At 39.2% G+C, this 537,492-nt stretch overlaps 5 protein-coding genes and 1 long non-coding RNA gene across 15 annotated transcripts; 2 read left to right on the forward strand and 4 right to left on the reverse strand.

The window, feature by feature from the left end:
* Positions 1 to 815: 815 nt before the first annotated feature.
* On the reverse strand, positions 816 to 79,960 carry LOC127059418 (uncharacterized). The gene is made up of 4 exons (XR_007777181.1): positions 79,854 to 79,960; positions 77,704 to 77,769; positions 22,958 to 23,063; positions 816 to 884 (listed from the first exon to the last, which is right to left on the reverse strand). It is a non-coding gene; the product is annotated as an uncharacterized LOC127059418 (long non-coding RNA).
* A 7,006-nt stretch (positions 79,961 to 86,966) lies between these two features.
* NOX3 (NADPH oxidase 3) lies at positions 86,967 to 125,463 on the forward strand. The gene is made up of 13 exons (XM_009095286.1): positions 86,967 to 87,011; positions 87,680 to 87,775; positions 87,979 to 88,089; positions 89,894 to 89,978; positions 98,969 to 99,114; positions 102,188 to 102,369; positions 105,143 to 105,272; positions 108,428 to 108,520; positions 109,600 to 109,853; positions 113,294 to 113,456; positions 120,162 to 120,308; positions 122,981 to 123,105; positions 125,337 to 125,463. The coding sequence occupies exons 1-13, from the start codon at positions 86,967 to 86,969 to the stop codon at positions 125,461 to 125,463; spliced, it is 1,704 nt and encodes a 567-aa protein (XP_009093534.1).
* Positions 125,464 to 144,274: 18,811 nt separating this feature from the next.
* On the forward strand, positions 144,275 to 171,969 carry TFB1M (transcription factor B1, mitochondrial). Of its 7 annotated transcripts, none has more exons than XM_018919966.3 (8): positions 144,275 to 145,293; positions 145,956 to 146,124; positions 147,551 to 147,702; positions 151,243 to 151,351; positions 153,105 to 153,256; positions 157,419 to 157,538; positions 168,327 to 168,454; positions 171,123 to 171,969. In XM_018919966.3, exons 2-8 carry the CDS (start codon positions 145,992 to 145,994, stop codon positions 171,382 to 171,384), a joined length of 1,056 nt encoding a protein of 351 aa, XP_018775511.1. In that variant the 5' UTR covers positions 144,275 to 145,293; positions 145,956 to 145,991; the 3' UTR covers positions 171,385 to 171,969. The 7 variants fall into 7 exon arrangements, with proteins under 7 accessions (XP_018775511.1, XP_018775513.1, XP_050828813.1 ...); XM_018919968.3 differs by lacking the exon at positions 144,275 to 145,293 and adding an exon at positions 145,300 to 145,443; XM_050972856.1 differs by lacking the exon at positions 144,275 to 145,293 and adding an exon at positions 145,300 to 145,443 and having other exon boundaries at positions 145,967 to 146,124.
* On the reverse strand, positions 157,572 to 166,692 carry CLDN20 (claudin 20). The gene has a single exon (XM_050972857.1). It carries the CDS (start codon positions 162,258 to 162,260, stop codon positions 161,601 to 161,603), a length of 660 nt encoding a protein of 219 aa, XP_050828814.1. The 5' UTR covers positions 162,261 to 166,692; the 3' UTR covers positions 157,572 to 161,600.
* On the reverse strand, positions 171,963 to 260,394 carry TIAM2 (TIAM Rac1 associated GEF 2). The gene is given in 27 exon segments (XM_050972855.1): positions 171,963 to 173,201; positions 174,047 to 174,201; positions 174,832 to 174,919; positions 175,709 to 175,814; positions 176,644 to 176,702; positions 177,734 to 177,842; positions 178,973 to 179,091; positions 180,494 to 180,673; positions 181,264 to 181,372; positions 182,528 to 182,653; positions 183,029 to 183,097; positions 184,532 to 184,711; positions 203,031 to 203,134; positions 222,229 to 222,489; positions 223,535 to 223,627; positions 224,567 to 224,644; positions 225,062 to 225,167; positions 227,879 to 228,046; positions 232,323 to 232,385; positions 235,829 to 235,975; positions 236,907 to 237,092; positions 246,553 to 246,777; positions 247,817 to 247,989; positions 251,861 to 252,154; positions 252,157 to 252,295; positions 258,033 to 259,232; positions 260,283 to 260,394. Coding segments are annotated over 26 exon segments (5,178 nt in total). The 5' UTR covers positions 259,227 to 259,232; positions 260,283 to 260,394; the 3' UTR covers positions 171,963 to 172,554.
* Positions 260,283 to 460,042, reverse strand: SCAF8 (SR-related CTD associated factor 8). Of its 4 annotated transcripts, none has more exons than XR_007777267.1 (22): positions 459,674 to 460,042; positions 439,589 to 439,672; positions 438,066 to 438,110; positions 434,384 to 434,545; positions 431,511 to 431,667; positions 430,277 to 430,407; positions 427,241 to 427,417; positions 423,601 to 423,680; positions 423,080 to 423,197; positions 420,208 to 420,339; positions 419,971 to 420,083; positions 419,297 to 419,490; positions 417,035 to 417,135; positions 415,409 to 415,522; positions 414,596 to 414,752; positions 413,315 to 413,445; positions 412,179 to 412,323; positions 411,591 to 411,671; positions 410,783 to 411,004; positions 408,437 to 410,153; positions 307,941 to 308,082; positions 260,283 to 260,394 (listed from the first exon to the last, which is right to left on the reverse strand). XR_007777267.1 is itself a non-coding variant. In XM_030235564.2 (21 exons), exons 1-20 carry the CDS (start codon positions 459,701 to 459,703, stop codon positions 408,451 to 408,453), a joined length of 4,077 nt encoding a protein of 1,358 aa, XP_030091424.1. In that variant the 5' UTR covers positions 459,704 to 460,042; the 3' UTR covers positions 371,670 to 372,706; positions 408,437 to 408,450. The 4 variants fall into 4 exon arrangements, 2 of the variants coding, with proteins under 2 accessions (XP_030091424.1, XP_030091423.1); XR_007777268.1 differs by lacking the exon at positions 260,283 to 260,394 and adding an exon at positions 300,426 to 300,513; XM_030235564.2 differs by lacking the exons at positions 260,283 to 260,394; positions 307,941 to 308,082 and adding an exon at positions 371,670 to 372,706.
* Positions 460,043 to 537,492: the final 77,450 nt, after the last annotated feature.

The following is a 537,492-nucleotide window of genomic DNA, read 5'->3' on the forward strand; positions in this document are numbered from 1 at the left end:
TGTACATATTTGAAAAGTAAATTTCTTGTTATGGGAAGAAAAAACAGTGGCAGAAATTGAAAATAGGAGAGCTTGATTGATGCCCTCTGTCCTCACTAGCGTGCTCAGTTTCTTCTTAAGGAAAAAGATTGTCTGAGTTGCTGAACATCTAAAGATCTGCTGGGTTCTTGACTTCAGGTTCCCACACTTGAATACTTTTTTGTTTTAAAGTTCAAGTTTTCAGGCTATAAATTTCAAGCACTTTTATTTAATGAGAAGCTGGGCATCATACATGAATATCTTCTTGGGAACAGTTTCAATAAAACATTATATATCATTACTTGGAAATACATGTTGAGGCTGTGTGTATTTTTCTCCTCCTCTGTGAATGCCAAGCTCAGCACTCACTATTGGATGCCAGGTGGTGTACTGTTCCCTTTTTAACAATTTGCTCTCATCACTTCCCTCTGGCTTGGTAGCTCTCTGAGGAAGAATAAATAAGAGGTTTGGTGGAAGCTGCAAGTATTTTCAAGGAATTATATTCTGCATGAAAAGTTTGGAATCTCAGATTATAAACTTTAGGTTGTGCTGTTTTGTCCAGTAGGGCAGAATTTGAAAGAGATTGAAAAAGAGAAAGTAATGAATACTAATAAAATGATTGGTCTTGATCTTGGTCAATTCCTGAGAAATCTTCAGACCCAACATGTGAAAGGGCTTGTTGCTGTGACACACATACTCCCACCGTGCTGTTGATTGTGTGCCTCATACTGGCATGACTGCACAGTTAAACAGAGCTCAGCAAGGTATGGAGATGGATAAAACCAGTGCAGACATACTTTCCAGAAATCCATTTAAGTGTTTTTCTTCTCTTTTGAGCTTTATTTATCTCTGAGATCCATACCATCCTGTAAAAAGAAAGAAACAACAGAGGAAAAAAATTAGTAGTGGTCCCATGAAGTTTACATTGTAAACCATGAACACATGAGTGACTTATTCCCAGTGGCAGAAAGAGACCCTGGAAATGAGTTGGGAAGGGAAGGACAATAAGGACAGTGACAAAAATTGAAATTATGCTTTAAAATCATTGTTGCCAGCTGCTTTGAAAGAAAGCAGCAACAAACCTGAGGCAAGACACAAATTCAGAGAAGGTGTCATGGCAAACCAGCACTTTTTCCTGATGATGTTCACCAGAGTTGGAGGGTAACATTAGTTTCACCCAAAAACCTCCTTCTGCTTTATCACTCAAGTGCTGTTAATGGAGAAAAGATGATGTAAAAGTCAGGAACAACTCAGCCCCCCAGGCAGTGCTGACATGATGGTTTGGCATGGTTTTATATCCCTTGTCTGCACTTCAAATAAACATCAGACTTCTTTACTGTTCATTTTACCTTTTCTGAAGTTTCCCATCTAACTGCTATGTTATGAAGTACTTCTATGTCCAGCAACACGTGAAAAGCTTTGATCAAATGCCTCTCTGATCATACAAAGACCTCTCCTTTTTATTCCATATTTTCAGGGAATTGAAAGGCTGCTAGGATAGTAGAACAGTCTGTTCCAATATGGAAGAGTAGATGCTTTATATAGCAATTTTGGGTTGTAATGCACAGTATTATGATTTCCCTCTGGGAGAATTTCCTAGTGCTGATATGGAACCAGAGTCATAGGCTTTGTGATTCACAAACTATACCCAGAGCCTTCTACAGAAATAGCTTAATTAGGAGGGCTGCCTGACAGGAATGCTAGACAATAGTATCATCAGTGGAGCTAGCCAGGAATTTTGTGACAAAATGGCTTTCTATCATAGCAGAATGATTCATCAAGCCTAAAACTTTCAGTGGAAGAAAGTTTCAGTGGAAGAAAACTTTCTCTTTCATCTGCCTTTTTCAGAATGGTTTTGCAGGCTCAGGGTAGATATGACAAGAGCTACAAAGCGGGTCAACACTGCTGTGACAAGGAAAGTTATCAGAAACACTTGGCCTGGTTCAGACTGGGGATGCAGATCCTGACCTTCCCAATGTCCCTCTCATAACTTGAGTTTTCTCTGGAGGGGGCTCTTTCAGGGAAGCTCTTCTGTTCTGTGCAATTAAAATAGTGTGAACCTGGGACCTGAGCCTTGCTCTTCCATGCTCCTGGTGAGTTCTCCACTGTGTTTCAGAGTGGTTTCACCCTGTGCTGGCACAGTGGCTCCTGAGCTGCCTGAAAAGGTGCAGCTCCAGTGAGGAGGCTGAGCAATGAGGACTCAGCTCTTCATCTGCATTGATTTGGAACAGCAGAGTGAGGAACTCCCACATCCAGGGGAGCCCATTGACTTCCTTCCCATTCTCTTTCTGTCTCCAGCTGAAGAGATTAGGGGGAAATTTGGAAATTTCCAACTCCTTGAAATTCCTCATTTCATTTCTGTTTTTCAGCATCTGGTTAACAAGCAGCTCTTTGCTCCTGAGCTCTACCATAAGATATATTCTTTGAGAAATCTGGGTATTCTGTGTTAGCATGCTTGTGAGGGAATGCTTCAGGTGACAAACTACCTGTTACTGCCCGTGACAGAAATGAAATAATTCTTTTTGAAAACTCCTTTAGTCCCTTGGATCCAGATGCCCTGAGAGGAAGAAATATACATGTGAATAGTCTTAGGACAGCTGAGTTCTTTTGTCATAATCAACATTAGGAAGCTCAGGTAAAGCAATCCTAGATTAGGGACACTTTTTTTTTTTTTTTCTTAAATTTAAACACTGCCTGCAGTGTTCCTTGCAACTCTCTATTTATAACAAACCGTCAGTTTTTCATTTTTTTTGCTAGCTTTTGAAAAACCATTTTATCTCTTAATGTACTGATATCACTTCTCTCTGGAAAATCTCTCCCCCTTTGTCCAGATTACTGCTACTTCTTTATGTTCTGTAAGGGTCTCATGAGTATGGCAAAAATAAAGATTTTAAGGAGTTTTTTCAAATACAGTTGAATTCTGTGGATTGCATTAAGCCTAATATGTATTCAAATGAACGTTGCTGCCCTTGCAGTCTCAGCTCTCCTTCAGTCTGGTTGGAGAACTGGACTGTGACACAAAATTTCTCAATCGTAACAATTCAAGGGTAAAGAGATGGAAAGCATGTCTAGTACTGAACTTTGTCTTTCTTTAAGGTCAGATAGATTTGCCTACATCCATGTCTGATGAGACATCGTATCTTTAGAAAGAACTTTTTGCCACTTCTTGTTTTACATTTTTTCCCCATTATTGGACCATGTAACACAACAGACAAAGCATATAATTAAATGATCATATTATTTATATGTAGGCAGAACCATGCACATGACTACATGACTACAAGTAGGAAAAAAACCCTGTCTTTAATAAGAAATAATGTGTTATAGAAACTAGTACAACTTCCCTTCCACGCAAGTTTTCCTATAATTTGAGTCCAGTTATCAATCAATAAGGAGTTCCCTAAGCAAGAAATTTTATAACATGCAAAGGAAGGAAAGCACAATGCCAAAAATAGGCACTCAGGATTTTTGTCACTTTGTTCCCACAAAATCATGATGTCATCTTAAAAAGAGTACATTTGACTAGTTTTTATATTTGCCTCTGGTTTTTTGTGTATTAAGATTTGTGATGAAACTATTTTGTGTAACAGTATGGACAAGGCATTTTTTAAAAAGGACAAAGAAAACATTTTCACATAATACCTTCAGTTCTGGAAAGGATATCTAGGAAAATCACATAGCACAAAGCCCTCAAAAATTGCCAGAGTTGACAATATAGCCTCCAAATTATAAATTTTTTTCACTACAGGTTTCTGTCCTGATAGAACATCCAGAGTTCAGATCCAGCATACAGAACAGTTACCTTTGAATGCATTCTTTTCTAACTAGGAAAAGAGAACTACTTATTATCACTTCCATTTGGACTGCCACAAAATATGGGACTTTAATTCATTATAAGATCGCACAAGACAGTCTCACAGTGACTGTATTTGGTCTACAACAGTAACTTTTGCATAAGAAAAACAATTGCTGTTTGGAGGAAATCCAGCTGCTCCACAGACTTTTCACAATCTAGCTGTCAGAGGGAGACTCCTGGAGAGGCCATTAAAATTTCATATTTCAAAAGTGAACTCTATTGTATGCCTAGAGGGTATTTTTAGCTTCCAAAATTATTTTTATTGTTTCTTGGAGATTGAATAATATATACTAAATGAGAGAAATTCTTCTTTTGCTTACCAGTGAGTGGATCCAGAATAATTCCATTCTCTTGAATTGTGTCTCTTTAGTTTAAGGGAAAGCAAAATTAGCTTTTGTATGTCTTTCAGCTCATTGTGTTTCCATAAGTGTACTACTGTATTTCACAGTTTTTCTAGTGTTAGTTAAACAAGTATATGGGGGTTTTTGCCAGTTCAGGCAATTTTGTTTCTCGTTCTCAAGTAGTTATTTCATCGAATACTCTCTAAGCACATATTTACCAGTATCTGTAATATTACTTGATATGGTATAGAGATATTTTATTGTCTTCCTAATGTTAGTTGATAAAGTAAGTATTTCTCAGTTATTGGAATACTGTAGCTCATATATATATAAAGGAGGTATTTCACACTTTCATGGTTGGGAGTATTCTTCCATTTGTCTGCAATATTTCATTACAGTGCATTTGAAAGTTCCAAAATTGATTTTCTGGCCTATAATGTGTTTTGTACAGAACTTTCTTAGTCTTAATATTGATTTCACTGTATCTTTGTCTCTAAATTTTTTTGTACTTCCCAATTTTCTTTAATATTAGCTTTGGGTATAAAAGGAATTGTAAGTCTTGCTCTTTGATGCTGCTTGGACTTTCTGAGTCTCCTCTTCTAGAAATGTTTAGTCTTAAATTGACTTCAAAGTCAAGAGTTCCCCTGGCTGTCAAAAACCCCACAATTATTAAAAAAATCTACGCATCAACCTCTCATTTACTGAAATATAGGACTTGGTATTTCCACCCCTCACTCCCCCCACCCACTTGCATTCCAGAGTTTATCTCTCATCTTCCTTGCTTTCAAGTATTCTGTTTCTTACTTATTCACTACATCCTTCATTATCCTTCAGTTCCTGTATCACATGTTGTCCTCCTTTTTTCCCATGACACCTTACCCAATTACACTGTTCCCTGCTTCTTCTCTTCTAGCCTGCTTTTCTGCTCTATTTCCCCAGTTTCTCCCACTGCCATATTTAAGGAATGCAGAAATAAAGAGTGGATCTTTTTTCCTAAGGGGTAACTCAATATTTGTCCGCAGAGACTTCAGAGAGGTAGTGGCCATATTTGTTGAGCATATTCTAGCTACAGCTTTATTCAGAGGAGTGGGAGAAAATGCCACATTGATAAAGGGAAAAAAACCTTTCAGATTACTCCAGGGGGCAAGTTTTAAGGAAACAAAGACAGTTGTCACAGTTCTGGTAATCCTGCAAGCATTGGGGATTTCCTTCATACTATTCTGCTCTGAATAATGTCCTTCCTCTCCTGCTCCCTGTTTCTCCAGGCAGTCTGGTGGAATGGGAAAATGAATGGTCTGTGAGAAGGGAAAAGCAAGTATGAACCACAGAGGGAGGTGCAAGCTGCAGTTTTTGCTTAAGGAGGAAATATTTCTCTAGTGCTCGATTCTAATTGTTTTTTCTTTTTCAAAGCAATTATCCTGACATTATGTTACACAAATTACAATAAATACTGAATTATTTTCCACATAAGGAAAATGATCAAAATTACTAGAAACTGGTTCTATTTTTAGAATGTTGCTTTTCATAACAGTTTTTACCTTTCTCCTCTCTCTTATGACACCCTGTAGTGAATGTAGGCACAAGGACAAGAAGAAACAAGCTGGGAAATCAGAGATATGCGGAGTTGCAAATGGGAAGTATGGGGCTATAATGCAATGGACCTAGGATTACCAAAATTATTTTGTCTAATTCTACACTGGCCTTAACATATTAAGGAATGTTCAGTTTGATTCTCTCATACTGGGGGTTGTTCACTTCTCACAGAAATCTATGGGCACTTTGTCCAGATTGCTGCTACTTCTTTATTTCTTGGGGTAGATCGTTGCTATTTACAGATTATATTTCCAGATTTCCTTTTACAGTTCACTACGAGTCAGAAACTCATGCAAGTGTTGGATGGACTGAGCAACTACATTGCATTTTTTAAACCTACTGTGATAAACATATTATGAGGTTTCATCCCTAAGTCTGATGATATGTAAACTCCACCCTTATAAGTTGTAGGACACCCAGTATGACATTGAACTTCAATTGATCAGTGTAAGATTTAAAGACATATGCAGTAGAGAATGAAACCTACATGGAGTGTTTTTGGCTGGGAGAAATAGGTATCAACAAAGAGAAGTCTTGAATGGCAATGTGCAAAAAAGATTCTAGTCTGTCAATCCAATTCTTAATAATAATATAGGATTTTAGTCCGGAGCTGCCTCGTGGTAGTTCCACACAGAGGAGAGTTATTACCATGAGAGGTTATTAGATCATCTCTGACATAACATTCTAGTTGCAGAAGTTCCCATTTTATATCAGGAAATTAGAATATGAGGTAGCATTATTAATAGCTTTATTCAGTGAAGAGAGGTTAAATTACTGCAGAAATATTTTGACAAAATTCCAACCAGACTTTTAAAAAGAACTGTTCCAAACTGCATAGAAAACCCTTTAGACGTAGACAGAGGGCAGACTTGAATGCAAGATTTCCTCTGCCTGTTTAGTTCTGAAGGCTTCATGCACCACACAGGCACAATGGACTAAACACAGAAGATGCAAAAGTTTGTTCTGATTTTGACTTCTATATAGACACACATATGTGCACATACTCATACAACAAACCCGAAAAACCAGGAAACAGAGATAAAGGGGTAGAGAAATGGGTGTGACTTTTTTTCTCTTCAATATTATTTGTAGAAAAACTAATGAATAATCTCTTACAGAAAAGGTGGATTTTAGGCAGAAGTAATGTTCATTTACTAATTCTGTCTTCATAATGGGGCACATTCATCGTAACTGTGTTGTAATTAACTGAAGTCATCCAAGGTTATTTTTGCCTTATTTTTTGACTGAAAAAAGAAACCTCTGAGGGATCTGGGGACATTTTGTTGCAACATGAAGGCTTTCCTTAGGTGAAATATTTGCATGTTCCATCATTCCTCTCTATGGTACGTTACTCTGCTTTGCACTGAGAAGATGAAGAGTAGAGAATTCCTGAAGCAGAGTTTTCATTCAATAATGTAATATTTTAAATGGCACGTTTATCTGTAAACCATACACCTATCTGGAAGTGAGCGATACCAACTTTAAAGTGAAATGCAGAGTACTGAAATGGATGGAGCCCGTAATATGGGATGGAAACTGTGGGTGCCCACTTGGAAGTGGTGTGGGATCATTAATGGCTCTAAGCAAGTGAACTTGGTTTTGTATCCCACCCAGTACACAGATATACACAGAGTATCACTGCCATTGTTGAAGGCAGCTGAAGAACTTGGATTTTTGCTCACCATGGCATTAAAAGGACTCACATGTTTGTGCCACAGGAGTGATCCTCTTTGAACACTGACCAGGTGTGATCCCATGTATCTTGCTAAGTCTGGCAAAAGCATATTTCAAACTCACTCTGTAAGCTTCAGAGAGGTGTAGGATTTGTTCATCCTCACACTGTAGTGCATGATAAGGAAGGAAAGATAGCAGGTCTAACAAACCTTGGAGTACAGGTGCTTCAAGAATGGGGAGAAAATGGATTTTCAATTGGAAAGGGAAATTCTGTCGGAAACAAAATGAATGTTAAAGCCACTATTCTCTTCCAAAAGGCGTTACATTATCTTGTAAATAAGAGACAAAAACACAGATAACCTGATAAAGACTGTCTAGAACATAACACATAGAAAAACATGTAAAATCCAAGATAGAACCTTTATGTTACAAATTCTTATTAGACTGACAAGACAAACTGTGAAATATACAGTTCTTGTAAAAGCAAGACTTGTGGGAGGATAAAACAAGATATTTTATCTCCTTATAATATGGGGAAAAAGAACCTCTCTCAAGCTTGTAAGTACTTCATCAGAACTGAAACAAAAGCTTAAAACAATAACTTGCAGAAATAAATCGGTGCCTTGTGTAAAAATGTCAGTAACCAAGATGGCACATTGTCTTAGATTTGCTGTAATAGTCACTGAAACCTAGCTAAGTCTTGGCATGGCTGCCACAAAGCAGGTACTTCAGTGTTCATAAATAAAATGGAAGCAAAAAAATATATTTTGCTAGAAACTATCAGGCTTTCTTTTCTTTATGACTTCTGTTTTGACTTCAAATTATTTATTTTGCATAATTTTCCTTATCTTAAGAAGAAGAGCTTTAGGCTTCATGGCCAAAAAGGCTTTATTTTCTTATAAAATGATAAAGTTAGGAGACATTTTTAAAATGGCTCACAATATTTTGTGATCATCCCCTTAAATATTCCAAGGTGATGCATAATCTTAATGCATCTACTTTGACTTCAGTTGTCTGTCAGAGATTTTTGTGGTAATCTTGCTCCAATGAGGTTACTGAACTTTCAGACTTTGACTCAGATCTCCAGAGAATTATAAAAATGTTACATATATTGTTTCATTGCTGTACACATAAGGTGCAACCCAGAACATCACTTACTATTTAAGGGTCCATAAAACAGAGAGTTTATTTAACTCCTTTGCTTCAGTGGGAACTGAACTTGTGGGACCCTGTGATAGTGCATTTTATAATTCTCTGTATTAAAATATGACAAACCTTAATATGTACCCTGAGACATTAGAACTTCCTTTTCTTGATGATACTGGACTTCAGGCAGCAGTGTTCAGTTGGTATCCCAGTACCCAGTTACAAGACCATACAAAACATTGAAAGCGAAAGTAGAGCAAAATCTATCTCTAGAACGGTATTTTTTAATTTTTTTTTTTTTTACCTAACAAACAATCAAACACCCTTTAGCATAGTGAAATTAAACCCCTGCATTTTTGCCAGGATCCCTGCACTACATGTTGCCAAAAATGCCGGTAAGTAAGCCTAATTTTCAAATATGGGAATTTTAATATAATATTCAAATTGTACATTTGGGTACTTACATGGACACTTGGATGTGTAAATGCCCACTCTGTGGATCTAAGTGCTGATTTGAGCATTTGTGTCTGAGATTTAGACCTTCCATTAAAACATTCATATTTGATATTGGACCCACAGTGTGTGTGTGTAATATTAATGTTTAAATAGAGGAAGAGCATGTGAGCCAACTCTGCACCTTAGGTAATATTGGGTAGCTGAATGTATTTCTACTGCATACACACACTCTGAATATGATAAAACAGTCCCACTGACATTCCAGTAAATGTAAAGACAATCCCTTGAACATACCTTGAGAGAATATGAAATATCTGTGCTGTAAAAGAAAACAAAAACCAAAACCAAGATATGCTTTTACTTATAAACAGAAGCAATATCAAAACATTAGAAACATAAATATGGAAAAAAACATTGAAACTCTCTTTTCTGTGCACCATTCAACTGGAATCTGGAGAAAGGTCACTTGTTGTAATAAAGATGTTCACAGTTTTAGATGTTTCCCTAAGCAGCAGTTGCTCAGTGCATTGTGTATTGAGCATTCTGTACATACCAGACACACTGCCTCATTTGGTCAGGAATTCATGTCTCTACCAAGATTTTTATGCCTTCTCCTCCTGCTCACTGAACATTCTTCTTTTCTATTTCTATGGGCCTTTCCAAGCATTCTTCCATGTAATCTATTTTACACATTATTTTCTGTGTTAGTAGCACTTCAGGTATTAAAATCGCATGATCAGGCAGGAAAAAACTGCAATCAACCCTACCTCCCATCAAACTCCTTAAACTCCCAAGAGCACTATGAAAATTTTTGTGTTTGACTTTGACTTCCAAAGTTCAGAATTGGTTGCTGTTCAGCTCGAAGTCATAGTGAAAGTACCAAGTTGCTGCAACAAATTTGAATGGGCTTTTTTGAAAAAGAAACAACAAACAAAGGAAACGCCCCCATTTGCAGGAGTACTGGTGTCAATGAAGCAGGCACCTGAAAGCTCTAGCACAGACACCCAGCACCTGTATTTCTGAGGAAACCCTGAAGCATGCCCATCCTTGAACCAGGTTTCTCAGGGACCCCTTGCACAGCAGCTGTGCCTGGGGATGAAGAAAAGCTGTAGCTTGTCCTTAGCTGCAGGGTAACAAGGGGAAGCTCAGAGGAGCTGCAGAAGCTTCATTTATAGAAGGTGCAGGTATCCTCCAAATGGCTTTGTTTTTATCTGGAATGGAAAAGGAAAGGTAGAGCCGTACCAAGCTTTTCCTGAGGATGTTTATTGCAGGTACAGTCTCCATGACCAGTGGTTTCCTTGGCTCTGGTATTTGCAGAGCCAGAGCAGGATCTAAAAAATGTGTAAGGTGTGAAATAGAAGACAGCAGGTATGAAAACATGGCAGAGAATGAAAGGATAAGGAAGTGTGTGGGAAAACCCATGGGTCTTGGCGTTATTGGAAAAATGGCAGTCTGAAGAAGACAGGAAGAAAGCATACATGATAAGTAAACCAACAAGTTTTCCACTATAAAAAGATCTTAATAGAGGCAAACTCTGCTCAAATTACAACAGACTGAAATAGTTTTAACAGCTTTAGCAGTTTTAACAGTTTAAGTTACAATTATCTTAAACAATCACGCAGGTATAAATTGCATTAAAACTCAGTCTTTGAGTTAAGGAACTTTAACTATTGGTGATTTTTCCAGTACTCAGTTTATTGTAGCTGGGAATAAACAATGTCTTTCAGTATTTTCAGGTATACTAGTCATTACCTTAAGTACAGTACAATTAATTTCAGGCAATTTTTTTTTTTTAAGTTTGCAGTTAGCTTTTCTGTTCTGCATGGCTTGCAGGATATTTTAATACATTAGTTGACATTGTAAAAATATATTACAAAGCTGTACTCATTTCTGATGCAAACAAATAGAAGTTTTGAGGGTTTTTTGCTTATGAAAGGTCTGACAAGTTAAGGCCATTTTTGTCCCTGTACTTGAAGATAGCAAATATTTATTTTGTCAGTGTAGAAATTAAAATCACTTGTGCATAAAGGCATAATGGAACTCAAGCATAAATGGTATTCTTGATTAATAAAACTTTTTAATTTGCTTGAGAAACGCTGAGTTAACAAGTAACAGCTGTTGGTGAAGAAACACATTATAACAGTTAAAATATATTACATTTAAATTTAATATTATTGATTTCAAGGTAATCATCTACATTTCAGCTCAGACAAGTCCAGAGAAAGTAATTTCTTTATAAGTATAAATTGTGGATCACACAGTTTATATGATTTTAAAAGAAATGCCTGAGTTTAAGAAAGGATTTGAACAACTACATGAGTATGAGAGTAGCTCTTCAGTTATAGAAGTCTGGCAGAGTATAATAGAAGGTTTAATAAACAAATTATTTTACTTATAATCATGCTATATCAAATTTATTCTTACTTCTACTCTTTTGCATTTTTCAGGCTTTTTCAGTTTACTGGTGCTACCAAAATTTTAATTTGCCAAAGGTTATCCATTGTGCTTGATCTCAGCAAGGAAATTTTAAACATTTGACTCCAAGAGCTACCATACTTCATCTATTTACAAATACTCAGGACACACTTGAGATGGATGAGACTTATATTGATATCTTCCTCACTGCAGGTACTGTCGTAAAGTTTTCTGCTTTGAATATTTTGTGAAATAGTCAGTGGATTAAAAAGACAGTAATGATTTGCTTTAAAACTTCTGGATAAAATCACACTGAGGGACATAAAGCAGCCATTTTTTCATTCCTGAATCAATTCTTTTATTTAAGGGCAAGAAGAAAAGATCCTTTTCCTCTCTTGCTTTGCACCAAAATATACATTCTTAGCCTGTGAATCCATAGGTTTTGGAAACTGGAGAAATATTGAGGTGAACCTTTCTTTCTGACACAGGATTTTTTAAAATTGTTTTTGATAGAAACTATTAACTACTCATAATCCTTATTTGTGTGTGGCTCAGACCCAGAAAAAGAACAAATTCCTTTTCCCAAAATATAAATAAATTACCCTGTTCTTACAGGTCATGAATTGCCAATGTCTTCTCTAAATGTGATAAACTGGCTAATAATAGAATTCAGTTAAGTGCAATTAATTCTTCCTGTGCCTTTCTTTCTTGATATAGACTGTTCCCTGTTTCCTGACTGCTGAAGATGGGCTGTTGTTGCTACAAACCTTGAAAGTAAGATTACTGCAATGCTGAATACAAGTGGTGTAAAAGGAAATGCAGTGTGATAAAGTTTCAGTCTCAAAACATTCAACAAGTTAGACATTTTTCCAGCTAATCCAAGTTTTTTGAGAATTTTTTTTGTTACTTTGGTCTTTCACACTTGAAGATAGGGAAGAATATTTATCCCATCTATTACATTAAATGCCTGGGTTCTGTGTTTGTCTCTGAAAGAAAGAGATTGTAAACAGAAAAAAAGTCTGTGTACCTTAATCATCCATTTTTCACTCATCTGCAACACATTTTGCAATTGCAACTGTACCCCAGTTAGCAAACAATCTACTCTGACTATGCAAGGAATTTTATAGGATATTAGAGAGAGAGAAACAGATTAATTAAACTTCTAGACAGTTTAAAAAAACTTAGAAAATCCTTTAACATGTCAGTGGTGTCCATCTTAATGCCCTGTGAACAACAAAAGTTGCAAAAGTGATAAACTTGTTCAATATTAGTCTGAGTCAAGTGCTATGCATCAAAGACTCTTTTAGTCTACCTGAAATTTTTTCAATGAAATACTGCTCTATAATTGAAAATTAGCATTTTAAAAGATTATTCTAAGGGAACAAAAAGATGTTTTTGTTTTCTAGTTTTATTGCAAACCGGTCTGTTTGTAAAGCATGTTGTTAGAAAGACATCATATTCAAACACCATCAATCAGCCACTTTTATTAGGAACATTTCACTTTACCTTTCAGATTACTTTTTTTCTTTTCCATTTTTGGGTCATAAAATTGGCAGAGCACCTTCTTTATTCCCAGTTTAGCAACTGATTTGGATTTCAGAAGGAAACTTCTCATCTCATTTTATCTTTCACAAAGTGTTGGTTTCTCTTTGCGGGGATGAGATCCAAAGCATCTTCTGATGGAAATATTTCTTGGATTGTTGTATGCCTATTTTTCTGTGGTTTTTCATTGTTACCATATGAAAAAAGCAGTTATTGACCTTGTGGCAATTGCCTTTTTTTATTTTTCCCAGGCACATTCCTCATACCCCATTTGGCAGAATTTTAAATTGTGATCACATTTTGGCAAGAGAAGGTTACTTGCTTGCACTCTATTTAATGGAAACAACTTTACTCCCTCAACTAATTTCATTCTTGCATGAATTAGTTAATAGAAGCTATGTCTTCTGATGGTTTACAATAAAAATTCTACTCTATTGACAATTTCTGGTTCTCAAACACTCTACCTTATTGCTCAATGTTCTTTGAAGATACCATATTTGTACAGAACATACCATGTAAACTCATGTGCAGATACAGGGGATTGTTACCTTCAGATCTTTTCAGTCTGAGATTGAGGTTATGACAGAACCATTTCTATGTTCAGGGAACTTTGATCATTCCTTCACCTAGCTCAAAGAGTATTTTTTTCTCATGCTTTTATCTGTGTTTGAAAGTTTTGAAGCCCTTGTATTGGTGAAGTATGTGATCTTTTCACACTTTGAGGGGGAGATGCTGTGTGTTTTACGGCCTCCAGAATGGTATCAGTGGTCTTTTGCTAGCATAAGGTGTGTTTCTAGGTTGTGAGGTTTTCTTGCAAAAGCTAAACAGGCAGACAGGTCCAAAACCTCAATCAGAAGCAGAAGGATATTAAGACCATTTTCAAAATACCAATTTGGACTGCTGTGTCGAGTCTTTACAATGCTGACAGGCTATACAAGGCAGGGGAAGATGATACTTTAGATATACCTAGTGGGTTTTTTTTCTAAGATATGGTCCACAATCTTCCATTCCCTTTTGACTTTGTGCAGATTTGACAATATTACTATATTTACCAAAAATGCTGCACTCTTGCCTACACCTCTGCTATATTTCACATTGCACTTGTTGCACGTAATATAGCTCTTCTTCCCCCTGACATAATCATAAGCATATGGAAAATGCATTTGTCTCTGTGGATTTGAAACAACACTGGCTGTTTTGGTAAACACAGGGAAAAAGCTAAAGGAAGAAAGAGAGTGTGGCACACGCTGAGTGAAAATGCACAAAATCAAAGGCGACAGTCAGGTAGCTCCGGCTGATTCAAAGGTGCCAGGGAAGGACCCATCATCTTGGGTTAGATCAGACCTGGAGGCAGAGCCAGGGCCCCGTTAGTCTGATCTCCAAGGCTGCCTCTGACATTACTGATGACATCACGCTCACTCGTGTCAGAATAGACTCATAAACAGTAATGAGCTGCTGAGCAGAAGACCAGAAAATATGAGGGAAAACTGGGAAAAATGGAAGTGGGTAAAAGATGATTCAAGGAATAAGAAGAAAACACATAGCAAAAGGCAAAGATGCAAATAAAAGTCAGAACTATTTAGCTGAGAGATGGAACATCAGTTGAATGGGACTGTGGACAGGTAGGCTGTCAGGTGACTGCACAGTCTGTGCCTGTTTTAAACACCCCATTTATCAATGGGAGTCCTAGCCAGCAAGAGGTTTGGGGAAAACAAAAAACACGACTGAAGAACTTCAGGGGATGCCTTGAGACACTCTACCAGTGGGTAAGAACTCCTAGTTTTCTATCTTGTTTGAACAACCTACAGCACTTAAGATGTGATCTGGATGACTGCACAGCATAACTAAGTTATATCAGGAAATAGGAGTAAAAATTATACCTCCTTGTGTATAAGTGAAAAAGAAGGTATAATTTGATTGTTGAAGGGAAATTTCTAAAAGTTGAATTGCAGGAGGTAGTAGCTTTAAAATCTGACAGAACTATTTGTGGAAGCCAGTGGTATATTTTAAATTGTTGATGGTAGCTGTACAGCTACCCATTTTATTACTTCTTTTTAAGATATTTTCTTTGCAGTCTATATTTCTATTTCATACTCTTTGCTAGACAGGGCTTGAAAAGAATTGTGAGTACTTCTTGGTAAAAAAAAAAAGGGCAAAAAGCTTATGGGTTTAAAGCTTGGGACTGGGGAAAAAATGCTTTTGAGAAGAGGTGTTCCTTTTTCTGATATGAATTGCACTACAGATATATGGCAAATTTATTTATGTCAGTTCAAGACCTTTAAAACAGAAGTAATGCCTTCTATAATGCAGAAAATGAAATAGTTTATTCCCAGAAAAGAGGCAGTGTAATAGTAAAAGAAATGACATTGTTCACGGAAGGCTCATCACTTGAAATAACACAGTGATGGGTGGTACTAAGAATTAATGACAGAAAGTAATAAGACAACTTAGAGAATTAACACAGAGTTTTACTTTATTGTTTTAAGTAAAGAATGGACAGAAGGACATTTAATTTTTTACAAAGATCTGTAATTTCCTCAACATCTAAGTCAAATATATCTCATTTTGTGGTATTTTCAGCTGCCCAAAAAAAGCTGGGATTTAAAACCAGGAAAGATATCAAATGTTTTCATAATCAATATCATATTCAACCTATCCACAGTCCCAATATTAAGAAAAATATTAGTTTTCTGGATGTGGCTGCTATCTTGTTATTTTTTTACACTTTTTAGCCCTATGTGCTTCAAGATGTACTGAAATAACACACTCACTAAAAAGGGTGCAGTTAGCCTCTATATTTTATTTTTTCAAGTCTGTCTTTATTCTGTATGAGCTGAGGCTCTCTCAGCACAGTTGATCATGCTCTTAAAATGCCATCTTTTTTGACCTCTTGAACCTCATGGTTCTCCTGCCTCTCTAAGGTCTGCCTCCCGAAGAAATGTGAAAAGTGATTCTTTTTCATCCCTTGATTGGTTCCTCCCTCTCTGTTACAGAAAACGAAGCTGATTCCTTTGTCTGTCCTTTTTTCATGTTCTTGCACTGATGCTGCATTAAATTCAGGTAGTGAGTCTTTTGGGTCAGAGTCCATTTTTACACCTGCTCATGGGCAGGACCACACCAGTTGGGAGATTGGTCCTTCACTGGGTTTTCTAGGCACATTGGTAATACAGTAAATTAGCATCCTAAATCTAAGGTATTTTCTAGTCCAAAGGGAAGGGAAATTAATATAAATTAGTAAATGGTCAGCCAAAAATAAGAGAACCTTCCCTAGTAACAAGGAAGTGACAAAAGACGTATTGACTGTGTAACCACGAGTACAACCAGCTGCTTTTGGAATATATTGTAGAATATAACTCTTTATATTGACTTCACTTTTGTATGTGTCTTAACAGGCTCTAATTGCTTTCTGCTTGCCACTCAAATAAATTTTTATGATTATGTGATATATAGAAATCTTTCTAAGAATCCTGTTGATTTTTAGTTGAAATAATTTCATCTCTACTGACAAGTAGAAAACACAGATATCCCAGTATTACCAATAGTGTACTTTCCCCATCTTTTTTTTTTAAACTTTTTGATTCTTTCTCTACCCTAAGTCTTAAACAAGGCTGTATTTGAGGAGGTATGTTTACAGGGTGAGGCATTCTGCTTTGCAGATTTTGCTCTACAGGACATTTTCTGGATCGATGACTAGCTCAAGGGAGTTTGTGTGCATATTTACAATGCCTTGACCTGTCTGCTGCAGCAAGCTAGATGCTGAACATGCCCTACAAATGGAAGAAATGCAAGCCTCAAGTGCAAATGAAGGTTTGCTGTAGTTGTAGTCCCCCAATGTTGGAAACCTGCTACCAAATCAGTCGTGTAACCAAATGTGCCACCTTTTCTCTAACAAAGTATCATGGCAGCAGTAGACTGGAGCAATCCTTGAGTGACAGAAAAAAATATGAGCCAAGATGATTAATTAAGTAGTCAATAGCGAGCTCATCCCAAATGTTTGCAACAAGCAATATGATTGAGTGTGTGGAAGCAGCATTGCATTTAAACCCCAGATACTTATCAATACCCATAGAAAGCACTCCAAAAAATTGGATGTTGTTTGTAGTGGATCATTTCAGCAGTGATTCATCAAATGCTATCATGTATATCTGACAGAACTCAAAACTGGCAAGTGTTCTAATGGAACATAATAACAATGATGAGTCGTACATTAGTAGCACTTACTAAAAAGAATTCTAGGATTGACAAATTGGAGAGGCAATGTTGGCAGACTTAAAATGAAGCATTTGTACAGTATATACAGTACTCAGAGATGTGGAATAGATTCCAAATGAAATGCAGAGATATTTCTTAACATCTTTCTCAAACTTCATGCCAAGATGGTGCCTAATTTTTATCCTGTCACTCACAAACCCCTTTGCATCTGTTGTTTCAACATGTGAACAGTGACCCGGTTCAAGCTGCTGCTAAAATTTGAGTACTAATTAATAAGAAGGAAGCTGGCTGATGGATAATTAAGATCAGAGAAGGAAATTCTGGACAATGTATTTTCAAAACTGCACTTGGAGGAAAGATTTAGAGCGGTTTAAGAAAAATGAAACCATTTTGAGAAAAGAATTATTTGCAAAGAGTATCACACATTTTAATTGCCATTGAAAACTCCAACTTCTCACCTTCCTAGGAAACTTCACCATAATCATACCAGCTGCTGGGCTGTCCTTGTACTTGACTCAGTTGCATTACTTCTTCCAAGCAGAGAGCACATAATGAAAAAGCGAGTTTTATAGGGCTCTAGCTTATCAGTGTTACTCAGAGTTGCAAGCCTCTAACAGGTGTAACTGCTAATCTGTTTTTTACTTTCTCTTATTTCTCTATGGCTGAATACAATAGAGCAGTAATCCAGATTAGAGCTTTCCACAAAAAAACACACAGTTTCTCTCATATGTAGCTCAGCAAAAAAATATTTGCAATTTTATTGTCTCTGGAGATTCTTTTGATCCACTGTTTGTTTTACTTTGAAATATGGTTTCACCAAGAGTATTATCAGGCTTTTGTTTTTAACTGTTGGAGGTGACGAAGCTAAGGGGGAATTTTGTAGCTATACACACACACAAATATTATTTTAGACTCAACCACATTGTGGTTGACATGTAAAATCATGTAAAGTAATGGTTTTATTCAAATATATTCACCAGAGGTAAACTACTGGCCACCAATCTCTCAGAAATAAGATCCCAAGCATTTTTTGACTAATAACCACTGGTTTACACTGCTACACAGATGCTGAAACACATGAAGACACAATTATCAGAAGGCATGAAAAGGGCTCGGGAATTATGAGCATATTATCCCTGGTTTTTGGCCAGGACAGGCAGAGTGCTTTAAAACAGGGTTTTCTGACAGACCTGTGTACTGAAACAACTGCTTATTAAACCATCACTGCTGCTTCTTGCACAGGTCTCACATCCTAAAGAAGAAGGAAAACAAGATCTGGGCACATCCATCATAAATCCTGAGTAAGTCCAATTAAATGCAGGAAATCCATTTATAGTGTAGGTCTTGATCAGTATCAGGCACAAATATCCACACACACAGTTATACACATACTATAAAAATGCATTTCAGGAGTGAAAGAAACCAAGATCCTATCAGAAACAAAGATGTTGAGTATCTGAACTAAATGACTGGCTCTGTACTTTCATTTTCTCCACTTTCTTGCTTTTAAGTCCTAGCACTCAATTTTTAAATTTCACTTTCAACAACAATGCCTTGATGGTCATTTAATATGCAACCCCTTCTGAAAGGAGGGTGGTTTATCCTTCTGCAAAGGATGGGATCTGGCAGCTAATTCTACAGTCACATCAATGGCATCACTTCCTCAGGCAGTCCTGCAATCTTCCATCACAGAAAAATATAATTTTGTGTCTGAGCACCTCGTTCCCAAAAGGCAAGTGGAAAAAAGGGGTTTTAAATTCTGTTTATCTGAGCAAGATACAATTTTTGCTTCACTTCAACTTCTTTTTAGGTACGTTTGTGTCGCCCAGAGCCTGCTGTCAGGTTGAGGCAGCTGGGTGATATTTTGGCCACACATACCCAACTCATCAGAAGCAAGGAGCAAGAATCATCTACCTTATCTGAGAGATGAAAAATCCCACCCATTGTCTGAGGCAGAGACTGTTTGCCAGAAGGAGATGGATTTCCTCTCTGGTGATGGGCAGAGGCTCCTGGGGCACTGCTCTCCCCAACACTTGCCATGGCCAAGCAGACCTGGCCTGCTGCAGCTCAGCAAGGGGCAAGAGAACCTCAAGTCAGGCTGGGAGAGGAGCAGAGCTGGAGCATGCTGCAGCTCTGGATTGTGCTGCCTCACACAGCCAGCAGAAAGGCAGCAGGAGAAGGGGTTCCTGCTGAGCTCCTCCCAGCACGCTGTGTGAAGCAGCCCTGGAGGAGAGGCAGAATCACTGCCCTGTGGGGTTTCATCACCCTGCTTCATCTCTAGAGGCTCTGAGCAATGCTGCCATGTCTGAATAAAAGCAAATTCCTCTTTCCAAGGTTTGAGGAGACATGCAGCCCATAAACAGCACTTTCCCAGGCCAGGAGGGTTTCCATTTTGTTCTCCTTTCCTTGAGCACCAAAGTGAGAGACTAAAGCACATAACTCATTTTATTTATGCTTCTGTAACTCAGGAGTAGCTCTTTACAGTCAATAGAAGATTGAAACAGTGAGCATTGATTCCTGAGGCGTTTGAGTGGCTGGGCAAAAGAGGTGGAATCTGTAAATAGCACCATCTCTGAACAAGGTGTTTTGGTTTTTTCATAATAAATACAAATTTAAAATCTATTTGTTTGCATAATCCTTGTAAAAATTCCATTTGAAACAAACATCACTCTATAATATTGACTGATGTGTTCAATGAGGTAAAATGGCTTAATTTGGTCCAAATTTCAAAACTATATTTTTATTTTGCAATTCAGTTTGGGAAAAAGAACTATTGATACTTGTTGGTGAAAAATAGCATTTTTTTTTCAAAATAACCTAAAAAAGAAGATAATATTGTTTGAGAGCTCATTTAATTTTTCTCAAATATTTTGATTTCTAGGTGGTCTAAATGCTACAGTTTCTAGTCCCACCTTCTTTACGCTTTTGATTGAAAGACACTAATGATGTAAAGTTGAAAACCTGCAAAGGCTATGAAAAAAATCTTTGCAACATTTTTTTCTAGCAACCTACAACAGGGTGGGCTGGAGGGTAAGGCTTAAACCAAAACCGAGATATTGAAAAATATACACTTGCATTCATTTCAAACACTTGCTTACATTTATAATGACATGCAATCAAAATATGATTTGGGAGAGATGTCTTTGCCACTGTAAAAGCCTTTTCTTGCTGAAAAACATAATAATAACCACATTTAATGACAATCAAGATGCAGCTGGGTAATGATTTGATGTGCTCTTTGAAAACTATTTCAAGGTGTCAGGACACCTGAATATCATATTTTCCATAAGAATTTATTCTGCTTTAATATCGATGATGCTAAGTTGAAGGTTTTCACCTGTTGTGCTGGGTTAAGAACAAAAGGAATAGTTTTGTGTCCAGCATCTGCTGGAAATGAAAGACCTGTGGACTGCTGACAGGGCCTGTTGGCAGAGTATGGTGAGAAGGACTGCAGATGTCTCTCCCCTTAATGTTAGGGTAATGGAAAGATGAAGAACTACACAGTTGGTGTAGTGTTCAGCCCCAGTCCTTACCATTCCTCAGGACAGATTTTAGGTTTTTTTCCCTAGGATTTGGTGGACTGTGGAAAACGAGTCTGTTTAAGCTGATTTGGACTTCATTCCTGAGAACAATCTGAAAGTGTTTCGTTAAACAATCCATCCAGAATATTTCGTTGTCATTTGAAATTTTGTGGAAATCAGAACATTCTTCAAGACTCAGAAGTTCAATACCAGCCTCAAGAACCAGAGGGGACTTGGATGAGAGAGGCTGTGTCATCTTTTAGTTCTCAAAAGTCCTGTTAATACCTGAAATCTGCTTGTTTTCTCACATTACGATTTATTGTGATTCTCTCTCCTGCTGTCTACAGTTTGGAGCATTCTCCTGAGCCTTATGTCCCCCATGGCAGTTTGGAAGTGGCATCTCTCTCTGAACAAGTTGGGAAGCCTCCCTGTTTCCATGCTTACAAGCTAACAGTGTTGTGCCCTTTTCATTACCTAAGGGGTAGTAGCACTCAAATTTCCAGATTTGTCCTGATGGAAGGAACAGTTTCTCATTATAAATTTCTGTATCGCCGAGAGCTTGGGATAAGAACCCCTTCACTTATTTATTTTCACATATGATTCTCTTAAACAAACAGATCTCAGCTTCATATCACATGGGCACAATAATGGATGGCATTAGCCAGACAAAGCACATAAAACTGAATCCACTTACTGCTTTCCAAAGCCTGGGCATTGAAGGTGGATTCTTTTCTCTATAACTAGTGCAACCTACCACAAACAAAAACTGTAGGTGATATTTTTTGTATAACAAGGGATTCCTTGTTTACTACCAGAAAAGGACTAGCCATTACAAATAAAGCAAAGATCTGAAAGTATCTTCAAGGCAGCATAACTCAGAGGCATAAAAAAGAAAAGAGAGAACTGGATTTCTGCTTGTGCAAAGCTCTTGAAAACTAGCAGGCAATTCACACCTTATGTCCCTCTACAGGGACAGTGCTCCTGAAGACCAGTGTTTAAAAGGGCCTATATAAATATTGAACATAGTGTCGTACTCCTGCCCAGTCCTTTGCACATGGAAGGGACGGGACACACAGCTGAGGTCTAATGCAGTGATGATGTTAAGAAGGTGACCAGCAAGAGCAGCTCTCTTCCCCAAGAGCATACATACAGCACTTCTCATTATAAAGTGGCAGAGCCATGCATTTTTCCACTTTCTCCTGCAGTGGGCTATTCCCTGGAGACCTCAACTTGCCAGAGTACCTGCTGGCAGTACCTGGCCTTTCAAGGCTCACATGCCCTCAAAAGTGTGTGTGTGCATGTTGTTGCCAAACTTTTAGGATAAAGTCTGTATTCTTTTACTGCTGTTTAGCCTTTCATACAGCTCCATACTATAACCACCAGAGAATAAAAGCGAACTACTTACTCAGCAGCAATAAAATATAGTAACTTCTGAATATTTTATGACAATGCTTTAGGTGTAGAACTTTATCAGAGTCTGTTACAAAATAATTGTGTTAAGGAAATGAAAAGAACAAGTGGAATATAGCAGGAGAATTGTACAAATTCAATCATCACTTATTATCCTCCACTTTTAAATTTTCTTTTTACCACAGAACTCTGTAACCATTTAGAGATGATTAACATCAGTGTTCCATTAAAAGTTAATTTCTATAACCCATAAATATATTTCAAAAGTAAGCCCTCTCTGTATATCATACATGAAATAAATTGCCACAGTGGCCTGTGCAAAGTAGAAAAGGTAGAACTTGATACACAAAGTAAGGTAGAGGAATAAGATTGGCTTTTCCTCTGAATCTCAAAATGAATCAGTTCCCAGAGTCTGGTGGCACATCCTCCATAACAGTAATGTGATGAAACAGCATTATTACTGTTTATCACAACTTATTCCATGTTTAGGACAATTTTTTGTCTGTTTCTTTGTGCATTTATCTTGACCTTCTGTGCATTGATCACTTGGACCATCAGAAGTTTTGCAGGATGTTGCTGCCTACCTGAATTTTCCCACATGTTCCTCAAAATTATTTAGAAAACATGCAGTCAAAATATGTACAATAATGCTTAAGTAAATTATTGCAAACCAAACCAGAAAAATGCGCAGTAAACTATAAATATGTGTGGTTGCATTGTAAAGTTCTTCCTCTCTTTTTAACAAAAATTATTTTGTCAAAGGTTTCCTTTACCTTCCTGTTCCTCGAGATGTTTTTTTGTTGTCTTCTCTTTTTGTTTTTTTGCTCTTCTGCTCTTCTCCTCAGAGATTTTTTCAATTCTTGGATCTTTTCTGTTTCTCTGATTTAATGAAGATAAGAAAAAAATAAAACCTCAAACCTTAATTAGTTTGGCAAGATATTCACACTGAATGCTCTTTATCAGCGTGATTGGATTAATAATAAAGTTCATTAGCAAAGTATTTGTGCTACAATTATTTTATTTGCTTTTACAGACGGTGCCATCATTAAGATTCAGAGCTAACAGTCAAAGAAAAGCTGCAGGACAGATATAGAAGGTGTGTCAGTTGTTATGTGTGCAGAAACAAACTTCACATTGGTATGATCCCCTGTGTGCAGGAAGACATCCAGTGGTCTGTCTTAGAGGTGAAAATATTCAAAGTGTGTGCTAGATCCAAGTGCTCTTCCAGAGCCCAGATGGTGTGGGGGGAGCAGTTCCAATGCAGCCCAATAGCTGAAGGGCTCCCCCTTTCCTTACTCCTCTCTTGTGGAGGTAAAATGCTTGCTTTCCCCAGTCACACTCATTTCTCCATGAGCAGAAAGGGCTTGGTTTGGGCTACTCTATGGAATTGTACTTTATCCAGTACATCCCCAAACATTTTCAAACCCGAACTGTTTATCAATCTTAAGAACTGTTCTTCACCTGTAAGAGCAGCTCATGTCTGGTCCAATATTTAACCCTCTAGACAATAATCATGTATTCAATTTTATACCAAGTTAGATCTGAAACAGCTGCCGGGACCTGGATAAAGTGGTGCAGGTCTTTTACCTTTGAGTATATGCTACAAGTTGCCTGAATGGAACATAACTGACCTCTGAAGATGTTTTCACATTTAGATAAAATACTTATCCCATTAATGTGAGGTAACATACCACTATTGAAAAACTAATTTAAGTTAGAGCATACTTTGTTGTCTAAATAATGAAGTTTTCCTCAATCTGTTAAAACCTACTGACTACATGTGCCTGGTCAACACTCCCATATTACACTAATTTGCAAATGCACAGTCCAAAAAACCCCACAATTAAATATCTTCTTCCTTCTGCCAGAGGCAGGAACTGTGCTTGACTTGCAGTTGTTGCTGTTTGCTGCCCCTCAGCTGCACTGCCCAGCCTATGACACACCCTTGTTGGGGGCTCACTGCACAAACACAGTCCCCAGCCCCTGTCACCACCCAAGCCACCAGGGTTTCATCTGCACATCACTGGGAGGGAGGAGTTTTTGTGGAGGATAATGTCCTAACTTTGAAGGGGGCTTTGATGGTACCTTTGATTTCAGTACCCACCCTTGGGGGTCCTAAAGGACTGGACTCTCAGAGGTATGGCTGTGCTCTTGGGTAATTCCACAGTTTCTTTGGCATGTGGTAAAAGTCAATTTAATTCCTACCTCTTCAGGCTTCAGAGCCCGCTGGCTAATCTGCTAATTGGGCTGGAGAAAAGGGGGGAGCAAGTGGAAAAACAGGAAGTGGTGATGGGAGAGGGTGAAACCCTGTTGCTGTTGGGAGTGGTAACAGGTCCATAGAGGAACAGGTCTTTCAAAAGGCTTCTGAAGGGTCAAGGTTTTCTCTGACCTGTTTTAACCACATAAGAATTTCAGCCTGCCAGCATAATTTCTGGTCATTCTCTGTATTTTAGGGGAGCCAAAGCAAAGCTCCCCAAGACCTAACAAAATGTTGCCCCTCTGTCACAAGTTATGCAGTCATCTATATCAGTTCTCTAGTTGCTCCAATTTCCAAATTAACATTTTATTATAATTAATGTGCTATTGTACTTTCAAATATCATTTATAAATATGTATAAACTGAAATAATCTGTAGCAGAAAGAAATTTGGAGTAAAAACATTATGAAACCTATGCCTCTCCAATATAAAATATTATAATATAAACATATTGCACATAATTACATATAATGACAAATGTGTCTCTGTGTGGTATGATTAGTGCTGCTGTAACAAAAGAAGAAAGAAGAAGAAGATATCACTCTAGCTGTCAGCTACGTCACAAAATTAATACAGATGAAGCATCTCTCTCTCAGCCTTATTCTATTTACTCATTAAACAGTCGCTAGAAACTAACCAACAACTTCTATTCAGCTGTAGAGCTACATATGTCCAAGAAGGGAAGATAAAAAAATGATCACCCTTACCCCTTTGTTGGGGACAATGAGCAGCATTCAGGTTAATATATCTCATCTACACAAAGAACGTGTGCAAAATGACTCATCAGCTTCACAAAGAACAGAGTTTTGCTGGAGTTATTTAGAAACCAGATGACAAATTATGCTCTAAGGATGCCTTCAAAGATTATTCTTATGGGGAGACCTGGAGAATTACTGAAGAAGAATCAAATCTAAATTGTATTAAACATAAAAAGATCTAGAGTAGCTCTATGAAGCTCTCATCAGAAATTTCATACAAGACACTTTCTGAGAACATACACATATGAAATACTTTTGTGAGAAAATCTCTGGAAGACTCCTAAAAATTCCGAACAATTAGCATGGAAAAAATTTTGTAAAGTTGGCCAGAATATTTTAATAAACATTTCAGAAATCTCTGCAAAATTTCTCAAGCCCTGCTTGGGAGAAAAACATCCACTGATCTGAGAGTAAACAACAAGCTCTCACACTTTGGTGGGGTGGGAGAAGGCAAAGTGAAGTTGAGTAAGCTACTCCAAGTATGTGAGTGAACTAAGCAGTGAGCTGTTGGCAAATGAATGATGGTCCAGTCTTGCCATCTCATTTTTGTAAAAAGTTTCTGAAGGTCTCATTTTTACCCAAATATGTACCAACAGTGACTTCTAAAGTTTTGATTCCTCATAGAATAGAAGTTTTGTTTTCTGGACAGCTTGGACACAGAGCAACTAACACCAAGGGCTGAGATGAATCTAAATGTCCTGGAAATTGGATGGTTAAAAACGATATCTTGGAATATGTGTGAAGTTACCTTCTAGCAGATGTGAAGTACATTTTAAGAAACACAAACAATCACACGTGCATCTCATCCTAGTGCTGCCTTATATTCCAAGCCTTCCAGACTGTTCAGGAGCACTTGTGAAATACATGCATTAAACTTGTAGCCAACTACTCACCCAGAGTGGAGCAGGAAGAAATATTCCATGCTCCCTTCCACATAAAACAACTACTGTAACAGTGTAAGCCACTAAATGGTGAACAGAAATATAAAGGTAGGCCAAATTTGTCTTGGCACACATAAAAGTAATTCAAGTAAATGTAGGCCCTGCTTATAAGTCTAAGTTTATTGCTGGCTAAATGTCCACAATAATTTTCTTCAGACATGAAAAATATACACTGTCTTTTTGAAACTGTAGACTGCTTGAAGCAAGGTTCTTCTGTAATTACTAACACAGTAATAGACATTTTCTTGCTCTCAGCACCACTGAATTATGGAAAAAAATACCCATGTAAGAAAAATTTTGAGGTAATTACACATCTCCTCTCTCCCTCTATCTTCTTTTATTTTTTTTCAAAGAAAATTAAGTTACTCACGAAGGATCAAATGGATATCAATTAAGAAGACACACACTTTTTTTTTTTTTGTACACAAAAGATAAATGACCAGAAAGCAGTATTTACTACAGTGCTTTCTTTCCCATAAGAGCCCTTGATTTTGCCAGAATTGAAAAATTCTTACCATCTGCCTACAAAATCCCATTTTTGTCTATGAAACCAAAATATTATGTGAGTAATAGTTCCTGCAAACAGAGAGCTCAGCCTTGTGACAGTGAGATCAAAGGGGAATGAGGAGATTTTCAGATGTGTGGAAGGACCTTCCCAATGAGAGAGCATCTCTTTACTCTCAGATGTCAGGAGCTCTCCTCTGTCTCCTGTTAGCTTTTTACCTTCTCCTCATTTCTCAAAATGACCCTTCATTTTGCTCCCCCTGAGAGAAGTGGAGCAAGAATGCCTGGGATGAATGAGGTCGAGCCTTGCGTGCTTGAGGGGCTTGATTCATTGTTCTAGAGTGACAGACCACTTGGCACAGGATGGGATGCTGGCTGAATCTGGTTTTCAGGAAGTCACGAGTCTTCTTTCAAACAAAATTACGTGAAGTAGTTTCAGTTTATTCTAGCCAAGAAAAAAAGGTACCAGAAGGGGCTGAGTCAACCCAATTGATTTTTGGCCAATTTAGCACTGCTCTGAAAGCAGGGAGGGCTGGAGCTCCACATCCCCACTTGTAGCCTGGGCTTCAGAATTACTCTGCAAGCAGTAAAGCAAGAATGCTTTTATAATCAGTCAGGAACTTTTACTGTCCAAGGGAGTGCCATGGGTGCATCCTCCAAAAGCAAAGCAGAGAAACCCTTGCAGTGAGAGCTAGCCTCTCCTTTGCTTTGTGATAAACTGCTGGCTTCTGATAACAGCCGCAGTGTCTCAGCACACAATCATCTTGCCATTACAAATACTCCAAGGACGAGCAGGGCTGTGCTCTACAAAGATCTTGTTTCTTGTAAGTCAGATTCAGCTCTAAAGCCTTCAGCAATCTCAGACCTCTGGGATCCTTTGTTTATTCTTAATTGGCTTTTAAGATCTGAGAGAACAATTTCAGAATGTCACTTTTAGTCAATACAAGGATCACATTTCTCAGTCCCTTTTGTTTGTGTCATGATCTTCTAAATTTTTTAGTAATTCCATTTTGATTATGGGCTTAAACTGGTCATTTTGAAAAATTCTATTTCAACATTTTTTTTTAGAATGTACTGTGAAAAAAAGTAGACTTTCAAATGCACTTTTTGTAGACAGCTTTTCTTGAAGCAAAGATTCTGGGAGGAGATTTCTAGCATCTAGCATTACCACTGACTTACAATGTTATTTCATGTTAGATCCGTTTTAAAGTGTTCTGAAAATTAAATTTGAGCACCAACAAAGCAAACTGTGAAGCATCCTAGAACAGGAAAATGCTGCAATTCTGGAGCACACAAATCTCCATTCAGCCTTTTTTTCCATCATAGTTGCCATTGAAATTCACTGTCTGAGTGGAAAAGCCTGGAAGCACTGCAGCAGGCAGGTGCACAAGGTAGGCTTCTCCTCTTAGCCCACTTACTAGAGGTCGCCAAATCCTACCAGCCATAGGAATTTCATCACGTTCAAAACTATTAGCTCTAACTCTTTTACTGGGTATTTTTGTCACTTGTTAATGTCATTTATCTGTGGCTTGCTATGTTTGGTGCTTGCAGAGCTTTCATAATTTATTGCTTGATTATGCCACTGAATAGCATACACAACTCTTATTGACTTCAAGGGGAGTTTCACACAGAGAACATGGCAATATAACACAACACTTCTAAAGTACTTCCTATAACTATTCATGACTTTGTCTACATTGGTGTTAAGATGTGAACTGAAGAATGGAAAATTATTCCCAGTAATACCTTTTGTCATACTCTAATTTGTGTGTTATGAAGAGAATAAGACTTTGCAGCATTATGGTTCCTACAAGAACAGGAGAAAGCAAATAATTTGCCAGTAAAGCTGGCCAGATATAAATCTATATGAAGAGGTGTTGGCACACATAAAATTCAGCAATAACTGACCGAAACTGATCTATAAATGGGAAATTGCAAGCTGAGAAATCTCCAGGAAGAATAAGTGATTGTAAAGCAATCTTCTGACAGTATGTTGCAAGCAGTCAGGTAAATTTGTAGTCAAATATCCCCAGTTCCCTGCTGAACGTGGGATGATGGCTCCAGTTAGGGCATCAGGCAGCAGTTTTAATGGTTGAGACCCTCTGTTCACAAAGGTAATTATTGTTCATTTGCTGCATTTAAACATTGAACTAGCTCCAAGGAAGGCTGTCCACCAACATATGAAGATATAAATCCTGAGGAGAATCAATATCGGGGCTCAGAAAATGTCCCAGTTGAACTCATCAACCTGGCTAGAATCTTTACTGACAAAGAGGTGATGAGGAAGAAGATCGAAATTGATTTCCAAAATGATTATGAAGCCTCCAGACCAGAGGTTTCTGAATAATCTTCCAATACTTGTTGATAGCCTATTTCTCTGAAGGACAAAAGGTGATTTACAAGGGTGTCATTGGAGGATGAAGACGTAGTGGCTTGGCCCCCAAAACAAGTCATGAGGACCTTGTGAAAATGACATTTTTTCAACAGAGGGAAAGCGATATAACTCAATATGTGTGAACTTTAAGCAGCAAAGACTCATGCTTTCCATGAGAAACTAACTGCATTATGTTGGGGAGCTAAGATGGCATTGAAATTATTCCAAAATCAATTTTTTTCTTTGCTTTTAGCTTTGGTTTAAAGGACCCCAGATATTCAATCTGAATTGAGTAGGATCAATTGAGGAAGAAAAATCTGAAGGGCGAAATCTCTTCCTTACCATATGCAATGATTATTGAGGAAAATCAAGAAAAAAAAAATACTTCAATCAAAACCAAAGCAAGTATAACTTGGAAGTATCATCAAATGTAAGTTTTTTTCAAATCCTCCCATTGGAGAGAAGTGTATTCACAACAGACAGTACACCTATCTTTGCAGGGATAGGAGTAAATCTACAAAAAGTAGATTCCTGGCTTGGGAGATCTTTGCAGACAAGGTGAATTTCAGTGGAGATTAGGAAACCAGCTCTAGAGACAATTCAGATTGCATGAGATGTCAAATTAGGAAAATCCTGTTCTTAATTTAGTATTCTCATAGAATGTCCTGGGTTGGAAGGGACCCTAATGATCATCTAGTTCCAGCTTCCTGCCATGGACAGGGACACCTTTCACTAGACCAGGTTGCTCAAAGCCTGGCCTAGACCATGTGCAGAGATGGGGCATCCACAGCTTATCTGAGCAACATATTCTAGTGTCTAATACCCTTCACAGAGAAGAATTTCTTCCTAATATCTGATCTAAACCTACCCTCTTTCAGCTTGAGGCCATTACACCTTGTCCTATCCCACGCCTTTTTTTTTCCAACAGGTCATCTCAGCAGGGTTTTTCATCAAGACTATCACTGTATCAACACTTTCCAGTGGACCATAACTTCCCTGTCAAAGAGGACTAGAAAGACTAAGCTATGATCTCACATGACCCTTTGTCTCCTAGTTTCCTTTCTTGACTCCTCATACTGTTTCCCCTTCCATGATTACCCTACCACACCCCTCTTTTTCTCACTGAGGGAGGAAATAAGGTATCCACTACCTGGCATGAATGCAGCAAAAATAAAAAAAAAAATGGGGAACTACTTCAACTGTAGAAAAAATGGATATTTTATTTTCAAGTACATGAAGCAAGAATACTGCCTTAAGACACGAGATGTTAAAAAATGGTATACACCTGTTGTTAGCTGCCTTTGAGAGGTTGTAAAGCATCTCACTGAAATGCTAGCCAAGTCAATGAGTGAAATTCTTTTCTGTAACACCTCAGAAATGCAGAAAGCCTTCAGTGCTGCTGTACGCTCCTGGGGGTAAAATGTGATTCAATGTGTAAAAGGGTATTCTGGAAGAATGGTTTAAATATAATACGAGCTGAATTTAATTTCCTAATTTTAACTCAGATGGAGAGATTTAACTTATATTTTGCACTTTTTTTACTAAATAATACAGTGGAATTTGATTAATTGAAAGATAAGATAAGATAGAAGGAATACTTATAATTAAAACTCTAAATAGTAGCTTTTGGGGGCTGAAAGAATGAATGGATTATGGTTATGTTCAGCAGGTACTATTGCAGCAAAATTTTTTAAAAATGAAGGACAACTGTTAGGGTCTTTCAGATTGTCAGTATCAAAAGGATAACTTCAAACACAAAAACTCTGTACATTCACAAAAAGTCAAAAATAGATAGATATATCGTGATAGACCTTCTTAAACATGGCAAATAATCAGGAAACTATATCTCCTTTTACGTGGCAAATTATTTTAATTATGCTGTCTGCAGTATACAAAAATCATAGAATGGTTTGGGTTGGAAGGCACTTAAAAGATCATTTAGTTCCAAACCCTCTGCCATTGGTAGGGACACTTTCACTAGACCAGAGTGTTCAAAGCCCCACCCAGCCTGGCCATGAGCACTTCCAGGGGTGGGCCACCTACAACTTACCTGGGCAACCTGTGCCTCACCACCCCCATAGTAAAGTCTTTCTATTATCTATCTTCTTTCAGCTTAAAGCCATTCTTCCTTGTCCCATCACTACATGCCGTGTAAAAAGTCCTGCTCCAGCTTTCTTGTAGGTCCCCTTCAGGTATTGGAAGGCTGTTGAAAGGTCTCCCTGGAACCCTGTCTTCTACAGCCTCAGTTCTTTCAGCCTGTCTTCATAGCAGAGGTGCTCCAGGCCCCTGACCACCTCTGACCTCGCTCCAGCAGGTCCACATCCTTCTTATGCTGGGGGCTCCAGAGCCGGGCAGATTAGTCCATATACTTCAAAGCCAAAATAAAAACACTGATGTTTTCTGTTACCTACAGAGCTTCCCTCCCCACATTGTCTTTCATTATAGTGAATTGGAAAGCAAAACTAGATGCCTAAAAATGGCAGCAGTCTCTTCACTAAACAAGAGCTTTAAAAAAAAATTAAAGTTTTCTGCTCTGTCATTTGTAATGCCTGTCATCTTTTTTATTGCATCCCAGAAAGGCTGTGCCAAAGAGATCCCCAAAATTTGTCAGAGTTAACTATTTCACTAAACTTCACTAAGCTACCACTGCTGATGATTAATCAAATTTTGCTCTAAATAGGATTAATTCGGGTGTATCTGTGAAGAAGCTTGTCAGAGTGCACGTCCCTCTTCTCATCTGTCCTCGGGTCTTTTTTTCTTGCTGAATTTAAAATGAAGCTTGAGCTATAATCTTGCATGGCAGATACTGGATCGTTCCTTTGATAAACATCTAAAATGCTAATGAATGTGGGCTGCAGTTCTGAAACAGCAAAGCAAATGATTTGACAAGAATCTGGAGGGTAAAAAAAAAAGGAACTTTCTGACTTAAAAGAAAAACTCTTTTTGTTCACATAGAGTATTGTTTCCTCAAGAAAAATTTTTTTGCACTGCAGAAAACAGAAAAAATCCTATTACATCAAAATGCGGAAGCATGAAAAACTGATGAGCTTTCAGATTGTCCTCTTTTGCATGCAAATCATATCAGAAGTTCTCATTAGCATAAATGCATGAGCAGCTCTAAATGCTTTTAATTTCCAATCTCAGCCAGCAGAGGAGTAATTTGTCACTGTCAGGGTGAAAATCTAAAAAGAAAAAAAAAGAGAGAAGGACTCCATGCTAAATTGGAATCATATAAATTTTTGATTTGCTAATTGACTGATGCTACAGTTCAATCAGCTGCCTTGAAGGTGTAAATAATTCAGTATACAGTCAGAAATAAAAGCATAATGTGCTTCTACTGAAGTCATATTAGCATTCAGTGCACCAGGACACACCTGACCACGTCTTTCTTACAGATACCCTTTAGACATGTTCTACTGCTATGCTGGCAAGTGCACTATACCAACAAATATATATTAAGTCTTTCACAGGCTAAAAAATGTTTAGTCTTTCGTATCAAGAAATGTGATTCCAGGGATGATTCAAAATATTTTCACTCCAAATAATCTAGTAAGTCAGTCCTAATGCTTGCAGAAATGGTGGAATACATTTGTATAACACTAATGCAATTATAAAACATAGAGAGTGCATAAATGGTAATCCAACATTTCTTTCTATCAACTTTTAATTATCCTTTTTCCTTAATCAACTGCTTTAAATGTCATATGCAAAGTGTATTTTTTGCAAAAATGCTTCTCATCAGTGTGCATACTCTAAGGCTGTTGTAGAATCTGTACTGGTAGTTGCAATAGTTTGTGATTTACAATAGAGAAATTATATTCAGATTCTTTGTATGGTTTGTGTTAATAAAAGAAAAAAATTATTTCAAAGCTGTTGTTTAAGTAGAACTGATTTTTAACTGACTAGTCACTTCCTTATCACCTAGATCAAATAAGATTTACAGCCATTGCAGACTTTTGTAATGCATTTGTACTTCCAAGAATATAAATGAATAATTAACAAAAATACCTTGAATATAAAAAAACCCTCCTCTGGAGAATGTACAAGTAAAAAAATCCAGTTCATAATTACCCAACGTTTCAAGTTATTATGTCTCTTAAGTTTCAATTATTGATGTCTCATGGACTGGTGTATGTGAAAATCAAATATGACTGTACTGAACCCCAAAATGACCAGTTGACTTTGTTATGAATTCTATTTTGCACAAATTCTAGCTGTGCTATTTTGTTGTCATAGCACAGAAATTTATCAGACACATCCTATGCATCAACAAATCTGTTTTCCATGTCCTCATCCCTCCAAACATATATTTAAACCAGGTTCTATTTAAACAATTTATATGAAGACTTTATCCTGGGCAACGAGCTGATTTTAATTGCCAGAAGCAGTCTTGAAATGGTTTTTGCAATGGCAGTCTGGGTTTCTGATAATGAAAGGCTTATACCAAATTCCCCTGTGTTTTGAACAAGGATTTAATCTGAATAAAGTCTGTAGGATTATGTTCCAAGGTGTTCATTTTGACTGAGCATTTGATTCTGCACTCAGTGAGATCAATGATGGCATTGATTCAGTCATTCACACCTTTTCCTTGTCATTAATTGCACATTTCCTTTCAAAATAGTGTTAAAATGTAAAAAAACAAGAGTCAAGTAATGGGAAAACATGAAATATAACTGGCTGAATGCAAACTGTGAGGTTTCAGTTTCCAAACAACCAGATCCTGCTTGATCTCATAGTTGACTAAGGAAGAAGGATAAATCCTTTCGGTCTATATCAATCTAGAAAAAAGAAATCTGAAAATCAGTTTTATGATTATGAGTTAGGTTTTCTAGACTTTTGGAAAACCTGCCTCAAAGGCAAATCTCTGTTAAAGCAAGCAGAAATCTTGGGTAAGAAAAATCTTATGATAGCAGCCTAAGTTTTCTCCCCTGGCTTAAAGACCTTTCAGTGGAAGCAGAAAAAGCAAACAGATGCAGGCAGGGCAGATACCCATGGAGGTCATTTCACATAACCAAGTGTGGAGAGCAGAAATTATTTCTGCAGGCCCTGCTCCTCTTTCTTCAGGCTCTTTCAGGTTCAAGGATACCAATAAAAAGGGAGTGGTGTGGGGAAAACCTTACTAAAATATGGATGTTTCACCAAAGCTTGGTTCACCATATGAAAGACGAACTGCTTTGTTCTGTGGGTCTGGTCCCCAGTGGGAAGAGAGAGAGGTCTCAGCAAGGAGAAAATGAGCTGGATCACAGGATTAAACAGTGAGGAAATGTTCTGGAGTCTCATTCAGACTGTAAGTAGACAATTTAAATTTTGTATATAATTTTCAATGATTTTTTTAATAGTTTTTAAAATTACTCGTATATTCTTTTATACTGGTATTTTGGTCTTTTTAATCTCTTTTTATGTAGCTCCCTCTAGTTCTCCTGTGACTTGTACATCATCCTGGCAACAATTGTGGCAGCCTTTTAGACGCAGCTGAGGGAGATTAGTTGAGTTAAATTCAGTCTTGCTCTACCCTATTGTTTTGTTTGTAGCTATACTTTAGACATTCATATGGAGCACAACTACCATCTCTGGCAGAAGAGCTGCAAGTAATCATGATGATGATTTTACAATGGTTAAGACACACCTTAATACATCCACTTATCCTTTTCCATAATTATCATGAGGAACACGAGAAGGGAGGGAAAATTTGGAAACAGATTTTGTGAGCAGGATCTCTTCACTGTTTAGAGAGTAGAGGGGCTCAGATGCCAGCTATAAAACCCCAATCAAGTTCCTGCCTGGCCATAGGAACAGGTCCAAGAGTTAAGCAGATATTGCAGTCCTGAAGCTGCTAGGCAGACGATCCTGGATGGAGGTAGATGAAGTTGTGATGTGTCATCATCTCAGAATGCCTGGACAGGGCTCTGGAGTGGGCATGCTGTAGCCCTGGGAGCTCTCCCAAATCACACCAGCGGGAAAATGTGTGCTGGACCAGACTGTGCTGGCTGGTGAGTTCATCAATGTGCTCCACAAATCTCTCTCTGGGCACTGACCAATACCAACAGAAGGACCTAATATAATTGCTTCTGTTTAAAACAAACAAAGAAGCAAACAAACCAACCAGCAAAACATTATTAACCTCCCTTTACCCCATTTCTGAAATGAACATCCGAAGAGGGTATCTTAATTTGCACTGTCACTGGTAGGTGTGAAATACTGTAACCTTCCCAGTGCGACCAAACCCATTGTTTTCACTCCTTGCCTCTCTCTCTCTCTCCAGTGTTTTTTGCTCCAACTCATTGCCTTCATCTTTAGATTTTAGATTAAATAAGTAAGTACATAAGTAAATAAATAAATAAACAAAGTTGATTGCAATCCCTTTGAGCTCAGGTTGCATCCTTCTGCCTGTTTGGAAGCAAAGACAAGGCTCTGACTGTGGTAGGAAATGCAGAGTATGTTCACCAGGCACACTGCTGTAATCCCACCAGAACAGCACCAGGAGGGATTCCTGCTGCTGCTGCCTCCCAGGGTTTGTGTGTCCACAACAGAATCTGAATAAAGGGTTGAACTTCAGAGCCAGGAAGGTGGCTGCTCCCAGCCCAGAGCTTGAGGTGACTATTTTTGGGAGAGGAATCTAAGCACTCTTTTTAATGCATTGCTTATCTGGCCTCAGTAAATTCCAGGGTCAAGTTGTGCTAGACATGGAGCTCGGGGACCACTCTGGGGACATCACCAGCTGTGGGGAGCATATGTTCAGAGCTCAGTACTGATCATAGCTCATCAATGTGGATTTAGCCCCCATTGTGGTGACCAGACACACAAAACAGGAGCCTGATTTACCATCACAGGAAAAAATAACCTTAATGCATGAATGCTTGGGCCTGAAACATGTTATGTGATTTTATTTCATCTTTTTTTTCCTGTTTTTATTTATGAAAAACTGTCTCTGTTTCCGACTATGGTAAGTCCTCTCTATTCTTAGAGCCTTTTTTCCCCATACTAACATGGTTCACTCTTGCAGAAATGTATGCAAATTAACTTTTTATGAAAAATGGGGGCAGAAATAAAACATTATGCTGCTCTTGCAAAATAAAAAAATCATTAGTGATTGCCAAAAGCAACAAAGTTGATCTTTTGGCAGCATATTGTACATAATTATAAATTTTCTATTCCATTTCAGCCCTGTGAACAGCAGAATAGCCCTATCACAGGACACAAAATAATCCTGACCTCATGGTAACCCATTTGTGTACCTCATTCTGACCAGCTTCACAGAAGCATTGTTTCAGACAAGGCACATTTTCAGGGGAGCTTTGAGAAGGAGGGAGACAGCAAACACTTTTTCATTACTTGAAAAGTGCCAAGGATGCTATAAGCATACCTCAGGCAGATTTAATTGTAATATTAATTAACTGGTTCACTTACTCACTAATTAATCTGCTGCTCCATCTTTTTCACACTAATGTATTTCAGAAGCAGATTCAGAGGAAATGTTAAAAGTTTCTTATGAAAATCTCTGAATGCAAATTTGCAGAAGTACATGTACAAAAATCGCATTATCATTAGAATGGCAATGCTTATTCTAGTCATTTGATCTAGTCATTTAGAAGTAGGAAGAGGCAGCTACTTACTGACTGGATAGTATGACTAAAAGACAACCAAGACATATCTTAAGAAAAAAATCTTAGAGTGATTATACACTAATAAATATCTGTACTGGTGATATCCATAAAACAGATAATGCTGCCATATCTTCAGCAAGAAGCATTTCTCAACCACAGAGAAATACACGAGATATTAATAATCAGCTTCCATTACAAAAATGTACAGAAAACTCCACAATTGCTGTATCCTGCACACTCTGCCTCATTATTCATTTATTCAAATTTTTTTTCAGCTGGTAGATGCAAATAACTGCACCCCTGTCTACAAAAAAACCAACCTGCAAGAAATGCATTCCCCCAGTAGCAGCACTCCTTTTTTGTGAATTTGGAAACAAGACATTTCTGTTCTCAAAAAGAGGAGTCAGCCTAACACTGTTACTTGTTTAGTAAGGGCAGATGACACTGGAATTTATTCTAAGGTGCTCATGTGCATAGATCAGGTTTAGAAGCATTTTCAATAGGGCATATTCGTGTCTCCTGCTCTAGGCTTTGGTAGGTACATTACTCCAGTGATAACTAAAAGGCTGAGGCAAGGTTCACACGTGGTGCAGCATGATTAAGGTGCCACTGGTTGTGATTCTAAACATCTTTTATTGCCTCATGGGACTCATGACCTGTTAAAAAGAAAGACCAAAGAGCCTAAATGACTTTCCTAAGATCACACAGCAAACCTGAGGCAAAATAGGAAGCAAGTCAATGTCTTCAAGCAAAGGGAGACACTTAGCAGTGAGACACGTTTTCTGTCTCTAAATTGTTTTTAGAGGTGGGAAGAATAAATAGCATACACAGAGGAAATGATGGCATGACGTAATGTTATGGATTCTTGACAAAGTCTTGGGAGTGCACAGTTTTATCATGGCTTCAGGACATGAAGGATAAACTATTTCCCAAGCCATGATGCATTTCTTCCTCAATGCATTACTTAGATTAAGAGACAAAATGTATCCTATTAATATGCATTGTTAAATTGTTTCACATGGATAGTCCAGTGTTTTGCCTCAGCTCTTACTCTAAGGGATCATTCAAGCTTATAGCTCCAACATGATGAGGAAATCAGTGTTCATTCTTCAAGAGGACTACCTCTGAGACTGCAATAAAGTTAAAGCACAGAACGTTATCTTTTTGCTGGAATTTTTTTCCTTATCAAAATACAAGAAGTATTTGCTTTACAGATAAAGCTGTTAACTTTATTAAACTTGAGGTGCTAACCATCTTTCAATGGACAATATGAAACAGCCAGTGGTTCAGTGGAAAATACAAAATAGCCCTTGATTCAATTTATACTTGTAAACAGGAGAAATTACCACAATCAAAATCAGACTGAAGGGAACAGGCTCAAAATCATCTAAAATATGTCCATGAGTACATGTAAGACTTTTTTTTGTTGAATAACAACCTCATTCCACCATATCCATACAGCAAGACACGCAGTCTCTATCACACATACCTTGACAATCACCTGTGGATAAAAAGGAAAATAGTTCTTAAATCTGACAAATCATTGAACCAAAGAGACAAAGGGAAAGCATTGCAGTAGTAATTATATTTGCCCCAATTCTTTCTTTGTGTACTGGCTCAGATTTCTTTGGTGCTATCAGCCTGCCAAAACTGATGCACTTCCTCCAAAGCTTGGCCAAGTAGGACATTTCATTTTCCATTAAAAGTCTGCCTGGAAGCACTACACTTTTACTATCTAAATTGTTAATGTACATTTCAAGTAACTGGTCCAGTTGTCAGAACAGGAAAACACTGTCCATTCTAAGGTAAGAAAATGATTTTGAAAAGCTGCAAGTTGCTATTTGAAATTGTGCTTCAAATTAAATGCATTTACACCAATTGTTTTTGAGAGTCCTTTCTCTAAATGATGACTTAGTTTATTGCAGACATTAGCAAAAAAGCAGGAGGAAACTTGTTTGTAGCAGCCTTTCAGGAAAGTCTGCAATGGTAAATGCTCAAGGTAATTTGGTGTTCTGCTCTGTCTGAGCAGTTAAATCCTTTCAATAAAGTAAACATTTCATTGACTATAAATTGACTTTTTTCTAAGGAAAGTGGTAAGTTTCTATTTGTATCACTTTTGTTCCCAGACCCTATTTATAGAAGAACAATTTTGTTTCAGTTTCTAGATCTCCCAGACTGAGATTTTCACTAATTTATGTAGACTTGGGCAATACTGAGCATCCTGCAATGTCTTTTGTTCACTAGGGAAAGCAAACAAGAAGGATATTAACCCAGAGAACTGAGCAGTAATTCAGCATGCACCAGCATATCACTCTCTCTTTAACATGTAGCACTCAGTATATAAGAAAAATTTTCAGAAAACATAAGCTTGAGAAATTACAATTATCTGTAAATTGCTGGAAATTTCCTTGCTTTCTGGACTAAGACTTCACCTGAATTTCTCCCCTTTATGACTGCCTCATTTTCAACACAGTCTACTTTTATTTTTGTAACATTTTAGGAAAGGTAGAGGCGGGTGTTCCTGTGAGGCGGTAGCCCCCCCATCTCAAATTGCCAGTGAAATCCTGCTTTGCCTCTGTGAAATAAGGGATACAGTGTGAGAGAGGCAGCTCTCATAAGAATTGAATCTGGCCTGGTACAGGCTAGTATTGCTTTCTGTGTAGGAGAGTCTTGGAATGCTGAAAAAATCGCCCTTTGATTCAGCCAGGGCATTTTCATCTCTTTTCAGCCACACTATGAACATCTTTTGCTCGCTGAAAAATGCATCCCAAGGCATTGGAAGCAGATTAGCTATTGAAGTCTGAGTGAAGTGGTATTTGCCACCATCTGGTTGTGAACCCTACAGAGAAGCTATCGATCGGTCTGCTTGCTATTTAAGTGGTAGCCATATCCACACTGATGTCCCAATTAAGGAAACAAAAAAGGCATTTAATTGGAAAGACAAGTTCACACATTTCCAAATTTTATGGCAGGCTCATATGAAATAAAAAATAATAATAATAATAGTAAAAAAAACAGCACAGCAACAAAACCCAAAAACAAAGCAAGCAAGAAATTTCATAGTAACAAAAAAAAAAAACTGAAAAAAAAGGTATGTCAAAACTGGATTTTTTCAAAATGGCACAGATGTTACCATATTTTACTCAATGAAATTATGAACTATCCTGGAAGGGATGGGGGAGGGAAGAAAAATATTTAATTATTTTTCTCATATAAAGAGGCAAAAAAAAAAGCACGTGGACTCCAAAATGGCACCTTTCCAGGAACCTGATGAAAAATCTGTTATCTTTTGAGAGAGAAATTAACTTTTGTAGGTTTTTTAAAATATACAATGATTGGCTTATATACTGCTAGAATTTTTAATATCTTTTTTCTCTGCATTTTTGAAAGCTCTTGTCGTCCTAGTTTAAAAGGCAACCTATATTTTCTAGACCTGAATGTATCAACTGCAGTGAAGCCGTAACTCCTTTCTGATCTTATTCAGAAATCATTGATCCCCTTTCACTTCGAGTGCAAATAAGTACCTTTTTCTAAAGTAACTAATGCCCTGCTACTCAGAACCCTTTGTCCCTATACAGACCAGATAAAATTACATTTCAGGAATTTTTTTTTAGCAACTCTATTTTTAGCCATTTTCCTACAAAAGTGTGTGATGCTGTAATTCTCATGAGCATGAGGTGCGTGGTTGCCTGAAGTCTTTAAACTGTAGCAAAGTATTAGTCCTGTATTATGGCTGTGGGAATCACCACATAACCTTTTCAAATAATTATATTTTTAAAATACTTGATTTGTTGTAAAATTAAGCAAAAAAAATTCCTTGAACCCCACTAATATTATAACCAGCAAAGGGATTAAAATATCATCAGAACTTCAGTTTGAGTTTCATTCCACCAGCGCAAGATAATGTCCTTTGAATTCTAAATATAATAATGAAATTTCAATTAATATCTTTTATGTATTTTTGATTGCCAGTAGCTAGAATGGCCTGTTCTGTTTGCCCTCCAAACTGCAGCTGCTTTTTTTTTCCACATACATCAGTGGTAAATCAGTAGCTTCTAGGTGTCAAAAGGTGAAGTGGCATCGCCATATTTTTAGTATAGATAGGTAAGATTCTACTGAAAACAACCAACCATATTTCTGTTCTTCTCACCTGTGTATTAACATGAAAATATTTTATATTCCACAGCAATAAACTATCAGAATACAAAAAATGAAAAAAAGAACAAACCTTATTGCCATATACACTGAGTTAATAGCTGTTTTTCCCAAGGAAACCATCAAAAATTTCTGGCACTGGACTACCAACAGAATAATATCTAAACCAAGAAATGACACTTGTTCAGCTGAAAAAAGGAAAGCATTAAAAAGAAGTGTAGGAAATGTATCCTGTATTCTGAAATACTAAGTTACTGCATAAATGTGTACATATTATCAGAGAATGATATGCTTTTCAAGGATCCTTTCCTAAAAAATGGGTATCACTTTGAGAAAAAAAAATAAAAAGCACAATTCCCAAAAAGGCTTTTTTTTGCCAAGGGCGTTGTCTAAAGACATGTAACAAATGCTTATTAAATAAGGATGTGGTGCAAGTCCCCACTAGACTCCTAGGGTTGGATATACTGCAGCGTGTGCTGGGGTCAGCATATCTCCAAATGGATGTAGGATAGCAATGGGTGATGTTTGGAAATTGACCAATACTGACATCACTCCCTAGAAATAGAACGTCATCCGCCTTCCTAGCTCAGGCAGCTCCGTAGGCTGTCCTGTTCCAGGCTCCACCTTCCCCAGCCCTGCCTGAGCAGAGGCCAGGAGGCAGAGAGCCAGAGAAGTGACTGAGGGGTGCTAGGAATGCACTCATGTTACAGCATGGGAGGGATCCCTTGCAGTGGACAAGAACTGTGGACTACCTCTACTTTCCTTTCCGTACACCAGCCAGCAGAGCTGAGACTGAAGGAGAGTAAAGAAGAAACTGTAGTGTAAGTGTGTGTAAGTGTAAGACTAAAACATTGCAGTCTAGATCACCCATTTGCAATCTAACAGCTTTGTCCATCACCTGTTTTTGGATTTGTACATGTAACAACTGTCAGCAATGTGAAATGTTATGTTGGGCAAAATCCTTTAAGGTTTTGTAGCCACAGATTGTTTTGTAGCCACAGATTTAGTGTGAGTTCCTAAACTGTCTCCTGTGTACAGAGCATGCTACATGTGCAGTATTTGTACTCTTAGTGAGGCTGTTGGAACCAATTGAACCAGTAAAATTCAACAAGACAGATTTCAAAAAAAAAAAAAAAAAAAAAAAATTAGTCTATTTATTTACATAGAGGTGATCTGTGGAGGAGTAGCTAACTGATTAATGAATTTTAAAAAATAACAATTCTTCAAACATGCAATCTGTGTTCTCAGCACCAGATCTCAGTACCAAGGCAGTAAATTTCTGGTATTGGTAATTCTTGATGCACTCAAAGATTTTATCTTAGGACTGTTCATCAACAAGAGCTGCCCATTTACTTACTAGAACATATCTAGCAGACCAACTTTAGGTGCAGCAAAGCAGAAGAGAATAAGCCCATGATGAAATGGAAACAGATTTGCTGATGTCCTTCCCAATGGTCATTTAGAACATCTAACTCTTAGGAGCATATTCAGGCCACTAGTTTTTGATAAACAGTGAATGATGAACACTCCTCCATTTTCTCATTAAAGCTGTTTTTCTGTATATAGGAGACATAAATATTTACTGCAGCAGATTTCCAACTTTGGTCTCCCAAAAAAGCAAACTGTCTAGCAACCAAGGAACTTTTTTTGCTTCCTAGTCAAAGAAAGATGACTTATTGCATTGAGCCTGACAGGCAGGGAGAAGCTCCTATTTGGCCAGAAGGCAGTATCCTCCTTCCTGAGATTTGCTATCAGCTGGTTTAGGTGGCCTCCCAGTGAAGGTCCGGCACCTTTGTCCTTTGTGTTTAGGTGTCACTCCAGGAGCAGCAGGTGCTGTAATTCCAGGTACAGTTTCATATTTGGATCTAGATGCTGATAAGGACCTGGCTCAATCCAGGCAATTTTTTGTTTTCCTGCTGTAGAGGCTGCAGCCTCAATAGGCCATTGTAGAACAAAACTGTAACCAATATCTTACAAGTAACCTAAACCTCAGCTTCCCATAAAACACACAACTCATGCCAGAAGCAAGAATCACTAGCACTCTCATATAAACTGATATTACTGGGGCAAATACTTTCTAAAAGAGAACTGTCAAGGAATATTATCCATTTTAGATGTTGTACTCTTTTTTTCATTAGTCTCAAATTCACAGCTGTGAATTATATTATGCAATTGCAGTGTGTGTCTCAAAAAAATAAAGTAAATTCATGTCTCTACATTAATCAAATGGGTGTGATCTATAGGATTTGGGCTTCAATGGGTTCTAAGAAAATACACACACAAACAAATGAGGCATAGATACATAAAGAAAGAGTTCAGATTGTTCATAAATATAAATTATCTCTGAATGCATTTTCATTGTGCTCCCAAATGGGAAAACCAAAAAAATGGAATTACTAAACAGATCAAAATGTCTCATACTTGAATTTTATATGTTTGGGTCATTGGCCATCAGTCTTTTGGGTCTTACTTAAATTCTTCAGATGTTTTTTGTTACAATATTTTTTTAAAGCTTAAAGGTTTTCCTAAATAAAAAAGTATAGTTAAGGAAATAGTAATGAAAAACCCAAACCAAGGCAAAGTTTGCATGGGAAAAAAACCCTAAAACCTATTGCTGCCAATATTTTTCTGTGTAGGCTGGGCTTTCTGATCAAGTGCAGAGATAAAAATCCCATAAGAGTGAACAGTGTTGCAATGAACAACATTAAACTGAATACAGGGGTATGAGAGCAGCGACTGAGGACCTTTGTCTTGGCTGTTAGGATCTTGATCAAATGCTCAAATGCTTTAAACACAAGGCTACCAGCAGCATATTCAATGTCTTCTCGTAAGTCTGAAAAGATTTCTGCGAGTCTGAGGTCAGACAAGCGCAGAGTAGGAGAAGTCTTGAAGAATCAAAATTTAATGGGACAAACCCATTGTTTCCTGTCCAGTTCTATTCCTTAGCTGATGGTTGCTGGTATATAGAAAATGAAATCTCATGCCCTGACATTTCCTAAAATTTATTCAACTAACAATTTACAAAACTTAAATTATTTGTGAAACTATCATTCACCATAAAGTTTCCAATAAATTCCATGTGTAAAATATCCAGACCACTCGTCTGATCTAGGACAGCATTCCATATTTAATATTGTGTCTCATTTCTTACAGTGCTTAGAGGATGAGTTGCATAAGCAGGTTTGAACCTGGAAAACAAAGAATAAAACCCTAATTCCTTAAGACATGCATATGCCTGTAGCATTCTCTAGCTAATATTATACAATATAGAACTTATTTTAAGGAGCAGCATACTTCCCCTGTTGCAATAGGAGCAGTATACGCTTTAAACATCACAGGCTCATACTTTATACATGAGTGATTTTTCCTCAAAAAAAAAAAAAAAAAAAAAGGAGAGTCTAGTCATCCAGAAGTTTTCTTTTTTGCAGAATGTCCTTTTGTTTTAGTGGAACAAAATATACCTCTTGCTATTTCATTCAATAATGACCCACACGCTCTGTGTTCCTGATGGCTCACCATGTGATTAGTCCTTCTAGGCAAACAGGATTGTTTCTCCACTTCTGTAATTGATTCTGATGTGCAGGTCTGGACATTGCTTCTGTGTCCTGCCACTTTGATTCGCCTACTTAATTGAAAATGTGTTATGTTTACAGAACATCAGAGGGAGTGTATAATCCTTGACAAAAGTCTGCTGAAGCAACTTCAAGCCACAAGATGGCAATAGTGTTTACATTTTTTATTAGCACTTAGCTTATGCTCTGCTAGATAACCTACACTTCGGTTTATGCTAAAATTAAGTGCTTGGGATTCCAGTCCAGAGTGTAATCTTTAAATCTAAAATCACATATGTAAAGTTTTAGCCATGACTTTCACACCAACAGGGCATGTGCAGCGAGCCACGCCGTGGAAGCCATCAAACCACAGCCATCAGTCACCTCTCCCAAGCCAAAGGAAGGTACAGTGACACTCTAGAGCAGAGAAACACCAGTTGGCTCTTTACAGGACAGCGTGGGTCCAAGGAGCACAATTCATGCCCTGTGGACTGCAGCTGAGCTGGCACAGATCTGCAGGCCTGCTGGCGCTGTGCTCTCCCATGCAGATGGATTCTGTGCGCTGGGTGCATCCCCCAAGCACAGCTGAACCTCACTGCTTGTGCTGGGTACACAAACACTGGATGCCTCACAGAAAACCAAAAAACCCTGGCAGAAATTCTGTGGTGGTGAACAACAAGCCTCCATGTTGTCCCTGGTCAGCTCACTGGATACACAACCTCTTCCAGTCATTCTCCCGAGCATGGGCAGCACAACACCAACAGTCTCTCACACACTGGCTCCTAGTGTGGGCTGCTTCAGATCCAATTTTTAATTTTTTTTTCACAAAGAGGCTCATTTACTATAGTTTTAATTTCTTCAATGGCATTCTAATATACCTACTTAACCACCTGAAAATTTAATCCTCCATGTCCTTTATATTTTCTGAGAAACTATCTACCTGAGGTGGTAAGGAAACTTTCTGTACTAAGCCACTTGCCTCACTCTCTTGAGATACCATCTAAAGCTTACTGAAGGGAACAGAATCACGACCTCATTTCTGCAGTATTTGAAACTCCTGGTGTTTGGTTTCCTCCCAGTGTCATAGTGTCATTACTGCCAGGCCATCCTTATTCCATAATGAAGTTTATATGTATATACATATTAAAACACATAACAGAAACATTTTTTTTTAAACAGTATCAGAGTAGATACAGGATATCAAAGCAAACTCCTAACCCTGCATGGCAACTGCATTACATCCCTCAGCAAGGAGCTTAGGAGTTAGCTTATTTAATGATGTGCTTTAATTTGGAGTATAATATATTAGGCCAGGGAATATTTGTTCTTATTTTTCACCTAAAATGTGCCTATAGTAAAGCACTATACAGAAATTAGTAGTACAATACATAAACACTAGAACATGATGAACAGCTTCCCAACAATCATCTCTGAAGAAAATCATCTTGTCTGTTTTATGATAATCTCAAATAAAGTGAGTAATGGCTTCAGACTGAGGAGGAACCCACAGAACAGCTTAGGACCCCAGAAACCCTTCACAGAGGAGAGTGAAAGGAACAAAATGAGCTCTTAAGGAAGAAGGTCTAGTTCAATTTTGCCATTAGAAGATTAAATCAAGAAGGCAAACATGTATGAGCAAGTCTCCCTACAACACTGGTATTGGGAAGCAGGATGGGAGCAGAGAGGGAAGGTGAAATACTGTTGTGCCGAACAATGGATTATTGATCCCAAAGGCAAAAATGGCAAAGAGGAACATCTCAACAGCTGCTTGGGTTGTGGGTCAGAAAGACATCTTTATTCAATCATTTAAGCATGTGAGCATATGAATAATTTTTGCCCTGAACAAAAAGTGTGTCCAGTCAGCTTTATGAATAGATACCTAAATAGATATTGAGAGATAAGAGATGAGACAGCACAAGACTGAGCTGTGAAAACAAAGGGAAGGTAATATTTCAAGGCAGTTACCTTATGTTGAAATCTAAGCAGTGAATGTTGAAATCCAAGGAGAAATGAAGGAGGATGGATGTGGCATTTGTCTACAGGGACAGCGTTACTTAAGTACAACCTATTTTAAAACAGCAGAAAAGGTCTCAAGAAGGACTTTGAAGAAGGAAGATAAGAACAAAGGGGAGCCACAGCTGAAGGAGAGGCAAATGTTCCATAGGGAATTAGGGACAATGTCAGGGAGTATACTATTGTGAACTGATGGGTTGTGATGGAAGCAAGTAGACAAAAAAGAGGGTGAGAGGAAAAGAGGGCATTAGAAATGGGGCTGTTGTTGTCTGGGGAAAGGGAGTTTAAAGCATACTGTGCAGCTCAGTTGACAGCCAGTGATTTCAATGTGGGCAATGAAATATTTCAGTTTGGTTCATCACTTTTCCCAGAGAAAGAGGAGAATGATGCCACTCTGTGCTTGCACTCCCAAAAAAGGCAATTCTTTGTCCTGTGCCAGCTGCTGTCAAAACTGGTGATGCCGAGGGACAATGATCACAGGTGGTGACTGAGTTTCCAAACATCTGTTGCCTCCTCTGGTTTCCTATGGACCGGCCTTGTTCCATGCACAGGACACCAGCTTGCTCTCCTGCTGCCCTGCTTCGTCCTCTTGAGCATGTTCTTGTGAGGCAAAGATTCAGTGGAGTTCAGAATAAATTGACGTATAGCTTAAGCATGATGGTGCATTAAGACTATTCAACCTTCTGGTTTCCTGATGGAAGTGATGGATGAGCTCTACAGGGCCTGCCTGCGTTTACTCAGTCAAAGGCAGCTGGCATTTTGGCTCAGTACAGATTGTAGAATCCATCCACATGAAAGAAAGATTTCAGTATCTCACTCTAAGCCTGAAGAATCAAGACTGGATTTTCAATCCTATTTCTCACCCCAGCTACTTCAGTGACCTATGGCAGCACATTTTATACCACAGCTTTCAAAATGACTCGTAATCTTGCTGCCACACAGCCTGATCTTCAAACATGCTCAGCTCCAATTGCCAACTTAAAAATCAAAGACTATATTTGAAAATGCTGCTATTGCCTCTGGCCCAATATTCCTGTTTGTAATAAGGAGTTAGCTTATTTCCCAAGAATGCCGAGAATTTAATTACATAATGTCTGTAGAGCAATTGGAAGAAAAGCACTATATAAGTGTTAAGCATTACAATTATATTAAATGTGTATGACCAGTATTGCAGGGAAGGGATGTGATTATCTAATAAGCAATGACCTCTCATCACCAACAATAAAAGACTTTGCAAAGACCACAATGTTCTGCTAGCAGAGGCTGAATTAAATGTCTAGGATATCAAGAAGTGCTTTTTAAGTTTTCATTGCACAAAAGGTTAAAAGAATTTCTGTTAAAAACATGTGCTGCCCAATCACAATATTCTCAGTACTGATGGTTTTCCAAATGCTGGTACAGATATTAACTGGAAGAGCTAATTTGAGACTATCTTCTGTCACCAGTGCAGCTTCAGATGAATGAATTTTAATCTGACCCTCAAGAGTCAGTCTAGCCGAATAATAACAATGAAAAATGCATGAGAATAGCAATTTCAACATGGCTATTTCACAGACAAGCTTATTTTATGCATCACTAGCAAATAAATCAAGAAATTGGATGGACTTTCTGAATGTCTCTCACTGTTTTAAGTAAATCTATCTGGCCATTGTAACCATCAGTTCCAAAGATTGGAGGGTAAACAGAGGAGGAATATTGATTGATTGCTTTATTTGGAATGGAATTCCTAACACCACTTTTGCCAGGAATTTAGTTTATGGGGGAGGAACTTGCTATCTTGTTGCTATAAACTGAACCATAGGATATCCTAATTGCTAGCATTTGGATTTACACCAGTTATCTAAACAGAAATTGCATCTTGAAAAACCCTTGTGCAAGCTTTTCATAAATACCACAGAATAAAATCTGACTGTTAGCAACAAGTTGTTATACAGCTCTGTGGAAGGGGCTAATGAAGTGATTTTAAAAAGCTTCCACGAAATGTACTATAATGTGTCCTGATTTGTAACAATAGGAATTACATATTACATATTATCACAGAAAAATAGACAATTTAGTTCAAGTTTAGGTGCCCAAAAAAAAAGTCAGCACTTTCTGGCAAAATGCTGTGGTCTGTCATTTTTGCTCTAAAAGTTTCCCACTGACAACATAAAACGTGCCATTATTAGGCAAGCAAACAAAAATATTGGGATTGGTGTGTCATTTATCTAGTCCTAATATTAGGTGCTCAGGTTTAAATTTCAGTCCGAGTCCCTGGAGTATTTCATGTGATTTGGAAGGTGGCCCAATCCTTTGTGTTAACACAAAACAGAAAAGTTTTTAGATCAGTGCTTACCAGTGGATTCAAGTGGAGTTCAGACAGCTGAGATTTCATGAAAACCATCAAATCCTAAATAGCAGCTGATAAAAATAACAGAACATTCTTTGTTTTTAAAGGGAAATTTGACATATTTTACTTGAGGAGTGTTCACTTTTCCTATATAAGAACTGGTGGAGCTTCAGGATATTATTCTTTAACATAAATTGCTGTATATATTTCCATATCTGAAAATCTATATAATCAGATGTTTTTTGAAATTATTTTCAGTGAAATCCTCAAGCATGCACATAGGCATTCAGCTCATAAAGATTCTCCTTCTATTGAATTAGGCATTGTAATTGTTCTATTAAACACAATGATTTAGATACTTGATGTGCTATTATACCTTAGCAGATGCACAGGAAATGACTTTGGGGGTGTTACTTGTGGCACTGAATGGTGGGGACTGAAGATTATGTTTGGGAAGTCTTAAACAAAAGGCTCATTTCATTTAGTCTATCCTATGTGGATCTCCATTCCTATGGGCAGTTTAAACGTGATATCAGAATTATAATAAAATTACATGCTGCCGATGTACTTCAAATTGCAATGCTAAGAACAAAACTAGGCAAATGTTAATGAAACTGCTCTTTTCCAAATCTTCAGCAGGAAGGTGATATGAAGCCCTTCTGGGTTTCATTTCCAGTATCTTTCTCTCCTGGCCTGATATTTGCAGACTGATACAGATGAGAGAGAAATCCTCATGAGCTATTTAAGATAACTGAGCCCATTGCTTTGTGTGGAACCTCCTCTGTAGAATGGAAATTGTTGTGTGATAACCAAGCACCCACCTGAAAATGGATCTACCAAGAGAGTGGTTGAAGGAAGTATCCAATGAGAATTGGCAAAAAGTGTGACTTTAAAGGCAAAAACAACATATACAAAAAGAGAAATTTCTCTTTAAGGACACATAACTAAAACTAAATGTATAGTGTTTCTATTGCAATACAGGAAAGCCTGGCTTCATCAGTTCAGAAGAAAACCAGAATAAAATTCCATGAAACTCATAGCTGTGTTTGTACTAATAATATGTGTCTCAGTGAAAAGATAAATTTCTATGCCATAGGTTCATACCACATGGTTAATGCCACTTTCATCTGAGAGAGTGGGTCAATATAAGATTTTGCACTCCCCAGAGTGGAGAAAAGAAAAAATAAATCTGAATACAAAAATCCTCTATGAAAATGGCTGTCCCAGGGAAACTTGTTGATAATCTTCTTCCAGTTCAGTAGGGCTGATTCAATTCAGAGGCATACCTGGGTTTTGTCTGAGTTAGCATCTGTTTTCAAACAAGACTATGGCATGTGAGCTGGGGTGACTGCCATCAACAGCATTCTAAAGGATGTCTTGGAAAGCCACAGGGGAGATAAAAGAAACAGATGCAGCCCTAGATTCTGGTCCAATGGAGCCAAAGCTTGAGCCTCCTCAGTGGTATCAGTCACAATATTTTCAAAGTGAGTATATTCAACATAATAAATCTGCAGTCCCCCATCAGCAGGAATAGTTGCAATGCTCTCCTTTCAATACCCTTCATTTTGGAAAAGGTGTGCTGTGACTGTATGCTAACTATGTAAAAAACATCTCAATAAAAATGAAGGCAATCAAAACAGAAAGAAAGTGATGTTTAATAGATATTTTCCAGGAAGTTTAATGGAAGGACAAGACTTTCTGAAACTTGGAGGAAGAAGATTACATGATACTATAAAATATTTTTGTATATGTGCACAAACCAAAGCATAAATGATGGAGCTGGTAAAAAATAAAAACCAGGAAGAAATAAAATACTGAATCTCTTTGAAGAAAATAAAGACTTGCTCTCAAGCAGGTTCTTTTGCCATTTCAAACATGTTCAAATGAAAAACAGGCTTACTGTGTAAAAGAGACTATTATTCATGCAAGGTTAAACAGTGATCCCAAAGAAAATGCCTCTAAATACCTGTGCACACTGCATGATAAAACTTGGACAGGATGAACACCTTACTATTAGCACGAATGCACAGTCAGGAAAACCACTCATAGACTATTTTGTGTGTGCAAAATATCAGGACAAAGCTGCAAGGAGCTACAAGGAATAAATAGTTTATAATGAATCTAGCAGAGCCTGGCAACTAGTGGCCAGAGACTGACCTGTATGAACTACTATTACTGCTAGTTAGTTATTGAAAATTCATTTTTTAAGTGATTCAATCATGTTATTCAGCACTGGGGTTAATCATACTATGGCAGTGGGCATCAGACTTGCTCTCTATGACAAGCTTGTTTCAGCTAGTGGCTCTCCATTTGCAATCAAAGAACTCCATTGGGTTGCAAAGAATTGGGATTTCATGCCTGTGACTAACATCCTGAACTAGTACAAGCCAAAGAAAATGAGAATAAGAGGCTTAGCTAAGAGTTTGTTAGTCTACAGAAGGACAGTTACAGAGCAACAGGCTTCACTTACACAGATATATAAGCAGAAGACAAAAATCAGCAAATTTCATCAGATAGTGCTGCCCAATGCTGCAAGCTTTTCAAACCATGACAAAACAAGCAAACAAAACCCCTTAGATATATAGGAAAAGCTAGTTATGCCACTAAACCATAAATGCCTAAACAATTCAGTTCTTTCTTCACAAGACACTCCAACATAATAAGAGAAATGCCAGGTGATCTTTGTTGTCTTGCCATGGTACCCAAACCAGCCATAGGCTAGAAGATCACAGCCTGATAGACCTGTATCTTAACAAACTCTCTGGCACTAGCTACCAACAAAAAGGATTACATAAAAAGAGAAAATGCCACATGGTAGGACAACCATGATCTCAGCAGCCTTTGACAGCAATTCACCACTAGCAAAGAGAAAGAGCCTGTCAAAAATCAGTACAGGGACAACCTTTGGAGCCACCAGAACTATACCTGGGAAAGTATAAAGAGTTACAATAACCCCATGTATGGGGAAAGCTTAAACCCCAAGTGTGGCTGGACAAAGAGAAATTCTAACACTAGGCTAACAAAAGCAATCCTAATTTGAAAGGAAGATCCAAGGAGGCCCAGGAAATGACAGCAAGAGCCTTATGTCTTCCCTGTATGTGTGTCCACACATGCATCTACATGAACAGATGATAGTGCTAAGAGGAGAGAGCAAATTTGAAAGAACTAATTAATACATGGTTTGTTTAGTTTGTTGATCCTGAATGCATCTTTGTTCCAATGAGTTCCTTAGATAAAGACACTGCAACTGCTAAGTCATGAAGTCCTTTGTTGTCCCCAACTCTGTTTTAAGTCAGGGGGATTTTTTATTAAGAAGGATTCAATGATTTAAGTTGGAGTCAGTACAATTCCTGGCAACATAAACAGCTAAAGGATCTTGGTGTTAAAATCCCCTATTGTCCAAAGAAAGAAGCTTCTCTCTTTTCTGTGCTTCTTACAAAGGTATCCATTTGAAAAATTATCAATTTTCTTTTTCTTCACCTCCTTGTACTTAGTTAATGACTATCTGTTAATAAGCTTCTTCTCTAGTACATGTAAGGGAACAATAAGATAATAAAAAAAGGGGAGTGAGGAGGAAGGAGGATCAAGAGAGATGGACATAGCATCAACGCTTTCCTAAACATCAGGCATGTGCCAAAGAGATAACAGAACATTTTTTCAAATTGCTCTTTGGCCTCCCTGACTGGGGGAAAAGATGCTTCTGCTAGCTGAGGAAAGCCATAAGCCAGAATTTCTTCTGGCTTTTTCTTGGTCAGGAGCCAGGCCCTCTGGCTAACTTTAATTTAAAGTTGCTGTAAACACTCTGTCAGTGCGTTTATGAAGGATGCTTGGACTCCTGGTGGAACAAGTGCACTGTGCAGTTCATAGAAACACTGGAGTGTTACTTTGAAGCAATGTACATCGGTGCCTGAACACGTGCACCAGTACAGTAATTTCTGTCCTTTAGGGCACTCACAAAAGAAGCTGCCTTGTTCAGTGCAGGTGGTTTATTGCAGAGCAACAGCCTTTGTTAAACTGCAATAGGGAAATAATAAACATGGAGCATTTATTAATTTCCCACTTTTTACTGAATCTTTAAATGGAAGGTAAATTTATCTCAGTAAGTTTACAAACTTGCAGCATCATGATCTGGTCACCATTCATCCTCTTTACATCTGATGCACAGGAAAAAGTGCTGTAAAGAGCAAATAATTTCACCTGATTTGAAATTTTGCTTTCAAAAGGTCATATTCTAGAAATGTCTTTTTTTTTCCTACTGACTATGAATGTATCCAGATGATCTGCATAAAAGCAAACCAACATTGTTACATGTGTAAGAATTCACTAAAGTTTTTGAAATTTCTGTGATTTTTTGATACCTGACCTACATCTTGTTTCTGTCAAGCCAGGACTTTGAAGAGAACCTGAGTGATGTGATAATATTTTTATTTTAATGATGAAGATTGTTTAAGTAACACGTTTCCTTTTACTGGGCATTTTCTGCTCTTTACACACTGTTTAAACACATCTAACAAATCTAGGATGGAGGGCACATATTAAGATGTCAGCTTTACAGATGTTTCCAGTATTTGGAAATATTATTTTTATCTCTAAATCAGCTAAATGATCTATTAATAGTTAAGTATATAACATAGGCGTGGCTCCATAGTAAACAGCTTTATTATTAAATAGGTAAACAGCTTCATTTTGAACTTTCAGCACAGAATCATTAAAATAAGTGCTATCTTTATTGAGAGTTGTGTGTATATATCTTACAGGTACCAAAGATAATACATCATATTTCATCACTGTCAAAAACAATATTTCTCTTGACTTTGTCCAAACACTTTCCAGTCCTACCAAATCAACACATCATATGGTTTACTACTCCAATTAACAAGAGAAGCTGGCTTTTATGTCAAGGGTAAATAATCTGTATTCTGTTTATGTCACAGTCCCTAAAGATTTTAGTTTGGTAAAAAAAAAAAAAAGTTAGTTTTTTGTCTCCTTGAAGTCCAGCCTTCTCTTAGTAACTTTTATAAAACAACTAAACCCACAACCTTTACACAGAAAGGGATCCCACCCAAGAAGAAACACATCCTTCAGAAACAATAGCATGTGTTGATGCATATAAATAAGACAGTGGAGTAAAGACTCTGTGGAGCATTCTGACTTACATTTTCACACTCTTGAATGCTTTGATCTACTACCTTTTAATGTAGGTGTTTGCTAATATAATTAGGGGAAAGCCATAAACAATTTCACCAAACACAGAAGCTCAAAGATTTCTTTTCAGGATCTTACAGTGAGCCTATCCCTGTGATAGCTAATGCAATGAAATGTGCTAGAAAGATTTGACTCAGACATGGAAATCATTTGCCTGTCTGCATCTGATTTATCTTTGCTGTCCTAGGTTATTTTTATTTAACCTTCTGCCAGCCCTCCCACTGCAAATTCTGTAGTGGGAACTAAGAAAGGTATTCTAGATAAATTAAAGGAGGGTAAAGCTGTTCAGCTTCAACCAGAAGCTGACTGTAGACTGGCTTTTCCAATACTATCCACACCTGAGCAATGAAAGAATGCATTTTTAGGTAATGTAAGAAACTTTTTGGCAAAGAAGCCTGGATATTTACAGATGCTCACAAGGTGCAGCTATTTCCATAGAGCAAAGAAGGAATAAATCAACTTTTAACTCGACCTTCACACAATATTATAAAATACATAAAAGAAGACAAAACCCTGAAGAAAAGAGGGCTTATACTGTTTAGAAATGGAGTAGAGAAGGCATTCAACATAAAAGTAGACCTAGAGACTGCTTGTATTACAATAAACTGAAGCCAAAAGCCTTCAGTTTATTGTAATACAAAAAGACCAAAGTTTGGCCAAAAGGACCAAAGTTTGCATACTCCCATGCAAATGTTCTGTGTATAAATTTTAGCAGACTGTATCATGGTTGTGTCTGAGCCAGATACCAGATTCCCAGACAGGGCCCTGCCCTGAAGCTTGGACTAGGAAGTGATCCAGTAAGCAGTATGGGTGAGAGTGTCTGGTTTGGAGCAGGATGAGGGAGTTTAGCTGGACAGATGCAAGCCAGGTGGGGGCCAGGAATCTGTTCTTTATTAGTTAGTATAGGTGTGGCCACAAGCATACACAATGGAATAATATCTTTGCTTTCCTGTAGAAAAATATGTTTTTACCCTACAAATCATGGGTACCCTAAGCTAAAGGGCTTGGTTGTTGAAGGTGGGAATGATGGAATTTTTATCATCTTTTATGGAAAAATTCATAGCCATTACAATCAGTGTTACAATCTCAGCAAGACTTCCAAGTTTATCTAGCAGAAGACAGAGAGAGAAGAAAGGGGAAATCTTCCCTCTTTTTATCAGAATTATACTGTGGTCCACACTGAGTAATTTTACTGTGTTTCCCATATGAATAAAGATTCTCTGTGGTCTAGGCACTGAAGATCTGATTAGCAAACCTCATGAAGATGTTCACAGTTTAATACAAATAACTCTTATTTGCCTACAGCCATCTTTTCAGTAAGTGAAATAATTTAATGAATAATTGAAGCATTGCTATTTGATACCTGCTCAATTATTTAACAATAAAAGACAGAATATAAATTTTTAGGTAAACATTGCTACCCTGAATTTGTTTAGCTGTGCTGCTAAGATCATGGTGGCTGCTGGTTATCCTATGTCCTAAGAGACTAAAAACTTTCTTTTAAGAGGTGTTAACAGTGGGGGCTCTCACAGTGTTTATGAATATGGGGTGTGTTCAAGTACTCAGAAAGGAGGCCAGACATTTTCATTTTCCTTTTGGTGTTGCCAATTGTATCTTACAGAAAATTCCTAATTCATCACAGAGCACTACCGCCAAGTATTCCACTCAATTATTGGCAACTGGATTAAATTTCCGGGGAAAAGGAAATGTAAGGAAGGTAAGATACAACATTTAGATTGAGGATTTGAATCAATAAACAATTTACAGCTTAAAAAAAAATTTGAAAAAGGGTTGCAATCTCCTCATTACACAACTAAATTGATGACCAAGAAGTATAATGCACACACAGATACTGTGTACGTCTATTCATATATTTAGATAAAGAGACGAAGAATTTCCAGATAAAATTGAGCAGTCAACATTTCACAAGTTTGTTTTTTATAATCAGTCTAGCAAAATCTACCTATTTAAGAAATCTAGATTGCTTCAGCCAAAAGTTCAGATATGCCTCAGACCAGATATCCAATTACTTGTATAGGGGGCTCACAAGACAGTTTGAATACCTATCTTGGAAAAGGTGGTCTGAAAGAGCTAAGAGCTTTGGAGCAGTTGGGGTTATCACCTGCAACAAGCTGATTTTCACAGAGACTGTCAGACCAAAATGTGAAAAACCATGGTGCAAAGAAGAGATGGAAAACAAAGTTAACCCACAGTAGCAGTTACGCTAGCACAGGGAATGTTACAACTTACCATGGGAATATTTTAAAAAGGAACTAAATTTTTCCAAAGACATATCTTTTAAGTTCTCTGTCCTGACTTCTTGGAGTGATGTTTTCTATCTCCACCAGGAATCAGCCAGGACTTCAGACTTGTGTAGCAGGTCAATTAAATGTTCTGAACTTCACTCTTTGGATAGGAATCAGATTCTAAGGCTGAAATCCCAATTGCTTTGTTTCTACAACTCTTTTCAAGAAGTTTCCAGTTCTGACTTGACAAAGTACTGCCCTCCAGGCAATGTTTTATGCTTATATTTGCTCTGGAATAGGTGGATGTGCAAGTTATTAAACATGCATATTAGATATTTGCTTAATAGAAATAAAACTTTGATGTCATTAACCTGTATTCCTATAGGTATAAATTTTGGTTTAGGTCCATGAGCTGTAGGTCCTAGCAAAAATGTTCTCATTGCTCAATGCAAGATAACATTTGAATTTCTAGATTTCTCGCAAAGGGTACTGACTAGTCTTTTCATTCAGTCTGAAAAGGACAAAATATTGCAAGGGGAAGCATAATGGCTTGATTTCCCAAAGTAATTTAATTGCCCCTGATGCTTTTCTAAGTTTTGATAGCAGTATCAGAAGAAGCAGGGTTGTGCTTCCCCAACTTAATGATAATGCCTTTATGTAGGACAGCAATAATTGAATTTTAATGTCCTGCACAGTTGCTTGTCATAAATCCTCTCTGTGTGAAACTCTAACCTCTAGAGTTAGGCAGGATTAATGGTTAACAGTGTATATAATATTTATTAAACCTCTTTTTATATTGCTTGGCAATCTGTGCTGCCATCAAACAACTTGAAATAATTGACATTTAGAGCATCAACCTTCTTTTGACTAAGAAGCATGACATTCATGGAGATAGTAAACATTTGGCAATTGCTGTAAATGTCTCCAAATTTAACGCCATGACCTTTTCTCAGGTAAATGTTTTGGGATAAAATGTAAATAGTGATTTGCTGTATGTCAAATATCATGCAACATCAAGTTTACTGTCTTATTATTCTTGAGAGGTTTGCAACTTGATTTTTGACCTGTTGGTTCATCTCTTAAACTTTTGTAGAAAATACAGATGTGTGTTTATTTCAGCCTATTTTTATTACTTGAAGATTTAAAAGTTCATTGAACTTTTTGAGGAGCTGGTTTTACAGCTCTATTGACAAGAAACCAGCAAAACTGCCCCTAAAATAATGAGACACATAAATTTTAACAAGGTGACTTTAGTAATGTCATACATGTCACAGTATTTTAATTTTTTTGTTTGTTTTTTGTTGCTCTTTGACCTGTCATGTACTTTGTAGACAGTGCTCCAGAAACAAACAAACCAAATTCACTCTAGGAAAAGCAGCTGAAGAAAAAATTCCTACAAAAGCTCAATAAATGTTGGACTCATTAAGGTTAAAAAGACATCACTATGTCATGATTGAACTTGGTCCAGAATGAGCACAGCAGAGTCTGACTTCATGTGAGGTCAGCAGATAATTATTTATATTTAACCACTTTGGAGTACTGTTACTTTGCAAAGAAAAGTCAAAAAATTTTTGCTGTATTTGCCTGTGATGTAGAAATGAAGGCATTGGGTTACTAACACATTTCCTACCAACGAAACCATGTGCAAGCAAGAAAACATGTTCCTGGAGTGAGAGGAGCGTGGAGAATTGTTAAAAGGCTTGCTCTGCTCAGTGGGGACTAAAGCAGGACGCCATGAGAGCTGAAACAAGAAACATGCATGTCTGAGCCCCATGGCTTCTCTTCCTATTATCCTATTCCATTGCCATTTGGCTTAACTCCACACACTCCTACAGACCCTTGATCACTTTGAGGCCCAGGGAGGTGGGAGTAGCAATTCCTGTGTCAGGACATGCCTCAGGTTTGCCTGAAGGCAAACCCAAACCCTCCTACTGTTGCTGTTAACTGCTGTTAACTTTAACCATGATGAAAAGAGTTTCTGATATGGCCTAAGGATAGTTTTAGAGCAGAGCACATACATATTTGCTCTGATCCAGCTGTCATTGCCTTATCATTACCATCATTGGTCTGTTGCCATCACCTTTCTCTTCTCCAGAATGGTCTTGCTCCTCTGACTCTTTTCAACTGCTGCCTTCAGAATATTGGTTAACACCAAAAATTCCAAATAAAGCACGTAAAGCCAAAGCAAGGACTGCCCTTGTGAAACTTTCTCAGCCTTGTTGTTATGATCCACTTCGGTTCCTTCTTCCCATACCTTCACAAAGAGTTGTAGGAAGAATGAGGATCTTGGGTTGTCATTGAACAGCAAACCTTTCCCCAGAAAATTTAAAGCAAGACCAGATGCAGATATTTTCTGCTCAGCTCAGCTATTAAATGTGGGTCTCTTATGTTTACCATCAAAAAGCAAACTGCAGTCTCTATTCCTAATCCTACACTCTATAGAATAAGATATGAGCCAGGAACAGACTGTTCACTGCACATATTTCCCTACCAGTGGTCACTAAAGCCTCTGATCTTTCTACAGGCCAGCAAAATCCTTTGCATGGGTAGCCAGATGTTCTTGTTGTGATAATTAAGCTTTCAGTCATCTATTCTATACAGTGCCAACACTGTATTTAATGGGCCCTCTTACAAACAAATATAGTCTAAAAAATAAAAATAACAACAATAATTTCAGCTGAAATGAATAGCTGAAATAAAATGGACTATCTAGACTCACTTACCTGGGAATATATTCAGATTTGTGACAAAAAGAGTAGGAAATAAATGTCTTCAGGGTTGGAGGTGCGCACAGCAGCACCCATTCAAACTAAACATCGCAGTATATTTTTCAAACATTTGGATGTGTGATAGAAGTTAGAGGAAGTCATTAGTCTGGTCATTAACCAGAGCATAACCTGAGAACAGTATCAGATATCCTGAAAAAAGCCAAAAAGACCTGCAGAGTAACAAGGAGCAAAATCCCCATCCTAGGACAACCAAAACTGAAAAGGCAGAGGGCAGGATGCTGTAGTGTTGCTTGGCTTACACAAGAAATGATGGAGCAATAAGGATGAAGCATATTCCACCAGTTTGTCAGTGTCTGCAGACTAACAAAAGATAAGTGTGGTTGTGTTTTTTAAACAGTAAGAAATTAGCTTTGTATTCACAGTGACATGTTCAGTGACTGAAGATGTCTATCCCTTAACTACCTATTTGCAGAACAGGGAGTATAGGACTCATTATCTCTTGTCTCAAACAACTATAAAATACACTGATGAGGAAGAGAGCTAAATCCATCAAGTCATTGGTAGCTGTAATCAATAACCAAAGCCATAGGTTTAGCCATCAAACCCTAAGTGGCAAAAGAAGATAAAGGAGCCATTTGTTAGGGTAATAATGAAGCTACAGTCAATAATAATGTTGCAAACATATAAAAGTTTAGTTGGATTTCACCAGCCTCCAACTTCCTTAGATACTTTGCTTCAGGATCACATTGAGAAGATTTGACCTTCCCTATTGATTAAATGGCAATTTCATATAGCCAATGATTAGATAATCCAATCATATCTGCCAAAAGTGATCAACCATATATGAAATAAAGGGCAGAAGTTGTGTAATTTACAGTACAAATGAGCTGGTTCCTGTAGCTCTGATTAAATAAAACAAAAAATCAAATTAAATAGTGATCAAATTATAGGGGTGGCACTCTAACAATTTGAATTTTTCATGACTCATTTAATTTGAGACAGCACTTAGCTAAAAACTAAATAAAGAAGAAAACCCTTTTTACTCCTTCTTTCTTTGAAGTTAATTAGTCTTACTTAAAACTATTTCTTGAAATGGCATGGAGCTATTTTCAAAGTCATTCAAGTGTTATATCTACACCACACATTAAAGTGCTGACAAAACCCTCAGTGATAAATTTAATTTGGAAATAATGCTCCCTCTTTTTAAAAATATTTTTCCCAAGCTGTTTCAGTCCGGAGAGGTTGCTTCTCTTACACTGCTGAAATGACATCTTCAAAGCATCAGTTTGGTTTACTGTGCCCTAAACTTCATCCGACAATTCAGCCTAGAGAATTTAGGAAACTTTTCCTGTGGGAGAAAGAGAGAAGGCAGGTGGCTCCCTCAGGACACGGCTCCTGGAGGGAGAAGAAAGAAAGGTGTCTGTGGTCACTGATCTGCATCTGGCAACAGATACAGGTACAGTTGTGTATGTCAAGCATCAGGAAAGTGATGCATGCACTGGCAGAGCTATTTCTGGAGATGGACAGACTACAGCTGTGCCTGTCAAAGCAGGGCAGGGAAATACTGTGAGGCTACCTCAGAGCAGCATGCATCATTAGACAGCTTTGTGTGACTTGGCTTTTTCCACTAATACGCGAACGAAGTTCTTTGAATGGAGAATTTGTATTAAGTTCCTGCCCAAAATGACATCTGGACTACATTGTCCATTTTTAATCAAAAACTCAATGCCAAAAAAGTAATTAGATTGTCACTTTATCTCCAATATCTGGATCAATAGGTTAAACATACACAAGAATGCATGGGTGGTCATTTTTTGACAACACAGATTCAGAAAAAAGACATTTGCTGTAAGTAATAAAAGCAGTAAGTAATAAAAGCTATACTGTGGACAAACTGGAAGACAGGTTCTTTCTGGAAAAAAAGCAAGGGAAAAAATCTGAAAGTGGAAGGTAGAAAAAAGTAAAAGGAGAGTGATTTTGTACATTGTCTACTGATGTAATTTTAGGGTTGAAAACAATGTCAAGCTAGAGAGTAGTTTAAAAGCAAGTAATTTCAAAAGAAAAGAGCCAAATGGAGGTGTTGGAAGTATAACACCTTGTTTAAATAACCTGTTTCTATTTATAGTAAAAATACTGATTAGATATAAGGAATGCAAGCTCTTGAGTGGTCCTTTTGTAGCTTTGTTGTTTTACTGACACTGTTCTGTGTACCTTCATGTCCAGTACTTCAAGTCTCTGGGGTCTGAATAATTCACTGTCTTAGATTCTGACTTTCTTTCTGATCCCTGGACTCAGAATTTTCTCCCCTTTTAATTATTAGATTGTCTTTCATTTGGCTGGGAAAACTGATCCTTGAAGACTTGTGACTGGAGCAAAGAGATTTGCCACTTGTTCTGCACATTTTGGCAATGAAAGAAACAATTATTTATATGAGAACAAGAAAGAATCACTTCTGCCTTTTAAGCAAATTTTCTGTTCTTCTCTTTGTTCCCATCCACACCTTTTCTTTTTTTTTTTTTAGTTTAGGTCAAGGTAGTAACTATAAAGGAAATAGTGTTAAAAGCAATTCTTACGCATGATGGTCAAGATTAAACAAGAATTAGTCAAGATTAGTAACCCCAACTTTAATCTGAAGGTCAGGGTAGGATATACCTGCCCTGGGTACCTGTGGGTGTGCCTTTTCAGCATCAAACTAGTTCCCTTACTGTTTACACACTGTCATCAATGCAATCTTTGGAGGAGAACCTCCCTGTAGTAAAATATGCTCTACCATTGCCAAAATCTGTCTGTCATTCTAATTGAGTTTTTTTCCCCTTAGGGCCGCTAAGGATTGGCACCATTGACTCAAACATTATGGGAAAATAGCTATAATATCAGTACCATTGTTTATCTTGAAGTAATTATATTTTTTAAAGGCTGACACAGAGCTATAAAAAAATGTACTGCAGGTAAAGCTAGACAGATTATCACCCATGGAAAAATTTCTAGGGCAATACCTATGAGAAACTATGTAATCAATTTACAAACCTATGAAATTCCAGACACTATGAAGAGCCTTGAAAGTAAACAGAGCCTGAGTAAATCAGGTAGTGATCTACATGATTTCAATGTAGTTGCATATAACAGAATTTGGGTTTATATTTACATAACATACAAAAAAGAAGAAAATTACAGTTGCAAATTCAAGCACATCAAAGATGATGCAGTCTTAAATCAGCTCCCATTTATTATATATTATGGTATAGTCTTTAATGACATGATAACATACCCCTACCTCATTAAGTGTGCAGAATGTACTGTGATTAAAGGAAGAGTGTTTTACAGTAAGAAAAAAGCACCTTCTGTTACGGCACAGGATGAAAGCCCAGGGAAGCTGGGTGTAATTGTGCTTCTATCACAGACTGCAAATGTGAAGGCTATCAGAAGGTAGATAAAAAAGGATTTGGAATATGACTGCATGGCAAAACTTGTACTTGCTAATTTCTGAATACTTTATATTTTCAGAAGTATCTTTCGCTTAGCATTCATGCTCTGTATGAAATAAGAATTCAGTGCAAGGGAACTACAACAAAATTATGAGATGCTCAAGCAGTTTTCTACTGGGGCTAAGTGATTTTTCTTTCCAATTGCATTAAAATACATAACAGTTCTTAGGAACAGTAAACCAGGAAAAGTCATTTTCACAACAATGCAAATTAAATTCTAATAAAGGAATGCAAATCCATGAGGAAATGAAAACATTCTTGTCTTTTTAGCTCATCTGATACAGATTTACACATTGAGTCATGAAATAATGGAAGTTTTCAATATTCAGAATATGAATGCACTTAAATTTTTGATGTCTTCTGTTAATGATTTTCTGTACAAAACATTTTGTTGGCAGACAGGGCTACTCTACACAAACAAACTCTAATTCTAGACCTAAAAATATCACGGTACAAAGTAAATGGCGCCTTCCATAGCTAACCCATTGTAGATATCCTACAACCATGTTTTCACTAAAACACTTTCTTTCATGTTAGTTTTCAAAGTATTGCAGAACTTCTTTCTGAAAGCCAAGCAGGAGAAGGCACTGTTTCAATTGCACAAGTTTCTTCTTAGACATAAGAAACAAGATAAATAAGATGTTAAAAGAGTAATTAGTGTACTGAATAATTCACAGTCATATGTTAAAATGTATAGAAACTTACAGATTTATATTCTCTGACTCACTGCTATCTCATTTCATACAGGAACATGTTGTACACTTTCCAAAATGTTAGCTGAATTGTAATTGGCACTTGAAACAAAAGCTTAGTGAGAGTAAGAACTTTCATCAACTGCTAGTGTAGCTTAAACGAGAGAATATACAGTAAATATTTCAAAACATTACAAAGGTACAAATCGAAAAATTGTAAACCAAAAAATTGGTTTGAATGGAATTAAGTTTCTACATTTTTTGCATGCTGGAACTCAATACTATTTTTTAAAGTAAGTTCTATTTTTTCTGCTAGCCAAAATGGACGTAAGTACCCACAGACACTATTTATAAATCTGAAAAGTAGATGTTTTCAAAACTGCAATGCCACGGCTTTTGAATGCTAAAGAAATCTCATTAGTAATACTGCAAAAAGTAAAAATTCATCACAGAAGAAAATGAGAAAAACACACAAGAACTAATTTCTGACTCGTCAACAATTTTGGAGTAATATGATAGAAAGCCTGTGATATGCAATTACCAATACCTAGATAAACTGATAAACCCAGTAAGTACTTTTTGCTCCACTCAAAATATCCTGGCTTTTATTGAGTTCAATTCCAGCATTTAAAACTCATATACTGCTGTATATTTAATTTCTTTCAGCTTTATATCCACAAATATTTCTGATTTCCCTATGACTGTAATTCTATATATGTTAATAATTTTAGTCAACAGGAAGTACTGACTGTGCTTTGAAATTTGAGAAACAATGTAAAGGTAGTACTCAGCAAATACATTAACCATACACAGTCAAGCTTTAATCTTACTTAATCGAGCTTAACAGTGTATCCATTGTAACTTGAATGTGGAGTTTTTGGTGTTTTTGCAAAATGTGATAAAGATTTAGCACATCTTGGAATATGGGCTGTAATATAAGCAGTGTAGTAAGATATTCAGTAACCCTTTATGAAAGATCCCAGTGTAAAAAACAAAGCGGTTTATTATTTTCAAAAGACAAATGGTAACCTGCTATAAAATATTAGGTAGAACAACCCAGTTTCTCTATTGCTGCACTAACAGTACACTGATTTAACCCTTCATGCTCCTGCTTTATAGTAAGTTCAAATTAGATTTTTGTACTTTTGATGAATCAAGTACAAAAATTTCATATTTCCCATTTAATTTCATATTTCCCATTAAATCGCTTTTCAGGACAAGTGGAAGGCTGCCTAACTGAATTTCTGAGGACAGCTGAAATTGGACGAGGTTCTGCAAACAATTTGTGGTTTATACCTGAGGGGGCCAATAAATATTAGGTGTTTATAATTAATGGATCCAGAGCTGGGCTCCATTTCTGGCACCTGTGGCAGTCCCTGCCCTGCCTGCACGGAGAGCGGCTGGCTGCAGCGGGGGCCAGGAGGCTCCTTCCGCAGCCCCCGCAGGGGATGTTTCCAGAAGAAAGCTCCACAGCTGGATGGAGCAATGCAGTGACGGCTTGTCTCAGGGTTGTGGGCACAGCAGGAGAGGGCAATTTGCATCCTCCAGCCTCCTCTGTGCATCGAATGCAGCTGAGCCAAGGCGGAGAATGTAAATCTATGCTGTGCCCGCACACATCCTGCGCACCATCGTCACTGTAACGTGAGGCGCAAAATAGCGTGCATAAATATTGCAGGCTTAAATGTAATAAAATGAGACTTTGGGAGCTCTGTTACCATTAAAAGCCTTTTCAATAAGGGGTATTAGCAGCATGTATTTTTTGCTTAGACAATGTAATTGCTTCTTAAACAATAGGTGGGCCATCATTCCTGTCCTTACCTCTGGGGGACCTTCTTTGCCTCAAAGTGCTTATAGCAAGTTTTACAGCAAAAACTACACATTATTAGGTAGGTGGGTGGCATCTTGATATTCTTTCCTCCTCAGGATTCCTCTGGTACTGAACTGAATGTCTGCCAACATTTGGATGAGCACCTGCATGACAGAATGTTTCTATCTGAGTGCTGTAACTATTCTTAGGCAACGTTTATTTTAATAGTCCCTTTTTAGTAGACTTGCTTGTCACTCTAGATTGCTAAATATGTCTATACATTGAATAACCACTCAGCTTATATCCAAAAACTCTAACTTGTAATAATTGACCTGTATGAGTTTTGGGGGTCACGATTTGTTTGCTAAATTTGTTTAATTTAAATACCAGAAAAAAAGAAATCAAAAAGCTTGTAAGATTTTCTTCGAAGTTCATGCATCTGTTCAACTTAAAAACAAGAGCTATAGGAGTCCTGATATCCAGACATTATCTCATTATATTTCCTGGATATATGTCAAAACTCACAGCAATGCCCTTCACTATGTAAGGGGCAGTCAGGAAATGTTCATGCCATTTTTCCTTTAAAAATTACATATTTTTTTGCCTATATTATCTACATTATTTGTAAATGCTGGAATATGTACAGAAATTTGTAGTCAAAGGCCATTCACTCACAAACTAATCCCCAGATCTTCAAATATCTTCAGATATCAAGCTCCTGAACTTCCATTGACTCCTGAAGGCTTTAGTGACCTAAAGAGCTTTGAAGAGACTTCTGGGGTTTTTTCCTTCACACCAGTTCTCACAAAATGATGATTATTCAAATGTATTTGTCCACCATTGGGTATTACAGCTCAATGAAAAGAAAGAAGACTCTTGAGTATAAAATTTCATCTCTTAGGGAAGGAATAGAAAGGAATCCTGCAGGATGTGTATCCCAAGCCCAAATTTGCCACTGTCTCACAGTCAACATGGAAGAGTGGCTGCAGGGGAGCCAGTGCTACATCTTTTCTGCACAAGTGGCTCTCTTGCCTCTCTTTTGTGCTGTTGTGCAAGGAACACAAGGAGGATTGCAGTGTAAGCAGATTTGATGTTACTGGAGACTCAGTGTTTTCTTATGAAAGTAAAAATTTCCAAAATAACAAAAGGCTGTGGTTCCTTGGCAGACAGCTATATGTAAGCAAATAAAACCACTTTAACCTGTGTTTCTGTTCAAACAGAAATTCTCTGTGTAACAGAAAATAAATTTGTAACCAATCTATTTTTACAATAAGGGCAGAAATAATTTTCAGATCTACCTGGCATATTCCATTGAGAAATGTCATGACAAATGTTTAAAACACAACAAACAGGAAAAGTGACCAATAGACTTATGCATGTATTTTAGATAGACATACTTAAAACCCACTACTTTCCATCAGCTCACTAGCAAAGGGGAAAGGTTACTTCTACCTTTTTTTCAGTTATATGCACAGGTCTACCTTGCTGAGGTACTAGGGACTTCTTGGGACTGATTAGCACCAGAATGCATTGTGTGTCCCTGTCTGACGACCCATACAAATGCCATGAAACTACCAGGAAAAATATTCAGTGAATAAATAAGAAAGTTATGAAGCTGCAGCTATAAATAGAGCCTAGAACATCTTACTTTTAGATCCCTTTCAGCGATCAAGCAAAGCAGTTATTAAGTGCGAAGAAATTACCAGTTTTCAAATGTGGTTATTTTGAGTACATTTACCCAGTAATAGCTGTACTGTTTAAGTTAAAATGCATGCTAGTAAAATGACTCTGAATTGCTAATAATTAACAGGAAAAACATAAAAGTAATCTTTTACCTTTGTTAGTGAGATGATGATAACTAGTTTTTATGGCATTCCAAATACATGTATTTAGAAACAATTGTGAACCAAATGGTAGATAAATAGGATTATAGAAAAATCTCAAAAGTCAAAAATAGGCAGCAGCTCAATCCTTCCCTTTTTCATTGGATGAACACAGGAATTTTCTTTAACATTAAACATTTTACAGTGTACTGCACACAAGAATATATAAAATTAAGTGCTGAAAATGATGGCTAATGATTTAGCTTCTAGGATGTGAGCTGCTTTTGATGAAATTGACAGCATAACAAGGGGCTTCAAAAGAAGGAAGATCAGACTGCTCGCTAACAGGATCAGATTTCTTCCAGCTGCCAGGAAAATGAAGGTCACAGAACCTGCATCCAAGTTGGCTGACATTTGTATAGCACGAGTCATGACCACGTAGTGTCTCTACAGACAGGTGCAGAAAACTTGGTTGCAAGCATAGAATTATCTCCCAGGTCTCAAAGATCAATTGTTTTTGTTGCCACAGAATTAGGATTAGACAAATGTGCGAGGTCTAAAAATGTAAATCAATGAGGATATTTTAGAGCAGAAGAGTTTACTACCATTTCCTACAAAACACAAAGAAGGTGGAGACAAAGGGAAAGATGAAAGGGTCCCTATTTCCCAGCAAAAGTGACCTGCAAGGCATTTAGCCACAGGTTTCAAGGAACTCTGAACACCTCTCCACTGTAAGAAATTATTTTTTATTATTTCCAAGACTTCTCAAGAATGCTGCTCTTCTTAAAGATCGCAGTAGCTTCTCTGGCAACAGCAAGTCTGTCCTATCTTTACTAATCCTGCAGGAGAATGGTGCAGTAAGCCAAACTATTTCACCCTTCTTTGTATGCTTATGTACCTCATTACTATATTGTTTAAGTACTTGAATTATTTTCCCAGATGGAGCAACAAAATGGAGTTAAATTACTACTGCTCAATTACTTCAGCGGTCTGTTTCCTGGGGCTGATCCCAACATCCCTCTTCTCTATGCAGTCCTTATCTAGAAGCACCAAGATTTTTGTCAGATCTTTTCTTTTTTTTTTTTGGTGCATTTTTCCGCACAGAATATTTACAGAATTGCAGGATTCTGACTTGCAATTCTTGCACCTGTATATCTTGCTGTGAATGTATGGTCAGTAGACAAATTTGTCCTGTGACTGAAAGCATCTGAAGTGATGGCATGACAATGTTGTAATGGAATGCCTAACATAAAAAGCCATATGACACAGTACTTTTACACATACCTTGTCTGAGAACTAAAGATGAATTCTCAGTTGCATCACCAACAGACATATGGTCTAAAATCTGTTCTGTGAATGTGAAATTTTGCCAATGTAATTTATAATTATTTTACAGATTGGCTTAGTTGGTATGGTACTATATGTGACTTGTTCGTGTTGACTTTAAATCCTAGCAAAGAAAACAGCACCATTTACACTATAAGGAAATTGTGACATTTTCACAAACCAGCCAAAGAGTGTTAGAGGTACTTTGCAAGCTCAGTTTAAACGAATGACTTGCTATTAACAGGAGAGGCTGTGGATGCAGTTGGTGGTATCAATGAATTTATGGTTTACATAATGGTCATTACTGAAGCAGGAGTTACCATGTGGAAGATGAGCTATTTGAGTAATGAAATATATGTAGGTCATCAATGAGAAATATATGTATTCAGTCCCCCTTCTTTTATTAAGTGGAGAAGAGAATGGCTGAGCAGGAGGAATCAGGTCAACTCTTTCTTTTCTGTTTTTCTGTTAGTAGAAACAACAAATCTATTCCTACATGGGAGAAGTTCATATGCATATTCTGTAATGACAATGAAGACAGAAGTAGGAAAGGCAGAGGCTTTGACTCAATTTACAAGTATTATGGATTATTTTTAATGCCCACCCATCTATTGTAATTGCTGTCCAGAAGTGCTTAAAAAGAAGTAAGAGGGAAGATATAATAAAGCTCTCCATAAATCTCCACAAATTTCTCAGTCATAACCTGGTGTCTGAGAAGTTCTGCTTTGGAAGTGGGTGAAGCAGACAAAATAATTTTTCTCTTCTGAAACCCCCTGTGTAGAGCTTCAGTTCTTGATCTTTTGTTTTCAAGTCACTTGAGAAGTAAAATGTTTATTTCTAAATGACTGCATGTATAAAGATGGAGCCCTAAAGACAAATGATTTTTTTCAGGCAGCAAGAAGTCTCAAGCTTATTCACAAAAATACTCTTTGCCACCGAAGTGAAACTGCCAGTCTCTCTCTTTTTTCTTTTTTTTTTTTCCTACCCTAGGGATCAATGATACAGAAATTCAAAATCACTTCCAAACAATATTTGGCACTGATCTTAATCTTAATTTGAAGCATGTGGTACAAGCCAGAGATGGGATTCTGTAACCAGTTGCCCTTTAAATAAATAGACTTAAAGTTTATAAAGACACATTATCAGTAAAATTAACCATTTAATTCCACTTCATAGACTTATTCAAAAGGGCAGCTTATCATAACAAATATTAACTTTTCCAGTGAGTGGAAATGTGCATCTTCACACAGCAGCGATACACCCTTGGGATTCCTTCTCCTTAGGGTATGATGTACCACAGCCTGCTGCCTCCATCAGCAACCTATAAACTCCAACCCAGAGGAAGAACAAGTCTGGAAGAGTAGTGCTGGATAGAAGTTTATTCTCCTGGTCTGAACCTTTTGAGCAACATTAGTAATTTCTGAGAAACTCTGAGCAGTTCTACCAGCCAATGCACTGTCTGTGTGTGCTCCTTTTCTTACCTCATTCTGTTACCACAGTTAATAATTTCTCAGAAGTGCTGATTTTACTTGAGAGTGAACAGCTAAAGGCAGTGAGGTTGATGAAAAGCAAAGCAGATGCCTCTCAGCATTTTGTACCTTCTTTTCTGTCAGTATGTGGTTTCTCTGTAAAATGGTTTCACTTTCATGAGGGAAAACATCTTGGAGGCACCCACATAAAACATTTATTTCTAGATCTCAAATATGTCGTGGCATCTCACAAACTAAGGCTGAGGAGGCCATTTTAATGAAGTCATACAATGGTTTAGGTTGGAAATGAACTTTAAAGGTCATTCAGAAAAATCCATTACTTTACAGCAAAGCCCCAGTTCGAAACTATTTCCTTCTCAAAGTGGTGAACTCTGCTGTACCAGCAACAGTCCTAAATTGCTCTCCTTCCTCCTCTTTTCCCTCCACGAGGTGGGAAGCACATCTGAACCTCACTGTAGCTTCCCCAAACCTTTCCAGAGAGGACAATCAGATCCTGAACCATTTCTCAAGAACCACATATCCTACCTATTTCCCAGAGAGAGCAGTGTCCCTCTGGAAATTCCCAAAGTAATTCTGCTATTGGGAAGCACTTGCATTTTATTTTTAAATATTGGGACAGGAAAAAAAGCCTTCTTAGACAAATTCTATCAAGTTACCACTGCTCAGTTCAGGTGAGTTGACATCACAATAACCAGTATGCCCATTCAGACAAATAGCCATCATAAAATTAATTTAAACATTTGAATATTATCCTAACTGATTTAGATACAGTTAGATGCTTATGCAGATTAATATGTTGAAAATATCTAACAAAAAGAATACAAACTACAAAAGTGTTCAGGAATAAGATCTGTATTGTTACAAAGTTTCCATGCTGCATTAGAGGCGGAATTATAGCTAGAAAAGTGTATTTTATTGTTTTGGGTTTCTCAAACAACATTTGTTTTATTTATCTCAGGAGGACATAATTTAATCTACTGATACACTACCCTTTGGAATACCAGAAATGCCAAACCCAAAGTATTACATGACACACAGTATGAAGCAGAAGAACACAGGCAGAGCCTTATCTACCAGATTTATTCTGTGAAAAAGAATGCAATTGAATTACTTGACTATCAGATTTCAGGAAATGGTCTCAAGTACATTTTAATCTTACTAATGTTACCTATTTTCTTGAAAGAATTTACAATTCGGAAATTAAGAGGCTTAAAAATGTTGCTTCTTACATTTTTCCTTTCCTTTATTGCCACTTTTTATAATGGGTAGTGAAATGGTTGCTGTTTTGCATGCAATTTCTTCACTAGCTTTATGTAATTTGATTTTCTCTTAAAGCCCCAATACCTTCATGGCAAGTTGAAAACCACTGTGTGATTACTTTGCTCTGCTTGAGTCAATGATAAAGGGAGCAGAATTTCAATCCCTGTGTGCGAGGGCATGCTTTTAAACTCAATGTTTATACTTAGTAGCTCTCAGAACTACTAGCTAGGTATATAAATCACGGTGATAGAAATTTAATATTACACATGTCAAGGCAGAGTGTGTCTTGAAGGCCCAATTACACATCTAAATTGCTGAAAGGTTGTGAGACAAATTTATGATCTTTTATACTGATAGAAATACCTTCCTAACTCCAGCTTCAAGCAAATACTTTCCTTTTCCTATGTGAAAGCTGATTAACTGGAATTGTTGTTTTAAACTAACAATTTGAATCATGTATTTAGACCTTGGTTAACTACAAATCTTTCTCTTACCACATCATAATGAAGCTAAATTGTGAAATAAGTGTATTCTTCTTTTATTTCAAAAGTCACTGAGTTTGAAGCTAACCTAGTGAAGTAGGTTTTGAGTAATTCAGTACCCGAACTACATGAGTTTCTGACTGGAAAATGGGGTGCTAAACTGTGCAAATGGTACCAGAAATCAGCCAAGTCAATAGTGCAATACCTGTAGCTTGACTTTGCACCTTGTAGATTGTAAGTTTTTTAGGGATTTTACTATGAGCTTTTTATCCCAATGTACAAAGACTGAGAGATCCTTCAATGATTACAAAATCAGATATCACTGGACAAAACCCTCTAAGTTAAATATACAGTGTGTGTTCTTTCTTGTCTGATTTTAGACATCAGAGACTTACATATTGGTTTCATAGAGAGAGAAATATCTTTGTATTTCTAAGCTTTTGAATCTATATTAGGCACTTACAGAGATTAAAGATCACTTTGGATGATTTAACTCAGACAAAGTCAGTCCTGTGGCTATTGTATGACTGACTTCAGAGCTGTCAGCAGCTGAAAAAAAAAGCTCTGTGGGGAGAAACCTCTTGTGGACGTCTTACTACCACTAATGGACTGTTGGGTGGAGTACCAAGAAATTCCATAGGATGTCTTGCAGAATTTTAATATTCCAGGCTTTATTTTATTTTAGATGCCATAGAGGACAAAAACTGCCTCAGTAGTACCAGATATAAGTGTCATATCAAGGACTAAATTTTCCACTTCCACTTTGTAGAATCTTGGAAAATTGGATTAAATTATTTCATTTACTAATTCACCAAACATGTCCTGTCAAGGTTCTGTTCTGATAAAAACAATATATGAGGTCATATATTACTTATAGATATTTTAAACTGGTCTTAAGCTGAAGAATGGGTTACAAAGATGCCCATTATTACTCACTTGAATATAAAAAGATTACATATTGTCCTTTTAGAAGGAAATCACCAAATTAAAGTCTTTTTATCGCTAACCTAATTGCAAAATGTAATTACACTTTGTTTTAAATATAATTAATAATCATATAAAAACCTTTAGTTATTTCGATAGTAAGTGGAACTAAGCAAATCAATGTTCTCTTTGGAATTCATTAAAAATAAGAGCTCCTGTATTGTTCTTAAGTGCTGAGAGTTCTGTAATATTTTTCCCTAACACAGAAAAGTTCATTTAATAGCCTTAATCCATCTTTTTTAAAGTTACATCAGCACACTAGGGAAGAGCTCTGGTACCTTTCCACCTTTCAGCACACAAGCAATTCCTTGCAAGGAGGTCATTTCAGCCCCAGTTGCTGTTATCAACCAGGGTGTTACACTGAGAGACATCCATGGGCTGTCATCTCCCTCAGAAACATTAGAGGGGAAAAGGAATGACACAGCAGACATTTGCAGCAGTTCAAGGAGCTGATGTAGCTCAGTTTCATCAGTTACAGTACAGCTGGAAACATCACACACCTTTGTCTGTGCTTTTGGATGAAGCTCAGATGAAATTTTCTTCTCTCCTCACTTTATTTACTTTTTCCCCTTGTATATCAAGGAGTTGGAAGTAGGGTAAAGTTGTAATCAGCTGTTCCAAAAAAGGGATGAGCTAAAAATGAGTAGCATTGTTCTAGAGCAAACACAGGGAGGGGTTCTGGTTCAGGTTCTGTTGGCAGAGATGCACTCCAGGGTGACTGTTCCTTGCTAGGACTACAAGGCTGGTTTCCCCTCTTTTCTGGAGACCACTTTCAAAGGCAGTCAGAGGATAAGCTCCCACTGTGCACTTCTGCCTTAAGCTTATTGAATCTATGGTGTCATACGTCTTCAATCTTTAAATTAAACTCCTTGATTAGTCTGGTAGTATCCAAATCGAAGATACGAATTTCATACTCTAAAAGAAATAAATTAAGAAGGATTTACTCTTCTAAAGTTAATGTAATAGATCATAAATCAGTAAATAATACAAAAGATTTTTTTTTAATTAAAAATTTTAAACAGAAAAATGCTGACATTCCCTATCTGTATCACTCTGGTAATCTTTCCAAGGTGCCACTTGATATCATGCAGCCAAATGATTTCCAATTGCTCTTACTTCAGAGTTCTGGAACCTGGAAATAAATCTGAAGAGGGCTCTCTTGTCATTTGCATTCTTGGGGTGTTTTTTTCTTGTAAAAATATCTTTCTTAGGATATGTCATTTATTTGTGGTGTGCTCTAGTCTTTAGACTTTCCCAAAGACAGATGAAATTTCTGCTATGATCAAAACTCCATCATGTCTGTGATAGTTAGGGAGTGTTCTATTGATCCAGCTTTCATTTCTAATCAATGGAAGTTCACTGGAGAAGTTGAGCCAAACCGGTGTTAATTCCCCCATCATGCCCACTGTCAGAAGGTGATGTTTACACTTTGTCCTCTAATTGTGCCTTCAGGCTGCCCCTGAAGCAGCCCTGAGGGTGAGCTGGCAGAGAAATCACACAGGAGCTTGGGTGGAGAGGAGAAGGGACAGTTCTTCAAAATTATCACTGCTGAGTGTACCAACGAGCAGAATGCTTGCCAAGTCAAAGTCAGGAAGGTTACATGAAGCTAGGAGTGTTTGGTCTAGCCCTCTTTCTAAAGTCTTAGACATCTTCACAGTGAAATGCTTTCTGAATTTGTTTCTTTCTTTTGTGTCTCACGCTAAGAATAAGGATCTTGCTTTTTAGGATAAGAATTTAAAAACCCCCAAAACCAAATTAACCCTAGTAACAGGGGACAAGGATTTGAAAATAACTAGTTAGGAGTCTCCATTTTGCTACTTATTACTAAAGAAACAGATGTAAAATAACAAGAAAGGCCTGGGTCCACTCAGACAAGAAAATTATTATATATGGACTTAATTAATTTGCTTTACAGATTGCATGAGAATACTAAAAATATACCACAGGAAAATACACACAAAACATGACTCTATTTATCCACCCAGCATGGGTAGTTTTGCAAATTACTCTTTTGACCACCTTTACATGTAAGACAAAACTTAATTGCAATAGCATTTTGGCAAGTAGAGCAAGATTTTCTGAAAAGACCACAACAATATTAACGTGGGATAGGCTATCAATTTTTCTGCTTTATCCTATGCTGGTTGCAACTAAATTAGGAGAGAGCTTTAAAAGCATGATTATTGTATTAAGAGCTTTGTGGAAGCCATTAGTAAAAACTATTTTCCAAAAGTAGCAAGTAATATTTTCAGGGTATTTTTTTCTCTGCTTGTTTTTATTTAAAGTGAAATACTCCTATGAAAAATTCTGTTGCTTAGGAGTACATTTGTTCCACAGGGATTTTTATTTCAAGTCAGAAAAAAGCAGCAGCAGATGATAAATTCCTATGTGCATATTTTTATGCAAATGTATCTCATAATCAATAGGGAAATGTGATAAAAAAACATATATGCTCTAGAAACAGAATTATTTCTATGGAAAATATTTCCAGAATTTCCCATGAGAAGACAGTAGGTTTAAAAAGTAAGTTGCAAATGCCATTTTTAATCTGAAAAAAAAACCTATGGCAAGATTTCCACAACATATTTATGAAAGGCATAGAAGTAAAGATTAAAGGATGCATTCACTGTCAACCTTGGAAACATTGCCCATTAATTAAATATATGCACCATTCTAGCTATTGCATTGAAAACATTCCTTTGTAGGAGAATCTGGCTTAGCACTCCCTGTCAACCATTTGCCATCAGGGAGAGCAGCTACTCCATCACCCAAATATTTCAAGCCTCAAAAACTTCAACAGAGGCCAAATGCTGTCCATATTTTACTGGTCCTGCTCCTTCTGGGGCTGTTGAAGCTCTGTGGAGCTCTGTGAGCTCTTGCCCTCAAGAGACACTTTGTCCCCTTGCTTTGTTCCTATCTCCGAGCTGTTTTATCACTCTCCACCATAATACAAATTTGTCATGTCCCATTATTCCTGTCAAACCTGTGAGCTGACTGATTTCCACTTCAGGTGTCTAGAAGGCATGCTATAAACACACAGAAAATAGAGAAATGGAGCTACAGGTAGATACAGATGCACCACAGATTGCCATAATAGATTAGGTTTGCTTGCATCATTACTTTTGACTCAGAAAGATAAAGCTGACAAGTCATTCAAAAACAAACCCATCAGAAAACAGCATAATTTAGGCCATTTTAGCCTTCTCCATTTATCCATTCATGTTTAAAAATACATGCAGCAAGTTCATGGCTTTTCTGTCCTGTCTTTGAAGAGAACTGCACCTTAATGCAAACAAAACAAAGGTCAAACTCCTCCTGCCTGGCCTGGTCTCCAACTTACTCCTCCATCACCTCAAGACTGTTTTTCAAAGTGTTGCATTTTGTTCAGACCAGTCCCTTTGAGGCACCATTTTTGGCCAGATATAAACAGAACTCCTTCCATTGCAGGGAGTCAATGAGATGCTTCCAGTTTTCTCTAAGGCTTGATGGAGCACTCAAGTCGTGGTGGATATTCAGATAGGTGTCTTCATTTGCACAACACATTTAGGCCTATCAGCTGCATGGTTTTTTGCTCAGATTGCTCAAGGCAATCTTGAACCTAAGGCATTCCTCTCTGGCCAAAGAATAATGGAAGTCAAAGTAATTGCATGTAAAAATGAAAGTGGAAGTGCCCCTCCTTTACACAAACATCTTTCCTGTGCCACTGCACAGCCAACTTCCCCTGTAGTCTGACTCCATCCCCATTGTCCTAGAGCAGGTAGGTGCTGTGTAAGAAGGACAGTAGTGAAAATTCATAAAACTTGAGCTCCTCCTGTCACAATGACATTTTGGCTCACAAAAGACCTGTGCAGACAAACAGCTCTTAGCCCAGGTACAAGATGGCTGCATCTTTCTGATCTTATTTCTTGAGGACAGAAAACTAGCTTTATGTTCAAGTTAATATGTTGAAAAATTCTTAGCATCAGCTTTAACTCCTAAACTGTTTTTGCAGTTTATCACAGCAGGCAGATAAACATCACACCATGATATGATCACTCCCTCTCAGTAGGACAGGAGAGAGAATTGAAGAAAAGGTAAAAACCAGTGGGTAGAGATAAAGACAGTTTATTAAGACAGAAAAAAAAGAGAAAGCAATAATAATAATATTAAAAAACAAAAGAAGTTGTGCAATTGCTCACCACCTGCTGACTGATGCCCAGCTAGTCCCTGAGCAGTAGGCTCCCACCCCCCACAGCCAGCTCCCTCCCAGTTTTATTGTTCAGCATGACACCATATGCTGTGGAATATCCATCCTGATGGTCACTTGGAGTCAGCTGTCCTGGCTGGGTCCCCTCACTGCTCCTTGTGCACCCCCAGCCTAATTGCTGGCAAGGCACTTAGGAGAAGCTGAAAAGTCCCAGACTTGGTGTAAGCACTGCTCAGCACCAACTCAAACACCACTGGGTTATTTTCATCCTAAATCCAAAACACAGCACTGCACCAGCTACCAGGAATAAAATCAACTCCACCCCAGACTAAACCAGGACATTTTATAGACAGGTTCCTTAAACCATTGTTCCAATCAGGACACTGGTCAGGTCAGGGGGAGGTCAGATTCTCATCCTTCACTGGGAACTGGGCAAGGAGTAGATAAAGTACAAACCAGCTCACCCTCAGCCCATTCTTTTAAAAGAAAGAAAATTTTAAACAGAAAGTCTAAGACTGGTTCAATATCAACAGGAAATAATCAACACCAGAGACAAATAACCCCCTATCTTGACTTCTTGCATGTATTTTTTAAATTACAAAAATCATCAAAATATTTGTAAAATTCATGGATAAAAGCCAAAACTAATAAACAAAAATAGAGCCACCATTATGAAATCTTTATCAGGCAGATGACTATAGGTACCACAAAGTTTTAGTGAGAGGCATCATATTTATCAATCATATCAAATGATCAGTTTTCTTTGTATATAAACAGCATTGCAAAAAAAAATTCAGATTGTGAAATGTTTAATATTCAAAACGGTGTGAAGAAACAATTTTCATGAACCTCATCTTCAAAGCTTCTTAAGACAGTTAAACTACTTTAATTATACAAAATATAAGCATATGGGTTTGGCTATTTTCATGTAATTCCTGACAGTTTTCTTTTTAAAGAGAAAAATAAAAAAGGAAAATTCAAAAAAAATAAAACATTAGATGTCTTTGAGTATAAAATATCAGTGTGAACAAATATTGCCGAAAAAAATGCCATAATTTTGACCAATACAGACTGGACCAAATATTATTCTGTGGTGGAAAATCAAAAAACAATAAACTTTCTAATGGCTTTGAGAAGGAGATTTTGGATGAAAGAGAATGAAGTAGGAAAAAAAAGGTACAATTTAGCATTCAGTGGACATTCAGATAGTGAAATTTACATGTATAAGAGACAGAGGGAAGTCATTAAAGGAAAAGCAAATTATGAGATGGTGTAAGTCAAAATCTGTTCCTTTAGAACTTTAATTATCTACTCTCACCATTGCTTTTCTTTTGTAGGCTCTTCTGCTCCATCTCACTCAATTTACACTGGTCTGGTTCAGCACCTACATTCAGGGAGAAATTGCATGTTTTAATAAATACGCCCATTCTCTGGCAGGCTCAGTTTCAGCCTGCCACTCTGTGATGTCACTGAACTTAGGGCAGCTGTGATGGAAGATTCTCTCACTACCACAGCCCTGACTAATCTGTCTTGGAAGTATGAGCTGAGGAAAACTACTAATGATTTTAGAAATACAGTAAGAATTTTATGTCAAACATTTTTTAAGGATTTTTTATTTGATTAAATATAACAATACATACTGTTGTGCACAGCATGATTTATATGGTGTGTCTGAAATAATATTTATTGCATATTGTCCATGCAGTTTCAGTTTTCAATGTACTACCATAGGCTGTCATTTGTAGGTTTGATAGTTCATTCATATGTGTAAGACACTTCATGTTCCTCAGCAATCATCCCATGATGTCTTTAAGGTGTGGAAACTGTCACTAGATCAGTTTAATCTTGATTTATATTCTCAAGGCTGTCATCACAACAAGGTCCAGGATGTGGTTCATTTATTTGTCAACTGAAAGCTGACATTCTTGAACCGTGTTCCAGGGAAAAGGGTGAAAAATATTTAGAAGTGAAGTTTTTCAAAGGATGGCATTATCTTCAGCCCTGATCTTTGTGGCCATCTTCTCTACTGTCACCAATTTTTCTACATTATTTTTGACTATTGGTTCTGGTGCATTTTCCTCTACTGATTTTACCAATGCTATAAAGCAAGTCATATTCCTTCTGCTACTGAGGACTCCCACAACCATTAAGCCATTGTCTTGCCCAATGTAATAGGAATTCAGGATGAGTCAGTTTTCTGCTCAAAACCACAAACTTTTCTCAAGTCGCTGCATGCCAGGAAACAAAGCTTCATGCTGTGCATACAATTTTATTCTTACATATATGAACAGACATTCAGAGTGCATTTTGTTTGAAATGGCCCAGGCTGCAGGATTAAACAGTGTGTGAATGTGTCTGGCATTTCCTCCCCAGGCTGGGAGGAGATGGACACACTCCCTACACAACAGACCCTGTCCCAGGGAAAGTTCCCATTCTCCAAAGCCAGTATCAGCCATAATGTCAGGACAGGGATGCTGGAGAAGGCATCACAAGCTATGGTAGCAGTTTCCCATTTAAAAAGTAATAATACTACATGGGCTCAAAAATCTTTAGAAGACAAATAAAAAATTAAGCAATAAATCTCTTGTCATCTTCCTTTTTGTTACTTGCTGTCATTCTCTCGAGTGATCTATCTAATAACATTAAAAACATTTGGGTCTAGTGATTACATATAATAATATTCTTTACTATAACAATTGAGAGTGGAGTTTTTGTGTCGCATATGAAAAATGTTTCAGCTTTTTCAAAACAGCATACAAATAGCAAAAAGACTTATGAACTGCTCATGAGTCACAACCTGTTCATAGCTGTTGTTACTCTTCAAAAAGTAACTCAATCTCCCCTTCTGATTTTTCTTTTAAAAATTTCACATCTTTGTCTTACAGAGTTTGATATTAAGACTAAACAGAAATATTTGACCAGCACTTTTAGTATGGCGAGAGCCACCAAAAATGAGTGTATATTTTGAATGAAAAATACATTATTATATAATAAAATTATATTATTATAGGAATTAAAAAAATATATAATAAAGTACATAGAATTCAAATACAATTACATGAATATTGAACTCAGCTAAACCGAACGTTTGAACCGAATTGCTATTAAAACAAATTTAAAATTAGCATGATTTGTAAATAGGCTTCCCTCAAGGTTATATTTCTATAAAATACATTATACAAATGTTGCTCAACTTTTAAATTAGTAGCAGTTTACTTATAGTCCTTTAAGTGTCTTTTAATTTTTTATTCTCAAACCATAGGCAGTTTTTAGAACCTTTACAAGATCTGAAATGAGCAATACCTGAATATAAACCAACTTTAATCTCTTCTGGTTTAAAGCACTATGTTGGGAAAGCCCTTAAAGAAATTGAATTCATTAGCTTAAGTTGCAACTACAGTATAAACAGACATAGATTAAATACTATAATCACCACATCCTTGCCATTACCTTTATGTTCATACTTACAATAAGGCAAATTTACAGTTCCACAGAAATTGCAGGCATCTCAAAGCCTTGAAGAACTTGCCACGTTAATCTAAATTAGGAGCAAAATGCTGTAAGGAGGGACTTCCCGGAATGCTGGTGGGGGCAGTGCCTGTGGAGAGCAGGCATGGGTGGGTAATGGGGCCAGGGCAGTGGGGTGCTGCTGCTGGAGGTGCTGCATCAGCAGGGACACTGCTGGCCACTGACCAGCTGGAGGAGATGGGAGCTGGTTTTGCTGCTTGTGCTCTTTCTTAATAAAGCATGGCAGGGGGCCAGCCTGCCTAGGCTGGGGGTAGGAGGAAGAAGTGCCCACACCACACCCAAAGAGGAAGGGAGGTGAAAGACGAGCCTGAGCTGGTCCGCTGCCTCGTTTTCCATGCTTAGCCTTATGCCCCCACTGCTTGGGAACTACTCCATCACAGGTGCAAATGAATGAAATCAGGGTCTCATTAGAAGGAACCATTGACAATTTAAATACAAGGACCAAATAATGAGATGATTTAAGCATGTGCAGCCACTAAGGCTTTTATCCTAAAACTTCATTTGTTTCTTTCTCCACAGCAAGTTAAATCAAATGTGGCACAAATTGCAAGGCCTCTTACTTACTTGGCCCATTGGCATGAGACATTGGAGAAATCTGGCATAGAACTAATTGTTCTTAGTTGCAAAAACACTGGTTTAGAATAGATTTAGGATGGGGGAGAAATATGTGGGGAGAAAATGTTGGAAGGAGAAAGGCATACACTGGAAATCTTTGCTTAAAAGAGCCCTGTTGCTTAAAATATGAAAATACTTTTTAAATATGTCATCCTCCCATTTTTTTCTTTGTTCATCATTTCTTCACCTCTTCTTCATGTATTCAATCCTCATTACTCACCCCTGCCTGTGCCTCTTCATGGCTTCTTCCCACAACAGAGAGATTCTTTATAGACAGTGCCATCAACTTATTCGAATTTCAGGTAATAGAGGCAAATAACATTTTACTGGTAGAGAAATAAGTCCAGAACCCTTACAGCTTATGCTTTTATATATTCCTATACTGCAGTGTTAAAAATGATGGGCTGTAATTACTTTAAAATACAATTTCCCCTTTGAACATCCTAGAAAAATGCTTTCAACTAGGTGAACTCTTAGCTCTTGACCTCTGTTCTGTGCACACTTGTGAACAGCCATCTGGAAAGGTTGTACGTATTGTAACTCTTCCTGTGTGTGCATATGATTACTGACACCAAGGAGTACATAGGAGTGACCTTCTAATGCTCCTATGCTGGGCAACCTGTATTTCATTTTTAATTTAACATGAAATAGGGTTTAATAATGATCTCAGAATGAATTTAGGAAAAAATATAAAGTCTAAATGAGGAGAAATCATTCACTGAAAACCATTCAGATAACATACCGTTTTATCAACTCTGGTAATTTCACTACTATGCAAATAAGGAATTTGCATGATGATGTGTTTTTTGAAAAATGATTTGTAGCACACAGTCATAAAAACACACCTATACACTTTTTTTAATTCAATTGAAGTCTTTATTTTTGTCATTACTATTCATTTTAAGGGTATATAAAGTCTCTTAAATACCTATGTGCCCTTCCTACTATTTTTGGTGTGTCCAGTGAAAAATTTAACACTGCATCAACCAAAATTGCCATAAAATATTCCACTGAAAATACTCAGTCTAGCACTCCAAAACATATTCTCCTCATAAAAACGAACTGCTAATGAGATCACAAAGTTCTGAATTAGAGCCAGAAATAAAATCAGACTAATCTAATAACGTCTTCATGAAAATTTTAACGAAAGACAAATTAATTTAGTTAAATTAAATATGCACATAGTCTAGGGTAAGAAACTTCAGAACGCTCCCTTCACTTTGTTCTGGTAAACTAAATGGAAAATTCAGACATCCAAAATGTCTGACATTGAAAGGGACCACTGGAAATCTTCCTGTTCAACCTCCCTTCTCAGAGTTCAGAGCTGGGTCCTCTACTCCAGGTTACTTGGGGCTGTGTTCAGATGTTTTTTTATTATCTCCAAGAAGGGTAAATCCATAACCTCTCTGGGTACTCTGTGCCAGTTACCATCACATTAAGAGTTTCTTGATGTCCAGACAAAACTTCCCATGTTCCAGTTTTAGCCCCCTGCCTCTGACCCTGAGTGTCTGTGAGAACAGTCTGCCTTCATTTTGCTGGGACCCTCCCATCAGGTATTTTTGCATATTAACAAGATCCCCCTGAGTCTCCTGCTCTTTCTCCAGGCTGAACAGTCTCTCAGCTTTTCCCCTCATGAAGGATGCTCCAGGCCTTTCATAGTCTTTGTGGCCCTGAGCGGACTCATTCCAGTGAGTGCACATCTTTCACACACTGGGTAGCCCAGCTCATGGTAAAGTCATGCTGACTGTTCCCATCTTGTCTCAAAATGGTTTCCAGCTAGATTCAGTCCATCGCCTTCCTCGGGACTGAGCTGAGGCTGCCACTTATGGTTCCCCAGATGCTCCTTGGGGAAGGAGCAAGGGACACTTGCTCTCTTCCCACCCTTAGGAGCTCACCCAGCAGCTTTGGCCTTTCAGAGATGATGGAGAGGGCTCTCACAGTGTCACCAGCCAGGTCAGCACTCTGAGTGTGTTCCATTAGGTTCTGAAGACTTGCAGATGACCAGTGGGATGAAATGTTCCCTAACCTGATTCTCCTTCACCAAAAGTACAACTTCTGTACTCTAGACTTTCCAGATTGCTTCAGGGGCCTGAAAGTCAGTTTTACCAGTAAAAACTAAGGTGGAAAAGGGTCTGAACTCCTCAGCTTTGCCATGTCCTTTGTCACCAGGTCTCATCCTTAATCTGACCAATGCTAGAGAGCCTGGAGATGATTAAATATGTGCAGAAGTATTAAAGAATTGGTTGTGTGCTGATGTGCAACCATAACCCTTTTATACCTATATAGAGTCTTTCTCAATAATTTCTCCATTGTGTTGATGATGCCCTGGCTCTAGGGAAGGTAAATCATGGATGCTACTCATCCCTTTTTCCTCCTGCTCCTGTTCTTTCCTTTTTCCTCCTGTTCTTCCCTTGTCTAAACTCAAACTCTTTTCCACAGTATGCTGCCTACAAAATAGCTCAGAGGAAAATTTTTCTGAGTAACCTGTAGACACGTCTATTTGTACAAGATTTCAGATGCTCTGAAGGATTGTTTCCTGTTATTAAGGTGTAAAACTGCTCTTGTGGGAAAACTAGAATTTTGCACATGTAATTAGAAAAGTATGATACTTTATTTCGGGAGATGCACAGTCAAGAGCTGTGAGATTTTGGCACTTACTGAAACAAATAGCTTTTGAACATCTGAAATTGCTCCTGAATATATTTTGATTACAGTGTGAGCATGGCAATAAAGAGTCCCTTGAGAGAGAAAATATCTGGATTCAAATATTAATCTGTTTTGCTGGGAACTGGGTATCTCCCAAGACAGAACTGGTGTTTCTCCATGATAAACCTTTCTATTGGCTTGAGAAAAGCACCAGAGTCTGCAAGCAGGGTGCTGAGCCCTGTTTTAGGCAGAAACAATAGCTGTTCTCACACTGGTCAGTGACAAACTCCCTTTTCTCCTCCAACATGATTTTGATCCCAGACCCTTTGCATTTTTCTATGCTGTTGACTCCTGCTCTTGACTCTGAAGGTATCCCTGGCATACAGTGTGATTCCAGATCCTGGCACAGCCATCAGGTGAGATATCCCTAATAGCAGATGATCCCTAATACCAGTATCAGGTCTGCTAACAGAGGGACAGGAGATGTTTTATTGCACTGGCTTGGAGTTCAAGAGGAGCCCGATCTACAACCAGAACTCTTTTCTGCTTCTTTTTAATGGGGTTATGAAACTTTGTTCTGCTTTTCTGGGTTGAAACAGAAGTTTTTCTCTCAATTTTGTGCCTTTTGTCAAATGACTGAGTTTGTGGATGTAGTCAATACTTGCAATACTCTTGATAATTCTGCCAGCTGCATCACAAGTGTTTCGGTAACTGCATTGTTTTGTTGTTGTTCAAGCCCACGCTTAGGGCCAAGATTTTTAATATTTTATTAAAAAACAAACACACTGTTACTGACAAAAAGCTGTAAATGGGAAGCCAGATGCCCTTGAAATCTCAGTACTGTCCCCCAAACTGCACACTCTGTATTTTTTACTTTCATAAATTTTAGAACATTCTGATGATTTTTGAATTTCTGGCACTGACAAGGCTGGAATTCCATTAGTCTTTTAGAGCTTTGGGGCTTTTATGAATGTTCTCAAACTGCAAAATAGTTCCCCCATCCATAATGTGAGTGCAGTTTATAAAAGAAAAAAAAAACATTAACATTAATGAGGCAGTTAAATATAAAGAAAAAAAGCCCCACTATGAGAAAATCTCCAAAAATTATATAGCTGTTTTTAAATACTACTAGTCACTCAGACACGGTTTATGGAAATTCAGAGTTCTTTTGTAAAGCTAGAATCAGCACTACAGAATCACCAAAAATGAACCTTGACCTCTGTTCCCTCAAAGTTGTCTTCATAAGGAAAAACAAACAAACAAACAAAACCCCCCCAAAAAAAACCAAAAAAACCCAGATACACAAACCCCAACAAAACAAAAAAAAAAAAAAAAAAAAAGGGAAGGGTTTGATCTCTAATTAACTTCAGCAGTTTCTCTATTTGCAAAAGTGAATGTTTTATCCAGTATATTGCTTATCTTCATTCATCAAAGACAAATCTGCCTTTTGCTTCTTGAACATTTTTGGGAAATATTAAGCCAAGATAATGTAAAAATCAGAAAATACAGCAGTGCCACCACTTTGTACAGACTGATACAAAGCATATCCTCTGATACAGTCAGCAATTAAATGGCTTCAGCTGGTCTGCAAACTTACACCACTCTGAGTCCCAGGATCGCTTGTTTACCTAAATCCATCTCTGAAAGTGGCAGAATGAAGCCGATAAAGTTCACCCAGGTTACTCACAGACATAAAGTCAAGTGCACAGGAAAGCTATGAAAGGGCTAGGGCAGAGTTCAGAGCCAACTGAAATGATTTTGCCTTTGAGAAACAAGGCAGGCATATCTAATGGTAAAAATAGGATAGCCTAGCAAAATGAAATATGTGTAGGTATGTGTGTGCAGTCTCATGCTAATAATTAGTCTTGCAAAGGGTAAGCACTGTTCAAAGTACTTTGAAAAAATTACTAACAATCTCAGATAGAGGTTGCTGTCAAATAGAATAGAACTAACAGTGATTGAGGTCTGTAGCAGTAATTGATACAAACATTGACATTAATGCTGAGATACTTACATGGAACTATTCAGCACCTCATAAACCTCTTTCCATGCAAAAACTGACCTTTTAAGCTAATGACAGAGTTGCTTGTCTCTTGCATGGGAACTCAGCATGGCCAGCACTACTTTCTACACAAATGCTGGAATGAACCCCTTTTAATCCTTTTTCTATGTCTTTTTTTGGACAGTTGTAGCTCATAATGATAAAACAATAACAAAATGGCATACCACTACATTTTTAATCAATAAAGTGTCCTTTCCTGAGTCTTGTCTGAATAGTTTGTGCTAGAAATTGGCTGAGATCACTACAAATCTGTTTAATAAAATGATGTTGACCAGTTCCTTTGTACAAAATAAAGCAATAAAGAGCTTTTCTGTTAACTTTATGTTTTTATTGAGAGATGCCATACTCGAGACCACACACATTACCATTATGTATGAGAAAAAGCATAGCTGTTTCAACAGACAAAAGTTAAAGTGCAGTTGATTCATTGGCTTCTTTAAGAGTACTGGCATCTGGAGCACATGCACTTCAAAGTCAAATGCTCTACTGAGATGTGCTGCTTTGAAGTACAGCTGCTGATCCAGACAAATTTTGGAGCCTAAACCAGCATATGAATCTGCTGTACTCTGAAAAAAAAAATCTATTTCAGATGCCAGTTTTAACTCAGTTTAGAAAATTGCTGTCTGGATCGGCTGAACTTCAAAGCCGAACATCGCAGTGCTGCATTTCCCTTTGAAGTACAGCTAATCCAGATAGTGGATTTTCTCTCCCTCCTTTTTTTTTTTTTTTTTTTAAGTAGTTAAAATTGGCATCTGACCTCACTAGCAATTCTCCTTACCATCTGCACATTCTTCTTCCCTTCTCCCTTATTTCCTCATCTTTTGACCTCTGAAAAACACAGCAAGATTCACTGGCTTGTTAGCCCCTGCGCTACCAAAGGGGGTGGTTGTGGGGACAGCCTATATCGAGTTACATAATGGACAGTGGCCAATTACTGCACATGGCTTGGCATAAAGTTTGTTAAATAATTCTTAATTTTACCATCCAAGGAAAATAAAGCTCGAAGCAAATCCCTCGTAAATGTTTGCATTCAAAGCATTTGTAACAACACTCTCGTGGTTCTGCTAACTAATATTAAAGGCCATTAGCACTGGTTTAAAAAGTAGCTGAGCTGGAAAACATTTCAGCTTTCAGAAATTTTCAGTTATTTTGTCACGGAAGGATCTCCTTCATGGGCAAGTCAGGAAAACCTTAAGGAAATGGTTTTACTAGAGAAAGAACGAGATTACTACAGGCAGAATTTGCACTGCTTCTGGCAAGGGGAACCAAGAGTAAATGCAGTGCCCTCACCAGGAAACACTCTCATATTATACACACATCAGGGATGCTGCCATGTGCTACTGAATCAGAAGGTAAATCATGAAGAAATTTTGCACCTTGTTTGAAAGACAAAAACAAAGAAAAAATAAACCCACCCAACTACATGCTAGTACAAGAGGACAATTTAATGACAGCATCTCTCATTTGCTGAGAAATAACTCTGGAGAGAAAAAGGACTGGACAATGACCAGCATTTTATTTACACAGATCATGACACATGTCACTCAGGTAATCTGTTCTTGTCAGGCAGTCTTTAATTAGAAAATTCCTAGAGAGAACTCATGCTCCCACTAGGTGCTTATTAAAAACTAAAGACAAAAGGAGTCAGTAGAAAAGCCCAAGGAAGGGACAGGGAACTCAGGTTACACTGAAAGGCAAGAGTCTGCTGCTCTTAGGGAGAGACACTCAGAATGGGATGCTGGATTTTGAATGAAAAACTCTCAGTGCTCTTATTAGTGAGTATTTTTAGCATTAAAAAGTCTAATTGGATATATATAAATATTTTAAGCTTGTTTAAAAGACATTTTATGGTTTGCTTACAGTAATACTCCCAAGCTTAATGTAAAACTTGCTATAAAATATTCAGCAGCCTTTTTATAACTAGTCTTAAAAACAATTTAAAGTCTTAGTGTTTTATTTTTAATTATTTTTAAGTCAATGTACTTTAATCCTCAGATAAAGGGAGTAGGGGTTTGCACTTATAATTGAAATTATATTCTGATTTATTTTCAGACAGTTTGGTGACTTGTATATGGGGAGCAGAGAAAGGAATTTCCTTAGCTCTTCATTCCCTCAATTTCTGTGATTTTTTAGTTTTAGCCTTTCTTTCCTTTTTAGAGACTGGGTTAAGGCCTGTGCTTAAAAGCAAGTATACCATGACACAGTAAACATAATTTATATCCTTTGCACGAGATCTGGGGGGAGGACTGTAACCCTGAATTTGCTAAAATACATCCTCATTCCAGCAGGCATTTTTGATTTCTATCATCTATGATGAAGAACTGCATTGCACACTGATTTTGAAACATCTCTCAGAGTCTCTTAAAACTATAACCATAGCCAGTTTTATATGCATTTAAAAATACCATAAATGTCACTAATCTGTAGCCTCTCTGCTTTGTAGCTCGTGTGGCTGGGACTGAACTTCTATTTGTTTATTGATACCTTCTACTGGTATGAAGATGACAATGCTTACATTTATACACGGATTATGCTGGGAGTAAGTATGAGTTTGATTGTTAAAGAGCTTCACAAGAAGCTATTCATAGTCTGATTTTATTTACATCCTTCATAAAACTTTTGATGCTTCAACAGTAATTTTCCCATATAAGAGCATCATATTAATATAGTATTTTCTTTCTTTTGCTCTTCCTATACCAAGCTTGTAATTTAATTTCTTTATGCTTATTTCTATATGTACAGTCAACCCTGGCTTGGGCAAGAGCTTCTGCAACATGCCTTAATTTTAACTGCATGCTAATCCTGTTACCAGTCTGTAGAAACCTTATTTCATTCTTAAGAGGAGCAAGCATTGTAAGTACCATTTCTCTAATAGCCATATTATTCTCTCTTTTTTTATTTCTGTAGTTCAGCAGTATTATCCATATCAAACATTTTCCAAGGAATTTTAATTTTTGATAGAGAAGCCTGTACATTATTGCCTAGTTATTACCATTTAAATTGTCAGTATTCATGACTGAAGAGAAACAAATGACTTGTTTAACACAGTGCTCTAAATGCAACACTGATTTTGGCAGATGCTGCATAGCATGGTGTCATGAAGAGAAAAGTGAGAAGCCACAAAAGAGGGACATAATAATGCCACTTGGCCAAATGGAGAAAATTCGTATCTATCATGTGTATTCTCTGTAGCTGCAAAGTGAAAAACGGACAAATAAAATGTTCAGATAGATAAAAATGTTCTAAGGATAATAGTGAACATGTTTAAATGCTCCTGTCTGAGTGGCCACTATTCAGGTCTTCATTTGAGGTAAATGCATTTTTGTAAAAGATGTTCACACTAACCTTGGAATCATGCATGGGAAGTACTTAAGGCTTTAGCTCTCTTAGCCATAACTTCAATTTACACTGAGTTCTTACAGTCAGAGCAATTCTAATGCCACATGTTTGGGTAAAAAATCACTGATCACTTCATGGCTCCAGGATCAACAGGAATTTAGAAATGGTAAAATACAGTTATTTTATAGTAATATAGTTCTTATTTCAGTTCTGCCATTTTTTTTTTTTTGTTTCCATAATTGTTAGGCTTAGATATTAAGCAGTCTTTAGGCTGGGAATCAACACTTATATAATTGTTTGACTTCACAAGCTGAACATTTACCAAAAAAAAAAAAAAAAGAGAAAAGGTGTCCTGGCCTTCTGAATCAGTTTGTGAATCATCACAGAATATATGCATTCCCACTTAGATGCTGAGTAAGAACTCAGAGAACTGGAACTCTTCTCACAGATAATATTTGGCTATTCTGGACAATATTCTGCTCTTGAGGAGCCTGGTACAGAGCAGCTTGACTGCTCCAGCATGACCAGCACCATGGGCTGGATCCAGTGCCTCTCCAAGGAGGTGCTGTGTGTTGACATCACACCCTGTGGTGCTCCAGATTTTTGGAAGATTTATTAGCTGGGAAACAACGTGGATACATGCCAGGATCTTTGGCATGGCGCCATGCCAGGTCATTTGAGCAATCCAGACACCCACACCACCACTCAGAGGCTGAATCCTGTCCATGAGTGCTGTCTGGGTTCCAGCAGAGTGTGTTAGTTTTGGCTCAGTGCAGCCGGCCCCAGGCTGGCTCCGCACTGGGGCACCCAGCTGGCCATGAGCACACCACCACTGAGCCCTTCCAATAATGGGAGCACAGCTCAGGAACACATCAGCAGGCAGCCACCTGAGGTCTAGACAGCCTCAGCCTCCTGGGGTGTGCATTTCCTGAAAGCAGAGAAAATGTTTTCATTGCAAGCTGGCTTTGCCAGCACTTCAGCTCTGTTCTGCTAAGCTGACAAAGCAGTGGTGGCCCAGCCTGGTGTCCTTCCACCCGCAAATGAGTTAATGTCAGCTCAGATAAACCACTCACAAATCACAGCTAAGTGTAGCAGAGCTTTATCAAACCCTTTTTTGAGCCCCTATATAGGATGAACAGGTTCAGATACCCTGGAGTGCCACTCAGGAAAGTTACTTGAGTCCTAAACCTAACCCAAAACTTCCACTGAATTCCTTCAGCATTCCATTTTCAAATGTATTGAACTCTTCTCCTCTCCAAAATGTGAGATGTAAACACCAATAGGAATGATATAAAACAAGTTCTGCTTTTTCACCAAGTACTGTGGAGGAGCACTGAGGAGACAGCTTGACAAAAACATCACATTTCACAAGATGGTTGCCTATGGAATAGCGTTAAATGCAAGTAAGCTTTTTTGGTTTTATTTTTTTCTTCTTTGCCTTTGAACTGTTTTGAATTTCATAGTGATTCTGCCTAATGCTGTAATCCCCATCAGCTCTGAGATGTGATATTTTAGTGCAATCATTTGTTGACTGCAGCTTTAAATGTGTGTAGGAGTCCCATCTGATTAACTGTTTGTAATCTTTTTTGCTTGATAAGAGGTTGACTGTTAAGGAAATAGACTTTCAATCTGAACAGTAAACACCAGTTGCCGCTTAGTTAATCTGAACAACTTGTGTGCCCTTAAAATTTAGTGTAAATAACTTTCATTGAATCCCTGAGGGTAGATATTTGGGGAGATGACATGGCATTACTGTCTGATTCTGTAAGGAAATGATGCTTATGAGTCATACCACAAATCTACCCACCAATACATCTTCACTAATTTTTCAACCAGGTAATAAATTTAATCTGAATTTGAGAGAGGTAGGTGTCTCAAAAACAATACATTTCGAGGTATTTATTTTTAGTAGGCTACTGATCCAGGAAACTAATGGCCCCCTTGAGGGAAAACAGCAACCTGAGATCAAAATTTTTCTATTCTGTTGGTCCTAGTGACTTACTGAGGTGCTTGTTCACCTGGCTGGGAAAAAGCCATTTTCTACTCAGAGAACAGGCACCTTCCTGTTCTTTAAGTAGTAAAAGGACCTGGAGAAGTTTTTAGGAATTCAGAGGACATGAGGGGAACAGGAGATAGCTTGAGGAAAAAGGATGTGAGAGGAATGAACAAAAAGCCAGTGGGAAGAAGGACATGAGCACACAGAGATAGAGAGGTATCTGTGATAGATAGATAGATAGATAGATAATAGATAGATAGATAGATAGATAGATAGATAGATAGATAGATAGATAGATAGATAGATAGATAGGCAGATAGATGATAGATGGATAGGTGGATGGATGGATGGATGGATGGATGGATGGGATGGATGGATGGATGGATGGATGGATGGATGGACAGATAGATAGATAGATAGATAGATAGATAGATAGATAGATAGATAGATAGATAGATAGATAGATAGATGATAGATGGATAGGTGGATGGATGGATGGATGGATGGATGGATGGATGGATGGATAGATAGATAGATAGATAGATAGATAGATAGATAGATAGATAGATAGATAGATAGATAGATAGATAGATAGATAGATAGATAGATAGATAGATCTCTTAGACAGATAGTTCTCTTAGAAAAAGGAAAGGAGACAGAGGAATTACTCAGGGCTATTTACAAGCATGAGACATTGCAGGGTAACTTTTCTACCCCCAGGCTGTCAGGGTGGATTCTGGTCCCAATATCTTTTTCAGCCTGTGTAAGGGAGCTGCTTTTGTGTGTCTAGGCTGTTAATGTCCTCATGCCATGAGACAAGAATTTGAAGTCAGGATTGCCAACAGGAACCAACGGCTAAAGTTTGTCTTCTGCATATCATGCTAAAGAATTCCAAGAGGAAGGCTATGGGATATAAACATTCATCTCACAGTGTATTATGATGAATTACTTATCTGTCATGTCCACTCAGTCTTCAGATTTCAGTTTCACCTCAGAACAGATTCCTATGGAATGCAGCATTGCTTCTTTAATTAATAAATCAACCCAGGAATATAAATTAACCAACTTTACTTAGTGTATAATAGGTCATGTTCCAAAAAGAAAGCAAAACTTCACAGTCAAACCTCTTATGTTTTTGGTATTTTCATTAATAATAAAATGTTTGCTAGTGCATTAATATGGACAGTTTGGGAAGTGCAAGTCTATCAGAAAAGTGATTGCTTTAATGGTTTCATTAATTTCAAGGAAAAAGACACAGAAGCCAATGTGAAATGACAGAAAGCATGTTCATATTATTCTCATTTAAAACACTCTCTTGGGACAAATCAAAGGTTCATTTCTGGGTTGGTATTTAGGCTGGTTGATTTATTTTTCCTAAAATATAAAATGGAAAAATAGCTGATGTATTTGAGAAAGAAAACAGAACACAAGGAAGTCTAATAAACAAAGCATAACAGCCTATGAATTCCTGTTTCCTTAAGTCAAGTGAGAAACATTTATCATATTTGGAAAAACACTACATCACTGAATAGTGTTAGGCTTGTGTAAAGAATGGCCAGAAACTCAATTTCCTGAAATTCAATTTTAAGTTGATAGAAAAATAAAGTCTGCAGAACACATTGTGACAAAAAAACCCAGCATTTCAGAGTGGTACCCACAAGTACACTGAATCCTTTTCAATAAAATCTAACAGTGTTAAAATGATGTGTAAATAGATGCCATTTCCCTCTCAACTGACACATTATTTATCCTAGTACTACCTATATTGCCTTTTATTACACAAAAACACAGTCAACTCCTATTAGTCTATTGCAATTTAGTAATTCTCATTCAAATGGATGTACAGCCTTGTATGATCAATAGACTAAATGTGGTAGCAAGAAGTTAAACCAATTTGAAGATCAGATCACTAAGCTTAGCCTCACAATATAAAATTGTAAACCCCTTTATTATTAAAGCAACATGTATTCATCTTGGCTTGCCAGGTGGTGTTACTCCAGCATGTTTATTTAATAGTGTGCTAAAAATAGTCAGTGCAACATTAGTATTGTCTGGCTTCTAACAGGCAGCCAGCTCAGCTGAGGTGTGCCTGGCCTTGGAAAGAGTACATCTGTACCTTTAATTTTTCATCATCTCTAATACAAATTCAAGAGCAGGCTTTAATTGGTCAGGACATAAAGGAATATAATTAGAGACTAGTGGAAGAGGGAAGTTGGAGGAAAGAGAGAGAGTAAACAATGCTATCTATAATCAAGGGCATCATTGAAAATTCAGTAAAGGGAATTCTGCTTAGTTTGGCTTCCTGCATTCTGCACGCCTGTCTGTGATAAGAGCTGTCTGGGAGTTATTCAGCCACTAATAAATCTTCCTTATAGACCCGTAACTCTGCTAGAATAAAATCAGAGCTTCATGCACTCTCAGTTTGATCAGTGCAAATAGTTCTGTGCTTTGTACTGGAAAGACACTCTTCAGTTGAGACACAGTGGCCTGAAACTTCAAGACACCACAAGAGATAGTAATAATATTTTCTACAGCACCTACTTCTTACTGTACTGTTTTTACACTCTCAAAAAGCATATTCATACATTTTCTGAAGTGGGGAGTGTTGGGGGCATTTTTCTTTCTTTACTTTGATATGTTTGGCTTATCTTAAAGAAGAAATTACTTGCATTTTTTTTGGTGTTTGCAGAAAGGTCATTTTGCTCCATCAATCTTTGAATTATGATATTATTAAAGTTTAAGCAATTAAGGGAAAACAGAGGAAGGACAGCAAGGTTGTTTGGAGTTAAGCTGTTTGAAATGGTGATTCTTGCTCCTTAAAAATTCCAGCAATATGTTCTCCTTTAAAAACATGCAAAGTGCAGAAAGAAGTATAGTGATGCCAGGTGTGTTTGGCTTCTGACAAGCACTGAAAAATCTATAGGTAAAAATGCTAGGAAACCTCTTTCAACCTGTTTTTGGTAAACTGTGTAAATGGCTTTGGTGACCTGAGTCACATTTTTGTGTAAATTATTAAGTTCTCAGGGAAGCAGATGCCTATCTTCAAAAGAGGTCTAGCTGATACCTCAGTGTTGTACTTCCAGAAATTACAGAAAATCAAACTTCCATTAAATGTCTTTTTTTGGTTTTAGTCAGATTGCTTAAATGCAGACTTAGTGCAAGTACTAGGAAGGAAACAATATTAAATTGAAGATTTTAGGCTTCCAGCTAAGATAAAAAATGGTCCAAGTCATGTTCTTCTTTGATGTTTATAACCATTCTTAAAAACAAATAAAATGCAAGCACATGTGTGGTCACTATTCTAATTTTTATACAACCTGTGCCTTTTTAGTTCACAAAGACATCATGAAGTTTAAGTAGGGGTTCTGAATAACTAGGAATGGGGGGCAAAAAAATCATGGCCTTGGTCAAGGGCAGAATTCTCCATGCCTGGGTTATCTGCCTGTAAAGCTGTTATCTTTGCTGTAGGCAGAAAGGCCAGGATTTGACCCTTTGACTTTATCATGATAGGCTGGTTAATCAAAATGTTTAACTGCTGGCAGCAAGCTCCAATTTGATTATTATCCTGTACAGGCATGCAGAAAAAGAGAGAGTTAAATCTTGTCCTCAGATAAACACATGAAATTTCTGTTTAGTTCAATGAGAGTTGTGCATGCTTCACTGAAGGCACAATTGGCTGAATAAGAGTGGCTAAATTGACCATACTTTAAAGATAATTTAATTATATCTCTTTGTATTTAAGGATCTGTACAGTAAACACTATGATCTAATAGCAATCCTTTTCCTCCCTCTCTCCTTCCAATAAAGCCTTTTATTTGATCTCAGAGGTGGACTAGATAGAACATCTCAGGGTCAAATACAAATTAATGTCTGTTAAGTGCTTCAGAGGTTCCAGATGTCATTAAAAACAACAAAAACCCTTCATTCTTCATAAACTGTTATAAAAAAAAGAGCTTTGTTTAACAGATTGGGTGATTTATTCCATATGTTATATCTGGACATGCAGAATGAGGGAAAAATTGAACTGAAAATTCTGAAATGTAGTCCCTTAAACTTTGCCCTCATGGTTAACTCAGATAAGTGGTGCAGAGGAAAGAACTACCAACTGTAGTAAGCTCAGATTTCAGAAATCTGCATATGTAATTTTGGAACTGCTTAGTAAATTCTATACACTGCAGATGCAAAGACCTTCAGAAAATGCACTTTCGGGATGTAAAATATTTCAGTTAATGGCGATGTGTTCAGTGCCAGAATTTTTATTCTGCTACAACTATTATACATTAAATGAACCACACAGAAAATGGAATTAGATTTTTGCATTACTCTTACCATCCAACTATAATTCATTTTTAGATTGCATCATTTTTTGCTAGCAGCACAAAAAACCCCCATCAGAAGTATTAATCTAATAATACTCCAGGCAATATCTAAGATCATGGGAGACTCAGGTTAACCAACATATTCAGTACATAATTAGTTTGAATGTGATATTCTCAATGTATCATTATTCTCTCTACATTAACATCTACCACAGAATAGTTTACAGAAAATAAAAACAACAATAACAACTCTCCTGCTCATTCTAGGAAATCTTCTACACTTGTAATATCCTCTACTTATCAGATGAAAGCAGGAGAGAATGTCACCCACAAGGGAGGGTGTGGTATCCCAAAGAATCTATGATGATGTTTCCATGAACAGAAACACAGGGAAACAGAACAATGTGCAGAAGGAAAAGACAGTGTCCTCTGATAGCCTGCAGAAAAACCTTACTAGGCTAGGTTGCCAGAACTGGATCTCTCCTTCCAGGGGAAAGTTGCAACATGAGTACTCCTCATCAACTATAGTCTCAAGACCTTCTTGAGAAACTATATCCATTCAACCCATTTTTCTTCTCTCAAAGACTAGAAATGCTCTGTTAGGAAATGTGGACCTCTGCCTGTCTGGAGAAAACTAGCACCTCATTTCACTCTCAACACTCAGCATTTACTAGATAGCATTAGATATCCTGTCACTCCTAACGTGACTAGAACTTGTGCAAATCATGTAGAATCCTGCACTTTGGGGAAAGTACGAGATTTTTTGTAGTTTTCTAAACAACAGAAATGTCATCATTTCATGTGAATATTTTATAGTCTGCAGTATCACTTTAAAAAAATCTATTGTTTTGAAGGTGAAAGTAGAAAGTGCCTTTTGCTATGAACATAGATTCAAACTTCCACAATTAGTCAATGTCACAATTCTAAATGAGCAAAGATAATCCAAAACCTGCAGCTGACACACTGCAGGCAAGCTTTGGTGTAACAGCGCGATGGATCCTACTATGTGAAACTCTCCTGGTCCCTAGGCTATGGGGACTATTACATCATAACAGAGTTATAAAGAGCATCCTGTAGATATAGAGGGCAAGAGGCCCAAGTTACAGTAATCACTCATAGATGCCAAAATAAAGAAGTCCACTTAGTGACTCATTGTCGGGGTTTTCCATCCTTTGAAAGTTTTCTTTCCTCTTTCTCTTAGCCCATACCAGACAATGTGCAGGATGTAACTCCACAACTTATCAAAGACAGAAATCTGTTATCCCACACTCCTGTCCTATAAGTGAGTCTTTCAGATGTCAAAGAAATCAGGTCCTCATCAAGCAGCAACTTGGTTCCCCTCCAGCTGGATCAGATAGCATCCTTACCAGGCCAACACATCTGTTCTGAAAGCCCTTTGTAGGAACAGTTCCCCCCTTCCCACTCAGCACTTAAATGTGCTGTTACACTTAAATATATAAACAGTGTTTATATACTGCTTGTGCATCAGTTGTACACTGGGGAACAGATTGCCACAGCCCCCACACAGCTGCCACCTAAACCATCCAGCTCAGAGCTTGGGCTCTTGGGTTTTGACAGTCTAAATCCACGCATCTCATTCGCTGCTCGTGGTCCAGTGCCACCTTCCTTCCAGTGCTCCCAGCACTGCTGAGGTGCTGGGAGCACACTCCCATGCACAGGCTCCAGGAAGCATCTTTCACCTGATGCTGGCAAGGCCATTTCACATGCAGCACCCAACCCATAGCAGCACGTGCAGGGCATGCCAGGCCAGAGTCCAGCACCCTCTGACGCTCACAGTCATGTCATGCACACCGTTTCATAAAATGACCAGCCTTCAGCTGAAAGCTGCTTAGACTGCTTGATCCCATTATCCCGTTTATCAAAAGGTTATTTTAGAGTCTCATTCCTTTGATGGCTTGAATCTGTCTTCTAATTTCCAGGCTCACTTTATCTCTCTGCAGTTCATACCCATTTGGATTCGGTCTCCATCCTGCTGAAGCTATTCTAGCTTGTACAAATAATTTATTATTCATTGGGCCAAAGATTCAGAAGAAATGGGAGGTTGATTTTGCAGTTTGGTTGCTCAGGATATTCACTTGGGATGCCTATGTCAATAAATATTGGACTATTTTAATTAAGGGCTTCATCAAGAGACAGCTCAAAAGAGAATAACCAGTCAACCCAGTGACTAGGACATGTGATTTGGTTTAAAGCCTTGCTTTAAATTTAATGTAAGAGGGATTTTTAGATAGGTCTTTCATCTCCCAGTGAATATCTAAGCATGAGGCAATGAGGTGTCAAGAAGTGGCGGGGGGAGTCCCTAAGTTAACGTTACATTTTGAATGAAGTGCATCCTGACAATCAACCAACCACAGTACATCTACTGCTCTAGGAGGATCACCTCAGAAGTACAGAGTGAAAATAGCCTCTCTCCAGGGTGAACACATGGGATAACTTACTGCTGGGGGGAATGTTTTACCTTCTTGCACTGGCTGCTTTAACCATTTCCATGGCCAGCATCTTCCTTTAACTCATATTCCCAGGGACACAGCTGTTCCCAGGTGCTGAAGAGGAGCTGGACTCCAGCATATGGAGTGAGTGAACCCACTAAGTAGATAGGCACATAAATGACCAACAATACCAAGATCCTTATGCATTTAATCCTGTGTTTACATCTATGATTAAACAGTGACTAGTACAGTAAAACATTATTTTCATCCACATAGTCACAATTAAAAAAAAGGGGAGAAAAAGGAGAGAAGAGAAGAGAAGAGAAGAGAAGAGAAGAGAGAGAGAAGAGAAGAGAAGAGAAGAGAAGAGAAGAGAAGAGAAGAGAAGAGAAGAGAAGAGAAGCAGAAGAGAAGAGAAGAGAAGAGAAGGAGAAGAGAAAGAGAGAACAGAAGAGAAGAGAAGAGAAGACGAATAGAAGAGAAGAGAGACGCGAAGATGAAGAGAAGAGAAGCGAAGAGAAGAGAAGAGAAGAGTAAGAGAAGAGAAGAGAAGAGAAGGAGAAGAGAAGAAGAGAAGATTGTAGGAGACTATTTTTCAGGGAAGAAGAACATATTTGGTTTACTACAAATACTGCCTTTTAGAAAGGTTTTTCAAATGGTCAGGGACAGAAACAGATAACCACTGAAGGAGAGATGATAACAGGAAGCTAATTATAAAAACTGGAAATAGTTGTGCTGTAAACATATAATTATCTTTCATTGTCATTTTTTCATCCTTTGGCATTTAATATCTTGCATTAATTAAAACTTGCATGTAATGAATTTGAGAATCTCTCATATTGAAAAATGAAACTCTGCACCTAGCTTGGTTACAACTTTATCTACGTAAGCCAATAATAAAACAAAGTCCTTCCTCCTTTTCAGCTCTTGAAATTATACTCTTTCCACCCAAGAAAATAGTTACGGGGGATTTTTTTACTTCAATCTAAGACATTTTTCTAAACTGACTGCTTCATATACCTTTTGGGGGCAGGCCAGAAGTAGAGCTGATGTATGATACTCCAGACAAATCAGGTCTAACACAGTGTAGTTCCTATGGCTTCCCCAGGCTCCACCTGCATAAAGTAATGCTACAGCCTCTTGTAAATAGGGGACAGATTTTGAAAGCATCTCTAGCGCAAGTTGCGAACTGGTCCATGCCTAAACCAGTCAACTTAGTGTCCTGTGTAGCAAGGGTAAACCATGGCACATCTTGGTATATTAACTAAAAATAGGAATTTTAATGAATTTAGCTAATTTTGAACAATTGAAAGTCAGAGGCATACACTTTTATATCAACTCTCACAATGTCCTCCTTTGATGACACTGGAGACTGCAGGGCACTTGACTGTAAAGCTGGGAGGCGAGGCTGCTGCTGTTCCTCTCCTCTCTACTGTGAAGCAGTCACTTCATATTAGACATGCACTTGATAAAATTCTCTTTTTTATTGTCAGCTTAATCCATGCAAAACTCTCAATTTATGCCTGAGCTTTTCAAATAGTTCACAGTGTGAGTAATGAAGTTCCTTCTGGCACTGTGGGCACATGCAAGTGTGCCTGTAATTTCACACCACTCTTTCTCTCCTGCAGCCATCCATATTGTTGCCCACTCCATCAACATCGAGCGGTATCATTCCAGCCAGTCAAAAGAAGCTGGAGAGTTACGGAATAAACTTTCTGGTCTTGGCAAGAGCCCAAATGAAAGCTACTTGAACCCAATCAGGACCTATGAAACAGTAAGATGTCACTTTTGAGGTTTCCTCATCTAAAAAGTTTTCCTCTGTGGATTCTACTGCCGGTAAAACTGTATTTCAAAGCCTTTTAACCAGAGCGAGAAGGTGCTGCCAAAGGTTAACCTCAATTTCAGCTGAAAACACTTACTCAGAGCTGCAATTTTCAGGTTACTAAGCTCAAAGAAATGTCTATAGTATTTTAATTAGTTTGTCAGGAGACAGCTGGTGGGGGGAGGATAAGGAGTGTTGTGAAGAGTAGGCAATTAAATAAACCTGCAAAGAATTTTAAAAAACCCAAAAACTAAACTATCAATACATGGAACAAGCACAACTTCTTTTTAGAAAAAAAAAAAAAAAAAAAAAAAACCAGCAATAGCACATCACAATATTGCTTTTGCATTTGCTGTTTGTCTGTCCCCACGGTGGTGCAGCACCGTGCACCCAATCTGGGGGCTGATTCTGCCTTGTTACGTGTCAAGTGTGGCTGCCCAGGGAAGAGCACCTTCAAAACTATCCAGGGGGTTGCTGCACGCCCTGGATGTGTGTGCAGCAGTGCAGGGGGAATCTAGAGCTGCTGTGTCTAGAGCTGCTCTTCCAACACTAGCAGAGCTAGTCCTCAACCCATAAGTGGTTCTGCTTGTTTTGGGGGAAAAAGTGACGGTGTCCCCTGCCCACTCTCTTGGATTAGCCACAAGAGCATTATAAGCTCTCCCTTATAATATTCATAGCATAAAGAAAAGGTGAGCATGCAGAGAAGGCATGTAGACCATGAAAAAGTTAATCAGCTTTTTTTCCCATATTCCAGTGTAGCACACATCACATTTATGCTAGATGTTTCCTTGTGTATCCTGTTTCATAGTTACATATTCCAGGGCTGAAATGGCCTTGGTGAGACTCCTGTGCATATTGTTCTGCTCTTTAGAAAATGCCCACACAGTCAGCATGAAATAGGGACTGCCTGAACACCATGGATTGGTGCTCTTTGGAGCAGTGATGTGCTCCACTGAAACAAGAGCCCAAGTGAGAAGATGGCTGGAGAGCCATTGATAGGATTCAACAGTGCTTTTAAGCTGCAAGGCTTGTCCTGCTTTTTCTCCCTTCCTTTCCAGTTTAGATAGCATGGGGTTTTCATCTTTCAAAATAAACAAGTAAACAATTTCAAATTTGAAGAAAATCAAGCAAATTGATGCAGTCAGTGGTATGAATGCTAAAGTCTCCATGTTAGTGTTGACAAAGCAGTCGGGTTTATCAGAACAGGACAGCAAGCCAAGGGCTCAGCTTCCCAGTCTTTCAGTACATCCAGTGACCACTTCCATTGCATGGCCATGAGGTGCTCCCTGGGAGCAGAACAGAGCTCCCAGCTCTGAACAGGACCTTACCACCTTTCAGTAAGCATTTTTTTCTCTCTACTAAGCATTCCCATAGTGATATAATTGTGAGGTAGTCCTCTAATTAGCATTAAGATCCTAAATTCCCTCGAGCAAGAAGGTTAGGATATTTTGAGATTCTTTCTCAGATTTCTCACTGCAATACACTCCACAATTACCTTTCAATTTGCAGCCTAGATTTTACTCTAACCTCTAATATTTATATTTCTTTTATCACTCACTTGTGTCTCAGTAGCTAAACTCAGAATTAATAAATTATGATGGGAAGCAAACAAAAGATTGTTTCTAACTTCAGAGAAGAAGGTTCTGAGATTACCAATTCAGGCTTTCTTTTCAGTGTTATCCTACTGCCATTGAAGCAACATACTGTCTTTGACATTTTGCCTTTTTTCATCTCAATATTCAAACTAGCCACTGTAGAGGAAATGTTCAAAATATCACCTAGATCAATCCTGTTAATATGAAATAGGATCTGAACACGCTCTTCACAGGTACCCATTTGAAAATGTACTGTTTGTTGTCAAGTGTGAGCTTTTGAAAGGATGATTTTACCATAAAAAGTGACTGTAAAAATGGCATTGTGGAATTTTATGACCTCTAGAATTTCCATATCAAATGAGTGCACTTTACAAATACAATAGAGGGTTGTTTTTTTCCTCCTAGTGTATTAAGCTGTAGAACCAAATCAGGATCCAAAAGTTGTGCTGAGCTCCTTCACTCCTGTGCATCAGCACTGGGAAAACAGATATACATGCTCTGTAGGCCAAATGGGGACTTCATTTGCACTCTGATGGCATATTTAGCTTGATTCTCATCTTGTGTGTGAGATTTTTACTGCTGTTCTTCACAATTTGCACTTTATAACTGCAATCAACATCTGACAGTTGTGTTCAAAATACATCTTCACTCTCACTTCAGTTTATTTTGGTGGGTTTAGACAGATATACAGACCTGTGCTGACATCTCTGAGTCATGAACAAGAAGGAACATGTTCCAGCCCAGCGTATTAATGTTTCTTCACTGACAAGTATAAAAATGTTAATATAAATATGTATTTTAAAAAATAAACCCAAGTATCTCCAAATAAATGTGAGGAACAGATAAACAAGATATATTTTTAGGTAAATGAGAGTATGCCGTCTTTGTGTACCATTTCAGGCCTTCTACAGCCCCACAAACTTTGAAGTAAAGTAAGCACAAAAGAGTTCCACATCTTACAGGTGTCTTAGCACCTCACATTACCACTTCACAAAAATAAGCTGGTTTCTAGTGCTGTTTTCTTTATTAGACCTCTAGGTTTAATCTTCTCATTTCTCTCACAAATTTTATCTATTTGTGGCACAATTTCATTAAGTGTGTAAGTAAAATTGATCAAAGTACAAACGAGACTAATTTCTTCCTTTTAATCCCTGAAACAAGTAAGAGGCAGCAAATGTTTAAATATCTGTTTGGAATAAGCCTGAGTAGAAATAAAGCAGAGAGATGTCTTTCAATGCTATTCTGTGGTAAAATGAAAGATTGCCTTGCCTCTATGTCTTGTTCTGGTTTTGTTCCCATGCTGAAGATTTTGGCTTCAAGTGTACTAGCAGAAACAGAAACAATAATAAAAGTAATAGAAGTAGTAATAAAAGTAAGGTATAACAACAGTAACTACTAATACTAATACTAGCAATGTATTCTTATTCTAGAACACAACAGGACAGGTACTGACCACAATAGCTGGAATAACTGGAGTTGTGATAACTGTGGCTTTGATTCTGATCATGACTTCATCCACTGAGCTCATCAGAAGGTCATGCTATGAGGTTTTCTGGTACACCCACCACCTCTTTGTGGTTTTCTTCACTGGTTTAATAGTCCATGGTATGGGGTAAGTGTTTGTGTAAACTACATGGGGTGTGTGTACACAGTTTGAGATGAAACACCATCCAAATCTACAATTCCATGCTTTTCTACTAACAAACTGCTGGGATCTTTGGTTAGATTACAAAATGAAAACATTTTGAATTTAAAATACATCACTTTTCTGAGGAATTAAAGCATCCTTTAATTTATTCAGCTGCTCTTCTACCATCTTACAACCTGTACCTTATCAATGAATGAACTTTCATGCTTGGGAACTGGGGACATTACAGATCAGTAATCAAAACTTTGTGGGTTCAAATTAGTAAGGGATAGACCTTATGCTCATAGCTCTTGTAAGGCATTTTTAAGAGACCTTGCAGAAGCTTGAGAAGCTTTCAGTATGTCATCTACCTATGGTAGGTGTCTCTGTGGCCATTTTCCTGTGCCTCCATAAATGTAAAGTGATTTTGACCTTTCTCTGCAAGGACCAGAACCCCAAATTTCCTCACCATACAGACATACTGTGTAGTAGTGCTAGGTACTATACTACAAACCAGGTTTAAATGACTACAGTAACAAACAATGACTAGCCCAGCCAGGTGGCTTTTATGGACAGAGAGACTGCCTGGTTGTGTTTCCCTGTTCCTCAGTGAAAAGAAAGATCTGCCCCTTTAGTAGAGGACTCTGGTTCTTACAGTGAGAGACAGCAGATGCATGGGACCTTCCCTGAGAAGCTCAGGGACTGATAAATCTTCTGTCATTGCAGAGTGAGAGCACCAAGGTGTTTAGAGCTGAAAACATTTCCATCTTCTGCTTCCAGCTCCACCGGCATCATCTTCTTCTCCCTTCTGTGCTATCCTGCACTTCCTTTTCTCATTATTTGTGATAGCATTCATGTTATTCTACATTCACATTTTAGTTCAGGGAGTGCAGTTTTGAGGTAAATCTCAGGCTCTTCCTCACCCCCTGGACTTGGCTCATACCACGGTACAGTCCCTGGGCTGCACAGCCCAGTGTTTGGGGTGGAAATACAGTGACAGAAACACTTTGCTGTGTTCCAATAGCTAACAAGTGATCCATTCACAGGACCAAGCCAGACCTGGTCCTAAGCCATAGGTAGCCCTCAGACATGTCCTGTGAAGGGCCCTCAACAAAGATTGCTTTGCTCCATAGATCTTCTCCAGCTGGCTAGCTTGTGTGCACATGGCCACAAGCTGTAGTCAAGATTTTGAGGTCCAAGGGCAGTCATTTGGTGTTCACAGAATGGATTGTGCTGGAAAGAACATTAATGACCATCTAGTTCCACCCCCCCCGCCGTGGGATGGGACACCTCCCACTAGACCAGGTTGCTAAAAACCCTAACCAGCCTGTCCTTGTGATCATAATACACTTTTTATGTCTATTTCATAAAATATTCAGATGCTATTGCCCACCACTAAAGAATGTACAGACCATGATTCTTTGACAGAGTAGAACTTCCTAGCCCATGGCAGCATGTGCATGTGCCTTTTCTCTGGAGGTACATGGATGCTTCATCATGGGGCAGGGAACAGGCCAGTACAATGGTTTGTGGTGTGTTATTTTCCCCACCTCTTCCCTTGTGGTTTGAGAGTTGCCACATCCAGTTTGGCTTTAAGTGCTCCTGAAGTTGGCCCAATTAATTAGTGCCATTTTACAGATGCAGAGCTCCAAGCAAACACTATAGACTTTATCCTGGATTGATTAAAATGCCCCCCTCCCTCTCTGAAAAAACTTTTAGAATCTGACTTCAAGCAACTCTAATGAACCCTTTGAAACCTCAGCTTTGTAAGCTCCCTCTGCCTAGCCAGCTGACCAGCACTACTGAGCCAGAGGCTGCCCCAGAACGGGGGCACTGGCTGAAGAACCCTATCAACACCATCCAATGAGTATTCTGCTCGCTCCAGGCTGGGAGGGCACTGCAACAGAGCTTCCTCCTGCCCCAGAACAACCCCTGCTAATGAAAAAGAGTCAAACCCCAAGGTTTCATTCTCCTTCCGCTTCTTCCTCCTTCCCAGGTGGCTGCACAAACCTCACTCAAAACTAACTCATTTTCTTTCTGTCTGAACAGGCAGCAGAGCCAAATTAAGTGTGGAAGTGAAAATTCAGAGAAACAATAAGAAACAAACTGGATTTCCCCATAAAAATCTTCCTTCTCTGCCCATAATCAACAGCAGGTGAAACACATTTAAAGAGAACAGTCAGGATTGATATATTTTTTAAAATTCACATCATTAACATTCTCAGAAGTAAGCAAGCTAGAATTTAGTATTTTTAGAGATTATACATCTAATTACACTCCTCCGACTTTACTCATAGCTTTTAAAAATACATTTAGAAAGTAATAAAGGAAAGAGAAGGTCTGTCACTATTAAATTTTATCACTTTACTAAACACTCCAAGATGCTCAAATATAGAGGAGGTCAAAGAGCCCGCTCCAAAGAACTTGGAAATCAAATTTTGCCACATACATGTATATTTTCTATGCAAGGGCTCTCTCCATTTCAGCTGCATTGATGGACACCAATACTACAGCACACTTCTTGCCTTTGGTCAAAAATTCACAGAAGTGAAAAACTAAAAGAAAGATAACTTGAACAAGAAGTGCAAAACTAAAGGAAAGATAACTTGAACACAAGAGCAGAACAGGTTTGAAATGAAGTGGCCAATTCTCAAACTTTCATTTATCTCAGAACAGGCATTTGATTACTACTGCAAAACCTAGAGAAACACAGAACCCTGGAAAGAAGCATAGCATTGATGAACCTTTTTGTTTTAAGTCAGCTTGTCCGAGGTCAGACACCCCAGAGTCTGCTGCTTCACAATGTCACCTACTGTAAAGATCACTACTGGGAATGGGAGAACACCACTCAGTGCCCTTTGCCAGAGTTCTCTGGCAACAAACCTGTGGTAAGAGTGATTTTTCTCTTCTGCCTTTAACTTACTGTCCTTTCTTGGGAGGCCGAATGTCTTAGGGAGCAGGGGGCTGGGGTGAGTAGGCCAGTGACTGGCACTTAGTGTCATATTTCAAGAGTAGCTTCACATTCCTGTTCCAGGATCCCTCCCTTTGCATAAGATAGTGCTCCCAAACTCCTCTGTAATCAGTGCAGGTGAAGAGTATTGTGTACAATTTTCATGTCATTAACATAAATTTTTATTTCTGGAAGATCCTTTAGTTAGAAAACACTAACACTCTCTTTGAAGGGTATGAATATCAAAATTGTACTCTCTCTGATCTGTTATATACATTTATTTATAATAATTCAGTATCCCAAATATCCTTGATGTGCTCATTGCACAGAGATACCTTCCAAGTGAAAACCTTATGAGGGTAGAGATACAGAAAATACAATAGACCTGTAAAGCTAGGGATGCAAATTAATATTATTATTTTAACTAACAGTACTTTAGTAGGAGTAGTTTAAATACCAAGGGAGAATAAAGTGCAGAGAAAATAATGTCCTTGCTTTGGGGCATACGCTTCATACTGTCCAGTCTTGATGTCTTAAGTTAGGTAAAAAAGGAGAGAATTTGAAACAATGAATTATGAAAGGGAAGGCAAAAGGCAGGAAAAATGTCCCACGGAAGGGTGATTTTGCCAGAACAAGATTGCAAATCCACAGGGGGTAATTAAGTAGCAGACTTGTACAGTATGTCAGATGTCTTGCATACAAACAAAATCATTTAACATTTTCAGCTCAAGATTTAGGTTGCTCATATGCAAGTTTCTGTTGTTTCTTCCAAAAAGAAAAAAACGTACCAAAGGAAATCCTAAAGGAGAAAAATTAGCATTCAGTGTCTGGTAGCTCTTTTAATGGCTGACATAGATTTTTCTTAAACTAAACTATTGTTAGCCACTATCCAACCTGCATATTAATGAGAAAATGAATGCCTCTCTAAAAATTTCAGCTACAATGTCACCATAAAAATCAATACATGGCTACACACCATGAATACAGACACCAGCCTGCTTCCAACAGCATGTCTTGACATTCATTATCATAAAACTAACTGGAAAGAACTTCCACTTCTCTGTGTTAAACCTATTTTGTCACACTTTCCTGCCTACCCAGGGCCATACTTGCAAAGTCACATTACTTTAAATGAATTGTGATAATACCATATGGCATATAGATCATCTATATGAACAGTGCCTTGCTGGATGTGTAATGTGCTACGGTGTGATACCTGCTAGGCACCACGGACAAACAGCACAGATTCACTCAGAAGCCATGGCAAGGTTTCTGCAGCACTGGCAGGGGCTGGTGCAGGTGGGGCAGCCTTGGAGCAGGGAGGGGACAGCCTTGTGCATGGCTGGGACACTGTGAAGTGACTAGAGGGTACACCACGCCAGCTAGGGCTCCTGGGGAAGGCTACCACAACAGAGGCCTCTCTCAGTCACACCACACGTGCTCCCCTGCTCCATATTTCAGCAGATAGGAAGCAGCCCAGACTGGCTCCTAGTGAGGATGATGGAGCACTTCCCTTGACCCGAGGCATCCGGACTTTTGTCCTCACAGCCTCGCCTGGCCCATCACCGCCCCATCCCAGTTCATTCTCGTTACAGGAGGAAACACTGCTGGGGCAAGAATACTGATGCCCTGATTAGCCAGCCAGGAGCCATGTAGCTTAGGAGCCCATGGTGGATGCCACCTTGTCCCAACCCAGCCAAGAGACATTTTGGATTGAAGGCTCCGTTGCGCAGGAGTGATGGCACATTTAAAATCCCAGCTGAGCTCTCGCCCAGGGTAGCCTGCAACCTTATCATTCCTGTCACATGCTTTTATTTACAGGTAGCACAAATGGAAGGGAGGAAAAACAGATCTCATCATTATTGTGCCTTGATATATGCAAATGTATTCAAGACATGAGATTACCCACTGCGCAGAGACACCTGTAGTATTTAGGGACAACGGATGTGTTGAGTTTCTGCTTTAGCTGAGAATCTTCTGGCTTATGCTGGTTTCTTCCCATTATTAAATCCTGCTCTTTTTTCTGTTTTTTTTTTTTTTTTTTTTTTTAATTTAATTTTCAAGAATTAACCTTGGGAAATTGCCACTCTATCGTCTTAGCACTTTCTAAGGAAGTCACACAATTTTATGGCTTGCTTCTCATAAAAGATATTTTATAACCCTGGCTACCCAGCTTGTGGAGCAAAGTCAATGTTTCAGCAAGTAAAGTTACTCTCTGGCAATTTTAAAAGCCACATGATTGTGGAGTATCCAGTTTGCTAGAATAAGAGGTGTAATTAATGAAAGCAGAAACAAAACAGTGTCTCTTCCTCATGAAAAAAAACCACACTCTTCTTAAATCATGAAGATTCAGTTATATCTAATTATCTTAGCTATCAGTGCAACACAGTGAATTGATCAGCTCGTATACTTCAATAGCCAAGTATCTCTGATTGTTACAGTGATCAGTACATAGGATTAGCAAGTGCAAGCACAGCAATCATCTGCTAAAAAATATGACCAACTCAGAATCCCAGATCAAAACAAAACAAAAAAAAATTGATAAAGAGTTGACTAATGGATTAAATGGAAATGTTTCCCATTTCTCTAATTGAATATTTGGGACTTAATGTTTTCTCATGTACCATCAGAAAACTCACAGCTGACAATAACAGCTACTCCTACCTGCCTGCTTTGAAATACTTAAGAATTTGGGCAAAAAAAATAAAGGTAAATCTATGGGTAATATTGTATAACTGTATGCATCTATACAGCTTCAGGTCCAATGACAACTGTATGTAACATCACCTAAATAGACTAATCCTTTGCCTTTTAATAGGAAAACATTTTAAGAGACTCTTCTTGGCCAGAGTACAGATAGATATTAGCACTGCTTTTGGACTGTGTTTGTGAGGGAGTCCCATATGTCTCTTCCACAAGAAAGCCAGAACAGCTACAGTAGGAACACAAATACTCTCTTGAGAAAGACAAACTAAAAATTACAGAAAATCAAGTAATTTAATTTTAGGCTACCTGCTGATTTAAACCAGAAAAGCAAAGTATTTTTGTAGACATTCAAATAAACATTGCTTTTTAATATGGAATTTTCTACAGGCTTGGAAGTGGGTTTTAAGTCCTATGGTGTTGTACATCTGTGAAAGAATTGTTAGGTTTTGGAGATTTCAACAAGAAGTCCTAATTACTAAGGTATGTAACAGAGCTCGCGTATCTGCAAAAAAACCCCAATATGTCAATGACTTTTTTATTGTTTTTAGGTAACCTCTCTATATGAGGGACCTCATTTTTTACTCCTAGCTTCAGCAACTTTTCAATCATTACCATGTTTTCAGCCAAGTATTGATTTTACATTTTGCATTTATTCCGATAGCAAATCCATAAGAATATTCCATGTGGGACCAAACTTGATTAATGAAGTACAGGGCTTCACACGACCATAACACAAACATCTGTTTGTGGTCTCCCTTTTTAATGAGCTAAAACCATGTTCCACTGCAGTTAATGCCAGAGACAACCTTGACTCCAGTAGCAGCACACAGTTTTTGCTATAAAATCTGGAGTCTTCCAAGGAGATGAAGGGTTATGCGATCAGTTAGCATACATAGTCAAAGCTCCGCTAATACCACTGCAACAATTTCCTCCAGCTGTGTGCCAAGGGACTATTTAAATCACACCAGAATAGACTGAGGATGTTGCTACTGAAGCAGCTGGGTCCATGTGTATCAAGCCAGGGATTAGGAACAGGTGTATCTTGTGTGACGGGAACAGGATATTGGATAAGTCCTGCTGCTGATTTCAGAGTGGCTGTGATATGAGAATCTCAGTCTATTATGGGTAACATACAAAACTGCTGCCTAACTGACACTACCTCTTTATAAAAGTGTATTAGCACTGAGCTCACTGTGCTTTTTACTTTGTAATCCCACAGAGTTAGTAGTGTTACATGAGAGCAAAACTAGGAATTAAGAAATTATTCTAATTATATTATAATTATATTGCGCACAGCTGATACCAAGAAATTTGACAAATTGTTGAATTGTTACAGCCTTTCCTCTGTGTCTTGCACTCAGAAGTCAAGCTGTCCCACAACACATAGTTTACATGCTCTGTACAATAATAATAATGTACAATATATACAATACTGTACATGCTCTCAAGCCATTGGGCAACAACACTGCAACGTGCAGGCTGGGATACCTGTGACCTAATGAAAACAAACATTTACTCTTCTGAATCAAAATAAAATGTGTCCGTTTATCATTCTTTAGGTAGTAACGCACTCCTCTGGAGTCCTTGAGATCCACATGAAGAAACATGGCTTTAAAATGGGTGCTGGCCAATATATATTCCTGCAGTGCCCATCAGTCTCACAGCTGGAGTGGCACCCTTTCACCCTCACCTCAGCTCCCGAGGAGGACTACTTCAGCGTCCACATCCGGCTCGTTGGGGATTGGACTGCAGCCCTTTTCAAGGCCTTTGGAGCAGAGGAAAAAGCTCTGAAGGAATTGTGGATGTTACCAAGGTTTGAATAAGAGACAATAGGTTTTAAAATGCTATTTCTACATTTTAAAGAAATGTTAACATTTTAACTTTAATTAATTTTGCATGTGTTTTTTATGATACATTACTAGATTGTAGTTCTGGATTCATAAATACAACATTAAGCTAAAAAACACCACAAAAAAAAAATAGTAATGAACTGGGGCCAGCAGCTACCAAGAGGATGCAATGACTCATTCAAGACTTAAAGTCTGTATCGACATCCTTATCTCTGTTACTTCCATCTGGATCTCTAACACCTATATCTACACCTAAAGATATCTCTTTTGGAAGACAGTTGCTTAATAAATGACATTGGAAGATATCTGCTGGATTTTTGCCTCTATGCTTATGGTACCCATCACTTAATATCCAAAATTCTAGTTTTTCCTTTTCAGTTATTTAGATATTTTGCTGTCCCTGAAACATCTGCCTAAAACTTACTTCTTTCTGATAGTGTCCTTTGACATTGTCTCTATTTTCCAAACCCTGCTCTACTTTATAAAGGTTATTTGTGTTTAAATTATGTATTTTTGGCATCTTAATACAAGCAAAAAGTTGATTCTCTGTTGATCCAAGTTAGGCAGGGATCCTCTGAAGTCAAAGGAGCCATCCTGACTTATTCCAGCCAAGGATCTGGCTCTGTACTGAATGGATTCAAGCCACGTAGCTCTGCTTCTGCACTGCTTGCAGGAATAGGGGAGATTTTCAGCAAAGAAGAGCCCAGCACAGGATCATTTAAATTCTAGTGGAGTGTGTAGGGCCTGGGACTGCAGGGACTGATTTCCCCCTGGAAAGCTCATAGATACCACTGAGCTGCAGAGTTTTATTAGAGGTTGGGTGCAGACTGGAAAATCTGGTCCAGTCCTTGCATTGTATCAGTTAATAAGAATTAGAAATGAAATCAGTGCCTTTGTTAAAGTCAAATGGAATGAGAAGTATGCCATTTCAGCAGAACTGGAGCAAAAATTGTTCAAAGTGATTGACAGCAAGTGTAAAAAACGAGGAAGAGAAAAAGTTATCAAATGTTGCTTGCCACAATGCAGGGTTGAAATTAACAGTACTGTCATATATAAACACTTCTCTTTTTAATCTCATTAGGGCACCTAATGACATTTTTCAGTTTCTTTCTTGCAATATACTAAAAAGAATATTTCAATAGTTAAACCAGCAAAAAACAGGGCTCTTTCACAGTTTCAATAGCTGGAGTTATACATCAAATTGGTGACTATATAAAAAAATAATATATAGCAGAGACTGTGCAGAAGATAGAAGACATAGCAACTGAGTAATAAGGGAGGGTTAAGAATAAAATATCTGTTTTTTTAATACTTAAAGAGGATTAAAATAAATGTTCCTACATATACATAGGTAGCAAAGGCAGTTGTGATTTCTGACAAATTTGGAAGCTAAAACCATAGAATAGGCTATTAATGTGAAAATAATTAAGTTCCATGTTATGTCTCTTCAGGATTTTGGCTGACTTAATTGCTGGTTTAATTACACTGGCCCAAAATCTAACTGCTCTCACAGTCAGGAGTGCTACACAATCATCATGGTGATCAGCAAATGTTTAAATTCTAAAAATAATCACAGAATCTGTTAATGATACTTTTTCAAAATGAAATATTTCTCCTGCCTTTCCCATAAATCTAATTTTTTTCTAATGAAACAGATAGGAAGAATATGGACAATCCAAACCACAGTAAGAAAGTCCACAGCCCTATTTTCTACATCTCTTCAGCAAATACAATTGTAATATTTTTTTGGCACTTTATTTACTATCTTCCTCCCTTCATCCACTCTGTCTAGGTCAAATGAATGAGCTGCATAGCTCAGTTTCTCCTTCTCCTCTTTCTCTGAGGTTTTGTGTTTGGCTCAGCTGTATAGCTGTGGCTGAGTAAAGCATTCAAACCAATGATGGGATCTCTGTCACCTGAGGATTTAGGAGCAGACTGACAAGACAAATCTCTTCAAGGGATGATTCAGAAATAATTGAACCTGTCTTATAGCACAGCAACAGACTAGAGAATCCTTGAAATTTCTTCCAGATCAATTTTTTCTCAATCTACTGACAACAATGAGAATTGCTTCCAGCCTCACACTGAACTACACAGAAGGCTTGTCTGAAAGCTGTTCTGAGGAACTATAGTAATACACCATAAATTACCCATATTTTACAGGAATTTTTGAGTATCCTAAAAATACTGGGCTGGGCAATAATCTGAATAATTGTACATATTTTAAAAAAATAATCTTTATGTCTAGGGTCAGATTTCTAGCAATTATACCAGAGTAGCTGTTTTGTTTGCTACTGCACTTGCAGGGCATCTTGAATATTGAAATAAAATAATAAATGTTTGTTAGGACTTTTAAAAAAGTAACAATAATGTTTGAGATACATTGTGTCCCTATATTTGTGTGTAGCGTTGCTTGGGGCTGCCCCTTTCTCTTCCTGTTTAAACACTTCATTTTAATCCTGTGTGCATATTTATCTGTACTATTTAAGGATAAATTTTAAGGATGATTCATGCAGTAAAGAGCACAAAACAACATAAAATCTAAAAGGAAGAAAAAACCTTTTTTTTCCCCTAAGGACGGGGTGTTGGTAAAACCATCTTCCAAGCATGTATGTTGTATAAAGACAGGGCTGGAAAGAGCACTCCAAAGTACTGTGTGTATTTACATTTCATGTAGCTAAAGGAATGAATCTCATTATTCAACAATCTTTTTCATCTCTAATTTTGACCAAAATTTATTTCTTGGCATCAGCAACAATGATTACAGGAGGCAGTAATATCAACAAGCATGTCTCCCTACACATTTTTGCCTTTACATCAGATACTAAGTACAGTATTATGCCAAAAATTATTTCCTGAAATACTGCTTTTTCAGAAAGAGCTGAGAAAATAGTAGTTCCCTTGCATATGATGACCTTTTTCTTGCCTTCTCCTTTATTACTTTAACTCAAATACAGAACTTCTAAAAATGATTAATATAATCTGTTCCTCTTTACTTTGATATGTACAATATAACAAATAAAGCTCTAAAACAGGATGCTTTTCAGTAATTCATAATTAAATATGCAAATTCCACAGCTAAATTTGGACATGCAATTATATGACTAATCACATTTCAGAAAGCCAGAAAATTGCAATTGCATGCTTAAATAGATGGCCAGGCCCCAAATCCACATGGGTGCTCTTTTTCTCTCATTTCAGAAAAGAGAGTTGCTTTGCTATTAAATGGCACTCACTGAAAATTAAATGCATTTGTAAGGGCAATTTGTGTGCCACCTTAGACATGCATTTTCTCTTTTATTTTAACAGAAATTCAGTTTTGACAATGTGTAGCCCAACAAATGTTAACCTTTCTGTCACTTTACGTCTTGTTGATTCCTGACTAAATGTTTCTTTGCTGTAGACTGGCTGTGGATGGACCATATGGATCTGCAACCACAGACATCTTCCACTACCGAGTCAGTGTGTGCATTGCAGCAGGAATTGGAGTCACACCATTTGCCTCTATTTTAAAATCCATTTGGTACAAATGCTGCAACCCTAACACAGTGCTGGCACTGCAGAAGGTAGGTGGAAAAGTTTATTGCTTCATTAAAAAGTTCTGCAAGTGAGCCTACTCAGCCAGGGGAGAGAGGCAATTCAAAGCTAGAGTCTCACTTGAGTGAGCCTCTTTAACTTGCTCTGAGAAGCAGTCACTCCCTTTCCAGTTGCCTTAGGAAGGGGTGAAGTCTCCTGAACTCCCAGTCACTCTCCAAGAAAGAAGGTAGCCCAATCTGCAATGTTTTTAATAAAATCTGAAGGATCAGATTTTCAATAGCAACTGGAGATAACTGTGGAATGTCTTTCACAGCTAGATGGATAATTAGGGAGCTACAAAAGAAACTTAGACTCTTCCTTATGAAAAATAAATCCTGCAATGTCATCTCAATCAGAAGTGAAGGGCAGCACTTGCTCTTTGCCCAGGTACAAGTTTCACCAGAGTCCTTCAGCAGCATGTCCTGGTCCAGAAGGCTGCATTCAGGAACCATGTGCTGCTTTTCTCACGTTGCAAAGTCGGGATATTAACCAGCAGAATATAAAAGGAATATAAAAGGCATTTAAGCTCCGGATGAGACGCATATATCAAGATGCATATTACTCCCTCGCACCACTTTAATTATTTTGTTGAAAAAATATGTTCAGATCTATAAGGTAAAGATGGCACCAAATTAATTAACATACTCTTAATTTTATAACCTGTTATATACCTTCTGCTAATGGCATGTGAGGCAGCACTGGTGAGTAAAGGTGAAGAAGAGATAAAAGGTGAAGTGGGGTGAGGGTAAGAAGGTGGCACAGAAAAAAATCAGCATTAAACATTCTCTTCCATATCCATCATGGCAAGTGGTAGCTTGTGGACCTTACAGCTTTTAGGCCATTTTCCAGTTTAAAAGCTGAATCAGGAGCTGTTCTACATTTCACATTTAAGGACAAACATTGAAATTGCATTGGAAGGGACAGATCTCTGAAAGGGTCAATACATATGGAGCTGATTGCAGGACCAAGGGGCTGATCTTTTTAAATGAAAGAGTGTTAAAACTGGCATCTTAATGACGAGCTGCCACTGAAAAAGCATCTGGGATTTTAGTAACTGAGGGGTTGAGGACAGGTTCAAATTGCCAGGGGGGATCTTTGAGGCAGAAAAAGCACTGAGAAGGGAGGGGAATAAAAATGGAAATACATGCTTTTTGAGAAAATAAGTGTATTTGCAAACACTACGATTGTACCAGGATGATCTTTTTCACCGGAAGGAGAGCTATGCATATGCATACAAACTTTATATATGTAGATTATGTATACTCTACATGTATATAATTAAAAGTTTTGTTGTTATTATTGTCATTGTTGCTATGTTAAGGGGAAAAGAACAGAATTCAACTATGCATCAATAGAATACTTAAAGGTGTTCATTCACAGGGAGAATTTTGGCTAAGCGTGCCTGCAGAGATAAATGCATCATGCATCCTGCCATGCTTTTCTGCTATACAAAATTTTTTTCTATATTTTTCTATAGCTTTTCTGAATTCCTGTGAAACACAAAATTATCAGGATTTCTGTTTGTCTTTTCTTTATATCTTGGCTTCCTTATTGGTGCAGTGGGAATAATGATGTTTATTTTTCACAGGTGTTATAAGGCTAAATTTCAGTAGTGCTTCTAAAATATTTTGAAAGAGTGGATGAAAGGTCATGACGAAGTTCACAGCATTACTTAAAAAAATTTAGCAGTAATCTCAGAGCGATTAATCTCAGGGTAGCTCCACTTTTTTTTTTCTTTCCCATTGGTTAAAAGCTTCCACTTGTAGTTTAATTACAAATAATTTAATCTTCCTCAAAGTATTCAGCACTCTCTTTTTGCCATGATGAGTACCATAGAAATGTCTATTAAGGAAATAAATAAGAGGTTTTTCTTTTTTTTAACAGCTTCATTTTGATTTGAGTACAACTATCATTACAGTTATTGAACTAATATTTCTTAGTGTTGCCCACATATGGTTGAGATATAAATACTCATAGTTTCCATAATGTCTGCAGCTGTATAATTTAAAAAAACCAACAAATCAAAAGGAGTATACATTTATCTAATTGATTCTTCACAATTAAATAGCCTTAGAGCCCTCATTTCCCCATCATTTTTTGCATGTACTACCAGGCATGGCTGGAAAGTTTCTACTGGCTTTAGTTATGCATAATACGATTTTTTTTTTCTCATTAGTGGTCTCATTTTTCAGATCAATTGCTATAGAAATTGATAAAATTGTACTGATCCATCAGATTTTAGTGTTAGCAAGCATCCACTTTCTCTTCCCTACAAAAGACATAAGAAAGGTCCTACTGAGTAACACCAAATATCCATCTAGCCCCATATACTGTCTCCAAGAGTAGCTCTTCACGAACACCTAGAGAAAAGTATACAGACCAGAAAAATCAGATGGTGATTGGTTTTTGCACGACACTTCCTCACCATTGAGAGACTCATAGCTCAGTAACCCCTTGATACAAGAGCTGTACTTCTGTTTTTAATATCCCTTTGTGGCTTTCTCATCCATGAAGTAGTCTAATTTTTTTTTTTAATCCATGTGTACCTTAAACAACTACAGCATGTTGTGGCAGTTGAGCCTCAGAGTTTTCCTCTCAGCTACATACTGAGAGGAAAACTCAATCATGCCTAGGACAGAGCAGCAAGAGTCAGGGAAGAGGGGTGTCCTCCTCTGACACCTGTTTAGTGAAAAGCTGGCTTTGCCCAGAGCTGCAGCTCCAACTCTGCCCTCAGGGAGCAGGGAGAAGCAGATGAATGCTCACCAACAGATAATTACTAATGACTTTCCTCATGATGGAAGCTGATTTATAAAGAATGCTCTTTCCCCTTACCCGAAAGAGGTAACACAGCTCTTGCTCTTGTCCGTTGCACAAAATACAGGATGTAGGAAACTGAAGGATAAATATCCATGAATTGCAAGCGTGTTACAGAAATAAGCAACTATTCAAACCCCTGCTTTGATCTGATTAATAGCAATACTGCATCTAACTCAATTTGCAAAAAGAGCACTTGGAAAATTTAAGGCAGTTTACTTGGGCAAGCCATCAAGCTGATAAATGCAATTGATGGCAGTAGGGTGGGTGGAGACTAATGAAACATAAATCTAAACCAGATTTTTAAGGGTCCTAAAGAATTGCAGTCAGTTAATAGTACAAAGCTTACAAGAAAAAAAAAACAGGATTCAAAATAATCTTTAATTATATAAATGCACTGGAGCTACTTTATTCTACTGTTTTAATAAGGATTAATTTTTTTGGTGCATTTATTGTATTTTAATTATATATGTAATATGTTGTGCTATGCTATGGGCAGCCAGTGTAAAGAAAGGAAGACTTCTTTGTAAACACCATTTATTTTAACATATTAGACTAGAAGTCCTCTTTGATCTAAGGGAAACTAATTCCTTTTACCCATAGGCCACACTTCTTCACTATCTCTTTTCTTTCTAAGATTATAATCGCAGCCAAAAATACTTCTTCTAACAAAGGCAGTCTTTCTTCATCACCAAATGCCTGCCACCTCTCCACGTGAAAATCAGAGGCAATGCAATGGGTGCCACGGGATGAGCTTAAGGAATTTTTGCAGCTTCAGAGAGCAGCATCCTTTCCTTAGAGGAGTGTGCCAGAGGTGGCTTGTTCCAACCAGTGGGACTGGCTGCTCCTGTGACAGCCAGGCCTGCAAACAGCTAAAAGCACTCCTTCAAGATGCATAGTCTGATGTTCTGGAAACCAGTTCCCCAGTCTGAAGACTGTATTGTCTCAACTCATTGGCCAGCTTGCCTTCCTCCTTCCCTGAATGTGCTTATCTCCCAGTGCTGCCCACATGCTCCCAGTTGCTACCCCATGAACGTTTCTTTACTCATTTAGAAACACATATCTCCTCTCCACACACACGTACTAAATATACATTTCCATCAAATGCACTGCTGAAAAAACTTGAGAAATAAGATGATCAAGTAGAGTCTGGGGGAAGAAATTTCTCACTACAAATCAACAGCTATGGTGTGATACAGACTGACAGCACTCAGTGGGCTGATTTTCGAGGTGCTGAATACATAGAACAACTTTAGGACTCAGACACAAAAAAGCTACATACAGGTTAAGGCTATGAACCTTACCTAGTTTCGGTAATTTAAAATAATGCTGTTGTTGGCCACAAATTTGAAACTCTATAACATCAGTGGGCTTGCTTTTCCTCATAACCTATGCCAGGGTAAATCAGCAGCAACCCTCCTCCATAAAGCAATGAGGTCATATTTAAGGCAAAATATTGAAACAGGAGGGGAAAAAGCAAACAGCCAAGATGGTTAGTACTAAAGTTCCACAGACAGGCTTATTCCTGGGCTGTAAAAATACCCTACTTAACCCTGAATGCCTTATCTCTGTTTCTGGGATCATACATCATTTATATTTCTTACATAAACCACAGATGGTCTCTTACAGTACGCTCAGATCTAGGAAACATCTCAAATTACTGTTAGTGTCTTTCACCAAATCTCCACTGAAGCATGGTATTACCACATTTTTCTCCCACCACCTTACCAGAAGTCTGACAACCTAATATATTAAATCTTTGGGAAATCTCTTTATAGCTTTCTGGTTTCTTTCTCTGGTTTTTCATTTCAGAAGTGTCCAATACGCATTTTTACCCCATTGATCCTGTGGAAAAGAGTTAATGATTGCCTTGGGAACATACCTTCCAGATCACCTTTGATATTGCAGTACAATAAAAGACAGAGGGGCTGGTGAGCAGAGAAGGCGATGAGTTGAAAAAAGCCAAAGGATTTTGCAACAAAATAAAAATCACAGTCACAATAAAATAAGTTCCAATCATCCAGTTTTTATAAACTTATAGATTGTCCTTCCTGCTGTTCCTTTCACATCTGAAACTGTGTATTTTTAGACTTCCTCCATGTTTGAGAATTTCTTCTTTGGATAAATTATGAAAATACACAGCCATTGTAAAAATACAATGGGCAGAGGCCCATTTGAGGTTTGGCACCATCTGGTCAAAATAATGGTAGAGTGTGTAGCAAGAGCTACAGAATTTGAGTAATAAGAATTGCAATCAGACTTGTCTTGTAATTGTGCTTCATACTGCCATCAGGGTAGTACCTGGACAGACAGCCTGGGAATTTCGGGCATTCATCCTCTGGGTAGAACAGGAACTCCTGTACAAATGAGTTGTCTCCACATCTGTGTTGGCTTCATAGAAGGCACTGAGCTGAAACCAGGGGGTGGACTGGTCCCAGTCCTCTACACAGCACACATTGTGAGAGGAGATTTCCAGCTGGGAAATCATGAAGGCGCTGAAGACTCCCTAAGGTAACTCCTGATGGGTCCAGGAGTGACTGAGTTTCAGTGCATAGATAAGATCCTGACAAGGGCATTTCATCAGTTCTGAGGCAGCTCCTGCTGCAAACTTTATTAATTTGTACACAGACAAGACATTTGCAAATGGTCATCAGAAACCATTCCTGCAGAAGCGGTCATATAGGACAGAATTAGAATTCTAGAATTAGCTAATTACTTAGAATATGCTTTATATACAGTTAAGACAACAGATCACAATAGATCATGCACGTGCAGGAGTGGTCACAATGATCCCTGGGCCAGCTGGCTATAAAAACTGGGCAGAAAAAGGTTCTTGTGGACTCCCACTGTTCCAGCTGAAGATACCAGAGGAAGACTCTTGAAACAGAAACTCATCATCATATGGACAATGACTAACAGTCTTGTTTGAAAGATTTATTTTTTCCTATGCAAGCATTACCTTCTGACAAGATATTAATAAATTATCTTCTTTGTTAAAAAAAAAAAAACAAAAAAAAACCTTCTGCTATGTTTTTTATTTACTGCAATAGGAAAAATAAGCCATAGGAATGATTAAAGGGTGCCCCTCAGTGGCAGTGATCTCAGGAACATTTGGTTTGCCAAAGACACAATTATAGGATGACTTGATCTCATCCTCTAATTTCTACCTGTAGAACAAAACTTTGATAACAGGTTCTCCAGCCCAGTAGATAATAAACAAAAAAGATGAAAAGTGAAACTAGTGAAATCTGGATGAGAGAAATTGTGTCAATTTTTGATAGAGAGGAGGGTTCCAAACAATAGAAAACCAATCATGGGATAGCAGTTCATTTTACCCTTTTGGCAACTGTAAATTTAGTTTCAGGTTTCCCTAGGAACTAGATGCTCCAAATTAAACATGAAATACATTTTTTAAAAAGGAATAAGGACTTTTTCTCACCTGTTTTATACAGGGCACATGACTTGAAGAACTTAATTACCTTTTGGCAACATCAAGAGTTAGCTATGGCATAACATCTTGAGAAACAAGGAATTCCTTGCTTCGATGCGGAATAAAACTAAATAAATCCAAAATTTCAAATAATCATCATATTATTTTCAAGAAACGAAAGGCTAGGTATTACAAGTCAAAGCAGAGATGCACTGGCAGGGCTTTTTGGGAAGCTTGCCCATTGCCTACTTTCACTAGCACATTAATATATTCACTCATTGTTTAGGATGACAATCCAAATTTAAAAATGTCAAAATGATGTTCAATTATGTTTATTATAAATTTAGTGTGGAGAAGAAAAACACACTATATGGTTAATGAGTTGAGCCAGTAATTATTAAGTATTATCAAAAGTTTGCTTCTTGTTAAATCTCTTTACTGTATTTGACAGGTTTATTTTTACTGGATTTGTCGAGACCCATCAGCATTTGAGTGGTTTGCTGATCTTCTGTTCCATTTGGAAGCAAAAATGTCTGAAAAATGGAAAAATGATTTTCTCAGTTATCATATATTTCTTACTGGCTGGAATGAAAGTCAGGTAATAATGAAACTGTTACAAGTCAGGGTTAATGTACCTTGCTTTTCCAGTACGGTAACATATGGAACAGGAACAGCTATATAAATGATGGATGAAGCAGAGAGAAAAATAACTGTAAATATGAAGATCCTAGGATGTCTGTTTACATCTCACATTTAGGAAAACAGGAATGGAGAAATCAAGCCAGGGATTCCTCCAATCCTGCACCTTGTCTTGGGCAAAGATGGTTACCAGGCGTCTCACAGAAAAGTGCATAGAGTGTTCATCAAGGGATATTTTGTCTATGTCTTAAGAACAGTCTTTCATCAGATTCTGTCATTTTTGTGCTGAAATGTTGAGGACTGTCTAAAAAGTGTAGGTTTCATTTACTCTCACTATTTAATACAACTTCTGTTTTAGTAATTCACATATATACACATAAATAAATATATACATATACATATATATATACATATATATATCCAGTGCATTTTTGAAATGTACTGCACTTGGAAAATTTTGGCAACCAACTCCATGGTCTAATTCATGTTGTTTGAAAAGACATTTTCTCTGATTGACTTTAAATTTGCCATCTCATAACTTCATTGGATCATACCACCTCAGGCACTTAATTCTAAGACTGGGTCAATATTATTCAACCTCTTTAGTCTTTAGCTAAACACAAATGTGTTGATTTTCTCTCTCTCTCTCTCTCTCTCTTCCATTTTTAATGGATCACTCAGATCATGCAGTGGTAAGTCAGGCACCTGCCAGAAAAATTCTAACAGGGAAGTCTTTGCTCTACTGTTTTATTTCCTGCTGTCTCTGTTGAATGAAGGGCTGCCTAGCAGAGATGAAAAAAATACAGATTTCATAGAGCTTTTCCTTTTCTTTCTCTGCTGATACAAAACCTCCATTGTTTCTTTCTGCTTTCCTTAGAGTTTCTGTCAAGTAGTGAGGTGAGGGCATAAAGCTGTATTCAGAAAAATCCACTCCCATTGTGAAGTATATGGCAGATATAGAGACTACTGCTCTGCATTAGCAATATCACAGAGTATTACCTAAAACCTGCTCTTAAAGAAGCTGTTGGGGAACCTGAAAACCACAAAGCTGCCCTCATCTTTCAGCTATCACCTCTCTTCCCTCTTGGGCAAATATCAGGCCAGAGGTCAGGTAGGGTGACAATGGTTCTTGACAATGGTGGGCATCTGTCTCTCTTCACTTGTGTGCCCTGCACTTTTCTGAAGGGATTTCTTCCTCTCTTCAACCCCATGATCTCTCTTGATTCCTGTCAGAGGAAGGTTCTTCAGTGGCTGTTTCTCCCACTCTCACCTAGGCACTGTGCTCAGTAACATCATCTTCTTCAGATACACACAAAGCTCCCTAATCTTATAGGACTTTTTTTTTTTTTAGTAAATTCCTGTTCATCCCTCCTAAAAATTTGAGCTTCTGCATCAGTAATATTTGCATTATATTTTACTTCTCCCCTAGCAAAAAACAAAACAACATTCTCAGGGTTCTCTCCCTGTCTCACCATACAGATGATCAGTAGTCAAGTGAAGTTGAACCCAAGGAAGATGGGCATTTTAAACCTTTAAACCATGGCCTTTACTGACACGTGTCTACTCCTCAGACATGTTTGTTCAATACTTTGAGCTCTTTGCAGATTCCATGCTGGCCACAGATGGTCAAGCAGATAAGGCACATGGTCTGCCTCTGACTGGACAAGTCCCTGCAATACCCCTGGGGCTCCTAGGCAACCTTAGCACTCTGAGCTATTGCAAAGGCTAATATCAAATATCCTGGGAAACTTCCATTTAATGAGAACAGCCCATCTCATCAATGGGACAATTTTGCTGCAAACAATTAAAGAATTCCGCAGTTTTCTACCTCCCACTCTTACCAAACACTTTAAGGTCTTTCTTAGACTATTCCAAATCCTTCATGACACTGGCTCAAACTAACAAGAAGAAGCTTTTAGAAACATGACCTCTTGTGACCACTTTGCTTGACAAGAATAATTGTGTTGGTAAGGAACATGGAAGACTCATTAGAAGAAGAAATAGTATTCCTACAAAATGGATCTAAATTTCAGCAACCACTTCTGCAAAAAATGATTATAATCATCTTAGGGCCTGGACAAAATGCAAAGTCCATTTTTAAACTTACTTCCCTCTGTTCATTTCTTGATAGTGACAGCAATAATGATAGTCTGTAGTGGAAACAAGCATATTACCCCTACACAAGAGCAGTACAGTTAGGAGTGACAGTGGTTTTTGGTTTTAAATGCACCTGGGAAGTACCCAGACAGCACAGTAATGGGTACAGCATAGGAGCAGAAGGACAGTAAATGCCCATGAAAAAAGGGATTTTTGTCCTGGCATTTGGGAGCTGAGAAACTCACTTGGTTCAGGGCTTCACCTGAGGTGATCCACTTTCTGCACCTGCCTCTACCTGAGGCTCTTAGGTACTTTTGGAAAGGCTTTTCGCAATTCTAGTAATATTGTGAACTCTCATCTCCTTCTCTCTCCCTCTCCCTCTCCTCCCTCTCCTTCTCTTTCTCCTTCTCTTCTCCTCCATTTGATAATTGTAGAGTGTCCTTTCCCTCATTCCATCTTTCCCAGCATTGTTGCTTTTGCCTCTTACTTGGATGTATGTGTTTGACTCTAAAATTATTGTTAATTTGCCTTTAGGCTACTCACATAGCCCTACATTGTGATGACAAGATGGATGTAATTACTGGTTTGAGACAGAAAACCTGTTATGGAAGGCCAAACTGGGACAATGAGTTCAAGAAACTAGCTGAAAACCATCCTAGGTAAGGCAGGCTGGTTTCTAACCTTGTTAGGTAACTCTTCTCTCAGCATAAACAGTGGGAGGAGGGGAGAGAAAACCTTTCTAAATGACCCTTTTAAAACAATTTCTTCTTTTTTTGCTGTGTGGAAAGAAGATTTATGCTTAATGAAGATTTTAATGAAGAAATCTCGGAAAGAGAATGCCAATAAAATCTAATTTTTGGACAAGAAAATCTAATATTTAGAAGTATTTCAATATCCTGGCCTTTGTCCAGATATAATTGAAACACACAATCCAATTACTGTTCTGCACAAAGGACAAAGTAGCATTAATTTCCCTTGAAGATGGTTATTAAAGAGATAAACTGTGATTTTTTTCTTATGATGTCAAGGATATGTTTGTTCCCCTAACATATTTGGCCGCTCTTGCAAGACTATGCTGCTCTGTTATTAGTTCATCTCTGCTAGCAAAGACAGTTCATTTGAACTTGGTGGATTTGCTAGTGGTCTGAGAAAAGCTTCTTTGTTACTGAAAGCCTTTGAAGCAAGAATTTGAAATATTTTGTGTTCAGCAGAAGAAAATTCCAGAATCTTTGTGACTTTGTGATTTCCAAACATTTACCTGCTAATGCAAAATAAAGGCTTGCACTTGGAAGACAGAGATACAAAAAGAAAAAGGAGAAAACTTCTTTTAAAAGATGAAAAAGACCCAAGAAAAAGCTGAAAGGGAGGAGATCAAAGAGAATACAGTAAGCTACAAGAATACTATAAAATTGGAAAAATAACAGTAATAGAGAATTCACTTGATGGAGGTCAAAATAAATACAATCAGGAAATATGAAAGATTAAAAGCATAAAAAGGCCAAGAATAGAAAATATGACTTTTGAAAGACCTTTCATAGGGATTCTACTATATAAACACAGCTTTTAAAGTTATAGTTGAAACATTACTTTTTAACATTAGTGACTTCTGCAACTGTAAGTACAGATGAGATAAAAATGTTTTTCTGCTGCTCAATGGGGATATGGGCATTAGCTTTCCCTACTGGATCTTGAGGTAGTTCCATAGAAAGCCAGTCCTAAACTAACAGAAAAATCTCAATTTTTTTTTTTTGTGAGCCTAGATGCCCATGTTTATGGTCAACGTTGAACCTTTTAAGGAAAACCTTGCATGAATTAAGGATTCCTTATGAGAAAGGAATACCCTGTGTTTTCTTGCTCTGAGTTATAGAAGATTCAAGAGTCAAACAGGAGAGTTTCTACTGTGTGACGAAACAATCAGCTTTTAGGATCTGATTAAATTTCGGATCCCTGTGCCTAGGTTGACAAGTTCCCCCTGGCTGTAACAGTGTCTTTTAGCACATTAGCACCACTTCAGGTTAAACCTGGTGCAATTGAGCACCAGAACAATTTGGGCACGACTTCTGGTGGCTATGGCTTGGGCACCAAAATCACATCCACAGCCCCTCCTTTACAGGAACAAACCTTCTAAACTCATTCTATCACTTGCCACTTCCTCTGCACTTCTGCAGACTGGGCTTTCCCCAGCAGCACAGCACATGTGTGAATCTGCTTCTGCATACATATTTTAAAGCACTATGTGTAGTGTACTTGGAGGGAAACCCTTTAGGCAGCTTCTAGCAGGCAGCCAGGTTACCAGCTCCTTACGCGCTCGTGCACATATGAACACAATTGTTTGTTACATTTGTCACGTTCTTATTTTATAAAAGTACCTATTTACAAATGTTGCTATTAAATCAGCCATTTTTAAATTTTCTGTGGGCAGAAAAGTGTTAGACTAGGCAGCAGGGGGGCTGGGGTGGGGAGATGGATAGAAGAAGAAAACTCAGAAGTAATTGAGCATTTTGTATAATTTTTTAGGAAAAAATTAACTCAGCTGGAGAAAAAGCACTTAAAATTTTCAGCGCAAGTAGTATGTTTGCCTCTCTGAAAAAGCTATGAAGATCAAAACCAAACAGTTACCATTTAAAACCTTTTGTGACCTCTAATATAGCAATCTAATAAATAATGTAATGAGACATAATAAACACGAAATTATTAAAATTATTACACTCTAACGTAGCAGCACTCTAATCATAGAGTACATAACACAAAGTATACACTGACACAAGAGTTTTCAAATGTATTTCTCAAAAAGCCATTTGAAAAGATGAAAAGCTGAAGGCAAGCAAAAAATACAGTGTATCCATTTCCCCTGCTACTCTCACGTTTGTTGTTGTTATTTTGATTCCAGCAACAGTATTGGTGTATTCTTCTGTGGACCCAAGGCTCTCTCTAAAATCCTGCAGAAGACATGCAACTCATATTCGTCAGTTGATCCAAGAGGAGTTCAGTTTCACTATAACAAAGAAAGTTTCTAGGCTGTACTTCTTAGTTGTATAATAGATATTACCTGGCTCTGTATTTTTTTCCCATCTTCTCCCGTCCTCTACTCATTCTGCAGCATTCAAGCCAGATATTCAGAGTTGCAAATTGAAATAGGTGTATTGACTTCAGTAGAAAAATGCCATCCTATGGCAGCTAAAGATTTGGACCCTTAGCCTTTTTATTGCTTGCTTAATGATGCTGTGAATCCCTTTACACCTGTGTGAAAACACACACAAACCATAACCTTTGAAGAAAAAGGCATCAGTAAAATGGATATTCAGAGCTGTACTTGGCTGTTGTGTAGATTGCAGGCAATACATCCCTGCTGTTTAAATCATACCCATTGAAAGCATTTCCTTCCCGGTTCTCAGATTTTACACTCCCACTGCACACACATCCATATCCACATTACATTTTGTACCACAGCAACACTATTTCTATACACTCTGTCAAATTCCAAAGGAGCAAATTTGTTTTTCCCTACCAAGTTATGCACCATTTAAACCTGACATTTCCATGGGAATGGTGTCTGTGTATCCCATGGACTAATATGTACTTAGGTTTAATAGGCTAAGGGAATTATGGAAATTTTTTGCACTCAGCAAATGGATCTTGTGAGACATGCAACTGAAACTGTGGAAAAAAGTTTCATGACAGAATGACTGAGGTGGGAAGGCACCCCTGGCTTCTACTCCAAACCTCTTGCTCAGAGCTGATTCTGTGAAGAGAGGAGCAACATCAGCATTCTTCCATTCTTCAGGAACCTTCTCCCATCACCATGACTATTCAAAAACACAGAATGGCAAGTTGCCTCAGCACTTGTGGATGCCTCCCATCAGTTTCCATGGTCTTGCTTAAAATATCCCTAACCTGATCTTCCTTCACTAAGGGTAAGAATGAATTTTTTAAGATCTTCCCATTTGTCTGAGATGCCAGGGATCTCTGAATGTCAGCCTTATCTGTAAGGACTGAAGCAAAACAAGAATTGAGTACCTCTACCCTTCTCCATGGCCTTGGGTGCCAAGTTCCCCACACCATTCAGCAGCAAAATATTTTCCTGGCCTTCCTTTTGCTGCTGATGCCTGCACAGCAGCTCTTCTTCTCGCCCTTCACTTTCCTCGCCAGATTTAACTCCCAATGTGCTTTGGCTTTGCTAACCCCATCCCTGCACACTCATGGTCTCTATATTCCCTGTATCACCTGTCCTTGCTTCCACCTCTTGTAAGCCTCCTTTTGTGCTTCAGTTCTGTAAGGAGAGAATTGTTCAACCATATGGATCTCCTACCATCTTTGGCTCAGTCCACAACAAGAGGCTTCATATTTGAACCTGCAGAAGGTGATTCTTGAAAATCCTCCAGTTGCCCTGGACCCCTCTTCTCTCAGATCCTCTCTCAGGACCACAATGCATGGGAAACTTCTAGCATTGAATTCCTCCTGTGTCCTCTCCATGCCACATGTATTAGTGTACATGCACTTTAGAAAGGCATCCAGTCCTGTGAGTTTTCCAAAATAGCTGTTAGATCTTTCCCCACCCTGCTCTTCTGTAGGCACTTTCTAGTTTGTGTGGATACCTAGGAGTAGACCCCTTTGGCCCTGTTTTTCTGGTTGTGACATCTCTCCTGTTCACATCATCCCGGACACTTTATTTGTTGCTCCAGTCCACCACCTCCTCATTTGATTGTTGGTCATCCACTCCCTCCCCATCACACAACTTTCCATGAGCTACAAAAGGGAGAAAATATATTTCCCTCTATCTCAGCACAGAGAGTAAAAACACTCCATATTTGAGTTGGACTGAGGTGCAACAGTTCACTAGGACCACAAAATACATTTATCCAGCCACATGATAAAAATGGGAGATAGGAAATATCCTGTTTATGTCAGCATTTGAATGACAAACACATGACAACATTATATATATATATATATATATATCCTTCCTTACCCACAGACAAAAAATGCCCACTAGAGGGGACATAACTGTATAGACAAAAGAAACAGAACAATAAAAATCATGACAGATAATTTGTTTTATATGTCTTCTACCAGGGGATATGGTATGTGTGAACTGAAATTTTTCCACAATATACAGTTGTATAATTGTTAGGTTTAGGGCAACGCATCTTTGTTTTAAAATAGTTGAAGATTTTTTAAATGCCTGCCTATGTGAAATGATTAATGCAGAGCATACTGTGTTAGCAGTAGAGTGAGGAGAGAATTAGAGCCTCTGCCAGTTCACCTAGAGGCATTTATCTTTTATTTTTTCCCCTGGTGCCCATGCTGAGCCTCAGGGTAAGCTGACACATTTTCTAATATAAATTAAGCTTTTTTTTTTTTTAATGTGTGCTGAAAATCTTGAAGGAAATGAGAAATGTGTGTAGGCACCAATAACAGCTGCCATTGCATGAAAGAAAGAGGTGACAATTTCCTGCAGATTCTGAATGATTGTCTTAATGGGGTTGGATCGGAGGTAACAAGCACAAAGATATTGTGCTGCCAGAAAAACAGGATCTGTTCTCCCCCCAGCCTCATGCAACAAGATGTAACATTTAGCTTCTGGCTCAACATGGCATCTCTTCACTGCTTTGATTTATTCCCACTTTTGCAAATCACTGTGGTATGCTACGGGAGATGCATTTAGAGCCCTTGTTATAGTTCATTGAGTAGCACTGCTGTTATCACCACCAGAGGAGAATTTCTCTTGCATCAAGACTGAGTGACCTAGAATAAAGGAAAAATAATAATAATAATAAAAAAAAGTGGGGAGGTTTGTTGGACGAGGATGAAACTGCATTTAGGTTGAATGAAAATCCCTTTATTACAAATACAATTTGAATCAAAATGGGAACTAGGAAAATTTGGCTTCCTGCCTTGTTTTGAATAACACTGAGCACACAGCAGCTATGATAATGTGAGTGCATATGTAACGACTCTATTATTATGTTTATATATGGAAACATCATTCACTGTCAGGGAAAATGAAAGATATCTTCATGGATTTGTCCATTCAGCTGCTTCAGCAGGAAGTGTTCAGCACTGTGTAGGAAAATATTATTAAATAAAATATAGTCATAACAGCACAGACTCACCACATCCTGTGACAGAAAACTAATCATAGACAAGGATCATAAATATACAGATTAATTACTTTGGCTCTTACAATAAAAAGAGTGCTATTATAGTGATTGAAGTTTTGTTATGATAATTTAAGTTTATTCACTAGGAATTGTAAATTGAAATACATGGGCTTATATGTTCTGGCTTTCCCCCCCTCTCCCCCTTCTCCTAAGCTGTATGTAGTAGAAACTATTTTAGTAAATTTGCTCCTTAGTTTACACGAAAATATTGAAGATAAACTGCCACTCTTAACAGAAAATCCATCATAGGATGTCTGTGCCATATCAACACTATTACAAGGACTCTCCTGCTTCTTTCCTGCTTTTAGGTATAATCAAATGGCTTAGTGGAAATACTGTTAACTGCAAAAAAGTGACAAACTTTTCAAAGGTTTGAGTGCTTCTGATTAGCAGGAGATTTTATAAGAACTGCCTTAAAGGCAGCTTAGTTGCCTTCGGAAAAGTAATAAACTAAATTATATGGTAGATTTATAATCTCAACTGGTTAACAATTTCAGTGATTTTTTTTTTCTTGATGGAAAATTACCTGAATTTCTTCAGCAACGGAGAAAAGAAAAAGAAAAAAGTGGCAATGCTTCCACCCAGCTCGCTCTGTAAATACAAAAAGCTTAAATGAAAGAGGCATAGTCAACCAAGTAAAGAGGAATGCAAACCTTTGAGGGTCAAAGCAGCATAGCAGGTGATGGGTTGGAAGGTGCAATACTTCATTGTGTCTCCTGACACTTCTCAGGCAATCAGGTACCATACGTGAAGTCACCTTGGTGACCACAAACAAGGTGCAGGACACCCTATCAAGGACTGGCTGTCCTAACCCTTCCTCATGCTGTAACCTGGCTCAGTTGAGGCTTTCCCTCTATTCTGCAGTAGCAACTCTGAATCCTCATGTGTGATCTCTTAATTGTCTGAGAAATTCTGCATTTCTGCAGAATAAAACTGGGTGTCCATTCCATTAAAGCTGCAGCCACATTTTTTAAGAATGTCTACTTACATGTTACTGAATGTGTTCAAATGACAATGGGCTGATGATTTCCATTTTAAAACTTTAACCAGTTAGGTCTATTTAACAGGAGTCTACTTGTCCTTCAACAAGTCATATCTTGCAGTGAAAAAAAAATCTCAATTACACAATGGGTCTTAATATATGGAAACAAATGTGCTAGTTGACATGGAAACACACTTTTTCTCAAAAGCAAGAAAGGACAAAAAAAGCTTAAACTCTTTAAAAGATGTATTAGCATCCTTTCAGAACACACAGAAGGAAACAAAAGTTGTATAGTATAATGAACCTCTCAAACCAGCATATTTTTTCAAAGGCTATCTGCTTCAAATATTTGCATCTATTATCTCTAAACAATAATGACTTCTAACATGGTAAGATATTTGTATTCATTGAGGATAAAAGCCCTGAGCCTGCCAATACTTACACATGTGCTTTACTAACTTCAAACAATCTTTTTACTATCCTAGAGGACTAAATATGGTTTCCTTTGATGCTCATGCACAGAGGACTGATGTCAGGCTCAAGGCTGGGTCCTGAAGGCTGATCTCTATTATTCAGCTATTGCACTACCAGACTGTCTTGATACTTGTCTAGAGACCAATTCTCTGGTACAGTAATTCTGAATATGAAAGATAACTTACAATCATGCTCGCCTTAAGGTACACAGATAAGATTGCACTTACACACTCTAATAAAAGGCCTAGTTTCTAATGGTCTTGCAGCTTTTATTAAGGAAAAAAAAAAAGGAAAAAAAAACTGGGCTTGGGGAGAGCTTTTATCTTCTGTTATTTTGGCACGATGAATATGAAGATCTGAACATTTTATTCTGTGGATATATGCAAATAAGGAGGAGAGGGGGCAAATAAGAGCCTGTCTCCTGAGACAAAATTCCTGGTCTTCAGTGTACTGCAGACCACTCCCCAGTAGCACTGCCTAAAACGCTGAACCTCCTGTGCCCTTGCTTGAGACAGGTTCTTTGCACAAAAGCAACATTTTTCCTCCTGCTGCTGTCTAAGGCTGCAAAAACCTTCACAGAAATCATTACTGTCAAAAACCTGAACTAAATGGGACTTTGTGAGCAAAGATAAGGATGTGTGCCCAAGCCGAAACTAACACACAGTAGTTGCAGCGTGGATGCACACAGGAAATTTGCAGATACCTATCTGCTTTAGATATCACAAACACAATTCCCTCTTACTGTAACAAGCACAATGTATTTGTTCTCATGTTCCTAGGAATTCACCAAGGTTAAAAAATGATAGACAAATTCAAAAGGTCTCAGGCACATAATCAACCTTCAACATATCACACACATTAATTATACATTACAATACAATTACATCATATTTAGATTAAAATGTTTAAATTTAAGAATGCCCACTATTTTCTCACTAATATTAGTAAAATATCCATGTAATTCTCTGAGTTTTTGTGCTGCTAAGAAAATTCAGAGGGCTATGCAGAATGCATACCAATGCAGAGTTAGCCATTTAAGATCACTCTTTCTTAGATTCCTTATCACACTGGCAAAGGAAGATAGTTAAGAGGCACAGTTGGACAACTTCGAATTTAATATCAAAGCTTTGAGGACTAAACAAACAAATGTATGCTGTGATACTGGTCAACACTGAAGTTACTTCAAATACAAATCATGGGGAGAACAGATAGATTTGACTGAACTGGACTTTGGGTGATTCAAACATGCCCAAGAACAGTTTCTCTGACAGGAATGTATATCAACTATCTTATTATGTGTTTGGCATTACAAAGATGTATCTCTAGTAAGAAAAATCAAGCATAATAACAAATGCTAGCCACCCAACATCTATCTAAGCAAGTCCATTATCCTTCTATAACATTGTGCTTTCATAAAGGAGTCAGAAAATGCTTTAAAAATGATCTGCTGCTGGTAGGTGCTGAACTGAAAATGCTTTTAGCAAAACTAAAAGAAAATATCTGCTCAGCATTCTACAGAATCAAATCTGGAGTCCAGACTACAAAATTAACCAGAATTTTTGCCAAAATGAGGACAGTAGAATTTGGATGTTAGTCAATAACGGTACTGAACAATATATTGCAAATATTGAACACTGAACTTCAAAGAAAAAATAATTAATTCTAAACTGTCTGACTTATTTATAAAGAAGTAGCCATTGCTTTGTTACATGCTGATTGTTGTATTGCTATACATATAGATAGCCAGGAATAAAGTCTAAGTGGAGTTCAAAATTCTTTGAATGTACATTTTCTCACAATGTCATTGCCAGGGGGAAAATTTATTACTTCCAGTTTTAGTTGAGGAACTGAGTCACAGAAATGCTAAGTGGTTTGCCTCAAGGTCTCAAAGGAATGTCAGGACAAGGATTAAACAGGCTTTCAGGACAAAGACCATAGCTTGAACTGCTACAGCAATCTCCCTCTCCTATAAGACTGTATTACATATATTTGACACAACTCTTAAAAATATCTGTGAGCTTTCTGAATTAACACAAAACAGATTTGAATTATTTTCTGTTCTATTGTTATTTGAGCAGCATGGTTTGAAAGGCAAGTGTTTTGATTCTCGGGACCAGTATGATTCATACTCGCTTACTCCTAGAATTCTATCTATGATGTAAAGCATGCATGCCCTTGAAAAGCAGATCCTCTGGCAGACAATGAATGATTTCTGTGTTAAAATATGAGATCTAAAACAAACAAACAAAAATGTTTATTAGAAAAGAAACAAGGTTTGGGGTTATTACTAAGAAATATTATTAAATATCTGAACATAGATTTTGATGCTGGACTCAAGCCTGATCCCACTCTGAGCAAAGAACACAGGAAAATGCTTGTTGCCTCCCATTACAGTATCCAGCTAAATGCCCAACAGCACAGCAGTGTACTGTCAGGAAAGACAAGATTTCATTTTCAGGTAGGGCAGATCAGAAAATTTTCAAGTATTAAACCTCCTCTTTAAAGAATTCTTGTCAAGAATATATAATAAAAAGTAATAAAGCTAGGTAAATGGGCAACATTCTGCTTCAGCTTCCTGGGATGCACTCATCGTCTTTATGACCATTTTGAGGCAACACCACATTTGTTTGCTTTCTGATTTCTGTCACCTTTCCTGTACTTAAAGAATTTCCTAAGATTGCAAAGGGACACCCTGTTATTTCTTATGAAAATCCTCTAATAACAGTTTAAAATAAATTCTAACATAACCAGATATAAAGTCTTCATTGTGACTCTTTATCACTTCACTTATTGGCTCCATAGTCACCCAGACTAATTTTGGATTTTGGTTATTGCCCAACTTAAAGGTATATTAAAGCTGTGACTGCAACAATACTATTTACAAGAGTAAATTCACTTGTTCTCATTCTATTCTCTAGTATTTTCTATTATATTGATGCTAGGGAAGGAAGGATTTAGAACACTTCACCCTCTGCAGAACTAATCAGAAAACATTTACGAACACTTGCAGTTGTGATGGGAAGAACAGAACAGAAGGCTTTTTATTATGCTGACTTCATCCTATTTCTTTTGATTGGTGTTAACTAGCATACAAAGATCCAAGGCTCATCAGAAAAACGGATCTTTGCATTTTCAAAATTTGCTTTTAATAAAATCAATTTGAGCGGGGGGAAAGTCATTCATACCTTACATAGTAAGTTGAACTCCACTAGCTGCCACAAAGCACTGGAGCATACTGTTAAGATGAAGAATGAAAACTATTCGAAAAGACAATATCAATCTAGAAATTCAGTCATTGAAAGCCTGCTTCATGAACTGAAGCTAATTAATGCTTGCATGTAGGGTTGAGCCCAAACCATCAGAATTATAGCAGCTCCACAGCTGAATTACTTTTTTAGTATGCTGCCACTTAAAATTCCACCCAGTCACTTTAAAAGGATGGAGCACATGATTAAACTGTGATATGGAAAGGGAAAAAATGAACAATTAAAGTAAAAATCTCCCTAAACCCAGAGATTACCTAAGATATTTAAATACAGAATTACTTTATATTGCAAAAGCGCTTTCTGCAAAAAACATCCTTTAATTACCTTCACAGAGTTACTCTCTGTCCATCCCTGTTTAGAAGATCTAGAAAAGGTGTTTTTGTCAGCTCACTCTCACATAGCTGCTTCAGTAAAGGACTTGAATATCCAAGTATCAAAGTCCAACGACAGCACTGACAGTGTGAACTATGCCATTTTTTTAAGCAAAATGATTTTTGTGTGCAGATGTCTGGAAGAATGTAAATATGAAAATATTAAAATAAAAACCAAGACTCGACTAGGCAGACCACTTCACCTTAGGAGTAGGAAAAAGCATAGACCATTCTTAAAATAACTGTGAACCTACAGTATTTGCAAGATGTTTTCACATTTAGTAAAATGACTTCAACTTGGGACATTGTCCATGACAGTGCTTTCACAAGACTTTATGTTTCCTTTGCATTCCTTGATGCTCTTTTTTGGATTCTTTGCTTTGTGAAATAGACAAGAGTAAGATTTCAGTGTGTGTCTAGGCTGGGAGAAGATGATCAGATGAATATGGCTATAAACCCCATATCTGCTAATGTCTCTAAATGACACTACAGCTGCTGAAAATCATAACATTTAGTTGTCTAGGTTATCAACTACATCAAAATTATATTTAGAACTGGATTTTTCATGAAATGCATGGGATCATCAAAGACAACATTTCAAAAGGAATTGAGTTAAGAGACTAAATCACATTGACTTTCAATGTGATGCAGGCATCTGTGTGACATAAATATGTGACATATATAGATTGGTATTTTCAATACTAAGCCATGTCAAAGGCATGAGGGCTTTATCAGTGTTGGGGAACCAGCACACCGTAATTGCAAAGACGTCAAAGGAAAGGGAGAGGCAGAGGAAGTGCAAGAGGGGGCACAGCACTTCTAGAGACCATTGTTCATTGAAGCATAGTTCTTCCTTCTACCAGGAGTAGCTGGATGTCTTACTCAGGTTGCCTTGTGGGATTATTGTCTTCTTCCTGGTGTTTGCGTTTGTTGTGATAGGTAAACTGAGCCAGCTTAAGAGATTCAAACCAGCATGGCTTTGGCAATCCTCTGTCATAGTCAGAAGAGATGAAGATCAGTCCCTTAGTGGAGCAAACATGGACAACAGGACAAGGCCTTGCTCAGTGGCAGAATGGGTGGTAGGGCAATATGAGCTGCAGGAATCTGTAAAGTAGGTGGAAGCCCTAGCAATAATTCTTTTTCAGGTATGTCACACAAAGAGAGGGAGTATTAATATGGCAGCAGCTCCTTTACAAATGTTTCAGAGTGATCTCTGAGGCCCATAAATGTCCCAAATGTGAATGAGTTGTTTTTGTGCACAGCACAGGGCATAGAGGTGCCATGCCTGGCTGCAGAAAAGTGATTACAGATGTCTACTGGTAATTTAAGCAGGGAACGTTCTTTTCAGACTCCTATTCAGGACAACATCATCACTGCAGCTTAGGAGTTTATACAGCTCACTCAGAAACATGTTCCCCCAATGCATCATTGATTTTGAAATAGCTTTCTACCTGGCATCACGCAAAGGAAAGTTTTGCTTCTGGCAATGTCTTTAGTTCTGGAAAAATTATATAACATGTAGAAAACTGATAGGAATTTTGAGTTGGGCTTCAAGACAGCCAAAGGAGTCAAAAGCCTAAGGTCTTGAGCTCTTCAGTTTGTCAACTGAAGAGCTCTTGAACTTCTAGGCCGCCCCTCTTTCTGAACTGGATCTAGTTTTCCCCATCTGGACACACTGGGAATCATGGTAGATAACAAAAGTGATTGAGGAGAGGTGACTACCTTGGCAGAAGGAAGAGGTCCTTTACTGATTTTGCTGTGAGCAGTCAAAAACTAATGTCTGTGGATCCTCATGTTGATCACAAGTAGCTGCATCTCAAAGGTTGATGGAGAGCTTCTAGAACTACAGTGGAAGTACACAGGTAGCAGACAAAACAGAACCCCCAAAGCTGAGTAACAGACCCAAGGCAGGTTTACTGGATGCAGCTGTGGATCCCACCATGTGGCCAAAGAGCCACTGATACCGAAGCCAGATAAGGTGATGGTGATAACGGCTGTGACCCTGCTGCATGTAGGCTGACTTGAGAAAGTCTACCTAGAGCCTGTCTGTTATGGATCAACAATCAAGTTATGTGCACTTGTGCAGCTGCCTAGAAGAAAATGTACTTTCCTCCTACCAGTTCAAAACAATGAAAATCATGTCCAGAATGGAAGACAGTGGTGTATGCTGGAAGTCTCTTTAGGTTGGCTTGGAAACCTCCTGTGTTTCTGAGGCAGGCAAAATTCCAAGAGCTTAGTTTACATTGCTTAGTTCACTCTACAGACGACCAGCAAAGCAGATACCAGCTTATTCCCTATAGGATCCCCAGTAAAAGGCAGATGTCCTGACAATAGCACAGAATGAAGCGATCAGAACTTCCAGACACCAGATCTTGATTCAATTAAAACACGACCATTCAATTGTAATAGTCTCTGGGGCAGCATTCAGAAGAGCAGGTTGAGGGAGATGATCCTTCCCCTCTACTCAGCACCAGTGAGACACGTCTGGAGTGGTGGGTCCAGGGCTGTGCTACCCAAAATGAGGCAGATACAGACTTACCAGACTGAATCCAGCACAGGGCCACTAAAATAATTATTGATCTGGAGCATGAGAGAACAGGCCAAAAGAGCCTGGAGAAGAAAAGACCCAGAGGGATTTTTTCTTCATTTCCTCTCATCAGGTACTAAAGACAATGAAACCCAGACTCTTCTCAATGGTTCCTAGTGACACGCCAAGAAGAAATGGACACAAACTGAAACACAGGTCTAGATTATCTCAACAGCTTCCTTCCAACCCAAATGTTTCTGTGATACTATAAAGACGTTGTATTTCTTGTTTGCAATTTTACAAGTCTCAGGGTCATTTATGTAAGTTTCTGCCTTTTCATTATTCTACATAAAGCAGCACTAGGGAATACTGTACATGCAGAGAAAAAAACAGGGACAAAAAGTAAAAATGTAATCTGATTTTCACTCAGTCTGATGGAAAAGTTGCACAGGGCTGGAGCCTTTGCCAATAACCTCCATCCTACACAGTATTCTCAATGGTGATGTAATTCAGTGTTGAGCTACTTACCAAAAATAAGATTTTTGCTTTCTGATGAAAAACAACACTCTAGTGTCAGTAATTGTCATGTCTCATTCGAGATACCAAGGTCACTGTAGAAGCTGGAAATGTCATTTGTTTAGTGGGGAAATGGGGCCATGATAATCTACATCAATTTTGGAAAACAAGAAAGATGTGTTAAATTCAAGGTTGTGCCGTCCAAGCCAACCTTAGCAATTCAAATACGGGTCTTGGCAGAGGACCTACATGACTCCTCAGAGAAAACCTATTATAGATCTCAAAGAGGAAGCTTGTGTACCTCCTCTCAAAGAGGAAATGACTGGCTAAGGATAAGACATTGTCAGATGTGCTTATAACCATGTAGCTGGGTGCCTTCCTAACTATATGAATTAACTCATATACTCATATACTGCCTAGGAGTAAGAAAAAACACTTTGTGAGGTACCAACCAAGAAACAGTTGCAGAATATAGTTTATTAAGATATTTGAAAAGTTCCAATTGTTTTAGCTTGCAGTATCTGCATTTTGTACTGATTACTAGGAGGATACTAAAAAAAATGAAGTAGCTAAGTTTGACCCACTCTAATCCACTTGGATGCATAAAATGCAAGAGACATGGAGAATAGTCATTAAAAAAACCAGCCTGGAGTTAATGAATGGATATTGGCAAGCTCTATTACTCCTGAAAAAGAAAAGTTACTTTAAATGCCTTTCTAGTCCCTATATCAGCTGTATCTGTCTCACATCCTGCTGCTGCAACTAGATGGAACTTGCAGATGAGGTATTTTGATATTATTGATATTCAGACATATATCTTGATACACCACCTTGCAAACTGAGTCCTTGCAGAGAGATCTCCTCAAGTCTCTAAAGACTTCTTTTCCTGTGTCACATACTTGACTGCAGGCTTCAGTAATACCTACAAAGGTATTTAGACTCTGTGCAGCCTAGTTACTATAGGTTTAATCAAAAGTAATCTCCATTTCTCTCATACCAAATATAAGCCACTTATCTTCACCCCAAAGTCTCCTGATGTCCTATTTCCACTCTTATGATGTCTTGGTTCACTACAGTGATGCTACAAGACAGTGAGCTACTTACCCAGGTAAAACCATTTCCTAGGCTCCTGATGATTTTAATTCCTGTTTAAGGTCTTATATTTGACAACAAAACCAACTAAACCTTCAGTCTTGGCTGGACCTTCGCCAATACGCAGCTTCTAAATCACAGACAGATCCAAGCTTTCATATGCTCCTCATTTTACAGCTTCAGTCCTAGTAAACGCCTCCCTTCCTTCCAACACTTTCCAAATTCTTTCTGCTATCACATATATGGAGTCTTTTGCAAGTATTTTCCAACCTTGATTCACTTTACTCTTAGCAGATGGGGGAGTAAGAGCTAAAGCTTTCAGTGTGTGGAACCTCTGTGCACAGAATGAGGCCTGGGATGGTATGGCCTGGACAAAAACCTCCTTACATTTTTTTCTCTTAGCAATACTTTTTTCTGATCACTGTGCTTCCATCTACTCCTGTAATCAGATTATAATTATCACCTCTGGACATCTAATTGGGCCTCATCTCCAACCTTTGTTTTGCAGATCTGTCTCCACAAAATCTCTAAGCTACTTTTTCCACGAATACAGCTAAAATTCTCATCCAATTCTCAACTCTTCATATTTTGCAAAATTAAACCTTCCCTCTAGCTTTTATAAATGCCTATTTGCACCACGTGTCATGTCCATCCTTCAAGACATACCTCCCTCCCTCTTGCTTTGGCCTAATCCCTCCTCTCTTTACATCTTCCACTGCTTCACCTTTTGTATTGCAACATATGCCACAAAATGACATTCACTTGCCTCTGTACAAATATTTCTGAGGCTGCCTCCTGGAAACTTAGTTATTATGAGAGGCCACAGCTCAGGAGAGCAGCCCATGTTTCAGAGAAGCACCTTGATGTTTCTTCCCCTCTGCCCTCCCTGTAAACATTAGCAGAGTTCTGTCACTGTACCCTTCTTTTGTGATTCTATAGGAAAAAAGCTGCCTTCCTGAGACCACAGCTTGTCGTGCTGACCAGTGCTAACTCCATACCTTCTTATTCTTTTAATCTGTCAGCATCCACTTCCACCTATTCTTTTGGATTCACATGGCAAGGTTTCCCCGACAGAGGTCACATCTTCTGCTGTGCTAGTACAATTTCTGATGTGCTAGAGTTCAGCTGGGGCCTTTTGGGTGAAACTACAATACAAAAAATCCATTCTAAGCTTTGAACACAACATTGAATAGTATCTATTTAATACACAGGGCTAAACAGATGCATTCATTAGCAGTCCAAGAGGACCTGTGGCTCCAAATAAATTTCAAACAAGAATTTCACAAGTGAAGAGCCAGAAAAAAATCTGTCTCAATCCACCTTCATTTTCAGATCACAATATGACAGAATATATCTGGAAGTGAGCAGTTCACTCCTGCATTTTGAAGATGTTAGAATATTTTGGTTTAAAATCAAATCAAACTAATAAGACATTAAAGAGTATTCACACCTTTTAGGAATCAGTGCTGTCACCACAACTTTAACAGAACTGTAGCAATTTATGCCAGGTAAAGCCTCAGAAAAACATATTTATTTAAAAACCTCACACTGTTGATTAGGGGAATAATGTCTTGCTGATGATTTTTTTATTTCTGTTCAGCACTTCTCTTAGTCTGGACAGAGAAATCATTGCAGTTAGCATTACCCCCCCCTACTCAAGTACTACAGCAGTGGTGGGTGTCTGTCCCCTTAGAAATGCATGATCAGAATGCTGTGGTTGTTACACAGCACCCTAATTACAGAAATAGGCTATGTTTTATTTTGCCAGCTGTGTTAGATGTAAAAAGCTGACATAAAATCTGTTAATTGTTTTATTTTAAAAACAGGTTTTTAAATCAGTTTCTTCACCCTTTTCTTAGGAATATACAAATTCTAGCATTGACTTCTTAGGAGCTGGCAACTATGATTAACAACCTGCCCTTACAAGTGGTATATTCAGCAGACCTGAACTTCCAGGTTTTACTGCTTGGATTTTGCTTACTGAATCTTCCTTTCTTGCTTACTGTAAGTGTCTATCATTGACCTTCTGCTTTTTATTTCTTCTAGGCAGAATATACGGCATTCGTATTCTGGCAGCCTGACTCAACATAAGGGCATTCAGTCGAGTCAGTAAACTTTTTGGTCCCTGTTAAAGACAGAGCAGCTCACTCGCCATGGAACAAGAGTGGCACCCAGTGGTCACAGAGCTTGGCCCAACATTCATGTCCCGAAGTTGCTGCCTTCTGCATTTTATAAATCCCCTTCCCACATACTGAAGACAGAAATCCTTTCATGCTCGAGCTCCCAGACCCAAATCCCACCTCTGGACTTGAATGACAGAAACTAGAGAACTGAGGCTGAAAGGTTTCCTCTGTCATCTTTTTTCATTTCACATTTTCTGGGACCATAAACAATCCACCACAGCTATGAGGCACTTATAAAGGGTATTGCTTATTTCTGAGGGATCAGACAGCAACTGACTTGCCTGACACAAGTAAGGAAGATGAGGAGTTTAAGGACCTCCCCTAATTCTAACACATTGTTCTGTGGTCCAGATGAGGTAAACATATGTTTTTTAACTGTCCTGCAAAACACCTGTGAGGCAGCAGGAAAGGAAAACCCAGAGACACAGCCTGTTTTGTGATCTCCCCTCGAGGGGGACATACAAGGCTCAGTGCCACTCCTGGTCCATGGTGGGGTTTAAGACCATAAATTAACTATTGCAAAGGAGGCACAGCTGGTAACGTGGTGTGGTGATAAACCTTTACCTGTGTGCTCCTCAAAGATTTAGGTAGTTTTGTACTTATTTTCTACAATGAGAGTACAAAAGTCTGGGTTCCAACTGATGTGGTATGTTTTATTTTTAATTAATATCTTTGTGGGAGCTGTTGTAAGGGACAAAGCTTTCCATATTTTTAACCTGGGGATACTTAATGCTTAAAACTGGAACAACAGAGTGCCTAAGTAGGATTCAAACAACTATTATCCTCAACAGAACATTCTTCAATACAGACACTTGGGTGAACAAGACCAAGCTCACTGAAATGTTTCACAATGCTTTAAAATTCACAATGATAAATGGAAGAAAATTGCAGCTGCTGGTAGTACTGAATCTGTGGTTTTGTTTTTAAGTCCTACTTGTAAGTGTCAAAAACCCCATTTCTACAGAAGCCAGCAGATAATGTAAATGAGAGCAGTCTTGATTCTCATCACTCCTGACATTCCTCAAATTTTAAACCAATATTTGCATTAACTGGTATTTCTTATAAATGCCCTAGCACCCAAAATGGCATGATCAAGTGAAATTCAAAATTGTCAAGTAAAAATAAACTTTCTAGTGTGGATGGCTACAGCTAGAGCTTTACAATGTGACCTGAATTGATTAAGTGGCTCACAAATAAAAAGGCACATCAGAACAATTGAGCAGTAAAAGAAATTCTAATACTTTAAAATAAATATAATGATTTTTAGCCAACTGCTATGACAGTACAGAAAGCCGCGGATCTTTGTACTTCCTGAGTTATGTTAGGAAAGAACCCAGCAGTCTGGACAGAAATTTCTGCCAGATTTTTTGTTAACACGAAGTCTTTATTCTTCGAGTGTTTAGTTTCTGCTACACAACACTACTGAAATGGTAACAAGAAAAACAATTCTTGGTCAAAATGTGGCCTGACAAACCCTCAGAGGTAGACTGACATTAAGTAGGAAGATTTTCCCCACAAAAGAATTACTTGGCTCTACCAGAAAAAATAGCTGGAGTAATACTCAGGTTTATTTCACACTGAGTATAAATACTGAAGTGAGCAAAACATTTAGTTCAAACCAGGGACTCTAAAATGTATCACCTCCACTGTCAAAGAGCAAGAAAACATATTACAGAGTTTGTACAGAGTGAATACTGAAGAGGTTTCATAAAGGTTTTGCACTTTTTTTGCAGCTCATGGCTTCTAAAATTTCTATCACTACACAAATGTACATCTCTCTGCTGTTATATTCCCTAAACTTCTTCCAATTTGCTAATTTATTTTCTTCAATATTTTATATGGTCTTCCTGAGTCTTCCAGAGTGCAGTCACTGTGCTTGTTTGTACAGTGCCTGGTGCAATAGGCTCCTATCATCTATTTAGGATCCTGATGAGGTAGTGTGACAGAAAAAATAAACATTTTATTTTAACAAACAATAGAAAAGAGTGTCTTTGAGAGCAAGCTGAAGAATAGAGGCCTTGTGGTATGAAAATATTTCCAGCAGGGTGAAAAATACAAGATTTTCTGTCTCTAACCCCTTTTGGGTGTTACATTTCCTTATCATTTTACAATTTAATCTGGGTATTTACACCTTGTTATCTTATTTACCTTAACTTGATGTAAAATAACTGTCAAATAGATTTTTCTGTCACAGAACTGAGTAGAGTGTGGCATTTCAAGAGCATGGTGTGGATCCTGTTTTTCACAACAAGATGCCATAATGTAAAACTAGTGACAATATTCCCAAGCAACAAAACATTTAGCTCAGTAAGACTGTACTTCCTTTTAGAGGGAGCTATTTTTAAACTGTAAAAACCTGAACATAGGACCAGTAAATAATGAGCATCAACAAATGAGCTCAGCAAGTATGTAAAATTAACTTCCTGGCACTGGTGAACATGCTTTTTCATCATTGCAAACAAAACTTTGGTTTCAACCCTTGCAATGCTGGCAGGTGAACCTGAACTGAAGCTGTAGCCAAGAGAAGAACTCCAACTGATCCCATGATGGTGTCTCTGCCAAACTGATCTCAGAACCCAACCCTGAGCTTCTCCAGATGCCAAGTTTAGCTTTCTCTGTGAAATATGTGCTGAATGTTTCATTGGCTTCAAAATTAGCAGGCTCTGCAGGTAAGGTTAAGACAAAATCGAATGATGAAAAAAGCAGATGGTGGATTCCTGCCATTCCCAAAATAAAGCATTTTTTCCAGCACTCCAAAATTCTGCATTATTTTGTTTATGATTTTTCCCAACTGCTTTAACCCCGGAGGAATGAAAGTAGATTAAGAACTTCTCTAGTGGATTCTTGGACCAGGTTCCAGTATAAAAATGGAGTTGTCCAGAGTCTGGGAGATCATTAAGGTTTTATTATTGCTATTTATACAAGTGCTCTCCATATTCCATCCTCTTTCTGCCTATTTAAGGACTGCCTTGATTGTGATGCTCATAACCCCTTGTTATTACATGAGTACCTCTGTGGTAAGTAATCAGAAATATCTTCTGGGGACAACTCCAGCTCATCAAAGGACAAAGAGACTGAAGAGTCCCAGGGTGGGTGGCAGGCATTCACAGGAATAGAAAAATTCCTTCCAGCTTCCTTCTCTCACATCTCTTTTGTGAACTTTGTTAGGACCATAAAAAAAAAAGTTTGCTTCCTGCAGACATTACCTAACTTGCATGGAAGGGCTGGGATAAGCAGAATAGATGAAAACATGGAAGTCTCATCTTTCCTCTTGCAGAATATGCAAGACTTAGTTGGAGACACCTTCTAGAAATGTGGTTTAAAACTAGCTGGAAATTAAGCTCCAATCAGCCATTTCCATTGCCCCCACCCTCCTCCAATAAGAAGGGGACAAAAGGCAGAGATTATGTTTTGAGATAATAATTTACTGGAAAAACAGCAATAAAATACAGAAAACAAACCATAACAGCAATAATACTAATAACAACAGTGTATAAAAAAGAATGACTGGACACAAAAAATTCCTTGCAGAAGTCTGGCTGATTCAATGTTACGATGGTCAGCAACGTGGTCTGAAAACACTTCAGCCATAAACTGCAATTGTTATTTTAGCAAGCAATTTTTCTACCAAAAAGTTTCCACAGGTGAAAGTATTAGCAAAGATTACTGGATTTCATTCAACTATTTAATTTACATCTATTATCGTTTGTTATTACCATAAGAGTTATGACCACATGAAATAACTTAGAAACTTTAATGCAAGTGCATCTAATCAAGAAAAAGTGTGTACTTTTAACTATGTCAGAACAATACCTGTATACAAAGACTGAGGAGATTTGAGGTTGAGAGATGAAAAAGTTCAGCCTTGGTGACAATCAAGTACGAAATGCATTATCAAAACAATGTTCTGCCATTACTTTTTCTACATAGAGAAAAACTTAAATTGGCATATTTTTTTGCTTGAGAGCTAAAACAGCCTGGATGCCTCAGCTGGTCATAATGCTGATTGATCCCAAGCCATTTTCATACTTGCTTCTCCTGAGATGGAGCCCATATTCCTTCAAATTTCTCCAGATTTTAAGCAGAAAAATCACTATTATATCAATTTCTTGTAAAGCCCTTTTGGAACTGAGCTACTATCATAGGGCTAGTAGCAAGTATAATTTGAAATCCTACATTTTCACCAACAGGTGGAGCTTACATTTTATATTCAATTTATAATGATTTTTAATTCAAATAATATATATTAAAAATTATACTTTATACCTCACAGACTCAAAACTTCAGTGTTTCAGATAAGACTAGTCTTAGACCATGAGAGTTTATGCCAATGTTCCACTGTATGCAAATAAACCCTAGGCCAGGTCCTCTTCTTACTGACACCAGTTGCAACGTTCCCTATATTTTTAATGACTGAGTAATTAGATCCATTTTCACTTCTCTGCAAATATGGTTCCTTCTGTTATATTCTCTCTCCTATTGACACCACCTTTTCCCAGTTCTGCATACACACATGGCTTATCTCACACACATAGGTTTCAAATGTAATAAACTTTATTGATCTCAAAACTGAACCCACAGCTGTAAAGAGTTATTGATGCAAATAGTGCGTCTCAGCCTCCTTCCATTTACTTCTTCACACAGCAACACTAATATGCACTACAGCATCTGCTGTTATTACTTCACTGAAGTAGGCTATTGGTGGTAGAGGCTATGCCTAATGTAGAAAACTATTTAGAATTACTCCCATTATTTCTCCTGAGAAATTTTGTTTTGCAAATCCTTTAACGTCCTTATTTCTTTGCATCTACCTAGTAATATCCCTTATTCCCTCTGCCTTTTTAGTAACAGTCTTGCTTCCAGGAAATATCTTTTTAACATTGCTGGAGTCACAGTAACACGGAACATTACAGGCAAAATTGAAAAAGAACCTTAAAATTAAATACTTATTTAAAAGTGCTGTGTAGAGAACTTCCTAATCCACTGTGACAGAAGATATTGTAGAAATACTCTGCCAAAATGGCTTTTGGTGGGATCAGGGCATCCCAGGACAAACAAAAGAAGAAAATGCCTGAAGAATCCCTAGATATAAATACACCTGCAAATATATGTAAGCACACGCACTTACGTAATGTAATTACGCATACGAACACTATTATTAAATTCTCTTCCTTATTGCCAATTTCCTACTCCCACACAACACCGAGGCCCTCCCTCAGCTCCCACCGCGCATGCGCGCACAGCGCACGGTCCCGCCTCGCCCGCGCACAGCCAGGTAAGGCGCTGGGACAGCCGCATGCGCAGGGCAGCGCCCCTTTCTCTTCCGGGTTGGCTTCCGCTGCGCCCTGTGAGGAGCCGGGCCGGTGCCGGGACAACGCTCCGAGCGTCCCTTTCCGCTGCGAGAGCGGCGGAGAGAGAAAGCCCGGTGAGGCGGTGGCGGGGCGCTCCCGGTCTGGCCCACCCGGTGCGTGCGGCGGCAGCACGCGCGGCCCCGGCCCTGCGCTGGGCCCTCCCCCGCCGCGCTGACGGCGTGTGCGCCTGCGCAGTCGGGCGGTGCCGCCAGGAGCACGCGCAGAAGGCGGGCGGAGCTGTTCCGGCCTTCCTTAGGGACACGTGAATTAAACACGTTGTATCTTTACATGGGGCCGTGAGCTCGTTCTGCTTACTGACGCTTCTCTAAAGTAATGAAAGATTGACATCGAGTACTTGTGAGAGGGCTTGGTTTTACCCGAGGCTTTGGCAGATCTGCGAATTGGGACTTGCCCAAATACCCCGAATTCGTTCCTAGCATAAAAACTGCATCCAGAAGTCAAAAGTAGTGATGTTTGGAGTTTAGTCCTCCTGTAGTGGTTTGTAAATCACGCCTTGGTTTGGAAGCTTAGTACTGTTGTTAATATTAATTTTAATTCGTTGTCTGTAATAGAATAATCTTTTCAGTGTCTCCCCAGGAGGAAGGAATGAGAGTTTTGTCTTATGGCTGCTCCAGGAAAGGTGGCAGCTTTCCGTCTGCCTCCCCTGCCAACTATTGGAGAGATTATTAAACTCTTTCGCCTTAAAGCACTGAAACAGCTTTCCCAGAACTTTCTACTGGATTTGCGATTGACAGGTTAAATATTTTTTTCTAATATTTTTAGCTAACATTGAATATGTATCACAGTTTTTGTCAGAATGCAGAGTATAGCTAAGGAGATGATGTTTGCATAATAGCATTTGTCAGAGTAATGGCAGCTCAATAGTAAACCTTTATAAGAAAGACCTCTTCTAAAATTATATTCCTGAATTAAATATGGGTTATTGACTGAAATACAAAAAAATCAAAACTAAAGTAGTACTTGTATCATTTGGGTACTATTAAGTTTGACTTAAAAATGATAATTTTTTTCGGATTATTCTGTATCATAGAAAGTATGAGACACATCGGGCAGTTTAGAATTTGCTATGTGCTGTAGATAGGAGAGTCATTTGACTCAGTTTATCAGATGTGTAGCTTTTTTGAACCAGTTGCATTGTTGTGAGCAATTCATTTTTTTCCAGCTTTTTGTCAGCAGTGGCTAACAAAGCTGGCACTGTTCTGTCAGTCAGGGGTGGGTGTCTTCAGTGGCACAGTGGTGGCTAGATTTTGCACTTAGAAATGCAGTGCAGTTTCATGTAGCTAATGATTTGATTTTGTTTGATGATTCAGACTGGTAAAAATTCAGAACATGAAACTCAGTTCCACTTCCTGAGCAACCAGACACCTACCCCGGAATAAAAATGTCTGCATGCTATTAGTGAAACTTTACAAGCAGACAGGTCTTTGGATATTTTTTATTGCAAACATAAGAGATCATGGAGTGAGCAGCATAATTTCTGTCAATATCTTCTTTCCATGCTTCCCAAGGATCCCTTCATTTCATTAACTAAATTTTCTAGTCCTTGATCTGTCTTCTTTAGTGTCTCTAATACTTCCTAATCTGTCATTTCACTTACATATGGGTATTCCTTCCTCACCTTTCAACTGCCCTGTTTTCTATAGCTGCCAGTTGCCTGTGTTCCAGCTCTTCATTTAGTCCAGTTTCTGCCTCATAAAATTGATCTGTACATAATGTAATCTTCAAAGAGCTGTACTGTATCTTTCTTACTTCTTGAATTGCCTTGAAACAGAAGTGCTGTAGTGGAATACCTTTATAAGGACAAGTAGTGAGACTTTAAGATGTTGGACACAAGTGCTTGCTTGCAGCACAATAGTAATGCTAGTGTACAGATGAGTGATATTCTCTTTTTTATTTGATTCTGTAAAGAGCACAATAAATACTAAAGAAATAAAACTAAAAATAGCTCTTTTTTTAATAGGTCAGTATATCTTGTAGTATGGAACAAATCTGAATTCTGTGCAGTCTGGCGGGTGCGTGATGATTTAACTGGGATGTGTCACTGTTTATGTCTGTTCTGAGATAAGCATGCTTGTGCTTGTAACAGTAAACAATGAGGTTATCTTGGTGAGCTGGATCTCCTGGAAAATAAAGGCTTTGTATGTTCTTTGTGTCTTGCAGACAAGATAGTGAAACAGGCTGGTGAGCTGAAGAATGCCCATGTTTGCGAGGTGGGCCCTGGGCCAGGAGGAATTACCAGGTCCATTCTCAGTGCTGGTGTTGAACAACTGCTTTTAATTGAAAAAGATGCTCGATTTATTCCAGGATTGCAGGTACCAACTGGAGAATAATTGGTGTACGTATAACCGCAGCATTGAATTAGAACATTCTGAGAACTTAGAGAGATTCCGGGTGTCTTGTTGGGATCTCAGCACTGAAAATAGGTTTGGTTCTATGGCATAAACAAGAGCTTTAATTTGCTTGAAGATACACAGTGTGGCAATTCATTGTTCCTGCTTTCTCATAGGCCCTTTAGGACCTTATCCTGCAACTGAGTTACTTCCAAGGCTTGTTGCTTTTGTGGTTTTTTTTTTCAGGCTGAGACATTTCAGGTGCATTTCATCATGCTGGTGATATCATAATTTGAAGGCAGAATGTAATGTCCTTATGTGTGGTCTTATATTTCATTTTAATCCTAATAATTATGCTTTATAAAAATGAGAAGCCATGTCTCCAGTTAATACAGTCAATGTGGGTTAACATCCAGGTAGAGAAGAATAAAACAAGTATCCATTTTACATTTAAAAAAACACTCTTAAGCTTTTCTTCCTTTCTTTTAAAGTTGGTATAAGTTCACGAGTCATTGTACCCTTTCAAACGCTATCTACTTATGTTGCTGGATGTTGATGGAATTTGGCTGTATAAATCCAGCAAGCAAATAGAATCCAAAAATCTTCAAATTTGGCTGTTTTCTTATGTCTCTAAAATCTCAAAGCAATTCAAAGGACTTTCCTTAAATTGCACTGTGTCTTTTTCAGTCAATCAGCAGTGAAAATAAATAAGTAGTTCACTTGAGCTACTGTCTCTTTATATGATAAAAATAATGTAAGGTATGAATGAAACTGCTTATACCCTGAAACTTGAATGTTCATGTAATTCAGTCTTTGTGGGGTTAGCCATTAATAACATATAATATGCCATATTCATCCCATGAAATGTAAAACCATGCTTTTACTTGAGTGGGGGCAATCAGTATTTTTGTTTTAGATTTTGAGAACTGGTTTGGGATTGGAGAGAATTTGAGGTTAAATGACACTTGTTTTAGTTAAGAGAGCTTTTTAAGTACTTGGATTTTTCTGATCTTCCAAAATGTGTCCTCTGCAACAGTTTTAGCTGAATAAAAGTATACTTCTCGGCATCTAAAATGAGCTTTTGGTATGTAATTATCTTTACTGTTTGAGTGATAGTCATTATTTTTAATTGCCAGTCTCCTCAGAGTAGAAGTGAATGTCTGAATAAGATTATTGAACATAGAGGTGGTATTACTCAGTAACAGTAGATATGAGTGAGCAAGAAATGTGTTGCAGCCATTAGTGTTCAATTTGGTATTGCTTTTTTTCCATACAAATAAGATACATAACAGTGAATCTTTCTTTTCTAATAACATAGGTTGTAATAATTTTTCTAGTTTCCCAAGAAAACGATCAAAACTCATGCTCATAAAATGGTTGAGATTTGAATAAGGGGAAATGTCAGAGATGAAAATAACAACTAGGGACTATTACTTTAAAATATCTCTTGGATACTTTTAAAATCGCTGATGTAAAGCATACACCATTTTTCATTAACTGTTTTTCAAGCTGTGGTCTCTCACAAAACTGAAATGGGAATTTTCTTTACTGCAGAACTGAAATACAGTGAAGAACATATGTGTACTGAGGTAAAGTTTACACCAGCTTAGCGTCAGTTCTGTCTCAGTCTTAAAGAATCCCAACCTCTCTATGCCATATGCCCTAATAGTTTTTAGGCTGGAAAGATTGATAAAGAGAGGAAGGGAGCAAGAGAGTATATCAAATATTAAAATATTCCAAGAACACCATTTCATGTTTTGAACTATGCCCCTTATGCTTCCTTTGTGCCCTTTTGTGTGTGAAGAATGAGAGTATCTGTATGATGGAACACTCTTGGCTGGTGTCCTTGATGCACAGCAGCTCCTAGATCTGTGTTAGCTGCACACATTTTCCCTTCAAATAAAAAAAGCTTCACTGGGTTTCCAAGTCTTTATTTCAAATTAGAAATATAAGACAATGATTTTCTGGTCACAAATTAAATGCAATTCTCAGTTATGTAAAGTGTGTTACTCAACAGCCTCTAAACTCAATTTTGATAAGAAAACTGTTATTAGCAAATGACACTATTTTCTAACTTTATTAATTTTACATTATCTTTCAGCATAATCCTGCTAGAGCATTTATAACAGCTTCAAAGAAAGGTTTGACAAACCATGGCAGATTAGTGAATTTGTATGTCATATAATTGCTAGTGTAATGCTGAGAAGTCCATTAAGTGGTTTGGAGTTGAGATTAGTTTTATTTTTTCTGTTTGGAAATAATTGCACTTAAAACATGTAGGAACACTTGTTGTGGATTTTTTTTTTGGTTTTTTTTTTTTTGTTAAGCTTTTATAGCTTACATAAAACTTAGCATTTTGATAATTAAAAACCCTAAACTTTTACTCAAAAAAAATTCATGACATCATTATGTGAACAGGAGAAAGCAGTATTTTCCTTTGGCTTAGAAAATTGTGAAAGCTCTTTGTGCCCCTGTGCATATAAACATCATTCAGATTGAAAATGGGACTAACAATGATGAGCAGATTATTTTGGCAGTTAGGCCACTGACTCTTAACTATTTATGAATTTGGATTTCTGTGCAAAAGCAAAGTTGTTCTTTAAGCCATTTCTCATTATTGTCTTGTAGGATCAATAGATATTTCCAAATGTCATCTTTGAAAAAGTCTCCACTGCTTTTGAATTGTGCTGTTTGTGCATAGTTTCACAGTGTAAGAGAAAAGATTAGTGCAACATTAGAAAAGCTTAACTAATTTTGATTATGGGAACTGAAAGCAGAAATGAAAGAATTGGTTGTTGAACTACAGCCAGTGCTGAGTTTGCATATCAGCCTTTATTAAATACTAGATAAGTTGTACAACTGGGCTGTAGAAGCTGACAGTGGGGATGATTTTGTAATGTTCAGGAAGATAGAAATTATTGAGATCTTCCCTCCTGCTAGGTACTCATTCCATCTTTTAAGTTGATTCCTTGTTTTTTAATGGTACAAATGATGACTACTACAGGGAGTATTAAGAGAATCTCTTCCACATTTTTCATGTAAAAGAAAAAATTAGTATTTCTGCAGCCTTGTATAACATATGGCTGAAATTGCATAATAGGCCCTAAAGCTAGGGGGAAACAGAATAAACAACATGAGCCCTTGTTTTCATAGGTAATTGAGCTAAAAACCTTTCAAAACCTCTTGCTTACATTCTTACTTAAATCAGGTGAGGTCCTGCTAGTGACCTGGGACTTGTTAATTGTTGTTGTTGAAGAGACTCTTAGCAGTCTTTTCAAGTTTGAATTCTCTATCAAGAATTCTACATCTGTGAATAGTTAAGTGTTTACAGAATCACACATTAATCCATATCTAGTGTTTGCTTTTTGAAAGTAAATGCTTACTAATAGTGTTCTCAGTTTTACCTCCTACTGTGCTTTGTTGTATATTGAAGAAAAGTATACAGCAATAGTTTGATTCCTGCAGTGGCTGAAACTGGAAATCAGTTTGGTTAACCCTCACTGCTTGCTTGTTTACAAACAGATACTGTCTGAAGCAGCTCCAGGAAGAGTGCGCATTGTTCATGGAGATATCCTGACTTATAAGATGGAGAAGGCATTTCCAAAGCACTTAAAAAAGAGCTGGGAGGATGGTTAGTATTTGGATTTGGTTTACTTCATTTTTTACGGCTTCTGAGTTAGTCTTAAAGGGTGATAAAATTGAAGTTCACTCAGTGCTGGTGTTACTCTCTCCTGGTACATGTTGAAGATAAAGAGACAACTGTTTGGTTTTTTTTTCCCTAGAGAAAACAGAGAATTTTCTTCCTTTTCTAATACAAAACAGTGGGATTTGTGTGACATTGATCTTGGTTTAAACTGAGAAGCTTTGCAGTTATTAACCTTAGAGTGTCTTGACTGTACAGGAATGACTTCTGGAAAGCATAAAAGGAGATCAAATGGTACACTTCCTGGCTTCTTCCTCTTTTTGAAGAAGTCAGAAATCACCACTGCTGCTGTTCCACTGAAGAAATTTCTGTAACTTGCTCTGAAACTCTTGTAAAACTTGCCTTCAAAAATTTTGTTTTCTCATTGCTTTGGTTTCAGCTGGTTATCTTTATCAAAAGTAGCATCTCATCAGGATTGTGGGTTTTTTGCCTTTTTTTAATTTTAAACCTGAGGTTGCAATAGGGCACTATTTCAGTTCAATTTCAAAACATGTAATACTATTAGATAAATCAGATATAACCTTCCAGTCCCCTTTTCCAAATTTATTGAGATAAGGTAAAGTCACTCTTTGCAATGCCTGAAGAACAGTATAGTGCTTTCTGACTTAGGACATAAAAGACATGGCACATCATGTTCACCTAGAAAAATTGTATGTTGTATTTGCCTCATTGCAAAAGGTAAGTGCTTCACCGAACAAACTATAATAAAATGGACACATGACAGTGTAGTGTAGTTTTAAAAATTTACCTTTCTTGAACATAGAGTTGTTATTAGGTTTTGAGCTGACTGATTAGAGGCAAGATACATTTCTTCTGTATTATTGCCATAGGAAAATCTCAAAAGCTGGTGGGTTTCAAAAACCACCATTTCTGACAAATGTGTAATACCGCAGATAGACTAGAAATATTACAGCCTAAAAAGTGCTAATAAGTGTTCCAGAAAAACAGCTTGAATTTGATATTGTCATCTCTTATTCATGTTATTAAACATTGTCATATCTAAGAAACAGCACACGGGCTTTTGGGTTTTGCCCACTTCTGTTGCACTTCTGCTTAGACATAAGCATCCCTGCTGCTGAAATCCCTGTGTTGTGTTGTACAACACACACAGATACTGATATGATGCATAACTGAAAAACAGGTTCCACTTCTTATTGCTAAGTCTTGTACTTTAATACCTTTTGATTTCAGAGGGCTCTATATAGAAGGAGAGCTCTTGTCCAGCGTGAGTTAGGTGGTAGTTTTGAGGATTGTTGGACTCAGTAAAATGCCTCTGGGAGGATGTGTTGGGCAGAATTATGAGTATGGCTATATACTCTGTTCCTAATAGTCATAGTTTGAAATCACAGGAACCCTCTTGTGGTTCTGCTGTTCTAGAGTAGCTTAGCTGAAATTTACTCATCAGCTGAAAATCATCTGAAAGCTACTGATTTATTCAAATGTAAATGAGAACCAGATCTAATCACTTTTTTCCAAGTAAATACTGAGAAGAGTAACATAGTTTTGTCATTGTAAGATGAGTATAAATGGACAGGCATCATTTTGGTGTGGCATGATAAAAAATTGTTTCCATATTTTAAGTCTAGGTTGATAGGCATATATCTTTCTTGGGTTTTATTTCTGGGCAAAATCTTACCCAAAACTTTTTCACAGCTATTTTTCTTCTGTCAAATGTCAACAGAGCCACCAGATATACATATCATTGGCAATCTGCCCTTCAGTGTTTCAACTCCTCTCATCATCAAGTGGCTTGAGAATGTTTCAAAAAGGGATGGACCTTTTATTTATGGCAGGACACAGATGACGCTGACTTTTCAAAAGGAAGTTGGGGAGGTAAATTTTGGCAGTTTTTCAATTTTACATATTTTTAATATGCAATCTTTTGTTTAAAACTACAAAACCTGTCTTAGTTGACTTTGAAAAGAGAGGAAAAGGTTTGTTCAGTTTTCAGTTTATGTGGTTATAAATTATGAATTTTGATGTGTTAATTATCTACTCTGATCCTTTCACAAGAGTGTAATTTTTTTTAATGTCTTGTGCAGGATTATATTTCATTAAGGTACTCTTTCTGTTCTTTTTTGTAGTCTGATTTCTTTAACATTAATAGATTGCACAGCACTTTTCTGTTTTCAAATGTGTTTATTCTCTCACAGTCATTTGTGCAGCGTGTCATCAATCTGTTTTTCCTTACCTTTTATTCATCTCAAGAAATACACTTATATTTTTCTTTGTCCTTTTTATTAAGATAATTTTTAAGAAACACCTTCCTTAAAATAAGCAAAAATTGAAGGTTAGCATTATTTCCACTTGTGCTTAAGCGCTTAAAACGCAGGGGGTGTTTGTCAAGACCATGGAGATTGGCACTGGCTTTCTTGAATGAGACTTGATATCAGAATTATTAATGTATTCTACCATTCTTGTGTGTGTAAAAAGGCCTTAATTGACTTCTGTCACCCCAAGTCCAAGAGGAAATTGATATTTTGCTTTGTGGTAGTTGTTAGTTTCTCAAGGAAGGCCAGACTGATCTGCAGTGTAGTAGTGTTAATGTCAGATCAGTTGATGTTAGGTTGACTTACTCCACAGTGCTTTCTGACTTAACAGTTTATTTCTATTGACATTGCATGAAACATATAATACATGGAGAATGGAAATCTTTTTTGTTTTGCAGTTATGGAAGCAGCCTGGCTTTTAACAAGCATCTCACTTGCATTTAGAGTAAAAAAAAGGAGTTGCACATCAGCCTGAAAACTGAATTTCCATCTTGTTACTGCTGTGTTTTGTCTGCGCAGCCTCTGTGGATATGTTCTTTTAATTTTAATCCTTCAGAGTAAAAATTCAAATAGGAAAATTTTGCTGTTTTTTTTTCCTCTGTGAAAATTAGTAACAATTATATATGCAAGTGGAATGTCTGCTGTCATTTTTTGGGTCAAAGAAAACCATACTGTGCCATCATTGCCCTAGCCTCGCAATCAAGATTGAAGAAGTATTTCCAGTAGGTGGCTCTAAAGAACACTAGGGACAAACATTTGGTATGAAATAAACCAGATTTCTTAATTCAGTTCTGGGCTCATTTGGTTTCAGGCATTACAGAATCCAGGTCTGTTTCCTAGGACTTCATGTCAGGTGAGATTAGGCCTTGTTACAAAATAAGGCGAATGGACTGTGATTTAAAATGCAGAGTGATGATAGGTAGGATGTATAGTTTTGTGACAGCAAAAATTAACCTAACACTGTGAGAGCACTCTATCCTTTACATTGCTGTACCCAGCTGCATATGTCAATGGTGACATGCAGATTACAGTTCTTTTGCACCCAGTATAGCTCAATTAGGTGCAAAATACCATGTACACTTAAGCTCTTGTACTTAAAACACTGAGGAGTTAGAAACACTAGGAAATGGAGTATGTTATTCAAGGTCATGCAGTGAAACAGTGTTAATTGTTGAGTTTACATTCTGAGATCTCTTGATTCTTGTTCAACGCAGGTCTTCCTCAAAGACGAAATTGTTAATGGTTTTTGGTTTGCATTTCCATTATGGGTTTGAAAAGAAATTGTTTTAAAGATATTATTTTATTTTATGATTAGGAGAAAGAACAATTGCTCTGTGTCTTTTCTCCTGACCCTCTGGAGTTGCTTTAGGTAACCACTGTAAATTGTGTACAGGCAGTCAGTTATAAGGAAAGAGAGAACAGTGTAATGTTGATAATAGAGAATTGCTGCTGATATCTTGCATATCTCTGGATTTATAGTCTTGATAGGGGAATTTGGTGTCCTTCCTGGATATTTCTAAGCTAAGAGCATAAATATCAAAGAAAGTCTGTGTATATGTCATAAGCTCAGTGAAAGGATAAGGTGCATCATGGAATGAAGTGATGTGCTTTAAAATTAGTTAGGATAACTTGATGTTAACTGTTAGAAAGTGAAGCAATGTAGTCTTTTATTTATGGGCAAACTTTGTTTTGCCAGTATAACAAAGAAGTAAATATCTTTGCCTTTCTTGCTGGTTTTATTTTCCTGCTTTTCTGTTTCCTTGTAGCACAGCAATGTGTGAGTTATGTCACTAGACACCTACTACTGCAGCCCACCGTGTTCTGATATGATATAAATAAATTGATTAAAGCTGATGAGAACCAGCAGTTATTTTATATGCTGAATCTGAGGCCTGTTAAGGAGGATTAGGCCAAATACCCACATCTGTAAAAATAACATTTTTGAGTGTCAAGAAGATAATTTTTTTACTTTGTAGTTTAAATTTGTAAAATTGCTATTCACTTTGTGGTTAAGAACTTATGCTTTATCCCAAATTCTTCAGTGCTTCATTATCCTAGGCCAGGTTCTTCCAGCCCACCTACTCTAAAATTGATCCTCTAACAGGGCCTGTTGCTATAGAACAAGGAGTAATGGTTTTAAAACAAAAGAAGGCAGGTTTATACATAAGGAAGTAATTTTTTACAGTGAAGGTAGTGAAACACTACAGCAGGCTGCCAAGAGATGGGGTGGATGCCTGATCCCTGGAAACCTTCAAAGTCAGGCAGGGCAGGTCTTTGAGCAAGCTGACCTAGTTGTGCGTGTCCCTGCCCGTGGCTGGGGGTTTGTCTGGCTGATCTGTGCATGGGTGCTGTACACAAGTATGTTCCTGCTGCTGTGGTTGAAGTGGTTTAAGATGTTACTATCCAGATGTTAAGTTATCCCTTCTGTAATTGAGAAGCAGGAGCTTACTGCCTGAGACTTGCTAGTTGGTTTCTGGGAGAAGTAAAGATAGGTTTGTTTGAATTGGCACTGGAAGTATTGCTACAAGTGTTGCCATTAGGTCAGTTTCATTTCCACTGCAGAGGTTAAGGAAGTGCGTGTCAGATTGCATTGTTAGACTTTGCAGTCTGGGTTTTTTTTAGAGAATAATAATTTCCTCTGATACAACAATGAAGGTGGCTTTAAATGCTGGCATAGGCAAAAAGAATCTCTGACCATTCTTTCCAAAAAGTCATTGAAAAGTATTTATTTGCTCCATGCTGAACTGCCTTTAGGAAGAGTTGTTTGAAAAAATATGAAACTTCAGCAACTGGTTTAACTTTTAGTTTTCAGGCATAAATTTAATCAGCATGGCAGCATTTTATGAGTAGGCTTTTCATATGGAGCTACATGCTGTACAAATATTACCAGATATGCATATTGGGGTTCAGTTTTTATTTTTTTATTGAGGTGGTAAATAAGAACATGAATCATCATGAGTCTGTTTTTGCATGTGTTAGTGAAATGACTTCTGTAATTTGAGATGTGTTTTACAAGATGCTTTATAAGTTTCAATTATGTTTGTGCAAGCAAAACACAGTAAAATGTGTTTCTTGCCAGGTCACAAAAGCATAGGAAACCTCTATCCAGGCTACTATTTTGTAAAAAAAATCATGGGAAAATCAAAGGATACTTAAATTGAGTTTTAAGTATTAAATGCTCTCACTGTTAGGCATTCTAAATTTATGTAAATTAGACCCAGCTTCCTGGCAAATATTGTAAGAGTAGACCAGTTAATTACAAAGAACTTTTGGTTTCTAGCTGATCTTGAGTTTATGGAGCTTTGTTTCATCTTGAAGAAGAAAAAAAGTAGTAATATTTTATACAGAAATAGTGGAAGGAAAGGATTGTGAGAGTGCTGTCAGCTGGTGTTAGGTTTGTTTTGAATCCTGCAGTCAAAATAGTTTTAGTTTTCTCTTGTATCCATACAAAATTCTTTTGACATTCATTTAGATCTGCAGAATTTCTAGGAGTTCCTTTTCACGTGCAGGACTGCAGATTTTAAATCAGTGTGGTATCTTGGTGAAATGCTGCTATATTGGAGAAGAAAATTTTAGATTAACTGGGCATACAATTCGATACAAGTTTTTAATGATTAACTGGTGTCTTTTTCTTTAATTTGATTATACTGAAAATCAGGGTTTAATACAACTGGTCACTTGGTCAGTTCAGTAGCACTGATGTACATGTTTTGATTTTCCCCCAGAGACTCACAGCTAACCCAGGAAGTAACCAACGCAGCAGGCTGTCCATCATGGCTCAGCATCTCTGCACTGTGGAAAACTGTTTCATAATTCCAGGTCAAGCTTTTGTTCCAAAGCCAGAGGTAGGTTTTCCTATATTTATTTGTGGTTTTTGTTAATATGTCAGTCAAGCAATGTATCTTATTTTCACTAAGGAACATTGCTGGCTGCTCTATTTGAACATTTCCATATTACGAAGTGGAGTGATGTGAAATTCATGTAAAGGAGGCATGCTTATTCTGACAAAGTGCTTTTTTGTTTTGTTTTGGTTTGGTTTTTTTTGTTCCTCAGAACTTGGCTTTGACCTTCAAACCTATCTGCAAGGTCAGCATACTTCTTTGGGTGTTCAGGAGAGGGAGATTAGGATTTAATGTCAGGATAGTCTGCTAGGATTGGAGTATTTTTTGCATGCATTTATAAACAGTTTGGGAATTTGCCTTTAGAATTTGATGGGTCTTTGAAAAACTGTGATAAGAAAAGCTTTTCATTTGTCACCTTTGTCAAACATCTCTAATTTTACCATGTCTATAATCTTGATGTTTCACCCCAGTCAGCTTTAGCATATTTTACTCCCTCCTATTTGCTACAGTACTTTGTCAGCTGTATCCCACTGATTGTTTAAAAAAGTAGCAATCTTTTCTCCCTCTTATGTGTTCCTATGTGAGTAAAGAACAATCACTTTGTTGTCCTCTTATCTACTGCCACTGTTTTTTATTAATAGCCATTATGAGTACAGGAATCAAAAATTAAGAAATAATTCAGTATTTTAGACAAGAGGCTAGTTTTGTTTTGGTTTAGATTTTTTTGTAAAAATTTGTGCCTGACTTTAAGTGATTTCATGTGGAAATCATAGGCTTATAGAAGTATTTGGGTTGGAAGGAAGGTCATTTAGTACCATTCCCATGCAATGAGCAGGAACATCTTCAACTACATGACATTGCTTGGAGCTCTGTCCAATGTGATCTTGAATGTTTCCAGGGATGGGGCATCCACCATCTCTCTGGACAACATGTCTGTGTTTTACCAGCCTCATTGTAAAAAGTTTCTTCCTTACGTCTAATTTAAATCAACCCTCTGGGAGTTTAAAACCATTAATTCTTGTCCTATCAAACTGCTGTTCTGTTTCAGAAATGAACTTGCAGCTTCTGAAAGTTCCTCTTAAATAGGTTGGTTCAGCTCTTCAATACATCTCCCTTCCCCTTTATCAGTGTCCCTCTCTTGATCCTTTTTACTTTTCTGGCATATCTCTTGAGAACCTTTGGAAGGTAATTTTCTCGTTTATCACAATGAATTTTAAGACCTCTATCTGGGTATAGTTCTGTTAAAATTCCTAAAATTCTGTTAGTATTTTTTGAGCAAGTAACTATTCAAACATGTTAAATTACGGAAATCTGGTGTGAAAGAAAATGACCGTGTTTAAGAAATCTTATTTTTTGCTTTGCAGTTTTGGCTTAGGTTTTTTTTTCCCCTGTTCCCTGTCTGAATGGAAAATAATTTCAGGATGCCCTCCCACTGTCAAATACATGAAATAGTTTTAAGTAAGGCTAAAATTCCAGTTTTATGGTGGGTATTTTTCAGTGGTGGGTACAACTTGAGTAGTAATAATGCTAATGTAGTTAAAAGTCTTGTGCAGACTGTGTCCCAGAATTGGGAAGCTCTAACTGATGTTTCCATTTTCCTGTACTGAAAAGGCTGTAGTTGACCAAGAGAGGTAACACACAGAGTTATGACAAATACCTTCATATAAACACATCTTAGAGGGAGCTGGTGCTCTGTTGAATAAAAAAAGCAGTACAACTAAAGGCAGGCATATTTTTATTTAATATATTTTTTGAGTTAAAACAAGTATTGCTTATATTGCAAAAGCAGAAAGTAGAATTCTTTCAGACAGAACTAGCACCTGTTTTCACTATTATTTTGTTTCCTTTACACACATATTGTAGACTGATCCTGTGTTTTGTCCTTGTTCTTTAAGCTGTTGAGTGACATGGTTTTATCTTTTCTCATAGAATCTGTTTTATTGGAAATCCCTTGCAGTGTAGTGTGAATGAAATGGCTCCATCCTTGATTTTGGTTCATAGCTATATGAAGTACAGCTACTTTATCTAAAGTTTCAGAAAGAAAAATTTGCATTATGTGTACCAATGAATTTTTTGTTGTGCTCGTGGTATGCCATTATTACCTTTTTCTTACACCCTCCTGTAAAAATGCCTCTTGATTATAATTTTTTGTAATAGATTTAACAGATTTAACTCACTTACATGGTAGTGATCAAGGCTTAGTGTCATGTCAAACCCCTTTCAGAAGGTGGAGATGCTTGTTTGTGAGAAGTTGTTTACTTCATTTGCTCAGTGCATGAATATTATTTCAACATTTCTGTGAGTGTTGAGACATAAAAGATTCTTGGTTAATGGAATGGTGCTGCACAACATTGTGTCTAGGAAAAAAAGAAATTGGCTTTTTGGTTATAATGAAATCTCTGCAATACCTGATAACTGCTGATAGTTGCATTAGAAATAGGACAAATCAAGCTCCTTGATTAAAACATAGGAAACTCAAAATAGGTATGTAACAGTAGAATAAAAACAAGATGTAATGCCATACTGTGTGTGAAAAATGAAGACTCTCTATGAATAAAGACTGTTTACATGAGTCCATAAAACAGTCCAGTTTACCAAATGCTGTAATGTAACATCTTTTTCCAACATACCAAACATTTTATGTTCAGGCTCCTTCCCAGTCTTTTAGCAAATTTCAGACTAGTACTGCGGGAAATGAAAGTTGTGTATCAATATGCAGAATAAATAGCAGTTGATTTTATTGAGAGACTCATCCAGCCTCACATTTCTAAATTTAAAGGCATGTATCATACCTGTTTTCATTCTTGATTTGGTTCTCACTTAGGGAAATATTTAGGTAGAACATACTTTGCCAATGACCAATACAAAACAAAATCAGTGTGGTGAAAGAAAAGGTTAAAGGATTTAAGGTAATTATTCAAAATAAGGCAGTTAAAAAAAATAAAGAAGGTGTCTCTTTATCACTATTTTATAGTATATTTTACAGTAATAGAATACCGGGGAGTGGGCCTGGAACAGGTCCTACAGGAATAATTAAAATTACTTAAAAGGTTCTTTCAGAAGGTCATAAATGTAGAAGGCAGTAAGTGGTTACTGTGTTATTTGAGCTGTTAATAACTGCCTTTAGCAAGTGTAAGCCAGAATGTTTACAAATGTTTCTTGAACATAGATAATTTGGTTCTACCCTGTTTGTTACAGTTTGCAGGTGTTTTCACAGTTATGATTACATTTCTCTTGTTGTGTTGCTCCTCATCTCTAGCATTCACTGTGTAGCGATAGATTAGTAGCAGTTGGTGACTGTCCAGCAGACTTTCCTGTAACAATAATAAATGAAACCCACAGCAGGTGGCAGTTTGGGGCCGGAGGAGCTGGGTTTGGCAGAAGCTGAATGGTGCTGCTGATCCTTCAGGCTGATATGCAGAGTATACAGTGCAGCTAAAGTTTGGAGCCTTGAGCTTTTGTTGTGGATTTGTTTTGGTTGGTTGATTTTTTTGTATTTTTTATTTTTTTAACAAAATCTAGTTACCAAGGCAATTTAGGATTGAAAGTGAAAGGCAGATGAGTCTGTTTTTAAAAACCTTTGAATTGGGCTTCTTGGACAAATAGTTTATGGGTTTTTTCCTTGCATCATAAATAAAATTAAGATTAAAATGTAAAATACACTATAAAATATCATATGTTATTGAAAGTCTGATTGACTAAACAGAAAGCAGTTAGTTTTTAATCATCTTTGCTGTAACAAGACATCGATGCATAAATTGTACAGTCAATTATGTTTTTAAAATAGTTCTTTGTTCTTCAATAAGTGTAACTTGGGAAGTCAGAAAGAAGGGTTTGAAAAATCAACAAAATTAAGTACTCTTGTAGCAGACAAGTACTTCTCTTACTCTTTCCTTTTTGTGGATGCCCCTATAAATGAAATACCTTGCATAAGCATAAATGCAACCCAGATACAGGAAAGATTAAGTGCTACGTTACACATTCATTGAAATAACCAAATTACACTCAACACACAAAAAACCCCTTGAAATGAATAGAAGTACTTCAATGGATAGCAATAACTATTTATACATAGTCCTTCAGGCTGTAACCTGCATTGCTCTCCTGCTCTGTGGATGGAAAATGGTGCTGCTTTGGAGGGTAAATCCATGCTCCTTGCTGCCTTTTAAAACAGGAAGAGCAGAAGATTACACCTGCGATAAGCAGAAACCCTGCTGAGATGAATCCAGTATAAACTGCTCCTCCCGGCTCATGTTTACTACTCTCTGGAATGGTCTGGTCCAGGAAATTCAAAATAATTTCTCTCGTGTACCAGCACGTTGGTACTAATCCAAAGATTCCTGCGAGAATGAAGCAGATTCCTCCAGCAAAACAAGCGTTATTTTTGCTGTCCGTGTCCCCTCCCAGCCTTGTGCATTTCATTCCGACTGTAGTGATGCAGATCCCAAAGGCTGATAGGATACACGACAGTACCATGGTGGTCCGTGCAGCCTGGATGTAGACGGGGAGAGAGAGAATGGAGTATTTCAGGGTACAGCTGAACATCCCAGTGCTGTACCATGTGCAGTCCATCCAAAGTCCTTGCATCTGTGTTATAGCTGTTATGATATTGGAGCCAACGTCTGCATTTACCTTCCAGTTTGGGAGCAAGGTGGCTGCGATATCTCCAAAACTGCCAAACAAAGCCAGAATAAAAGCAAAGAACTGCAGGCTTGCTGATGCCATGATGCTTATCTTCTGTCACCTTTTGTCTGCCTTTTCTCTCCTGGAAATGAGTAACTGGGAGCTTCGTAGCCAAGCTGTGGCCGTCTGTGCAACAGGGAGGAAAGGGGGGGGAGGAGAAGTTCGAGGGGGAAAGGAAAAGAAATCAGCAAACAAAAAAAGCTTGCATTTAAAATTAGAGCTATCTGAATGAATATCTCAATATGACCCTGCAGCAGCTGAGCTGCTGTACACAAGGTACTTGAACAGAGATGATGGCAAATGGACAGTGCTTTAGAATTGCTTGTAAAAAGGAGCTGCTGCCCTTTCAGACATGATTGCAAGCCATCAAGCAAAACTTACTTTGCTGCAGTTGGTTTTGGTAATAGCATACAAATTGCAGGCTTACTAGGCAAATACACATTGTAAATGGAACACTAGAAACTTGCAGATTAGAAGTCATCATTGTGGTAGGAAAACACCCTGGTAGAAAATACATTGTACTCTTCATGTACCTTGTTTAAGTGTGTTGATAGCTGTAGTCTGTTGACTTTTTTATAACAATGGGCGCTGTTGTACTGTCTGTTATTTAAATTATGATTAAGGGTAACCCCTTATTTCTGTTTTTTAAATATTACCTGTTCATATTTTTAATAAGTGTTACAAAATACTTGGCTTTGGAAGAAGATAAAATGGAATTTAGTTTTTGCATTTTCACAATTAGTCACCTGACTTTTCTTAATCAATATTTTATTTCATTTTTATTTAAACCTACCAGGTTTTTATTTTCACTTATTTACATTCCTTGACTTAGAGCAGCAGTATTTAGGAAGTCATAAGAATGAATGTGATCTTATTCTGCTACTAAATTTTTTTTTTTTGTGGAAGTGCCATTTTCTGAATCAGTCACCTGTCTGAAATAATTTGTAAATTTGCCATTTGGCAAAACTGCCAGAAGTGGCAGTTTAAGAAAATTATTTAAAAAGCTCCTTGCTATTCTTTATAAAGAGTCTAGTTTTATTTGACAGATGAGAATGTTTTGGGCAGTATGATAACTGTGCAGCTGGGAAGACAGAATGTTGCTGTCGCCTCAGCTGGAGTGTTGGGATTGCAGATGCAGAGCAGTGGATTGAAACCTCTGAGAGGAGGATTAGAAAGTGGTACCCTGCTTTGCCTTTTGCACGGGGCTGTATAATTGGCAGGTTTTGTCTTTTATCAGTGGTAGACAAAGGGCAGGCTTTTGTCTTAGAAAGCATGATCCAGACTTTCAATCTAAATATGTACAATGATATTAAAATTGGTCTTCAGCATTAGAACTTTTTTGAAAAGCCATAATAATAAGGCATAATATTAAAATAAGGGGAATACAAAATATCTGTAGCATTGTACTCTTGTTTCAGTTCATTATGTATAAGACAAAAAGGTTTTGATCAATATGTATTCTGTCAGTTTTTAGTGGCATTTCTGAACTAATTTATGTATTTATCCTTTTTAAGTATAATACTGTTATTCTCTATTATAATATATATTATTATTTGCTCTATATAATTATATATTTATACTCTAATCTTTTTATATTGTATTTATTTCAGGTAATAGTTCAAGGAAGTGCTAACTCTGCCAGCATATATATATTAAAAATGCTTAAAGTTAAGGTGAAAATATTAGCAGCTACTCATTGTTAAAATCTAATTTCAAAGACCTGCCTATTTTGAAATCCCTTCAGTTTGTTCAGGCTGGGAAGAGATGTTCTGGCAAATACATATAATTTGCTGTACAGGCTCATGGGAAAGATGGCTTAACTTCCTTTTACAGAAGGAACTGACAGATCTGGGTAGCTGAAAACTCATTCAAAAACTCATTCATATTCTGAAAAAGATTATTAGTACTCTGAATCAGCCTTTTTCATTGCTTCCTTTTTAAAAATCAGTATATAACAACACGCAAGCATAAACAAAAAACACTGCAAATGGTAGCCACACATTACATTTAATGGGGTGAACCAAGTTAAACATGATAAATTCAAGTATAAGCACTACAGTTGTAATTAAAAATACAGTTATGTTTCATTTCTATTTGTGTAAGACTTACTGCTGGTTGTGAGGTCTAAGTTTCTTCACTGTAGATGTCCTGGTAAATGCAGTTTCTCTTGAATGCAACTATCCCTTCTCATATGAAACTGCATTGGCATGTATTAACAAAATTTCTTGGAATGTTGTTTTTTTTTCTGTTCTCCACAGCAAGTGCATTACTGCTGTTTGTTCTCTCTCTTAGTTCCATCCACCCGAGAATAAAGGAGTACTTTGTTTAATGAGTTTTGTTTGAAAAACACTCAGTAAGGGAAAGCAAAGAGATTATGGAATAAAACAGACGGCAGCCCTTAGTCCTAAATACAGAATGATATGCAGGTTCCATGGTGGAAAATGTGAGCAGTGATTAAATGGAGTAAAATCTTGAGAATCAAAAAACTGTAGCCTTACAGACTAGGGGAAGAATCATTTAAGTTGCACTGAAAGCCAGAGAGTTTTCTTGTTTGTCAGTTGTTGTTTTTTTTTTCATCACAGATAATCTTATTAAGAGTTTAAATTTCCTAGAAAAGAACTGTGCAATTTATTTTAATTTGTAATTGGAACAGCAGGACACTTCTATTTAACTGTGGGCTTTGCTTATCTGTTCCTAATAGCTTTAGCCTTCCATAGGTTATCCTCTAACTTGTTACCTTTGTATAAGGCTGTATAAAAGAATAAGGGAATAAAGCTGCTGGTAAGGCTTCCATGGTAAATGCAGCACATCAGAGAAGTGGCCTTAACAAGTTGGTGTGAGAAATCAAGATGCTGGGAGAAAGGTCTTGCTCATTTGCAGCGGTGATATACTCACTATACTCAGAATATACAGATATGTTCTGTACCCGGCTTTGGGCGTCTTGTGATTCTGTTTGTGAGCCTGGTGTGAATGGAGTTACTGCTGAACTCTTCTTGCACAGAAATAATTTTTACACTCTATTAGTGTAGAGGGGTAGTTGTTTTCTGCTGGAAGTGAGCCAAAAGTAAACTCTCATCAAAACAAGACTGCACTACAAGTTGCACATATGTGGTGTTAGACCTCACATCTGTTTGTAGTAGCCAGATAAAACAGTAGTGAATACTCAGATTATGAAAGTGCTAGCTTAGAACTATCTCAGTATGATCTCAAGCAGTCTGTTTTAACGAAATTGTAATATATTCTCCTTCGGTTTTAGTTCCCTATGAGCAAATTACCTCTTGAGGAAAGGTTATGTGGGTTTGCTTTTAATACAACCCTGTTGCAAGGTACATGCATTTCCCATTATGAGACCTTTGTTGTCAACAATTAGTGAAAATTGTCTCATTTAAGCTTATTCTGATTTAGTGTGTTGATTTCATTAGCAAGGCAGCAGACTTGTGTGAATTAAATTGTACTCTGTTGTGTGTTCCCTACCAGAACATAAACCTTCATTGTACAGTTATACTAAAACAGTAAGGGGTGAATAATTGCTGTACTATTGACAATTTGGGATGTATCAGTTGAATGATTTTTGTATTCATTATTTTGTAAGACTTGAGTGTTATTTTGTAAATATTTCTAAAATACTTGGTTGGGTGAAAAGCATTACTAGTAAAATTATCAAATCAACATGTATATTTTAAGTGCTCTTATGTACTCTATTGGCTTTCATAATTCTACTCTTTATTTGATGCATATTAAAAGCTATGGGAAAAATAGCATGTATGATTTTAAAGGAGTGGCCATTTACAAATGAAAAGCTTTCCCCTGTATCTGTTGCTATAGTAACCAAGCAGCTTTCCTGGGGTCCAAAGAAAACATTGTCTATAATGGAACTGAGAAGTGCTGTGTTTTGTTCCAGAAGCAGAAATTATTGCCTACTGGCCTTGAGATGGCAAATTGAGCTGTTTGGCTCTGAAGCTGTACACTGTATCTGGATTATGTGCTTCTTTCCTTCAGAAATTTTTGTTCAAGATGTGGCTCTAACTCCCAAAGAGCCCTCATTTCTCACTTACAAGCATTTCTGCAGAATTGAGGTGACTAGGTAATGCCACATGGTTGTTTTCTTACCCCTAATTTTGTGGGGGTAATACCTTGTTAAATTTCCTGGCCAAAATGTAGATAAATATATGAATGTGCCCTTAGTATTTCTGTTCAAGGAGCTGATTGGACATGTGAACTATGTATTTGCTCTGTTCAAAAAGATTTTCTTCTACTCAATGTGAACACAAGGTTTTTTCTATATCCCTGTGATCTTCCTGATAGGAGCAACCCATGGTAAAGGCAGATGCTCTGAACACTTGAGAAATTAAAAATCTGCTTTGGGAAAAAAATTTGTGTGTTTCACTGCACATTCCATATGCCAAGTTTTTTTGTCACCTAATTTTTAAATAAGTTCTTGTGCTTCACATTTCCGTAATTTAAAGCATTTTTTCTGTTGTATTTTTAACTCTAGCCTTCAGAGAAGGTGAACAACTAAAGAAAAATACTCCAGTAGTATATACTTGGGATCAGCAGTGCTAACACTGGCAACTTCCTGAGGGTTTTTTCTTCATCAGCACCATTAATTGGTAATTTCTTTCCTTTCTCTAGCCAGTACTTTTGCTCAGCTTTGTAAGTTCTGTCTACATGAAAAACTGATGTTGTTTGGATTTTACAATTCCTTTGAAATTTGTGTTGTAGAAGCATTTGTACTGGATAGATGTACTTAACAGCTGAGCTGTTCCCACAGAAAGAACGAAATGGATGGATGGTACCTTTGTGTAAGATTATGCCCACATCAGAGGTTGCTATGAGCAGTTTTGGTTGAAGCAGGAGGAGGAACACTTTCTTTTTGAAGTACTCTTGTGCTCTGGGTTATCTCAACAATTGCTATGCTGAGACTGTGGTTCAAGCAACAGCTGTTCTTTGGTCTGATTGTGTCTCTCTTTTCTGTCAGAACTAGCACATGTGATGATAAATTCATGTTCTGTGAGTGCCAGTATTGACTGTCAGATCTTTTTTAAAAATTCAGTGATTGCCTATCATTTTAGCAGACTTTTTAATAGGAGACTGAATTTTTTTTAAAATCTGGCACTTAAAAATTTGTACAGTACTTGTACACATTTTAGAAATTTTCAGTGTGCTCCTGCACAAAAATTTTTCCTTTTTATTGTTGTTAATAATCTAGTTTGGAAGATGTTCTGCATTATTCATTGTTGTGCAGAACTGGAGTTTTATTCCAGCTTCTAATTTTTAGTACAGAAGTCTGACTTCAGAAAGTTTCTATATACTACAGTGTCTCTATAATTGCATGACTTACATATATTTACACACATACATATAAAAAACATAAAGTGTGTACATATTATTTAATTTTGTTCTCAGACACAGGGCAAGTGACTATTCTGTGAACCAGTCTGATTTGCGAACTACAAAAGAATATGTACAAGCTTATCTTTGTGGAATTGTTCAAACATAATTTTGGATGAACTGTGATAGGCAGTGTAAATACAGAGTTCTGTGGTCACTTAAAATGAGTGCACTTATTTCTACCTACCATTCCTTTAAATAGACTAGAAATCTTAGTACATTGAAAGTCAATTCCTTAGCTTGCATTTTAGAAAAGCCCTGGAGCAACAGAAAACATATAGGGAATGGGTTTGGTTTCTAATTATAATACCAATTTTCTCCAGCTGCCCTTCAGCCTGGATATCAAATATTATCTAATTTGTGTATTATGTCAGAATTATCTTGTGGAAGGATCTGAAGTGCTAATTACTTTACAGATTACATGAAAGTTGCTCTAAATGGACGAAGTGCCATGGGGGTAAAAAGTACTAAGTACTGATGGCATGTGAACTAATTGGAAATATGTAGATAACTAAGACTAAAATTCTGTAGGGTCTTGAAAGCCAAGGCAAATGTTTCTATTCCATATCATGCCATTAGTCACTGCACAGCTGGCTTACCTGCTGCAAGAATGCCTTCCTATATTGTGCGTGTTTGCTGATGTCTAGCCAGGTAACTTAGAAGTAATGTGTCTCAGAAGAAGATGTCTACTTAAATTTATCTTTCTTTCCCATATAGGTGGATGTGTCTGTGGTGCATTTCACTCCATTGGTGCAACCAAAGATACAGCAGCCATTTGAGCTGGTAGAAAAGGTGGTTCAAAGTGTTTTTCAGTTTAGAAGAAAATACTGCTTCCGTGGAATTGAGTAAGTATTTTTAATGAAAACTTCCCAGGTAATGTTTTTGTAAACGCATCAGCTACTAAATCAGCTATGCAATTGATTTTATTCTTCCAATTTTAAATTTTGTCATCATAGTTCATCAGATCTTTCTATTTCAGAATGGTTTCTGGACACAAAAGTATGAGATTATTATCTAAAGTAATTATGTAATAATTACTTGGGCATTTCTTTTAGTGCAGTTGAAGTTGTTAAAAATCACTAGGATTAAGTGGTCATCTTCTCAGTAGATTGTCTGTCTCAGAAATGAAAAAACCCCAACCCAACCACTAAAACTACAGAATGATTGAGTTAAAAAATGAAAGTATCAAAATCCAGAACCAAAGATGGCAGTGTGAGGAGAACATCATCTGTAGGAAATTTTATTTATTAGGGGATAATGTCAAAAGGTCAATTTTTGTTTCTGTGCTTGCCCTTTTATGGAGTTCCTGCTGGCTTTTTAAAAATCCCAGTATCTTACTGAGGGAATTTATTAGGTTATCTGATTTGAGGAAGCTGCAGTCTTTTTGCCAAGGATCCTGTTTAAACTCCAGCTCTGCCGTGTGTCAGACTCACTATGGGCAACCCCCAGCATTCAGCACTGTAGAACGTGTGACAGAGATGCTGTTATGACTAGAGGCATCTCCTGCAGCCTGGGCTTCCTGAGTGTTATTGGGCATAGTTTTGGCCCTGATGCAGTCTAGAATTAGGGTGGATACTACCCTACTGTACTACAAGCCTTCTATGTCATTGTTTTAAAGGTGAACAAAGAATTTTGCATCTAGTTTTGGGTTGTTGGGTTCTCTTTCCTTGAGGCCGTAAATGCCATTGATATGTGGGGTGCAGGCATTGGATCTAAAATGAATACAGATTTCTTTGTGTTAAAGTTTGAGTATGCATTTCAAAATGTTTAGAAAATTAGGTGTCCAAACTCTAGACTCGTTTGTTTTTGACTTACAGGGTCGTGGTGGTGGCTTTCTTTCTTTTTTTTTCTTTTTTTCTACTGTGAAGGAATGGTTTCTCTTGACAATGTAAACAAAAGGCACATGCAATCAGCATATCTATGTTATGTACAATATTGTTACCAAAGTTTAAAAAAAACCCTCCCAGCTTCTGTGTAATCTCAAATTGCTAATAACTGCTTTACATTCTTTTGAGGCAAGGAGGGAGAAACTGAACTTTTGCACGTCACGTATTCCCCTAGCAGCTTATCATACCTTAGCCCTAGTGTGCAGCTAAGAAACACAATCCTCTTATTCTTTAGCTGACCTGAAAAAACCAACAAATTTTGGTGTATAAAAAGCTGTTAAGTTCATTATAAGGCTTTCTATCACACAGACTGTATAAAAACAAGGCAATAGAATCACTTCATATTTGTGGATAGATTCTGGGCTTTGAGATGTGAAATATGAGTGCACTATGAAGTCCATATTGTAGTTTGAGTTGTGGTTCATGACATTTATATGATGGTTCATAGTCTGTAAAAAAAAGACTAGGTACACTTTGCTCCAGGTATGTTTTTTAACGACAGAATCAAAGAAAAGAGGGATATTGAAAAATTGACCCATTGCTGACCTAGATGCTGAACTAATGGGAACATTTTGACAAAGGTCTGAAGTAAATATACTACAAACAGGTTTCCCAGAAGTTTCATTTTTCACCTCTAATTTTAAACCCCTTCTTAACTTCGTGTTCTATGTACTTACCAGGAACCAACTATCATTTCTTGTACAAAGCCTTTCGAGTAGTTTGTCCAGCCAACGTGCCAAACACATCTGGGGAGGGAAAGGGGGGATGTGCTACTGGATTAGATGCACAATATTTTTAGGTATTATGTGTATAACACAGATAGAACTTGAAAATTGAGAAATGACCATGTGTCATGTGCAGATTTTTCACCTTTCTGGCCTATTTTAGACTGAGAACTACTGCTAATAAGAGTGGTCATTTCAATAATTCACATTATGTAGTATGATTTTTCTGTGTGACATTAAAAATCACTTACCTAATACTCTTCATTCAAATCTGGGGAACTTCTGAGAGAAAGGTGCTAATGCATCTAGCCCTAGAATAAATGTACTGATATGCCTATCTGTTAACAATGACAAAGCTGAAAACAAAATCTAGGACTGCTGCCACATTCTCCCACATTCTAAATAATAAGAAGTGAATGACAAGTAAATGCTCCTTTCCTCTTTCTTGGCTTTTTTTTTCTCATATTACAATTGGGGTATTAATGACAAGTGATAACTGCCTTTTCTATTCGAATGAAACAGTCTGAAAAAAAGTCATATTTGTTTGAATCTGATCTGTTTTGTGCAGTTTAATCTGTTGTTGCTTTCTAAATACGAGGCTAATTCTAAGAAGGCTTTGTGCTTGTATCCATACCAAAAGCTCTTTTTAATGTTAACAAACATGCATGTATTTAGTCTATAAGGTATGTATATGCTTTCCTATGGTGTCATAATTTGCATTTTAAGAAAAAGGACCTTTATTATGTTTCCATTGCTCACATTATGAGGTATGTTAAGAGTGCCAGAGCTAAAATAGTGACATAATTAATATAGGTTTATTGTTAAATTCCACATTACTTTTAAGTGAAATGTAATTGTCTGTCTGAAGTGCTGGAACTTTTCTTCACCCCCATATCTTTTAGGACCTTGTTTCCTGAAAATGGGCGCTTGAAAAGAACAGAACAGCTGATGATGACGGCAGATGTTGATCCAACTCTGCGTCCTTTTCAGCTCTCTATGTCACAGTTTAGAAACTTGTGCAATGCATACAGGAAAATGTGTGATGAAGACCCAAGCCTTTTTGTGTTCAACTACAGAGAAGAACTACGGCAAAAGAAGAAGACAAGAAGTTTACTTGGAAGTACTGGTCAACCTGAACAGACTGAAGAGGAAAATCATCTGTAACAGCACAAGTCTGATTTTTTTTATTAGTTTTAACTCCTTGATCTACAGGTGTTGACTCAGTAAAAGAAGGTCTAGGTGGTCCTACATCTATGAAAGACCTACTTTTGAGAAAGTGGTAGAGGGAGAGGGTATCTCTCTATTCCATTCAGCAGCAGACAAAAGGGAAAAGGCAATCCAGGTTCTTTTTACTTCAGGAGAAGGGCTAGAACACATACGAAGAAACAAGGTACGTTGTGAGAAAGGTAATTAAGTTGCAATACTTCTGATATAACTGAATTTTATATGAATGAAAGTGCTTTACTGAAATTGAAGAAAAATACTTTTCAGACATCACCACATAAGATGGTGTTTGGGTTTTTGTGCTTTTTTTATCCTGGAACATCCTCCTGTGCAGAGTAATTTAAAAACCAGAAGCCAAGACTCTTATAAATACACTCAAGTGACTGGCTTACGGGAGGATAAAGTGCACCAATTGCCTCAAGGTCTGCTAATACTCTTCTCATTTATGCAGAAGCAAAGAATTTGGGATTTAAAGCTCCAACTACAGAAAAGCAGCACAATAAAAAGTAGAAAACATGGCTAATACTTATTTGTCTTTTACTGTACAGGCTCATAGAGAAAATAAAAAATACAGTCAAATAAAAGATTACAGGCCAAGCTTTGTTTTTGTATTTACACATATGTATAAAGTATAAACAGCATTGAAACATACAAAAATGAAACTTCTGCACTGTTGTGCACTAAAACATTAAAATAACTTAATTGTGCTTTAAATAAAGCAAACATGAAAACCAAAGAAATAAAATGCCCAAGGTACTGAAAATCTCAGTTTGCAATGCTACTTTCCATTGTAAACCCCTCTGCCACTCACTAGCACCTTTTCCACATTACTTAAAATATTAATGAGGCCATCTCCAAGAAACATTACACTGTCTTAATAAATGCTTGAAAGGTATGAAGTAATTTACAAACCTGGGCCAACTTAATCTATTTTTGATCCACAATAAATTAAAATAACTTAAGAATCCTTTACAGCTGTTTTTGAGCAAAAATGTATTAGTGCACAAAATCAGATAGTAGTTTTCCTGCAGCTTCCATGAATTTACTAATTTTAAAGCAAAATGTTTGTTGAATTTTATGTGAACTTCAAATGAATGTTTTAATATTCAGCTAGGATTTTCCATGCCTCTCCACAGCTTCATAAAAACAGTCCTCATTAACTACAGATGTTAAACTCTGGACACTAAATTCTCTCTCTAAGATAGAGTTCAGATCCAGGTTTGCAGCATCCGAGTGACTGTCAAGGGATTGGTGACGTTCTTGCATTGCCATTAGAGTTCCTCTGCTACGCTTTGTGCTGTTTACTTTTCTCTTCACTGGGCAGAAATGGCCCCGCACGAGCTTTGGATGCTCTGCTATCTGAAAGCCATCTTCAGCCTCATTTTCAGCAGCCTGATCCTGTTCAGTGTCAGCACTGGGTTCCTCTGAAATCTTCAGCCGCTGGAACTGTATTTCAATGTCTTTTGTAGGGCTGCCTTTCTTTAGGCTCCGATAGTCCTCATCATCATCATCATCATCACTGAGAATGTCAGATTCTTTGACAAGAACATTAGAAAAGTCAGATGCAGTGCTCTCTGCATGTTTATCAGGAGATGAATTTTTGGGCTCCTGGATGCTCTCAGAAGTGTGGCAGCTGCTGCTCTGAGTGCTGCTGCTTAGGCTGCACTCATCAGAGTCCTGGAAGGTGCCTTTTCCCTGGTCACCGTTCCACTCGCTGCTGGATGACTTCTTCAGTAACTTCAAGGATCTTGTGGAAGCTGTGCAGAGTAAAAATGCAGGTTTATTTTTTTTTCAGTAAAAAAATTGGTTACACCTTTTAACTTAATATCCTACCTAACGATTATGATGGACATAGTCATTCCAAGTCAGATGTGTCAGCACTCTGATACTGACAGTGTGCTCCCCATGTCACAGTTTTCATTACACCTATCCTAGGGCTCTGTGCTTTCCTTCATGTATAATATATATCAAAGCCTCCAGTGTATGACTACATACACTTCCGCAGAAAGAAAGATTGACTTGGGTCTTTCAAACACTGAAGGGCCCAGGTGTAGGCAACAGCTGAACCCTTCCAGACCCTCTGATGAAAAAGGGGATTTTACAGAGGACTGATCTAATAGAGAACTTGAAATACTAGTAACTACTCATTTAAGTAAAATGTCTGAAGCCTGTACTTAAATTACAGTATCAGCTGGGATGCAGATCTAGTGCATTGAAAGAACCAAGACCCCCTGCCTTTTCCCTGCTGTTCTAGCTACACATGTTATAAGGGCTGAGTAACCAAAGGGAACCCAAAGGAAAGAATGCTAATATTGTATGGCAAAGGGTGTGTATTCCTTCCCATCAAAATTAATTTGGGCCTTATTAAGTCTTCTCAAGACAGCTAATGCCACACTGCAGTGTGGGGAAGTCTGTTTGTCTCCTTTAGCCCTTGTCACATACTGAGTGTAGAGAAACTACTCCTGCTCCAGTCCAAAAAAATGAAGAAATGGGATTTGGGGGTTTGACACATGATGCTCTGTGATCATGGTAATAATTGTGAATGCCCTACCAGCATCAGAGTCTGGATGCTTTAGTTTTCACTTGAGCAGGTGTTTCTTACCCAGTTTGGCTGTTGCAGGTACACGATTCTTAAGTGGGATGAGGCGATCTTTACATTTTTTCTCCAGTGGTAGCTCGCATTTTATGTGACGTCTGAAATTCTCCCGCAGAATAGAACGGATGACCTTCACAATGTTAGTCTTGTTCTCAGAATCACTGCAAGTTTAAGAAAACACAAAACTTCATTTTCCCGCTAAAGTGAGAAACTGGGATAAAATGTTCCCACTTTCTGCTGATGGGCTTTAGTGCAGTGGTTTTTTTAAAAAGCTTGCTTTAGTAGTGGGTTTACAGCTATCATAAAATCATAGGATGTCCTGGGTGGGCAGAAGCATTAAAGATCAGTAAGTTCCAACCCCTGTGCCATGGGCAGGGACATCTTAACCATTCTAGACATTTCACACGCCTTGTGTTTTGAGATCTTAGTTGCTTCCTCTTGGAAAATTACTTGAAAGGTAACTTCTGTATGAGGGAATCACCACCTTAAGTAGTCTTTATGAGAAAGTAATCTCTGTTAACCAGCTGAGAGTGATAAAATCAGTTACTTTGCCCATACTGGAGCTTATGTTCATATATCAGCAGATTTCTGACATTGGGTCAGTACACTTAATTCACCCTTTTGAATTTGTTATATTTTATGCAGTTAAAGCCTGGCATAGTGCCTAGCTTCAAATAAAGAGTGCCACTTTGAAACCGCTGATGTAAAGGTCACATGGGAGAAAATATTTTCTTTTTATTTTAAATTCCATTAATGTGATTTGTAAAATACAACCTCCATGTAAAGCTTACCTGCTGCACAACTGAAAAATTGTTTCTGGCCTGCCTTCTAGTTCTGACTTGGTGTGAATCAGTTCCCAGATACAGCTGTTCTCTGTTCCTGTGCATGGAAGGAGACATGACGTTTGCATACACTCCACAAAACCTTTGGCATTAGAAAGACCAGGGTAAGCTCCTCCACTCTCCAGAAGGCAGTGTTAACTCAGCCACGTGTGGAGCTACAGAAGATCTCACCCAAGGTGGAACCCAAGAGAAAGCTTGGGAGAAGCCAAGGAACCCAAGAGAGCTCCCCTGAGCTCTCTTGCTGTGGCAGCCCAGCACTGCCTTTGATAACTTCTCTCTTTGAGAATTGCTTTCCCCCATTCCTGCTGCTTCTCTGTGTTTTCCAGCCTTAACAGGCCTTCACCCAGGTGTGGTCTAAAGACCTTGAGACACTTTACAGAACATACAGAAGTAGATAGGACTATAAAGATCAGCTTGAAAGTAAATCCACAGCCTTCTACTACCACAAATTACAGTCACCTTTCTGCTGTTTGAAAAAACATGAGGATCAGCACACACACAGCACCAGTGTGTCATCAGGATGTCAACTACAGTAAACTACCTGCCTTTTATTGGGAATTTCCATTCTGTCATTTCTTCACATCATTTTACATCTCCTTTAATGCACAAAGTTAGCATACCAAATGAAGAAAATCTGTAAGTGTATCAAGCCTGAGTACCTGAGTATCTGTAAATGTGCCCTCTGAGTGCAGAGACAGCGGTGGATAGATAATACTTTCTCTACACCTGCTTGTTTCCAGAGGCTCAGAAAGACATCTGGAAGAAGCAGTATAACAAAATTCCAGAAAAGCATTCAGTCCTAAAGTATTTACTGCAAGAGAGTTACCTGCTGTGTTCCCCAGTCGGACTTGAAGAGCAGATAAAGGAATCAGCCAACGAAATTTAAATGGATCCAAGTCACCATAATTATGTGCAGCACGAACATTAGTAGGCTGTAAAAAGAAAACAAAGGATATTTCTAAGAAGTAGAAGGAGTGGTGGTGTTTTGTACTACTCTTAAAAGATCTGCCTTTAAAGAAAAACTAAATTGATTAAACTTTCCTTCACTACCTTAAAATGAACTTGTAAATGTAGTTGAAATGGAGATAGACACAACCTTTGGAATTCATAATTGCTTCAACTTTTAAAAGCCATTTGATTTTAACTGATAAAAATAAAACTTTGCCTATAAGTACTACCAGGGAAGAACTTTCCTGTGAAAGAACATACAGACTGTTGATTAGCAGAATACATTAATCATGTAGCTGCTGCTGCTACTTTTAGAGCTCCTCCATCTGTTGCAATGAGCATGGTGCAGTATATCACCACTGGTACTTGGAACATACAATTCACTACCTGGCTTCCACATTTCAGGTCTGTAAGTGGGTGCAGAGAAGGTTATGTCTATAATGCCCCTTTTCCTTTCCTTCCAGGGTAATCAAGGGTCCATAAAACAAAGATCTTTCACCTGCACCCTGTGGTAAGGTAGGCCATCATAAATGCTATCTGAAGAATTAGTTATTTCTGCATAGCAACGTTTCATCTTCCACTCGGTAAAATTAAGATGGGGCTCACACAGAAGATGATGCTGCTTACTAAATAACAAAAAATATTTATTGCTACACAGATACTGAGCATTTGTTTTAGCAGGATAGCCAGAACTCCAGCCTAGCAGGGGAAAGTGGTGTTTCACCTCAGTCACTCCCCCTCTAACACTTATGGTCCATCTCACGTTGCAGTAATATCCTGAACATCCACCATCTCCACTGATACCAGACTTACCATTTTCTTTTTCAGTTTGTAGTTCTCCTTATACACCAGTATTACAGCCCTCTTAAAAACTGAAAAGAGAAAGAAAAAAAAAAAAAGGAAAACCATTAATTATAGGCATAATATTACAATATTCAGTGAAAATACTACCTTGGAGTATTATGGGAATGTGAAGGATGAGATAAGCAAACATTGAAAAGCATTTGCTCTGTGCTGAGATGACAGCTGGGTTTTTCATTCTGCACTTTCATGCAATGGCAGTATTTTTCCCTCAGATTTCGTTCTGAACGTTTAGGATGAAGCCATTTTGTACATTTATTCTGAAACTACCAGTAACCACCTATCTATCTTTTGTAAGTCTTCATATAAATAAATACAGAAGGTGTAGGTTAGATGTAAAAATTTTCTTTCTGTAGACAATGAACATTTTCAAGTGGAGTGAAGGGCCTATAGCAGGAGAGTGCTGTGAAGGACACAGTCTGTTCTTTGTGCAGTTCAACAGTTTGTTCTTCTGCTTGGAGCATCCCCTTCCCTAACCACGCTTCCCAGGGAAGGAGTACCCTGAGAAAGAGAAACCTGTCCGACATCAACCTGGAGTTCTTCTTAAAGTGTTTATCCACTGAAATATTAAAATAATCTTTTTTTAAAGAAATGGACTCTTGTTTGTATGCTCTCATTTCTACATCAAGTTTCAGGTTAAAATAATCTGGATGCAGATGTCAATGCAGTAGCTGTAAAGCAGAAGTTAGTCTGAATTCACAAGAGCAGAATAAATCATGATTTTCCCACAAGCCTCCTTTGAAAACCTAATGTAACAGATTGTTCTAAAGACTCTAATACTGCCTCTTGAAATTTTTCCATAGTTTAAATATAGGCAAGACAGCAGCTGAGGGTGGTTCACAGAGCAAACAGTACCAGCAAGTAAATAAATGGAAACTTTTTTCATGTTAAGAAAATACAACTATGCATTTTTTCACATATAAATCCACCCTACATATCACATGAGTGCAGGGAAGGGAGTTTGGGGCTTTTATTCTGTGAGAAGATCTAATGTGGCCATCTTCAGATTTGAAAGCACAGAGTCCTTAAGGAAGACACTTACCAAACACTGTAAGTTCAAGGTCTTTCCTTGCTTTGCCCAGCGATGGGAAAGGATTCAGCCAGGTAACTGTAGAGTGCATCAGAAGTTCTCCCATTGAAAGCTCTGTCACCTGCATTAAATTACAACAGTAAGTAAAATAAATAAACAGTATAAATATCTACATCAGTGCTGCATTTTAGTACACATTGATAACTTAAAGGATCTGTGTTTTCTGTATTTACTCTATGTATGGAAAGAGATCTTCACTACAGCAGGAAAAGTGTGAGTAATCCCTTTTTTTTAAACAGGTTACAAATATACAAAGTAATAGCCCTTAAGTTACAAAAGCTGGGTAGAAGTTCTTACTATTAATAACTTAGAGGAATACTAGGCTGATCTGATAATCTTACACTTCCATATAGCCACTTATGAACTGCCTAATTTATTAGCTGTAAGTATCTTTCATTTCTATAGAGTAATGAGTATTAATGACACTACCAATGGCAGAATTAATGGAGGTCTTGTACTCTGAGGCTCCTTTCTTCTGTGGGACACAACATAATGCTGAAGAATATCAAAGGCTGTCAAGTTTTGTTTCCCCATAAATGATGAGAAACCAGGTAGTCAACAGGGACAATTTGACTTTTACTAGCAGGAAATGAAACAACTGAGATGACATCTCTCATATCTGATATCCACCTTTACAGATTTGATCTGCTTAGTAATTGTTTGATGTAAATGGCTAAGTTGAGCCTTGCTGCCCCAGTTCTGCGAGATGACTGCACACAGTCTGTATAACTAATGGGTTTTGCTCTGACAAATACCCATGGATGCCTCTGCACTGGAAGTGCAGAGAATGAGAATAACAGACCTTAATGTGAAATCCCTCAAATTGCCATTTTCATTTATACGGCTGAAAAAATATGTTAAGAACTCAATAGCATAAAATCTGAATGCCTTGGGGCATGGATAATCTCTACAATGTTTTGACAAGAGGGTTTTTTCCTACTGAGAACTATATCTACTCCTGCTTGCAATTCCTGTCAGTCCAGAAAGCGGCTCTGGCAGCTGTCTGAAAACTTCCATAACCTACTGACAGAAAGAAATTTGACAGGCAGATACAAAACAGAAGTCAAAATATTAAAGGAGAGTGGAGCAAGCGCAGTGCAAGTAAATTCTCCAAATTACCTCAGGAATAGAGGAAGCCCCTACAGCAAGCTGGATACAAGAGTCAATGTGACATGTTGTTTCTTCTCTTACCTCTTTCTCTGTTCCACTTTGTTCTGCAACCAGTTGGTCAAATACAGTGCCATAATCTTCATATATCTTCTGCATCTCATTTATGTGACTTGCTACTTTCTCCATTGCCTTCAGTGCTTCTGGAAGGTTTAAAAATTTCATACACAGCTATGTAATTCATTTTTATTTTCTAAATATGGTAATTTTAAAATTAATTCCCCTTAAGGCATGTAAAATGATGCTGCATTCTGAAGGTCTGGCAAACTGAATTCTAGCTCTGTATCAATACTTTCTCATAGCAACAGTGGAAGAAAAACTTCCAGGTCAGAGCAAGTGAAAAATGCTCATGTGGTGTCAAGCGGCTGAAAAGGCTGCAATAAGCATGCCAGTGACAAGCCCCCAAAGTTAGCAGTATGATAGTGCCATGGTTAAATTTTGCATCTTGTAGATATAGGGCCACTAAGTCCTCTGGAGTAATCTACACTCATCCTAGAATAAGCTATCTAATGATCTTTAGGAGAAACAAATTGCATTTTTCTCCTCCCAGAATGGACAAAGAAATACAGTATTAGGCTGTACAAGTTCCTCATAGGCTGTACACATGAAATGCTGGTGGCCAAGTTTTGTTTAAATTATGTTTTCCAAACAAGAATGTCACTAGATTCCATTAGATTTTTGTATTAATTCAGAATGGAATTGGACAGGGATCCTTTGTTTCATCAATTCTTAATGGCACAGTTGTTTCATCAATTTGTTTCATCAATTCTTAATTTTAGGAATTTATCATCTATCCAGACCTGCAAATAAGTCCCCAGCTCCAGCTTGTTTGGGGAAGGGAACAATATTGGAAGGTCTTTCTGAAGTAAGATCCTCATGAGTTTTTACTGACTGTGTATTTTGTCTGCATCCATTTTGTGAAAATGACAGTCAATCCATAAAATAGACCTCTTGATTTATCATCCACCAGGTGCTGACAGACCTGAACTGGAATTTGCTGGGGTGAAGTCCCAGGCATGTGAGCATAGAAAAGCAATCAACTGTAATACATGTAAGATGAGTCTCCCCAAATGGGAGAGACTGCAAACATTTGACAAAGATCTCTTCTACACAAGCAAGAGTCACAGAAGGGCCTTGAACAACAAATATTTCCTTCTGTGCTGCTCTTAAACTTTGACCTATTTCAAGAACTAAATAATAACCACAAGATGGAGCCTTGGTCAGTGTTTCTCAAGTGGGTTAAAAAAAACCAAAAGGCAACACTGTGCCCTGACATGCTCCTGTGCATGAGGATAAAGATGCCAGTCCTACTTGCCATGGCAAATCCTGGGCATACCTACTTCTCTAGGGGACTTGGGCATACCAAGTAGGACATTTAGCTAAAGGAACAAAAAAAATTTCTTATTATTTTAAGGAGAGTGAGGGAATTCTCTCTAGGTTTTGACAAGTTCTGTGCTATCTACCAGAATGCCTACCTGTATCTTCAGAAAGGGCAGGAAATAAAACTTAACTCATTCATTCCTGTAGAAGAAAAGCAGAAGTTACCTGTCAGATGGTAATGCTCCTCACTCTCATTGTCTGTCAGAGACACCAGCTCTTTTAAAAGCAGAGGATATTTCAGCACTCTCTGAACAGGCTTTATGAGATATGACTCCAGTGTAGAAGAATGTTGCTTTGTGGGATTTCGAGCATCCAGAAAGGTCTTAAAAGCACTATCTGTTTTGGCTAGATTAAAAAAAAAAAAAATTGTCTGTTGAATATGAAAGTCATGGAAGCTACAATTATTGAAAAACATGGAATGGCAATTTGAACCCAGCACCAAAACTCTCACCCTGTTCTATGGATGATTTACAGAGTAGCATATACCATCAATTTCATTATAATTTCCTGCATCAAATAACATTCAAAAGGGCTGAGAGAGCAATTTTATGAAGGTGAGATTATTCCTCTAATTTTTCCACTGCATTGCAGTGAATGGCAGAGGAAGTAATTCCTGATTTATTCTACCATTTGTTGCTCCTTTTCTGGAGTCTGGGTCTGCAGACAGCACAAAGTTGTGGAAGGTGTTTCTACAGCTCTCCAGGCTACTGCCTGGATGTTACAAAAGGAATCTTGTTCTTCAGGTCTATACCATACTTCAGCAGAACCTGTGATCTTAGATCTTCCTATTGAAAGATACCTGAATAGTCCTTGTTTGATAACAATATTCCTTGATTTTATCCAATATTCTCTGCAAGTCAACAAGATTTGTTACAATAGTTCACTGCAGTTTGAATTCATGCAAGTGAATTACAATAATGAAGACAATAAATTACCTCTCTCAAGAACTTTCTGAACTTTGATGTGGTTTGCACAGAAGCCACTGTACAGTTTGAAGTGGTCAGCATAATACAGAAAGGAGCCACCAAGAGAAAACAGCAATTTCTGAAATCAACACAATCAAATTATTAGTTCACTAGTAGAATCCTAAATAAATATTCAGCCATACAACAAGCAGACTCAGTGGTGGATTATCTGCTATCTTTCTATACATATCTCATATGTATATATGTATATGTGTATATATATTTATATATATGTGTGTGTGTAACATGAATATACTACTGGTAGTAACTTGATGATATTTTTCCATTTCACTGAGTGTAGAGGTCAGCCTGCAATTTTCTCCTTTCTTCCTGAGCAGATATTCTGTTTTACTTAATATTTCAGGCAGCACAGGAACAAAAATCAGCAGACATATAACTATGTTGTTCTGGGAAAAAAACGGGAGCCATAGGAAGCAAGGCATGAAAGTGCCAAAGCCAGAAGGGACAGAGTAAAACAAATACAGGATTGCTTTCCAGCAGTTTTCCTTTTTTCAGGCAGGTGGTAATTACAGGACACCTCTGATGTTCTTGGATGAAGGGGAGTTGGGAAGATGTGGGAGGGACTGAATCACAAAAGAGGCTTTTAGAAAAATACCTCCCAAAGCAAATATAAGAAATAGGAGTAGTGAGGGAGGAGGAAAGCAGCCCTCTCCCCTCTTTTAATCAATGTTTGCTCCACAAAATGCAGCAAGTGTTCAGGAGGCCTGCCAGCTCAGTCCTAAGCCAGTGACTCCATTGCCAGGGAATCCACTTCCTCCAGTCAGGGCAGGTACAGGGTAGTGCTGCAGCCATTTACACTTCACTTCCTGCTTCTTGGACCTCACAACATGGGAAACTCATGTGGCATTAAAGAAGAACAGCTCCCAGTCTGTTGGGGGTTAGTTGGGCACTGCACAGACAAGCACAGGCAGGGCAGAATTCAGCACACTGACAATAAACTCTCTACAAAGCAGTTCTGCCTCACAAACATTGCCAGTTTATCGTGTACTGCAAGTCTACTCTGTCTTTTCCCATGTTGCAACTTTTACCATGGGGAGGAGGATAAGACCATGAAAAATAGCATGAATTGCTGAATAGAACTCTCTAATCCAAAGTAAAGCCTCAAACATGAAAGCAACCCCACGAAACTCCTAAGAGCCAGAAACATCTTAACGCCAGATTGTCACAAACATTTGCAGGCACAATACAAAGTATGAAATGATGAAATATTTACCCGGAACTGAGATGGTGTTTCCAATGTATTAAAATCTGAGGAAGAAGATATTCCATCTTCAAGGGTCTCCAAAAATACCTTCTGGAAATCCAGCATTTCTGGCAGGCTGCCGAACAAGGATTCCATCTGTGGAAAACATCAGGCCATGAAGTACAGCACTCCACAGACCTAAAAGGTCTTTTGAAAACAGTGGACTAAGGAGATGTAACACACAAAGAGATTGCAAAGGCTAGTAATGTCTTTGTTAATATTTCTCAAACAGGTTTTATAAAAATCCATGCAAAAAGTGGAGGTTTCTCAGCAGTTATTTCAGAAGAACAATTACTCTTTAAGAAAAGGAAGTGATGCTCACACCAGAGAGAAAGGCACTGACTGGTGTCATTGCTATTGACATCTTTGTCGTTTGCTTTATCTGTCCTGCTCTCAGCAATAAAAAATCCAAGTGTCAAGGTCTTAGCCCATAAAAGAATGACAAGGACCTGTTTTCACATATTCCCTCACCTCATCCTGAGTAAGGAAGGTTTCTTTTTGAAGGGGCTCCAAGTATAGCTCGAAGAGGCAGCTCAAGTCCTGCAAAAAAGAATATTTGTTCACTTTTTCTGTACCATTTGGAAACTGTTCTTTATGTGGCAACCCTGAGACAGGGTAAGTTTGGGGAATGAACTAAAGATACAATTACTTTTCAGTAACAAAATAGCCTGCATATTGTTAGCACTGAAGTTACTGCTAAATTAGAGGCAAAGTGATTTCAGTGTAATGTTACTGTTTCATCCTTAAGGCTTTACAATTTGATTGTAACAAATTACGTTTTAGCTTAGCATGAGGAAGGATTGTTACAGATGTTTATTTTGAATGAATCCATCCATATGAACAGCATGAAATGTTTTAATTATTTATGTTACATAAACTATATAAATAGCCACTTATTTAAACATCTGTAGTAATATTCAGAAGGACATGTAGCATTTTAAAACCCTGTAAGTTATTAAAGTGTTCAGTTATGTTGTCAGGTAGGTATGATCAAGGGCTTTGTCAGTCACTTCTTAAAAAAATTAGTGCCATTTTTGAAGACTTACTGTCCCGCCCAGAAGCATGATAGCAGGGCTGGGGCCCACTACAGGGCTGTCCAACCCTGGGAAAAGACACACCAGAAATTCTGTGTAGAAGGAATATTGAGCAGCTCCCTGAAAACACCATAACAAGTATTGCAACCCGCCAGGATTTTTCCTGATGCAAAATTTCATGTATATTAGTGGCCTCCATGGTCATGCTTTGTTCAAGTGATTCCTCCAAAAGATACATCACGTGGATATAAACAAGGGACCAGCATATGGCTGTATCAACGCACTGGTGGATGAAGTGTTTTCTCTTCCACAGAAGTACTTGCAGCAAGTACTGACATCTGTAAATACAGGTTTGAGATACAGAAAAGGAGATGATGCCTTCTTGCTGGAGGTCAATGAAATCAATGTTTTTATGTTTCCTTTGGTAGCCAGTCTCATGATTTTAGAGTTCATAAAAAGAAGAGAGATACATTGAACAATTTGCAGGCTTATCAGTCAGAAGAGAAATAACTTCCCTGTCATGCTACAACCCACTGGAGTTGTGCCTTTTAGCTTTCCTTGTTCAAAAATAATCATGCACTCTTTTCCACATACTCATTTGTAGGAGACTATTCTGTTCTTCTACCACATTTATCTTCATCTTGAAAACTGGGGAGACATCCCCTGGAAAAACCCTTTTTGTTTGCAGGTATCTTCTCCTCACAGATGACTACTCTCCAATACAACTACAAATTGACTGCAACTACATCAGATCCTACAGCCTCGGCTGCAGGAGCAAGTCTGCCAGAAACAACAGGAACAATTAGATAAGGAGACTTTGTAGGTTGTGGCCCTTGTGGAAGGCTGGTTGTGTAAAGATAAGATCAAAATATGTTAACGCTGTCCACAAGTCACGATCAGCCTCAAAAACAAGTGAGCCGTCATTTTTTTTTTTTTTTACCTTGACATAAGATTTCTCAGTGTCCATAAGTTCTTGGATGACTTTCCTCAGTCTGTCTGCATCAGAAAGGTGGCGAGCCAGTGGTCGTGGAGGTGGATCCTGGTTGTCCTTCTGTCCTTCCATATTGCTTGCTTGGACTTCTTGGAAATTTCGGCACAATGCACTGATCTGCTCTGCACTCTGTTGAGTGAGAAGAAACAGACAAGCAATGACGTTTTAGAATACAAGTAGTACTACAATTATTTCTAAATTCCTCCAATTTTGATCCTGTTCCAAATTCAGGGGCCAGAGCATGACATTGATTTTTGTCAGCTGTGTATCTTGACAGGTTTGAACAGCTTTAATTTCTAGCAGAACCAGATCAGAGCAATAAAAGGAATTTAAAATTGCTAGTGATTTTTCAGCAAAAATTATTTTCAGTCTTCAGATACAAATTGATAGAGTGCAAAAGATGACAGAGTACACATAGATCACATACTTTGATTCTTATGACACTAGCTTCACACTGTTTTCCACCTCTTTTATTTGCAACACTCACAGCATCAAAATTGAAAGAATTAGCAGATAAATATCTTAAAAGCATCCAGAATAATTCTTTTTTATTAATGTGTTGTGTGTTGTCTTGTTGCTTTCTAAACAATGAGTCATGAAGCTGAGGGTTCAGATTCCAATTTCTGGGGGTGTCAAAAGATGGTCAGATGTTTTCTTTCCAAGGATACAACTAAATATCAGGATCTTTTGCTTTCCAAAGAGGCAAATGGAAAACTAAATATCTGATATTCTTTAGAATAATTATTAAAAACAAAATTAATAAAACCAAGAAAATTTTCAAACAAGATTGGAACTGAAGATACAACGACAACAGTTAACCTTGTAATGCAAAGATGGAAGACAAGGAGATATTTTTGACACTATGAAATAGTCATTTGCTCTTGGATGACCACAACTAATATCCAAAAGCAACTTTTTGAGGCCATAATCTTCAATGCTCAATTTGAAATTATTCCACTGTTCTCTTTCTTACATAGTGCTTCCCTGGAAGCCAAAACATCGCTACTATTACTCAGTTCTATGTTAACAGCATTCAGTATCCACATCTTTGTGGCACATGAAACAATTCTTCAGTGCTTCTGTCATTCAGACACTTGCACAAACTGGACAGTTGCATAAGCTGTGGCATTTATCACCTTGTATTTAGCAAGTGCATTCAAATGAGGACTACATGAAGGCTGCCTTATTTCATGTGTAAATAGCAATATCAGGACATGAGTGCATTTCAGAGTTGTCTTAACTTGTACTTTATTTATTCCACAAGCTGTTTCAAGTCATCCTTTTTGGGTGTCCTGATTCACCACTGATTACTTGTGTAGCTTGGTTCACCAACATACTAGGCCATCAAATGAACAAATGCAAAAGTTAATCTGAAAATTAACTGAGCTATACAAAGTCTTTTAGTAAATTGGAGGCTAAATGGACTAGCAATATTTAATCTCAACCATTCCTGTGATTAAACCTATATGATGAAAATAAATGTTAAAATGTCAGACATTTGCAGTCCATATTACTCAGTAGCTTCCCAGCTCCCAGTTTTGAAAAATGCCACCACTCAAAAAAATTAAGTCACTTTCCTCACTTATATGTGGAACTCTCTTCATAATCCCGTATAATGACAGTTTGCAGGACTATGAAATTTAGATACATTTAGTATTTTCAACATTTATTAGGACCCAAAAAATGGCAACATGAATTGCATGGTGTTACAATTACAGCTGTCCACTAATGGAATAAATTTAAAAATTGTAGTAAGTCTGTGACACTGAAATTAATTAGTGGCTTGCAAACAAATCCTTTAGGAAGTGGTGTGTGGGTGTGTGTATGTGAGTTATTTTAAAGCAGTTTCTAAACAAGTGAATGCCAAAGCACTTCACTTTTGTTTTCTTTGTTTCTGATGTCAGAAAGGTTTGTATTTATATGAGAATGTTTCAGATTTTACACTCTCTACAGCTCAAGATCCACATGGGCAGCTTGATTTACATCAGCCTGATGACTGATCAAGGACACAGGGATCAAGGATGCAAGGCAGCCTATTGAAAGCAAGCCACAAGCATCATCATCAGGCACAGTTTTACAAGGAAGAGTTAGAAGTCCTCTATTCCTCCTCAACCACCTTTGCATATAGAGCAGGCAGACTTTGGGGAATGTGCTATTTCTACATCCCCTTGAGTTTTGGGGTCAGTGCTGCATCTGTCACCAAGAATCACTGTATGGGAAAGAATATGGAAATAGATGATGCTCCTCCATATAAATACTTTTTGATCACCTAAGCAATATAATTTTGCTGTCAGAAATTGTTCTGCAGAGCTGGCCTAAGCCCAAGGCACAGGATTACCTCTCAGGTGCTGCCGACAAGCACTGATTTTTATAAACTTTATTATGCTCCTGGATATGTTTGCAAATTTGGCATTAAAAATATTGCCCTTGACCTCCCTGCTCACAGGATTTTGTCTTTTCCTTAAGTCTTGCTGCTCTGTGTCCTTTCCTTTACAAGAGGGAAGTATCTTCCAGACCACACAATATCCAGACCTCACCCTTTTTACCCACTGTGGTATTGGGTGACCCACTTGGGTCAAAGAAAGCATGAAATGCTACTTGATCACAGGACAAAAGTGTTTCACATTCACTCATACACATTGCATAGACCACAGAAGATGAAGGAACCCATTTTGCCAGTGGAACCCCTGGTTCTTGACAAGGAGCCTAGTATAAATGAGAACACAGCAACAAATAAGTAGAGAAGCATAAAACAATTCTTCCTCCATGTTTCTTCCCAAAAAACTCTTACTCTCTTACCATCCAGGTCAGGATCTCTACCCTTTTTCTCTAGTGTTCTGGATGCTATTTTCTGCCTTTGACATGAAACAATTTCCTGCTCTTTAAAACAGATCCTTTCCAGAAAGTCTTGAGCAACAACCCCTAGGACCAGCTCTTTTACATCTGGCATGTGTGGGCAGGAGATGCTCAGCCTCTGTCCTCTATCTGGGATTGCCCTGCAGCTGGGATTTCAAAGCCATCTGGACATTCTGGATGTCAAATCAAAACTTGGTAGTCCAGCGCCCTTAAACCCAGAAGTCTCAAAAGGAACTCCCTTTTGATACCACACACATCCACTGCTATCTTGAATTAAGGAGGGAATTAACACTGAATTTGCTCTGATCTTGACATTGCAGTAGTTAATACAGGCAGATATGACTCAGATAAAACTGATCAATTCCTCAAGCACACAGCTGATTTTATTTGTGCAGGACCAAGACTGTTTGTACTTAGTAAATGGTAAAAAAGTTATTTATGCCAACCTTTATAGTGTGCAGCTTATCAGAATAAAAACATTTAAATCAGTAAAAAAGAGAAGTCCAGATAACTGACTGCAGACAAGACTGCAACGTAGCTGGGAACAGATAAAAGCTGGGGAGAAACTACAATGGAAGCAGCAAAATTCCTCTAAAATCCACTACTTGAGCTTATGTATGCTGCTTTCAGCAACATCTACAGGGGACTACAAGAAGCTTCAGCTTACCTTTGGCACTTAACAGCAGACAGATAAGGCTAAATATCAAAAAATTTAGACTAACAGTGCTAGAGGTAGGAAAGAAAAATGGAGCTTATGCAGGGTTTAAGGGAAAAAAACAACCCCACATATATTTCAGGGAGAAGGAAGCTAAGGAGCACTGTGCTTAATAAACATTATGGTTTATTGGCCATATTCAAGGTTTTCCAACAAAGCTGTATAAACTGTTCTACAGATCTACCAGTCAGGGGATGCAACCTCCTGACCAACCTCTCCTCGCCTCTTAGAAAACAGAAGGATGTGTATAAGTAGTCTGGAGAAGCATTTCTTTCATCCCTGCATGTTTGAGACTCAGACTTAAGGTTCCATGTCCTTCTGCAAGGAGTATTCTCTGTGAATGGGGACTGCTCAAAGTAACCTTTGAATGGAAATTTCCAGCCCACAGAGATGTCACCTTGACCCATGGCAGCCAGCAGCCACAGTGGCGCTCAGATGGAGATGCAGCACATCCCATTTTCAATAATAGTTGTGATAAGAAATATTACAGATTATTCCCCTAAAGTGAGCAAAAAGATACTCTTACAAGGATGTCTTACAGATTTTCTTTGCTCCTTGCAGAGAAGCATATCATCATTTGAGGCTGTGCTATCCCCACCAGAGTAACAAAACCCCATAAAATTAATCAGGGAGAGAGCGGAAGACATTAATCAGCAGTGGTTAAGAACTAGCACAACGATTTCACGGCTATCCTGTGACTTTCTACAGAATTATACTGATTGAGCATAAATGCTGGACAAGGTCAATTGGTGTTACAGGGTCTCTGCACGCTGCTGTTTACTCTACCCTCATTTACCCCAGTCTGTCAGGGTTTGTTTGAAACAGTGATGGAAAGGAATATTTTAGAAGACTTAGAAAATTCTACACAACTTAAGAAAGACTCCTTGGTGAAGTGAAAGCCATGCATGTCCTTTGAAGAGCATTCAGGATTCATTTTCCTGTGCAGGACGCAGACCATATCTATGGGCTAGATCACCAATCCTTTGAACTCCCACCCTGAGAGGAAACATGCTCAGAAACATCCTGCAGAAATAGATTAGACTTGTGCCCTCCAAGAATGAACAGCTAACACATCAGCTCTATCTGATGTATGCCTTTCCAGGAAGACTGAATGCACCAGTCAGCAAAAGAAATACAATTACGTGGAATTTTGAGCAATGAACAACCAGCCTGAGACACCTTTACATCCCTTGCTCTGTGCAAAAGGAAAGCTCTTGAAGATGTCCATCCCTTTTACCTTGTGTTAGAAGGTGTTTCCAGAACAAAGGCAGCCCTGACAGTCACCATTATTTTGTAGGTGCATAACTCTGTGGGCATCTCCGGCATCTCCTCAGACTGGGAAGTACTTTGTAACCAAGCAATATAAAAGGCTAGAAAGTTGAAGGCTCTAGCTTCCTTAAAGACTACAGAAAAAAGTTTCTTTATGTTGGAGATCAATACAGGATCTCACTCTGATTTGTTCATTGAAACTGAAAAATGCTAGCAGAGCTTTACTGAAAAATACTTTGTGACATTTTCACCACAGAAGTCTGGGCAAAAGTGCTGCTCAGCTTTCAGCAATAGAAGCTAAACCAAAGCAGTAGCCTCAGTCATTAGTTATCTTCTGCTCCTTCTCCTTCTTCTCCCAACTCCCAGGCAACTCAGTATGAACTTGTTCCTGACTGAAATGATAGGGGTCTGCTTTGTTTCACTCTGTCTCTTATATGTCTTTTAATGAAAATATTTAAAACTTTGCTAAAAGAAGGGCATTTTTTTGGACTCTACTTGGATCCTTCATAGAAATATGCAAATCATAGATGAAATTATGTTTTAAGGAGGGAAAAGCAAATCCTCTGCACCATGGGATGAGAAGGTGCCCTGCTAGACACTACTAGATCATACAAAAGGCAAGGAATTAACAAGGAACTTTTGTCTTTGAGTTAGAATTTCCCAATTTCAGAGAGATTTACATTAGCAAATCAGCCTCATTTAGAATTAGCACAAATACTGTAAGAGGGAGGGGCTGCTGACCCAGTAATTCTTTCCAGAGAGCACAGGGTAAGGCCTGAAAGAAGGCTGAACATACAGCTGTGTAAAACAGCCAAGATGCAACCCACCTGATGTGGTGCCTGAGATGTTGATATTTGCATGGAGGCAAATCTTCCCTCTCACCTGCCACACAGAGAGATGCACATCTTTCTCTGTGAGCACAGAAGAACCATCAGTGGTGACTGAGGTACCTGACTGAAACTCTTGTTATAAACCAAGTCATGCAGCAGGGACCTGGGCCCAAGAGCCTGCACTAATCAGGTTCCCAGGACAAGCAGAAACCACTGAGTTCATAGATGCTGTGCTCAGTTTCTCGAGAATCAGTCTCCAAAGACATCTGACCCAACTCATACTGAAGTCAAAAGCAAACAGAAGTGATTTCCATCGCAGGACACTAAATCCTGATTGTACAAAATGTAAAGATGAGAGCATCAGGAAAACAAAAAGAGGAACACTGACAGCCCAGGTCACAAAAAGGAGAGTCCTATGAGGCAACATCAAAGCACACAATAAAAATTTTCCCAAACCCTGATTTTGTAAAAAACTGTCAGTTCTTCCTACTCCAGGTCCTGATCCTGATGTTGGCAGTTTTAATGCAGGAGGCTCACATTATTTTTCTGCAACCTGTGTAATACATCCATCCATCCATACATATATAGATATATACATACATACATATATATATATATATATATACACACATAGCCACCTGTGTAATACATATATTTTATCCTCTTTACCTTGATTATAGATCATATTTTTCCCTCCCTATTTCCATAATACTAACTTAATTGTGAAAAAACAGAGAAACAGTTAAAATATTCATGCTGCAGTTATTTCCAAATTTCCATGAGGAATCTTTTTAAAACCTTCCCACTTCTTGTCAAAATATGGATCTAAGTCCTTCTCTGAGAGATGCAAGAAATAACAATTTGCTCGAGCCCAGCAGCAAACAGTGCAGGCAACCAGCCCACCCTTCCCTCCCCCAAACTTCAGAAACCCCAAACCTTTTCCCATGCAGAGCGCTGGTACAAACTCAGCCCCTAACTACACACTGTGAGAATCCATTAGTGGGTGACTAATGCTGGGGCAGTCATTATTTATCAGGTTCAGGCAGCTTGGATGCTCCTGCAGCCCCACACCCCAGCCTAATGAAGCAGCACCCCCGGCTGAAGCTGCAGAACTCACCACCGAGAACATCCTGTGCAGGGAGCCGTAAGCTGCTGCTGCCTGCTGCTGGGTCTTGCGAGCCAGCGCTAAACTCTTCGCTCTGGTTTTACTCCTCCTGAAGGCGGGCATTGCAGCTCGGGAACGCAAACTTTGCCAAAGGAAAGAGCCCTCGGAAGGAAGCCGCAGATGTTGTGATCCCCCACAAGCACACCTTCCCTCTGAGCTCAGCTGCACAAGTTTCTCTTTTGTGCCGATTACCCAAAAATCAGAGATGCTGACAACATCCCAGTGCGAGGAGGCTAAGCAGCGTATGAGAGTACAGACAGACCTGCCATGCCTCCCTTTATCGCTACAAATGAAGGAAAAACATGCTAGATGAGAAGGTTTTTTTATAAATAGCTTGATGCGGTGAGTGCAGGACAAAGTTCAGTTATGACAGGGGAAGATGGGTTTGATCTCCCCAGAAATATACCTGCCTCCCTGCCGGTGAAATTTACTGCATAAACAAAACATCAGGTGCTTTGAGAAAGTTAGCCAAATACCTAAAAATATCTAGAGGGTGCTGACTGCCCTGAAGGTCAGCATAATTTATCAATAGCACTGATGCTCTGTCAAGGGTATATGCTGCTAAATGTTGAGGCATACAAATGCTCTTACAATGATAAAATGAAAAACAAATAGGCAGCTCTCTGGATGATTTCTTTATATAATTATGCTTGTCCTTTGTTTGAACTTTTTAGCCATAATTACATCAATAAAAAGAAATTTAAAATGAGCTCAGTAATAAATTCAGGCTTGAAAGTAAGAGTTCTGATGTTCACATATTTATACAAAACCATTTGGGTCTACAGATAGATTACTCTAAGAACAATGCAGCTTTAAATAAAACATTATAGGACATGACAACACTGAACTGAAGAGATAAAAGACTGACAAGCAATTCATTAATAAAAGGAGAACTACACCAGTGGCATAATAAAACACAGCAACTCCCATGTTGCCCCTAACACAGCACTCCTACAGTGCAATGAAGTTGAGCTGTAAGGCTTCATCTAACACTGCCCTTGGCAGCACCTACTGCTCCCTAGGAAACCCTTTTCTTGAACCCCAATGATACACCAAGCCTGGGTGTCTATATCCTTGGTTATGAGTGCACTGCTTCTAAGGGTTCAAGGATGTTCACCTTCACACGAGCAAGGGAATAACACAGCTCTCTTATTTAATTACTGCAATTAAACTTACATCCATCTCTTTCCAAATCATTAGCACAACTTGACAGCTCAGCATTTGCCAAACTGTACAGCTCAGTCACTGAGAGGCTGCCTATCAGAGGAAAAATGATGCTGGAGCTCTGAAACAACATGCTGCTGATAAGACACGCAGAACACATCACAGCAGCAGGAACCTCTTGCTTAGCGGATGGACTGTGCCCTTTCTTCCTCTTGAAGACATACCAGGTTTAGTGGGGGAGAAGACTGTAAACAGAAAATTGAGGAAATGGTCTTGAAGGAGCAAGAGAGGCTTTGCCTGCTCCCTAACATTTCATTTTTCAGTGGATGTAAAATCTAGTTTAAAAATCCAAATTCACAGATTACTGTGCAGCATGTACATGGCTACTGTTCTTGTCCACCATTAGTGGGTGCCTCTGCAGTAGTCCAGAGATCCTAGGGATCCACAGAGAAAGTCTGAAGATAAGAAACAAAATTAAATAACTAGTTCATGGAAATTAAAAGTTTCAAGTGCTGCATATGGCATTTTAAAAATAACACAGGCCAAGTCACTAGATTAAGATTAATACAGTGTATTAAGAGTATAACTATACTTTCTAGAGAGCTACTGTTTCTTTGTTTTCTATCTGCATTAGTTGTGGCACTTTCAAGCTCTATTTTTCTAATAGATACATCTGAAAACACAGCTCATCCACTGGGACTGAGAAAAAAAAAAAGAAGGTTGTTAAATTTCAGGTCCAAGCAATATCGTCAATCTTGATGAAAAACAATGACAGGCCTTTTTAATTCCATATTAGGAAGTTATTCTTCCCCAGATTTGCTAATTAAGCCTGCATTATTAGCTAGCCATATGCCAGCTAAAAGATGTTACCAATTAACAGCTTTTTTTTAATGTGTATTCATTAGAAAAAAGACAATTATGTTTCAGTAATCTTTCCATCTCCTATTGAGGGACTTGGACAAATCAAAAAGGGGAACAACACAAACTAAAGCAAAGCAAATGAATGAATGCCTTTCATTTAGCCTTTGCTTTTCTCTAGAAGCACACAAGCAGCACTCAAGCACTTTTCCAAAACAAGTGAAATAATCCATCACTGTGAAATATTTTTAAGACCATTGGAAAAATGACATAGCCCTGTTGTTTGTTCCTGTGTACTTTGAATAACACACATTCCCTTTACCGACATCTGGTTTTCATCTTTCCATTTCACTGGCACCAGCCTTGATAGTTACCATAACAGTGACATCCTTCATAATATGGGCTTCCCTCTATTGTCCCCATACGCGTAGGTGTGCTTATCTGCCTCCAGTTCATTTCCCATCCTGCTTTTGCCCTTAATGCATGAAGGTAAAAGGCTAATTTTGCTCCATCAGTCTACACATTGAATGAAAGGAAACAGTAGCTTGCCTGCAAGACAATCCCGAGCACTTGTGGGCTACTTTGTAACACCAGTCTGGACCACTGGTGACACCGAAGTGTAATTCATATACACAACACACATATGTAGACACACACAGAGACACGTGTATTTAAAAATATTTATGTACTTACGTACCCTGCACTCACAGGAGCTCTGCAATGTTAGTGGTCTCTAAGCATTATAAGCTCAGGATTAATACAGCTTGTCTCCAGACCTCTACACTGATCTAGAGGGAGTCTGTTTTTTACTTTTTATAACTGTGGGTGGATAATTTTTCTGCATATTTGCCTGTCATGCTTATTATACTAATAACATGGTTTTTAAATGCCGTCAAAATGTATTTTCAAAGCATAATTGACCACAGTGAAGACACTTGCTTTAATTCCAGTGATTAAAAAATCAGTTAGCATTCCAAATGTTTAAAGTGAATTCTTATTTTATTTTTGATTTCAAGCATCTTAAATACGGTTTGTAACATTCTCACTCAAAGTGTTTTGTGCTGAATGCAAAAACTTTTCTCAAGTATTGCACTAGAAACTTTAGCAACCACTGAGACATTAACTTTGCAGTTGCACTCATGTTTCACAACATAGTTTTGCAGTGTGACACCTTTGGAGGCAGAGAAGGCGACGCCTATCTGTTCTTGTTAGTAGCCAGCATTTTGCATTCCAAATGTTAAAAGATGCAGTAACTCCCCTGTAAAGACAAATATAGATTCTCTGAACTCTACACCAACCTCTCCCCTGGTTTTGGCAAGACTTTGTTTAGGAATTACAGGAGAATTCCGCTGTCCCAGAAGGAAATAATCACCATGTGAGAGGATGTCCATGTCTGCTCACAATATGTTAACAGACAACAGGTAACAAAACATGAAAGTCTAGTGGAACTTCCCTATGCCTCTGACTCCACTGACCCCTTACCTTTTTTTTTTTTTTTTAATTCTTCTGCCTCTTCCATTCTTTCATGTACCATTTTGTTATCTTTTAATTTGCAGAATTTGCTGCAGGTAGCAGACATTTTTCAGTTTTGGTATTTCAGGTATTCCTTTGTCATTACATGTTCCTGACAGAGCAAACTAGCATTGAAGTTATGATGGTATCCAGGATGCAGTATTTATCCGAAATCCTAGACTGAAACTTTGGGCAAACTTAAAGTGACTTTGTGTGCTATGGGTGACTGCTGGGCACATCACATACCTTGGCATGCACTAAAACTGGGTTTAGATGCCTTTGCATCACAAGGAAAAAACACATCCATTACTGTCAACACTGCAACTGAACAGTACCTTAATTAAAAAAAAAAATAAACCACCAAAGATTGTACAGATGGCAGAGAGGTCACCCAGTTCCCTGAGTCTATCAGAAGTGTGATTAGATATCTCTGCCTTTCATTGCAAACGAAACACTGCCGTCATATCCTGCACTGCAGGTGACCGGGGCTGCTTTTGGAGGTGGAGGGTGGTGGGCTCCCAGGCAGCTTCCTGCCCTTCATCAATGAAGCCACAGTTGTCTCCAGAGACACTGCTAACCATATCCTGTTGCAGTGATTCAGGGCCCCTGTCATATGCTTCCCTTTTCATCTGCAGGTAAGCCTTATGGATTTTTTCCCAGATGACTACAAAGAAAAGCTGTGTTGTAAGTCCTCTCCCACTGGCTTCCTTCATCTGCAAGCATCAACACAATTTCTTTTCCTGATCAAAACCATCTGTATGTTTTACACCAAAAGCTATCTCAGTGCTTTTGAGAGGATGTTTCCTTCAGTTGGAGTAAAGACACAAATACCCCCTCCCCCTAAGCCCCAGGGCCTCAATGGAACAGCACAAAAACAAAGCTGCACAAGGTCACACCTCTGCATGCAGGAACTGCACACACCGTGCAGACCCTTCAGTCTTCTTTCCTACCATTCTTGTGCCTCCCTACCAGTAACTATGCCAGCAGGTCTCCATCTACAGCCTGACCTGGTTACAGGCTCACACGAGGTACAGTACTTTACATGCTTTAAGCCTTGGGGTTTTGCGGCTCCTTCGCTGTGTTAGCCAAGACTCACAGCTCTTACATTTGAATTTTGGGCCATCCATAGGGGATGCAAAACTCCAGAATCAACACAACAAAGTGAAATCTAGGACTGGGCAGTAGCACTCATTGGTAAGTTTACAGTAAGCCTTCCGTAACCTGTAGTCTACCAGTTCTGGTGCCTTCTCTGAGCAATAGATTAATACACTGAATAATTAATCTAATTAATTAGATTAACTTGCAAAATTCTTATGAACTTCTGAAGGGCTAAAGTTTCACTGATACCCTTCTCAAAAGGCACAGGAAGAGAGCAGGGGTCCAGCAGCAGGTCCACACTGCTGGAGCCAGCAGCTCTGGCAGGGTCACCATAGGCTGGGCTATCTGCAAGGGAAGCACAATAATTAGCAGAACTCCCCACAGGCTTGTCATGCTTTCAATGCAGAACAGTCCCCTCCAGGCACAAATGAATCAAGGAAACCACTGCTGAGAAACATGCTATTTTCCCATGACAGCTCTGAGATTCCCTAAGTGCATGTCACATCTGGAAGAAAATGACACTTGGGTTGCAGAGGCTATACATGATTTTGAGAGTACCATGTTGTTAATCCCCCTCCTACAAAGTAAAAAAAAAAAGATGTTAATTGCAGACTACTCCCCAGGCTTTTAGATGTCATCAACTGCTAAAAAGAAGTTTTCATTATTAAAATAAAGGAAAAATCCTTCATGTCCTATGGATGCTGAGTAAACCTTCAGGCAGGCAGCTCTCCTGCAATTAATGACATGCTGTGCAAGTGGGAACTGCCCCAGCAATGCAAAACAGAGCTAATGAGAAGCCATCATGACATTCAGCTGGAATTGCCTCCATGCAAGAAGGGGCCATAGGGCTCTGTTGAGCTTCTGGTCATTTCTGCTTGGTTTTCTTTCAATTGAGCTCCACAACTGGTGTTTACTTGGTTAGTACTAACATTCCCTTTCCAAGATTTTTAACTTTTACAATCTGCTTAACAAAATTATTTCACATACACTGCTTATATACATGCAGTCAGACTGGTGATCCCATACTCTAAGAGTGATGAGTGTCATCACCGGATCAAAATAAATAAATGAATGACCACAGATATATAATACATATAATAAATAGGATTACACTTACTGACAGCAGCAGTAGAAAGCAGTTGGGTGTGTTTTGAATAACACTGCCCTGAACTACTCCAAAGTCCATCTGCTATAGATCACAATGTACAATGCTTTCTAGGTGATAAATCATAGGAATACATCATTACTAGCATCCACTTGCATTCTTCTGGAAGAAAAAATACCATTCAAATCTTCCACAAACATTGAACAATTGCATGAATTTTCTGTTGGGATTGGACTGGAAGTATGAGTAATGATTACTATCTACCTTCCTCTCCTGCCATTCCATGGCCACTGTCACAGTTGCCCCCTTCCTCTCACCAAAAATCAAACCATGCCTTTTTTCTTTAATAACTGAGCATTCAGGCAGACCAGCAATCACATTTTCTCTCATCCTGGCATGAACTTAGACCTCAATGTATATTGTAGCTAGGGATTTTTACCCTTGAATTATTCTGCATCAGAAGTTGACGGCTGTGCTCATACTACTAATGGAGGGGTTTTGAGAGAGAAGACAAAGAGATTTTGAAGACAAAATGCTAATTTCTTCAACTTAAGAAAACCACCCCTCCAGTGGTGGCTATGTTGTATATACAAGAGGCCAAAATTGCAAAAAGCAGCAAGCTCTTTACAATACTCACTGATTTTCATTAGAGAAATAGCTGTGTGAAATCAGCTAATAGATAACAGAGTGATTTCCTTTTTGAAATCCCAACACATCTATTTTGCATCTGTTCAAAGCACTGTTTTGGGAAGCTTCCCAAGGTAGCTGCATGATGTAGAACTTGGAAGATGAGTTTGCTTTCTGACCCAGTCTCTCTCTGCATTCACAACTCCTGGCCACCATCAGATATGAGCAAATGAGCTGCTCAATTGCACATATACCTTTGATTGGAAGGGTTACAAAAACACCTGAAGAGTTGCCCAAGTCAGGCATATGTGCACGTTGGCTCCTTGAACATGGAAAGCGGCGCTGCGTGCAGGGAAACCAAAAACCAGATTTCTCACCGTGGTCCCAGACATGCCAACTTCCTGGAAATGTACTTCTCACTGCACTGGCCACAGCTGGCATCACAATAAACAGAACACACAAGCTTCAAAAACACTGCAAGGATGATTTGAGATTACATAGGAAACTCAAGCTTCCAAGAACAAGACTTCTGAAACGCCTAAGGACATATTTTTTCTACCTTCTTTTTGTCCACTATATCTGTAAAACTGGGCATTTCAAGTAGGGCCATCATACTGACCTGGACCTCATCCCCATGAAAAGCAGAAAGCATTTGATGGAAATGCTCCCTCCTGCAGGAGTTGCAGGTTTGCGTTTGCCAAAAGTGTCATGAAATCTGCTGATCAGACTTGCCATGAATTCTCATTTCCTTATCAGATGAAGGAAAAGGGAACATGGTCATCAACAGGAGGGAAAGATTAATTAGTTGAGATAATCTAAATAAGCTCAAGCTGGGGAAAGGTGTTCTAGGATTTTTAACTGTAACTTCTGTTTGTTGCATTAAGAATGGTATTCTCAAGGGGGAAAAATGGGTTTTGTCTCTGCAGTGCATAGAATTTATTTCTTTTTTATTAAGAGATGTTATTTCTTTTTTATTAAGAGATGATGGGGATAGATTTGTCCTCATATACACACATTCGTGTATGATCAATAACCCATGCTGAGAGTAAAGTTGACTATTTCAAGTGGCAACAGCAAAGGCAATTTCCCCAAGTTTCTGTATTCAACTTATTCCCAGGACCAATTTTACTTCATTGTTTGAAAGAAATATGGAAGCATTTCAAAACCTTACAAAGGGAAACCAGTTGGCCATTCTTTAAAAAGCCAATTCTTGTTAACATTCAAAGTTTCTCACACAGCATTCTTCCATTTCTGCACCTGCAATGTTAATTTTTGAAGATGCCACCATAAAACCATTCAGTATTCATTGACTGTTTCTATAATGATTAAAAGCCATCACACTAGCTATTTTTACTGGGTTTCTTGAGTTTCTTAAGACCTCCAAGATACACCTGAGGATATAATGAAATTATGTGAAATATTTGCAGAGAGTATACCCTAAGGTTTTTTCTTATGATCTGTAAAATACTTAAAGTGAAAATACATCTTCCCCTTCTCAGACATGCATTTATATGAAGTTACTTTTTTATGTCTGTTAGATTTAATATGGTTTCAGAAATCTGTCTCTCTGATGACACTCAAAAGATTCAGAGCAACCAAGAGTCAGATCACAGCAGGTTTCTTTCTAGAGACCTTAAAATAAATGGTAAAATTTCCCCTTCTAGCTATGTTTCATAAAAGGTTATTTTTAATAAACTGAAAATACAAAGTAAAGATAAGCAAGTTAGTAACAGACTACTAAACCTAATCTTAAACAGTGGGCTACAGAAAACATTTCTAGCCATTATAGTTTGCAATTATAAATCACAACTAGCTAAAGGAAGAGTTGCAATTTTTGTTCATTCGACTTCATGCTACTTTGATGAAAAGAGAGCTTGATTCTTGGCAACTGCCAGCATACCAGGATTTAATGAGCACCAGGAGCACAGACAATTACTTCTCAAAATGATTAAACATAACTAAACTTAATTACATTGACAGGCACGCTCAATTCACAGATTTTCTGAGGTCACATATTCTTCTGTCAACAGAGTATCTACATACTCCAGAACCAAGAGCAAGGACAACATGCTGTTGCCACATAAACAGTACTTTAACAGAGTTTGAAAATGTACTGCAGCACAATGTGCTACAAGCATAATATCTACCCCTGTTAAATAAAATTGAAGATAAGGTTAAAGGTATTAAGGTACAAATGGGGTATCCCAGAGAATACAGAGCTGTCAGAACAAATGTGCATCTGGAATGGATGGATGGATCTTGATATCTATGTATTTTTAATAATATTTTATAACTTAAGGAACAGCTTCCATTTCCAGAACAATACTAGCCTCTCTTGCCCTCCTAAATGCATTTACTTCACAGTCTACAAAAAAAAAAAAAAACCACCATGAATGACTGACTAAATGAAGGCATGTTTGAATGTAGTACACATGCAATAAAAGACTTATTTCTTTGAGATTATAAGGCACTTCTGAAATGCCTCACTGTACTTTCAGTTAAGATGATGCCTAAACTTAGCATGGTATGAGATCAAGAAAATAGTGAAAAACAGACAAATGAAAATGCTCAAAACAAGAAACATAAAATCCAGAAATCAGACATGCAACCATGAAATTCAAAGCTTTAAGATTGTTTTTTTTATTTACTTACATGTTACGGGACAAATATCAACCAAACTTCAAAGAAGCCTGCTCCCTCAGAGCCAAACAATCACATCTACGGTTGCTGTCAACTGGGAAGTGAGCATCTCTAGCTGTGTCTCCCCTGAAATAATCCCAAACTGCCTGTTGTTCCAGGCTGTGCTCAGAACCTCTCAGCACCACCAGCCTCTCCTCCACAGAGCTGTGCTTACAGAGCTCCTCTCCCCCATACTTCTGCAGCATCGCCTACTTGCCTACTGCACTAATGGTGTCCACAGGCGTGGGAGGTCAAGTCAGCACATGCAGGAAACAGAAGGCACAGGAAAAAAAAAATCCACAACCCCATATCCAGATGCTACACTTTTCAAGGCTGCACAATTTCCTCAAACTAGCTTTTATTAGCAATAGTTATTGTTCATCTGGTGAGCAGTCCCAAATCACAGATATAAAAACAGAAATAATTTTAATTCCTGTTATACATAACTGCAAAAGCACATACAATACACACCACCTGAACTTAACTGTTAGGTTTGGGTTTTCTTCACTTCTACATCTATTGGGGATATCAAAAGGGTCAGACAAAAAGCTCTGACAGTAATAGGCACCCTCCAACAGAAAGACAGCAATCAATTACAAACCATTTGCAGAAATTATAGAGCTGTCACAGACTCGTTTACAGCTGCAGTCCGACTGCCTCTGATTGCCAGGCTGTTTTTCCACCCTTGCACCTACAAAACCAGGACAGCCTCAGATAATTTTTAAAATGACACTAGCAGAACTGCATGTCAGCTCAAAAAGTGAACTGCAATACAGAATGGGCAATTACTTCAGCAAATCATGCAAAAGCCCTAATAACTGCTGAATCTGACAAATCTGAGGCTGGAGGGAGGGCAGGGAGCAGACCTGTCCATTTTCCCCTCTTTTTTTGAGCTTTAATTGCAGCATGTAATTTAGAACATTGGAGCAAATTCAGTGCATTAAAAGCAGCAACTAGTGTACATCAATTGTTTTCTGTGTATTTAAATCCTCGGAACTCTCCCTAATTTTCTGGCACCTGGTGTATTTGACACAGGCAATCAGGATTGGCTTTGTTCTTCTGCTAGAGCAAAGCTGATGCCCCAGAGTCTTCTCCCCTCCAGCAGGACAGAAGGTCAGCATTTATGTCCACACAGTGCATGGGGGACACGCATAATTTGGGTGAGCAGGGCAGCCCAAGGTACTCAGGGAGCCTGGCCTGGTGAAAACTGCCATCAAAGCATGCTAAGCCTTGGGGTCACCTCTGCTGTGCTCCCACAAAGACCCATGTCCCCTAAAGCCAGGCAGAAGTCCTAAAACAGCAGAGCAGAGAAATCCACAGTACTCCTTTCAAAGGAACAATGTGTACTAAGGGGAGAAAATGCAGTTTGTTCTTGTCTGATTGCAAAGACTTTGGGGAAGCATAAGCAACCCTTACACAGGACACAGATCATCACTGTGGGAATCCCCTTGGGCAGCAGGAGATGCTGAAGACCCACAATCCCTGGGCTTCTCCTTATTCTCTAGGGAAAGGGCATAAAAATCACCTATATATGACTGAAGTAGGTTATGAAGTAATTAATAAAGATTAACAGCTCCTCTTAGTAAGTATGCTTAAAGGCACAATGTATCTTCCTATTCCAGTCTTCTGGGTTTTAACATTCTGTCTGATCTCTACCAATTTTTCATACAACCCAGCACAAGGCAGTAATATATTCCAGAACCATAAAAACTCTAACGTCATTCCTGTTATGCAAGAGTGCTAACACAAGTGTTATCACAAATTTGCTTGAAGTTACAACCAACTCATCAACAGAATTTTAAAACACATTTCTGTTGTCAGAATGGCAATGCCAGGTAAAATCATGGCCACCAACTCAAAAACACTACCCACACTTGTTGGGAGGTTCAAAACAACATGCACTTCAATTGGACACAGGTTGCAATTTGCCTGATTCAGAGCAAAATGGACAAAAAGCTGCTCTTTGGAGACCAGTGCACAAAGGTGGGCACTAATTCTGGGCATTCCTGCCTCAGCCCCCAAAGTCCTTGCTGAGAGAAGGAAAACCATTAGTCCAGCCACGCCAAATAGAAACTGCGAACAAATAAAGCATCTCCAAATTAGAGGGTGGCAATCACTGTCTCTCAAACACTGCACTTCTCCAAGCCTGTAGCTCAGTTTAAAACTACTGATGGAGTATGGCTATGGTCACTGCAATATTATCAGTAAACCCTAGAAAGATCAGCAAAAAGAGAAGACAAAAACAAACTGACTCAATTAGAAAGCTGAAGCAGCTTTACTGTTCTCTGCAGGAACTGGGTTCAAGCCACACAGAAGAATGAATTTGACAAGTCTCCACCTGCTTGCCATTTGCCCCCATCACACTGCTCCTGCAGATGCAGCAGCTGTGCTGTAGATGCTGACCTGTCAGGGTGACCTCAAGATACTAAAACACCAAGTACAGCTAATATACATACAAATTTTTTCAAGCTAATGCCATATGGTAAATTCTTTCCAACAAAATACAGAGCATTAACACTACAACATTGCCTTTTGGCTCATAAGGATTGTTGTGTCAAGCATTTTCTTACCCTGAAGGGTGGATCAGTCTTCTCCCTGTGTGGCACTTGGTCCAGAGTGCCATCAGTACTGCTCCTTTTCAAACTGGAAGTGATGTCAGGCACGTTACTAAAGTCTGCATTTGAAAAAAAACACATAAATAAATTAGAGGGTTATAGGACAGAAACAGGAAAAGTATTTGCTCTTACCTGGCTAACACGTTCAGTGTCTAGTACAATTACAACAGCAGGAGAGGATCACAGAATCAATTAGGTGGGAAAAAAACCCTGAGACCACTGAGTCCAAACCTTTGACCTAACACCTCCATGTCAGCCTAGACCAGGACACTAAGTGCCACGTCCAGAAAAAGTACAAAATTGGCAATCATCTCCCCACCCCTCAGAAAACAATGGGAGAAGTCAAAGCAAGGAGCAACTATGCCTTGAAACTCTGCTTTCCAAACAGCAGCTGGACATGGGAGAGTGTCTGAAGCAATGTGCATATCTGATCTACCAAAATAAACGTAAGGCTCTTGCTAACAGCACGCTTTTGAAGGCAGCACTATCTATAATCAGCACATTCTGTGCTGAGACAACCAGTGAAGATTATTAAATGCACTCAGCAGTTCTCCTTGGATGAGCACACCATTGTTCAACATGACTTAGTCCTCAATCCTTTAAAGATTTAAGAAGAAAAGAGAATTTTGCCCTGGAACAAACACCATAACTCATAATACAGACACAATCCCTTTTTCTTGCAAATACTTTACCAATTTTCTCAAGTTTGGAGTCCATCTACGCTGTAGCTGGAACAATGCAAAAACCAGAGCACTGCCCCGCTCAGCTAACTGACAGATTGTAACTTTCTGTAACATTTACATTTAAACTCAGGAGCTAAACAATCCTGAGCATTCACTTAAAAAACATGTTCTTTCTCTTTATATTTCTCAACTGGCTGCTGAAAATCTGCAGAGGTGATCACATGGAAATTCTAAATTAAAAATTCTAGAAGTGAAGAAGTGATTTTTGATCTGCAGTATTATCAATCCATGTAGTTGAAAATCATAAAGCAACCAACAAATTAAAAAAATGGACAGAAAAGAAAATATAAAGGAAAAAGGATTTTCAGCAAACTCAGATGCTAAAACAGCAATAACATAAAGGGGGAGGTTAAAGTTTGCTGCTTTGTTTCCTAGCCTTTAAACCTCCAGAGTATAATTCACACCACATTACCACATTTTCAAACTCTTTCTCAACACCTACAAATTCTGAAGATTTATTTTTAAGTGAAAGGTAAGAGTCTTATTTAATCACTAACACCAGCAACTGAAATGGTAATTAAAACAAATACCACCCATCTTGCAGTAATATCATGACAGCTTGCAATGAAGAAATTGGGGAGGACTACAGAATTTAGCTGCCTGGGTGTTGCCATTGTCCTGTCAATGCAGAGCAGGACCAGTTCCTCTCAGAGAGAATTGAACAACATGGACCGAAGCAGAGAGGAAAATGGGAATTTTAGGCCCTAAAAAGCACCTTGCAACTCACGAGGAGCCTTCCTGGTAAGACAACACATGGCTGACAGACTCCAGAGGCAATTCAGAGAAAAACATGCAAATAACTCAGCACAATGTCAACTTGGGTTTTTCTATCTGTTATTACGGTGCTCAGGTCAAGCTTAGCATGGAGGCTGACATTTTCCACCCACATGCCAGTCAAATACTTGACCACTTTCTCATTCCCCTATCCTTGCAAAAACAAGGTCTCATCCCTTTTCTCCCCTCAGGCTTTTTTACCTCCTGCCCCCAGAGTCAGGGGCTGCTCCTGATACATAAGAGCCTGTGTAACATGCAATACCCCAAGAGTTATCACTTTTGCAGAAAAAAACACATTTTATACAACTCCACTCCAGCCATCCATCGTCTTTAAGACCTTAAGAAAGGGTTTGTCTTGTCTGTTTACTTTATTAGGCTTTTACCTCTCTTCTTCCAAGAGAGGTAAAAGCCTAATAAAAAAATAAAAAACCAAGCCTGAATAATTTTCTCCTTCCCCCTGGATTTTTAAAGTAATTTTGAGGCTCTCTTCTGTATATGAGTACACATGAATGCCTATCGACTTCCGCCATTGTCAGCTCCTCGGTAAGCCAACCCCTAAAACTAAAATTGACTTCAAAACAACATTTTCTTCAGGGTAAGGTGATGCTAAGGATATTATTTCCTATTGCTTCCCAGGTGAGCTCTTTTTACTTGCCCTTTGGGTTTTAATGCCCTTCTCATCAAACAGTATTCCCCTGACCATCAAAGTCTAGATCCTTTATGCCATATTTTGCAATGGCATCAAGGATCTAGAGTTTGATCTCAGGTAGTGAGCTAAAGAGAAAAAAAACACTATTTCCCTGATTTTACAAAGTGATCATTAAACATATTTGTCCTTCACCAAGCAGTAAAACTAACTTACGCAAGCAATGAAGAGAGAGCATAAATGTGGGAAGAGGAAAATAGGTAAAACAATCAGCAAACAACATAAACAGAAGCAATCAGGATAACAACACACAAAGCAGGCAAATAGAATATTGTATTGCTTTTTCCAGATGACCCATCTTTTTCTGCCTTCACCCTCATTTTGTTTTTCCTTTGTAGTGTACAGCACTGTCAGAGATAGGTCTATATAGTCTTGCCCATTTTTATAGCATTTGCTGTTGGCAGAATGAGTTGCTGACGATGGAGAAGCGACAGTAAATGTTATTTTAAATAGCAAAACCTAAAAAAAAAGTTACACGGAAAGAATCCAAGGTGAAAAAAGACATCCTACTGCATCCTACATTGTATGCAGAACTAACATGGGGAGGGAAGAAAGAAAGGAAGGAAGGATGTATGGGTTGTTGATCAGTTTAGCGTCCATATCCTGTCTCCTCTTCCTTCTTTTGCGGTGGAAAGGGACTTCCTTTGGACCTGCTTCTACAGACTATTCCCAAAAAGCACAGAAGCAGCAATATCAGCTGCACAGTTCAACCCCCTCATGCCTCCCCCCACCGCCCCCCACCAAAAAAAAAAAAAAAGAGGTAGTATTAGAGAATGGGTAATTAGAAATGCAAAGCTTAAGGACATAAACACAGCAAAAAGTTCAACACTGAAATTCTTTCTACTTCCAGTGATAAACGCAAGGGGACTAGCAAAGCCAAACTGTACAAAACATATTTTCTTTAAATATTAAAATTTGGATTTAGCTCTACAATAGAATTCAAATTATTATTTGTGAACATCTTTGATAATGTGAAAGTGTTCTCTTACAGGCTAGTTAACCACTATTCTTTCATTCAAAACTAGCAACAAAACTGTATAGAATTTGCACAAGATTAAGAAAAATGCTATCATTGTGCAAGCACAAATTTGTTCCAGTATATATTATTCTGGTTCTTTTCTGGCCATGAGGATGGAAAAGTATGCAGGGAGATACATGTTCCTAAAAATCATTGAAATTCAAGGTCAAACCAGCACTTCCAGGCTGGTTTCAATCATTGTGTTTTTAAAAAACCAAAACTCTGATGTTACTAGAATTATGTTTCTCTCTACTTAAAGAAAACATGGAATACTTCACTGAAAACATTGCTTGAGATACTTTCCAGCATAGTAAATGGTGAGTGTATCATGGCTAAATCTGCCCCTACATCTCCATTACAGTAGTACATTTGATTTATTCTACTGACATACTTGTTATAAAGCTGTCTGGAAGAAAAATGGGACTGATAATAATGAGTTAAACAAAACATGGTTTAAATCTTTTAACATAATTTTTCTCTGCTGCAGTACACCTCTGTCCTGTTTACACACACACTCATGCTTGCTGAGTTGAAATGTTTATCACTTCCAGCTGGGATACAGGAACCTCTGAAGCAGACACTTTTTTCCAGTCCAGCAAACGGGAGTGTCTCCAGAAAAGAAAATACCAAGTCAGTGTGGTAGGTTGACCCTAGCTGGACACCAAGTGTGCACCAAAGCAGCTCGATCACTCCCCTCCTCAGCTGAGCAGGGAGAGAAATGTTATGAAAGGGTCATGGATTGAGATAAGCACAGGGAGAGATCAATCACCAGTCACAGGCAAAACCAATGCAACTTGGAATAATTTATTTAATTTATTACTAATCAAATCAGAGTAGGGTAATGAGAAATAGACCCAAATCTTAAAAACACCTTCTCCTCACCCCTCTCTTCTTCCCAGACTTAACTTTATTCCTTATTTTCTCTCCCTCCTTCCCCTGAGCAGCACAGGGCATCAGGGAATGGGGGGTTGTGGTCAGTTCATCACACATTGGCTCTGCTGCTCTTTCCTCCTCATGGGGATGACTCCTCACACTCTTCCTCTGCTCCAGCATGGAGACCCTCCCCTGGAAGACAGTCCTCCTTGAACTTCTCCAGCATGACCCCATCCCATGGGCTGCAGTTCTTCACAAACTGCTCCAGAGTGGGTCCCTCACATAGGGTGCAGACCTTCTGGAACAAACTGCTCCAGGGTGGATCCCCCACAGAGTCACAAATCTGGCCAGCAAACCTGCTCCAGCATGGGCTTCCCATGAGGTCACAGCCTCCTTCCTGCATCCATCTGCTCTGGTGTGGGTTTTCCACAGGCTGCAGGTGGATCTCTCTCTGTGGGCTGCAGTGGAACCGCTGCCTCACCTATGGTCTGCACCAAGGGCTGCAAGGTCTGCTACAGCACCCATAGCACATCCCAGCCCTCCCTTCCTTCTTTACTGACCTTGGTGTCTGTTTCTCTCAGATATTCCCAGTCCTCCTTCCAGCTGTGATCATACATTTTTTTTCCCTCTTCTTAAATATCTTATCCCAGAGCAGCTACCACCACTGCTGATGGGCTCAGCCTTGGCCAGTGGTGAGTCCATACTGGAGCCAACTGGCACTGGGAAGCATCTAAAAGCTTCTCATAGAAGCTACCCCTGTTGGCCCCTGCTACCAAGACTTTGCAACACAAACCCAATACAATCAGCTTGTTGCAAACTGATTGCTGTTGCTATTTATAGCAACATGCTATTGCATGCAATGCTTTGCATTTATAGCAACAGCAGATAAATGCTAGGATTCCCAAAAAAGCACAGGGGAAAAAGAGTGCCTCTATGTGAAAAACTTAAACTACATCACATGAAATGCATACTAAACTTTTTTCTTGATGTCTAGCAAAGGACCACCAAGTACTAAGAACACACTCAGCACCTTTAGTTACCAACAGCATCACCAAAGAATGCCATTACTCCTGCAATGTTATGTCTTGCTGGCAGGCAGGTAAGTGACTCAATCATTCAAGAGAAGTTACAGTCTAACCACTAAAAACTGAGAGAAAACATGCTTCTTAAGTCATGTTCCTCACTGCTCAACATTCAATTAAAAACAAGCACAGAGCACACAGATGGGACAGTTGGTTTGAAAAACAAACACATGCAGCATACCCAAGAGCTCTGTATGCCTACGGGAATGTTTCCTCCCATGTTGATGCAGTGATACACGTACAAGTGGTGAATGTGGAAGTTATTCATGTGTTTGTGAGCAGTGAGGTACAATGGAAACTCATCGTCTAGCAGATGTGTGAGACAATAATAATCTCTGCTGCAATCCCAGCCAAGAATCCAAAGGAAATCAACTGGAAAACATCAACACCGACCATCCGGCAATTCATTTACCATAAAGAAGCCATCAGCAATTGCAAATGTCACTTATCTTTCTTCTTCTGTTTAATTAACAAAGAAGCCTTAATTACTTTCAAGTCATAGATGTTCTTACCATTTCAGCTGCTCACTGCAAAGGCACAATCATCATGAGGAGAGAGTAGGAACTGAGGATCCTGTTTCTTTATTCATAGTTCTCTTTTCATAATGCATCAGAACTTGTTCCATTTCAGACTGCTCTCACTGATTTAAAAAATGCCAAATAACCATCACAAGCATGTCAAGTGTTATCAAATGTCAAGCACTGTGTAGGTGGCATAACCACCTCTTTTTTCAAACTATGGCAAGAAGGAGTGTTTCCACCTGCCACTCCAAAGACAATGATAAATTGAATAAAAATTCCTTCTACATCTACATGAGAAGACAACACGGAAAAACTAAATGTACTCAGTCTCTCACTCCAAGACAAACTAAGCCCACTGCAGGGCATAATTTTCAGGTCTGTGAGGAGCAGCAGCTCTGGGCACAACTTGCTAACTATCCTCAGCTATAGGAGAGAGGATGAGAGAGATGAAGTCCCGTTTTGTCAGACTCAGGCGAGGGAACTGCACCCAGGTGAGTGGAGATGTTTGATTAACAGTTAGCAGCTGTGAGACTTTCCTGGCATCCCTGACTTCACCTGATCCACTTACCACATCACCAAACACCCAGTAAAACAGAGTCTAAGTCTAAAGGCCATGGTAAAACCAGTCCCAGACGGCTTGGCTGAACCAGGCTGAAATACGTCTGTAATCAACAGGGATGACTAAGGCAGAACAGCAATTAATGATCAGAAAATGGCCATGTCTGAGCTGGGTACAAGCCATGCTGCACTCAAGCAGCTGAGCAGAGGACTAAACTTTAGCTCTCAACATATAAAACCTGGCATATGAACTTGAAACTCAGCAGCAAAGATACCACTAAATTATTCAAGTGATGATGGGGAAAAGAGGATGAGGCTATACAGCTGGTGAATAACATCCAATAGCTATGCTTAAGGAAAGAATGAGAATTCTGTGGTAATCTAATTTTGGAAAATACAGATCTATAAACTATGTAGTAACCTCAGGCTTTCACAATAAATTCAAAGAAAGAAAAATCAGAAATGTGAAGATAAATGGACTATAACATATATATATTATGGGTAATCTGACATCCACCTCCAATTAAGTATTTTTTAAAAGACAAAAATAAAGGATAAAAATAACCTTCTGAAAACTTAGTTTAAAAAGAAAAAAAGAAATAGGAAACTTTTATAATATTCCTGGCAAATTATTAGCCAAAATGAAAAGGACAGGCATTAAAACAAGAGAGAACTGGCTAGCAGGTAAGATGAGAATGGATTTGTCTGAATTAACTCCTAGGCCTGGGAAAGGCTAGATTGTAGATTTTTTTCAGTGTGTGTTTGGGGACTAATTTTATTTGATATTTTCATTATTTGTCTCAGCAAAGAAAGTACAATAGTAAGTACTCCAATTAAATACTCAAATCAATCCAAGTTACCACAGAGCATTAATTAGGAGCACAACTGGAGATGCATCAAGGAGATGTGGATGACCTTGAAGATGAAGGCACAGTCCTAGAATGAAATCACATGGAAGACAGTTTCAGGGACCTGTAAGAACCATTGTTCTATAAGCTGGGACTCATGAGTTGGAAACATGAAAGAAAAATGTGGGAGTGTGGAGAAGGGGTTGAAAACATGTAGTTGTGAGCTAGAGCTCCTTAAGCAATGGCAAAGGCCAGCAGATACTGATCAGTCATTCCACTGGCCAGGAATATGTCTATGCCGGCAATTAGAAGACTGGTTTTCAACCATCACACAAATAAATTTCTAGAAGAGACTTACCTAGGCACAAAGATTGCAAGCAATCTATTTTAAAATGGAATAGGATAAATGTATCAATAAGGTTGTCCAAAACCATAAACAAACAGAGGATTGGACATGCTGAGTCTGGAAATTCCTTCCCATCCTGGGTTTATCTATCACCAGCACAGCACAAATATTACACAAATACATACATACATAAATAATTCAGCTACACAGGTTAAAATAGCCAGAAGCCTCTGTCTCTTCAGTAGAGCACAAGAAATACTTCAAGTTTCCTTAATACTGGTGCTTAAAGATCCTGGCAAAGAATGTTTATGACTAAGAGAACATTTATTTCATAAGTGCACGTGGGCTATGAGCCCTGACAGTTGTTGTAGCCCAGTTTCTTGCTGACTCCAACTTTGATGGTCATTAACAACTCTACTGCAACAAACTGATAATTAACTTGCTAGTAGTTCTCTGGCACTTGAAAGGGAAAGAGGACTCTCACTTCCTGTCCTCTCTGCTACAGTTTTTAGTCTGCAGTAGTTAGATGCTGCAGATACAGTGGCACTTAAGCAGTTCTGATGGGCTTGGCCTAGTCTGTAAAAGACTGATATCTTGACATCAGATCAGAGCAACTGACAGCCTTTTTTAAACACTAGTACTGTCCAGTGATTTCAGACAGATTATGCAAAACAGCAATAAAGTGGGCATCAACTTATTTCTGAGAATAGTAATATGAATTTTAGCTTGAAAAAAAATAGGATCCACAACTGTAAAGGATTGCAGGAGGTCCAGAATGTCCACTAGGAAAGAATGTGTTCAATATATTCAGTAATTCCCAAATGTTCTAGAAACCACTGATAAAACACAACTCAGCTGATCTTCAGCATGGAGGATATTCCACTCCCTGTTACAGAGAGTTTCCATAATCCCCTGCATGGGTTATCTGGAAATGAGATATTACATTTGGGTAATAAATTTAAGCCAGGTGTATGGAAAGCTGCATTTTTCATTGTTGTGCAAATTCCCCAGACTGATCAGTTAATTATGATAAGCTTACAGTTATCATATTCTAGCCAAAGTTACTATCAAGAGAAAAGTAAACTTCCAAGAGAAGATAACAAATATTTCCAAAATCCCTGGTGCAAATAATACCAAAGTCTGAGCCAACTCTCAGAAAGGAACAAAGTTTTGGTGGTCTTCATGCCTTCAGACTTTCTGAAAAACAGGGAGTGGTAGGTGGACCATTCCAGCACTGCCTGGAGGAGATAAATATCAGCATAATGAGCTCTAAAAATGCTCCCTCGGAAACCACCACTCATAACTTCAGTTAAACAGTTCAGCCTGGCAGGTAGCATGCATGTGCTTATTTCTTTTGGTTTTATCCAACCTAATATATTTCAGGTTTTCAGCAGTATATTTAGTCTTTTGTAATGAAGTTGAAAAATAGGTCTGTAAGCATTCCTTCTGTATCCTTTTCCTTTCTGAAAAACTTCAAGAAGTATCTTTCAAAAAGTAACAGTTGATCCAAAGGAATTTATTGAATGGCTTTCAAAAGACATTCTCACAATCTCTGTTAGAGAAGACATCCAAGTTTCACCAGAGAGATGAAGGGTTCTGGGTTCACTACTTCAGCTATGAATAACTCATATGTTTTCTTATGAGAGGATAAGTCTTTTCAGTTCTTAGGCTCATGTTATCCCCTGGGATCAGCATGGAAGGGGCACCTACCAGTTAGTATCCATGACAGAGCCCACACAATCTCTACAGCCCTTTAAATTTCTCTCTAGGTTTGAAAGAACACAATAACTATGGTCAGGAAGAAGAAAAGCAATAGAAGACCCCATGGAAGATTCACTAACTGTCCCACAATGGCCATTTGCATTGGAAAAATTGCAAGTAAAAGTGAGAAGGGTCTAGAAGATGGAGTTTTGGGGATACACCTAGTTTAGTGAAGTTGTGATACAAGAGGACACGGGAGTTTCTGCTCCAGGGTTTCCATCATGACTGGGTAAACATCAGGAGGTGTTCAGAGACATTCAAATAAAAGCAGTTTTTTTACTCTAAACAATCTTTAGCCAGAGAAAGATTGTTAGAAATTTGGTGATGAGTCAGCTGAGGAAACATTCAAAGACCATGACACAAGAATGGTCCAGCTCAAGTAACAAGTGGAGATCTAATTTCCACCCAGGAAAAGTGGACTGAAAGGTCCTACGTTTTTACGGTCGCATTTGATTTCTAGGCTGAAAACTGTCTCTAGGTAACTTCTGCATTAAGGAAACAGATTTTTAAGGGAAGGTGGGTAGATTGCAACCACAGATGAGAAATGCCCATTGAAACCCACCATATTCTCAAGCACTTCAAGCTGAAAGCCAAAGTAATTTGATTCACTTTTTTATCTTCATTGAGGTTCTCTATGGATTTGAGCAAGAGACTGAGGTACCATAGACCCCAAGTGCAGATTCTTATTCATCTCCAATGGAGTATTCATGTTAGCTCAAGTCATGGAATCTGTGTAAGTTTTTAACTATTACACAATGCCGGTCCATTTTTTTCCCCACAGCTGGTACTCACAGTGTTCACTCTAATGCTGGAGTAAATCCAAATGTATTTGCAGGCAGTAATTGTGGCTACTAACTGTACAGTGGCTTACAGCTCTCGTGCTGCTTTAACCAACAGTTTAAAAGACAGTGAAACACTAAATTTATTATCAATTGAAAACCACCTTCCTCTTTTTGCCTAGGAAATTTTCAAGTTCTTCTGAAAGTCTTCGAATTAACTTCAGATAACAACTAGCTCAAATTCTTCTTGCTATATTACCATGACCTGAATCTACTAGCACTAGTAACTTCAGTCTCTAGAAAACTGAATGTTAGAAAAACACAAGAATAACTGAATTTAGTAATTCAGAAATTATTAAATCTCTGTAAGATATTTTGGCTTTTATCGCTTTTTGGTGCCCTGGATATTTTGTAATCTATTTTGAGAGTGGGTATACTCTCAGGTTAGGCTGTAACAAATGACTCCTTGGTGTAGCTGGAAGCTCATTCAGGAATCCTTTCCATATGTTAAAATCTGGAAAGAAAATTAGCATACAGCTGTCATAACATCAGACTTCCTAGACAGGATTCTTAAACACAGAATTACTAGAGGCCTGTCACTAGCTAGAGTAATTGTTACCAAACAAGACATGCAATTACAGACCAGCCAAGAAGATTCCCTTCATGGCCCCTTTCATCCATATGTTTTGGCTTCAGGGAGCAAACTATGAAACATCAGAAGGTGCTTTACATCCTTCTCAATGTACAATGCAACCTGGCTGCTTCTATTTGCATATGTGATACTGCCTAGACAAAGAGAAATTCCTACTTCTGGCTAGGATCTGAAATGATCAAGCAGGGCAAGTCTTTCTCCTTTGTTCTCACCCTTCAGTGAGGAAAGTGACACTTCTTCTTTTAACATTCCACATTTTCAAGTATAGAAAAAGGCAGTATGTTCATGCAAATATTCTTGCATCATACAGCTTTCTTAAGACATTTTGGGCGACATGCTGAACAGTGGCTTCACTCCAATCAACCACCTACTTGCACAAGTTTGACTTTGTATAGGCTACTTTATGCTCTCTTATATTTCTTTTTTTTTTTTTTCTAAATATCTACAGCAACATCCATTTTGATACTGGAGCAGAGTCCTTTAGATTCCTTTGTCCATTAACAGCTCATGGTGAGGCAAAGTCATTTGACTCATTAGTTAATTCAACAATCAATAGGAGATACAAATTAGCGACACAATAGGAAATAGCTGCCTGCACTTCTGCAGCAATGCCTGATTAGCCCCTGCATCTCAGTGGTTTGTTTCTGTACGGTTATTTAACATTCTAAACTTTCTCTGCCCAAGTATCTGCCGGCTGGGCAGCTGTTCAGCCTTTTCAGTTTGAAGTTTAACACTTCACACCCACTTCTCAGACTGTTATCTAATGTTTCCTAGGTGTGTAACAAATGCCTCGTTCCATACAGTCTCACTGGAGGCCAGTGCTAGCCACAGCTCATGCATCACCCTGCAATTCCAGTTCAACAGCTGGAGATGTGTACCTGCTGTACAAAGGATGAAGACAAGCACAGCCCAAGCTGTCACCTCAACACCACCATCCTCTCTAAGTCAGCAAAGGTTGCAACCCACTGCTGCCAATAGGTCTTCCAGGCTATAGGGGTGCTGTCGGGGTTCCCTCTCCTTGTTTTTGCTGCTTCTGCAGGATTGCTCACATGGGAAGCTTTGGCTGCCCTCAGAGGTCACTTGCACTGGAGAGAGCTGGAAAGCAAATGGAGCTAGCCCTGCCCAGGTTCCATATGTACCACCTCAGTGGTACATTTTCTTCTCCATCTCAGATTTACAGGCATAAAAGTAATGAAAACAGAAAGGAAAAAGGAGAGGAAAAGTTACTTACTTAATAGTTTAGCAAGAGTTTGTGGCTAGCTTAGACAGTTTTTATCATTACTCAACCTACCTTACCTCTGTGAAACACAGAACATCTGCTGTTTGATGTGTTTTAAATCATGCCTACGGCACTAGTCTATATGTGGATGTCTCTAACTTTATCATAATTAATAAACCTCCTTGCTATCCATGTTGTCACTCTACAGAATTTAGTAGGAAGGGCAATATGATGATTTATGCCTACATATCACTGAGCCAGAAGGTGCAGCTATACAGGGTTTAATGAATTTTACACCAGGAAAAAAAAACCCCAACAATTTGGCCCACTGACTTCACAGGGATTAAATCATAGCAGCATTTAGCAAAGCAGAACAGAATGCTCTTCCAGTAGGAAAGCACAACGAAGAGCATTTTATAGCATAAGCAATTTTTTAATTTGGTGCACACACATCTAGCAGAAAGCCAACAGGACAGTTTGTCAAGTGCCAGCAAGAGCTCATTAAATTGCCACTCTTGGGAAACACTTGTATTGCAAAATAGGCAGTAGGCAACAAGTGCTCCAATGGATCCAGCTTCTGAAGAGACAAATGCTTTCTCTGAATTGATCCCTACACTGCTACAGCCCCAGGAATTGTCACAGGTCAGACCCAGTCTTTTCCCAAGATTCACAAGAGTGCAGGATGAAGACACTTGTGTCCACAGTGCACAAGCAGCTTGGAGCAGGAGCCAACCCTCCACAGCTGTCCGAGGCTACTGTCAACACAGAGCCCGCCCCTTGCACTTGCTCTGCTGAGCGTGTCCTATCGCATCTTTGTGGTTTCCCACTGAGTTGGGTAATAAGTAAGGAAAAGCAAGCCCAGCAGAGTCATCCATCTTCAGGCAGATAAGCAGTCATGCTGCATAGAACACGACATGTCTGTGTTACAGAGAGGCTTTCCCTGGCGTTGCCTTACAGCACACAAACCCCTCACACACCTGGTATCCTAGATCCACCAGGCAAGAGGGAGCAATGTGTGCAGATCTGCCCAACTAACAGATATCAGGGCCCATTATCCAACGGGACTGTGGGTATCCTTGGGACTTGAGAAGCTAAGAAGCAATATTCAGCTCTTCTGAGCTCAAAGGAATTTTCTGTGAAAGAATAAAAGCAGATTTGTTTGAGATTTCACACACAAAGCACAAGGAAGGAGATGCCCTACAGCACAACAAAGAGAATTTATATGTTGAAACAGCATCTGGGCAAACAAACAGGACCTGATTTGGGCAGAACTAAAAGTAGAAGTCATTTTAGGAATGTTTTTCAGTTAAGTATTAGTTCTACTTTAGTTTACAAAATGCTTTCAGCAATACATTAAAGACATTTACAAATAACTATGGGCAGAAAGCAGAGTGGTCTGAGCCAGTGGTCCAGGCACAGCCCCCAGCTGTTGGAGCTAGAGGCCACCTTAATGTCAACATCCTCTAACTTTATAATTCTGTTAAGAAGGACACACAGGTCTGATATTCAGGGTAGGTTGGGGCTGAAAGAGGATGCACAGGGTGCTATGTGGAAAGGTGTGCACAGCAACATGCAGAGAGGCAGCTGGCAGCAGAACCAAACTCTGCCTTCCTTTTCCTCCCTTAACTCAGGGGTATCTGACAAAGCTGAAGGGAACAAAGTTTTCTGGAGAAGCAGTGAGTTGTAATTACACTTTACAGAGGCATCTAGAACACCTAGCAAAGTGCATTTGAAACAGGAAGTACCGTGGAATTGAATCCAAATCAGTTGTTATTATTAAGGTCATTTTTAAAATAATCTAGTAATATAAAAATAAAACTTGTGGCCAACTGATGTGCTTTGCTTCTGTGGGTGCTTACTAAGATTAAAATCAGATGCTGCACATGTCTTGGTGAACAGAAGAGTCACTTTCCATGTGAGGATTCAAACCACTGATCCTCCTCCTGAAGCACTGACACTTTGCAAAAATATCCCAATGTTTAGCAGATCAGGAACTAAAATGTAATTGCTCCTCTCCAGCACACACAGCCCAGCCATTTGTCAAAAAGCACGAAGCCTGACTCTCCCTCCCTGACTCCAGCCATGCCTTTTACAGCACAAACCAGCTTCAGCAGGAGTGACTGAAGCCACCATGTCCCAGACTACACTGCTGCCCAGGCATTAGTGCAAGAGGAAGGAAAGCAGGGGGCAAAACCCTTGCTCCAAAGTGGCTAGAGCAGTGTTCTGTGGGCAGCTCAACTGAAAGAGAACTTTCTGCCTCTGAGAGTAGCTCTCCTTGCAACCAGCTCTCCCCTGGCACCTGCCTGCTCCCCGCTCCTCCTCCTCCTTACCTGGCTCTGGCCCTTGTCAGAACTCTGCACCCATCAGTTCAACTCCCTGAGCGTGCGGGGGCTGGGGAGAAAGATTTCTCCTTGATCAGCTGCAGGGGCTGCAGCAAGTGCTGCTGCCAGCACAGGGGTGGGAGGAGTGCTATGGGGCTAGAGGAAGAGGAGGAGGAGCAAGCCTCCTCCTTGTCAGCAGCACCCAAGGCTTCTTCACTGCTCCTGGGACTGCACCTCAGGAACGAGGGGCCAGACAGGAGCCCAGACCCTGCACAGAAGGTAAGCACCCCACCCCTCAGGTGAGGAGTACAACACAGAGCACAGGAACCATATGCCCATTTATTTTTTACTTTTTAATCATCTTCTTTCCTTTTTTCTTTTTTTAAGTGGTTTCTTTCCCACTTAACTTTCTAACCATCAGAGATGAAAGTGTTTCATCATGGAAACTTGTTAAAGCATTTCCAACCTTCCATCCCCACCTTTTTTTTTCTTTTTTTTCTTTTTAATCACAGAGTTCTACTTACAAGTTAGGGTTGATTTTAACAGTGTCAGCTAAACAAAAACGACAGCTTTTTTTGGCAAAACCACACTTTCTGAGGAAAAAGAAAAACTGCTCAACTCTGACAGCAACTAACATTCTGCAACCAATTTTCACACCTACTAATGCTTCTACCTCCTGCCTCATACCATAGATATACCATAAACCCACACAGCATTGCCCTAAATATAGCTTTCAATTCTTGTGCCTTTTCTGTTGTTTTTTCCTCAAATATCCATGCCATCCTAAAATGAGGCACCTTTTCTTTTTTTTTTCTTTTTTTTTTCCTCAACAGCTGTAAGAACTTCATTCCAATTTCCTCATTTTTTAATTCTACATAAATATTTCTTTAAGTTTCTTGGCACTTGGGCTTGGAGCAAATTTAGTTGCTCCCCATTTATGAGCGCATTTTTTAAAAGTATTTAATCTCATTTCTTTTCCAGGATAAGCTTATTACTCGCTAAGCAGCAGGAACATAGTGGTGCCATGTGGGAGATCAAATGATATAACCACAGCAGGTCCAAAATACAGCTACAAGGGTATAACAACCTCTTGGAGAAAATGAATCACTCCCACCAAAAATTTCCTGGGAATAACTTTCAGGAGTGGCAGAATTAGTGGCTTTGGAGAAAGTCAATCACTTCCCTTCTGTACAGTAAAAGCTGCCGTGGTTTGCCACGAGGTACAATTGGGTATCCTCAACACAGCAGAATATGTAGGAAAAGGCATCATCAGAGTTACTGCAAACAGTTACAAAACCGTCAACAAATGTGCACAAACTATTACTGTCCAAGTTATATGAAGCCAGTGATTTTAAGTAAGTCCTGTTTTGCTTTCACATGGTGGTTATGGCAGGGCATTACTGTACGACTCAGCGCTGAAAATTTCCATTTTCTAAGCACTTTGTTAATTTTAGCTCATTAATCCTCATGGCACTCTAGAAAGATAGGGTTAATTTCTAAAAACAGGGAAGCAACAGCAGAAGCATTGAGGTTTTTCTAACTCCTGCTATGTACCTTCAGCCAAATTGAGCTTGGTTTTTTAAAAAGGTCCCCTCTTCCAGCACTAACTGACTTTCAAAGGTGCTGCTTCAGAAAAACAGACTCAATATGCACAAGCAAATGTTGGAAATTATTTTTGAAAACTGTGGTCTTAACAGTGACTCACTCAACTCTACCCAAGCAATAAAGTATTAAACAGGACAGCCAGGGGACAGGTTTAGGAAAAACATGGTTTAGGAAAGCTAACACAGGTTTAGGAAAGCCACGTCCTGCTTGAACAACCTGACCTCATTTAATGACGAGATGAGCCAACCAGCGGATGAGGGAAAGGCTGTGGACATAGCCAGCCTGGCTTTCAGTAAAGCCCCCTTTGATGGGGCCTCCCACAGAATTTTCCTGGAGGAACTGCCAGTCCATGGCTTGGACAAGTGCACTTTCACTGGGTTAAAAACTGGCTGGATGGCTGGGCCCAGACAGGGGTGGTGAATGGAGTTAGATCCAGCTGCGTGGGTGCTGTTACTCTGGGCTCAGTGCTGGGGCCAGTCCTCTTTAATATATTATCAATGATCTGCACAAGGGGATGGAATGCCCCCTCAGCCAGTTTGCAGGTGACACCAAATTGGGTTGGAGTGTTGATCTGCTGGAGGGCAGGAAGGCTCTGCAGGGGGATCTCTGGACCAGTGGGCTGAGGCCAGTGGTACGAGGTTACACAAGGCAAGTGCCAGGTTCTGCACTTGGGTCACAACAGCCCCAGGCAGTGCTACAGGCTGGGGAGGGGTAGCTGGAAAGCAGCCCAGGGAAAAAGGACCTGGGGGTGTTGGTCAGGAGCTGAGCATGACCCAGCTGTGCCCAGGTGGCCAAGAAGGCCGATGGCATCCTGGCCTGGATCAGCAATGGTGTGGCCAGCAGGAGCAGGGCAGGGATTGTCCCCCTGCTCTCAGCACTGGTGAGGCTGCACCACGAGTGCTGTGTCCAGCTCTGGGTCCATCACTAAGGGAAAGATATTGAGGGGCTGGAGAGTGTCCAGAGAAGGGCAACAGAGCTGGGAAAGGGTCTGGAGAGTGAATCATGAAGAATGGCTGAGGGAGCTGGGGGTGTTCAGCCTGGAGGAAAGAAGGCCCAGAGGAGACTTTGTTGTTCTCTACAACTCCCTGAAAGGAGGCTGTAGCCAGGTGGGGGCTGTCCTCTTCTCCCAGAGAGCAAGTAACAGGACAAGAGGAAACGGCCTCAAGCTGCATGAGGGAATGTTCAGGTCGGACATCAGGAAGTATTTCTCCACTGAAAAGGCAGTTGGTTAAGCACTGGGATGTTCAGGGATGTACGTGGTGGAGTCACCATCCCCTGCAGCGTTCAGTGAACAGCTGGATGCGGCACTGAGTGCCGTGGTTTGGTTGGCATGGTGGCATTTGGTCAAACATTGGACTCGATGACCTTTAAGGTGTTTTCAACCTTAATGATTCTATGAATTTCCTAAAGATTGGATATGAATTTAAGAGTCCTTGGCCTCCAAATCATCATGGCTGGATCATTAAATATCCCCTCCACTAATCCAAAATCTTATTCAATTCCTGAGTAACAGGACACAGAACAGTTAAACCCTTTATGATTATCTATTAATTCAAAGTAATGCCATTTTCTTCTGTTTCCATTTGAACTGATCAGGTAATCAGACACTAAGCACTGAATTCAATTAACATAAAAGTTCTTCTCACGAAGCTTAATTTAGAACTATTTGTTCCCTTTCAGAATAAAATAAATCTTCCTTAACTGCTTTTAAGAAGAAAAGCAAATACACTATGTCCCTTTATCCACCAGTGCTTAAAGTATAATACATACTACAGCAATTTCCTATTATAATGGAGTATTTGCACAGGTTGCAAATTTATCCCTGAGGAATGAGGAATCTAGTGAATGGACACATACATTTATTACACTGAATACTCTGGGTAATGCTGGCCTATGATATCAAACCAACAAGCTTGATGATAGCCCTGATATAATTATGTAATTAATTAGCTCTATCATAATTTTTGGTTTATGACACTAACTTTTATGTGCCACTAGTCAATTTAATGGCATTTTAAATTGAAATAAGGCCCCTGAGAGAGATGCTACTTACTGAATCACAAATCTTGTATTCAGATTTCTTTTAATTTCAAAAGATGACCTAATAAAATTGCTTTATAATTAAATCCACTCTAACAACTTCTCCTATGTGATTCTTTCTCTTCTCCCATTCTTAATTACGAAAAAAATTCCAATCAGAAAACACTCGCCACCGTAATTATATGCAAAAATCAGTGATCTCTTTTTGTATCTCTTGCTACTCCCTTCACACAGCACTTCATCCTGGCTAGCCTTCCTGCAGAATTTTACTAGCACCCTCCAGAGTCACAGCAACGAAACTGCACCTTTTACTGAAAATCTCCTTAAATTTCCTTCTACCTTGTTTGAAAAATAGTCAAGGCGTGGGATGAAAGGGGAGCAAAGCCCTACGTACTTTCTATTTCAGACAGACATTCACCAGTGTTCTGGTATCACAAGGTGCGGTTCTCCAGTGAAGGATAAAGGAAGGGAGGGGCGTCCACGGCTTGCCTCCACCCCCAGTGGCAGAGCACCTCTATGTGCCACCTCCTATTTCCAGCTGAAAAGGCAACCCAGCAGCGGGCATTGGCACCTCCTGGGGGCTGGGGGGCCGTGATGTCATCCAGGAGCACTCCTCATCACATAGGCACCGTCCCTGCCTGGTGCTCCTCTCATGGCAACCCACCAGGATCTCAGCCTGACACAGCACTGCTAGGATTCATCCTCCACCCAGTGCTTAAAACAGTGGCATTACATGGAGTAAGGAATATGAGCAGGCAGAAGCACAACAATCCCCAGAAAAGCTCTTCCCATAGGCTTTATTCTGCACAATGGCCGCTGTCCCCAAGAGGAGCACCATGTCACTGGATGGGAGCAGGGCTCAAGGACTCCTTTCTGAGGTGAGGATGACTACTGCATTGAAGATACCCTGAATATAAGTGGTACTTTGCCATGCAGAAAGCATGGCAAACACAGAACAATACTCTCTTCTGAAAGCCATCACATCATTTCAACCACTGATGACTGGGAAATGGATGTGCTGGAGATACTCGAGATGACACAGAACAGTTGAGAGAACACTTGATAATACTGGATGGTAAAGACAAACAGATTTAAATATTATCAGTTCCCTGCAGACATAATCATATTCTGTTCCATTTCTGCTCCCTAAAAAAATAATAACAGACAGATATTGAGCACAAATGGAACTTAAACAGTTTTTACTTGTGTTTTTAAGGCAAGCACACAATTTTAATCATGACTGAGTTTTAAAAAACAGTGACATTTGAAGTGAGGTGGAAGTAATAGAATTATTGTCAATTTCTTACCATTTGCTGTGTTCTTTTTGAAGTTATCTAGAAACTCTTCCAGGAGCTGTGACTGGTTTGGAGGGGGTAACAAACTCTTGGGGTCTCTGGAAATGTCACCATCTGACCAGGACACACATAAGGGTTGCTGGGTACCACAATGGCTGGTTCTCACTGTCAGCATTACGCTTCTCTCTGAAAACAGTAACTCCATCTGCCTGAGATCAAGATCAGACACAGCCTCTCCATTTATGCTCAGGATTTCATTGCCTACTCGGAGCCCTGGCAGCATGTGAAAGCAAAGAAAGAAAAAGAAAAGGTAATATCATATAAAAAGGTCACAACTCAAACCTTATGCTGACCTGCTTTTTATCTTTTTGGTCTGAATTCAAACACCCTAATCCTACCTCAAGTCCACTAGAACCAATGGGAGCTTTATTTGTGCTATAATTACACAGATTGACCTCACGCTTGCTTACTTTGATAGGTGCTACCCACAGCACAGCAATCAAGTTGGTTTTGTTTAAAGATGCTACAGAACTGGGTGGGTGGGAGAGCAGCACAGCTTTCAAGAAGATTAGAACAGAGGCACCTCTCACAACCAGATACCATCCCTATACAGCACCATAACACATATTTCATCAGCTGTGAAGAGCAAGGCACTAGTCACACAGATCAAATTGTTCATGCAAAGCTGCAACAACCAAAGATGGAGGTTTTTATCAGCTTCTGTATAAATCTAAACAGTAGCAAGTGCTGTCTTTCTAAGTCAGCAAAACCAAGCAGATACTACCATCAGGTAGCAAATTCAGATCTCTGTCTCCATTTCTCTGGGGCTGTTTTTCAGACAGCAGAACCCACATGATGCTCACACGTGCCCATGAAGAGAGGCACAGTTTCTGAGCAGCGCAGTGGGAAGGTGCTCACAGAAATGTAGGCACAAAACTGCTCTGGGGAGGAAGGCTTTTTGCCAGCAAAAGTGGAAGCAATGGGTCATAGAAACTGATCAAGCCCATGAAGTTCCCTAGTGTGAGATGAACTCTTTCTGCAGTCTGTTCCTCTGTGCAAAAGCACTCAGTTGGATGGCTGAACACAGACTTTGTCTCCAAGGGTGAATAAGAACTGTCCCCACTACACTGAAAGGATAATTCAGTTACTCTGTATACACTATTTTTCCCACTATTGCATACTTTTCATGGTCTTCAGGAGAGAAAACTGTGAACAGTAAAAGCCAAGAAATATTTGAGACAGCATTACTAAAGCTCCTTCAAGTTTTTGGATTCAAAAAAGATAATGAATAGTTTTAAACACAAACAGGATACAATACCTTCCTTGTATGCCAGTCCATCAGGGAGAACATCACTTACAAAGATATGGGTGAGATGTTCATTCTCAGCAACTTGGGCTGTGACAGCAAAGCCTGAAGTAAAAGAGGTTTAAATCAAAAAAACTTTCTTGGGAACATTTCCCTTTTATTTCCTGTATTTAGTAGACTTTACACGAGAAGGAAGGTACTTCTCATGAGAACACACCCCCAGAGCATATAGAAATTATCACATGGTTACCCAGTCCATTGTAAGACCTGTTAAAATTAGTAAGACTTTTCAACTCCCAGAAAATGCTATGCTCTGATGCAAAAAAAAAAAAAAAAAAAAGTTTCAAAAAAAGTATTTTTGACCTGAGCTCCATGACATTTCCTTAACACAGCACAATCCATCTTTACATTAAGAACTCTGCAGAGTATCCATCAGACATAGAGGTGCATTAAACAATTCCAAAAAGTGGAAACACAAACTACAAAGCAACAAACTGTACTACACTAACAAGTGGGAAAGGTCAGAAAATAATAATTTAAAACTGACTTGCAGCTAAAGCACAGCATAAAGCTGCCTTACAAAGGTATCTTTGCAAGGTATGCAATTATTCCTAGGCATAACCACCTCCCCTGGACAAAAAGCCTGTCAGAATTAGTTCCAAAGTATACTTTTGATACTGTGCCAACAGAGGAGCTTCCAAAAAAAAAAAAAAAAAAAAAAAAAAGCAGACCTTGACCAGTACCTGACTGAGAGCACTTACTTATATTAGTCCTGGCAAAGGACATTCATATTTCTGACAAGCCCATGCTTCAATCATTCGGCCACTGTAGGAAAATTAGAAAGTGGACCCTTCCAAAACGTAAGAAATGCACTTGCCAGTGTAAAACAATCAGTTTGGGTCTTTGTTATAATGCCTTGGGTTCTTTGCAGACTCAGACTCTGAGCTATCAAGGATGGCTCTGTCTGCTCTCAGAAATTAAAAAGTCCCAAAGAGAGAAAGTAAGCAATGAGAAGAATAAAAAGAAGAATTCCTGAGAGCTTACCATAATCACTTATGTTTTCAGTCTTTGTAAGATGAACATGATAAACATTTAATGGACAAATTTCTATTTCATCATACACCTGTTAGAAAAGAACAGTAGCAGAAGTCATCAAAAATGAAAACACAAGCATCAAACCCCAGACACAGCATGAGAAGCAAGCACAAAATTCTTTGCATCAAGACTTGCTGCCTTTACATAGAGAACTGTGTTACTTTGCAATTATCACTGCTATTAGTGGGACTAAAGTTAAAAACCAAAAACCCACTCTGCAGTACAAGCTGCCACTTTACTTTTGTACTAAAAGCCTCATTCAAATCTTCAAACATTTCTTGAAAAAAGTGTTTGCGGTGCCTAGCTACTCAAAACTGTGAACTAAATGCAGTCCCAGAACATCTTTAAAACCTTATTTTAGGTCTAAATTTCCCATATTTGTAGGTGATAACTCAACTGCAGCTACTGACATCACAAAACTTCATCTAAAAGGAGTTATACTTCCCTGGTCTAGTATGTATTCATATGGTTCAGGAGCACAATACTCAGTATTTTCATCAACCAGTCTTCTGAGTTGTAGGCCATAGTGTCTTGGCTCCAGCTGTTTCATCTAAAGAAGAAAAAGAATGGAGTTTGGAATTCATTATTTATTTCCAGAATCCTAGAAGACAGAGAAATGACACACACACAACAAGCTTCTAAAATCATGCAAAAACAATCTCAAAAAGTAATTTTCCGCCTATTTTTGTAGTATAAACAAAACTAGATGCTTAAAATATAAGATTACAGTGCTATTTCTATTTTGCCTTATGATCCTCCCAAATCCTTTAATAAACTCTCTGCCTTGGCTATTAGAGTTACTGAGCACTAATATATGTTTCCAAAGATATCTCAACAGTCTTCTGTCCTTTTGAACTTAACACAGCACCTTTTTCTGTGACTGCTTCTGATGATTTAGTTCTGCTCAGCAGCTTTGGCTTCTGATGTAGAAAATGTGTGTGCATGTATGGGCAGTTAGGAGAGGAGATGGGATGGCAAGCAGGTTCCCTAAGGGTTGGCCTTTATTAGATTTTATTTTTATTGCTGGGTTTCATCTATGATCAGAGAGTTTCCCCTATTTTTTGTTACCACATGAGGTCAAAGCAAAGATCCTGTCTCAACAGGAAGCCAAAGGGAAATAGGGATATTCCCAAAGGATATTAGCCTGAAAGCGCTGAGCCCCTGATGGGAGGCTCTGAAAAAATCAGGATACTGGTGAGACCAAGGCACAAAACACTTCATTTTAGCATATTAATAGACCAACAGCTCTAAAACAGGAGGAAGCAACATTTCCAAAAGAAGAGGACTGACACCCTCCCTGAGGGTTATTTAACCCCCTTAACACATCTAAGCAGTTTACAAAATCTAACTCTACTGAGTAACTGGTAATTAACATTTATTACATGCTGCAGTTTACAAGTTACTTGTGTTCTGAATCCTGAAAAGTTGAATTCAAATGCACAAGTTGTTTTACAAGCACTATCCAAAAACCTCAGATGGAAAACAGCAATGAGAAAAGTATAAACGTTATAAAGCATGGATGAAGGGGGAAAATAAAACCCTAACAACTCTTCTGAACTTTAGGCTTATCCACATAGCATTCAAACATTTTCTGTTAAGAAGAAAGATTCCTTACACTCACCAGAGCAGAATGAAAATGTAAGAAGGAAAAGAACCAGGACAGATGAGCAGAAAGTATTCAGCATTAGAGAATGCTTATGAAAAGCTTTACACACAGAATAGAAAGACAAAATAAAACAGAAAAACATTTAAGAAAAAAAAATCAAGGAATTTAAAACTAAATTTTCATGCGATACAGACAATGAAAATTAAAAGTCAGCTTTACAATTACAAATATTTTGGAATGGTAGAGTAAGAGAGGTAAGGAATTTCCTTTTCCAACTTAATTTTACTTTTATAAATTTTATTTCCTCCTTTAGGGGTCTCGCACGGCGCCCCAAGGACTTCAAAATGTTCTGGCTCTTCCGCGCCACCTGGTGGCCAAGCCGTGTATCACACAATCCCTTTGCCTGACAGGCCCAGCCAAGTTTTCAAGAGTAAAGCCAAATATTAAACATTTTCTCAAGGATTCAGTCTCCACCCGGAGAAGCCACAAGAAGATAATTTCGTCTTAATGATGCCCTGGAGACGCATTGGGACTTGTCTAAATCAGAGTGCTTATTTTGATTTTAAAAACTATATATATTTACTCTGGATTGTTAAAAGCTTTTCTTCCCCCCCGCCCCCAGTATTAGCAATATTAGTGAAAAGAGCCTTTAAATTGGGTCCTTTCCTCCATTACAGTCTAAAACTTCATTAATGTCAAGCCAGTTCAATGAGTTCACATGGAAATTCACTGTAACCTATGCCAAAAGCTACAGCTGGATCTTGTCTGGCACAGGACTACTTTTTTTCCTGTTTTTACCCTTGTGAAGTAAATAAAATATATTTACCAGCTGGACAGAAAACAGAACTTGGGGGTAAAGAGTAATTTTTCCCAAAAAGCTCTTTAGCATCATTTAAGTGTCTTGAATTGTGAAGTTATAGAGTTCAAGCGCTGACACATATGGAGGCAAAAATGTTAGGTATATTACAGTGTTCCAGAGGTGCTGGTGTTTTGTCTGTAGCTAAAACTGGTATTTCTATTTTACCTTCAACCTGTGACTCAGTTTTCTGTTCCTGGTCCACAGCAATCCCTCTCAATTTGCCAGCACTGATCACAAGCGAACTCACTCTTTGAAATTCACAAATAGAGCTTGTATTTCATTAAAAGCTTATAAAGGTCATTTCAGAAGCAAACCTATATTATAGCCTTTGTCAGAGAGTCTTAAATGTCTTAATTTCCTACTGAAACTCAACCAGTCCCCGTTGCTCCTCTGTGATTAATCTGCACAGAACGACCGGGTTTGCTGCAAGGACAGCACAGAGTGGACATGTGCTGAGACTGCCCAGGGCTGACTACCTGGCTCATGGTCACTGCTCCCCAAGCACCCCCTGTGTGCTGGCTCCAGAAATGCTCTTGAAAACCTTTCCACAGCCCTGCTGCCTTAGCTACAGCACATTAAAACCACAACTAAGGAAAGGGAGCAGTGTGCCTTAAGCATCTCCCTGTTGCTGTCTCATTATGTATTATTAGTATTATATATTATCTCATTACTGAATTATTATATATAATGATAATCTTACCACTGTTTTCCCTAGTCATGCATCCGCTGATATACTACGTTCCTTCTCAAGTCCACAGCTATTTACAAGGAGCAATTGAGCATGAAAAATAAGTACCTTGCACGCCAAAGACAAAACATCCTCCACCCTGTGCTCTGGCTTGAGTGTCAGCGCCACAGCTTGGCCATCACAGAAATGAACGTACGTCTGTGTTTCCCAAGCATTCTCCTTCTGGATGCTCTCTGGCACTGAGCAGTAGACATTCAAAAAATCGTCGACTTGCTGCTGGAAACAAGAGAGAAAAGTATAACATATATGAATGTTAGAAAACAAAACCAAAAAAAAAACCAAAAAACCCCATTTCAATTAAATTAGCAGTTTGCAGTGGCTGTGATTCAAAAACAGTGCTGTGTATTTCCCCACTGCAATCCAGGCATAGTTTTGTTACCTGCTCTCATTCACTACTGAAGACCTGATTTTTAGAGCTTGCATTGAACTTGCTGTGCTTTCCCATGATGGAGTTTCATGCCTTTATCTCATACTAATCATTGATTTAACCAACTGTGGAAATATGTATCTACCTGGTTTTATATCACAGTGGAAATAAATTTTTAAGAAGAACTGACAACTACAATTTTACCTAACCAAAACATGTAAAATAACTCTGTAAATAAATAAATAAATAAATTGAATTAGTGTCATTTTGACAGAAGGTGACAACAAAATTCCAGCAGAGTGCACTGTGGAGCAAGGCCAGCCATAACAAAATAAAGGCCTAAAGTAGGAATAAAGTGCTCCTATTTTATTTACAGTTTGAGAACATTGTGTTTCATTGGCAGCATAGGGTTTTATGCCTGTTTACCATTTTGCTCCACATTCTCCCTCTTTCCAACACCACTCCGGCTTGATCAAATAACATCAGTCCTAAATAAATTCCCTGTCACTTTCTCACCCTTCATTTTCTCACTTTCTCTTGTACTGCACTTCAGGCTGCATGTTTCAAAGGAAGCCACACAGGAGAAGACAAACACCAAGAGCTGTTCAGAATTTGGAGTCTCACATATTATTTGGGTCAGCCTATTCAGCACATCACTTAATTGCCTATATCAAGGCATTTAAGTTTATGCAGATGGGGTCCCTTGATTCCCCATGCAGCCACTGGAAATGGACAATAACTCAAAAGAGTGGCAAGACTTCCACCCAAGGCATATCTTAAGATATCCTGAGCTGTTCCCAGGGATCCCTACCTCCTTCATACTTTTCGTTAGTATTTTTTATTTGCTTGCTGTGCTGGAGGGATTTGTTGCCTACATAAAGACCCTTGATTACACAATTCTGCCCCCTCTCCACTGGGACATAAGCCCAGGGGTGCACCACAATTAAAAGCTGCTGTAAAAGCTGCACAGAGCCTCTTTTTCTTGCTGCAGGCAGCAAAGTTATTGACAACAATCTGTCAATAGCAACAGAGAGACCGATATTCTTTTCTTTTTGCAAATAACAACTATAGCTGTAAAAACAGTGAACCAAGCAATCCTACCCAGGCAGTTACCAAAAAATGCAGAAATTCAGGTTACAGACAACCCAGATTGTGGCATAGTAATAATGTGAAACAAGAATAATAGTGGTTTGGTGAAATAATATTAATGAACTGAGTCTTTTCATTAATCTTGTCTGTCTTGCTCAACCGTCCCTTTTAACTAGTTGAACACGAAATTTCAATTAACACAGGTGATGGAAATCCTACTGAAATCCATCAATTTATACATAACAGGAGTCGTGTTCTGCTGCTGCAATTAACACAGTGTTGAAATCCACACCAGGAGAAGTTTGACCTTGGCAGCTGTAGGTACAGCCTGCTCGTAATGCTGGTGATGTTGAAGATAATTCCTGTGGAATTCTAGTCCTCTCAGCACTAAATCAACTGCCTGAGAATGAAGCCTGACCTACCTCCACAGTGTAAATAACAGAAAGGAGAAAGGGGCAAGGCAGGGAGGCTGTGAGAGATTAGAACACATGAGTCAGGCTGAATTTCCCTGGTGTCTTTCTCCAGGGAAAACCAATGCCATGCCTGCCTCAGCAAGGGAGGTTTGCAACTACTACATTGGTTTATTGCCCTGCAACACTAGCACTCCAAATCTGTGCAACTGGAATAAATCCCACTATTGCCAGAGATGAAAAAAACCCCATAACCCTTAATCCTCATATCATAGAGGATTAAGGTGATAAGAAATAGGTTCAAGGCCACCTTTTAATGTAAACCTTTATAACAGGACAGAAAGCTTTGCAGCCAATGTGAGCTACATCCTCTCCTTGCCGTGTACACTGATGCTCAAGCATACAATTTGAGATGAACTTCCCTCTGTTATTAAACATGACTGTGTTCCTTAACTGCAGTCAAGGAACTGTTGCTTCATCCACATTTTCCGTCTCAGAAAATCTGACATGAAAAGGGTTTTTTTTTTTTCCTGTTATGCCTGCAGTGACCAATTCCACAATAGTTCATTCATTCATTGCCACATGAAGTTATAACAACCCATCCAATTTTCCAGAAAGAGGCGCCAGGACTTGCAGACTGTCACATGTTGTGCCACAAGGCTGCTGCAGGACCAATAGGTTACTTCATAATTTCCTCCCACTCTTGGCCTCTAATTTTATCATCCTTTTCAGGGAAAATACAGCTTCCCTGGCAGACTTTGCTATTTGTCATACCCAGGCAGCATTTTATAAAAGTTTTGATGCTGTTTTTGTTTTTTTTTCATTTTAAATCAGTGAAACCAGGCTGATGCCAGAGTAACGGTTTTCAAAGTTATGATGAATCATTTCTGAGTTGTTGTATGATTCACCAAAATGTCAGGATCTTAAAAATGCCCACGCTGTATTTAATACCCATTGAAAAATGGTTTCAGAAATAGGGTTGAAATAATAAGGAAAAAAAATGTTTTTCTAGCTCCAGAGGTCTGCTCAGCACCTAAACTGTGCGTGTTTTTCTACTCTTGAAAGACAAGCCTGCTAAATTTTTACATCCTGGCCCAAAACCTGCAGCCATATTGACCTCTGATGGTCCCCCTCTACCTGGGGAACAGGGTTGTGCACCCCTACCTGAATTTGGAGAAGGCTGCTTTACCTAGAGCTGGGACAAGGAGACAGACCTTATCCCTTTGCTGACACTTCACCAAAGAGAGAGCATCTCATTCTGCCTGCTCCCTAGTTCAAAACATTTCTCTGTCTCCTCAGAAGGGTTCAGGAGGAGTAAATGCTCCTGTTAGGCCAGAGGACAGGAGAACCACAGCAGACCCTGCTGTATAAGGCAGCTGCATCAATCTCCCAGCCCCGAGGGGGTTGGCATCCAACCAAGGGACTGGTGTCACAGCCCTTCAGGAGGAACCTTCAGGGGCTGTGCCCAAGAGATTTGGCCACTTATGTGGCAAACTTTTCCATGTTTCAGCATGTTTGAACAGGAATGAATTGTGTTTGCTGTCTCTGAGATGGGAGATGGATGCCGTCTCACACCACACACAATGGTACATTCTGGAGGAATTTTTAAAGTGTTCTCTACAGGAGTTGATTTCAACCCCATAATTGCAATTTATTTTGAAAACAGAGAGTGATTTGTTTTAAATACTTTCCCACTCCAGGAAATAACAGGCAAGTGGCCAAGTAATAAAGGGAATTCTGGTATTTCAATCCATTTTTTCAAAGGACAAAATATGAAGATACTTTCAGAAGGCAAAACAGTGTTACAGGATTACAGGACAGCTGCTGTCAGTGGGAGATGTCCTTCCAGACTGGGGGATGGCAACACTGTGCCTCAGGGAGGCTGAAGAAATGGAGAAGGATCATGACTGAGGCCAGGCAGGCCAAAGCAGCAGATCTCCTCCTCCTGGGTATCAGAGAAGATCAATCACAGCTATTTACTTGGTAATGCAGCTGAGGGATGCTCCATTATTCTCCTTTACTTGGGCAATCTCCAGCTTTATATTAAATCTCACTTCTCTGATGGGATGGTCCACAGACTCTGCATAGATTTTATTGCCCTAAAACTCAAAATACAAAGGTTCTGTTGAAGCAGACAAAAGGGAAAAATATACCCTGGGTTTCATCTCTGGAAACCATTAAGGTCAGATTGGATGGGATTCTGAGCAGCCTGATCTAGTTGAAGATTTTCATGTTTATGGCAGGGGGTTGGACTATAAAGGTCTGACCTATAAAGGTCTCCTCCAGTCCCAGCCATCCTATGATTTGCCATACTGTGAAAGATGCTTTCAAACAAGTTCAGCACCAAGTCTCTCTCACAGTGTTCTGACTGTATGCATTAGTGTGTGAAGAAGCTTCCAGGGGCTTGGTTTGTTTTGGTTTGGTTTTGTTTTTTAAAGCTTACCATGAATGTTCAGAAACTCATGTTGAAGTGGTTTCATTAGCAGAGATATAATCCTCTTATCTAACAATAAATACATTTTATGAACCTCTTTAGGTCTGTGAACCAGCCCCACCATTACCTTAGCGAAATGCATTCAGGAATTCAAAACAATGATGATGCAGAATGAGAACAGGGATATCATACCTCAGCAGAGTTGGCTGAATTCTGCATGCCAGCAAATCCATGTCCTCCTGCTGAATCAAAAACCTATTGAAAACATCACAGACAAATAAGTAGGTTGAACAAATAAACACCTTTGCTTCTGACTGTTTTAGGTAAATGCATCGAAAAAACAAAAAATAAAATTAAATTAAGGAATATATATCAACCTGCTAAGCCCCAGGGATCTTTTGTACCTTTTATTGCTTTATTCTGACTAGAAGTAATAAAGAAATACAACTCTCTCCATATAAATAAAATTGAAGGAGTTTTTCTCTTTAAAGCTACATGCACACTCAGATTAAAATATGTATAAAACATGTTCTTGTTTTTTTCTATCTACTATTTAGTAATAAGATTAAAGTCATTTACCTTCAAACCATACACTATACTGGAATTATAAATTTCACCCTTCAGGATACTGTTAGGGAGAGCTACAAATCTCATCATGACTTCAAGGGACTATTTCAAATCATTGTTGCTGGTTTCTAAAACCTCCTACCCTACAGTTTTTCATCTTTTCTAACCAGTTTTGTTGGCGCTATCGACTGAAACTTTTAGCTGAGCTTTAAAGGCATAGTTGACCCATACCCCACACTATTAAGCAACAAAAGTAGCTGACTACTGTGTCTGCTTTGGAAGTGATGAAGGCAGGACCTCAACTGTGCATTGCCCACATGCTTTGGAAATTTAACTACTTGTATCTCACAAAGGTGCTAAGATTTTTTTAAAATAAAGTAAATGGCTATGGATACAAATATTTCAGTAATATTTCAATAAAAGGCTCCTGCAAACACAAGGATAGGCCTATACACTTTACATATGACATTGAGATTTGCAAATAATAACATTACCCTCCTAAACTGCAAATTTAAAAACCATCTTTTCAACTCCTTCTGCAGTCAACCAATTAGGACAATATCAGACTTAGAGTTGAGCTTTTGGGAGGTTCTGGTATTAGCAAGCCTTTCAGATAATCCGAGACAACAAACTCTCTAGATTTCATACAAAATCCAGTTTCTGCCTAAAAGGTACCACTTCTGAACTTCTATGTCTCACCCATAGATATAATCAAAGTATTTTATAGCTTATGATTTCTCAAAACAGTTCACCATTTAGACATAAGAAAGCAGATAAGCATTTAAGAAACTGAGGATAATGTGAGCCTAGACATCCCCCATCTGCTACAGTTCAGTTTTATGAACTGATTTGTAGAAGACTGAGCCACTTCATTAATGCTTACGAAAGCTTCCCAGCACAGAAAACTCTGAACATTTTTATTAAAGCCATAAAAATAAACAAGATAAAATTAAAAGCTTCCCTGACACAATGATCTTCAAGAACATACCATCTGATTTTGAAGCTAGGGTACTGTAGATTAAAGCATACCAGCTACAGTCAAATGAACTTAAATTCAAGAAAGTAAGACTTTTTTAATCTATTGTTTGACAGAAACACCTCAACACAGTAAGCAGGGAAGGAACATCCATTTCTCTGCTTTACCTGGTTGGCTGAAAGAGACAAGAAAAGATATCCTCAGGCCTATTCTGATTTTGATATAGAATTATGTGCACATACACAAGTCTGAGCAAGGATGTGGCTCTCTATTACACCATCTTCTAGGTTCATGGGTCAGTTTTCAAGCCATGCCCATAAAAATTCCTCACTTTCATGGGCAACACTCAGCATTTAAATTTCCTTACTTATATTGCAAGATGTTTAATTACAAAAGGAAAAAAAATCAGGAACTCCAGCTTGTCTATGAAAATGAAAACATTTTCGGGCCAGCTGGTTGCAAGGTTTGGAATAAGAAGGGTAGACACCCATTGGGGGCACCTCTGCCTGTGACAGGCCTCCCTTCTCTTTGCTCAGAAAAGCACTGGGAGGGCAGCAGGAGCCTCCTCTCCTTGCCAGAGCTATAATATTCCCTGTCCCTGAGCTCCACAGAATCCCCTTCATGGGCTATAAAGCACATGAGAAGATGTATTACCCAGTTAAAAACATGCAAGGTATCAGCTCTGCTGGGGACAGAGCTAAAGGGTGTAACATTCCTTCCCTCAGTGCTCAGAGTAATAAAGAAATAGAGGTGCAGGACTCCCAGACCAGACTCTGCTGCTGAGGAACACAGGGGAAGTTATGTGAAAAGGATGACCTAGGGAAAATTTCTCCTTTAGTTCCTTCTATTGTAAGGCAGACTTGAGTTTTATTAATCATTTTCACCATGTTAACACACCTCAATCAATATGCTAAAATGTGTAACAGGCAGAAGTTTAATGCCAGTGTAATACATAGATATTTACCTATTAAAAATACAAACCACTAGACCAGAAAATCCTGATGAGTTATTTTGCAACATGAAATCTGTTGGATCAGCTCTGTGTCTCAAGCAGGACATGTACAGATAGGCTTGTTTAAATATTCTGCAACAGACTACCACGCATGCAAGAACAGACAATTTTCAAATGCTGATCAGAGATTTTCTGACTAATAAAATCAAGGGCCAAGAACAAAGTTACCTAATGAACAATGCCCAAATTCTGCTTTGCAGGAGCAACAGCAGACATGGCAGAGGCTAGTGAAAACAGGAGTGCTCTGACTGAGAATGCACCTCTGTAACTTCAGCCTCACTGCCAAGAAGCATCTCTGCTCTTGTTTACCTTTTTTTCAGGGAAAAGGCAGCAAACTTTTGTTTTGCATATAACTGAGTTTTTATTGAGAAAACACAGACTCCTGAAGTGTGGAGCTTGCACTAAATGTAAGCATGGGCCATTAGTTCCGCCAAGAGAAAAAGATGCTGTGGTTTCAGCAGCAGTGCAGCCCTTCAGTGTGGGCACACATCAGCATGGACCCTCTCCCTAGAGCCAGCCTGACCCTGCACACCAAACCTGTGCCAAGGCTTCAGTAAACTGGTTTGGCACTATTAGTCAGCTGTCTGTACTGAGAGCTGACTCCCTGCATGACAGCAGTCTTCTCCTGGTGGCTAAAATGTACTTCCAGACAGTGTGTGTTGCTTTAAGAGGCCATGCCAAAGATGTCTGTCTTTGCACAGTCTCTTTTTCCCTTGAAGACTCACCTACGTCACTTTAATAAATTGCAACAGTGCTTCAGAGTCCCAGTCACAAACAAGCACACACTGCATTAAGGACTGTGCAGAGAGGCTATCTTGAAAGAAACCCTACATCCAAACAGTTTGCAGTGTGCCAGAAGGGAAGTTTTGTTACAAATTCTAGCCTGATGTTCTTATGCTGACAATAATGAAATTACTGGGTCAAAACCTGTCCTTCACCAATCTTATTTATCACAGAAAAACCCAAATTAGACATAAACTCTCCACAGGTGATGATCCCATTGCAAGTTTGCCAAACCTACTGAAACCTTGGATGTAGGTTTGATGGACAAATGTCTTCTACCCCGTGCACCAACAGCACCTTGCAGGATGAACTCCAGGAGAAACAAGCCATTCTATGCCATCCCCAGCAAGTAAGATCTACCTGAGTTATGGAGGGTCGCTTTTCTTTTCCTTTTCTTGCCAATGTGTCCAGTCCTTTCAGAGAAGAAAACAAACCCTTCTTATTTCGAACCCTCTGGGACAGAGACAGGGTACGTTTCCTGAGAGCAGCTTCATCCCTGGAGCAGATCTATTGAAACACAGAGACAGACCCTCTTGTATCACTTTAATAACAGCAAAATATTGACAGTTATTTCAACCTGAAGCATCACATGGGGGCTACTTCAGTTCATCTCAATGTAACATGCCAAAGTGCAAGGACAGTGTTTTAAGCTTTCAGCAGTGATGTTTGTTTCAGTATTCCAGGGGCATGGCAGCATAATTTTTTTGTCATGGGGCAAAATTAGTAGCCATAGGAAGGGAGAATCTGAGAAAATATTGCTCTGTAAAACAAAAGCTAATGAAAAGGCTCTGAATAAGAATGATAACCTATCATTCAGATATGAAATTTCTAGAGGAAGACAGACTCTCCAAATTGCCAAACATAGGAGCTAAATGCTATGGCTTTGAGTTATTAACAAGGAATGGCACAAACCACACAGATAAAAACAGTGGCAGAGAGGAACACATTCCCTGACGGGTCTTTCAGTGCTACTCTTCAGACTTTTCATGCAGCAAATGTGGTCCAGACCTCTCTGCCAAGATCAGCCTTACAGCCCTGCCAAGGCTGAAGAGCAGAGGTGAACCTGCTACTGCTGTACTTCCCTTGAAGCTGACGAGGCGGCATCAGGTTACAGCTGAGGATCTCACTCATTCTTCTTTAGAAACACAGCCCACAGTTCTTAAAAAAAGTGACATTTAATTTTGAATTGTCTCTAGCTTTAGCCCGTTCTAAGAATACTTCCTTTTTAGGAGGGACTCCAAGTCTGGAGTTCTCTGGGGCAAAAAAACCAAAAGCCATGGCCATATCCTGTAGAAGAAAATGTATTTGCAGTCAAGGAGCAGGCAGAGAGGGTAAGAAGGCTACAGGGATGCCTGAGCAATGCATGTGGGTGCAGCCATGTATTATCCCAGCACAATTCCACATTTAAGCACACCCCTGGACGTGCATTTGGACTTACCAGTGCATGGAAGGATGAGACAGAGAAAATGCCGAGCCTCCCCAGTGCCAGTTTTGAAGGACGGCTGGCAGCAGCCAAAAGGCTCTTTGGGTTTGGGAGCTCCCCACCTTGCAAACTGGATAGGTAACATCGCATTCGGAAAAGGTCCATGTTAAATTTTTCCAGGTTTTGTTCCCATTGCTGGATCTGTTTGGATATAAAAAGGGACAATTAAATGGGGGAAAAATGCCTTTGTGGGCTGCACTGAAAATTCGAGCGCTTCCCCAAACCCAGAGTAAATTGCTTTCATCTGGTCGTATATGGATTGGATTAGTTATTCCCTGCCAAAACGCATTCAGTCATATTGGGTTACATCAACCCAAAAGATGACTTGAAATAAAACGAAGCTGGTGGTCTTAAACACATACTGACAAGATGAACATACCATGAACTTCGGGTAGTTTGATAGCCACAAAAACAGTTACATAAAAACACAACCCTGTGGTTCACAAAAGCTTGCTGCATTTTTTTTTTTTTTCTTTTTCTTTCTTCCCTCCCACCACCCCCTTCTTTTTGGAAATTAGTTTTAGGTTTTTTAGCTTAGATTGTGTAGCTGGCTGGCTGGCTGAAAGCAAACTAGAAAACAGCTACTCTAACACACTGTGAAAAGCAAAGCAGCTACAGCAGTAGGTTCTCTTCATTCTTTACTACCATCCTATGGTTGTTGTAACTGTAAACAGGAGACAATACTGCAAACTGCAAAAACAGCTATGTAGACCCAATACAAAAAAGAAGGAAAGTAAATATGCAATTCTTAAAATATATCTAGCACAGGTACGTTAAGATCTAACAATTTAGCCCAGTTTCAATGTAAAATTAGAAAGTGAAGACTCAAATATTTACTAGACTGAAAGCTCTGAATCAAGGTTTAGATGACAGACTTTAAGTATTTGTGTTCATACACACTCATTTAAATATATTCACACTCATATAAAACATACACACTTATTTAAACACATATTCTTATGCACTGCACCAAAGTCAAATTTTGCTCTTCATTTCCCCAATTTACATAGTGGTACTTGCAGCAAAAATCTGCCTTCCAGTTGTACAACTAATGTACATCACACAGCAATACCTATAGGTAGTGCAAATAAAAAAGGCAGCACACACTGATAAATGAGAAGGCAGAAAAGGCATGTCCATTAGGTCAAGGAACACTGAGACTGGGTACTGATAAAATCCCCTGACAGCACTGAGCTTCCAGTGTCAGCTCCAATCACTGCAGGCTGCCTGTTCAACAGGTGGTTTAGGGCTGTGCAGAAAGTTCGTCACGTTTTCTTTAATGAGCATTTCTTCATACCTTTTTCTGGCACACCTGCCTGCCCCATGTGCACAAGACATTATCACCTCACACTAGGATTAGCCAAGGCTGGGACAAGCACCTCTGTGGCTCAGGAAACAAGCTGACAAATATAAAAACCTCAGGTGGACTATGTCCTTAAGGCTTGTTTAGAAGGAAAATCAGTTCAGTTTCCTTATAATGCTGCCAAATATTTCAAGAATTAAACAAGTATTTTGCCACTTTACTTTCAAGAATTAAGACGTAAACAGAGAAAGGGCAAAATAGGCCCTGTTAACAACATGGTGCGAAGGTTTTTGCTACAGCTGATAGAGACCTCACCCAGTCCAGCTTCCTTACACGTGTGCTCACAAATTGTTGAGTCAGTTATGAGGAAAATCTTATTTGGTGAGTAGGGTGCAGAAATAGAAGACAATATACCATTTTGTACAGGTATGAATGCAAAATTGTAATTCACAGTACACTTGAAAAATCTTTCAAAGAACGACTATTAAAACCAAAAGAGAGAATTTACAAAAGCTTATAGTGAGATCAATTCTCAGAGGTCTAGTGAAAATGGACATACACATAACAAAGATGCCTTGTCTAATCTCTCATCACAAACATTTGAAACACCCATCCTCTGCACTCCAGAAAGAATAATCTTTCTTTCTGGATTCTTCTATTCTTTCTGGATAATTCCATCCAGAAAGATGAATCTTTCTTTTCCCTGGGTTTATTTGATAATTTCCCTTTTTTTTTTTTTTTTTTTGCTTTCTTTGTGGTCTCAGATGCCTCCTTCAGAGCATTTTTCTGCTTGCCAGTACTTTACACATGGGATGACTCCAATAGGAGATTGAGAGATGGGCTCCTTCAGTGTGTCAACATCCAACTAGAATGAAAACATGGTTGTCAGCTTTTCACAAAGCCAAAAGCTACAAGCTCAGGTAATGTCTTTCCCTTCGAGATGACACCTCTGTGGGTGCAGAGCCAAGTCAACCTTTAATAGCTCAAGAACAGAGCAAGCTTTGTTCTGGGCACTGCTGAAGTAGATCATCCCATCCTCAATGGACACAGGCTGAGAACAGGCATCCTTGTGTGTCTCAGGCCTTCTTCAAAATCCCCATTAAACATTTGCATGAAGTTATATTTTAAAATAAAAAATTCTAAGAAGGGGAAGTGGGGTACGACATGGGGGCATTCTGAAGAAATAATTAAATTACAGTGTTTATCAGTCACACAGGATACTGGCTAATCAGCTCCAAAAGCATCGGTAATCACAATGTTACATTTAATGGCATTAGCAAAAGCTGTAGGCAAGGAATTTCTGGGATTGTCTTGTAGTCTTATCAAAACCAGGGATGTCTGGAACCAATTGCAGACCATGAACCAATACCAGCTGCTATTTGTCTAGGGCTTTTAAACTATGATAATTCTTCCTAGAGATTTATATTCTTGAAGACTAAACGGGAGAAGCACACAAATAAAAAAGCAACAACTTCAAAGCACAGTATGACCTGGTCCATGAAGTTAATTTACAGCCTGCAGACTCGCTGCTGCAATCCCTATTCTGCTATTGTGTGAGGCAAATCTCTGTCCCACGTGGGAGGACTACCCGAAAGAAGGCTCAAGGACTTAACTTCATCATGCACAGAAAAACCAGCCCTTTGAAATCTGCTCGAAAGCAAACAGGAAAACGTGGATGCAGCAGAGAGCTGTGGGAGCAGGAATGGGCAACAAAGGCTAACACCAGCATGAAGTGAGTCCCAAAAGAGATAAGAGATACGGCCAGAAATGAGGCACACCAAGACAAGTGAGCACACATGTAACATGAAAGCATTAAAGGGTTTTTCCAGAGAAAAGGGAGGATGTCATTGTCAGTCCAGGGAAATGTTAAGCAAGGATTTCTTGGTTTAATGGCAGCATGAAAGTGCTTGGAATAAGGGCAAGAGAGGGCCACCCAAATAAATGCATTGAACCTAGTAGGATCCTATAAGGTAGGGGGGAAAAGGAAGCTGTGGTAGAGAGATAAAATAATAGGAGGAGTAAATATGTGGAAAGCCTTGAGAATGATTTAGCCTGGGCCACCAAGAGAACTCATGCAAGGAAGCCTGGTGCAAGGACAAGACAGTAATTATGTGAGGGATAAGTTTTTGCATCAAAGACTTAGAGCAGGAATGAGTTATTAAGAGTTAACACACAAAGGAAGATCAGCATGGTACTTTTGGCAGTACTTCAGCAGTAATGATCACTTTCAGAACATAAATAGCCAAATCTCCTCCAGGTTAGTTAAAAAACTGTTCAGACAATAAGAAAAAATTGCAAATTAACTACATTTTAAGTCATACTAACAGAGGAGCTAAAGGAAGCTGTTTGAAAGCAGGTCTCTCTCAGACCAATAAACCTGCCAAGTTCTCTATAGCTAAAGTTTAAAGTGGGAGCTTGGGAAAACAAGGGGTAAATATATACATGCTAACAGTTTCCAGCATGTGATACGGGGATCCATAGCTCCTACATGCTCTACAGTTCTCTCTGCAGGTGACATTTGCAGCGGCACCAGCACCTCAGCTGGAACAGGTTTAGGGTTTGCAGGCTGGGAAAGGGAAGAGTCCCAGCGAAGGCAGGGTGGCTCAGGGATGGCCCCTGGCCCCTCGTCCTTCGTACACCACAGTGCAAACACTATCTTCTGGGGGGCTGAGGAAGAACTGTCTCACTTGCAAACACGTGTTGGGTACAAAGTAAAAAGATTTCAGTATAATAAAACCCAAACCAGCCTGTGAACGGTCTAAAGCCAGGCCAGAAATTACACCATATCAACTCAATGTAACAATACCTCAAGGACCTAGAAAGAGGATGGAAAAAACTTCCCGGACAGCTCACCTGATAACACCAGCTTTTCACTTGGTGCCTATTGAAAGGAGCATGAAAGAAAAGATGCACAGGAAGGAGGGTCCTCTCTCAATACTGCAGCCTTCACAATTGATTTTATTGAGTAGTAGTTCTTATACCATACAGAAGCATGAGGGCCTTGCTGACACAATTCACTATCTAAGGCAATAAAAATTCTCAATTTTTTCCCTACACAATATCTTATTTCCAGATGTAAAGTGTCTCTGCAGGCTGATGTAGGGAACTCTGTGGATTGAGAGGAAACTTCTGCTGCTGTTTCATATGTACAGCTTTTCAACCACATTACAAACAACACCAAACTCTTTGCATTCCAGTCCCTGGTTCTCAGACACAATTCATATTGTATCCATCTGGAAAAATGAGTCACTTGGTTTCTGGGGACAGGGAACAGATTTTTATTGTCATTACTTCCTAAAGAGAACTCAAAGAAGCAAAACCATCACTCTTCCAGAAATTCCATTACTTTAAAAAACACTACTGAGATGCTATCATAACTTTTAGTTTAAAGAAATAAAGGAGGCATTGTAAAAGAGTACAACAACACTCATGTGAAATTAGCAACACTTTATTCTTCATCTGAGCGGTGACTTAAAAAAGGTTAAGAAATCTTCCTGAAATAACAAGGCAATGGAGGGGATTTTTCAATAAATGTCATCTTTTTGGATGCATTGGAAGAACAGAATTTTCATAATTTTTAACCAAAATAGACAGAGCTAATCTTATTCCCAATACCACTGATAGCATGAAAGTGGACACGTGTGTTACAACTTGTTGAAAATCCAATGGAAATTGGTGGTACCATATATATGTCTATAGCTAAGGATGTAAGTAAGGAAGCCACTGAATTTTATTATCCAGCTGTCCTCTCCAAAACCCAGACCACCATCCCTTTCTGAATAGGCTGCCCCACCAGCTCCGCTGTATGAGATAATGCTATGCAACTCCACACTAATTTTTCATTACCTTATGCTAAAACTTTGCAAAACAAAGAGGGAAATTCACGAATCTGTAAAACAGCAACAACAGTGCAGAGAGAATGGAGGTGAACTTCCCAAACTTTCTGTCTGCCTACTCACTTCACTTCCAGTCTACTACTGCTAAAGGGAAGTACTTTGCTAATGATGTAGGGAAGGTACAATGAAGTAAAATATTACTGAAGATTAACATCTGGAAAGATATTGAACCAACCTCTCAGGAAGCAGAGATCTGCTTTAGCCAGTTCAAAGACCACACAAACTGAAGGTCTGTTCTAACAAACTTGGACTTTTTTTTTTAGTTTAAGAGGATATGGAAGAATAAAAAGTTACTATGTATTGAGATTCCAGCTGAATTTGTCTGCAGCAATGATGGCATGGGTTAGCAGAGTTCCCTGAAAAGACTGTCTTTGAGTGTTGTTGAGAATTTGGATCTCAATGTCAGAAAATATTCCATCAGATGCTTTATAGAAAGTTAAGACATGAAATTTGAGCTTTGTGGAGGCTGAAGAATAAATTCCCAGACCTATTCCAATCATCCTTCTTTAAATGTGAGAGAAAAGAGAAAGAGTCAAGTAAATTTTAAAAACAAAGCAGTGAAGTTATGCTCTTTGTAAAAAGCTGGAGACCACTACAGGGAAAGGTAGGAAGAAAGAAAGGAAGGTACTAATGGATTTAATGACAACCCAGAATAAGCAGACCACCATCTTACTGATCCTTTTTCTTTTTTTTTTTAATGACAATAGATAAACTACTTTTAGGTGGAGGACACATATGAAAACCTACAAAAAAATAATCTCCAAAAATAGCATGTTCCTGTTCTTCCCACTAATGCTTCACCATTTCAGTGCCTGCAAGTAAATACACATGTTCCTAACCCTCTGAAAAGTTAAGAATTATATGCAGAGAAAATATGAATTACATCAGAAACCTCTGAATAGCTTGGAAAACATGATTATGCCAACATATTAAAATTTGAAGACAAAACTCCATAATGCTTTCAAGCAACTATTAATCATGCTATTGTTCTAAAATGAGACATCAGGATAGACTTATGTACCAAGTACATAAATAATTACACAAGGGCTGGAGTGGTCTCTCTTGCAAGATAAATTTTCCACCCCATTAAGACCAGTTCTGCAGGCAGAGGCAGCTTCACTTCTGACTTTAATGTGCAATATTTGGTTAAAAGAGCTCTCTTTGTTAAGAGAGAGATTATTATCTGAATAAATGCTAATAATCCCTTTCACTAACAGGGCTCTGTATTCACAGCAAACACTGCGGTTTCTCTAGCAGGTTAAACACCTAGGAAAACTAAAAACATTTTTAAAGAAAGTCTTTGCAATTCATCTTGCCACCAGGAGATTTTCAAACTTGCTACCTTTTGTCCTAATTGTCTTCACTTGAGGAGAGAAGTTACATGTTGGGGGAATAGCATCACACACAACGTATTTATTTCACACAGTAATAATAAACATATGTGGCTGTAGGTAGCATGTGCAGACTCCAGATTTCCAGACACACTGCCATCTTGCAGATGCTTCACTGATCTCTTCTCAACTGCCCAGCATTACCAATAGCTTTGTAAATTTTCTACAATTTTCTCTTAACCACTTAAAAAATCTATTATTATTGTTCTTATGCCAGTAAACCCAGCTAGAGAGAATCCCTCATGTAATCCACAAGACAAAACATTTCCCAACCAGTTTGATAGCATATAAACAACACTTGATACCATATAAAACAGATTTGATAGCATATAAAACAACAATTTCTCTAGAAAAACAATGTTTTCTTTGTCTTTGTTGTTGTTGTTTGTTTGCACTTCTGTTTAGCGCTGGTTTTATCAATTCATTGCCTTCAAATTTCACAAAATTTACCAGACAGTACTGGATGAGCTTCTCTAGTCTATTTGCTGAACACCAAAAAGAAGCGTGTAAAAGTATATCAAAATACCCATAGCAACATTAGAAGTGCAGGTTTCCTTAGTACAACTGTCTTTCATGTGGTAGTAATTGTGAAATAAAAAAAGGTTTTGCTTGCTTTTAAAGCCCTGGGAATTATTAAGTCTTCAGCAGAGAAATATTGGTGTTAAGGCAATACAGAAGTGAAAGAAAAGAGTAAGTTGACATTTGGTGGTTGCTTTTCTGAGGAAGAAAAAGGAGAAAGGCTATAGAAATCAGAGTTTCCAAGATAATTCCCCAGTGAAAATAAATTCTTTTTATGTAAAAAACCACCACAGTCCTTCTGAAGTCAATCACAGTGTTTCCGCTGGCTTCCCAAAATAAATCACCAGCGACGATTTCCAGCACAGAATGCATTCTTAAGAAATACAGTATTGGCAATACTACATACTTCAGCATGGAGGAACAATATCTGCCCCATGATTGACACATCATCAAATTTACACAAAACCAAAACTAGAATTTATATTTTCTTGTTTCTCAAAATAGGCAAAAGACAGCTAAACAACCACAGCTACTAAACAATTATAGCTACATATATGCAAACTATTCCCTCAGGAATAACATTTTCTCAAAATCATTACCTTACTAAGTATATTAAGAATTCTCAGTTAGTAATTGAATCAAGATTTTCTTTTTTCTTTGCAAAAGCCAATCTGAGACAACAATTTAGAAGATTAGGCAACTGAGTTATCAATTGATTTTTTTTCTGAAGTGACTTCACCAGCAAACCTTAGGCAATTATAAGGAAATGTTTTAAAGAGTTCAAGAGGATCAAGAGTGGAGAAAATTCTTGCTATAAATTTATTCTTTGCCAACTACTGGATGCTTGCAGTGATCCATGTCATTCTTTCTCCCAATGGTCTGCCCCCATTCAATGTTCTGAGACACACATAGACAGAAGATTAACAGGAATAAATCTTCTGCAGCCCAGAAGATGGATTTCAGTTCTACAGAATGAAGCCAACTTCTTACAGAGCTGGAAAACGATGACAATTCTTCAAGGACAGAACACCAAATTAGCAGATATTAAGATAGGTCATTAATACTCTTCAGCTGACTCTAAATGAACTACTAACAAGAATATCTGATGAGGGAGGGATAAATTAAATTAATATACATCAGGATTTTTCCTCAGTGTATCACATGTTATGAGCACTGACATCTATAGAAATCTGCATATTCTTCTATAGGTCTCAAAGCCTACTGCAATAAAGGATGCTTAACATTTTTCCTCCTCCATTCACCTCACTCAGCTCTGGACCATGAAACAAAGTGACCTGGAAATAAATTATGAATATCTGAGCACTCAAAGGGCTTATGAACATCTGCACTGCAAATCCCTACACAAACGTGCATGTTATTTGAACTCTGCTCATATAGCTTCAGACCCAAGTGTGCCACAAGAGCTTGACAGTGACGTCAGTACTAGCCAGTCTGCTCTTCATCAAGTCCAAGCCAGCAGAGTAGGAATTTTAAATATTACAAGCATCAAATTGCTGAAACTACAAGTGTTTCGTTAACAAAAGAAAAATAATTATGCTGTATTGGTTTGAAGGAAGTAAACCTCATTTGCTACTCAAGGGGCCATAATATGCAGCATGAAGTACTGACAGAGGAATAGTTACTCTGACTGGAAAGGCTCTCAAAGACCAGGTCAAGATCAGTACAAGTTATCAGAAGTCTTCTGTAGATGACCTGATAAAACTAAAGACAGAGCAGCCTCACAGACTTATTTAGGCTAAACTATGAGACAAGTTTAGTGCACAAGAAGCCATGGGTAGTAAGGTGGTTGACTGAACACTAAGGATGTCTAAATAATTAAAGCATCTTTTGCCTGTTACTATCTTCAGAACTGGGGGCATGGGCAAGACATCAGCACTGCACAATGTACTTCCATAAGGTATCCCTGGAGTGATTCCTGGTTCACATGCGAGAACTGAGAGCAGAGTAAGGCTTCATGTTTGTTCACCACCACACAGACCATCAGGTGATCATTAGTCATGGCTAAATTTCAACTGGAAGCACATGGTTTTTTCTACCACTACACAAATAAAGTCGGAGGAAGGATTAAGTATTTCTCATGTGCTGTCTTAAGGTGCAGAACAATACTGCCAAGTACCTACTCTTCAATCTCTTCTGCAATACAATAACAAATTATTCACAGAACATACTGTATATTCTGTGGTATGCGACGTAACAGCTAGATCTTATTAACATAAAACAGTAAAAATTAATTACATTTTCACAGAAGAGACAAGAAAAAGCTTTGTGCTTTGAAACAGAACAGTCTGATGCACAGCTTTGTGGAGCCTGCCTCCTGCACTGCTCTGGACTGCTGTAGAAACCTGGCAATAATTACAACCACTGTGCCAGCTATGCACAAGACAACTACTCTCAGGCCTAGAAATCACAAATATAGACCAAAGCAATAATAAATGATACATAAGCTCTCATAAAAAAATTGTTTCCAGTACCTGATTTTCTATGGCCTTTCTGTTTTTTGGATCGCTAACAATTGAGAGCTGCAACTCTGCCATCTTTTTCATTTTGCCATCCATGTCAATCTTCTGGAAGAGACTCTTGGTCTGATTTTTCAGCAGCCTGACAGTGTCCTCTTTCCCAAGCTTCTTTGCAAAGAGGGAAGCACAGGCTGAATGTATGGCAGTAACCCAGTTTTCCAGATCCGTCTGACTTGTTGCCTGTGAAACCAATCAATGGTGCAATGTTATGAGCAGATAAGAGAAAAATAAAATAAAATCAACAGCTCTAGGGCATGAAGTGCTTGATGGGTTCCCTGTTGTCTTAGGCACTTTATCTTAACCAAGTGAAATTAGGTTTTCTTTAGAACTGAGCAAATAAAGGTAGTCTGAGATTTTCCTACACTCCATCATGACTTGTCTCCAAACTCCAGCTTTTGCTTCTTAGACCTGCAAGGTCTAAAAGCCCCAGAAGGACAAGAGCCACATAAGCTGTGGGAGAGATGTGACTTTCGTCTTTCATCCCTCCAGATAACTAAAGTAAACCCTACCAGATATCAAAGACAAACCTTCCTCACTGCTGTGACAGCAGAGAAGATTTTATATGTGAGATTCTGAAGAAAGGTATTTGCTTACTTAAAAAGTGCCAAGTTAGCAGAGAGGCAACATCGAGGTAAAGAGAATGCAATCTGCATGAAGTATCTCTGGAGATATGTACAAGTGTGCCTATGAATCAACACGTTTCTATGCAGGCAGTTGCACATAACCCTGTTCTTTATTGACATTTCCAGTGGTGCCCTTGAGCAGCCAAGGTATTTTGATTATTTTTAGCTCTCTTTCTTGAGTATCTTGCTCAAGCAAACTCTCTTTGGCCAGCAGATTCAGGGTTGAGCACACCATTCTGTAAGGGTGGAATGCTGCTAATGGATGTGAAAAAAAATTGATGAAAAGTTGATTTTTTAGAAGCTTGTGATCAACCAGGCACCCAGAGCTTCTTGCAGATTTGTGGTCCTTGTTCTTTTTGTTTCTGAACCATAGCTGACTGAGCCAACTGGTGTAATACCTGAAGTCATCATACATTAGGTATTATAATAGTGTAATGCAACAGTGCAGTCGTGCTATTATTTTTAAGTCAAAGGCAGAAACATGGTGTGTGTGTGTGTGTGTGTGTGTGTACATACAACCTTTTAGATACATGTGTAGACTCACAAACACATCCTAAAATAGAAACAACCATCAAGTTATGCATGCATCCTGTTACCTGAAATAGGTAGACATCTCCAAAAGAATTGCTGAGACAGAACACATTTTCTTTCTTGGGATGTTCTGGAACAGACTGAACTATGCTGTCTTCTGCAAACAGGGCGTATCGAGGCAAACTGCTCTGCTCCATTGAGTTCCTTCCATAGGTCTCATAAAACAGTAGAGTACAACCTTTTGCAGTTCAGAGGGGAAAAAAAAAATGAGAAGAAAGTAAGTTATGGATCTCCCAACATTATATAATGTTTTTGTGAATTAAGACAACCTTCAGAGACAGGGAACATCAGCTCCCCTCCTCTTCCGAAACAGATAAAAAAGGAAGATCTTCTATGCAGAAAAATAGTTAATGATCAATTTGCCAATGAAAAGTTGAAACAGACATCTAATAGGGCCACAACAAACATTTATGGACTTAATAAATAAATCAGGACACCTCAATACGGAAGCATCTAAGGTAGGATGGGGTTTGAGCAATCTGTTGTAGTGACAGATGTCCATGCCAATGGCAGCAGAGCTGGACTAAAGGTCCCTTCTAACCCACAATATTCAATCAATAAACTCAGCCTATTAAAATGTTAAGGCATGTAGAAGAGATTAACTCCTGCTTAGTTAAATCAGCTTTTGTGTTTCTTTATTAAATTGAACCAACTCTCTCATAACAGCCACTTAAGAAATCTTCGTATTTGTTGAAAAGATTTGCAGAACCCTTTGTCTTCATACAACATGCTTAGTGAATAAACTTCTCAAATTTAAACCAGATTTCCTTGAATCTAGCTGAAAATTGGAGACTCAGACAATTCTGAGTAATTTAAAACAGTTTAAAAGGGCTGAGTTTGAGCATGTTCAGTCTTGTAAATAGCGTAATATCTAAGGTATGAAGCTTGCATCCAGAAAACAAACTTCATCCTTGATGACGGCAATCCCAAGTATAACAAGTGGAATTACTTCTGGAGGAGAGTGGAGGAGACTTGATCCCAGCAGAGGACACTTGATCCTAGCCCACAGCAGTATGACTATAGTGCCATGTTGCCTTTGGCAGCAATGCTGGCTCAAGAAGGGCCTGTGCCCTCCATCCCTGACAGCCTTTCCTTCCTGCCTTGTTATAACCCACTGTCCTCCCAGACACACCAATCTGCCTGTTCAAGGGGTCATGGACTGAAGTACACTTCTAAAATACCATTACAAAGGGAAACCCGTATCAGAGATTTCTGATCAAATCATCCAGTGACTGAAAAGCTTTTGGAGTAAGGAATCTAATACATAGAAATACCTCTATACTACATAACTGCACCTTTTCCTGTTAATGCCGAAAGTGACTGGCAGAATATTTTGGGTAAGAACAAATCCTATAGAGTTGGTCCTCTCTATTCCATTGGGCAGCCCTCACTTTATCTTCTTTATGCCACTGAAACACTTGCAGATCTCTACAGCTGGAAAAAATGACATGGTTTGTAACACTCTGCATATCAGAAATGTCATTTGAACGTAACAGGGCAAACTAAACCCACAAAGCCAAGTCTTCTCTTGTATTCAGCAGCAGCAGACACATACAGCCACTTCCACTTCTTAAAGTTTTTAAGATTTAAAAATATTTCCATATCCCTGTATTTCCCCTTTTTGCTCTAACTCATGTCATATTTTATCCTGAGAGCTTATATGTACACAAATAAAAAATTTTGAAGGGCATGTATGTATGCTTGGGTGTATGGAACCCCAGGTATATCTTTAGGTCAAGTCCAGTGATCCCTGAAAGCAGCTAGTTTCATAAGCTCTGTCAGACCCACAGGGATGGATTATTGTACAAATATTTTAATTAAAACTTGAGCTGAAGAGAGAGAGCAAAGGGAAAGCAATTTCCCTAGTTAAAGGAAACTAATTGGACAGGACAGATGAAAAAGAGAGTTTCTCTTGGTACACAGTTACTATTCAGGCTCAGGTCTTGGTGGCCCTGAAAGTGAAGCAGAGACCTCAAGAATGTATACTTTTAAGTCTGGCAGGTAACTAGATGGTTACAAGCCTTCTGCATATTTATAATTAAACACATCTCAACAGAGTGCAAATAAACATGCTGCTCTCCATTTACATATTTAGAGTCATGCTTTAAAATATCTTGGCTATTTAAACTTCAAGAACAAATTAAATACTGATTGATTCAAAAACCTGTATAAAGAGAACCAAAGCAAGTGCCTTGATCTTGATATAGCAATTATGAAAACAGAATTACGCCTTGATATCCAGACAGGCAAGTTTATTTTGGAACCAGAAGTCTCCACAGGACAATAAAGGTAAGAGATCAAGGAAATTAGGAATGTATATTTAAAACAGCTAGCAAAGTGCAAAAGACTCTGTACTATGAATGCAGCCAGATCAACCATTGAAGTAAAAAGCATTGTATCTAACAGTTATAATGTTAGAAGTTAATAAAGCTTTTTACAAAGAACTTCATTGTTCCTTTTTTTGTAGCTGCAGAAATTCAGGCAGTAAGAAGAGACACAATTTTTTTCAATAAGCCAATTTTATAGCCAAAAAAAATGAACGTGAAGCACCTAAATTGCTTGCCAGAGCTTTATGATCCCAGAAATGCACTAACTACTAGTATATAATATATTTCAGTTTAGAGTTTTGATAGAATTGTTTAGAAGCTGAATTTTAGAAGAGGCAGGTTAAACTATATTCATACTCCATAACACAAACACACACAGTAAGAAGGTGGAATTCAGGTACTGTTTTTCCCTTTGTATACACGGCTTGTAAGCATGAATCATGCTATCTGATGATGCTATCAGGGCAAGTGATTTAGACTGCTAAGCCTGCCTACATTTTGATCACTTGATAACAAGTCTCTGAATTTTTAGGCAGAATTGCCTCATTCTAGTAAGTTTGCTTCTTTTCAATCAGCACGATCAAGCAGAACATTACCAGGACTTGCTGTTCATTTTTCTTCAGGTCTACACCCATGCACAATTTTTAAAAGGGCAACCTGTGGGAAAGTTGCCATTTTCTCTTCTCTAGTCCCAGATATGATAGGAAATGATCAAGCTTGATCACTTCCTTGCTCATTAACTTAGGACCATATTTATTGAAAGACAAATCCTTTGGATGCAATTCAAAATTTAAAAAAGGTGTATTAACTCACTCATTAAATTTCCCTTCCTCCCCACAATAGATATTACTTTCCTTCTCACACTTCCTGACACCTGTAAATGTCTCACAGCACCCTCTGAGCACAAATGGAGCACAGCAATCACACCTGCAGCTGCCCTCTGGAGTGGATTCCCCTTCCATGGGGCTGTTTTCACAAGAGGAGCAGCGGCAGGAGATGGGAAGCTGGGCATGCCAAAAGCCAGAAGGGGTTGGTATTGCCGGGAGCAGAGACTGTGAAGGACCACCCAGGGAAAGGAAGGAAAACCTTCAACTCCTGGGAATGGTTGCCTTGGGCACCACAGGGCTTTCCCTGCTGCTGCCTCAGCTTCCCCTGCTCTGAACCACACACACTTCTCTGTGTAAAGGCTCCGGCACTGGGAGTTCACCTCTCCATTATATTGCCCCCTAATGTGCTAGAAATGAACAAAACATTTTTACAATAAACTACCTCATCCTTCAGTAAATATCATGGCAGAGCCTAATTCACTGTGTCTCTAAGAAGGAATTGGGCACCAGCTACTTCTCCTGACCCTTAAATTTTGCTTCAGTTTGGTTTTTGACCTCCAAACACCCAAAAGCATCTTCTAACTCCCCAGTCTCATGTGAACACACAAATTAGGAAGTCAGACAAAACAATTCCCACTATGATATGAAACACAATGCTTCACACAATCCCAAAGACATTGAGCAGCACCTCAGTTCAGTGGGCTGCCTAGGCACAAGCTCCACTTTAGGTGGTGGGTGGACCTTGCAAAGTTGTGGTGGGTAGACCTTCTAAAGTTAGGTGTTATTTTCTGATCCCCCTAAAACTGCTAACAGAAGCCAGCATGCATGAAATGCTGCTGAGACACAACAGAAAGACTGCTGCTGCCAAGATGAAGGATCAACGTGGTGGTCTTACCTTTGAGTGTAACCCAGTACTGCTTCCACTTCCGTCGTGTGACCAGCTCCAGCTTCTTCTCCTTCTGCAGGGTCACCAAGGGTTTGAAGAACAGCCACCCTGCCTTGCGCACCACTCCTTGCTCTTTCTCATACAACAAATCCAGCTGCTCCAAGGAGCTAAGGGACTCGCCACTGGAGTCTTCTGTTTCCGACGAGGTCTCCGTATTCTCCAAGTTCATCCTGCTCATCTCCAGCTCCCGCATGAAGTTCTCATAAATGTTCTGCCTCAAGGCATCACTGCTGACAGCATTGTGGACTCGCTTCTCTGGGACAGGGCATGGCTGGAGCCAGGAGACCACAGTAAAGTGGAGAGCTGTGATGGTGCCAGTGTGTCTGTAGTGAAGTTGTCCATTCTGCTGTCAAAGTAGTCACTCCCATCTTTACACTTTGGCTCCTGTGCATAAAAGGAATTTGTCTGCGATCAGTCACCAGAGCTACGATCAAAAGACACACCTCATTTGTCAATTTCAATTAGCCACTTTCAGTTCCTTCATCTTTTAACCATTACATCACAGCCTTTGCCTCAGCCACTCACACCACCCCTGTTACCATTCAGTGTTTTCAGCTGAACCCCATTAAACCCTATCCACTAATCCGAGCACTTTGGTAATTCCAGCATGCTTTGAGTAATCTCAAATTTCACTAGAAACTCCTGTCTGAAAACTGAAGTACTCCAGGAGACAACTACATCCCCCATCTGAAATGCAGGCACCATATTTGGCATCTGAGTACAAGCAGGAATAGTGTCACAACAGGTTTTTTTATTATTAGAGGGTTTTCGATACTTTGGTGCTATCAAATTGGTGCAAGGTGGCTAGGTTTAGCTTCAACACAACAAGGCTGATTTTAACCTCTGCTTTTTATTTGTCATACAAATGGTGCTTAACCAACAAAAAAAAAGGTCAAAAGTAAAGAATATTTTAAGCTTGTTAGAATTGATCAGTTGACTAAAATCTAATCTAAAACAATATGAGATTTAAAAAAAGAAAGACACGCTTGCTGACTGGCTTAAATCCAGTCCCCAGACTGCAGAGCTGTGTATTTTCTGAGCTGCTGGGAACACCCTGAGAGTTTGATCATCCCATCAAGCACTGGCAGGCCTTTCTCCTAATTGCACTGTGCAACTTCATACCTTGGATTGAGAGGGCTGGCTAATTTTATTTGAAATAATCAGGCCTGATGCTATGACTTCAACTTTGCCTTTGATATGGATGCTAGAGTAGGCCTATTTCTTGCCACTGCTTGTCAACGTGGGACTTTGTTGGCAATTTGTACCTTTTCTCTTTTGAGCCTTTCCAAATAATATGCTGTCTGATCCCAACTCTCCCAAGCTCCAGGGATGGACAGGGATTTTCCTGCTACCCAAAACAGTGCTCCTTGGACTAACTTCACGGTTGAGAACCACACCATCCATCCTAAGAAGCCATTTATTGTCTTCTGAACTCAAGTGTTGCCAATGTTATTTAAAAGCAACCAAGATTTAAGAACCTAAAACACAAAAGTCATGCTGCCTTTTGCAGTAAAAGTGCAAGGGAAGAAAAGAGAAGATATTGCAATAAACGATTCGAGAAGTGAAGCCATTACCCTCAGTAATAATAAAGCCATTATACTTTCAAGTTTAGACTGTCTCTCTAAAAGCATTTATTTTCTCACAGACTACTGTACTAAGAACAAAGTAAATAAACATTGGTCTCCTGGGAGCTGTTCTCCTCAGCAGCTTTGAAAACAGCTACTTTTTTCTTTGCTTCTTACTTGATGCTCTTCAAAACTGCAGCAGAAAAGCTGTGCTATGTTTTGGTCGCATCAGGACCTCCAGTGTGCAGCCAAGGCTGGGATTGTACACCCTCCCAGGCAATGCCAGACAAACCACTTTTCCAGCAGCAGGATACTGCTGCTTGTGGCCTCACAAAAGCCAGTTTGACCTGAAACCCACACTCCCTTACAGTACATTGAACTTCAAGTCCGGCTTTTCAGATCACTGTCTGGTGATCCAGTTCTCATGGAAAAGGAGCACCTTCCTCAAATCTTGTTGCAGAGTGTTAATCAGTGTTGCCAAAGAGTAACTCCCTAAAGATCAACACTTTAACTGGTCTTTATATGGTAAAGGGAGGAAGAATGGCAGATGGAGTGGCAAACCAGGATAAAATCCCACATGCAAAGCATTTATGTCAGAAAGCAACTGTAGAACACGGATTGTACAACTGCGCTGTTGATCTGCACTTCAGGGGGAAACTGAAAGCTTTCTCCACCCTTGTTTTAATTACTGCCACTGTACTTGTGTGCCAAACTCCAGCATTTTAATTGTTTGACTATTCTCCAGGAACTGCTAGTGTCCCCTGGAAGACATTAGTGTACAGCTTATTAAGAATATGTATTTCTTTCAGTCCCAAAGCACTAGTAAGAGGCACAACACAAGGCAAATACATAGAAGGGGTCTGTTGTGAAAACCCACCACTGGAACAGCAAACATTAATGAAAAGATGCAACTTGTCCATGACCAGCCACTAACCAAATCCTATGTTTTCTCCTGACACATAGAAAGGGTAGGAATGAGGAAGTACCAGAGTAGAGAAAGTGGATAAAGAATCCAAAATGAATATGTACACTTCACCAGGACACCACCATTTGTATTTTTCTTTTCTTAAAGAACTGAATTGGCAGAGTCTCTGTTGGTCCTTGAGAAGGCTGTCATTGTAGTAATATCTGCCACTACTGAAAAGGTTTGACCTAAGTTGCTGCTCCAGGTGGTTTCCCTGACAGGCAACTTTCTGCTGGATTTTGCTCTGTTGAATCTAGTGATGATAGATCTCTGTTTCTGCTCAGATGCATTCATGGAGATCTCTCAATGTTTGAGATATACTTTGGAATAGCTAAAGATAAGGCAAAAGATAAAGTGGCTAAGATACCAATTAGACAAAGTGACACATGCAATAATTAGCTGTAAAGAGCAGCACAGGGAAAATGCAGCCTGCTACATTCATTAGGAGCCATGCTAGAAGGAGAATCTAATACTAGTCTTCAAGTCAAATAAAGAGGTTCATTCAATGTACTTTTCCTTTAAATTCTCTTTACAGCCCACATCAGGGCTCTGGCTTATAAAGTCATAAAATTTCAGATACAATTCCTGAAGTGAGGTTATTTTACGTAACTCAAGAACCTTTCTTCAGTAGCTGTTTCTGGAGGATGGATTTTCATTTCACACAGAAATTGCTAATGTTCTCCATGTTAAAGAGCTGCACAGAGTTTACACCACCATCTTTAGCTATATCTGGCTGTGCAGCAAGTCAGCCTAAATTCTGTACACAGGTCTCAAATACATCACACACATCTTTCAGCTCACACACATTGAATTGCAACTCAGCATCACCCCAATGCCATTTCAGCACAGATTAAACTAAACGAAGATGCCTGCTGCAGTACAGTACCAGTAACGCATTGAGGGAACACTTTAGGACACCCTCATGCAAGGAAAGCTAGGTCTTGGGAAAGATTATTGCAAGTTTTTATGCAAGCTCTTTATTAGAAAGGTAAATTCAATTCCAGGATACATCAGATCAAGCAGACATAAGGAAACATCCAAGTAACTGGAGAGGGCACAACCAAGAACTCCTCTGGAATATCCCCTATGCAAATCTATTTGTGGATGATTTAAAACAGATGAGGAGGAAGGGTGCCAGAATGAAAAGGAAATAGATTTCCAATCTTAACACAGGAGACCAAGGAAAGTCTGTACAGCACCACAAATGCAGGCCAAGAAAAGACACCACTTCTCCCTTTAAATAAATCATAACAGATTAAAAAATAGGAAAGAATAACTAATGTAGAAGGCAATACTGACATCAGAACAAACTGCTTGGAGCTACATTTACTCTGCCTATTAGCAAGCATTGGATAAGATGGTCTGGAAGGAGCCTTCAAGATGGAGAAAATCCTACCTGTGTTTAAGCTGCAATTTGTTCACAAAGGGGATTAAACTCCACTGCCTTTCTAGTGTCAGGGGTCTGGCCTCAATATCCCAAGCCCGTGCCTCTTAGGCCTGTGCTCCCATGAAGCAGAGGGCTCGGCTGGTTTGTTTCCACTGAGGAGCTGGAGGGACTACCCAGCCACCACCAGCACTTAGGCCCACTTACAGGGAAATATTCCAGCTTTCACCTACGTTCAGCCCAAGTGACTCACAGCCAGCTCTTACTAATGTACGGAGGAAGGGACGCGCTGTTCAGAGCAAAGCACAGATGCTGCCACGACGAGATGAAGTCGCACAAACAGGGACCAACCACGTGAGAGATCAGAACCATCCACCACACTTCTGTCTTTTTAAGCTAAAGAGCCTGTAAAGAGTATAAGCACTACCAAACTACAACCCAGCAATCCCCAGAAGAGAAGGCAGGTTTCTCAAAGTGTGAAAGATGGAAATGAACCAATAAAGCCACACAAGGAACTACAAAGCATCCACTACCTCCCTCTTACCCTTCCTGTCGCTGGATACTTGTCTGATTAAAATCAGTGACTAACCATTTCCTCTGCCTTTTTCTAAGAAACCACCATTTTTGGAGTTAGGGCTGTTTTCCTTCTATCACAATCTGATTCAAGCTTGATGCAATCTCACCAGCCAAATTTCCTTGCCGGGTCTGAAGTCAGTGCACTGCGCAGTGAATTCAAAATAGCTGTGAACTGCGCACCACAAATGCCATTCTGAAAATGTCATAACTAAGTAATACACACTAAAGGTCTGGGATGCAGAAATCATATGTAAAGCCTGGCAGTAAAATCCAGAGCAGCTACAGATGTTGAAATCAGTGAAGAACCCTGGAACACAGCACTGAGGCTCCTCAGTGATTCCACGGTTTTTTGCCTTTCTTTTACAGCTGAGTAAGAAGATGAAAAGACGGCATCTGATAAAGTACATGAGCACCAACTCACAAAAGAAGCGATGCAAATAAACAGCTTCCATTTTCATATCCCAGTTCTGTAGCCCCTCAGTCAGGATGCACACCAGCAAACCTTACGCTGAGCTCATTTCTGAGCCTAAGGGTCTGTCAGAGTTTTACACTGCAATGACAGATGCACATGTTAAGCACAAAACCTGTCTGAGTTTCCAGTACAGGAGACAGGAAACTGCTGAAGTGGCCAGCACATCAATGTTGCTGAAAGAGAGTATCCTTCATTTAGGGAAGCGCAGTGACTGTTCCTGTATGAAAAACACCAGGGAAGATTCAGGAAAAAAAAGGAAGGAAAAATGCCAAAAATCCAAACCAAATCCAAAAACGCTCTCATCTCAGCTCGCAAACTCACACACAGAGACCAGGCACAGTCTGGTATTTAAAGAGCCAATACTGGGGCCTGCAGCTAGAGATGAGAATTTCATTCCTGACCACAGGCATCCTAAATTCCTGTTAATGGGATTAGTCTTGAATTCTTCTAAAGAAACATCCTTTCCCTCCCTCTTGCTCTCCCCTCCCATCTCCTTCACACTACCATCTCCCAGTGAGCCAGATGGCAACTCAAGTTTTTCCATCTGGTGAACTAAGCTGACACATTGGAAGGAGGAGGTTGCTCCGTGTAATGCCTTCAGAGGACGTGGAGGCAGAACCAGCACCTCTGGTCAATACGACTGTTTGCCTTGCTAGAAATGGACCAACAAACAAAAACTGAGTGGTGAAGCCAGTAAAACAGACAGGGAATGTCTGAAAAGATGGATACAATGTCTTCCTTCCACTGCTCCTTCCACACTCTTCAGATAATGTACGCTAATCCATAGCACATATATAGAGAGAGGTTGCATTTTCATACTTGAAATAAATGAAGGTTTAAACCCCAAGTCACTTTTTAAGTAATGCAACAACTTCAAAAGCAAAATCACAGAGATATTAGGTTGCAAAGACTGGAGTTAACTTAGAAGGTGACAAAATATGAAAATAGGAAGGGAAAATTTGCACAAAATGATGTGTATATTTTTTGCTGCTGACATTTCAGACAACACCAGGGATGCAATACTTCTCAAAATTCCACAAATTACTAAATGAGATAAGCAAGTAATTAACCTGCAAAAAAGACAAATATCATGCAATCACTATGCTTATAAGCGGAATATAAAAACCAACTTTCACACACTTAGGCTGGTTTGTACATACCTGCAGCTTCCTTTTCTTCCTTGAAAGACTTCCCGTCCAGTCACTGATGCGCCGCATTCGGTTCTTTAACGTATCCTTCTTGGATGCATCTTCACCAAGGGGCTTAGACTTTCTGCACGGGAGGGTGTAGGAGGTGTAATGTGCAGGACTTCCCTGCTCTACCCTGGAGGGAACATCGATGTCTGAGGCAAAGGAGACACGGTTGCTTAGGCTACCAGGAGTGTCAATATACTCATCAGACAGCCTGATCCCAGGCGGAGGAGTGCTTTCCAAATTTGTATCCTTATAGAGATCTCGGAGTGAGGAAAGAGATGAACTTTGGTTGAAGGACTTCTTGTTGTCGCTTGCTGGAAAACTGGCATGAATGCTTGTGTCTGGAGTGCTCCTGGTCAAATATGAACCATCCAGCTCATTGATATCCCCAGCATTTCCCCAGAGGGAGTCATACCATGAAGACTCAGAGCTCAGGGAGCTCCCTTTACTAGACCGAAGCCTTGAATCGGTAGGTGACAGACGATGGCTTGAAGAACAATCTGCACTGGAGTTCCTCCTGACATCAAGCAGGTTATTTGGCTTAGATTCCAAGGCAGGGGAATACCTCAGCAACTGCACTGGCCCACTGGACTCCTCGGTTGGTACCTTGCTGTTGTTGCTGTTGTGGAACTCAACCCTCAAGCAACCATCCAGCTTCCCCAGAGTTTTAATGAGAACTTTAGGACTCCTCCTGTCCTCTGACGGGGAGGTTGATGCAAGACTCTCATTCTTTCCATAGCAATTTAAAATGTGGCCATTGCATTCTCGAGAGGCAGCATGATTACTTCCAGCTTGGAGGCCAATATAGTGGAAACCATTCTCTGGCAAAAACATCATGTTATTCCCTTGGCAGTAGTCCCCCGAGGCATTTGTCCTGTGTTTGGCATGGACATTGCTTTTGGAGACCATCACAGTGTCACCAAGTCTAGAGGAATAAGGCTGACTACTCTTGAAGTGTGAAAGGCAGCTTCTGGCAAGGGACCTTGATTTATAGTTTGAGCCGCTGCTGGTATGTCCCCATCCATGCATAGAGCAAGACTTTTCATCTTTAGCATGAATGCTGCGAATTTTCAGAGAGCAAGGCTTTTGCTTGGCACCAGCTGTAGTAGCAGCATGATTTTTTGATCCCTGAAGACTGTATTGGCTTTCTGAATTCCCCATTTTCCACTAAATTAAGAAGAGTTTCATTAGAAACAATGGCTAAAAGACAGAGCAAAAAGTAACAGGCCATTTTTACCCTCTACACAGGAAAACGCCTATTTAAAAAATGATATGAAACAATTGTTTCAAAAAAAGCCATTAAATAGTCATGTACAACATTAAATTCATAACTGAACTTATTTTAGGGGCAAGCTAGGAAAGCCTATTTTCTCTGTGGTTCATTACCCCTCTGTTATAAAGCTGGAATCTAACTCCATTGAAATCATGTCAACACCTTCCTCCACCCACACCCTTGGCAACATCCTTTTCTTATAACTTACAAAATCTCTGGCTCCCAAGAACAATGGCATAATGAAAGGGAGACAGCAAGATAATCATAACTTAGATGTAAAGTGAACTGTACTTTTAGAGAAATCCCTTCTGCCAGCAGACAAGCCCACTGCAGTTTCAGCTTGACTGATTTCTGTGAGACCAAGTGTTGCCTCAATAAAACGTTCAGTAAACCCCAGCTATGTGTTTAAATGAAGCTACTCTAGGAGAAAGGAAAAAAAACCATGCCAAAAATCAGACAAAAAAGAACTTGGTTAGCAAACAGCCTCATTCTCCACTACAGCACAAAACTGCAGTATATTCATTCAGCACAGCACAGTTCGATAGTTTGCTTGGTAAAATGCTCTTCAGTTTTTCACAGTGTCTGCAGTGAATAGCACACACTGGAGCAGTTAAATTGCCCCACTGAGGTGACTGAAGATTTCAAACCTACATAAAGTGCACCCCATAGAAAAAAGGACAGTTCTGTTCTTTTTGTAACTCAGAATGAATCTCCAGTGCAGAAACAACACCAAAATGCTTTTTCTATCAGCGCTACGCTTCTTTACACATGGAATCTCAGACTATCACCCGGAGGAGGATACTCTGCTGCCTCATTAAAATATTGTCAAAACAACCCACTGCAAAAGCATAATCTTATCTTCTAGAGTTTCTATATTTTAACATCCCTGCTTCAAGCCCTTAGCACTTTTAGATTAAAAGCATAGTGTAAAAGAAAGAGCAAACCTGTAGGAAGACTCTCAAACACGGGCACAGTTAGCAGTCAGTATGCTCTGCATTGTCTTCGTGGCCAGACACTATGCTTGCCAAAACCAGAATGGAGCTGCACACAGCCTTCCTAGAAAACACCAAAACAACAAAAAAGGGTTTTCAGTCAAATACAACTTACACTTTACTCCAACTGTACGTAAGATGAATTAAAAAAAGAAAAAAATCAAAAGTTACAAATTAAGAGAAATTCGATAAAGGGGATTCCTAGAATTTAGACATACATTTTTACAAGCATACTTTAACAACTGACATTGAATTAGCAGAAATAAGTCATCGAGTAAATGTTTCATTTTCTCTTCTCTTTGTTGGTATTTCTCTCCTCTCACTGACAAGTCAGGACAAACTTTCATCCCTCTCCAGTTTTCCTTTAGGGAGACCAATTACAGTTCACAGTATTGTGCAATGGTCCATTACAATGTGGACCAGACTGATCAGAGCGATGTCCCACAGCATCTGTTTATCTCTCCCCATGCCTGGATTCCAACCATGATCTTTGCAGTGAAAGGCCACCATGAAATTCACTCCAGCAGCCACTCAGTAACCTCCCTCTTTAGGTTTGTTCTGATTTTAAGTTAATCTGCCAGTAAACAAGAAAAAGGCAAGGTAACAAGACCCAAGCTCTTCCTAACTCTCTGAAAGTATTGGCTCTTCACTTAGCACACAAAGACTGCAACTCAAAGCAAAAGGACCAAATCTGGATCTCATAGAACACACCAGCAACTTAAGGATTGAAAAACTCTATATAAAAGAAGTAGTGCAAAATGTTAGACTAAGTTTTGGAACACACAGTTAAGTTACAAACCATTCTTAGCACACCACCACCAAAATTTTTTCCTTTCTGCTTAAATTCCATGGCTACTGTTCATAATTTTCAATTGAATACCTACTTGATTTGAACATGCTAGATTTTGCTCTCATTGACTCTTTTTGTGGCTATTTACTGTATAAACACCTTGAAGGAGTTTAAATTAATTCATTAATTTACCAAAATTAATTATTCATTAATTTACCTTACCAAAAACAACGGTAAATGTTACCAACCAGAACTAAAAACAGTCTTAACAGCAAGCCTAGAAAAATGTTAGCAAATAAATCACTTGGAAGAGACAGATCATGACAGAGATGCTCCAGACCTATAAACATTAATTAATGCCTTTTATCACAAAGATATCTGATAAAACAGATAAGCAACAGAAATTTCATCTTATACTCAAAAAAGAAAAAAAACCTGTAATCTTACTCTCTCTAACAATTTGGAAGTCTGTTATTTATGATACCCTTGCCTGTGCAGATTTGATTGGCCTATGCTGTTAAGTGTACTCCTCTATGTGAACAGTTTTTAAAGTGTCATATGTAACTTGGATTGAACAAAAAGATTATTGATTCAAGGTTAGCAGAAGACGACACACAGACTTCCTAAGCTCCAAGCTCCTGAACAAATTGCCAACATGCAGCAGTATTGTCTTCCTATATCCAAGAGGCACAGACCACAAACAAGCAATGAGTTTACATTCAGAATCCTCATCTGGGAGCAGAAAGTACATTCAACAAGAGACCTTTGAGGGGCTTACATCTATTCATAAGGAAACACTGAACTCAATTTGTCTAAAGAAACAGGCAAAAAGACCATCTGGTCTCCATAGTGATTGTGCAATGGCTAGGTAATCCTTTTAGGAGAGTAGGTAGTGAGCAAGCTGCTGTCATGAACCTCAAAAGACAGACCTTCAATTCGTCAAGGCTCGAGCCGTGCCGACCAGGGTCCATTGTACATGTCTCCAATACACAGGCCACACAATGGGTGAGAGAATAAATTTATCTCAGGGTACAATGTCTACAAAACAGTGTCTCAGTCTGTGCAGGAACCAGTCTGCACTGCAGCAGAACAGTCAATAAATTCCATAGAAATAGCCCCAAGGGGTTTTTCTCAGTATCCCAGCCATTCAGAAAGCTACGGCAGGCTCAGCATCCGCACACATTGCGATAACCCATCGGGGCATCTCTGAGGCTGCACTAAGACCATCATTGCCCTGGAAATCAGCTGTGATGCCTTTCCCTTTCTCCTCTCACTTGTGTGAAGCAATTTTATTTCTGATACTTCCAGTTAGTGGAGGAAGAGCAAAGCAAGTCAACTTATACCCAAAGACTGCATGATACGTGGGCAAGGTGGTGGTCATGGACAAACTCTGGCTGTGCTCACTCCAGACACTCAAGTGTTTTACAGTATTTCATCTGTGGAAGCCCTGGAAATTACAGTGCTGGGGAAGAGCTCAGCTTCAGCTGTATTTCTCAGCTATCCACTGCTACAGAAGACATGCTTTTCTCGCTTCCTATGCAGAAGGATGAATACTTCTTGTGAGCAAAACCAGTTTCTATGAATATTTTCAGCAATTATAATCAGCATAATTAGAAAGCAGCTCACCGTGCCTGAAGATGACTATTAAAAGTTTATTTGCTTTCAATTATAACCACATTCCCTAAAAAAGAAGTTTTCAATCTTCATCCTGGTTCCCCTTGACACATTCAAAAAAAGCCAGCTATGCAAACATACTAATCCGGGAACTCCACCATCTCCACCACACCCCAAACATTAACACCAGTCATAACCCCAGAGCTAAAAATGTATTTTCCCACCTTGGGGCTTCTCCACATGAAGCTCTCCTAGATTTTTTTCACTTCACAACACAAACACACAAGCTCAGGAGCTGTTTTGGAGAAGTGCCTGCCACCTCTATTCCCTCATTATTACCACCACAGCTGGACTGTTTTACAAATGCTAGAGGAGAAAATGACTTTCTTTAAGGGAACGTAAATACAAGTAGTGCTCAGCAATTGCAGGGGTGCTTTCCTCTCCAGTCTCAATCTTTCAAAGGTTTCCAAACTTTACTCACTAACCACATTTCAAACAAAACTGAATCATAAGAATAATATCCCAGGACTAGGTTTGCTTATGAGATATAACAAGGAATTATTGTGTTATGAATCGGTGGGAGATCTGAGTCAAGGGAGACAGGCTCCTGCACTGCTCTCATCTGCTACAGCAGGAACACATACCAAACATGATTTTGCTACTGTCAGCCATCTGCTTCCCATACAGTCACACGAACTGGGCTGAGACTCTCTGAAACCACAGGTCAGAAAATGGCAAGCTTCCAGATGGGAAGCTGTCAGTAGGCTGAATGCTCCACCACCACAGTCAGCATTGGACAGTGGCCATAAAAAGGCAAGAGGTTGTGGTAACACCTTCCTAGGGAGGCTCAGCAGATTTGCTTTACTGGGACTGTCTCAGTCCCACCACCTTTGATGCTGAAAGAACTCAACTAAAGTCAAGCCTAGCAATGTTAAACTTTAGTCTGGATCACAAAGTTAACCCTCATGAGACAAACACATGTACCAAAGCTAACTGTCTGATGTATTTTGATGCCTATATTCCTCTGGGTGGCTGGTGAAAACAAATCTTCACTAACAGATAAAAAATAAGTGGACTACAAACCACTTACCCCTGCTGAAGCTTCTCCAAAAAGTCTACTGAAGAGTTAAGGGAAGTTGAGTCTCACTTTGCTAAACATATCATCTGTGCCAGAGTGGCAAAAGCAGTAAAAAATAAATAAAATAAAAAATCAAATCAAATCAAATCAAATCAGTATGGATGAATACAGATGAGGCTAACATCATGCCATCAAATAGGCACCACTGAATTAGGGCTCATTTAAAAATGCAGGAACTCAAGAGAGTCTTCAGCGTTACCAAGAACAAAACTCTTCAAGCACAGCAGAAGAGACTGAATTTAAAACCTCCTATCATTAAGAAGTAAAAAGCATTTGAAAGGAGAGCTAGATTAATAGCTAAGAAATAGGTAAGACCTAGAGCTAGCTGTCTCATGCCTATAAAATAAGATCCTACACAGAATCATAGGATCCTTAAGTTTGGAAAAGGTCTCTAAGATCATCTTAACCCAGCACTGCCAAGTTCACCACTTAGCCACAGTGTCACATCCACATGCCTTTTGAACCCTTCCAGGGATGGTGATTCCACCATTCCCTGGGCAGCCTATCCAATGCCTGACCACTCTTTCATGTGAAGATTTATTATTTTTTCTAATGTCTAATATCAAGCTGCACCTGGCACAACTTGAGGCCATTCCTTAGGTCCTGTCACTTGTTACCTGGGAGACCAGAGCAACCTCCATCTTCTCAGTTCTTCACAATGACACAGCAGAACACAGTTTTAACTTTTAAAGAAAATATTTCCTTGAGGAAATAAATAAATAAACTAATCAAGTATTTTATTTTTATTTATAGCTTAAGCAGCAAGCACGTATCACAAACTCCACAGACTTTCTTCACTAACAGGAGGATTGTTGTCTGCACCACTCCAGTTCCTTTCAAGAGAGGAGAGGACCAATCCTGGGAAGCTGTCAGTAGGCTGAATGCTCCACCACCACAGTCAGCATTGGACAGTGGCCATAAAAAGGCAAGAGGTTGTGGTAACACCTTCCTAGGGAGGCTCAGCAGATTTTCTGGAACACCTGCCACTGGGCAGTCCCTCACAGCCACCTACCCAAGAATAAGCACCTGCCAGAGAAAGGCAGAGCTTCAACTCACTCTGCAGTGATAAAAACACTCATACAAAGGGCCTTTGTGGGCAGAGTACATCCCACCAACTATCCTCTAGTGATGAAGCAAGAGGAGTCACGTGCTTTCTGCTGTGTTTAAAGCCCTCATTTCTACAAGGGCTTTAAGGTAAGGGCTCCCAGCCACGGAGTGGGGCCAGCGTGGTCAGCTCCGGACTGTGCGCACGGAGCGGGGAGGCACAGAGAGGAGACAAGGCAGCACCAGGGTCCTTACACCAGCAGCTGCCCTCAGTGCACAGCTCCTAAGGGCACCCCAGGAGACTGCCACCAGAACTGGAGCAGCTGGGATACTGGAGAATGTGAAACTACTTCAGAACAATAAAAACTAAACAGAAAATCCCCTGATTTATAAGAAATTACCCATTTGTTTTCTTTTAACAGAGGACCGAGTTAGAAATGTTGCAGGGTTTGATGTACAGCAGTTACACTGGTGGTATTTTACATCAGGAAAAGCTTTTTGTGTTACTTTTTGTTTGAATTGTCTGAGCAAATCCTGTATTTTCTTTCAAATGACTTTTACATCCTCTTTCACCTAACGGTTACAACACTATCCATTTGAAATGGCTAACAAAATCTTTGAGATTGTATATAACTAACTTAACGTGTCCATAAGTTTCCCAAAGAATCACTGGGCTTTGTGAATTCTTACAGGGATACAGAATTACAGGTTTGAAGCTTTAATTAACTTTTAATCTACTTTGGTTTTTAATATGAAAGTAATACAAAATGCTAGAATGGGAACCTGCCCTCCCCTTCCTTCATGGCTGTGTATGGACAGATATGTGAAATTAATGAGGGAGGCAGGTTAGCACAACACTCTAGCTGGATTAAATGTGGAGTTTCTTGCTGGAAACAATTTACTGTATTTTTTCAAACTACGCACACTGGTCACATGCTTCCACAAATCAGAAGCAGATTTTTTATTCCTGCAATCTCAATCACATTCCTATTATAAAAAATATACCATAATAATTATGCCACAGTATTCTTGGCAGGATACTTTGCATTATATACCACTCTATTCAAAGAATGAATAACTAAAACACCACAAGCATGCCTGTATTAAAAAAAAAAGTAGGACTATTTTGCCTTAAAAATTCAACTCGAAGCCAGAATTCCTCACTCACTCATTTGTCTCTGTAGAGTTCTAGTCTCCTGTATTAGGAACTGTTTGGTAGCTTACACATCAAATTAAAGTCAATTGTTTTCTCATTAAACCTAAGTAGCCTTTATGACCCTGGACACTTTTCATGTTGTAAATCATACCTATGTTGCAGATGGACTTCTAATTTCACAGTTTAGGCAAGAAAGGGACACTCTCCTTTTCTGGTTTCTTCTCTTATAATAACATTAAATCTAATAGATCTACAGTGCTTCACATCTATTTCACATCAGAGTTAAACATCCTGTACCTGGGATGTGATCCCTTCTTTTGCTCAACCCATCACTCTAGGTCCAAGACTCTGCAGCTTTATTGAATTAAGCTTTATAGCTTTCAAGTTAGTGCAATATGGAAGGCTGAAGATTCTTATCATATTACACCACTGCTGATACAATCTAAATCTCTAGGGACTTATTTTTCTTTGGCAGGAAAAACAAATTTCAGCATTTGTAAATGTTATTGAATTTATACACAATGGCTAAAGTGCACATCCATTTAAATAAAAGCCATTAAGCTTGTTTAAAAAAAAAAAAAGAAAGAACCTACCAGGAACACCAGCTAACATCTTGGCTTAATGCAGTAGCTGCAGTAGTTAAAGAGTTGATATGTCCATGGGTCTATTTCCTGCCCTCAGAGGGGAAATTAACTCAGTGATCTGAAAGACTTCTCCACGTACTTGGGTTGTAAGGACACTGTCAGGTCCTGCTGCAGAGCTACACCGTGCTTTCAGGGGATTTCACAGCCTGTGGCCTCAGGTAGGGAGGGTGGTGCACCTGAAAGGACCAAGATACTCCAAGCAGGGGAGCCTGGGCTCCAGCATCGCTGCCCAGCACTTTGGAGACCAAGCACAAGTCTGCATGCAGGCTTTGCTTAGACAAACTCCTGAAGAGGTCTCTGCCTCAGCCCTCTTTACCTACAGTAACACCAGGAGGGGAGACTTGACTTTCCGGTCAAACTGGGATGGTCAATTCTCCACCAGGAACGTTTGCCCTTCTCCTTTCTTGTCTGCTTCAATAGCAATCAGCTCATGCTATCAAACACAACCACAGTCAGCAGGAAGCTACAGGGATATTCCCTCACACATATCCCCCCAAAACTGTGCCAAAACATCAGCTTTGGAGAAGACAGGATAAAGGTTATTTTTGGACTAGGGCACAGTTCACAACAGCATGAGCAGCCACATAGACCCTACCAAAGAAGAAAAGCAAATGGCAGAGGGGAAGAACAATCCAAGATAGGAACATGAACACATTCTGCCTACAAAAACTCTTCCTGGCATAACACATTCCAAGTCTATTGGAGCAAATCTTCACCCATGGCGTCAGAGAAAAGCCTCCTTCAGGAACTGGCAGAACAGCATGTTTCAGGCTGGGATGGCTGCAAAACTCCCTGCTTGTCACCTATTACACTGCCTGCTGCACAAGCAGGAGGGAGAAAACAGGCCACAATTGGCATAGTCTTCTCTACTTCTCAGTTTACACATTCATAAATACCTGAGGGCGTCGATTCCAAAGTAAATGCTTTCCTACCTTCAGCCCTGGAACTTCCTGAAGAGGACAGAGGATCTGGAAGTTAGACACCAAAAGTAAACTTGAGACACAGTCCCCTGGAAAATTGAAATCAGACCTTGATTTTTGCATGCCAAGAGCTCTACAGCAGTAACACAGCTGAAGGCTTCCTTTCCTGTACCCCTGTAGTACCAGCATGTTACTCACACGTTAAAAGAACAAAAAGAGTACATTGAGGATTAGGTTTCCTCACTAAAAAATTGCTTTGTAGCTTCACAGCTACAGACTGCCCTAGTCAGTGTCCATCCACCCATGGTACATGGATACCCCTTTCCCACTGAAGGTAATCAGATTAAAAAAAAAAAACGCAGCTCTTGCCTCTAAATTGTAACTTACTATACATTGTATAACAAATCATCCACCCTAAAGAGAAAGAAATGCCTGATTTCCAGAATGAAGTCACCAGTGTACAAAATTAACTCAGTGACCACATCAGCAACAAGCACAAACAAAGTTGCAAACTCTGATTGCATTGCGAAAGCAATTAATCACCACTCTGGAAAAAAAAAAAAAGGAAAACAAGGAGACGAATGCACTTCCCCATTTTTTGGGGCGTTTTCCTCATTTTTATTTTGTCTGCCACAGAACATAGCATTTTCACTATTTGTGTACAATTATGTACAAAAAAATTTACGTAGAAAGATCAAAACCTATGCTGGACCTACCTCTGGCAAATGCAGAAGCTTTGGTTTTCCCTACCATCCCAGTTCAGCAGTGGTAGTAGTGCTGACTGAACACTCACTCTAACACTACACAAACATTATACCCTTGCTTGGGTACACTATTTATTGTAAGTCACTCTAAGTATTACTGAGATTAGACAGAACAATAATAGAAAAAAGAAAGATGCAGAGGGATTATTCAATTCACTGTATTGGAAGAGTCACTTCAACGTAACAGAAACTGTAGCACTATTAGACACACTTTCTCATACTTTGCCTTAAAAAAACATCAAGCCCCATGACAGCAGAGAGGTAAAATGATCCCAGCAGTGGTTTATTTACCAATTCAGGCAATAGAGTTTGACAGATGACCACCAAGAACTGTTTTCTGGAGGAAAGCCATTCACCTTGAGTGCAGCCACCCATGGCAGAGGCGGCAGAGGGGCTGCAAGTCTGGCCCCGCTGCAGCCCACTCCGTTTTCAGAGGCTTCCCGAGTCCTTCCCCACTTTTCTTTCAGCGCTCCAAGCCTGGCCGGCAGCCGGAGAGCCGGGAACTGACCGCTCTCCCCCAGCATCTCCCTCCCGGTGCCCAGTCCCGCTTACCTTCCCCGGGGCGCTGCCCGCAGCCTCCCGGCTGCCCCGAGACTGCCACGGGAACAGGGACACGCAGACACAGCCTCTCCCTGCCCTGGGCATGCCAGGAAACTGTGCCTAACACTTCAGAGCGCAGCACAGCCGTCGGGAACTAAAAACAGATCCTGCGCGAGGCTGGATGTATTTTTGTCTGCAGGCTACACACCCTCCTCCTCCCGCTCATTTTTTTCCATTGGTGGAACAGCATGATGCAGCCTAAGCGGAGGGTGGTTTTCCACGGGCCGGCCTGCCGCGATGCCGGGCAGCCGCCGGGGAATACACCGTGACTGAGCTCTTGTCTGACCCCACATTCCTGAGCCTCCAGGCTGCTTCCACAGGAAAGCTGCTTGGAAATCTGCTGAATTGCAAGGCGCTTGCCTGCCTGAAGGTAGCTCCAGGGTCTCCTCCTCTTTTTTCTTTTTTTCCCCCCCTTTCTTTTTTGTCTTTTGTGGGGTTTTTTTCACGGCTTTTTTTCTTTTTTCCCCTAAGCTTGCTAGGAGGGTGTAGGTAACCCTAACATCCTTGGGTGAGACAGCCTGGCAAAAATGTAATTCCTCAAACCACAGCAGGAATGCTGTAGTCAAGAAAACACACTCTTAGGAGCAGCTCTCAGTTGTGTTTAACTACTCTGCACAACAGCATCACGGATACAACCACAAACTCTGGCGCTCTCTTCCCTGCCACTTTCTTTTGTCAGACATTTACATTTTTCCCATGGAAAGAATTACCTTTCCCAGTATGTTTTTAATAACTGGTTTTTAACAACTGACATTTGATAAAATGCATCTCTTCACATTAAAATGGCATTACCGAAATTTCAATATACAGAGCTACGCTATTAATCCGTAGTTAGGTGCATGAACAATTGCTTTATTACCAGAAAAGCCCAAAACTTCATTGATTGCAGCAGCAGTTGGTGAACGAACTCGGCCAAAAAACAATGCATTTATTCAAATCTTCTAATAAAATTGCAGAGTTACATTCAAGTGCCAAGTGTGAAAATACAGCCAAGTTACATTGCAGATGACGTGTTCATTTGAAAATAAATACATGAACACTATAATAAAGAGCTTTAGCAACCCACAAAAGCCCCAAATCAATAACAGAAATGAAATAATGATTTGCACAGTAACAGAGGAATTGCTACCTAAAAGTGGACCTCTGTTTCACTGTGTCCATTATTCAGACTCATTATAGAGGAAACTCCAGAGCCCAGTAGCTTTGAAGTAATTTGGAAGAAAATTTTATTTAATCTCCAAAGCCCAGCTATAACTAAGTCATCCACTGGAAAACAATGACTTGGATCTCTTCTCAGACTTCACAGGTTAACAATATTATCACTGAATACACTCTTATCATGGCAAAGGTCAAATCCTTCCTTCAATTCCACTGACCTCCATCAAGTTTTCCATATGCAAGTTCCACAGGCCAGTTTTTGTCAAACCTAACTGAGCAGTCCATGACTTATGCCCATACCCCTAAATTCTACAATGGAAAATAGGTCTGCAGGCTTCACACCTGCTTGTTCTGGTAAAAACTTTTCCCTCTGGGCAAAGCAGACTATTTTCTTCTTCATGTTCCTGGTACAGTTACATTCTTTTCACTTAGCATTGCTGTGGTCCAATTAGTTTCACTAACAGGCCAGATCCAAGTCCCAGAACTAACACGGAGGTTACTTACCACATTTTTTCTAATCTACCTGGGTATTCACTATGCCTTCCACTTTTTATCAGCCTGTTATCATCAATGCATTCTCTCTCTTCGTGACAAGGCAATCAAAATTCATTAAATTTGGTCTTAAGACTCCAGTTGATAACCCCAAGCTCATTTTCAAATAAGCTTTATTTTCAAAATTTCATCTCTAATACACCTATCTGATTACTTTTAGCACACAGACATTGCATGTTAAAGGCATACTTTTCTGACCTCTACTTGACTTACGTGGCACAGTCTAGCTTGAGGGTTTCAACATGAGAGTCCTTATTTATTACATTCTCAAAATTGACTCTCCACATCCACCTTGTCCCCCTTTTCTCATCCACTGCCTTGCCATTATCAACTTGGGACAACCTGATAATGAAATATTCTAGGAGATCAACAAGGAGTAGGCAAGCCCCATGAAGAAAACAATAGATTAATCTCTTTCTACTATGACAAGTATTTATGCACCTCACAATCTTCCATGAATGTATTATCATCACAACATTGTTGGGAAAGGAAAGGGTGTCATTATCCTTATTTTCTAAAGAGCTGCTAGGTCACACAGGAAATCAAGGGGTATTTCAGTAAAGCAAGAGGAACCCCCCCCTAGCTTGTGTTAATGTACGTCTCTGGTAGTTTAAAGCTCTTGATGTCTCTGGTTTGCAATGAAAACAGTTTGTGCAGAGAAGTCCATAAGGGAAAAAAAAACCTAAAAATAAAGTTGTGTGTATTAGTTTTGAGAATTCATTTCTCTCTATCTATAAAGATATTTTAAAGCCACTGAATTTTATAGATGAAGAGAAATTAATCTTCAAAATTAAAGACAGGTATTTTAACCTATCTTCTATATCAATTTACACTGCAAAACCTTAGATTTTACTTCAAAAGTGCTAAGAAATCCCACTGTCACCACAGTTTTGTTTCTTAAGCAATGGAAAGCCATGAAGAAAAAGATAGAAAAGGCACCTATCCCCAGCATTTATGCTGAGACAAAGACACGCCTCCTTCCCTAAAGTCAGCCTACTGTCACACCCACTGCCATGCCTATAAAATGTCTTTTCCTAGACACAGTCCAGTCTGTTTCTGAAATGCCAGTTGTCCATTGTGCCTCTTCACCCCTCCTGCCTGGCTCACCTGACATTGATACAGCTGAGCTGTGTGAAAATCCCTGATCCACAAGGTTCCCCGACTAATACTCGACAGATGGGTACTGGATGGGCACATGTGGGAAGATATCAGTGTCTTGCCAATCATGGCTTAACCACAGACTGTTACACAGATGCGCACAGAGCCTTCCCATGAAATCCAAAACAGGTTCCCATGCTCTCTGAAACAGAATCTATGTAGGAATTCAAGAATATTGAAGTAGAAAATTTGGGTTCTCAAATCAGAAACCTCTAGTGGAGGTCTCAAGAAAGCTGGGACGCTATGCTATACTAAGTGCAACTAATGCTAGAAAATAATTGCATGTTGTTGTCAACAGGATAATAACCAGAGATGAGTTTCAAAGCCTTGCTGATCTCATGACTGAAACATCTGAATCATGCAACATCTGCTAAAGAAATATTCTCATTAAATTGTACTTCAGATCCATTCTTGGTATCTCTGGCCTTGAAGTGGAATGGCACAAGAAACACAGTGCTCTCCCATTCAACCAGCGGTGAAGGTGAACCTGACACCCCATGAAATTCTTCCATAAAGACATCACTTCAATTTCTGAGAACTCAACCTTCTGCAAGCCAGTGCAGCTTGTTCTGCACTGTTCTATGGTAGCTTTCTGTTCGCATCTCAAAATGTTTATCAGATGCAAAATGACAGAAAATTATTGTAGTCATTCATTACTTAATTCTGATTCAGAGGAGTTTGGGAAAAGACTAGACAGGAGTTTGTGTGTTAGCCCATTCCTGCTCACCAGAAAGCAGGCCATTTCACCTACTGAAGGAGATCATCAACACAAGTCTAACAGCTCTGGCTGTAGGTCAGAATAGATGTAAAGCAATGAAAACATGATGTTCATGAGCACAATTTTATACCTTTAGTTATCACAGAGACTTACAATGCCCTAAGTGCCCACCACTTTTCTGTCAGTCTCCTGTTCTTTCCGTGAAATGCTATGATTAAAGAGATCAAAGGGATTCTCCCCATCCCCACCTCCCTGTGGAGTCAGTGTGCCCTTGCCCAGCTCAGCAGAGAAGAGGGGCTTGCTGTACAGACACTCTCCACACAGACCTTGTGTCCAAAACAGTGAGAATCCAGTGCCATTTAAGGCATGCCATAAAGCAAATTTGATCTTTAAAGCAAGATAGAATTTCTCCTTTCTTTTTATGTTACATGGTTTTTTAGCACTGCTGTAGACAAGGGCTTGCTATTTGTGGTTATCTATTTTCAAGTCTTACAGAGGATAGTTGGGGAATCAAAGTGCCTCTAGTTACTGCCTTATTCCTTTCAGTGTCATTAAATTAAGAAAGATAAAGCATGATCACACAATGGCAAGGCACATGGCATGAGCATTACTGAAAAATGCCAAGATAGGAGAGGAAAAAAGAAAAGATGAACTACACAGCCTCAATTTCAACAATTAAGCATGCTGCATTCCAGAAGCCTGGCATGCAATGATCCAGGAGTAATCCTGCACTTGGCACTGGCTGGGATAGAGCTAATTTTCTTCATAGTAGCCCCTACAGTGCTCTGGTTTGGATTTGTGACCAAAACAGTGGTGACAGCACGTGACCCCTTACACTGTTGCTGAACAGGGTATGCCTGCACAGCATCAAGGATTTCTCCATTCCTCACTCCATCTTGCCAGGGAGTGGGTTGGGGTGGGCATGAGGACACAGCTCGGACAGCTGATCCCAACAGAGCACACAATCCCACACCATACAATGTCATGGTCAGTAACAAAAATGAGAGGTTGTTTTGACAGGGTTCTTGTTGCAACATCTGAGACCAACAAGGCCCTCACAAGGGTTAACCCCTGAGACAAAGGTTTCCCTCAAAAGCAGCAGTACCCACATCGACAGAGAGACTTGCCCTGCACAACCTCAAAGACCCACACTTTTCAATAGTCTTTTTTTCTTTAGTACAGTAAAAGCTGCATTTTTGAAAAAAGAAAAAGTGAGAGACACTGATACACAAGACCGAGATGGAAACCTGTCCTAAACAGTACTTGCTACATCCAATATCACTAGAGCAGAACTGATGCATCTTTTTCTGACAAGCACTCTGCTTCAACAATACACTTCTTCAATATCCAATGAACAGCATTTGAGTTAGCCAAATAATTTTATTAGACAGGTATTTGTATCTTTCAAGCAATAATTAAAAGCCCTTTAACTGCAATAGATACATGTAAAAAGGTTCTCAGTTTAGGACAGTTAATATGTGGGAACAAAAATCTAAAGCTTGGACAAATCTCATAAAAACTCATAAAAATCTCATAAAAAGTGGAAAGGTTTTCAGAATACATTATGTTACAAAATGAGAACTGAAGCCTTCACACATGCCATTTTAAAAAATCTTATCCATTAAACATGTAAAAACATTTGATGGTGGAGTCATTTGTCGAAAGAATATACCAGGAGATCTTACAACATAAATATTTACAAAGCACACATGTTATTTCACATCGCATTACTACCATTGCTTGTTCCATTAACTGATCCAACAGACCAGCTAATTGCTTGTGCAAAATTGACTATTTGCTGTCATGCATTCAAGACAGAAGCACAAACAGTTGCCAGGGGTAGGAAGCTTTAAGGGTTTGTTTTCTAACCAAACCTATTAAATAATTACTATATAACTTTTCTTTAGAATACTGATTATGGGTTCATCAATTAGGTTAGAAAAATGTGGAGACATAAATAAATGTTACAGAAGGATAAGTATGGCAAAGTTTCAAAGAAAATTGTGTCAAAACACTGTTTACTTCAATAGCATAAACCAAAAGGCATAGAAAATAGATTGTTGCATAATGAATTTCAACTAAAGTAGTCCCAAATATCCATATGATTTTAAAGGATATTTCAAGACATTAACATTTCCCCAGAAGTTTGAGATCCTAGGGTTATATGAGTGTACAGCAAATTCTGCTTAACAATACCTCTATCATTCTATTTGTAGAGAAGCACTTCAAAATGCAAAATAAGAAATTAACAGGACAGAAGGAATTTTAAAGAAGTCAAATTTGGGGAGGGGACGGTGTTTACCTTTTGCCTTTTTTTTTGAGTCTTGATTGGGATTTCTCATTGCAGCTAGCTGGCAAACATACTAAATCTGGTAAATGGCAATATTAGCAGCTTATTACAATATCATTAAATTAACTAAAAGAAATACTTGGGTATAAAAGCTAGATGGAGTCTGGCTAACATGTGTTGCTCACACCCACACACACTGCCCCAACGGAGCCACGCACAAATCCTGCAAAGCTATTTGCCTGAAGCAGAGTGAACAATGAGAACAAGTTCAACATCTGCCAGGGTGTCCAACTGCTCACAACCATTTTTCTGGTCAGAGGGGGCATTGTTTAAGTTGACAGGTTCCTAATGGCCTGAATTATTTAGCAATTCTCAAAAGACTCTTTCTACTCATTGGAGAGGAAAATTCGAACCACCCCAGCCAGCATTCCCTTGCTCCCCAGGAGCCGATCATGCTAATTGAGGAGAACATCACAATGTGTCCCATTTTAATCACAGGAGTTAAGCAGGCAAGAGGCTCCCATTATCCCCACCCTACAACGAAAGATGGAGGGTGCCAGCTCCCACAACAATATGCACCTCAGTCTATCATCCTCTCGATGTTGCTTAAAGCCTCCAGACTGAACAAAGAGGGTGTGTGTTGCTGCTAAGCACTACACCCACCGAACTAAGCAGAGAAGTAAAATACATTAAAGAGAAAAATTGAAACACACGGTTTGAAGCCTGAATGCTAAGTGAGCAACAGTAAGCATCTCAACAGATGGGAAGTTAGGGGGAGGCAAAATAGCTGTTTATTGATTTTTTTTCTTCTCGTCTACCATATGATAGATGACAGGTATAAACAAAATAGAGTAGCAGCACAGAGGTTACAGACAAGTGATGCTCATAGCTGAAAATCTAGATCTTTCAAACATATTCCCACCTCTAATATACATAGAAATGAAGGGGAATGCTGCTAGTACCAGCAGCTTTACCTATGATGGATTATTTCTCAGTCACTTAGAAGCAAACATGCTCTGCAGCACTAATTATCTCACCTAATCCTAGCCTTTCTCAACATGGGAAAAAATGCAAGTCTTACAATCAACAGGACTGCCTTCTTTTCTTCACAGCCTCCAAAATTTGGAATCTCTTCAAAACCTAAGATCTGAATAGAGCTCCTCACATAAACTTCATAAGGAATGTTAGTGAAGTAATTAGGAATGTCTGCATTAGACCTCTTTTACCAAAACACAGACCATGTGTGAGAAGAAAAAGATTTACAAACGCATTCAAAAGCTATAAGGGAAGACATGTAAATATTTGGTAGATTACCATTCAGGACACAACAGCTATAGAGAATTGCCAATTTGATAGAAGGACAAATGGAAGAAGAACACTTCCAAATTATTATTACTACTGTTCTTAAGCAACCACAATATGAATAAGAAACAGCAAAAATTAATTATCTTAATGCATATAATAGGAGTTCAGGAAACTCCTTTCTTATTCTTTAAAGAGATGTTACAAAGATAAGCCTTTCAATTAATGTGACCAAAAAGTAAGCCACCAGTTAACTTACAAAATCTTTATTTTGTCATCTGCATATAAACATTTCCAGAAGCAGAAGATTAAGTCAGCGAGCTAAATGGAAAAACATAAAATCTTCTGCCGGCATGACATTGTGATTAAATAACTAAGAGCCCAAAAAGGCAGAGAGACAACATGATGCTGGCCTATTCAGCCATAAAATTCATTTCCAATAACCACATTTCAGCATGTAGCTTAGATCATACGTAGCATTTTCCTATTTGAGAGCGTGCAAGATTGATTGTTACAGGCTCAATTGTCCCATACACAGGCAATCAACATGTAAGGAATGATTCAATCAGCAAGATTCCCCCACTGTGCCTCCTACACAAGCTTACACTCAGGCAAAGGAGAGATGGGGTCTCTCCCAAGAAACAAAAGCAGAGGATTATGTGAGAAGCCCAAGACCATCTGCACAAAGTCATGTGGCTAGGGATTTCCTCTTCCCCTTGCTGTGAGCTGGGCATCCCTTCCCGCTTCCAGTCTGAGCTGCACGGTGGGCAGCAGAGCGGGAATTAATTCCCAGCTCAGGGACAAAAGAGAATCAGAGACCAGGGGTTTCTGAGGCCCTCTTTGCCCATACTTACTGCCTTCCAAGCTAAGCCACTTAGGGATGTAATCCTTAATACCCCAATGTGCAGAAGTTCATAATGTCTGGGTCACTGTAAAATTCTGCATACCCTCGTCCTAGCCCAGCCCCTCCTGCATTCCCGAGAGCGGAGGCAGCCAGGCACAGCCACCCTACTTCCCCCCATCTCCAGGCACGGAGCAGGGGGCTCTTCCATGCAACCATGCTTGGAAAGACACAAGCATTTCTCCCATGTGTATCCCAGTTCCATGTGAATTAACAAGTGGAGCATCAGCGTTCTGTGTTTTCTATTTCCTTTAAGTAATTTAAGTTCCTTTCTCCTTGCCTGAGGTAGAAAGAATAGGGAAGAAAAAAAAATGTTCTTGACCTCAACAGGATATCTTGTTAGGTTATGGCAGACTCCTCAAGGAGTCTTTCCTGGGATCTGAGAAGGGGGTTACAACTAACATTCCTGCTGTTTTACTTTTTCCATGAGGCCCAGAAGGTAATTCTCTCTCCTATATTTTTCCAAATATAATGAAACATTAACTCTATTTGCAGTAAAGGCAACTCACAAAGCAATGTTTGGATGCTCTTCGACTTCAGTATCCCTAAGCAATGTGCTGCAGCAGATCTCTTTTTCCAAAGTGCTCATCACTTTCTAAACAACACTTGTGCTGTGTGAAGAGTCTACTGAGTTTTTGAGTCCTGGCTGCTCTCTCCCTCCTTATCAAGCTGCCTTTTCAGCTTCCTGAAATATTATTGCTGACATAATAGCATTGTTGAGATAGAGCCCAATCCAAGCCAACCACATAAAATAGAAAGACTTCTCTGGGCTTTGGATCAGGACAAAAGAAGTGAAAGTACCCAGAGGAAGAAGTCCCTGCTTTTCGTTTTAGAATAGTTCGTGAAATATGACTTACTCCAAGTATTTTATTCTTGACCCGATGGCAGGCTCCTAAGGTACACTGAGGCAACATATTCAAACATATCCCCCATTTTAAACTCAGATTATTGCACTTTTACTATCTCAAATTTGCAGAAAAATAAATTTAAAGAATCAAATCAAGAAAATATTACATTAAGCAAACTGTCACTTAGTTTATCTGTGTTAAATACAGAAAAAGAATACTCTGTTCACCAAACACTCTCATTACATACTGAGTTTATCAATGCTCAGTTTTGCAAAACTAATGCTCAGGCATTAGTTTTGCAATACACATGGGACAGTCTGCAACCTCTTCTTGCAGGATGTATTTGTGAAATGCAAGATGACCTCAGGACCATCCCCAGGAAATCCTTAACTCCTCTGTATTCACCAAAAATATTAAGCAGCAATTACCTCCCAGGTCCAATCAAATCTTGTTAAACACCCCCCAAAAGATATACATAAACTGGCCAACCTTCCAATGCAAGATTCATGTCTGGACCTAGATTTTGAACAATGTTCAAAAACAAGGAATGTCTGGATCTCAAGGTTTTACTTAATTGTGTCTGGAATAAATCAAATCCACCAGTCTAGCTTACACTTCAGCTCTGCATTTCCAAAGTGCTTCCAGCATAATATTTTAATCTCGTCAAATCAGTACTTTTATTAAGTGGAGATAGTAAAAAGTCTTAAAAAATGCCTTTGTTTGATAAAATAATTTTCTTGAAATGTGAAATTGATGGGGAGGGGGAAGTCCATATAAAATTCTGCAACATATTTTGGTAACTTACCATTTTTCACTTTTCCAAACTTCTACATCTGACCACTCCGAATTTGATAAATGAACACATACACAGAGAAAAAAAAGCAGAGCCCTCATTTTCCATATGGTGGTCTGTATTTGCAATGTTAAGATGAACTGTCATAGCTCAATGTCCCTGACAGACAGCAAGCCCTTTCTAGTGGGAAAACTTGTTTGGCTCACCAGCATCTGAAGGACTGAGCAAAAACTATAATAGTGTGACAACAGTACTGTACTTTTAATATGCCTACTCCCAGTTATAAAGTTTGTAGCTGTTACAGCAAGCTAACATCTCAACATGCACAAAAGTGAAAACTCAGCAGTGACCCCAGCAGAAACTGCAAATATTTCTGAGTTTGTTCCTGGTTACTTTGTCAAGGTACCCGCAAATAAACAATTTTAACTATGAGCAATTCCATGACTAGGAAATGAGAATGGCAAATTAACCAATGGTCATGCCTCACTGTAAGAAGTGCTTCCTCATCTTCAGAGAGAACCTCCTGTGGCTTCAGGTTTTGCCAGTTGCCTCTGGCCCTGATGCCAGGCACCACTAAAAAAAGCCTGACAGCATCTTCTTTGTACCCTCGCCTCAGGTATTTCTACATGTTGGTGAAATCCCCTGAGCCTTTTCTTCTCCAGACTGAACAATGCCAGTTCTCAGCCTCTCCTCAGCCGAGAGGTGTTTCAGTGCATCATCCTTACGGCCCTTCATCAGACTCTTCCCAGTAGCTTTACTCCTCTTTTGTTCTGGAGAGCCCAAATGTGAACACAGTATCTCAGATGTGGCCTCACCAGAGTTTAGAGACAGAAAAGCAGGAGAACTGCTGATCTAGTGTTTTGGAGGGCTTTTTGTTGGGGTTTTCTTGAGGGTTTTTTGGGGGTTTTTCTTTTGTTACCACTGCTAAAGAAAACTGTTACTGCAGAAGAGGTGAGGTTCAGAACTACTTACACAAACATGCAAGAGAAGGAGGGAAACCAGAAATTCCTCTTCACACTTTCTGGTAGCAGAGGTTGAGAAGCCCTTGAGCCAAATGCCTACCACCATTTGCTAGCCACAGGCTGATAGGAAAATGGAGATGCTGGCCAGCACCACGGCAGGAGCCTGACTAGAGCTTCCTGGCCAAGAGCTGAGTTGACGAGCTCCCCACAAGGCCAGAGCCCCTCTGCCTTGGCATGGAGAGAAGCCCAGCATCACCAAAAACCAAAGCCAGTAAATGTAGCTCATTGGCTCAACCATTTGGTGCCCTTTATCATGCCTGCTTCCTACAGGTTTCTGTGATGGCCATTACAGAGGGTGAAAGAAAGCAGCTGCTTTATTTACACCCTTTGGCAGGAATAGGCAAAATGTCTTTCTTTCCTTGGCTCTGAAATACAAGGAATTACGAACAAACACAAATGGATGCATGTGCATTTCCAAAGGATAGAATTACAAATCAAACTTTGTTCCTGTGAAGGAAATACAGCTCCCTTTCAAGGAGACTCTATAGAAAACTCTCTTACTCTGCAAGTACAGGCTGAGTATCAGATTTGACCTATTACAGCATGTAGCGCTTTTCCCCTGCTTTGTACCAACATAAACAAATGCACAAGACAGAAGGATCTTGAAAGATGTTCCCTGCTTCTATCACTTTTGGTTCAAGAATGGACTGCAAACAGCAAATCTGGTCATGCCTCTGTCACTCAGTCCCAATGACAGAGGAAATAAGAAACAGTTATAACAAAGATTGTCTCAAGTACAATCAGCAGGGAGAGCTGTCTTTCCAAAACACTGGAAGTTGTTTTAATTAAACACCTGAGTTCAGAGCACTGACTCAGAGGATGGCATTTCTGGCAAGTGTACAACATAGACCAAGAAACAAGTATCATGTTGTTACTCTGGGAAACAGAATTTCTTATGACTTCACAAGTAACATTTACTACCCAGGAAATGCAATTTCCATGGAGAAAAGCACTGTGTGGCTCTCTGGCTATGCACAGATTTATATTTAGAACTATTAATTTTCCCTTTCTTTCTGTATTATTGCATTTCTCATACTAGACCAAGCTTAATGTAGGTACTCTTAGGAAGTCCATAAACAGCAATTTTCTTCCTGTACTTGGCTTGTACTGCTCAGCCATTGTACTGCTTTTTCCTCTCCCCTCCCCAGGGACTAGAATCACCATGTTCTTTCACTTTCTCTTATAATACAGGTCTCGCTCAAGATTGTTTTTTCTGGTTTAAATTGTTATTTTGTTCTATGAAGTGATGTAGCCATTCAGGATCCAAATGGGGTGGCAGATGAAACAGTAACTTTATCCTGCAAGCTCCAGTTCCACAGCAGAACTGGGGGTGGCTAAGACAGTGAAAAGATGAACTCCTTCTCAGAAAAACTAAGTGCAAAACCTTATGAATTCATATTTGGCTGACTCTAAACCATTAGGTCATACCTAAGATTTTCCTTTTGAATTAATATTCGGTTATTCTTTAAAAGGAAAAAAAAACCCAACCCCAAAACCCCCAAAAAACAAACAAACAAAAAAATCAAAAAACCAACAACTAACTTTTGTACTATTTTAAAACAAATTGGCTGGTAGCACCTACAAGGCCAGCTGCAGGACAAACAAAGAAAACCACAACAATGCCAGACTGTCATTCCCACATCAGGAGTAACTTCAAGGAAATCAATGCAATTATTCCGAAGAAAAGAAGGAAATGTTGGGAAAAAGGGAAACCAAACTGCTTTGCTGAGTTTAATTCACCTATTTCACACAGTTTCATCTGTTTCTCTGCTTTCTCTTTTTGATGATGACTGAACCTGTGACCACCCTGGAACACAGGGGAACTGAGAAACCTGCATTTCAAGAATACATTGACAATGTTCATGACTTAGTTACATTATTCACTATTGCCACTGTGCCCTATTTCCTTCCAAAAAGATGATCACACCAGATTGTTCTGAAGACAATGAAGGCAATGTGAAGTGATGGACTATAAGGTGTCTTTTTTCCTTAGCTAGAACATTCAATTTTCAAGCTGTCTCTGCCCCTTTAGAAAACACAGTGTGAGCTGACAAGTGGGAAAACAAAAACAAAACATTTCACTTACAGAGGATTCATCCAGCAGGAACTTCATGAACTGAACAAATTGAAACTGTGGCAACCCCCCACTCATCCCAAAAAAAACCCAACAACAAATGACAAAAGTATTGAAATTGTCTCATTTTCTCACTAAGATTGCCTGAAACCAGATGGGTTTTCCCAAAGACATATGGTCCCACTTATATTAAAGCAAAATTCAGATCTGATCATTTTAATCCCCCATAGCTAATCCCATTTGCCTAACCAAGAGTTAAAATAACTAGTACAGCTCTCCTTCCTCTGCTGGTTCACTGGGAGGCAACTACTCTGCTTTGCCTTTCTTTAAGCACTCAAGATAAGCAGTTCTTAAGGCCACAGAACATTACCCTACAGATCATATAACTTAAATATTCTTCCTCCTCCAGCTTTTGGGAGAAAACTTTTCCATCTTACTTTATCTTTTGAAGTAGTCCCTTAAAAGAATGCATCCCTGGGTTTTGGGATTTGTCTTTTGGTGGGGTTTTTTTGTGGTTTCCTTGTTGGGTTTTTGGATTGGTTTTGTTTTTTGCAAAAGCTATATCTGTTTTACTCACAACACCAACAGACAGAAGAGGAAACCTGCAACTACAGTAACACAGGTCATTAATCACTTCATAAAATTGTTGTCAAGACCTGGACAAAACTCACAGACTGTTCCGTGTTCACAAAGTTTTCACCAAACATCTGTAACAGTGTGGGGCAGGGGGACAATTTATTTATAAGATTTATTATAAATTATTTATTTATTTATTTATAAGACAACTTATTTTGCCAAGATTATGTTATGAAAACCCCAAAAAACTAAGTTACATGTGTATCTTAGTGTGCCTCCTTTTTATTTACTTAAAAACATTTTCCACCTGGCAAATTTTAACTTTTTTTATTCAGCTCTGTCCCCAAATACTCATCACAATCCTACTTGCTCCTTTTCTCCCATAATAAATTCCTTTTTGATCAACATCACACAGCTGTCAGGTATCATTAGCTGTCTCCACCCTTATCACTTAGACTTTTCATTAGGGGCTGGAGGCTAGGACATCTTCAGTGTCTATGGATAGTGGTCCTGAAACACTAGGGCTCTGCTCATTTCCAGCTTCTCTCGCCACTGGCAGCAGCCTGACTGGGTGGCATGGAAGGGGCTAGGGAGGAGGGCAGCCAAGTCACACTTCCATGAGGATTTTGAATTAATTTATGTTAGTTCCATTAAATAACTATGTATTTTGATAAACTTTCTCCATTCTCTGTTGTAGCCACCACATTTAAGATATTCTGGACAACAAAATAGAGTAAATACATTGTTCATCTATTTTATAAATAACTTGAATCTCAAAAAATATAAAACTTGACACTTAAATTAGGAATCCATGAAAATGCCACATGTAAACGTACACAAGAAAGTGCCAAATTAAGAATTTGCTAAAATTAAGCGCAATCATACAAATGTTTAAACAGGAATGATTCCTTGTAATGTGACTTACTGATGTGCAAAAAAGATAACTATGACAGCTTCTCAGTTGCAAAACAAAATTCAGCATGGTGAATAACCCTAGAGAACCAATCCAGCTCTAGGAAGAGAACTTGCACCCAGTACAGAATGAGTTTAACTCACTCACTATTAACATACATAGGTGACTCTTAGGATGGCAGCACAAGGCAGTCTAAACCCTCTTCCCATGCTGAGGAAGCCCAGTTTCCACAAACATACAGGATTTGAGCATGGCAAAAGCCTGCAGTCAGACACACCAGATGCTGTTTTTCTCCTACACCAAATCAGTTCACATTTAAAACTCTGGTTTACCACCAGGGAGGGAAGTGGGCCGGTTTTCTCTGCCCTCCCTTCCCACTTCCCTCCCAGGCCACACATGAAGGTAATGAGAATGCATAATAAGAATCAGACAAAATGCCATTTACTGCTTCATGTTTGTACAATAGCTGCACTCAGACAAGGGCCTCCTTGCACAGGCATGGCATGAGGAGGAAACCCCAAAGCCCTCATTTTCCACGGCTGTTCCTCTCACAGGGGCAGTTACATGCAACGCCACTTAACTCTGAGGTATCTTATATCCATCTGAAAAGCAGACTCATTTTTACTGTTGTCATTTTTCCAACACAGAATAAACACAATTTTGAAAAGAGAAGGGAAGGTTGCACACAACCCCCAAGGGCAGGGTACAGTCTCTTTATGTCCATTCATACAGCAAGGGAAGTGATGAATTCGTGGCACTACTACTTGCAAATTAACTTTCTAGCTGAAAACAAACATCTTCAAATGCAGCTAACTACTCAAATGCAGTTGAGTTACCACAGCAGCAGAGAAAAGAACATTCAGGGGCTCCATCTTGATACCCTAGGAACCAATTTCACTTTCAGTGAAGCACGTACATGAGTTTTTACATGACAACGAACCTGCCAAAACTAAGGAAATAAAAATATTGTTGAAAATTGCTGAACATAATTGCCCTCCATCCATGTACAGCTCTTGGAGCGAGGCATTTGAGCTGCCAAGACTGCAAACAGAGACTATTTAGGAAAGGCAGTCAATGGCTGGGCTCTGCTTCTGCTGGGAAGACGAGCACATCAAGCCTGAAAAAGCAGATGGAGGAGTCTGAAGAAATTCAAGGTCATTGAGGGAAATGCTTTTATCTTGGCCCCAAGATAAATCAAGACAGCGCTGTCACAGTAAAGTCACAGCTGAAAAGTGGACTGAGATGTTGAGGAAAAGTTGAAGATCAATCCTACTGCCTCCTGCTGCTGGATTCCAGCTGCTTGCTGAAGGGAGGACTTTATATGTTCACCATAAAGGAACAATTCTTCTTAAAAGAAATACTGAATTCTAAAGGCCACTGTGTTTCCTAATGTAAACAACCCAAACAGCGAACCAGCACCAAAAGGCATGCCAGTATTTAACACAGGAAATGCTACTGAGATCAAGTGCTGACTTTCATTTAAAAAGCCCAGACAGCTTAAGGACTGATATCTATTTGTTGGTCTGACCTCTTGGGACCTTGAATCCACTCGATTATGACCAAAGTAAAGTCTTTTAAGGACACTCAAAAATATAGTAGCACATACTTCATGATGGAAAGTTATTCTTTTGCTCTTCATTCCTCTGACAGACAATCCCAGGAAGCTGCAACTCTTGAGATCCCTTGATCAGCTTCCCCTGTAAGCACAGTCAGGCAGCAAGGTCAAAAAGGAAACTACCTATAAAACAATTTTTAACGCTACTTTTATCTTTTTACTATTTTTTGGTTTTAGGAGTCACATTATACAGAAGACTAAAGAAAACGTGTACAGTTTCTTGCAAAAGGGAAGTAGTTATCCACTTCTATGTTCTTAATTTATTGCTTTAATGCTTTCTAACTACCAGTGAGCAAGGAGAAAAGGTAAAAAAAGTAAACAGAAATCAGTGATGTATCGTTATCCCAGACAGCTTCCTGTCCTGGTTTGCATCAACAGTGTCATGAAACGAAGAACGGCACAACATGCAATAGTCCTCCCAGCTTTGAGAAACACGTTAGGGTGCTGCATGCACTGCAAAACACGGCAGCCAGAGTACACAGCTGGAGCACTCGGGTTTCTACATGCAAAAAATAATAGAAAAGCATTTTAAGCTCAAGCTTAACTTTTAACACATCTTTATCTCACTGAAGTGCTGTACCTTGAACTAATGCTCAAGGCTTAACTGGCATTTACTCCCTTCAGAAAGCACTTGGTTTTTTTTAATTTTCTTCCACATTCCTGAAAGTGAAATCCCAAGTAGACCAAAGTTGGCATGAGATCTCTTCCTGCAGAGCCAGATTTCACTTCCAGCTATGAATTTTCTTCAGATTAGCCTAGGACAAGCTGTGTTCCCACCCTTGTGAGATTATTAGGTACCTAGTATAAAACCTGTGCCTTCTCTGTGTACCTCTGCCTGCAGCCTCTGTGGAACCATTGGACTATTCAGGGAAGGCAAAATCATGGAGAAGTCCAAACAATGGTAACTAAAGTACATCAGCTGCACAATTGAATGACAGGCAGGTTTTTGTCATCTTTGTTCGTAAGGTTCTGCCCCTCCTGCCTTTTTTTTCCCCAGTAACAAGGATCATGTGGGTAGTTATTTAAGAGAAGAGTGAAGAGACTCTTAGGATGAACTGGTCCCTCTTCCTCATCCTCTCCAGGCAATGTCCCAAGAACTGGGGACCCAAACATGACAAAAATCAGTATAAATCAAAAAATTCCAGTTTTGAAAAACTTTTCATTTCTTGAAATTATTTTTAAGTATTCCCAGCTAACTGGTGCAGCTTCTCCTTTTCATCAATAGCAGTCTTGATGTATCTTTCCTTACTGATGTCTGAGGAGGACTAGGAGACAGCAAACGTAGTCAGATTATCAATTAACAATCCTAACCTGCAGAATTCCTTATTTTTATATGGATAGATTTATCTTGCACATTATTTTCATTTTGGAAAGGATGCATTGGATGCATCTACTGGATGCATTTTGCATCCATTAACTTGGAGGAGCTGCAAACGGGGAAGGAAGCAGGGAGCATGGAGGTAAGAGTGCTCCAGATGATGATTTTTGCAAGGCTGCAAAAGTGTCATGAAACTCAGTGCACGTGCACTGTGTGGGGAGGGGCTGACAGAGTGGAGGTGATAGCTCTAAGTCCCTTCCATCCTGCCCAATAAATCTGTGTCTGACAGATCCCCACAGGCCTATACATCATTTTCTCTTTCTTTAATTAGGAGACCAGCTGCAACTCCTTGGCCAGAGCCCAGCCAAGCTTCATATGCTCCTTCTATAAGTTTCTCCAACAAATAGTGCTAAGAAGCAAAGAAACCAAATACAAAATTTAGCATGTGACAAACTCTTCCATGTGTGACCTCTGTATACCAGGCAACCTGAAATCTACATCACACTGACTTGATGCATAAGGACATGACAAGGCAAAACAAAATGGATTTGGACAGTCTATGAACTTTATTTCTCACCCAGTATTTCCCCTTTTCCTGCATCTACACGTTATCTACCATTTCTGCACAATCTGAATGAACAAGAAGCAAAGATTCCACATCAAGTATGTGCCATCAACAGCAGGGTAGTTCCTTGTTTAATTCTGATGAAGACGCAGCTAGTTAAAAATTTACTAGAGGGAAGCATACTGCCCCAGAGAATATTTTTGAGAACTTAATCCCAGAAGCAGGCAGAAGCCAGTGTCACAATTTACTTCTGTTCAATATATCCAAGATAATGAAATACAGCTTCCCACAATCCTTTCCCTTCCTCTGTCCTCCAAGAGAAAAGTAACCCTTTCAGCTATCTTTGCTGGCTATCTTGGGACTTGCCACTGGAAGCAGAAATTGCCTTCAAGAGGTTGAAAATCCAGACCAAATCCAAATGGTGCATGCCAGACTGCTACCAGCTGAGGAACAGAGAAGCTTTAACTGCTGTGTCCTGTGTATCATCCATCCAATGCTGCTCCTCTTTCCCCCAGAAACAAAATGTTGAAAAGTAAATAAGCAGGAAACAAAATCATTGCACAGCAGACACTGCATTTCTGTGGTATACAGGCACCTGAGGTGCATTTCTGATCAATGCTTGTGAGCTCAGGCTACCCTTGAAGCTTGGCACCCTTTGAATTTTCTTCTTTCAGAGAAAGGTAAGAAAGAGGCTGCTGCCACTGCTTGGAAACATCCCCAGCCTGGCTGCTGCTGCTGCCACTTCCAGTGTTGCTCTGCTCCAGTGGCACAGGAAGGAAGATGTACCCATCCAAGTCTATCCTCCTTGGAAAGCAACAGTGGGGATGCTCCTAAATCCATTTCAAAGCTTATTTCACAGTAAGTCTGTATAGCTTCCTGGAGAGGCCACAGCTTTACTATATTTTATAATCAGCTTAACTCTGAAGATACTAGACAGTTCTGGAGTAGCTTTTTTGCAGGACAGTGAGCTGGCAGTGCAAACAGGAACAGCTGAAATCATAACTCTCTCCTGGTCTCATCCTGAGTTCCACATCCCATGTCCTCATTCTATTTCCAATCATGTCCCCAATGTGTGCGTCAGGGAAAAGCACTCAATATTAAATGCAGAGCCTCTTCAAATGTAATCAGATGGATAATAATGGGTGGCATTATAAATTAATCTAGAGAAAGCCATTCAGAAGAACAGTGGAAGAAAAAAACGTGTGCAGTAAACAATCCGTGATTCACCTTAGCCTTTCAAGATAGTGATCAGACTGGATGCTAGTTTTTACAGGACACAGTGCGGGGAGATCATGCTCTACACTCCTACAGACTGGTTTGATGTTCTGCTGCTACAGTGATTGCCTCAGTAGCTAGAATGAGTTAAAGAAAAAAATAAAAGAAAGGACTGCTGGGAATGACAAGTCTCTCAAGATGGTAGGGAGCACATTAGGCTGTTACCAAGTAAAGTGCACTTAAAACCAGTCCGTGCTATGAAGCTTTGTTCTCTCCTATAATAAGATATGGCAGGTCACAGGTTTGCTGTAGACAGAAAATACTGGTAAAGGCTCTTTCTAGTTTTTTTTTTTTGACAGAGGCTTTAATCTCTCCCAGAGCAGCACAGCAGGATGGGGAAATAGCATTGCTGTTCCCCTGGCAGGTGCATGCTCCGTGCTGGAGGACAGGAGTAGCTGCAGGCATGGGCAGGTTGGACCCCCCAGGCATTCTCCCGGATAGGGAATGGCTGGGGGGCAAAGCCGGTGCCTGCTGGAACTGTCCAGTCCAACCATCACCAGGACTGGCTGCCTGGCAGGACCACACTCATGGGAGTGCTGCGGGGGTGAAGAGGCAGCCAAAGGGTGACAAAGGGCTGGGGGTGCCACAGGCATGTCCTGTCACCACCACCCCACGTGCACCAGGGGTCCCTGAGCAAAGACGCCAGCTCCTGGTCTTTCCTGTAAACCCTTAATTCATGACACAGCTCCGGCCCTCCCCAGCTGCACACAGGCAGGGCAGATAACAGGGCAGGACACAGTAACAACAGCAGGTCCCTGGGGTGAGATTAGGCACCACCTAAGCCTTAGGGGATATCGGTCCCATCCAAAATTGCTCTGAAGTGGTTAGCTGAGGACTTAGATAATCAATTTGGTTTGCTGCTCAGACTGTCCTTTGCTCCCAGTTATTCATCACTGCTCTGCTTAATTCACCATAAAGGAATTCCTGAGGAACTGCCCTGCCGTCAGGAAGGCTCTGTTTATTCAAAGGAAAGACCAAAAGTGCCAATAATTGAATGATTTCACTTGGCACCCACTGTTTAATTTAAGCAGATTTCTTTAACACAGAAACAGCTTTGGGAGGGGGAAGAAAAATAAGAAAAAAAAAGAAAGAGAAAAATTAAGATCAAGAATAATGAAGGGGTTTTTTTTTAATTAGCCACCAGAAAACAGGCTCCAAAGCTACAAAAGACCACGTGCAGTAAGTACAATGCTTTGCTGTGGATGGACCCATTGGTGTTCCTGAAGAAAATACACACTGCAGCAAGAGGAACCTCCACAAGGTCAGTCCTGCTGTTCCCCTTAGGCTTTACAGTTTATACCATTTTCCTAGAGAGCTGAAGATAACCAGCAGAGAAAACTGGTTCCTGTCCATATCTTTTGATTAAACTTCTGCTGTTTTCTCTTATTTTCAAATTTTAACCTGGGGTCCTTCCTGTCACAAAATTTCTGAAATATATTGGCTGATACTGGCAGAGTACAAATTATTATATAAAAACCCACATGTATTGATGATTATATTGTCTTTTCAATGTATTATAACAGCATAGTGATATTTCCTTTCCCAGTATTTTCTATCCCACTGTAAGCAACACTCTGCACTTCAAAAATATCAGCTGCTGTAAGACAAATAAACTGTTGATGCTTGCAAATGGTATTAGAACTCAATATTTGCAGAGCTGAGGTATAACATGTCAAGAAGAGTTTTCATCACTCTACTTGGGTGATTTCTGTTTGACCTTTTTATTCTCTCCTCAGAATTTCAGAAAAGGTCAGTGATGGACCAGACTTGTAGCAGAAAGGTGTACATTTAAAGTATTTCAACTCTAAACCAGTGATTGCAGTACAAACCTAGCATTTTATTTCTCAAAACATAACACAGGACAATATGAGACTGAAACTAAGAGGACATTTGGTACAACTGGAAGCATAGCCCACAGGTTTTGCAGCATAATGATCTCTGTGATATCTTAGTCTTTCTCACAAAGTCACATTATAACATAGGTTACATAGACACAAATAGATACTCCTCTACCACAGACACTTGACTTCTTTATACCACTGACTTTAGCATCTGTCACTAGTCACATCTATAAAAAAGCATCACTATAAGAATCCTTTTCAAGAGATCCTCCTACAACATGTGGTTCCTGGTCTGCATCATGTACTTAACGTCAGAGAAACAAAATAATCTTTTCCAAATTATTTGCATGAAGGCTTCACACTCTATCAATTAAAGCAGGAAATGGAATGTTTAAAAAAAAGCCCACATTCTGATTTTCCATAAAACCTCTGCTATTAATACACCCAGATTCACTCCATGCTGTGTTTATGATTAGAATCCCTTGCGGAAACATTGGCTGGTTAATAATCATCTACATCTGCCACAATATCCCATTTATGCTTCAGCCTACATCCTTCCATTGTTTTATTAGCTACCTTTGACAAAGGATTGTCAGAATTATTTCCTCTTTGTTTGCAGGAATAATCTGAGGATGAAAGAGAAGAAAATAAAAACAGAAAGGCGACACTGACTTGTAGTACAAGTGGGATGGCAAATAAAGATTTTTAAAGGTCTCATTAATTGTTCAACCACTAAAGCAGAGTATTTATTAACTAGAATTTACAGCCTAGACCACCCCCTGAGTTCTTAAGGGTCTGACCTGACCAGCCCCAGGTGGTTTGCCCTTTCTCAGGGTTCATGCCAGGAGTGAAGCCCTGAGACCCTGGTGGCAGAGGGCACAGCTGTGTCACCCCAAGACCAAGGCAGCAGTGCTGGCTGCATCCCCAGTGGCTAGCAGGGACTCGAGGCAGCAGGTCTCTGCAGGGCCCTACCCAAACCTGCTTCTATATAACCATGTCTACACAGATACTGAGCCTGCAACAGGCACAGGGACCAGAAACCTCTGCAGATGCTTGCAGGTAAATGCTCTGCTTGGTTCATGATCAGTGCCACAAAAACACGGTTCTGCTGAATTCTTACGTGAAAAAGAAAAAAAGGCCAGAGATCTCTGTTCTTCCAAAATAAAAATGCAGTCTGTTACTTTCATATGAAAAAGAGGTGAGGAATGGGCACAGTACATCTCACAGGCAACAAAGACCTAGGATCACATTTATAGCAAGGACAGTTTCTAAACAGATTTGTCCCACTGCAATTCTTGTTTTGATATTTAAAAAAACCACACATACTACCAATTTCTTACCAGAGGTCACATGCCCTCCTGGCTCACCCTGGGCCTGGGGGCTGCCCTGGTGGGCTGAGGAAAGCCCAGAAAGACTGAAGGGGAGCATGTAGGCACAAGGCTAGATGACCTTCAGCTGAAGAGCTGCCACAACCCTTGCAGGGAGAAAATCCCCTCATGCCTATCTTGCAGAGACCCCTGCTCCCCACCTTCGGGAGGGCTTGGTTCTTGTCTTTCTCATGCCCAGGGGAGGGAAGAAGCTGGGGTGCTCTGCTTTAAGGCAGACTGGGCTGACAGATAAGTTACCCACCACGAAATACTAGAAGAGAACAATTAGCGCTATTAGTGAGAGTTAATGAGTAGCAGTGATAACAGAGGTAACATGATAACAGAGGTAATGTTGCCAGTAAGATGCTCTCCTTTAAGCAGCAAGATTGTGGAGTTAACCAGAGGCAAAATAGATTCCCAGCTGCCAGGTGAGAAGTAAAGGAAAAATGTGTGCTGGATACATACAACAGGCATCTAAAGGGGGTCCACAGTCCTCTGGACACTTGTTGCTGAAATCACTCAACTGATCTGGCTCGCTTTTGATGGTGCCTGCTGTATATTAAGACATTTGATGCATCCAAAACCACTAAGGAAAGAAAACCATAACAACGTGCCAAGTATTAATCTGACCCTTCACTTGTGAGCAAGATAACCACTGGATCCACTCAAACTGCCTCGTGATTTGTTTTGCCATTGGAAAAGCCAAGCTCTACTTCAGTTAATTTTGCCTGAATGCTTTAACTAATCACGTCTCACACATAAACATTTGACTAAGTCAGAAGAAAGCATGACAACAAAACAGCATGGTGCAGAACAGGAGAAAGATCTGTGAAGTACAAATAATATATGAAAGAAAACAGCATATTCTGTGCTGGGGTGGACTTACCATTTTCCCTAGCTGGTGTGGGGATGCAGCCCACCAGTCAAGCCTTGTGCTGAGCAGTGAGGGTGATGGCATTGCCTAATCAAAAGGTACTAAGATTGAAGCTTTCCCCCGCTAAGCAGGGCTAGAAGACCACACTGCCTGAACCTGACTTTTGAGTCAGTCCACAGAAAGGGCAACAGCACCTTGCCCATTGCCTTTATAAAAAAGGACCAATCACTAAAACAAGCACGTGTGCACACACACTTGAGAAAGAGAGGAAGAACCACTGAGGAGACAGAGGAAATGAAGGAAAAGAGACTGTGGGTATGACCTGGGAGCCAGCTGTGACACACAGACAGCTGAATCTCAGGCCTTTGGTGGCACCAAGCCCTGTGACTGGCGCAGCACTCACCTGCTGCTCCCATGGGACCACATGGCTGTGCTCCTGCTAAGTGTTCACTTTGGCAACAGGAGTCCATGTTCACCTCTGGCAGCATCACAACCTGTGCCACTAAGAATAAAACTGTACTTTTTGTTCATCCCTTAATTATGTGTGCAACAACGTTCAAGTTCAGGTTCACTGAAACTTAGATGCCTCTAAACAAAGATGCTTCATGCTGTTCCCTGCTCCTCCTCCTCTCTGTTCCTCTGCAGTCTGATTGAGCAGCCCCACAGCAGGAGGACCATGGTTCCCAGTGGCCAGGAGCCAGGCTAATTCGAGGAACAGGCAGCAACCTCCAAGCCGAGGATGGTCACCAGCTGAACATTGGGTACAGCCACAGCCACAATTGCACGGATACCTGAACCCAAGAGCTGGCTTTTGGAAAGGAAAGCAGAAGCTGCTGGCACAGTGCAGACCTCCCCAGACTGGGCCTAGAAGCAACATGGCCACAGGAGCACATGTCCAACTCCTGACTGCAGCAAAAGGCAAGAGAGAAGCCTGTCAGACCACTCTGAGGACAGGACTGCTCCTCTGTACCTCGTTACCTCCTCCAGCAGTTCTTGCACCATGGGGGTGGCCCAGCAGCCCACCCAGGCTTCTATCCAAGCTGCACAAAAACATCCTGGGAACTCCACTATAAACCAGACAGTCTGTGAAATACAAGACCAGAAGACTCACTGCCTTACCAACCAAATACTGTGGCTCTGAGCATCATAATACATTATTTAATCCCGCTCTAGGATCTTAGGAGGTAGGGAGAAAGACACATCCTGCAACAGTTGAAGCTATCACTTTGATCAGTATTTCACAGCAGTAAATTATAAAGCCATGTCATCTGTTCAGACTCATGATGTCCTTGTCAGTTTCCAAACAATTCAGAAGAAACATCCAGTTAGTTCCTGCATGCCTGCTCAAATATGCAGCCGCAGCAGGCAGCGGAGGCAGCCTCGCACACAGCCACTTCTGGGCAGGCAAATGAGAAAACATCACTGCCCTACAACAACCACCTACATTCTGGGTTTAGATTAATTTCACTTTAAAGGACTTAGATTTGAGAAACCATAGCTACAAAAGTGGTAAACACAAATGAAATAATAACGGCTTGCTAAGAATCCTGCCTATGAAGGAAGCAGCTCCTGCCTTCAAATACCAGATTCAATACCACCGTTTTGCCTCTTTGACTACATTAACCTTCTCCAACATCAAATGAAAATAATATTACTTAATCTGCCTGGAAGGGGCTGTTAGAACAGTTCGATTAACAAGCAGGTCTGGCATGTCCAGCCAGATAACTGGACAAGACCATCTCTTGTAAATACAACTGGTAAGCCCTTCTCTGTGACAGCATTAGTTCACTAGACATAACATATTCTGCAAATCAAATATAACTCATAATTTACACTGTGTTCACATTCAAACTATAATTCATCTTAAATATCTCTAACTACAATAGTTCATGCAGTCTATCAAGAGGCATCTCAGCAGAAGTGTGATTCACAACTTCACAGGAATGCTGAGGGAAGGTTTTTGCTACCACTTTGAATGTTGATAATTATATTGCTACTGAGAATAACTTTCAGGAAGGCAGTGCATGGTAATACTAGATGAGTTTTCTGCAATTAAAAAAGGTCCTCTTCTGAGACCGCCACAAATGCATGGACTTTCTGGATCTGTTTGAATCTTCAAGTTCTTGACACTGTGTGCAGACTTATGTTTGCTGCTAACACATCAACAAGCTGCTGTGGTCTATAAAAACAGCCCATTGGAAGATGACACCCTGGCAATTATCAAACTTCTTAAGAAAAATCTCTGTTAACCTAAAGCTTTGATTAAACTCTACTGGTTAAGCCCTGTAACAAGTACAGAGTGATAGATCACAAATCAAAAACATCACAAGAAACTGAAGCTTTAAAAAAATCCCCAAAACCTCCACTACATCTTAGCACATTTCTGTGCTGTCACTGCATCAGACAAATGCTTTGCAGCCCTTCACACACCAGAACAATGGCTCCTGAAGTGGCGGAAATGGCATTATCCAAGAATTTCAGCAACATTAGTAGTGCAGCGTTTCCTGAAACCACTACAAGCCATAAACCACCGAGGAGAAGTCAGCCTGAGATGCCATTTTGACTCCATCTGTGCAGCAACTGAATAGTGCAAGAGAGACAGTGTTCCCTCCTACTAGAGAGACAGCCACACAATCCAAACCTTGCAAAAGCACTGCCTGGACACCCACCAGATGGCTCTTGTGTGCTGGGCACCTACAGCAACAGGCAAGAAGGGGGTGGGATTCACATTCTCTGATCAGAGCTAACTTAGTGAATTAACCAGTACTCCAAGTTCCTGCTGCAGTTCGTGGAACGACCCAGGCATTTCAGAGACCAATTCACCCCCTTTTCAGTAAGTGTCAGAGATAGCAGGGTGCTTATATTAACTGCTCTTCTCTTGCAGTCAGAACATATGCATGCCTCCTCTCTTGCCATGAAAATACGAGATACAATCTATTTTATGTGGTTGTTTCAGGTTTGTTGTTTTTTAATTCAAATAACTCATTGACATTGTCAACTGCTACTTTTTTTCTGAAAATGAGCCTTTCCTCTTTAGTGACAGGCTGCACATCTTGCAGTAATTGAAAAAAGGACAGCACCAGATAAGTGCATCCTGTCTGCCTTGAAATAAGTTTGCTACTTCCTTTTCCAAGAAGATAAGAAACATCTGCATATAGGAATTACTACACAAAAGCTACCTTTCTGTAAGGAAAAGCCTAATTGAAAATTCAAATAGCTTCTATACCTCACGGACATAACCTGGTGTAGCAATTCAGGTAGGTATGTTACGACCTGAGCAACGAGGGGGTGCCATCAAGGTGTCCAAATGACATACAAGAGCTGTCTCTCATTCAGAGACAAATCCCAGCTACCCTTTTCTCACCAAGTAATTATAAAACATAAACTACAACGTATATTTATTTTCTTTCCCGTGCTTCCTGTATTCTTTTTCTAGCTATTTTTTTCCCATAACTTCTCCTCTTCCTATCTTCCACTATTCTCACACCAACATCACAAATTTTATCTACTACACAACTACTGCTATACACCCCACTCCCCAGCTACCTGCTCCTGCTCTGACTGCAGCCCAATAATGAGTCCCCAAAACCCATCCAGTTATCCTTGTGAGGCAGGTCAGGTCACACGCCACTTGCTTCACCTGGAGTAGATTTGTACTGCAGGAACTATTTTGAAGCTGGATGCTCAGAAACATGAGCTGGAGGTGGGGTCAGATTCTGTCAAAGGGGAGCTGCTCTGTCACACCTGCCCAGCCATCACACCTGCCTCGCTTCCCCCACTCCCTTATCTCACTGCATCACTCTCATGGTTTGTGTGACCTGGCCCATAGGAGATGGGAAACGTTGTCTGCTACAGCTGCCTGCTACCAATCTCCCAGACAAGGAGAGCTGAGGATGTCCTGGGTCCATGCCTGCAAGACAGATGGCCGTGCTGCCATCCTGCAGATTTATCCTGCTTTCTCCCACTCACATCCTTGGGCATCCAAGTTCCTCTGCTCACCCCAGCTAGTGGAACTTTGATGTCTGCTCTGTTTCTTTATTCCACCTGTGCTGTGACACCAAAACTAGCTTGGAGCAGTCTCTGCACAGCTAGGTTTTCTTCCACTGTAACAGTTTATTAAAGAAAACAAAATGCAGCATGAATATAAACTAGTTTTTATGGAGGTAGCACTGATGCTCTGAAATCAGACAATAAGTCAGTATCAGTTTTTCTCTACAACAAAGTCATTTGTAGCTAGCTGCCTCCCCTCCTCAGAATGTCTCCTAGGCTAAACGACACCCAAGCTGATGGGTGTTTGTCACCTTGAAAATCGAGAGGACAAGTGTAAACACATCCTAACCACCAGCTGAGGAGGAGGAGAAGAAGGAACTCTGGAGGTGAAGCAAACCATCATGGAACTGTGTCATACAGGAGAACAGAGCAAGGTGCTGCCTGCCTGCCCACCTGCACCCCTTGCGCCAGACCCTTCTGCAACCATTTCAAAGGTTTGAACTTGGGAGAAGGCCACAGCCTTTTCTAAGGACATTAGGAGTAGCTCACTCAAAAGACGACTCTTCATGTATTTGGGCACTCCCCTTTCCAAAGAGAGTTATCTTCCCCCCAGCCCAGCCCCTCCAACAGGCACTCCAGCAGATGCCAGCACCAGAGGGGCAAGGCTGGGAGGGAACCCTTTCCTGCAGATGCTCCAGTGTCTCCTGGCTGCTATCTGGTGACCCAGGCAGGCCCTGGCACCGGCTGCAGCTCCAAGAGGAACCCCACCCGGGACCAGTGCTGCTCCCCGCCACAGACGATACTGCACAGCCTGTCTCCAAACGCTCTTGCTTATCATCCTAACCAAAAAGGTCTGAATGCATTTTCATGTGGAAACTCTACGGCAGCACAACACCCTAAAGCCACATTCTCCTCCTCCAAGGTGCAGGCTGGGAGATTTGATTTGCAGAAGTCTGGTACAGAAATGTAAGCCCCATCATCCAATCAAACAGATAATGTGTTACAACTTCTTGTAACTTCAGTCATTTACCATCTTCCTTTCTTTAGCTAACAATATCCCACTGTGTATTTACACATTAAGTTGCTGATTTTAAGTGATAAGGTCCTCTGAACACGTGGCACATTCTTGATCTTTACCAGAAAAACAACAGCTCCATCCTGTATTTTTCACATTGGTGCAACTGTGAAGCAAAACAAAGTCCACATTTTTCTATTTGGCTGAAAAGCATGCCTTACAAATAAGTCACAGAATAAAACATAATGATGACTGCAAGTAAGGAAAAAAAAAAGAGCTTTGAGAGTGGATCAAACAGTTTCCTTAAATAAGCAGCAATTAATTTACATTTCTTCTCCTCATGCAAATCATAACTTCTGTGTTGTTAGTTTTTTTTTCATTTTAGTATATTTTTTTTAAGGTATGCATGAAGAAAGTAGGTGTGACACTACAACTAAAGAGATACAGCCACTGAACAGTATGAGTCAGCATTTTTTAAACAAAAATAAAATATTCTTTCATTTGTTAGAATGTTCAAATACAATAATTCTTTCATCAATATTGTTAGAACTTTTACAGAATTACTTTGTCCAGTTAGTTGAAAAGAAGACATAAGACACTTTGAAGAAATAAAAAAGGAAGGACAAACCTCTTTGGATAAAGAGAACAAAAATGAAATGCAGAATATTCTTTTAATATATAAAAGGCTTGTATAAGGATTTTGGATCAGCTGTTGGCCAGCCTCATCAAGAATACATGAAAAATAAATCAGCTTGATTTTCACTGAGGAAACTTTTGTATAGATGTCATGGAAAGCTTTCTAAGCATAAGGACAGCTAAGACCAAGCTACTTTAGGAAGGTTACATACACAGACCAATTAGCAAAAAATAGCAATGTGGGAGGAAAATGACCTCATTATCCCTTACAATGGTGCTAAAAGCCTCCAGTAACTCTCTGTGCCAAATTGAAACAAGAAATGATTGTTGCAAGTGTCAGCAGGTTGGATTAATTTTTGCATGAAATAGGCAAAAGCAATATTTTCCGTATAAATAATGCACAGTTTAAAACTAATGGTATTGAAACTTTTTAATATTGTATTTGCTTTAAAATAGCCTTCTCAGATTTAGACTACATTTTGGGAAAATCCACAGTATAAATTTTCCATACGCTCCTGGTAGAAGTGTTTGGAATGAACATCCGCTAGCTGACAGTACAGTTGTGCGTTTATATATGAACTGATCTTCATGACAAAGACAGTTTTCTTAGGACATTTTGTTACTTCTTGCCAAAAGCTGAGCTACCACTTCACAGTGTAACACTCTTTTCTTTCCACAGTCTAGACAAAAGCAGTGACTCTGTAACTAAGGTTTCCAAATCCTTTCAGTTATAAAACCTCAGTATTAAAACCTCACAACATTTTAGCCAATGAAATGGTTCTGACCAGGACTGTTAACAACCCCAACCACTTGTTGCAGGAAGCAACACTCAGCAATTTGCCCAGGAGGGCAAATCTTCTTCAAAGTTGCCAAGGTAAGAGGGAGAAAGAACAAAAAAGCAGTGGATGAGTGCTGACCCAGATCACTTTGGCCATGGTAAAATTCCCACTCACAATGTTCAGCAATGCCAAGGCTTTGTCTAGGGAAATCATTACGGTTTTCTGCTATGGTAACTAGTTAAAAAATCAGGCTATTTACTGCAGAATGCCACCTGCTACTGCCTGGCAAAGTACATCCAAACAATCACACAGGGCATATTATCATAACAAACGGGAGGTTTCATTTACAAACCCAGAAGTGCTGTGCTGGTATCATCATCCCCAGTCAAAGGCAGTGGGAAAGACAAGGAGGAGAGATGGGTGCATGGACAAGAGACTTTCCCCAGGCAGAATGATGGCCAAGGTGGGGACAGAGCTCAGCTCCCCTAAGCACTATTGCTGCATCTTCTCTTATAGACTGCATAATTATTTCAGCAGGAAAGGATTTCATGGAGTGCACTGTCTGTCAAAACACATGCAGAAAAGCAGACACTGGTAAAGTACTATATATTGCTTATTTCATCACATTCTGCTTGGGAACTTGGAAGGGGACACAGTGGGCCAGGCTCACTGGTCCAGTTAGGAGAGCCAGTCTCCAGCACTGATCAACAGCAGCATAAACAAGGTTTGGGGGGAATTGCAGAAATACATCAGTCATGAAGCAGTCTATCAAGGACTGAAGTCTTTGTTTTAACAAAAATACGGGAACTAACATTTCTTTACAAAGAAAAAAATTGGTCACACAATCTGTGTTATCCAGGAAGTCAAACTAGATTATTACAGTGATCACTTCTGGCCTCACAATATATTAATTTTTAAAATATTGTCATTGTCTCTGTTTTTCCCCATGAAGACCAAGGAACTTAGGAAACCCACCCTTCATCTCCTGGATTTTACTATACATCTTTCTTTACTGATTCTACAGAAGCCTTGGAAACCATATACCTTTTTATTTCCAACTTCTGGGAATAATCAAAACTTTGTTCAACACTATGGCCTTTATTCCAACACACATAAATAGCTTCTTGACTTGCACAAAACCTGAAACCACTTTAATCAATCAGCTATATATAGTCTGGATAAATACTGAGTCTGAGATACTGGGTATAGAGCCAATCCTGTGCTATTTGCTAATACTTTGATCTAATTTCACATTATATTAAGAAGAAATGAAAAATTTTCTGGTGAGGACAAAGGCAACAGTAAAGAAATGGCAGCTAGAGAATACATACATTAGCTAAAAAATTCAATTTGTTCCAAAAGCATTGCAAAAGACAGAAATACATATAGAGTTATCACAAAATAAGACACAAATGTCCATAAATTTGTTATTTTGTTACTCCCACAGGAACTCACTCTTGATTTTCCAGAAATCTACCACTATATAAAGTATGTTTAATAGCATTAGTAGACAGCACTGCAGCCTCACTGCGTGGGTAACACACTGCTCCGTTTTCTATGGAATCATTATGGCACAGGTGATTTATGTCTGTGCAACAGAAAGGGCTATTCTGTAGAAATATCACAGGAAATGACACACAGGAAATAAACCAACACAGACATCTTACAATCATTTCCTAAGCTCTAGCACAGCAATCTGCTGAGCTCCTGAAACAACCCAGATGCTGCTGACGCAAGGAATGAACAAGCACCAAAAAGGCTTCCCTCTTCCCAGGCTTCTGGGCCCCAAGAGGAGAAAGGATGAACAAGGCAACAAGGTATGGAATAGTTGGTTATTTGTGACCTGGAAATATGCTTTATTGGGTACTAGCTGCTCAGTCCTGCCATGGTTCATCTACGGTGGGTACGGACAGACAGGGGAGGCCTGCAGCGGCTGTGAAAACAAGAAAACTGAAGATTAATACGTGGTGAAGGATCATGTGATGGCTCTGGAAAAGAAGGTCCTATGGAGGCAAAGTTGCAGTGAGCCTCATGCCAAAGTTTTCTCTTCTTCCTCCCCCATAACAGAAGGCTTATAAGAAAAATGAAACCAGAATTTAGCAGGTCCTGCACTGATAGGACAAGCGCTATTTGTTCTGATCTAAAGGACAGATTCAGGCTAGACAGGAAGAAATTTCCTATGGTGAGGGTGGTGAAACACTGGATTGCCCAGAGAGGTGGCAGATGCCCCATCCCTGGCAACATCCAAGGCCAGCCTTGGACAGAACTCTGAGCAACTTGATCTAGTTGAGGATGTCCCTGGTCATTGCAGAGGGGTAGAGTTTTAAGGGTGATCTCTAAAGGTCTCTCTCAACCAAAACATTTCCATCATTCAGTGATTCTATGAACTAACCCTAACACAATTCACATAACATCTTGTTAGCATGTGCTATTCTGCTAAGGCTCAAAAGCATCTGTTCCCTTCCCACGAGCTCCAACTGTGTCAGGTAATGGATAGAGTAAAAATTCAGTTCCTGTCCTCAACAGCACTTATTAATTCAGGTTACAGAAAGATATCAACAGATGCAAAGAAATAATTGTGTTTCAGTCAGGTTTGCCAATGTGCAACAGAAGACCACATCCTGGAAACCAGATGAACTCAATAACATTTTCACATGAATTTTATTAAGGGAATGTTAAGACATACCTCATGAGGGTTTAACTGAATGCACTGAATAGAAAACTGCTTTCCATCCAAGTAAATTTTACCAGTTAAAAATAGCCAGAAAATGAAGAAATATCTCAGCATACTATTTCATTATTATTCAATATTCTACTATTCCCATCCACCCTTAACGATACAGCTTTTTAATGGAAAATTATATATATGAAAGTCACATATGCAGATATATTAAAAAGCATCTGACATTGGTGTCATAGGTTAAGAATCTTTGGGGCATCCATAGAACATTATTTTCTATGGAAAATAGAGCAGAACTATTCCACACTAATTTGAATACACAGGGGTCTACCCAAGCAGATTACACTGACTTTAAATGTAATTATTTTTTGTAATTCTTTTTCTTATCCACTAAAGGAATTAGCAGACCTGTTTCAAGACTGCAATCAGGAGAACATCCATGTCATTCCATAACACTTTTTTTTACTCAGACATATGTTTTCCTCCAGAGTTTTCATTATTCATAAATAATACCTGTTTTATGACTGTGTAACTTAAGTCAAGATACTGTTAATTTTTCTCTTAAGTTAGTTAGTCTGCCAGTAAAAACGCCCTTTCCTGTACACCACTAAAACAAAAAGAAAAAAAACGGAAGTTAGGAAGTTTTGAGAAAAATCAGTACAAAATTTTCTGCAATTACATGAAACTTCCCACTGCAAAAATAAACATGATTTTCTTAAGGTAACTGAAGAAAGTTACCTAATACTTATGCTATTGCCTACAAATCAAGGAATTGTAAAAGACACAAATGCTGCATTAATGCTCAAACTACCTTAAAACACTGTGGGTGAAATCTTGGTCCTGTTAAAGCTGATGTCACCTTCCCACTAACATCAACAGAATTTCACCCATTGTGCCAACTCAGAAAACAGAAAAGGCTTGGAGACAGAACACTAAAATAATAAATAAGATTGCTTTAACCACTACTTCTGATGTCTTCGACCATGCAATTCCTGCCGCTCCCCCTGCTGAAAGTTCAGTGCCTGGGTAGTTGATTTATCACTCCCTGTGACAAAGCTTTGGACATTGCCCTTCCCACTGCTTCATGCCCAGCAAAACTCAACACAGGAGCTCTTGCACCAGTTGCATTTTAATAGTGCAGGAAAAGATCCACAGCACTACAAGTCAGTTTTGCAGTGACTCAGTCAAGAGCACTTCCTAAAACTGGGGTGGCCTTGGTGGCTTTTTGTTCAGTTGGTTGGGGTTTTTTTAAGGTTTGAGGTAAGTTCCTCAGTGATCAGTGTGCAAGGGATCTTGCAGGAGAGTGGGTGGCACCATTTGGCTCAGGTCCCAAGTCAAAGGGTGTTTCGCAACTATATTGTCACCTCTTCAGATATGCTGCGGAGGCTTCAAAGGAACAGCACTTCTGGAAATCAAATGGCCCGATAAGTCTAACATGAGAAACATACCTAAAGGCCAAATATCTTTTATGAGATACTGGACTTCAGTGACAACTGTTATTTATAGACAAACTACCCACTCTGGGCAACCTAAACAGCAGCTGTATGCATTGATGAAGTGCAGGGCTTTCACCTAAGGCCTCAATGCATAAGTTGAGGCAACATTTATTGGCCCAGCCCACCTGAAAACCAACTTCTGCAGCACTGTATAGGAATATCTACCAGAGCAGTATCACTACAGGGAATTGCAGTGAACTCCAATATTAGTGAGTTATGATGCATTATCTTTTTCTTTCTGAAAAATAAAAAGTATTTAAAACTGGGTTTATAAAAACTGCAAATTTGGTACACCTCTTCAATTCAATTCAATCAATAATTATTTTTCCATGCCAACAATAGGCAGGCACAACAGTAATTAAAATTTCAGTTCCCATAAATGTGTGTAACATTTGTACTGGATTAAGCACCAAGCTTGCTTGCAACAGCAAATACAAAGAGGCAATGTTTTCTTAAATGTTATCCTTTAGAGCAATGAAATCCCATGTAAATATCTTTTTAATACTGTCCACAATGCTCTTATAAGACATCCAAGCTTTGCAAGGCACAAGCATGCTAAGAAGAAATACTGACTCAGTTTTGAAGTGAAGATTCTCAATATCCACTAAGCATGATTTTCTTTCCTGGATCTCCAGTTTCCAAGATCATTTTGCTATCCTATTTAATACCATCCTGTATTACACAGTCAATGATTTTAAAATGTCGTTCTCCAATATGAAAGTATAACAGTTTTCAACAGACTACTCTATATGCAAATTCAGCTGGTGATTGCAGGGAATATTTGATGTTCATCATTTTAAGAAAAAAAGAGACCTCTCTGATATATCAGGGTAGAAGACAATACACCAATAGATGACACTGTAAGATCTCCCAGGACACAGGAATGCTGGAGCACAAATGAGAGTCCATCCTCAGTCAGGGATGCACATCTCTGAGCAGACAAAGAGCAGCAGCTGTGAGAACACCAAGCAAGGATGTCCACAGACTGCTGATGACAGAGCCAAGGCTCAGACGGGAGAGCAAGCATCTCTCCAGACCAACAGTGACCTCAGTAAAATGCCTCTCAGAGAAATAAAAGCACAAATACTCCTTCTGCTCCTGCGCTCACACACAAGGCACCACTGTTTCTATGGAAAGCTGGCCATACAGGCCAGGAAAACCCTGGGGTAACTCTCTCTGTATATCAGCTGCACTACCAACACACACCTTGCCCCTGTCACCTCGTGTTACAGAGGGGAAGATGGGCTCTCCAGAATGATGGATGAGCTACATCTCACTGCTGCAGAGTGAGAGCAGACACACTGCTAACTATGCCAGCAGGGTCACAGGTCAGCACCCTGTGTGATCCCCTGGGAAGTATTGTTCCCCCTCCCATGGTACCGTGGTCCATGGACACAGTCCCAACAGCTCCACAGGGAAAAGGTGACACTTTGATCCTTTCATCCCAGCACTCTGTCAGAGGTGCCAGCTCACAGAGGTGTCAAACTGAACACACATAACAGGGAGAGCTGCCCTGTGGATGGAGATTAGCATCCTTAAACTTTGTCAGGCATGCCTAACTTCTTAGTGTCATCTTTAGGAAGGCTGGTGATCCTTGCTGATGGCGTAGACCAGCTGTGGATGTGTATGGGCATGTGTAGGCCATGGCTGTGACAGAGAACACCAGGGAAACAGGGAAAGCAATGTACAACTAGCAAATAAGTGTAGGCAGTAACTACAGAGAGCAAGCTTTGGAGACAGTAATATTATCACACCTGGAAAACTTTAGGGCCTTATATATTTCCTATGAGATAATGCAAAAAATTCATACACCAGAATGATTTTCTTAGGAAATCAGTTTCTTAGTAAATGACTAAGTTTCTTACTAAATTACCCATTATTTATGTCTGTCAATAAGAAATTGTTTCCTGGATTCAGAGCTTAACAGCAAGCCACAAGACTTCCATCAGTACACAAAAGTTTTCTTCTGCTTCCTCAGACTGTTTTGAAACATTTCCTCTTGTTTGTCACACACACAGGGGCTTGCCCAAATAGCCATAAAGTTTCTTTCTGCAATGTCCCTATTTCATTTTTGGATGAAGGCTGAATGTACACTGTTGGCACCAACATTATACATTACTGAAAGAGTTTTTAAGAGTTTTCATCTCACAGTTTTCATCAAAACACTGACGGGTCTTCTTTTCACATGTGATTTGCTTCCTGATCATTCTATCACAAACTTGGTGGAGTTTATCCCTCCTCACTCCCAAACTTGTTTGGCATTTTCTCCTTCAACCAACCACACAAGCAACACTTTCACTTGCAGAGGAGGGAAATAACCAGGCCTTGCTTTAATTACATTAACCCGGGAACAATTTGTTGCAAAATCTACAGATGGGGTGCTGCCCCTTTCCAGGCATTCTCTAGGCTAGGAAATCAGTGCAAGTCCTTTGCAGGGTATCAACGCCTTCCTCATGAGATTAAGCTTTAATCCAGCACTATCACCCAAACATACTTTGCTGGAATACTTCAGGAGGTCCAAGCAGTTACTGACACTAACAGAGCCTGCACAACTCTGCTGGTATGGGTGGCTGCTGTAACAAAATTCAGCTACAAAAAGGCAGGAACAATCAAACTTGTTACTGCAATTCATAGAGTAATTTCAGGTTGAAAAGCTGAACAGATGGCATGTGTGAGCTTTATTCAATATCTCTGACTTTTTAATTAGATTCCTGTTCGTGTCAGTCTGCTGGTTTACAGCAGGAGATCCCAGATTTCAAAGTAACCTTAGGAATCCCATTGCTCTGTCTGATAGAAACCACTATGCCAGGAAACTGCTGCAGGCACAGCTCCTGCTGCTTCCACCACAGGAACTCATCAGCAGGTAATTAAAAGAACCAAATTAAAGGGATAGTCCAAAAATGCAGCTACGCCTTAGCCAAAATGCAAATTAGAGCTTTAATGCACCACACTGCTTTATAATTTTAGGATGCTTTTGGTGTGTTTATCATTAGGAATCTGTATGCCATCATTTTCTCCTTCATGCCTTCACGTGGTTCGCAAATTCACCTTCTGCCCCTGACAAGCTCACGCTGGGCTGTCACTGCTTTTTGGAGAGCTGCATGTGAGCAAAATGAAACAAAACATACTGACTGCTAAAAAGGTTAAGAACTTGCAAGGGAATGAACAGTGCATCCCTCCCAAAGCACTGAAACATGGCAAAAAGCACCAATGGTTGTGAGAACAGACACCCCAACAGACAGCAGTGTCATTAAATTTTAGAATAAAGTTCAATACTTCCTTTTATCAACACAGGTCAAAGAAAACCAATCAAACAAACAAAAAGCACCCCAAAAAAACCCCACAAGCCCCCAACAGATTGACTAATACAGCAGATTAGGACTTTTATAAGTGCTGCAGTGCATAAAATCTCTGTGATGCTTTTAACCTATGGCAACAAAGAATGGCACAACACATTGGAATTGTAAGTCTAATTGTATCAATCAATGGCACAGTTTCACAGCTGTCCTTTTATCAAAATCAATTAGAAGTTGACTATTTTTGAGTTGTTTCTTTGTCTTATTTACCTTTTTGAGGAGGGAAACTCCAGAACTCAGAAGACCCTCTAGACCTGTTGCAATCATGCTCAGCAGAACACTGACCACACCTCCAAATCCATTTTAATTTTATAATACATCCTGAATGTGTATGCTAGTATTAAAAATAGCCTGTTTAGAGAAGGATGGGCCAAATACTCCATTAGCCAAACAACAGCATATGCAGAGTTTGTGCATATTTACTTCTGTGCAGCAGGGCCCTAAATCCCTTGCTTGTGACAAAACTCTAAGTTGTTACAAAATGTAGCAATGCTCCATTATGTACTGATTTTAAAAGAGATGAGTGGGTTACAAAGAAAACTGAGCACACAGGTATTAATTTTTAAGTGTTGGAATATATAACAATCAGGTCTAATAATCACCTGCCTGGTATGTGTCCATCAAGGAGAGAAAAACCCTGTAACTCTGCAACAAATTCCCCTTGTTTATTCAGCACAATTTTGCCCCAAAATATTTTGTCAGGAAAGAAAAACCATTCTGTCCTAGCATGGAATGAGACCGAATCCCTCTGGAACTGCAGCCCTTGCCAGTGGATGTGATCGCATCGGACAAACTCTTGGGGAATGGGAATGAACAGGATGTGTTGGGGTCTAACTATTTTCCTTCCCTGTGATGTCCAAACTGCCCATAGGCCTAAACTTCCTAAAAGGCAGCTTTGCCAGGGTTGTGCAGTGGATTCCTGCTACAAAGTCCAAACCAAGTCTGGATTTTGTGATAACTAGTAGTGTACATGGTGTAGCAGATACCACGGTATTGACAACAATGTCAAGTTTCTTCTGTTAGTAGCAGCAAACAATGCTGAAGCAATTCAAAATAATGAAAAGTTGAATAAACACTCTCATCATCTGTTTACAAAACATCATGATTAAGTCTTTTAAAATCTCTATAACAACTCTAAGCAATTATCTCTGATGACAAAACTAAAAAGGATGGAGGAAACTTGCCCTATCATAAGCTCAGCTGTAGCAGGTCTTTCAAACCCTCAACCAAAGCACCTCTCTCTTGTGCCATTCACAACATTTCTAACTACAGCAGAGGGACATCTGATGGTCTCTGGAATTAAACTGCAATGCCCCTTTTTCCTTTGGGTGAGACATCAGGAGTAGGGCTCTCTTTGCTGATAATTTTCTGTCTAATTCTGGAACAATGCACTCTACACCAGATACTGCTCATCCATTCCCTCTCTTTTGATAAATTTACCACATCATAATGCTCTTGTGAGCTAAGCAGAAAAAAGCCTAAACCCCTCCCTTTCCCTGCTAAGTACAGAAAACTGTATCTCTGCTGTTTACAGATTTGGAGGCTTGTCTGGACTGAAGTTTTGTAAATACAATCTACTTTGAAGTCACGAGCATTAATATTTGGATTAATGCCTTGAAAGAAACAGTTCACATAGCCTACATTTCTCCCTGTGCTGATGTTCTCTATGTTGGTTGATTTTAAAGCCTCAAAAACACCCAACCAATATGAAACATTAAGACCCAGGGACTAAAACAAATTTTAACCTGGTTCTATCTGGCTCTTGGCCTATAATGTTTCAATTTACCCACTCAGAAATAAACAAACCAAGGAAAAACCCCAAACAAACCTTGCATAACTTATTTGCTCTCTAAATGTCTTGTTTCCTCTGCATCATGAGTGAAAGCACAGAAAGGGGCTGAGGTGTCCTTGTGGCTTCACAAGCTGAAGAACTTCTTGCTGGAAGTCCCTATTTTCGTAGCACTGGCAATCTGAAAAACAAAAATTGTTTTGTTAACACTTGTATCCCTAGATACAGAAAATAGAAATAAGGTTTGCTCTGAACCACTGCCAACTACATCATTAACCTCTCCTACAAACAAGCCAACAGCTCTCATGAAAAAAAAAAAAATAAAAACATCAAGGAACATCACTCAATTCATACCTCATTTATGCATTCTGCATTGACTGCTCACAGCTAAAAACTTCTTTCTATGTACAAATGGAAAATAGAAACCAGTAAAACAACACATTACAACCACCTGCTTCAAGAAAAGCAAGTGTTAAGCTGTCCAGGTTTCCATCTAGGAAATACTCAGCCAGGAAAGGTGGCTTGAAACAGGCAAGCACTATCACAGTCCCTTTCCTACACTGGTGGCCCTAACCACAAACTATGCCTGCACCATAATAGGATTGCCTGTTTCCATGCGTTCTTATTTAAACCTTGTATCAAATCACAGCCAGGACCTCTACAAAATATCTGCACATCAGGTACAAAGATCTCCCATGGAAGTTCTCTTGTACCAACCAAGCCAGGCTTTGAAAAGCCAGCCACTGCTTTTGAGGAGACTGATGTGGACTGCCCACATCACCTGAAAATGTTAAACCAGACACCAGCCATCCTCAGTGTATGTGCACTGAACAAGCAGAGTGACTAGCTGAGCTCCCAAAAGCTAGCAAGGAGAACTTCATGCTCCACAAAGCCTGTCATTTTCATTCTGCAAAGTGTCAGACTGTATTATAATATTTTCTCTGATGTTCAAATTGGCACAGCTGATCTTAAACAGCTTCTTCACAGCACAAAGCACCTTGTCAGAAAAATATCTTGATATCTACAATGGTTAAGCTGACATAAAACATAATTAAAACTAACACAAGAATTTTATCATACTCATGCTTCCAAAGGCAGTGGAATTAGAGCAAAGTCCTAAACTGATTTCACTGAAAATAAAGGCTGTTCCATTCAAATGAAATGCAAACAAAATAGCAAATAATACAAGCTGCAAAACCACCACACAAAATGGACGAATTAACAGTGGGCCAGCAAAGTAAAAAGCAGCATTAGGCTGCAAGTTACACCCAAGAGGAAATGTGGGTAATAAAATGCAACTAAATTCTTAGTTGTTACACAAAAAAACCTGCTTGTTAAGCTCCAAATACACAGACCAGCTTTGCTGGAGGGGAAAGGTGTATTTATGTACACAGAGCATTTAGAACTCAGACCACCAAAGCCCTCCAAATCATGGCTATAAGAGACACAGAGCCACGAGCTGCCAGACAAGGCTGCAAGTGCCATGATTATGGCATTCAGATAACACTGCCATGATCCATGTGTCACTGATATCGTCTTTCCTAAAGTTCATAGCACTGTTACTGTGCCCTACCTTTATTTTTTGTCACATTTCCTTTTGCTACACAATGGCACAGCATGGCTCCACTCCTCAAAGCCACACAGGGCTTCCTTCACCATGGGGTTCAGTTCCTGAGCACCAGCAGCTAAGACTCAAAACCTGGGGCAATTGCTCTCATCTGCAAAACCCCTGAACTGAAAAGTGCCCTTTTTCTTCCCATGTTCCAGCTCACCGAAGAGTGCTGCTCAAGCATTTTCCTTTCCAGCTGGAACCACATTTCCAGCTCTTCACAGACATGGCTTCTTTACTAATGGTTTGACAGACATGGAGAGACACCTAGTACAGAGCTAAATGTAAGATCTGTGTCAGGAGCTACGTTTAATTTCATCAATGCAGTGTTATACTCTGCCCTCATGGGAAAGCCTGACCCTCCTGGATTTTTGCTAGCCCATACCTATAGGGGAATGCAGCTGGCTGTTAGCTGATACAGCCAGGGTGATCTCACAGCACTCAATCACCACAGATTTGTAAATGTTCAGCTAAAACATTTCTACCTGCATTGGAGCAAGAGCACAACATTTACAGCAGGCAGGTGGTATACTACTTTTGATACAAAAGAACTGATTTATGGCAAAGTATCACAGGAGTCCCTCCCTACCAGTCAGGTCTTACTTGAACACTTATTAAGGATGATGCCCTGCTCTGTTTGAAGAAAACTTCCTGGCCAGGGTAGAGGGCCAAGTTTTTTGAAGTGCTTCCAGCCCTCCCAGTGAGCTACCTCTCAGGGAGGTCACAATGCTCCCCCACAAGCAGTCCATCAAATACTGAAGGAAGTTTGCTGTGGTGAATACAGACTTCCCAGCAATGCCCTGCCAGATCTGCAATACCCATCTCTCTGGATCTGCACAATCTTGAATAATAAGGCTTTACATAAGAAAAATCTATAGGGTAGAATATTGCTCCATACATACAGTCCTTTGCACATTCAGGTATCTTTTTCTATGAGGCTAGGAGGAAACGGGCATCTCATACCAGCTTACAACGCTCCTCTCTTTTTCCTTTCCCCAATATGTCTTTAATACCAACCATTCCCGTTAAACTTCTACCAAGGGCAAAGCACTTCTGAAGGAATCAATCTAAAAAAATAAACTTCCATGTGTCAAAAAAATAAAAAGATAAAGTAGTAGTTAAAAAAAGAAAGAACTGGTGTACTAAAGTAATAGTCACATAAACCTCACATGTCCCAGACTGAGATTTTTGCCTCCTGCCAACAAACAAGGACAAAAATCCCATACACTAAGCATGGCATATACAACACCCTAGGCTCTGTCATTTAGTTAAGGACAGACAGGTAGGCATAGCTGTGAAAGTCTTAACAGCACAGATTAGGCAGTATGTGCTATGGTAACAACCTTGGTTTGTCATTCATCCAGTACTCACATTTTCATTTTCCTGCTGAACAGGAGGGCACACAAAAATAAACACCAGCAAATGGCTAGCAGGCATGGCACTGAAGCAAAGTCCTTAGTACAAAGCTACCACGGGCCCTTCCAGCCCTACTGTAAACAAAGAGTGAATTACATTATACACACAATAGCAACACTTAAAGTCGCAGATGTAGTTCCTCAACTGTGATCTGGGAAGGGCTGTACAAACTCAGGGCAGGTGCTGTCTGCACAAGCAGGGAGCAAACACCAGCAGAGGGGTTTTTTGGGGTTTTTTGCTGGGTTGCCAGGCATAGTCATTAAAAACTATAGCCCCTGGTTAAAGCCAGTGTACAATGACGAGGTGCTGAGCAGTTCAGGAAGACAAATTCTACAGACACCTCCATCCCCTTGAGCTGCAGTACACGTGTGTCAAAAGGAAGGTATGAGCTGCTACTGAGCCTCAACAGGTCTGGCAAGAAGGAAGCAGAGAAGTGACGCTTATTATTCATGTGGTTCCCCCCAGGGTTAGCCACTGGTAGATAAACCAAGTACAGCACAGCACCCTCCTATAAAATGCACTGCCAACAACTCTACAGGATATACATCCAGACCTCGCCTTGTCAATCACCAGAGAGAGAGAGATTTTAACTTCATCTGTGACATCTATATTTAACCAAACACTGGTGAATAGCTTGTGGCAGCTGTTGCAGCTTTCTGCAGCAGTCCATCAGCTTGCTTCACATGGTTTTCTTGGGTAGCCATCCCTCCCCTTTCCCCTAGAGAAATCTGGGGATAGTCTGCAGATCCTGCTGGAAAGCTGCTCCTGCTTACAGAGAACAAACAAACAAACAGAAATCCCTTAACTTTTCCAGCCCCACTGAACAACTCTAAATGCACCAAGTGTCATACTGGACACAAGAGAGGACATTCACACATTCAGCACAGAATCAGCTCCTGGGAGCCCAGGCAGCCCAGTGACACACTGAGCTTCAGCTCTGCTCAGGGCCAGCAAATCCTCCAGTTCCTGGGAAGGGACCATTGACTGAGCACATCCATTCAGCCTGTCCACAAAGGCAGGGCCATGCCACAGAATGCTGCTCTGCCCAGAAGGCAGAAGCTGTCTGCACAAGGAAAGCTGGACTTCACTTCCCTGTGCCTGGGTGTCTGCTTCAGGAAATCTCCCATTCCCAAGCCAAGTTTCAGGATTTACCCTAACTGCTCTGTCAGATGCAGAGCAGAGCCAAGCAGATACCTATGTCTGGGATAATCCAAAGCATTTATTTCCCCACCTTTCTTGCTATATTCAAAATGTATTCCTGAAAGCACTTGATTATTTTTTCTGATTTTTGTTGATGATTTGCACTTCAGAGGCAACATACAAACAAAAGTTCTGACCTTTTTCCTAACCTTTGACTGATCATATGAGAAAAAGGAACACCTTGTTAACACTACTTTTCCTTAAGACACTGATTCTACACAAAACTAATGATCATCCTCTAAATCCTCTCTCTACTCAGCAGTTTAATTAGAAAGATGATCATTGATTAATGCACTTGAGTTACCTGAAGAAGGTGTGACTGAACACAGATCACTCAACCTGAGAGAACTGTAGATTAATTAGTTCTGCATCGAACTGGTTTCCTATTTATTCAACTTCAAAAGGAGGAGAAAAACCCTACAACACAACAACAAAACACCAAGCTTTCAGTCTTTAATTTCTGAGATAATTTTTATTTTACTTTATTCTTTGGAAGTCTCACATTTTCTTGCCTTGAATTTCATAGTCATCTACTTTTTTTTTTTTTAATTATTATTTTAATTTTACAAAATAAGCACACCAAGCCCGGAAGTTCAATATGCATTTGCAAAGCTCTGCCAAAGACCTGCAGTCTTGAATTAGTTGGTTCAGGCAAGGAAGTAGGAATGACACTGATACTCGACGGGAATGTGCACACCATTAAGTGCATACCACAGCTGAAACCAGGTATACTTCCAGCCAGCCAGTGGTTTCACCCCACCTAAGAAGACAGTCAAAGAGAAAACATTATTTGAAGGTTTCCTCACTCTTTTTTAAGATCTTACTAAAATTCCCCCAGCACAAGCTGGTCTACAGCCTGATTATGAGACTTTTAGCCCTGAAAAGCAGGTAAGCCTTTCTTGACTGTAGCTCTGCACCATAACTCATGCTGCCCTTGATCTGGGAAAGCTCATGCTTCATCTGCCCTTGGAGCCACAATTCTGTCTGCAGGTGCTCTGAACAGCCTCAAGGACTGGCTAACTTTTCTCTTTCCATGAACTTCCTCTCCTGGTCTCTACACGTGAACAGAAATCATTCCCATATCATGACCTTCTCCTTGCCCACTGCCCTGTGACCAAGGTAGACACCATTTCCTTACAAAATGGTTGAGTGACAAAAGCCCCAGGTGATTTCAAGCAAATAATCCTCCTGCTGCTCTCCCTTTCTTCAGGAAGGTCTCCCAAAAAGTGGCAGGTAGAGTTGGTGACTCAGCTTTAGGAGCAGCCTAATCCTTCTCCTGGCCACCAGAAAGTGACACTAGGAAGGCAGACATGGGGCAGACCAGAAAACCAGGCTAGGCAGAGAGGGAAGAACAGAGCTTTCCCTTCTGTGTCCTAAATTATATGCTTCATATCATCTCTTCGTCTATGCATGCTTCTTCCCATACTTGGCATTATTTATTCACTTACAAAGCACAAGTTACCACCCAGGATACAACACAGCCCCACAGGCTCCTGGTACAGGTTTAGAAAGGATTTTTCAATCGGCCTCTGTCGACTTAATACATAATCAATACATGGCTCCAGCAAAAGTCAAGCAAGAAAGCTGATGCTGCATTTTAAGATTTGCATTTAAAGTTTACATTTTTAAGAAAGCTGATGCATGCCATTTTAAAAGCATCCAGAAGCAATCTACTGTGACTCTCTCCCCTTCTGCCATTATCCCTGGCGGTGGAAAATTTTCCTGAAATTGTTGATTTCAAAGTTATTTCATCATCAGCTGTGGAGAAAAGAAAATAAGCCTGTGTTATTGCAAAGGACTAGGAGCAGTAACTAAATCTTACTGAGGCTTCTGATGGTTTTGCCAACACCCATAGATCATTTCAATGATTCAGTTTCGAAAACAGGATGGCCAATAGGGAAAGGACAGAGAAATTGAGAATTGAGCCTGATCTATGTGAGATCCATCACAAACCACATCTTTCTAGTGGTAAAGGGATTAGAGCTGCATAGAGCACAAGCAACAGATGCATAAACCCCATCACCAGCTTGGGACTCTCAATTTCAAAACATTTTTGCAGTGAGGCAACTTAAGAAAAATAAACATTCCTAGCCAGGCAGAGATCAGTCATAAACCTTTTCTGAAAGGGAGATGAACTCTCTTATTGTTATTTAAAGCAACACTATAAATCAGGCCAGATCTATATAAAGCAACACTATGGGCTTAAAGCAACAGTGGCATTATTCTGTCAGAGCTCAGGCTGAACACCCCAGGAAAGACACACAATATGTGGTAATGTTCAGGGCCAAAAGTGAAAAAAGCAAAAAAAAAAAAAAAACCCAACTAACCCAAAGTAAAAAAATACAAAACCTACAAACAAACAAAGCCCCATCCCTCCCACCAGCCTGCCCCCCCTCCCAAAAGAAACCTTTCAAAAGAACTGAAAACTGAAAAAAGCTGGGAATTTCTGTGAAATTCTCCATGAGGCTAACAAAAACCAGCATAAAGTTGCATATAGAGAAAGGCAAGTCTCATGTTTTCTGTCAAGCTACCAACATTATCAACAGTTCATTACTCACATTTGGTGATAGATACCATATTTAAAAATTAGATATCTACATTTTACAGATCACATGCAGGAAGATGTGCTTCAGAAAATACTCTCTTACATTTTCCCAAGTATTTTATTTTCCCTCTTCCAGAACAGTCATCTGGTATAAATTTTTGGACCTTACGTCATGCACAAGAAAATAGCCTACTATTTTAATTCTGCATTTACATCACAACATTCATAATTGATTAAAAGCAACAGAAATGGTGGGGGAAACGGCTTCAAAGTATTAACCTGAAATATAGACCCAAATTCAGTCTCTTTTGTTTAAATGTTTTGAAAAATATTCAGCACATCAAGACAAACATAAAGTGAAACACTGGAGCTCTTCCTTCTCACCTTAGCACCCAAACTCCCTGGGTCACCCAATTAATTCCATCTGACAGGCAGACAAACCTATAATTTGTCACACTGATTAACTCTTATCTAAGATTTTACAACACAGGGTCTTGAACTGCTTAATTGTTTTAGTTCACAAAAGGGTTCTAAAAACCCTTACATTTTTCTTCAAAGCAGAGAGTGAAGATGACGCAGATGACAACATTTCCACTCACACAAGTTTTAATTAGTGGCATTTTTTCTGGGAGCATGCTTTGTGATGGGCAGTCATTGTGTTAAGGGACAATCTTTACACACCATCCTAATAATCTCAAGAGGCTGAAAATGCTGGATAGTATCTCACAAATACTGCAAGGACATCCATGGCAACATGCACCTTTGGGTGTGAAATGTGAATGCTTACTGGAAGGGGGGTAAAATATTGTTCTTTCTTAGCATTAGCACACAAAATTAGCAGAAAGGTCGTAAGAACAACCTAGTTATTTATACTCTGCAAACAATTACCTCTTTGCTGCAATCCTGATCTTCTTGGCCCGCTAACTTGGCCAACACTAGAGGCTGGCAGGTGTTTCCCTCTTCCTTTCCACCTTACTTGTGCAAATATAAATTTTCCCTTTCAGACAAGCTCCTAGTGCCTCTTGGGGATCATGACTGAGAAGGCAAAGATCTAAAGCACTTCTCACTAGGAGGACTATTTTGTGTTTTCTGAGCAAGATGAATATTTTAAAAGGGCTTGAGATAGGGAGAAGCAAGAGTTCTCAATGTCCTTATAAATGTGAAAGAACATGAAAATGGGAGGAGGTAACCCAAACTCTATGAAGCCTTTAGACTGTGGCTGGAGCAATGCTGATATATCAGCAGCAACTTCATTCCCACCCTGCAGAATAACTAAGACATGACCTTAGTCTTGCCATCACCCTCAAGTCATCAGCCTGTGTTATCCTGATTTCTTGAACAGCTTGAAGATGTCATGCATTAGGTTCTTGTTTTTGTTGGTTTATTGCAACCTTCATAAAATTCCCCAGTAGTATTTTTATGCTTAGCTGTTTTTAAACAGAGCAGAGAGGTCCATTCCCTCTACGGAAGTCATGATTCCAACACTTGCTCCTTTAGACTAACAATTAATTATCAATTAATTATAATAATTGTAATGGTTGTAATTATCAATACAATCTTACAGAGTCTCCTGCAACCTGGGAGGAAAAAAACGTAGAAGACAAAAGTTCTTTTTTGAATCTTGCTCCCAAACTTTGGGCATCACACCTCCCAACCCCAACACTCCTGAGAGTAGTACAAGGACTAAAGAATAAATTATTCTCTCAGCTTTACTGGAATTAACTGCATGAATGATGACTAGTAAAAAAGTAGTAATTTTTCAATTATTGCCTCAAGTATGCCTTGGCATAAAGCTGTAATGAATTTGGAAGACTATTAAACACCCAGATAACATTTCCTACAACAAAGCAGAGGCAGCAGGGATCACGGGACCTACCCAGCTGGGTGTTCAGTACCACCCATGATCATCATCACCCCAGGCACAGACAGAGGCTGGTGAGGCAGAAGGCCATTTTATAAAGTGGGAGTATTCAGTGATTGTATCAGCAAAGCTCTAAGCTGCTCTTGTGAGCACGTGCAGATAACAATTTTCACCAACTCTGGCAGGTTGGTAGATCTGTATTGATTTCCATCAGGCTGAAAAAAGCACCCTGACTCCCCCCTCTACTCCCTGAAGGTATAACAATGCTTTGAAGGAATGACTGGCTAAATAAAGTTGACAAATCTGTCTAAATTTCTGTAATGCATTCTTTTAAAAACAGTTGGAGTTCTTCTGGTGAAAATCTTTTCAAGAGGTTTCTGCCTGAAGCAGAAAAAACACTCTGGAAATTTTTTGTCTGAATGACTGAAGGTTGGCCAGAAGTAAACACAGGTGAAAATATGAGAATATGGGAGGCGTGCTTAAGGGTGCTCCTGCTACCTCTATCGACCATCTTTTATATCTAATACTGTGTAATGCAGTTGGAAGCGAAAAGACATTAAAACAGCTTTAAAACCCTAATGGTCTGCTCTTTCTGTTGTTGTTCCTTCAGTATTTTAAACAGGGGAAGGCTGGATTACTGCAGTTTTAGCTGTATAAAGTAGGAAACCTCCAGATTCTGTGCTGAAAATCCCTCTGGAAGGGACCACCTGGTTCAGCCAGTCCTGCTACAAGCAGCCAGTCACTGCAGACATCTGGTCACATAATCCATCAGCCCACATTGTGACTCACAAAACACTTCATGAGATCTGGGTGAAACCTGCAGCCCTCAGAAGGGAACCAAGGCCAGAGACACAAAACACACAAGAGAGCAAGAGAGACTTAGGACCTCAAAAAGATCCCATCACAACGTGAGATTTTCTGTACTAAAGGACACAGCTCTATTGCCAATCCCCATCATCCATGGAGCAAAGACAGGCAAAAAATTGACCTGCTAACTCCTAAAAAGGAATTTTGAAACAAATTATATACAACTCACATCATAAATCATAGAGGTCCTTTGCCAACCAACCACATCCCTCTGGGTTCCTAAATCAGTGCACCCTACACCACCCCTAGGCATAATAGAGTCACACCCAAAAGATGGCATTGATCGAAATCCCCTCTGGATATAACCCTTTTCACTGTGCACATGGAGAGGCTGGAAGACTAAGCTCCTAATTTAGGCACCTCACTAGGTTGCTTGCCTGAGGTAAAAAAAGTCTGAGCCCCTTGTACTTCTTTATGAGCAACAAAAAAAGGAGAAAAAAAAAAAAAACAAAGAGGAAGAAACTGATTTTAGTAATGAAAACGTAATTTAAGAGGCTGATACCCTGTTAAAAACTTAAAGTTATAATGAATTCCAGGATTCATTCAAGTACTCCATTCTTAAAAAACACTGTAATGAAAGGCTTGCATATGAAATTTAGTAGTAATAACTTTGGGGTCAAATCCATAATGATTTGTTTGGCAAGGCTTTCACTGACGACACTTAAATGTGATTTCAATGGGTGTTCTGCCCCAGAAAGGGCTTTGAGCTTGGCCCACACTGTATATTTAAGTCACCTCAGCCCCAGCATTATACAGCGCCAACCAGACACAAACCCCAGCATTATTTAAATCATTTGCACACCAGAGTCTCCAATTGCAGGGTGCAAAAGCCAGCAGGAAGCATTGGGCATTCCTTTAGCAGCAAACAAAAATGCAATCTTTTTTACTTGGCTGTCTTATGATATCATTTAGCTTCTATAATTGCAGTTGCTTTTTTTAAAATGTGGATTTGCACAGTATTCAATTTGCCAGTTTCCACATATAGATGTAAATTTACTGAAATAGCTGTTCACAAAATCCAAAGTCCAAGGGTGGAGTCCTAAAAATAAATATATGTAGTTTAAGTTCTTTTATATCCATACATGATAAGAAATCTGGTACTATTCTGGTGAGCCATAAAAGGGGAAGAATGGTAAAACCACCAACAGGAAAACAGAAAATAAAAATCCATATCTTTTGCTTTACCCTTTCAAAATTGCATGGATACTTCAATGAAAACATTTGGCTAAATGTTTCAAATGTTGGTTTTTCAAAGTATTTAGCCATATAAACTACCCTTTTGTTTCTGTTGGCTTCAAATGTTACTAGGCTCATGAATTCTTCCTTACGTCTTATTATTCAAAAAAATACAGCCAGCACTGACTTTATGGAGAAAGAAAAACCTGAGTATCATTTTCCAGTTAACTCTTCTGGATCTGCATGAAAGTGAAATCAGCAACAGCGATTTTAAGCCAGGTTTTCTAACCACTGCACCTAATTACTACCTTTTGAAGTATTTTATTTCCCAGGCTGTACCACAGAAAAATCTCTGCAATCACAACACAAACACAAGTCACAAGAGTGGCAGAGCACACACTAAAAAACTTATAATCGTCTAGGTACCTAAAAAACAAAGAAGTAGCAGGAGGTGAGACTTACTGCCCTAGTGAATGCCATAACCCCAGAAATATTTCAAATAGAAAGAAGTCCTTTTATTTGAAGAATTTACACTAAGTCGGACCTGATCTCCCGCTTTTCAAATGCAAATATTTCAGTGAATGCAACCATCAATGGCACATTATCACAGAAGGAAATTTGATAATCGTAACTTTCTTAACCTTACAACTATTCAGTCTTTTGTCAGGCTTCTGTGGTTCAGGATTATCAATAACTAAACAAGCAATTTGTCTCCACTTCCATATTTCCACTTATTCCATCTCAAATCACCAGCAGATCAATGACTTCACAGCCAACAGCTGTCAGTCACAATCGTTTCAACAAGTCCGTGTTTCAAACACCAGCCACTTTATCTTTAACAGGGATAAAGAAACGACAAAACCGAGGTCTACCCCGTTAAATACCACATGTACACGATCTGCAGGTCTTTCCCTTCATTTCCCGGGACCTTCCGTCCTGTTGTGTTCTTCAGGACCAGAGAAGCCAGCCAGGAGGAGCTCCAGATGACTCCAAACAGAAACATATTTTCCCCTGCAAGCATCTAAGTTTCTCCACCCGAGCTGAGGAATGAACTCCACAACACAGCAGCGAAAATGTGCACGCTGCTATTTTTCTCAAGAAGCACTGCCCATCCCAACAATTCCTGGATGAAAAAGCAGTATTCAGACAACAAAATCATAAGCTTATGAGTTGGATCTTTAGCCAGAGAAACAAGATTTCTTCCAACTTTAAGGAATGTGACAATAACAGCACATCTAACCCCGCTTGATAAGTGGTAGGCAATTCTCCATATAAGGTGAAAAATGTGCTAGTGTAGCTCATGCAACACTGCTAATTCCCTCCCTGTTCTCAATATTCAAGAACATAAATGAACATATAAATCAATTTTGTAAGTAAACCTTTTGCTTACTTGCAGCTATAAACCATCTAGACACTGCTAGGTACATAAAGGATTTTGAACTTAACTATTTAATTCCTTTTAAACACTTGGTATTTATAACACAGCAGTGCATAAATTAATGTAAATGTGAGGAGGTCCCACCCCCATTTGATCCCTAAATTCCCTTTATACTTCACCATTCCCCAGTCAACCCGTGCCTCCCAGCCCTGACTAATCATATCACCGATGGCATGAGCAGCCAGAGAAGGGGTTGAGGGCTGGGTGAAGCCCTGCAGGCTCACACAACCACACTCACACTCCTCCTGCCAGTCCCTGGGCTGGTGAGTGATGGAAGCACCAGGATATCGGCACAGGACTGCTGCTACTGCTGCTGAAAATTTTCATCTCAACTCTGATTGTCCCATAACCTCTACGTAATGGCACCAGGAACACAAGCAGCATGTACCTAGTTGTGCCTACAAGAAGATTGCAGGCATTACTCATTAGGAGACTGATGAAAAGACTTCCATGGATTTTTATGAGCTCTGCACCAGAATGTAAGCCCAGAGGAAGGCTACTTTCCCCCAAAGCAAGTCAGAGTACCTGCAAAAGACATATCCATCCTGGCAGTGAAACTTACTTTGTTTGGTACTTAGTCCCACATCCCAGCCCCTACCACACCCCCCTTCTCTGTTTTTTACACATTATTAGTTATTTTAATTGCCTGGTAAACTGCACAATGAAACCTCTGGATTTTTTTTTTTTTTTTTCCCTAAGGAATGATGTACCAATGACCAACAGGGCATGAAAGACAGGAGATTCAGAACAAGTCCTCAGAGGTCTTTTGAAAACCTCTCAAAACTGACGGGATTACCAGGGAGAGAAAACATCCTAAAATCTTGTTGGCAATGGTGAAAGTGAAAAAAAAAAAAAAAGAATTAATATAATTAAGTTATTTAAAAAAAAAAACAAAAAAAAAAAAACCACCCCAAAGTTCATTAACTACTCTGGAGAAGTACTCTACTGTAGAAGTCAGTGACTAATAGGAGAGGCACAGAGGGGAACTTTCCACACACACTGCACATACACATTTCAAATGTAGGTAGGAACAGTCGGAAAACAGTTCACTATTTTCTTGATATTTAACAAGAAGACGCGGGAAAGTTTGATTTGATTATTTTAGCCACAGAAATTTCAGAAAAATCAGATGATAGCTTTAGCTTGCCAGTCTTCCTAGATTATCCATATTCAGCCGTCTTGTGATATCCCCAAGGCAAGAAAACATAGAATGATGTGCTAAAAGGCACCATGGACCAAGTAATTGCTATCAAAAACGTAGGCTTCTGTTACTCAGAGATTCTTGTTTTGCTGACTTTTTTTGCACATCACCATCCATTGCACTACCATGTAAAGTAGCATAGCCCATGAAATACTATGAGTCAGCAAATTATCATAATGATATGCATCCGAATTTAGAACTTGAATTACACTCCTTGCTGTGTTCTGTAACAGAAAAAAAAATCAGGAGAATTAACTCTAAATGTTATTTAATCCTTACAGTATAACTCTTTAAAGTATGTTTACAGTCATTCACATCTAAGACTCTCATTTCCTGGAACCTTATCTAATCTAAATTCCATATGGAAGATTTTAGTGGTATATAAAGTTGCATACAAATTAACCACACTCCAATTCATTCAGATAAAATAAAACTGTAAATTTAATAGTGATAAAACTGGAGCTGTCAAATTATATCTGGACTAACAACAAAAATTTCAGACCCTTTTGTACAAATTTAGTTTTAAAGGACCTATTATATAGCCTTAATTCAGAGGATAACTCTGATGTGGCTTAGTACAAACATGCTTCTAGTTGATTCACTTTTTATTCAGGGAATGCAAAAGGGAATGTTTATTATCCATGTGATAGCAAAGACCTCACATGGCTGAACCACGAACTTGGAGCTTTTCAGGGTTTAGTGCTTAAAGCTTCAGAGATTACGGCTCCTGATCCAAAACTAGTTCAGAAAGCATGGCAAGAACCAGGATAAAATGCAGTAGAGAGAACTTTAGTGTATCTTTATAGACATGGCTTCTCCATAAACTTCCCATGAACTTTTGAAGACACCATTTAATCACTCCTATATTTTTTCTGCAAAAGCTATATATATATATATATTTAAAAGTGTATATATCAGTAATACATACAGGAATAAATAAAATAATATGCACATTTATTATAAAATGCCAAGAATGAATCCTATGAATAATGAATAATTAAGAATAATCTTTGTACCATAATTCCAAGTGAAATATGGCAAACAATGTATTATAGATTCAGTTTTGACAAACAACCTCAACTACAAAAATTCTACGAACAAATTCATAAGGGTGAAAGCAAAACCAGCAAAACATAAAAGTTCCCCATGAAAAGGTCTTTGTCTGAGGACAATAAGAACTTCCTATCTCAAGAGGATATAGAGAATACAAGTGAACAAAAAGTTAATGTCAAGCTCTCATCCTGAGATCCAAAACCAGTTAACTCCACATAGCTGCTTGAAGTATTTACCAAACAAGTTTTATTTGGGAGAGTGTCCTCCCAATAACACACAAGTCCCACTGAAATGCCAAATACTGCACAAAATAAAAAAAAAAAACCCAACCATAAGTATGTGGGCCAGAGAAAATAAAGCACTGTTCCAAACTGAAGTAAATTTTTATAAAAGAAATAAAATATTTAAATGGGTTTATTGGTCAAGCACAGCTCAGACACTGGAAAAATCTAGTATTATAATTTTGTGGAGGGGAAAAAGTAGTAATAAATGTAAGTATTTTAAATAATCTGGACACTTCTTTTGATGATTTTCAAATCAAACTTGAAAGCAGCAACAAAACCCCACCCTTTTCACACATTCTCAGCTCTGAACACACAGTCATTTCAATACAGCGTTAGGTGAATGATCTATCAGTATCACCTTGGGTGGCACCCTCTCCTACAGAGATAATTGTGCACGTGGACATCTTGCAGGGCATGTTCTCTAATAAAAATGTTGGCTCAGAGATTTGACAGTGTCAATTTATCTCAGATATTTTCACTCTTAGAAATATAACAACAAAAACTAAACCGTTTCATGACACCAACCCCCTGTGTATTATTCCAGGAAACATTTCACAATAATAACATTGCTGATGGCCAAATACTGAGGCCAATCCTGATCCTGTCAGTGAAGAGTTGCCTCCCAGCAATGCATATTCTGATCTCCTGCCTAGCCTAAATTTAAACTCGAGGGACAGGGCACCCATCCCTTCCCCAAAGAAATGTTCTACTATTTATGAGGTCTGACTGTAAAGATGATCTTTTTATTCAGATTACACTTCCTACTTAAGCTTACTCCTTTCAGTTTTTGCCATTCATAATTCCTCAGAGTGTTTTAAGTAATAGCCCCTTACACACAAGAGTTATAGCTTTTGGGGATGATGATGAGCACATTAGCTCTCTTCCCCCACACCCACTAAACTAAGCTAATCCACATTCACATCTTACTTTACATCACTTGAACCAGCCTCCAGTACGCAATCATTTGTTACTCCTGTTACAAATGCTGCCCAAAACAAACACAATGTCCTAAACACCACAAATTTTTAGACTGCTGTGAAGTGCCTGATATTTTAGACACACTGTGTTCTTTCCTACTGCTGCAATGCCCAGACCTGAGGGCAAAAATCCTCATGGAGCCCAACAACAAACTGCAGCAACCAGCCGTGTTACACCCTCCCTGATTTCTGTCATTCAGTTTCTGGTGGTCAGTCTATGTTTCCAGAAAACACAAGTTTGCAGTGCAAGAATATTCCATGTTTCTGCAATCACTGCTGCCAGACCTCTGCCTGGTCCCATCTTCTCCTTGCTCCAGTTATTCTCCACTTCAGCAGCACATCTCAAATTCAGCTCCATCTCTTTGACACTTAGATCATCCTGAAGGATTTACAGAGCATCTTGAACCGTTTACAAGTGTCAATCGTTTTCCTCATACCTCTCCAGAACGATCTTGTGCTACTTTTAAAGAACACACTGGAGACCATCAGGCACGTCCCTCCACTGCCAGCGGGGAGGGAAACCAGCACTGGGCACTGGGGTCAGGCACAGAGACTCTGCTGAAGCCTCATCTGACGCCACAAAATTAATAAAATCTTTTCCATTCCCAGTGGCAACAGGAAAAATACAAGGCAGCAAAAAGGATCTGTGGCTTTATAATATGCTACTCAAAATATCTGCTGATGGTCATAAGACAGAAAGAATATGCCAAAAAAACTGTATGATGTAGTCAGTTGGCAAATAGGGAAAATCACACACAAAATGAAATGCATTCAGCACTGTAAAAGCGGGGCTGTGGGAAATTGCTGGTTCTCCATTTAAGGATCCAATATTTTTTCAATTTGCCAACATAGCATAAAGCACATTTTAAAAACCTTAAAATTCTAAATGTTAACCATGAAGAGAACTTTTTACAGCATTTCTCAAGAACGTTCATTTTGTACACCCATGAGTCCTGATTTTATAATTTGCAGCCAGTCTAAATGAAAAAGAAGAGTTTTTTAACTTCTCCATATAAAACGTCAACCACCTTTTTAATTGAGAGCTAGAAAAGCGTAATTGAAAATTACTGACCTCAAGCGCTCATTAGTGACAAATCCAAACCCCAGCTGAACACAGCCCTAATAGGATTAAAGAGACATTCAGGATGATGTATGTAGACCTGGTATGCAAGAAAAGCTGAAGAAAAATCTGTGTGTATCCACAGAGCAAGGATGGGACACAGCTCTGGAAGGAGCAGTACTTGGGTACCAGATGTGCACACACACTTCTCCTGCTGCCTCCTGCTGCTGGAGCTCCAGATGCTGCCCACAGGCACCCTCAGGACTGCAGGCTGGTGGTACCACTGCTGGGCTCAGAAGCTGCAACGTCACCCAAGCTCCCACAGAAGAAAGCAGGGCATGGCTGGCCATGTGCCTCATGACAAGGCATTTCCAGGAGCACAGCCATCCTCTGCCTATTTTTAATGGCTCTTTGTCACTTCCCCACCACACAAAGCTCTTCAACAAGTGAGCTGTTCAGTCCACCACATTACAAAAGTCACACATAGAGGTAAGCAGTTCTCAGGCTGAATTTCATGGTCTCAAGGTCCTTTTGTGAGCATCAGAATCATTGAGCATGAGATTTCCTATTGATCCCATGCCACTGGCTGCACATCTAAGGAGGCTCAGGAGGGTAAATGATTTTTTTCCCAAGTCAATTTTAAATTGGCTTCCTAAATTGTCTCCAGATCCTTTCCAGACAGCAGAATGGAAATAATTAGAGGTGGTTGGAAAATGGAATTTTTGTCCTGTGGGGAAAGTCTGATAGTCCTGTACTTATTTTTATGCTAACACAGGCCAAAGTGTAAAAACCTTAAAATATTAAGTAGAGCAAAATACTGTAAGGTATTCTGAAACAGCATCCTCCATGCACTTTGACTTATTTTGTTACAAGAGAACAGCCCATTCCTCACATGGGCACACCAGCAGCCCACATAAATGCTCAGTTTTCAGCCCAAGATTCTTTCTACTTCCCAAGACCACGGGGCAGTGACTAGCACTGTTGACACAAGCTCCCCACACATCTCATCCTACTCCTCTTGCTGTATGAGCTAGACAGGAAGACAGCAGGAACTGCAGTTAATCACTGGTCCCTTGTTCATCTTCTGAAAACAATTTTAAATTACATGTTTTGGAGGTTTGGGTGAGAAGGTTGTCGTCATCCCTCCCCATTTTAAAATAACCCTTGTCAGTCTGAAGTGATTTATTCTAACTTTTTCTGATGCATATAGTGGAGCCAACAGTTTTCCACTACACAGATGCAAACTGAGAGTAGTCACAGAGCTGGGAGCTGAAATACCACGGGGAAATACACAAAGAAGTGATCCCTGAAAGTTCTACACAAACTGTGAACAAGAGCAAAGGGGAGATTAGCTCTCAACACCTCTTATGGACACGAACACAACTTTCCTCCTATTCTCCACATACAGCACTATGCCTTCTACTGCCTAACCAGAGACACACTTGTATCAAGGGCCTAGGTAGCTATGTCAAGCAAAATTCTTCCTTCCTGACACTATGGAGATGGCCCCTTTATGCAAGTTATGCATGTATGGGAAAACCTTCAGTGACATGACTCTGTTAGGTTCTTCTCTGCAGCTGTTTAATTGACAGAGCCATGCAAATCCTGAGTGAATTCTGCATCATTTCATTCTTGGCTTTAAGTGCCTTTGACTAGTACTCCTGATGAGGATGACACCTCTGTCTGTAACTTGCTCTAAGTTAGCACTCCCTCAATGCAACTTTCCTCTGTACAGAGAAGGAGACCCTGGCATCTCTTCCTCTCCAGGTCATCTGGCAACTGTTCTGACAGGAACCTGCAGCATGCTGTACAAGCACCCCTGAAGCAGACAGGGCCTGAAGCACAAAATGGCTAGACATGAACACCAGAAAAATTGCTTACTCCACTGTATCCGTCTTTCTCCAAATGCTCTTTCCAAGCCAAACAAAGGTAGCAGGGGAAATAAAGGAGCCCTTCATTCCCCTTCACACAAGGGGAAAGGAGTGATCGCATCATTTCAAAATTTTCACCTCTGGAAACCTTCCTACATGGAAACATGCTTCCAATAAGCTTTGTACTGAAGACTGCAAAACCTACAAGGACAGGGCACAAAAAAGAAGGCTTGATAAAGAAGATGAAACAGTGCAGAAAAGTTTTTTTGGCTTAGCAGGCCAGCACCTTGGGAACTGGCTGGAAAGTGTCTCAGCAGAAAGAATCAGAGGGTGCTGGTTGTCAGCCAGCTGAGCATGACCCAGCTGTGCCCAGCTAGCCAAGAAGGCCAGTGGCATCCCAGCCTGGATCAGCAATGGTGTGGCCAGCAGGAGCAGGGCAAGGATTGCCCCCCTGCTCTCAGCACTGGTGAGGCCACACCTCGAGGGCTGTGATCAGTTTTCCCAATTCAGTCAGAATATTGAGCTGCTGGATTGTGCCCATAGAAGGGCAATGGTGAAGGGTCTGGAGCATAAGTCCTACGAGGAGCACTTGAGGGAGCTGGGGGTGTTCAGTCTGGAAAAAAGGAGGCCTCAGGGAAACTTTATAGCTCTCTACAACTGCCTGAAATGAGGTTGTAGCCAGGTGACATTTGGCCTCTTCTCCCAGGGAAACAGCAATTCGACAAGAGGACATAACCTTAAGGTACACCAGAAGAGATTAAGATTGGACACAAGGAATACTTTTTTCACTGAAAGGGAGGTTGAGCATTGGAATGGGCTGCTTTGGGAGGCAGTGGAGTCACCGTCTCCAGAGGCATTCAAGAAATGACTGGACAAGGCACTTCATGCTATGGTCTTTACAAGGTGATGTCAGTCAGAGATTGGACTCAGTCTTGGAGGTCTTCTCCAACCTTAATGATTCTGTAATTGCTTCCTCCTATTTTAATTTTTCTATACAGTGAGGCAAGTTTTGCAAAGTTAAAAAAAAATCATTAGCAAACTCAAAGGCAGTCAAAGAGAGGCAAGACACTAAACCACGCCAGTTTCCTTTCATCAAAGACACAGATCCACGGGATATATCTATAGGTTATAACACTAGCAAGCTCAAACTTGTTCTGAACAGACACAAGAAATCCCTGCCCACACTTGGAGATAACCAAAAGTCTTTTGAACACTTAGCATGGCTCTGGGCCAAGCTAATAAACTCTGCTGAGCCGCAGGGACATCCCTGTGCCAGCACCTCGGGCTCGGCACAGCTGGCAATGCTCACTCAGTGCTTCGTGCTGGCACAAACCACAGGCAGAGCTCCCTCCTGGCTGCCTTCACCACAGCATGGAGAGGGAAATGCCACCACACTCACAGCTTTGTCTTCAAGACTTGACTTCAATCTTAGGGACATTCATACCCATTTTTCTGCATTATCCATCCAACAAAAAACATTTTAGGCCAGTTTTTGACCTAAGTGTCAATATTTTGACATGGACATAATGTGTTTCACCTGAAAGTGATGAAAAGTTGCAATGAGAGTCCAACTAAACCAACACACTTGGCTTTCGCTTTGAATTACACTGTTTTACAATGGCTTTTTCTGTTGAAAATTAGGAATTTACACATTTGCACAAGGCTTCTTAAACAAAACAGCATTTTTATTCAAGTGCTTCTTTGGAATGCTTCCTCAATCCCCTGAAGAGCCCATCTTACTGGGTTGGGTGGGGGAGCAGAAAAGGGAATGATGAGACTTACACGTTGTTTACAGTGGGTAGAGCTGCCAGGCTTGTATCCAGTTTTAAGATGAACAGCCTTTGAAAGCCCTTATGTCTGGTCTTTGACTCAAAAATGACATCTCTACAGACAGAGGGGTATGGGGTTGTAAAACCAAAGCACATTTTCTTAACACTGCTCCAAAAATATCCTCTGCTAAACGTGTAACAGATGCATGTTCCTCATTAAAAAAGTGTTGCTATACATTATGTCTTGGCTGTAGACAGATTCTGGCAGAGATTGATACACTGTGGACATATAATTCATGTGTCTAGTATGTGAACTCTGGACCCTTCTTAACCTGCTGAGGTCCTGCTGTGGATCTTGGGCCATGGAAATGGGAGCAAAGGGAGAGAGCAGACAGACATGGAGGACCAGTGTGTAGCTGGGGAAACAACAAAGCTATTGGACTTTCCTCAGCACCATCCCCAGGCACCCAGCTTTTATTCCCATTTGTATAATGAACTGGAAAAGCAGCACCAATTCCAGCTACCTTTCTTAAAGAGGAAAAAGAAATCATCACTTCATGGTGACCATTTTCTTCCTTGAGTAATCTCAGGCCTTTAGCTGAAATTTAACTTCTAGGTTTTGGAAAGGTAAGTCCTAATGATGAATTACAATATATTTTTTTGGCTGATTGGTGCTTAAAACCTGCCTATGCTAATCATAACTTCATAGTCCACAGGGAGACCCTTAGTTTTATTCCTTGCCTGGTATTCAGACTTCCATTTAATTACTGGTTACTTAGATTTATAGGCAGATTTGCTAAAAACAGTGACTCTGTGTGCAGACAATAACCTTTTGATGGGTATGGTAGTAAAACTGTAATTCCTATGTAAACAGGACCAAATTTTAAAAGTAGCTGGTACAGCTCTCTAATGAAATTGGCAGCACTGTGTGGGTACTTTGTCTTGGAGAATGCTAAATGGTCCATAGCCAGCATTTGCTCCATAAACTGTCAAACAAGAGAACTGCAACTGTTCGGTGATTTGTTTTTCTAATGTAGTTCTCTGCTATGGGAAATGTCTTTTCCATGACCAAATGTGGAAGCTGTCAGGATCCAAAAGAAATAGAGGGCAGAAAGATGATGTCTAGAAGGTATCTCCCAACAGAGAAAAAAGGAGAAAGAAAACATTTCTCAAAGACCCAGTTTTGGGAGCACCATGAAAAAGCAAAACACTTTGGAAAAAAATTACTTCAAGGATGCTATAATTAATTGTTGGGCATCAATTACAGTACTATAACACTCAAATTTTTCTCTCCCCTCAATGGGTAGCACTGATGATAATATTGTTGCATAACTCCATAGGAAGATTAAACAACAATATATACATCTGGTATCTTTCTTCTCAGGGCCTTCTACTTCTTTACAAAATGAAACAGACTTCATCACCTTAGGAAGGTAGGAAGCTCCCCTTCCATTACTGAAGAAACAAACACTGCAAATAAGTGATACCTGAGCTCTATGCCTCAGCAAATGAAGCAGCCTGTGACACTAATTCCAAGTTTCCTATCTTGTTCTATATTCCTGCCAGCACTTCAGGGCCATTTTAGGCTCATATCAGGCAATAAAAGCAATATCATTTTGTTCATAATAATAAAGGGCAATTAAACAGGTAAAAGTCTTCACCACTGATAAAAGGACATCCCCAAATCAGAATTTTAAAAACAATCAATATGGACCAACTATTTCAGACAGGTCTCTGCTGAAGTCTCTCTCAATAACGGAAAAAGGAGCACAGCTCTCCTTTTCCTACTTCTGTTCAGACCAGAGGGGAAAAAAGATTTCATCAACTGAATTTAAACCTCACCTGATCTGGTCTTCAGGAAGACACACAGCATTTAAATATATGCAATGGCTATTAAGGGACTGATTCTGGAGAAATAATCAGATAGATGATATTTTTACCGGGGTTCAAGTGTCCACAATACTCAGTAAAACAATCAAGGCTACTCTGAGCAGACTGCAGGACTCCTCTGTGCATGCAGATACTTCCCAGTGGTGCAGTTGTAGCTGTTAGTCAGGCCTTGCCGATATCTGCGGCACATTGCATGTGGCTGATTTAACAGCTGCCTGCCCACTACCCCACGATTTCCCTCCCTGCTGCCAGCCTAGGAACTGGTTGTTCATAACAAGAGCGATGGGAGGACAGGAGCACTGCAAGGAATTTGAGAACTATCAGCAATAATATGCCAACTGCAACAAATCTGCTCTACAAGAAGGGCGTGTCAAGACACATCAGCAGCCTACATAGCGATTGTCAAGAATCAAAGCTCACATCATTTCATGTCCCTGAAATGTCAACTCAATTGCAAATTTAAAAACAATATTTTTATCACTTTGCCAGTCATAGGACAAATCCCAATAATCTTAGTTTTGCTGACCTTGACCAGGCCTGAGACAAGTCACAAATGCAGAGAAAATCAGAAGCCCACAGAGTAATTACAAAAAATAAAAATCATAGCCATGGTATGACACACTAAAGCCCAGTTCAATCCTTACTACCCACTGCAATCTATACTACCCTTAGGAAATATTTCTAGGTTAAGCTGCCTACTAACAGCATCTCCTTTTGTCCAAAGTTTAACATGTTACTGACATTTTATAGACACATAAACCTTATGGTTGGGAGAATATTGTGAGTGTTGCACAGATATTTCCTTTTACTGTTGCTCACTATTAGATTGTGATACAACTTAAAAATTTTCCACTAATTTGCCACTACATGAGTCCAATCAATTTAGTAAAGGCAAAGCTTTTTTACTTTCAGTAACCAAATCATTGTTATCACTAAATTAAAAACACAAAGGGAAGCGACCAGGATTCATAACAAGACCATGATCATGAGGTCACAAAAACATCAGCATTAGTAATTATATTATTGTTAAAAAACCTTTACAATTCTTTATGATGACTTAGCTTTTCAGGTGCTATTTGGGCTTTGTGACAACGAAAGAGCACAACCCAGCACCACCTAACTTTTTTCCATACAGGAAGCATTTCATAGGTACAGCACACCAAACGGGGACCACAGTTACACAGGTGAATAGCTCCACCATAATCACTATTTGGCAGGGAAAATTAATCTCCAAAAAAGCAGCTCCATAACTCTTCTACCATCAGTTTCTGACTTTAGTCAGTTATTCATCTGAAAACTCAAACATCTTGAAGCAAATATTTTCCCCTGGAGATCTGATAAAGAGATATATACACAAAGTATTTTAGTCCACATAAAACATTCCTGTTGGTTTAAAACCACAGGAAAAAAAAGTAAATTATTTTAACAGTTTATTTTTTCAAACAAGATGCCTTGCAGTCAGTTGGTAAAGCCTGAAAGCTGGTAATTGCTTAACAAGCTTTGCATTCCAAACAAAAGTATCTTAATGGTTCAAGTTTCTCTTCTTTCCACTGTCATATATACAATGATCACACAAGGTAATTATAGAGAGTTAACTCTGCCAAGTATCTCACACTAAAATGGGGATCTAATTCTACTAGAAATCACAAAAAACCCACTCATTACTGGTACCCCTACCATTTTAAAGCGTCATCTCTCTGTATCTATGGGCAGATCACACCTATGGACAGCCAAAATCAAATTTACACCATCTGACCTAAAGGAACACTCTGCAGTGGGAGCATGGCTACATCAGTTCCAGATCCAGGACTCAGTCTTTCCACAGTAGTCTAGTTTCTTGAACTAGAAAGAGAGGTGACTGGCCTATTTTTATAGGGGTGCATTAAATGTTTCCTTCTAAAAGCGATTTTAATGACATTGTGGCGCTTCACAAAGGCAACAAATTCAGTATATGGTTAACAGATATAAACATGCCTTCTGCCTCTAAAGAGATGTAGGGTTTTTAAAAGAACTTTCAAGTGACTAATATCAAAATAAATCAGCAATTTAAACTTTACAGCATCAATTGAAGATGACATTTTGGCATGTAAGTACACAAATTGTTCACAGTGTCCCTGCAGAAGCCATCTATAACTCAGAAGATGCACAGAGCCTTTCAAATGACGGCAATGGAATTTAAATGATTTAATTAGAATAATATGCTCTAGTTCTTGGCCACTCTCTCACTATAAAGTAGGAATTTCCTCTGGGCAGGCACAGCACACAAACCAAGCTGCGACTGCTCGTCCCAGCTCCAAAAAAAGTAGTTTAACTTCCCAGTCCTGTGAGACACCAGATCGGTCTGCTAACTTCTTTTGTCAAGTTTCCCTTCTTCACTCAGTCTAAATCCATCCTAACAGTACAAGGAAAACAGAAGCAGTTGTTACCATGACACAGAGTTTAAAATACTAATAAGAGCTACTGGAAAGCATGCACATTTGTACTATCTTCTGATTTCCTTTTGGAATCAAAACCAGAAGTTCATTTCTTCTGCCAAGGCAGTTTTTCTTTTTTAATTAAGAGACTTTAAAATCTGAATCATTCTTTTTCTGGAGAAGGCATGCAAGAAAAAGACACAGCAGACTACTACCAACCCAAATTTATCTCAAACCCTATACTTTGTAATTATTGGGTTCTCTAAAATTGGATATCAATTTAAAAAATATATTTTTAATTACAGTAGAAAACTGCTTTTACAACCTTTCCTCTTGAGTGCTTAAATACTGAGAGTGCCAAAGTTGCATTTAACTTACTACATTTCCAAAAAGCAGTAAGGAACTAAAACCAGGCAGGAAGACCAGATTTCCTGCTTTTGATTTTTATTAATGATTCAGAGAAATTCTTTTTTTACCTATATGAGAAAGTTGCTGACTTCAGTGAGCAATAAACTTCCACAACTGACTTCAGTGGAACCCCAATTAATATCCTCAAAGAGAACATTTGTCTGCTCTTTCCTTACTGGAGATAAGAGGTTCCCTTCTAAATTGCATCCTAGAGACATTTGACTAAAACTTTTTTCCTCCAGGCAAAAAGTAAACATCTATAAATATTTTATACCAACACTGCAATGCAAAAAAAAACCAGACTAAGCACTATTAACGTGCACCTTTTTTTTTTCATCACATTTATAAGAAACAGGCAGTGATGCACGCCACAAGGCTGGGATCTAATCAGACACAGTAAGGCCCTGTCTAGACAGGCAAAAGTTATTACAATCAGTTAGCGTGGTTGAAGAACTCCATTAAGACACAGGCCAGCAAGAAAGAAACCACATTAGCAAATGACACAGCACAACCAGGCACCAAGGCAGCCAAGGGGCCTCCTGGCATGTTCCAAATTGAGCCTCTCCTCGAGTCATTGGCAAGTTGGCATGGCACAGCGCTGGCTCCTTTGCCAACATGGAATCGGACAGACTACGGACACACGAGCCATGGGCATAAGCCCACAGTGCTCTGAGCCAGCCACAGCAGCACTCAGGGAGAAGGAGCTCATGGGGGAGCAATGACCAGCCTGAGTGCTGCACCATGGTGCTGCACCCATGCACCGTCTGATTCCATCCCTGCAGCAAGGCACCAGGGGTCCTCAACAGAAAAGACAATTTACTCACAAGGTGATCACGTGCTGCAGGTGTTTATCTCACCCTTCATCCATTGGAACGATGTCGTTGCTGCTTGTGGACAAATACACTTCTGTGACATTTGGGATATAAGCACATAGATGCTAGGAATAAGAAACACTATACTAAAGAAGAAAGAAAAACCAAACTAAACAAACCAAGAAAGAAACAAAAAGTTAAAAAATAAATTATGACTATTTCATATAAAGCAAAGCAAACTTGCTTCCTTTGCTGTCGTCTTCCCCCTTGATCAAAACTTTCAAGGCTTCTCAATAACACCTATTTGCTTTGCAAATGGGGTATCACAGCATACTTGATACAATGCCAAATGTGATAAAAAAAAGGACACACAACCTATTTAATACTCAAACTTGATAACTGTTTTTCAAATAATTCAATTTAAAATAAAGAAAAAAACCACACAATTCTAAAGAGATAGAACACAGTGAGATCACCTAGGAAATTGTTGTCTCAACATCTATAGACATTAGAAACACTCCTAAATTTAGACACTTAACATGGTCCAGCACTTAACATGGTCCAGAAAGAAGAGAAACAAAGCCAGAAAAGTGCTCATATTTTAATTACTATCAGCAGTAAACCCTATTTTCAGCTATGCTATCCCAAGCAATGAACTACAAGCTTGAAACTGCTATCAAAGTCCTCACAAACTATTTGCTGAAGAGGAGGAAGCATATATTTCTCTGGTTGCACAATATGACACATACACTTTTGGGATGGGAGAGGAAGTTATAAACTATCCACAACCCACCAGGGAAAATCTTTCTTCTTTGAATCAAGAACAGGCTTCATAATAAATTCCTTCACTATTGTATTATATAATCTCATTGGTAGCATTTGTCCAAACTTTTCCAGTGCATTACTTTGTGTCACTGCAATTTACTTCGCGTAAAGGGAAAAAATCCCACAGAGAGTTTAAGAGCAGATACAGAAACTATTGAAACTTTTCCCATCCACTATCATTATGCCATTACTATCCTTGAATTTTCAGAAGCAATGGCTTCACTTTGGCACCAACAGAATCTCACCTTTGGCTCTAAGTGGTAAGGCAACTCTATTAATCCATAAGGGTGTTCCACAGCAGCGTGAAGGATCCTTATCAATGTGCCCAGGCACTATCAAAGGCAAGGTCAGAGTAAAGTTGTGACTGCAAATGTGAATAGACAGCACGTGGAGCTCTCCTGTGCAGTCCGTGGGCAGGGCACCCACATGACCTCAGCAGACATCCTACTGAACGCAATTTAGTGAGGCCTTCAGCAGTGCTTGATGGCAACATCATTAGCTGAGCATTGAAGAGCTCAGATCTGGCCAACAAATGCAGGTTTTGGAAGCACATCTGCCATTAAAAACAAACAAAAACCTGTCTTTCAACCAAGTTTCGGTCAGCTCCTCAACAAGCTGTGCTGTGACCCAAGAGGAGGAAGATCCAAATCCTGCAAACCAATACCATCAAGTCCTGGAGGCAAATATATCATGGAATCATAGAATGGTTTGGGTTGGAAAAGGCCTTAAAGATCATCTACTTCAATCCCATGGCCATGGGCAAGTGGGCTGCCTCTCTTCTGTAGGTAAAAACTGACAACTAATTAACACTTGCAGCAATTCATTACTTCCAACACTCAGAATACCTTCAGTAGGAATCTAATGTGAGATAGTGAGGGATGCCCAGCTCCTGAGCACCTCATGAATGCTTTCTGTCCGCTTCTCAAGGGACTGCAATAACAGGAATGAAAGAAGGAACTGCACCATCAACTCAACATCAGCTAAAACTACACTGCTACTCAAAGGGGAAGTCTCACAGCATACTCCATCTCTGGCCATCAATTGCCACCTCCTGCCTTCAGATGACGCTATTGCAAGTGTTGAAACAGGACAGCAGTCAGCATGTTGATGGTTTTTTCCCAATTGCAAGCACTAATTTTCAGCCTGATCATTGGTCTGATTCAACTCATAGCCAGCAGAGCCGGCATGAGTAGCGCATGGGGATGGTGTAACCACGAACAGAGAGAACAGATTCCTCACCTTCTGCTGCAGCAAAGACTCTGCTGTTGTACACTGGGATTCAGTTCCTACTTTTCCATCAGCCCCAGGACTGAGAAACACACTCATCTTATTTTATCTGCCTGATTAGCACCCATTCCTGTCACAAGCCCATGTGATAATCACTAATACAAGTGTCATGACTGACTGTAAAAGATCTGGCTCACCCTGTGCATTAAGTGCTAGACAGACACTGCAGAGAGCAACAAAACCCAGTAAGTGCTTACAAACTCACACACTTTTTATAAAGCCCTGCACGTTGTGCTGCTCTACCTACAGTGTTCATTGTTGTCCAAGGCAACAATTATGCAAACACTTGGGCACTTGCTTAATTCTTCTGTTACAAACTACTCCATTACACTTAATGGATTAATTAGCAAAGGCTCATTTTTACCCGGAGAGTGGAGGCTCCCAAGGCTACATGCAGAGTCACGGGACAGGCTCCCGGGGGGAGGCAGGGAGGGTGAAAGGCACCTGGGAGTATCTACAGTCTACATTGCAGCTCCACAAGCAGTTTTGGCAGCAGTATCCAGTTTTGCCAGCTTAAAAAAAGCTACCTTCTCCACTCCCTCTTTCCTCCTCTCTTACCCCTAATGAACCAAATCATGGAATTGATCCAGATTAAAATTACATCTGTTTTTTGCTCAGTGCCTAGATCCAAATCACCACAGGACAGCATAAGTGTTCGTGCTGCTATGAAAAGAGTCAGAGCTAGGCAGGGGCTGCGAGAGCAAGCCCGTGCTGCAGCAGTTTAAACCACCCAAAGCACAATCATAGCCCAACTCTGTATTTCAGCCCTGCTACAGTTACCTGACACTGAAACTAGAGCAATAAGGATGGTCCCCCCCTTCCTCCCTCCATCTCCCTTCTCTCTCCCCACAGACCGGGGCTCAGCATCTCTCCCAGACACTCCTCTGGGAAAGGCAGAGCTGCAAAGAAATCCCCCCCAAAAAACTCCGGGGCTGCATTAGGTTTCTGCTACATTGGCTCCTGGAACTGGCTTTCCACAGGGTTGGATGAACTGGCATAAAGGAGAGGGTGCACTGAGTCCACAGCAGAGCTCCCAGAACAAGTTGTCTATATTTTTCCCAACTACAGAGAGCAAGTCTGGCCAGGACCAACCACTGCCTCCCACAGGGAACAGCCACAGAAGTAAATCCATTTGCAGGATTGTAAACCTCACTTATGCCAAAAACATAGAAGCACATTATTGTAAGTTTAGTTAGATAAAAAAAGGTCATACAAAGTACTGGTTTCCTTTCACATTCTTTGCATATACAAAGATCCCAGCGGTCCCAGGAGATTTTCCTGTATAGCCTTACTGAAAGCTGATTAAAGAAAATGACCATTAATCCCACTAGTAACTTAAAACAAAACGTTAAATTAATTTCAGTGGGAGTTCTGGCCGTGTACAAAGCCCAGCACGATACTCCCAGATTCATACACATTGCTCTCTTGGGAAATGACAAGAACTCCGCAGACGCATGAAAAGGTGAAATTTACTCCACGTTATTGGAACTCGGTACAAAAATCGCCAAAGGATCTGCACCAGGCTTAAAACTATTTCCATAAACCCCGTGCTTTTGAAATTGTCATTGTTCTAGCCGCTGTTTCCTTTTTCACCTCTTACTTTGAAAGCGCAGCCCCCGCGATCATCTTTAAACCAAGATCCGCGCCAGCAAACCTTTCTATTTTGCTAAAATCCTGACGGGCGTTTTCTGAAGCTGCCGAGCCCAGCGCGTCGCTGCGGGAGCGAGGTTCCCCTGTGAGCACCCCGAAGTGCCGGGCACAGCACAAGCATGTGGCAGCAGCCGGCTGCCTGCAGGGGCTCCGGAGCAGCCCGGCTATCCCGCCGACAGCCGCCGGCGCGGGTATCCCGCCCGGAGCCGGAGAGCCCCGCAGCCGCAGCCCCGCTCCCCCGGGCGCCCAGCGCTGCGCGGGGCGCGGAGCCGAGCGCGGCCGCGGCTCTTTGTTCGGCGGCGCCAGAGGCCGGAGCGGCCGCGCCCCGCGGAGCCGGGCGGGACGGGCTCGGCCCGGGGCCGGGGCGCGCAGGCCGGGCGGGCGGCGGGGGCCCGCGGAGCCCAGAGCCGGAGCCCGTCCCGCGGCCGCGCAGCCGCCCGCTCCCGGCCGCAGGAACGCGCAGCGGAGGACAGGGTCTCACCACAGACAGACACCTGGGAGCGCCTGCCGGGGCTGTCAGCCCCCCGCCCGACACCCCCTTACCTGTCCGCGGGTGCGGAGCAGCCCCGAGGACTTTGTCTCCGCGGCGCGCCCGGCTGCCAGCGGACAAGTTTCTGCCCTTACTTCGCTCCTCGCAGCCACAGCGACGCTTTCCCCTCCCGCTCCCTCCGTCCGTCCGCCCGTCCATCCGCCCGCCCTCTCTCCCTCCCTCCAGCAGGGGCGGGGGCGGCGGTCCGGAGCGCCAGATCCCGCCCCCGGTTCCCCGTGCTGGGCCGGTACCGGGGGTACCCAGCTCGTGTCCGAGCGGCGGGGCTGCCGGGCTAGGGGACGTGCCCGCCCCGGTGGTGCCCCGGGCAGGGCTGGGCGAGCTCACCTGTACCCGCCGGCCCCTGCAAGGGCAAGCGAAGGGTGCGGGATCCAGGTGTTGCCACCCCATCCTCCTCTGTCTGCCCGAGCAAGCCCTCCTGTCCTTTAGTCTTCGTTTATTTACAAACTTACTGCGAGTTACCTAGCCGGTTAATGCAACAGCAGGAGAAATTACACCCAGGAGGAACATCACACCTCTTGGGTTTTTCCACGCACAAGTATTTAATGGAAGAGAAACCACGCGGGAGAGCACTTCTGAGAGAGGGAGCCCTTCTGGAGTAAAACAAACTCCAAAGGGAACTGCTCCAGCGGCACAATCTCCATTCTTGAAGATATTTAGGAAGGCTGGAACAGGCCCCTCTCTCTGCACAGCAGAGGTGTGAGAGCAGAGAGGGGCAGGCGCACCGCCTGCAATTGTCTGCTGCCTTCAATTCTCGTGGTGTGTTTATTACCACTATTGCACCGCGCAAGCACAGCTCTGATGCATGTTACATAATTAACCTTTGTTATGCTGGTAACCCTGTCATTCTCTCCGCGGGGCAGTTGTGAGTATGAGGAGGAGGAGGGCTTGATGTTGGGATAGTCAGTTGTTCCCCTGACAATTTTTATTTTGGTTTCTCTCCAGGAAAACTAGATCAAAAAAGTTCTTTGCCATAGACAGCGTCGTGGAGAACGTTGTGGTAGCCCTTTGTTCCTCAGCTAGTCTGTGCCACAGCCAGCCCTTAAAGCTTTGTCTCCTCCCCAGAAGGCTACACCCTGTCTTCAGAGAGGCCCAGTGCATCAGAATAGCAAAACTGGGTGGAAGGGAATCTCTACAGGAGGCTGAACTGAGAAGCAGAGGACGTGTGTTCACGGTATACTCAGCTGTTTAGACAATACACTGTGTTAGAGTTTTCTGCTGGCTTCCTGCCTGCAATATTTTTTCAGTAATGTAGTGAGAGATGGAGTCATCAGGATCATAGTCTGTCAGGACAGAAGAGACTCTTCTGGCCAACAAGTGCTTTCTGTCAGAGAGCACTACCAGTCCATCACAGCACAGCTACGTGTACCGTCAGGGAGGGATATTGACAGCACTCCTGCCCCATGGCCTGGCTTAGCCAATTGTGATTGTGACATTTCAATGAAGAAATCTCTCTTGGGACTATGGACTCTTTAAATATGAAACACTAGATACTTATAAGACTAAAATGAGTGGCAACTCCCACAAGTATGGTTTTTCCACTGATCTTGAAGAGAGCATTTAAGCTAGATGTAGTGTCTAGAGAACTAGGAATATACCTGGTTGTCATTACTGGGAGAAGGAAGCAGAGGAACATTGCAAAACTGTTATATTATAAGCATTTTTTAAATCAAGTTAGGGAAAAAAGAGAAGTATCAGGTCAAGTATCAGTCAAAAATCAGGCTTCCTCATTGTGTTTGATGTAATCACTCAGAAATAAGTAGACTTTCCTCACAGGGTGGAGAAAGGCTGCTGAAGTTTATGCAGGAAGCCATCTGTACTACGTTCTATTTCAACCAATGTCTCCATGGATTGGGGGCTCTGTTGCATATTAGTACATTTACTTTGGGGTTGGGGTGTTTATCCTGTGGCAGATCACCTTCTCCCTCCTGTTGACTGCTTTTCTCCTTTGCACTACAATTAGAATATTGCTTTGCCGTCATGCAACGCCCTTCAACAAAGACTCCAGGGACAGACTATCAGCTGGTGACCGTGGTGTTGGCTCTATGCACCGAGCAGGAGATGGAGCAGAACAAATCCATGGAGAGCTGTTGGAAATAATCAGTGGCAGTACTGCTAACATGGCACACAAAAAAGTCATACAAAAAGTCATATGGAAGCTCTTAAAAAGTATTTGTTCTTCAACAGCTAGCTTTCAAACATTCAGCACTGTGCCAAGATTGTGTTCCCGATTTATTTTTCACAGGCCTGAGAGCTAACTACTTACTTTTAGAAAGAAATAGAAGCTTGAATTATCTCATATTCAAATGACTTCTGGAACCAGGAATTTAAAAACAAGCTGAATATCATTAAAAATGCTCATATCTCTGGCACTGGGAGCACAGCAGAGGTGGTGAGGAAGGCATCATTGCTCTTCTCAGGGATACACCTTTGTTTTGGTGTAATGGATTATGTTTGTAGTAAATTTATATTAATGGCAAATCCAGTTTGTAGCGTACTCCAGAGATTAAAATCTTTACATTTGTAAAGTGCTGAACGAGTTGCCTATCAAAAAAGACAAAAGAAAATGTCATACCAGAAACTATCATATGCTGTCATGAATATTTAGAGCCAGTGTCACTGTCACATGCTGCACACTGTAAATTTACTCTTAAGGCCACCATTAAAATTCCTAAAAGCATCACAAAATAATACATCCCTTGCAGACTTGCCTATTACAATGTTTTGTGGTCTCAGGTCCAGCCCTTACCTCATGACTCACTCAAGCAAAACATCTATTGAAGTAGATGGGAATTTGGCAGGAAAAAAGATGGAGAAGGGCCAAAATCAAAACAGGCATGGAAACACTCTGGTCTTTTAAGGCAGTTTGACTCCTTATGTCGACCCAAAGTTTGCTGTTCATGGCTTAGTTCTCCTGAGAGATTACCGGAACACTTCCGATGGGCCTTCAGCCGGCGAGTCTACCTCACTAAGCAGGCTTTAGTGAACACCATCTGTGGCTGTTCCTCATGCACAGCAGGTTCTCAAGGCACACAATGAAGTGTTATTTGTGTAAGAATATGAAGTTCTCCCTTTTGCCCCTGTATTCCTTGGCTTTCCCTCTCAAGGAAGTGTTACATTAGAAGTTTCTTCGATCTTAACCACTTTCATCCTCCTGCCTTTGGTTTGCTGTGGAGCAGCATGTCTGACTGACTCAGTGCTTGCATGGATTTCCTCTCTGTGGTTGGTGTTCCTGTTTGTCCTCCAAGTGTCTCTCTCTCTCCCTTTTAAGTAGTGAAATTCTTTATCTGTCCCTTCTTGACCTCCCTGTATGTATGGCTTCTGGGCATCTGCTTTACTTTTGTTCTCTGCTCTCCGGCAGCCGTCCGTGTTCCATCCGGCTGCGGCAGCTGGGCATGGCTGGCTCTGCCTCTGCCAGTCACCCTGACTGCTCCTGCCACCCCACACCCCCAGCACAAGCGGTGCAGACTATGGAGATGCTTGTTCCCTAAATTTCAACTCACAAAAACATGGTGTTCTGCCAGTCAAGAGCCTGGGACCCCCAAACATTTAGAATCCTTCTATTCCTCCTGTTTATCTCATCAGAAGGCACACAGAGGCAATTTCTATCTCTGTTATTGAAAAATTATATATATGATGCAAAGCATCAGATGGCAAATGCTCTACATCCACTGCAAATGCGCTTTCTTTCAACATATTTAATGAAACACAGTCTCTAAGAGTGTTTGTAATTAGGACAGAACACATTTTCACTAAGGGTAAATTAGTAAAGGTAAATTAAGGAATATGAAAAGGTTCTCTTCTATTCTCTGCAGGCGCACACACGCACAACACTCACAAACTCACATGGGGGAAAATGCCCACCTCTGGTACATCACCAAAACAGCGTTTTGGCTTCTGTGCCCCCTCTACTGGCTGGCCCCTTTATGTATCTTTACTAACAAACATACCTCAAAACATTTTATTGAAATTACTGGTGATGCTGGAGCATTAACAAAATTGGCCACAATAATAAAAGCATTGCAAAGAATAAGTTCCCCTACCAATCCTGTGGAATGGTAACTCATAATTATTTGTTCCAAATAAATATTCACACTCAATTTCAAAATGTTAAGATAAGAGATGTTGAAAGCTGACACAGCCATGCAAAAACTCCTAAAGATAAGACCATCTTCAAAGCATAGATGTGTGTGGATGGGAGGGTGGATTAATTTTCTTTGTAATTTCCAACTTTTTGATGTAAAAACTTCCTGCTTTTGTATTTTTCCCCATCAAAAACAAATTTTGTAAACTTATTAATAACTCTATATGCTATATACATTCAAATATACACATATGTATGTTCAAAGACAAATGATAAAAAAATACAGAGAGAGAAAATAAAATATTTTATACAGGCAAAAGTATGTACAGAGGGAAACAGATGAAGGCATAAAACTTAGATAATAGTTCCACTAGAGCTATGCTCAGCATCTTAAAGGGCTGTACAGATCTTATTGACATCAGTGAGACTGAGCTTTTCCAGGGAGATTTGAACAGGAAGGCAAAGCCATCCAAAGCTCTGCTGACCCATTGATCCCAGGTTTCCAGGTGTGGAACAGGACCACAGATGACCTGCAGGGCCAAGAGGATTGGAGAGTAACATCTGCAGATCTAAGAGCTTGAGCTGAGACATTTGAGAGAAAAAAGTGGATTGTCCCACTCACCAAGTTTTGACTACTGAAAGAGAAGATGTGTATTGTTCAAATAGATGAAGTACAGTTTAATTCAAGATGTTGCATGTCAAGAACAAAAGTTATATTTCTTGAAAAACGTGCATAAGTGTAGGTAGCTGTTCTGCAGCTTTATAATTTTAAAAACAGCAGAAAAACTAGAAGGAAAATAGAAGGCTGATGGCCTTGAAAGGAAAATGAGCTATTGCCAGCCGGGGGCTGTGTACAAATCACGAACGGGATGGGACTGCTGAGGAACGTGCTGTTTAATTTTCCAGCATCAGTCTCATTTCATGGTTATGACAATGGGAAGATGCCATCAGCTCACATCCCAGGCAGCAGACCAAGAACTTAATCTTACAACTTACTTTAAAAGTTATTTGACTAATCCCACAAAGCAAAAGAATACTGACAGTAGTTCTTATCCAAGCACTAGAACACGTACCTTTGGTTAAAACAATGCTTGCTTATTTAGAATACAATACCTGCTTGTAAGCCTCAATACACAATGCACAGAGCTCCATTATTAAGCTTAAAACTTCCTAATATCTTGCTAGATAAACTTTTCTGCAGCTTAGAGAGTTATGCTAGACAAGCATTAATACACAGACCATTGTTCTATTTGTCCTTACTTTTCTACTTTTTAAATAATTTTTCTGCTGACCTATCTCATGGCTACTTCTTAGCTCTTATCACGGTTCTGCTGTCTCTGAGGCCTGCCTTTTGCAGCTTTCCCAAAACCCTCTGATTTTATGGATTCCCACATGAGCAAAACTCCCTAAACTCCTCTTGTTCACATCCCTGTGTGCGACTTACTGCAGACAAGGCCCAAGGCCATGGCATTATTCTCAGGAAGTATTTTCCACATGACTAGCTACCCGGGACTATATCTCTGGAAGGTAAAGCCGTTTCCTTGCATTGAAAATGCAAATTAAAGCAATGATGCTGTGATCTCTAAAATAAGCAATACGCAGGCTAATTCTCCTGAACTTGACCTAAAGTCTCTTGCGGTTCCTGCAAGCACAACCCCTCCTCCCCTGCACTCACCCTGCAGCATACATGGCTCAGCTCATCACCAGTCTGGTATTATTTCAGAACCTCTTACTGTTAATTCAGGCAGCTTAGGGAGTTATACAAGAATACAAGAATAAAAATGGGATTTTTTTCTGTCCTCTAGCCGCTGCACCAGCCAGGGCAGCCAGGGAGCAGTGCACTGCAGGCATGTGGAGTCTCCCAGAGAACCCCCCTGCACAACACCTCCAAGTCCATGTGTCCTGCCCCAGGCAGGAGAGGCTGGCCAAGCCTGTCAGGTCCTTCTCTCCTCAAAACCCCATCACCCACACAGAAAATGCCCTGGCCAAAGTGTTCAACAGACCAGCGCTCCAAGGCCGATCTGGGATTTTTCTGGCATAACAAATCCCCGTCAGAAGCCCTTGTCTGAAGCCTGTAAAGCCAATGCAGTTTTATGCTGAATTGTCATGTTCATCTCAAGCCCAAAAAGGAACATAATTTTAAAAATGACTGTTACATGACTGCATCCTCTGGTGAAGACTGCTTGCCCTGTTTGGAAATGGCAGCCTCTGGAAAACTCAAAGTCATTCCCAATTTCACAGCTTCCAAAGGCTCTGCTTAAACGCTCCCTGTGTGCAATGCAAAGCTGGGCCCCTCAACTCATTCAAAATGCTAATTTCACTTCAAGATACCAATTTCACTTTAGAATACCAAAACTTTGAGAGTTAAAGCACATTCTCAAAACATTGGAATGATGACTGGTGAGAGTCTGTATCAAACGCTTTCTCAAGCTTTTATCATGTTCTGACATTATCATTTTTCAAGTCAGAAGTGGCAGAACCACTAGGACAGCTGACCCAGCCCCCTCTCTGCTAACCAGCTGGTGCTGATACCATCACTGGTACAAAAGATACCACAGTCACATCATATCTTATCTTCCAGGGCAGGGTGTTTACAGACTCTTCACTTGCCTTACTGTATTAGCATATGCCAACCTGCAAGACAGCTCCTAAAAGTGACCGTGCTTTCCATCGCTTCATTTAGGTGTCAGCATTTAGTTTCTGTGCTCATTCTGGTCTTTTCTTCTTCTCCTTCCATTGACTCCTTTTGTTATATTTCCAGTGTATAAATCCAGTTCCCCTGGAAATTATTAGCCCCTTATTGCTAAGAAAAAGAAGAGGAGTCTCTGCTCTCTCCCTTGCTACCAGCAGACATGGCAGCAAATAGAATGAAGGGGCAGATTTATTATACAGAAATATGGTTTTTTGCACATTAACTTCATAAAACAAAAACGTGCTTAAAAGAAATTTGTAAAGGTGCTTTCTTCCTCACAATTTCACACATGTATTTATCAGTAAAGAAAGCATATAAGCAATGTTATATGAGTAGCATTCTAGATAATTTTCCTATGAGTCCTCAATATTGCCAAAGCATGTTTAAAATATTATTTTAAAATGGATAATCGATCTCTGCTTGAACATATCCTTCTTCATATAGGCATGGCTTTGTAAACTGACTAGAACAAGGTCTCATTTCTTCATGCAATCAACATATGGCCAAGATTTTTGGCATGAACTTTGAGGCACAGTACTGTAACATTATCACTCATTTCCATGGTTTTCATTCCTTGTTCCTGTCTGTCCTAACATTCACAGTCAGGCAGCTGTGACTTGTTTTTTACATTAATTCATTGCTGGCTCAAACAAAAAAAGGGTGTGTTCTAATTAGGTTTCAGATTTTAATAAACCGCAACATGTGCCTACGTGTTGTCCTGAACCAAGATGTCATCTGCAGTCCAGCCCTAAAATTCCAAAACACAGAGACTTTCTTTGAAGGCCTCTTAATCTGTCTCTGAACCTTATTAGCATGTGAAATGCAAAAAGTAGAAAAAGTGTTGAATGAACTCTGACCACTTATATATGGAAAGCAGGAGGCTGTGCGCATCTCAAAGGCTGATGGTTGCTTGCAAAAGTTTAAAAAAATCCCAACCAACAAAACACCCTGGCCAGATACAGACCAGGTTGAGAGATGCAAGATTGCACATATTAGAGGAGTTCTAGGTAGGCCATGTGTCTTAGTCTAACCTACTGTACATGACTGAACTTCTTCCCAGAACAGGAAAATTATGCTATTGCTCTTTTCTATGTACTGTAGCATTTGGACTCATGGAGCTGCCCAGTGGTGACTTATTTCTCCTGTTTGCCAGCAGTTGCTCCAGAAGGTGCTTGAGCAGAGAAAAGAGTCAGCATTATGTGCCTGTGAGCAGGCTGGTAACCTTTTACGTAGTAAGCCTGTGCCATTGAATCCCAGACCAAAGTTCTGCAGAAGGCAGATTTTTCACAATTAAATCCTAATGTGGAGTAGAGCCTCTAAAAAGTTTGTGCTGCTCTGTGCAGATGCTTTGCAGACAATCATGGAGCACAAAAATAAGGGTCTAGTTCTTTGGGGCTGATGACTCTGGTGAGCCATCAGTCACAACCAGGTGATCCAGAATTAAGGCAGACATGCAATTTTTGTGGCCTTCTGTTTTGGATTCACACCACAGTTGTCATTTTAATCCTTTTGAAGGGTGGCAAAAAGAGGACTGGAGGGTTTGTTTCTTTCCCTTCCTTCTTAGGGATATTTAGGGGTTTTCATCACCATGAAATCTGAGTACCTATTTCCTTTTTGACTTTCAGAGGAAGAGAGGGACATATCTTTAATTCTGATAGGAAGTTGAATGGAGTAGGCACGAGGAGCTCTAGAGGAAGAGCTGATGGGAGACAAGGACTGAGAGTGGGTTCATAGAGGAGCATTTGGTAGGAAGCTAGGGGCGAGCTGGAAGCCACAGACAATGCTGTAATTAAAGCACACCCTGAGCAGCAGCAGTGGATCGTGCTTATGGCCACAAATGAAGGTCCTGTCAGCATGGAAGAGATGGCACCGACCACTTGTGTTAGGTGGCCTGTGAGACTTTTTACTCACTAGTCTGCATGAAGGGGGTAGTTTCTCTTGGAATGACTCACAACCCACAATGGCCAGCTAATTGTGCCTTCAGTTCTGGGCCAGGAGGAGGAGTTGGTGTAGGAGCAGTCCCCAAGAGTGTAGAGGGAAGGTGCTGCTAGGTAAACAGACACAGGCCTTTGGTAGGCAACTGCCTTTTATCTTCCTTTTATGTTCACTGAGCTTAATTTACCAGGTTTTTGTCTCCTCTTCTGTTCTAATCATTCATTACTTCATTCTTCAGTCAATTGGAAACCTTAAATAGCAAGGGTACAGGCATTCATTATCAGTTAGTATTTATCTCTTTTTTACTGTGATGCATTCTAGATTAAATTTCCTTTCTGGTCTTTTCCTTCTCACATATTCACAGACAACAAACATCACTCCTCAGAGAGAAGGATTTTAAACAGTTTTCTTTGGGAGAGGTGATTTTTTTCTCCATTTTCTGGAAAGATCAGCATTGCCAGGAAGCTGCAGTTTGCTTGTCTTCCTGATGTGGTAGGGATGAGCATTGCCACTGTGCCTGCGACATTCCAGCAGAAGTACCCCAGGCTGAGTGAGCTTCCCAGGCTCCTTTGAGGGCTTGCCTGTGAGCAGGCGGGTCACTGCTGCTCTGCTCCACCCAGAGCCCAGTGAGAACCAGCACACCCAGAGGGACACTAGACAAGTGGCTGGCCAGAGAGAGGAGTCTGGACAGTGTGAATGAGAGAGGACTTGACCTCCTTTTTGCTCCTTCTTGGGAGCATGGAAGAAGAATGGGCTGTGGTTAAGGTGAAGATGAGTAAAAAAAATTCTCAATTTAGCAGGACTGGATTGTGCTGGTGTTTCTCATGGGCTGATCAGAACACATTGCTTGTCTTTCTCTTAACCACAAGTCAGTTGAGCATGTTAATTTGAGATTGAGGCATTTGAAGTCAGCATTAATTAGAGCACAGCATCATATCCCCTGGACTGCATGGAAGCTGATGTGACAACAGACCTATGTCTTATCTCTTGGCACCAACCCTCTATGGTGCTATTATATTATGGTACACAACAACAATGTACCCATAGCAACAACAGCATAAACCCCAGATCTGTTAACCACAAAGCACAACCAAGAATCATTTTTTAAACATTTCTAATTTGCTTTCAGTCTGGTTCCTAAGGAAACAAGTCTTATGTGAACTGATATCTATCTACCCATCTATCAGTTTTCCTCATCATCTCTGCTGCTACTTGCAATACCTTTTGACCTTTCCAACCAATTTCAAACAAATGTAGTGAGAGATATTTAAAAACTGTCCACATTTAGTGTAAAACTCTTAAGGAGATGGAGAAGTGGACGCATTAATGCTTCTAGTAATGGAAAGACAATCATCACCTCCTTCTTTTGTTTGCTCTGCAGGGATTTAGGAGAAGCAGTTGGCCAATTAGCAGTAATGTAGGTGGCTGCCTACACAGCAATTTCTGCGTGGCTTCTGAGAAAGCCACAAAACACTGGTTTTTGCTCAATTGCTGGGATGAATATAGGTGGAAGACCTGCAAAGGGGCTGGAGTTAGTCAAGAGCTGGCCCAAGAAATCTGTTAATGATACAAGGACATGGACATGATGGACACACAAAATGATCTGGTTGTGCTGTTTTTGGAGGTGAAGTTGAATATAGGAAAATATGATGCAAGTTTATAGAGAAGATACAGCAGAGACACAAAAAATAACCCCCTAGAACAGATAATCTCTCTCTTTCACCTGCCTCAGATTCATCTCCTTGCAGAATTCCATGAAAATCCTCCTATTTGTGTACCATGGCATCATCACAACCATTGGTAGGAGCTACAGTTGTTTAAAAAAAAACTGTCAGGATTTGACTGCATATTTAATTTTCCATCTTGTATGTGCTTTGGAAGCTCTTGAAAATATTATATAATGGCTGGAGTTCAAAACCCAGGAGCAGTTTAGACCCTTTGGGTTTTTTGCCTTTTCTTCCTCCACTCTCTCAGACTCATGTCATGAAAATAAACTGTCAAATGAGTATATGCTACTTACTTTGCTATGAAAGTTCTGTAGATTTCTTAAGATGATTGTTAATAATTACATGAACATATAAATATATAAATATTAATATATGTATATAAATATTAGAGATAGGTACAGTATTGGTTGAGGTTTTTTTCAAGAGCACCCCTCCATGTGGCTCTGAATGGTTTCAGGAGGAGAGAACTGGTTTGCACACATTTTCCATCCATGAGTGAGGTTTGGTTGACAGGAGACAACTTGAAGCAAAGACTGAAACACCAAGTGTATCAGCACTGGCCCCCTCAAGGGTACAGTCTCTGCATTAAGAACAGCAAAGGCTGATGAGTTTTGTCTCCAGAAAGCCACAGCCTCTGAGTATTTATGGAGATAAAACATGAATGGTAAGGGAAGCAGGAAACAAGCACAAAACACCCCTACCTATTTCTGGGGGCCTTTGCTTCTTCTCACTGGAGGGGACTTTGTGCTATTCCGGGGAGTTTTAAAAACAATGGTGTGTAATTGTGCCTCCTGTGCTTTCATTTTATAGATGTACTTATATCTAGGGGGAACAGTCCCTGGAGATAGGCAGCCTTTTAATGCTGCATTAAGAAAATCTAATGCTTTTAGCACAGGACACAAGCAGCCTGAAGTGTATTTCGTTATCAGATCCCTTTGCAAACATTGAATAACCAGTTGTCACAATGAGCAACAAGGGAATGCAATCAACCTATGTTATTGGGTTTTTCCAAGCCTCAAGTAGATGGTGCTGCAAAGTTTTATCTAAGCTCCAGACTACCTACAAATAAGGGCCTCCAAGATTTGTGTGCAATTTGTGATCACACAGTGGATTTTTGAGAAGGGGTTTTGCCTTGTTTGGGAAGGAAAGGTCCTTCCCAAATGTATAATTTACCCTCATAACTGACATAAAAATCAAGCCAATATATGATTGGACAGAGAGGGATTCAACTCAGAAATAGTGTGAAAGAAACTGATATTTAGCATTGTTTATCTTCTAAGATTGGGAACAGATCCTTGCTTTGTCCAAGCAATATGCTGTAAAGCCCACAAGATGGATAAAAAAACCCCTTACTTTAATAAAAAACTAATCAAAACATTTCTTTGCTTAGCTTGGAATTTTTTTTCTGTTGTTCTGGTATGCACACGTTGGTTCAGTAGCATCATTATTTTTGGTCACTAATTATTATTCCTAAAACCCATGAGTTTAGAACAATTAAAAAATAAATTAAATTAAATAACCTTTAAATAAAATTAAATAACCTTTGGATTTCCAATAAATTTATTCACGGTGACAGAAAAGTGTGTAGACCTGTTTTTGTATGTACCGGGTGTGGGGAGAAAAGTGCGGGATGAGGAGGTTCAGGGACATCACACCACAACCAATATGATCCAGTGAAGCCAAATTTATTATCCCTAAAAAGACTATATTTATAATAATTCTCTACTTTCCATGCATCTCTAGCTAATACCTGATTGGTTAACCCTAGCTGTTTACGCGTCTTAAATAGGATGCTGATTGGATCATGCGTCTGGCTGTAGTTTTCTGTCCCACCCATGAACTGTCTTTTCTCTTACTTTCCCAAGCTCACTGACAAACTTGCTGAGTCCTGGTTACTCTTCTTCTTGTATCTTTTTCAAGGATATACCGACCCCATTTTCTGAATATGTCCATTATTATTTGTGAACGTGTCCATTGTCCATTATCCCAAGCAGGCTGGATTGTGCATCAGCTGAATATGGCCATTGTCCTGCAAAAACTCCTCAATCTGCAAAAAATCCTTGACAATGGGCACGTTTCTAATTCTCTCACCCTGTAAAATTACATAAAGTGTCCAAAGCCATTTTACTGTTCATAATTCTTGAAACAGCTTGAAAGGAAGGTCTAAGTCTCCCTTGCCTACTGAAGTTCCCCCTGTGCTGACTTGCATTATTGCTGCCCTTCCTTTGGCTTGAGAATCCTTAATGCACACTCTGTCTTCAGCACAAGGAAATGCACAAATACCTTCAATGCAAAAGGGCAGAGTGTAAGTGTATGAAATATGTACATGTGAGCATGCAACTCTGCCTACCTTTGCTGAAGGTACTGATTTAATGCACTCTTTACTGTTATTCTGCAATAGCTTAATGGGCCATAAAACCAGTCCCACCCTCTAGAAAGCCTTCACAATTGTCTTGCTGTCCAATGCCCACTATCTAAAATTAACCAGAAAATAAACAGCATCATGCACAGATAGAGACTCCTTGACTGGCCAGCTTCCTCTACAATCAAAATATTTCCCTAGTTTTGTTCCTTTACACTCTGTTCCTTCTTCCTCTTCTGCATGTTTTGTTGTCTCTTCTGAAATGTCACGACAGCAGACAGCCCACAAAAAATCAGTGCGTTCTCTTCAAGAACTCAGAAAACTTCTCTTGCCATGATAATTAATTTGAATTAGATGACTAATCACAGGGAGTTCTGCCTAGAGCAGGAACACTGTGAAAGGGCTGTATAGAAATGCAAGTGTAAGTGAAATGTGACTCAGTTACACTTGGACTTTTTCTGCAAATGTGTCAACTCAATGCCTTTTTAATACATTAGTGATGGTGAACTTAGCTGCTCAAGTACAAGAATAATCTAGCCTAAAGACACATACATGCATTTTGTAAGGATGTACAGCACCATGGTTTGGTTTATTTACCTAATGCCTGCTTCCTTTGCTCTGAATAGACACCAGGGTTTGCAGACTACAGCAATGATATCCTAAAACTTACAGTGGACCCGAGGTCTCAGGCCATGGAAAGAAGAACTGGGATTCAGGAGCTCTGCTCTGTTGTGGCACAAGCTCACTCTGGTTGTAACTACATGGCTAAGTTAAACAGCAAAAGGAAACTCTCCACTGCAGTTGGTTGGTGGGGCTTGAGAGTGACTTTATGAGGTCACTTGAGTCATGACCAGCACAGTTTTGCCTTCCAAACTATTTCTGGGCACATGTAGGATAGGCCAAGTACCACTCAACATAGGCAGTTTTCTTCCAGCATCCTGTTTTTGGGAGCAGGAGAATTTAAGACCAGGGACATGGCTGGCTTCAGTCCAGACAGTGGTCCTGGGAATTATATTACCAATATAGCTGTAGCCCCTGCCCCCTGAATCAGTGAGTATAAAGAGTAAAAATGTGATTGGGCAATGAACCAGGCTCCTCAGGGGAGTGGTCACAGCACCACCCTGACAAAGTTCAAGAAGCATTTGGACAATGATCTCAGGTGGGACTCTTGGGGATGGTTCTGAGCAGGGGTTGGGCTCAATGATCCTTGTGGGTCCCTTCCAATGCAGCTGATTCTGTGATTCTGTGGTGAGATTTATGTTGCTTCTTGCAACATAAATCTCACCACACTTACAGTGAGTTCAGGATCTAATCTATTAGAGATTAGATCCTGAACTCACTGTAAGTGAGATCTAAATCTCACTTACAGTGAGTTCAGGATCTAATCTATTCAAGTCTTCTGAAATTTTCTATCAGGAATTATATAGTCAAAATTTGTCCTCAAATCTATTTCATATACATATATTATAGAATATAGTACCTGTTCCTAAGTGAAAGCCTTAAAGGGAATGACACATGATGCTGTTTAAGTAAGGTTTCTGTGAATGCTTATTTTCTGATAAAAATCCAGGCATTTCCAAGCAGGCATGCTCAGTTACTTGCTTATCGTACATTTGAGTGAGTTCTTTTTTTTTTCCTTTTTTTTTTTCTACCATGCAAGAACTGTGTATAACAAAGCCTGCAGGTAAATACTAATTTACATATATCAGCAGTTTTCAGCTCCCAGCAAAGCAAAAAGTAGGGTTTTTGGAAGCAGTGAATAGTAACTGAATTCTGCGGAGTGCTGTTATCTACAGAGATGGGAAGTGGAGAGGAAGGATGTTCTTGGATCACATGTTATGCTGCACCCAGGAAATTGCAGATAACAGTAGTGCTCATGATACTTGTAAGAGCTCTGCAGCCCTAAGATAGGGCTAGGACAAAGCAGAGGGAGCATGGGGAAAACCATTGAATGGAGCAAACAGATATTTCAGGGGTGGGCACTAAAGAAATTCCCATTTAAAATTATGCCAAAAATCTCCCTAGTCTCCAGTCACCCTATTTTTTATACAGCTGGGATTACTGTAGCAATTTATGCCTTGTCTTTGTTTAACACAGAGTCTGTCATTCCCCCTTTCTGCATGTGTCATGCAGTTACTTCTGTCAAACTATCTGAGAAGACTTTAGAGGTGAGATGGAGCTCCTTGCAGGTGTTGAAAGGCCTAGTGCTCACATACCTTTGAACTTCAAAATAATTAAGTTAAAAGCTGGAGTATGGACACAGACTTAATTCTTGGAGAGAGGCAAAGTGAACATACATAATTTGTCTGATTTATTCAGATTAATAGTTAGTCTTCACTCCTTTCCCGCCTTCCTTCAACTTGGTTTTACATGCACACCAGCCTAGGAAGGTAGAACACTGGAAGATGAGCAGAGAAACTACCTAAGCCAGGTGGGTGGGAAATGATCTGACCCTTTCTTCCTCCTTCCTCTAGCTTACTGGCTGCATGAGGCCAGCCTGGAGAAACTTAAGAAATCAGGACAAACTCTGACAGCACATTCCTCATCCTCAGGTGGTTTGGGGGACCCTTGTGTAAAAACAACTGGTGGCAGTCTACAAGAGTCTTTGCTCTTACAAACTGCCACATGGCATCTGTTTTGCATCCTCTCTCCACCTCATTCTGTGTACCTGTTTCTTTACAGGGAAATCACAGAACGGATACTGCAGAAGCACCTTCTTTCAAATGCTTTGTGAAATGCTTTTATCCAAGGCTGAAAGGTAAATGGACACAGAGCTGAGAGGAGACATTGCTCTAAATTGCCACCAGCCATTGGGAACATGCCATCGGTTCCTCTGGTAACCTCTGCTTCCCGCGGAAAATTGAGAGCCAAACCAGGACCTGCCCTAACACAACTACTGCACAATACCTTGACTACATCACTCTGTTCCTTGCCCTGGAAATAGTCATGCTTCAAAGTGCAATCTGGCTCTACTTTTCATCGAGGCTGTACTTAGGAGCACTGCTATTAATGTAGGAGGGCCTTGGAGCTCTATCTTCCATCCTCTGGAAGATGAAGAACCTGCATCTTCATGCTGTCATGCTGGTTTTAGTCTGGTGGAGCTCATCAGTGCTTAGTGAAATTGCACCGGGGTAAAACTGGCATAATGGTGCAGAGAATCAGGCCTGCAGGCTGCAATTTGTTCTGACATAATAGGATAAAACTATTTGTCTTCTATGTGCTCTCAAGTGATAGAGCTGATGAAATGTGTCAGAATAAAGCCCTGGAAAGTGAAGTCCTTTTTCTGTCCATTAATCAGGCACAGAATGGATGGGAAAGCAAAGGTTCACCAGCCAGGCTACGTGCTGTTCTCCCAATATGCCTGCATTGAGACCTGGGTGTGCCCTCTCCCATGTGACAGGGTAGATTTTGTTTCCTTGTCCATTTATTTCCTGGCATCTCGTGGATATCCCCAGGGGGGACACCAATCAATGTCAATGTCAGTTGTGATGCTGCCTTATTGTGCTCTGGAAATGCACCCTAGAAGTGGATGGGCAGCCCTCACCCCTCATCACAATTGGATAACCTACTTCCACTCCTTACTGACCTACTTATTTGCACACTGGTGACCTAGATATGGTCCCGCTGATGCTCCGGGTCCTTCCACCATGAATGAGCTGGGATGTTACGTGTGTGCACATGTCACCAGCATCAATTTGGTGCCACAGAACACCCACTCAGAGAGAAAAATCACATGAAGAAGAAGTAATCAAAGGAAGGAAAACATTATCTTTGCCTCGTCTGATGTTTTTATACAGGAATTGTTTTCAGCAAGAGAAAGGACCAGGATGTAAAGAGCAGTGATGGATTAGCAAATGGTAGAGAGGAGTCAACAGAATGTGAGAAAGAGAAATTGTTATGATTCTGCAGTTTAGTAATCCTTCACTGATACAGAGTCTACCAAGTATTATCACGTTAAGTCTGAAGACCATTTGTTGTTCACGACTCGAGTTTTCAATACCAGTAAATTATGAGGAAAAGCCTATATGGCACACCACGTGTACTGCTATTACAGCCCGTTTATCTATTATCTGAAGCAATTTTCTTCCTCTGTTATATATTGAATTGATAAAAATTTGTCAGTTACTGGCATTCCTGTTTCTGGGTGTCATGCATCCTCAGGAAGTGGAAAATAATGCCTATCCATCAGTCTGGATTACTGGGACAATCTGGTTGTTGCTACAGGATATGCAAGAAATCAGACCCATTCCCAAACACTGACCTTGCAGTATTTGATGAGAGAATAATGATCAATACTATCAATACCTCAAAACTGGGGTCTCCAAACCTCCTGAAGTCTCACAGCCAGAGAAAAAAAATAGAGTTTCTAAGCTTTATGCATACTCATTTTTGTACACTGCAAGAAACAGATGTCCACCCTCACCTTTCTACTTTCCAGGTCCATGTTGTAAAGGAGCAGTTTTTGTAGCTCATGGTATGTAAGGAACTGGTACTGTTAAAGCATTGTATCTGGTGACCCTTGGTGGCCCAGATACCTGTATCAGTGCTCTCTGGAGAAACCCTTCACACTCAGCTAGCAAGGGGCTAGCTTTGGGTTTGCGGTGAGACAATTTCACTACTCAGCCAGTAGACTTCTCTCTTTGCACTTGCTAAATGCAGTCTTTTTACTGCTCATCTCTCTTGATTTTGGAACACATTTTAAATCCATGTTCTCAGTAACAAAATTTAAAACAGGAACTGGAAACCAGTAAACATCAAACTGGCCAGAATGACCTCAGGTCTTTCTGGCATTGTCTGTTCTCATATGTGTCACTGGTGTGATGTTCGTACATTGTCCCCTGCATTGGCTGTTTCTATCTGCCAAACAAGAGCTCAGGAGATCCCCTTGAGTTGGCTGCCCTGGGATGCACACAGTTATCTGTGGTCCTCACCATCCTTTTGGGGTGAATGTGGCAGAATGCAAAAGTAAACACTGCCTTTTGTGTCTTCATAAGGCCCTAGAGCCAAATCCAATCTCTTTCCCCAAAGAGTAACATTTGCTTTTGGCAAAATTCTCCTTGACTGACTTGCTTTTCCTGACAAGTACAGCTGTATCATTTTGAAGAAATTTTAGAAATGACCAGGTTGTTACAGCTTCTCACCACACCACTGCAGCACTGTAATAGTGAATGGAAGAGGAAGAGATTGGAGAGAGATGTTTGTTTACCTGCTTCACTATAAACCATCACCCTGAACACACTTTGAAGTATTTTTTCCAATTTTGTGCTACTCCACTCTATTTTCTTTACTTATTTTCTATCTACAGTCATTCATTCACAGAATTTGAATGTGTAGTCAGGGAGAAATGAGTTTTGCAAAAGCCATTTTTCCAAAGGCACTGGCATGTGCCTGTAATTTGATGTATGACTTTGTGAAAGCTGTCACAGAGATATCCCACATGCTCCAGCACTGATGGATCAGCATACTGGCACAATGACACAAATACAGTCTTTCACCACTGGCAGTGCCTTTTGACTCTGCATTTTAAACCTGGACAATTGCAAGCTCTGATTTTCCATTAGCCTCTCACATAGCTTCTTTCTGTGGTAGAACAGAGTTAGTGGTATGAGTCATACACCAAAAGTCCAAAGTTTTGCAAAGCTCACAAAATGAATAATGGGGAGCCTCTGTGTCACAAAGTGACGTGTTTTAGGATTACATGCAAGGGAAGGACTCCTGCTTCTATATCACTCCACAGTAAGGACATAAAATTTTCTTTAATACTTTTGTCCTAGAAGCAGAAAGCTGTTGTGACAAGTGGTCAGCCAATGGTGAAAGGGAAGACCAGTGAGGTTTAGTCTGCAAGATGGAAAGCTCACCAGTATGATCTGGACTTTAACTCTGCTCACCACATGTCACTCTGCTACAGTTACTCAGATATCTGGTGTGAGCTGCAGTTGTATCCTTTGGCAGAAAGCTGGCCTTCTTTTTAACCAAGGTGAAGCACAGCCCGGAGAAATCCCTCCTGAAATTGCACTACTGCAGTGACATTCCCTGTGACCTGGCAGGCTGGAGCACTTGCAAAGAAATTAATGTTCATGGAGACAGCAGTCTCCTCTGAGCATTTGGGGTGACTGTCCAATAGCAGCAATGGATTGGGCATCGTCAGCTCCTGCCCCTGGTACCACTGCCTGGCAAGGGGTATATTTTTTACTCAGAGTACTGTCACAGCATCTGGTTGCAGATATCAGACACCAGACTGCTCTCAGAAAAAAAGAAAAAGAAACCCCTGTTGCCAGTGAGTCTGTAGACTGCTAACTCCAAGTTGCACACAAGGCTTCTCAATATCAAATGCTATTGCGAGTTTCCAGCAGCACTAGTACAATAGTAAGAGACTCCCTTGGTCTCAGACAGGGAATCACCTCATCAAACCAGACCACCTCATCAGTTTTTCTACTCTTTTCCCAACACACACATCTCCTCTTTCTTTATCCATTTAGTTCAAGCAGTGCAGCAGGTGGGAGCAGCTTAAGCAAAATGAAAAACAATGCTCAAGTTGCTAAATAAAGCCACAGCATGGACACATGAATAAATTTGCTCTCCTAAAATACATTTTCAAAAAAATAAAAAGGAAATAAAAATCTGCTGGAACTTTTTACCATGGGTAAACAGGTATAAGTATGGAGCAAACCTATTCAATGTCTGCTGTATGCCAGGGCCTGCATCCAGACCACAGCTCCACAGCTGGCTCCCAAAGGAGTAAGTGCTTGGCAGGTCTTGCAACACTGCCTGCACTGTTTCTATATCAACACCTCTTCCCCTTCACTTAGGTTCAGCAGTTGGACATCACTGTTACAGAGTCAGACCCCTGAAAAGTCTGCAGGATTGACAATCCTCCCATGCCTGCTGCAGGAATCGGTGGCATTGCCAAGGAATGGCACCATGCAGCTGCCAGCAAAAGCCAAGGTAATGTCACAACTCTGCAAGCGGCATAAATGCCACCTATTATGGGGAAACAGAGCAATCCCAAAACAGTGTTTGATAAATGCACTGCATGAAAGTGAAAAATACTGCAATACACCTGGCATTTGTAACACTGCTGAGCAGCCAATTTATGAGAGGCGCAGTTGCGACACGAGTGTCCAGATCTGTAGAGTTTCTAGGAAAGGAAGGGCAGTGCTGTTCTATGGAGTAATGATTATAATAGCATGACAAATAAAATATGAAAGGAACAGGTGTTTTGTAATGTTACCAAGGATGGTTTAGTTCTAAGACAATGCTGTGGGCTGACACAGAGGTCATTGTTCATAGCATGTGCATTTTCAGAAGAGGATGAGCTCTGTGTCTCCTTTGCTGCGTGCATTTGGCCTTTGTTCTTGTTCAAAAGCAGGCAGGCCATAGAATCACAGTTGGAAGGAACCTTCCATCTGGTTCCATTCTCCCAGCCATGGGCAGGAACAGTTTTCACTAGACCTGATTGCTCAAAGCCTCACCCAAACTGGCCTTAAACGCTTTCAGGGAGGGAAGAAAAGGTTTTAACTGTCTCAGGTGATAGTGGCTGTCAAATCCTCCTGCTAATGGGTTAATATTGAACACCTAAAGGAGTTGTCACTGGCTGACAACACTTGGACATAGTACTGGGAACTTGTCAGAGAGGCCTCATTCCTTTATTTTGTGTCTAAAGCCAGTGGTGGGATCATTGAAAATGCTTTCTGGTCCTACTGTCCTGGGGCAGACAGGTTCAAAGTTGTTTTTTTTTTCTTCTTGTGTTATGTCATTTCTCTGTTAGGTGCAGAATTAGGTACTGGAGTCACTGTCTGGCATCACTACTGGAACTGCTTTAAATTCAGCACAGGACTAGAGTGACAATGTATTTGACCTGAGAGACACTCAGAAAGTATTTTTGATTGTCCTGACTCCTTCATGCTGTGACAATTCTGCTCAGTACTAACAGTAGAAGGATGAAACAGAGATGATGCTACCTGTTTCAACTGAGATGGGCTTACACCCTGAGCTTAAAATTAATTTTTGGTCCATTCTGCCTACGTACCACATTACAGTGGTGCCAGAGCAATGTGATGGGTGTTCAAATACCATGGTAGTGGCTGTGCAAAACACAGCTAAGAGCAGGAAAGGAGATGGGTCAACAGGATACTCATGAGAGCTGAAAAACATAAGTGTGTAAAGTAAATCTTAAGTGGCCATGGAGAAGAGATGGCTTTGGAGTTACCTAATTGTGGCCTTCTAGGGCCTGAAGAGAGTCTATAAGAAAGGTGGAGAGAGACTCATTACAAAGGCTTGCAGTGATAGGACAAGAGGGAATGGCTTCAAACTGGAAAAGAATAGGTTTAGATTAGATTTTAGAAAGAAATTCTTCTTTGTGAGAATGGTGAGGCACTGGAACAGGTTGCCTAGAGAAGCTGTGGATGTCCCATCCCTGGAAGTGTTTCAGATCAGATTGGGTGGGGCTCTGAGCAACATAGTCTAGTGAAAGCTCTCCTGACTCATGGCAGAGGTTTTGGAAGTAGATGATTTTTAAGGTACTCCCAACCCAGACCATTCTATGATTCCATTATAAACACTGATTCAAATAATGTGAAGATCCAAATGTGATGATCCAATGGCAATGTGCTTCAGAGTGCTGCAAGTTCTAAATTAAACTATTCACAAACTTTCACTAAGTTCAATGTGAGCAGTCCTTAGAATGAATCCTCACCACAGAAATCCACAACTAGGGTGAATAGAAATTATTTAATATTAATTGTCATGGTGGTATTAATTAAAAATGTAACTAATTATTTTGTTTGAATTATTATATGTAAACTGTTGGTTAAAGGGAATGACAAATATCAGGACTTTTCTCCGCCTTTTTTCTTGCTATTTCAAGCTCAATTTGTCATGAGAAAATGCCTGATAATTAAAAAGTTTCAAGAAGTTTGGTTCATGAACATCATTCCCAAATGGAGGGTAGAGTCAATACCAGAGGATTCGGGCCTGCAGTCCCACAACACCAACCCTGAATAGGCAGGGAGCACAACTCTTAATAAGAGATGGCACGCCTGCAGCATTCCTACAGGTTACTTAGTAACTACCTGTGAATAATGAAGGTACCCAGAGAGAATAAAGGTCACTTTGCAAATGCAATTAACAAAGGCTGAAATTTCTCATGAACATATTTGGGAGTGACAGCTTGGAGAAGGGAAGCTTGCAGCAAGCAACAAAATTTGTGTTAATTAGATAGTGCACAGGCTTTGCAAATGAACCGAAATGAAACACAATGAGATGGTTAATGGTAGATGAGTGGGATGTTTAAACAACGACTTGATGTAGGGGACTTTTGAAGTGCAGTCCTGAAACACACAAAACACTGAGAAATTTTTTTAGATCTACAAAACAGCAGCTGATTATGTATAGATGAAAAGTAATGAACCAATATGCTCAGAAGTGTCTTCTTTTCTAGATATGCCTCTGTAACTTCCATTAGCACCCACAGACTCTTAAATACACAAACACATTAGTCATGCATCAGATCACACTGTACATTTTGTTAAGTATCCAAAGGCTGAAATGACTCATACAATCAAAATTTCTTTTCCCATGTGAATCAGATGCAAGGCTTGACATATCCCCACTGAAAAAAAAGGATGATGTCTTTTGAGTAGTATTTTTACAGCACCTCGCTTCTTTAGGACCCTGCCTGCAGAGCAGGGACGCCAATTAAAGAACTGCATTAAAGAACACATCAGGATGTTAGACAGCACTTGTCAGTGAAAGAAGTGAAGTCTTGCTCAGCATTGTCCATCTCACATGTAGCCAATTTGCTCCACTAAAGATGAGTGCCTGATGTTACCAAACAGGGATGGCCTTGTTTTGCAATCAGATCATGAAGCATTAATGAAATTATATCAAAGGCTGGAATTCAAACTGTCCTCGTTCTTTTGCAAAGAGTCTGCTTTATTCAACATTTTTCCTTTAAAACCTTCCTTTGGTCCTCAGGTTGGGAATGAGTCGTGTCATGACTCCCAAGGAATTAAGCACATCAACACATTCTATGGTGATTCACTGACAGTGGTTTTGCCATCCTCTGCATGTGTTGTAACTCCAAGCAGCAACAATTGTCAGAGGATTTGTGTTTGGCTTTTGTAATTCCTAATTCTTGTTTCTTTTTTCTTTTTTCCCCAGGTTTCTCAATCTGTTGAAAAGCTTCACCATCTGCACACCATGAAAGAGTTGCAGAATCTGGCAGCCTTCAAGTGTGTCACTGTGTTTTCAAAAAAGGCAGCTGGCTTCCCTGTGTGCATACGTCACATTCTGTGAGGGGTTTCGGTTTTCCTGGGTAAACACTGCCTGCTAATGACGCATGTAACCCTTTCCTTCTGCTGGAAAGGAGCTGCAGTCACCTTCTGGTAGAGAAGGTTCATGAGGGGATTGGTAAAGCACAGCTGTGCTGGGGCCACTGGAGGCAGACCAGCAGTGGGAGTGCAAAAGTAGTGGGCTGGGTAAAGGAGATCCCTACAGCGCTCCTGCATTGGAAAACTGAGCTCTGGGGAGCTCAAGGGGTTTTACCTACATGAAGAGAACTTACTCTGTGGCTGCACTCAGTCTCTCTGTGTCTGGGGAAGACAGCAGATATATTTTCACAGCTGAAAACCCATTGAACCTGCCTTCATGCCTATGTGCTTGCAGCTATCTCTCTCCTATGACATGCAATAAAAGCCATGGATCCAGCCTGTCAGGCACACGGGCTGTGTTTTCACTGATGGAAGAAACACTTCTCTGCACTAAGCACAAAACAAACTGTGTTTCTGAAACCTATCTGCTTGTACAAGAGCCACATGAAGCAAACAAAGGGTTCATACTCGTGAGTTCTCCTTGGAGCTGACCCACAGACACACAAATGAAGGCACAGAGAAAAGCTGTTTCTATAGAGAGAGAGGAACGCCAACTAACACTCCAAATGCTTTAAATATGGTGATTTGGTATAAAGGTGGAGGCACAGGAGCATGTCAGAAGATGGTACAAAAGGCTGGAAAGAGACGGAGAAGTGTATTGAAGAGAACAGAGAAGAAGGAACACAAGAAGGGGAAAGATCTTGGTTTTGCTAAGGCATGAAGGACACTATTGCCTTTCTCACTGCTTGGCCTGTCCCTGGCTTCCCAGTGTGGAAAGTGAGAGCTGCAGCAGCTGAGGAATATACAAGGAAGCAGACAGAAGCACTGATTAAATGGAAGAAAATACAAATTTTTCCAAGAGAATGAGTATTACTACCCAGGCTGCCACCCCTGCTCCAGCTAGGCATTTCTGCTAGCTGTTTAACCTAGGCTTAGCTGCTTTGGTTTCATCAGCTAAATGTTTCTGTGTTTCGAGTTTAATGCCAAAGGCAGAGGCTTTCTATCTGAAATACCCCACCTGACGGAGGAGATCTCAGTATTTCCTTCTGTTCGGGCTAAATTATAATAGATCTCCTCATCTGCTTTTTTGTGTCCTGCTACAACCAAATTGGATGGTCTGCTATTTCAATCCATTTTTGGATTGAACCTTGCCAGAAAGCAGTTTCTAACCAGTGTGCCAGGGACCTACATTCCTCAGTCTTTGCCTGACTGCTGCACTTTCTTTCACTGCTCACATTACAGCTTGCCCAGTTTGAATATTCATGCTGACTTCTACTTCTCCAAGTGTGAAGGTCTCCAGGCTGTGTGAAGATAAAATAAAGTTTCTCTTTTGAGTAAGTTTCTTTTCTCTTATCCATTGGGAACAGCTGAGTTACTCCCCTCTCTCTTCTCCAACTCCCACTCTTCACACAGACAGCAAAGGGACAATAAAAGTTCTCTATACAGACCCATAGCCTCTGCTTCAGGAGCCATCTTTGCCTGTTCTCAAACGTCCCATAAATGTTTGTGTGCTCTGCAACTGTTAAATATTGTGGCACCTCGGAGAGCTGATGATGGGTGAAAGATTTGGCTTCACATTCCCTCTCAGTCTTCCTTTACCAGATGCTTCAAAGGTAACCTCAACTCTTGACTGGCCATTTCAAGAAACATTTCAGTTCCTTGATGTATGAAGAACTGGTCATAATAGGCTCTTCTGTCAAGTTACATCCGCACAGCATGAGGCTGAGTCAGTTCTGACCACGCAGCCCAAAGAGAGCAGGAACAGCAGCAGGGAGTTCATGCACAGCCCAGCTTGGGCTCAGCCATCCTGCAGGAAAGCACCTTTGGCACTCTGCTCACAGCAGGAAGCTCCATGCAGGGTTTGTCTGCTTGGGCAGAGACAGAGCCTGAAGCCAGCCTAGTCAGGGCTCCCAGGTATTGCTGTGCAGAGCCGGGGGCTCCTTTATCTACTTTTTGTCTTGGCCTCAGCATTAAGCCGCTCCTCCACGGCCACCCGCAGGGGCTGGCTCCAGCAGCCAGGGCTCTGCAGGCCCTGGTGCCCAGCAATAAAAGCCGATCTCTTCGCTAGCTGCTAATGCCTGGCCCAGCTGTGGAGCAGGGCCACGGGTGGGTGTTCGGGCCCAGCAGTGGAGCAGGGCCACGGGTGGGTGTTTGGGCCCAGCTGTGGAGCAGGGCCACGGGCGGGTGTTTGGGCCCAGCTGTGGAGCAGGGCCATGGGTGGGTGTTCAGGGCCCAGCTGTGGAGCAGGGCCACGGGTGGGTGTTTGGGCCCAGCTGTGGAGCAGGGCCATGGGCGGGTGTTTGCTTTCTGCTGGGCAGCCCGCAGATGGGCTTGGCTGCAGAGGAATCCTGAGGAATGGAGAAAATTTCTGCAATAAAACTGTTAATGGTAATTGCAGGAGAATATGTCACTTCTCATGGAAGCAAAGACAGAATGGGCTGTAAATTACAGATTGAAAATAGCATTTTTCTGTTTATTTCTTCAATTTTTTCCCCCTCCATGTGGCTGCGTGAAAGGCTTCCTCAAGTAACAAGGGAAAGGGATGATGTGACTAGAGCATGAAAGCCTTCAGACCGCCTCAGAAGCACAAAAGTGTTCAAAAGCCGTCAGCCCTCGCCTCCCCAGATTGTATTTTCCCCTTTTCTTTGTGTTATTTGGAATAGTTCGGAGCGGGAAAGCGCCGGTCTGAGAGGGCGGACAGGAGCCGGCGCCCCGCGGCTGGCCAGGCGCGCCCTCCCGTGGCCGCCGCAGGCAACAACAGGCGCCGAAGCCTGGGACACCGGAAAAAAACCCAACCAAAAATAAAGAAACCACCAAACAAACCAGACTCCAAAAGAAGTGATCCAGGAAAAAGTAAAGGGAAAGCAAACAAATCTAAAGTCACTTTGATTCCCAAAGTATGAAAAGATTTAACAGGGCCAGTTGACTGGAAAAAAAAAAAGGGAAGAAAAATAAGGGGAAAAAAAAAGTGAAAAAAGTGGTAGATTTACATCAGCTAGAAGGAAAATATACTTGGGCAAACAGCCCTTGCTTTGGAGCAAGAGCTCTTTTGAGGAGTGTTTTTATTCAACTCTCCCAATGAATGCAATCAGTTACTTTCTTGTCTAAACTTTGACTGAATACATAATTTCATTTAGCTACTAATTGGCTCCCTTTACTTTTATTCAGAGAGCTGAGGAATGCTGCCAAAGATCCCTCCCGTCTGGAGTCCACAGTGGCAACAAGCCAGCTCCCAGGCTCTGCTTCAGCCATTTAACTTTTGGCAATTCCATCAGGACACACTGTCTGCTCCTGGCCTCACAGGGTGCCTGCCACCACGGTCCATGGGTCTCAGCAAGAAGGATAGCAAGTGCTGGAGCTCAGAAAGGAAGGGAAGCTCCACCATCCTGCCCCTGACTGCGGGGAGCATGAAGTGCCCTAGAAAGGCCCTGTAGATACAAAATGCCAAATGTAGCAGAGAACTGCTTTTAAACTCACCTAAGTGACAGTCCTCATCCATAAGAACATAGAGCTGCCACTGGAAAGCACACTCTAAAAGCATGTAACAAACTTACAAAGATGTTCTGAAATAAATATGAAATTATTCCTAAGAACCTGGACTTTTTAAAAACAGGACTGAAGAGTTAGGCTAAATGGAATATGTGGTAGTAAAGGGAACAGCAAAGAATCTGTATTTTTTATATGGCACAATAATCTGAATAGCCTGAGACTAAAGTTAAACTGACCAAGCACTTCCAGCACTGACCAACACTTCCAGGGCCAGCAACACTCATTACAGTTTTAATGAAGCAGAACTGGTCGATGACTTCAACTTCATAGCATTGCCATGACTCAGAGCATGGTTTTACCTTTCCTGTGCACAGAAACACAGCAGGGATGGGAGGAAAGATCTACAGGGCACCAAGCCAGGTAAACATGTCATTGACTTTGAAGTTGCCTTTCCAAACTGGAATGGCAGCATTCATCATCTGAAGTGCTACCACTGCTGAAGAGGCTTCATCTTTCAAATGGCCTCCATGTAGTTCTATTATTTTTCACTGTTCTTGAGTAAAGACCAGGAATCTTGGGTGCAGGAGAGCTTTTGTTTGATCTCAAAGCCTGATGTGCCCCAGGAACTGCTGGAAACTTACTTAAGGTAACAACTGAATTTTCTTTTTGAAATACAGAAAGATTAGAAATACAATTATTGCAGAAAAAATGAATAGTGCCATTCTGTATCTCTTGTTTGCTTCTTGTGTTTTTTGGGTTCAGTTGTTGATAGCCTTCCATACTTAGGACTAACTGATTCCCATTGACTTAACTAGGGAAAGAACCTGCTATGTAACTGTACACACTCACAGGAGATGGATATCTTCACCATCCAGGACACTATTTTGTCCCTTGAATTTCTATGTTTACACTGGCTCCCAGCAAGTTCAGTTACGTAGGGATGCCATCACGATGAGATGAGAGTTTCCATGTGTGGCAAATACCCGTGATTTTCTGCATAGCAGTTTGTGCCTCTGCTGGGCCCTGATAGGTATTTTTCATCCTGAATCATTGTCCCACTGCAGTTTCTGCAGGCTTTGCCATGAACTTCAAGAGGTAATTCAACTACAAGAATTCAGTGTGTAATTCTTAGCACAAGTGTATTCTACAAATCAGTGCAGGCACATACTCTGTACTATTACAGGAAGAGATAATACAGTGATTGCACACAAGAAGGTCTGGAATGTAATTCATTACAGAACTAATTTGCTATGTACAGATTCTCCTATTGATTGTCTCTGCCATGGCACACGATGCTTTCCAAGACTGGTTTGATTTATCACCTAATATATTAGTTTAGTGCTTCTGGAGGTCCTGAATTTATGCCTATGGATAAAGAGAAAAAAAAAAAATCACCATCTCAGGGTTGGAAATCCTTAAAAACAAACACAGAACAGTGACAGCACAGAAAATGGAAGCGCATCACTGACTGTATTTTATAAACTGTGAAATTTGGGAAATCCAGTGTTCTGGACTAGAGATGGGAAGGACTGTCCTTAATGATGAATCACTGCTCTGGTATTCCCTGCAGAAGCTGACTGTAAAACTGCCTGACAAGTGGAGCTGGAATAGGAATGCATACCCGTCTCTTTGGGTACATTAACAGCTAACTAAATGTCATGCTTTTCTTACTGCAACAGCACTTGCAATCAGCTATGTGAAGTTAAGCTGCATTAGTGAGTGAAGAGATGACAATTTCAAAGCTATGCTAACAAGCCTTTCTCTTACTGTGTCTCTGTGAGAATGCCCATGGAAAAAGAATTGGCTGATGTACACAATATGCACTCCAAAAAAGAATAAAACCCCCCAAAAACAACAACAAAAAAAAGATTCCTTTGAGTGTCTTCCAGATAGAGATGACAATTATTGTTAAAACTCTGCAGGGGTGGTTTTACTTATACCAGAGGCCATTCCTGCTTCCCCTGCTGTGGAAAGAAGTGATTTCAGGAAACAAACATGACTGGTCCCCTCTCTGCCAACTTGTGACTTGACTTCTTCACAAAGCCTATTCTCCAGGTCTGCTAGTGCTTCAGTTCTTACCCAAGCTACAGAAAGCCAAGCTATTTGCACCTCGCATCAGCCATGGAGAGCCAAGCACAATTTTGGGCAGGGCTTTCGACAGACAAACTTCAGCACAGCACTTGTGAGTTGCTTAATATACACAATATGTGCTGGGGAGTCAGAGGGGCTGTGTGACATTAGACAGGGTCTCCCAGCTGGAAAGCATACAGCTCTCTGCCTTAGCTTACCTGGACTCACTTTTACATTCTGAGGTTTATTTTGCAGCTCTTTGGTCGACTAGCAATAAAACCAAAACCAACCAAAGAGCAGAACCTTGGTCTCGTGAAGGCTTTTGGTAAGAAATTCACCTGACAAAATCTGCTATACATAAAGCTCTGGGGAAAGAATTCTTGAAACTGTCCAAATCTGTATTGTACACGACACTCCAATGTTGCAGCAAAAGCAAGATTTCTGGGGTAGGAATCTGATCTGGATAGCACATGTAATTTTGGCCATTTTTCAAAACAAAACTTCTTGTGAAGAAACAAGCAAACACTCCCCTGGTTTTGGCTAGTTTCCAAAATTTTACTGAGGGCAATAGGTTTCAGCAATTTTGAATATCTAGTTACTAATTTTCAAAAAAAATAGATTTAATAGGAAGCTTTGTGCCTGAGAAAGAGTAAGGATTTTTTTGTTGTTGTTCAGTCTGAACTTACACGGTTGAGATTTTAAAGAAAACGTCATTATTTGGCTGACTTTTACAAGACACAACTGAAATTGCTATTTTTCTGACACCCACTGATGGTTAGAGACCTGCACTGCCAGATCCCCATGGAGACAGAGCACAAACTCTCTTGTTTGAAGGCAAAGTGAATATTGGTGTCCAAAAAGAGTGGTGGCTATGAAAGGAGTCTGGGATTAGATAACGGAGAGCTCCAGGTCAAGTGCTCCACATCAAGCACATCCCTTCTGCCTGCACCAGGACATCACCACCCTTTGAATGGTCAAGAAGCTTGACTTAAGTATTCCCACAGACACTGAATCCACCACCTGCCTTGGGAACTCAGTACAATAATTAACTACTGCCTTGAAAATGCAGCATATTGACAATACAGACAGCTTCAGCCCAGTTCCCATCCAGTACCTGCTATCACTGTGATGGCTGTGCTGTCTCCAGGAGTAATGATGAGCTGGGAAAAGCTTCCCCTCTCCTGCCAAAGCTCATCTGCCATGCAATGTGCCTTGTGAGGCCGTGGGAGGACAGTGCCTTCTGCCTCGCAGCAACCCTGGCAGCAGGTAACCTGCAGGCAGGGCAGGCAGGGCACAGATCCCACAGCCCTCTGCAACCACTGCCTCCTGCTTTCAGGAACATTTCACTGAACAGTTTGACCTCTTTCCCTCTGTGTTGGAAGGTGGCAGCTTTTTTCAGACTGGTTTTTCTTTTGAAGTTGATCAAACATTTTCTGTTTATTTCTGGTGGTAGTAACACAAAGGTACAAAATATTTTAAAGTTCTGTGCTGGCAACAGGGAGCCTTGGTGCAAAGTGGAACTTCCAGCTCTGACATAAAGAAAACAGTGATAAGATCTGGCCCTTCACAGGGATTCCTGGAGGGCAGTTAAGGTTATCATATAGAGTAATGCAACCTAATTGTTTCTTGCAAGATGTAGAGGGCATAGGTGCAGAACTCTCAGAGCAGCTGAGGTGAAGTGAAGCTGCTGACAGAGGAGCTTCCCTAGGGTGAAGGCAAACACAGCAGGGAGTGACAAAAATCATGTGATAACTTCTTAAGTAAGATTCCTTACACGATCATTAATTTTTTTTATTGTTGATTGCAGTGAAGCAACTCCTTGTAAAATATCCATGAAATTACTTAGCTCTGTGGTGACTTGGTTTATCTACTTACATGTAGAATAAATGATACTCTGCCTGCAAACTTCTTTGAGACTCCCTTAGTTAGTATTTGACAAGATTTCCCAGAATCATAGAATGGCCTGGGATGGAAAGGATCTTAAAAACCATATAGTTCCAATCCTCTGTAATTGGCAAGGATAATTTTCACTGGACCAGGTTGCTCAGACCTCCATCCAACCTGGCCTTGAACACTTCCAGGAATGGGACATCACCAACCTCTCTGGGCAACCTGTTCCTCTGCCTCACCTCCTTCACAGTAAAGAACTTTCTCCTAATATCCATGCTAAACCTTGATTACTAGATGAAGGTTGCAACAGAGAATTTAAAAAGTAAGGAACATAATTTCTTATGAAATATGATCATATTTTCTAAGAAACTTGGGCTTTTTTGAGTAACAGCTAACAAATATAAGCATTTGATGACTACTTGTGGTTTTCTGTCTATGTGCAGGCTGAATCAACAGTAGCATACACACACACACATAGTTCAAACCCAAGGGAATGTAACTGTAAGCAAACTGAAGCAAGCTGATGTTTGTAAAAGCCTGTGCTATCACAGCAGTGCAAACTGGCAGCAGGAACAGAACTGCAGCCACAGGTAAGATTTGGTGTGCTCAGCTGAAGCAGACATGTCACTGAAACCCCAGCTGTGACCTGGAGAGTCAACTGTTTCTTACATGTCTAGTGCCCAAACAATGCTGGACAAAAGACCTGCCTCTAAACCTACAATTTATTTCAGGTCTGGGCTCTGAACAGATGTTCTTATTCTTTGAATGGACTATTTTCTGCTAAGGAAATTACTTAAGCTCATCTTATTTGAATGTGAAGTCCATATTCACACATTACATTCAGTCAGCAAAACCAACACTCTTGTCTGCTAAGCTACACAGTCCACATTTAGTATCTGTTCTAATTGAGCAAATACTGAATTGTTCCAAGTCATCAAAATCAGCTAATACTGTTTGTAAAGCCAGCACTGCTTTACATAGCACAGCCCCATTCAGATGTTTAAAGCTGCCAGAAAATAATGACTTTTGAAACTTTCCTTTGAAGCAGACTGAAGAGAGGGTGCACTGCAGGCCTCTGCATATTCATGTCCCTTCACAAAGAAGGGCTTGTCCAGATGCCAAGGAAAGCACAGAGAGGCATCTCAAAGGGGGATTCATCCAAAGAACAAAAAGCTTCAACCTTTGCCCTTACTGGAGTGCCAAGAGGTTTGCCTGTTTTGTTGTGTTTTGTTTTTCAATCGCTCCTTCAACAGATGGGCAACAGTCACCATCTCGGCAGAAAAGTTCACTCAACGGGATGGTCAAACTTCAGCAGCCTCTGGTACAGACAAAAAGCCATTTCTCCAAAATAAGGCCCTGCTCTTGGGGCAATTCATTCTTGTCATTCATATTCAAATGGTGCCATGGTCAAGCTCAAGCATGTACAGTTTTGGTGGGTCCAGCTGTCCACATACTGAGCATAAACCTCATTAATAGTTCAGGGTCTGCTAGCAGAGCGGCCTTGTGCTGCCTTCTTGCTGTGACGGGCCACAGCTTTCACTTCTGTTTTTCTGAAACCATTTTGTTATTCAGAGTAATTTGAATGGCAAGAATATATTTCTTTTGTGGCACTGTATTTTTCTGGTACCACAAATACTGCCACTGCACAAGTAGTTTTAAAGATACCGTTAATATTATTTTCTAAAGATTTTCCAGTGCTTTATTTTCCTTGTGGTGTCACTGAATCAAGGAACACCTCTTAGCCATAGGGAAGCAATGTCCTGAAACAGAAAGTTTAGGTAATAAGATCAGTTAATTCACAGAGGCACCTGAGGACATGGGTCCTCTATCAGTGTAAGCCAACCTAAAACTAAACTGCTGATTAAAAGGTGTTCCTTCCCACCCTCTCCCTGGTGTCAGAGCTGGCACATGAGCTAAACTCTTACACAAGGATGTTTTCAGTCACACCAGGAAGCCTCTTAGGTGTGCAGCTCTTTGAGGGAGGTTGTAGGAAGGTGTGAGCAGGGCAGAAGGTGAGAAGGAGCTCAGCCTTAGATTAGCTGAAATTGATCAGCAGCTCTGAGATTCTGCTCTCTGCCTGTATTTCTGTTTAAATGCACTGGTATGGATGCCATGCGGTGAGCACTCCACCATCCATATGCAACTATGTCAGATACAGGATAACAGTGATGTCCAGATAAAAGATTTTGAAGGTCAGAGGTGTTCTGTTGAGAGAAGTTCAGGTATTTGCTATGAGCTAACCACAGTGGGACAAACCCATGCTATAATGCAGCATGGCTAAGATTGCCTTGTCAGGACCACATTCATTTTTGAAATGCCATGAACAGTTTTTGCTCACACAAACTTCATTGCTACATGAAGAACATTTTTATCATTTAAAATTTTGTCTTTGGAGAAGAAAATAAGGAGGAAGTAAAAAGAATCTGATTGGCTTTTGAACTGTGATGTACAGCACAGCTGTGTGTTCAGCACAATATATCACACACAGCAAATCAAAGCCAGCTTAGACTCAACTTTTCTGCAGCTTTTTCCTCCAATACCTTTGCAGGATTACTAATTAATAGAAACCAGATGTCAAATGCTTGAGCATGCCCTTAAGTCAAAGATGCAAAGAACCTGATCTCATTATTATCCCCGGGGATCGTGTGCAAATTGAATTAAAGCATCTCTTTTGATTTGTTAACTTTTTGTATCTGCCCTCTAATCTGTTGTAAATAATAATACAAAGGAGAACAAGGTTCCACCACACAAATACACTCCTTCCTAAAAATATCGCCAAATCTTCTAGGCACAGCAATGAGCAGGACTCCAATTAAAGACTTGCAGATACAACATAAAAATAGAGAAAATGATGAGAAAAAAAAATTTCAATTTAGATCTTTATTATACAGGCCCAAAGCTGTGGTCACCATGCAGTTACACGGTAATGGGAATGATTTTGCTGAAAGGCTCTCACTAAACAAATGTAAAGAGACCAGAGACTACAGCATTCCAAATAACTGACACTTTAATTTTTGAAAGAGCAAAAATAAATAAAGGAATGGCAAGTACGTCCATTTCACATATGTTGGGGCATATACATATTCCTTCTTTTCTATAGCTATTCAAGAGACAAAATTAGCAAATACTGCCCAAAACCACAGACCTTTTGTGTGATGACTCAGCTAACTTTTAGCTGTTTCTCTCTCCTTGGATATTAGATCAAACACACATTTAGATAGGTGCATACGCCAAAAGAAGAAATGCAATGCGGGGGGTTTTGTATTTAATTTCTACTTCCTGCCTTTTCCTTCTCCTTTTAGGAGAAGTAATGGGATGTAATTGGAGACATCCAGTCAAATAAAAGCCCTAGAAGTTTTCCCTTCTAGTTTTTCATTATAACCTCATAATTTAAGGATTAATCACCAATTTTAAAAGGTTGAGGTGTCTTACAAGGCATTCATCATCTCTGGAATACAGATAGCCACAGTGAAGAGCTGCACATAGACTGCACACATAGTGTTATCTAAAAGTGGTTATCTTTAAAAAAAACAAAACTTTTAAAAAAATCTGTAGTTCAAAACAGAGCATGTCTTATTCCCCGCAGGATTTTCTTGCCACCTGTTCTTCAATTATTTGCACTAGGAGATGCTACAAATGATATTAGTTACAATATACAGTCCACTGTCATCTTCTGGTCCAGCAGAAGAACCTGTCTCTTCGATGGATGCAAAACTGTTCATCTGAGCAGATCATCCTCAACAGCACAAATATGGACTAGAAACTCATAGAGTTTATTGTTTTAATTTATAAAATTAAACCTGCCCCAGACAGGTAATACTGGTGTGTAATATTGCCATCCCTGGGTTCTGTCAAGAACAGGGTACTGAGGTGCTCAGAGCCGTCTCAGAGCGCAGCGCTGGGATCCTTCTGGCACTCCAGACCCAAGGTCGATGGGATGTGATGCGTGCTAGAACTGGGCGCACTTCTCACTTAGCTCTGCAGAGCCCGGGACATGGTAAGCTGCCAGAACTTCCTTCATCTTGCCTGTTGACAAAAGGAACAATAACTAGTCATCACTGGTTGCTGGAGTTTAATTCCAATTTTTAAAAAGTCCTATAAATGAGACTTTTTATTTTTTTCAGCCATGCAATAGTAAATGCTTCATTAGGAAATGATTTGGGATAAAGTTTACAGTCTCTGTTGGCCACACAATGCCTATGAGGGAGAAAGGCCTTATACTGTATGGTTCCTTAAACATTACCCAGGATTAAACATACCATTATCTAAAAAATAAATGTCCAGTAGCTTAGTACTTTTAAAATGTCAGTATAATATTATCCTTGTAAAAATTATTTTTGTATAGCAGATTTTCTGGATTAAAGTCCTGTGTTGTCTCTCTCAGACACTGTACAAAAAATACAGAGTAAAGGATTAACAAGCAATGAGCAAGAATCCAACAGGTTAGTAAGTGGCTTATATGAGTTTGTTGTAGAACTATGTCTAACACATATTGGTCATGTCCATTATGTATTGGTAACAACAATAAAAGCTTCATAAATTACTCACTGAATTGGCTTCACAGAACCAAAGGTCAAAACAGACCTCTACATTATCTATTCTGATTTTCTGACAATTACAAGTTTTTCAGATAGTTCTCAGTGAAGTCCAAAGAAAATCAAACTTTTAGTATCGCAGACTAAGATAGGAAAAACTAAGAATACACCTCAAATATATATTTGTTGCAGAAAATGTACAAGGAGTGGCAGAGGTACCTCTGGAAGGTGATTGTCCTTCTCCCTCAGTAACCTCAAGAAGGTGTCCATCTGTCTCAATGGACTGTGAGTAGGCTGAAGGCCAAAATTTCTTATGACTATGAATGCATTGTATCCTACCACAGACATTTGACTATGTTCACATATTTATTTCACAAAGACCATTCACAAAGCCATCAGATCCTCATAATTTTCAATCAGTACTGACATGGGCGGAATGATAAGAAGTATAATTGCTTCAATCTAAGATAAGTACAAAAGCCATGTAATGAATTCCAGAACCAGTGCTAAGTTTTTGGTTACATGCCCTGCAATTTTCTGGAGCTACACAAAATACTTATTTTATGTATAACTGTTATTCTTATAATTATCACATAAATAGAAATCACTAAAGGAATTGAGGTAGCAGGTGATGTGAGAGATCTCTTTGCTCAGCCCTGACGAATGCAATACCTGCTGATGTTTGTCTAACCTATTTTTAACCATCAGCACACTTTATCTTTACTTTGTCATTTTCCACTGCCTTACTTCCAAAATGCTTGTTTTGCTCTATGAATTTATTAAGTGTACATTCTAGCCTTTCATCCAAGCCATCAGTGAGAATACTGAATATTACTGGAACAAGGAGAAAACACTTGAAAAGCTCTACTAAATGGAGTATCATTGAGAACTATTCTTTGTATATGGTTTCCAAATAATTTATGTACTCATGTAATGATAATTTATTCTAGCCCAGTTTCCCTAGCACACAAGAATAGTAACAACTGAAATATTTTACCATACAGTCTTGTTTAAATAAAGATGCTAATACTAGCAAACATATTTTAAGAAGAATGATATAGATTTTGAAAATAGAGAAATAGAACCATTATGGAAAGAAGATTTTAAGTGATAACACAGTCTTCCTAACAACTGATTTCACACCTATATGGTTACTTTTATGAAGTATGTGGTTTGTTGAAATAATGTTCAATTTAGACTAATGGAATTGTTTCACAGCCTTTTAAATTGAATTTTGATCAATGAAACATTCCACTGAGAAAATAACAAACACATACCACTTCAGTTTAGAAACAAATCAGTTGCACAACTTCACAAAACTCTAGACCACAAAATTACTGTTTACTGTTCATCTTACAAAAGATATCTTGATCAGAAATATACTGAAAAAGACTGCTGAGACCAACAGGACCAGTCATATTGAGCTTTGCAAAGAAAATGTTATCATTTATATTAATCTTTATGAAGATACAAGACAATTCCACAAATACAGGAGGCACAGATCACTCTTCTTAACCTAATTTGGATTATTAGCAGTCTCTTCTACTTTTCACTCTATGATATATTTTGTTTGTGCCATCTGTGCTACTCAGAAATGTGAAATAACTTGCTCTCCAAGGTGGAAACAGAGACTCCAGCTCCTTCTAGGCTGGAGGAACTGGAGGCCAGCAGAAGCTGAAATACAACACAAAGCCCACCTTCAATTAACACAAAATTTGATTTGATATTTAGAGATATATCCCACTGGATTTCCAGTGAAAGAAAAGTGAAACTGACTTTCTCTGAAAAATATATGGTGACAGAGACAGCAGCATAAAGAGTACACACAAATACTTTCACCTTTGTCCAGTGGAAAATAAGGAAATAGGATAAAGGGACAGGTGAGCCAACCTGACTGCTCATGATGTACAGCCTGCTGTGTTACTGCCAAGGCAGACAGGAAATCCCACAAAAAGCCTGCTTTTTACAGGAAGTCAAAACTCCTGAAAATGAGACAAAGCAGATGTCTGCTCCTTACTGAGAATAGCTCTAGGGTTATAAATTACAGAGATTTAGGGGATTTTATCAAGAATTTTAGACATACAGATACCAGAATTACTTTTGTCTTTTTGTCAAAAGGGTTAGGATCTCTGAGAGTCAAGACTTTTCTAACAGTGACAGGGAAAGAGAAACAAACTGTTCAGTCAGAAGGATTACTGAAAGTCCAGGCAGCAGCTTGCTCAGGACCAGAAGTGCTGATAGCTTGTTGACATGGAGAGATGTCATGGTGACTCCTGCCTGAAAAGATCATCATTATTCTCTTTGCAATCCATGGCAAGCAAAAGTATCCGACCAGAGTTATCTGGAGCCAGTCAGTGATGGCAGGAGAATTTGTGCCATGCTTGCCTAAGTGCCTAACACAAGTGGCAGGAGCAGCCATGAGAGGTGTGTGGGTGTGTGACTCACACTGCACAGCACTCACTCTGTGCTAGACAGAGCAGTGAGCTTTGCAGTGTAGATGTACTGCAAGAATAAAGTGAGGTGAGTCCCACGCCTTCTTTCAAAAGGAGAAACAGGAGTCTGTTTTTAAATAGTGCAACCTTCCTGTGTTGGCTGACAGGGGGAAAAGTAGTAACACTCAGTGTAATTAAGACTGCAGTTATCAAATAGAGATTAATAGATAGTACAAAATTTCCTCATTTTAGCAAGCAGCATAGAACTTGCATCATTTAACTGACTTTAAATTTCAGTGAAAGTTTGGGGTTAAAGACTAGATTACTGATAATGACATACCTCAATCTGTTTGTTCCTTGAGGTCAGATGTATAGAGCTTTACACTGTGGGAATGCTGATCATTGCAATACTTGAATTAAATTATGAAGCCCTCGTCCCTGATGTTAGAGAAGCCTCTATCAAGATAATAATAACATTTGGAATGTCATAAGATGTTTTGTATACATTGTGCTATCATTTATGAAGAGGCAGTATGAAACTTGAAAATTGTCAGTGTTTTCTATGACTCAGGCTAAGGAGTATTAGGGGAAGAAATTGCAGGAATGTTCAATATTTGAGCTGCTATGTTATTTCTGTATCTGTATACAAAAGGTTCTTATAATTAATTTTTTAAACAAATTAAAGGGCAAATATTAAGTGTTAGAATATACCTTTGAGTCTTGATATCATCAAGTTATTGGAGATAGACTAAAATGAAGTTACAATGTGCTAAATTTAAACTATACTTAATTACAATGGTTAACAAATTCTCTAAAACTCTAGAGAATTTATTTAGAAGTGTATTTTTAAATTAACAAAAATTTGCTAGTTTAATAACCACATGAATCTACTTAAAAAAGGAGTGTATACTTTAAACACATGCAGTGTATAATTTAAAACAATTTAAAACCATTGGAAAAAAAATCTACCTAACACAATTCAAAAATCTGAAGGATTTTCAAAGATTTTCTGCGGTATATGGTGGTGTATGTGATATCAGTTAGAAATGAACAGTCCAGTGGCATACTGCATTCTGTAGGTAAAACCTGATTAGGGTACCAAGTGATAATCCAGTTGCCACTCCTCCAAAATCCAGGCTGGCATCAAGTAACTTATTATGGGAGTGGGTGAGTTCTGGGCTGAAGGAAGAATTTCACAGCCTTGAAGCAGTTTCCCTGGTGTGTGACTGAAGATGCTGGTACTGCACTGCACAAGACAACAACTGTAGCTCCCTCTGGCCTTTTTGCTTTCTTCCCTTCCTTTCAGGTAATCTATATCTGGTGTTTTTCACTCCATATGTATCTTCTGTCAGCAAGAATTCTGTAATCTGAACTATATCATTCTTACAGCTGTGCAGCCTTCAGCCAATTCAGTCCCTGGCTTTATCAAATCCAGTGTTATCAGCTCCAGAGAGTGAGCTCCAGGATGTGATGTTTTTCTGTAAAGCTTATCCTTCTGAAGAGAGTTGCTCCTGCATGAATAGGAGTTTTCATATTTTAGTTCATTTTTTCTATGCTCATAGATGAAAAGGTAAAAAAATGTGATTTTTAGGTAATGAGAGGCTCAAAAGAATCTGAGAAAAGCAGAAGATGAAAGGAATTTCTAGAGCCTTTATTTTAAGATTACACTATTTTAAAGCCAGTCTTATAACCTTGGAAGGCACAATTTTTGAATATTTGGCATTTGCATGACAAGAAACATCCAAATATACTGTCCTCCAGCTTTGCTGGCTGACGCAGTTGTCCTGCTCTGCCTTGCCATGATGGAGAGAAAGATTTAAGTTTGTTTGGGGGCCTACACACTTACATGACTGAAACTTGATCATGAGCCAACTCTTGACATACTTGCTAGAGCACTTCATCTACATTCAAGCCAAACAGTGTTCATTGGTGTGGCTAGGGAATGGCAGATGGTGTGAGCTGGAAACTGCAAACAACACTTCAAGGTGTTAATGAAGAACAGCCTTAATCTCTCCACAGCTGAGCTCGACTGCAGGAATGCATCTGGTTTGCTTCAAGGCAAAGGCACAACCATAAACACAGCAGGGGCACTTCAAGCCAACCCTTTTGGTATGTGCTGAAGCTGTGATGCTGTGAGGACAAGCTTGGGGTGGGTTGGTGCCAGAGCTGGCAGGCAGAGAGAGCACCCCCACAACAGCCACAGCTTCTGTGGGAGAGCTGGGAGCCGACAGTGTGACTGCAGCCAGGCTGCATCAGTCCTGCAGGAGAAGCCTTAAAATAACCGGGATCTCTTCAGCTTGCAGGAGCTGGGTCAGCCTGCAGGTGCCTGTGACTGATTCAGGGAGCTGTTTGCTGTCAGGGTGGGACCCAGAGAACAGAAGTTGTCCCAAAGGGCTGTTTTGCCCTGGTGTGAGCCACTGGGAGGGAAGTGCTCGGCAGCCTCTCTCACCCAAGATGTCACAGGGTGGGTTGGATGTCACTGCCTCCCGGTTGTGGGGCTGGTGTGTTCCTAAATATTGGCAAATAAAAAGCCATTGCACAATCACTGAGTATCAGCTGGAACTGGCTAATAAATTGTATGCCAGCAGGACATAGCAGCTCCCGGTACTGTTCTCAAAGCAGTAACTCCTGGCTGGGCTTCCAGCAGCGTGGAGGAAGAGAGCTGAATCCCAAATCAGAAACCCTACCCTGAAATGGAATGGAAGATCTTACACCTATCTGGGTGTTTGTCAGGGCTGTAACACATTGATGGCTTGTGGCAATCCTGAGACAAACCAAACCCCCAGGATTTTTCTTCTCTCTCACAACTGAAGTCTCTTAATTTTTTAACTTTAATTTTAACTGAATACCTCTGAACTTCTGGTCCCTGACAGCAAACTCTGGAGCATGCAAAAACAGCCCATAGCCCTCTACTATGTGGAATAGGAGGGGTACAAAGTAGGGGTACTACTTTGAAAAGTCTCAGCAGGAAGGTCTCTCCCATTCATTTCCATTAACTGCATTAACTGGCCAAGCTCTATCCTAGTTTTTTTTTAACATCTTTTTACTTACTGTTCCTGAAGTTCATTCCTCTGATGATTAGAATATTTTTCTCCTGATTTGAAGCCTGCATTCTCATGATCAATTTATAATCGTGAGGTTTGCGTTTACAATGAGGATATTTTCTCTTTTTTTGGGTGCGCTCTTCTTGGAGGTGGTTAGAGAGACTGTACTCATAATCTCTTTCCCAAATTTCCTTTTATAGGGTTAAGTCAATATCTCTTAGCATCCTCTTGGCTTTCCTATTCTTTCCCTAGCTTACTTCTCAGTGTCTTCCACTTTTTGCTTTAATCTTGCTGGAACATGAGTGATGACATTTTATCCTACAAAGTTCTGTTTAGGAGACTGGTTGTCAGAGTCCCTTGGAAGGCAGTTGTGAAGGGCAAAGGAATCCAGGAAGGCTGGACATTTTTCAAAAAAACCCCACCATCTTAAAGGTGCAGGAGCAGGCCATCCCCACATCTCAAAAGATAAGCTGCCAGGAAACAAGATTGGCTTGGCTGAACAGAAAGCTTCAGCTGGCATTCAGGAGAAAATGAAAAATCCTTAGAAGAAGGGGCAGAGAAGTCCAGATCACTACAGGGATCTTGCGAGGTTATGTGGACGGAAAATTAGAAGTGCCCAAACCCAAGCAGAACTTAATCTGGCTACAGCTATAAAAGACAATAAAAATTATTCTTAAGGAGAAACTCCATCTTTTTCTGGATGTGGGGTGAAATATAGCCACAAAGTACTAGGAAAAGGCTGAGGTACTTAATGTCTTTGCCTCAGTCTTTAACAGAAAGACCAGTGGTTCTCAGGGTACCCAAGACTCCTGAGCTGCAAGACAGGGATAGGGAGCAGAATGAAGCCTCTTAATCCAAGGGGAAATTGTTACACCCCTTAGACAGACACAAGTCTATGGGCTGGATGGGATCCATTCAAGGGCACTGAAAGTGTTGGCAGAAGTGTTCAGCAAGCCACTTCCCATCATTTATCACTAGTCCTGGCTTACCAGTGAGGTCCCAGATGGCTGGAAGTTGGTAAATGTGATGTCCAACCATGAGAAGGATTGAAAGGAGAATCCAGGGACCTAGAGGTTTGCCAGCCTGACCGTAGTCCTGGGGCAGGTCATGGACCAGGTCATCTTGAGTGCCTGTACGTGCCATATGGCATGTACAGGACAACCAGGGGATTAGACTCAGACACTGTGGCTTTGTGAAAGGCAGGTCTTGCTTGACCAATTTCCATGGCAAGAAAGCCTACTTAGTGGATGAGGAAAGGTCTGTCCTTGTTGTCTATCTGGACTTTGACATCATTTCCCACAGCACTCTCCGGGAGAAACTGGCTGCTCCTGGCTTGGACAGGAGTTCCTGCACCATTCACTGGGTTAAAAACTGGCTGGATGGCTGGACCCAGAGTGGTGGTGAATGGAATTCATCCAGCTGGTGGCCAGTCACAAGTGGGATTCCCCAGGACTAAGTGTTGGAGCCAGTTCTGTTAAATATCTTTACTGATGTTCTGGAGAAGGGCATCAAGCACATCCTCAGTCAGTTTGTAGATGACACCAGGTTTGCTGGGAATGTTGATCTGCTGGAAGGCAGGAAGGCTCTACAGAGGGATGGTCCCACAGGCCAGACCAGTGGGCTGAGGCCAGTGGCATGAGGTTCAACAAAGCCAAGTGCCAGGTCTTCCACTCGTGTCACAAGAGCCCCATGCAAGGCTACAGGCTGGGGAACAGAAGCTGGAAAGTGGCCTGCTAGAAAAGGACCTGGGGGTGCTGGTCAACAGCAGCTGAGCATGACCCAGCTGTGCCCAGGTGGCCAAGAAGGCCGATGGCATCCTGGCCTGGATCAGCAATGGTGTGGCCAGCAGGAGCAGGGCAGGGATTGTCCCCCTGCTCTCAGCACTGGTGAGGCTGCACCTCGAGTGCTGTGCTCAGTTCTGGGTCCCTCAATATAAGAAGTACACTGAGGTGCTGGATCACGTCCAGCTGGTGAAGGGTCTGGAGCACAAGTCCTGTGAGGAGTGGCTAAGGGAGCTGGGGTTGTTCAGCCTGGAGAAAAGGAGGCCCAGAGGGGACCTCATCACTCTTTTCAACTCCTTGGAAGGAGGTTGTAGCCAATGAGTCTCTGCTCCCAAGTAACAAGCAACAGGACAAAAGGAAATGGCCTAAAGTTGTACCAGGGAAGGTTCAGATTAGATCTTAGGAAAATTTTCTTTATGAAAAGGGTTGTCAAAGCACTGGAACAAGACTCTCAGTGAAGTGGTTGAGTCCTCATCCCTGGAGGTATTTTAAAAGACATGTAGAACTGGTCCTTAGGGACATGGTTTAGTAGTGGACTTGGCAGAGCTGGGTTAATGGTTGGACTTGATGAACTTAAAGGCCTTTTTTCAACCTGAGTGATTCTATGATTAAGACACTCATAACTTCATTTTCTCTGCTGGAGTAACCTTGCTAGATATGTCCTAAGATAGCATTTCACCTTTTTTTTTTTTTTTAATGCACCTGCACCGATGGCTCAGAAATATCTCATAACTAATAAACATACCTTTTTATTCTCACTTGTTTTGCTGTCTCCAAAAAGTAATTGTAGAAACTTTACTTCATGGAACACCCAACTTCATATTTGTACTACTAAATTTTATCCCAATCTTTTAGCATCCTCTTTGGATGAAAGGTACCCACCCATCTGTTTTGTCAATCTGTAGAATGAATGTGTTTCCTCTGTGCACTCTGCTGTCTAACAATTGTATTTTCTGCCTGGTCTTAGCCATGTACTGGTGACTATTAGCCTGCTTCCCCACAGGCCCTTCACAGTTCTCACTTTGCAGTGGAAGTACTGTTTCCAAATGCTGCAGTACAGGAATTATGTCCCTGGTGAATTAGAAATGCATGAATAGCCAGTAAAGGTGAACCTTACAACATGGAGCTTCTCTTAAAGATCCTAAAAATTGCTTGAAAATATCAGTCTACATTTAAATGCAATTATTCATATATAGCTTTAATTAATGACTTAAATAATCTTATTTTAGGTCCAAGTAATGATTTGCCATTACTTGTGGTTCCTCTGTGACCTCAGCTGCTTTTGACCACAAAGTCATTAATTCTTGTCTGGTTCTGTCTTGTTGGGCCTGGAACTAAAAATATTTTGGCAACTTAATTAAAATTTATAGATTATCTAAACAGAATGTGTCTTACTTCAATACTCTTGTTATTCTATAAATGTTTCTGTGTTGACAGTAGATCAGTCCAGCATTAAATAAGCAAAAGATAATCTTCCTGTAGGTCATTTTGTTTTAGATCATTAACTCCATTTTCTAGTCAGCTGCCTCTCCGCAAATTCTAAAACACATTGGCTGAACCTACATTGGTGTTACTGCTCATTCATTGCAGTTATTCCAATCAAATGCCACAACACATAAAAAATACCTCAGATAATCATTATGGGACAGAGCTCCAGAGCACTGCCAAGGCTCTTCACCAAGGCTCTTCAGTCTGTTGAAGACTACAGACTGCTCTGGTCTCCCAGTGACTTACTACTATTAAGTCCATGCTGGCAGGTTAACTGGATGAACTGTTTTGTTTTTTTTTTTTAAACTTTCTCTCATATTACATTTTAGACTTTTTAGTGTGCTTAAATCTGTCTCTTAAAAAAAAATTGTAATGTGCCTCTTAGCAAAAAACAATGGGAATAGCTCTGTATAAACAATTACCACAATCAGCAAGAACTTATTATTTTACCTGATCCCATCTTTTGTTTCTGAACTCTCCATTTCAAGAAACATCTCCACCACCATTATTCTCCATTAGCTCTGACAAAGATAGACCTGTTTTTAAAGACTGATACTTGCATTCTCTTGATACCTCTGCTTTTAAAATTGATCTCTTTTGCAAATGTCCACTTCTAAAATCTTGTGAAGTTCAATATTAGACCCTTCAAAATGTTTAGCTTATTCAAGTGTACAATTGTCAAAAGACACTATTTTTTCCAAGAAATAGGGGAAAAAAAGTCAACTTCAGTTGTGAAGAGACAGTATTTTTTCCTAAAAAAAGACAATCTGCCCCTCAGCTCCACCACGGACCACTCAATCCACAAAGTTATCCATCAGAATCTGTCAGCTGGGGAATGCAGCCTGTTTTGGATGCCAAGGATCTCCAGAGAGCAACACAGCCAAATTCGTATGATTCCTGCTCACAAAAAGATTTAAACCAGAAATATTCTTCAAATTACTAAAATATCTTTTTACTGTAACTACCACCAGCATTTCTGAAGAGATCTGACATTATAGAAATAATGAAATACATTAGCAAGTTGTTTGCAACAGAGAAGATCGAGAAACTTCAGAGGATCTTTGGTTTCTGATCAGATTCAACTGCCAAGAATATGAAATTTAATATTAAAGATCCTTAATGCTACCTTGAAGAAATACTCTGTTTCTTGCTTTGAACAAAAATTCATCACAGAGGAAAACTCTCTTACTGTAAGCAAAGTTTTCAGTAGCCATTGCAATACAAGGTTTTTAAGATATACAAAAAGGAAGAATCTATTTCAATACCAAGACAGTATTAAAAAAAAAGTAAAATACTGTAAGTATTTTACTTAGTATCTGTTAGGTTGGGCTCTTTGGCTCATATCACTAACAGAAAAATCTTGCTATCATTATTTCATTAGAAATATTGCTAAAATGAAGAGGTATGTATTTTTTCCTCTAATTGTAGAACATATTTCCTCAGTGATCCAAATACTTGTGAAAAGGTAAATACTGCAGAGAACAAATGCACCTGACCAGAAGTAAATGTGTACAATACAATGGAGATAATTGAGTGAGAAGCCTTAATCAATTAATAGAAAACTTCATGCCCACAGCTACTTTGATTATTGAATTCTTACATATGCTGGTATAAGATTGTTAAAATGCAACATTCCCTAAATTATATGCTTAGTATATTTCTTGTACAGTTACAGCCTAGGAAAATTGAGTCTGGTTCCTTTAAATACCATTTCTTTGGAGACTACTAGGAATGTAGAGGACTTTCCAAACGTTAAGTTTTGGGGTTTTTTTTGCAAGTGCAGTGCTGCCAAATATTTTTTTACCACTAAATAAATGCTATTTCAGCTGCATTTGAGCTGTAATAGTGGTAGCTAATGGCCTATTCACTTAATCATAGTTATTCACTCCCTGGAAATGTCTCTGAATATAATAAATGTTTTGTTTTCACTGTGGACTCTTAAATTACAGGCATTATATAACACCCATGATATATAACCTATCTGTATGAATACAAACTGAACCAAAATCACTCCCCTAAAGTATTTCTAGTATTTGGAACTTCCAAAGAAAGAAATATACTTTTGTTACCCACAGAGCTACTAAAATAGCACTGAAAGCAGGATAAGAAGTGGTTTTAAAGAACATTCTGGTTTAACTAAAATGTGGCTATTTGTCATCCATTTGCAGAGGTCTGAAATAACTATTACAGAATATTTTTTAAACAAAGAAAATAAGAAACATATTCAAATAGCTGAACCACAGAGATCCTTCCCTAAAGGAAAAAAGGGCTGCAGATGCAGGACTTCAATCTGCCCTGTAAGAGACAGAATAACCATAAAGTTTTCACTCTGACACCAATCCTCTCACTGTGTGATGTACCAACAATGGATCTTGTTCACCTCTTTTTTAAATATTTATATAGGTTGTAGAAGAACCTGCCAGTCTTAGTTCTGCTTTGGTCACTGCTCAGAAGAGATTATATGTATTATGCTGCATGTTGACAACCTGTCCCAAGAGTAGTGTGAGATATATATACATATATATATTTCATATATATGTAAATATATATATATATATATATATATATATACACACACGACATAACAGCTGGTTCTATCTCATCACTTTGTGGTTGCCATTATATTGATGAGGCACAGAATCCCCTGTAGTTTCTTCAGGAAGTATTTTCCAGTTGTGTTTTAAAAAGCTGCAGAATATTTTTTAAAACAATAATTGGTTCCTGAGGTCAGGCTGTGTTTTTCAGTGACAACTGGTTTGTAGAAAGGATTTGATTGAAGGTCATAAAAGTATGCCCCTGGTTACTTCAAGAAGTGAAGACAACCTTTGAAACAGTCTTCTGTTGTCTTCTTGGACGAAAGAACTCCTCCATGGAAGCATATAAAAAACTCAGAAGACTTTCAAAATTAGAATATGGAGAAAGTTTGGTATTAAACACCTCTTTTATTTCTCCTGAAGAAAAACATACTCAAGTATTTGCTGAAGAAGTAATTTGGCAGGCCATAAAAGACATGGGAGGGTGTTCTAGTTTTAACTCTAGTTTTGTAGAACTGTTTGGAATTTAGTGATGAAAAGGAAATCAAACCAAAGTGATTATAAAATGAGAGATTTCATCATTCTTAGGAAGGAAAGAGCGGGCCAGTGCTAGAGAAGCACAGGGAATGCAGCCACAGCCAGCTTCAGAGACTAATCAAGGACACCCCCAGGCAAAGGCAATCCAGAGGGGGAAAGAGTTCAAAAGAGGGGACTGGTTTACAGAAGGGCAGCACTAAAGCACCACAGCAAATTAACCCAGTGCACAGCAAATGAGCAGTGTGCTATACCAGGAGATAATTAATTACCTTAGAGCCCCAAAGGAGTAATTGAAGAGGTATCAGTAAGTACACATGCTGGGAGAACTGCAAAGAATTCACCATGCAAACATGCAGGGAAAAGAAGGATAGAGAAATGTAAGAAAAATCCTGCAATAGTGTTAGAAAAGGAAATGCAGCATTGAATAATTTTGCTAGTTCAAAATAAACTTTGCCAGTGAGAATACTGCTGCCATCACCTGCAGTTCAGCAGAGATCAGTTTAGCACCTGAACATTGCCTTTGGTGGCTGGAATGCCAGTGACCTCAGGTCATCATATGCTGTGACAGTAACAGACAGAGAAAAGTCTGACTCCATCCTATTAAGTAACTTCTGCTTGTTAGCAATCATACAAAGGTCTTCCATGAGGTTTCTCAAAACAAGGTAGTTGCAAATCTGATGCCTTTTATATTTGACAATCTCACACTTTGGTGGAAAGGAGATTTGTAGCATCTGAGATGATTAAACTGGGTGAGGCTGCAAGCAGTTTACAAGATTGGACTAGAACTCACTGCAGTAATTTGGATAAATGTTCTGAAATTCTGAATTTCTGAAATTAAGGCATCAGATCCACAATGAGAAGGGCAAATTACCATAGAAAGATCTGAAGGGGGTTACAGTGGTCTATAAGCAAACCCTAAGTCAGGATGCTATCCACTTGCAGAAAAAAGGGGCCTGATATATAGTCAGAGTAATACTGTAAGCAAATCAAGCAATTATTTTCCCCCTTCTACGAGAGGCAAGGCCTTGGCTCCATTACTGTATCCAGCTCTGCCTAGGGGGCTGTTGAAGGAAAGAGACAGATGGAGGAAATCCAGGTAAAAGCCACAAAAAATTGATAACAGATGTAGAAGAATGGAAGGTTGAATGAAATAGATTGTTTAGTCTGGAAAGAGTGAAGACTAAGGGAAGACATGAAAACATATTTAAAATATGTAAAGGTTTGTTATGAGGGGACGATGACAACTAATTGTTCTCCATGTTCATCATGCAGAAGACAAGACTTAGTATGCAGTTGTGGAGAAAAGCTTTCTAATACGAGGCCAGTCAGCCTGGCAGCAGGTTATCTACAGGTATTGCATGTACTGGTGTCACCAGAAGCACTGGCAGTGGCTGAGACAAACCCATGTGGAGATGAGAAGTGTGCTTGGTTGTCCCTGAAAGCAGGCAAACAGCCCAAGTGATCCCGTGTGAGAACCTGTCCAGCCTCATACTCAGCCACAGAAACCAGGCACAGATCAGAGCTTTCCATCACAGAGACTGAATACTGTGATGCAAATGACTGCCATTTGTCTCAAGACGTTTGCCAGGAAGGATGGAGCCTGCAGGACAAGGGATAAATCTCTCAAATCCATTTAGCTGGTTAATTCAATTGGCTGGAAGTAGCAGAGAGCACCCACTTAGTCACCACTGGATGCTCTTCTACTTGTTTAACGTGCTCATGCTCAGTCATACCTTTACCCCCTCTTTGCTTTCCATAGCCCTTTCCAGTGGTTTACAGGAGTATTATCACAGGAGTGGTTTATCCAGAGGATTCAGGTATACACTGCTGTGGGGCCACTGGTGGAATGAGTTAGTGAATGTGTTAGAATGAGTTGAACAAGCTCTAAAAGCAATAGGCAGGGCTGAGGCTGCCTGCCTGGTCACCAAGGCTGTACCTAGACAAGGCAAATGGCCTGCAGAGGAAAAGGGGGACACACCAAGAGCTTGCACCATAGAGATTCCCACCATGGGGGCACCTGGCAGCCACCAGTGCCAAATCTCTGCCAGGGAGGACAGGATGTGCAAGGCCACTACATTGCAGGGGCCAACCATCCCAGCCACCAACAGGACTGCTGTTCCCAGCTGGCTGAGAAAATAGGATCTGAAACCCCAGTATGACAGTGAGAGGGAAAGACAGGCTTCATTGTAGGAACATCTGGAGTGAGGCCTGCCAGTTTTGCTGCTTTTAGAAGAGTTGAGGAGTAGACATTAGGGAGAAAGATTGTGAAAGGTCCTATCTCTTACAGAAGGGCAAGCCTGAGTGTGCAGACCCTAAAGTGGCTTCACCTGTACACTCCTGGATTAACAACATGTCTCGTACTATTATTTTTTTTTTTTTTTTGAGAAGCATAGAATATAATTTACATTAGCTGGAATTGTCAAACACAAAATCCTCTTGTAAACTGGCAAGTGGGGCTCACAGAGGAAGAAGCTGCGTGGCCAGCAGGAGCAGTCTGGGTGTGCTGAGTCTTGCACACTGCTGCCAGGCCCCTCCATGGTTTTTTCCCTGTACTACTGTCAAACACCCTGTGCCTGATTATAGCAACCCTGGCATAAGGTGCCCTGCCTCTACTTGAAGATGCTTCTTCTAATGGAGCAAATTCATTTCCCAAACTACAGTGAGCAAAGAGTGCAGTGAAACATTTCCACTTCTCTTAACCTATAACAAAACTATCTATTAAAACAAACTACTCTCTGTTACAATAATAAACTGGAGAGCAAGGCAAACATAGGCAAAGGTCTGTTCTTATGCTCAATCACATGTTAAGACTGGATAATGTACTGTGTATGTTGGAAATTCCTTCTTACATGACAACACAGACCATAACTATTGTCCTGGCAAAATCAAAATCATGGACAAATGGCATTAAACAGATCCTGTCAATTACTCAGTTGTTCTTTCTACTTTCCTGCTAAGCCTTATAGCTTTCTGAAAAACTTCCTCAGGTAAAGGTCATGCTTGAACCATTTTTAATGACGATTTTCATGATTTTCCTGGTATGATGTCAAAATTGCTGCATATTACACTAGCTTTTAATTATAAATGTAGACAATTAATGAGACTGTACAATTTACAGACATCCAGATTTGAATTTTTTAATGGTCTCTGTAAGGAAAAAAAAAGTAAAAGAAATAGTACAATACTGACACAGAAATGTTTGCAATGCAACATCCTGATTACTCCCTTTTTATTTTCCAAATGTACTGAGGGAGCACTAACATTTCATTGCCCAATGCCCTTTGAAATTAATTTAAATTTAGTAGATGTTTGCCCCTCTAACTGCTTCAGGAGGAGGGGAGGGGGTGGGAAGGAGCACTTTCCTCCTTTGATTCCACAGTCACTCCAGAGCCTCCACAGACCATATTTGCATGGGTAAGGATGACTTATAAAGTTAAGTAAATCTGAAGGTGACTTTACTATCAGATGGTGTAACTAAGTGGGATACAATCAATTTTCAGAAAATACTTGCTTTCCTTCATTTTATAAGATTGCCCTATTGGGCATCTGCTTCGGTCTTGCCACGGGATGGCAGCACCAGCTAAGTGCTACGAATGTAGTAGCTATTCCTCTTTCTGCTATGCATCATGCCATCTTCAAGTTCCTGCATGTTGAACAATTATTACAGACATTTATGGCAGCATAGACTCTGAAGAAACTATGCCAAGTAGGGACTGAGGATACAGAAAATAATAGTGAGCCTCCATGGACAGAAGAGTTGTCTGTAACTTCCTAATTACATGAAAGCATCCTTGTCTTTGTTAAACAGTTCAGTCAAAATCTCCCTGAAAGCATACAGGTTGTTAAAGGAAAAGGCACCACAAAACTTCCCATTACCAGCAGTAGTAGCAGTGCCCAAAACTGTTCCAAATCTGTTCTCTTATGAAACCTAACACACAGAGGCAAGAATGTTCCTCAGCTAACAGGTCACACTCAAAACAAGTAAAACAAAGAGTTGGATAAAAAAAAAAAGCAAGCAAATTCTTTCATCATCCCTTTAGCAAAAAAAAACTAATACCAACAAACAAACTCAAAATGCTGAGACATAAAGCAATTTGTTCCCTATCACATAAAGCATACAGTAAGACACATGAAATCTTTACTTTAGAGCACTCAATCCAACTTTCATTAAACTATAAGTAACATAATGGATCATATTCCATATGAATTAGTCATTTATATAAGATAGGATGTTAACAGAGGTAAAAATTCCTGATTCCTCTGACTTTTCTGAAATTTTATCATTGATGTGTTTGTATGAGAGCTCCAGATCCTCTCCAACAAGTAATAAAACAAGAACACCTCATATGGAACAAGGAATGCATAGCATGGAAATGGGAGCATGCTAGTCAAAATGCTCAGGTAATTAGATATGATAAGAAGGAGAAAAAGCTGCAATGAGAGATCAAGGTTTATGGAAGTTAATATGATACTTTCCTCTGCTCTCCACAAAACAAGCAGAAGAAAGAAGGAATTTACAGACAATCTGCAGGCATAATAGTTGTCACTATAGAATCCCATATTTCATGACTTGGTTTATTTTACAAACATCCTAGTATGAGAGTTGAAGGATAAAGTAGCACATTTTTACAGCTGACAGTGATTCCAAAAGAATACAGCCTTTTTCAGTACTGTACTTAACTGTGCCAAGTCAAAATCTTTGGACACAAAGTTAAGTGCTGGCTTAAGTATCTTGAGAAATAATGTGATAGTGTGGGCAAGAGCTGGGCAGTACTGGAAAGAAGGGAAGCTTGAACATAAGAGATATTACACTGAGTGGGAAGAGACAGTATAATCCAGCATGAAAGACTATGGAAGTACATATTTATAAGCACCGACAGAATGCTTACTCTGTGTTAATCTAATCCTAGGTAGGTTGATTTCAGCACAATTACCAAGAACCATCAAACATTTGGATTCAAAATGTACTTTACTTTCCAGGTGCAATTCCATCAGGATTTACACCCAGCTCCTGGGGAACAATATTTGTGTCTTTGAGAACTTGTGCTTTTATGCAGTGCACTGTATCACACAGGATGAACAGATGCCTCAAAGGAAGGGAATGATGGACTTGGGTAACCTCTGAGATTAAAATTGTTATTTTACTTTCAGAACAGAAGGCCAGATTGCTGTGTCTTGTAATTGATTACTTTCCATAGTTATACAATTATATAACTAGAGAGACCAAATAAAGTTAGAAGCATTTGTTTCCTGTGATTAAAAAAAAAGATTTTTCACAAATAACCTGTCACTCTCACTTCCTGCAAAACAAAAAATAATCTATTATGGGAGAGAAGACCTCTTTTAATGTGATGACACATCAATTTTTGAATACAACTACAAGACAGCTTTATTTTATATGGCAATTTCCATACAAACCTATTTTTGTTCAAGCCTTATGTTTAAACAGTGCAAGTAATTTAATAATACAGCTTCAATGTTCATATAAAATAAAAGCAGATAAGGAGACAAATCCAGGATGCAAAGCAATTTACATCTATATCCTGACTGCCCAACAGGGACTTAATAGTGCTATAAATTTCAGCTTGTTTAAAAGAGTCGAGCCAAATATCATACTGGACTAAAAAGCAGTCAGATATCTGGAAGACTGTAATTGAAACTTCAAGGACCTTGGTGACAAGATATTTATTTATATCTGGGCTTATGGACACTCATTTGTAGTTATTAAAATATGGCTTAATAATCAGTAAAACTTCACTCAAGTGTGTCTCAGTTAAAATCTTGCACCCTGGCAAACACACTTACTTCTTGAATACCTAATTAAAAGCCAAAGAAGGTATCATATCTCACAGTGCTAATGAAAAAACTCTTGTCTGCTTCTATCAAAAATGTGAAGTGCCACTGAAAGCAGATGGGAAGAAGAATCTCAAATTATTTGTGAAAGATATCACACAGAATATTTCAGAGAATTAAACTCCTTTATGTGAATTATTTTGGAATCCATGAAAGGTAATTAACACCATCAAGGAAGAGCTTGCTGGTGAAAGGACAGTTTCTGTGTAATATTTCTCTAATTCTTAATATAAAACTTTGGGAAATCAGCCAAGTTTCAATAAATGTCAGGTTTTTAAAAATATTTGAATAACATTTCACATTCCAGGATTAAAAAATGGTTTCATTAGACAGAACAGAATAATCAGAACAGAATAATCACAAGCTCATCTACCTTGAACCACAATGTCACAAAATTAAAAAACTAGGAAACGGAAATAGAAATTGAACAAAAGGATAAACTAAAGGTGTGTTTTAACATATTAGACTTTAAAACTTGTCACTGCTTTATCAATTGTGCTTACAATCAAGTAAGCAAATGGTCAAGTTTACGTAAGTGTTGTATTATTTTCTGTTTCTCCATTTTTGCCTTATTTGTTCCTTTTACTTTAGGCACTAAAGCAGCAATGATGCTCCCACATGCACTTTAAATGTAAGCACGTCTGGTTATTCTAAACAGACCAATCATATTTTGTATTTGGATTACTATCTAGATTTTTACATTTCAGAATAATAATAAAAAAGAGAGATAAATCAATGAGGGAAGCAATTCAATGCACTTTTCAAAGTATTGATGAGAAATAAAAAGCATTTATAACAGTTAAAGCACTGCTGAGTGTGTAAATGAGCGCTCTCACAGCTTCACAGAGATCATCACAGAGCTGAGAAGGGTCCCACAAGGATCAGTGAGTCCAACTGTTATGTGAATAGTCTGTACAAGGACCAAACCCATTGGATAATGGCATTGGTGTAATTAGCATCACACTCTGACCCACTGTGCTCATCTCAGGAGCTGATCATGTTTCCAACAGACATATTCCAGCGGATTATTTTTATGCTTTCTCTTTTCAGCAGTGTTGCCCTTCAACCTCTTCAAATGTGTTTTGATCCTGAAAGCTGCCAAGGATGAAATAAAAGGGTAGAAAAGAAGGCAGGAGAGCTTTAAATTACATATCACATACACACCACATTCAAGTATGTTTAATTATTGCTTTCAGATGGTCACTATTGAGACCTTAGATGCACAAAGCAAATGTGCAAGCAATAACTACTAAAGTGGAACCCATCTCATCCACTTACACAGGAGACAAAAGGAAAAAACATGCTATCAGCTCTGTAATAGTAGCACAATTCGAACTGTCAGGAACTGGTCATAAGCATACTTAAATTGACCTGCCCCCTGACAAGGAATAATATCATACTTTTGAATTTATCTGTACTAGAGGAGAATCTAATCTAACTGTAAACACTTAATTTTTATTAAATTCTACCACAAGCTTATTTTCCCATCTACCTCTTTATATGCTTGGGCAGCACACTTTGTTTTTATTACTAAAACTAACTTTTTACTCTGTTGAAATGAGTATGGATGGGTATTGATTGTGAGTCAGAGGTGACCACTTGGACTTGGCTCTCTGGTCAGTTTGAAGGGTGCCTTCCTCACTCTTTCAGGGAGCTGCTGAACAGGATGAGCATCTGCTCCCAACACCACAGCTGATGGTCCCATGTGTCCCAGTAAATCACCAACTGCTTCATTTGACATCCAGCAAGAATTTAGAAAAAGGTGAGGTAGACATTTTGCCAGTCTGGGGACAGGTTCTCTCATAACTCCACAGAGGTCTCTGAGTTAATGTAAGCTACTGTCTCTGGCTGTGTCAGCATTGAATATTTAAGATAAGTATTAGAATAACAAAATTTAAGGATATAGAGCATGTCTGGAGCAACAGTGAGGAACTGCAATGCCCTGAAAACCATAAAAACCTGAGTAATGCAGACCCTTTTCTGTGTCAATTCCTTTCATATTTTCACATGAAAGCACAAATATCCAGAATGAATTATTTACGATTAGTGAAATTAGAAAAAATTAATGAAAATAAATAAATTTTCAGAATAAATTAGTGAAAATTAGGAACATTTAATAGAATACATACACAGCTTCTGCTCTCAAAATCTCATCCCATTTCTAGGCAGTGAAAGGTTTGCCATGTTGGAGGTTGAGAATTGGATACAATGAGTAATTTAGTTGACTACTTCCACATGATACTACAATTTCTCCTTGGTCTCTCAGACTTTTGTGAGTGTCTTAAAAGAAAGCTAGGAGAGCTTTAAAATAAAATCAAGTGGGAAGCAGCAGTTTTTTCAAGGTTTGCTAAGTTGCCCAAGGAACTGTTTCTCAGCAGAATGACTCTGAGGTTTTGTTTCAAGCAGCTCCTTTGAGAGACATCACCTTGCCTTGCTACAGGCACGCCCTCCTGAGGATGGGTGGGTGGCCCAAACCTAATGACATGAGCACGTGAAAAGAACTATTTTCTTGATACTTGAAGTATCTTTAATAAAGCTGACCTTTGGAAACAGATCCTATTCAGCCAGCAGTGTATCCTCCCCTAGAAGATCCCAAAGAGAGCCTGTGCTTTGCTCAGACAGGAATGAGAGCTTTCTGCACCTGCATTTACTTGGCCAGCAAAGAGGTGGACAGAAGACTTCCTCATTCTTTCCCACTTCAAAGCTACAGCAACTTTCACACAGATTCACAGAATATTCAGAGTTGGAAGGGACCCATAAGGATCATCAAGTCCAACTCTAAAGTAAATGGCCAACAGAGGGACTGAATCCCCAACCTTGGTGTTACCAGATCCAACCAACTGCCTTCTCCCAGGACAGTGCACGTACCAAACAAGGCTGGGAGCTGCTGAGCAGCTACAGCCACAGCACAGGCACATGGAGCACAGGTGCCCCTCCTGGTGCTGTGGCTGTCATAGGGGCCTGGAAACCTGGCAGGGAACCTGTCCAGCATTTACAGTGGCAGCATAAAACATAAAAACTTAAAATTACCTTTAGTTGTTTAAGTGGAAATTATTTTAATTTTTATTTTCAAGTTGTTCAAATCAGAAAAAAGAAAGAGAGTATTATGATAATTTATTTAATCTAGTTTTCCATTTGTAATTTCTGTTGGTTTTTTTTCTCCCTGTATCTAGGTTTACTCTTAGTAAAATGACCACCTAAATATTCTGATCTAGAATTAAATAGAACCATCATTTTTTTATTTAAAAATATAGTATATCAACATAAATTTGTTTAGCAATGATATATATTCAGATCTTGATTTCTTATAAACAGAATTATAGACATTATATATCATTTTCAAAGTGACAATTTTTAGTTATCTTCAATTCTCACCCTTTTGAGTCTACAGGCAGTCATAATTTGCCAACAATATTTGAAGACCTAATTATATTTCCTTTTGTTTTGCAGTCACTTACACAATGAAGTTTGTCTTTTACTTTATATGTCCAACATGGTTTTCTTTGGTACACTCACAAGCACTCCTACATCTGCCATGTGAACAATGTGACTCTACAAAAGTCCATCCATCTCCTTACTGCCCTGGCTCTGCTGTGGAGAGCAGCCTTTATGCTCCTATCACAAACGTGCCTGCTGTGTTTCACCACCCAAGGCATCTCTCTTGCCACCTCTCCAGTTACTATTCACTGGACATTCAAATGAAGCTTCTCTTTCATCTCACCAGGAGCCGCATAGCCTGAGCTAGAAATCTGGAAGCTGGGAGACTTTCTTTCTATCTGCTGGGAGAAGAATGCACAAGTGGAGGTCTTTACAAGTGAAGGGACCACTGGAGATTTACTGACATGCCTTCTGAAGGACAGCAGCCAGTTGATAAAGGAGTGACAGAATCCAAGACAGTCAAGTGACAACATGAGGTTATGAATGACACATGCTGCCCTTGGCTCCACACACAGGGAGACCTGGCCAGAGTTTTGTGCTGGACCTACTGTGCTATGCTAATAAAGGTAATTCAAGCAGCAATGAAACAGCTTAACTTCTATGGGATCAAATCTGGGTATTGAGATGTGAAAATCACTCTTTGATCCTTCTTCACACAACCGATTCTAACATCAGAAAAAGGACTTACAGATGTTTCTTTCTTTGCTGATATAAATAAAACTCAAAAAAAGCCTCTTTCCTACTGTTTGGGACAAAATAGATTTTCTGTTATCAGATGCAATGAAAAAACCTATTAACTTGTTTTCTTTTTAAGCAGTGGTTTTTAAAAACAGCTTATTGAATCTGTGTTTGAAAAACCTCATGTCCATGTAAAAACTGAAAGGGTATTTATACTGTACAAGCCCCAAAATAAAGCCAGATTTGCCTTTACTTCCTTCCTATAATTCACAGTAAAGAACATAATTTAATCCACACTCTGTACCTGCAGAGAATACTACAATTACAATGTTCTTGAACAGAGGGAAAAGATATTCCCTGTAGTATGGGGAGAAAAAAAAAGAAATGAAAACTTCAGAGAAGAACCAGGAAAGATCTTTATAAAGAGATGAATAAGGAATTAGTCACTCATGAAGAAGGTTATCACATGAAAATCTGTAGCTTTCTGGGATTTCCTTTCACATTTCAACATTGTAAGACTAAACCTCTGGCTTCCTCTTAATGCACCAAGTACAAATCAACATGAAAAAACTGAAATACAAAATACAACTAGTGTACAACAGAGGGTACATCAGAGGGTGAAAACTACCCCAGTGAGCATGTACACACAGGAATTGTACAGAAAGCAGTGCACTGAGGCACAAGACTGAATGACTCTGAGAATTGTACTGAAGATACACAGCACTCCATCTGTACAGGGCTTAAGGCAGCAGCTCTCTGATTTCCATAGGGCCCCACCACAGTGGGCTGGGAAGAAACAGCAACTACTATGCATGAGCTGGGCACCCTCTGCTGGTGTCACAGCAGCAAGTCACCAGGCTTAGGAAATAAATATAATGAAGTGCGAGTGAAATCCAGGGTAGAAAAAACATCTTAACTACAAACAAGAGTAAAAAAAGAGGGATCAGAATGTCCTTCAAAAATTTAAAGAAATAAATACCTCCAGAACTTTTTAGGTTTTAACTCAGCTATCTTAGCTGTTTCTCCTTATAGTTTCTATCAAACTAAGAAAGACATCCTACTCTCATAAACAAAGCATTCAGAATTTCTTGCACTGAAAATCACTTTTTTCCGCTGTAACATAACTTTTATCAGAATCATGGCTAGTAATAATAATAATAATAATAATAATAATAATAATAATAATAATAATAATAATAATAATAATAATAATAATAATAATAAAATACTAATAATAATTTCTCCTTAGTTTACAAGACTCAGGCCTGAGTAGTGACAGGGTTACACTTGACCCTTCATGGTCTGCAAAGCTGACATAAACAAAACTATTACATGTTTGAAGTCACCAAAAACAGAACAAAATACCAAAGTATAACAGTGTTAACTCTCAGCAGCAGCCAGCTAGTTAGGTACCAATTCTACATTATAAGCAAGTGAAAACATATGTAAATCCCAGTAAATTCACTTAACATCCCTCATAAATCCTTCAGTTTCACAGTTCTTCAAAACCACAGTAATCTCCCTTTGGTCAGTGCGGACACTTCTAAAACCATTCTCAATCAAATTAAAATTCTCATTCTCAATCAATTAAAGAAAGGAATATAAAATCTCAGGTTTGTTGCATCAGTAACAAAATCAGCAAGTGCTTAGAAAAATTTTCAAATGCAACATTTGCACCCTTGTAAGAAGGTATGGCACCCTTGCCATACAGTTAAATTTTCACAAAAAGAGGTTCTCTCCGAAGAAAAATCCTATGATACTCTGACACTTGATAACTTGCTACATCCTATGGATTTGGTTACAAAGGTGTTCAGCATTGTAGAATGCAGAATAAAATATCAATAACCACAGGTAAGATGACTGAGCTTCAAAGACCTCTCCTTTTCTTGCCCGCAATCCATTCCTCAGTCCTACTGCAAGAGATTTCCCAGTTCCTGTGCTGTTTGGCTGCTCATTTTTGCATCCTCCTCTAAGTCCATTAGGTTTTGATACATTCAGATGGAAAAAAACATAAGTTTTTTGAGAAGAAGGTTGATAGAGTACTAATGCATTTTGCCAAGGAGCACACTGTACACAGAATCAACGTACAGGTACACAGGATACAAAACATAAAGATAAAAGGTAAAAGAATAAAAAGAAACCAATTCAAATTTCTTATTCCGCAGTCTATACAGCCAGAAAATATATTGTTTTATAGAAATAGCATGATCCAAGAAACATTTGTTAAATTTTTCACCACTGGAAAGCAACAAATTTAATGGCACTCTGATGCAGAGTACAGGATCCTCACCATATCCATAAGCAGGTGTATGAACTCCTCTCACCACTTTCACACTCATCAAGCTCTATTTTAGGCAGAAGAGAATTACATAGTGGAGAAGCAAAAGTGTTCTCAAGGAAGCAACAGAAAAAGGCACAAGTGAAAGGGAGCATTTGCCATGTGTCACAGACAAGACCTAGGAACTCCTGTACCACACAGGTGCCAGTAGAGCTCAGGGCTCTGCTTGGTATTTCAAGTGCTCAGAACAAACACAGCAGAAGTGGCCACCCTTCACAAAAGGCACAACCAGCTGCTGACCCTGCAATTCATGTAAGGCCCCTGAGCACCAGCACAGATGATAAATAATCAGGGGAGCAACTCATTCAGCTGCTATTCTCGTCTTCCTAAATCCAGAGACTTGTTGCAAAGCAGGGTTCAAAAATTGGATAAGGTGTCCTGGAAAGGCAGACTTTTCTTTTTGCATGCTCCTCTTGCTGCACACAGCCTGAGAAAATGCCCTTTGCAGAAAGTGTCAATATATTATGGGGACACACTGGACTTCCTCTCTTAAGAAGGTGAGGAAATAGGCTGCAGTGGCTGGCTAGACAACACTGCTCTGTGTAGGCAGGAAAAATACAGAGGAACAGTAAGAGTACATAGAAACTGTTCCTTCAAAACCCATCAAAATTTCACTTTCAGACTGAAGACACTGGAAACCATAATATAATAAGCAGCTTTGAAATGCTCACTTTGAAGTGCTTTTGCCAAAGAAATCAGGGTGAAAATAAAAACTGGGGAAGTATTTCATTACTCCAGTAGAGGTTTTGTTCCTAAAGAAAAACACTGAATTTCCTATTTCAATGTCTTTAGAAATGGCTAACAAGGGCATCTGAAGGATTCAAAAGGGCACAGGAGGAGACCCAAGAACACCCTTGTTAGGAGCAGTGATGATCATGAGATGCAATATGTTTGTGCTGGCAGTTACCTAGCATGGTCAAGATTACTTGAGGAATGGGAAAACACATGCAGATGTAAGGTGTATTTGAGGTATCACCCTACTGAGGGTATTTTGGAAAGTCAGAACCACAAGAAGTTTCAGAATTAACTTTTGGCTTTTTCCCAGCAAATGAGACCTTGAAGTAGGAACCACCTGCCTATAGTATCTTCAGATACAATTCTGCTCCAGAAGAATCCAAACAAGCACCTACAGTGGTTTTATCATCTTTCTTGCTTGTAACTGGGTTCCCTTCAAGTAGAGCCCCTGGTTTACAAGCCTGATTTGGCAGTAATTATTATCTTGAAAAACATACTAACTTTAAATACTTCTCCTAAGACTGCTCTAGTAATACCACTGTTGTGGCTTGTGGCTCAGGTAGAAAAGATAATCTTAATCCCTGGATGAGCAGGGGCCTTGTGTCTGTAAGGCTCAATATTCCACTCTCAAGCCTGTGCACCTGGCAAAACACAGCAGTTTGCCTGGTCATATTTGCACTCCCCGTGCTACCTCACAGCCTGAGATGAAAGGTTGTGGTTGGTATTTTTCTAGCCAAGTGTCAGGGTACTTAAGGTTTTGCCTTTCACAGTTCATCAGCACATCATTTTCTGTAGTATAAGACTGGGAACCTTGTATACTCTCATAACAAAATCAACCACCAAGAAGACTGAACTTTTCTTATATATGCAACAATATTTTGTTTTGCTTTACTTTAAATAAATAAGACACCAAATAGTGTAAAATATATGGTGCAACCAACCAAATGTTTCATAGCAAGCTAGAGTTAAAACACCAACTAAATATTTAGATTTTTAAATATTCAACTGATTTTCAGAGATGATGCGCAGTAAAATCTGTATGTGAACATTCCCATGTCTAACTCCTTTGACATGACAAAGATGGAAGACAAAACAAATCTGTATCAGCTGTAGGAAGACCTTAAGTGTAGCATGCAGGGCAAAAGGAAGAGTAAATACTGAAGTCTGTGTTTCCTTCCACAGTGTAGACTGTAAATTCTCCAGCTAAGCTTTCCATAAGCTTCTGTAAGATGGATATATAAACACATTGATAGTTCCACAATAATACATTTAACGTATTGCATGTTTTGGGGTATGTAGCTCAAGTCAATGCTAGACTGTTACTGTAAGACAAGATGTGTAATTTCAAAGCTGCATTCTAGGATGCTTAATAGGACCCAGTTTTGGGGGGGAAAAAAAAAAAAGGTGAGACAAAAGAATAATGATAAAATTTCTTGAGAAGGGCCACTAAGAAAATATAATCTTTAAGTAAAACAGCCCACTAATTAAAATCTTTCCAGTTCTTTAGCAGGCTTTTTAACCCTAAAAATGCTAGAAATATTTACAGAATTGCTGTCACAATTTGCTCCTTTTGGACTTATGTCTGTCTATTTTAATGTATCAAGATGAGAGACAAATAGAACAAATTCATTCTCCAAGCTGGAAAAGTGAAATTCTTCATAGCTTTCAGCCAGTCTGTTGGTTGCTTAAATTTCTTCACTCTGAGTAAGAATAATTGAAATAGCTGGGGACAAGGAGAGGAATGGAAAAGGAAAAATCAAGACTTTGGTATTCACTACTATGCACAAGTTGCATGGGACAGCTCCTGAGGCTGCAGGATTGTGCACAAATTTTCAAGTTGCATATTAGAGACAGGATAATGTGCTAGGACATGTGAAAAATGCCATTTTAGTTACATTCTTGAACATGCTAGAACCAGACTTTCATGACAAATTTATGTAATTTTGAATAAAATTTTTATTTCTCTCTTTTTTTTTTTTTTACATGTCATTCATTACTTCTATTCTGGTTAATACAGAAATATAAGAACTTTTCATGGAGAAGGAAATTTATTGAGGAGAGTTAAGCAACACATTCTAAAATGAAATAAGAAAACTTTATTAACCTAGCACATTCATTTTTCAAAATCCTTTGAAGAAAAAAAAAACTATTTAAATAAAACATAAGCTTTCAAAAAAAGCAGTATGCAGATGAAGAAAAGAAAGCTGGAGGACATCATGGATTTCGAACAAAGAACAGTGACCATGTATTAAAGGGATGCTCTACGTGCTACAGTGAAGAGATCTACTTAGAAAGTACAGTCATCTTGGGAGAGCCAGAATATGACCAGTGCAGTTAAGTAGCTTTAATTTGCTTTCTTTCTTTCTCTATGAACTCTATGAATTTTCTAGCACAGGACTAGACAAGTATAGTGCTTGCAATTTTTTTCAAATATTTTATACAATCTATTCCATCACACTCTTAGAATCCCAATAAAATCTTTACTAGGGTTGCCTGCTCATAAATACTTGCACAGGAAAGAGAGTCTGAAAGGGGACAAAAAGTTATCCCCTAGAAGCCTTTGTGTTAAAAGCAGTAGAAAAATCAAGGCAATTAGAACCATATAAACTTCTATCACCTGCTGTTCTAAAAGCCCCTAAAAAAGAAACTGAGACACCCAAAACAGAGTTTGAAATCCTGGACATAATGAAACAGTCATGTCCCACTGGTAAACAAGTGAGGCTGTGTAACACATACTGGTTTAGACTAAAGCAGCATTATTTTAAATTCTCTAGCAATAACATGAAAGAATGTAACAACTTTAATCAAGAAATCATTCTGCAGATAGCAGAATGCAAAAGATGCTGCAGCCAGAACTTGTCAAACTGGGATACTATTGTGAAATGCACCCTTACAGCAACTGAGATAATTACAAGAAATCAGTAATTATCTCTGTACTAAGCAGACATTCAATAGCGATGTTTGAGACTGGTGGTTCACACAATTTGGTCATCTCCCTTTTTTTTTCTGTGATAGCTTTGCCTTAAACAGCATCACTCCCAACTTCTCACTAGTGTCTGTATCACAGTGATGCAATACATAGAACGTATTAATTATTGAACAGGTAACACAGGCATTAATCAGAACATCCTCTAATCAGCATTCAGAGTGGAACCCTGAACAAGGGCAGTATTTGGACTAGGAGATAACACAAAGAAAGAACAAAATAATCTTGGATTTTGCACCAAAACTTCAGTTTAGCACATTCCCTGCAAGTGATATAGTTCTTCATCATGCTTTTGGCTGGATTCTAAAGTATTTACTATTTAAAGATACCCAAACATAAGAACATCTGTGTCAAGTTGTACCTCCAAGAACCTTGTAAGCTAACAAATATTGACACCTACCTGAGTTTTGTGGGGGGGGTCTTTTGTTGTTTGGACAGGGCAGGGACGTGTTCATTTTTAACTGAGGTATGAGCAATACTAAGAAAAATGCTCAGGAGTATTTAAAATCTTTGGGTGCTTGCTTGCTTGTTAATTAGTAAATATTTAATCAAAATGCACACATTAACTTCTACTGAATCTAAAAAAAGAAAAAAATTATTCATGCCTTCTAGCTGTATTTTTTTCTCATTTCAAATTGGGCTAACAAGCTATTGCTGCTGAAAAACCACCATCTGTCCAGTGGTTTACATATAGATCCACTCTGTACAGTATTTTTGGTGTGGGCCAGAATATGCTATGTCATGCCACTTTCCTGTTTTCCACAGTGCTTCTGATCATGAAATAAGGATTGCAGGAACAATGCATGTGTGAAGTGTACACACAGAAACTACCAGCAGTATGCACACAAAAATTACACTTCAATATTTTGTAAAAATAATATTTTATCCTCATCACTTGAAAGTTTTACATTCCAACAAAAATAATGGGTGCCTCACTCATTTTATCAATTCAGAGAACTTCAGCCCTCCAAGTTCATAGTTTTAATACAGTGTTTTCTAATCAACATGGAATTTGAGAGATGCCATTATTTTGCTTTTAATAAACAGCAAAATCCCAAAACAATCAGCAAACATTTCAATTTGCTGTCAGTATTTTAATTTTAATCACAGACAGCTTTACCACTAGGGTCCTCAACAGTGAATTACCTGTGTTGGTAGTCATACTGCATAAAAGATCCATGAGGTTCAAGATAAAGACTTATGGTTGTCCTAGGTTTAAACAACTCAGTTATGCAACTGAATGACATAATTCAAAGGTATTTCTAACTTACTGTAAGAGGAATTCTGTGATAGAACCACTTGACAAAATAATGTGATGCAAGCATGTGGGAAAAAAAATGAACTGGACAAATCTGCGCAACTTTCAGTAAACATTTTTAAAGTTGAGTGTACACTTACTATTTATGTATTTGCACAACTGAAATGACAAAGATTTTCTGGAAGAAAATCACTGAACCCAAAATTACATTTCAAATTCTACAGACAAAAAATTTATTGATTTTCTCTACATTTTTGTCTGAAGTTTGAAATAGGTGTCCTCTTCAAAAGAACAAACTTAAGGCACACTTAAAACTGCATTTCACTGCATTGCTGAATGAGATGTGGTTACCTCAGAAACAGCATAAATCCAAAATACTTTTTCCCTTGATCAGCTGAGGCGGCAGTGACAGAGCTTTCATTGACTAGATGAGGGTGTATGCATTTTCAGAAAGGACTTTATACACTGAAATACACTTTATTTCTACTTAATTCCTGCTGTTGTCAAGAAAAAGCTACTTTACTTTCAACATGATCTCTATTTAGTGTGGAAGTGACATTCAGATCCAAAGTCCCTGCAACTATGGCTTAGATGACTCCTACTGACCTACATCTAAGTTAACAATTCTAGATCCATTTAACACTCTTCACCTATTCATCTAGTAAGGGTTTCTTGCACTGGCTTGCACACAGCTGTATGTTCTGGTATGCAAATCGATATGGCTGTGAAGTTACCTGTGAAGTGTTTCAGAAACACCAAATCATCTGCTTTAAAGAATCTATTCTTCTGCATTTCAACAGAAACCTTAACACAAACTAATGTGAACACATATCCATTATGAAACAGATATGCATACAGAAAATCATTCAAGAGGAATTTTGTAGCATTAAAACATAAAAAAATTTTAAAAAAATTTCAACTAGCTCATTTACAAGTGACAATGCTCTCTGACCATACTGTTTTTTTGCAAAGCACAAAACAGTCCTTTGTCTGAGGGCTTTAGTATGATTTCATTAGATAAGAAAATTTAAAATTTGCACTAGTGACTTAGCTTTAAACGAAAAATGACAGAGTAGAGAATAAGATTAGTAAACCAGTGATACAACTAATATCACTGTTAGTATGCAAGTGCTGAAATGTGCACTTTAAACTCTTGGAGAGAAAAAACACATTCATCTGTAACTGTGTAATATATCTTAAGAACCTCTTCATTTGTAAGAGTGCTTAGACTGCTAGAATTGCCTCCTCTAATCTTTGGTAGCAGACCATCTAAAAGATATTAAGAGTAGGATATTCAATGAGACACCCTCTTTTCATCAAGTTCTTGCAAGATAGGAATAAAATAATGGCAAATACAATTTTACAGCTTACCAACTTCAAGAAAAACCCTATTAAGAAACTCTCATCACTAACAAGAATCACTTTTCAGATATGTAAATTATTACTCAAAGAGATGTCATGAATTTTCTTTTTAGTAGTTCTACTTGGCTTTTCTTGACTATGAAATATCAAGTACACACACTACTTGAATTATGCTTATTGTGCACCCAAAAAACTCATACCAATTAAGTTAAAAACATCACTGTGACAGCCCTTCAAGGGAAAATGTAAGACTAGTTACAATTAAGGAAAGATACTTTTGCCATTCTTATTCAAATAAACAGTTTCAAATTAAAATAAAATAACATCCTGCCTTTATGCCTCTTAAAACAATCTCTCATCTACACCAGTAAATGGCTTCACAGTGCATGCCTACTTGTGGAAATGAAGTTGAAAGAAAAATCTGATGACTGCAAAATTCAAAAGAATCAGCAGTAGATGCTACAACAGGGAAAGAAAGATCCTTTAATTACCTGAATCAACAAGAACAAAAAAGGGAAATGTTCTTTAATAACATGAATTAATAACAAAAATTTGTCCAGTTACTCTTGATGACTCCTGATATTCTGAATAGGTTTTAAAATTATAAAGCTGGAGTATGACTTTTTACAAGAGCAAAGAACAAAGGGCAATGGCTTTAAACTGATGTACAGCAGACTTATATTAGATAGAAATTCTTTACTGTGAGAGTGGTGAGGCACTAGAACAGGTTGCCCAGAGAAGTTATGGATGCCCCATCCCTGGAAGTGTTCAAGGCCAGGCTGGATGCAGTTTTGAACAGCCTGGTGGCATGGCATGGGAGTTGGAACTAGATGATCTTTAAGGTCCCTTTCAACCCAAACCATTCAATGATTCTGACTATTTAGCTCTTCCATTATCAAGCAACTAAAAGACACCATTACTGAAAAGACAGAGAATGAAATTTAGAATCCATTTTTATCAGTTTCAAATCAAATTACCCAAAGATGTGAGTCAAAGATGTGAGGAAAAAAGTCAAGAGTACTTTCAGTTTGACCAGCAGAAAATATCCTTGCACATGGTCAAAACTGCTCAAATTGTATATTCAGAGACTTCTGTAATAAACTGGCTTATCTTATAAACACCTTCTATATGTAAGTTTATTTTATCTTTTCCAACTGTGCTTAAGGAATGCCTGTGCATGCCTCACTACAGGTTTGATTACAGTACTCCCATCTTGACTTACTCAGGCTAAAAGTTCTTTAACTTCATAAAGTTGTTTAAATCACTTAAGTGGCTCTTGGTATGTTACAGAGCTCTACTGAAGCAAAGGAATCTAACAGAATATATTCCCTTAAGTCTATAACAAAAAGGAAGTACCACACATACAAAGAAAGCATACCAGTACTTCACAGGAAAAGGTTTCAGCAAAGAAATCACGTCTTTATAGCAAAAAAAGGCTACATTTCACCTTTATGGATATGGTGCTCTACTCAAATGCACTACAGTGAAAGAACCACAGCCTGTTTAAAAAGGCAAGTACATCAAACATCCTATGGATGCATATGGTTTTCAAGTAAATGTGAATGACTTAATACAATGTGTTGCCTGCAAAGCTACCTGAAATATTTTTCAATCTATCTGTTACTTATGTGAATCATACATCAGCTTCTTCAGTTGCTAGAACCCACAACCTTTCATCACTACAGCAAGCTTTAAACCGGTGTAGGCCAGAACTGCTACCCCAATGCCTGGGCCTCATCTTCCTTCTGTCCCAATCTCACTCTCTCCTTTGCAAAAGCAAAAATTAATAGTCACTCCCATGAATCACATCAAAGAATTGGTCTGGGTGTCAGGACAGTTCCTTTTAGTGCACACATTGGCTTATGATGGCTTAATCTACAATAAAAAAGGAAAGTCTTCACTCCAGCTCTGAAATATTTAAAACTTCCTACTGGCAAGATAAAGGAACCAGAGTGTTTCACTTATATGAAGTCCCTTCAAGTTTCTAAATATGGCTATATTTTGGTAATACATATCTGCATGCTACATTATTTAAATAAGAATAGAACAGTTCTAGCTGTAAACATAATGCAACTGAAGACTGTACAACAACCTTTTATTCTACAAAAAATACAGCATTTAGAAATTGATGGTGTAACACATATGTACAGTAGCCAATTTATTAATGTTTGAAAGATATTAACAAAGATAATAGATTCATTAAATGCATTGTTCTATACAACTACCAACCAAATTGTTTAACAACTGTCACCTGGCAATTTACCTAAATCTTCACACTATGAATAACTTGGCACATTGCCAGTCCCAGTTTAGAAGAACAACAGATTAACTTCTAGTTTTCAGGAGGTTTTTAACAAAAATGTTTAAAAAGTAAAGCTACTGCCAATATGTGTTTGATTTTGAGTATTTATTTCTGTGGCCTATGACTGAAACCTTTTCAGACCTAACATATTAAAATGAAATATAACCCCTTAAGTTCATAAAATATCCTTAGAGCTGTTTTGTGCTTTTGGGCTTTCACACAATCCAATCTGCCTGGCCAGAACACTACGGGTAGCTGGTGCAGCAGCATCGGTCAAGCTCTTTGAGCCAGACACTGCCCGTGACAATACATTTACCTTCACCATTGTTCATCTCAGCTCCCAAGACACGTTCTGGTAATAAACACATCAGCAAGGTCCATTACAAAGCAGTGGTTATTTAATGCATATCTAATGACTACTACTTGCACAATAGATAATAATTTATTCAAGTCCACTCTTTCAAAGGGCTACCTTCATTAAGCTGTCTGTTTACTATCCAGAATACAAGTCCCTGTAACTGAAAAATTGAACCATGACACAGCATGAAAAAATACCCCACCGTCCAGAGGAAGAGGACTACACACACTAATAACTTGCTTCTAGGTTCAAAGGCATGCTAGTGCTTTACACTCATGTGATGTTTTCATACTTTCACCCCTTTGAGGGAAGCAGAAAGGGAAATAAAACTTGTATGCTAATGATTTATTGTTGAAGATCAAAAGTCTAATCTGAGCTAAAAACGTTTCTTTTACCAAAGGGGCATTCATGTAAGAGAATCTACCCTTATTATCTTATTATGCAAGAGGAAAACAACTTTCTTAAAACTGAGTGAAAGGGTGCTTTCAGACACAGAATTTTAACAAAACTTACTTTGAAAGAAGTTGGTGAAATGCACTTAAATGGAACAAACTGAAAATCTGACATCATCCTAAAGCTTAACCTTTCCAATTGAAAGGATACACAAGCAGCAAAGCAGATGAAACAGGAGAGAATAGCACTACTAATTTACCTAAGCAGCCAATTCATCTCAACAATTTAAAAAGAGGTTCAACTTCAATGTTATTCCATCAAAACATAACCCCCCAACTCTTATTTCTGTAAAACATGTAGGGTTTTTAGACCAACATCAGCTTACTTTTAATGGAACATTTCTGAGCTTTGAGTCATTAAAATCAATTAACCACTGAGTACTCAAACACTAACACTATCTATCCAGAACACCAAATATATTACAAAATAAAAAACGCAAATGCTCATTTAAGTTTTGGCTTCATGCAGATCTGCATTTTAAAAAGTAAGCTGGAATACTACTGCATTTTCTTACAGTATATACATTCCACCTTCTAGAAGTAGTAAGAACATTGTAACAATGAGCATGAGCAGATAAATAGAAGCTTGACAGCACTGCAGTGAAATAAGTTTTATCTTACTACCTAAAGAAGGTGAAAGACAAATTTTCACAACCTAGTTTCTTTTCAATTTTATTGAAGTGCCTATAGTCTTCTGTGAGTGCTTGCACATACACAGGCACGCACAGAAAAAGTAGTATCTACAAACAGTTTACACAGATATTTACATACATGTTATTTACATAAACTAATATGACTGCATGATCTTTGATGTAAAAACCATATGCTTCTTGCACATGTAACTGTTGCATTGGTTTTACAAAAGTAATATAAACCTTTTGCAACAACTGGCTAAGCATATATCATAGCTTATTCCAAGTTTTTAGAGCTTGCAGGTTTTTTTAAAAAAATACAATACCTAAAACACTGTTATCAAACAAATATGCTTTATTGGCATCTAAAAACAAAATGCACCCAACATTAAAATGTATTTTTTCATTTTTTAAACCCACTGCAGTACGAGGAACAAATCACAAACACTTACTTTAGAGAAAACAGAGACTATAGTGTAGATTTTACAAAATCACTTTTAATCTCTGTGTTATGCTCCTTAAGTAACATGGGCCATTTTTTTTTCTGCCGAATTGTAGGAACATAAAATATCACAGCTTTATCTATACTTTAAAATTCTGCAGCAGCCTAAAAACACGGACAAGATACACCAGCACCTGTTTTCAAGTATAACAATTTAGATAGCCAAACTAAGGGTAGTATCTAAAAATTCCATTTTCTTCCATAGGAAGTCTTTGTTTTACAAGCTGTTAATTTATCATTGTGAAATTAAAAGCAATTGGGGGCAAGTTTATGCTTTACCAAAGAAATAAAATAAAATTTAAAAAAAAAAACCCAAAGCAAAAAACGTTTACCTACCATGTTCAAATTAAGAACAGTGTTCTATACAAGTCAGTTGTACAGTTATTTAAGTGAAAGATGAACATGAACATCAGATTAACTTAATTCTGGCAGACAAAAGTGAACTGCTACGGTCCAGTCAGCCATTTATCTATTACAGAGAGATGACAACTTTACAAAAGGTATCTTTTACCTACTGAGTGATGATTATGTCCCCTCAGTTTCTGTGCTTTCTACCACTGGTTCACTCTCTATATCAGCTTCTGTGTCACTCTTCTCTTTGTTTATCTCGACAGAAGATGTCAGTTTTTCATAAAGTTCTGGGTCATCCTGCACCTGTGCAGTTGGTGGCTGACTTTCTGTCTCTGTATTTTCACCATTTACCTGGGGCATATTATCAGCTTTGCGTTGAGAAGTGGCCCCATCAAAATATTCAAAAACCCGTGGATGTGGAGGCGGGATCCAGTTGTTTGACATTCTGTCTCTTCCAAACCTGTTTCCATTAATTTCTCTGCAAAAATTAAAATCTCTGTCATCCCTATCCCTCTGTCTTTCCCAGGGTCTTCTGCGGTCATCAAAATCTCTGTGAGCATCTTGTTCAAATCCTCTATTCCAACTGGGACCACTTCTACTATCAAACCTATAGTTTACATGCCGAAACCGCTCTCTGTCTTCATGGAAGCTTTTAGGGCCACCATAAATAGGAAAGGCATGGTGCTCTCTTTCATCATAATCTCCTCTCTGTCCCCAGTGCTTGTCTGAATTGAAACCAAAATGCTCTCTTCGGCCAAGGTTATCTAAACCTGGTCTTCCAAAATTTTCTCTCATGTCTATATGTGGTCTAGCAAAGTGCTCTCTTCCATCTACCGGAGGCCTTCCTATACCTTCTCTTGGATCAACTGGTGGTCGTCCAACAGAATCTCGGACATCCACTGGAGATGGTCTGTTAAGATTATCTCGGTTTTCCACTGGAGGAAAGCGATAATCTCTGTCCCCCTCCTGTTGAATGTTATCACCTCCAAGTGGTAGCCTTTTTTCTGGATTAGAAATGTTATCGATATTTTGTCTTCCCGGTGTTCCAAAAGGTCTTTCTGTTTGATTAAAAATATCTCCTGGAGGAAAAGGACCTCGAGGTGGTGGTGGGTGAAGAGATGGATCAAGGATTGCAGGAGGAGGAATAGCACGCTGTGGTGGCATGCCTGGCTGCATTAAAGGAAACCTTGGTCCAGGCGAATGGGGCATTAGGCCTGGACGGATATCTATAAGAGGCATTCCTGGCATTCTTTGATTACTGATATTTAAATGAGGCATGTTGGGAACTGCAGCTGGATGCTGCATTGCCAGAAGTCCAGAATTACTTGAAATATTTGGTGGTGGCACTCCCATAAGTCCAGAACTAGTTGAAACATTGGGTGGTGGCATTATGAGAAGCCCGGAGTTGCTTGAAACACTCGGTGGCTGTACTCCTGCTAGAACTCCTGAGCTGCTGGACACACTGGGTGGCTGCATTCCTGTCAGAAGGCCAGGGCTGCTTGAGACACCAGGTGGATGAACTCCAGCTAGAAGCCCTGAGCTACTTGAGACATTTGGTGGTGGCACTCCAGCCATAAGTCCAGAGCTACTTGAGGCATTAGTTGGCTGAATCCCGCCAGCAAGAGAAGAGCTACTGGAGACAACAGGTAGCTGCATTCCTCCTGCAAGACCAGAATTGCTGGAAACAGTTGGTGGTTGCACTCCTCCTACAAGTCCAGAGCTGCTCGAAACACTGGGTGGCTGTACTCCCCCTGCAAGCCCAGAGCTACTTGAGGCAGTGGATGGTGGCCCTTCTCCAGTAAGCCCAGAATTGCTTGAGACACTGGGTGGCTGCACTCCTCCAACAAGTCCAGAGGTACTCGAGACATCACTTTGCACTGAAACAAAGTGACAAGAAAAACAATTAACAAAAAATATCAGTGTTAACACAAAATGCAGTTTAATCCATGTTCAGGTAATGCATGCAGTGATGATACTGCTGACACGTCTGTCCTAGTTTCTATAACTAACATATATTATTTCAATCACATTGATGATACATAGACATTAGACCACAGAAATGAATGTCTCTACATAGTAAAGACTATATAGTAGCTTAAAATTAACAATCCCCAAAGCCATCACCCAATTTATGCAATGAAACTATTAAAATCTTTGATGAAGTTCTATAGATGTTATGCTATCCCACCCTCTCCTACTCCTTTTCCACTGCTACTTGTATAATCAAACTGCATTTTTAAGAAGTTTTCTGATGAGTTTCCAGATTCAGCTTTATTCTTGAGACTATGAGAAAAACATACTTGAGCAAAAACTGCTAGAAGTCATTGATCAGATGATGACAAAGATGGTTCTCACCACTTCCCCAAAATAAAGTCAGAATGATACCGTACCCAACACAAAACTTCCTATTCTGTAGTTACTAGCTCAATGGACTATGATTTGCAAAAATCTCTGACTATGATGCTTCCTGTACAGGATCATATCATATAATGAAAACATTTCTTACCAGATCTATTGTTTTCACTAGAAGAAATCTGAAGGTCTGTAAGATGTGGTCCTTTGTCATCTGATTCTGGTTTGTTGATTGGCAGGGGATTAAAAACACTTCCAGCAGATAATGTTGGAGTAGCTAGATTGCTGGTAACTGTGCCAACTGGTAGAACAAGGCCAGTAAAAGGAACATCCTTCATTGTCTCTTGTGCAATTGGTAATGGAGGCTGTACTAAAGCTGTAGAGATATAACAGAAGTGTATCACAGTAATCATATAGTGAAACCTTCAAATTTAGTTTAGTATAAGTCAGGCTCATAAATCAGAAGAAGCAAAATTAATTACCCTACCTGGTACATTTTTTGATAATAAATTTTTTATCCTCAATCAGCAATGTAGTATTTAGGGTTTTTTTTCTAGAGATCATGAGCTTCAGGCAAACCTAAGCAATCAGTATTCTAACATATCTTTAAATGTTAAATCAATACAGTTAGAATGCTAAACTAAAATAAATTATTATATATTATTCAGTGACTAAGACCAAATAATTCCAATAATAGCTACATGTGTTAGAAAGGTCCAAATATTGAACAATGCATACAAATAATTAACAACTTAACTCCATGTTAGGTATAATTTTTCAGTCTACATTATAAGCTCTCTAAGTCTTTTTTCAATGCCTGCTTAAACCAGCTAAACAACAACTTCTGTGTTTCTATTTCCCATAACACAGAATTAACTTGCTTTTGATTAAATAACAGGGAGCATATAAACAAAGTAAACTTTTCATCACACACAAACAATTGTTAGAGCAATCAAACTTACATGTTGGAACAACTGGTGGGACTACAGGTGGTGGGACAACAGGTGGCGGGACAACAGGTGGAACTGGAGGAGGCATATAACCTATATGGAAAAAAATGACAAATTATTACATGGAAAGCAAATAAACTTTTGCAGAAAAGACTGCCTACAGTATTTATCCCAAAAAGTTGTACCACTGTACACTGGCAAACAACATATTAATAGGAAGATGCAACAGTGTTTTCAAAAACAACCCCATTTCACTACAGATGATCTGCAGGTCCATCTTTAAGTGATATCTACCAGTATTATCCAAAGAACAAAATCAAGAGTTTCAAACCTTTCAAAAGAAAAGAGAATAATTTTAAGTAATTTTAAATTTTTAATTTTTCACAAGGGTAGAAAGCTGTGATTCTTATTCTCAACAGAATACATTGGTAAAAATAATACCAAGTTAGATAGAAGTAATTTTAACCTAGTATATAATTTAGGAGTCAATGGCCAACTCACTCAGACAGTAACCAGTAGCTGACAGAAAACTTTGATGTACACAGAGGCGCACTAATGCCTATGCTCATTACACACTGCATTTCATTTTTACTGACTTACCTGGAGGTGGCTGTGAAGGGTTGAAACTTGCTCTCAAGAAGGGTGGAGGAGGAATTGGGCTATAACCAGGAGGAGGGACAGACATTGTGACAGGAAACGCAGGTGGAACCAAGCTAACAGCAGGCACAGCTGGAGCTACTGGAATCTTTTTTCATGGAAAGAAAAACAAGCAGCTTCAATATTTAAGAGTATTCAAGGACATTAAAAGGGATAAACTGATCTAACTGCAATTGACATCAAGCATGCAATTGACATCAAGCATGTACCAAAGGCTTTGTATATATTTCAAACGCTGAAGAATTAAATTGCATTCTGAAATGGTACACTATGAACAAACAAGAACACTGGAAGAATCCTATTTTATCTTTACTTCATTCTCACACACCTAAAAATACAGTCTAGCACTATGTCTATTCAAGAATAAAAATATACCTATTGCAGAGGGGTGAATGCAGAAATGCAGAGAGAGAAAAGGAAGAAAAATATAAATAGTGTAGCAATTTGGAGGCACTTTGAAAACAGTGATTCTAGTGTCTAGAAAAACTTAGGTATTTTAGAACAGTACTGGAAAATTAAGTTTTGAGTGCATAATTATAAGGCTAATAATCCTGATGAAATCCTGAAAATTATTTTTTATTTCTTGAATTTCTGTTTGACCTATGCATTGTGTTACAGCGCATCATATTTACAAAGATGTAATTAGAAGCAGTATAAATGCAATATATCCATGTATATTTAAACATATACTGATCACAGTGTACATTAGGAGATGGCTGAGACAGGAAGACTGAAGACAGTTTTTGCAAAGAGGAAAAAGCCCCAAATTCAATTCAAGTAAATGCAAATATATTAACATTCATATAATTTTATGTCAGTTCAACAACTGGAAATGTCTATACACATTTAGAAAGATAAAACACTAACAACATAAGTACAAAACTTATTAAGCAACTGCATGAAACTAAAGATTATGGATGGCAACTATTCTAAAATATTTCAGAGATGAACACTAATGGATGCAGGACTTCAATCAAAAATATTTTATCACTTAAACTCAGCATTAAAGTTTACCTGTATTGACTAAGAAGTCTGCCCACCAGTTCTGTGGGGCTTTTGCAAACTCAGACAATACCAACCTGCAGCATAGTGACTGGTTGCGTGTAAGCTTCTGTCTGTGTTGTGATAACGGTACTCTTATCAACTGTAGCACTCTGCGTCGTTTGAGTATTTTCTTTAGCAGCTTCTGAGCTTCTGGCTGTTTCCCACTCTTTAAAAATGATGTATTTTATTATAAAAAGATAATTAATGTGTTATTTTTGTTTAGATGTCTTCTTTCTTAAACAACATATCTGAATCTAGCATCTACATAGATTCATTACAAATAGCCCTCAAACTTATTTTGAAAAGAACGAGTGCAATTATTTATTATTGTGTATTTAAAGAACAAAACATCTTTATCTACCTGCAATGTTGCTTAAATTTGAATGTATACAAACAGATTTTTCAAAACTTGCCACCTTTTTTTACCAATCATTCTGTTAATAATTTGCAATATAGAGTATGCTCCTGTTTTCTAAAAACTCCTGTAGCAAATATATGTATGTTATCACTTGGCAATTGTAAAATGAGAAAGAATCCTGATGTTAAACAAACCTCACCACAACCTCCATTTCTTCCATCTGTCATTTCTTCAATAATTTTGTACTTTAAATGTAAGATAGTAAATGTACTTCAGTAATGTTACATGTTTTAATTTTTGTCATTTTTACTCAATTTTCACTCAAAGCAAGATTGTATTTTAACCTGAAGAATTACTATCACTATTGTGAAAGTCTTAATCTACTGTTTATTTCAGTATAATCTGTTTCAAGAAAGTACAGTACAAGTAAATCTTTCATAAACCTAACGAACTGTTCAACTGGGTTTCAGATTAAGGGCTAACACTACCTGTTTTCCTGTCTCTCTGACTTTATGGAAAAAATACCATAAGGTTCTGCTAAGCTGTGCCTATCAGGACAAGGTCTAATTTCAACTTAAGTCTTTTACCAGAATATAAGACTTTCCTAATCACAAGCAGATAACAATTTCTACACAAATTAATATTTCACATACCAGTGCACAAGAAGTTCAAATCTCTTAAAATGTGCTAACCTTTATTAACTGACCTAAATGAATTATCCTCTGTCACCAGTTCTTCATTGTCATGACAATCAACTAAATCTAAAATTAGTTGATTAATCTAAAAATAAAATCTAGATTTCATTATTACAGTGCCATTTATATTGTAAACAAAGAGCTAGAAAAATCTAAGCAAATGAAAAAAAGACCATGCATTTCCTAAAAAATAATTTTTTGGAGAATTTGCAATTACCAAAATAAACACATTGTCTAACTATCAGAATTGTTAATGTTTGTACCTGTATTTACTGTTTCCTGGTCAATCATGCCACCTTCAGCAAAGCCCTCCAAATCATCCAATTTCACTTTCTCCCATGGAATATAGGAAACTCCCAGATCCACATCCCAGAATTGCTTGTATTCTGTTTTCACACCTTTATTCAAAGCCCAAGCAATCTGAAAATAAAACCCAATCAGACAGTCTGGTTAAATCATATGATCTGGGAACAGAACATTTCAGATTATTTCCTTCAAATTTCTGTCACTGCACATCAATCCTCAGCATCTATTTATTAAAAGTTTTAACAATGTTTGGATTTTAAATGGACCTGCAAGAAGTTTACTTGGCCTCTACAACAAGTACATGTATGATTAATTACATGAGAAAGCTTAAATTTGTTCTACATCAATTCTAACACATATATAGGAAAACTAAAAATCCAGCATTTCAAGGACTTACTGTAAAGTATCAAGCAGGTAGAAGAAACCCCTATAACATATAATAAAGTACTTATCTCTAAGACTTTTATAAAATTTTGTATTAAGTGACCCACCTCTACCTGACCATTTTATAATGGTCAGGTAGAGGACTTAGGCTGTATGTACATAAACTAAGGTCCACATGTTTCCTAAAGATCAAGTCATTTTTCTACCTTTCATATTGCCTGTTAGAAGCTGCATTTTATACAGAGAAAAAGCAGTTTACACCTCACTGCTTCATTTTTCTTCTCCACATTGTACATTTGAGTGAACAGCTGCTAAAAACAAACCATCATAGTAGAATTGTACTGTGTTTGAAATGGACAGCATCTTTAAGATTGAAATCACCTTACCTTAATAATTTTAGATCCAATTTTATACGACCCAGAACTAAGTTTCTGAAGAGCACGATATGCATCCTGTCTATGTACCATACAGACATAAGCACATCCTCTTGGGGGAATCATCTATGGAAAAACAGCAGTGGTTTTAAAAAGTAGGGAAATCAGTACTTCAGATTATGTAAGAACACTAATTGTATACTAATACTATAGAAAGAAAGGCTTACACTGTAAACCTTAATGGGCCATATTAACAAGTTTGGGCACTGAGAAAACTTAAGAGTGATATTGGCGGGCTACTTCAGTTACAACATTTTCAAGAAGCAGCAGCAAGCTGAAGAATGAGTGTTATAAAAAATGAAAAATTAGAACAAGGAGCAGACAGGGAGCTACATTATGACAACATCAGAAAAGCGAAGGTTGCTACCTCTTAAGCTCCAGATTCTCTGTGAGCTGAGCAATAATCTCTCACAGAGGAGCAAAACAGTGATTAAAAGTATATTGCATTTTTTAAGTGTAGACTCCTCATTCCTGAACGTGATTTTTTTCTAACGTTTTACTGTATTTATGTATGCACAGCATGTTTTATTTATTGTATGACATTGCACATAACCCTTGCAAACTTATGCTAGCTAAATTGTCATGTATGACAATTGCTTACATTCATTTAAGTCAAAATCTTGGTGTGCTTTTACACTGTTTAAATGCACATGGTAACATAACAAAAATGTAAGATGACAGACTGTAAACATATTTTCTAAGAACTGCATTAAGATATACATTGTTATTCTAGGTACATAAGCTTTGTGGAAAGCGTAGGATGAACTATCTACAATATGGTTTGCCTTTGAAATATAACAGGCACTGGGACATGTATAGTTCTTACATTTATTTCCTTAATTGATAGCCCCTGCAAATCAAAATGAGGTTTAAATGTCTGGCTAGAAAAACAGTAAAAGTTTCACCTGAAATGAATGAAATTGCACAAGAAGCATTTTAAAACTGCTGAAGCAAGAGGAAAACCCAGATTTCTCTCATGTAGATGTGCTATTTTAGGAGAAAAATACTTCCTTTTGAAGCTGAATTATAGGGAACTAAGGTACTACTCCAAACACCTGACTCTAAATTACTTTAAGTAATGAGAATTGTATGTCCAAATTATAAGCATCTTTTTAATTGCCACATTTTAGAATAAACGTTTGTTTACAGTACAATTTCTTTTCTTCTAAATGTTTTATCGAGAAGGATTTGACTTAAGGAATCCTCTGTTTGGAAAGTAACCAAGAACAATGTGGATACACAACCATAGGTGTCCTTAGGCCAAGGAAAAACGATACCTGTTCCATGACACATCACTAAACCAGAACAACCATAACTTTTTAGTTAAACCTTGGTTTAAAAACTGCATAAAGTGCTAGAGCTTAGGAAGAGCTTTTTTACCTTGAAGTGTACTGTCTTTAGTGCTTCAAAACAGAGTAGATCAAAACCAGGTGGCAAATAAAATGGCCACAATTTTTAAGTGTGATAGAAAAGTCTCCTAAATACAAGTTTAGGCAGCTGTAAAGAATTCAGAGACATAAGCATGCTTAAGTTTCTAGTCTAACATTTCTGAAAAAGCATAGCAACATGCTTACTTACATTAATTGATTCTATCTGTCCAAATTCTTCAAACAAGTTTGTTAAATCTTGCTGTGTAGCCTTCTTGTCTACTTGACCTACCCAAAGAGTAGTACTGCAAACTGTCAAGAGACACATTCACATCAGTCAAAATACTGAATGTTAGCTTATGAAATACTCTATAGCATGAATGTAAAAGGTTTTAAAACTACACAGGAATCACTGCTAAAAACCCAAGAATGGTAAATCTATTACTTACTATATAGAGAGTAAGTACATTAACAAAAATGATAAAGGGTTAAACAACACCAAACATATTCACTACAAGCATTTATTCTTCTTGTTTCATTTTCTTTTAAACAAAGTCGTTGTTTTCATATAAATAAAACTGTAAAATTCTGTAGATTAGCAGCAAGGGCAAACTGAATTATGAATTACTTCTGGAAAAAAAGAAAATATTTCTCTTCTAATTTCTATTAAAAAACCCATGCCTTTAGGATTCATGTCAATTTTAACAAAGTAAAACTAAAAGTGTAGTACAGATTACTGGCTAAAAGTGTATTACAGGAACTGAATGCAGCAGTATTATGCACTGCATTTTTATCTGAAAATAGCAACAATACTATTAATTTACCATGGGCAAAAACCTGAAAAGAAATTTATCTGAGGCTAATCAGGCTGAAGATATGCATGATACTTCTGATTCTTGTCAATTCCACCACAAGCCCAAATCCCTGCCTTCCAAATGTCCACCCATCCTCCTCGCCAAACACAAACACTTGCTGACATGAGTTAAGACTTCCTTCTCCCAAATGTACATGGTTCCAATTCCTCTGTCTTCCAAATATTGCCCAATCTGTATGTGCAGCTTGGATTTCTTGGTCTGCCCTATCCTTTACCAAGGAAACATTCTTTCTTTATCATTATCTTGATACATCACATCTCCTTCTGTACCAATCCTGGTGCACCAAAATGGAAACCAGAGCTGTGCATTCTGCCAACTCACATTTTCAACTGACATTTGTACTCTACAGTGCTGAGAATGACCAGCTGTAAGATTTCTCTGGGACAAAACTTGTTCCTCACATGCTGGTAGATATCCCTTCTGTATCTCATGGTGTTAAGCTCTAGGAAACAATTCTTCAGATCTCAACAAATAATAGCAGCTGTCACTGAACAAATTTCATGAAACAGAACAGTTGTCAGGTGAATTATTTATTCCACTTACCTCCCACCAAAGTTTCCACACTTCACTTAGCCTACTTAATATCTCCTTTAAAATTCACAGGACCTCAAATGCTGCTGTTCGTTAGGTTACTTAATATCTCTGTCTCTCATCTCCCAGCCACTCTGATTATAGCTCCCTGCATTTCAGACTTCTGGGAGAAATCTACACCATAAAACCAAATTGTCTCTTTTTATGTGGAAAACCAGAGGAGGGGAAAAAAGTGCATCTAAACTGTAATACAGTCCCCAGTTTAAAGTCACCTTGCAATGATATAAAATATTAATGTGAAGAGAACAGAACATTCTTTCCTTTACAAAAATGAGTTGTGAGCTGCCTTCTTGTCAGATAAACGATATACTTCTAATACACAAGATAAATGAAAAACTGTATCAGAAACAAAATTAAATTCTCAAAATACATTCCCTTTAAGCAACTGGGTGGAGGAAGTTATTTTTCTCCTTACTACCTTCCTTTTTTTTAGTATGTAAATTCTCTGTGGAAATGAAAGCAGTACACAGCAGCACTCTGCAGAGGCTGAAATACACTTGATTTTTGAATACTTTCTTAAGATATCACCATTATGGTCTGTCTTACACTAGCAAATTTCTCCGCTTTGGTGCTACATTCCTCTGGAAATCTATTTTAAAAATGATGTAAATTTTTTAAAACCCAGGCTTCTAAGATTTCCATCAAAGTGTTCGAAGTGTGCACCATACACTTTAACATTTTAAGAATTTTCAGACCAACTGCTGGACATGTTCAAATGCCAAGTAAAAGACAGCATTAAAGAGAAAAGACTGTAACTTAGAGACAGCCCTTGCTCCTCTCTGTTAAGAGGCATAATCAGTGGTGCAAGAGGGACTAAAAACATCAGTAGAAGAGTATGATACTTGTCCTTGCCTAAGATGACATGATGTACCTAAGCTGCAAGAAACATCAGAAATTAAACCTATAAATATATAAGTAGTCAAGATAAATCTTGTTCTGTTAATGAAAACAAAGCCTTTTTTCCGTTTAACCCTACATTATTAAAGCACTACACAGGTACTACATACCACTTAGTGTTTTTGACCGTATAGGAGGCAATCCCTTTTTCTGACGTTCTTTTTCCCTTTCCCTAGCCCTTCTTTCACTGGAGTATGACCGAGATGACTTTCTCTTCCTTTCTCTTGATCTCGAGCGTGAACGTTTTCTGTGTTTCCGCTTACGAGAACCAGACCGTGATCTAGACCTTCGTTTTCTTGGTGACCTACAAAATACTTAATTTTAGTATGCTGAGCAAAAAAAAAAACAATCCCTGATTTAGTTGTCTTTTAGTTAAAACTTTAGGCATTACACAGATATTTCCATTATATTCAGTAAAACTACTTCAGGAAACAAACTTAATGCCATTTGGGTGAGGAACAAAAACAAAACAAAAAACATTCAAAATGTTCTGTATCTACAGTACCTAGTTCTCTGGCACAGAAAGCTAACACCAGCCAGCTGCACAGGCTATTTCTGTAACCTGAATAGATCTTTAAAAATTTCAATTAAATCACCCACACGGCAAATGAACTGTCATACCAAAAGTCTGCATCTAACACACAAGTATTTAATGAACATGTCTTTTCATTGCCAAAACCTCCTTTTCATGATTTTGGAAAATACTGAATTAAGACTGACAATCACAAATTGCAACTTTTTTTCAGAAAAAGTCCCTTTACTTAATGCAAGGTAATTACAAAACCTTGAACGAGATCTTGAACGAGTTCTTGATCTTGAACGAACAGCTGATTTCTTTTCTTCTTGTTCAAAAATCTCTTCTTCAGCAATATCCTGACCTTCATCTATATCCATGTCCTGAGATCAGACATAAAAGATGTTCAATAACACTTAATAATTTACTCACAATACATATGACTTAGAATCATGTTAGTTTATGTTTTCTTTTCAATTTTTATAATGAAATTTTAAATAGTTTTACCTGTTGTTGAATATCCATGGAATCATCTACATTTGCTTCCACTTCTAAAAACTGCTGTTGACTACTCCCTTGTGATGGTGACGCAGAGTGCTCTGAACCAAAATTTCCTTCTTGATTCTCCTCAGGACTTGCCTAAATAACAGTCAATAATATACCGTAAAGCCCATTGCAATTACAAACGTAATACTATATGAAAATAATATTTCCATTTCTCATTAATATGAAAGCTGAACTGGAAATCAATCCATTTCATTCCTGTTTTATGGTATCATCCTTAAACTCAAAACTTTGAAATAATTAATATTTCTGATTACAAAAGATTAGTACCTATTTGCTAAATAACAAAACTACAGTACACACAGAGTACACAATTTACTGCTTCAAAACAGAAATTCACAGGACAAACGCAGCCATATGTACAGTGACCCTGAAAGACACCCACTTGTCCCCCATGCATATGCATTAATAAATCTTAATACTAACATTATAAAAATATTTGTAATACTAATTGAACTACTTAAAAAATTTACACTAGGCCTGAACTTTTTTACAGTGAACAATTTCAGACAAGCAATTACTGAAAGATAAGAGAGGAAGCTGTGCCATTTGTGTCAACATGGCAATTTCAAGAGATCTAATAAAATAAGCAGTTCTGAAAAAACACCAAAATTAATGAATGTGGAATACTGAAGGTGTTGGTGATTTGCTAGAGAAAAAGCTATAATGGCCTGTGCATTGCCTGAAAGTACAGGTTTGGAAAAAAAATCTCTAAGGTACAAATAATTCAAGAACTAGAACAAATGAAATCAAAATACTCAGCAACCATATAAGAACAATTTTGAAAAGCAAATTAAAATCTATAATCCATTACTGCGGGTAAACATTTCAGTGATCCTCACTATATTTTAGCTTTTAATTAAAGAAATCCTACATGTTCTTTCTGCCCAGAGAATGACAGGAAGTTAGCAGAATGACTAGTAGTAACAATTTTATCTTTGTATTTTTTAAACATCTTATAACAAGTCTGTAAAAAAATATTCTACTATAATTCAATTAATTTGCCTTCTGACAGAATGTTTTGACTCATTTTCCTTATATTTAATTATTATTCAACCATCTGTTTCTTAGTATCAATGCCTACAATTCTTGTTGCTCCTTCTGTTTTTATCTTCTGTCCTCCCCTCCCTTTTCCTCTGCTCCTCATCAGAAACCTAATAATTTTGTTTTGTGCTTTATCTTTCCTTCTCTTTCTCTTTGATCTTTCTCAATGAAACTTACGCATGGAAATAAAGAAAATATTACCCATAACATACTGTAGACACTACAAAGTAGTTCCAGCAGCAGTTTGTATCTTTTAGCTGTTATCAAAGTGAAAAAAAAATACTTTCCTCCATACTGATTAGACAAGAAGACTGGATCTGAAGGGAAAATTCATCAGGCCTTGTAATAGAAAATTAAACAGTAAGGGGAGAGTCAAGTAAACATTCTACCCATAAATATATTGTAAACTTTGATTTTGCTGATTTTACAAGGTAGGCATTCAATACCTTTATTTTCAAACTAGACAGATACTTTTTGATATGATACATCAAAAGCTCCTTGAACAGATCATTCCTCGCTTTATTCCTTTACAACGTTTTTAGTGTTTAGAGACAGAAATGGCTAGATATCCACCAAGACTCAAAACTATTTATTCTGTAGCTATGCTGTATATTCTTCTCCATTTACTACACTTAAATGAAAAATGAAAATAAATCAGTAAAATAAAGCAGTAAAGAAACAGTATCTAGCAAAAATTAAATTAATAAAGTCAGAAATTCAAAGCTTAAGTGGCATTCTTGATTAAAAGCTGAGCCACTTGGCTCAGGCAGAGGAATAAATTGTTCAGGGAGTTGGTGAGGTCACCCTCCCTGGTGGAGTTTAAGAGGTATCTGGGCTGGGTGATGTAGTTTACTGGTTCAGTGGCATTGCTGGTTGACAGCTGGACTTGATGATCTTAAGGTCCCTTCCTACCCTGACTACTCAACAGCTCTATGACTTGGCCTTTGCACAGCTTGAACTAAAGTCTCCAACAGTTGTTTGTTAAGTTTGTGATCCCTTGTCTTTTCTTTCAATCTGAGATTTCTATTTTCCTGGGAAACTAGATTGAAATACTCCACATGAAGTCTGCTTCATACCTGGACAGGATCAAGACAAAATACTTTTGTTTGTTTTGGTTTGCTTTTTTTTTTTTTTTTTAATGGAATCAGGAGGGAAAAAGAACATTTAAGTATGGAGGACTAATCTCAGTAGAAATAAGCCAAGTTACTTCAGCATAGAAAGGACACAACTCATATAGTTAAGAGGAACCTTGGGTTATCTCAAGCACTAGTTCTTAATGAATATTTTCTCAGGAAATATGTGATTATACTTTAGCTGAGATTCTTCAACAGAATTATTTCATCAATTATTAGTCAAGACATAAAACCTGGGGAAATTAAAGCTACCCACAGTCTCTATTCTGTCCTCCCCTCAGAGACAGGAGCATAATCACTTTATTGCTCACCTTATTCCTTCTGCAAGCATGGGAAAGCTTTTTTCTCCCCATGTAAAGAGCTGAACAGCCAAAGCACAGTCACGTCTAACTCACCTAATGAGTACTCTTTTCTAAGAGAAACAAATTGTACTCCCCACACATTTGGCTGTGGGCTTTTTTCTCCTTTAAGCACTTTGTCCCACTTAGGCCACTTACTTGGCAAGTTTCTGTTACCACGGTCAGCTAGTGATAAAGACTTTACATGAAAACTGTAAGTAACAACACAATTTTTTTGTCCTGGAATATGCTTTTTTTAAATCATAAATTACAACAATAGCCACAAGGTGGAGTTCTTACCTTTTGAGGCTGCTGCTGCTCCAGAAGCTGCTGTCTGAGATGTTCTAAATTTTGCTGCTGTAGCTGTTCAGCTAGTTGGTGAAAAAGTGAGTTGTTCACAGATTCTGGTACTAATGGCCTAAAATGAAATAACTTAAATTAAAAAAAAAAAAGCCTACAGTTTTTCTGTTTGTTTAAACAGTGAGTAAATAGGTCTTCACAACTGGGTTTCCAGTTTAACTAAAATGTAAAATAATGAGGACAATGGAGTTAGTTCCACCTTCTAATATCATCACTATTCCATCAACTGTATAAATATAACTATACAAAACAAAGAACATGCTAACTTTTTCCTAAAGTCAAAAAAATATTCTGGAACACAGACTTATAGTAAAATGTGTATGTTAATTCAGAAAACTGTCTTTTCCTACTGTTTTAGTGTACTTTTGCTCTGAAATAAGTATCTTCCTTACTTAATCCTAATTTTCAACTAGCATCAGGAAAATTTAGCATTTTCCATAAGAAACATAGCTTGGTCTTACAATTGGGAAGAGGGAGTTTCCTTTTTAGGCTCTTCATTTTGTTCAGATTCTTCCCCAAAGTCAAACCTGTCCATCAGCTTCTAGGAGAAAACAAAATAAGCATTACTGAACACTCCTTATATGTCCCTTTATCTATATTTCCTTTTCATTAGGAAGATGCTCTCATTTTTCAACTTAAAAAAAAAAAAAAGTTTGGCAAATAACCTGAACAGAAAACTAAGTGTCATACTGCTATTGTTACCAAACTCTTGACTGCATCAAATCTTGGCCCAGTTTTCCTGAGCTGTGCTGCAACAAGTACAACCACATGCTCTTTTCCACAGTAACTAGAGCGACTTTGGAGTAAAGCTTAAACAAAGATTAATTTTTTTTGTAATGGTACCTTTAATTAGAAGAAATTACTACGAAGAGGCCAACTATTCAATCCTTTGGTAATCATCAAACTGCTCTGCTCATATCAAGAGAAGACCTACAGCTTGATTACTTCACAAAGAATTACTGTATTTTCACAAACACGTGTCATTTAAACAACCTGAATTCCTTCAAATATACTGCTCCTTGAAAAGAACTTCTCAATAGTCTGCAAAAAAAAATCAAAGCAAGCAGTTATCATGTAAGAGGAATAATGCTTCTAATGGATAAAAAGAAAGGTATCTGACAAGGAGAAAAACTTGGATAAACTTCCTGTGTTATCTGTGAAGATGTCTACACTGGAGTTCTGCTTAAGCAAAAAGTTTGTCTTTAAATTTTAAAAGGTTCAGAAGTATTTTAACAGTACCTTACTTTCCTGAAGAGAAAAACTAAGGAACAAGCATAAAGAAATACAACAGATGTTGTTTACCAGTGAGATTGCCTTTTTTCACTGTTTAATGAAAGAACCATGCTATTAAAGCTATGTCCATGCATCTTTACACACCTTGGGAGTTTTCTGAAAAGTAGAGCTAATGCTGTACTACCAACCACCATAACTTCCTCTCAAACATTAATCTCAGAAGAAAAAAACCAAGAGGATGAGAATGTACGGCAGTAATTTTGAAATACTAAGGCAAAAACATCTTCAGCAAAAAGCCACGATGATTCAGTACCCTATTTTCTTTCTCAGGATGCTCTATTCACTCTCAATTACTGGAGTCCAGTAAGAAGAACAAAGCATAAGCTAACTAGAAGATCGACCAATCACTAATCAATCAAGAATTTTCAGAATCACTTTTCCCAATATAATATTTATGAGACAGCAGGACTGAATATGTCTCTGAGAAAACACAGTAGAAACACAGACCATCCAGCTTATGTGAGATGGGATGTTAAAACCCAGAACAACTTTCACCATATATATCTAATCCATTTCAGCAAGGTGACCCCCTTTTTTGTTTGAATTGTTAGAATATTTTCCAGTGAGGCACTTATAAAATGTTGCTGCTCTGAAAAAAATTGTGCATTTCAGAAAAACAACCTCAAACTTAAAATACTATTAATCATCATGTATCTTCCATCATGACAAAGAAGGAGGGAAAATAACAGAACATGTGCTGTTTAAACGGCTGAGAAAATAAATGAATAGAAACTAGTCACCAGTTCATGACAAACAAAACAAAGATTTAGATTAACCAAGGCCAGAGAAAACAAGAGAACCTCCATCCAAGACAGGTAAATGTGCAGCATGATTTTTGTTGACATTTGGTTTAAGTAACATTGTACATACTGGAGCAAAAAATCTGAACTGAAATATCTTGATTTTTACATAGTTTATAGAAGAATACTTTCTACAGTGAAGTAATAGAAATTTAACCAAATTAAATACTAGGATACCAAGTTTAATGTTACACACACACACATATAAAAGGTGCAGAACTTTCCCTTATGCTACATATGTTACTTTAATTATGTAAGAAGAAAATGTGCTCAGAAAAAGCAACAGAAAGGAATAAAGACATGAAAAGGGGTTTTTATTAGAAATGAAACTAATTTTTTCGTAAGGATGAGGATATTCTCTTTGGAAATTAAAATAAAAGGAGTAGGATAAATCCATAGGTAATGTTGATCAATTTGGGGTTTTTTACCGTAATACAAGTATTTGGTTCTATATCAAGATCAGAAAACACGCACATTTGATGTTGCTGAAATAATTTTTCACATAATGCAGATTAATTTGCACGACTAAGTAACACAAGATACTATAGACTGAAGAGATTGAAAATAAAGGATTGGAAGAACTGCCAAATAGGTTTTTTTTATAAAAGATGGATACTTATGCATTCATCAAAATTATTTTCTTGAACTATTTATTATTTGTCATCCAATTCACAAACATGATGTCATGGAAGGAAAACTATGCTTCACAGTTTCCTTTGGATCACAATACTAATAAGTGTTTGGGTTTTTTTCTTTTCGTAAAAGCTGGCCTTTCTTTTATGTCTGTATACAAACATCTCATCAGGATGTGAATTCCTTCAATTTGCTTCAATTTAAGTTGTCCAAAATTCAAGACATCCACACCTACAAATAAACCAATCCATGGAAATGCTGGAATTCAATTTGCAGAATAATGCCGTACTATAAAATACTTTCTGTATGTAAATATTACAGCAGTCCCTATTAACTGACGCATTCATTCCCTGGGATCCTGCCCTTCTCAAGTTGATGGTTACAGCTGTGGTATAGCAGAGTACAGGCCATTCTTTTCCTGACTTATTTTTACAGCTGCATTACTTTCAATAAAAATTATTATCTGAGTGAAGAATAAGAAAGGGGTTTTTTTCTTCTTCAACTTCCTTATTCTTACTATTTATTCACTCCAGGACAATCCTACAGAGATTATGTACACACAAACTATTTCTTCCAAAGACAATAGAACAATGCTTATTTATTTCTTTAGTTAGTTAGTTACAATTCTTTGAGCAGAAGTTCTTCCTTTTCTTTATTATAGGTATTATACTATTATGACTGCAATTGCCTGCATGGTTGTTGCTACCTGGCATGCTAGAATACTAGTGTTCTTAGATTCCTGCATTCTGATTTTGTTTGTAGTTTGGTTCTGGGGTTTTAGGCTCTTTTTTTTGGGGGGGAGAGGGGGCAGATGGGTCGTTGGTGTTTGGTTTTTTGGTAGGTTGGTTTTGGGTTGTTTGCAATGAAAGTTACTTTACCTACAGGCTTATTTATTCACTTATATCACTTTGTGACTAAGATTAAAGTTTTCTTGGCACATTCTTTATAATGCAAGAAAATTACAAATCCAACTTTTTACTCTCCTGAGAAAACAGTGTATATTAATTCCTGCATATTTTCCATTTATTACCTTGTAAGAAACAATTCTCACTGCTGTGTTACAAAGGGTGCGGCAACATATGGCTTAACTTTGCTACATCCTAAATCAAATCCATTACCATATTCAAAAATCTTTGTGGGATTCTTCCAACACTAGATATTATACAATGGGTTATTCAGCCCTAAACTCATATAAAACTAATATTTTCAATTACACTACTGTCTAGATATTGTTTTTTTTATTTTTAAGCTGTATCACTTTATAGTATATTAATGCATTTTTAAAATATCCAAAGTCAAACAATAAAATCCAAAAGAATTTCTCACATATATTAAAAAAAAATACTTCTTAAAATTTCTATTATTCTACTTCTACCTTATTAAAAGAGACACTCTGTTCCAGTGGATTAAGTGTGTTAGCAGCAGCAGCTGCAGCTGTGAGTTGTGCTGTGAGGGCCTGTAACTGGACAACGAGACCGGCATCCAGAGCTTGAAGTAGCGAAGGCTGAGGTTTCTGCTGCTGTATCTGCAGTGTCTGTATCAACTGCTGAAGCTAAAAGAGAAAAGATAACAAATACAAATAACAAATGATTTCTTAAAGCAAAAAAACCAAAGTACAAAATAGACTTTTCCCCTTCCACTTAGTTAAAAAACTCCCAGGAATGAAGTATAGTCTAACCTATGGCTATTATTTTGTCTTTAATTTGTTTTCATTTACAGCAAATTTTGTTCCCACTTACTGGCTAATTTGTTTTCTGGGGCTGATAAGATAGGCAGATGCTTCTTCTTCCTAACTTGCTCTGACAGGTTGCATGATGATGCCAGTCACCACTCAGGATTTCCTGCTTTCTAGTGTTCCCCCTCTTCTGTTTCTCCAGTTTGATTCCTTTTGACCTGAAAAAAATCTGTTAGCCTATTCCAGCTTCCTAAGGGCCCACCTATATTAGGATAATCTATGTCCTGTAAGAGCATTTGTACAGAGAAAAGAACTGCACTGTGGCAAGCTCCACTCTATGCCAATGCAACCTGTTCATAGGGAGAGCTCGCACCTGTGTCTCTGCACAAGTCACAAGTGAAATCTCATGTGTGAAACTCAAGCGTGGGCTGATAGAATGCAATTCTCCTGCCATGTTAACAAAACATCAAAAGCAAATGAACAAACCAATCACTTGGTCTATCATGATGTTCTTACTTCAAATTCCTATCTGTATAGAATGTTTTAGAGAAGCTGTCCTAATGAGGAAATGAAAGAATTTCTCATGTGGAGATCAATTTATCTGTTGAACGGAGATGCTCCCACAAAATTGTGCAATTTGCCTTAAGAAAAAATATTAACTCTATTGAAAGAAGCTCTCCTAAACCACTGTGGAATTAGAGGAAGAAGTTCTTTGACATTCCTCAAGATAAATCTCTAGAGTCTTATCTGTAGATATTTGTGGAAAAAAGGTTGAGCAAATTCAGGTAGTGAAAACTTGCTGAAAATAAGTCCCTGATTACCCTTACCTTCAATATTCCAACTCCTTGTAAGTTTCCCCACTAAACTCTTAAAGGGTTCAATCCCTCCCTTCTTACTAGCCTCACTAGAAACTTCAGAAACTGAATTTCTTTTCCATGATGCATCAAAAATGTGTGACCCTTTTTCAATATAGTTTTAGAGTTACTTTCTGATAATGTGAAATTCTGATAATTCTTTTAAAAACAATTAAAGAGATTTCTTATACAGCAGAGCCTTTGAAAAGGCTTCAATTGTTCTACCTCAGCGGGAGCTTTCCCTGGTTACTGTAATAGGCAAAGCTGAAGAGTTCTCCCCTCATCCCCTTTTGTCTCATACAGCTGGTCCAGCCTGTGCATTGCTCTCAGTAGGAAGGAATCAAACTGAAGAGGCAGAGATGGAGGCCCTAGAGTGGAAAAATCCTGGGTGGGCACCATTCTTGCTGTTTTCACATTCTTGCTGGTCACATCTTTCTTAGTCAGACTTATCTTATGTCTAGACTCTCAATTTACCTGCACACATTCTCACCTATAAAACACAACTGTAGGATTAAATGAAGGTCTTTGGAGCTGGGGAGCTGGGGAGAGGCTATGGCAGAAGGACTGGTTTGGAGAATAAGAAGAAAAGAGACAGACAGGATGTAAGTAAATATCACAGTTCCTCTACCAATCCTAGACATCTGCATGTACATATTTATTGTGTACCCAGTCTGTCTCTTCTCTTCTGCTTAAGACTATTTTGAGCTAAATACCAAATGTTATTTCTTTGTGATCTGCTGTGTTTAAAATTTTAATTCCCTTCTCATCTTCATTTTTTTCTCTTGCTTTCCTTTTTTTATATTCTCTAAGTAACAATTACCTCACTGACCTTCCACATATTTACCATTCTCATTTCATATCCTTTCCTTTTTTAAGAGCTAATCCACTATTTTTCCTTCATATTTCTCAAAGTATCCCACAAACTCATTTTGCTTTGCTTTTCAGTTTCTTCCAGTGTAATCAGAAAAAATATTCCCTCCACTTGATTTCTGAACAATTACAGACAACTCTAGCTAGCTAAATACTGTAAAACATTCTCAATAAGTAAAGTTGATATTGCCACCACCAAAGCTTTCACTGGTCACTGCTTCTTACTCGTACGCGTGAGATTTTTGTTTAGTATGCCAGCAGGTAAAACAATCTCAGTCCAAATAAAAATCATAATGCCAAAGTATGTAGGTGCCATAGCTCTAGAACAGCCTGAAAAATTATCAGCATTTTTACAGAAGGCCAATTGTGTGTGCTTAACTTATGTAGCCACAGGTTATGAGGACAAGCAGTTCATGTGATGCTGGAAATCAAAACATTTTTGGAGTTGAGCATTTAAAGACTGAAGAACATAGTAACTTCCAAAATCTTATTTTTGAATGCTGCAAAATAAAATCTATATTTAGCTGATGGAAAGATAAAAAATTGAATCAATACACAGTACACTTCCTGAAGAAGTTTGCTCCCATTCTGTAATTCTGTACAATGTTTAGCTCTTCTTCAGGCATCCAACAGAGACCTATGCTTTAACTGGCATTCTGTTTCATGTCTATATCCATGAAATCTTATTGTTGCTCTTGATTTAGTCATCTGCAATAGATCTGTATTTGTCACCTGTATAGACAAGCATGTATTACAGACCATCTTATCTGAAATCACCTTCTGAGACACTTTACGTCTTTAAAGGTCCTGGCTTTAAACAGGGCTGGCTACAAAACGTAACACAGAGTTTTAATTGACCTGGAACTTACTTGTGATGACCAACTTCATGGGAAAGTTAACGTGGACACCAGATATAAACACATATAAGACATACACATGAAAGCATTCCTTACCTGTACCTTAAAGTCACAAAGTATCAGACAGTCTACAGTGAAACTGTCCACAAAATTACCTGTTGGCCTTGAGGACTCTGTAAAATCTGTGCAACAGCAGCAAGGGTGTCTGTGTTAGCAATCTGAGATACCCAAGGATCAGGCAAACTCTGGGCCACATTGGCTGGAGTAACTGGAGTCACAGGTGTACCTAAAAAAGAGAAAAATCAATATGCAAAAATATTTTACACAGAAAATAAAAGTAGTGTTAGAGGAGAAAAAAGACTGCTGTTATTAAACACTGAGAAAAAAGATAAATTGAAACTATTTTTCTGACATACATGGGAGCACACAGAAATAATACAGACTGACATCAACATTCCTCAAGTAGCAGAATTACTTAGCGATAGTTGGGACTAGTGGGACTACTAACAAAAACACCGATGAAGGCAAATAAATAGGTTTCACACAATATTCCAAAATATTCAGTGGAAACTATATATACCAAAAGATAATTGTTAGCAATCTACTTGTCAGCTAGCCCAAATCTCACTGGACATGCACTTTATCCCCAGGAAGAGTCTTAAAGATTCAACTAAAAATTTCAAACTGCATCAGCTGGATTCATGAGGATTGCTTGTTTTATTGCTTTTTCTCAAGAGAAACCCTGAGGCTAAATCAGCACTCTAATAATTATTTTCATGCCATAATCCAGAAGAATCCTCCATAGCCACAAATACTTTTGTATTTATAGCTCAGAAGCAGAGTATACCAATGAACGCTAAATATGACTAGATTACTGTTTTAAAAGTCAAATTGCATCAGAATTTAAAAGTTATGATTTCATGTAGTCATACTATATAAAAATAAAAAATACTGAGCTGGAAGATGCAGAAAAGGCAATCCAAGATCGGAAAATCTCACATATTTGCATGGCCAATGAAAGCTAAGGTGAATTTGTCTCATTCCTTTTCAGCATGAGATCAGCAAAAGGTGGGTTACAAAAGCAGGATTCCTATCTGGCCAATTTACCATATATCTCAACCTCAAAAGAAAAAATTTTGATGCAGTGAAAGTTAAAAATCCATTTTCCTGCCATGTACCTATATAAGCAAGGCAGATGCTCAGAGCACAAAACGATCAAGCCCACTTTTATAATAATGTCTTCCTGTTTCCCTGATCTTGATGGTGTTTGCAATATACTTCTTTCTAGCATTCACCTGAGCAAGATATTTCAGCATGTTAACAGGCAACATACCAAAGCTGACAGAAGTGTTTTGATTCAAAGTATGACTTCCATCTGGTTTTGTTTACCTGGCGTATTGTTGCTCATAGCAGCTGTAGTACTGGGCAAGACAGGGGTCACAACAGGAGGAGGAATTCCTGCTGCCATATCCAAGAGAGGCTGAATAATTTCACTCTTGAACACATTATTCTTCTGCCATAAATTTAGCACTCTAACAATTTTACTCTAAAATGAAGAAAAGACAGCAAAAGATCTGAGTCATGCTTATTTTTCTTGTTATTGATTATGGAATTCTTAGCTAGCAACTTTAATCCGTCTAGACTAAAGAACCTTTAGGTTTGCAAACAGTAAGGACAGTTACAGCGGTTCACATCAAAGATGTCTTAACTACAAACCTGAAACTGATCCTAGGCAACAGCAAAGAGCTACTACACACAAGTGACAATGTTCTCTCAACCAAAAATGTGCCTTTAGTTTTGGAAGATGACATGGAAGGAAAATTATTTCAAGGAAGCATCTTAAAGCATTATTAATAATTAAAATAATTAATTATTAGTCCGCTATTTTTTTACAGTTAATATTTATAAATGCAATTCTGTTCTGCCTGTGAACCAACATCATTTAGGTGCACTGAAAAATGGGCATATCCTATTAAGACTGATAAATATTTTTATTAGAAAAGCAGCTTCATATTTGGCAAGCTCTCTTGACAAAGTGAGAAATTTAAAAGTTTAAACTGGAACACAATTACCTGCCTATTGAAAATACATAGCAATATTAAAAAAGGTGGATCATGGGAAAAGAAAAAAACCCCAAAATTAAGACTTCATACAATTCCATTAGCTGTAACTCATTGTTCAGCTTACGTTTCTATTACATTTTTTTTCTATTACAACAGACGCATTCTATTACATCACAAACAAATCAAAATTTTGATCTGCTTCCAGTCTTTTTTTCAGTAAGCTTAACTTTCACCAAAAGGAAAGATTTTGCTTTATTTTGGGAAAAAAAATCAGTTGCATTACAAAGAGCAGGAAATTCTTCATAGGATCTGGTGTTTGTTGTCACAAAGGTGGTTTAATTACTTGAGTTCTACAAAACAAGAGCATTGAGCACTTAGCCACAGAGTTCAAAACAAAGAAAAAGAAGTCTGTTTGTCCAGAACTACAAGAGGATCCTTAACTATAATAAAGAAGTGCTGAATTTTCACTTCAAGGAAGTGCAATTTAGAGTTCCCTTAAAAAAATCTCTTACGGCTTCCACACAGCATTTCAGTATTTGAGCCCTTCTTCTTTAAAGTCTGTATTATAAGCAGTCCTTGTCAAGTCCATCAGAGGCTCTAACTTCCCTCACCTCTCTAGAACAGGAATATAAAACTGTTTCTGTGGCTCCATATCTATCCAGACCTTGGACTTTCTCTGGGCCAGACAAAGGAATCAGTGAGGTGTTTTTGTTTTTACTTTAAATGAAATGTTACTGCATTTCTGTTTGATTTAAAAACAAATTCTACATTGGCTCATATAAAGATAACTGCTGTGTTTCTCCATTATGCCTTTCAATCAGATTTAATGTCAAAATGTTACAAACATTGCTACGTATCTTGGTCTCAGACAGTTCAGTTTTTTGCTAGGCAATGTCTAGGATAACTACTTTCACAGCACAAAGACCCTCCTATAATATTGAATCCATATGCAGCATAGCAGCAGGACTTAGGATTGAAAAGTACACTGCTAAGGTGAAAAATATCCTAGAAATGAACCTGACAGGGCTTTTGTGGATCCTAAATAGACTAGGTTTTACTATCTTCACATCAAACACCTCTAATGCAATATATTAATTGCCATGCATTGAAATATCACAGGCAAATAGTGAAATTTCTTAGCCAATAAATTTATTATGTATTTTTTACACTAGACACAAACTGAGTACTTGCATCCATCCTTGTTCCAACCTCTCCTTCCTCAATACATCAGGGTCTTTCTGTATTAGTATATTTCACAAAGTAGCAAGCTAAATGAGTTTACAAAACAAACTAAAACATAAAAGATAAAAATTGTGCCTATTTATAAAAAAATACCACAGTAAAACACTATGGAATTGAAGCAGCACAAGTTAATCACACAGATAACCTAAAGCCAGATTGGAAAAATGTCATTAAACTTAAATAACCTGTTCAGCAACACCTCAGAACTCAGTTGCAGAAGCGAAGACAGACATCCTTAGCCAACTTTATCCAACCAAGCAAAATTTCCAGGTCCTGACACATTTTCCTGCAGCGGTCTTACTTACTCTAGAAAGGCAGGAATCCTAAGATAGTAAAATGGCTAAATGTGCCTTAATCACCTTCCATAGATGCCTTGGGTTTTCATACCTCTGGTTGAAAAATATAGCTCTAGGAATGCATGTAACTATTCTAAATACAACTCTTGCTGTAGCATCCAGCCTCACTTACTACTTTATCTAATGACTCTATTACACAAATTTCTTTGAAGACAAAACCCTTAGAATCCTCCACCTTTTTGCAGTTATTCAATAAGAAGAAACATTATCTATTTTACAACTAAGGGACAAATATGAAGGAAGTTAAACTGCCTGCACTCTGCTATTTCCAGCCAATCTTTTAGAAACAGAATTTGGTGGCTATCTCAACTATTGTGGTCCGAGGGAACAGCTGAACTAGTGAGTCAAGCTATACAAGTTAAACCTTATTTAGCTGCTGGATAATCACAGAAACAAGGGAAAGACAACCTTTTCAAAACTCTAATTAATCTCATTGGATGCATTTTTTCCAATCCCTACAATAAGACAAGAACATTAAGAAATACATATACAGGGCAAGTTTACAAGTAGATCCCCTCCAGCAAGTTGAAAGTGAGATGAAAATCTTTATAGATGATATGCTAAATATTGTTTTAACTAGGAAGACCTGTAAGTGGTTTACCTTGTCATCACCAGGGCAACGGTACAAGTTCTGGAAAGTGCTGATGATGTTATTGCTGAATCTTGGCGCAAATACATCTTTTTCTTGTCCAAACTGATGCCGGGACTGTCTCACAATGGAGTCAATGACATACAGACCAGGCACCTTGTACTCTGGTTTGCACTATGAAGAACAGTAATTTTAAAAGAGCATATGTGAAAAATAACCAAAACCATTAATGGCAGAGAAAATATAAACAATCCTGTCTATCTTTTAAGTGGGTCCAAGTATACTGAAATGTTCTTTATTTTATAAATTGTCCTGGAAAATGAAGCTTTCTCAAGAAACATCTAATCTCCAATGTTTACATTAGCACATCTATATGCATTCTAAAGATATGTAAATGGTATAAAATCAATTTCTTACTGCTAAAGAATTAACATTTAAAAATTTATCTCTTAAAAAAAATAGCTCACAAACCACATACCCTTTTAAAATGTACACTCTATTTTAAAAGTACTGCATAAAGCATGACCAAATTATGATCTTTATGATCAAAGTAAACATTAAAGGTAAATTTTTTTTACTTTATTTTACACTGTTGTAATTAGGGTCTGGTATATCCTCCCCTGCAGCAGAAAAACATATTTATGGGGACATCTGTTTGGTTGAGAATATAACAACATTTATTTTACAGCTCTGAAAAACTTGCATAATTTACAAATAGCATGATATATTTATAAGGCATGTCTGCTAACTAAAATACTAATTAATTATGTAATTTTACTTTCTTAACAACTAATGGTAAAATTTTTGTCTTTTAACTGCAAAGTAATTACACCACATTACTGCAACCAGTTTTAAGCGAGAACAAAACATGGTCCAAAAGTATAATGAAGTCATCATCAGAATATATTATGTTATGGATTCATTTAATAAATATTGGGTGTATATCTCACAAGGTATTATGGAAAATATGGGAAAGGACACCCTTTTCTTCTCTGGTCCTGTAGACATATGCAACACACTAAGTTAAAAATCTTGAATAAAGTGCCAAACAAACACTTCAGAATATTAATTTTACTATGCCCTAGATACAAATGTTCTGTTTTGAAAAGTGATGATTTGCTAACACTTGCAACCTTTAGAAAGCCACCTTTCTTTAGGTTCTAAACATGGTTCAATGTATTTAAGTATGGCACTCTTTATAATGTGAGTGACATCCTTTTAGGAATATATGTGCATCATTAAGCTTAAATTGGATATAATACACTGTCTTCAGAAAATCACTTCAATGTATTGTAGCCTCTGAAATTTTATTTAAATTATTAAACAAGAGTATTCTGCATACAGAACAGACAGGTATATAATTTTTCACAATATTCAAATTAATAAAGCTCACAGAAATTTAAAAAGAAAACTCAGGACATGTATTAGCTGAAGTATTTTAAAACATGGCACATAAAGAAAGCAAAGTATAATGTAATGTATAATGATAATAATGTAATAACATACATTATATGGAAAAGCCAACAAAATACAAGTAAAAAATTAAATAAAAATTAAAACTGGGGCAGTTAACCTGCAAATCCCTAATCTCAGATGGAACAGCCTTTACACACAAATTCTTACTTATTTTCTAGGTGAGTAATCAATAATGTAATTTGATTACTCAAAGAAATTAAATCTGGCTCTCCAATGGAATAACCTTACATATATGAAATGTGATCATTTGACCCCTGAAGTGATCTTTTGCCAAAGAATAAAGCAGTCGACCAAAATAACAATAGACCAGTGAGTTAAGTGGCGTAAAATTAAGAATGTCACAGGCAATTATTTTATCTGAAGTTTCAGTAACATAATGAAATTACAAAAGAAAATACTGAAGCTGTGAAGGGTGAAGAGCAAACTATCTGAGATGGCACTGCCATCATTCTCGTCAAGTCTACAGCAGATTTTAATGGAAGCTTCAGTCACCTTAAAGCTTTAACTTAAAGTGACTGCTTGCAGAAAACATCCAATTAGTCTCCAAACATACAATTTAAGCCCTTTGACATCAAATACCTAGCTTTCATCTGCTTATCTCTCATTCTAGTAAAGCAAAAAGTTATTATTAAGCTGCACATTTCAGTAAATTGTTCATGAAATAATTAAGAACCCCTCAGCAAGACCACCAAGGGGAATCATCTAATCCAGGGCGATCATTAACAAGGTTATCAATAAAAACATACATCTGCCTTCTCTAACCAGCAATGAACAATGCAGAACTTCCTCATTGAGCAGTACTGCACACCGAAGGCATGTGAAGATAACTCAAAGTAGCTTGTGGAAGGGTCATAAACAACCAGTCCCAATCCTGACAAACTGCCATTCATTCATGCAGAGGGAATAGCTTCCCTTGTGCCTATGAATACTGAACTGCCAATCACATCCACTGTAACTAAAAAGCACCGTTTGGAACTCAGACAATTCTGAGCTAATTTCAGGACGTAGAACTGCAAAGTGTTACTGGTTAGAGATGGACAAGATGTATTCCTGCTCTCCTACTCCTGTGTTCACCTGCATCACTGAACAGGGATCAGAGGACAGTGATCCCTGTCTCAGAGATGGAAGAAGTCAGAGTCAAGGACCCAAAAGACAACTACTTGACAAAAAACTAGCGGTGTTGATAAAGTGTAGTACGGGTCTTTACTACTGCTTTGAAACACATATATGACACTTTTTCCACATAGACTGATGTACTAGTACCTAAATATTTCATTGATAAATAGTTCTGAAACAAATTAAAACACCAGGCTAAAGGTGAAATCTGTTTACACTGTCCAGCCACTGTCAAAAGGCACCACAGAATGGTGGGCAACAAGGAATGAAAGTTAATGAGCATGACAGGTTATTAATACAGAACAATACAGACTGCTTTGTAAAAAGAGTAACAGAAGGAAAATTGCATCCAACATTGCAACATTAACAGCTTAACTTCTCTAGCTTGTTTGTTAAAACTACATTTCAATTTGAACATAATTTACTGCTATTTACACAGAGAGAAGAAATTCAGTACCAAAATGACCAACTGAACAATTAGGTACAACTCAGAGAAGCAGGGAAGACTCACAAATTTGAATCCATGCATTTCCAACTGGAAGCAAAATGCAGTTTTACCCAAGAATAATTAACTGTTGCAAGAAAAGAAAGTGCTATAAATTTCTTTGCTAGAAAGAATCTTTAAATTAATACTACCATCTTCCCAAAAAGTAATTCTAGTCTAGCCATATAAATTTTATTTTGTTTTTATTTACTTGCAAGAACCACCAACTGAAATGCTACATCTCCTGCTACAAAAACGATGAGGCTGAATATCAACTTCCCTTCAGCCTTCAGTTTCAAAATCAATGGGAAAACCTGGCAGAAAAGCAAAAGCAACTGACACTAGCCAAACAGCTGTTAATTGTTTTGCTGTTAGCTATTCAGTGATGGTCTCTCTTAACATTAAATAAATACACACAGAAGCAGTCCTAAAACGGTGTCCACAGTGATTCAGATCAAAGAATAAAATGAGAACCAAGTATTTGTAGTTCTGCATTGTGGGTTATGATCTGCTGCCGATTATTAGCAGAAACTGAATGCGACTAAAAATGGAGATCAACTAATATGTGTAAAAATATTAATCCATATGTGAACCTAAACCCCCACTTGACTGACTTACCTTTTGAATGAACTTCTCAACACTCTGTACAACGTGCTTGTAGAACTGAAAAATACAATAGTACTTCAATTGAGAAAATATGAAAATGCAATATACTTTTCCATTGTGTTGCTATATTGATAGCAAAACCAGATGCAGAAACTTTGGATTATTAAATAGCAATCCAATATCTACAGCAGAACATGCAATTTTCCTCAAAACACTTAAAAACCTATAAAAGAGTGTTTCTTCTTTTTCCTGAAGGTTTTTTACACTGTATTTTTTTAATAGCATGCTTATTTATTGAGAACTAGGAGAATAATATAATTGTTCCACCAAAACACGTTTTTTTTAATGTACATGACTGAAGATGTTCACCTAATGTTACTAAAGATGCAACTTCTCTGCACTTCATTAATTTATAGCATCGACTGCATACATTTTCTTTAAAGTTGGCCTGTCTTTCATGGAGTTTTTTTAAAATCTCACATATAATCACAATGGCTCTAAATCATGCCAATAATTGAAATAAACACCTGCACAATTACATGTTGTCATTGAAATGGTAAGAGTGGAAGTAGGATTTCCAAGTTAAGTACATAATAAAACATTTGGATATAATTTAATTGTTTAATTAATAAAACCATCTATTATTATTTACTACTTAATTTCAACAAAGTTTTGAGTATTTCCATTATATAGCAACACACAGACTTTAACTTACAGAGACATACTTAAGAAGCTACTGAATTTCACTCTTCAGTCATCAATTTCCCAATTACACAAAACACCACTATGGATTTCATTACCTGAGAACATATCTGCATTGTCAGCAAAGGAATGCAGATAGGAAAAGCATAAGTTTGGTCTGTACCCTTTTCTACCTCTCCAGCTCTCACCAAGTTTCCATTTGTTTTAATGCTTAACACTAGTGGCATACTTCTTTCCTTCACCATTTTTCAGTGACTTTTTCTGCTGTGCTGTTGTTTAGCAATTAGTTTTACTTTGTGGCAGGAATAATCTTTAATGAGTGCACTAAGACTTGAAATTAAAAACAATTTGTATCCAAGCAACAAGAAAACCGAAATCCATGAACAATATCCACGAAAAGGTATGCTAGGAATTCAGAAAAATGAACAGTTGTATTGATCCAAAGGCATGCATAAATTTTGGGGAGGGAGGAAGGGAGAGAGGGGAAAAGGAAGGGTGAATTGTAATTTTCTATTTATTCATCTGTTAACAGGCATGTCAGTGTTTAATTTGTAAACTGAGGAAAAAACCCTGTCTTTCAGCTCTGATGGAATTCAGATGGAGACAAATCAGTTTAATTCTTTCTCACATATGACAACCAGCAAATGAGAGTCATACAGCACTTTTAGCCTTCTGCGGCATTCCCAGATATCACATATGATCATAACTTGGAAATTGTAAGCACAAGGGAGGTGGAAAGTTCTGAAGCAAATTCTTTTGGACTATTTCACAAAATTACTTTGACATACATGAGAAATGTAAAAGAGGTCAAAAGAAGTTAACTGGTTTCATACCTTTATAGCCTTGATTGCTGCCTTGGTGATCTGCGTCATTTTAGCTTTAGAAATGGGTGGCTTATAATCATTTAGCGAGTACAACTGCAAGAAGAAAAACCCCACAATCAGAAATGTAATCTGCAGTTGTAAGCAGAATACATATAACATATAATGTAAGATTCAAAATGCTTAAAGGAGAGCAGGTTCTTCTTTGCACTGGTCCCTACATATACACCTAGCTTTACCAGCACTAAATACTGGAGGCATTTCAAGTGAAGTTACAAAATAAATACTTAAAACATTCAAATACAGTAGCTCTTATTAAGTTTTCCAGGGCAAGGACACTGATATATTTGAATACCTTTATGGAAGCATAACAAAACCTTAACTTAGTATATTCATCATCATATGCCTGCTGAATCTGGCCTTTTCATTTTCCATTAAACAAACAAACAACAACAAAATCAAGCCCAGTGAGCATGAGCATGTAGCAATTTGACACTTGAAACAGACTGTAAAAAGAACAGATTTCATTCATTCACTGCATTAACTCAGAAAAATAATATATGGAAAGTATTACAAATGTTTAAGCAAAAATCCAGCTGTGTTCTTAATTTCAAGCAGAGCATCTTAACTTCACTAATATCTAACCAGCAAAGAAAATAGAGCACACAGGTAGTATAGTTTTGCAACAATGTTCTCCCTGGATGCAGTATTAACTCTATTCGTTTGACTGGTACAGACATCTCCCAGCAGAAACATTCCAGCATGACAGGTATTCATCAGAAATTTGCTGCACAGTGAAACTTTACACTAACTAAATTCACAGCTATGACTGATGGGTTGTAATTAGAAGTAACTCCTCACCAAAGCTATTTACTTGTTATGAAAATCTCTGATTATCCACAATATATGATTTTGAACAAAATGCTGTTATTTTCTCCTTCAGGTCTAAGTGTTATAAGAGAAGAGACTGGCTGATATTTGCTACTTCCAGACATAAAAAGATCAGACACAAAGTGCCAAACCAGATTTAAGGACATTATTAACTTATATTTTATTTTTGTTTGTAACACATGTTTAGAAGCATATTAGTTCAAAAATGGAGTTCTGATATGGAAATGATCATCCATAACCAAATTTTTATTTCCTTCCTAGAAAACAGGAAGAATTACAGTTCTTCCATAAAACAGTAATTGAAACAGAAACAAAGTCAAAAAACCTTCCCCCTTCCTATACAGCCTGAGAAATGCAATATAATGAAACAGATTAATATCCATACAGATATTTACAATATCTTTAACTTCCTAATATTTTCTCGATTTGTGGCAAACTGCTAGCTCAGAAAACATACTTCAGAATTGTTTATATTTAATAAAGCAAACTGTAAGACTGAACAGGATCACACAGTAGAAAGGATTAGACAATCTTAAATTTAGGTCACGCTCCCCAAGTTGCTTATAATAATTTATTGCTGAAGGTAATAGGTAGATATTCTTTCATCATACTTGAGTTTCCAGGAGACAAGGATTTGTTCTCCTTGTAAACATGAGATGCTTTTTTTCTATCCTTTCCTGTCAAAACCAGTTTTAACCAAAACCTCCTATAGCTGTCAAAACACAAAGCAAAAAAAAAAGGCTTGTCCAAGCATAAGTGTCTGTCTTCTCAGCTTGAAAGGATCTCCATTAAAACTGTGAAATTATAACCACTTCACAGCTAGACATCCACTTTTAAAACAACTGTAACTACTTCTCACTAACGCTAATGCTAATTGCAGTTGCAAAATATTCTGAATTATTTACTGCTGCTCACACAACAAAAAGCAATACATTTCTAAAATGTAGGTATATGAATGCTCTTCACCACCACAGGGAAAAGAGGCAAGAACCCAAGTCGCTAATCTGCTTCTTCTCTGTTTTCACAGAATCACAAGGTTGGAAGAGCTTCATCGAGTCCAACTCATGCCCTAACACCTCAACTAAACCATGGCACCAACTACCACATCCAGTCTTTTTTCAAACACATCCAGTGTCGGTGAAGCCACCACCTCCCTGGGCAGATAATTCCAGTACTTTATCACTCTTTCTGTAAAAAACTTTTTCCTAATATCCAACCCTTGGCACTGCTTAAGAGAGAGTCCTCTGTTCTGTCAGTTGCTGACTGATGAAAGAGACCAACCCCCACCTGACTACAAACCACCTTTTAGGAAGTTGTAGAGAGTGATAAGGTCACCTCTGAGTCTCCTTTTCTCCAGGATAAACAACCCCAGGTTCCTCAGCTGTGCCTCACAGGGCTTGTGTTCCAAGCCCCTCACCAGCCTCACTGCCCTCCTCTGGACGTGTTCAAGTGTCTCAATGTCCTTCCTAAACTGAGGGGCCCAGAACCAGACACGACACTCAAGGTGTGGCCTCACCAGTGCCAAGAACAGGGATGACTTCCCTGGTACTGCTTGCCATGTACATTCCTGATACAGGCCAGGATGCTGTTGGCCTTCTTGGCCACCAAAGCACACTGCTGGCTCATGTCCAGCTGGCTGTCGACCAGTACCCCCAGGTCCCTTTCTGCCTGTGCACTGTCCAGCCACACCATCCTAAGCCTATAACATTGCAGGGGATTATTGTGGCCAAAATGCAGGACTTGGCACTTGGACTTATTAAACTTCACCCTGTTAGACTGTGCCCGTCCATCCAACCATTCCAAGTCTCTCTGGAGATCAACACACACTCCCAGCTTAGTGCCACCTGCAAATTTACTGATGAAATTTGTCATCCATGTCATCAATAAAAATCCTGAACAGAACTGGCCCCAGCACAGACCCCTGAAGGATACCATTGGTGACTGGCCACCAGCTGGATGCAGTACCACTCACCACCACTCTCTGGGGTCAGCCATCCAGCCATTTCCTAACCCAGCAAAGAGTGCTCCTGTCCAAGCTGTGGGCTGCCAGCTTTTCCAGGAGTGTGCTGTGGGAGACAGTGAGTTTTGCAGCTCACTGTTCAGCTTCCAGTTGCTCACTGGTAGTTACCAAAATGTAATCACTCACCCTGGCTACTGTTTGGCTGGATGTTGTGCAACTACAACTAAACTACTTCTGGGAACACTACAGCACCAGAAACTTTTTGTTTGTATAGTGTTTCTTAACAGAGTCATTTTGGGAGTTCCTGGTCAGCATTCTCAAGCCTGAAATACTAATCAGTAAAAGCAATTTGCAAGTACATGAGCAAATGTGAAATCAGCCTAGATTCAAGAAGCCAATCTTGTCAATCTAAAAACAAGTCCCAGATGAGATTGGCACAGGAGTTCCTTTACTTACAACACACACAGCTGTAAGGAAGGCGAATAACTGACACACAGATACTCACAGATACTCACAGGGACCTCACACACCTGACCAGGCCATCAGCCTCAAAATAATCTTGGCCCTAATGGGGCATTTCAAAGTATCAAGGAAGCCACCACACAGGGCTGGGAAACAAGCAAGAGTTGCACGCAAATGACTGAGACATCAGCTGTGTGCAGTCAGGTATCTTAGCACCACTTACCAGGAATATGCCAAAAGCCAACAGGACAACTTGGGTTGTTGCCAACATCCCAATACTTTATTCCAGGTAGCAAACAGGCAAATTTAGCATTAAGGACTGATAATTCAAGGGGGAAAGGTGGTGGTGGAAAGGAATCAATAAAAAGAGTAAAACAGTACTTCTGTAGAGAGAGACTTTTTGGACAGTGGTTACATCTGTTACAGATTTTAACAGCCATTTAAAAAACACACAGATCCCAAATTTAGTATATGCAGAAAAAAACCAAGAAAAGAAATAAAATTTCTTCAAAAACTACTTTTCTTTAATTGTCTTCAAGCTTTTACTATAAAACACTGCATTCTGAAAAATGTATCAATTGCACCTCACTGCTGAGGTTGCATTCAATCCCACTGTCTAGGTAATCAAAAAAGATACGAAACAATATCAATCCCAGTGCAGACACCTGCAGGACATCACTTCATAGTGGTCTCCATTTGGACACTGTAGCCATTAACTACAACTCTCTGGATGCTGACATATAGCCAGCTCCTGATCCATCAAACAGTCTATCCACCAAACCCATTTTATCTTACTTCTAGGCTGACTAGAGAAGCAAGACTTGGTTGCTGCTTTGGTTTTTAATCCAGCATAGATGATTCTTTTAAGACATTAGGACATTCTTTTAAAAGAATTTGAAGAATAAGGAGTTAAAGACACATGCATTATTTTAAAAATCTCTGCTTATATCCTAGCTTGATTTTTTCCTGTGTGCCCTTTCCTACAGATGTTTAGCTAATCCAGTTTGCTCTCTAAGACCAGTGTCTTAATTTTCTAAGACACTCATGCTCATTTGCAGAAGGTAATTGCTTGCCCTCACATAAAAGAAGTCTTTAAATAAACCATAAGAAAAAAAAAAAGCAACATGGTTAAATAGTAGAGTCAAGGAAATTCTCTGAAATAAAATAATACATTTGAGAAAATCAGTAGTAATATTCAAAGGGATGGGGAGGACTGGGAGTGACCATAAACTCTGGCTGGCAATGTATGTGCAAAAGATAGTGCAATCAAGTTTGAGAGACAAACAGGAGAAAGCATGAAAATCAGGGCTTTTCAGAAGAGGGAAGGAATTGCAAATCTACTAAAGTGCTTGTCCCGGACAATCAGCACTTAGAGGAGGACTCACAGGAGATAAAGCCCTACAGAAAAAGACACACCCCCACACCCACACACACACACACCCCCACACCCACACCCGTTTTTGGGTTTTTTTTGGATCTACACACTAAGGAAAAACTGATCCCACCCCAGAATCCTCCCGAAGTGTGTTTACAATAAAGTAAATAACAAGCTCACAATGTGAAAAATAAAAAAGTATTAGAACCTAACTCCAGAATGCAAAACTTGGTAGCTATGATTCATGAATTCTCCTTTAAAAAAACCTCAAACTTACAGCTCTGAAAGACAAGAAAAGCAACACGAATTTCTGACGGTGGTTCAAAGGGAGAATTAGGAAACAATGGATCAGTTAGGTTAAATGTTTGTACCAAAAAATTGCATAAATTACTTCAAATAAATGTAGTAGTGGGGACACAGATAATTCCATGTAGTTCTTGTAAGGAAAGGCAACATCTCAGTATATTTTTCTTCTCTAAAAGACTCCAGAAGCACAGTGAGAAATCACTGATATAAAACCAACTGGACCACCAAAGCACATTTACCAAAGATCTCTCAGAAAAGCCTCCCAAGAAACTAAGCTATTCTAAACAGGCCACTGCATGACAAACAACCCAAACAATGACTCCTTAAATACAGCCAGCAAACAATCTGAATGAACAGTCAATTGGTGCACGGTAAAGGGAAGTCTCAAAAGAACTCACTTGTGCCTGCTGTCACCTATATTCTGGTTAGGACAAAGACTGTCAAAAGTTGGAGAGAAACACTGTTGACACTACCAAGTAGTAAACACACAGGAAGTAGTGGACACTGGCTTTGAAGCTAGCTATTGCCATTCAGCAAAAAGATCTGCTGATCCATGAGAGATTGCATTGAAGATATCAACTCAAGAGTAAACCAGAAAAATCTCAGTAGTTAATGCAGTAAACAGACATTTAGACCTACATTATTTAGGCAACAGTACTAACCTACAGGGCAGTCTCAACTGTACAATCTCCAAGGCTGGCATGAAATCATCAGGGATAAATAAAACTGTGGAGAAGCTTCCAAGTGAATAACAAAGTTTCTTCAGCTGGTGAACAGGATTACTAAGGAGAGGCATATGTCAATACAACCTCACTACTGAAGATCAACTGGAAAGGATCTTCCTCACCCAAGGAGCACACCACATGAGATGAGCAGGGAGTAAGCAAGAGTCTGGCTGGTGGATGTAGTTCCCTGGCATGCCTCAGAGGGAATTGACTCAGAACCTAAACTGTCATCATGAACTTGCTAAGTCTGTGCCCTGATACCATAATGAAACCCACCCACTATTTTAAATAACTGTATAAAATTACAGTCAGCTATCTGTATGATAGTATAAAATGTAGCTCTCTATTTAAAAGGTCTCATTCAAATGAAGTTCCAGCCTTATCACATCAAGCAGCTGTACTTTTTTCACAGTAGAAATACAATTCATATCAGACGGTTGAAAGTGAAACACTGTAATCTTCAAGTGCCAGGTAAAACCATAAGTTTCAGAAGTTTTGAAACAGACTAGTTCACATTTACAAGCTGGAAGAACAAAGAAAGGAGCAGACAGAAACCCATAAGTAAACTTAAAAAAATACTTTAGAGCTGAACTACCATATCATTATGAGAAAAAATCTTCCATTTACTAGCCACTTACTATTTTTCTGGATATACATCAACCCATATGAAACATTTGCTTAAAGGCAAAAACTGATCAGTATCTTTAAATGTCTGATTACTACTAAAAGATATTTGAATACCAACTTAAACTGTTTTTTCTAGTTATCTTCCTAAGTTTCATGTTGTAGATTTGCAGAGTGAAAGTATTTGCACTTATTTCTTATATGAAAACCCAGTAAGTACAGACATTTGCTATTGAAATCTGAGGCATTGCTGTGGAAAGCAACCACAGTGTGTGGAGCCGCTTCTTAAAAAATACATTGAGAATTTCTCTCCAAACACTGAACACTTATCACCTGTTGATGAGTGTACCTGTTGTACATACATAACAAAACCTAATTTAAAAACCACCTTACAAGTTGATGGATCAATTTATTTTTTCCTGTTCATTTAGTAACTGATTTTGCAGCAGAAAAGAGATTATGCTGATCTCAATCAACCCAAAATTTATCTCCCATCTACCCTACCATCAAGAGAGAAGAAACAGTCTCCAGATATTTGCCCAGAAAAGAGCACTGCTCCAGTGACCTAAGTATTCACCCAAGAGTCACTCTGACACAAAGACTCTCCTAAGCAGTCACCACAACACAAACACAACATCTGGGAGAATGCTGCTTCAGTTATGGTGGAGTGACTTAAAATAAACTGAAAGGTTAAACCCTGATTAAAAAAAAAAAAAAAACACAACAAAACTGCAAATATACATTAAAATTTATATACAAAGCTTTGTTTTGAACTGTCTGTTCTTGAACTATGGCACATTACTCAGAAAATTAAAGATGAAACATTTCCTGTCTAAATGCAAATGGCATTATCACAGAAGGACAACGAAGAAACAAAGACTAAAATGCTAAAGAATGGGGAGGGGGGGAACAGACAGGATGAGGAAAGAGTTACGCAATCAGTAACAAGTAACAAGGAGTCTGACTGGTAAGGTAAACCATTTTCAAACTGTTAGCTCAGGTTTTGAAAAAAACAAGTGTTAAATAATTAAGTTAGAAAGAGCATTAATGAATGATTCCCATACGATCTTTTGGGATTAATTTTATTTTCCTGTGGGAGAAAAAGCATAGCCAAAGTTAAGAGAATACTTTCAAGTTGCTGCAAAAAATGCCAGTGTTTTTTCAAGACAGCACACTTAACAGTAGCATACATTTTATTTCAATGTCAATGAACATTTAATGATCACTTTATTCTAGGAACCTGTGGACAAGACTATTCGGCCTGCCTCAAGCATTCTAGATGACTGAACACACTCAGCTCTAAACACACTGACAACAATACAGGAAACTACAAAACAGAAATGAACATTAAACTTCTCAATCCATTTAAACTAAAGAAAACACCAGATAAAATTTACAGTGAATTTGTGGGGTTCACTGTTTTCCTATATGATGATTCCACCCAACCATGTCCTACATACGCTGGCATTTTCATAATTAGGTGGGGGACAATCAATAAACCTTTGATAGAAATTGCATGTTTAATTAAATGCTGAATATAAATCACAGGAAAACCTTACAGGGAAGACCTCAATCTGAATGGCACCTCAGGGATAAAGTGAGCCGACAAAGACATACTTGCTACAAATCCTAATCTGTGTCAATGAAAGTAATTCCTAGGGTCATGTTCTTGCAAAGTAAGAATCAGATGACAGCCAAATGTCCGTGTAAAGCACAGAACAGCTTATTACACAGATAGCATTAGAAGTCTTAATATGATCAAAGTAATAGTATTAAAAGTGGTTTCTAAGACTACCCCTTTCGTACAGAAATGCACATCTATGTATCAGGACCAGGCCAGCAATTAAAGACAGTTAATTATATTCACAATTCTGTATTTTTCTCTATCTGATAAAACAGTATTGTACAGCAAAAAAGTAATGATGGGGAGAGCTAAGACACTACATACAATGCAATATTCCAATGTACATAAAGGTTAACAGCATTGTTAATACTCATTTTCCCCAATATAATTTTAAATAAACCAAGTCCTCTTTCCAAATTTTGGGGAAAAAAATGCAGGCTTGCTGAAAGATTTAATGAGCTGTATGAATTACATTTTGGGACTGGGGGGAAAGGCAAAAGATCAGGTTGATGCTATAAATAAAGCAGTGAATTTCTGCTCTATATTTTTCTCTTTAATTCTGTTAAGAAAAGTAGTCTTCAAGAGAAGCCCTACTGAAAGTAAGGGAATTTATCAGCATATTTCAAATTTTCATAATTCACTATTGCAAACAATATTTTTATCATTACAATCATAATTTAAGAAGTACTTAAAGTGAAATCTACTGTAAATACCCACAAAAAGCAAACTCTACTGCACACAGCTGTAGTTTACAAGGCAGTACTACAGGCTGCTAAGCTACAGCTTAAAGCTTCTCAAGTGAAGACCAGACATCATGCACATGAAATATCCCTCGAGGATGGGCAGTGGCTTACACAGCAAGTTACTACACATATGTGTGATAGGAATGGCACACTGCACTTCTACAAAGCCCAGCACTTAATTCCAACATCTTTCAGTGCTCTTATTCAATAGGGAAAAGAGGCAGACAGCTGTTCCTGTACCAAAATTTTGAATAAAAAAGAAAAAGCAGTACTAAATTATTAAAATTTAAAAAGCTTCATAAATAATAGATCCCTTTTTTTATAACTCTTCCACATCCTATAAAGACAAGAAGAGCAGCTAGGAAATAATTCTTCATATAATTTTGGCATATAATTTTAAAAGGCTTGAAAGCTGTGAACAACTCTAGTCTCATGAGACACAAAGGAACAGATATTCACAGAGACCAGTCTTTGTAACACTGATACAGCAGCTAAGGGAATAAACATTTTGATGCTGATACACCAGGACTCAGCCCACGTCTTAACTATGAGATAATGACCAGTGTGAGGGATATCAGTTACAAATCTCTCTACAGAAATATTTTTAAAGTTTTCTCTGCCTGCTACCAGGACACAACATTAAAAAGACATCAAGTAATGACATGACACTAACCAGACATCATATATACTAACAAGTATCAGCAATTTCAATGCAGAAAACCCAAAATAAATACTTAGAAGTCAAATACAAACTATCTTAATAAATCAGGTTAATTTCTTTCATATTTCAATAGCATTAAAATAAATCAAATCCAACTGGAAATACAGAAATAGTCACTGAATTGCTTACTAAATATTAATATCAACACACCGTAGAGAACAAGAAAAGAGTGTTGTCATTTATTGCTTTAAAAAAAATACACTTATCAACAAATTTCTATTAGGTTACATTTTTTACACTTCCCTGAAATTAAATTTCTTGGAAAAGTTACTGAAAGTGCATGCCCTGATCTCTCAGTGAGTAGGATTTTAACTTGATGCTGAGTAAGACCTACCTGGGGGAATCGTTATTTAAAACCTGTGAGCACTTTTTTACCCTCAGTGCTGAATATAAATGTTAAAATATATACCATAGGTGTGCATGCAGGATGACCAGGATGGCAGATGCTCCTTTTAGCATATGGGATTTAATTTGGAGGGAAAAAAAATAATTCTGTTCTTTCAGTTAACAACCAAGATGAGTTGCCAAAATTCAACATTAAAAAAGTACAGAACAAGTGGGTTCCGAGACAACAGCAGCTACCTTAATACAACTGTTTTCATAAATAAAGTGCATGACACATAGTTCTAATTAGGAAACATAAAAATAGTAGTGCATTTTCTTGATAGCTAAGTGTGTGTTCCTTAAAAAAATTTGAAAGCAACCAACAAGACTCACATCAAAAACTCAGCCTCTTCCTACACATCAGCTGCATTATACACCACTGTTTGTATTTAAAGAGGACATTTAAATATTCATGACAACTACTACACAGGCAACTAAGTGAAGTAAAATGCAAAGGTAATACAGCAGTCCCTCCAGCCCATCAGATACCAGCACATGAAGTCAGGCACTACCACTGCTGCACACTTGTGTAGTGCTTCTCCTACTTCTTTTGTCTTAAGGAAAAACAATTATGAGTATCAAGTTTACTGAACCCAAACAATTTGAGATGAAATGACAAAATTCCATTTTAGTTTTTACATATCTGAGCCACCAGCCCATTTACAATTTTCTTTAAACCCTCACCATTACTCCTTTCAAAGAGAGCTTCTAAGTACTCTTGGTACAGTCTGCTTTGTACAAATATGAGCATAAAACTGGAATTTAAAGAAACCACCTGGATTTGGCTCCACTTTCCTGAACTCCACACAACTGCAAAACAGATGCTTACTTCAGATAGTCTCTAGAACATGCTCCACTTGCTCTTAGCCATTTTTAAGTCATCAAATATGATTCCCCTTTTTCTCTTCAGAGTAACTTGGGGTGTTTGCTGCATGGGAACAAAAAGCTTAGAAAGACCTAAATAGACCAAATGAAATAGGTAGGTCAGAGTGAGCACTTCGCCAATGCCTGAACTCCCAATAACAGAAAGGAAGGATTGACAAAAAATCCAGGTAAGAGTATCACACAAGAAAACAAGGAAAATAACAGAAGCATTTCACTTCAAGCAATTTTCTCATCTTTCCTGCCATATGGCTAATTTCCATCATTAACATTTTATCGTTATTTTATAGCTAATTCTAGATCAAGAGGAAAATGGATCAGCTTCTGTCACAATGTCAGTCTTCCCAGATTTCCAGATGTGAGCTTGGGGGCTGCCCACACTGGAGAAGTACCCTCTATCCTCGTTCCAATGCACTAATTTGGTAAATTATGGCATAACACAGAGTTAAAAGCCTTAGAGAAACCTAACTACAATCATACCTCTACAATTCTGAGATATGAAATATAGAAACAGATCTTAAACATTTTGAAAATCAGACTCACCCATTTTCTCTGCCAACTGTTTTTAGAACTCATGACAAAAACTGTCTTGTTGTGTTGATTTCAAAATATCTCCTTGGATATAGTTTAAAACCCCTGCATTCACAATGAAACTTAATGATTCAATTTTTTTTTTTTTGAATGGGTAATTACAGTTTGTACCAGATTGGATTTCTCCAACCAATATACTTGTCATATAAATGGTCTTCATTTCCTGTTAAGCGTTTAAGTGCTCCACTTCACTCTTGTGAAAATTAAGAAGCAAGTGGTTACTACTACACATCTGGTAACAAGTTATGAAGATCAATATGTTATCTGAAGCTACTCATTTTCATGTGAACCAGCTTTGTTTTTAATACATATGGGAGATTTGGCATTCTTAAAGACTTTGATTTTATTTGATCAGGTCTTTCCACTGGTTTCCAACAATCTGGTTAATATATTCTAAGCTCTTACCCTCTGAAAAAGCCAAAAACATTTATAAGTATGATTGTTTCTCTTTTTAAAACTGCAATCACATCACTAGCAAAATATTAGAATTGTATTTTTATCTATCATACTGATTTCTAAATTATGCACTGAGAGCTCCATAAAGTCCTGCTACAAGGCCAACATTCTTAAACCACGAGTTTTATAGTGAGAGCAATTTACAATATTTTGCACTTTACAGAAAAAACAAACTATAGAATAATAGGGGTGGAAAGCAAAGAATGCACATAATTAATTCTACTTAGGTTTTTGAAAGTAACTTATAAATACTGAAGATGGAGAACAAAAAAAAAGTATGGAAACCTTTACCACTCAACTCTAAACTAATTATTTGGAAAGATTGAGCTCCAGACTGAACCACTCAAGATGATGGATCTTCTAAATTACTTTTCCAAAAAATGCATGCTATTTCAATCATAAATTTCAATTCAAATACGTAGGACAGCTACTCACTTCCCTGCATAAAGGCAGGGCACCTTGTTCAGCTGTAATAATTTTTTATAAAGCACTATTTCCCTCAATCTTTCAAAACTAACAGTATCTTATAATAAAGAAGCTCAAGGCTATAAAAATAGGTGGCTTCAACCTCTCAGGTGTTGCTACTCTCCACTTTTACTATTCAGCCACCATCCACCCAAACCACCATTCCTTGCTCCTGGATCTTAGCTCTGCCACCCTTCTTTGGGGCACATCTTCTTTCATGCCTTCATTTTAAATGGGAACCAGAACACACTCTGCCAACGCTCAAAACTATCAACAGCAGACACATTAACAAAGGTGCCAAGCCTCATCTTCCACACATGTGGTTTAGTAAATTAAACACATGCATTATATTTCTGAATGTCAAAGCATCAGCCACCCACTCATATAACCAAGGACAGGAGAAAAGAACCTCATGCAATCAAAGACTGTACCCAGTAAAACCAGCTAAGTTATGTAGGCAAACTCTGGCAAAAAGAAGCGGAAGCAAAATAAGTTGTTGTACATCCACAGTAATCACCTTTGTACAAATGCCAGCTTACTTCCCAAAAGCCTAACAGCAGAAACAGCAGGCTATTACAAGAAATATGCATTTCTAGTAGGGGTAAATCTGATAGAGAGAGGGTCACGGTGACAATGCACTCATTTCTTCTTACTTCTTCCAAATGTTAACATTTTAAATTCTACTTATAAAAATGTCTCCTTTTGATCAATATGTGTGGCAAGAACAGGTAAAATAAGTACTAGCACAGCAGTAACTGGACACTGTGTTTTTGCCTTAAAGAACATGTACCCTAAAGTGAAGAGGCAGCTCCTGAATAACGCTAATAAAACTACCTACCCAACTACTGCTGTTGTCAGTGCTCCCTGGGAAATTCTGCAGAAAGTAGCTCCAAAGAAGTGAAAAAATGGAAGAATAGAAATACACATGCAACTTATGAAAAGTTCCAAACAGGAACAAAGACTAATATTGTTTGGAATTGTTTTTCAAAAGTTGGGGTTTTTTTTGAATTTTCAAAGCCAAGCTCACTGAACTCTGGCTACACATATGAACAACCAATCAATTATGCCTCACAATGGAGTTACACCTGTGGCTGCTGAGGCCATGAATGTGGGCTCTAAGCAAGGCTGAAGGAGCCACTAAGGATGAATTTTTTTGGTGGCTGTCCAGAGTAAAATGATGAATCAATTTTACAGACAAGAAAATAGAAGACATCTTCCTAAGTGAAAAAACATTCTTATGGGAGTAATTTAAGCACCTTAAATTATTTTTAAACCTGCCTTACCAAAAAGTTTTGTTCTAAATGGCTTTTTTCCTGTAAAAAACCATCTGTATTACCAGACTCCACTTCTACAACTGCCATAGGAAAACAGATTGTTGGTCATAGAATGGTTTGGGTTGGAAGAGAATTTAAAGGTCATCTAGTTCCAACCTTCCTGCTTTGGGCAGGGACACTTTACTCTAGCCCAAGTTGCTTTAAGTCCCATCCAACTTAGCCTGTACCACTTCCAAGGATGGGGCACACCTCAAATAGTGTCAAACTCAAACAAGACTTGTTAAGGTAATTTTAAGTAGTCTGTCAAAGACTGTAGCCACAGGTATAATCTTGGTAAGCAGATGACAATCAAAGGATCTGAAGTTTTAACAGTTCAGAAAGGCATTTGTTTTAAACTGCAAAATAGCTCACTGCTCTCTAAATGAGTAGCAAGTAGGATCAGTACTTGTAACTATCCAGATACAACTCCAGAGAGTTTGCAGAATATGGAGATTTACACAACTGCTTCAGGGTCACAAGGATCTATCTAGATCACAGTTTAAGAACAAATTTTAAGTCTATGTCTCTAAGACTGAAAACTATCGATGCCTGTCCTATACTATTTCACGAAAGAAATTAGGTTCTTGAGCAAGACATGCACCAAAATGAAACCAAACCCTAACACTCTGGGCCTTTAACACACACTTGCATGAGCATTTCTTTACAAAGCCAGAAGTCAAGGTTCTGTGGTGGATGAAAATCAAAGGTCAGATCAGTCTCTGAAAATGTGATATTAAAACTGCAAATATTTATTCAGCACACAGGGAGACATTTAACCAGGTGAACATCAATTTAATATTTACTATATCTTGAAGAGAAAAGGACTTTCTTTCTACACTCTTTAAAAAAATTGTTGAGAGACAGCAAAGTTCAATTCTTGCTGGGAAACAATAGAGTAAAATACTTTTATTTCACTGATACTGCCCCTAATGCTCCTGCCAGTGAACAGGAAACTAACAAATTCTTGTTAGTTTGCAACATATTTTGTTGCATCTTAAGGGAATTCATGTAAATATCCATGCTCTTTTTTTTTGAGAAACACTACAGGATTATATAGCTAACTAAAATGGAAGACATTTTTCACATTCACCCCAGAGGTTATGAATGAAACACAGAAACAACTTTTCAGATGTATGAATGTCTGCATGCAGATGCACATATCACTTGTTTTTCTGACAAAAGACAAAAGTAAACCAGATGTTCACATCCCAATTTGCTACAATAAAATTTACAAGTATCTGACCATAAATGAGGCAGCAGATAAACAAAAAAGAAGAAAGTTTTAAACTTATCACAGCTGCAGAGTTCTTCAAACAGCAGAGGATATGAAAGAAGGTAATACTCCTTTTTATGGCTAGTAAAATATAGTGACAGAGTAAACAGATATAGGTTTTGCCATTGTCACAGCAGCTAGGGAAAAAACCCTGTAGATGTTTCAGGTGCTTCAGCCAACATGAAACATGCAGCAGAATCCAAGAAAAATATCATGGCAGGTAGTAGCTCATGTGTCTTCTCACTGTTTCTCAACATAACTGCTAGTATCTACTTTTACTAATCAAAGCCCTGGCTGCTCATTTTATAGAGAATCCCTTTTCCCCCCACTTTTCCCAGCTATTCAGCATCAATCTCTATTTAGCATCTTCATGAGGCATACCATTTAGCATTTTTCAGCATCAACTGGCATTCCTGCACGAAAAACCCGCCTCGTTGGCTTGGAGTACGCCATTTAAACAAAGTAGTCTGAAACAGAATATTTATTTTAGCCTTCTGTACTTTTATGCACCCATACTCCAATACTCAGTATTTAAAATGTGGGTCATTTCCAAGGGTCACATTTCTGAAATTGTAGACCACTGAACTCTTCCTGACTGACCCTCAAAATACACCTTCCAAAGACTTGTCATAAAGGTGAACAACCTAAAATGAAGTGCAAATGAAGTACAGAGACAACAGCATTGCCAGTAAATGATCAGTGTCTACCATCTCTACCTCTGATCAATTTCAGAATGACAAGTGAACCCAAAAGCAGTAATAGCCACTTTATGCATCATCTAACTTGACTCTCAAAAGCATTATGCACACCAAAAGCTCAGTATATTTTATGATGAACTATGGAAAGAGAACCATTTTCATTGTCAATAACGGCTCAACACCAACCTAGCAATGCTGCAGAAGCTTTAATTATGACTCTCACACCCTAGAAAAGGAACAGCTACCCACACCACTCTTTAAACAAACAGTAATCACTACCTTAACCTTACAGCACTTTAAGATGGCAGATATTCCAGGTCTCCGTGATGACACTTAAGTTTTCTATTCAATTCCCTTGTACATGAAAGTATCAGCACCCAACTGTACAGACAAGAGAAACTGAGCTTTTCATACAAGTGAACAAGGTGCTTGTGAAAAAAATCAGAAGACACACAACTTTCTTGTTCCTGAGTTTCAAGGGACCAACTTCTATTTTACTCTTTTAAAAAGTATATAATTGTCCTTTTCTCAATTGCCTCTCCAACGCCATAATATACTGCATTGCCTGACAAATGCAAACACAGCTGAAATTTGTGGCACTGGATGATAACAAATATTGTGCATTGGATTCAACAATGTAAATTCCAAATCTAGATATGCTATCTAACTCTCCTGAGTAGGTTTTACCACTACTAACCTTCTAAATGGCTGTAAATCAAAGATGCAAGTACCAGTCTCAGCTACTCAAAATAAAAACAATATTCAATTATTTGACCAAAGCATGCATTCAGGAGCTATTTTTGTTTTGGTTTTTTTTTTAAGAGAATGCAAAACCAAAATAATCAGTAAACATCATGAACAGCAAGACTTGATGAAGCTCATACATGATGAGATGTGTGCCTGTATGAGAGTAAAGATTTTGACAAACTTCAAATTAGAAATGCTACGTTTAATAGAACCAGATCAGTGAATTACTATTGCAATTTTTAAAGAAATAAATACCTAAGTTGAATTTGCTCTCTTTTCAAGATTCCTATTATTTAATTCTTACAGATGCAGTTAGTGTGGCTAAACAAGCATAACTTCAAATATTCAGTTGGTGTTATACTTAAAAATTAATTTGGGATCTCCATTCCCCCTAAAATAAACTACAATCCTGTGACTATATATGTAACTGCAAAACTATTTATATTTATTCTACATGTTAACATAGAAATAAATTTTAAAACAATTAAATGTGTTTTAAAGCTAAAACATCCATTGCTCTTCTTTTTCCACAGTCTTCACATTACAAAGTGAAAAATAATTTGGCTTGCCACTACAAAAAGGACAAGAATTGCATGAAAACTCTGTAGAGTACAGCACTCAAAATCACCTTCAAGACCAGTACCTGAAAGCAATGTGACAATGGCCAGCTAGAGTTGATGATGACAGCAGGACTTTAACACTGAGCCGACTATGTAACAAATACTGAATTTTAATTATATACATCTGCAATTAAATCATTGTCATCTAAGCACTTGAACTGTGAGGATACACACTCTTGCCTCTAGTCCATTTCAACTCCTCTTTAACAAAATACATTTTATAGAACATATAGAGAATTTGAAATACTTGACTCATTTTCTTCTGTCAGGATCTGTTCTTGAATATGATTTTGTGATTTTCTGAAAAATCTCAGGGCCTAAACTGAGGCCTGGAGGAAAATGGCTCTGCAGTGGTAAGCCTTCATGGTGCCAACTGTAGCAAATGACAAACCCTGTGGTACAAAACATTGCCAATTACCTCAACACTATACTAAGAGAGTCATGTATTATTCCAACTTTCAGTTGCCAAGCAGTTTTAATCAAATAGTAAAATGTCAAGCATTACATGAAAACAATACTGGGCATGTTTTATTTAGGAGCTTGACTATTTCTCAGCTTTAAATTTACCTTTCCCAAGACTTGAAATGTTAGGGCTAATTTTATATGTACAGCTAGGTACAGCAGAGACAGCACTAGCAGACATTGAACAGCTTTCTGCAATAGCCGCCATTATTTCCAGTAGTTACTGTTCAAATAAACTCGAAATTCTTCTTTCTAATCTAAAATTAATGACAAGCCTATTAAAGCACTTCAATCTTAACTGCCATATAGGATAGTCACAATACAAGATATTGCTCAGCTCACATACAATTCTGGAGTTAGCTATGCTCCCTAGATGGACAGCTGCCTTTATTTTAGCTTCACTGCAGAATCCAAACACAATTCCTTCCTTTAAAAAAACCAAACAAAAAGAACCAACCTGCAAACTTCAGTGTTTAAATGTATTGAAATGCTCCTTCTAAAGCGTCATCTGGTTTTCACCAGTAAGTTACATAAACTGTTGTAAAATTATTAGCCGAATGCAAACTGCATAAGAAAAAGTATAGTAAAAGTTTTTATGCAATTTATTCTGTCCCATCTGCTGCTAAATTTAATTTACATCTATTTTAAGCCAAAAAACTCTAAAACAAGTCTCAGACGTCAGTTCTGGAGTTTAACATGACCTTAAAACATAATATAAACAAAGAACAGGATTTTACAAGTAATAATATTTACAACCAATATTTTGTAAATGAATCAAAACCATTTAAGAACAGCAATAAATAGACTCATATACTTTAGTTAATGCAAATACTTAGTGATCATTTCACAGTTCTGAATTGCAAAGAGTGTATAGGAAAAATTCAACCAGAGAAAATGATAGAAAGTTAAATTAAAGTTCAGTTCTGCACTGGATACATAGGTGTTAAGAGTGGGTAGCAATGACACTTGGGATTCTTTAACTGTAGCAAGTCTGGTATCATTTACTTCCCGGTTCAGGGTTTGTTTAGTCATGGCATCTTTAAAACCTTCCCATCATTGTAGCCCAGCATTCAAAGAGGTTAAATCAGACATACTGTCTATTTATACCATAGCAGATAAGTTGGTTAAAATGACACAGTCAGATCTTCTTCATTTTCTTCTCCAACAACCTACTGTCTACCATTTTTAATCATTCAGAGAATCTAAGGCATAATCTGAAGCTCTCCTCTTCAGCCCAGCTGCCACCTTAAGTCTCAGACTTATTTTTACAGTACTTATACCCAAGTGCTCAGCAGGTCAGTCAGAAGATGTTTTTCAACATGAAGAGGAAGACTTCTGCTCCTACTGATAGGTATATGGAAGGAAAACATTCTGAACAACTTATGTTCTTCTGTTTTTGTGACCAGATTCTTCCTTTTCCCTGCATGACAAAATAGCACGTGCCAATCAAGTAATAACACAGGAATAAAATTTTATCATGTTTATTTTCTTCTAGTGGCCACAATGTGCTTATTTCTACTTAAACACTCAAACTGCATAATGTGCAACACCTAGAACTGCACGTCTAGGTTAGAGCTGTACAAGTGTTACTGGAGAATACCTGCTCATTTTAGAAATCTATCTTACTGTGCTTGCAGAAACAACAACATGGTTGCCACACGGTTCCACCACAGGTCAAATGAAACTTAAAACTATTAAAACCGTACTACATCCCTGCTGGGACTAGTGAGAGGGCAACTGAGAGCTTCAGTATGTGAGCAGTCTCTAGAAGTATACATTGTAACAAGTGCTGATACTATCTAAGGTCAACATAAGCTAAAAACTACTTTGTAAAATGTACGACTTGGTAAGAAAAATATGTATTTGTTTTTCTTGCTTGTATATTAACTTCAAAATACAAATGATACTTTCACAATGACAGAAACAAAGCAGAGTTGCCACAAGAACCATCTTGCAATAAAATAAACATTGGCTCTCAGCACAAAAGAGAAACCAGGTGCAATATGAACACCTCAGCCTATATGTATGTATGTATGCATGTATGTGTTCTTGGGTTCCGTAGCCTGCTCTCTGCACAGTGCTTCGGTGCAGGATCTGAATTCTGTGCAGCATGTAGGGAATGTCTGCTTCCATCCTGACCACTGCGAATACAAGACTCTACAACGCGGAGACGAACCTCCAATGCCTTTGTATTCCTTTCCTCAGATTTAAAGCTTAGCTGAACGAGGTGCTAAAAGTGCGCGCTGGCGAGGCTCGGACACACATGCGAGGAGGAAGAGGGTGGCAGGAGAGACTAGGCAAGGCGTGGAAGGGCACAGTCCCCCTGTCCGGCGAGCCTGGACCCCCCCTGCCGCCCAGCGCAGCCTCCTCGGCCGCTGCGTGAAGTTGGCCGGGCATCACCCGCCCCACCGCAGGCCAGGCGCAGGGAAGAGACCTCTTTCTCCTCCTCTTCCTCCAGCCCGCCGCCAGATCTATTCTTCCCCTTCAGCCGCCCCCAGCTTCACGGCGGAAGAAGCTGGGGGGAGGGGGATGTCTCCATTACCCTCTCCACCCTCCCGCTTCCCAGGGACGGCGACAACGGCCCTTTCCCGCCCGACGCGGGGGGGAGCCCCGGACCGGCCTGCGGGAGCGCTCCCGCACCCCTGGGCCCTCCGGAGCTTCCCCAGTTCCCGCAGCTTCCCCACTGCGAGGAGGGGGCAGGGAAGGCGCCGGGCCCCGGAGCCCCGCCCGCTCCCCGGCCCGAGGAGGGGAGGCCGCCGGCAGGGGGTTACACACCTCGCTGTTAAAGGCTTTCACAGCCTCCATGTCGCGGCGGAGGCGGGAGCCGGGCGGCTTCTCTCCGCTGATGGCGGCCGGGCCGGGCCGGGGCAAGTCTCGGTCCGTGCGTGCGTGCGCTCCTCGCTCAGGGGCCGCCCGGCCTCCTCTCCATGGCGGGTGGCGCAGGGGGCGGGCGCGGGGGGACGCGGGCCCCACTCGTTTCCGTCTCCTCCTCGCCCCGCTTCCCGCCCGGCGGCGCCGGCGTTCCCTTCCCTCTCTCCTTCCCTCCCTCCCGCGCTCGGCTTCGGGCGGCCGCGCCGGCAGGAGATGGAGGAACAACGCGCGGCGGCTGCGGCGCGGGCGCCAATATGGCGGACACGCGGGGGTTCCTCGCAGTGCAGCGCTGGAGCGGCGCAGGCGGCTACAGCGCCCCCTGCTGGGCAGCGCCCGCAGCACCGCCCGCGCCGCGCCGCACCGCACGGGCGCTGCTGGGATGGCGCCGCGTCCGCCCCGCCCGCTCTCCTCCCTCTCCTCCGCCTCCCGGAGCGACTGGCAAGGAAAGGGTTACGGGAAAGAGGGGTTAAATGCCGCTGCGTTTCGTCACCGGGGGGCAAATCCAGGAGTGCTGGAGACACCCTTTTCACCGTTTCCGGATCCCCGAACCGTTCGCCTCCTGACGCCCGGGCCGCTGAGCCTCCCTCTCTCCGCAGAAAGGCCCGCCGGCGAAACTGGGAACGGCATGCAGGCTTGAAAAAAGGCAGCGGGAAAAAGAATCAGGGAGGCGTAGGAGGGCAAAAAAATCATAATTCCCAAAAGCCCACAGGCAATCAGTACTATTTATCCAGAGGAAAGGCAAAAACCCAGGCAATCGTAATCAAATCTGTCACAAGCCTCAGTGCACTTACTGCATGAATATTACAACTCAGCAATTCCACACCGAAAAGTCTCCAAACCCACCACCAGGCGTAAAGGCATTTCTATTTGATTACCCAGGGCATCTTGTCAGGTTATGTTTTGGATAGGGCGCAGTTCCCCATGCCCCCAGCACCATGCCAGACCGGCAGAACACCTGCCTCTCCCTGAAGCAAAAACACTTGCCTTAGCTGAGAAATCCCAGCAGGATCAGCTCTGTCAAACAGGAGAACTTACTTCCAGGGCATAGATTTTTGTTCCCTCAAACACAAAAACACCACATGACTCACCTTTGCCAGTAAGAGCCTCAAGGATCTCAGAAGTGCTGAAGATGAAAACTTAGGTTTGTCTTTAGTTGCTGCTTTTCCCTGCTCAGTTATGTCCTTTCAACTCTACTGACACATTAGAGATATGACAGTTCCCATGTGAATTGCATTCCATTATTTCCAGTCACAGCTCTAGGTCAGGCTCTAGATAGACTGTGCCTTGATGGTCTCAAAAGTGCCCCTCAGATCCAAGCCATGAAGGCTCTTCATGGACAGTGAAAATCCCTCTTCAGGCCTGAGTCAGGGACTTCAAACTGAAGTGGGCTTGATTCAACAAACAAGGTAATATAAGATAAAACCAGTACTGGAGGGAGACCTGGAATCCTACAGCTCCATTCTTACAGAAACAAGAGAAATTGCTAAGTCTTTTTATAAAAGGAATTGGAAGTTCCTCCCATCTTACCCCCCTCAACGGTCTTACTTAAGGAAAATGTCCATCTCTAGCAACCACCCTTGTTGCAGTGTCAGGCCACCATGAGGGTCAGGAAACAAGAGCAAATACCCTGCTAGGATGAGAGGACTGTGTCTGTTCAGACTGAAAAAAATCCCGGACGGCCATGGAGTAGGAAGGACGCCAAATGCCTCCTAAGTAAAATGACTGAATAAGGCTCAATGGCATTTGATTGTTTTTAAACAACTGAATAAAGTTCTTTGCAGACCTCCTACACAGCAGAAGGTCAAGAGGTAGTAGTCTTCACTTAAAGCAGGGGAGGTCCTGACACAACCCAAGAAAAAACTTTTTGGTTGTGAAGATAGCCAAGCAGTGGGGTAGGTGTTCCAGACAGACTGTGCAGTCTCTAGCCCTTTATGAAGTTCCTTGGGATAAGGGCCTTGATAAGCTACTCAGAGGTCACAGCCTGACCCTGCTTTGTGCTGGAGACTGGACTAGACAAGCTGTCCAGGTCCCTTCTAATCTGAATGGCACTGATACTCTACGAACTGCACAGCTCAGTGCAACCTTCTGGCAGTCCCTCTTCACAGGTGATTCAGGAGAAGTACACTAGGTTTACCAGGAGGGACAAGGCCTCTGTTTCTCTTACAGGTTTTGTTTTGTTTGGGGCTTTTTTATTTTTTGGGGCATTTGGTTGTTTTTCTGTTTGATTTAATTTTTTTTTTCCTGTGGGAATTAAGAGTAAATAAAATATGGAGACAACTCTGTTCAAATTATTGTGAAGGCTTTACAAGGTACTCATTGTTCTACAAGAGTAACTGCTGTAACTATTTATCTTGTACCCCTCTGGAAAGCTTACTGAAGTACTGCAGTTACAAACAGTCCTCCAGGATCTGCTAACTTCCCTTTTAGGTGAAATTGAGGCAAGCCTAGTTTTCCCTAGCAAAATGGATGGAATTCCACACTGCAGAAACTTTGTTTTAAAAGTTTTGAAATTAGCTTTAAAGTGATCACACACTCCCACTCAGTTGCTTTTCAGGAATATTTTTTTCCAGAAGCATAGAAGTTGTTCCAATAAAGGAGAAAAAAAGAAGGAGAAGGGGGTAGGATTTACACTTAGAGATACATGCACAAAGCCTTGACCTCAAAAGCAGAGCCTGAATTTGAAACTAAATGGTTCTACCCCACCCCACACCCATTTTAAGCTTGCTTTCTGTAGGTCTGTGATAAACATTTGAACAAGTATTTTTACCATTTAAAATGTTGAGGTAGCAAAGCCTTTTAACAGCCCTTTTAATTCCAGCAGTAGAAAGGAGAAGAGCAGCACATTACATCCCTGATCTCAAAAGGAGCCAGCTGTCATCCAAGAATGAGAAATAGGCTACAGAATGAACACTGTAAAACATCTCATATTATATTTACATGGTCTAATTAAGAAAACATACAAATCACTCAACATTGAAACAGTGTTAGTGCAGAAACACTAGCTTATTTTGGGGTAAGGTGGCCTTGTCCCACAGGGCTCTCTAGTTCAGTGACTCGGTATCACTCCTGACACACCAAAGCCAGGAGAGCTCTCATTGTGCTGCACAGCAGAGTAAGAGCCAGCTTCCTGCACAGCACAAGCTTTCTGCAGTTCCAGTGCCCTGCACAACTGATCAAACTCATACCAGATATCTAAGTTCTGCAAGTGAAATCCCACTTGTTCCCAATCTGTCAATGAATTATATGTGGGATTTGCAATGATGGGGCACACTTCCTGTGTGGGTACAAACACCTAGGTTTGTAATTCTGAAAGAAAAGCAGGACTGAATACATCTTTAGTCTTCTGTTCTCCCCCCCCCCCCCCCCAAGAGAAGGTAAAATACATATGCTTGTTTTTTTCCTATTTCAGACAAGTCCAAATAGAAACTCAATATATCAAACAAGTGTCATGCTGGCAAATGCCCTTAAGAAAGCTGTCATCCAAGTAAGCAGTTCCCTGTTTCCTCTCAGAAGAGGAAACCACATGGAAGTGTCTGGAGGGAGAACTGGTGTTCCAGTTGACAGAGAACAGAGGAAAATAGATCTGTTATTAGTAACTTAGCTTCAGGTAAGAGATAATGCCACAATTATTTTTTTTGAATGCACAGCTACAAGTCATCCTCCATGCACCATTTCTACTTATTTTTCCTCTGTCCGTGTCTACTCACTTTTACAGTGCATTTTGAAGGATTATCTTACATTTTTTACTGAAATTGAACTCATTTCTCCCTGCTGTCCGTCTTTGCTAACTCTACCTCATTTTTCTCTTTCATTTGCATTTCAGTCCTCTTAACATCTATAACCATTTTAAAAGTTTAACCTGTAACAAAAAAAAAATATGGAAATAAATCTTAAGTTGAACTTTTCCTAAGTTTGTTACAGACATATGTTCATATAAGGAGCTCCTTTGTGAATTTTAAAAATTTCAGAGGTTGAAAGAGAGCTTTTGAATCATTTGTAACCACATGTTACCCATGATAGCCTGACAGTTTGGAGCTCCAGTTAGTTTACTATGCAGTTCCTTCTGGTCAAGCTTGACTGACCCTTGCACTTATGCAAGCATGATAGTGTCAGACTCTCAGCACAACAGCACAGAAACAACCTCAAAACAACTTTATTGAAAAAAGCATTTGGAGCTTTAATTTACAGGTCAGCTACTTCTCTTGGAGGCACGCTCTATAAATCTCTGTTGATTTCAAAGCAAACTGCTCTAATCAGGAAAGGAGAACAAAGTCTTGGAAATTGCCTTCAAGTAACATTTCTCAGACTTGCCCATAGGAGGTTTGGATAACCTGATGCTAAAGCATGCTGGCAGTACAAGTCACACCAACCGTGGCATTTCTAATAAGCTTAGCCAGAAAGCATTTACTAATGTTTTCTTATTCTGTGTGGGGTTCTAATCCTGAAGCTGAACTCTGTGGCATCCTGTTTATTGATTGTGGTGTACAATTACAAGGTAGAACAACCATTGTTTCCTACAGCTGCATAGTTACATTTTGTTCTGCTCCTAACAAGACAATTCTTTTAAAATAAAGGCCAGGCAATGGTTTTACAGTAGCAATTATAGCATGCTTGCATAATTTTAATGTAACAGCAGAAGTACAAGGATAGAAAACCCACTAGATTTTAGCTTGCAAATATCACATAAGACGTAAGAAGTGTTTTATAGTAAATTCCAACTACAAACATACCCACTTATTGTTTAAGGGAAGCTGAAATTAGGAAAAAATAATATTTCTTTTCAGTAGATATGTTTATAAAAACATTATGTTTTTATACTGAAATTGCCTTAAATAATTCAATCTAAACAATTCTTAATGAATTCAGTAAAAACTAAAACTTTCTAAAATATACTTAGCTATTTCAAGGAAAACTGAAGGATGATTCATTAATAAATTTCAGACATTATAAACAGCAGAAGACTCTTTATTTGGAGTACTGCTTGTAGAGGAACAAGCAAAAGTAGGGTCAAAAACCTGAAGTAAGAACATTAGAGACGATCAACTGAGAATAATTTTACTTAAAGAAAGTGTTTACCAGCTGGCTTTTTACATGCAGGCTAACAGCAATGAGGGCAGACCATAACCAGCAATTTGGGTCATTCCTTTGCATACTGTTACTTCTTCTCTCCTGCCATACAGCTCAAATTTCCAACTTGCAACAATAAGGCTGCAAAAGCAAAGTTATTTCTCCCTTTCTGCTAAATCAGCATAACAAAATTGAGCACAATACACTAAGAGTGATTTCCATGTCTCTTTACTGTCTCTAGCAAATAACATATGAAAACGAGCAATTTTGGTTCAAGCTTTTTTACCTTGCTTTGAGCTCAACAATTCAGATTTAGAACATTCATTATATTAAAAATCTGCAAAGACTTGAAATCAAAATTTTAGCCAATGCTAAAGATCACTTTTTTTTCCAAAAATACCACAACAAAAACAATACAATCATAGGCAGATCTCCTAGGCACAGGCCTTTGTCCCAGGTAAATATGGAACTGGACACATTTTTCTGCAGTGGTTGGTCCAGACTCACCACATGCACCTGTACTGTGATAGCTACTAAAGCCTCAGTCCTCAGAAGCCCAGAAATGGAGGAATAGCCAGGGTTTATTTCATACTGGTAAAACCTAAACTTTTTCAATGTCTAATCGACTACTAATAAAAAAAGGCTTTCAAGGAAGATATTCCACAGAGTTGAAATATGCCTCCCTATCACACTGACAGTTCTTTCATCACATTCAGCTGCTAAGCCTGACTTTCCCAGTTTCAGATCTTCTTTTCTGTCAAGTTATGACCTGATTGCAGTCATATTGTTGACACTTTTTTTTTGGTCTAAAGAAATGGAATTCTTATGTTATCCTTTGCATTTCAATAAAGAGTAACTCCAGTTAGAAAAGTAAATAATTTCCTTACACTTTCTTCTGATAGATCTTGGACAGTGAGGCTCAGCCCATTAACAATTTACACTGCAATAGGAGAGATGCCAGAAGTCCATGGTGGCACAAACTATGCAGAAAGTCTGTTTTCTTTCTAAAAACACGCTCATGACTTAGAAAAGAACAGCTCAGTCAATGAAAGCTTTGCACTGGAAATGGTAAATGGGAACAAGCAGAACAGAAATAATTGCACATACACACACAAGGGGTGGGCCAGCACAAAAGTCCAAGGAATTTTAAATAGCCACCACCTTAACTGGGGTGATAAGGAAAACCCTGGCAGAAAAAAAAAAATCATTAGCTACTTAAAACTGTTGCAGGAGAAACTTACATACCTATGCTTTCTGTATACTTGTGTGTTCCCATTTCAATGAGTTTACTGAAAATAGATACTATAATGACAATATTTGCTATTTACACTATTAATTCTATTTTGTATTAGTACATGTTCCTGACCGGGCAGTTTGCTTTTTCTATGAACCATTAGAGTTCTCTCCAGATGCCCTATAAAAAAATTACTCTATTCAGTTATAGGTTAGGATAGTTATGGTTAGGATAAAACAAGTTTTAAAAAGTGATCTTTGAGTGCAATGCTCAAATTCTACAAGAGGAAACATTTTCCTTCTTGAATGTTATTAGGCAACACTGTCTGCATGCTTCAAGCTAGGCATGAACACATGTTGACTACTTTAGGTAAACCATTAGTTAGACCATCTGAAAGAATTATTGACCAGAGCTGAGTAAAAGGAATGATGTCAAATCCATTTCTATCTCCTCCAAGAATGAGACTTATCTGTGTAGGCTCACAAAGAAAATATAAACATTTAAAAATAAAACTGCACAGAAGATATTAAAAAACAATAAAATCACAGGGTATGAAGGTCAACCATGTTGAAAGCATAGGCAGAAGAGAGTAAGCTGAATCTGCAGTGTTGCAGAGGACAGCATGGCACACATGGAGCTTGGCAGGAAGAAATACACCCCCTGTGTGGGCAAAATCCTTTGTCCACTAAAGCCTAGTGTTTAATAATACATCTTAATCCTTCACCTATCCAAAAAGATTCAGGAGTCCACAGACATACACTCTGTTATTTCTTGCCCTATAACTAGCACAAGACTAGCACAAGTCGCTAACAAAATTATTCTTAAACTCCATCCAGCTCAGCACCTGAGTATACTTAATTTTAATACCTTTGAAGCTACAGTTTCCTAAAGATTGTGCTTGCCTGGTCAGAAACTGTACAGAAGTCACCCACCAGGTTAACCTTGATAACCACCTGCTTGTGAGCATTAAAGCCAAGGATGCATTAGATAATATTTGGAACAGCACACTGTCACAGTGATTGCTGGTGCCTGAACTAATGGAATTGCTGGGGATAGAGAGCAAAACGTTCATTATTGCCTCTGTAGGAAGATATGGACTGCTATGGACTTCTCAGTACAGTCCAAATGCCTCTGTTTGCTTTAGCTTTGCTACAGGACAACCTGTAATCCACCTGGCCTTTTTAAGTAAATACCTTTACAAACAAGGTATTGCATTGCCATGCTTGATATCCCTATGTACCTATGATACCCCACCTTCAACTTTCAGGCTTCTAATGTAGCCTTCCTAAGGGCATTTATAGCCAAAATGTAAGATAATGAAAGGTATGTGGCCTATATAGTCTTTAAATTCCATATAGAACTATGATATACAGGTGAAAAATTAATGCTACAAGGATGGAAACACTAAGAAACTTTATATGCACTTATTATAAGACTCTCAGTGTAATAAAATATTAATTTTTTATTCACCAAGCAATAACAGGTAGATCTTACATTGGTCAGAAGTTATGGGATGAGGTATTCAAAAGCTCTTTACTGACTTTCTTAAGGCATTGTGGCTGTAAGATCTGAATTGTTGATTCTTAGAGGAAATCATCTTGTCTGGCAGAAATCATCCTGTCCAGTCTGATGTGTTTTACAGTGGTCACTGCCTTTAAGGGCAAGCCTTAAGAAATTAGCACTGCTATACTGTGTCTCAATTGAAAGACTGTTTTGCCACTACAAGAACATGAACATCCAAGAACATTTGGTTATCATCAAATCTGCTCTTGATGTGAATGCATTAGTCGAAATATTACTCCCATTAATTCCAAATAACTCAAAAGATGCTAAATGAGACATTCAGAAGCACAGTAGGGCACAGCAGAGAGACAAGCTTTGGATGTGTCCATGGAGCTTTCCAGTTCAACAGCAATGTGATATTAATGACAGTGCTTTAAAAGCACACCTCCCCAAAATCCTCCCAGAACAAAATGCAAATAGTAAATCTTATCTTTCCAGACTAGGGCTCAGCTGCTGTTATAAACCGGGTGAGACTTCTCAGTCTTCTGCTTACCTTGCAAAAGTAACAGAACAAGATTATATAATTCAAAACCTCTTACACAACCCGAAACATGGTATGTGCTGGCCAGCTGGCCAGAAAACCTTGACCAAACTGAGTATTGAGCTTCATATGTATCTATTCAGGTATAATTAGATAGAGAAGAAACTAACCTGCAATCTGCAAAAACATCAGTCTCTTGAATGTCCAGTATAAAACCACTGTAAGGATGGTACAGAGATAAGTCAAATGCATGTAGTAGACAAACAGCATAAAAAAATTAAAAAGGATTCATGTATTAGCTTTTCCCCAAGTTTAAAAAGTTTTCAAATGCAATCTTGTCTTGGTTTAACTGTGTTAAAGTCCACATAAGAATAAATCTTCAAATAAACGATACTGAGAAAGTGGCCTCTGATGAGAACTTTCCCTGAGCCACAGTTTTCCTGGCATGCTGGCAGTGTTCACCAAAATCTTTGCAACCACATCCCCAAAGGGAAATTTACACCAGCAGTCACGCTTCACAGGTTAAAGGTCTGAAAATGCCCTTGCTCCTGGCTCCTGACTTTTTGGGGACATGACCTGTAGTCGCTTTGCAACTTTGGTTGGGAAAGTATGACACAAACTTTTGTTCAAAAACCACATGGAGGAGAAACAATTCTCTGGAGCTTGATCATAATGTCATGAGCCATCAGGACCAGATACCTCAACTCGAACCCTGGCCTGGCTCATCCAGCCGCAGACGGACAGCTGAGTAACGCTGAGGGCAGCACTGAAGGGGGAAAAAGATGGTGGAGAAAGATGTTTTTGTGTTTTCGCGCTACGCATACACTCCTGAAGGTTTTTTCCTGTCCTTGCTGCCCCAAAAGCCTACAGTGCAGTCCCGACTCCCCGTGGAAGCAGACCTGCAGCCCCCGACAGCGAGCTCGGCTCTTTGCGCTCCCAGCAGCGGCACGCCTCGGGCGGTACCATAACGCATCGTTCAGGCCGGTGCTTCCAGCTGGCTGACAGAGCCCCGGCATTCCCCGTGCCTTCCCCGGCAGGAGAGCACCCCGGCATTCCCCGTGCCTTCCCCGGCAGGAGAGCACCCCGGCATTCCCCGTGCCTTCCCCGGCAGGAGAGCACCCCGGCCCCGCAGCCCCTCAGGGCCCGGCCGGCCCCGCCGCTCCCGCGCCGCAGCGGTGCCACCTGGCGGGGCGGGAGAGCAAAGCGCCTCCCTTGGGCAGCCTGGGTCGTCTCCACGCCTCTCTCTCTCTTTTTTTTTTTCCCCTCAATTTTTTACCGAAATAAATTTTTTTTTAGCGAAATTTCCCTTCCCTGCGTTCGGCATTCCTTGTTTCCCTGCTCACATAACTCCGTTCACGCGTACCACGGAGGGCAGTTCGGGCGCAGCCAGGAGCCAGCAGCTCCCCGCCGCGCTTGCTCCAAGCCCTTTGCAACACAAATCTGGAGGCGAGCGAGTCCCTGCCCGCAGCTGCTGACCGGCCTCCCCTCCCGGCTCTCCTGAAAATCAGTGCATCCTCCCCAACAGTATAGCCTTAACAACCCACCTGAAAAGAAGGGCCGGTTCATTAGCCAATCTTTTTATCTCTCTCTACCATTTCCCACTGGTGGAAGTGATTTTAAAAAAATAAACAAAAAAACCCCCTCTATTCTGCTAACAATCTATATTATTAAAAGATTCCCTTTACTTGCATGCTGCTATGCTGTGCTAATTATATATGCCACATCAAAACCAAAGCCAGGTTATTAGCATATGATTTGCACTTCAGCTATAGTTTTTGCTGATTTTTATTCAGTTTAGGTACTTGCCCCCAGTGTGCTTTGCATACTGAAGACCATAACTTGTGAACTCAGCTTTTGCCCATCAATCACCACATTGATACAGAGCTCTGCTGAAATAAATGCAAGTGGTGAATCAGCTTTCCTAGAGATATCCTGCACTATCTCCTCCTGATCATTTATGGAGAAATTATGCAAACTGTAAGTAGATATGAAATGGGAACCTAGCAGATTATTAGTGCCATTATAGACTCATTGTTTCTCTCAATTTAATGACTCAGTTTTCTCTTTGTATGTTTTTGTTACATTCTGAGTAAATATGGTTCAGTCACAAGCTACCTAAAGCCTAGGAAAATTACTGCCTCTTACAAAACACACAGAGGTGGGACTCCAGTTTTAATTTTGGTCTCTCAAAAGACCAAAGTTTCAAGCACTAGTGAATCATCAGACTTCTTTATACACTTCTGTACACCCTGATTTACACCCTGATTTAGCATCAGGTAGGGCATATTGGTAATACAATGTCATTAGGCTGAAGCTATACATGAATAAAGTGCATTATAACCATAGGCATAAAGTCTGTCAGCTATAGCACCTGTATTTGCTTAATAGATCTGACAATCCTGTAATTAAAACACAAATTCTAATAAAGGGAACCCTGGCACTAGTCATTTCTGCCTGTTAGGTTCTCTTCAAAGTGTGGCAAATGATGATCTAAGTATGACAAAAAGAGCAAAACTCCAGTTCTCTCTGTGTTCAGTACCCAACAAGTTGTTTATCAACCAAGTTGATGGTAGAAAACTGACAACAATAATCAAAATATAAGAAGACTCTTTAGTAACAAATGCTATGGCAGGCAACAATAAAAAGGATACAAGCCTATGCTTGTATCCAAAAATACTCCCAAAATAATTAAGTTAACAGTTACATGTTCATGAACTAGGAAAAAGGTAATATATGGCATTTGGATCTTCTAAGCATGCTGAGTAACTGTAAGTGATAATTTCTATAAGCCTGATTCCTACATTCATGGTGGAATCAACTTTTGAAAGAGAAAAAGAAGTATGATGCATCCCTAATGCAACATGCTATTCTTATACTAGCATTCTGTCTGGGAAAAAAAAAAAAAAAACCACAACAAATTAAAAAAGCATTTGTTACAAAAATTTGGTCCTAATAAGTCACTACAGTAATTATTCTCAAATCTAACATCAAACTGTCTGCCTGAGTTGGTGATCTGAGCAATCCCCTGAAGTTTTTCAGAAAGGAACAAAGTGGCATCCAATTATAGGATCAGACTGCAAGACTGTAACTGATGTTGACAATTCCCTGGGATTTCTCTTCAAATCTATCTGAAAAAAGATTTGCTAGACTTGGAACACAAGGATTCAGTCATGAGAAAAGCTAAATTTCATGCTTCTGTTGCTAGTGTGAGTAAAACAAGCAACAACTGTTCCTCTAATAAGGAAGGTACAACAAATGCTATTGTGCACAGTTTCTTTATCACAAGTTTGATGTAGTCCTTAAAATTTTGGTAAGTTTCCAGTGCCATCCTTCACACAGAGTTACCTACCAAGAAATTAGTATTGAGTTTTCATCTGCTGTGACTTATTACATATTGTTCTTTTTCTAATACCTACACAACATATGAGCTTTGAGATTTGAGGAAGACCTGGAGAAAAGTGGAAAGAAGAAAATGCTACAGAAGAAAAACAGCTTCAGAAAGCAGGTTAACCCTAATTAGTCTGTAGTTAAATACAAAAAAACCAAACCCATTAAAAAAATCATGATATTTAGATCACTGATTCTGCATCATTTCTGTCCAGAGACCACTTCTAGGTAAGTTTTACTCCACCAAGTAAAGAAAAAAGAAATAGCTTCCATGCATTTTGCAGTTATGATTAACATGGCTAAGTTATATTATCTTCAAAGAGTGGTGCAAGTTTTTTTAGGCATCATTACTAGTAATGCACTTCCTCTCCAAAAACATGACTCTCAAAACCATAAAGTAACATCTTACATTTCCAGGTTAAAAGTCCTTACTTCACTTTAAACTATACTGTTAATCTTGGTTTTGTGGAAAAGAGAACTACTATATCAGTTTTTCCAAGGAGGCATATAAGATGATTACATGGGGAAAAAAAAAAAGAGATGGATTTAATCTGTTCATATCTATGGAACATAATGAAGAGTTCTTCCTTCTGAGCAAAATGCCTGACAAAATTAAGGTATGGAGCAAATACTGCTTTAAGAATAAAAGTGTTGTTGTTTTAACAAAAGCTACACCTAAGATGTAAAGAGCACACTACAGGATGATCACTCTGTTTCTGCTAGGTGTCTATCCTTTTTCCTATTCTCTTATTGGGCAGTTCCCTAAAAATATTTACCTGTAAAGCCTGGGCACTTACCTGAAAAGCATCTCCAAGAATAGGTAAGAAAATTAATGCCCAATACTAGCAAATTTAGACCACTGTACAAGGAGTGGGATTTAGCCTAGAGCACAGTGGTATTTATGATGAAGTATGGGAAATTGGAGATGGTGATCTGGTTGATACAGAGGAGCTGTAGTACCCTGGCTCTAGAGAGACAGACACCAGAAAATTTGCGACACAGCCCCATAAACATAAATAAAGTTTACACACACAACAAAAAACAAACAAACAAACAAAAAAAAACAAAAAAAACCCAACAACAACAAAAAACCAACCAAAAAAAATACTTAGAAAAGCTTTTCCAGAACTACTTTTGTATTTGAAATCTTTAATGCCTGTATTTGAAAGCTTTAAAAAGGCAGCCTTTTTTCTCTGTCTTTTTGAGTACGTCTTCAGCTACATCTTTCTTCACCCAGTCTATCACAATAGTACAAAGGCTTCCTCAGTAGAAGGTAGAATAAGTGAAAGTGAGTCAGAGCTTCTTTAAGCACAAGAAACAAGAGAGGAGCTCACACTTTGCCTAAGTGCCCATGAAAAAAAAAGAAAAAAAACATCTTTTTTTTCATCCTACATAAATAATGTGCACAACAGTGTCTATGGAAGACAAATGCTTACTGCTACTTCTTAGAAGAGAACCAAGGGAAAAAATCCACTTAACTCACTACCTTGACACCCAGAGCAGATGCATCACTTTTCTTGCCTTAGACACATGAGCTGCTAACAGCTGCTTCTCTGAAAACACCTGAGGTACTTGAATTACTTCAGTGATGTCAGTCAGACACCTGCTTGACTGATAAGCATGGGTAGACAAATCAGGAAAAATAATTCCATCCTGATTATTTATCCCAGCCTTGGAAAGTACTACCAAGCCCAAGTAAGCAGCCTTTGGTGGACTAGTTTATAACTTTGCATATTAAATGCTCTTTAACCTTAGTGGGGCAGACTCTAAGCCACAACTCTTTGACTCTGCCTTGACACAAGGTTCAGCTTTTCCTGCCAGGAGTTGCAACCACTGGAAGACAGAAAAGAGCAAAATTAAGTTGCTTTTCCATTTTAGATACCCTTGTTTTCTTGAGTTTATGCATTTATATTGGACGGTAAACTAGTTAAGCTAATTACAAGTTTTGTAACAGCAAAAAGAGCTCATAATAGAGGTATCAATGCTGTAAAATTTCTTTAAAATTGAAACACTTTAAACTATTAGTATATTTAGATTAGAATGTTACAATAATTAAAATAACAGCTCTTTTTTTCATTGCAATGAAAACATATACTGAACATTTTAAAGCTTAGTTGCATTCATTATAGAGGGAACAAAACTGTAGATTAAGTACATAAACCACCTTGTTTTTTGGCTTGGCTTGTCTTCTAGGTGGTAGTGTGAAAAAACCCAGCTTAAATAGCTAACTTACTCTTGATTAGAATAAGATACAGGTGACAGAAACCTGCTTAAGGTAGTTTATTGAGATGGGGTGGTGTACTTATTTGAAAGGGTAAGCTATCAGAAGAGGTTTTTATTACCTCGTGTAAGGATATTAGAGGGATTTGTTTGTTGTAGTGTGGGGGTGGGCAGATTTGTTTCTTTGTTTGTATCTTTTCTCTTTCCCTAAAAATTAAAATCTTGATTCTGGTGTTTTGCAGCTAAGAGTTTTTGATGTGCATGTTCCTGTTAATAAAAGATATAGCTTTCTACTTTTACTTGAAAGGTGTAATTAGTTATGGGACAGAGGAAAGCTGTGGCTGTATTGCAAAGTATGTTAGTCTGTAAGTCTTTTGCAGAAAGAAAAGACAGTAATGCTTAGAGCTACTGTATTATTGGTAGTCTTCCATGTTGTGCTGCTGCATGGGCTTGCTCATCACTGATCAAGGTGGATGCTTTCTCTCAAAGCCTCACACAAATGAATGAAGCGGCTTACAAAAATTGAGCGTGTTAGAAAAATGAATAAGGAAAGGGAAGTGCTAAGGTTGTCTAGGGAAAGAATTTGTACTCAAGGTAGAAACAGAAAAAACCCTTGCACTATTTAGTGAGCTATCTCTTGTGTAGTTTAATCAGTACGTGGTTTGTGTGACAAGTAAAAAAAATTTTAATTAGTACTTTTAATTTAGATTTCTATAGGGACTTGATATAGTAGAGTAGGCTTTTATGTAGAGTTCAGGGTTTTTTGGTAGCTTGCATTGCTCAAGCTGTCTATGTGCTTTGTTTACTTGTCATGTTATGTCATCTCTAAAAGCCAAGATGGGACTATCTGGAGTTGTACATAATGAAACTTTGAGCCCTGATGTCTATAGTAACCTATAAGTTAAGAGGAGTAAAAATTACCTGAGAAAAACTATTTCTTCCTGATGTAAAATATATTATCTCACATGAAATTATTGACCTTTTTTCAAAGGTGGCCTTGTTTTTAACCTGAGTATTATTGAATTCTATTACCTGTGAGGTAATACTTCCTGGAGTCTTGAGTTGTTTTGTCCTTTTTATTTGAAATCTCCATGAAAATAGCGAGAGTGTGATGTAGAAAGCTATTAATATTTCTATAGAGCTATCTAGTTCATTACAGCACAGGAGAAGTTTAGGGAAACTAGCTTAATTCAAGCAAAACTTGATATCTGTTAAAATACAGTTATAGTTCAGTTATCAAATATAATTTTAATAACAAAAAAAGAAGCTATACAGTCCTTGTTTGAGATACTTCCCTTTAGAACAGAGCTGCAGCTGTATGATGAATCACATGGATGCATTCCTTGTAGAGTTTGAGCTTTGTATATAGAAATTTGCAAAACCAGTATAACTCCCTTTTCACTGCAGATTTTTTATAGACAGGTTTGTTGTCTCGAGAGCTGGTTTCTTTTTCTCATGGAGAGTAAGCTGTCACCCAAAGTCATTCTAAGAGTAGTAGGAATTGAACACTTGGTTACAAATCTCCACTTTTTCTTTGGTGTACAGCTGTCTCTTATGGGGATCAGGCTGCTCCCTGGACAGTGTTGGGTGCAGACTTCTGGTGTCATAAGCTTCAGGCTGCCCTGAGGTAGGGATCAGAACTCGGGTAAGGAGCAGAGGTGGCTGCTTGAGTTAGTTAGCCCTCAATAGTTGAGTGTTTTTGCCAAAGTCCACCTGCCTGTGAAAATTCTGTGTAATGCCTGCCTAATTTTTTCTATAACCCTTAAGCCAGAGCACCTCCCCATCTCTTTTTCTGCTTATGCTACTGAGGGTCAGTTAAGGCAGTTTACACAGAACAGGTCAGAATAGGTTTTCAGTCTTGGTTAAATGGAGCTCCTCATCCGATGATGCCAAAGAGAGTGTGGCTGTTACACTTGTAAATTCAGCCCATCTTACTCTCAGTAAAATTGTATATTTATTCTCTTAAAGGGCTTGCATGTAACTTGTGTTCTGTTCCTTTAAAATTAAACCAAGAGAATCCTGCTGAATAATGCTTATCTGATCGAGAAAAATGAGAGAACAGAACAAATCTTGACATGCACGCTGTAAAGATCTGTTAAAGGCCCCAACAGCGGTGCACGGGTGTGCTCCAGTTTGCTTTCCCTCCTCCAACTTTGGAAGCAGATAACCATTATTTTGATACAATGTTACTGTGTTAGATGCTAAAAGGACCCTTGACATCACAGGGCTAATTGGGGCTCCTTGGTGAATAGGATCAGGCCTTTTAGCTCTGTTCTGAATGCACTGTTGACTTGCTGACGGGAAGCCCTGTAGCGATAACAAAGGAAGAAATGATTCAGCAAACACCGGAAAGCCTCCCTTGATTTCACATCTGCTGGCCCATCTATTTCCATGCTGGTGGAGCTGCCTTCACATGAGTGCCAAGTCTCTCATTGTTCAGACCTAGTTTCCTCTCTTTTTTCTTCTTTCTTTCTTTTTACTTTAAAATGTCGAATTTTCCACAGGCAGTATCAAAACCAAAATAAAACAGCTGGATGGAGTGTCAAAAAGTATTAAATACTGCTGGCTGTAGCAGAAAATGGATAGGTGAAGGCAAAGTGCTGCATTATGAATGGCAGAGTGATTTCCAAAATTAACTGAAGAAAGTCCAAGGGATAAGGGTATTGTCTTACTGAACTGTGGCAGACCATTATGTTTCTAGTGTGACTAGACTCCAGCCCTTTATTAGCAAAATCCCAAATCCTTTAGATAAGTTGGTTTTGGTTTGTTACTGTAACAGAGGCAGCATTCAAAGTTTAAAATGCTTTTGCTTTGTATTACAGAACCCAGTGTGCCTAAACAGCTAAGAAAATCTAGGAGATTATTTTACTTAAATAATAAAACAATAAAAAAAAGCAATAAAGCTAGTTTTTCTGTTGACTCGTGTTCCTTGTGAGGGTACAGTGTATACCAGCATATTTAGCTTGACTTGGAAAATTTTTTCACTGGGCAATACATAAACCAGGACATTTTTTTACTTATTTGGATAAACTTAAAACATCAGATGTTCTGATCTGGATATTAGAATACAGTCAAAATAATAAGTGCATTAGGAAGTGCATACATAGTAACAGTGGTCTAACTCCAATATGTTTATTTCAAAATATGTCACACATGGTGTTACATGTCCTTCTATTAATGCAATTTGTGATGTAGGAACCTCCAGATTGCTATAGGATAGCAAAGCAGTTGTCCATATACTTTGTCATTTAATCTCCTAATTTAAGAAACAAGTCTGAGGGCTCCCTGAAGTTGTTCTTTGCTTTAACTAAATCAGAGGGAAAGTACAATTTGCTCTGCCTGCTCATGGAGAACACTCTCTTCCTGAAGCAGCTTATCTTTTCCACACTGTGACTTGGCTAACTCCTTGCACTGCTCCTTCTCTTCCAGCTCCTTCCTTGTTTTCCAAGTGTCTGGATTTTCCATGATGCTATATGACTGCATGGTTTCTGAGGTTTTTGTCTTTGTAATTTAGGCCTCTGGATTAGTTTCCCATCTATGAGGGGATGTAGGAGAGGTAAGGATTGTTTGCTGAGTCATCCTTAAGATCTGGTGTGAGATCTTTCTGAAAGCTCAGGGAAAATCCTGGCAGACTATGTCCTTTTGCAGAGCTGGTGGGGATGCAGTTTTGTGTCAGAGGCACTGGAGTCCAGCCAACACATGGCAAAGTTCTGGTTAATCCTTTCTGGGGAGAACATAAAATGATTATATTCAAAACAATGAAAGTGAGTCCTAACTTTAGGTCATATCTTTGGAAAATAGTTGTAGTTACTCACCACTGTAGGATTCTGCACAGTAGGATGGAGGTGACCTGGGGAAGGGCAGATGGCAAAACATTTTCCTTCATGGCCTGAGCAAGATGGCAATCTCTGTAAATGTTGTCAAGGTCAATATGAAATACAATGTTAAGCTGGTGTTAATCTACCAGTGACACCAGTGCCAGTATACTCACTCCAAGGCAGCAGTGTCACATCCAGTTATGATCCATAATGGGATTTTTCTGGAGAGTGCCTATGGGTCCCAAAGGCAGGAGGCATTTCCAGTGTGCTTTCACTGTTCCTAGCAGAACTCTTACAATTGTTTTTGGGAAGTGTTTTAGGCGTGCTTTAAAATTCTCACAAGGGTTGTACAGAGGAAAATGTGACTCAGGAACACAAACCCCTCGCTAAAGGGAGTGTCAGGCTTCAATTATGACTTTTTTGCTGTGTATAAAAGGCCGGTCTGTATCTTATGGAAAGCTTGGAATAAAAATAATCACAAAATCTTAGGAGAAGGGAGGGAAGAGGGAGAGAGCATGTATTTACAGAGCAAGATGTTCCTTATTGATATGGAATTCAGCTGTGAAAATGAAATGGGGATCTAAAGCTCCATCTTTATCACATAAGAGCCTTAATTTGTTCTAGATATGAGAATTCTTTGAATTATCAGTGTTTCTTCATCACACCTAGCACTACCCTCACTCATTAATTGCTCTACTGTTTGTCCCATGTGCTGATATCTACAACCAAAAAAAGTACAAATGCAGTGTGTGTGTAAAGGTGCTTTTGTGTGGAAAAAGTGTAAATATTTACTTGGGAAGGGGAGTGTATATATAATAAAAATATATGTAGTAAAAATATATATTGCGGTAGATATATTCATAGAATGCATATAGTTCTGTGATATGGACATAGCTCTATCGATATATTAATAGAATATATCCAGATCTGTGGGCATGAAGCTCTCTCCATATCCTTACTGCAGTTCTGTTCCCAGGAAAGGTGTGTGCGGTCCGGGAGCCGGCTGCGGCCAGGGCTGAGCGCCGGCGGCTCCCGGCGCTGGGGGGCAGCGCTGGCCCGCGGCTGCCCCGCTGGGACCTGCCGCGCTGGAACAACTCCGGGATTCGGAGCGCGAACAGCCGCCCAGGGGCTCCCTGAATCTGCAGGGCAGGCAAACACAGCCCTGGACGGATGCCCTGCAGGCTTCACTCTCTTTTTTGTTTTAAATGCGTAATCCTGTTTGCCGTGTGCGTCCCTCATGCGCTCTAACCTGTTAGCAGAGCGGGGGGAACTTGTAAGCTCTGGACCGGGCTATGAGCTGCTCTGAGCCAAGGCGTCTTCACAGCCCATTTTGGCAGATATGTCTCTGCCAGGAGACGCTGGGACCCGTGGAATCACAGCAGGCCAGTCCCTAGAAGGTCTGGAGTGTGCGGATTGCACACACGGAAAAGGAAAAGTCAGGGGGATAAATCTGGCTGTCCCAGACAGTAAAATCATTGTCCATGTCCAGTTGTTTATAGGAAATGTGTCATTCCTGTATGTCTGTAGGAATACAGTGATTAGTTTTGTGTGTCTGCATGCTTCGTCTTTACATGTCTAGCAGCCCAGTGAATGCTGAAGAGATCCACTACCTTCTGCTGGATTTGAAAGAGCAGTCTATTACAGGAAGCTGCACATTATGCTCTCATGGAAACATTTTTTCCCCTCATACTGCTATTTTTTTTCCATTAATTCCAAGTGGAACTTACAGCTCTTCTCTGACTATGTGAAGTATTAGCCAAAGTGACAGAAGATGTATCCCATATAAAGGAAATTCTTGATCACCAGTGAAATGAAAGTCCATTCTAAAAAAAGCTAAATATTTAGTGAATGCTGCTCCTGACATGAACTTTTGAGCTGTTCTGGGACAAGACAGCAGGCAGTAGTATATGTCTTCTATAAAACTGTGTATGGCATCCAGATTTTTTTTCTGTCACTGAGGAGGCTCCAATTCTTCAGGAAACACCATATATATTTTAAAATTGTCTCTCTCAATGATTGTCTTCATTGATGACTTTTGTTTGGGTCACTGGGAAGTTATAATTTTTTCTTATCTGCTGTCTTGATGCTTTCTTTCTCTAGAATGCCTCTTGGAATCAGATTCCCTGAGCCTCTATTCCCTAACAAATCATGATGATTGCTTATGGACTTATTTGTCAGTGTAAAGATTGCTCACAGTGCTAAGATTGCTGTGATCAAGCCATTTCTGTGAGGGTTTCTAACACTGAATGTAAGAAATCTTACATGATAAATAACATCTTTCACTCCTCTGAGTTTTTAAATGTAGTTCTTATCCCCAAGTGGGAAAATGATGCTGTGAAGGAAGTGCATTTACTTGTTTTATTTTCTGATGGAAGAGGTACATAATCCTTGTTTATTTTTAGGGCATTAAAACCACAAAACCAAGTGGTTAGTGTTTCCTTTGGTTTAGCAATAATGATATCATGCTGTTGGATAATATTATTTTCGTTTCATACGTGGGGATCTGAGCACAGCAAAGTAAAATGAATTCCTGGAAAACACCCAAGAAGCACATGGCAGAAGCTGGAAAACAATCAAGTATTCTCGGTACTAGTCATCTGCTTTGTGCACAATGGCTCTCCTTCACTAAAACTGGAAGGATTTTCTTGGGAATGAGGAGGTCAAGCACTGTGTGAGAGGCATTTAAAATGTAATGTATCTTCAACTAGCTGAAAAAAGAGTGCAACAATCTGCACTTTTTGAAAAGTAATTAACTTAGACATTTTGCCAAAGATAATTCTATGTCATGGGGGAAAAGAAGGAATTGAAGATGAGATTTTAAAGCAAAGGAAGGGAGGAATATCAGTAAAAAAGTGAAACTGCTGTTACTGTATTGCTATAACTAACCTGTTCTTAGGTTTTGTAGGTTTAACAGAGCTAACCCATCAAGGCTTTCTTGGCCTACTTAAAGAACACAAAGTTCAGACTAAAATACATTTTATAGGTACCTTCAGTTCCATATTTTCATTGTTCTTTTCTTCCATAGTAAACAGAAAGATGGCCTGTCCCATGTCTCCCTGCTGTAGGTGGTCCCTCAGCCACAGTGTGTTCTGAAAGGTGACAGACCCAATTTCCAGGACAGGTGCCATAAGGCACATGCTTGTCAGCCATGGCTGAGCTACGCTTTTGATCCTGGCCAGTCACATTTTCCCTTTGAACCTACAAGCGCAGAAAAGGGCCTTGTGATGCTGAAACTGCTTCTTACAAAACATCAAACCTCCACTTTGGGCATCAGAAAACAGACTTGCTCTGTCAGACTGGAAATAAAAATCTCTCTTCTTCCATCACCATCCTCTGATCTTGTGCCAGTAGGTCACAACAAGGGTGATTGTCATTGAGGTGCTGATGCATCCCACTTTTCTTGTCCTCCTCCCCTTGTGATTCAGCATAGCATTCTCCAGTATTCCAGCTACCCTTTATTCTACCTCTATTCTAATTCTAATCTACCTCTATTCTACCCTTTTTTGTAGCTCTGCAATAATTTTTCAGGGGTGACAGTATGCCCTATGACACTTCATGTTCATGCTATCTTAGGCCAGGCTAATCTGCCTTCTTGTCCATCATGAGGTGCTTGTTCTGAGCATCCTGTAATCCCCATGCTGTTGCAGGAGTAGACAGCCAGCTTTCCTCAGATGGAATTTCTGCCTGTCTATGGGTTGATATTTTTGGTATGGGCACTCTGACGAAAATAATAAGAGTTTGCAAAGAGATTCATGTTATGGTTTGACATTAATTCTTTTGAGAAAATAATCAATGCATCTCCAAAGAAGTACTTGCTTGAAGGCAACAAAACTTCAAGATTACTCTGGGACTTCTAAAAAATATTAGTACTTCCATCTCATGATCCTTCAGAAAGTGAAAAAATATGCCAGTCCTGGTGGGATTTAACAGTCAAATGGTTAAAAATTAAAACCTTGAATAGCACACAATGCCTATTCACTGAGGGAGTATGTAAAAGAGAAACTGAAATTTTGCTTTCCTTTCTTTGCTGTGATTGAAATTGGGGGGTATCATTTGTTATATCAGAGGCCTCCATTCCTTTCCTGTGATGATTCATGTCATAAAGGAGACTTTGGTAAGTGGAAAGTCTCCAGTATTCCAGGATGTTACAAGATGATACCCAATGATGTGCATGAGACGCTGAAGGCAAGAAGAAGCCATTTCCAAAACTATTTCATTTTGCAACAGGTCTTGTCTATGCTGTTAGGGCCCATGTGCAACACTGGCATGACAAAAGACAAATTTTTTTCAAATGGGCTCAGGTTGGGGACACAGCTGATTGGCTGTGCTCAGGCAACCAGGAAGTCTGCTGGTTAATACTGGTGTGCTTTAAGTGGCAGGGAATGGGAGAGAAGGGCTGCCCTGTGGTCTTACATGCTAGAAATACATGATAATGTTTGTGAATTTCTAATTGGAAAGGAATGTGCTGCTTTTCCAGAAAAATTGAGCTAGAGATCTGTCGTAGTTATTTCTGGTGATCACATGAGTTTGCTGGTTTCTTTGCAATACATTATTATTTAAGAATGTAAAAAGATGGCTGTTCTGGTCATTTTAGGAATAATTTGTTCATTGCAATTTCAGTGTTTTGTTTCCTATAAGCCTTTATTTTGACTGTAAAAATGTAGTTGGAAAATAATATTAGTCCCTTCGGTTTTTCAATGTTTCAAGCATTATTTAGCTCTAATAAAATCCTATAATTTATAAATATCTTTGAACAACCGCTGCTGCATAGGGAAAAAAATCTCAAGTTCTTAAAGACACAGTTAAGGGAGGTTTGTGAAGGTTTGACAGATGACCTGTCTAATAGCAGCTTGAATGTGAATTTTTGAAGGCACAAACTAGTGCAAATGTAAGCATTCTTGTTTTAGTTAGGCAGTGTACATACAGAATGTTTAAAACCCTAGTCTTAACTATTTAAATCAAAATATTGCAAACAGAGTTTTTGACTTTTGAAGGAAGGTTTTAAATCAGGTTTGATGAAGGAAGAGAAACTGAGGGCTAGAGGTGAGAGAAAACGCTGCAAAGAAGGGGGTGGGAGCAGAGGATGAGAGGAGGGAAGTTGTGCCTGGCAGGAGAGTAAGGAAGACTTTGACATTGTCACTCAGAGGGACAAGGTGCTTAGAGGCTTATTTTGTGTGTAGGGGCACTAACATACTGAGCTTAGGTGGCACAGAACTGCTGGAGGTCCTCATGCAGTCAGGAGGATGTGTATGAACAGATTGTGCAGCGTCATAAGAGTGCTCTCATGCCTCTTTCAAACCAGATTTTTGAGCTGGTTAACCATGTCCAGGCCCTGTGGCTGTGCTGGGTTAGTCTGTGGATGGACAGGGTGCAAGCATTGTTTAAAGCCTTCTCTCCCTGCCTCAATTTCTAGTACAGCACTGATTCAGGCCAAAGAATCTACTGGATTTCATCCAGATTTCCCTTGTTCTTAGGGCTGTATTTTCTAGAATTCAAACAACAATGAAATGTGAACTGACTTTGCCAATCTGGCTTTTCTTTAGGACTCAGACCTCTTTGTCTGCTTCTACTATTTTATTATATATATATATAATGAAGGGCCTTTTCCAAAAGTGATGCGACCACAGGTCTGGCAAGCCAGGATGTTGCTAAAATCAGTGCATGCAGGAATTAGATCTCAGAATGCCAAAACTGCTGGCTCCTGGTCTGTGCTAAAGATCCAGCAGTGGAGATTTGTGGTATCCTTGCATTGATATCACTCTGGTCGATGCTTTACGTGCTCAAACCTTTGCATCTAGAATCTTCCCCAGAGCAGTTGTTGCCTTTAGTGAGCTAGAAGCACAGCCTAAATATGTTCTGGCCCCCTAGGCTGGCTTGGCCAGAGAGCAGCCAGAGTAATAACTCCACTCCCAGCTCAAGGAAGGCTCCTTCTAAACAACACCCAGAAGCACAGCTCATTTGGAGGAGAGAAAAAGCAACTTTCTTGTTACTCAAGTACTAGCTCTGGTCAACCAGTTAAAGAATATTTGGTGGTGCTCAAACTTCTCCTGCCTATTAATGGCCGAGCCACAGGTCAACTCTAGGGCATCTCTGGAGACCTGTTACAGGTCTCAGTCTTCCCATGGAGCTGCTGAGACACGTGGAATGTGTGCATGGGATGGTGTGCGAGGGCAGTGACCGGTTGCCTGGAAGAAGAGGTGGAGAAAGTTCATAGTATGAGCAATGTGAGCTGGGGTGACAGCTGCTTCCCGAGCCCTCTGGGAATGTCCTGTGAGAGTGTCTGAGCATTTGTAGGGTGTTTACATCCTCTTTCCTCTCCAACCAGCTTGCTAACTTGCAGCTTGTTCAGAGCACTGGGATCACGTAACAAAACTGACTCTTGGGAGCATTCAAGTTTGTGGAAATATCTTTAAATTCTCCTTCTCAACCAGAATTTTCCAAACCTAATATCTGTTTATCTGTTCTTTTCCTCCCCAGTGTGTTTGGGGATTTTTGGAAAGTTGGTTTTTGCTTTTGTTTTGTTATGTCTTCCAGGTACTCATATGGTCTGAAGCAATACAAAGAAAAGCTGCTTATTTGAATACCAACATTTTAAGAGTAGTTTGATATTCACAGAATTAATTACAGCCTTATTGATGTGAGGCTTTAATTTTTTTTTTTTTTTTAGAACATGTGAACTAATGTCTTGGTAGAGGAACCAAAGGCTGAAACAATTTCTTTGACAAAGTACAAACATGCTTATCTATTGAGAGGAAAATAAACTTCTAAAGGTTATATAATTTGTATAGAACTGGAGAGGGTATTTGGAGAAGAACTAGGGATAGAAGAGGGTTTGTATTGGAAGGATTTTCAGGAAAGCTGGGGTTTTCAGGGTTTTTAGTAAGCTGAGAGTGCCAGAGGAAAGGTGATGCACAACAGCCTCTCGTTGCTCTGTGTGAGGCTGGGCACACTGGCTGCCTCTGCTGTGGAGTCCTGGGCAGTCCCACGGGGGTCTGTGCCCAGGATCTCCTGCCCCAGAGGCTGTGGATGCACAGTGCCAGCAGGCAGTATCCATCCTAAAGTTGGGGGGACCATCTGTCTGACCAGTGAAGTTTATTGCTAGATAAGTCAACATGGGATTAGACTCTTGTCCTTTTTCTCTTGAAGTTTTGATTGTTCTACTCATCAATACAACAAATGTTGATATGTTGCTCTATTCTATTAGTTTATTTCTATCTTTAAGGCCCTTAAGCCAGTGTTGTCTGCCTGCTGTACAAAAGCTGAAAAGGCAGGAAATGGAAAGATGGGTTTGAGTTGATGGTCAGGAGGTTTTCTGGGTTCTGAAAATGTTCTGTTTCATGGTTTTGACTAGAGTACTGCAGCATGGGGGGAAGAAAAAGGATTTTTTTTTTTTTTTTTTTTTTTTTTTTTTTTTTTTTTGTAGCAGCAATAGTGATAATGTAGTGTTGCTGTCTGGAAGTATCATGTTTAGTGGGAGTCCAGGTGGGAAATCTGCTGTGCAAACATCCTGCCAAAAAAATCCTCAACCCCCCCAGGAAAGACCTTCCCTGCTTTCAGAAGTTTCCAGTTCAAATAACTAAGACAGAAAGGAAGGCAGTCATTGAAGTGCCTTGGAAGTGCTGTATGTAGAAGTTTGCTTAAGCTATATACCAATCTATCTCTTAAATGGCTAGAAAAATACAGAACCTATAAACATGTATAAATCTATCCTTTTCATGTTTATGGGGCCTTTCTATGACCTAAGAATACTTTTCCATCAAAACACACTGCGCTAGGGTGAGCATTCAATTACAGCACCTGTGTCCAAAGAGCTTGTAAAAGCAGCATTCCCTCATTCAGTTAGCATTGGATATGGCTGATGAAGGTGATAAGGAACCTCAGTGGCCAAGGAATAGGAATGGCTCTTCTACAGGATCTTTTACTGTATGAGGAAGAAAGAAAAACTATAAAACTGAGTTGCAGCAGCACAAGAACTATTATTTCTGTTGTTTTATGTTGTATTTACCATGAGTTGTCCAGAATATGAGAAGATAGAATTGTTTGAGCTCTAAAATGATGGTCTAAATAGATAGAATTGTTTGAGCTCTAAAATTCAAGTAGAAGGCTAAGAATTATTTTGTTGCCTTTTTTTTTTTGTTGTTGCCCTTTTTTTTTTTTTTTTTGGTAAATATAATGTTGCTTTCCCATTCATCATCACGTGTTGGTGTGTATTTAACAATTCTTGTCTGCTCCCAAGTTGGTTTAGAGGTAAGCAATCCAGAATTGTGGAGATATATTTATGTACAAACAAAGAACTGTTCACAATCCTCTTCCCTAGCTCTGTCCTCCTCAGCATGGAAAGTATTCCAGACAATAGCTTCTGTATTCTGTAAACACACCAAAGGTCATAAAAATATACAGTGCTAACATTAGCTCTGGCTTTTCAGCCTTTGCTACCCTCATTTGACTCCATATGATTGCATAAAATGGTGAATGAATAGCTGTCTTAAGCCTTAGCATTGAGAAAAAAAGTGAGTTTGAGCACTTCTGTGGTAGAAAAAACATTTTCTCTGTTGATGTTACTGGCTTTTGAGAGTTCTATTTGCTTTTTTTGTTTTTCTGTCCTGCCTGCATTGAGGACAACCATAATAGGCTTTTGCCTAGAGTTTTACTTGAGTGGACAGAAAACAGTCTTCTGTTACCTGTGGTTAGGTACAGTTGCTTTACCCTTGGTTAAAGTTTGCATGCTATGCTGTCTGGGGTCATTCATTTGACTGCATAAGTGGCAAACATAGGAAGAATGGAGCATTTAGCAGAGTCTAAACTTTTAATGGCACAGGCTTGCCCTTTCCCACTCTGATAGGTTTTTTATTCTATGGGGTTTATTCTGTAAAAGTAATTAAAGAAATCTGTGCTCTCTTTGAAATATTTGATGAGCTCTTTCAAGAAAGGCATTAAGTTACATGTCAACAAACTGAAGTCAGGCCTATAAAACTGAGCTTAGTTTTCTCGTAACATTTACTGATTTCCAGGCTCGATGTATCTCTGTCAAGCCTGGCAAGGCAGCGAGGACATATGTTTCTGCAAATGAGCAGAAGGTGTGTTTCATACTATGTATCATATTTTTGCTGTAAGAACTTTCAGGGCATAACTTCTGTGTGTTTAAGGTTGGTGGCAAACAGTGTGAAAAATATGTAAAGTTACTCCTGCTGTTAAGTTACACCCCTTCCTCTCCTCTCTTGTTTAAAGTATCTTCCCTACCCTCTTAAAGAGCAGGTAATGTTAAGGTGCTAACTTGCCCCGCCTATGTAAAAGGATTTGTAAGATGATGTGTCCAAGTGGGCTGTCAGAAAGAGCTGCATTCAAAATTGGCAACTAGCTCTTTAAACCTTTGTTTTCAGTAACTTTTGTTTGGAAATGTGTGATCTGAAATCTTCTATTTTATTTAGATTTGAAAAGTTTGCCTTTTTAATCTTGTTTCCTCTGCATGGCTCTGAGGATGCCATCCTGACCCCATTGCAGCCAACAGTAAAACTTTTATTTTACGTTAGCAAGAGCAGGATTGGACTCCCAGTGCTCTGCATCTTGCTTGCAGTGCACAGTCAGCTCCTCAGCTTTTCAAAAGGTTGATCTTACTAGAACAAATCTGAAAAGCCAGCAGGTTTGGGGACTTCTTGCCTCAGCCAGGCACCTGGAATCCCAGAGCCATAATTTAGGCAGTGGCTTAACCCTAGAGCTGCAGTCCAGGGCAATGGCCACAAAACTGCATTCCTCCCTGGGGCAGCAGCACTTCCAGACCCTTTTTTCTTTGCATGGAACTGGGGACCCTTGGGCTCTCCAAAACCTACAGGAGGGTGAAGGTTGTCATCATGCAGGCTGCTGCATTACTGGAGCTGGTGACACAATGGGCAGTAGGATTGTATGGTATGAGCACTTTTGCTAGCAAGCAGTGCCATTCTGCCCCATCCTGTGTATTCCTTGCTCCTCTGGAGTCATGGAGAAAGAATGTCTTTGCTCAGGCTGTGTTAAACATTTCAGGATGTCATCCCCTGTATTTGGCCAGATACTTCTTGCACATAAGCCTTGCAGTCTCTTCAGTCCAGCTCTGTACCTCCGGCTTCCTTCTTAATTCTGCCTTTGCTTTTGGACTGACTTGAAATCCAAGGCCATCCCATACTGCTGTTGTTATTTAAATATGTGACTCTCCATGCCCTTAAAATTCTTTCAATTCTTTAGTTTTGCACTAAAAGCAATAATAGCTTAGAAAGAAAAACAGAAAGAGAGCACTTCATGTAACCCAAACTTCAGCTCCCCTGATCATTGGCTCCACTTTCACAGCTTGTGATGTCAACACAAGTCTTGAAGATTAAGAACTCATATCAAGTTTCCCTGGCTAGCCTAATGTTACCCTACTGGGAAATGTTGCTTTTCCCTCTGCCAAGTCCCTTTTTCTCTCTGCCAAGTGAAATTTTAGGAAGTTTAATAAATAAATAAATAAATAAATAAATAAATAAATAAATAAATAAATAAAGTCTCAAGAAAAGGCTTCTACTGAAATGAGATGGATGTGGGCCTCCAGAGCAGGCCTGGTCTTCTGGCCAGGATTTGTCAGCACACTACCTGCCCACATCAGGAGCTGTGCTGCATCCCATGGTACCACCACAGCCATCACTCCTGGTTCCTGATCTACATTTGGACTTCAGGTGCTCCTGATTCTTGCCTGGCTGCTCTAGATCTACCCACATCAGGAGCTGTGCTGCATCCCATGGTACCACCACAGCCATCACTCCTGGTCCCTGATCTACATTTGGACTTCAGGTGCTCCTGGTTCTTGCTTGGCTGCTCTAGGTCTGCCCTTTCTCCAGTGCTGGGGTGCTCTCAAGAGTTTTTGTCTTCTTCCCACACCATGGAATAAGAAAATCCAAGCTGCTACCCTGTGTCTCCTTGAGTACTCCTGGTCTTTAATGTTTTGAAATGATTGGGACTGGGTGGAGAATTTGATTTCTCTAAATCTGAATTTTTTAAGATCTAAAAACGAGCTTGTGATGAAGTTTAATGCAGAACGGAAGCAGTGGTGTGTTTTTACTTATAACGTGTTTGCGTACATCTAACACAAGAACTTTTTTTTTTTCCAAGGGAATTGCGTTGTCAAAATACAAATTTTCTTGAAAGTCCTTCTAATGTGGTGAAAAACAGACCCAGCTCTTGCTCTCATCTGCACTCAGCCACGCTGTGGTCAGCAAGTGGAGAAGCTCAGCCTGGATGTGTTTTGACAGTGGCACCAAATCTTGCACCTTTGCTATGCACTCACTACTAATCCCACACATTGCTTGTTATCTGCTTGTTCCCATACTTCAGGGCAAAAACTGTGCCTTTTGGGGATTCAAGCACATAAGAGGAAGGACTAATTGAAAGAGTGATTGGGAGTAAAGGGTCCAGCTTCTGGGATGGGTTCCTGCTTTCCCTCTCTGATCAGGCACTGGCTGACGCTCGCGGAGGGAGCAGAGCCTTCATTCCCTCTTGTATTTCCATCAGATAAGGCGGTAATCTCTGACTTAAGTATTCCATGGGAGCAAACTTTCCCTTCATTAACACTGGCGTCATTAGTGGGATGGGGTTAATTCACCGTGTGATCCGGACCCGGCTGTGACCCGCATGGAGCCATCCAGTGGCAGTGCTAATTAGTGCCTTAGTGCCACGTGAACACTTCTCCGCAGTCCCTTTGGCTGAGGTCACCACCAATTTCGCATGAATCACTAAGCAGCCATTGCCTGGTAACTAATTTTGACCTCTAACTGCTTCGGCAAGACCTCCAACCCTGCTGCTGAGGATAAATGACATCCTGTTGTTATCTGTTGTCCTGGCAGCTGCTGAATTCCCACAGCAGCTTTGGATTGCCTTCCCTGTGGGAGGACAGCGCTGCAGGCATTGCAGCCTGTCCCTGAAATGAACGTGAAGAACGACTGCGATGAGGGCTGGCTGGGCTCAGACCCGTCAGACCTCGGTGGCAGAAGCTGAAGCTGGAGCCTGGAAATATTTCTTCCTTTTAGGTCTAGCTTTTGGATGAAGGGGGAGAAGAGCTAGGAGCAGAAGTGCTGAGGCAGGGCTAAGAGCTTTCTCCTGTTCCCAGGATACACAGCCAACACTTCTATGCATCCACTTCTGCCTCCGATCGTTTGGTGTGGCTGTGCAATTTGCAGCTACGTGCACAGCACTGTGAGAAGCTGCAGGGGAAATACCTATGGTGAGGGATTGTTTGGAAACGCAGGGGAGGAGAGAAGTGTGTTTTGGCAGGGGTGCAGGCAGAGTTTACCCAGGAGACATAGGAAAGCTAATTCAAACTGTGATTAGCTGTGTTTTGTAGCTGAGCAGGGCCTTGGAGTTAGTGGTGGCAAGTCAGCTGGTACCTGCAATGAGAAAGTATCTTCTTGCCAGAAGTCCAGAATGTTCTCTAGTCTTGTTGAACTACAGTTTGGTGTCTATGCTCGAGGGTCTTCTAGCTGTTTTCCTAGTGTTTACCATATCAGACAATTGAGGCAGCCCCTGTTGCCTCAAGAGCAGACCCTGTGTGGCCAGAGTGAGCTTTAGTGTTTGCAAGTGTGTCCTGAGAGCATGTTCTGACTGGGGTGCTTCCCTGAAACCTGCCAACAGAGTTATCTTTGTCTGACCTGTCAACAATAGCTAAGCTAAATGCTGTCTTCATCAAACTTTTGGGGAATACATCAAGAAAAATAATAGAAAATGTTTTATTGGAAAAAAAGTCAATCAAACAAAACTCCCAAACCATCCAAACTTCAAAAAATGCCCCCCAAACCCAGTGTTAGTACAGAAATAAAAATTGCTCCTCTGGCACTGGTTCTTAAACATAATTGCTGTTACAAGTGGTCTCAATTGGGCAATATTCTGAATACCTGCTTTTGAAATTTTCCCTGAGGAGATAGTATCTATGCTGGTGGAGTTTTGGTGGCAGGGTATTTTTTTTCTTGCCTTTCCCCATGAGAAATCAACCCTTTTCTGCAGAAAAGCTTCAGAATTGCAGTAGGCAATTCAGTAGTAAGTCAAGGGAAGAAAATTAGGCAACTGGAAATGCATACTATCTTTTACAGATGGATTATCATGTAAAGATATCCACACAGTTCAGTAAGTCTGGATATCTAGCATTCAGGGTGTCAGGTTTCAGCTGTGGGACTGTGCTTTACCCTGAGATAGATGCTTATCTACTGATAAAATGAGATGTGTGGGTTTGAACCTTCGCAGTGAAGCAGAAAATCAAAGCCGTTGACCATTTGCAGTCAGTAAAACTTACACTGCCCTGTTTATAAGGGTCTTACTCTGTGATTCAGGACATATTTCAGTTTGTGTTGATGCCTGATCTGCTTAAAATATTTCCCTCTGGTTTCCATATTTCACTGAAGTTGGGCTGTTTGCTTTGCTCTACAAACCATCACTGTGTACCAGTCAAAAATTCCAAATTGATTAAGTCTAGTGAAGGATGAAGTGATCCCTATTTGCCTGTGTTTTTCTGAAGCACTGCTGACAAAAGCTATGTAAATGTAACACATGACCACTGTTTATGGCAGATTAAGCTTGTTCAGCTTTTGTAATGTACCCAGTTTGCCAGCAAAAGAAAAGGATTCATGATGGGGTTGTTTTTGTGATTTGTGTTAATAATTAACCTAATCTGACAAAAACTATCTGGCAGAAATTGTTGAACTGGGCAGATATGTGGCAGAAGGCTCCACAGCAGGAAGAAGGTGACCTTTGGAAGTGAACAGCAAAGCCAATATGTTAACTAGCAAGCAGCCTATCTAGATTTATTTGTTTTTCAACAGTGAAATATAGTTTAAACTGTCTCTTTTTCTGTTGTCCCTGTCAGCAGTAAGCTCCCATTTGCAGACCCCTCCAAGAACATAGCTCGAGTGATATCACGCAAACTATGTTATGCAAGCAAATATTTATTATTTCTATCATTTATTATTAGAGAATTTGTGGACTCTGGGAAGAAAGCTCGATAACAGCTTTGATCTATGGAATCACACTAAATTTTCTGTGTTTCTGGGCTAATTTTTCTTCTGTTTTACCTGTGTAATTTCCTTTAAAAGAGGTAAGCTTCCTGTGAGAAAGGAAAGCTACAGTGGTCATTGTCTACCAGGTTTGTGAGAGTAAACTTGGTGAGAAACCAGTTTGGATCTTGTAGCTACAATGAGGGTGGAAAAGAAAGCTGTGCTGTGCCTGATGGCACACAAATTAAGAGGAAAGCCAACATGTGTGGAGGGATGTCTTGGATTTTTTGGCATTTAACAAATTCTCCTTGACCTGCCCTTGCATTTTGCCCTTTGTATATAAAAACTAATAAAGAAAAGAAAAAGCTTGTGTTTTTCATTATCAAGGGCAGTGGAAAATCTGAAAAAATTCAGGACTGCAAAAACAAGGCAGATGAAGTTAGTGGGTGGTCTGTGTTCACTGCAACATCTTCTCAAGTGTCTGGACATTGAAATTGCTGTAATCACTCTCTCTTTATAAGCATATAACTGAATGGGAAGGGAGTGGGGGAAAGAGAAAAGTAACAAATGTTATTTACTGGACTATATGTTCCTACCAGTACTGATTTTAAAACATATATTTTTTTTTCCAGAAAGGAAGCACGAATCATTATCTTGTTAAGAACCACATTGTTTATATTTTTGTATCACAGTAGAGTCTTTTGTGTCACTGAATTTAATTTCAGTTTAAATCTTGCTTTTGTTTCTTATTCAAATGAAGCTCATGTTAAGAGCTTCTCGTTCCTTTTAAAAATGCTGATCAACCCACGGATGCTTACTCTCCTTGTTGGCTAGAAGAGGCAGACTTTGCTTGCCTTTGATTTTTGGGGAAATGCCTCCATATGTGGAGGCAAATTATGCATTTGCCAGTAGTGAAGGAGACTTTTCAGATGCAGAGTGATGGACAGAAGCAGGCAAAGCTTTTTAAGCTTTTTTCTCTCTCTCTTTATAGAAGAACAATGAAACTTTTTTTTAAAGGAATGGTTGAGAAAGCCATGTTGTATTTAGTGTGTATGTCCAGGGCTGCCTTCACCTTCCCTGCATAGCAAATATAGTATGGAGATCACTTTCCTGTGCCAGGGATGGCTGTCCTCCCTGCTGCCCATGGGTGCCAGGCTCTGTGCAAGGTTATCTGAAGAGGCCTTTAGCAAACAGGTTTTAATCTGGTTCTCAGCCTGTGAGCCTTGTGCCTGCTCCTGAGCTTGAGTCTGAGTGCATGTGCTGGACACCCTCCCTGCAGTCATGGGACAGGACCTGGTGAGTCTTGTCTCATCCCCCTCCTCCTCCTCCTCCTCCTGCATGGGGAAATTCCCTCATGCTTCAGGCTGGGGGGCAGCATGGTATTTTCTGGCATGGTATTTTCTGTCAAACACACAGTCTAATGAGAGAAGCAGATAAAGTCCTGGAGTGCACAAGTTCTGCACACCCAAGCATATCGGGGCAACTTTTACTGCATGAAATCTTCAGTAGATAGTACCATGCTTGTAAATAAAATGCCACATTTCCAAACATCTGCTCTATTACATCACTTTTTACATCTCACTACATTATTGCTATGACCCTTTCTGGCACTTTCTCAAGTAGTTATTCTTTATTTTTCACTTTCTAACACAGCAAGCTGAACTGTGAAGGTGTAATTGTACAGGGAGTATTTTGTTCTAAGGTAATCTGGTAGTGCTTTGTATTGCTGGTAGCTGAATCTGACTGCCTTGCAAAATTGTGCTGTAGGAAGTTCTTCAGACAATGTAATTTTGTTTCCTGTTTCTTCCAAAGCCAAGAGCCAGAATTTTTTATGTCTACATCCTCTGTACTCCTCTTTCCCTTGGCTTACTGAATAAAGCTGAACTCAAGCAGAAAATCTGACTGCTTCACAGATGGGTGAGGTTTATAGCAGCTCTGACCTAATGCAGAAGCCAATTACATTATTAAGTTGCCTCCTATGATTGTTTTGTTCCTAACTACTGCTACTGTGTGCCACCTCAGAGCTGATATAATTCAACTCTCAGACACTTTCACACACTTTCCTGGTTGGGTTGTTTTTGGATTTTTTTTTTTTTTTTTTTTTTTTTTAATAAAAGCTCTTTGGTACTCACCATGGAGCAAAGCAACTTGCAGGAATATGCAGTATGCTGTCCTTGGAGCTGAGTAACCCTCCCCATCAGTGCCAAGGCCATGTCCCACTTTTGAGACCATTTTCTCTTGGGAGTTGCCAAAGATGAAGAAGCAGCTTCCAAGTGCTCTGAACTACCTCATGTTATGTGCAGGGATGTGTCTGCAGCCCATGTCCTTGCCTTAGTCCTGCTGCTTCTGGGAGAGCTGTTTGCAAGCACAGGAGGAGATATTTTCTGCCTGGACAGTTCTCCTTGGGAAAAAACATAGTGGGTGAAGGAGGAACAATCCATATTCTGGATGTGGTACAGAGGTTATTGCATCTGAATAAAAATAAACTTAATTTTAGATGAACATTTTTCATTCTTCGTAAAGGTTAAATGCCTCTTATGTTATTGGTATCACAGAGGATTTCAAAATTCAAATGCTTTTAAAGTGTATGAGTGAATGATGTGCTGTGTTTTATGCCATGCATTATATAGCAGCTAATTCAAGGTATCCCACAATTTCTCAGGACCAAACAAATGGATGTGAGGCCTTGTATATCAATGTCCCTTTGCCATGTGCAGAGTATTGTAGAGTTGTTTGGATTTTTGAGGTTTTTGTTCATTTGCTCTTTGTCTTGTTCATTTTTTTTTAAATTAATGGTGGTATGCCCTTATTATATGATACAGTTGCAGGCAGCTGAAGTGTACCTTCTTCAGTTTCATGAAGGTATCCTTTCTTGCATGATCTGTGTCAGTACTCAGCCCTCTATATTACCAAAATGGTGCAAAAGATGCATGAAGACCAAAGAAAAAGTATTTTTGCTGGACTCTACAGATCTTCCTTCTCTGCATGTCACTGACTAAAAAATATTGGGATTTATTTATAAAAAATTATGGTGGATTCAAATTCAAACTAGTCTAAGTGCCAAAGCTGTGGATTTAATTGTACAGTATATCCCTACACTTCATAGTAGAAGTTTAGTTAGCTGTAGAATGAAATGACTTTGTTTTCCACTGCTGTGGGTCTCTATTGAATTTGGCACAAGTTCAAACGGCCTTGTAGCATCCAGCATTTGCTGGATCATAAAGCAAAGACCCTCCCTAGGAACACAAATGGAATTTCTTTCCACCACTGCAGTGAGATTAATGACAGTTTAGCAGGGTTTTTTCTCCCCCTTTGTCCTGTAAATCTGAGCTCTATTCGACTGAGCTGCTTTTTAAAGAAAACAAACTAAAACTCAGGCTGCCGAAGTTCTCCTGAGGCACCATTCAAGGGGCGGTGTTTTGCTCTCCACACAAACCTTTCAAGGCACTGAATTTTGGGCAGGAGATGTACACAGGATCAGGCATGCTGGCAGAGACTACTGCAGCCCCTTTTGTAGGCAAAAGGGGCTGCACATCAGCTGATGCTGCTGATGTGGTGATGGATTAGTGAACAGAGAAAGGTTTGCATTGTGCTAAAAATGGAAGGATTAGCAGCTGCCCTTGTTGAGTCAGGCTAGAGGGAGGAGGATGAGGAGGACAGCAACATACTGTGACGTTGGTCTGTATTAAATTGCTATCAGCAGCCTTCTCTACCACTAATCTCCCTACCCTTTCTTCAGTGAGAAAAGTAAATTTTATTTATTCTTCTCTCTTATGCTTTTTTAAAAATTTCTCTGCTTATTACATTTTAAGTGTTCAATTATTTTTAATATGAAGTAATTTCCAGAGGGAAAAGAGTTAGTAGTACTATCTTTACTGCAAAGGCAGATCCCAGCCTGAACAGCCTAACATCCAGAGATGGTTGTGCATATGAGTTTATTATATGCAGTAATGTGTGGCAAGACACTGTATTCTCATTGAGATCTGCTCCTTCAACATGAGGTTTGAATTGAGATCCATCTCTAAAATTCATAACCCACAATATTTTCTGGTAATCTCCAAAAAAAAAGTAAATTTGTTGCTTATGTTGATTTTTATCACCTAGTTCCTTAGGACCCCTGTTTTGATGCAGATCAGCAGTTAGGAGCCTTATGTTTGGCACAAGACCTGTTCCAGTAGTGTCACCAATAACGCCATTGCTGATGGACTCTGGTAAGAGGAGCTTTCTCAGACACCTGCTGCCTCTTGCTGTCTGCTCTCCCCTTGGCTGAGGGCTGCCTCCCACTGAGGTTCATCAAAAAGGTCACCTGCTGATGACTGGGTTGGAGGGGGCTGGAGCTGAACCTGAAATCATTTCTGAGTAAGGCTCTGAGCTCACTTCTTGGGATGTAAATGGGAGCAGCTGTGTGGCTCTGTAAATCTCCCCTGCCTGCTCTGCCACCAGTCAGGTGGTGGAGTGTGCATTGTGGCTTGGACTTCCCAAACCTACTGCAGCTTGCAGGGCTGTGCTCAGGTGTTTTACTGAGCTAGGCCACTGTCCCTTCAGGTACTTCTAACCCCCCTGAATGCTATTTGGCCAAAATGAATTGTACTCCTCAAGGAAACAGCTTTTCATCAACCAGACACCTTTGATCATAGCAGAGAGCTCAGTCTAGTTGTTGGAAGTGAGTGAAATTCCTGCTTGCATTGCAGCCAGTGAAGCTTCTCTCCAACAGATGAATCTAAAGTCAGGGTTCCTGTGTAAAAATAAGGTCCAAACCAGGGGGTATAAGTTACCTGACTGTCCAGTGGTGAGACCATGCAGTGGCCAGAGCACTCACAGGGCTCTCTGCTCCCAACCACTGCAGCTCCCCACCAGGTCAGCAGAACACAGAGTGTTCATGGGGACAGCAGCTTTGTTCAGAACACAGCACTTCTACTAGGGGCAGCAAAATTTGGCTTGTACTAACACAGGATAATGATTTGTGGTATTTTTTTTAAGCAAAGAGCTTTGTGGATTAATATTGGTGTTTTAGATCTAACTACAGCTTTTAACAAAGAGAAATCACGAGATTGCTAAAACGTGTTGTATTTTGGTACAGCAGTACAAATTGGTCTGGACAGCTTTGCATTAGCCAGGGTGTCATATCTCTTCATACTTCAGATTTCTTTTAATTTAAGGAAAAATACAAGCCTAAATTTAAGTGCTCAAATTTTCAAACTGAAGCACTTAAACAAAAAGCCCTAGTTAATTAATTTATTTTATCCTGTATGGGTCAAGTTGCTGAGAGTTCTTCAGAAAACAGGGCCATTTTCTTCAATATTTCACTGTGAATTAAATGCTTAATTTGGGTTAATGCAGTTGAAAAACATTGTCTTTACAAGAGAGCTTGCTCATGTGAAGGATTTTATTGACAGACAAAGAAATTAAAAGAAGCATTTTTGAAAAGAGCTTGATTAAAAAAAATACTGCTAGGGAGAATGAAAAAATATAAGTGCTGTTCAAAACAGATTATTCCTCTTCTTTCAAAGCAGAGTCTCCTTGCAGTGCTTGGAGGTATTTGCCATGTGGGGCCTGCTCAGCTACATCTCCTCTGAGGAAGGACAGAGAAACATTTGAAGATGAGTACTCCAGGTCATTTTTTAGAATCATGATTTGCTGCCTTAGTTTTTGTCACATAATAATGTAGAATATTTGAGATCTCCAGTTGAAAGGAGAAAGAGGCACTGTGGGTACATGTACTGTTTAGAGAAAATGATAAGAAGTTGCCAAGTAAGAAAGCATTTCACCATTTTTCTTCTCAGAAAGTTACTTGGGGAGTTAGGGCAGAAAGAGGCTAGCAAGAATTTGGCTATATCTCACTTCCAGATTTTTCTTCTCCTTTGGGGAAACAAATCCATTTTAAAAGCAGAAGTTAGAAAGAAGAGAAGAGTTTACTTAATGTCTTACCTTTCTCTAGACTGCAAGAATGAGTTTTTCCCCATCTCTAAACATTATTGTTGCATGAGGCTGTCATTGTGATGGGCACTGGCCAGAGCTATAAAGGACATGCCTAGGAGAAAGCTGAAATTAGCACTGCAAAAACCACCAAATCTTAGAGAGTCTGAAGGGATCTCTGACATTCTCTAGTTCAAACTCTCATCCAGAAAGTGGGCCATGCCTTTACCCATCAGCCAAGAGTAGTTCTGGACAAGACTTTGGCACCTTCTGGACATTGCCCAGGTGCTCTGGGTACTTGTGCCAGGCCTCCATCACTTTCCTTGAGAGGAAAGTAAGGAATTTCCACAACACACAGAGCAAACGTGCTCTCAATACAAGTATGTACCAGTCACCTTTATCTGCAGAGAGGAAGATGATGGAGAAGATGACCTTTTTGTTTGTTTTTAATCCCTAAAACACAAGAAGCTTTTGTAGCCTGAAAAATAAGGGTGAAGTTCATTCGGAAAACTTATTAGCCTGTTCTCATGGAATATTTATAACATGTACTTGAAAATGTAACTTATGTACATGGTAATTCATTGTGTTGGTCAAATGTGTGAGGGCAAAGAACATGACAAGAGTGTGAGGTTTTTCACACACTGCTAAGACAAGGAATAAAACTCACTCTCACCCATATTAAATAAATATACCACTTAACCTAAAGTCCACAGAACTTGTTGAGGTACTTGAGTGGGTATAATGGTAGGGCTACAGGACTCTTTGTTCAATGATTCATTTCAATTAATCCACTTAGAAACCAAAAGTAAAATCAGATATTGTAATTTCCTCAGAAAGAGAGGGCATAATAATTAGGTATACAGAGTTCTTATTGCATGCTGATATATGTAATTTTCAGGAAGGTTACTGCAAGAATAAATTTGACAGAAGAAGAACAACTAAAAAGTCCTCCAGCTCTCATGGTCACTACTCTGAGTTGTTTGGACAATGGATGTGCGAAATCTTTACGGGAGTTATGGGATCTCAAATTCATTCCTTTCTCTCTTACAGCTCAAACTGTTTTGTAAAGTACTCCTGTTTTGTTTTTTTGGTTTTTTTTTCATATGAGTTTGTTTTTTCTTTTAACATCTCATAGAGGCTGAACATACCTCCTTCCCTTCCAAAGCCCATTAAATTTCTTTCTCCCCATGGAGAAAAAGCAGGGGAAAAAAGCCCTCCAGCACACACTCCAGATGAGCACAAGCTCCTCCCTGTGCTTTCCCAGCTCCTCTGCCAGGCTGTGGGAGCAGCTGTTGCCAGCCTCCATGCAGATGGCTGCATCCAGCTGGTGTCTGAGTACGTCAGGAGCTTAGGCTAAGATTAATCACTTTCGAACATTAATCACTTTCTACCCCTTTAAAATTCCGTGGTGAATTGGGCTGAATCCTGCTTCCACAGCAAGCGATGGAAGCTCTTTAATGCACGGGCCCAGCATGGCCTTCAGCTGGGCTGGCAGAGCAGGGGCACGGTTTCTCTAGGGCAGGAGGGGCCCCCGAACACCTGAGTACTTGGGGTCCTCTGCGAACTGTGTCTCTTATGCCTCTTTTGGATACCAGTGCCTTTCAAACAGCTCAAGTGCTTGTGCTCTACTGCTGAAAATGCTCATGACATCTTGCATTTCTGCTGACTTCAATGCAAAACCGGCCTTTTAAGCAGGTAAAAGGCTGTGTTAACATCTACATTTTATTTGAATTATGTTCCTGTATTATTTCAAGAAGAGTTTGAATTATTTTGACACAGCCCAAGATCTACCTGCTGCAAAAAATGCTGAAGATTCCATGGTGTCATTTTTTAAGTCCTCAAGTCGTCTGACAAAATATTATATATTTCTGTGTTCTGGAAAGTTTAGATATGACCTTTTTGAAAAATTGTACTTATGCACAGCTCAAGCACCAAAGCTGTTGGGATTTTATGAAATTTTCTTTCACTTTCAGAACTATAATTTTCAACAACCTTCTTCAACAGACTGTTAGCAACAAACTACATTTTCTGCAGTGGATCTCAATTTCTTTTTGTAGCATACAGGTGCTACCTGTTAGGATTGCTAGGACATTGTGAACACAAAAGGCCAATTTCTTTGTCAGGAAACAACTTTTCCTGAATAATTTATAGCTAAACTCATAACTGAACAAAGTATGAATCTTCCATTTAGTTTCAGTGATAGTGAGTCACTTCCCTTCCTTTTGTCGGCCATTCAACAGCAAAAGATAAGAAGGTATCTTGAACTCTGTGCAGTTTCCATTTTTTACTAAATGGGCTTGTGCTTGCCAGTGATCTTTCAGCATTAAGACTGGACGTGACTCCTGTCTCATGCCACTCTCCAGTTTTTAAATTTGTACTAAATTATCCCCAATACGTAATAAAAACATCATTTGAGAATAAATACATTTAAAAAAAACCTAACAGTGTAAATCTCATGCCATCCAAAAGATTTGCTTTTGCTTTAGCTCCACGAACTGATAAAGCTCCAGCAGTGATGTATGTGCATAAATTTTCCATATGAGATAGATAAGCTGTCTAAGTCCAGTTTGTTCTCATGTGGGGTGGATCACACCCCTATCGTTCAAAGCCTCACTTTCCTCCTTCAGATACATGTATTCTGCAGTTACTAATAATCAAGTGCTTTACTCCCAGGCAAAGGGAAGTGGGGGAAAAAGAATCACTGAGAATTTCTGAAAACCCTCACAACCTGTGGGCTCCTGAACAGACTCACAAATGCCATTCAGTCAAGTGCCACAGTACAGTGCCACAAAGGCAATGAATTTTTAAAGTGAGGTTACAAAATCTTCACAAGAACAACAGAAGATACTAACCTCTGGTGACAACACCAAGTCCTCGTTTTACTGACTTTTGACAATGAGCTCTGGTGGCATTTGAATCTCCCAGCTCTGAACAGCCTCCTTTGAAACACAAAAAAAGGAATAGTGCTTGCACAGCATACTTGGCCTTGCCTTGCATTGCCTTTCACCTGTCTTTCAGAAAGCTCCAGACAGCTCTGACAGAGTTGCCACTTCAGCCCCCTGTATTTGCCACACACATAAAATCATAGAATCGTTAAAGCTGGATAAGACCTTTAAGACCATGGACAGCTTGAGGCCTTTTCCTCTGGTCTGGTCACTGGTTACTTGGGTAAGTAATCAACTCCAACCTGGCTACAGCTTCCTTTCAGGTATTGTAGAGAGTGACAAGGTCTCTCCTGAGCTTCCTTTTCTCCAGGCTAAACAACTCCAGCTCCCTCAGCTGCTCCTCAAAGGACTTGTGCTCCAGACCCTTCACCAACTTGCTTTCTCTTCTCTGGACATGCTCCAGTGCCTCAATGTCTTTTTTTGGGGCCAAAACTGAATCCAGGTTTTGAGATGTTGCCTCACCTGTGCCAAGTACAAGGGAATGAAAGACTTCAGGGTTTCCTTGTGTGGTGCTCATGCAAAAATGATCACACCAAGCACAGTGGATTCTCTGCTTTGCAAGAAAGTTTCCTTTAGAAAACATGTCCTACTCATGCCTGTGGGATAGGCACATGTTGAAAAGTTTTTTCTAGTTTGGGACCATAGAAGGAGTGCAAACAGATTTTGCCATGTCTAGCTGAGGTGTGCAATAAGTGTACTTTGGATAAAAATTTGGTAAGGAAGATGAAAGAACAGTGGAGAAAGAAAATGCAACAAATATGCTAGGGACCTGATAGAGCTTGTGATCCCCTCCAAGTGTAACAAAAGAAATTGTCCTCTTTATTTCTGTGCATCCGTGGTTAGAATTAAAGGAGCCTTTGATAGGAGTCAGGCTAAACTGAAGCTAGATATACTAGCTGCTTCATCAAAAGACAACACATTAATGCTTTTCATTTATCAAAATATGTGCCATTGATACATGAAGTTGACAAATGTTAAACAAAAAGTCTGTATTATAAATACAGAAAAGAAGTGTGCAGCCTTATATGTTACCAAAGACTCAAAGCTGGAGATTGTTTTCCATGTACTAATGATATATCTCAACACTGACATCCTTTCAAGAGAGCTTAGTTCAAATGCTGTTTGGGATCTGGAGATGGTAGCTAGCTCTAGTGAGCAATGCTTCTGCAAGAATCTGGCTCAGATTCAGGTATGCAGGAACTTAAGACTGTTTATCCAAAAGCTTGAATCACCCTCACTTGCATCTGAGCAGTCTTGGCTGACAATCAATCAGGAAAGCAGAATTCTTCATCAGCACAATGCTAGAGGCAGGGATCTATTTTATGGATAGGGAGGATGCAAGATGTCATTGCTGAACTGGGAGGAAAGGAAGCTGTTGCTATGATGAGGGAATAGAAACAATCAAGTGTCTTTGAAGATAACAGCATGACTGTGAACCTAGACATGGCTCCAACCTGGGAAATGCTGTATTTGCCCTTCTGGCAGCTTTATTGGTTCATTACTGCTTACTTGTGTTCTTGGGAGTCTGTTCTCCCTAAGGTTGCTTGTCTCACTGCAAGTCACCAAACAAAATTGTTGCTAAGGGGAAAGAATTTGTGTGAATCCAGATGCCATTCAGATATGGAAAAAGAAGCTCATATCTGATGTCTGCTGAGGTTAAAGTTACTTTGAACTATGGAAACTACAAAACTGTAAAACACCAAGTTCTGCAAAGCTCCTTGGCAGCCCAGGGACTGGATTTGCTGGGCACAAGGGTCAAAAGGCTTCAGTAATCTTTCTTTCTGTATTTTTTAGTAAAGGAGCATTTGAGTAGTGGTCAGAGTGTAGAAATAAAAGAGAAGAGGTACATTTGGGCTTCAAAACTGGGATTCAAGCATCAGAAGGCAGTTTTGGCTCAGTTCTTGACTTGTTGTGTGGCCTTGGACAGCCTGGTTTATAAAGAGGGGAGGGGAAACTGGCACAGGAACATCTGAGGATTAAAAGATGTTTACAGACTGCTTTGTACTTGCATAATTTTATCCTTTCTAAGTGTTTATTATTTTGGACTAGTCTCTTATGCCACTGTAATAGTACTGAACTTCCCTCAACCAGATCTGTTTCTCCACAAAAAACCCTCACATGGACATGAATAAGACAGAGTACTCTGCACAAGTTCTAACCAGTTAAAAGCCTTAATATCATCATGGAGGTATTCACTGTTGGAAAAGATTGGAATCCCAAGGAGGAGAGAAAGACTTTGTGGGATAGCTGTCACATGAAGGCTTTCTTATGTCTGCATTTCTTAACTGCTCAGCTAAGGAAATATTAATTTGACTGAGAAATATACCTTATGGTTTTTTTTAACTCTCTGCCATTTTATTTCATATTCATTTAGTGACATCTGTGGCACAAAGTCCACCCACAAGTGGATGTTTCTGAGCATCCAAGCCTCACTTTTCTGTATGAGAATAAAGGAAAAGCAAGTGCTAGTAGATCATCCTGCCCACAGGCATTTCTGTGCTTGTTTTGAGAGACAAGAATTCACATATTAATCATCATTTCAGTATGAAACTACTAGCTGGAGTCAATTTCAGGATTTGTGCAGAATGATTCCCCTAAACCCATTTGGCTGCATGGCCTGGCTGTGCTCTCTGGGAGACACTGGCTCTGTTGAGCTACTGAGGGAAGTTAGCCTGTGAAGAGCAAATGAAAGGGAAGAGGAAACCTGAATTCTGAAGCAATGGTGATAATTTGTATTATCATGAGCAAAATGTGATGAGTCAAGGGTCTGAAAAAATGCAGACAGTTGTCACAAATTTATGCTGTGACTACTCAAGAATAATGGGATTCAGTCATAAAGGAAAATATGAAAAAGATGAACAGAATGAAGATTGTGAGCAGTTGCACAAACACATGCTATGCAGATATAGGAGATCACATTTTTTGCATGCATGCATTGAAAGTCTGGAGTTCTATGTAAAGGAGCTGTAAAGGAAACATTTCTGTGCTTGTTTAAATGGCTGATGGAGTTCAGGAGCTCAGGAGCTATAAATATCTGAAAGTGGTAGCTAATATCTGCCACTGCTAAACATTGTACATAATACATAGCAGTGCTATTTGCTTTAGCAGAGCAGCTCTGAGCACACAAGGAGTCATGTGCCATGTGTTTTGGATGGCTGGAGCCCTTGGTAGGTTTGTGGCTCCTACTTGCAGTTCACTAATTGCTGAACTGCAGGTACATTTTCAATAAGCTTGGGAAGCAAATTAGCAAGGTCAGGGAATGAACGGGTACACGTGGTCCCACTCTTGAATTTTTCAGGTGTGGAGTCATGAGAGGAACCCCTTCAGACTCAAGTACCTTGGTTCAGAGAAACACATTCAATGTTGATGTATAGAGATAAGCAGTCTGATTTCCAGGAGTGGCAAGAGGCACACAAACTACAGACACAGAGAGATTTATGTAACAGTCAACAACTCTAAAAACCAGGCCCCGGTATAAGGTTCTTACCACCAGGCACATAATCTTGAAAATGTTGGCCAAAAGCTACAGAACTGTGCTCCTCTCTGAAAACAGAATCTGGGGATTTTTTTTTTTTTAATCAAACTCTGTAGTACTGGATCCTTGTAAATAATCTCAGGTGATTCCCCTGTAACACTAATGAGTAAGTAATTTACCAATGGAGAAATAGATTGGCTAGTTTTTCTCTCATTGCCCTTTCTTCTGAGGTCAAGGTTGAAACACTAGAGCTGAAATGATTACTAAAGGAAGAATGCTCCCTGCTTCTGCCTTTCCAGCTAAAAAACTTGTAAGAGAAAGAGTTTCTCACTCTTGGCTGTCATTCCTGGGGGTTGGGCAGTTCTCCCCCCAAAATGTTCTTCAGTTTGCTCGAAGTGCTTCCCTGTGCATTTTTATTTAGTGTCTATGTACAATTGGAATGAAATACTCTCATAGGTAGTTAATGCAGGTTGCAGGGTTTGAAATCTTCATGGTCTAATGGTATTCAAACACAGACTGAGTGAGACTATTATGAAGGAAGCTTGCACTTGTGCTGAAAAGTGCTGTACAGTCACAGAGTCTGTTACCTTGTGGTATCTCAAACCATCCCAAACTTCTAAAGCCTTTTTCCCACTTTCAAAACATTTATTCAGGAGTAAAATGAAATGAGAGTGGGCAGGAGCATAGCATTCCCAGTGGATATATGCGTTGGGTTTCTCTAACGTGCTTTGTCTTTTGACTGTTTCTTCCTGTCCAACAGACTCCAGTAAAGTTTAAAAATTTGTTTCAAAACTTTCTGCCAGTTCCAGGTGCCTTTTCAGTAGTACAGTCACCTCATAATTCACTGAAATGATTACAGGAGATTAACAGATTAATTAACTAAGGATTGACAGGAATGTCAATGGATGTGTGGGAGAGCAATGGAGTTTCATATGGCACAATTTAGACATGGAAATTGAGAATGAACATTCATTCACTTTCTTGATGCATGCCATGGAGAACTTCTGAATCTTGATCTTGCTGCAAACTGCTCACTTATTGCTGGATGGGCCTGACCAGCACTCACACTGCCACACAGGAAGAGATCCAGAGATGTCTTTGCAGGAGAAATATATTCTGATATATAGCATTAGATGGTCCAGTAGCTGGGCCTAATGATCCAATAAGACTTAAAACCTAACAGGTGTGCAATTTTTTGTCTTAACATGTGGCATTAAACCACTCTGCAGAGCTAATTGCCTCTCTTTCTTTGTGGCTTTGAGTGTAGAAGCTCTAACTTGACAAGAGATTTGAGGTCATGCATGCATGATGCTTGCCACCAGCTCAGTAACGTCTGCAACATCTTTGTCTTAGCAAAGCTCTGTGAAGATATTCTAGGCATGCTGTTGTCAGGGTCCTCAACTTTCATTGCCCACAAATGTCCAGCACTTGGCAGGGCAGAGCAGTGAGTGAAGAAAAAGGAGTGAGGGAAGCTGTTCTGGCCAAGAAAAGAGGGAAACCTGCAAATGGAAGCCTCAAGGTAAGCCACCAAAAGAGTAATTTGAGCATTAATTCTTTGGGATCTCCTGGGAATGCAAAAGGGCTCAAGGAAGGCAGACTTATGACTTCAAAGGCCGGAGGAGGAAAGTCCCCAGAGCCTTTCCTTTTCTTGTCCTGCATTTATTTTGTGTTGACCACCACAGGGGAAGGATTTTATGGGCAAGGATGTTTCAGCACAATAAGAGAAGAAATGCAGAAGCAAACCCTTGCCTGCATACTTCTCCTTTCAGAGCTGGCACTGCCCAAAGAAATCTGATGTTATTTCTGACTTGCCAGCATACTAGGAACAGGTACACACTAGTATATAACCAGGAGCTATTTTCCTCTGCTGTTTCCTTTCCCTGAAGCATCTACCTCAGGGCCCCTACTTTGCTTCAATCAGGCAGACTTTGTGATGAAACGAGCCACTCTCTACACATTCCTCTGGCTAACACATTGTAATTTTTTACTCAGACAGATCATTCTTTTCTATCCCTTATGTCCCATTGGGGTTAACAATTGATATTTTCGTCCCTGCCTGCTGTTTATTTATTATTTATTGAGAGTGTTACCCAGACAAAGCAAGTTTGGGAATACCAGGCTGTTGTCAGATAGACAGGAGGGAGAAGGAAGCACCAATGGCTGAGGGTAAGTTGAAGATGAAGATGAGCACCTCACCCACATACCGCAAATGCAGAGCCTCCAACTGGTAGCCTCCCAACAGAACAGGACAGTTTCCACCTGGAAACTGAGAGAAATAAGAACACCCAAAGCTGTGAGGGGAAAAAGGGGTTGAAAGTATTTTGAGGCAGAACTGAGGCCAGCAGGTCAGAGGAAAAACAGAACTGAAGTAGGGGTTGAGGAGCTGAAGAGTGGGAGTGCATTAGGCCAGCAAGGAGAATGAAATGGGATACACAGGGTGGGTGAGCTTAGGCCTGGATGGGCTGGAGAAGGAAGAGTTTTGGAGATGGTGAGGTTATATATGGGAGGAACATTGGGGAAAAAAGGGGTACAAGGCTGGATATTCAGCTTGGGAAATACTGGGAGATTCTGAAGAAAGAATCTCATTTGATCTTTTGGCTGCTCTGGAGTATAAGAGGCTATAAGAGAATCAGTGAGATGGGAACATTGCAGCTGGCCTCTCTGGAATGTTAGGGACTTGCAATTCAGAGAGGACCAAGGATACTCTGCCAAATTTCCCTTCCACCTCTGCTGTGATGGGAGGGACATCCACTGAGGTGCTCTTCATGTGTCCTCTCAGTTACCCTACTGCCTGACAACATCCTCTTGAATGTTTCCTACTTTCATTGGGATGGTCCAATTACTTTTCAATCATGTAACATCCTATGGTGGCTAGAAGAATGCTGGCTTTCCTGTGAAGAGTTAGAGGTAAATTTCAGCTGCTAATTATGAATATAATATAAGGTAGTATGTCCTATAATCCAAATGTAGTTTGACCATACCATTTAGCAACTGGAAACGAAAAGACTCAGCAAAATATCCCTCATGCAGTGGAACAGAAATCCTTCTTCTCCTTCCCCAGACTGTCTACCAGATATGGGGAGGGTCTGTAGTGATGCAAAGTCCCCAGGCACTTGCAAAGAGAGACACTTTATTATGAGACACCTTTTCAAGCAGTTAGCCCATTTTCAGTTGCATAGTTTTAAAACATAACAAGCATAACTCAACCAACCACCATAAACCATTGAACACACAATGGTTACATAACTTGTTTTTCTACCCTTAATTCAGCTCAGTCTCTTTCCCAAAGTCCTTTTCTACATAGCCAAAGCAACAGGCCTGAGCCATCGTTTTACAGGGCCTTCCTTTTGCACCTTTATCCAGCAATAAGCAATCTAAGAAAATTTTAAAATTAATCTCTGTTTCACTGGAAATAAAATTGCAGGAAAATGCTCTATATTCAGAGAGATTCCTACAGATAAAACTGAGCCCATGGAAGGAGAAATGCCATTTTATAGGCATAAGTGAAGCTGTACTGGGGTCACCTCCTACTCTGTGGAGAGACCACCTATTGTCCAGTGACACTGCCTGAGGAGATAATGGCAATTAATATGAAACCTGGTTAGTTTTCAGCAAATTTTGATGAAACCAGTTTTGATGAAGCCAGTATCACTCAGAGAGGAAAGTTTTGTAGCCCTATCAATTGTCTTTTTTTTTTTTTTTAAGAACATTTCCCTTCCCAAAGACTGGGAGCCCATCTCCCTACAGGAATGGCAATGCTGTCTCTCTGTTCTGGAGGAATGAAGCTCACCCTGAAGGAGCAGTTTGGAAGCCAGCTTCTGAACTCTGCCAGTGGTAGCTGGAATGCTGCTGAGGCAAATGCTCTGGCGAGCGCGTGGGCGAGCACATCATCTTCCTGCTACCACCCCGCCTGTAACCAGTGTGTGTTCCTCTTTTTTGCCTAATTTGTAGTCTCTTCACCTCAGGTTTGTTTGTACTGAACAAGTAGATTTATTACTTGTTCTTTGCCTACAGTTTGCTTGCATCCAGGTTGCACTAGGCTCACTGGCAAATCATACTAAATTTGTGATCTTCATATAATTAACTGATTTCTTAATATGTAGTTTGCTATCAGTTTACAAAATCAACAGTGTAATTTTTTATATTTTCCAGGTCCCAATGAGGTGTTTTTAATGAGGTTCAAAATGTGCATGAACTGGGCCTTATTTGGCTAAGCTCTTGAAGAGACTGTCATGTTAGTGGAATAAAAAAAATGGGCTATATATTTTAAGTGGGGAGAAAATGAATAATTCAACAGTAAGGGTCAACTCATCCTGCCAAGAAAAACCTACTGAAAAGGAAGTACATGGAGTTATAGTTATTTGCATTGTAGATAATACTATCAATTATAGCTCCCAGCTGGAATCAAGCCTCCATATTTTGGCTTCTGTACAGCCCCGGAATAACTGTTGCAGTCACAACAAGTTTCAGCCAAATAAAGACAAAGCTCAATTAGCAAAACAACACAAATTTGCAGAAGCATATGCTTGAACAATAAGAGGCTGATGTTTGGACATAGTTACATATGGCAGTTCAGTGACAATTAGCAGCTCTAATCATTTATAGTTAATGTCATTTTGCAAACACAAAGTTTTAACCCTTACCAGAAGCTGTATCAAAGAAAATCACTTGTTGGGCCCACTAGAAACCATCTGCAAAGGTTTGAGTCTATGGTCTAAGTGAAATTGCCAGCCCTCTAGGCTTTGTTGTAAATGTTGTACTATCAGCTTATTGTAAAAGCCCCAGATTTTGAAATCCAGTTATTAAGGGGGAAAAAAAAAAGAAAAAAAGTCAATTGCAAGGAGCACATCCTGGCAGGTGCTGAGGCAAAAGGAGATCAGACTGGCTTGAGGCAAAGGCAAATCAGGCTGCTGCCATGGCAGACTGATGGGGTGGCAGAGAGTTCTGCAAGCCAGACTAACGCTGCTGCTGTCCCAGCAAAATACTGGGGGATCTAGGGTAGCAGTAATGTCAAAAGGGTTAACCCCACCTTCCACACCTTCTGTAACTACAGGAGCAACAATCTTCACTCTCTGAGCTTCTATTCTACTTGCCCTTTCTTAATTTCCCTCTAGTTTCTGCATGTTTTCTGTGTCTTTCACCACACCTCTTCTCCCTCCATAGAAGTAGCTTTGGTCCCTCCCACTTAGGGTTGCAAAATTCACTCTTGCCTACGAAACAGAAAAGCTTCATGAAGTTTGCTCTCTCAGGTGGGGGTGACTAACTTTTCTATGGGATTGAGTAGAGAGGCCCTTACAGAATTTGGAAGGCACAGAGCTGGCTGAAAACCATCAGCCTCCTTTCTGTAAATGAAAACATTGAGGGAGGACATCAACCTCCCTAGTGAGGCATAAAGCATTCTTACATGTCCCTGATCTCCATGGAGATGGAAAAGGTCTTGAAACTTCTTGTACCATTGCTTGGTAGACATAATCTTCATATATTTCTAATGGCTCTGATTGTCCAATCATCCCACACAGAGTCCTCAGATCCTGGGAAAACCCAAGTATGTGTCACTAATGGGAGAGAGGAACGTACCAGGAAAAGGCAAAGAGAGAAATAACTTTACTTGTTCCTGTGGAAGTACATGTAACTATGGTCAGTTCTCTGAAGTAGTTAGTCTTGACTTCATCTTTGCAAAACTTTTTTTTTTTTATTTAACTTAATTAAATTTAATTTCAAGGCAAACCCAAGAAATTCTAAGAGGTGTCATCAGTGGAGTAGACAGAGGCTTTCTGCCTTCTTGTGTCACCTGACCCAGCCCATTGCATAGTGTGCTGGTTTGCACCATGCTGATTCTTTTTCACACGCCCTGTGCTGCTGACACATGCAAAAGCTACTCCTCTAGGACAATAATTCATGGTGTAATCACAATGGGTTGTCATTTTAATAACCAATCGACAGATGAATAGAAGCACTTCTTCATGCCTTCCTTTCCAGCTCCTAAAAGAAGACAAAGTCTTCTCTTCAACTTCGCATCTTTTAAGAAGAGGAAGCTTTTTTTCTTCTCTTGCCTAAAGAGAGGCCCCTTCTCCTTTCCTGACAGCAGTTGTGGTCATCCAGAAAGGTGACCTATTTTTGTCTCCTATTAAGGCAACCTTTGAGAGACAGATGATCCTGGCTATCTTGTCCTTCTCGGGGGAATCACACATGCTCCCAATTTCAGATTATATCTCAAGGCTCCAACTTTCCTGCTTAGCAGCAGGGTTAACTCAACAAGCCCAACTGGATTTGGCACATACACACCCTTTATCTCTGTTGTGACAGCAGTTAATTAAAGTGACTCAGAAAACAGCTTCTCCAAAACAAAGTAGTGTTTATTTGCCAAAGATGTACCCAAAGAAATGGCCTAACAGCAAAGAGCCATAGCCCAGCTTGACCTGCTTGTAGGTCTGGCTCTGCCCCAGACTGCTAGGGAAGCCTTCTACCTGCTACACCACCTGACTGCCCAGAGCTCCTCTGTGCTCCCTGTCAGTGGCAGCTCATCCCTCCTCCTTGCTTAGCCAGCACCTTCCATCTGTGAAATCCACTGTGATGTCCGCTGAGCAAGCCGGGAGCAGACCTCTTTTCTTCAGAGGCACTGTCTTTCTTACTTCCTTTCCATTAAGAGTTTAATTGATTTTATTTTGGTTAGTTTGTAACTCAGCAAGACTAAGATATCAGTGATGGGCAAAGACCTAAATCTGGGTAATTGACTGCCACAATTTTGGCCATCATTAATAAGCATAGGAACTGAAAACTGACACCCCATCTTTGATGAGGAAGATGGAGTGCCATTCCTAATCGCTGCACAAATAAAACCAATCATAGCACAAAAAGTGCAGTTGCTTAAAGAAAACATACCATTTCCTCCACATGAAGAAATCAGGTCTGCAAACTCATGGAGGTGGTGCTGAAATTGCTTTGATGATTGTAACCTCCACGCGTTGCGAAGCAAGCAGGTCAGAGGCTGTGGCTTAAAATAAAGAGGCCTGAGCTGAAAAAAAAAAAAAACCTCAAAACTTCATTATGCTCCTCTTGCAATGCATACCTAATCTTGTAAAGATTTATGCCAAAAACCTGTAAGACCAACCCTTAGAAACATTTCTGAATTTATAAAAGTCTTGTGTTTTCTTCTCTGTTTATTCAGTATGATAACCAAATAAGATGTATGAAGAAAGAAATAGAGAGACAAAAAATAAAGCAAGATCTTTCAGGTCACTGAGAAAGAAACATTATTAGCATACAGCAACTTACTGGTGATACCACATTTGAGGTCCCAATAAAATTTTTATATTTTAGAAATGATTGATGCATGTTAATGAAATGATAAGTCATTAAAGAACTGTTTTATCCATTAAGGAACTGTTCTCTTTCTCCCTCTCTTACATGGTTTCCTTGGATATTTGGCTCATAATTTTGTGGAGGGAATGCTTTACCCATATTAAAAACCTTACTTCATTTATTAAAAGGCAAAACAGGGGTTTTTTTTCTTTTTTTGCATTTGCCTTTTCATTCTTTTTATTGTTCTTGGCACATTTTCATTGCTTACACTCAAAGTTTTCAAGTAATAATGTCAGACTATGAAAGCAAATATTCTTTTTATATTCCAGCAGTTTAAAAAATGCAGTTTATTTATTTCCTTTTCATTTTTTTTTTTTCAGTATTCAGTTTTGGCACTGAGTGTATGAAAACCTTTATTTGAGTGTCTCAGACATTTTAGTGCCTGATATAACCATGTGAGAGCATAATTCTGTATGCTCACTATTAAAATAAAGGTTGGTATTCATGACATTCACAGCACTACTTTCCTCGAGTTGTGACACCGGGAATGCTTGAATCATAATTTTATTTTTGGTTATATTTTCACCCCTGGTCCTTTAAAAGTCTGAGAACCCATACTTTATTGGGGTATTAGGGGATGCTCGGAATCTCCTAGAGCCCCTGTGGAAATTAAAACCCACTGGGGACATGGTAACACTCCAAGAACAGGTAAGTTTAAGAAGAAAAAAACCATTATGGAGTAATAATTTTTGCCTGTAAAAGAGGTTGCATACATTGAGTTGTAGGCAGCAATTGCTCTATAGCAAGTTTACTGTGCCTGGTTTGAACTTCAGAGCAGTGTTTGGTCATGGAGTGATGGAGCACGTCGCAGGACCATGGGCTAATTTCAGCTTTAGTTTCTGAAACAAGGCTTTAAGTAATTAGCTTTTTGGAACTGAAGCTTGTATATTTTGGAAAGCAATGATTTAATCTATTTTTTATAGCTTGCTCTCCTACTAAAGTGTAACTAAAGTTTGTACCCTAAGGGAACACTGCTGAATATTAGCTCCTGATTGCCTTCTAGTTCTAAAGAAATTACCTTTTAATAATAATGCTTTTGCTGTTGTTCAGGAATCTGCTGGCCTTTATGAAGTGTTGTAATTTGTCTGAGAAGAAAATAATTCTTACCTGAACTATGACATGGAAAGTGCTTGGCTTGGAGCACATGATTTTCATGTATGGATTTTATTCTCATGTTGATTTTTTTAAAAAGAAGAAAATAATGACAGGAATAACAAATAAAACTATTATTTATGCCATAGTTTATAAGAAACACCTTTTCTAGGAAATAAAGACAGAATTGAAAGTTACTTTATATGGTGATCAACACAGATTGATTCTTCTAAGACCCTATCCTCAAAAAGAAAAAAAAAAAAGAAGCAAAACAGAATAGGGGTGTTTTTAATTCCTTAACTAACATTTTATGTTCAAATTATCAAAATTTAGTTTATCTTTTTGACAGAGAAAGAAGACGCCCTTCCTCAGTATCTTGTGATGCGCAATGTTTCATGTCAGGACAGCTCCCTGAGCAGGTCAGCGAACAGCACAAATTCTTCTCAGCATGGAGATCAGATTCAGGTAAGTTAATAGACTTGCTACATTTTAAAAACACCTAAGGCAAAATTAGGGACACATTTCTGCATTAGATGTCCTGATCTCCATTTTCTTCTTCCCTATTTCTGAATAATTTAGGCTTCCTGATTGTCCAAACATTATCTCCAAACCTGTAGCAAAGCTGTTGGGGTTTAAGCACTTTGGACAACTATAGAGATGTCTAGGCTTCTGCACAATTCCTCTCTAACATGGGAGTCATGGGGAACAAGATGGGAGACATGCAGAAGCAAATCAAGCTCTTCTCAAATATTCTTCGTAGTTTTTAGCGATGAGTGTTGCTCAGTTTGTGTCCATGCTTGTATGTCCTTGTGCCTGTATATATGTATACATGAGATATTATTTCTATATAAAATATTTCTCACTTTGCTATGATGTGCAGTGCCAAATCAGCACAGTACAGAATTTTTCTTTCAGAATTTATTGATGGTCTAAAACCACTGTTGATAATTGGAGGATGATGCCATTCTCCTGATCTTTACAAATGTCCTTTGCTGTCTGCAGTGGATTAAATTTCTTATGGTTATGGTTGATAGCTAAATGCTATACTTAATCACTTAATATTAATTTATATGGAAGACACAGAGCTTTAAAAAGGTTTCCTTTCCATCTTGTGGCAGGAAAATTCTCTGTCAATTGCTTTAAATAATATTTCTGGAAGAGAACATAAGTAAAACATCATCTTTGCAATAATGGACCTATCAGTTAAACTCGGCAGATGTTTCTTATGAAATTTTTCTGTTTGCCAACTTCAAACTTTCTTTCTATCAAATACCACTGGGACAACATCTCAATGACATTTCAGGTTTTTATTTGTTTGTTTGCTTATTTATTTACTTCCTTTCTCCTTACTGAAACAAAAAATCCAGTGAAATCTGTTTTGCAAGAATATAATTTAAAGGAAGTATTTTTTTCCTTATCACTTCAGAGGTAAACCAATTTTAATTTTTCATTATTATTTTTAAGGTACACTAATCAGAAAATTGATTTTTAGAAATTATTTATTTTATGTGAGAAAGCTGCATAAAACTGATTAGTTCTAGCTTTCAGTAAAGGTATGTCAGAACTGGCATATAAGAGCTGCTGTTCATTGTCTCAAAAAGGTTATGAGAAATATTTTTCTAGGAAATTGCATTCACTGCTAGCAGAAGGATTATGCCAGCAATAGCTTCTCTCTCTGCTCTCCCTGCCAAAAGAAAATTCCTCCACCATACCAGTACTGTTCGCACTGGAAGCAGCAACATAGACCAAGTTCAGATGGTTTCTAGTGCTTGACTTAAAACATTGACCATATGTTGTGTAGACATGCAGCTCAGCACTGGCAAACAATTCTTCTATACCTGTTAAGTAACAGAATTGTGTGTTGGAAGTATATCCTTGTTGTAATGATCTAAGTCTGGTTATGCTGCACTACAACATTTTTAAGTGACAGAATTTAGAGCATTTTAGCTATTGATCCAACCTGGTTAGAAAAGAGTGAGATTTTGCATCTTCACTTAGTGCCTGGCCTATGCATTTGTTGTGAGGCAAATCTCCAAAGCCACGCTTATGTCACTCACTTATGTGAAGATCCTGAATAGTAAGGGAAGAATTTGGGACATATTACAGACTTTGCAATATAGAAAACTTATTGCTGATCCTGTAACATGCTTAAATTTACGTTAATAAGATAAGACTGTATATTACCTGCAGAAATCCCTTACCATAGGATTAGGTAACAAACCAAAATGCAGCAAAGCACTTGCAGGGGAGTCTCTGGGAGGCTCTAATGAAATCACCTTCCTACAGCTCCAACTCTAAGGCACACAGATTCCCCCCAGTCCCCTAGTCTTCAGGCATCCCTCACAACACAGAGGAAATATTTCCAATTCCAGGGAGCTGATATGCTCCATTATTTCTGTTAACAGATGTGACATTCGTGGGACTTAGCCATGTGCTACAGTACTGTTTGTTCCACAAGCATTTTGTTTCTAGGGTTCAACATTATTGACAAGGCATGTTTATGCTTTGCTGTCTTTATGGAAGCTTGAAAATATATTGCAAAAGACATGTCACAACCTTTATGAAATACTTAAGTGTATTATTATTATTGCATTAGCACTGTCCCTGTCCCTGCCTGTACTTAAACTATGTCAAGTGATGGTGAGAAGTGCCAAAGTCCTGAGAGGACTCAGAGTGCGCCCAGCTGGTGAGTGGCTCCAAGCTGTCCCCCAGAAGGAAGGAGCCTGGCTTTGTGCTGATGGACAAAAGGACTGTGCTCTCAGGAGAAACTTGGTTGCTGGGAGCCTTTTTTAAAATAAAATCTACTGTAATTTGGGACTCCTTGGTTTACCACTGAGAAACGTGTCAGCCGAGGGATGTTGGAATGGAACACCAGCCTCACTCCACAATTTGTCCTATACCTTCATTTGCAAAGATGTGCTGAGGAGCACATATGGACACCTGCAAATCCTAGAGGGACAACAAAAAATGCAGTGAGTCAGACTTTCTTGTGCTATAGTGAAATGTAGGGACTCCAGGCATTGGGTATTGCCAGCTTTTTGATACTCACTCCTGTTGTCAATGTGCCAGGGCACAAAGAGGTGTTTCCCACAGGTGAGCGAAGTCCTGAGTTCTGTGAGGAAGAGCAGGACATTGTGGGAAAATATGTGCCATGTCACATACTTAACACTTGGAAAGTCTGAGGCAATAGTTATGCCTGAGATAACAGCAGCTAACGCAGTGGAAAGAGGTAGAGCATGCAAAATATTCACTATGCCCTGAGGTCACTGAACACTCCTGGGACTAGATATACCCACCCTCAGATCAAGTAAGGATTAGAGGGAAGGTGTAGCTGGCACATGCATCAAAAATGATAAAAACCCCGAACCAAAACGCAAAAAAACCCCAGCCCTTAACCTACTGAATTCAGAAGCGTAGGAAAATGAAAATATTAAACTGAAACTCTTCCAAAAAGGACAGGTGTGTGAGTAGTTCCTGCTGAAGGGAGGTATAATGTTGTTTACATTGCTGCTCTTAAGCAAGACTTCACTTTGGCACCTCCCAGAGCATAAATATTGAGATTTTTAATGAAAGCAGCTGCAGGACATTTAATAATAAGGATGGTATCTTTGGATCAGAATATATTGACACAGGCTACATTAACCCTGTTAATGAAGTAATGTTCTTTTTCTGTTTCTATACTCAACAGTGGGGTTTATTGAGGCAGAAATATTTTAAGCTTTTTTCCTATGTGTAACTCCCTCTAAATTCTGATCCCTTAAAATATATGCAAATAAGTAAATAATATTATGGGTCAAAATGTCCAGATGAAAAATCTGGAAAGCTTGTTTCTAAGTAGGCCCCCAATTTCATCAAAATGAGTAAATATGGATAATATTATTTCCCTAGAAAATAATGGCAACAAACTGGGTACTGTAATTTCAATAAGGGGTCCAGTTAATCAAGAATAAGGAACTTGAGGAGAAACCTCTCAGGAAAGTGTTGAGAAGCTGGAGTTTTATGCAGTGAATGCTACAGGAGTTTGCACTTGTAAATGGACAAATATGGTGAACTTGTAAAAGCAGAGAAATTAATTTCTACATCCTCATCCACTATTTCTAAGGTGTAATATCCAGAATAGTATTATGGAAAAGAGTTCATACGTGAAGCCATTTGGCTTCATATGGGAAAGTTACCCATATTGTAGTTGAATTATACCAAGTTGCTTCCAGAACCTGGTGTCCCAACCAATCTCAGCCCATCCTCATCCTCAGTGAGGGTTCCAGTGCCTGGGGCTGTGGCTGGAGCTGCTCTGGTGCCCGTGGATGCTTGCTCCTGGCTGGGTCAATGGGATGGATCCTGGCTGTGGGTCCTGCCTGGCTGCCCCCATGGGATGCTGCCATAGTCCTGGACACCTCCTCTTGTGAAACACACTGGTGTCAGACTAGTGTTACATTTATTAAGTAGGAAAGAAGCAAACAAGGCAAGCCAGCACAAGCTACCAGAAATGTCCAAGAGAGATGAAAACTGGGTGCATTTGCAGCCCCATGCACCTTGGCAGCCATCTTCATTACTTGTAGCCCAAGAGCCATTCCCTACATTCCCTACTAGTGGCAATAATGATGATCCCAATTATCCTCTAGCCCTAAGAATGGAAATATTTTAAATAGAGTGCTTGAGAAAGAGTGCTTATGAAACTGGAATTTTATTCAGTTTCTTGCATCAATTCTTGAGGTAATGAAATGCTTGTGCTGACCCTTCTGCATCCCAAATCAGTAGTCAGTGATGAAGGGAAGGAGTACTCCCTCAATGACACACATCACTACACAGCTGGCATTGGCAGGGCACTAGAGGGCTTGGCTTCATCTAAAGCAGATCACACAGATCCGACAAGAGATTGACAAGTGTAACTATTAGGCAAGAAGGACCAGTGACTGAATCCACTACAGCAGGGCCAAATTTTTTAATCTAATATGCATACCTACCTCATGGGGAAAAAATAGACTATATCAGCTGAGCTAACACTGAAATCAAACAACAGCTCTTGCTCAGTTATGTGTCATGAAGGCATGGCATAGGCAGTGCTTAATGGTAGCTCCCTGGGATACCTGATAAGAATGAACTATATCTCAGTAAAAAAAGTGAAGTAACAGAATTTTGTTTTTCTTACAAAATAGATGTTAATGTAATTTTTAAGCCAAAGGCATGACCTGGGTGGAACATTTAAGCTCAAGTCTTCCAAATTCAATACAACTATTATGTTTTTCTTTTTGCTGTATTCCTCAGTGGCCTTCTAACACTTTCAAACCATTTAAGCCACTTTGAAAAAGGCATAAAGATCTCAGAGACATGAAACTTCCACACAATTAAGGAAAGCCAGTGTTTGGAGAGTGGAATAAGACTGGGAGGGGTTTCCCTGTTGAGGAAAAGCCTGGAGTATAAGGGTGTCCCTTGGCCAGTGGTGATGGGGACAGCAGCTGTCTGCCCAGCACAGAGACAGGGCACAGCCAGACACGGCACCTCCTGCCCCTCCACAGTTACTAGTGACAAAACACAGTGTGGAAGCTGAGGGCTTTCTGAGGTGTGGGGAAGTTAAATTTTAATGGAAAGGGTGAGCTGTAACAAGCTGTCCCGGGAAAATGCCAATTCAAAAGGAAAAAATGATTCGGCGATTTTCTCTTCATGGAATCATTACTTGCTGGTATTTAAAATTAGCACAGCACAGGATTAATAAAAATTCTCTATCTGATAGTGTAGCACATTATCATGCTCAGTTACCACGATGTCTTAGTGAGTAAAAAAAGTATTTTTCGAATGACTGGAGGATTCAGAGGACCGTAATTCACACGGCCTGAAATACAGCTCAATTTATTTCTGAAAGGAGCCTTTCTCACAAGATTCCTGGCACCTCTTGGGTACAGCTGGATCAGAAATAAAATACAAATAGCCTCTATTTGAATTCAGTGTTCCTTCCCTGGCCACAATGTCAATTAAGAAGCCAGCAAGGGTGTGTACGTGTGTGGGTAGGTAAATGAATAAGTGACTTGAGTTATTCCCACAGATTTAACTGCTACCTTTGTGATGATGACTCCAAAAATCTATTTCCAACCTCTCCCACTTTCTTATATAATATCAGACGTGTCATTGGTGACTTCCTCAATCAAATCTTCTTTATCTTATTCTTCCCTGGGCTCCTGCCAGGTCACATAGCTTCATAAAAGTCCTGAAATTCATTCCCACAGCCACTGATCTGATTCATCCTGTGACTCGTTTTTATCTCAGCTGTTGCAGGTTCTTTGTTTCTATTTGCAGTCTCTAAAGCCTGCACTGGCACAACTAGTCATGTTGGTTATAGGCACCAGTAAAATCCCATCCTTTCACTGACAAATGAGAAAGGAACTGTGTGCAATGAAATTGCCAGTTTATTGTTTTTTACACTTTCGAGAATCTCGTCAATTTTATTCATTGTGATTTTTTAAATTAATGCAGCTTAGAGAGTCAGAACATAAATGAGCTTATTTGGCCTCTTCATATTTTTATAAAAGCCGATCAGCTGTGGGAAACTCAAATTTACTTCCCATCTGATGGCAGTGCTCTGTGAGGCTCCAGATACAACTTTGAGTGGCGGAAGATGGAAGACAGGATTCAGGGGTGCTATGCTTGATAGTATACATCTGTAAGGAACAAATAGATTATAATTTATTCTCAAACTCCAGCTATCTAATAAGTCTCTTTTTCCCCCTTGCTGGACACCCACAAAGGGAAAGCATATTCACTCAGATCATCCTAAGTGAAGTGACACATCCTCATGTCCGATAGAGAGCCTTCTGTCTGTTTCTTTAGGTGGTATTTCAGAACCACATGTCAAAAGAGTTACTATTCACAATACAGTATTTGCTGCAGATGCTGATGAAGACCCTTTTGTGTTCAAGAGTGTTAATATTTCCAATATCTCTAACAACCATGCCAAATCAGGCAGAAACACAAGGAGCTGAAGGGCACTGCTGAGTCAAGTACATCCCACGGCTCGCAGTCCTGATGAGGGAAACCCAGATCACCCAAATCTCAGCTCCTGGCTTTTTCACTGACTCAATATCATTGGCAGACACTATGGCTTACAAATCCCCTTTAAAAATAGAGAGAGAGACAGAAAGAAAATGCATTTCAAACCAAGCCCATAATAGCATTTTCCAGGCTTGTCCTTCTAATTGTCCTGTTACACTTGCAGGGTTAAAAGACAAGAAAAAAATTACTGCAGAAACAGGCATATCATAGTATTTGCATTCAGATGATGATTTTGGGTAGGGCTCAGGAAATAGACCTCATCTACCGGGCTGTGAATCCATCTTTGTTTTCTTGCCTGTTTCCTGCAGGAGAACAGGGAGCGGGATAGCAAACTGCCGAGTGTGCAGACCTTGGACTCAATCATGGCACTCCCAAGTTACGCTTCCCGCTGTTTTTATCTGGACTTGTCTCATGGCCCTGAAAGGGTTATAGTCCTCTGCAGTCACTGAACCCAGAGACTTGGCTTGGCTGCAGATCAAGCGCGTGAAGAACGTGTGACCTTCTCAACACAGAAAACCTTTGTTGTCAAAAGAACTCGAGCAGCAACACAGAAATTTGTACTGGGAATAACTAGTGCCTCTCTCATTCTTCTATGAAGGAATATCTAGTTCAGCCAGTGCTTCTCACAGGCAGTTGTTACTTTGTAAGCCTAAATTTTCCAGGGCTCTTCCTGAGTCCTTGGGTTAAACAGTTATCACCACATAAAGAAAGGACACTCAGCTGTTCCCCACACATAGAACCAAAGGGGCAATTGATTGCTTCTTCTTATCTGCTTCTAAAGGCAGGCTCTCCCCTCAGTGAATGAGGGTAAGGGCATAAACCTTACTTCGTGGATCATCCTCTCTTACCCCTCCAATGTGACTGCAAACGTCTGTGTGTCATTTTCTTCTTCTCTAATGAGACAGATTCTGCAAAGGAGAAGAATTTCAGTGCTATAAAAATATTGACCTGGAAAAGGTCTGTCTGAAAATCTTCTGTACGAAATTCTAAAACCTGGTTACAAACATTGATGAACAGTGTTTTGCAACTTTCTTGTTAGGCAGGTAATTGTTATTATCACTATTTGATGTCTTGCATGAACTGGGACAAAGACAATGTGAGCTGCTCAAAGGGACAGAGATGAGAACAGCATCCAGCTCCCAGTGCCACAAATCCATAAAACATGGCTGATCCCCAATACTTTAATTTAATGAACAAAGCATATTAATGTAAAGATGATGAGTATGAAAATCAGTTTTAATCTGTGTGGTGACATGGATAACATTATTTTCAGCAGGAATTGTATGAAAGATGCTTCAGAGAAGCCACAGCCGATACAATGGGTGATGTGTCTTGTGCAGCGCCCTTGTGTGAGAGGGGACACTGGGCTTCTATTTCTGTGTCCTGTGTTTATCTGGTGAAAGCCAGTGCTTAGCTGTGCAAGGGTAGACTAGCCTAGCTATTGCTTGAAATTGCTGGAAATATTAAAAACAAGCCTGTTTCCAGGCTACTGACAAACTTGCTTGGGCTGGCACTGTCCTTTTTCCTGTATATAGGAAAAGAAAGCGAGACACGGTTGGTTCATCCACACTTGAATTTTCTTGCAGCAGAAGTGAGCAGTTTTACTGTGTAGCAGTCATCATGTTTTACTTCACCTAAAAGGAAATGGGTGAAGTTTCTTCAGATACTAGGCAAGTTGCATTAAGATGGATTAAAATGACAGCTTAAATCCTTAAAGATTAAGAACACTTATTTCTAAACACTAAATCCCAAAAAAAGGACAGGAGGAGTTTGTTTTTGGCTTGGAGTAATATCACAGCTGATAGTAGAGACACCAAGTAAGATTATAGTGAACAAGGCTAGAAAAATGCATAAAAGTGTAATTAAATTTATTTCTTATTTAATTTATTTTTATTTTCTTTTGTTCAATAGGTTATTGCATTGCTATATATTTACAGTAAAGAGTAAAAGCTAAGTTATACTTTTATTTTAATTTCAAAAATACTTTATAATTTGTTTGGGGTTTATTAAGAACTATAGGTGGAACTTTCTAAATATTGCAGCTACCTGATATGTATTTTATTGTTATCAAGAATTTATAGTTCAAGAAAATCTGGTATATTAAGAAATTACTCAGCAGGCAGGAGAGAAAGGACAATGAAACCTAATTGTGGAAACTTCTGGCTATGCATAGAGAGTCAGTGTGCCTGTAGCAGAAGTTCTCTTCTGTGGCAATGTTGTATGGCTTAGAGATTGCAACGTTCTGGATACACAGCGCTTACCCACGTTGTTTCATTTGCCTGCAAGCACTCTGATGTGATAGTGAAAGAATTCCAGTATCTCCAGCTGATGAGATTTCAGGTATGTTGCTGCACCAGCTTATTCAATTTCTTAAGATTTTAATGTAACTCTACAGCTTCAGTGTGCCCCTGCCTGGTGTGATGTGACACATCTGCAAAGCACAGAAATAGATATTCATTATTTGGCAGCTACTGTAAGTATCACCTGTTGGCAGGGAAGACATTATATTTGCAAATCATATGTGTCTCACAACCTGCCCTGTCACCTTCCTGGGGCTCTTGCAGTTATCCTGCTATGCTTTACTTGGGAAAGAGGTGGCAGGAGGTAAATAAATTGGCAATGATTGATTTGCCAGAGGGATTGTTCCAGGTGTTGAGGAATTGTTGCTCACACCCTTTAAGTATCAACACTGATATGCTTTAACAAGATTCTTGCACTTTGGCAGTTTGCTTCTGAGATTAAGAGCTTTTCCAAATGATCAAGACTGTGCTCAGACTGTGAGAGAGATGCATTCATGGCACTGTAATGTCTTGGGTTTTTTGACTGTCCCAGTTGTCCATCACTGCTTTGCCACTCATATTGTGATAGTTATTACTACACACAGTTAAGTTGTAAGTACTCTGAAACAGGCCATTGCAGGAAATTTTACATTTTCACTCTACACAGTCAGACATTCCTCTATCAGATGGCTCCAGAGGGATACAGTCCTTCCTCCACCTGTGTTTGTGCCCGTCCTGTGCAGTTGCTCTTGTGCAGCTCTACCACTCCTACTCAGATCAACCAGTCTTCTTTGCAGAAATAATCCTGCATCATCAAATTATCTTTGCTAAATTATCTATGCTTTTATATTTCTTATGGAGACTGAAATCACTGAAAATCCCTAAGACTTATAAAGGCAAAATAGGGATGGTACAACCTAGTCTTGTTCTGTGAATCACAACAGATATGTCTTCCAAATACAGATGGAACTTCTCTGCTGCACAGGAATACCTTTCTGGCCTTCAAACACAAAGCAGTTATGGGGCTGGATGTTCTTCCCTGTCTTCCTGTACATCAGCATGTTGACATTTCACTGGTGACATGAATTTTCCGTGTGACTTCTGTTTAGTCACTAAAACCTGCCTGCATATAACAGTGTCAACGTTATCTACTCTCAGAATCATTATTATGCTTGAAAATGCTTGCAACTGTGAAAACCCATAGACAGATGTTTCCTAGTGAACAGTGTGTGCCACGGCTACTTGCATGTGAACAGCAGAAACACAAACTTTTCAAAACAATACACATGTTGTGGTTGGGTTTCTCCAAACCAGGTTTGTGTCCCCACCAAAAACAGTTTCCTGGCAGAACATGAGGGTACAGCAGCTGTTTGAGCAAGAAAACAAGCCACCCTGTTGCTGGAGTGGTTTTGTATGTCCTCAACAGATTTTTTTTTGAACTACCTAAATTCACGCTGCAAATTCACAAGCAACATGCAGAAAAGAATCCTTCATATGCACTAGGTATGGGATACCAGTCATTATTTCTGTATGCCAGGCTTCTTGTACGGAAAGTAGAGTGAAAAGTTACTCAGCTGTGAGTCAGGTGCATTTATCAGAGGTAAAGGTGCTTTTCTGAGTCCATGCTTCCTTAGCAGGGTAAGCCTGACTTTGGAGGACTGCATATATTCTGACCCCATTAAATGAATTAGTAATATTCATCATCTGAGCCTACTGTCTCTGTAAAAGCAAAACAACCAGAAGTGGAAATTTCTGTCAAAGAGGTATATTTTTTAAGAGGCAGTTTTTGTTTGTGTGTCAGTAGGAACACAAATTTATTATTATTATTACTAAAATAATTTTAAAATTCATTTCACCCACCATTAATTATGTTCCTTGGCCATGTGTTTGTCTTAGTGCCTGTATTTATCTCACAAGATTAACAAAGTCAATGTACTACATGGGATGCTTCACTGACCACCAGCATTTTCCTATTACCAATTAATTATCTTTTCTTATTGTAAACAGGAGAAGACATATACCATGTTGGTACTGTGATGTTCTAAGTTGCTGGCTGAAGGCATTCCCTTATGTATACCAGAATTTTACATATTTCTTTGGTTTCACTGAGAATAGAGAGGCTTTGGAATTTTTTTTTTTTTTCATAAAAAGTGAAAGACATGTATTTATTTGTCTTCTGTATTCTAGGAGGCACATCATAAGGAAAATAGATTAAAAAATAATCATTATACTTCCAAGTATATTTAATATGTGTGCACTTGGATGCATATTATTCAGTTTTATATTTTCTTTTGTTACTTGCTTTCCAGAACAAAGAGACTCACAAAAATCCATGCCAAAGAAATAGCGTGTGAGAGTGTACATCTGCATACAATAATTTATATACTAACTGCATTACGTAGTAACATGGACCATCTAGCCAGCAGTGCTGCACTGCTCCATTATGCTGTGCACAGAAAAATTGAGCTTCATGCTGGAGATCTTGCTGTATTCACTGCCGTCTGAATCTCATGCCTCTTTCATTGTTCTGCTCATCTCAATTTAAAATGCAGTTCCGATTTTGATCTCAGAGTAGTATAAATCCAAAATAACAGCTTCAAAGAAGTTTATTTCTGCTTTACATAGTTATAACTAAGATAAAAATCTGGCCCATAGGCACATTCATTTTATAGCAAGTTAAAACATGTGCCCTTACATTTGGCAAATCCTCAAGATTAACAGAGATACATGTGTTGCTAGAATAGCAGCTATGGAGATGCTTTTCTTTTTTTTTCTTTTTTTTTTCTTTTTTTGCATCCAGTTCTATTTTTGGTTCCTTCCCCTTTGACATACATTCCTGGTAACAATTAAAAGCAGCTCTTCTTACTACAAAATTAAAGCTGATAGCTGAACACTTTATGTATCGTATACATTTTCTGTATGGCAGATCAAATACATTAGATGCTGGTTGCCGTACGTGGAAGAGAAATGGAAGGTCAGATTGTCCTTTTACTTACAGTAGTGTAAACCAGCAGATTGAAAGATGGATAGAAAAATTATTGATGTTTGGTTCTTGGCTGCCAAAAGAAGCAAGTAATGCAGAAATAGGGGTTGCTTGTGCTTTTGTGAGCTCTGAGTGATCCCTGTCCCTGCCTGTAGAAAGTCTTGGAACAAAGAGCAATGCACAAGGTCATTCACATCTTTCCCTTCTTGAAGGAGCCAGAGCTGACATTACACTGGTGGGTATAATGCTACTTACAGTAGGGGGCTGTGCCCCTTGTCACACTGGAGTTACAGTCCTGTCTCCCCTTTGACACAGCTCTTGTCCTTGCAGGTTGAGATGGACTTGGTGTCTGCTCTGTCTGTGGACAGACTCTACACCAGAGGTGTAAAGGAGAAGTGGATGACCTTGTCTATCATAAATTCCCACAGCCATAATGTGCTCTTGCTGTCATAAACTACTGAATGTCCCTGCATCTAACTGATTTCCTCCAGAAAATTATTCCAATATTTTTGGAGTGAGTCTTAGGGCCTCAGTGCTCTTTTCTTTAGAGAGGATATGACCTGGGCTGGCCCATGATATTTCCCAGGATGGTTTTAGACTTACTCCCCATATTTCAATTCCAGGTGCTGCAACAGAATGTTCTTAGTGGAAAGTCCCTGGGATGCTAACTCATTTCCTCTTTTTTACCGTTGGGATCCAAATTTTCTGACTTCCAGTATGAACAGCCAGAAATACTTACTTAATTTAGCATTCCTTATGTCAGCATTCCTGGAAAAATTCCAGGAATTTATTGTATCAGTAGGTGGGGTGGGCAGATGGTGGCACAGGTCAGGGCTTTTAGCTCTTTTCTTTACCTGTGCACTTTGCCTACACTTGGCATTATGATAATAGGGGCAAGTAACCATGAATAGTGATGAAGGGGATCAGCTTCTAAGAAGAGCTCCATTATGGTGAAAGGGTGTTAAAGTCAAAGCCTATGGTCACCTGCAGAGACTCCATGCAGCTTACTGCCCCAGTGATCACTACAAGTTGGGTAAAATATCAAACCCCTGCTCAGGAAAGGTTTCCCTTTGAATGTAGTACGAAGGCTTTAAGTTTAAGACAGTATACGTAAGTATATGCTAATTTCCTGGAGCAAGACTTTGCTAAGTTTATTCTAGCTAAACCACAGCATTGCTGTCCAGTCTTCAGAAAGAATAGGCAACCAGTTTTCCCTGAGACTTGCACCCAGAGTCACTGGGTTTCCAAGAAGACATTTGGAAATGGACAAAAATATGGGGAAAGGGTCATGTTTCCAGGGAAGTCCCTGTGATAAATGCTGACAGTGTGGTCACCAAAGGATAAAGAAGATTTGCTGTCATCTTGTGATGTTTTGCCAAACATATACTTCAACATAGAAACATAGGTACTATATAGCAAAGAATATAAGAATTATTTATTTATTTACTTATTTACATGGCTTTTTTTCTGAGTGTTGCAGGAGCTGTGGTCATAATTCCTGCAATACTCCAGCTCATAAATACTCCGTTTGGTATGTAGACAACACTGTCTAGTGCAGCTGAACCTTGCTGGTATGTAGACACCACTGTCTGGTTTGCCTCATGGTAGCTGGATTAATTCATTCTTTTCTGAAGAGACAAGCCTGGTCTGGTTAAGTTATATCTCTCAGTACAGACTCTGTTTGAGTGAATCCTGTGATGCCCCATATCACACAGCAAGGTGATGGCTGCTTTGCATCACTGTAGATGTTGCAAAGCCACGATGTCCAGTGCAGCCCTAAGACAGTGAGGTGCTCAGTCTAGAGCTCATAGGAGGCTATCTGCCATAGGAAAGAAAACCAATTTAGCTAACTTACTTACAGTGAAACATTTCAAGTCAACAACACAAACCATTATTTCCCTCAGAAAATTACATTTTAATATAATGCTCCTCTAGAAACAAATATCTTTATGGGAACTACATTTTCTGTTGGAAAGGTATTGCAGTGAGAGAATCCTTGATCAGCTCCAATAATTTAAGCACTGTAGCTTTATGGGGTGTTATTATTGACTCTGGCAAATAAGAAAATGTCCTTTGCTCCCTTTTTTTTTCTCTTTACCTGCAGTGCCCTTTCTCTACTTCCATTGCAATGGCCCCAAACCGCTGACTAGACAAACAGATCATCTGACCTCACCCATCTAGTAATTTTTCAGCTAATTACTTTGTGCTCCCAGCCCCCAAGCACATTTCATGTAAACATATTTCAGGAAATAGGTTTCATTGTGGGTAATTCCCTTGCCACCCTCAAGTTCAGGCAGGTGTTTTATTTGTTTTTGTACAGGTTCTTATTCTCTATCATTAGACTTTGCAAGTCATTATTCTTGTTTTAAGTACTTTGATCTGTTCACTAGCTTCAAACTAGTTTAAGTAAAAGTTGACTCCTGTATGTTTTCAGTGATTGATTTCCATATTATAATAATGTTCCTAAACACCGTTTAGCTCCATGCAGCTTTTTATCTGCGCTCGGATAAATGAGAGTTCTGCCACAAATAGGACCCACAGACCTTTCTTTCCCACAAGAAGAAATGCAGATGATTACATGGCATCAGCTCTTGGGTAAAACCCCTGCCTGCACCTCACTGGGGATGCATGAACTCTGTGGTGAACTGCAGGAGAGCTCCTGCGGCTCTGCAGGATGTTCAGCTGCAGCAGGTCATGCTGCAGGGGTCCAGATGTTTTAGAAGAACATCTAAGATGTCCAGAGTGACAGCCCTACTCCCAGTGGCAACCTTCAGCTTCCACAAGGGAGAGAAATGAGCTCAGGTGAAGCCAATTTATGTCCTGAAATCTTTCTTACCTTCAACTTCTACCTTTCATCGCTCATCTCCAGCTGTGACTAAGCTTGGCTTATCTTTAGAATAGGTGATGTTACTTAATGATTATATTAATGCATGCAATTACCTCTCAGTATTTACCAGAAGATGCAGTAGATCATCTTCCTGTTGTCTTATAAGTAGTTCTAAAAATGACACAATCCTAGAGAACAGGCAAGGACTTTTACTTTCCACATTTTATGAAGACGAGAGGGTAAATACACCACCTAAAATGTGGATTATTTGATATCAAATCAAATGACAAAATAGCCTACTGTAGTTTGTTGAGGTAGCCAGTGAAATCAAGTCTTCTCTTTCAAAAAGCTTAAAATCAGATGTGTCAAAACATTTCTGAATTAATTGGAGTTTTGTGTTAGATTTACCCAAAGCCCCTTTAAAAACAGAAATAAAAGAATGTTCATTTCTCTCTTCTGAAGGGAAGGTTTTTAACTAAAATACTGCCAGTTTTTATTGTATTTAGTGAGGAAGATGAAGAAAGGACAAAAGATCAGTGAGGGAAAATATATTCTTTCATATCTATACCTGACCTGGTCAGGCATACATGAGCCTGTATCAATGACATTGTGCTTGCTCTTCCTGGAATGAGCTCGGTGGGGTTCTTCTGTTTGTAAAAGAGAAGCACAAGAGAATGCTTAGGGTAGGAATTCTCCATTAAAGCTCATACTAGTAGCATCCTCATGGACCTCTGGTGGGAAATCCCTTCAGACCTTTGTAGAAATCCTGTTGGCTTCAGCTGGGCGAGAACCAGACACTGAAGGTTTCCAAGACTCAGCTGCCAAATACAGTTAGTAGAAAGCTATAATTTAGAATTTCCTCTCTAGGGTTTCCTGGTAAAGAATCTAAATGCAGAGTGTGGCTTAGGGAACCCACATTCTCCCCAGGGAGATAAAACAAACACACCCAACAGTCAGAAAAATAATCTGTTCTCATGGTATTTCTAGCTCGTTTTCCAACCAGCTGGGATTTCCACACTGCGAAACTTGGATCCATATGGAAATCATGGCATACTGCTCTGACCCTCATTTTACTTTCAAACTTTAGAGCTTTGTCCACCTCAGGGAATAGTGCAAAATGGAACCAGGATGGACCTGGAGGAATAAACAAATTTGTGCAACACATTTGCCTTCACTGTTAGGCATTCTTGCTGCTAAACTCAGTCAGCAAGTCATTCATGGTTTTCATGGGAACTTTTGCCTCTCCGTGAAAAGACAAATGAATGCAAATATTTCTTCCTTCCCAGAAAGAGAAGTTATGTGGGCATGACTTGGCTTGACAGTAATAACAGTGTTGACCTAGCTGTACCACCAGGGTCTAATGGGCTAAAATTTCAATTCATTAAGCCACCATGTCAGCTTGACTTTCCTTCCCAGCTGTTGTGAAGACAGAACTACTCATCTAGTTTCTTATGCCAGCCTGGTCAATGTGTCCTTTGAATGAACATAACAGACTCTAAAGCAGATCAGTACATATTTTGTTATTGATGCCTTTAGGTTAGTTCAAAATGGGACTTTGATGTCTTCTGCTCCTCTGTCTTGATTCTATATAGTTTGCTGGGGTAGGTTCTGACTTTCTTTTTATAGGATGCAGGTGGGGTCTTTACAGCATAATAACTCCCTTCTCAAAGCATAATATAATGTATTGTCAACAGTGTCTGTAAGCACTTGAATAGTAGCAGCAATACATTTCTGTAGCTGTGATAGTTGCAGATATGAAGGGTACTTTTTTGAGTGCTTTGAAAGTGCTTTAGGAGTAGGTCTTCTACCTACGTCTCACAAGTTAATCTTTTCCTGCAATACTTATTCCTGTTTGCCAGTAACTGTAGAAAAATGTCTACATAAATTCATCTCTATCTAGGATTTTAGTTTACTCACTTCCCTAGGTTTCTGAAACTAATTAGGACTTGAATAATTATTAAATAAAGGGACCCTTTACTTTCTCCTCAATTTGCCAATCTGGCAATAGAGTGGAAACAGACTTGGCTCAGTGTAATCTGTAATGTTACTTTCATTATCTTTTTTTTCCCCTGAAATCTAGTTCCCCAGGGCTCAGAAATCTGGAGCAAATTGTGTGGTGATATTTTTCAATTATTTGTTGATGGAAATGGATGCAAAATGATCTATGTAACTGAGTAAATTTTAAAATAAGTCTTCCATGACATGCAAAGCCCTGCTCTGTCTTCACAGAATTAGCTTGTTTTTGTAAACAGACAGTGCTTAGGAGAACAAGAAGATTTTTTTTAAAGTGTATTTTATTTGCATTATAGTGTAGTGTTGTAAGGCCATGCATTAGAGAGTTGCCTCAATTTACTCCACATGTTGCAGAAAAAAAACCAGGAAAAAACTACCAAAAACCTACTGATTTTTTTGGTAGATGGTTGAAAATAAAATACAGACTAAAAGAACTGAGTACTTTAGAAAATGCAATGCTGTGTTATAAAATTCTTATCAAGGTGTAAAGTTATTTGGTACAATATAGGAAAATTTGTGTCCCTATTGAGGGAAGTTTCTATAAATGAACTCAACTGTTATACCAGCCACTAGAAAATGCCACATGGGAGACAGATGATGGAAACTCAGAAACATTCTGCTCAGACACTGCACTTGGTTACAGAGGAAATAAACCACATGTCAGTACAGAGACATGAGAAACTGACCCTCACAGCTCCCACTTCCAGCAAGTCTCTCTCATTTGCATGAACTGTGTGGCATCCATCACTGTTCAAATACTATTTTGGTAAAAGCAGAACAGAACTGAACAGCTTACACTGAAGTTTAAAACAAGGCAGTTGTATAGGATGATAGATATCTAGAACACTATTTAGCCCATCTTTTATTGATTCTTTTTAACAGGGTGAAACCTATAGAACATCCTATCAGGCACTTCTGGAACTCACACTATGACTAGTTTCCAGGTGTCCAATCTTCACTTGAGGCTTGGCCCAATGCCTTGCACTCAATGAATCTGTTTCCCCTTCTGTGTCCCCCCACCAGCTGTGCACTGCACCTTTCTGCTGGAGCTCATCTGAGATGCTGCTGAGCTGCTGTGCAGCCTGGCTGCTTGAGCCTGGGCTGTCCCAGTGTGCACAGGCTTCAGCTAGGGCTGAGGGGAATTGCAGTGTCCTCATTTAAACCATTTCACCTATAGTCATCAGCAGATGGTGGCCACTCTCATGAAATGAAGATGATTTGTCTTCTTTGGTCTCTTGTAGTCATGATTGTGTCTGGATGAGGCCAGAGACTGAGCTTTTTTTTGCTGACTGAATGGGTGCAGAAGTCCATTGCAGTGCAAGGTTCACCAAGCTTCCTAACATACAAAGTTGGATCATGACTCAGAAATGAGCTTAGGTACCTTCTCTACTTTGAGCACCTGAGTAGTGCTCAGATGCTCAAAATGAACCTTAATGCTCAAGCCAGGCACAATCTCAGTGTGCTCATGAATCAGTAGCATGACTATTACTGCAGTCAGAAAATGTGAGCTCTGGACCTCTCTCTGCTATTGATTTTTTGAATTATTATGCATAAATCAGTCAATGTTTATCACTTTCTGTATTCTCTGAGACTCACGTAATCATTTGGGAACTTCCTTGAACTCCTTGGACGAAAGTCTATGCAAGGACAAACAAATCAAAATGCAGTGTCATGATGTAATGCAGTGAAAAGAACATACTCCTTCTACCATGCAGATATTTGTGAACTTCCTTGAATTCCTCAGAAGAAAGTTTATGCAAGGACCAATCAAACTGTATTATCATGATGTAATTCAGTGAAAGGAACATATTCCTTCTGCTTATCTTTGTCTCATAATGTCATCATTGTATTTTTCCTTTCCTTTAGAAACCAGACCTTTGCTCATGCCAGTGAGACCTCATTTTGCAGTAATGTTTTTGAAATATCTTCCAGTAATAAAAATAAAGCTGATGCTCTGCTAAAAGGACTGGCTTCAGCAGATGATCCTCACGTTTGTAATATCATGATAAAACAAATGACTAATAGTCCTCTTTTCACTTTATTAAAATACTTGTGACATTGAGATATATATGAATCTTCTTCCTTCTCTGCTAATATGCATATGATACACGTCCATCTCAACTTCTTGTATAAGAATTTTCCCTCACTTTCCCCTAGCAAAAGGAATTCCTTGTGTTTATTTGGCAGCATAGATTTTTGATCTATGTGAACACTGCTGAAACAATTGGAGAAAAAAAAAAGCCATTATATTTCTATTTAAACTTGGACTATATTCTGTCTTACATCAGCTGGCAAAGATAATTATATTTCACAGGATTGCTGAGACCAGGAGGAGAAAATTACCTTTGAGAAAAAACAAATATAGACAAATGGCCAAAGGTCATGAAAAACTCTTAATTTCTCTAATCTGCTTGGTCAAAAAGCAAATTCTTCTTTTGATTTCTCTGATCTCCTTTCTTTCTCTGTGGAAGTATTTTTTTCACACATTCTCAGAATTATGGGATGTAATCCAAATGGTTGCCTTGCTTACTCCTCACATGCATAATTCTCATACATGAGTGGGGTCTCTCTGGGGACTTTTACAGTATCTCTTTCCTTGGGATCTGGATGACAATGAGTGGCTATTGGGAGACACAAAAGTTTAAGCTGCCAAAAAGTAGGCATTGCAAGCTGACTGCCCAGTTGCCCTGCAAAGTATTATTAGTTTACTCTGCAGTATTTCTGGTTTTACTGAAGTGATTTGCTTTTTTACTATTTGATATGTCGGGCCTGGAAGCTCTTTTCCTTAGAGTTCCTCCATTCCTCCATTCCTGGTGTCTCTGGCAGCCAGAATGCTCTCCTGCCATGATCACTGACCCCTTGAGCCTTCACCTCCTTCTCCAAAACTCATGAATGTTGCAAGGTCAGTACCAGCTCCAGTGCACTACTAACCTAAACTGAACAATCCTGCCTTCTTTGCACACCTCTGCACTCAGGAAAACCTGACTTCTCCTCTGCAATGACAGGCAGGTTTTTGCAGCTTGGGGCTATTCTTGGTCTGGTTAGAAGACAAAATCCTTGGGGCACAGGTGAACCTTAGGCTATCACCTGTATAGCCCAAGTGCACCACTGGCACACAGCTCCATGGAATAAACACAAGACCAGCCCACAAAAATCAGGAACTGTTGTGGCGTCAAAATTTTTCAAGCTGTGAGTTTCAAAAGTGTTTAGGGAATTGTGAGTCATACTGAAGGAAAAGGAGTAAGCCAAGTTTAACAGATTATTAACAGGTATGGAGAAAATATTTTAAAAATTAATATAAATTCATTCAACTTCTCAGAGCTGAGTACAGATTGAATACATATTGCCTGCTCTGACTGATTCATTGAAACCCTTTGCTGCCTCAAGTTCTTTCATTTTCCTCCTCACTGTGTAATAGTCAGACAAATAAAAACAGATCAATCCTTTACTGTCCTTTGAATAAGTTGAACATACCAGGACTGCACAGGAACTGTCTGGATAGAGATGCTGTCACTTGGAAAAGTCTTAAAAAAGATCTGCCATGTCACTGCTGAAGCCACCAAGAAGACTGAGGTGATTATTGCAACCTCTTGTTTTAAGCAAATTCTGTAGCACAGTGTGCTACAGAATTGTGCAAGCAAGACATCAAATGAAAAGTGAACCCAAAATCTCAACAGATTTGGAAGCTCTTAATATCAGCTATTGGCCAGTTTTCAGTAGACAGAGGAGTTAAATGGGGAACCAATGTAGCTAAAGATTCCCAAAATATTCAGAGGCTCCATTTAGTTTAATTTATAACTTGGTTATTTGGCCAAAAGTACCTATTAAAGTCCAAAGTGCTGAATCTAATTTTATTTATATTGAAATCAGTGAGAGACCACTCACTATTTTTCCATATGAAACATTCTTTTGTTTCAACAGAGGTTACTATGAAATATCCTTACTTAAACTTTTGAAAAAATGATGCATACATTACTACAAATTGTGACAGCAAATGTCACAATTACTACTTACAATTTCAACTGAGTTTCATCAGATTTTGTCAAATAACAAGACCAACATAGGAAGTCTGAGGTTAACACCAAACATGGCTTAGATTGTTAAAAAAAAATTCAAATAAGACCACTGATCTTTAGAAACAGTGGTTGGTTAGGATTTTAACAAGGGTCTGTTAAAACCCAGGAGAGTTTGCACAGAAGTTGCCATAAACCACATATGTGATATCTCAAAGCTGCCTGTATAAGCACAAGAACACTGGGTGTTTTAATGGACTCTGAGAAAATCTAGTGGTATATATCCAGGGTGAAATTCATCTGAGTTTCAGCAGATTTCACCTTATTTCTGTTGGATTGAACAGTTAAAGATGTCAACAAGAAGACATTCAAAATTTCCAAATATCTTCAAGATTTCATGCCTTCATGTGTAAGCGAATTTTCTGAAACACAATTTTAAAAGTTGAAAAGAATAGCAAAGAAAGATGGTAGGAAGAAAAAAAAAAGAAAGAAATTGTATTGCTCTGCTGTCATAAAAAGAAATGATAAATCAAACGTGAAATCCCACTAACTCCATGAACACATTCCTGTACTTTTGGGTTTTTTAAAAGAGAGATTTGTGAAAAATAGCCCCAAACTACAGTCATTAGAGACTTTTGTTTACTCAGCAGAGGAAGGCAGTATTACTTAAACAGGGAACTTTTTGTTTGGTTTGGGTTTTTGTCTTTTTGGTTGTTTGTTGATGTTGTTCACCTGTTCTTTTTGTTCCTGCAGCTACAATGTTTGGAAGGGCTACCTGTTGTAAGTGGCATTCATTGAAAAAGCATATTGACTGACTAAGAGCTGACAATGCCTTACCTGTTTATGCTTCTGAAATATTTTGTATAGAAAACTAAATGCTGAGAGTAAAATGTCTGTTGCAGACTTATACATTTTGTAAATATTCTCAAATGCAGTGTTAAGAATTGTTCACACAAGTTGTGCCAGATGCTTAATGGTTAGAGGCTTTACCTGCACACTGAAACAGCAATGAAGACAACACATAGAGGAGGACCTTGCAGTTAGGAGCAGCATAATACATCATCTAAGGACAGACTGGAAAATTTGCCTGCTGATGGAGAAACTGCTGATGAAGATTTCAGGATGCTTAGCACTTAGCATCCAACACTACACTATGCTTACAGAAATCATGGACTTAGGGGTAAATCATCAGTCATCAGTACTTTCTGCTTGGCCTTCTTTTCTTTAAAAGCCATGGACCTACTTTTTCAGTGTTGTTTGTTCACTTGAAGTTATCTAAATTCATTAATCAACCATGTTTCACATTAGAGAGATTTTATGCAAGAAGTTAATAAGACATCTCTTATTTACATTAGCCATTTTTATTTCTGCTGGTGGGGTTGCATCTCCTTACATCTCATATTAAAGATATTACTGAGGTTTGAGCTTATTGACTTACAATGGTAGAGTCAACCAAGAGAAACTCATCTTTGGAACTTTAACAAAAGCAGCTGCTTGATGACTTACCAGGAAATGGCAATATTTTTTCACATAATATGATATTTTCCCTTAAATGAGTCATCTCAGTTTAACCCACAGAATTAAGGTTTGATTCCACAAAGCGCTTAAACACCAGTGCAGTCTTAAACATATGACTTGTGGTACTGTTTCAAAAATAGCTCCATCTGTCATGCCCCTCAATTTGCAAATTCTGAAAGACCTTGTTGAATCAGCAGCTTCAGTAAAATTGGCAGATTTGTGTCTGGATCACAATTAGTGTTCTTGTTTTCTTTTTCTTTTTTTTTTAATGGCATAGATCTTCAAGACAAGAAAACCAGTGGGAAAAATCCATTATTTAACTGACAGTAAATAGAAAGTATAGTCATAAAGAGTCAAATATACAGTACTGTGAAAAAGACTCAAGCCTCACCAGGCAAGTAGCCCATTTCTAAACCTATTTTGTTCAAAAACATTCAGCAGCCTTAACTACAGATCGAGATACCAAACATATAATAGTGCAATAAAACCAGAGCAATTGGTCACGATAAAGCTGGAATTTTGTCAAAAAACAGTAAAACATTGCTATATAAAGGAATTTTTCAGTGCAGTAACACTGAATGAAAAGGGAGTCACGAAGCCTTTGGGATATGTATTTTATTTTTCCATTGGAATTGGCTCCTTTCAGAACACAGACAAAGGACACACAGGGTTGCCTAGCTCTTCCCTACGTTTTCAGGGAGAGAGGTTTCTGTTGATTGCTTTCATGTGCAGTATACATGTTTGCCTTTTTGAGAAGAGGTTCACGTTTTGATGCAAACAGTGCAGAGGAAATTGCCAGGGATCCAAAGGAGGCAGGCTTCATATAAACCTGCTCTAGGCAGTGAATTCAGAATCCATTCATGTTAGTGTCAATTAGGCCTTTATAGGGCAAATCCTGACCACAAAAAGGGTCAGTGAGTGGAGAGCTGCTCCTGTGGCTTTCACAGCTGGAATCTACCCCAGAAGGCTGATGGGAATCCCACATGGAAATGTGCCCTTTCCCCACTTCTGGTGTTTAATTCTTGTAGTATCTGTTTTGGTCATGGTTAAAATTGCATCTGATTTGGTCCCATGGAACTGAAAGGTCTTCACCTCTGAGACTTCTGCCCACTTTTTCTGTTTTCAACCATGGAGGGCAAAACAAACAATACAAGAGCTTATGGGAACACTGTGTTCTCTTTCTTCTTGCACAAATTTTCATCAAAATCTCTTTAGTCCTCCCTTGAAACCATCAGAAAATGTCCCAAATCAAATTGTAAATTAAAAGACAAGTATTTCAAGAACACTGGAAGGTCTTAAGTGAATAAATCTTGTTAGTGGTAGACAGGAACTTCACATATAAACCAGTGGAGGATTTCATTCCACTCCCTTCCCAACAGAGCACATTTGCATTCTGGTGATCTCTCCTCTTGACTTCAGAAAGGGAGGGAAGCCCTTCAGAAAGGGAAGGAAGAAAGGCTGATCATAAGTGAGTTCTGTCTTCCTCTTGTACTTCTTTTGAATACTGATGTTCAGATGAGCACATGGGATTTGGTACTAAAACAAGCATCTCCCAGTGGATGGGCCAATTCCCTTCTGCTTTCTCGTAAAGGTGCATCATTTGGGGAAGACAAAAGCAGAGGTCTGCACACAGCAGAACTGTCTGCACACAGCAGAACTGCTGTGCTTTGGCCAGGCTGTGTAGTGAAAACAGCTTTGACAGGAGCCTGCACCAAAGGCCACTGCGTTAATGTGCTCAGCACACCACACCTTTCTGAGCTTTGCTCAGTTAGAGTTTTTGGTCTCTACATCTTCCCATGACCATAGAAAAATAGATAGTTTCATAAACTAAACCAAAATCAAAATTAAAAAAACAGTAGGCCCCAAACAAGTATGTTGCAAATACACCTCTGTCTTTGCGGTAGGGATGTTTAATTGAGAGCCAAACGAGGATTTTGAGCTCACACCAGATTCTTGTATTGCTGTTTCTCTTTCAAGGAGCATGTGAGAGGTGCCAGCCTTCCAACAAAACACGAAATATTTAAAAGCAAGAACTCCACTCATCTGGTGGTTGGGTTTGAAGAACAAACATCAGCCCATTGTCTGGCTTCTGCCGTCATCTTGTACACACAGAAAGCCAAAGACTCCAAATAATTTTGTGGCCTCGGGCATCAACAAACAGTGTATATTTGATGTATTGGCCTAATTTCTGTTCACTGAATATGCTGTTTTGGAGCTGTTTACACGACTTTTTTTTCTCTTTTCTTTTTTTTCTTTTTTTTTTCTCTGTCTTGTTTTGGTTTGATTTTTTCCTACGTTCAAGTCTTTAGAAGCCCTGGGATATTTTTTTTTACCTTTCTCAGATTTTCCTTCTTCATGTTTAGGATGCTGCTACTGAGGTAAAGGTGACCAAAAGAATCATACTTTTACTAAAAGCATGATTCTTGCAGAAACTTGCTATTCCAGTCTGATAAACTTCTTGTCTGTCGTGACAATTTCTTATTAAATTATCCAATGTTGAGGAA

This window comes from Serinus canaria, chromosome 3 (assembly GCF_022539315.1).
Source record: "Serinus canaria isolate serCan28SL12 chromosome 3, serCan2020, whole genome shotgun sequence".
Taxonomy (NCBI): Eukaryota; Metazoa; Chordata; class Aves; order Passeriformes; family Fringillidae; genus Serinus; species Serinus canaria.

Bases quoted from the DNA above. Each gene is read 5' to 3' on its own strand.
- NOX3 (XM_009095286.1), top strand. From the start codon at position 86,967: ATGGGATGCTGGATTTTGAATGAAAAACTCTCAGTGCTCTTATTA. The intron at 102,370-105,142 runs GTAAGTGTTTGT...TTTTGTTTTAAG, and splicing joins TTAATAGTCCATGGTATGGG to TCAGCTTGTCCGAGGTCAGA. The intron at 108,521-109,599 runs GTATGTAACAGA...ATCATTCTTTAG, and splicing joins AAGAAGTCCTAATTACTAAG to GTAGTAACGCACTCCTCTGG.
- SCAF8 (XM_030235564.2), bottom strand. From the start codon at position 459,703: ATGGAGGCTGTGAAAGCCTTTAACAGCGAG. The intron at 423,681-427,240 runs GTAGAAGTAGAA...GTTTTCTCCTAG, and splicing joins AGAGTGTCTCTTTTAATAAG to AAGCTGATGGACAGGTTTGA. The intron at 420,084-420,207 runs GTAAAACTATTT...GTCTGATCTCAG, and splicing joins CCATGGATATTCAACAACAG to GACATGGATATAGATGAAGG.
- TFB1M (XM_018919966.3), top strand. From the start codon at position 145,992: ATGGCTGCTCCAGGAAAGGTGGCAGCTTTCCGTCTGCCTCCCCTGCCA. The intron at 146,125-147,550 runs GTTAAATATTTT...TGTGTCTTGCAG, and splicing joins ACTGGATTTGCGATTGACAG to ACAAGATAGTGAAACAGGCT. The intron at 151,352-153,104 runs GTTAGTATTTGG...AAATGTCAACAG, and splicing joins AAAAAAGAGCTGGGAGGATG to AGCCACCAGATATACATATC.
- CLDN20 (XM_050972857.1), bottom strand. From the start codon at position 162,260: ATGGCATCAGCAAGCCTGCAGTTCTTTGCTTTTATTCTGGCTTTGTTT.